We start from the raw sequence: 487,587 nt of genomic DNA on the forward strand, positions 1-487,587 counted from the left end.
CTGTACTTAAAAAAATATGTTTTCAAAAAGTTTACTTATTATTAAAAGGTGTTAAAGCTTAAAACATTCTTATAAATTCATATAAAATTTAATTAAATAACGCTTTATTTTTATAAAATGTAGACAATATATATTAAACATAATACGGTATTAATGTGAGGAAAATATGAGGATAAAGTAGAAAATGAGATAAGTATATAAGAGGATAAAATAAAGAGAGAAAAACGTGAGGTTAGGACATAGGATGGGCACTATCCTCACGCAAAGGTGGTGAGAGGCCCGTGACTAGGCTACACTAGGCTGTCGCGGTAATAGAAAAACAAATTATGTTTAAACATAGTTTTATAAGCGCCCTGGGTACCAGCTCCAAATGCCCTTATGTAAATCCGGCACCACAATGTGTCCGTGTTGGAAAACGAGTACCTGTACATGAAAATTTTACAAAGAACTTTTTCACAAGACATTAATATCGAAATCCTTTAAACAATTATGTTCTAAATTGGCAAATTCATGGGAGTTAAAACTAGTAAACACCAATTTGACTATCTAGAGTAATCTTATCATTTAATTGATTAAAACATATTAAATTTTCTAATAATCATTATAACGAAATTATGTAACTTTATAATAATTTCTTCGAAAAACAAAACAAAATTACAAGTAGGGGGCAACCAGGATTGAACCGGGGACCTCTCGATCTAGTAGTCGAATGCTCTAACACTAAGCTATGCTCCCACCACCTGCTGTTCACAAACACAAATTTTTTGAAACTATCAACGCCAAAGCAGCTGGAAAGAGTTCGGTCGTCAAAAACTCTATTCTGGAACATTGAAAATCAATACATGGTAACATTTTGATAGACGTTGTTTGAAAATTAATTCAAAATTAATTTCATCTGGCAAAAGGTTTTAAAATAGAAACTACTCATAATTCTGTAAAATTACTAGTCTTATGCATTTGTTATTATCAGAATTTGATATTAAAAATCCCCTTTCTGATGTGTTGGAGCGAGGGAAGTTGAGGAAGAAGCCTTGTCAGTTTTTTTAATTCCGGGCGGGTCGAATGATCGACTCGCAATTAAATATATATTGACCGTCTTCGCCCCCAATGGTGGCCCAGCTGGCCTATTACTGCGAAGATCAGCGGAACAAAGTTATTAATGGAAATTTACAACTCAAAAGCAGTATTTACAGAAAACCGAAGAAGATAACTGTTAGAAAAAACGCTATAAATGTGTTTACTGCACGTATTTATATGCATGAATTATAAAATTTAAACGCGACATTTATCACAAAATGATATTTATTCAGTATTCGTCGATACAAAACGACGTGGATTCGATTTAAACAAAAGCATTTTCTCATGTTCTTGGTCGCCTTGTTTTATACCGAGGAGGACAAAGACAAGGTGGATCTACTTTTTTGCACACCGGTATATCAGTCAGCAAGCAATACGGTCTACAAATTCCACGTACTTCTGCATTAGTACATAGTCTATAACCACTGGTAACGGTTGGAATAACTGCAAAACAAACCAATTCAGATCGATTAAATAGTTCTTTACGTAATTAGAATAATTAGTGACACTCACCGGTAATACAGATGAAGTAGACCAACAGCAAAACCTTCGTCTTCTCCATATTATAACTATACTTAAACGACTCGCAGATAGTTTAATTAATAACTAACGATGACCACTAAAAATTCCTTTTCATATGCTGTCCATGCTTTTTCTAAGCTAAAAACATCAAGTCACGTAAGATACAAATTTTGTCAGCGTGAAAACGGAACAATCTTACGAATTTTGCTGACGATATTTTACAATTCGTTGCTTACCACAAAACCGTTTAAAACAAATATCATCATCGTCGTCATCAGCTGCAGCTTATTCTACCATTTCAAATTATGGTGTAGCCTCCCGTACATAATCGCCTGCCATTTGTGCCCATGTTTGCCAACGATAGGCAAACATGGGCACAAATGCGATTAGCTTCTCGTGCGGCTTGTTTCAGATATACCATTCTGTGCGGCTTGTTTCAGATATGGCAGATGTCCTGCCCATTGCCATTTGAGAGATTTAATTCTGGCAAAACGTTTTAAAATAGAAATTAGTTATAATTCAACAAAATTACTCATCTTTTGCATTTGTTATTATTTGTTATTATTAGATATCCATTTAGGTAATTAGAATAATTAGTGACACTCACCTGCAATAAAAATCGAGTAGATCAACAGCAAAACCTTTATCTTTTCTATTTTATAACTCCGCCTAAACAACTGACGATGACTACTAAAATTTTACATGTTTTTTAAATACTTTTTTCCGAGTTAAAAAATTCAAATTATTTAACAAACGAAATGGTTTATTATTTGCATCACAAAACATATAATTACAATTTTGCAAAACATTTTAAAGATTAATTACTAAAGTACTTAAATTTCAGGAAATTAATTGATAGCATCGAAATAATTTGATTTGAAATAATGCAATTATACCCTAAGGATCTCGGCTCGGTTTTCTTGGTTCTTTCTCCAGTCGACACTACTGTTTCCTTTTACTCGTAATTATCGCGGGTTTGTAAGATTAAAAACTCGACAGTTTCTCTGTTGGTGGAACGTTGCTCCAGGGCAATTTTCCTTAAAGCCGGTGGTTTTCTCATAAAAGTGACGAAGTGGGATCGAGAGAAGAGAAGCTTTCGTCTCTTATAAGAAAGCTGTGAAAGATGGTAAAGCAAGAAAAGCAATAGAAGGTGAACACCTCATAACACAAAGAGAAGTGTTAACAGGCATGAAGACACCTAGGACCGCAGCCAAGAAGGTTACCAACATACGAAGATATAATCACTCTATTATCAAAAGTAATTTTGTATTGTTTCGACACAACAAAGCGTTTCGTCGACAGAATGAGCGATTCTACGCAGTTAAACACTGTATGAATATCAATACGAGAAATTATTGCTTTCTTAAGGTTTTCAAATTTATAAATAAACATAAAACATTGAAATTAACTTTCACCCGAAATATGAAGAAGTTCTTCCCCATTTTATTGCTTACTGGAAGAGTCCGAACAATTTATTAGGTACTTTTTCTGTTGTATCGTAATCTAGCTAATCTCAGAAAGGTAAATGAACTGTTTTCTACGTACTGTTTTTTGTCAACACTGTTCCCACAGGACGAATGTTGACAGAAACACTACACAGTATAGTACGCGGCATTTAAATTAGACATTGGCTCTAACTTTCTGTAAGTTAGAGACAATGTCCCAATGAAAGTTAAAGATATAAAATTTCGATGCATAATCTTAAATAAAATATTTAATAATAAAGATATTTGGATAAACTTCGAGAGATCGTATTCGTTTTATACTAATTATATTACATTTTATTAAAATGAATCTTATAAAAATAATACACATTGTGTAATCTACAATTATCGATACCACTATATAAATTTGAATATTTTGGATCAGAATCAAAATATTTCGAACACAATGGTGTTGCTTATAGTCTTCCTGCTTTGTGTTTGCGGTAAGTTGTTTCTAGATTTGTTTAATAATTATATACCCGAATGAACAGATGTTTATATTATATAACTATAGGTCTATGCTCGATTGTTGCAAGTCGTAAACTTCCTGAAGCTGAAGACCCGAGAAATAATTGGTACCGACGGTGTCGAGCTAACGTAAAACGTGGCATTTGCCATACTGAGTGCGTATTTCAAAAGTGGAATATGTGTTATAGAGTTAATCCTCCTTGCCGTTGTAACTAGCAATGGAAAAAGGGAAATTTCCTAGCGAACGTTTTTAAAAATATTTTATGAATTCTTTGAAATTCATCTGTGTTTCACAATGGTTAATTTTTCAGTATTATAAAATAAACAGGCATTTTAAAAATTATATGGAAGGCTGTTATATAAATATATAATCTATACTAATGAAGGAGTGATTCGATGGAAAAACGTTATTATGAAAAGGAGTCGAAACGTGAAAAATATCTAGACTTTGGAAAGTTCGATTTCACGATTATAATGTAAATTATAATCAGAAATTTATTTTCTCTATCATTTTTATGTGTTGTTATGTTATACTTAGAAAACACTGGAAACCATATTCATAAAATCGTGTAAACGTTAAATAATATAAAAGTGATATTATTGAGAAAGTTTGGAGTATCAATACCGATTACCATTAGAGTTAAACGACAAAAGTGTGACTACGGCGTTGATCGATTTTCCCGTCAATAGAATAGGAAGGAGGTTAATTTAAAGAGGGTTTGAGTGTGTAAGACTTTGTTGGGGTGAACGCTGAGACTAAAAGTACAGTTCAGATATCAAATTAAAACTCTTGCCCTGTATATGATGCTACCGAAGACACATTTGAGAAAGGTACAATGGTTCAGGCATGATGGATCGGAGAACGTCTTCGGTATAGTGGCTAGAATATATAGTGTGCCATTCGTGTATAAAAACAGGCTGAGATAAGGGCTTTAAACTAGATGTCGCTGTTGTCACTACTGACGTAGAGAGCATACGCGGAGGAACTTTACGATCACACTGTATATCACGGTTTTAACTTGATATTGTACCGATCGAGGACATCGCTCGTCTAACAAATGGTTTACGCAAAATTACGCCAAAACGAGTCACTTCAACTAACGTATCACATTCTTCACCCTTCTGCCACGACCTCTTCAGGTTAAATACTTGGATAACTTGGAGAGAATATAAATTCTGAGAATATTGATACAGATAAACATATTCCACAGATAAATATAGTTTTTATTATATTTATCTGTGTCCTTTCTCCAACTCTTTCCGATGTCAAAACATTTTACATGTAATTGTACAGTACAGTACGTAATTAAAATCAATACAAACTTTTACTTTATTTCCGATGGTTAATGTTGAGGAGTTATCCTAGACATTATATACAGTAACGTTATTTTTGAATAATTTGAAATCAGTAGTATGATCCAATGGTTAATCAACTTTTGTTATTGGAAAGGAGACTCTAAAACTTTAAACTCGGCAATTATCAATAAATTTCTAATGTATTACATTTCATATCTCTGGTTTCAGAGTCAATCCCGATGTTTATATAAATAGCGTGTTCACTCTTATTTGTAGTCAGGTTCTTATTTTGTTGCGAGTTGTCTAACTGACATGGAGAAAACGAAGATCTTGCCGTTGATCTGTTTGATTTACGTCACTACTCACTAGTAAGTTTGTATGACGTAATTATCCGATTTATGTAAAATAGTAAATCGAATGTTATATGCCTCATTCGTAGAATTTCCTTCCTTAACGGGTCAACCGTTCTGCACCCCTTCCGAATTGAATGGAGTTTGCCGTATCTATTGCATAATGTACAGAAGAGGTTTGTGTATAAAATTCCACCTTGCATCTGTCAGAGTCTTCCTACCAATGAAGAATTACAGAAGGGAACACGGTAAATAAACTCTGGAATTCCTCGCTTTATCAATTTCTTGATCGCATTCGTCTTCCAATTGTTGTACTTTGCAGTTGTACTTTTTCTGTTTTAATTTAAGATTTACTTTGATATTTTGCTTCTGTAATTCTGTGTAAATACTGTATATTCCTTGCCGGAAGGCATGATCGCGTGCAATAATTATTATTAAATAAATAAATGAAATTTCCTCTTCAAAGTTGTAAACTTATTTGTTATTAACACGAAACTGTTTAATTGCATTAAATTGTTTTTTTTAACAAACACTTTCCTATTTGAACAAAAGTTTTGCCAATAAGTTCTGAAAAATATTCTAGTCAATGAGCATATAAAAGATATGAAAGAAAAAGAATTAAATCCTGCATTACCCAGATTAACAGCTACTGAAGGTTTTACACATGATTGGAGCAATTGTGAGGTATAAATTGTAGCAGCACTTGATATACTGTGTGATCTTATAGTTCCTCCGCGTATGTTCTCTACGTCAGTAGTGACAACAGCGACATCTAGTTTAAAGCGCTTATCTCAGCCTGTTTTTATACACGAATGGCACACTATATATTCTAGCCACTATACCGTAGACGTTCTCCGCTCCATCATGCCTGAACCATTGTACCTTTCTCAAATGTGTCTTCTGTGGCATCATGTACAGGGTAAGAACTTTAATTTGATACCTGAACTGTACTTTTAGTCTCAGTTATCACAGTAGCCTTTAGTTATCACGGTATTGTGTTCAGATGTGAAGTATAAATTGTACATACATCGCTCGAATTGTTTATTAATATGAAACTAAACAAGATTTTACCGCAGAATAATATTTATTCAGTATTCATCGATACAAAATGCCGTGTATCTGATTGAAACAAGTATATTTTTTTATCGTTTCCTATTTTTCCATTATAAATGAGTTTTGGGAGGACAAAGACAAGGCGGATTTACTTTCTTGCAAACTCGTAAACTACTCAGCAAGCAATACGGTCTGCAAATTCCATGTACTTCTTGGTCCGTACAGTTTCTATAACCATTGATAACGATCGGAAGAACTAAAAAAATAAATAAATTCAGTCGATAAAATATTCGTTGAAGTAATTATTGTAATAAACGACACTCACCTACTGTACAGATGAAGTAGACCAACAGCAAAACCTTTGTCTTCTCCATATTATAACTACACTTAAACGACTCGCAGATAGTTTAATTAACAACTAACGGTGACCACTAAAAATTTCTTTTTATATGCTGCGATGCTTTTTCCAAGCTAAAAACATCAAGTCATCTAAGGCACAAATTTGGTCAGCGTGAAAACGGAACAATCTTACGAATTTTGCTGACGATATTTTACAATTCGTTGCTTACCACAAAACCGTTTAAAACAAATATCATCATCGTCGTCATCAGCTGCAGCTTATTCTACAATTTCAAATTATGGTGTAGCCTCCCGTACATAATCGCCTGCCATTTGTGCCCATGTTTGCCTATCGTTAGTTTCTCTCCACCATTCTGTGCTGCTTGTTTCTTTATGTCATAGTCCCATCTTAAGTATGGACGTCCTTTGGGTCTCTTGATTTCCCGTGGATACCACATTGTGGTTCTCGTGGACCATCTGTATTCAGTTTGCCTTACCAGATGTCTTGCCCATTGCCATTTGAGAGATTTAATTCTGTGGATCACATCAGTTACGTGGGTTCTTTGCCTGATCCACTTTATTCTTTTGTAATCTCTCTTGGTTATTCCTAGCATGTATCGCTCCATTGACCTTTGCGAGCGATACATGCTAGGAATAACCAGGAGAGATCACAAAAGACAATTATAGATAACAAAAAATCCAGTTAATTGAGATCGAATAAACAGACCCAACTTCGCTCTACAAATACCGAATATAAACATCAACGACAAAGGTACCAATATAGCCACTGCCGCAATTTACCACGATATTGTGTTCAGACTTCGAACTTACAGATCATGTTTTAAGCCATGTAAAGACCGCAAGAATCCCTCTAATTACAGACCAATCTCTCTGACGAGTTGTCTCTGTAAACTCTTTGAGAGAATAGTGATGTCTGATGTTTCTCTTAGAGGAAAAGGATTACTTTTCTTAATTTCTTCTACGGGATTTCTTTTCAATAATTCATATTCCTCAGATGATACTATTTCCATTTTTTTAGATAATAGTTCCTCTTGTTTTAATACAACCAACTGATGCGATTTATCAGTCTTAACTAAAGAAATGTTATTTTTATTAAAAAATTTATTTAATCTTTGTCATTCGATCCTACTGATCTTTAGAACTAAGCAGACAAACACGAACAGTAACAAAAAAACTTTATTAAAAAGGTGAGAACTGTCACCGACATCCTCGGCCAACATCCAGGCAAAAACCCGCGAACTTTCGCGCCTCTTTTTCACGTTGCCAGCCAACTCTCGTCGGCAAGTGTTGCCAGGCAGTGTTCGGGATCTCTGGCGCTGGCGGCCACAGCTACTCCCCCACCAGTGTCTGCGACACGAAACGAGCGGGAAAGGATACATGTCGGCCAGAGCGTGTGGTAGTTTGTCGCGTTGGGGCTGGATTGTCTGTGGTACGTTTAGTTGGCGCTGGTCTTGGCATTGGAGACGTTGGGGGTAACTGGTCCGACTCACTCGCTGCGAGAATAAAAGCCGGTTTCAGTCGATCAATAGAAACTACAGTTTCTTTTCCCTTTATGCATAGAGTGAATGTCTTGCTACCACGTGACACGACTTCGTAGGGTCCATCGTATGGAGGCTGCAAGGGCTTCCGTACAGCATCATTGCGAAGAAATACGTGGGAACATGACTGCAGTTCTTTGTGGATAAATGGGTTGCGGTAGGAGTGGTGCACCACAGGCACTGGTTTTAAGTTTGCCATCATCGTCCTGAGTTTTTCGACGAAAGAACATGGATTGACGTCCTGAGAACCTGGGACGAAAAACTCTCCAGGCAGTCGGAGGCTGGTGCCATAGAGCATCTCAGCCGCGGTAGTATTGGTGTCTTCACGGAGCGCAGTTCGCAATCCTAACAAGACTGTAGGTAGCACTTCCGTCCATCTTTCAGTAGAGTGACACTTGATGGCAGTTTTAAGTGAACGATGAAAGCGTTCAACAATGCCATTTGCAATTGGATGGTATGCTGTTGTCCTAACTCTTTGGGTACCAAAAAGTTGAGTGAGGGATTTAAATAAGCCAGATTCGAATTGCCGTCCTTGATCAGATGTTATTTGGGCAGGCACTCCAAAGCGAGATATCCAGCCTGAGTACAGGGCTGAAGCTACTGTTTCAGCTGCTATATCTGGCAACGGGATTGCTTCAGGCCAACGAGAAAATCTATCGATGATTGTGAGGCAATATGTTGAGCCGTTGGAAGGTGGCAATGGACCAACAATGTCAATATGAATATTTAAAAATCTAGCGTCTGGAATAGGAAAGGTTCCCAAAGGGCTAGCGACATGTCTCTGGATCTTCGACCGTTGACAAGAAATGCAGGTGCGAGACCATGTCTGGCAGTCTTTACTGATGGATGGCCAAACAAATTTTGCTTTTACCAATCTTGTTGAGCTCCTTACACCTGGATGGGACAGGTTATGGACAGTGTTGAAAGCAGTGCGACGATAACTAGGCGGAATGTATGGACGAATGCGACCTGTCGATACATCACAGTAAATTTCGACATCACTATCAGGAAGTTTAAACTTCTTAAGTACAAGTGATGAGTCACTTGAAGTCAGGAGAGACTGGAGCTCAGGATCTTGCTGTTGGTCTTTTGCAATTTTGCTATAATCTATAGATGGGCTACTAATTGATTCAATACGGGAAAGAGCATCAGCTGGAACGTTATCGATCCCCTTTATGTGTCTGATGTCTGTTGAGAATTGTCCTATAAAGTCAAGATGTCTCAACTGACGGGGTGTACACTTATCGTGTCGTTGCTGGAAGGCAAACGTTAATGGTTTATGGTCTGTGTAAATGGTGAACTGTCGTGCTTCCAGCATAAACCGGAAATGTTTCACAGCCAAATACACAGCCAGAAGTTCTCGGTCGTATGCAGAATACTGACGCTGAGAGTTACTCAGTTTGCGGGAAAAGAACGCCAGTGGCTGGAGACCTTGTGCTGTAACTTGATGAAGGGCAGCGCCCACAGCAGAATCGGATGCATCGACGTGAAGTGCAAGGGTAGCACTTGGTGAAGGATGATGTAGTAAGGTGGCATCTGCTAATTGTGACTTACATGACTCAAATGCCTGAATCGAATTGTCAGTCCATTTAATCTCGCGCTGGTCGTTTTTCTTTGCTCCTTTAAGTAGGTCGTGTAAAGGAGCTTGGTGATGGGCCGCATGGGGTAGGAACCTACGATAGAAGTTCAAGATGCCTAAGAACCTTCTCAGTTGTTTGAGGGTCTGTGGTCGCTTCTGTTGAGTTATGGCAGATACACGTTCTGGAAGTGGCATAACGCCGTGGGGAGACACCATGTATCCTAAGAATGATACATGTGGGGCAGCAAAAGTACACTTGGATGCATTGATTTGCAGACCGTACTTGTCAAGGCGTTGAAACACTTGCCGCATGTGCATCTTATGTTCCTCCCACGAAGTGCTAGCAATGAGGATGTCATCTAGGTATGAAAAACAAAAGTTTAAGCCTTTCAAAACTTCGTGCATGAATCGTTGGAATGATTGGGCTGCGTTGCAGAGACCAAAAGGGAGGAAAACGAATTCAAATAGCCCAAATGGCGTTGTAATGGCTGTCTTTGGCACATCATCTGGGTTAACTGGTATATGATGGAAGGCTCTAACCAAATCGATCTTGGAAAATATTCGGGCTCCGTGTAGACTTTGACCAAAATCGTGGATGTGTGGCACTGGATAGTGATCGGGAACAGTTATCCTATTCAGGGCACGATAGTCTCCAGTAGGTCTCCAATCGTTACAGCCCTTCGGCACCATATGGAGGGGAGAAGCCCAGTTGGACTTTGATGGTCTGCATATACCTAACTCCATCATGTGCTGGAATTCTTGCTTTGCTACTTGCAGCTGAGCTGGATGCAATCTACGGGGTTTGGCAAATACGGGTGGACCGTGTGTCTCGATATAATGCACTGTGTTGTGCTTGACTTTATCTGAAAACGGTCGAGGACGAGTGAGATGTGGAAAGTCCTTGAGGATATCCTGCATTGGGGAATTGCTGATTATAGTTTTGACCGAAGTAGGTGGTCCTGTATAATATCTGCCTCGTGTAGTAAGGGAAGTCAGGGGGTCAACCAGTAATCTGTTTCTGATGTCAAGAATGAGTCCAAAGTTGGCCAAAAAGTCTGCACCGATTATAGGCTTCTGCACATCAGCTATGGTAAATTCCCATCTAAAAGAACGTCTTAAGTTGAGGTCAAGTTCTACCACCTTTGTTCCATACGTCGAGATTTTAGAGTCGTTGGCAGCATACAATTCAACCTTTGTAGGCTGATTCCTAGTGCGATTGGGAATGATCGATAAATCTGCTCCAGAATCAATTAAGAAATTTAGGCCAGTTTTGTTGTCATACACAAACAGACGGCTATATTTAGGAGCCAGGCTGGACCCACAGGCCGTTACTGCAGCTGGCTGCGCTCGTTTCCCTGATCAGCAGTTCGATCGAAGGAACACGGCGAACGACATTTCCTAGCAGCTGATCCAAACTTATCATGGTAGTAACAATATCCCTGACGGTTGAGGCTTCTTCCTCGAGGGCGTGAACTAATGCGATACCTCGAATTCGGGTCAAGTCGGTTTCTCTCTCTACTACGATAACGGGGACGAGCATTACGCGATACATTAAGTTCTGCAACCTTCGTTGTGAGTTCTAAAATCTGCATTTCGAGATTTTTGATTACGGGATTGTTGGCTTCTAAGTTGATGCTGGCCAGTTGGGTTGGTTCTGTAAGTTCAGCAACCTTGTCAGCAAGGATGGCTAGCTTGTCTAGTTCATCACCGCTAACAGCCAGAACTGTCTGAATATTTTTGGGGAAACGTTGGAGCCACAAGTTTCTAAGAAATTCTTCGGTAATCTTGCCCGCTGAAAGCTCCCTCATTTTACGGAGTAAAACGCTGGGTTTCTGATCCCCTAACGCCAGATCTTCAAGCAGAATTTTAGCCTCTTTAGCAGCAGAATTCTGAAAAATTTCGAGGAGTCGATCTTTGAGTTTAGTAAACGGAGCCTCGGCTGGACGGTCAAATACTGTCACTGACGTTAGATAGAATCTCGGCGTCCAGGGAATTGATTAAATAGTTGTACTTAGTGTTCTCACTTGTAATCCGATTAATGGCAAAAGCTGCGTCTAGCTGCACAAAAAATTTGATGTTGGTTTTAGTGAAGATAGGCATTTTTGCCTGTACACGTCCGATTTCCAACTCGTTCTGTTCCGCCATTTCGGGCGCCTAACTATGCGGGTAGAAGGAAAGCGGGATAGTCTTTGATTAGGCTTAGCCCGAGTCACGCACTCTTAGTCGTCTTATTGAATTTACGATTCAGAAACTGATCATACCTGCATGTCCTGTTAAAAATGTCCCTTCAAAGACATAGAGTTGTTCACTATCCAATTCAGTCGAAAGTCCAGGTAGTTCGTTAATCGTATCACGTTCGGGTCACCACTTTGTCATTCGATCCTACTGATCTTTAGAACTAAGCAGACAAACACGAACAGTAACAAAAAAACTTTATTAAAAGGTGAGAACTGTCACCAACATCCTCGGCCAACATCCAGGCAAAAATCCGCGAACTTTCGCGCCTCTTTTTCACGTTGCCAGCCAACTCTCGTCGGCAAGTGTTGCCAGGCAGTGTTCGGGATCTCTGGCGCTGGCGGCCACAAATCTTTTTATTTTGTTAGTTATTTTAATTGTTTTTTTTATCTGTTAGATAGCCCTTATTTTTACCTTTGAATCTCATCAGGTCTTTACTCATAGCCGTTCTTAATTTCACTTGATCTTCTTTTTTACCCGGAAGATTTCTTATTGCATTTTCCATTTCCGCTATTATAGGTAAAGACTTGTTAAACATTGGGAGATTCATATCAATTCCGCTCGATAGAAGCCTCAAGTAATCACGTGGTATTTGTACATCTGTAAGGTTAATTATTGACTTATTTATCCATTCTTGCTTTTCATCATTAGTAGGATAATCAAATTTTGTGGTAAATTTAGCATATTTATTTAAGTTATATTGATCAAAATTATTTCGTTCCTGATTATTAATTTTGCTAGTATTTCCGATGTGTGTCTTTAAAACCTTAATTTTTTTACGTAAGCTAAAAATCTTTTTACCTTTTTTTTTATTGCCGATTTTATAATTAATTTTTATATTTTCCTTACATCTCCTGGGCGGATGCTTGAACCTATAAACGCTGGTAATCGGAATGTAACTGTGTGTGGTCTTCTCTCAAAAAACACTTGAAGTAGTTCACATCCATGATCAATCTATCCATTTGGTGCTGTATGTCCTCTATCCCCATCTTTAAATTCACATAAAATTATAAAATATATAAATTCAATAATAAAACAATGGGATCGATATACTTATGAAATGCTAAAAATAAAAGAATTATCTTTAGTTTTAAAACAAGTAAAAACTACTCTCTTATTCCGACTTCGCCCAGGACATGTAAGGAAAATATAAAAATTAATTATAAAATCGGCAATAAAAAAGAAAGGTAAAAAGATTTTTAGCTTACGTAAAAAAATTAAGGTTTTAAAGACACACATCGGAAATACTAGCAAAATTAATAATCAGGAACGAAATAATTTTGATCAATATAACTTAAATAAATATGCTAAATTTACCACAAAATTTGATTATCCTACTAATGATGAAAAGCAAGAATGGATAAATAAGTCAATAATTAACCTTACAGATGTACAAATACCACGTGATTACTTGAGGCTTCTATCGAGCGGAATTGATATGAATCTCCCAATGTTTAACAAGTCTTTACCTATAATAGCGGAAATGGAAAATGCAATAAGAAATCTTCCGGGTAAAAAAGAAGATCAAGTGAAATTAAGAACTGCTATGAGTAAAGACCTGATGAGATTCAAAGGTAAAAATAAGGGCTATCTAACAGATAAAAAAAACAATTAAAATAACTAACAAAATAAAAAGATTAAATAAATTTTTTAATAAAAATAACATTTCTTTAGTTAAGACTGATAAATCGCATCAGTTGGTTGTATTAAAACAAGAGGAACTATTATCTAAAAAAAAATGGAAATAGTATCATCTGAGAATATGAAATATTGCAAAGAAATTCCGTAGAAGAAATTAAGAATAATCTCTCTAAATTGTTGAAAGGATTACTTTTCATCACATCAGAGCGGATTTCGTAGGAACAGAAGTACACGGACAATTCAGTAAACCTTGAAACATCTATACGCGAAGCATTTGTTCGACGACAGCACTTAATGTCTGTGTTTTTTGGTATAGAGAAGGCCTACGATCGCCACTTGCGATATGGGATACTCCGTGATCTGCACCAATTCGTATTGCGGGGTAATTTTTCAGTTTTTATAAAATAAATTTCCTACAGAATCGAAGATTCCAAGTTAGGATCGGCACCACTTTATCTGGGCTTTTCACCCAAGAAGAAGGTGTCCCTCAAGGTTTTATTTTTGAGTGTAACTCTGTTCCTAATCAAAATTAACAGCATAGCTGTCTTCCTCCCAGTGTGAAACACTCTGTATGTGGATGACTTTCAAATCTCCTGCCAGTCTAGTAACATGAATTTTATCGAGAGACAACTGCAAATCTCCATAAATCGCCTAGTCAATTGGTTAAAGACCAATGGTTTCAGTTTTAACACAGAGAAGACCTCGTGCACAGGGCCGTTCCGATCCGGGGATGCAGAGGGTGCGGGGCACCCGGGCGGCAAGCCTAAGGGGCGGCGCGAGCCGCCTTAAAAAAAAGGGAAAAATTAATTTATCATTAAATTAATATAATACATAAATATTATTCTAAATATTATCATTAAAATACTACTATTCTAATATTATTTGAATACATGTACTATTCTAAATATTATTAATTATATTTCAAATTAAAATTTTATATACACAACTTATTCAGGCCACAACAAGTGGCAAGTATAACAGTTTCTTGTTTTAACTCGTCAAGCTATTTTTCACGTCGGTCGCGAGGAAGATTTTACAGGAAAATACTCGTCTGTGGTCAAAGCATAGAAATGCACGCACCGGGATAATTTCTTTTATTTTAATTTTAAACGTGTAATCGTGTAAATCGCAACAGCTTAAAAAGTTTTTGTTTGATATCGTGGTTAGAGAGACAGTCAGGGTGAGTACATACATTATTTTGATAAGGTGAGTACATACATTAATTTGATTATATTTTGCTTTTGCGCGGTTAAATAAAATTTAAATAATATTTTGTTAAATTAAATTTATATTGTGTAACAAATTTATAACTTAAATAATAATACCAACATAATAACAATAGTAAAACATTTTTCTTTTTTTTATTAGTAAAATATAGTTTAATTAATGATTAGCATAATCTTAATATTTTTTTGTTTTGATTAAAAATGTTGAAATTTTCAGACAAAATAAAAAATTTTGTAAAGTTTCCTTTCAAAAGTTGGTATTTTTCGAAAAACAAAGCTTAATTAATTTATGCTTCTTTAAATCTTCGAAAACAAAATTTTTTCGACGAATCATAACTTGGATTCATTTTTTTTTTTTTTTTTTTGGTAGATGCCTGATAATCGAAAAAGGCTTTCTGGCGCACAGTACAGAAAAAGAAAGCGTGAATAGGAAGAATTAGTTAAAAAGGCTAGTGGTTCACTCGAAACGTTTTTAATCTCAACAACATCACAGGAGGCACCATCAAGTTCCCAAGCTCGAGATGTAAATGTGACGGAGACCGAATTCATAGTGGTCAGTAGCGGGGGAAAAAAGGAGGACTCGTCGAATACCAAAACTACAATGGAAGCAGGTGTTTTATTAAAAGAACAAAGTCCTGAAGAAGTAAGTTTTGAAAATGAAAATCTTCATGTTCATGAGGATCCTAACTATTGGCCTGGTGTTTTATTGGATAAAATTAAATTAACTCTGATAGAGTTAGGGCCTACCCAACTGACAGAAGCTGATATAACGTTTCCTTTAAATAAATACAATAGAGGTTTCTCGTCTATTTATTATTAAAAAAAACTGTGTAATGGGGAAATAATTCCAAGAGTTTGGCTGGTGTATTCTAAATCAAAAGACTGTGTATATTGTTTTCTTTGCAAAATATTTAAAACTTTTTCTAGTGGTTTAGTTGAGGGTTATAATGATTGGAGACATTTAAGTCAGGTTATAGAACGACATGGAAAATCAAAAGGTCACATTTGTAATACAAAATCTTGGATTGATCTAAAACAATCAATTTCTTCTAAAACGACAACTGATTCACTAAATGAGAAATTAATAAACATGGAAAAAGATAGATGGGTTTCTGTTTTAAAAATTATAATTTATGTTGTTAAATTTTTAGCCGGTCAAAATTTGAGTTTTAGGGGTGAAAATAACAAGATATATGAGCAACAAAATGGAAACTTTTTAAAATTAATTGAAACAATTGCAAACTTTAATGATACGATATCCGATCATATTAACAGGATTAGAAAAACTCCATCAAATATGCCTCATTATTTAGGTGTTTATATTCAAAACGAACTAATTTCCCTTCTGGGAGAGAAAATAAGACATGAAATTATATCTATGCTAAAAGCTAGTAAATATTTTTCTATTATTTTAGATTCGACTCCTGATGTAAGTCACAAAGACCAATTTACTGTTGTAGTAAGGTTTTTTTTATTAAATAATAAATCAAAGCAAATAGAAATTAGGGAGCATTTTTTGGGATTCATTTCAATATCAGATTCGACAGGACAAGGCTTAACCAATGTTTTATTGGATTTTTTGGAGACTCACAACATTTGTTTAGGAGATTTAAGGGGGCAGGGTTACGATAATGGTGCGAATATGAAGGGTCGCAATAATGGTTTACAAAAAAAAATTCTTTAATTAAACCCTAGAGCTTTTTACGTGCCTTGTGCGGCCCATAGCTTAAATTTAGTTGTTAATGACGCTGCAAAAGCGTCTTTAGAAATTACAAATTTCTTTGCTATTGTGCAGGAACTTTACGTTTTCTTTTCTGCATCGACTAAACGTTGGCAAGTTTTAAAAGATGAAATCCCAACTTTATCATTAAAACCTTTTTCTAGTACTAGATGGGAAAGTAGAATAGATGCTTTGAAAGTTCTTAGATACAATTTGGCAAAAATATATGACGCTTTATTTGCACTTTATTCTGATAATAGCAGAGACCCTGAAACCAGAAATATGGCAAATTCATTACTCTTAAAAATCAAGTCGTTTAAATTTATTTGTTCTATTATTACATGGAATATTGTGTTAACAAAAATTAATATTGCAAGTAAAGTGATGCAGGAGTCAGATTCTACACTACCTAATATCGTTTTAATCTTGGAGCAGACGAAAACTTATTTATCTAATATTAGATTAAATGAAGGTTTTAATGATATTTTAGAAGAGGCCAAAAAAATTGCCGATGATATTGACTGTGACCCTTCGTTTCCTCCGATTAATATTGTTAGACCCCGAACAAAAAAGCGATTATTTGATTACGAGTGTGAAGACGAGGCACCTAAAGACTCGGCTGACCAATTCAAAATTAATTTTTACTTTGTAATATTGGACACCGCATTATCAAAATTGGAAGAAAGGTTCGAGCAAATAAAGCAGCATGATACATTGTTTAATTTTCTTAACAACCTATATAATTTCCTTCAAATGGATAAATCAATTAGATTTGCAAAATGTAAAGCTCTAGAGAATAGTTTATGTGATCCATGTAAAAATCAAAAAGATATTTTAGCTCAAGATTTATATGATGAAATTGACAATGTTGCACCCTATATTTCCTCTGAAATGAACGCATTGAATGTTATTAACTACCTATTCACAAATAACCTCATCTATCTATTTCCAAATTTAGTAATTTCTATACGAATTTTCTTAACATTACCTGTCACAGTAGCTAGTGGAGAAAGAAGCTTTTCCAAACTTAAAATAATAAAAAATTATCTACGATCCACAATGGGGCAAGAAAGGCTTTCAGACTTATCCATTATTAGTATTGAAAAAGAGCTGTCAGAAAATATAGATGTGTCTAACATTGTTAAGACATTTGCATTAAAAAAAGCTAGAAAAGCAAACTTTACTGTATAACTTATTAGTAGAAATAGTAGATATGTTAGCATCCTTGCCTGTATGTATGAATTATGTATTTATTTCTTTATTATATTACAAATAAGTTGTAACATTATATTCTATTAAATAAACTGTGTATATTTGTACAATTTTTTTTAACTTAAATTTACTTTATCTTTTTTATTTGTAAATTTTTAACAACTTTGGGGGAAGGGGTGGCAAAATTATTCTCCCACCTGGGCGGCAGATACCCTAGGAACGGCCCTGCTCGTGCATCCACTTTTGCCGAAGGCTTTGTTTGCACCTGGATCCCGAAATTCACCTAAATGGGGTTAAAATCCCAATAGTCAATGAGTGTAAGTTTTTGGGTGTTTTGTTCGACCAAAAACAGACGTTCTTGCCATACCTGTGCAACTTGAAGAGTAGATTCCTAAAATCTCCGAATCTTCTAAAGGTTCATCCTGCTTAGGTTAAAGCTGCTCATCCTGGGGAGCAGACAAATGTTCTATGGTCAGGATTTATAGGGCCCTTGTCCGCTCAAAGATAGATTTATTGATGCTTTGTGTATGGCTCTGCGCGAGAATCTACTCTTCGGATGCTGAATCCAATCCACCATCGAGCATTGCGTTTGTACACTGGTGCTTTTCGAACTTCTGTTCGAAGCTTGTATGTGGATGCTTATGCACCTCCACTATCTGTCAGGAGAGAACAGTTGTCTCTCTTTTATTATATTAAACAGAAATCCCAGACTAAATCCTCAGTTGATTGTACAGTATCAGATACTCAGCTGAAAAGATTATTTGCAGCCCGCCCAAGTACATTTGACATAAGAATGGAGAATGTAAGCAGCACAATTGAGCTGGACACAAACAACAATTATACAAGTCGAGGTTGATAGTATATGACCCTGGGAGGCCGGATGGCTGAGCGGTCAAGGTGGCAGCCTACCGCTCTGGGGGACCTGGGCTCGAATCCCGACGGGTCGAAAAAAATCCCCAGAAATTTTTCGGGGGGTGGTCTGTCCGGATATGTCGGGCCCCGTCCCTCACCACCCGGTCGCCCCATTGTGGGCCTGGCCGAACCCATAATCTCTTGCAAAAAGTGGCCCTCTTAGTGCCCACAGGGCAGAAAGAGTTTAAAAAAAGGAAAAAAAAGTATATCACCCTGTGATAGAAGTCGACCTTAGCTTAAAAGTCGATTTACACACAACAGTGTCGTGCCGGCATCATGACCGTTTGGTAACCTTGACGTCGAGCACGGCACAGTGATGAGTACTCACACACAACAGTGACCTAACCGTGCAGTATTTGTTTCGTTTTCGGTGAGTAGTCATGCAGTTTTCTCAGGAAGAATTGGCTATCATAACTATATGTTTGGACGATGAAAAAGAAATCCAATCAAGAAAGCACTGCAGTGGGTACATCAAGCATGGACAAAAAGGTCAATAGAAGGGGAATTTCATACACTTTATAAAGAATTAATAGATGATGAAACTAAATTTTTTGAATATTAATTAAATAATTAAAAATAATTAGAGTAAAGAAATAAAGTAAAATACCTGTATTTGATTATAATTAATTATTGATTATTTTGATTTAAAATTTCCTTTGATTTCCTTAGAAAACAAAATTTACCATCAGTGAAAATATCGTTCCCGAGAAATGTACTTTCACGTTACAGTCACGCCACTGCCACTCCACAGCACTGTAACGAACGAGTCTGGACAGGGTGGTTTAAAACTAGGTCAACGATTTCTCACAGGCAAAAATTTATTGTACTGTGCCGGCACGTCACTGTTGTGTGTAAATCGACCCTAAAGCAGTTTTCTAAGGAATCCACTCCAGTTTACGTCTCTAGACAGCACTTTGCAGAAATTCAACACCGTGACAGGAATTTAATTCCTATTTATACTGATGGATCTAAATCGGATAACTACGTTGGCTCAGCCTTTGTCTGCTAAGATGAAATCGTGGCAAAACAAATAGCACCGAGTTCTTCCATCTTTACTGCAGAGCTGCAGATTATTTACCTAGCCTTAAAGTATGTAATCAGAAAAGATAATCGTTGCTGCGTGATTTACACTGACTCAGTTAGTGCACTTCAGGCTTTGATCTCATGTGAATCTAGTTCTCACTCCATAGTGATTAAAATTCGTAAACTGATTTGCCATCTTTTTACGAGTAATTTCTCTGTAAAATTTTGTTGGGTCTCAGGCCATGTAGGTATAAATGCTAATGAAGAAGCTGACGCAGCTGCAAAGTGAGAAAGTCCTTCACAGCCTACAATGCCTATTGAAGGAGGTGATTTGAAGCTAGTCGTTAAAAAACGACTAGAGGAGAGATGGCAAAATTTGTGGAACGCACAAGTCCACAATAAACTACATGAGATCAAACCTTTGATAGAAAACTGGGCACATAATAAACAGTATGATAAGAGATCGGAGGTTATTCTTACTCTTTTGAGAATTGGACAGACTCGACTGTCCAATTCAATACCTCTGAAGGGTGATGACCAGCCAATATGCGAGTATTGCAACTGCTCTTTAAGTGTAAAACACACTGTGCAATTACTCTGCCTCCGAGATGAGGCGTAGACTGTGTTTTGGAAATGCAAATCTGACAGAGGTTTTGGGCCAGAGGCCAAATCTTGAAAACCTACTGGACTTTCTGAAAGTCACTACAGTAATATGTATATAGAGATTTAATTATTTATTTACCTTTTCTTTCATATATATTGTTGTTTGTTTATTTGTATTGTTGTAAATACTTGTTATTTTTTTGTTGTTATTTTATAATATATATTTATAACTAAATATGTATATCTTAATTAAGTTAGACAAATTGACCATTTTACATGGCGCAGCTTAGCCTATGTGGCCCTTGTACCGAAAACACCAACCAACCGATCAATTTATCTTGTTAAAAATTTTTAAAACATTTATTTCACAGTGGCGTGCCGTGACATTTGATGATAGGGAAGCTGTTTCTGTAAGAAGCCGACTTCCAGGGGCAATCAGTTAATTGCGCGTCAGTGATGGCCTAGGGTCCATTCGTATTCGTTTGTTCGATAAGCCAGTAAAAGCCGTAGACTTCTCTAAATGTATTTTTAATAGATTATCTGACGTACTTAATAAATAAACAAGTTCAATATAATTACCTCTGTTATTAGATTCAATAGATTCCCTTTAAATCCAAATTCTTGATTTGATAAAAAACATATAACATCTATTAATTTAGATGTAATATGACTATTAGCTATAACTATCTTGTTATAATTTTCAATATTTATTTTATATTATTTACTAATGTTAATAGATTGTCTGTCATTTGTTTCTAACTAATTCGTTTTAGAATCAGGTGTCCACGGAAATTTCTAAATTTACAACTTTTTAGTCACTCTTATTGAACTGAAAACATTTCTATCTTTATTACGTCTAATATTACGAAGAAATCAGTCCCCACTGTACTCGGCTAGAGATTGGTTCAGTTACGCTTTTAGGTAAAATTCCGGCTCTTTCAGCAGGTTGTCCTTAATTCCCTAATCTCTTAATTATTTAACTACTTCTTAATAGAAGTAAGTTGAAACCGGTTACTTTGTACTTGAATATTTGTAGTCTTGAGAAAGAAGTGGAAAGACGAACTTTTATGACAACGGATACATAAATCGTAAATTTAAGGAACATAAATTCTAGAGCTTTTTTTTGTACCTTGTGCATCTCATTCATTAAATTTAGTTGTAAATGATGCTGCCAAAGTAACAGTTAATTTTTTAACATTGTACACGTTTCTTCTGCATCCCGTTATGCTAAATCGTAATATCACTAGTTTAACATTGAAATCTGTAAGTAATACAAGATGGGAAAGCAGAATAAATATATCAATTATTTTAATGGATTTTTTAAAACTCCTGTCAACTATACAGAATTATCATAAAAACATACCAGTAAACTCCTATCGGTTGGGTTGTTATAAATCTACTCGCAATTCACATAATGGGGCGAGGGCGGCCAAACATCTAACAGCCAAGAACTGGTCCTGAATAGAATCATTGGAAGCGTTATGGTGTGCAGCTTCCACCAGCTAAACCGCATGCGCAAATGCATATAATCTGGCTGCTTTACACTGTTCAAATATTTTCGCCCTGGAAGCTGTCCTGTTTGTTTGTTCGTTTTAAGTTATGGCAACGTAACAATTCGGCGTTCTACCTAGGGGAGGATGCCTTCCGGGAGGTCTTTTAAGGGTAACTGGCCCCTATTCAGGCGTTACAGACGTGGAGAAAACCCGGAAAACTCCACTTGGCCAGCCCGTTCGAGCGAGGCGCGAACCCACGACCGAACTCCCAGTGTTCAGGGAACGAAAACCGCTTGGCCACTGGTGGGCCGTCCTGTACTGGACAATACGGCGCTTCCATTGGGAATATGCATATACGAATTTATATTCAAACTAGCAGATAGGCCCGGCGTTGCTCGGGCAAAAGTAACGATAGCGAAGATTAAGATTATTACGTTATAGTCACAGAAGAAAAAGAGTAATTTCATCAACAAACTAAATATTTCTAAAGAAAGGTCGAATTTGAAAATCGAATATTCTAATATTGTTTGATTTTCACGACGTGTTCTGATTATATCGTTCGATTTTCATCGAATGTTCTAAAGAAGAAAAGTCGAGAAAAACCGAACTAATCTGTTTAAATTTGAAAATCGAATATGTTCTAACATATTACTCTTTTTCTTTTTTTTCCTCCAGCGCCCGTAAACCTTGCACATCGCTTTCTCTTGTTCTCTTGTTCTCCATCAACAATGGAAGTGTTAAGCCTTGATCCTGTCCCTCTCCCCGTGGGGAGGAATTTCGAAAAATCCTTTCTTAGTGTGCGTTTTCGTGACGTACCGTAACTATGTACTAAATTTCAACTTTCAACTCTTAACCGTTTGGGCTCTGCGCTGATTATTATTATTATTATCAACTCGTCTCGATTATATATATAGATATACAATAGCATTCCAATGTTAATCCGTCTCTGTAACCAAACAAACACTTTAGTAGACGTATCTCACAGCAATTTCTGGTTAGCAAAATTAGTTTTTGTTTACAATTGAACTACATATGCATTTCGGGTTGGTATAATGTACTCCAACCCCTCCTCAGTGATTTTCACCTTTATGTAAATTACAAAATTATGCTTAACATAGGAGGTGGGAGGGCGAACCTTTCTCATCTCTAACATTATACTCACAAACAATTAAAATATTTGCCATTTGGGGTCTTGTAATCCTGGTGCTTATTTTAATAATATTGTAAGTGCATCAAGCCTCTACATATGTATGTCGGTTTTCATTGATACTTTTACAACTCTTTGAGCATCTGTTATGGCAAATATTTTAATTGTTTGTGAGTATAATGTTAGAGATGAGGAAGGTTCGCCCTCCCTCCTCCTATGTTAAGCATAATTTTGTAATTTACATAAAGATGAAAATCATTGAGGAGGGGTTGGAGTAGGGGAGACCGGGGCTAGTTGTCACAAGGGGCATGTTGTCACAAGGAGCATGTTGTCACAGTGCAAATATAACCTTTATAATCAAAACTGAATGGTCACGTCATCTAGGAGTAGGTTCATTTACCGTTCGCCTATGTCATTACAAAATTCGAATAATATCCGTTGCATTGTTTTCCGTTAGTTAGCGGTTAAAAGATTTACAACAACTCGCGTAAATTTTGATGCATCATGCCTTGTGCCGTTTGAAAACTTGAAATTAGAAAAAGGTGAGTAACAACTGTATTTCCTATCAGATGGATTCTTAATGTATATATACATTATGAGCAATCGAATTTTCTATTTTGAAATTAGAAACTATGAACCGATTTGTTAAGAAAGTTCATTTGGGGCAAATTGTCACACATCGAACGGGGCAACTTGTCACTAAGACTGATTCATCAGAAGAGAAAGAAAAGACTTTCTGTTTGATTTGTGGCGAGAGTTTGTTCTCACGAGCCACGTACAGATGAAAATCCGTATTATGTTTGTTACAACTGTGACTGTAAAGACAATATGTAAAGATTTGAGTTACTTGTCTTTCGCAGAATAAATAATAGTAAATTAGTAATCTATTTTCTTTATAGAATTGGCACGAGTAAATGTCGTATTACGCATAACTTAACATAAGCAAAATAAACTCATGAAATGTGAGAACTTAGACTATATATACCCTGTGACAATATACCCCTTACTCTGTGACAACATACCCAGTCTCGGGGTATGTTGTCACAGAGTAACACAGTTTCTAAAATAATTAATAATTATTACAAAAAATTCTTGCAATGTTCATATATTTATTATAAACCAAATCAACAGATATGTAGGTGTATACATTTTCACTTAAACCTAAATAAATTGATATTATAGACACTAAAACTAGAAATGACTAAAAACTGTGACAACTAGCCCCGGTCTCCCCTACATTATACCAGCCCGAAATGCATATGTAGTTCAATTGTAAATAAACAATAATTTTGCTAACCAGAAATTGCTGTGAGATACGTCTACCAAAATGTTTGTTTGGATTACAGAGACGGATTAACATTGGAATCTACTATACAGCAAGGCGATTATATATTATAGAATAGCAATCTTATCGTCTTTCTCACATGTAGTATAGAAATTTGTAATAAGATACATAATGCGGTTATAATAAAATATTAATTTTTATTAATCCAAAATACGTTAAAATATGAAAATAATTGCACAATATGTATTTACGTTTTAGAAAATACAAGGGAAGCGGCGCTTCCACCGCTTCCAAGGACGGCACGTCTTTGTAATATGGAAAAGACAAAGGTTTTGCTGTTGGTCCAGTTCATCTGTATTACCGGTGAGTGTCACTAATTATTCTAATTACGTAAAGAAATATTTAATCGATCTAGATTGGTTTGTTTTGCAGTTATTCCAACCGTTACAAGTGGTTATAGACAACGGCCGGATGGCCGAGCGGTCAAGGTGGCAGCCTACCGCTCTGGGGGACCCGGGATCGAATCCGAACGGGTCGAAAATCCCCAGGTATTTTTCGGGGGGTGGTCCGTTCGGATATGTCGGGCCCCGTCCCTCACCACCCGGTCGCCCCATTGTGGGCCTGGCCGAACCCATAATGGGCCTTCTAAAAGAGGCCCTCTTAGTGCCCACAGGGCGGAAAGAGTTAAAAAAAAAGTGGTTATAGACTATGTACTAATGCAGAAGTACGTGGAATTTGTAGACCGTATTGCTTGCTGACTGATATACCGGTGTGCAAAAAAGTAGATCCACCTTGTCTTTGTCCTCCTCGGTATAAAACAAGGCGACCAAGAACATGAGAAAATGCTTTTGTTTAAATCGAATCCACGTTTTGTATAGACGAATACTGAATAAATATCATTTTGTGATAAATGTCGTGTTTAAATTTTATAATTCATACATATAAACACGTGCAGTAAACACATTTATAGCGTTTTTTCTGACAGTTATCTTCTTCGGTTTTCTGTAAATACTGCTTTTGAGTTGTAAATTTCCATTAATAACTTTGTTCCGCTGATCTTCGCAGTAATAGGCTAACCGGACCACCATTGGGGCGAAAGACGATCAGCGGACACGGACCGCTTCCATTGCGGTCCGTGTTTGGAAATCGACCCTCGAAAATCGGCAACTTTGATTCAAATATATGTAGTCAGTCGATGAGTTTTTCCTCGGCAGGGAGTCACTGCCGCCACTCCTGATGATTCTTCTTACTTGTATCGTTTAACTATTGTTTTTAGAAAGCTTTGTTCCATTCTTTCTTGAACTATCAATATCGAAATTCATTATATACCGGTAATGCTTACGAAGTCATTTGAAGCACTAATTATTAATGGACCTCACGATTCGAATCAGGATTTTATGACAAACACACGCCGCACTGAAAGCAAGATACTTCCTGATTAAGTAATTCTATATTAGGCAAAAAATTAAAAAATGTTTTATTTATTTGCTATCCAGGTCGTTGACAGTAATATAATGCTTTATGTAATTATTATACACAACAAATATTTTCTTTCAAATGTTGGAGAATCAAATTTGTTTTTACAAAAAATAATTGAAATAGTAATGTTACACTCCGTTATTGTAGTTATTTATTTAGTATGAGATTTCTTCTCCTGCGTGGAGAATAAAACAATAGAATTACATTACGTAAACAAGTAGAATAATAATAAAGATAAATGGAATGAGTAAAAAGATCTGTACGCACTTATTATTTAAAAAAACAACAACAGCAATGAGCGTTACCCACAATGATATTTAATCCAAAACATGCAAAACGATGCGGCTGTTTTCAAGATTTACCAATCATAACTCGCTATATAAACTCCCAATATTGTTATGAGAATCAGAATAGTTTCTATAATGAAGTTGCTGCTTGTCATCTTTCTGATTTTCACTAGTGGTAAGTCAGTTTTTTCACTCGCCTATTACTTGTATAAGACGGTGAGCTCAGGTTTAATTTCAGAACGACGCTCGGTAGTATCGAGTCGTAGGATGTACGTCCGTTCTGTTCCTGGATTGGTTAAAGCGCCTCCAGCCATAAAGTCATGTACGTCTGCTCAGATGAATGGTGTGTGCCACGAAGAGTGTGTCGTTCGACATTGGAATTTCTGTACAAAAGTGACTCCCATCTGTCGCTGTGTAAAGTAAGGAATAGCGGTTGTTGGAATCTTGTGCCTTCGTATCCTTGTGAAGAATAGCACAAACCTACGAGTGTAATGATTTAATATCATTGTCAATTTTTGCAGTAAAATTACTTTCTACGTTTAAAAGAAAAATTGTATGTTAGGCCTACTACTACTACTACTACTACTACTACTACTACTACTACTACTAACAAGTAAGTATTTAATAACAAAGAATGGCTTTTATGCCATTATTTGTTATAAATAATTCATCTGCTTGTTCTTTAACCAACGTACAGAATTCTTTTATTGTCATCACGTATCTGAAATACTAAATGCATATCGCTTTGTATTTTGTCATTAGATTAATTATACATCGGGAGATTTAAACATTAGTACTTTATCTCGGTGTCATTGTATTTATTTAAAAAACTCCATTGTGGCAAAAATAATTTGCGTGATGACAACAGATGCATTTTGGAGATATTGAATGGCGATTTTTTTGTCATCAATTATCCTAGAAATAGAAGAATGTGTCATTATTTTTTTTACTAAATACAGGCATAGAGTACAATCTACTGATCTAATATTGTCCTGCGTGATATGTAATTGTAGATATTAGCGAGGTTGCGGTCGAAATTTTCATCTCTAAAACGTGAACGTCGAACGTCGAGCGCCATTTACAAGATGATGGCGCTCGACGTTCACGTTTTAGAGATGATAACTTCGGCCGCAACCTCTCTATTGTGACATTTGCTGGGAAGTGTTGACTTAGTGGCGTTAGTAGTCCAGTGTTCGCGGTTCGAAGGCCATTGTAAACAACGCTTCTTCAAGACAAATTTTGTATCAATAATATAATAGATATTATTAAATACTATAAATGTTTATTATTATATTATAATAATAAAACTACATAAAATCATATCATATCATATCAAAACTAAACCAAAATTTCATCTAAATTGTACAAAAATTGCAGGAGTATAAGGAATTCACACACACACACAGTCGAAGGCTTTTATATTATTAACAATTAACATTAAAAAATTGTTTATTTTGTGAAAGCTTGATTTTTCTTATAAGAAATAAATGGTGTAAATCAATTAAATTTAAAAATACCGTCTATTTATATTTTTAAATTTTTTTTGTATTTCCCAACTCATGTTGCCAATCTATGTAATCGTAGGTTGGCAACGCTGAGATTGTCACACGTGGGTCAGTAAATGGTGAGTTAATCGTTATATTTTGTGTTTACCTTAGAATGAATTTACAAAAGACTATTACGGAGGAAGTGAAATGTGAATTAGAAGAAAGATATGGCTGGAACGTGGAAAATATAATAAGAGAAAATAGCGAATCGGTTCTCGATATAAAAACTGAATACGATTCGTTTAAAATGATTTGCCTATCTACTCAACACGAGCTGAGTTGGAAGACGTTAGGGGATTATTTACAAAAAAATACCACCGATGACATAACTGTATGTCTAAGAAATGGTGATTCGTCGACCGTTTATTATCATTTATCCAAAGGTCTTGCTCCTCCCGATGACTTAAAACGTGAAATAAGTACTTCCCCAATGGAGACGGAATCTTCTGAACCGAGATCGAGTTCAGACCTATCCAGAATCTCTTTCAAATCCGCAACGTAGATGTGCATTATATTCAATAATATAAAAATCTCTTTTGTTTTCTTGTTATTGTTTGATATGACTTTTTGTGAGTTTGTATCGATGCGTTTGCACGTAAACTATGTAGCAGAATTTCAAAGGTTTAGAATTAATGTAAAATTTTATTTTTATTATTAAAAGCAAGACGTTAAACTTAAGCATGAAATTTCGTTATGATTCTTTCGATGTGTGTTTGATGGTGGCTGCGTTTGGCATAGTCGACGGTTGTAATCAAGCAAAGGTGTTTCGATTGGTGGCCGTTACGTAGATACGTCTGCTGAACGAAGACAGACGTATGCGTTGGAACAAAAAGCAGCCGTTGGTCGGTTTTGGGTAGTGATAGGTAGCTTAAACGAATTACGCTACTAAATGTGACGTCAAAATACCAAATGTGTTCCAAAACGGCGCTACCGTAGAGGGTGTTTGGCAGAAAAATATTTGATGGCTTCGGAACTGTCGAGTCTTCCAAATGCAGCCAATCTGAAATGGCTAGATTGGTGATTCCCAAACTTTTTGGAGCAGCCGCCCCTTGGTTCTGTAAAGTTATACCCAATGTCTTTTAACCAATTTTCCCTTGTGTGAGAAAGGCTGGAAAATATTTTTAGGAAAGCTTTTCTATGAAACTCGCACTTTGTCCTTACTGTACCTAGTTCTCCACATCTTACTGTACATAGTTTCCATATGGCTAATAATAATCAGTTTTAAACATACTAGTTTGCCTTATGAGAGCAAACAATGTTCTATAGAAGAAATTGAGCATACTTAATTCATATAAGATCATTTTATCTATTTTTAAATATATAAGAACATATATAAAATGTGAACATTAAAAACACCCTAATTAAAGCACTAGATATTATTAAATAGTTATTATTAAAAAATAGTTCTCCATATCTAAAAACCATTAAATGCAATGTTTTTTTCTACCTGTTTTAAAAATAGGAAAAGGAAAGGTTATATTTATAGAAAATACTTATAGAACATCTTAAGAAGACCCTAAAGAGTGAGTCAAAAATGTTAGTGATACGTTCTGAGTTTTACCTGCAAAGCTATACAAGGTTAGTGAGATGTATTTGTATTATCACTTTGTTCATTGGATGGAGTTGATTAAAGGAAAGGTTGTCGGTGTGATCTCGATCTTTGCATATGCTTGCCGTTCGGTATCCTGTCTTCGGTGCCCTGCTGCCCACTTGCTTCTTTTTGACCTCTAGATTTACTTGCAACCCATGAGGGGTGGTAGCACCCACTTTGGGAACCATCGGGCTAGATGGTGTATGGCCAATGTGGTTAAGGAATTAGCCTACTGCTCCAAAGGACCAGTCAAAAAGTGGTCAAAGAGTGTTCAAAAAAAAAAAACCCTAGAAATTTTTGATGGGTGGGTCTGTAGATGTTTTTGATCCCGTCCCGTCACTTGACTACCACCGTTTTGATCTTGCCAGATCCCCAATGCATATGATTATAAAGACCCTCTTAGTACAGAGCAGGAAGATGAAACTGAAATGATATGTCAATAATTATGAGAGATTTTTTTTGTACTTTTCATTGATTTTATGAAGATTCAGTAACAAATTCAAACTTCTTTAAGAGCAATCTGTAAACATTTCAAAAGTAAGAACTAAATTATCCTTACTTAAAATAAATTTGTTTTTTAAAAGTCCATTTCTTTCTCTTTTTTGTTAATTGCAATCTGAACTTGAATTTTCTTTCAAGAATGAACACATTAAATATTTTTATATATAGTTTTATAAATATTACCAATTCGGATTACATTTTCATCCTGATGGAATATGAATTTTTATTTAATTTATTTTCAGTTCAAATGAATTTAAAATGAAATATAAGAAAACTACAAAAATATATAACAGCATAATAGAGACACATGCCAGAAATGTTTGTTCTGGTAAAAATTTTATGCTGGTTAGTAAATATTTTAGTTTTTTAAGTAATAAACACAACAATAAACACAACATTGATTTTCTATTCATAAAACTGTATAAGTGACAATTTTACTTAATGTTATTTATAAAATTCTTACCAAATTCTTTACATAATTATTTAACTGATTATTTTTTAAAACAAAGTAATTTTTTGAGTGAAAAATATAATTATATTATAGAAATATCTCAAAGGGATTTTCATATATCCCAACCAGTTTTCATTTAATTGATACTGCTTTTGTTATGTTTGTGTTGTTGTCTGTTTCTTAGAAATCCTGATTAGCAATTAGTAAATTAGTACAGAAATACTTGCTTTGTTTGTTGTTTACTTTGGGATTCACTATAGTGTAGTTTATATTAAGCATCAGAAGATTCAATTAATGCAGAATAATTCATTACAGTACTATAAGAATTATTCATTCTACTACAGTGGTACCTTGGTATTCGAACATAATCCGTTCCAGAAAGAGGTTCGAATACCAATATGTTCGAACTCCAAATCATTTTTTCCCATTACAAATAATGTAAAATAGATTAATGCGTTCCAATCCCCAGTTGATTCGCTAGTATGTTTTTTATTGTTTCTTTATTCTTTAAAATAGTCGATATCGTCGACTTAGCCATAGAATATTTGACAGCGAGATCCGAAACACGCACTCCATTTTCGTGTTTAGCAATGATTTCTTTTTTCAGTTCGATTGTTGTTCTCACTGTTTTCCTTTTCACTTGACCACTTTCACTTTTATTCTTCTTGGGACCCATGTTTAAGGGCTAATAAATCAAAAGAAAAGGATGCTAATTCAAAAAATATAGCACAGCGTAAGTTAATGTGCATGCCAAACAATGACTGTCTCGTAAAGACCAACAACTGCCGTATTATCGGGCTAGCAAATGGCTGTAGTAATATTAATAATTTAAGATAATTTGGTACTAGAGTAAGGCGTTAAGCGCCATCTCTTGCTAAATTTAATAATTGGAATTTTAATTAAATAATTTAAATAAATTTAGGCCTAACTGGACTGTCTCGTAACTGACGCTGCCGCCGTGGCGTCGGCGTCGAATTGGAGGGCTTTTCCGTTCGAGTACCAAAATTTTGTTCGGGAACAGGGGCATTTTTTTTTCGAAATTTTTGGTCGAGTACCGATTTGTTCGGGCTCCGAAACATTCGAGTACCGAGGTATGACTGTATTATATTCAAGCTACTAACTATAACTCACAACCACTAAACAGAATTTTGAATCCCGTAAACCACTATCATGAATTTTTAAAAAATACAAACATCTATAGAATAATGATCATAAAAGTTCCATTTTTCTTTAATAATATGAAATAAACTTGTTGAATTATAACAAATTAGTGTGAAGTTTGTTGCTGCTTGTTTGAAATAAGTTTATGGATTCTTGGTTCTTTTCCACGAAGGATGACAATCACACACATTATTTATTGATTTATTGGCATTATTATTTATTGATAACAGTCATTTCATGTTTAGTTTTAGATTTGAATAAGAAATCTCCAATGAGTGAGGAGAAGCAACCAAGCATTTTGCATTTTTTTTGTAATACTTCACATACTTTGAGTTGACCAATGTCCAAATCAGTGGTTCACAATATTTTTTTATGGGATGTATTAGCCTAATTGTTTTGTTGAGAATCAGTAATCTCAGGCTATGTGGCATTACTTAACAATTGTAAATAAGTAAATAAATGAATCATTTTTACTTTCCTGACTCTGTTATTTATAACGGGAAAAGTATGGCAATCAGTCAAAAAATGACCCTCTCAAAACTTTTACATTTTTGGACTAGGGACCTTGAAATGTCAAGAAATGCAAAAAAATTGGAGGTGTTTTCTGTATGTACGGATGTGTGTGTGGGAGGGCATGATTTTGTTCACCTTCTTTGAGGCTTAATAACTCCTTTTGTCAAAGATTTCTGAAATTTTGCAGGAAGGTTTGTGTATTAGTGGATTGATGCTATTAAATTTTGGTGATTAAAGGTTGAGGGGGTGGGGTGATAAAAGGAGTTGTGTGTCATATCTCAAGTAGGGTCAGACTTAACAATAATTTTACCTATTATTAGCATGTACAAATTTTTATAAAACCCATCCTTACCCTCAAAATTAAGCTTTTTGCCATTTTATAATAATTAAAAACATAAAAGGTTTTTAAAATAAAATGTCATAACAGATGGTGCCACCAAAATTTTAAATGTTGCTAGGGAAGGTTAAGCAATTTGTTGCTGGATTTTTAAACATTGGTTTTATATTGGAAAGGACTTTAAAGTTATTCATCAGCTATTAATGAAAATCACTAGTGAAAAATTAATTTGTAATTGCCAACAAAATTATGCCTTTTGTCAATAAAGCAATAAATAATTTTGTTTATTAAAAATTAAATATAAAAAAATTAACATTTAAATACAGTACTTTGTGATATTGTATATTAATTAGAAAACTTTTTTACTGCATAGGGTATTTAATCTGTACAGTCATAAATTAGGATAAGGATTAGATATGAGTAGGAAATCCTATCTAATTCTAAATTTCATTACTGTTAAATTGAGAAAAGGTGTTGATTTAGTTAGTGAGTAAGTTAAAGTAAGTTAATGTTTAAAATAAATAAATAAATAAATAAATAAAAAATTGGGGTTTTGTTTGTTTGTCTCTGTTCATCTTGTCTAGTTTGTCATTGTGTTCGTTTCCTTTTTGCACTGTCTGTCTAGCTGTTAAGTAGTATTAAGATTTGCGATTGCGTTCAGCTTTATTAGTGTTAAGTAGATATAAGTCTTCGTACTAACAGCCACTTGGCACTAACTTCTACACTTAGCTATTCGTGGCAGCATGCAATTATTGGTGTTTGATACACTCTGGTTCTCTTTTAGTCCCTTTGGGGGACTACTGCCTTGCAGTATAAAAACTGCATGACAACATCAAACATAGAGGGCACTGTAGCCATGTATGCCATTCAGAGGAACCCTACCTTTCTTTTCTGTCTATCTCCTCTCCCTCCTTCTTTCCCTTACCCTCTTTTCTGCTTCGTGTACGGCCAATGTCTTTCTTGTATGTATGTATGTTGATCATTCCATATGGCTAATGATAATCAGTTTTAAACTTATACTAGTTTGCCTTATGAGAGCAAACAATATGTTCTATAGATGAAATTGAGCATACTTAATTCATATAAGATCATTTTCTCTATTTTTAAATATATAAGAACATAAATAAAATGTGAACATGAAAAACACCCTAATTAAAACACTAGATAATCTTCAGACAGAGATTTCATAAGTAATCTCTGTAAATTTTTGTCCGATGGAGATTATTATTTAATAAAATTGAAGACAAAGTCTGCCCAAAAGGACCACCATTTATTTTCTCTGTGTTCCAGACAATAAACGTTCTTGGCAACTGACCATTCTTTGTAAGCTACTTGTTGCCAGAAGTTAAAGTCCTTTTAAAAAACACAAAATTAAAATTACAAGTAATTTCTAGAAAAGGAACTGATGACATACAGAAGTCTTGCTTGTATTGTCACCAGGGGATAGCTTTCGTAAAATCTACATTTTCCAGTGCTTGTTTTTAGTAGATAAAAGCAGTAACACCCCCAACAAAGGTATAGATATTTTTTATCTACTAGAAACAAGCACTGGAAAATGTAGATTTTAAGAAAGCTATCCCCTGGTGACAATACAAGCAGGCAAGACGTCTGTATGTCACCAGTTCCTTTTTTAGAAATTACTTGTAATTTTAATTGGATATATTTTGTGTTTTTAAAAGGACTTTTTTAACTTCTTTGTAGGCGACAGTAGCCTACAAAGAAAGGTCAGTCGCCAAGAACATGTATTGTACGGAACACAGAAAAAATAAATGGTGGTCCCTTTTGGGCAGACTTTGTCTTTAATTTCATTAACTTATGAAACCTTTATAAGCAGAAAAACAATTTAATTATGAACATTTTTTGTATTTTTAAAAACCATTCTCAAGTAGAAAACAAAACTGAACTCAGCAAATAATATTTTACTTCATATTTTGTTCCATAATTGTTTGAAATATAATTATTTCTCAGATATTACTGATAAATATTGTGTTAAAATATTATTTAGATTTTTAAATGTAATTAAACTAAGTTAATTAAGATATTTAGAAGTTTGATATATAGTTCATAAAAAATTTTCTTTACTGTTTTAAATGTAAAGTTTATAAGGTTATAAAAATTAAACATAGTTACACAAAATTGTGACAAAGTACAGTATAAGTATTATAGAATATTATAAATATTTGATTCAATATAATACAGTAGTTAAACTTTTTCAGATTTACAAGTATGACTGGATATTTATTAAGTGAAAAATTATTATTCATATTCTAAAAATTTAAATACAAAAATGAATAAATGAAAATTGCATGAATATAAAAGAATGTGGCCTCTCCCTTTGAACAGAATCTGTACATATAAATTTAAGAACAATTTTATACAGAAATCAAAAATTCTATACAAATATTTATCCTGGAATTCTTTACTTCTTTGGAATAAATTGATGTCTACGTCAGATTCAGAAATAATTATGAATGTGTTTGATCGAGAAGCAAAGAGACTTCAGAGAAACAGAGCAGCTATGGCTAAAGATGTCGAAGTATACGATTATTTAAAAGAAGAGGTAAAATTGTTATTTTTGTTAAAAATTTTAGTTTAATTTTTCATAGATTGTCATTAAATTCAATTTATGGTACCATGTTTTTATAAGATGGGAAGATTTCAAATTGTTAAATCAATTTACTGAAAACACATTAAGATATTAAAACAAATATACAAAGTTTTTGCGTGTAGTGAAAGAAGTGATATCAATGGAAATGATTGTTCCAGCTTGATGTTTGTCTACATTTAATTGTTAAAACCATTTTAAATACATAATAATAAAAATAAAATTTATATTTCAGAAGTTATCCCTATTTTTTCTTATTTCTAATTTATACATAGTTGTAAATTATTGAGTGCATTTCAGTGATGAACAGTAAATGAACTAAAGAACTTATCTCACTGTGTTTGAGCTGCTATATGCAGCAGCTCAAAAATTTTTTTAATTGTTGGCTCAGTACTGGATGGTTGTAGTGCTTTGCTAAAAGCAGTCAATTGGTTATGGTTGAAGTGACTAGACTATTCTTTTCCACCAAGCCTGCAATGACTAGCAGTAAGTACTGTATTTTGATGTGCTGGAATATTATGTCATACTACAACTGGAACACTTGCAACCAAATGTGCACTTTCAACTATATGGTAGGTACACTTGGGAGGGTTAATTGTCCAGAGCTACACAATTTCCTAACTGATAGATTATCCTTGGAAGATCAGTTCCTTGATCACCTCATAATGTGACACCCTTAGATTTCTTTATGTAGAAGTTTGTGAAAGGCAATGTTTATGCAACCAAAGTGTGTGTATTGTTGTACTTAAATAACAAATTATGGAAATCATTGAAACAATAACATGTGAAATGTTGAGGCAAGAAACTAAATGCTGATCAGCTGTTTTAAGTGCCACAAATGGATCTTGTTGAAGTGTTTTAAAATTTTGTGCATATGTTGAAAATCTGAGGTGCTGTACAATTTGATATATTGGATAAATTCTTTGATTCATTTAATATTCATAACAAAAATGTGCTGAATAATTTATGATCACTCTGTGTTTCTTTTACTTATACAAAATATGTTAAAACAAAAACTTTTTTTAAATTTAAAAATAAATGTCAATATTTATAAATTAAATAAATTTCTTGAATTATATCAGATTAATTATTGATGTATAATGAGAGTTTTCCTAAAATAATCAATGAAACTCATCAATAGCCAATTGGTTAAGATGCAGTGATGTCATCACTGAGTTCATCTAGCAAAACTATTTATTGAGCTCATCATCATTCATCGCTTGAAATAAATGAAATCAATAAATATTTTATTTATTATTTTAGCCCATTCTTTTAAAGTTAGACTAAATGATTGTGAATTTTTTGACTTTCTGCCCATCTCCGGCATTCAACAGGGATTGATAGTAGTCTATTTTTCTTTGTTTACATTGATCAATTACTTAACTGAATAAATCCACTATTATTACTTATGCTGATGATATAAAACTGATTAACCATGACCCAGCAGTTCCTCAAACTGATTTACATCTGCTATCAACTTTATTTGCAAGGGCAAATCTTAAAATCAACACTAATAAGACCATAGTCATGTGCTTCTTATTGATTCAAAACCCTCCTCTTCCTCCTTTTGTCATTGATGCAAATATTCTAGAATATGTCTGCTCCTATAATAATCTCGGCATTATATTTGACAATAGATTAACTTTTCGGTTTTATGTTGTCAAAATTGTTAAAACTCTGGTAATTCATAGTTCTTTTATGGCATTTGTGCAAACCTATCTCATTTAAATCTATTTTACACTCAATTTTTTTTGTGAACATACAATCCATTATTGATTATTGCCTGCTGATTTGGTCTATGGCAGCCCCTTCCCTCCTCAATAAAATTTTAAGAGAACTCAATAAAATATATTTTTTGTTAAATAAACTAAGTAATCCACCATTTACTAACAAGCCAAACATTGCAAGGTTCAAGGTAGGTCTTCCCAATTTACATGAAAGAATTAAATACTATGATTCTATACTCTATTATAAATATTTTAATGGTTTTATTCCAGCTTTCTGGCTTCGTCTTAGAATACATGAAACATCACTTGTATTTTTACTCCTTTTTACTGTTTATCTATTTCACATAGATCCTTTTTCTACCACACAGCCGGAAACATGAAAAAGGTAGAAGACATGCGTCGTGTCAATTTTTTATGTTATAAAACATTTTGTCGACGCCTATTATATAATTATTGGTGGTTTGTAAACAGGACTTTATTTACATATCTTATTACATTTTAATTCCTTTGCGTTTTATGCAATCAAATTTTATGGCAATATCCTAATTGGTTATTACAGGGGTGGCCAACAAGTCGATCGCAATCGACCGGTCGATCGCCAAGCCAATTTTGGTCGATCGCTAGCGATGTCTTGACTTAATGTATTATATTTGTAACCGAACGCAACTGTATGCATGCAGTTATGACTCGACTCATAAGCAGTGAGTGCACTTCGTACTGAAACAGTGTATAAACATAGCATGTATTTCACACTTTCCCCTCCCCACTTAGACTATGCCTATGACAACAAGTCGATCGCAACACATTTTTCCGATAAAAAGTAGATCTTATGTGCACAAAAGTTGGCCACCCCTGGGTTATTATATTGTTTTTAAATTTTTGTCTTGCATAGGTATTTTGCAATTTTCATTTGTTTTATTATGCTGGTTGATTTTCTTTTTATGTATTTTATCTTTTTCTGTTATGGGTCTTGTTATTTTTTGGGGGAGGAGACCTGCTGTCCAGCAACATTTTCTAATATAGATGAAATAAATAAATAAAGATATATTAATTGATTTTAGTATTTTTGTTCTGATTGCTATTTTTTTATATTTTACTTATTTATTTCATTTTACATTTTTGTATTCTTTATTTCAAATTTATGTTTAAATTATTTGCGTTCAAATGATGTATTGTGAAATGTGTGTTATCGTATAATTTGGCGATGTGGTAAAATGTAAATTATAGAGAATAGAGCCCAAGAGAATTAACATGTAGCTGACTTGTTTTTACTGATCTAATGTGAGTTAAATTGTTTTTGAATAATTAAATTGTTAGAGTTCCTAATTGTTTGTTTATTTTGATACTATTCCACAACAAATGGTTATGGGCCCAGATCTCAGAATGGCATTATGAATAGTAGATAATTCTTCGAGAATTAAAATTTATCGTGCTGCATCATAGAATAAGCATAAGTTTTAGTATGGCTGAAGTCAGAGTGAGTCAGATTCCGTGCTTTAGTTAATGATGATGATTTTATGAGTTGGAAATATAGAATATTATCAATACTAGAAAGTAAAGACTTAGGATGTGTATTAATGAAACATCCTCCAGAAGATAAAGCTGGAAAGGCAAACTGGAAAAAAACTGATTTACAAGCTAGGGGAATTACTTACACCATGGGTGACACATGGATAGCCTTAACTTTAAATTGTAAGACTGCACAAGAAATTTGGAATAATTTAGGTGAACAATATGAAGGTGATGTTAAATGACAGGCAATAGAGGCAGGAAATAATGTCTCAAGATTAATAATGAAAAGAGAAGAATTCTGGAAAGAGTATGTATTACAAGCAGAGAAACTTCTAGAGAATGCAAGAGTGTTAGGAGCTCAGATTGATAATGATGAGTTTATTACTGCCATACTTAAAGGATTACCTCAAAGATACAGCAACATTATCATCATCTGTGTTTTTATTTTATTTTTATATAAATTATTCTTAACGTGTTTTGTTGTTAGAATATTTAATTTATTTAAATCATTTGTTTATTTTTTAAGTTGTTGTTTTTTATTTTTTTACTATAATCATCATTGTTTTTCAAAAGAAAATTTATTATAAAAATGTATCATTTTATATAGATTAATGATGCAAGAGGATCTAAAAATTGCTATAAATTATATTCCAAAACTAGCAAAGAATGCCCAGCATTGTCCTGGCAAAGGTTGAGTTGTCTTCTTTATACAGTACCATAGGTTTCTGCAGTATGGCAGAGAGTAATTATACAAAATTGGATCCAAATCAGTCAAAGGGTTTGGTAATTTGTGGGGGATGAAATCTGGAGGAAGGAGTGAGTTTTAAGGTAGTACATGTTTTTTGGAGATTGTAGAGTAACTATGCAAAATTCGTCCAGATCACTCAAATGGTTTGAGAGTTTGGGGATAGGGTATGAAAGCAGCATGAAGGATTGAGAGGTCTGAGTTTTAAGGTAGCTTATGTACTGTACAGTACATCTGAAAGTAATAAGCTTTCCAATAGTGAAAGAGTTAAAAAAATATCAGTTTAGTATATTTTGAGATTATATCCAGCAAACAAACATTCTCATTTTATATAGAAATATAAGACTAGTTCTTATTTTTAAATAATGCTACAGTAGAATTAATACTAAAACAATGAACACACAAAAATATTACATACAAATAACATACAAAAGTTTAGATGAAACTAAATTTTTGTATGTTACAAGTACTAGTTGTAAGTATATGATAACATAAGAGTATTATTGTAAGAAACTAACAACCAAGACAATATAAACAAAGATATATACAACTGCCTGAACTGCATGAATCAAAACTGAAGCCGAATAGATAAGATAATAAGTTTTAAAAAGCCCATCAGGTGGCAAAGGGGATTGACCTCAAATGGAGCAGACAAATGACGATACGATGATTCGAGAGAAATGCCACAGTAAAAACATTGTACTTGTGCATTTTCTTTTTTTTAATATGAAAATAGTGTATAGGCTATGTTCATCCGCAAGGAATTAGCTTTCCAACAATGAAAGACTTTTAAAAATCAGTTCAGTAGATTCCAAATTACCTCTAGGAAACAAACAAATAAGCATTCTTACTTTATATATTAATGTAGTATAGATATAGAAACTGATAAGAATATTTAAAGTAAAATAATATTTTTTAATGTAGTCTTCAATGTAAGTTTGAAAGAAGAAATTTTCCTTAACTAAACTAAAAATTTGTAAATTATTTACTTATAAATTACTATTAGTACTATTGATGATATAAATTAATACAATTGTTTTATTCTTTTGATCCAGATTGGTTATAGGATTTCAGATAGAGTTTTTGATATTAAAAGGTATGTTTCTATAATTTTAAAATACCTGTCTAAATCTGTACTAAATCTGTTTTAAAAGTAAATTTATTTACATTATGTCTTGACAATACTTTAAATCAGTGTTGTTTAACTATTTTCTAATAGTGGCACCCATACTTCTTTATATACTTGAATATGTATTATAAATACATGTACAATTAGTTTAAATTGTACATAGTATTTTCAATAATATGATTACAAAGATATTAAATAATTTATAATTTTAATTATGTATAAATATACAATAACTTTTAATTGTACACATAAAAACATTATGATGCTGTTCATCACTATATTTCGTGGAATTCCTGAAGTGCTATTCCGGCAGACTTGTTGAAAATCACTGCTTTAAATTAATTCAGTTTTTTAAAAATTAATCTAATGGTTCTCAAACTGTGCGGCACAAGACTATTTTTAAAGGGCACAAAGATATGATTAATATCCTTGTTTATTTTCAAGTACGACCTCTACCATACACACTCAATATCTGATGGAATTTTACAATCCTACAACCTAGTCTAGGTCATACTTCTGCTCCTTGTACAAGATATTGCTTGTGAAAGTTAAGAATTGTTTTAAATTTGCATATAGATATGCTCAATTATATGAAGAAAAGTCAATGCACTGGCCAAACGTTTGGTTTTGTGCTCCTCCGTCAACATTTCCAGCACCCAACGGGAACACAACTTCCGATAATTTATTCGTCCGGTCACAATTTCATAGAGAACACTTCTTGAAACTGCAGGAAACTCTTTAGATAAAGATGAAATCGTGAATCGTCTGTTCTCTTTCACTCTACAGTCCACTTTTTCAATCAAATTGTCGATAATGACTGAAGGTCGCCCACTTTGTTCCTCATCGTGAATGTTTGTGCAGCCATTACTAAAGGCCCTAACCCATTTTTATACCATTCCATCACTCATAACGCTTTCACCATAAACTTCACTGATTTGGCGATGAATTTCAGCCGCTTTCGAGCCTTTAGCATTGAGAAAACGAATAACGGCACGCACTTCGCAGTCGGCGGGATTCTCAATGAGCGGCGGCATTTCAATAACACAAACAACAGTAAACACAGTCGACTGGCTCCGTAATGGCGTTTGTGGCTTCCCAACAGATGTAGGTACACAGCGCGCATGCACTGTGTACCTACATCTGTTGGGAAGCCACAAACCTACCGTTTTAATATAACACTGCTGGAGCGCTGCAGTCGGCAGCGCTCCAGCAATGTTATATTAAAACGGTACTTACTTTAAAAACACACCTCGTAGATAATGTCTATCTGTTGGCATATTTGCACAACTGTAGACCTTGTTATGCTGTTGCGAGGTGAATAAAAGGAATTAGGCTTGGATGAGAGGATTTCTTTGGATGTAAAATTTGCTGTGAAAATTGGTCTTTTTGTCTTCTGGTAGTATTTATGAGAAGTGTAATAGGAAGTGATCCTTGAAGCTGCAAGTGGATCTGAAACATCCTGTTTATCATTGTTGTTTTACTTGCGTTTTTTGCTTCTTCATAGTTTAAGTTTAGCCTACTTCTGGCTTCGAGTTAACCCACTCGACTTCATGGAGTACTTGATATTCCCGTATTAGCCCGAATATAACGCAATATTTTTTGACCATTTATTTTCCGTTAAAAAATCGACTCGCGCTAAATTCGGGGTTTAAGTAATGGAATGTAATATAAACAAGGACATTTTCCTACAAAGGTTGAAATGCGACTGAATGTCCGACCAATTCCTAGCTCGACCGACCACTTCAAAACAACCATGTGATCTAGTTAGTAGGCCTGCACTTTTGTTTGCATAGCGCTACTATAGTAAGGCTATGTCTCCACTTGTTAACGTCTCACGCAATTGTTTTGTTTCATTTGTTTTTTGCTCTAATGACTAGTGATGGTTACTTTACTATTTTCTTTATTGCCCATAAAAAATGAGTGTGAGTAATAAAGGTAGTGTTGAGAAAAAAGGCTCATCAAAGAGTCAAATAAATAAAGGTACCAGGAGAACCTACAATGTGAATTTTAAAATTATGGTTGCAAATGAGGCAGAAAGAATGAACAACTTAAGAGCTTCGAGGAAATACGAAGTTCCAGAAGTAAACATCCGCCTATGGAGAAAAGATTTAAGGAAATATAAGAATGCAAATTCTTCAAGAAAATCTTTTAGTGGACCTAAAAAAGGAAGTTTTAATGAAGTTGAGCAGCGAGTGTTAAAATTCCTAATATAAAAGCGAAATGAAGGTGCGCAATATCCCGTGAAGTCATAAGATTTAAAGCGTTAGAAGAGGCTGCTAATTTAAACATTCCTAGAAAGGACTTTAAGGCAAGTATGGGTTGGTGTAGAAGAATGATGAAAAGGAACGGTTTATCACTACGATGGCAGACAACTCTCGCGCAAAAACTTCCTGACGACTTTAATGAAAAATTGTTGGCTTATCAGCGCCATGTTATATCATTACGCAAAAAGCACAACTACAGTCTTGGAAATATGGGAAATGCAGACCAAACACCAGTCTATTTTGACATGCCTTCCGACCTTACGGTAAGTAAGAAAGGTGAAAAAACGGTCTTATTGAAGTCAGCTGGTTATGAAAACTCCAGAATTACTGTTATGCTTACTGTTACTGCTGACGGACAAAAGCTTCGACCTTACGTTATATTGAAACGTAAAACAATGCCCAAAGAAAAGCTGTGTCCGGGAATTGTTTTTCGGGTTCAAGAAAAAGGTTAGATGACAGAGGAGTTGGTATTAGACTGGTTGAATGTGATATGGGGGAAACGGCCAGGTTCTCTGAGAAACTTTTGCTCCATGCTAGTCCTTGATGCATTTTGAGGCCACCTTACAACAAGTGTTAAGGAAAAAATTGAGGCATTGGATTCCGATCTTGTAATAATACCGGGTGGTATGACTTCTCAGTTTCAAGTCTTGGATGTGGTGGTTAATAAACCATTTAAAGAGAATTTTCGAAAAGAATACAACAATTGGCTATTATCGGGCAATCATCCATTGACACCTTCAGGAAAAATAAAAAAACCCTCAGTCTCTCTTTTAGGAGAATGGATTGCCACTGCCTGGCAGAAGATCGAACCTGAATCGATAGTTAAAGGTTTCAAGAAATGCTGCATTTCCGATGATTTAAATGGGACGGAAGATGACATTTTGTGGAAGACTGAAAGCAAGAATGAAAATACCGATGATACCGATGTGACATCTATGAGTTCTCATTCTGAAAACAGTTTTGATTCTGAATAAACATTTCCGTTTTTTGTTGTTACTTACGTAATATTAATTTTGTTTTACATTACTTAATTTTATTGACATGAATTTAACCTGTATTAGCTATAATTACCTAAATAAATGCTTATATGATTGAATTTTACTTTCTTTGAATTCTTTTATGAGTATTATTTTTTTTTCTAAATATCTTTATGAAAGTTTCAGAGTCGCGTTAAATTCGGGGTTGCGTTATATTCGGGCTAATACGGTATATAGTTTTAGGGGGGGTGTAGGGGCTCACGCCAACCAGGAGCTGAGGTGCAAGCAATAGCGAGCATTGAAGTGCACAACTACATGCCAAGTATCTGTCAAGGCAAGCTATAGTGAGCCTTAATGACACAGAGCAAGGATAATAGGCAGTAATACATGGGAATAATTGATCTTTGGAGACAAGTATCTCTTGGAGAGTTGCATATACAGGTATGGTTCCTTGTCACTTTTTTGCTCGTACAGAGAAGGTCTACAGTTCTGGGGTGGGAATCCGTCATTCAGAGTTCACATCTTAATGTCATGTGATCTTGGTGAGAAAGCACAGAGGATACTCTCATTTATACATGTTACCTTCTTTTTACCTAGGTAGACCAGAAGTGACATTTATCTACTTAGATCTAATATTACATTTTGGATGCATTTTTGAAGCACTAAACATAACAGTTGGTAACATTGGAGTAGTGGCATTTTTCACTATTTGCAATTTTTATAAACTTTGATGATTAGTATTTTAAAAATACATCCAAAATGTAATAGTAAATCTAGCATGGAGATGTGTAGCTTTATTCCCATGGAAATTAAACTGGACATTATAAAACTAAGTGTGTTAGATGAAAAAAAGTGTTGTAAATACCTGCTACTAAGCAGTAGCAAGTGGGTAAATGAGTGTAATGTATATTATTAAGTACATTGAAGGATCAAAAACTAATAATAAGTGGTTATTTTGTCTACAACTGGACTCTCCAGGTTAGTTTTTGACTTAAGACAAAACCTTAGAAACCTAACTTGTTTGCAAGTAGGAGAGCACCTGTGTAAGTTAGATTAAAAACGTCAATATTTGCATTGATGTCTCTGATATATAAGGTGTTCTGCAAGGAAGTGACAATATTTTTACAGTGTGTTCTAGAGACCTGGATCCAAAACTGTCCTTTAAACATAGCTGTTTAAATGCATTGTTTCAGTGCTAGAAAGAGTTAAAGTTCAAACTAGCCACCTCCTTAAGATGATGTTCTACAGTATTATTAAGCATTACAGCCTAGTCTCAATTTCACTGCCCTTCAGCTTACATATTTGCAAACACATATGGTTTGCTTGCATTTCTTTTTACTTTGTGGGTTCACCGGGAAGTGGACGGAGTCGTACCTCCTTTTTTCGGCTAACAGGTCGGTGAGACCTGCCTACGGTCAAGATGGCGGTTCGGGTTTGTTACGCGTTACGCAAATGGAGGAAGAGGATGGGTCCGACAATAGAGCGGCGGCGATACTTGAATAAATGACATTGATGGAAAATACAACAATTTATTAAAAACTAAAATCTACAGCTACAAGTATGGATGATATACAGTCACCTAAGTTTAGGGTTCACAAGGATTGGGGATCATACCTTGTCTTTCGAGTGGATGGGTCCTCCTACGAAATTCAGAAGAGTATTCTCGGCTCGGTCTTTGTCTCTGGCGTCGGCTTCCCTCGGGACGGACATTGCGCAATGGGACTTGATAGGTACGGACGGACACTATGTAACCGGCCCCCTTTTCCTCTCTCTGTTCCCCCTTTTATCTTCTTAGTCACGTTACTCTTCTTTCACCAACCAGCACTATTCGGATTTTGTTCCTCATGATTCATTTTTTTCTCCATGGGAAACATACAATAAAACAATTTTATTGCTAGATTTTGGTTCTGGCAAGTTCGAATTTTCACAACTTTATGACAGTACAGAAGCTGAAGGACAGAGATTGGGGTTCTTCCGCAGTGCATCATAAGCAGTAGCTAGTGTGAACTTTAACTTATTCTCTGCCGAAACAATGCATTTGAAGGGCTATGTTTATAGGACATTTTGGATCTCCTAAGCCCATAGAACATGCTGTAAAAATATTGCCACTTCATGGAACACCCTGTTTATTATACTTGTTATAAGCTATAAATGATCATGACTATATATTAATCAATTGTTTTAATGTTTTAAGCATGCATTATTGTATACAATTTTTATTGTTATTTGGAAACTAAGAAGTCAGCATATTGTTCTTTAATTACTGCATTAAGTTTTTTACATATTAATATTGTAGAAAATTTGACGTAGCTGTCGATTTAGGATGCGGAAGAGGATTTATAGGGCCGCATTTGAATAAGGTTAGTATATTTATTAAAGGTTAATCAACTCTGTACGTGTTAATATATGAATATTATCTTTTTCAGGATGTTATCAATTGTCTCATACAATTTGATCTATCAGACAAATATGTTGTAAGTATTATTAATGTGAAATAAAAATGGTGGTATAATTATGTATAAATAAAACGTTATTTAGTTTAGTTAATTAATTAATAAATAATAATTTTTATTACAGGAACAAAGCAAAATTTGTGAAGAAGTTAAAACATTTAAATTAATTGCAGATGAAGAAATGTTACCATTTGGCAATAACACAATTGATATATTTCTGAGTAGTTTAAGGTTTGTAATGTAAATTAAAAATCCATATTTGTATTTGATAAATTTGATTTTTTATTTTATAAATTGTTTTACTTTTTATACTGAACAATTTCATTTTGAAGATGTAGTAATAAATCTAATAAGACAATTATCCATATTTATTTTGAACAAGTTATAGATATTAAATTTCTTGTTCTATTTCCATTACTTAAAAGTATTACAAAGAAATGTAATACTTGTTAGATATGAAAAAACCAATCTTCCTATTCTGTGGGCATTAAAATGGCCTTTTCCACATCTGTCACAAGTTTGGCTGGGTCCGAAATGTGGCTGGGTGGCGAGGAATGGGATGTAAATTTGCCCATGAAAATTTGTGTTCACGGAGTGATAGGTTGACTCCTTAACTGCCTTGGCCATACAACTGTCTCACCAGATTTTATATACATATTTTGATATTGTGATAAGTTCAGCAAATCACTAATATTTAATGGTTGGAAGATAAAAACAGTAAAGATTCGGTCTTCCACTCTATGGGACCCAAGCTCAAGTATGAGTTAGATCCGTAATTATTGTTTTAAGTGGTTTGTTTATGTTTGTAAACTATTTATGAAGTACTTAACAAAACCTTGCGAGACACAGAAGCATAGGCACACTTACTTTAAGTATTTTATTTTGGACTTTCTTGGCCCGAGTGTTCTCCGCTCTTACACGTGTTAAGGATGTCTCTTGTTGCACGTCCTCTGGCGGTGCCAGCTCCGTAACAATTGTAAGTTTCAGGTGATTTGACTTAGATGTTCGGACACTATTTATGAGCTTAGCTGAACTCGGACAAGAATGAAAGTAAGCTCTCTTAGTGTCTGGGGGCAAGAATTAAAAAATTTAATTGAATATTAACAAATTATATCAATGAATTTTCATTACTTTTACATTTTTTTTTATATAAGAGACATTGAGAATCATCACTTTTATTAAAAATTTTATATTGTTAATACTTACAGTTTACATTGGGTAAATGATTTGCCTGGAACATTTCATCAGGTGAATAAAATTTAATATTATGCATTAAATCAATAATAATAATAAATTACTATATATTTATTTTGTACTTTAAATACATTAAAAAATGTGATTACTTTTAAATTTTAGATTAATTTTGCTTTAAAAAAAGATGGTGTTTTTGTTGCATCTATGTTTGGAGGTGACACATTATTTGAACTCAGATGTTCCTTGCAACAAGCAGAAACTGAAATCGAAGGTGTAAGATCTATAAGTTATATATATTGTTATTGTTAATATTAACATGATTATTTATACTTTATAAATTTCAGGGATTTGCACCTCATATTTCACCATTTACAGATGTAAGGGATTTAGGAAATCTTTTAAATAGAGCAGGGTTTACCATGTTGACCATAGTATGTATTGTAATATTTAGGTTTTCTAACATTAAGCAAGCATAAAAGTTTGAATTTTATCATTTAAAATGTATGTTTCATATGTAGATAAAATTGTTATATCAATATTAATGAATTTTACGTTGAAAAACGATAATCTTTCTAGCTTTTCAAATATAATTTATTAATTTAGTAACCTTAATTTTGGCACTTTTAATCAAACTCTATAATTAACTTTTTTTATATTTGTTAACAATTGCAAAATATTTTATATTTTTGTATCTTTTCTTGTAACTGATTTTGAAACTCTGTGTTAAAATTTATTTCTGCCATAATAATATGTAATTTTTCATCAAATTATAACATAAAATACAAAAAAGTTATGCTAATCTGGACATTATAACAACATATAAAATGATTTTAAAAATAAATTGCAAAACAATCAAACTCTATAGAGCTTTGATTTTTCAGAGATCCAGGCAAAGTCCAATTTAAATGGGGTAAATTGCAGAACACTGACAGATGACGTCATTTTACATGCAGCTGTGCTTAGGCGGAAAATTTCAATACAGGTGGTTCAAAGAGGAATATAGTTCAATGCATTTCCTGTATGAAATCTGAGAGTAATCTGAGATAGAAGAGTTGAGACTCCTAAATGTTAATCACAAAATTTATAGCAGATATGAACATGAAAATTACACAGTTAGCAGTAAACATCTAAACAAAGCAAGACACATTAAAATTTTAAATCTAACATATCACACTTTAGCATATGGGGAAAATAAAAATCCATTATAAGAGCTGCACGTAGGTGATACAGTATTTAACATGTTTATAATTCATGAGAATCCAAAATAGAAACTGAAACTCTCATTTGCCAGGCTGAATAGTATTTGCTAACAACTGCCAGGAAAGAAGTTGATCTTCCTGAAATAAAAATAAACAGTCCTCACCTAATGGAGATAAGAAGTGTTTTATAGTAATTTCATTACAGTATTTGCTGTGTAGTTTTCATATCAAATATGCCAAATAGAAAGCACTCGGAATTAACGTTAGCAAAGAAGTTAGAAATTTTGGCAGCAGTAGACAAGAAGGAAAAAACTAAGACAGAAATAGCAAAGGAGTACAATATTCCTTTGTCTACTCTCTTTACATATCTGAAGAGCAGAAGTGCTCTTGAATCTACAATCACAAAAGGACACAACATTTGTGGAAGAAAGAGTGTTTGAAGATGCCAGGATGCCAATTTGGATGCAGCAGTTTATGAATGGTTTTGCAATGTAAGGACAAGAAATGCTCCAATTTCTGGCAGTATGATCAAGGAATATGCTGACTAAAATGCTGAAGAGGTGGGCACAGACTTCAAAACTTCAAATGGATGGCTTTATTGTTTTTAAAAATGTAATCAAATTTTTCCTTTATGTCAAGTGGAGAGGCAGCATCTGTGGAGTTAAAAGAAGTTGAAAACTGGGTGAAAAGTGTTAAGCCTGTGATGGAAAATTATCTTGTCAAAAGTGTCAATTTCGGAAAAAGTCCAAAGTGTGGGTGACAGTTTTGCTTGCTTGCAATGCTGACAGAAATGAGAAGCTCATCTCGTTTGTTATTGGCCAGTATGCGAAACATTGGTGTTTCAAGGGAGTTACATTCTTCTCTAACTGCACTTGAGTAATATGAGGTGCATTCAAGTTATAACACCTCCGATTTTTTTCTTGGGTCTGGAAACAGATAGAAACATGCAGTTTGTTTTAAAATACGTGTGCACTCACTGTGAATGCGTGACAGAGACGGCAGAACTTTACGGCACACAGAACTCTAGCGGTAGCAGTGAGAGTGTGGACTGTTTTTGATACTAAAATGGCGACATTTTCATTATGAGAACAGCATGTTTGTTTTCTCCATTTGAGTGGTGTGACGCCGACTGAAATTCATCACCAATTGAGCGAGACTTGTGGTGATGGTGTCATAGTGTCATGGATGTGTCCAATTTGCATTCGTGGGTGCAACAGTTCAAAGAAGGCAGAACGTCGTGTGACAACAAACCAAGACAATCTTGGCCTCGCACCAGCTGGTCTGACGATATGATTGAGTGAGTGGAGAAAGTTGTTTTGGAGGATCACCGAATGAGTGTGGAATACATCACCTCCAAAGATGGCATTTCCCTAGGATCCTGCATGTAGATCTGAAAATGCAAAAAGTGTCCTCCAGATGGGGTGCCACGAATATTGACGGACTACCACAAGGCTGCGCACGTGGCATGTTGCCAGGCAATGTTGACACCATCACCACATGTCTCACTCAATTGGCGATGAATTTCAATCAGTGTCACACCGCTCAAATGGAGAAAACGAATGATTACACGCTGTTCTTGTAATGAAAACGTTGCTATTTTAAGTATCAAAAACAGTTTGCACTCTTGCTGCTACCACTAGAGTTTTGTGTGCCATATAGTTCTGCCATCTCTGTCCCGCATTCACGAGTGCACGGTATTTTAAAACAAACTGCATGTTTCTAACTGTTTCCAGTCCTGAGAAAAAAATTGGAGGTGTTATAACTTGAATGCACCTTGTACTCAAACCTTGACTTTTGTGTTGAGGTTTGAGTATTAGTTAAGCCTTTACCATGCAGCCTTTTTATTCAAATTTTCTAACGTTTTCGGCCAGTTTGAATGGCCTTTGTCAGGAGCAGTAAAATCAAATGATTTCGATATCATTCAATGAAAAAGGTCATTCAAACTGGCTAAAAATGTTAGAAAATTTGAATAAAAAGGCTGCATTTTAAAGGTTTTTGTGTTGAGGTTTCAAGGGAATTTCTCATATTCCATGTGAATATGCTTCCAGTAAATATGCTTGGATGATTGACAAGTTATTTCATGAATGGTTGCTTCGACTGGATCGAAGAATAATGGCACAAAAGAGGAAAATTGTTCTCATGGATAGATGTACCGCCCACAATCAAAGAGAATCATTCTGGAGTCCATAAGGGTGCTTTATTTACCGCCGAATTCAACTGTCATTAGATCAAGGGAATAATTCTCTCCTTCAAATCCACTTATTGGCGGCATTTAGTATGCTACTTCTTAACCCTTTAAACACAAAATTGGCCAAAGAGAAAGTAATTTGATTGGTTTTCCTGTACAAGTTCCCCTTGCAGCCAAACGGATAAAAACAATTTCATCTCCAGATGCATAGAAAGAAGAAATTTTCAGAGCTTAAAGAATTAAATAAGAATAAAAACAAAAAATTGTACTGTTTTTAAAACAGAAATCTTATTTTTACTTTTGTTTTTCATTATTTTCAGAAGCTTTGCTATTCAAACAGCTAAATGTCACATCATCAAAATTCACATGATTGTCAAAATGCTCAAATAGAAAAACAAATCTCTGAAAATGTTTATAAAGGAAAATAGGATTTCTTCTTTTAAAAAATGTAAAACTTTTGTTCTTATTCTCATTTAAATACAGAAATAGAGAAAGCTTTTTCTACTATTTTTGGTTTTTTTTACCTGAATATTCACTTGTAGAAATAACAAGAGTTATTCAAACCAACCTCATTTTCTACTCAGCAATAAAATAAACGAATATCAATCTGTTATTGAAAAAATAAATAGTGACCATTTCTTAAACTGTACATAAATTATATGCACAGTTTAAAGAATCAGGAGATGATTGTATACAATGGAGAAGGGATCGAGGCAGTCTATGTGGACTTATTTAGCATTATTAGGGGCACAAAAATTTATTTTTATAAGCCTACTTATCAGTCGTGAGAATAAACTGTCAGTTAGAAAATATTTACAGACCTTTCTAAGCCATTTCTTCGATGTCAAGGGGACATCCGTAAACTATTGTACATGTGATTAAAGGGGAGGTGTTGACAATTCTCAAAAACTGTACACAATTGCAAAAACAAGTATTAAAAATTAGTTCATTTCATTAAAATTTGTTTGTAGAGAATGGAAAATTATTTTATTTACAGTGTTGTAAAATTGTCTATAAAACCTTGTCATAATTTCAAACGTTCATTCATTCTTTGTTTTTTAAGTTAGAAATCTAAAATTATTAATATAATATTTTTATTTTATTGAGAATGTAATAACTAATTTAAAACAAAGAATAAATATCATTTTAATTATTAATTTTCTATCACAAATTAATTACAGTAGAAAATTTAAGTAGTCATTTCTTATAAAACCTAAGCTAAATATTTGAAAAATTCATAGTTTATATAATTTAATTGTATTTTATAAATAACAGGATACAGATGAAGTGATTGTCAATTATCCATCTATGATAGAATTAATGAATGATTTAAAAGGTATTTATAAAGAATACAATTTTACTTTATAAAATTCTTTATTTTTATTAAAAGAATAGTAATATTTTAATGTAAATTGTTCATCGTATATTATATTTGAATATTGAGAATATAATAAAAAGTAAGACTTAATTAATTAAAGATTTCACATCAGAAAGACTCTTCATAATCATACAAATACATAATCACAAAATCTTCATAATTTCTCTATTTTCAGACCACAGGAACAATAATTTTACCTGGTAAAGTTAACCTCTGTTTGGAGGCTCTCCTCTGCCTCAGTATGCTAAAATTGTTTAAAAGCCCTCCTGACAACAATTATAACTAAAAAATTTTTTATAATAATTAAAAAATGCCTTTCCATCCATTAGTGATAAGCATAAATTTTGCCGAAGAGATCCATTAAGAGAACAAGTAACAGTTTTCAACTTTTATTTCCAGCCAAAAGCAAACTAAGGCAAAGCCGACCTTTATTTGGAAGGTTGACTTTGCCAGGTAATTGTTGTTCCCATGGTGTGAAAATGGACAAATGCTAAATTTCACACAAGATAAACAAAGTTGTATCTTCCTTATGTGAAATCTTTAACGAGTTCATCATCCATATTACTTTTTAATTATTTTAAAATGATTCAAGTAGTTTGTAAATAAAATAAATAATTTATGACTTAAACCCCAGAAATTTTTTACGGATGGTTTATCCTGGATATGTCAAGTCCAATCCTGTCACCTGGCCTGGTTGAATCCACGATAGACAGGGATAAAAGGCCTTTTTAATGCCCTCAAGGCAGTAAAAAATGAAAAAAAGAAACTGTTATAAGATTATTTTGTATGATTATCTATTTATGCTATCAAATAAATTATCAGAAGCAGTAAAATGTAATATAAGACAGCAGTGATGTGTACTACTAAAAGATATACATAATAAAAAAAATACTTTAGCAATTGGTATTTCATAATGAATGACAGTTAAAATATTTTGGGTCTTATTTTTTGCTTAAACCAACAACTGGGTAAAACACGGAGAAAAGTCAAATACTAACTTAGTATTAAAATAATAAAGACAGGATTTCACATTTATAATTTATTCTATAATATTTTTAACTATATGATTAATTATTATTCATAACTTAACATTTGAGAATTTTACTATTTAGGAATGGCAGAAAACAATTGTCTTTGGGCAAGAAAAGTTCATCTACATAGAGCTACAATCGAAAGAGCAAAACAGATATATAATGGTATGGTGATTTTATCGAAATGTTTAATCTAAAGGATTGTTGACCAATTTATTTTCAAATTAATATTCAATTTATACATTAAATTACTTCTGATGTTAGAAATGTATGGAAACGAGGACGGAACAGTACCTGCCATGTTTCAGATTCTTTACATGATCGGTTGGAAACCACATGAATCACAGGTAAAATAAAAGTAAAATATATATATATATATATATATATATATATCTAATCTATATATATATAGATATATATATATATATATATATCTATATATCTATATATATAAATCTACAACTATATATATATATATATATATATATAGTTGTAGATTTATAAATGTATCATTCTGTCACAATTCTAGGCTAAACCGGCGAGAAGAGGTTCGGGAACATTTTCTTTCAAGGATTTGCATAAATTGGAAACCATTATCAAAAAATCGGGCGATATTGACTTCCCTTCCAAAGAATCTTAATGTAGATTAAATTGTAAAAAATGTTTATGTAGGTAAGATTTTAAAACGTAGTTTATAATAAATTGTTATATGGTAACCATAGTGTCATAATTTTTAATATATTCTATTGTCGTTTGGTGAATGAATAAAATCATTTCTGATTACATTCTTAATTCTGTAAATGGATAAAATCAATTGCAATGCATAAAAAATGATAGTCAACTTAATACAAATGTGAATAATTACTTTTAATTATTAATTATTTAATTATTGATGTATACTACTAATAATAACCTTGATACACAATTATAGTCCTGTATTATAGATACTACTGGAAACATATCTTTAATAAATAAATCATATGTTGGAATACACAATTATTTATTAAGAAGCTTTAGCAATTAATTAGAAAATATCGTATACAAATAGTAATACATACTTAATGTATTAATAATCACTTACAAATTAAACATACATTAAAATTAAAATTAACATTGAACATTCAACATTTTGTCAGATGATGACGGCATTTTCATTACTATGCTGGTAGCCTCTATCACTGTCTGTTGTTTGGATGGCGAAGAATCTCTTAAACGAGAAATCGTTACCTATTAAATAAATCACTAATTAATTTAAAATATTAAACAGAACTTAACAACACATATAAAATAAATTCACATACTTTTGGTTGTTTGGAAAATGACGAAAAATAACCAATGCACATGCTTCTCGTAGAATGAGCCCAAACTAATTCGCCTAAATTAATATTTCTACCTTAAAATTATACTAAAGTTTAAAAAATTTACTGTCAATCAACATTACTTACAATGTGAATTCGAAGGAATATATTTTAAAACAATAACTCCAGCTAATTTCTGTATCGAATTCGGGAGAAATGGTGAATCTACAATAGAAATGAACAGTTTATATTCATAACAATTGTATAAAAAAATGTCTAATTTTAATTTCAAGAACTTGTTTATTACTAAAATAAGTTTTAAATGTTTTAAAGGCTCATCTTATTTACTATAAAAATTCTGCCCTACAAAATTACAGAAAATTTCTTATGATATTGAAGATTTGATAAGATTTTAACTTAGAAAAAGTAAGTTGCAAAAATAGATTTTGCTTTTTAATTTACAGAAAAATATTTTGAATTTTTATAGTTACTCATAAATTTCTCATTGAATACTTCTTGAACTGCAGTAACAGTATTGTCACTGTTAGTAACATAATTTGCACATTCACGTGCAAATAAAGTTTTAATCAAATATTCACCGCCTCCTGAAAAATATAACGCAATAAAAAACTGTTACTAAAAGTTAATGTATTAACTGTTTTTTTCTTCTTAAGAAAGAAAGAAAGAAAAAAAAAAAATACCTGAAGTTGCAACTGCAACAGCAGGCTGTTCTGGTGAAGTGGAATTTTGGGCCCAGCATCCACATCCATACATAGCAGCCTAACCAAAGAACATATAAACATAATTTTATTAAAACAAGTATAAATAATTCTTTAAAAAACTATTATTTAATATATATTTTATAGAAAATGTCTAATATTATACTTCCCCTACAAAAGCAATCTAAATTAAATATTGTTTGACAAAGAATAAAATGTAAGACTGATGATAAAAAATATACAGGGTGGGCCAACGAAAACGAGATGGCAGAGTTATCGTGTTCGTCCAAGCAAATCGCTCGGACAGGTCAATTTTATTCTCAAGGGGACGTCCTTTGCAATAAAGTTTTTGCGATTCTGAATACAACAGACAACAAAAAAATTTAAAAACTCATTTATTTTTTATTAACTAAACAAACATTTATTTCAGAAAAAAGTAACACAAACTATTAACAAACATAAAAAAACCTTTTAAGCTAGACCGCATATGCAAGGAAAAAAAATTGATCATAAAATTAAGGCTGATAAAGTGTTATCTGTTTGCAGATGTTCTTTTTGTAGCGTTCACATTAAGCTTGATCACTTAGTGATTCAAACCGGAATTTAAGATTATTATTTGTTTATTGTGAATTTTGTTATGGTTTACACAATTGGGCCGCGTTTCTTTATGCAGTGAGAGTGTAGCGAAATGACATCACGAGCAGTGTTGGCCAATTAGAAACCAGATTCAGTGTGTTCGCTGTAAAGCGCTTCTCGAGCGCTGCATAAAGAAATGTGGCCTTGCTGAAAGGGTGGAAATAGTAACACTTCATTTCAGAAATGGCGAGAATGCTCATCTTACTGCAAATTTATTTAATCAACGCTATCCAAACAAACATTGTAACACAAAATACATTCTGGAGTTTGTTCAAAAGTTTCAGTTAATGGGTTCTGTGGCTAACAAAAGACGCAACCCCGGACGTGAACATCCAGTAAGAAACGAAGCGACAGAGATTGGGAAATACAACACTACTATTAATTTTTCGATTATGTAACTATAAAGCAATAAGGTTGATTAACAATGCAGGTGGTTGTAATATCATTAACAAAAGTGAGAACAGTTTATACTACTTGTACTGATACAAATGTAATGTTCATCATTATGTTCACATTAGTAAAGCAATTGGTTAATTGTATAAAAATTATATTATCTATCTTATAAAATAATAAAATTATACTTTTAATACAATAATTGATTTATTACAATTAAAAATATAGTATACGAATAGTACAAACTTGGCCGATTCTTCCGGAGTGTTTTAATGCTATTCCGCCACTCGAAACGGCACTGGCAATATTCCCTTTGCCGTCGATGCAAATTGCACCGACCGTGTCGAGTTTTTCTTCTCTGACATAATTCCCTTCGTTCTGAAAATTTAATTGTATGTTAGTATAATTATTATAAGAAATATAAATAAGGCAAATTAATATTAAATTACCATTTTATCAGATTTAAATTTATATTTTTTATACTCTTCATATTCTTCTAGTTTTCGTTTGTATTTTTTGAAAGCATTGTGTGCACTCTCTGAAATATATCATTTATTTGAGGAAATAAAATATTGAAACTGATTGTTTTATTTAAAAAAATAATAAAGTTTTGAGCTAAAGAATTTTAATTTGAATAAAAAGTTTAGAATACAAATTATTTTAATTATATAAAAATATATTTTCAAAGAAAAACTTAAATGCCAGATTAATTTCAAGCTAAATTATGGTTAATTTTATTTAAATAATTCTGAAATTTAGCATTTACTAGTAAAATCTTGGCTTTAACTACATGGACTTTTGTTTGTATTATATGTAAATACTAGGCCTGCCCGACTGCATTGACAGCCCAATCCTAGCATTTTGCTCTGTTTCACAATACTCTCTATAGGCATGTTATTTAATAATTATGTAAAAAATTATTATAACTGTAAATAAAACAGTACGAGTAAAGAAAATGTGATACATGCAAATCAAATTCATAATCATTTTTATAGCTGGATAAATAATGCTTAAATTAATTGACGGGACACACATTGTTCCAAAAGGCATTAAGAGTCAAATTTGACACCTCTTAAAGAAGTGTTTTACTTCTTTAAGATTTCAAATTTTTCTGTATGCATTGTCTCTTTTTGAATATGCCATTTTATTTTCTGTAAGAAGTCTGAATATTCATGCGAGTACAAGCACAGATTTATTTATGTGGTGTTCCAGGGCACAATCAGTTGTGGAGGCCCCCATAACAACTAATGCCCATGAAAATTCTACCATATATATTCTCTAATTTCTACAGGACTTTTAAATATAGCCTGCAACATTTCATTTCCTTACTACTTTTCTTTCATTATTATTATTATTATTACTATCAGCATCATCTTTTTCTGGAGGACTCTGGGTATGTGCCAAGATAACCTACCTATAAATCCAGCCTTGTTAATTAGACCAATGTAACTTTCAATTTAAGGAAAAATACTTAATTTGTATGCATAAGATCTAATAATTAACTTTGGTCAATGTTATTGTAAAAACAAATATATGTTTAGAATAAAATTTGAGATGTAAAACATATACCATAAATAAAATCAGAATCATCATAAGATATGCATTGTAATATTTAAATTTAATTTTAATACAAAATGATTAAAAACTAAATCTCTGATAATTTAAAGCATCTAATAATGGGAAAACATTTTTAGGAAAATTGACACAAAGATTTAAAGAAATCTGACCTGATTGTAACACTTCCGGTTGGACATACATAAAACCATGTTTAATGGCCCACTGTTTTGCTCCTTCTGCTACTAAGAAACTAGAAATTTTGCATTAAAATTTATTTTAACTTGTTTCTATCAATACTTTTATAACCATTAGTATTTTCACATTGAAATAAAATTATTTTATTAGTAAATTAATCTAAGCTTTTACACTTAAATAATATATGAAATCAAGAATATTCTAATAATAATTAAATTATAAAATAAATTTTTAAATCATTATATAAAAAATAAAATTATATCTTACCAATCATCTTACCAAGGAGGAATCCTTCCTAGAGATAACAGTCCTTTATTCTGTTCTAATAATAATTTCTGAGCAATTTGAACAGGATTGGTAAAACCTAAAAGATATTATTTACTATAATGAGATATATTCTTAGTTTAAAAAAAAAATAATTAATATTGTATAAAATAAATTTATGAGTAAATACAGTGAAGTGTCGAAAATCTGAACATCAAAAATCCCAATTTGGCCATTGAAAAATGGATATGGATCCTTTCAATGGTAATTTTGAAATTATGATTACTGTACTGTTTGTTTAAATACAGTGATTCTGTAATTTATATTTGAATCTTTGTATTTTTATATTCTTTGTGAAATACTGGCTTGAACTTGGAACACCTACACTTGAATAACAGTGTATTTGTGCTTTATAGCACTTAAAATGTTCATTTACATGTATATTTCAAAATCCCGATGGGGGTCCAGTCCCAATTAGTCCCACTTTTCAATGCTTCACTGTAATTGTAGATTACAAATTCGTTCGAATCTAATAATTACAACCTTATCCTAATTTTTCAGATTAAAACAATTGCTAGTGTTGGAAGATGGGAGAAAAAAATCCAAATAACACAATTGTAACACAAACTCAATTAGATATTAAAATTATTTAAAATAGAAATGACTAAGAATGTGGATGACGTGATAGAACACCTTGATTTTGTGTGTCATGCATCATATTCTGTATCACTTACATCTAATGTACAGTACAAATCAGAAATTACAAGAATTGTAGCAGAAGAGATAGCTGTATATAATAAAAACTGCAATCCTGTTTTGAATTGTATGAATTGTGGCAAAGAAAGTTGTAAATAATTGCCTTTAAAGACTTTGGAACCCAGATTCTATATAATTGTGAGGTTGCCGACATGGCGGGTTGAGGGGTCACAACATCCATATATGAGAGTAGAATATTTACTGAGACAGGTTTCCATTGTTTAAACTGTTTAATAAAATATAAAATTTTCTTACAAAAGAGTTAATTCTCCATTGTTACAATTCTTGCGGGGAGAAGCCAAATAAAGTCTGAAAGTTCCTTAGGCAGTTTTCTATCAGTCCCTTGTTGATGTTTTCGAGATTGTTGGCCCCAGAGCACATTGTTCAGCTTTGAATGGATGGTTCTGGTAGTAGGGATGATTCTTGAAGGGGGAGAATGATTCCAGGAGAGTGATCTCCACTCCGAGGAAGATGAAAATCAAACAACAGATGTTGACGGACACACAAAAGGGGTAGGAGCGATAAACAACGATCTAAGAATGTCACGTCCTTGAATCACGTGTTTTTATAAGGTTTACCCCCAAAATCATCTTTTGAGTGGCCTCTTGTTGTCACCTGGTGACAATTCGAAACCTGTCGGAGGACGTGACTATTTTTAAAAATAAAAAGTTTAAAAAATACTTAAAATTCTCTTTTAAACAAACGAGTTAAAATTTGGTGATGAAAAGTTTAAATAAAGTAAGAAGTGATTATTAACTTCAATATTCTCCATTTCTGTGTCTTGAGTTTCTTTGAAGTCAGACAAAAAAGAGTAATTCTAACTCGTTAGTTTAAAAGAGAATTTTAAGTATTTTTTAGACTTTTTATTTTTAAAAATTTATAATAACCGATCCCATTGCTTTTATTTATTTATTTTATATATTCGAAACAATAACTATAATTATAAGAGAGATGAAATGATAAAAAGCATTGGAGTGCAAATGCAAGAAAGAATTTCTTAACACCAAGTTCACTAACTTATCACTCAAAACATAAAGTGAGTGATAAATGATAAGCTTTGATGCACACCAAACAATGATATCTTACTGACAAGCTATCTAACTGACAGTGAATATGAATTGACTATTCATGTACTGTACATTTAAATTTAAAAGCTAAAATGTATTACATCACATTTGGCTATTTGTCATATTAAATTGTATTTTCCTTAGTTACTTTAAGAGTATAAATGAGTAATTTTAGAAACATTTGGAAAAAAGTATTGATATAAAGCAAGGTTTGAATGTAAAATTCAATTTAATTAGATAAGTATAAACATAGAAAGGAATTAATTACATTAAAAAAAATCCAGCAACAAGTTGCTTAACTTTCCTGGCAACATTTAAATTTTTAGTGGTGATGTTTTATTATTATGTTATGATATTTTATTATTAAAAACTTTTTATATACTTAGTCATTATAAAATGGCAAAAAGCTTAGTTTTGAGGATAGGGATGGGTTTTATAAAAAAATTGTAAATGCAGGAATAACAGGAAATCCTCGTTATTCGAAATTCCAGGGACAAAATAATTGCGTCCTAATGATAGGAGAAAAAAGGTTAGTCCATGGGTAAGGTGACACCCAAAAATGTGTTACTGTAAAAGCCAAGCCATATTGACCAGATTAGAGTTGTTCTTAGTCTATTGTTCCTGAATGAGGTACTTTGATCTAAACAATCGAGATAACGTACGCACATCACAGTTCGGACAGAATTTCCACTTCAAATTTCAAGTACAATGGAACCTCGCTTAACAAGCATACTTCGTTCCAGAGTCTTACTCGTAATGCGAAACACTCGTTAAGCAAAACAATTTTCCCCATAGAAATTAATGTAAAATACGATAATGCGTTCTATGCCGAAAAAATGCTCAAATGTTTTATGTATAACGTTTATTAAAAAGAAATTGTACAATGTACACTGTTAAGGAGCATGAATTGTCATCATCTTTTCTTCTAGCACGGAATGAACCATCCTGGAATGAGAATTCGATTTGCAGAAACAAACAAACAAACAAACAAAAAAAAAAAACAAAAATTACAGCTAATATGTTTGATAAACGCACCAAACGATATGCCAAATTCTTGGGCTATGCAAAGGCTATAATTAAATATTAGAAATTAATTAATTTGACTAGAGGTAGGCAGTTGTTTCCATCTCATATTAAATTTAATAATTTTAAATAGTTAATTTTTAATTCAGACATTTCTAAAATTTAATGACCCAAGAATTTGGCATATCATTTGGTGTGTTTATTATATAATGGGCTAATTCTTGATGTTTATAAGTAATATGTGTGAACACAAGTTTGGAAAAATATGTGATCACAAGCGACACTAAGATGCTAGCGGAAGAAGTGCTAAACACAGACTGATGGAGCATGCCGCATGCGCACAATTTGTGACTTCCCCTCTCCTCATCACTCATTAAGTGAGGCAAATTTTTACAATTTGTTTTGCTCATTATGCAAAATACTTGTTGTGCGAGGTGCTCGTTAAGCAAGGTTCCACTGTATCAATATTTCGAATTAACTGAAATTCTTAATATGTAAATTTCTATATCCTCAGCTGGGACAAAAGTGCAGTTATGAACAAATAGGATTTTGAACTATCAAAGTTTGAATTAACAAAGATTTCCTGTAACAAGTAAAATCATCATTAAGTCCGACCCTACTTGAGATACGACACACAACCTCCTTCATCTCCTCACCCCGTCGACATTTAACCATCAAAATTTATTAGCATCAATTCCCCTAATTACACAAACCTCCCTGCAAAATTTCAGAAATTTTCGATGAAAAGCACAGGAGTTATTAAGCTTCAAAGAGAGTGAACAAAATTGTGCCCTAAACAGACATACACACACGCTAACATCCAAACATACGGAAAAAAATCACAAAATTACATGTGATTTTAACTGAAAACAAATTTCAGTTAAAACTAGTATAAAATTAAATACATGGCTATATTAAGACCAACCGGAAATTGCACCAACAGCTCCATAATTTAATGTAATTCCATCCATTACGCTTGCATCGCATTCGACATTTCCACATTCTGTTAAATTCGATCCAACTCCCGCATTGGTTAAAGGCGAATCCTACAAGAATAAGAAAAAATTTTGAGAGATCTGCATTAAAAAAAGATTAATACTGTATTTTACGGACTATAAGACACACTTTTTTCTTTGAAAAATTGCCTCCAAAATTCAGGTGCGTCTTGTAGGTATTTTTTTAAAAAATTGCTTAAAAATTAAGGTGCATCTTATAGTCCGTAAAATACAGTATATCATTTGTTAACTTATTACTAATGTTTAATCTTTTTATAAAATTTATTTCATAATACCTCCAAAAGAGATACAGCATGAGTAACTACATCCACAGCAGTATGCTCAGCATTTAACATTCTCATTGCCTATAAATAAATAATTCATTTGCAAAAATTAAAAACTTCAAAAATCAAGAATAATAATATTAAGTGAATCCTTAATAATGAAAATATTAGTTTTAAAAAATCCACACTGATTAATTCCTTTAAAAATGACAAAGTAAATGATGGCCAAATGGCATCCTGGATACATTGAGCCCATTCCTTGCCATCCGGTCATCCCCTATCGTCATGAACATGGCCAAACCACAATGAATATGAAAAAAATCCCTCTTAGTGTTCATGAGGTGAAAAGAGTTAAAAATAAATAAAGTAAAAATATTAGAAAATAAAATAGTTACCTCATATTTATGTTTGCAAATTCAAATAACTAAAGAATTCATTAATATTTTTTAAAGATAACATTCTGGCTTAATTTCATGAAAACTATGGAGCAGAATATTCCTTACTAATAAATTTATATTCTGTTCTAAAGGAATTGTAATTATCCTTTGTGACGACGATGCATGTTTTAAGATGTTTAAAAAGTTAAACAATTACCTAACTCTTAAGACAAATTCAAAATATACAAGTATGAATATTAATTGAAAATAAATAACTAAATTAAATTCAAAATATAACAATTCAGCTTCAGAAGTTTCATAAAATTGATATCTTATTCATATTTCCCGATAACGAACCCAAAACTAACTTTGAGGCAGATAGCTAATGTACAAAACTGCCGGATGACATTAAATAGGAATGTGAAAGTTCTTCAGACCGACGTTGGAGTTTTAGAAAGAAATGAGATGGTAATTCTTCTCCACTTGTATGGAAATAGCTATGCTTGTATTTACAATCAAGATTCAAGAGTTAGAAGTTAATCAATATATATGTACTTAAAGTAAAATGAATTATTAAATCTGGAGATTCCCGGTTGAATTGAGAATAAAATCATAAATGGAATGAATGTACCAGTATATTAAATGGTACTCTTCGGTTAACGGGACACCAGTCAATCGACGAAACCCGATCCGTATTTACATCTTAATATTTGTTTTAATTTAGATTAAATCGTATATAGAGTTAATTATAATCAAAATATATTTTACTTACAGATTTGCAAGTCATTTTACACAGTAATTCATAATTTTTATTTTTGTCTTCTGAGTGATAGCCAGCACCTAAACAAATTAAAATTTTCAATTAAACACTTAGGTTTGATTTTTATAAAACTGATTTATTATTTATAAGCTTTATTTTGAGAAATTAATTCAGTTACTGAATATAGATATTTACCTAAAACTTTTATATGCAATGTTGCATTATTGATTTTTTAGTTATTTCAATAACAAATATAAATAAACAAAATAATGCTGATAGTTTAAGGCTACCAAAGAGTGTATCTAAAGTAAAATTTTGGCCATTAAAGGATAATATCAAGTTCTATTAGTTTTTCCAATAACCACTAGAGGAAGATGGCTTATTGCTTCTCAGAACTGAAGAGCAGCATTTTCTTGGCACAGTGTATGTTGTATTTGATGATGAAGACTGACAAAAGTTAGGCTGAAAACAGTTCATTTAAATACACGCTTTGGAAGTGGTGTATTGCTAGAATAAGTACTGGAATGATATTTTCTAACCCACAAGTACACATTTTGTTAAACAGAAAAGCAGTTTGTTAATTTTCGTCCAATGGTAATAATTATGTTTAATTAATTTTCTGAAGACAAAGTCCTTCCCAGAACATGAGACCACCATTTTTAAGTTCCAAACATTACACTTTTGGCGACTGACCTTTCCTTTTAGGCTACTGGCCGCCAAACAGTCCTTTAAAAACACAAACATATATCTAATTAAAAATATAAACATTTGTAAAGAAGCAGGAACTGGTAAAGTACGGACGTCTTCTATTCTCCATCATGCCTTCTTGGGGTTGGTTTGGCTTTTATCTACAACGAAATAGGCGCTGGTAAAATGTAGATGAGGAAAGCTACCCCCTGGCGACGATATTTTAAAATTATATTTGTTAATTTTCGTCCGATGGCGATAATTATGTTTAATTAATTTTCTGAAGACAAAGTCCTTCCCGGAACATGGGACCACCATTTTTAAGTTCCAAACATTACACTTTTGGCGACTGACCTTTCCTTTTAGGCTACTGGCTGCCGATGGAGAATAGAAGACGTCCATACTTTACCAGTTCCTGCTTCTTTACAAATGTTTATATTTTTAATTAGATATATGTTTGTGTTTTTAAAGGACTGTTTGGCGGCCAGTAGCCTAAAAGGAAAGGTCAGTCGCCAAAAGTGTAATGTTTGGAACTTAAAAATGGTGGTCCCATGTTCCGGGAAGGACTTTGTCTTCAGAAAATTAAGAAAAGCAGTTATTATGGTTTTGGTTTTCATCATTTATATATTAAACTTAAAATACATACAGGATTCCTAGGCAAATCTTTGTTTTAAATTCCCCGACTTTCCCTGACCAACTTTGCACAAATTCTGACCCTCACATTTCTTATGGTACAGCACACTGACAAAATAAAACAGCATATCACACTCCGGCAAGAAAAGTCAAAAAATGGCAGTTTTGAGATTACGTCATTTAAAAATATGTATGAAGTGCTCCAACATTCGCAACAAGCATCACACCTCTATCTTGCAAAATAACAAAGTTTTTAGAAAAGCAAGAAAAGTGACATAACTCAAAGACCTCACCTATATTTAACTGATAACCCCTCACATTTGACGACAGCAGAGCTACAGATCCATAATTACTATACTATAGAATATAATAGAATTTACCAACATAAATACTTACCTGAAATTTATAAAAAAAGCTTATACTATTTCAGTATAAATATTCTTTAAGTAGATTTTTCTCAAATACTGCATTTTTGAATTGTGTCACTTTTCTTGCCAGGGTGTGATATGACTTACTATGCAAATATGCTATCTCTTCTTAGACTTTTAATTAGTTATTTTTTCTAATTAACAGTTACATAATTTTTTTATAATTCTTGAATAATTAAAATTAAAAGTAAAATATTTTATTAAATTAAAATAGTTTAAACTGTTATTAAACCACAACTATAAATCTATGTGGACTCTTTGAAAAAAAAAAAAAAGCCATTATTTATTATTCATTAACAAATCCTGTATAATCAAATACAAAAGTATGTATTTATTAAATTTATCTCTTAATAAATTTGCTAAACTTTATAAAATATGAATAAACTGGATAAAAAATAATACCATTTAAATTAAAATTATTTATCACTTTATGTACTTTGTTATCATTTTTTAAAAACTAGTATTGTTTGTTTATGTGAAGAATTATAAAATGCAACAGGGAAGAGAGCATTTCAAAATGCCAGGGGATCAAACTATCAGTAAAAAAAGTAAATGTATGTAATAATTATATAAATATTAAACAAAATAAAAAATACACAAAGTGATTACAATTTATAAGGTCTGATTCTGAGTGATTTTAAAATACAATCTCACAATGCAATAGAATAATAAGTCTTATTACACATAAGACTTACTTATTAAAACCAAAATTGTAAAAAAAATGTAAAAATTAAAATTAACTCATTTGATATGGTTTGCAAAGTTTGAAGAACTGCTGATGAACCTGGTCTTTAAGTATTGAACAGTATCAAAAAAATAAGAAATGAATAGCACTTGTGCATTCTTACATTTCTGTTATACACACCCCACACATTAAGTCAATACTTCACTGTAATAGTTTTAATATTCATATTATTAACAGTGCATCTTTATTTAAATTGTAAAAGAAAAACTTAATACAATTTTCGAAAAACTGGAAGAACTACATGTCTTTAATTACAAAATATCTCAATGACAGGCATTAACCTAGTGTTTTTCAAATTTCACCTTCTGATAGACATGTTTAATAAATTTTAATGTGCCATTTACCTAATTTGCATAACTTGCTGTCAATATATTTGCCACGATACTCAACCTGCGGCCCGCTGAGCTTTTGTGAGTGGCCCGGACGTGACCCGTAAATAATGCAGTCAAAATATAAATTTTGAAATTTTTGCGTCAAAAAATAGATTCGGTCACTTCGCCCACACTGCTAAGTCCCTTTTATCCTTTCTGTAAAAAAATGTGCTCAAATTTTACATTGTTCGCATCAACGTATCTGTATGAAACGTCATACTCAAAAATGAAATATGCAAAGAACATATATATAGAAATCGGCTTACTGATTCACACCTGGATGCCGTTTTACAAGTAGCATGCAGCAGTTACAAGCCTAATTTAAAAGAAATTGTGAAAAAATGTTTGCAATATCAACAGTCACACTAAATTTCTAGGGTGAGTGAGAAATTATAAAAGTTTTTTATTATAATCGTTATGTTGTGGCCCGCGTGTAATAGCTATCATGTGTATGTGGCCCGAGAAAAAAAAAGGTTGAGTAACACTGGCCTAGACCCACAGCAATCTGCGGACCACACGTTGAGAAATCTGCTATCCAAATTATCTCAATCACCCAGACATGACTGTATTTAGGTGTTAGATTTGTGAAGAAAACCTGAAAAACTTCATGTGGGCAACTCATTGGTGAGATGCAAACCTCTGACCAACTATCAGTGTTTTATCCACTAAGACATTGATGAGTCTAAGCACATATGAAAGTCAATACTAATTACCATAGCCCAGACACAACTTATTAATCAACATATTGCATCAAGTTTATATTTGTATATGCTATCCTATGTTGATGAAAACATGTGCTTAAAGCATTCTTTTAATCTAAAATATTTATGTTAACTTATCAGTTTAGTGTTGCATAGCAAATTGTATGGTAGACCTACTTATATGTATGATTTAATTTGAATTTTTCCAAACTATGTAATAATAATTAGTTGGCTCATAAATTATGGTTTTATTTTGTGTGCAATAATTTTTGGTGAAATTTTGGGTCCTGAAAATATTCTGCATGCCTTTTCATAAGTTGCATTACTTCTTGTTGCCTGCAGATGGCTATACTTGGTCTACTTTATTGTGAGCAAAAATAAATCAGCAAGGCAGCCAAGGAGGCAAATTCCTCGACTTTCCATGACTTTTTCCAAACACTAATAACTTTCCAGGTGCATAAATCAAAATTAAAATTGTTATTATGCCAATAGTAAGAAGTTGCCAATTTACCAAAGAAATTCCAAAATAGCATTAACAATGCATTCTTGTACTATAACTTTATTGTCTGTTGGTCAATAGCAGAGTTGGTCAAATCCACAACTGTATAAAATTGTTCAGATCCAACACTTCTAGATTATGTAATTCAATAATGGGATTTCTTTCAATGAGAAAAACTGTTCATTTTGTACCATAGACTCTTTTTTGCTTCTGTAACTATGAATGGCAAGAACTTGCCATTATAAGTTACAACAAGCGATTATTTATTGACACTGTCACAATGCTGGGCTGCAATTTTTAATCATATTTTTAATTTATTTCATTTTAAAAATATGTTCTCCACCTCAGATTAGTAGTGTTTTGCTCTCATACATCATACTTTTCCTTTAACAATAGAGTTGTGCTGATCATCCATTAACTGCTTATGGGGGAAAACTTTTGAATTGAAATAATGTGACTTCTGGTTTGCATCAGAAGTTTGTATATAGTTAATTGGGGCCTCCTGCCTCTAAGGTTTCCATATCTGTTCTCGGATTTCATCTATCTAATTTTGTTCTTGAGATTAAGGAAAGACAGACGGACAACAGTGGGAATTTATAGGTCTACAATTTTTTCAAATTGCAACCCAATCATAGTTTAATGCTACTTTGCACATCTATTTAATACTTTTTGGTATATATCACAGATGCAGTTGAATTAAATCAATGTACCTCTAACAAGAATTCATTGATTAATACACTCTTGTTAACTGATGGTGCATTGCTTAATCCACCTTTAACAGTGGGTTAATTGATTAACAAACTGTTAAAAGTTCATTGATTAATTTAACTGAGTAAGTTGCTAGTTCATCCTTGTTAATGATGCAATTTTTACATGCTATTTATTGTAGCTTATTGAAATTATTCAAAAACCTTTTTCAGTTATTAGTGGCATCATTGGCAACATTGCACAGAATACAATGTAATGATAGGAGCAGATGGAAAATAAAGGGAGGTCAGGAGTATATACTGTACCATTAGAAAAATCAGGAAGCAAAACTTCAGTATATATTGGTAAAAAGAAATTTAAACAAATGTATTGCAGAATATTACAGAATACGAAAGAGATAAGTAATAAAGACAAGCCACGGCTTTAGCCATCTTAGCCTCAGAGAAGAATTAAAAACCAAGATGGGACGAGCTGAAATTATCGTTCACTCCTCTGTGGATTAGACGAAATTGTTTTTGTTACAGAGAATTCAAATTCAAATGACATTTACATTAATAATCTATTCTATATGAGCAGCTGATTTTGAAAGTGAGGCAAGTCCACTTTATATTATTGCTAGATATTTAATGATTTGCATTTGAATGAGTTTAAAAATATTCATAAGCAGTAATAGACTTATTTTATATTTTTTGTGGTCTTATTTCATGTAAGTTTAATATGCAATAATGGTTATCTGTGTTAGGTAAAAAAAAACATGGTTTTGGTATGCAGATGGTGCAGATTTTTAAAGTATTCATGATGAATGAGTGGTAATAAAGCCCTCATATCATTATATATTTCTTTAGTAATAGGCCTAATTTTTACATTTAAGGATGATAATACTATTTTTCTGAAACTACTTGGCCTACCCCATTTTGGTGATAAATCACGAGTTTTAAATTGCAAATCTTTTTCCATCAATGTTTTAAAAAGCAATTTATAGAGGGCATTTCTTGAAAATCGTATCTGGAAAATATTCAACCAATTGACAGTTTCTTCATCAGTATTTTTTGTTCTTTTCAAAATTGCTTCCTCCAGAGGTTTGGTTGAATAGAAGTCTTCACTTTTCATTTCACGTACTAAAAATGCATTGTGTGTGCAACATTTTTGTATTAATTTGTAATAATCTTGTGGAATATACAGCAAATTAGTCGCGCTCCTGTGCTGTCGTTATTTAGAGTGGACTTGCCCCACTTTCAAAATCAATGGGAAAGCAGTTAGGAAGTTACCAATATTACATTTTAAATCAAACTTTCACAATCGACAAATGATTTACATGCACCTATTTATTAAAATTGCTCGGCATAGCATTGATAAACAAGATGCACTTCTAAATGATATTCCTCTTCAATTGCACCTTTCGACCCTTTACCGATTCGTGTTTTATTTATAAACAGAGAATGACCAGAATAATGACCAAAAATGTTTCAGATTACATATATTTTTTGTCTTCAAATAAATCTGTCTGTTTCTTTATTGATTTCAACATGCTGTAAATTTTGTTTATACTTACAATCTACAAAAAAATAAAACAAAAAATATGATCTTCAACAAGCAACAATTGTGCCTCGGTTAAAATGGCCGCAACGTCATCTCCTCACAAAGTCAAGTAACATAATTTTAACAAATTTAAATAAAACACACAAAAATGATTAAATTATACATCTAAATCAACATTACCTTAATGAGTTATCGTAAGAAATACTTTAATGCTTCGTTACCAAAAAAACAATAGGTTAAAAATGTATATTTAAAAACTGATTTAATTAACACACATAATAAGATTCACCAGCCATTGAGAAATGGCTACATCATCACTTTTAATAATAGTTATTTATACATTTAGTAGAAGTTACCATCAGATACCGTATCTTTATCGGCTGCGAGCGAGGTGGTCGGGACCTTATTGAAGCCGCACCCAAAGGTGTAAAAATGTCAAAGGGAGTCTAAAATTTGGGGGTTGGACCCCCTTTTTATTTATTTGTTATACATGTATATATTAGCCAATGTGATTATTAACGGTTCAAAATCAAACACTTCGTATAAAAACTCGATTTCTTATTACACAAACGAGTATTGTTATGATGTTCTTATTTAAACAATAAGAGAGCGTGTTCCAATCATCGAATCAACAGAGAAATTATATAAATAATAATAATAATAATAATAAACATTTACCTGCATGAATGGCAACGAAACCATCGCATTTATCAGAACTCATGTTTAAGAAAATATTTGAATCAGAAACGTAGTAAATACAATACAATTGTTATATAAAACATAATATAAATATTGATTATTGGAAAGAACACGTGTACGACGCCGCCATTAAACTAGGTCACGTGGAGTTTGCGGAGTAGAAACCAGGTGGCGTTGCGTAATGGCGGATATTTGTTTGTGATCAGGTTGCCGACGAATATGATAAAAATAATCGATCGTTCCGTCGGGATTTATAGATCTCGCGATCCAATTAAGAATTTTAAGATTAAAATTCATTTAAAAAAAGTCGTGCCCTTAACAATTTTAGCGGAAGAGACGAGAGAAGACGATCGAGGAGTCGAGTTATCACAGTTGGATAGGAATAATCAGTACGAAGAACAATACACGTTTGAATGGCAGGAAAAAGTGTTCAGCCGTCAAGAAATCGAATGGTATAGCAAAATAGAAAACTGTGTGAATTTTGTAGAAAAGAAGTACCACGAAGATGTACTTTGCCTTAAGGAGGAGATGGTGCCAAAAAGACGTCTCTTCACGTACGTCAATGCCGACGTGGTGTCGGGGAAGTTCGATACGGAAGATGCGGCCGAAGACAATGATGCTCTTTCTCCTCTTCTGGAAAGATCCTTTGCGGATTTAAAACTGAGCCGCGGTGACGGGTTCGGATCCGATTCGGATGCTGCCGGAAAGTCCCCGAACGGGATGGCGGTTAGGCGGAGACAGAGCATGTACTTAATGGCCGATCTTAATCCTTTGGATGAAGAAGATTTAAGAAAAGAAAATGAAGTTTTGTTGTGTGCCGTTAATATAAATTCGAATAATGTTACCACCATTTTTCCGGATTTCTGTAAACATGGAGAATTTTACGAAACTCATAATGATAAGCGAGAGGTCTTTCGTTATTCCGTGGAACATGCTTCGTCGTTAATTTCGGTGGAAGAGCGTCGGAGAGAGAAAGATCTAATGGCAAAGGTTTACGACAGACACATGGAGTTGGTTTCTGCCTGTCTGGACGGCGATTTTGAATTACCTTCACCACAGACGTTCGGAGTGTTTTTGTTTGGTGAAATCGTGTCGGCCAGAGATTTTGAATTGGATAACCTTTACGTTCATTACTTTTTTGAACTTCCGGAAAATTGGCAGATGAGGGATGAAAGACAGATAGCTGGTGTCACTCACACTTGTGCTACTACCACCGAAAAGAGAGACAACGTGGCGTACTTTTCTTTTCCGTTTGAAGCCGAGTTTATTTATAAAGTAACAAATGTTACGGGAAGAGAAATGATGCCAAAATGGCCCCAGCTGTTTTTAGAGGTCGTGAGCTTTGACAGATGGAAACGTTATTGTGTCGAAGGTTACACGCAAGCGGTTTTACCTTCGGAGCCGGGGTCGTACTCGATGAACCTGGCGACGTGGAGGCCGATCACTCACAACAATATCGGTAATTTAAGAAGGTTTTTTATAGGAGGAAGCACCGAACTAGAAGATATAACATACACGGGTGTTTTGACAAAATCCGAAGAAAACCAAATGAGCCATCTTGGCTTCGAAACACAGTCTTCTGGGAGTGTTAATGTTAGGTTGAATATTGTACATCAGTCAGAAATATTTGCAATGGAACATAGAGAATTAAGAAAGAAAGGCGGTCTTTTAAACCATTTAGATGCAACATCCATTAAAAGTAGCATTTCTGTTGTTCTTTCGGCATTTCAGAGAGCAAGATCAAGAATGTTGGCCGCCAGGTCTGGATTAGAGAAGTTTAATTGATTTTTTATACGAATTTTAGATATCCCAATTATTTAGATCTCAATTGCATAGAAAATAATATTTTTATGAAAGTTTATATAACTTAAAATTTAAGCAAGACATATTTTGAAATTCTGTTACAATATATGTATTACTTATAAATTATACAAATAATAATTAATTTTTGAAAGGAATATTGTAGTCATTTGAACTTCAATAAATCTACACTAATTCAGTTCTTGTACGTTATTTACTGATCTTAAATTATTTGGGGAATGTCGGGGCCCATCCTTGCCACCTGGCCTCTCCCATTGCAGGCCTGGCCAAACCTGCAACAGGCATAAAAAATAGGCGTTCGGTGCCCACCAAGGTACCCGCTAAGCTGTATGGTTGTGCACTGCTCAAATTGTTGCCATACATGAGAATTTATGCGATCATGCACACTGATTTGAATTGTTGTTTACTGATTTCTCACTCTGTCTGCAACATGATTATTGCTATGTATATTTCAATTAAATACATTAAATCATTGACAAAAGATAATATTTTGTATGGAAGTATGTTTTAAAATGAATATCTTTAATCTTTATAATTAATTGTTTTAATTTTTAAAAGAAAAAAAATAAGATTGTCTATGTATCTGCTCAGTGAACATTTTTTGCTCAGAGAAATAAAAGTTCTGCTCAGCTACAAAAAAAAGAGGGAACATTGGTGCCCATAGGGGAAAAGTTAAAAATAATTTATGGCCATTGGAGATTTGTTCAAACCCACCATAAGAACACCAGATAGTAACAGAGACCAAACATATCTGGGTCAATCTACCCGCAGAAACCTCAGAGTCTCTACAGAAACAAGTCTGGAGCAGCAGTTGGTGCCTTTACTGCCTCGACTGTCTTGCTGTAAAATTTAAATTAAATAATTATCTCAAATAACCAATTGGTAGAGATGTATGAGGCTTATGTATATAATGTTAATGGAAAATTATAGAATTAATGACAATTTGGGAAGAAAAGTGAGTGAACTCTGGCTATCAATTCTCATCAAGGGGAATCACTTAACTTAACCCACACTAACAGCATCACATTAGGAATTGTCTGTAGAAACTAGCCAGATAAAGATTACATGGGTATTACCTCCATCTGGTTAGTTTCTACAGACAATTCCTAATGTGATGTTGTTAAGTGGGTCTGTAGTGTTGGTTAAGTTAAGTGATTCCCCTTGATGAGAATTGGTAGCCAGAATTCACTCACTTTTCTTCCCAAATTGTCATTAATTCTATAATTTTCATTAACATTATATACATAAGCCTCATATATCTCTACCAATTGGTAATTATTTGGATAATTATTAATTGGATTATTATTTAGTTTAATTTATAGAGGCAAGAAGCTTACAACTTTATTCAAGAAAAATGTACTTTAATCTGTATGATGATTTGCATTTAATGTGATATAGTTGACAATGAAGTAATTAATATAGGCAACATTATTGTTCTGTTTATGTAAATTATTAAATTATTGGTATTGCAAAATTAAGTGATGTAAATACCCATTTGAACCTTGTAAAGTGCAGATTTACCTTAATGATAGAGAACGATAGACACTTCAGTTTATCTCACTCGACAATAAACTGTAATTTTTTTTTAATAGATCAAATTGAATGTTCATTCCAAAATATTCTTTGAAATACTGTATATTTAAATATAATAAATAATTCATATTTGAGAAATTTCCTTCAAGTCAAGATAACAAAAGTATTGTTAAATGTGTAGAAAAAAGGTAAATGCATTCCTCTTCCACAAATTAAATAGCTTCATTTCCAACTAAATTTTATTGCAAATATAATTATGACTGTAATGCTGTAAATTCTGTAATGCTTATTATGACTTATCAAAGTCAGTATTAGTTAATTACTAGCATTGAATAAAGTTTATTACAACTATTATAAAGATCATTCTTCTAGATATCTATTATCCATGGTAATTTTATGTATGGGAAAATGGTGTTAAAGTTGCAAGTTAATCAATTACCATTTGCTTTACTTTTAGTATATGAATGCTTATTGGTTAACTTAAAATTTTGATCCTCGGTTGTGAATACGACAGCCATATGTCCGACCCGTAACCCAATTTCCATAGTCATATATTCAATATGATAAAATTACTACACATTTAAAATAGTCTAAAATTTTAAACATTTTTCTGTATGCAATTTGAAATGTCATTAAATGTCTTTACAAGGACATTCATGTATCCTTTTAAAAAAATATTTTCATTATATTTGTACAAAATACTGAGAATATGCTATTAAAGCTGCAATTGTTTTCACATTTAAGTAATATATATTATAGAATCTTATCAGCATTATTCTTTCTAATGAATATGCAAAATATTTATTTTAAAATTTACATAAAATTGTCAAATATATGTTACAGAAATTATATTGAGATTATATAGTCTTATTATATGAGTTTGCCAATAAGTCCATGCAGTTTTTGTTCATAGATGGCAGTAGACATTACGAAAGAGCAGCAAAGTTTGGTTCAAATTTTAAAAATTAATGATTTTTAAAAGAAATGAACAAAAATATGTTGTGTTGCATGTGTTCAACATCAACTGAAACATAGATAAAGCATATGCTGAAAATGCAAAAAACACTGCAAACCTGTAAAAGGATGTGAGCAGTAGTATGGTGAAGATGCTGTGAATGTATGTGGGTGCATGGAAACAAAAGAAGTTTGCAAGATTTCATTCCAAAGATTTTTCCATCCAAGATCAAGAGATCAACACCATACTACATGATATGAGAAATTGTAGGTATTTGCCAAATATCAAAATCAAGCATAGAAAAACATCTGCATTGACTTGACTACTTTAGCAATCTTGATGTTTGCATTCTGCACAAATTGAAGCAAATCTAGAACAAAATTTCCACCAGCAATTCACTAAGAAAACACAGAGAGATCCATTTCTGAATTGGATGGCAATAGGTAATGAAAAATAGGTCATGTACAACAATGTTTGAGCACAATCTTGGATGCCATGTGGTGAACCACCATAAACCATTTCCAAAACAAGACTACACAAACAAAATTATGCTTTCAATTTGGTGGGATATGTTGCTTTCAAAGAACAGATTGATCAATTTGGATGCATACGTGACCAACTAAAACCAAATGCAGCTATCCACGAGAAACATCCAGAATTTGTAAACCATAAGAGCACCTTCTGTCACGACAATGCCAGACCTCTCGTCTTTGCAAACAAAAAATTATTGTATCCGGGCTGGAATCTTGCCGCATCCTCGTTCACCAGATATTGCCCCCCCCTCTACTACCTGTTTTGCTCTAAATGCTTATTCAATTTTTTATTTTAGAATCAAATCAGATGAACAAAATAATAAATCTATTAAATTTTTTATTTATTGTAAATTAAAGAAATACAGATTTTTATTACAATTTTATCATCTCAGACAACAAAATTTTTGACTACTACTTACTACATTTTTGTATGCATTATACATATTTGCTTGAGAATTTATTGCAATGATTTGTACACATTTAAATTTGGAAGGATTTATATCATTTCCAAATATTATATCAAATAAATATATTATACATGAGACATTATACAACATTTATTACACTGAAATACTGTATATAAATAAATTTAGACAACAAAAAAGGCAATAAGTTAAAATATATTGTACATTCATTCACACACACACACAATATACATAATGTAGGTATATAAATAAAATTAAACTCTGCATATGATATAATAAAAATGAAAGTATCAATTGCTGAATGTACAAAAATGCGATGACTGTGCGAGAGGCACAACACTGGTTGGAGATTGTGAAATCTGGCACTACATCAGGTACACAAGTATCACTTGTTCATTTCTTTTGTTTATATATCACTAGATTATGATAAATTAATTGAATGTAGATCACAGGAACTAAATTAAAAAGTAATTTGTGGAACTATGAAAATTGGTCAATTCTGTTTCCAAAAGAGAAACAAAATGAAAATTGTGAAATCTTAAGAAGGAAGCCCTATGGTTTGATGTCAATCTACGTGATCTTGAAAAATGAGCTTGATGTAACCAGAATCGCCCATCAACGGAGTAATGCAAAATGGACAGGCGGCGTGAAATCCGTTGGCTCCGTGGGGAATTGGCACCGATGCCCAGTATCTGAAAAATGTAAATTTCAATACAAATAAATTAAAGGTTGAAATTGCAAAATAATTTGTATTAAGGAAAAAAAAACAAAACATACTTAACGGTATTTTCAGATGCCATGTGGCCACATGGATTAAAGGCAAAAGTTGGACGCTCATTATCTACATAAAATGCTGGTTCACTTCCCATACACAATCTTACCACAGGACCAACCTATAATTAAATTTGTACATTAATATAATTTATCTTTTTATGTAATTACAGAGTATTTATTATAATTTTAACTATGATATATATAGTTAAAGTTCATTTATTTCATTATATATTTTGTTATGAAATTATAATAAATTTGATTTGGTGAAAAACTTCACCTGTATCACTAATGTGTCATTAATAAGATAACCTAAGTTTGTGTTTGTGGATTTTTTTTTACTGTCTTTCTCCAAAGATGGTGCTACTTCAATGTAATATTATATTAATAAAAATTAAACACTTATTATTTATGATTGTTTTTGTTATGCCGCTATTAATATTAATTAATAGTGATTCTTATATTATTTATTAATGTTATTAATTTTTTGCTACAGTATCCAAAGTCTGATTGCTAACCAGACAGAGATACATCATTCCATTTCGACATTGCAATTTTTTATTTAGAAGCATGGTATATTGTTGTTTAAGAAAATGTTTAAGATAAAGCAAAGCAACCACATCTTATATATTTTCTCTATTCATATTCATCAAACATGATCCATACAGAAATATACATTTTTGAAACAACAATAATGGTACCTCACACTTCAAACACTAAAAATTTGACAAAAATTCATGTTGGAATTTGAACAATGCTTCAAAGTTCAACCTACATGCATAATGACTGGAGACATGCTTGAAGTACAAAGCACTCAGTTAAACCTGAAGCTGTCTCTGTCACATTATGCTTGTATGTTTTCAGTGCTTTATTTTTGGCATATTTGGTTTTATATAGTGTGTTATTCATCAATTTTTAATAAATTTCTTCCTGCAATTTTTCTTTGTCTACAGCTGTTGCTGTAAACAAAGAAAAATTGCCCACTCCCCCAATGTGTTTTGTATCCTTTAGTTTAAATTTCCTAAACAGAACTTTTTAAATGACATTTGACATGTGGTCAAAATTAAGGAGAATCTTTGCAATACAAATTACAAAACTTTATGTTTGTACAGCATTTTCTTTCTGAAACTCAAAGCATAATAATATGCATATTGTTTATCTGAAAACATTTCAACTTTATTGAAATAAAATGTGAAGTAATAAGTTTATTTTAAACTTCTAAACAAACATATTAGCAATAATGTGCTAAATTTTACAACTTTTAATTAAATGGTAGGTTTATTTTAAGTAACAACAACTGTTAAAAAATACACAAAAACTTTATTCAATAGAATGTAACCTTTACTTATTAACCATGACATCCAAGAAGTGTGTGAAAGCAATGAAGCCTATGAAGAAGATTGTAATATTAACCATTGAGATGAAAAAGGAACTTATTGCATAGCATGAAAGCAGATAGACGTACACAAAATCTGGTGACCATGTTTGTTTTTAAGGATGACAGTTGACAGCGTATGACCAGTAAATGCAAATTTTCATTTTAGAGTATTTATGCTTTTATTTTTTTTTATTGTTTTCATGTTTTAATTTATTATTAAGGCATTTAATTGTGTTATGTTCATCTTAAATTATGTATTTGCTGTTTTAAGTTTATCAAAAATGGGTTTTTTTAGGGTCTGGGAATGGTATTTCTAATGGAGGGGGGAAAAAAACTGATTCAGACTTTAGTGTCCTGGAAAGAATTAAATTTGAAGTATGATATACCATTGTATATAAAACATGGAGGGAAAACACTTACCCTTAGACAGACTGGACATGTACGTCCATTAGTATTGTGACCCCAATCATGTAATCCTTGTACATGACCACAATTTAAATATATATAAGGCTGTTTTTCTCCCATAGAAATTGTTGATTTGGAAGGAATTACCAGAGTATTTAAACCAACAGGACACTGTGGTCTTCCAGCATTTAATTCATCAATCATTTCTTCCAATCGATGTCTTGTCTAGATAAGAAGAAAAGTTAGTTTTTATTCTATTTCACTTTAAATGCTTTCAGAGTGAAAAATACAAATACATACAGGTGATTTTTTAAGACCTTCAGCTGATCTCCAGAGTAGAGTTACTCCACATAAATCAATTAATGTACCATCCTGTAGTGTATTAGTTTCACCTTCAATCTGCAATAAATAGATTTTAAACTTTTCACTAAAACAATTAAATATTAATATAAAATACATTATAAATAAATAAATTTCTTGTAGAAGTTAGTAAGCTTAATTTAATAAATACTAAAAAACTATAGTTTATTGTATATAAATCTAGTAATAAACATTTCTCTTATGTATAATATTCACCAAGAATATGTGATAAAATGTAATATTTTTAAAAAGAAATAAGCAAACAATTTGCTATTAAAAATTATATCTATTAATGTTTTACCGTAATATCTAATTAGGATTATTATTATATAGATTATAACTAGGACAATGTGCAACTTTGTTATATCATGATAGAGATAGGATTGAGACAGTGCTAGAAAAAAGTGATCTTGCTTGGCATGGACTGGCGATCCTTGTACTTGCCTGTGCAGACAGACAATCTTTGCAGTTGCTGCTACAGAGGAGGCAATAAAAAAGAAAGCAATTGGTGTCAATTACTTTGTTCATTTTTCATGTCCATTATCCAGTAGGTGCAAGCAATGCTTTTTTTCTTGCCCCAAAATTCCGTCACAGGCTGAGTCACGTTGGGGAGAATGGACATTATCACTGTCTCAAAAATGATGTCAGGGACCTCTTTTCCCCCCCCATTACTTTTTGGATTCCTCATTTCAATTAAATGGAAAATGGCAAAGTTTATCAAAATCTTATCAAAGTTTGATAAAACAGTTTTGTAAGCTACATAGAAGAAGCTTTGCTAATGCTCTGCCTGAATAATAATTTTAGATGTGTTACATATCCAATGGATATACAGTACAGCGTCGTTTATCCGAAAACCGATCAACCGAAACGTCAGTTAACCGAAAGCTTTCCAGTCTGACTGTGTTGCACTGAATCAAATGTTTTTGATATAGATTAACTTCTAAAGTATAATTTTTTTTGTTTTTATATTTTTCAATATATTTATTTTGTTTGTACAAATAAAGAAATAATTTTTAACAATACAGTAGCCACTATTATTATAAAAATTTTCGTTGGGCTTAAAATAGACGAAAATTCAACACGAAGCGACACAATAGAAAAATTTCCAACATGGGATAGGTTAATATGTTTTTTCACACATAATCGGTTAACCAAAAAATAAGTTATCCAAACAACCCCAGTCCCGAATTGATTTGGATAAAAGACGCTCTACTGTATGTTACTTTACATTTAAACATAGCTAATCATTAGTGAACTTGATAATATTAATAAAATAAGCACATTAATTTATGATGTGTGCTTTTCGAATGCCTGCTGAGGAGGGACAAACAAGTCCGAAACACAAGCTTAAAGTGTATGTGTTCAGGTGAACTAAATAAAAAATATTATTTCTGATCTGTAAGACTAAATATCTGCATCCATAATTTTCCAGTATAATAAGTCCTGTTAATTGATAAATGTACTAGTATACAAAAATAAATTTAAGCTAAAAAACATTTCAAACTTAATTTTAGCAAATTTTTAATAAATGAACAGCTATATAAAATTTTCTTACTACTTAACTGGAAATTAGATAAAAAGAGAATTTTCATTTGAATTTACAGTTAAATTACATAATAAAATTAAATCAAAAAGATCATTAATTAATCTTATCTATAGTAAGTTTATTAAATAAGCAATTTGTTTAAAATCAAGATGACAAATATTAAAAGTCAACATTAATAGGGTAATTAAATTAAAAAAAAAACTTTAATGAATTAGTTTGTGCTAATAAAAAGTAAGATTCTTCTATATTCTATATAATAATAATATTTTTAAATATTCAGCAGAATGTTTAAAACAATTGTTACTTAGAAAATAATTAAGGATTTATACAATGTTCTAGCTGTAATATGTTAAAAATGACAGAAGGAAAAATAAGTGTGTATGTATTGTACTATACTTTTTATTTCAATAAAGTTTGCATAGATTTAACTATAAAATTTCTTTATGACTGATGTTCTGATTTTAAAGACTTCTCTAATAATTTGCTCCAGAGTTACCTTGACATTATCCAGAAATTGGTTATAGAATAACTTATTTTAAAAATGTACAAACTTGACTGCTATATTTTAACATTATTCTAAAGAACATTTTCTAAGTTGTATGAGATATGCTGTAGAGGTTAAGTCTACATATTCAATTATTAACTCTAAAAAAATAAATAAATAAATAGTAAACTAACATTAGGTAGGAAAAAGATATGATACGTAGTTACATAATATAAATTAATTCTTCTTTTCCATAAAAACAGCAGCCATTACATTAGCTAAGGTCAATGATTAGCCATTAAGTTAAAATGTATAAAAAAAAATATATATATATATATATATATATAAAAATGGTCAGATTATCTTAATTTCATAAAATTCTTATTTTACTTAGAACATAGTTTTTAATTATAAGAAATCAGTACATCTATAGGGTTCACTAGACTATGGAGATTACTACAACTGCTTCTAGAAGTCAGTTGAGGATCCGCAGTGTTTAAATGTAAATATAACGTTTAGGGATATAAAAAGGATAACACTTACTTTCATTCCTTTCTGACCAGATCGAGACATTCTAAGAGCATATATTTCTCCTCCAACAGAAACCTCTCTCCAAACTCCTGGCTGAAATGAAGTGTCATTAAATGGCTCTTTTGGATGCATAATAAGCACACCATTAGTTGTCAGCCCATCTACTTCACTGTTATGTTGCCATTTTATGGCTTTTTCCTAAAACAGAGTGCATGATAGATTTAGTAAAGTTAAATTATAAATTAATTTTGAAACTTTTTACTTTAACTAATAATTTATAAAAACTAATTTTAAAGTAAGTATTTACTAAAACTAATAATTTATAAAAAAAAATGATTGAAAGATATGAATATTTAACTGTGATAGCAAGAATGAATTAACATTTAAGAAACTTGTCCAATGTTTCAATTAACTGAACTTCTGTATGAACTATTAATAATTATCTAATTTAAATGAGCAATTATTTATTGTGACATCATCATAATGTCTAGCTGCAATTTTTAATCATATTTTTTATTTAACTTAAAATATATGCTCTCTACCTCAAAATTAGTACTGTAGGGACTTGTCCCTATACATCATAGTTTTCCATTAGCAATGGAGTCATGCTGGTCATCTAACGTCTTTCGGGGGAAGTTTTGAATTGAAATAACGTGACTTCCAGTTTCCATCATAACTTTATATATAGTTAATCGGGGCCTCATACCTCCAAGCTTTCCATATCTGGTCTTGACTTTCATGTATCTAACTTAGTTCTCAAGATTAAGGAGAGAGATGACAGATGGCAGCGAGAATTTATAGGTTTACAATTTTTTCAAATTGCAGCCCGAAAAATATTTTATATGGTGATAAACAGCACAGAACCACTTCACAAATTTTCAAAATAATCTATATGCATTTATATTCCAAAAAAATTTAGTTAACCCTTTGCCTGCCGTTTTCCACGCCCCCTTATTTTGTAAAATGGCCAAGAGCAAAATAGGTAAATCAGGCAATATTATTTTAAAAATTCACCAAAAATTAAATTATTATTTTATTCATATTAAAAAAAAAAAATTACATATTTATCAATATAGTTAGTTTTAAATACAACATTTTTTAATAAAGTTTGTTTGAAAAATTTATGAGAAAAAAAATATATGATAAGTGACATTCAAACTTGAAAATTTGTTACTTTTTGTCAAAATTAACATAGTCTGGTTACACTTCATTCTTATTGTCACTGAGCCAGAACCACTTAGAATATTGTTCTGTACAATTTGATATAACATTTATGCATGTACATTTATTCGTTGTGAAATTATCGCACATTATATCAAACATTTGTTTGAAATCTACACTTTATTCTGCTTTCAACTAATATAATGAACTCATCTTGTTTGATATGAAATGAATAAAGTATATATGTTTATTACAAACATATATAATGATTACCAGTAGCAACAGACTTAACATTTGCTGATATTTTAGATTTAAAAAAAAATTAAAAAAAAATATATAAAATATCAGAACTGAAGGTCATAACTTGAATATTTATAATGCATTAACATATTTTAGCTGAATAAAAAAAATTATAGCATTAATGAACTTATTATAGTAATATTATTGCATGAATATGCTAAAAATGAAATAAAAAATTACCAGAAAATGAAAAATTAAGAAAAAACCGATAATTAAATGAAATTAACTTACCCCAAGAAAAATATTACGTGAAGAATCAAATCCAGCAGCATATATTTTAGAAGTGTGGTTACCATTCCTTTCTACTATAATTCGGCAAGCAAATCTAGATATAGTACTTTGGACAGATTTCTGATCTAATTTTTGTGCAGGAAGTGTATCCATTACAACAAAATCAATAGGACTTTCAGATGATCGACCAATCTATAAAATATAGTAATTTAAATTATTAAAAAGTTGCATGTCTTTTTATCACAGCAATAAAACAACAATAAGTATTATAATTATGATTTTATGAAGTTGTAAAAAATTATTTAATTAATAATAATTTAATCAAGTATTCAAACCATTACAACTAACAAACAATATAAAGTATAATAAAATAGTTTTTTAGAAACACATTTTCTAAAAAATTTTAAGTTAATTATAATAATTCTTTACAAATGTAAATCATATGACAGTCATCATATTAAATAAGTTAATAAAGAAATACATAAAAATACTATAAGGTTATGATTAAAAGAAAGATTATTTGCCATTAAGTTTTTAATGCTACAAAATAAAAAATTACCTGAAACATATCTGTTTCATTATCAGTTTTATATTCCACTATGACTGCTTGATTCCGAGATAGTGAATAAGATATGGAATGTCTTTCGGCATCAAGCATAGCCTTCAATAAAAAATAGTTTTAGTAATTTAATTATAAAATACAAAAAAATTTATGTAAACATTTTCAAATAAAATTTCTCAAAATGCTTTATATTATCCTATCTTTCCACTCACTCAAATGGCCAACATAGGAGTGTCCTAAACTGACATTCATTCCAGTTTACATGACTAACCACACAGGAAAATCCCACTCTTATATTCTTTAAAATAAAACTAATCTTTGTTATGTAGTTTAAGAACAGTTTGTCATCTGTCAGAGGGATCTTGGCATTCAAATAAAATAAATTTAATTTGTCAACTGTAAATGAAGATTTATCTCCAGAATTTAGTAAGAAAGACAAATTACATATTTGTTCAATACTTATAAAATACAATAATCAGATTTTGTGTATAAAAATAAAACTATGTATATCAGAATGATTGGTCCATGTCACTAATATGACACTTGCAACACTCAAAGAAAAATATCAATGAGCCTGATGTAAAGGTTGGTTTAATTATTAACACTTTCTGGCACTTTGACACTTCTGTGTTTTCAATTGAATAAATGTTTTCTGAATTCTGTTAAAATACTATATTAAAACCTTTACACTCATTTCATAAACTCATTGATTTTGTCTATGGGTACTAAACAGAGTAGTTTAGTACCCATAGACAAAATCAATGTGTTTGAATGAATCCAATTGCAAACACCTTATATTCACTATACATGTAACTTTTATTTTAATACTACTCACTGTAATACCATACCCTGTATGAAAGCTTGAATTACTATATATTATAGTTGAAGCTCATGAAAACTGATATTAGATGGCATTTCCTATTTTTTGCAGTAAATATCTGTGCAGCTGATACACTTTGAAACTACAAGCTTCAATGTAATATCTTCTGAAAGAATGTTTAATTTTGCTTTAATTTTAAAATTTCGATATTAAAGTTTATATTATTTGGTATCCATGATTTTATAAAACTGGAAGACTAAATTATGTGAGAACATTTTCAATATGTTCACTAGCATCTATGACCATTTTCTGCTGACATTAGTACTTCCATATAACTACTACAGATTCTCTTCAATATACACATCATGGCTACTAAAATTGGATACTGATCAGATATTAAATTGTGTATGAATTATGATTACCTACAAAAAAACAAAAAAGATATATGTAAATTTGTTGTGCTTTTCTTAAATTCCAAATTAAATTTAAATGAAGTTTAATTTAATCTGAAATTCAGACTATTCAAGTGACTTTTACCTTAATTCAATAATAGCTAAATAATGATTTTAATCAGTTATAAAACACACTGATAAAATCATTTTGCTATAAAAAAAAAATAATAATGCTAATCTATTGTATGTATCAATTTTTATCACTGCAATTTCATGTCATTTTCGTTGGTAGCACAATAAAATTCCAAATTTGCTGACCTCACACCAAATAACTTAAAATGCTTCTTCAGAATCCAGCAAGAAAACAGACAATTACAAATAATAAATATTCAACAGTTAATAACAGTTTAAGATGTGGTGTTTGACATCACTAAACAATTTATGTATTGAATTACATTTATAGTGTTTAAACTGATGCTGTATCAAACAGTTATCAAAAATCCCTGAAAACTCTAGTAGTTTAATTAAAAATCAAGGCTTGAATATAAGTCATAAGCAATATTTTCCCCCTCAGTTTTAAAACCAAGGAAAGAAGGGGGAAAAAACAGCTAATATTTGGTCCAATATGGTATTTGTAACTTAATGGAATGGGATTTGTGCATTGTTCAATAAAGTTCAATAAAAAGGAACTGTACTGAATTAAAACTACTCACTGGTGATGTCTTTGGGGTTTTTACTATATAATGTTTAGACTTCTTGATTCCATTTGGCACAGGTTTTTTGTATAAAATAAATTTACTACGTCTTCTTCCTTTATCACCTTGTGGAAGGCACCCATTATATCTAAAATTAAAAAAAAAAAAAATCATATTTAGATAAACAGAATTTATCATATAAATTTAAAAATAAAAAAGTTGTGAGTGATGAAATAATTTAAAATAATTAGGATGTTCAAAATTTTATAATCTATGTCAAACAGAATTTCCACCAGAAAATAGAAATTTTGACAGATTCATATATGCAACATATAGTGTGATTCGGGGTAAGATGGTAAGCGGGGGAAGATGTTACCGTTTGAAAATATCAAAAAGTAGGCGTCAGATATTGTCATGTGTTTGTATGATGAATCATTGGGCCAATATTGAGTGTGGAAAGATGTAGTTGGCTACAGTTACCTCATTTTCTACATCTGAGAAGAATAAAAGCAAGATAAGAACAAAGTTTTTGTTGCAAAATGTTTCTAGAATCATTTTAAAACCAAAAGTTAAAATAGAATTTATTAAAAATTGCGGAATTAATGTGTGACGTAGTTAAGGTTCTAAAGTTTCCATTGTGAGCTACCGCCGATCCCGATCAGACATGCTAGAACACATACAACATAGGCATCTTACTCTGACAAATGGAAAAGATGCCACATTTTTCATGGGGTAACATGCCTATTTTTTGTTAATTGAATTCCAATATGCCTATTTTTAATAAATTTTTGTTCTCATTTTATTGCAGGATATGCATAGAAATTATATAAGAACTTCTCAAAAAGGTTTTTGGACTGAAAAAAGCTTTCAGCTAGCTATAGAGGATGTTAGAATAGGCGGAAACTTAACAATACTTATACTGCGCTGTTATACTTACTATAAAGTACTTTTTACTACATATGCAATCAATTAAATTTGGTTAAGATATTCGAAAATTAATTTTATGCAATTATATTTGTTATCTTACCCTAATGGCATTTGGCATCTCACCCGGATACTTGGGGTGAGATGCCTAAAATGCCAGACAGAAAAAAAGTCGTCATTGCAAACACAATATACAATTATTTTTCATATACCCCAAAGTTTTATTTGAAAAACATGCTCAAGAATATATTTTCGTTAGAGGCCTCCAAAACCCAAATTATTGCTATACTTTCCTTCATAAGCATAAATGTTATGTATAGTGATTCAGGGGAAGATGCCTAACTTTATTTCCCCCAAACATATTTATGTAGCTAAAATTAGTTTTAACTAAAATCAAAACATGTATAGCAGTAAATTAACTAGACAAAACCCGTTTTGTCTAGTTAATTTACTGCTAAACCCGTTTTATCTAGTTAAAACTATAATTTACTGCTAGTCAAAAATGAATTTGAGTTAAAGCTAGTTTTAACTAGACAAAACAGGTTTTAACAAAGACAGCCAGTATAAACTAGTTTCAACTAGTTAAAATGCATTCTAACTAAAAATGGGTTTTGACTAACATATATAAAAAATATGATTAGAATGAATAATACAAATATTCCTTGTCAACTGCTGGGCTTATGCTCAAAAGAAAAAAAGTCAGTAAACTGCAGTCCTTGAAGCAAAGTCCATAGACAATAAGGGAAGGAGGATAACCGTGATACTGAATACATATTCTATAACAAAACACTTCCATTTTACATCAAAAACAACAGTATAACAAACTTTTGTAAGCCAAGCAGTGGCGTAGCTAGGGGGTGCGATAGGTGCGGTCCGCACCGAGCCCCTGGAAAGCGATAGGTCCATGGGGGCCCCAAAATCACAAGAAAAAAACTCGAAAAATTTTTCACAGCAATCAGAACAAAGCAAAATTTGGCATTTGGATGCTTGAGCTGGGACCCCTATTACACAGGAAAACCAGCAACTCAACAGTAATCTAGTTATACACTATATAAACCACTACACAAAATATTTTAGTCTGTTTAAGTAAACAAAACAAAAAAATACCTAATGCATCATTCATCAAACGAAAGAAATTGAACGTCTAAACACAATGTTTTTAACGGAATAAATAAATTCAAAAACCGAAATTTATAGAAAAAATTACTTGTTTTCGTTTGGACGTTTCCGATTACCATCACAGAAAAAGGACACCCCTGCCGAAAAATTTTTTCGGGGGCCCACAAATCTGGTTTTGCACTGGGCCCTGAGAACTGTAGCTACACCACTGAAGCCAAGAAAGCTTTTCAAACTTGTTGAGAAGCATTACAACTCAGACTTCAATAGACTTAACTTTTCTGAAGAGTTTTTTTGAATTTTTTTATAAGATACAATCTTCCAACTCTTGTTGAAAGTTCAAAAATGCACTTAGTGACTGATCAATACTTATAAAATAATCAGTAAGATCTATTTATTTATTAACAAATTCATTAATTAAAAACTTTTATTTGCAAAGAAAACAACTTTTTTCATCACTATTTCTTTTTAATCTTATTCATTAAACATACAGGGGGTTATATTTTGCTGGAAATAATTTGAAAGCCATGTTGTAATAAAAAATTAGTTCGTTGAAGTTCGTATTATACACAACGGTGAGGTAAGGAGGGAGTTTCATTGGGTAGTTTTGTGATGTGAAAAAAGTGAAAATGGATGCAATTTACTAAGTGTATACTTTGGTATGCAAAGTTTGAGTATGCGATAGCTGTTAAAAAATGAAAAAATTCATATGTTTATGGTTTCAGGAAGCCACCTAAATATGATTGTATAATGTAATGATACAGCACATTTGAAAAAAAAAAGAAAAAAAAAGGATTAATCATGAAGCCCCACTTCAGTCATCATAAGCATGATCCTGAGAGAGAAGTTTGTTCCTTCTGAATTGGTGCATAGCCTAAGAAAAAGTATGACTACTGAAGTTAACACTGCTGCCATGTGTCAATGCATTGTTTGATGCTACTTTGCACATACTAAGCAATACAGGTACATCTTCAGAAAATGTTATTTCTGAATATCTTTTTTACTTGGGCTCCAGATTTTTCTATTCTTGCTCATATGGCACTTCTCATAGATTGCATCCCTGTATACTACACTATGGCAAGGTTAGCTGAGAATAAAAAGCATTTTTAAACAAAATTCATAAAACTGATCATGTAAAAAAAAAAATGAATTTAAAAAGAATATATGTTATGCTAAATTCTTTTAATCTATATTGTATATAATATAGATATCCTGATCTGTGAATTTCTTAAGGCAAATATCTGACTGAGCCAGCTCGGTTATGGTATATCATTTCTAAGCATAAATTTAATAAGAAAATATTAAATATGAAAAACTCATCGAAAGAAGAGACAATTACAAAAATAAAGTAATATACCATATTATTACAAAGTATACACATTTACTGCATCATTAAGGTGTTCAATAAAAATTGTTTAGAAAGCATTTGAATTTATTAACAAAAAACAATTACCTGAAAATCAAAGGGCATATAGAATAAACAGTATTATAGTAGTATAATTGCAGAGTAAATAAAGCTTTAGAGGAAGTTTCTCATGACAACAAATACATTATTCCTTTGACTGATAAAATTTTTGAAGCATTTTGGAATTCTTAGCTGTATGGTATTTGTAAAGCAAATACAATAATACAGAATAAAGTGGATTTAAAACCATGAAGATTTCTACTTTATGATTCAATAGAATTTAACACTGTTCTAAAAGTTTTTAAGGATTATTATATAACTGGATTTGAAAAAAGTATTAAATCAGCATCTAGATTCTACAAGAAATTAAATATTACCAGCGTTTGAAATAAAATAAAAAATATTAAAGAAAAGAAATATTTGATTATGAAGGCAGTGATCAAATGAAAGATGAGACCAAAGATAAAATTATGAACATAATGGACACTGCCCTTATGAGTTTGGAAGACTTTGCAGACTATAGAATCCAAAAATATCATAAATTTCATAAAGAAAGTGTTGCAGTGGTGCCCATTGATGTTGTCTGAATAAATATGAAAATATAATATTAGTAAATTAAAAAAATGCTAGTTTAATAAAAAATTGCAACAAACTTCAATTATTCTTATAGAACAGTTCTTTTTCAGATAAAGACAAGATTTATGTAAAGAATTAAACTTTTTACTAAAAAGTTGGAACAAAAAAAATTATTTTTAAATACTATTATCTGAACAAACTAGATAACATCTACAAATAATTTATTACTAGAAATAATGCTAGCATCTCCAATTTAATAGGCTTCAACAAAATATTAAATTTAATTTTGGCCTATAAAAACTGCAAAGAAATTATGTGCAATCCATAATGAGCCAGCAGCATTTGGCATTAAGCACCATACATTATCAATAAAAAACAAAATTACCTAATGAAATATACTTTTTACATCTGCTAGATTTTTCAGAGCAAAGAATCATATTAAAACTAATACTTTTTATTCCAGGAACACAATGTCAAATAGCCCTTGCCTTATTTTTGCAAAATTTATTCAAAATTAAAAATTTAATTTAAACTTTTGTAATATTATTAATTATTTTCCCTGTGAACCTTGTAATTCCTTTTTGTCCCAGGCAAGCAATAACTCCAGCCAGCCCTTACTAAGCACTGCACTACTATTTAATATTTAACAGGCTGCTGAGGTCTTATTACAAGTCTTCTATATAGCAAAAGACTGGGTATTGGAAGCTACAGATAATTCTCAAACAGCTGCAAGTTGTCAATCTATCTTTAGTAGTCTAATCTTGGCATAACAATCCTTTACATAAACAATACTAGCTGGATATTCAGATAGCCTAAAGGCATCAGCCTTCTGTTCTCGGGAATCCAATTCATGTCTGCTTGCTTAAGCAGAGCTCACTTAGTGCTCACAGGGCAGAAAGAAAAAGCTTACATATATGAAACTTTTATAACTTTGATTATTAAATAAATAATAATAATAATTAAAAAATTTATTTAAAGAATAAAATCAAATGGTAACACAAAATAAAATGCAGTTATTTAAAGTAATAGGGTGTAAATTAATAATATTAAATAGTAAATATTTTAAAAGCTTAGGCAAATGTGATTAATTTGTGAAGTTGCTGACGAGGCTGTCTTTGTCAGAATAGTCGCGCGGTCACGACTATCATGTGGGAGCAGAAAAATTTTCAGTCAGGCTTTCCATCATTAACCCATTTAATAAATATAAAAATTTCTCTTACAACAATTCTCATAAGGCATAACAACTCAAGGAGTAGGAAACAAGTCTGCACTAAAAGTCCAAATGTTCTGTCTGTCATTTTTCTCCTCCTTGCAATGACGATGTGAAGAGTGATGGCCCTGGGGCACACAGCATGGCATCGAACAATGTCTTCCGGTGAATAGGTGGACCTAGGTAAATTAGGATGAGACGGGAGATAGAAGGTAAATTCCAGGATGTCGAAAAATCTTTCGTTGATGAACTGCATGAACACTAAATTCCTGGAAGGGCACACTACAAATCAAGATTATCATGTCCTTGAATCATGCATTTTTATATTTTTCACCTCCCATTCTGCCTTTTGATTGGCCTCCCCTTGTCACCTGGTGACAATTTGAAACCTTGCAGAGGGCACTAGAGAGGTCAACTTTGTGACTAAACATGATTCTTCTTTAAGTATGTTTCCTTCGACTTTGGTCTTTTCCGCACAATTTGTTGTTTGTATTAAATTTTATATAAATAAACCTTCTTTGTTCAAACAAGACCTTTAATTCTTCCTTTGTTCATTTATGAAAAAGGAGATCTTTAATTTCTCGTTTGATTGTCAATATTCAGAACGCAAAATTGACTACCATGTGGACCTCACAAATTCAACCAACTCAACCACTCAGAAAATACAGTATTCTACGAAATGAGGGTTGAACTTTGCAATTCATGCTGTATAAAATGTCAATCAACTATTATGGAGTTTTTGGATTTTTCTGATAATATACATACGACACCCATTTCAAGTGTACCATTGTGTTTCTGCAGAACTTGCTTCTACTGAAAAACTGTGAAGTGACTAAGTAAATAAATCTATATTGGTCTCATTGAATGATTATATTTATAAATTCAAATTCTACAACCAAACTTTTTTTAAATGTTCAACTTCTTCAATCCCACAATGGATTTTATGTTCAATTAGAAAAAAATTGAAGACAAAATCCATGAAAGATTTGATTTTATTATTTATATTTCATTTGTTATAGATTTTCTAATATTAAGCTAACTTTAATGTATATGCTGTGAAGTACTGACAATACAAAATGGCAAATCCAATTTCTTTGAACATGTAAGTTTAAAGTAACAGTAATACGATATTGCAATGTCATAATAGTGTAAGCTTAAACATTTTAGTTTCATTTGATAATATTTAAAATACTGTGTTAAACTGTTAAACTATCATTTAAAACAAAATTTTATTGTTTTCTAATTGTACTAAACCAAATTAGTTCAATTAAAGTACTATATTAAATACATTTAACTGTCAATTTTACAATGTTATCAAGACTGTTTTACTGATATATTAAACAACAGAACTTTATTGTAGCTTTCATAAGTTATACTTTGTTTTTAAAATCTAAATATTTTTACAAACTAAAACAGTAAAATAGGAAATGAAATTTTTCAATATTCATTATAATTCATTACATTTACTACATAAAATTCTTTAAAATTGAACAAAAAAAAAAAAAATCATAAATTTTATAATCTAGTCAAAGTATAAAATAAACTTTTATCAAATCATTGTGAAATATAATTCTGACTGAGAAATATCCGGTGTATAATTACAGATATACAACTGAGATGACTCATGGGTTTTTTTTATAATAATAATAAATTTGAATGAAATCTTTATTGAACTATATTATCTGTTTTTCAGACATTTAACCATTCATGTTATGACTATATTAACTTTTATAGAGATATAAATAAAACCTGAGGATTTATCACTATTTCCAAAATATTAATATGCGAATATCTATATTTCTAGCAGACAAATATTGCAGCATTATAAATTTAATCACCAGGAAGTTGACACTAAGTCTTAAAAAAATGCAAGTTATAATTATCTAAATTCAGATTACATGTACTGTACATGTGTGTGGGGATTTATATATGATCAAATGTAATTTAAGACTACAATGTTAAACTAATTTCTCCAATATGGCACACATTGTGACATAATATAATATTGTTTAACTAGAAATTTTCTTTCTTACTGTTACTTGTATTGAATTTAATAAAAATTAGGCACAAGGTATTTAATATTAATTTAAATAATTTTATAAAAAAGGTGAGCATAAAAATCTATAAAAAGATGACATTAAAATTCTTACAGGAATTAAAAAAAGTAAATAGATTATATATAAACTAAATTTGAAATACAAAGTTAATTTTATATAATGCTCATTCAAGAATATTGCCAACAGTAGTAAGTGAACAACAATTAAAGTTAGATTTTTGGTAAATTATTTATTTAACATAATGCTAAATGATTTTTGTTAGAAGTATTTTATTGAAAACAGTTAACTATTTCTAAAATTCATACAACAAAATTATATTTTTTATAAATTCTGTATTAAATTATTTTACATAAACAAATAAGAACCTTCAAAAGTTTATATATATTTTTTAATTTTGTAAAGAAAAAATATTTAAACTTGTTCTGGAGGAGGGGGAAAAAAACAACACTGAATTTGTGTATTAATATTGTTTTTATAATTAAAAAAATGTAATTCAAAATCTAAAAGAATCTATTCTATTAATATTTTAAAAATTAAGTTAAGTTGATGAAAAATTTTCTAAATATCTTTCATATATTTTCATTATATAATTCTTAATTAAAAAAAAAAAGTAGTTCTGTTTACACAAAAGCTAAGTTTAAAAAAAAAAAAAAACACTAATCTGTAATTTCTTTTATTAAAAAAAGTTTGATAATAAAATCAAATTATATTCACGAGAAAAATTTGCAATTCCCATTATTTTAAGTGGAATTGTTATGTCAAATGATCAAAAATTAATTTTTTCCAAATAAATATAAAACTGAAGATTACTTTCAATAACGAAATATATTTATTATAGCATATATTTCTTGTTTACTAAGTTCACTGAACATTTACATTAATAGAACTTTAATTAATGTTAATATAGGAAACAAACATTTAAACATATTGTAAACATTTTTTTTGTCTAAGTACCGTATATCTTGGTAGATAAGACAATAGTTGAATCATAAAAAAAGGCCCCAAAAATCCGGGAGTCTTATAGGACCGATACAAAAAATTAAATTGAAATTTATATAAATTAAAACCATTATAAAAAAAACTGACAAACCATAATTATTTACTAATAGAGAGTAGGGTATGTGCACAAAATAGAATAGCCCATACAATGTTTTCGTGAATAGTCAAGGTCACTACCTGAATGATGAATCAGTGCGAATCAAGGACTATATACAAGGATAGCCCAATCCCACTCTACAATGTTAGCCAGGAATGCAAAGTTAGTGATGTCAGCATGAGACCTGACCTCTTTGTTTACATATAGCAGCATGTGCACGTGTTAGTTTTTGCTTTAATATTCATCCAATTTTGTTATTAACGAAGTGATTTATTTTAATATTTCTGTAATTGTTTATTTGACTAAGTTGTTTATACGTTGATTTAAATATAAAAGTCATTAAATATTTAAAGCTATATTTTTATGTTTAGGTGAAGGACAAAATGCCGGTTACTAGGTATGCTGTGTATGGTTGCAATAACAACCTTCTTGCAGTAAAAGCTAAAAGGAGAAAATGTAATGTTTCACATGTTTCCTAGACAAAAAGACTTAATTTCTAAAAGCATTAGGTCTGAATGGATTAATCGTTGCAAAAGGGGCAATAAATTTAATCCACATACAAGTAGACTAAATTCTGTTCATTTTGTTCAAAGTGATTATGAAAGATTTACAAAATGAATTGGTGGGTAAGTCATAAGTACAGTTCATTCATATGAAATTACTTGTTTTTGTGCATGAATGTTTAATTTGCTTGTTTTAGTATAAAACTGTAGAATATTTTCTATTTCAGGTTTACCAGTTAAAAAGATTCTGAAGAAAACAGCTATCCCTACATTAAATCTTCCCGATAGAATGAACCCAACAGTTACGAAACGAGAAAGAAGTTCAAAAAGAAAACAAAAAGAAGTTAATGATCTTTTAACAAATAATGGTAACAATAGTAACAATCTTCAAGATGAATATCATTGTGAAATTAAATATAAGAAGCTCTTAGAAGAATATAATGTTTTAAAATCAAATATGAAAAATTGAAAGAAGATTATAAGAAAAGAATAAAAATATCAAATGGTTTATTACGATATTACAAAAGAAGAAATATCTATCGTCCAAATCTACAAAAATCTAACCAGATAACTACAGATTTGTTGACACAGGTCTTTACAAAAAATCAAATTTCATTACTATCAAAAAAGAAAAAACGAGTTAACTGGAACACAGAAGATATGTCAATAGCCTTAACATTAAGGTATTACAGCAAAAAATGCTACTTATATTTAAAAAATAAACTGCATTATCCTTTGCCATGTGTATTGTCTTTAAAGAAATGGGCATCTCAAGTAAATTTATGACAAGGAATATTAAAAAATGTCTTATTACTGTTGAAATTGGCTGGAGAAAATTGTACACCTTTTGAAAAAACAGTGGTGCTTTCATTTGATGAAGTGAAAATTAAGGGAGTTGAAGAGTATGACGTCTCTGCAGATGAAGTTCTAGGACCTTACAATCAAATGCAAGTCATCATGATAACAGGTCTTTTTTCAAATTGGAAGCAACCTGTTTATATCGAGTTTGATCAAAAAATGACAAGAGAGATACTTTTAAAAATAATAGAACAACTTTATTTACTATCATATAATGTAGTAGCTTGCGTCAGTGACTGTAGTTGCAGTAACATAAGTTTATGGAAAGAAATGTGAATATCAATGAAACATTTTTCCTTCATCCATATATAAAAAATCATGTATATATATTTGCAGATGCTCCTCATTTACTGAAATTATTGCAAAACTGGCTCATTGATGTAGGTTTTAAGTTTGAAGACGGTTCTGTAATAAATAAAACTCCATTGCAAGCCCTAATTTCTATTACCGATACCAAAGTGAATTAGTGTTGGAAAATTAATGAAAAACATTTAAACTGTCAAAAAAGCCAGTGCCAAAATGTTAAATTGGCAGCTCAGATTTTATCAAATACCGTAGCTACAGCTCTTTTACACTACCTTCCCGGTACAGACAAGAAAATGGCAGAGAGATCGGGTAATTTTATTAGAGACGTAAATATGTGGTTCGACATTTTTAATAGCTATGCACCAAAAGGTTCTCTTCCAAGCAAAAATGGATATGGTGTAGACTTGGAATTACAAGAACATTTAAATAAAATGATAAAAATGATCTCGACAATGGGAGCAAGTGAAAACATGACCTCCAAATTTTCCAGAAAGGAATGATAATCTCAATGAAATTGCTAATTGATCTTTTTCATCTGCATAAAATACATCTGCACTCACAAGTTAAATCAAGATTGTCTAGAAAACTTTTTTTTTCAAATTAGAAGCCGGGGTCCTAATGAACATCCAAGCCCATTGAATGCTATATATAGGATTAGATTGATTATTTTAAGTATTTTAGAGTCAAAAGTAATACTACAGATCAAACACAAGAGGAATATACACCCAAAGTTTTAGAGAAAGCACATGTAGAAAGTATCAAGTGAAATACAGACCAATATACTGAATGTAAAACTACTTTTTCTTCAAATATATCTTCAGGAAACTCTTCATGCAATCCGGACTTTAACACAATCTCTGAAGAAACTTTCTCACAATGCACTCAAGTATATAGCAGGATATCTTGCCTGTAAATATAAAGAAAAACTCCCAAACTTGGGTAATTCCACTAGCAAAATTAAAAATTATCACAACTATTGCATTCCATTGTGGGTGCAGCATTTATCTTATGGAGAGCTTATCAAACCCACTGATGAATGGCTAGCAAAAGTTATAGAATGGAATAAATATTTCGAAATATATCACGATGAATCATAAAAAAGGCCACGGAGTTGTACAGAATTTGTCAGTGGAAATATCAAAACAAGTTTTACCTTTTTCTTTAATAAAAGATTTTTGTAAATTAAGAACTATAATAAGAATTAATTATAGAAACTTTAAACAAGAAAAATGTAAAATATTGAAAAGATTGCCTTCTGAAAATGGTGATTGTCAAAAAAAATTTTAAAAGTTAAGTAAGATAACCACATAATAAAAAATATAGCTCATTAATTTATTAAATACGTATTAGACAAAAGACTTGTAAATTTATTTACGTACACTTATTAAATCCGAAAATTCTATAGTAGTTTACAGTTAGTAGTAATTTAGTAATTAATTAAGAAATGATTTAGTATTTTATCGTATTTTGTTATTTGAAAGCATCTGTCATGTTGAAGTAGAGGGCTTGCTGTGACGTCACGTAGATCCAAGGTCACGCTAACAAATATACGGGATCTGGCTATCCTTGTAGTATATAGTCCTTGAGTGCAAATGCTTGCAACAATCACAAGGCAGTGCTGTCAGATGCAAGAAAATAAATTTGTTTATTTGAAAAATTACAAATAGGACATAATTCCGTATACGCTATACAGTATTGTTATTCAGATGATGATCGCTGATCTAAACTAAATTCATAGGCCGTTGATAGTTTGGGGTCATCTTATAGGACAGATAAGCTAAAACTATAAAACTTTGACAAAAATTTATACCTCATCTTATCTGCCAAGATATATGGTATTTACAATAATCCAGATAAAGCTCAATATATGAAAAAGGTTCATAAATATGTCTAACATAGTTTTGAAATGAAATTGTTAACAAAGCTGTAGTAAAATTTCCTTTCATACAATTAAAAATTAAAATACAATGGAAATTATTCCTTAAACTGTGTATAAATGCATGCATATGTAATTAATGTGCACTATATATATAATTACTATATTGTTGATATTGTTAACTAAAATTTCAAATTACTACTATATTAGAGAACTATATCATCATCATCGCTCCTTCTCCTGTGCCATTGCCATATTTGTGCAGTGCTGTTCTTGGAGGTGTATATTAGGGTTTCTCATTTCCTGGTCTTTTGCTTGTCCTGGGATTCCAGAATAAAATTAATTATTTTTAAGATACACAAAATATCTTGAAATCAAATGATTAAAAAATTGAAAAATAATTATAAGTAATTTAATACATTCTGTAACCTCCAAAATCATTAATAATGCTGTGTAAGATATATATTAAAAATTACCTTTGAATTATGTAGAAATGTTCACAAGTAGAAAAAAAATTATTAAAGTTTGCTGGAAACTGCACACAACAAAAATGCCTTTGAATTGAGTTGAAAATTAAAAAAAAAAAACTTTGATCAAACTTCTAACTTAGAAAGTAATTTTTGTTTTCTTTAAATAAAATATAAAAATTTACAATATTTTGTATTATAAGATTTTAAAAAGCAAAGATCATCAATACTCCGATCACTCAATCTAATTCTTATTTTAGTAATGAAAAGTCTTGCTACAGAGAATGCCTTTTCCGATTCAATTGATGTGGGTGGAATCGTTTTTAATACATTCAAGAGAAGACAAATATGTGTTTTTCACCTGTATCCTGAAAGATTTCTGGTTCGTTTTTGAGATTGTAGTACTTCTTTTGTTCTCTAGTATTCCTGATTTGTCTACCTCGACTGCTTTAGTAGAAACATCATAGCCCAATAATTTGACAGTTCATTTGTCTTTAATAATCAGGTTTATGAAGAAAAACTTTATACTTGAACACTTCGTACTTGTTTGTATCCTTGCCCAATTTGCACAACCTGACGTTATGCAGTTATTGAAGCTACTGAGCATGGTTAAAAATTAAGACAGCATAAGCACAATTATTCCAGATATTACAGGTTCTGACAAGTAAAGAATTTTCAGAGTCCTGCCACAAATAAGCCACATGTTAATTATTGACCATTTGTGACATGCCATAATAAGCAAAAAATTAAAAAAAACTAATAAGTAGGTTTAAAATTAATAAATACAGATGTATTCTGACAGTTTATGAGTTAATTATACTTTCTATTTGCAAAATTTTTGACTTTAACATAAGAGAAAAGTGAATTTAAGAAATTTGCAGGATTTCCCAGGATAAGAAAAATTTTGTGGGTAAAAAAAAAAAACAACTGGGATCCCATTTGAGAAACCCTAGTGTATATAGTTTAGCTTTCATCTGAACATTTATCACATTTGGAAGATGGCAAAACAAGCAGTTTACTTTCCTGGCTCTGTTATATCCAATTGATTTTATATATATATAAAAAATCAGAGAAAAAACTACGGGAACATTTTTGGACTTGGAACTTTGAAACATTGATAATAAAAAAAACATACGAGCTGAATAATTCCCATGACTTTTGTCATAAATTTCTGAAAGTTTACAGAAGGGAGATTTTAGTAAAAATCAATTCTCTGGTATACAGCTTTAGTAGTTAAAGGTTGAGGGGATTGTGAATCATATCTCCAGTAGAGTCAGACTCGTAATAAAGATTTTACTTGGTATTAACATTTACAATTTTTTTTATAAAATTCCTTTCTACCCTCAAAATTAGGCCTTTATACATATTTAGTTGTTATAAAATGGCAAAAGTTTTTTATAACAAAATCTCATAAATAAATTTGTCTGTGGCACCATTATATATGTTTAATAATACAAAATTTATTTTAAGGTCTCATAACAGCAAGGAAAGTTACACAACTCATTGTTGGATTTTTTAATAGTTATTTAACAACTCTTGCTACTCAAGATGCCAAATGGTACTGTACAGAAGTAAAATTTTAATGTATAGTGGAGTAGATCTGTATGAAGATAACTTGAATTTGTTTGTAGAAGACTGTAGTTCATGGCCAAAGATAGAATATGGTAACTGTTCTGCAGAAACCTAGGGTTCCACCAATAAAATCTGGAGTCTAGTGATGTATGAATGTGCAGTGTCTATTTGGGATGCAAGGCATAAAAAAGGTGATTGTAATCTTAGATTGACTCCTTTTAAGACATCCTATATATGTGCTAGTTATTTGAAGCTTTATAAACAGCAAGGACTGATTTATCGGTAATGGAACAAACCAAAATCACGATAAAATGTTTGAGAAGATAACAAACCATAAAAACAGTACAACTTAACCTAAAGCTAGAAGATCATTTTTAAAAATAACCTTAAAAGAATCCACCATATAAATAATAATACAAACATTAAATATACTTTAATTTAATTTGCCAATACTTGCAGCACAAGCCTATTGAATCTAATAATGGGAGTGGCCAGTCAGATGCCACTGGTATGGTACTGTACATACTACACTACTAGTGACTTGTGTCAGACGAGCATCATGTGTTGCCAAAGGGTTAAATCATTATTGCAACAGGTAGCATATAGCACTTGTCTGCACAGAATAAAAAGTGTTACCCTATGAAAAGTAAGCATTTAATTTTCACTCATCTAACAACTTGTACCATTCAGAAATGAAAAACTCTTTTCTTAATTCTAATAAGTGCCCTCCAGTAGCTGAGTGGATACAGCCACCAAACACCAGTAGTCAGTCGTGGGTTTGGGCATGGCTGACAAACTGGTCACGTGAAGTTTTCCAGGTTTTATTTGCGTTAGTAACATCTAAATAGAGTCCAGCTTCCCATAAATTCCTGAGATGAATCCCCCCCTCGGCAGATCACTCACATGTTGCATTGCTGTAACCAAACAAACCAAACTAATTCTAACGAGCAATTATTTATTGCGACATTGTCACAATGCTGGGCTGCAATTTTTTGTCACAATATTCACAATTCTTTTAGTGGTGGTCTTGCTCCTATACATCATATTTCTCTTGTTAGCAATAGAGTTGTGTTGGTCATATATCTAAGTCCATTTGGGGAAAAATTTTGAATCAAAGTAACATAACTTCTGGTCCAAACTGAAGTTCTTATATAGTTAATCTGGACCTCCTGATCCTAATTGTCTGGTCTGCTTTCTATGTCTGGTCTCAACGTTCATCTATCCAACTCCTTTCTCAAGATTTAGGAAGGACAGACAACAGGACAACAGTCAGAATTTATAGGTCTACAATTTTTTCAAATTTCAGCCCAATAATTTTTCTATAAATGCAATATTTACAAGAACATACTTTCCACAGTTTATATTTTTGCAACAGATTGTATAAACACTATTACCACATAAAAAGAATATAACAAACATCACAAATCCAAATGAATGTGTGTGTGTGTGTGTGTGTAGAAATATGCCCGATCATTCAGGTGATCATTGGATGTTTCTACACACACAAGAAAATTATTCTGGCATTTTTATGAAAAATTTTTTTTATTTAAACAAGTCATATGAAGTCTTTTGGATGTTAAGGTTAGCAACTTCAAATCACAATGTGGGCCATCACAACCACTGATCACTTTTCAAATATTAACAATAGACCAGTATTAATTATCATCATTTACCACTCTGTTTTTCAGGTCAGCAAGTACTTTTGGTCGAATTACTTTAACCTCCTCCTGCAACACCCCTGTTTTTCTATCAGACCAGTAGTATGATGGTGTTCGAATAGGAAAGTACATAATACAAGATTACCAGCCCACACGAAATATGTTTGTACCTTGAAAACCACTTGAAAGTTTAAATATTTGGTCTGTTTTTTGTGAAATTTGATTTATTGGCAGATTACCATTGGCATCATATTTTTTCCTAATATTAACTCTAAGAAACTACCATTCACTTTCAGCTGTGAATGGTAGTTTCTTAGAGTTACTATTAGGAAAAATATGACATCTTAAAGTTTTTAATTGGTATCTACTTGACCAATGAAATTCTGCTTTTTTATACTATCTAAGTATCACCATAAACATGACAATAGCAGACTGAAATAACTAAACTCTTTATATGGTTTTTGTTTTAATGTTTGTAGTTATATAAAATCAAATACTATAATATAACAAAAGGTTATCTTAACGTAAGGGTTTATCACACCGAGCAACCAATCTAACACATTTTAAAAATTCTTTATTCCTCTACTGTACACAACTTAAAGAATTTTTAAGATGTGTTAGATTGGTCATTTGGCATAATACTTTGTAGTTATATTATCTTATAATATTTGATTTATATAATAAAAGGGTTAGAAGTATGAAATAATCTAATAATCTTAATCTTTGTTGTTATTTTTGCCAGGGCAATGCCAGACTCATCTGCTAGTTTATCATTAAATGGAAGCCTAACCACCTACCTATAGCCAAATTACTTTATACATTAGAACCTGGTTAACCAAAAATCGGTCAGGGAAAAAATTTTGACTTCAAGTTAAAAGTTAAGGAATTTGAGATAACCAGTCTGATTTAACATTATACTAGACAACCCTGAGGGGAAAAAAAAATGTCTGAGTAAACCAGGTTCTGCTGTGACAACTGGGTGATGTTCATGTGTTACTTAATTTATTAAGAATACACTATTAAGTTATCAATTCTAAAAATATAAGCTCTGTTAAATTATAATATAAGCTCTAAATTCTTAGACAATAAGATATATTATAATTTTTTTTTTTTTTAAATAAAAATGAAAGTTCTGAATTTCATAATTGGATTATTTTAATCATAACTACAATGTGTAAAATACATAAATTAATACGACTTTCAAAGATTTGACTAAGATCACAGACAATTTATTTACAAATTGAAAGTTGCAAAATACAAGAAAATGAAAATATAGAGTGACTTAAAAGAATGTCTAATCTAAAAGGTTCGTATTAAATTATTTATAAATTTCAAGATTAAAACTAGTAATCGTAAGTGCAATTATGCAATTTAAGTAATGATCAAATCTTTTATACTTAAGAATGTTCTCTAAAAATATGGAAATGTTAAGTGAGGGGGAGGAAATCCAGAGAACAACAGGAATTTGGAATTTCCAATTGAAATCCCTTAATTTTTTCTCCATTTTTTAAATATTTTTTACACAACAACGAGGTGTCACATTATCTTAAATAATACATGAAAAATTAAAATCAAATGATGAAAGCAATTCATAATTAGTAATCTCTGTATAAAAGAAGAATTTAAAATTTAAAAAACATTCAAAACTATGTTTTGAAGACGAAGTGAAGAGTTAAAAATTTACTCATTTAATACTTTTTGAAGTTGAAGCTTCATAAAGCAGAAGTAAAGATTTTAAACAATTAGAGCAATGTAGAAAACAAATCTGATCAGTGGGATTGAAAAAAACTGATTTTTGGGTATACAGTATTAATTTTTTGTGTATATTATAAAAAAAAAAAAAAAAGACTATTTTTCTGTTGAATAAAATATAATCTATATACCTTTTGTTGTTCATTACTCCCACAATCTCACTCATATTGGAAAACTCTCAAGAACTATTACATAACGATTTCAATCAAAAAAAGCAAAATATCCGATCAGCATACATTTACCAAACATTCCATTTGCAATTCATCATTTATATTAAAATTTCTTGTATACTTATATGTATAAAAATAAATTTTACTTAAAAATTTAAAAAGTTTTATGGATTTTTAACCTTTATCGACTGTTGCCTTTTTACGTTTGTAACCGCATTAATCAGAGACAAGGAACCGATACTAAAAGGTATTTAGATGCTAGTATTTATTGTAACTATGCAATAAATACTAGCATCTAAATACCTTAGTATCGGTTCTTCGTCTCAGATTAATGTGGTTACAGACATAAAAAACAACAGTTGACAAATTTTTAACCTCAAAGTTTTAAGAAATCAACAATTGATTTTTTTATATTAAAATTATTCCGACAAAACTCCGCAACTCACCGGCAACAGTTAAGAAAGCAAACTCGGTCATACTGTAAGGAACCGAGTCCGAGCATTATTTTATTTTTTATTATTTTTCATTTTATTATATTTTGTTTGGGCTTATGTTTATTTAGGACGAAGGTTCCCCACCACTCTCTTATTAGTAACGAAAAAAGAAGATAAACCAACTCATGAAAAAACAAGCGCCGTACGAAAAATCTCGCGCACTTGCGCTGCCCAGCGGAAGTAAACAGTCCGCAGAGAAAAAAAAATGGAGGGGGAATCCCCACACTCATTAGCAAAGAAACACTTACTAAATCATAATAACATCCCAGAAAATTGTGCTAAATACTTTGTAAACAGTTTATAAGCTTTTGTCGGAAAATTAAAGCTGCCAGAAAGAAACTTAATGTTAGAAAACTAAGTATGTAAATAAGGGGAGTAACCCAGCTGAGTTGTGACGTCACCTCACAGCATAAAACCAGCACGTCAACCGAAGAAAACAATGCGATTTCCAAATCGAGGTGAATTCCTGGTTGAAGTCCAGATTGAGAATTAGGCGATCCAAGGTGTTAAAGAGGAATTCGATTGACGATAGCGAAAGATTGAGAAAACAGGTTCCTAGTATAGTGAGGTGACGGATAGACGTTTAGTTCTTAAGAGATTCTGTTCATAGTTCCTAAGTATTTGATTTGTCGAATTTTCATAGCTTAACTTAATATTAATTCCCCTAAGTAGCTGAGTTTATTGTCGGGTTGACTTGTTGATTTTCGTTAATAAATTTTGTTTTGGATTATAGACAATTGTACATAGTAAATTCTATTTACTAATTAAAATATATTTGAAACTTTTACTTTGACTTGATATTTTTCGTTATTCTTACTAACTCTTTTCGGTGCACGCGTAAAAGCCCAGGCCTGGCAAACTAATCTCGAATCCGCGTAAAGTACCCGTTAGGTTAACGGAAGTTTTACCGGCCGCAGTTAGTGTCAATTTCCTAAGATACTAAAAATAGTACTTTACAATACCACAGCACCAACATTTCCGTCACATGTTTCCTTTACACAAAACTCCTAACACAACTTGTCTCGAATGCAATTTCCTCCATTTCCATCGTAATATTTTAACTTCCCAAATAATCGACTTACCACGTACCGAACAACATTATTACATTACGGTCGTCACATTAAGAAACATCAAATTTAAAATTCTCCAATATTCCAATTATATAAAAGATTAATGGTTAAGTAACATTAACCATTACCCTAGGTATTGAGATGGCAGCTCGTCTCCTATTCCAGAATGACAGAAGCAAGGAAACAGTGGGGACGCACGTTCTAACCTAACCTATTCTAATAAATTACCATAATTATTAGAATAGGTTAGAACGTGCGTCCCCACTGTTTTCTTTCTTCTGATTGCTGGGATCGGAGACGAGCCACCATCTCGATACCTAGGGTAACATAAACCAGATTAATATTAAAGCTATTTGCATAAACTTGTACAAAAATTATTGAAACACACATTTAAAGTATATTAAAATCAATTAGATTTGTAAATAAAGTAAGTACATTTATAAATAGAAGTAAATTTAAATGCAAAGCAAGTGTCTCACCCTAAAATGACAAGTTCTCCGTAAACTGTCCTCCTTTTTAAACTATGTCCAACCTCATTCTGCACACATCTGTCAAGTATCGATGCACAAGGAGGGGATGGAAGATCCGTGGACGTTGAACAACATTGGTGAACAGATGGGTTATTTCCCAACATGTCTAAACGATGAATAATCATGTCTGTCGCAAACGTTCATCACGTTATATATTGATACATTACAATACAAAAATCTAAGTTTCTTTTTTTTTTTGTTTTTTAAATAGCTTTACAATGATAAAATTTAAATAAATTAGCACGAAATTTAATAAACGTAAATTACCTTATGTATGCATTCCACGATATTTCGAAGGTTAATACCTTTCCATGATATTATCACTTGACTTTCATCGGTACAACTTTTTGTTTTGGTCATCTACATTAATTCATCAATGGCTGCCATATTTTATATATATATTTTTAATTTTTTGTTTTGAGAAATAGTCGGTAGGGGCGGTAGTATCGAGGAAATTATATAAAATATTCGAAATATTACAATGATTATTATTTAAATAAATTCTAGTTTTAATATAATTATTTTATTACATTAAAAATAAATTTGATTAAATATGTATTATATTTTTACGAATAAATAAAGTTTTAATATTATTTGTGATTTACTCATTTTTGACCGCCTGTTTCTTTTTTTTTTTTTTTTTTTTTTTTTTTTTATATTTGTCGCTGTCGCCAAGGCACACCACTTTCGATAACAAATAAAGTCATATTACATACCTGACGAATTATCCCGGAATCGAAAATGTGACGTTGTATCTAATTACCTTCTTTGAATAACCGCAAGTGCTACCGTCCAATGGAATAATATCTTCGCTGCAGAACATTCGTTTACCATTACGGCCGGAAACGGCCTTCGCTAGTATATTGCACTAGCCTCCAAATGTTGACATTTTATTAAAAATGTTTGTCTGCATGCCAGTGACGAATTCCTCGGCTGAAAGGTCTTTTTCTTCTCTAAAAAGAATCAAGGATTTAAGATCGAAGCAGCAAAATAAGCTGAATGTCCTTGCACATTTTTTTTTGCATTAAAGCAGATTTAACAAGATCTGTCGACTTCAACGAAACAATTAAATCGTTTTCATGTACAAAAGCGCGAAAGAAGAAATCCTAGTAGATATTTTAGACGTCTTCAAATTCGATGAAAAGTTTTTTGTAGGTGTTAATGTTAGGCAATTTCATAAGTAGTGTAGTGTAATTTTGAATTAAAAATATAATGTGGTTTAAAAATTATAAAGATTGTTTATGTAGAGTTAGCCGACGGGAGAGAAAGAATGCCACGGCGGTCGAGCGGTCAAACTGTCTTGTGGGAGTGGACGGACTCACTGAGACGGGTTACCATCGAAAACCGTTTAATACACATAGAAATTTCCTTACAGTTTGCTCAGGTTTGATGAGGTAGATCCACACAAAGCGCGAGAATAATTGTCCACGAAAGAGTTCGACAAAAGTTCGTGTCTACGTGATTTGTAGTTCGACGTGGAATGTCCGTGGGCCCCGGGGCGTATGGCACGTCTTTCGGCTGCTTCTCTCGAGGCGAACCGACGATCTGGAGATAGCTATAAGACGGCAAATGTCGATGCTTCCTCCGGGTCCGAAAAGGGGTCTTTTTCCAAGGTTTCGGGAGCACACACGACCAAGAGAGGAAACTCACGCATCCAAACAAGACCAACCGATGTCCTTGAGAAACGATGGGTTTTATATCGTTTTCAAGGGCGTCGCCAGAGGGGGCAGAGGGGCAGTTGCCCCTCCCTAGACATGCGAAAAAAATTATTTAAATGCTAAGTCATTTATTGCCCGATTTATAATTCCCACGCGAAAAACCCAAGAAGATTATGTTTTAATTAAAATAATCTTCTTAAGCTTCTTAAAATTTATGAATCGTTTTTATTTTACCTACATACAATTCATATCCTCTATCAATTTATATCATCTTGCCCCCCCTGGCCCATTGGCTGGCGACGCCCTTGATCGTTTTCCTCCCCAAGTCGCCTCTCCATTGGTCTCTCATTGTCAGCTGGTGCCAATTCGAAACCCAATGGAGGGCGCGGAAGAGGTCATCGTCGCGACAGGACTTGATTCCTCTCTCGTCGCGTTTCTCGAATTCGTTTTTTTCCATTGTTTAAATATTTCAAAAAAACTTCTATTGAACAATGTAGACCTCCAATTTCGTCCCTTTGTGTTGTAAAGGGATATTTTTAAGCTCTTGTTAACATCTCCCATTCGGACCTCCTAGTCAATCCCCGGACGGCCGGATGGCCGAGCGGTCAAGGTGGCAGCCTACCGCTCTGGGGGACCCGGGATCGAATCCGAACGGGTCGAATAATCCCCAGGAATTTTTCGGGGGTGGTCCGTTCGGATATGTCGGGCCCCGTCCCTCACCACCCGGTCGCCCCATTGTGGGCCTGGCCGAACCCATAATGGGCCTACTAAAAAAGGCCCTCTTAGTGCCCACAGGAGTTAAAAAAAAAAAAAAAAGTCAATCCCCGTTCGGGTCCTCACACTTATGTGCTTCAAAAATAAACTATTACATATTAAATTGAAAATTATAAATCAACTTTGAAAGGGAACGGGGCGCAGAATTAATTTTCAAACCGCCACCCGAACTTAGACGTATTCACGTCAAAAAAGAAAAAGGGGCACGATCTACTCGGGCCCTATACCATGCTTTCGACAGTCTTTATTACACTTTAGTAGTCTATATTGTGTAAGGTAGAGGTGGAGAACCTTTTTAAATTGGAAAGCCACATCCTATTGTAAGAGGTTGCGTAAGTATTGTATATGCATTTACTCTATATCCATGGTTCCCAATTAGTGGTACGCGAAATTGCATGAAGGGGTACGCGCAAAAATCTAAAATCGGTCGATTTAAAATTTAAATGCATGAGATCAAGCAATCAAAAAAATAATGGGTGGACCATCAAAAATTCGGCAATTTACAGCATGATGCCGAATGCACAAATTCATTCATTTATAACTAAAAATATTCTCGAAATTTCATTTAAAAAATGCATTTGTGACAATACATAAATGAAATTCTTACGCAAGAAAGAAAAATTGTACAATTAACACAATTTGTGTTCGCGAAATTAACAGACAGAATTAACTTCGAATTTATAATATTAGTGTAGATTAATATGAATTTCTTCTATAAAGGGGTACGCGAGTTTGAGCTCTTTCTTGAAGTGGTACCGTGAAGATCCTAAAATCGCGTCGAAATCGTGATTATTTACAAAATCGCTATGTCGGGGAATTTCGGAAGTTCAACCGGACCTAGAACACGTGTCGGGCAGTAAACTCGACCGAAGTGAAGCACTTATGCTAAAGCAAACGCGACACGGTGATAGACGACGGGGGGGGGATGTCCAACAAGTGAGAGAGGGGCTTTGCCGGGGTGCTTGTATATAAGAGTTGGGATGTATACAATCAAAGAAGAGGAGAAGAGATTTATGGTCAAAGACACCTGTTAGATTAGATCACGTGAGCTCGGGACCGTCTCGGAAGGGGGGCGGGAGGACACAGAACATCTGGACGATCGGTCTAGTCAGATGTCCAAGAGAGGAGAAGGCAAACGGTGTAAATTATGAGGGTAGCTGTCAACGTTCAGGCGCCGTCTCCGGCCGAACTTGGTTTTCGTCTTGCTTAGAAACAATAGACTGACCAATCAGGAAAAGGGGAAAGGGACCCAAGACCAGTGGCGTGCCATGACATTTGATGATAGGGAAGCTGTGTTTCTGTAAGAAGCCGACTTACAGGGGCAATCAAGTAATTGCGCGTCAGAGCCCGTTCGTATTCGTTTGTTCGATAAGCCAGTAAAAACCGTATACTTCTTTAAATGTATTTTTAATAGATTATCTGACGTACTTAATAAATAAGAAAGTTCAATATAATTAGCTCCGTTATTAGATTCAATAAATTCCTACGCCCTCTAAATGCCAATTCTTGCTTTGAGAAAAAACATATAACATCTATTAATTTAGATATATCTATTAATCGTAATTATCTCGTTATAATTTTCAATATTTATTTTATATTGTCTACCAATGTTATATTCTATTCCGCTTTGATTTCCAAATTGCTTCAATTTTACGAAAGAATCGTCATTCGTCATAAATTTTATCGTCAAAATGTCGAAATTTTATTGTTGACGTATTTATATTTAATTTAGGCATTGGTCTTTCTCTTTTAATAATGTTTTCTTTTTCATTATATGGTTTTGAGCCAAAACTTTTTTAAAATAAATTTTTTAATCACTAACCACGATATAAGGGCTAAAATTAAAATTATCAAAAAAACTTACTTGGTAAAACATAATGTGTGATGAATATACATGCCTAGTACAAAAAATTCTTCAATTGTATGAATATGCTTTTAAAAAAACTTATAATTAAATATAACTTTGTGGAGAAATGTACATAAAAATAACAAAATATTCTTTACTTTTTAAATTTTAAAACAATCCACTTAGTGAAATAGCTCCTTACCAGTGGCTAATGAATGGAATCAGAGACGGTCCACGTAGGTGTGTGCGTGCCAAATCCCGAGGGTGCTGATACCGGTCAATGTCAAATGCCTCTTTTGTCGCATCACTAGTATATATCAGAGGACGCGACAGAGTTGTTGTAGATTTTAAACGTTTCTCGCCATAGCTGTAAAAATCTAAATACAGTGGTGCCTCGTATAACGTACGCCTCGAATAACGGACGCTGCGAACAACGGACTTTCTGTTTGGCCGTTACGTAACTCGAGCAACGGACTGGCTGCGAACAACGGACTTTCGGCATAATTGGCGACTGCTCCATGGGTGCGTTAGTGTTTTCCTAACATACTAAACAAACGTAACCGGAGACGTAGTAGCGGAGCTCTGTGTCTCCGCTACTACGGGAGTGCGCTGCTGTTTGTAGGCATTTAGGAACGACGGTAAAAGAAAGATGGCAGCGCTCGCACTATCGATAGTATCGTGATGGAGGAATCTATAATTCTAAAATATGAGCTTTTAAAAGCAAAAGAAGAGTTCCAATTGTAAAATTTACCATAAAATGGATTATTTGTTGAAAGAGCATTCAAAATAGCCACGAAAAAAATTAGAATGCCGGCTACCATTCGAAAAAAATTCGTAAAGACACTTACATCACCGCGTGCACTAACTTGCGCTTTCACAGTTTTTAAATTTTCATTCATAAAACCACATAATGGACCCGAAAACGAAACTATCTGAGCCACGGAAGACGCCATGTTGCTTTTTACCGTAAACTACTGCTACAAGCGGCCGTTTTTGCCGTTCGACGGCGCGCACTCCCACCAGAATTTAGGAACGCGTTCGGCAGGAATTTTTAAATGGATGTCGCTCGCGCAGAGTTACGCGGAGGAATAAAAGAACGCACCCCGTGTTCATTTTTTATGATACAGTACGGTTATTTTATGCTGCGGAACGAATTAGATGTTTTAACATGTATTTCTATGGGAAAATGCGTTTCGTATAACGGACGTTTCACTTAACGAACGTGCACCTGGAACGGATTAAGTACGTTATATGAGGCACCACTGTATGTTAAACTTAACAGATTGTCCGTCGTTCGTTTTCTAACTAATTCGTTTTAGGACTGTGTCCACTGAAATTTCCAAAATTTACAACTTTTCAGGTCACTCTCATTGAACTGGAAAAATTTCTGTTTTTATTACATCTAATATTATGAAGAGATCAGACCCTGCTGTACTCGGCAAGAGATTGGTTCAGTTAAGCTTCTGTTTAAGTAAAATTTCGGTTATTCATCGGAGTTTTATTTATGTTTCTAATTCCCTAATCGCTTAATTATTAAACTACTTAAGTAGAAATAAGTCGAAACCGGTTACTTTGTACTCGAATATCTGTAGTCTTGGGAAAGAAGTGGAAAGAAATTTATGTGACAACCGATACATAAATCGTAAATTTAAGGAAAATAAATTCTAGAGCTTTTTTTGTACCATTGTACGTCTCATTCATTAAATTTGGTTGTAAATGATGCTGCCAAAGTAACTGTTAATTTTTTAACACTGTACTAGAATTGTACACGTTTTTTCTGCATCCCCTTACAGATGGGACATACTAAATTGTAATATCACCGGTTTAACATTGAAATCCGTAAGTAATATAAGATGGGAGAGCGGAATAAACGCAGAATAAATATATCAAATATTTTAATGGATTTTTTTTAAACTACTGTCAACTATACAGAACTATCATAAAAGCATGCCAGTAAATTCCTATCGGTTGGGTTAAGTTATAAATCTAGTCTAGGGTGGGCAATCGTTTTTATAACATGGGCCAGAATAAATTTTACGTTTTTTCCGCGGGCTGTAGTAGTTAATTGACGCCTTCTTGTGACTTGTAATTTTTTTAGTCTGCAAATATGAAATAAATAAATAAAAAGTTAATTACTACATTTATTTCTCTTATCGTTTTCGAAAATTACAAAGAATTGGAAAAATTACTATTAATTAGTTATTTTTCCAATTTAATAATCTATTAAAGATCTCGCGGGCCGGATAGAAACTTTTCGCGAGCCGTAGCTGGCCCGCGGGCCAGCTACGGTTGCCCGCCGTTGATCTAGTCTACTCGTGATTCACATAATCGGTCGAGGGCGGCCGAATATCTAGCAGGCGGCTAACAGCCTACAACCGGTCCGGGATATAAAATTAGCAGCTTTATGTGTGAAGCATCCACCAGCTAAACCGGGTGGCGTTGGTGCTCTGTAAAGCGCATGCGCCAATGCCTATAATCTGGCTGCTTGGAAGTTGACAGGCAAGCGGCTAACAGCCCACAACCGGTCCGGGATATAAAATTAGATGCTTTATGCGTGTGTTGCTTCTACCAGCTAAACTGGGTGAGGTTGGTGCTCTATAAACCGCATGTGCCAATGCCTATATAATCCGGCTGATTGGAAACTGACCCGGTTTCGACACTCCTTCCGCCACTGAATTATTCGAATATACAATAGCAATCTTATCGTTTTTTTCACATGTAGTATAGCAATTTGTAAAAGATACATAATGCAGTTATAATAAAATATTAATTTTAATTAATGCAAAGTACGTTAAAATATGAAAATTTATATTTTATAAAATACAAGGGAAGGCCATTAGGTGAAATCGGCGCTTCCATCGCTTCCAATGACGGCACGCCACTGCCCAAGACCAGAGTCGGTAGATTAACTGGTCTTTCGACTAATAGTTCGAACTTAGCTAGAGCCAATATTTGCCGCTAGTTGGCGCCACTGTTGGCAGAAGAGCCTTGTTCTTGCTTTGGATATACAGCACTCAGTGATTTCGACCTATAATAATTGTTTTTTTTAGCTACATAAAAATGCCAACGTGCTTTGTGCCAGGATGCAAGGCAGGATATAAGTCATCGAACGAGAAGAGACATTTCTTCCGTGTTCCTAGCGATAAGATTGAGAAGTGGATGCGATGCATTCCACGAGACGACAAGAAGCTAACAAGTAAATGTTACGTTTGTGACGTACATTTTGCGAGTAGATTTATTTTAAAAACCTACTCCCATGTTATAAATGGAGAGAAAGTAGAAATTCCACGAGATCGCTGGGCATTAACGTCAGATGCATATCCATCAAACTTCCCTAATTGTCCTAAGTACATTTTTTTTTTTTTTTTTTTTTTTTAACTCTTTCCGCCCTGTGGGCACTAAGAGGGCCTCCTTTTTTAGTAGGCCCATTATGGGTTCGGCCAGGCCCACAATGGGGCGACCGGGTGGTGAGGGACGGGGCCCGACATATCCGAACGGACCACCCCCCGAAAAATTCCTGGGGATTATTCGACCCGTTCGGATTCGATCCCGGGTCCCCCAGAGCGGTAGGCTGCCACTTTACGCTCGGCCATCCTGCCCGTCGTCCTAAGTACATTAGTAAGTCTGTACCTCAAAAACGATCAACGCGATGTCTCACAAGAAATGAAGAACCATCTACGAAGAGATACCGAAAAGTCAATACCAAAGGTAAATATTTATATGTGTGGCCGCCAGCGCCAGAGATCTTGAACACTGCCTGGCAACACTTGCCAACGAGAGTTCGGTGGCAACGTAAAAAATGAGGCGCGAAAGTTCGCGGGTTTTTGCCTGGATGTTGGCCGAGGATGTCGGTGACAGTTCTCACCTTTTTAATAAAGTTTTTTTGTTACTGTTCATGTTTGTCTGCTTAGTTCTAAAGATCAGTAGGATCGAATGACAAAGTGGTGACCCGAACGTGATACGATTAACGAACTACCTGGACTTTCGACTGAATTGGATAGTGAACAACTCTATGTCTTTGAAGGGACATTTTTAACAGGACATGCAGGTATGATCAGTTTCTGAATCGTAAATTCAATAAGACGACTAAGAGTGCGTGACTCGGGCTAAGCCTAATCAAAGACTATCCCGCTTTCCTTCTACCCGCATAGTTAGGCGCCCGAAATGGCGGAACAGAACGAGTTGGAAATCGGACGTGTACAGGCAAAAATGCCTATCTTCACTAAAACCAACATCAAATTATTTTTTGTGCAGCTAGACGCAGCTTTTGCCATTAATCGGATTACAAGTGAGAACACTAAGTACAACTATTTAGTCAATTCCCTGGACGCAGAGATTCTATCTAACGTCAGTGACTTAGTATTTGATCGTCCAGCCGAGGCTCCGTTTACTAAACTCAAAGATCGACTCCTCGAAATTTTTCAGAACTCCGCTGCTAAAGAGGCTAAAATTCTGCTTGAAGATCTGGCGCTAGGGGATCAGAAACCCAGCGTTTTACTCCGTAAAATGAGGGAGCTTTCAGCGGGCAAGATTACCGAAGAATTTCTTAGAAACTTGTGGCTCCAACGTCTCCCCAAAAATATTCAGACAGTTCTGGCTGTTAGCGGTGATGAACTAGACAAGCTAGCCATCCTTGCTGACAAGGTTGCTGAACTTACAGAACCAACCTGATAAAAGACACTCCAAACTGGAAGACAAAGAGAGGTTTTATTTAACAGACTATACAGCGTGAAAGCAGTAACAAAAGAGAAAGGGTAAGAAACACGTGGCAGTGTTGCCGGTGTGTAGACTACATAGCGCACCCTGGTGGTGGAACCCGACATAACAAAAAATTAAATATTTTTCTTTAACACTCCTCCTAAATTTTTACATTTTTGTTACACTCATTACAAACAAGACACAAAGAAAAAAAACTAGGAGACAGGTCCAGAGTGCATAGGAGCGATTTCATTTAAATTTGCAGACTCCTATGCAATTTCTAAAGTACTCAAATTTAATCCGAGATAGTGCGCTCTTTTTATGTGCGATTTTTATTTGTGCGATTTTTTTAATGCGAATTTTTAATTTGTGCGGTATAGTTGGCGACTAGTCTCGTGCGATTCGTCATGTCTTACGTTGACTTATTATAGCTAAATAAACTTATTATAGCATAAATGCACTTATTATACTAATATTATTGCATGAATATGCGAAAAATGAAATAATTTACTTTTTAAGTCAACAAAACACCACCTGGACAAAAATATGTAAAACAGACGATAGACCAGACGATGCAGTCAAGTGCTGACATCTGTTGTCAATAAATTCTATTTCGTACGGTTTTGAGTTATTTTCTATGTGAGACTTTTTTAATGCGGTCCCTGTTGACCGCATAAAAAAAATATTTTTTTAATTGTGTTGCGAAAACTATTATTTACAGCCATTCGTGAAGTTTCGTGAGATTTTTTTAATGCGTTTTTTTTAATGCGGTCCCTATCCCCCGCATAAAAACAGGTTTGACTGTACAGTCAAACCTGTTTTTATGCGCTCTTTTTATGTGCGATTTTTATTTGTGCGATTTTTTTAATGCGAATTTTTAATTTGTGCGGTATAGTTGGCGACTAGTCTCGTGCGATTCGTCATGTCTCACGTTGACTTATTATAGCTAAATAAACTTATTATAGCATAAATGCACTTATTATATTAATATTATTGCACGAATATGCGAAAAATGAAATAATTTACTTTTTAAGTCAACAAAACACCACCTGGACAAAAATATGTAAAACAGAAGATAGACCAGACGATGCAGTTAAGTGCTGACATCTGTTGTCAATAAATTCTATTTCGTACGGTTTTGAGTTATTTTCTATGCGAGACTTTTTTTATGCGGTCCCTGTTGACCGCATAAAAAAAATATTTTTTAATTGTGTTGCGAAAACTATTATTTACAGCCATTCGTGAAGTTTTGCGAGATTTTTTTTAATGCGTTTTTTTTAATGCGGTCCCTATCCCCCGCATAAAAACAGGTTTGACTGTACTCAAATTTAATCCGAGATAGTGGTTTTGTAAATATATCACCCAACTGTTCGTTGCTGTCTATGTGCTCTACCGTTATTTCTGTTCCTATCTTTTCCTTCACAAAGTGGTATTTAACGTCAATATGTTTGGTTCGTTTAGAAGCTTTCTTATCATCTTTAGTAATCATGTGAATTGCACTGTTGTTGTCAACATACATTATTGTAGGTTCCTTACTTAGCATTTTTAGTTCTAATCCGAATTTTCTCATAAACAGCATTTCTCTAATAGCTTCACTGGCAGAAACGTACTCTGCTTCAGCAGTGGATAATGCAACAGTTCTCTGTTTTCTGGAGTGCCACGATACTGCTCCTCCTGAATACATTAGTAAGTATCCTGATGTGGAACGTCTATCCTCCAAGTTTCCAGCAAAGTCTGCATCACTATAAAGAGCTAGTTTTTTGTTGCCATTGTATAAGATTCCATAATCAGTAGTTCCTCTTAAGTATCTTAAAATTCTCTTAGCTTGAATCCAGTGATGGTGTTTTGGATTTTCTACATGTCTACTTAGGTAATTTACAGCAAACGTTATATCCGGTCTACTAATGGTGGACAAATATAGGAGGCCACCTATTAGTTCTCTGTATGGCATACCTTTAGCTTCCTTTGTGTCAGCTGTTTCATCCTTTGATTGTTCAATTGGAGTAAAGGTAGGGTTTGATTCATCCATATTGAACAAACTAAGTAGTTTTTCAATGTATTGGGACTGGCAGATAAAGATAGAACCGTTGGTGTGTTGTTCTATTTCCATTCCAAGATATCTGTTGACTTTTCCCCATGTTATCTCAAATTTTCTGTTTAATTCTTCCATCAATTCTTTCATTGTTTTAAGGTTGTCACCAATCACTAATCCATCATCAACATATAGGACAACTACTACTTTAGATTTCATATTCACAAATACACATGGATCTGATTCTGTAGCTATAAACTTCTTAGATTTAAGGAATTCCGAGAATTTTTCATTCCATTTTCTGGGGGCTTGTTTCAAGCCATATAGACTTTTCTTTAGCAAGTATACTTTGTTTGCTTGACTTGACTTAATAAATCCTTCAGGCTGTGTTATGTAGATTTCCTCCTCTAGGTCACCGTGCAGAAAGGCGGTTTTCACATCAAATTGAAGTAGCTGTCGTTTTTCTTTTGCTGCAAAGGCCAATAAAAATCTGATTGAATCATATTGCGCTACAGGGGAGTAAGTTTCTGTGTAATCGATTCCTTGTTTTTGTTGAAATCCACGCACTACTAAGCGAGCTTTGTACTTCTCGACTGAGCCATCTTTCCTGTATTTAGTGCGAAATACCCATTTGGTTGTTAGAGATCTTTGACCTTCAGGGAGGTCTACTAAGATCCAAGTATTATTTTTATTTAAGGCATTTATTTCCTCTTCCATTGCCTTCTTCCACTTTGGTTGAGTTAAGGCTTCTGAAGCAGATATCTGTTCACAATCTGCAATCATTGCATGATGATCGTACCTTGATGGCAGTTTAATTTCATTCTTACTTCTTAAGTTGTACGTTTTGTTTTTTGTTTGACTTTCTCTATTTTCCTGTTCCGTTTCTTCACATGCTTCTTCTAAAGCTGATTCAGATTCTTCTTCTTCAGTATCGCTTTTAACAAAGATTGAGTTTTCTTCATTAAGATCTAGAGTTACGCTCTCTTCAGTTGGTATTTTATCTGACTGTGAATTTCCAGTTTGTTTTTCATCATTAAATTCCACATCACGAACGATCTGGACATCATCATCTTCGGGAAAGTAGATTCTGAAGCCTTTGGTGTTATATCCATAGCCCACAAACAAACCTTTTTTACTCTTAGCGTCCCACTTTAAACGCTTTTCCTTAGGTACATGGACATGTGCAGTCTCTCCAAACACACGTAATTGACTTATATCTATACTTTTGTTGTACCATACTTCATATGGTGTTTTTCCTTCAACACTACTCCTTCCGGTTAGATTTATAACATGTACAGCTGTGTTTACAGCTTCTGCCCAAAGTGACTTGGATAATCCTCTTGCATGGATCATTGTTCTAGCTGCTTCAACGATTGTTCGCATTTCTCTTTCTATTCTGCCGTTTTGTTGTGGTGAGTATTTACAGGATAACTGATGAACAATTCCTTCTTCTTCTTCGGTTTCTTTGATTAAACGGTTAACTTCTTCTTTACCATTGTCTGTCCTTATTATCTTGACTTTGTAGTTTAAGTTATTTTTGATGTATTTGATGCATTTTCGGATTCTATCTTTGGCTTCATTCTTTCCTTTTAAGAAGTATACAATTCTGAAGTGACTTAGGTCATCTTTTACAAGCAGGAAATAGCGAGCTCCTCCTACAGATTCTGCCTCCATAGGTCCACATAGATCGATGTGTAATAATTCACCTGGTGCTTTTGCTCTTGAAGTACTTAACTTGAAGGGAATTCGATGTTGTTTTCCCTTCATACAGGATTCACAAAAGAAGTCAGGGTCATCTTCGTACTCTATTCCACATTTCTTTAAAATTTCTCGAACTCGTTTAATGTTTTGATGAGCTAATCGTTCATGGAATTTTCTTATGTTTTCCTTCTTCCTGTGTGTTCCAACGAAAGCTGTGTTTTTCAGGTATTTTTCAAAATGCATATAGTATAGCTTTTCTTTCTTTGTTCCGATAGCAAACACTTCATTGTCTCGAACAAGTCTACAACCTCTTTTGTTGTAAATCATACTGAAGCCTCTGTCTGATGCTGAGCTGATTGAGAATAGATTAAACTTCAGATCTGGAACGTATAGGACGTTGTTGAGACTTGATAAAATGTTTGATTTGCCATTGTTAGCTAAAAGTTCGACTTTGCCTGATCCATAAGCTTTCAGATATGATCCGTCACCAATCTTTATCAACTTTGGTTTATCAAATTCTGAATAACTAAGGAACCATTCTTTCTTTGCGCACATGTGATCGCTGGCTCCACTGTCTGCAATCCACGAGTTTTCACTTGGTGCTACCTCCGCCATATTCACACCGATGAATGCTGCTTTCCTTCTATCATTCTTTCTTGTTGTCCTCTTTTCTTTTTCTTTTTGTAGTCTAGCTGGACACTGAGCTATGAAATGACCAATTTTATCACAAAAATGGCATGGAAATCTCTTATTGCTCGACCTGGCTTTGGTATTGTAGATTTTATGAGATGGAAGTGCAACATTGTCCAGTTTTTCTTTGTTGGAGTTATTCTCTGTGAGTCTACTCTCTTCAAGAAGCAGTCTGGATGTTAGATTGTGCAAAGTACGTTCTTTTTCAACGACAGATTCCCAGGCAGTTACAAAGTGTGCATATTCAGGTGGCAGGGAAGAAATTATTTTAGTCATAAGCATGGTTTCAGAGATCTCATCATCTTGTGCCTTCAATTTTGCTACAATATTCTCTAAATCAGAGATATGCGTTCCTAGTCCTTTGGCTTGAAATTCGTAGTCAAAGAATTCCTTTTGTAAAAGATACTTTCCGATAGATGATTTGGGTTCAAATAGACTAGTCAATTTCTTCCACATTTCAGATGCTGTTTTACAACTTATTAGATGGGACAAAACTCTGTCTTCTACAAGAGATACAATAACATCTTGCACTCTTTCGTCTAGTCTCAATCTTTCTTTGTCTGTCGGTGTTTCACGCAACACGTCTATCCATCCTTTGGACCGCATGTGAACTTCTACTCTAAACTTCCATAAGTTCCAGTTTTCAGCACCGTTCAGTTTAGCAATAGTAAAATTATTACTTACAGATTCCATTTTCAGTAAGACGGCTTGATCAATAAAGTTCAGATACTTAATTCTTCAATTAAAAATGACTTGTTCTGACGTGGCCTGGGCCCATAACCTGATAAAAGACACTCCAAACTGGAAGACAAAGAGAGGTTTTATTTAACAGACTATACAGCGTGAAAGCAGTAACAAAAGAGAAAGGGTAAGAAACACGTGGCAGTGTTGCCGGTGTGTAGACTACATAGCGCACCCTGGTGGTGGAACCCGACATAACAAAAATTAAATATTTTTCTTTAACACAACCCAACTGGCCCATTTAGAAGCCGAAATCCCGTAATCAAAAATCTCGAAATGCAGATATTAGAACTCACAACGAAGGTTGCAGAACTTAATGTATCGCGTACTGCTCGTCCCCGTTATCGTAGTAGGGAGAGAAACCGACATGACCCGAATTCGAGGTATCGCATTAGTCCACGCCCTCGAGGAAGAAGCCTCAATCGTCAGGGATATTGTTACTACCATGATAAGTTTGGATCAGCCGCTAGGAAATGTCGTTCGCCGTGTTCCTTCGACCGAACTGCTGATCAGGGAAACGAGCGCAGCCAGCCGCAGTAACGGCCTGTGGGTCCAGCCTGGCTCCTAAATATAGCCGTCTGTTTGTGTATGACAACAAAACGGCCTAAATTTCTTAATTGATTCTGAAGCAGATTTATCGATCATTCCCAATCGCACTAAGAATCAGCCTACAAAGGTTGAATTGTATGCTGCCAACGACTCTAAAATCTCGACGTATGGAACAAAGGTGCTAGAACTTGACCTGAACTTAAGACGTTCTTTTAGATGGGAATTTACCATAGCTGATGTGCAGAAGCCTATAATCGATGCAGACTTTTTGGCCAACTTTGGACTCATTCTCGACATCAGAAACAGATTACTGGTTGACCCCCTGACTTCCCTTACTAACACGAGGAAGATATTATACAGGACCACCTACTTCGGTCAAAACTATAATCAGCAATTCCCCAATGCAGGATATCCTCAAGGACTTTCCACATCTCACTCGTCCTCGACCGTTTTCAGATAAAGTCAGGCACAACACAGTGCATTATATCGAGACACACGGTCCACCCGTATTTGCCAAACCCCGTAGATTGCATCCGGCTCAGCTGCAAGTAGCAAAGCAAGAATTCCAGCACATGATGGAGTTAGGTATATGCAGACCATCAAAGTCCAACTGGGCTTCTCCCCTCCATATGGTGCCGAAGGGCTGTAACGATTGGAGACCTACTGGAGACTATCGTGCCCTGAATAGGATAACTGTTCCCGATCACTATCCAGTGCCACACATCCACGATTTTGGTCAAAGTCTACACGGAGCCCGAATATTTTCCAAGATCGATTTGGTTAGAGCCTTCCATCATATACCAGTTAACCCAGATGATGTGCCAAAGACAGCCATTACAACGCCATTTGGGCTATTTGAATTCGTTTTCCTCCCTTTTGGTCTCTGCAACGCAGCCCAATCATTCCAACGATTCATGCACGAAGTTTTGAAAGGCTTAAACTTTTGTTTTTCATACCTAGATGACATCCTCATTGCTAGCACTTCGTGGGAGGAACATAAGATGCACATGCGGCAAGTGTTTCAACGCCTTGACAAGTACGGTCTGCAAATCAATGCATCCAAGTGTACTTTTGCTGCCCCACATGTATCATTCTTAGGATACATGGTGTCTCCCCACGGCGTTATGCCACTTCCAGAACGTGTATCTGCCATAACTCAACAGAAGCGACCACAGACCCTCAAACAACTGAGAAGGTTCTTAGGCATCTTGAACTTCTATCGTAGGTTCCTACCCCATGCGGCCCATCACCAAGCTCCTTTACACGACCTACTTAAAGGAGCAAAGAAAAACGACCAGCGCGAGATTAAATGGACTGACAATTCGATTCAGGCATTTGAGTCATGTAAGTCACAATTAGCAGATGCCACCTTACTACATCATCCTTCACCAAGTGCTACCCTTGCACTTCACGTCGATGCATCCGATTCTGCTGTGGGCGCTGCCCTTCATCAAGTTACAGCACAAGGTCTCCAGCCACTGGCGTTCTTTTCCCGCAAACTGAGTAACTCTCAGCGTCAGTATTCTGCATACGACCGAGAACTTCTGGCTGTGTATTTGGCTGTGAAACATTTCCGGTTTATGCTGGAAGCACGACAGTTCACCATTTACACAGACCATAAACCATTAACGTTTGCCTTCCAGCAACGACACGATAAGTGTACACCCCGTCAGTTGAGACATCTTGACTTTATAGGACAATTCTCAACAGACATCAGACACATAAAAGGGATCGATAACGTTCCAGCTGATGCTCTTTCCCGTATTGAATCAATTAGTAGCCCATCTATAGATTATAGCAAAATTGCAAAAGACCAACAGCAAGATCCTGAGCTCCAGTCTCTCCTGACTTCAAGTGACTCATCACTTGTACTTAAGAAGTTTAAACTTCCTGATAGTGATGTCGAAATTTACTGTGATGTATCGACAGGTCGCATTCGTCCATACATTCCGCCTAGTTATCGTCGCACTGCTTTCAACACTGTCCATAACCTGTCCCATCCAGGTGTAAGGAGCTCAACAAGATTGGTAAAAGCAAAATTTGTTTGGCCATCCATCAGTAAAGACTGCCAGACATGGTCTCGCACCTGCATTTCTTGTCAACGGTCGAAGATCCAGAGACATGTCGCTAGCCCTTTGGGAACCTTTCCTGTTCCAGACGCTAGATTTTTAAATATTCATATTGACATTGTTGGTCCATTGCCACCTTCCAACGGCTCAACATATTGCCTCACAATCATCGATAGATTTTCTCGTTGGCCTGAAGCAATCCCGTTGCCAGATATAGCAGCTGAAACAGTAGCTTCAGCCCTGTACTCAGGCTGGATATCTCGCTTTGGAGTGCCTGCCCAAATAACATCTGACCAAGGACGGCAATTCGAATCTGGCTTATTTAAATCCCTCACTCAACTTCTTGGTACCCAAAGAGTTAGGACAACAGTATACCATCCAATTGCAAATGGCATTGTTGAACGCTTTCATCGTTCACTTAAAACTGCCATCAAGTGTCACTCTACTGAAAGATGGACGGAAGTGCTACCTACAGTCTTGTTAGGATTGCGAACTGCGCTCCGTGAAGACACCAATACTACCGCGGCTGAGATGCTCTATGGCACCAGCCTCCGACTGCCAGGAGAGTTTTTCGTCCCAGGTTCTCAGGACGTCAATCCATGTTCTTTCGTCGAAAAACTCAGGACGATGATGGCAAACTTAAAACTAGTGCCTGTGGTGCACCACTCCTACCGCAACCCATTTATCCACAAAGAACTGCAGTCATGTTCCCACGTATTTCTTCGTAATGATGCTGTACGGAAGCTCTTGCAGCCTCCATACGATGGACCCTACGAAGTCGTGTCACGTGGTAGCAAGACATTCACTCATGCATAAAGGGAAAAGAAACTGTAGTTTCTATTGATCGACTGAAACCGGCTTTTCTTCTCTCAGCGAGTGAGTCGTACCAGTTACCCCCAACGTCTCCAATGCCAAGACCAGCGCCAACTAAACGTACCACAGACAATCCAGCCCCAACGCGACAAACTACCACACGCTCTGGCCGACATGTATCCTTTCCTTCTCGTTTTGTGTCGCAGACACTGGTGGGGAGTAGCTGTGGCCGCCAGCGCCAGAGATCTTGAACACTGCCTGGCAACACTTGCCAACGAGAGTTGGCTGGCAACGTAAAAAAAGAGGCGCGAAAGTTCGCGGGTTTTTGCCTGGATGTTGGCCGAGGATGTAGGTGACTTTTTAAATACTTTTTAATAAAACTTTTTTGTTACTGTTCATGTTTGTCTGCTTAGTTCTAAAGATCAGTAGGATCGAATGACAAATATGTTTTTTATGTAATCTTAATCCTTAGTGAGCCATGTAACTTTTTGCCCTTGCCTGAGTTGCAGTGGGTCTCTCGGACCCTGTGTTTTAATATAAATTTTTCGATTGGAAGCTGAAAACATCTAGTCTAAGTAAAATCAAATAAAAAAAAACGTTCTAATCTCATGTTGATCGGGCCGAAAAGTTGGAAAAATATAAATTTTTTCAGTATTTTTAAGGAACATTTTATATTTAAAAAATGCTAACTAAAGATTGAGCTGGGTTTGTGAGACCCACTGTGATTTACTGAGGGCTATTTCTCTGTGGCCTAACTTTTCTTATAAATACTTTAAGATTAATTGTCTGATTTTTTTTATATTTTTTAATCAATCATTAGATTTGCATGATACACACTCTCAAGTAACAACTGTAGAAAATGAAATAGAAGAACCCTCCACATCTGAAGCAGCAACTACACAGCATCCTGAGCTGTTATATGTCAATAAAATCTCTGCTTTGCAGTCTGAATTGTTAAAAGTCAAAGAGGATTTGTATCGGTGCAGAAAGCAAAAGATGATCTATAGGAAGAAACTGAAAACTCTTCAAACAGAAAATCTCAAGCTTCGTCAAGAAAATGCTGAACTTAAAATAAAACAGTTGTCAGCTGATAAACTTGATTCCTTACCACCGAGACAGAAACTTGTAATAGAGCACATGCTGAAAGCATGCCATATAAAAAGCAAAAAGGGTATGAGATATGACATTAATTGGTTACTTGACTGTTTGCTTTTAAAAATTAGGTCACCATCTGTCTATGAATTTTTGAGAAATAATGATTACTTGCCTTTACCTTGTCAGTCTACACTGCATCAATATATCAGAGGCATTAATGCCAAATTTGGATTTGATGAAGATCTTTTTGTTATTTTAAAGTCAAAATTGGAGACTATTCCACAAACAGAATGCCAGGGAGTTTTAATTTTTGATGAAATTACACTTCAAAAACATATAGAACTTTCAAAAGCTACTGGTGAAATGATTGGACTTGTTGATTGTGGTGATAATTCTGTGTTGCCACAGAGTGAATTTACAGCAGGTGATCATGGCCTAGTGTTTATGTTCAGACCTCACTTTGCTAGTTGGGTACAATGTATTGGCACATTCTGTTCAAAAAGCTCTGTCCCAGGTTCTACTGTTGCAAAACTTATTTTGCAAGCAATTATTCATTTAGAGCAGTGTGGTATAATAGTCAATGCAATAGTTTGTGATGGTGCCAGCACAAACAAAGCAGCTTTAAAAGCTCTAGGAATTTGTGCAGACACAAATAATATACAATGCTCATTTACAAATCCTGCTGCAGATAGACAAGTACTGGCAATTATTGATGTACCACATATTTTAAAATGTATACGAAACAATCTTTTGAAAAGTAGATACTTTCAGGTAAAACTAAGAAAATAAAGTGTTTTCACCTAATTTATAATATAAGCCATTGCATTATTCTTCATTTTTACTTTTAGTTTCCTGAAGGAAGGGTTGAATTACAGCATTTTAAAGCAGTTGTTGATGAAGATTCCAAATTACCAAAGGGATTAAAGGCATGTCCCAAAGTAACTGAAATACATGTTAATCCCAATAACTTCCAGAGAATGAGTGTATTGCTGGCAGCTCAAGTAACACTTTTTTTTTTTTACTTATATAATCTGATTTGATAAGAATACTTTTATTTATCTCATTTCTTTATAGATATTTAGTAATACTTTTGCTGATGCTATGCTGTTTTATAAACAGCGTGAGGTTGCTAGCCTAAAGAATGCAAATGTTACAATAAGTTTCATACGTCGCATCAATGCTCTTTTTGATGCTTTAAATCGCAGATTGCCACAGGATGGAATCAGACATGATTCAAATGATCTCAAGGTAATAGTAATGATTCACTAGGAAAAACTATAAATGTTTTAATAAACAACTTTTTTAAAATAGGTTATTGAAGAATCTCTAGAATGGTTAAATAGATGGGAAACATTCAGATTACAGATTGAAAACAGTGATCAAAAGGGATTTTTGAGCCACCAGACAGCAGAAAATCTACGCTTGACGCTAACTAGTATCTCAGCACTCATTAAACAATTGCTTCCAAACTCATATTATATCTTGACAGCTCACTTTAATCAGGACCCATTAGAGGTAAAACTGACTTAGTGTAATGATTATATAATCTTGTATTAAACTCTTAACTTATGTTTTCTTTTCAATTAGTGTTTCTTTGGAATGATAAGACAAGGAAGTGGAAGCAATTCTCATCCCACAACAGTACAGTTCTTATACCTGTATAGACTGATGACTGTGATCCTGGATCTTCCCTTGTTACTTTAAAAAATCTTCTTCAGAGTCATAAAAAACCATTTAAGGAAGTTCAAGAACAATTGGAAGAACAGTTTACAAAATTTGCTTTGTAATCCAAGCCTGCCCTGTGGAGATCCTACTGATAATGAATTATTAGATCACGATTATTGTGCACCAGAAACATTTAAGTTTATTTTACATTATTTAGGAGGTTACATTGTTTGTCATCTGCTGCCATCACTTGATTGTGATGAATGCAAAAATATATTAACAGCAAAACCTGAAAATGCTGCACCAGAGAAGACATTTACATTCATCAAATCTCGAGGAGGTTTGTTATATCCAAGCTATAAGCTTTGCCAATTGATGTACTGGGCAGAAAGCAAAGTATGTGAACAATTAACAAACCCAAACATAAATGTTTATTTTTCAATAATGGATATTATATTAAATCAGTGTTTTGTTACATTGATGATAGGATGCCACATTGCTGATCACAAGTCCTACTTGACCTCCAGACTTTTGCACTTTTTTGTTACCTGTCGATTGCATTTTTTCACGCGAACGATTAATCAATCATTTATTTCATCAATTGAAAGTAAAAAACAGAAAAATTTCTCACTTAAAGTAAATTTTAATAGCGCAAATAATAATAATTATTATTATAATTATAATTATGTGTAATATAATTTGTATGTATAATAAATTTTTAACGTATAATAAATTGGCATAATAACACAATTTAATAATTGTACTATTATGTCAGTTTTGTTCCTTGTCATTTATTTATCCATAAACCTGGTTTTGGGTTTAAATAAAAGCCTTTTCATTCTTATAATAAAATTCATAGAAAATTATGAAATCGAACTCGAAGGTTACATAACTTTCAATTAAAAAAAATATTCGACCTCACTGCGATTCGATCTAGCGCTCTTGTAGTGATTGCAGTGCCCCTGGTGGTAACATTTGCCTCTAGAGAACATTTTAGCTACTAAGTTTTTATTTTTCTGCTGAACAAACGTTTTCAACCCTTTCAATCAATTTTATTTGTTACACAGATATTTTGAGAAATTAATGGAAAATCCAAGAAAAACACTTTCAAAATACACAAAATAAAAACAGATTAGTTTCATATTTATGCGAGCGTGATACAATCTTTTGCAGCGTCAATGAATGAAGTAGTGTCTTCCGACTTTCCTAACAGTAGAACATTTTAGCTACTAAGACCAGTTAATCTACCGACTCTGCCCAAGACCAATCAAGAGGGGAAGATTCGAGGGAAAATCGTATAAAAACCTCTGAATCAAGGTCGGAAGACAGAGACGACGGAGCTTCCTACCGGGAAGTGAACGACGGAACTCCAATCACACCCCTTCTCCCTACGCCGACCCTTCGGACTTTTCGGCCTGATTGCCCCGGGGCTCCACCGATGACTTCAACATCCCACCTCCGATAGCCGTCATCCGGAGCTCTTTCCGTCGCAGACGATCTAGATCGCATTGCATATCATTCTTTTATAAGTTTGCTTTAATGTTAAAATAAACGGTTATTATAAGACACTTGTCATCTTTGCCTTTGCCACCTCACCCACGTACGATCAGTCCCTAGGCTTTGCCTGACGCACAATTAACTTATTCCCCCTAAATGTCGGCAAACATACAGTACGCAGGAAAAACTAATTGGGAACCACTGCTCTGCATGGATAAATAATACATATGTCCAAGCAGTTCTCGTTTCTGGAACACTAGGAGTTCGGTTGTGGGTTCGCGCCTGGCCAGGACGGCTGGTCATTTGGATTTTTCCGGGTTTTCTCCGCGTCTATAACGCCTGAATAGGCCAGTTACCCTTAAAAACACCTCTCTGGTACGCAGATCGCCCAAGTGTTGCGTTGCCGTAAATTAACAAACATGAATAATACATATACAGTAAATTATACGTAAACAGTTCGCGCCTGACCAAAGGACTGCCACGTGGAGTTTTCCGGATATTCCTAGCGTTTCAAACACAAAAATAGGTGCCAGATCCCCGTAAAAGTTCTTTCCGGAAGCACTCCCTCGGCAAATTGCCCATGAGTTAACTTGCTTATCACATCAATCCAATGTAATCTCTAAAATAAAAACTTATTACACTGTTAATGCTCGAATATCAATTTTATTTGTTACACAGATATTTTGAAAAATTAATGGAAAATCCAAGAAAAACACTTTCAAAATACACAAAATAAAAACAGATTAGTTTCATATTTATGCGAGCGTGATACAATCTTTTGCAGCGTCAATGAATGAAGTAGTCTTCCGACTTTCCTTCTCCTAACTCCTAAAAGAAAAGAATTATACAATTATTCAATTTACCGAATAAATTATAAAATATTTATCAATACAAACATTAACTTACTGTTACTCCTCTATTAAGACAAGAGATCACCTAAAATTTTATTTAAAAAGTTACTAATGTTATCAGCAGAACTTTTATACTGTATTAATTTATTGATATTTTTCATCAGTCTTACACCTCTTGAATTTTACACACGCACCTCACCGTAATGAATAATTTATTAAATCTTATTTAAAGAACGAGATCAAAACAATAAGCGCATTGCTGCTAAAGCTGCTATGGTGGCTCGCTAACATAGCTGTATTTAATGCCGCTTTACAGGCGACGTGCACAATATATTTGCCACCGATATGAAGGGTAAGCACTGATTTATACAGTCATATAATCGAATATGCTAATTGATTAATTATATACATACCTTTCTACTTTTAGACACAGAATCACGACAGATTAAAGATAAAATGGCGTCTGCTTTTCCTTCAGTTTCGAACTTTTCGTTAATACACTCGTACATTATATCGCTGCTCTAGTTGCAAATAATATTTTTAAGAGAATTTAGTTTAACTAATTAAAATTACTTTATTTATTTTCTATTAAAATATTTATCTTTACGTTAAAAAAATTACCTTTTGGATGAATGCGGAGCTTCTATTCAATGTGCAATTAATAAATCTTACCGAATATTCAGGCGGAGCGGCTGCAAAAAATTCGTTTTAAAATACTTACTTAGGAGAATCGAATTTAATTTAAAATTATAAAATAAATTAAAACTAAATTTACAGCACGTGATGATTCGAAATTCATCTCCAGTAAGTGCTTCAACTTCCCAGGCTACAGCCAGAAGTAACAATAATGCCGACACTTTCATTGCTAAAGATTAGCTTCACTATACGCTCTTGAATATCGAAAACTTCTATTAATAAATTTTGAATGTCAACTCATAAAATTAAGTAAGAATTTATCAGAAAAGTCGGATGTAATTAGTAATTTCATCACTTTTAGGATATTGTTAATCCTATGGTTACAAATGGTTACAAATGGTATACAAATTACTTTAAATTTATCAATGGAAATGCTGTAAACAGGAATATAAATTAAAATGTTTAAATTAATTTAAATATTTTATTAAAATATCTTTATATTGCTAATAATATAAATTCTCCTATAATTTATTTAAATTTGAACTTGTTGTTCGAGACAACATGGATTCGAACGTCTTTAACCTGAAAATGGCCCATAGAATGGGTTGAAAACGTTTGTTCAGCAGAATAAATGAACTTTCTCAGTAATAATTCAAAATATCACCAAAAGTTTCTTATTTATGGCCTTTGGCGAGGTCTTATTTATGGCTTTATGGCTTATATTTATGGCTTATATTTATGGCTTGACCTTCGATAAAGTCCCTAAAAGGGTGGTATGGGACAAGACCCAATACATTGGGATCAAACCATTCCTAAAAGTTTCTGAGTGCCTGGCTGTTTGTTCGAGTATCACGAGAACTGGACAGTTTATTCCCCAACTCTCACCATTCGTTGACATTTTTTATAGATCTGGCTAACCATATACTTGACATATAATGTTGGCCCTCTTGTTACTTAAATGCAGTGGTGATATTCGAAATATTTAACAAGGGGTTCGCTAGCAGAAAATTTTTTCCTGACAATCACCGAGAAACGAAATGGAAGTTTTAGCTAGAAATAAATGCAATACCTTTTCTTGCGATATATCTAACAATCAGTGGCGTATTTGGAACGTAACGAGCCCTGGGTAAAGACCAGGTAACAATAGTATTTTAGTGCTGTCGACCTTTTTCTTTTCTTTTTTTTAGGCAGAGAAATTCTTAACCGCGAAATGGCACTCCTCGTAATAGACAGATGTCACCATCTCTCGAGATACATTATCCTTTTTCTTTCGCTGTCCATAGCCCGACACGTGTTCCACAGCCATCTTGTATTATCTCGCGCGCGTGGCATTCTGGGATCTCTCTTATGACTAAATCTACTTTCAAGAACTCTCTTGAATCGAGCGCGATTAAACCTCGTTTCGGTCGAGATTGAAACGGTCCAGAGAGATCGCACCAAGACATAGTCCCCGACCTTGCTCACAATCTAAATTGAAATGCTCGGTGCAAACGGGGTATAAGGCCCTAGTTTAGTAGTATTACAGAGTATAATACGTCAGTGGCGTGCCGTGACATTTGATAATAGGGAAGCTGTGTTTCTGTAAGAAGCCGACTTACAGGAGCAATCAATTAATTGCGCGTCAGAGCCCGATGTTCGTATTCGTTTGTTCGATAAGCCAGTAAAAACCGTATACTTCTTTAAATGTATTTTTAATAGATTATCTGACGTACTTAATAAATAAGAAAGTTCAATATAATTACCTCCGTTATTAGATTCAATAAATTCCCTACGCCCTCTAAATGCCAATTCTTGCTTTGAGAAAAAACATATAACATCTATTAATTTAGATATATCTATTAATCGTAATTATCTTGTTATAATTTTCAATATTTATTTCATATTGTCTACCAATGTTAAATTCTATTCCTCTTTGATTTCCAAATTGCTTCAATTTTACGAAAGAATAGTCATTCGTCATAAATTTTATCGTCAAAATGTCGAAATTTTATTGTTGACGTATTTATATTTAATTTAGGCATTGGTCTTTCTCTTTTAATAATGTTTTCTTTTTCATTATATGGTTTTGAGCCAAAACTTTTTTAAAATAAATTTTTGAATCACTAGCCACGATATAAGGGCTAAAATTAAAATTATAAACAAAAACTTACTTAGTAAAACAAAATGTGTGATGAATATACATACCTAGTAAAAAAATTCTTCAATTGTATGAATATACTTTTAAAGAAACTTATAATTAAATATAACTTTGTGAAGAAACGTACATAAATATAACAAAATATTCTTTACTTTTTAAATCTTAAACAATCCACTTACAAGTTAGTGAAATAGCTCCCTACGAGTGGCTAATGAATGGAATCAGAGACGGTCCAGGTAAGTGTGTGCGTGCCAAATCCCGAGGCTGCCGATGCCGGTCAATGTCAAATGCCTCTTTTGTCGCATCACTAGTATATATCAGAGGACGCGACAGGGTAGTTGTAGATTTTAAACGTTTCTCACCATAGCTGTAAAAATCTAAATATGTTAAACTTAACAGATTGTCCGTCGTTCGTTTTCTAACTAATTCGTTTTAGGACGAGTGTTCACGGAAATTTCCAAAATTTACAACTTTTCGGTCACTCTCATTGAACTGGAAAAATTTCTGTCTTTACTACATCTAATATTACGAAGAGATCAGATCCCACTGTACTCGGCAAGAGATTGGTTCGGTTAAGCTTCTGTTTAAGTAAAATTTCGGCTTTTTCATCAGGGTTTTATTTATGTTTCTAATTCCCTAATCGCTTAATTATTTAACTACTACTTAAGTAGAAATAAGTCGAAACCGGTTACTTTGTACTTGAATATCTGTAGTCTTGGGAAAGAAGTAGAAAGAAATTTTTATGACAACCGATACATAAATCGTAAATTTAAAGAAAATAAATTCTAGAGCTTTTTTTGTACCATTGTACGTCTCATTCATTAAATTTGGTTGTAAATGATGCTGCCAAAGTAACAGTTAATTTTTTATCACTGTACTAGAATTGTACACGTTTTTTCTGCATCCCCTTAGAGATGGGACGTACTAAATCCTAATATCACCGGTTTAACATTGAAATCCGTAAGTAATATAAGATGGGAGAGCAGAATAAACGTAGAATAAATATATTTATTATTATTTTTTTTAACTCTTTCTGCCCTGTGGGCACTAAGAGGGCCTCTTTTAGTAGGCCCATTATGGGTTCGGCCAGGCCCACAATGGGGCGACCGGGTTGTGAAGGACGGGGCCCGACATATCCGAACGGATCACCCCCCGAAAAATTCCTGGGGATTATTCGACCCGTTCGGATTCGATCCCGGGTCCCCCAGAGTGGTAGGCTGCCACCTTTACCGCTCGGCCATCCGGCCGTCAGAATAAATATATCAAATATTTTAATGGATTTTTTTAAAACTCCTGTCAACTATACAGAACTATCGTAAAAACATACCAGTAAATTCCTATCGGTTGGGTTAAGTTATAAATCTAGTCTAGGGTGGACAACCTTTTTTATAACATGGGCCAGAATAAATTTTACGTTTTTTCCGCGGGCCGTAGTAGTTAATTGACGCCTTCTTGTGACTTGTAATTTTTTTAGTCTGCAAATATGAAATAAATAAATAAAAAGTTAATTACTACATTTATTTCTCTTATCGTTTTCGAAAATTACAAAGAATTGGAAAAATAACTATTAATTAGTTATTTTTCCAATTTAATAATCTATTAAAGATCTCGCGGGCCGGATAGAAACTTTTCGCGAGCCGTAGCTGGCCCGCGGGCCGGGGTTGCCCGCCGTTGATCTAGTCTACTCGTGATTCACATAATCGGGCGAGGGCGGCCGAATATCTAGCAGGCAGGCGGCTAACAGCCCACAACCGGGTCCGGGATATAAAATTAGATGCTTTATGCGTGTGTCGCTTCTACCAGCTAAACCGGGTGAGGTTGGTGCTCTGTAAACCGCATGTGCCAGTGCCTATATAATCTGGCTGATTGGAAACTGACCCGGTTTCGACATTCCTTCCGCCACCGAATTATCAATCAATCAATATCTTTATTCACAAAAAGGGAATTATCCCTGTTGCAGGGGGTTGTACAAAATTAACTTATAAATTTTCGTATTATTAAAACATTAACTGGATTATTAATATTTAACCATTTTTATACATTGGTTTTATATTGTTTCGTTATTAACATAAATAAAAACAGTTGTTTTAACAAACAACTGTTTTACTGTGTTTTATTGTATAATTATATTACTGTGTTTTAACAAACACAGTAATATAATTATACAATATTAGTGAAGTTATACATTGTTGGTATATTTAGACATATTGACATAGATTTACAACATTTTTGTAATCTTAATGAAATAATTGTACAGAGCATAGAGATCGTTTTTATTTAGATTATTTAAAGAATTTCTATAATCTTGGGATGAATCACTTTGGAATATTCGAGGAATGTTGAGAGAGTCACGTACATTAGAGAGGTTTTGACATTTCTGAAGTAAGTGTTCAATTGAGAAGTTATCGAATTTGCACCATGGACAATGATTGTTTGACAGGTCAATATAGTTATTATTGATATAAAGGAAATATTTATTTAGACGTAATTGTGAAATTAGCCTTTTCACATTGAAGTTAATTTTATCATATAAGGTTGTACAGAAGGTATTTGTAACATTTTTAAGTACCAAGGATGATAGGTATTGTGATTTAGACTATTTTGATCCATGTTTATCGATTGAGCGATAGCTGATTCCATTAACATAGTATATCCAAATTTCCAGTCCTGAATTATTCGAATATACAATAGCAATCTTATCGTTTTTTTCACATGTAGTATAGAAATTTGTAAAAGGTACATAATGCAGTTATAATAAAAAATTAATTTTAATTAATGCTGTACGTTAAAATATGAAAATTTATATTTTATAAAATACAAGGGAAGGTCATTGGAAGATGGAATCGGCGCTTCCATCGCTTCCAATGACGGCACGCCACTGTAATACGTATATTTTAATATATTTAAAAAAAACAAACCCACTGAGAAATGTTCCGTGTGTTTAACAAGGTTCGGGAAACTGAAAATTTTAACAACGCAATTTTAATGCGAACCCGCTGAATATCACCACTGCTTAAATGGCATAAACAACAAATTGTTCCTATTCTATGATTTTCGTTTTCTGTCTTCTGGACAGCATGAAAACATTTAGCACTAAATAGTATGTAGAAGCACAGGGCGTGTTGCCTGTTAAAGAGGATATAATGTACTGTACTGTACTATACCTGGGTAATTAGATCCTGGATATACCTGAGGATCATAACTGTTTTATATCGCCGACCATTTTGCCAGTTTTATATTTTTATCGCCACCTTAATAAAAATATTGTCAAGTGGCGATTTTGGCCCTATGCAGCGCGACCCCTGATATTTGACGGCCGGATGGCCGAGCGGTAAAGGTGGCAGCCTACCGCTCTGGGGGACCCGGGATCGAATCCGAACGGGTCGAATAATCCCCAGGAATTTTTCGGGGGGTGGTCCGTTCGGATATGTCGGGCCCCATCCCTTACCACCCGGTCGCCCCATTGTGGGCTTGGCCGAACCCATAATGGGCCTACGAATGGAAACCCTCTTAGTGCCCACAGGGCGGAAAGAGTTAAAAAAAAACCCCTGATATTTATTAACTATAAATTTAAAGCATTATTCTTTTAAATTATACTATTACAAGAACATTTTACGCAACACAATACACATAACTGTAGCGTAACTTCAGTTACTCTTATTTTACGTATTTATAACATTTAAATTTTCGTAATTTTTACGCCTAAAATAAAACGTTTCGTACCGATGAAATGCATTACTTTCATACTTTAATAAGGATATTCTTATTTAAAAATAACAATAACTAGCTTAATTACTTACGAATAGATATTTTCCCAAGCATATTAGAGAGGTTGCGGCTGAAGTTTACATCTCTAAAACGTGAACGTCGAACGTCGAGCGCCGCCATCTTGTAAGCCTAGAAGTTTGACAATGGCGTTTAGAACGTCGAGCATGATTCCAATGACATTCCGAACGCTATTGTCGAACTTCTAGAAATTATCAGGTCATGCAAATATTTTAAATTGATATTTGTTAATGATGTAATTAGGATGCAATTTGAAAAAATGTCTGTCTGTCTGTTCTGCCTTAATCTCGAGAATGGAGTTAGATACATGGAAGTCTAGACCGGATATGGAAAGCGTAGATACAAGAGGCCCCGATTAACTATTTACGAACTTTCTTTACAAACCAGAACTTACATCATTTCAATCACAATAATTTTCCCCCGAAAGGAGTTAGACGATCGGGACGACTCTGTTGCTAACAGGAAAGTATGATGTACAGGGACAAGCTACTATTACTTGAGGTGGAGAGCATATATTTTAAATGAAACAAATTAAAAATATGAATTAAAATCGAGATAATAAATAATTGCTCGTTATATGTTAACTGTTGTCTGTAAAATTTGAAATGTTTTCCTTACATCTCTTAAAATCATTATATAATAATTAGGTTAGTCTGTATACATTATTACTGTTAAATACATTAATGATCGAGGTGTTTTGACAACTTAACACTATGTTTTCCTATATAATTAACCTAATTTACTCTAATATTGCATAAGTTATGTACTAATTAATATTAATCAAATGTAATTTGATTTCCTATTCGACGGATTATAAAATTATTTACAAAATCACAATTTTTTAAACTTTAATACCGCGAATAATTATTATTGAAAGATCGGTAATAGTTTTAATTTAATTTATTTAAATGTATGTATTTTAAATGCTAAATGCACTTTCATTTACTTAATGATTTGATTTTCAATTTAAAAACCTACGATGAAGTGATTTAAGATGGAAGCCGAATTCTTTAAAATATTACTTTTGAATAATTTAATAAATTAGCAGCCTAATATAAAATCTCGTGTTTTAATAAAGTTATTGTTGAGTGTCTGTCCTTCCTTGATCTTGTCAAAGGTTTTAAATAAATTAAAGCCAATTGAAATACTGAAGGACTGTTATTGAACATCAAATTTCGAATTAATGCAAATTTTTCTGATTTATAATTTAATAGTTCTAGAGGTTAATTAACCTCTAAAACTATTTAATTTTATCTTCAAAACTTCTAAAACTATAGAAAATAATAATAATAATAATTAAAAATGTAACATTTTCAACACAAACTATACAGGAGAGACCGTTCCACGTCTGGACACTTTTTTGATCCATAAACATTTGTGGTAAATTGAGACTTTAGAGAACAAATTTGATTACACACTGCCCATTGCCCTATTTTCGAAGCTACCATTTCTTCACTATGGAAAGTAGGTTTGCCAAAAATAAATTAAGCCTTTCAAAAACGCCAAATAGTTCTTTGGACATAAAGATTTCGGGTCAAAAAAATTTCAAATATCGAGCATATTTGGCAATATAAAAATTTCGAATACATATACAGTAGAGCATCGATTATCCGACTTAATTGGGGACTGGGGTTGGTCGGATAACTGAAAAGTCGAATAACCGAAAAGTATGAAAAAATACATTATTAGTATAGTGTATTAGGCCTGGTTTAAATACTAGCCTCCCTTTCATGGTCGAGCCAGTGCTGCAAGCTAAAACATGCAAAAATTTAACAAAAATAATATTAAAGTAGCCAAGACATAGCCAAATATTGTAGCGCCACGTCACTAGCGGACATTTGAACTTGCCGACTAGAACGCGGTCGGTTAACCGATAAGTCGGTTAATCGGGGGTCGGATAATCGATGCTCTACTGTATTCACTTTTCGGTTAAAAGCATAAGTTACACACGCTGATAATAAAAGGTTTTTAATATTAGCCAACACGGGCACAACCGTCAAAAGAGATAATTAAATAAAAATGAATGAAGAAACTGCGGGTATTGGTGGTGACAACTTGGCAAATATGCCATTTACGTCGACTAAATCGTTCTTTTCGTCTGTGTTTGCGAACGATTTTGCCTAGAGAGATGTGTGACGTAGACTCGTTTGGTATTTATACACGCGCAATACTTCGGCAATGGCATTTTGACCATGGCTACCCACTTACAATACTTATTAATGATGTAAATATAGATTAATCATTATTAGGATAGTGGTTAACTTTTAAAAGATTCAATGTTGCAGCATAAACAAAATCCACTCCATCAGACCGGTTGTGGAAAAAGTGCATTTTTTTTTTCCGCGTGAGTGACAGTGACAATGACGTAACGGGGACTTGGCATCCCAAAATACATATTTATTCACCACTGGAATGCTGTGTCTTCTTACGAGTGTCTTCTGAATAAGTTAAAGGAGACCTCCAAAATTAGTTTACCACTTCCTGCCCACGTCTTGACACACCGCAGATTAGGTAAAATGGATGCCATTTAGCAATAAACCAAGGGGAGAGTTTCTACGAGATAGGCTCGAAATTTAAATTGACCGCACGTAGAACAATCTCCTCTGGACATAATTTGGCATGTCCATCTTTTTGGAAATTTCAAACTTTAGTTCCGGAGAAAGATCTCGTAAGATTCGTACTAAAAACTTCTACGGAGATGTTTCTGTTAAATTTCGATTTCCTATTTCTTGCATACGTACAGGGAATAGACGCGCTTGGTGTTGTTGGAATTGCACTGTTTTCGAGTCTTCGTCTATGTAACACCGTTCTCAACTCGGAATTGAGATTTTTGCATCGATGGAAGCACGTAGTCCACGACTTAGCGGCAGATCGGAAGTTTTCATTTAACCAGCAATAGATAAACGGGTTATAACACACACTGCTCATGGCTAACCAATGGCACAGAAAGAATACGGTAGCCGAAGCTTTACCCAGATCGAAGTCTATTAATAAATGATAGAGATTAAGCGGGAACCAACACAATGCAAACACTAAAACTACGATCATCGCCATTTTTATGGTTTTCACTTTCATCCTTAAGTATAACACCTTTTGTTCTTCCGTTACGGCACCGATTGCGCGACGTTTCCAAATTTTGCACATAATTCTGACGTATATTATACCCGTGACGGATAAGGGAATGGCGTATTGTAACAGAAATAAAGCCAGAGTGACGTACTTCCTGTGTATTCCTTTAGGATAATTAATGCGGCATCGAACCAGAGTCATGTAAGTGAAGACGCTCTCGACTCGATAGAACGATGCTTCCGGAAGTGACAGAGTGATGGACACGCACCAGATGACGAAAGTCACAGCTATGGCCCTCTTAGAACTCATTCTCGGCTTTAAGGGTCTGGTGATTATGTAGAAACGATCGTAGGCGATGCACGTCATGGTGAAGGTAGAAATATAAACGGAAGCAACCTGAACCAGAGGAACAAAAACACACATTATCCTGCCGAAAGGCCAATTGTCCAGAAATACCCTGGCTAAATTAAATGGTATGTTGAGTACAGTCATCAGTAAGTCCGATATTGATAAATTGATGATAAAGATTTGCGTAGACGTTTTAAAACGCCACTTTCGACACACCACGTTGCACACCAGGCTATTTCCAAAAATGGAAATGACTATAATCAGGGAATAGAAGAATATAATTACGGCTTCTCTGGTCATTTCTGTAGGCATAATCATTCTGCTCAATAGCAAAGACAGCTTAGGATTTATATTGCTGTGGTTAAATTGCTGATAAGTATCATTTTCCATGCTTTTTTTCAACATATTTATAATACCTTTCAATAATAAATAGTCCGAATTGTTGATTTGATAATCGGAATTCACTTCGTTATTCGGCTTCATTCTTAATATTCATTTTAAGTCACCAGAAAAATCCTCACCGATTTGCTAATTCTGTAAATAAAAGATTTCTTTTAAATAAATTAAATTAAATCGATATTTAATTATTTAACCTAACTTTGTTACAAATTATTTAAAAAATAAATTTTTAAGATCTGTTATAAAGTAAATAGTTCTTTTTTAAAATCGCTCTTTTGTAGTCCCAACTGGGCCCTGCGGTATAAAAATTAAGCTACAAGTAACGAGCAATTATTTATTGTCACGCTGAAATTTTTAAATTAACGCAATTTACGTGATAAGTTCGTCTTACCCAGGTGATCACATTAGCAGGTTTCACAGTAAGAAATAAACGTTTCTTCTTATTTTAAGAAAAAAAAACACGCGTTTTCACGTTTTTTGTCCACGAGAACTGTTTTTAACAACTAACAAATAATAATATAATTTAATTTGACTTTAAATGTTATAATATATATATATATATAAGAATGTTTTTTGTTTGTTTGTTTGCTATACACGCCTAGGCCATTTGACCAAGTGCTACGAAACTCGCTAGTTACGTTTTTATACCCTTAACTTAAATATTGTCATACACCCCACTTTAAAGTATCGATTGCATTTCTATAAATCAATTAATTTTTATTTACATTCGATTTTCTGAGTTTACACGTAGCGTCATCTGTTGGCAAAAATTAACAAAATCATAAGATAAATGTAATTTTTACAAAAAAGGATAATTTAAAAAATATATTACATTTACTTAATTACTGCGACAAGTAGCATATAGCACTTGCCACTTTTTGTTTTCTGAGTGATACTTCCTTAATAAGTGCCCTCCAATAGCGGAATAGATAAAACTACCGAACTCCGGTAGTTAGTTAGTTGTGGGTTCGGGCATGGCCAACGGGCTGGCATGTGCAGTTTTCCGGGTTTTCTTCACGTTAGTAACATTTAAATAGGGGCCAGCTTTACATAAAAGTCTTCCTGGGATGCATTCCCCTTGGCAGATCGCGTTGCTGTAATCAAATAATCTAAACTAATTTTAACAAATGATTATTTATTGTGACATGGTCACAATGCTGGGCTGCAATTTTTCGTCACAATATTCTCACTTCTTTTAGTGGGTTTTGCCCCTGCACATCATACTTTTCCTGTTAGCAATAGAGTCAGGGAAGTTTACGTATTAGGAAGATCGATACTATTAAATTTTGGTGGTTAGACATCAAGGGGATAGGGAGATAGAGAGAACGGTGTGTCTTATCTAGAGTGGAATCGGATTTATATGAAGATTTTACTGGTTATAAACATTTACAATTTATTTTGTTTGTTTTTTTTTAAAATTCGTTTCGACCCTGAAAATTAAGCTTTTTGCCATTTTATAATAATAAATTTTATAAAAAAGGTTTTTAATAAAATATCGTAACAGATAGCGCCGCACATGATCTTAACTTGTTTTGCTGGAAAAGTTACCCAACTCATTGTTGGACTTTTAATAATTTAGAATCGGATTAAACTCGAAAAAAGAGGACAATTTTGTTTCAAACATTCTTTCTGGAAACTGCTGAATGATATGGAGTGAAACACAGAGAATAAATAAGAAAATATCTTACGTAACAAATGCTTTATTCACGTGTCGTTGACGTAGGAAAAACATAATTAAAATGTTGGCACAATAATCATTATGTAATTATAGCTGAAACTTGTTACTACCGTAGTATTTTTGTTGTTTAAACTCTTTTTCTTAACTTACTTATCGTCAATTTTATAATAACTGTCGTTTAATTAAAATGTCCAAATTGTCACTGTGATATTAAAAGAAGGTTTTGTTGACCAACGAGGGCAAACACGCAGAAAGAAATATACAAAATTAAAAAAATGATATATATTAAGTTGAAAAATAAAGCGAAAACATTGTAAACTGAGGGTACAAGTAAAAGTGTACAACAATGATGAAACAATACAGATTAAAATAATAAGTAAATAAATATATAAAATACAACGAAATATTAGTTCAGTCTTTGGTATCGTCGTCCATTGTGTTTAGAAGATACCTCCAAGCTTCTGATAAGCAAGCGGCATCCTTATGGTTTACGCACGAATTCTTAATACTGTGCTTGTATATGTATATTTTATCTAGAGTTTATATGCTTGCTGGTCCCTTACTGGCCTATATTCTTTAAAAGTCTAGCTTCGTTATAGTTTGGTGTATTGTCTGGGACAGTTACCATTATAACTAAGGTTGGTGTGGTTTTGCCTTTACTCACGTCATATTGCTCTCCTTAATTCTCGTGGGGAGCTTTCTGGAAGTGTATCCTATGTATTTGTTTTTTCTGTTTTCCACGCCTAGAGTGAGAGGTATTTCATATATATCTGGGACCGTGTCGGGATCAATTGGGTCTTTGTCATTGCGTAATCAGCTGTAAATAGTTCTGTTGCGCTTATATACGATACTTCTGCTGCTCGATCTGATGGTTTTTCCATGTGTATTGTCTAATAACTTCTTATAAGTCACCTGGGAAATTAGGGATGGAGGGTGTTTAGGTTTCTTTGGAAATCTGGCGTTACTGTATGTGTTAAATATATAATCAATAGTACATATGAGATAACATCGGTTCCTTTAATTGTGGTTATTTAAACCTTTTTAATGTAACTTTTATGTATGTTTTGTTTTATTATCTTTATAAAACACCAGCCAAAGAGGGACTCCAAAAGAGTCCGAAATGCATTTTGGGTGTATTGTATACATTTCACATTCAACCAAAGTAAAAATTCTTTATTCTATTATAAATTTAGATATAAAATAAGTTAAAAGTTTATTCGTAATATCATATTCACAGGTGGGATAAACCCTATTATTTAACAGAATTTTTACAGTTTTTGATGAATTGACTGGCTCCCATTCATTTTAAAAGAGGCGTACGGGTGGTCTGGTATAAAAAAATATCTGGTTGAAAAAATAAAAACTTTAAATTTAAGTTACTAAAAGTCTTAAACTAGTTTATAAATCTCTCATATTTAACAAATTATTAATTGGTACAATAATTGCACGTCTGTCATTAATTACTTAGATAAATTCCGATCGGATCGATAGCATTTGGCTTACATAAAGGAATGTAATTTCGTTTAATTTAGTGATAATCTAAATTAAGCTTTATAAATTAACGTCCCTTTGCATTCCCCGAAGAAAGTAAACAAAAAATGAACATTTTAATTGATTAATTTTTGAATTGAAATGACGTAACTTCCGATTTGCATGGGATGTTCGTCGGGCCTCCAGCCTCTTAGGTTTCGATTTTCATCTGTCTAACTCCGTTCTCGAGAATAAGAAGGACAGTGGAATTTATAGGTCTACAATTTTTCAAATTGCCCAAAAAACGATGTTATCTATTTACTTAAATGTTAACATATTCCGTTAATATTTAAGTACAACTTCAGACATTAGTATTAAATAATTATATAACTCATTAATGAGCAATTATATTATAATAAAAAGTATTTAAACTTGTACGCGAATACATATTACTATCATTATTAATTTCTTTCTAACAACAAATATTGAAATATATTTCTAACAAAGGAAAAGAAACATAGAAAATACATCTACCATGCCTACTTTTACCACACATTTTACATAAAGCCACAGTTAAACGATCAGACATATAAATATCAATAAAATATAGGCTGTTTGAAAAATTTACTCTTTGTTATTTTAAACATTTGAAAATTGAAAATTCCTATCGATTTGTAGTGAATAAACGTGTTGTCTTTTAATCCGAAATTCATGCTTAAGATCTCGATTTTGTTCTTAATGTATGTTTCCTCCAGATGCGAGATGAATTGTAAAAAATCAAGTATTAACTTTAATATTTATTCAAAATAATATGTAACGTGGAATTATGGTCTTGCATTTCCCGTATCTTTAATAACGCTATCGAATTTAACGTTTACAAAATAGAATATATTCTTTTCTATAAATATATTATATTTAAATAAAACACAATCGAATAATTTATTGTGATATCGTCACAATGCCGGCTGCAATTTTTACATTCCCTCTGTTATATATAACACAGGGAAAGTATGGCGATCGACCCCAAGATTTTTACATTTTTGGACTGAAGGGACTTTGAAACGTCGAGAAATAGAAAAAAAAAAGTTTGGGGATTTTTTCCTGCATGTATGGATGTTAATGTGGTAGGAGCACAATTTTGTTCATTTTTTTTCAAGCTGAATAACTACTGTGCTTTTTGTCGAAAATTTCTGAAATTTTGCAGGAAAGTTTGTGTATTAGGGTGGTCGATACTATTAAATTTTGGTGGTAAAAGGTCGCGAGGTGGGGAGTTAAAGGGTCGTGTGCCATACCTCGAGTAGGTTCGGACTTAATGACGATTTTACTGGTCATTAGCATTTACGATTTTTTTATAAAACCTATCCATACTTATGAAATGAAGCTTTTTGTCATTTTACGATAGTTAAAAATGTAAAATTTTTAAAATAAAATATGATAGGAAATGGCACTGTAAATGTTGCTGGGATAGTTAAGCAACTTGCTGGATTTTTTAATCATCCTTTAACTTAACCTAAGCTTTCTATATCTGGTCTCGATTTTCATCTCATTCCATTCTCGAGATTAACGAAGACAACGAACGACAGTGGGAATGTATACAGAGAGAGGTATGATGTACAGGGGCAAAATTCAGACCAGATAGAGAAAGCTGATTAAAAGAATTGTATCCCGGCATTGAGATGATGTCATTTTAAAGTTTGAATAAATAATCGATTGTATTTTGTCACGAAAAATTGACAAAAATCGACTGATTGGAAAGCAAAAATAAAAATTAATTGAAATAAATCCCGGTAGTATGAATGACAATTGAAGCGATATTGCACGATTTCCAAGAAGCGATCGAATGAAAGCTGAATTATTCCTCTTAATAAACAAAAGATTTCGATCCGTACAATACTTTATAATATACTGAATTAAAGGTTTAGAACTGTTAAGTAATTCAGAAGTTTTAATTAAATTGCGCGAAAGAAATTTCGGCATTAACAATAAAATTTAATTGTTTAAATGGGTTTTAAATATTCAAATTACACCACGAAAAATTTTTATAAAGAATATCTCTAGCTGATTAAATTTAAATAGAAATTCTTTTCTGTTATATAAGAAATACATTTTCGTAAGTTTTCTACCATAAACTTTACATAAATGTGCGACCAAACATGCAAATTTATAAAATATAGAAGCTAAATTTGAAATTCGTAAATATAATATTTTATTCGGCACTAAATAAGACGTTTGGCGCTAACAAAAATTACAATTTTGATAAAATCCGAAAAATTATATGAAAATGCGAAAACAAAATTAAAATGTAGTACGTTCGCCACCTCAAATTCAAAATTTTTTCCTTCAAAGCCGTTAGATAGATGACGGGCACGACTCTATGCGAACAGGAAAAGTATGATGTACAGGAGCAACCCGTTACTAACTTGAGATGGAGAGCACATATTTTAAATGAAATAAATTATTGAATAAATTTATTCCAAAAGAGCGAAGAGAAAAAATCCAGAAAAATAGATTTTTAATCATATTCTTAATTTATTCAATGTAAATTATACGTTCTCTACCTCAAATTAGTAGTGTCTTGCTCCTGTACATCATACTTTTCCTGTTGGCAATAGAGTGTATCCGTCATCTATATAACTCCTTTGGAAGAAAAGTTTTGAATTGAAATAACGTGAGCCTCCTGCCCCTAATATGGTCTTGACTTTCATCTATGTCACACTCTATAATAAGGAAGGACGGACAAACAAACAGATTTTTCAAGTTGCAACCCAAAAAAGAGGGATTATACAGGCTTATGCAAAAATATCGATGTACCAAAGCAATTCAAATGTTTACATAACACAGAAAAATGTATTTTAGTTAAATATTTGGAATAATACGATATTTTCATAAATTTCGTAATAAAAAAAAATAAAATTAACTTCGTATCGGTACATTTTAAATAAGTAAATTCTCAACGTTAGATAAATACTTAAGATTTTTTCTTACTTGACTCGCATCTCGTCAGTTCTCTTATACAAATGTTAAAGGAGTGAGCATATCTCTATAGTGGCGCCTCCAACATCCAGTCGCTCTACGTCATCAAAACAATAACAACAGAAAGCTTTATAAATTATTTATAATAATAATAATGAAATGGCCGTATTAAGCTGGCAAAATGTAAAGTAATTTCAATATTTCATTTATGTAAGAAAAAATAAATCGTAGAGAAATTCCACAAATAAAAATAGTAGTAACCTCCAGTAAGTAGTAAACAAATGTCATTACTTAAAATCCAAATGGTTTTATTAATTTATTCCGACAGACATTTGCGTATTTACGGCTGTTAATATTTATTCAACGTTAAAGCGTTTAGATTTAAATGAATAAACCCATTAGTTATATCTAATCTTCGTTGTTATGGTTACAGTCATAAAGTCGTCTTCTTTCCAAAATCTTACTCAAATATTTAAAAATAAATTTATATCTACGAAACCATTATTATTTATTTAATATTCGTAATATTTAAGCGTTGATTTTCGAAAGAATTTTTAATTAAAACTGATCGCCTGACAGTGAAAACTTAAAAAATGGATATACTTATTATATAAGAATGCTTTTCTGTATTATTTAAGTAATTTTAAGTTCTGGAATAATAATAATAATAAATATTTAAAAAAAATTATATTAAAAAATCCAGCAACCAGTTGCTTAACTTTTCCGGCAACTTATCTCCTACGATATTTCATTAATACAACTTTTTATATTTTTAACTATTATAAAATGGCAAAATGATTAATTTTCAGAGTAGGGATGGGTTTTATAAAAAATCGTAAATGGTAAAATCGCCATTAAGTCCGAGCTTACTGGAGGTACACACGATCCTATTTATCCCCTCATTCCTCGACCTTTAATCACCAAAATTTAATAGCATCGATCCCTCTAATAAACAAACCTCCCTGCAAAATTTCAATAATTTTCGACATCTTGCGGGTCATTTTTTGATCGATCGCCATACTTTCCCTCTGTTATATATAACAACTGGAAAAGTAAAAAGAAAGCGTATTAAATTTAAGCGCATAACGAACATCGTAAAGTTATGAATTATAATCCTGTTTACTTAATTTGTTTGAAACTAATATTTTAAAATGAATGATTATATAATAAATAAAAGTTAAAAAAATTGTTTTGAGTTTTATTTTAATAAAAATTATAGCTAAAAATCAATTATTACAACGATTGATTTATCGTCATAGTAACAAGACAGTCGATGCCTTTATAGATATATTAAAATAAAGGAATAAAATAAAATTCAAATTGTTATTAAAATAAATTGTTTATTTTACGTAAATTAATTATTAACAAAAGTTATATTACAGTAATAAAACGTAATTATTAATTTTATTGGGCTGCACTTCCTTCCAAAATCAAAAATCCTCTCCAGGTTCTCTCTAAAATAAAAAAAATAAAAAAAAAGTAATTTGAGTCTTACATCAAATTTAATGTAAATAATCCAATTTACAATGAAATTAATTGTCATTGAATATTGATAAATTCGAGTAAATAAATAATATAATTAAATTTTCTTAAAACTTAATTAAATCGTAATTTAATATTGAAAACGAATGATAATTATATTTAATTAGAAAAATTAAAAGTATTTATACTTTTAATTTTTCTAATTAGAGAAGTTTAAAGTATGTATTTAAAGGAAGAACAAATTGAATATACAATATGCTTTTAACTGCCATTTTAAATTTAAAATATTTATTAAATTTGAATTATTAATTGAACGGAATAGCCTATTTTGATAAAATATAAAAAAAAAATTCAAGTAAATAAGAAATAAATGTTATAAACCTTATTAAATATACGAAATGTAGTGAGTGTGCTTTATCTTATATTATTTTTGAAATATGCTTTGTTATTTGATTTAGACTTATTATAAACTTGGTATTTTCGTAGATTTAACATTGTTAAAATAAATTGAAATGAGTAAATATGATCCAATATAATAATGGAATATTCCTAATGCCTTTGCCATTATTCATCATTTTAAAAGTAGAAAGAACCAGTTTATTTTAGGTTTTTAATCGTATTTTTAATTTATTTAATTTAAAATATATACTCTCCACCTCAAATTAGTAGTGGCTTGCCCCTATACATCATACTTTTCCTGTTAGCAACAAAGTGGTGCCGGCCATTTAAATCCAATGGGGAAAATTTTTGAATTGAATTCACGTGACGTCTGGTTTGTACCGGAAGTTCGTGTATAGTTAATTGGGGCCTTCAATCCCTGAGACTTCCATATCTTGTCTCGACGTTCATCTATCTAATACCGTTCTCGACATTAAAGATGGACGGACAGGCAGTCCGTCTGTCCTTTCCAAGAAAATTTCTGCGAGTCGGAAGACTGATAACTATCGATTGACGTCGGAATAGCATTATGTGTTCACAATACACCATTAGTTACTATTGTTAACCCGTAGAACTGTAAAATCTTTGCATTTTAAACTATTGTGATGAATTCAATGTTACACACGATACGTAAAATTTGAATTTCCATAATGACATTTTTAAACGTTACTTTAAAAATTGCTAATACAATATTTAATTATTGTAATATTAGTTAATAACTTTGATTTCAATTAATTAGCACAATTTAGAATTTCGGTCGCGAATTTAAAAAAATCCAGCAACAAGTTGTTTAACTTTCCAGGCAACGTTTGGTAGCTCCGTCTGTTATCATAATATTTAAAAATTAAAATTTAAAAAAAAACTAAGTGGCAAAAAGTTTAATTTTATGGGTAGGGATGGATTTTATAAAAAATCGTAAATGCTAAGAACGACTAAAATCGTCAGTAATTCGTGTAACCCTATTACACGATCCTTTACTTCCCACTCCCTCGATCTTTAATCACCAAAATTTAATAGAATTGATTCCCCTAATACAAAAACCTCCCTGCAAAATTTCAGAAATTTTCGACAAAAAGCACGGTAGTTATTAAACTTCAAACAGTCTGAATAAAATTCTCCCCCATACGCACACTAACATGCATATATACAAAAATTGTTTAATTTATACACATAATTATCATTTTAATTCTAGAAAGAGCATCCAGTTTGTCTGTAGAGGTAAAATGAAAGTAATTAAATCGTTGTTAAATCATCTATAATTACATAATTTAAATTATTCTTAATTACATACTATAACTCGATAATTTATCTACGAATGTAGAAATCGAATTAAAGTGATTTAGAATACAAATGATGTAAAAACAATTTATCCTCCATAACGAAAGTAATATATATAATATATACTTTATATAGCCTATAAATTGTAGACCTATAAATTTCCACCGTCTCTGTCTGTCCTTCCTTAATCTCTAGAATGGGCTCAGATAGATGAACGTCGAGACCAGATATGGAAGTCTCAGGGGTTGAAAGCCCCGATTAACTATACAGGAACTTCCGGTACAAACCAGAAGTCACGTGAATTCAATTCAAAAATTTTCCCCACAGGATTTAAATGGCCGGCACTACTTTGTTGCTAACAGGAAAAGTATGATGTACAGGGACAAGCCACTATTAATTTGAGGTGGAGAGCATATATTTTAAATTAAATAAATTAAAAATACGATTAAAAATTACAGCTCGGCATTGTGACAATGCTCGTTATTTATTTGATTCTAGACCTGTCAATTTTATGTTTTTTTCCCCCGTATTTTCTGAACGGAGACGTAGGCGTAATAATGCGTATAATGAGATTTATTTATTATTATAATGGATGCGTTATTTCAAAACAGCATAAAATAAAATCTCATTTATGATAAACGCATTTAATAAATTACCAATAAGAATATATTCGTCAAGAACGAATGAACTTTGTTCATAATCAATGATAAAAAACATCACTTTGATGTCGTTGAAAACATTTATCGATGCTAACAAAAAAAAAAAAAAAAAAAAAAAAAAAAAAACTCCAGGAACGAGTTGCTTAACTTTCCCGACAACATTTGTTATCATATTTTATTTTAAAATTTCTTATATTATTAACTATTATAAAATGTTACAAAGCTTAATTTTGAGGGTAGGATGGGTTTTATAAAAAGAATTGTAAATGAGAATAACCGGTAAAATCGTCATTAAGTCCTATCCTACTGGAGATACACACGACCCCCTTTACTTCTACCCCCTCGACCTTTGAATATAAGTTATTATTTTAGTTTTACTTTATCTTTTAATAATAAATACTTCAACAAGGAAAAAGAAAAGGGAGAAAGGGGATTAATAGCAAAATTTATGTAGTAAACAACAGGATATTGTCTGCTATTTTAAAGTTATACTTTTTTGATTTTTGACCAATCTAATTAGCTTAGTAATCAAATTTTTAAAATTATATTTAAATATTTAAAGGTAATTTATTTACTTATTAGATTTAAGTAGATTATACGGTACGAGTGGAAAAAATTCTGCAAATCGAAATTTCGACATTCCCTTTCACCCACCCCTTCAGAAAATAAGATTATCGCTGTGCCGGGCTGCAATTTTTAATCATATTCTTGATACTTTATTAATTTAAAATATATGCTCTCCACCTCAAATTAGTAGTGTTTAGCACCTGTACATCATACTTTCCTGTTAGCAATAGAGTCGTGCATATCGTCTATCTAACTCCTTTTGGAAAAAATATTTGAATTGAATTCACGTGACTTTCGATTTGTACGGGAAATTGGTATATAGTTAATAGGAGCCTCCTGCCTTTAAGATTTCCATATGTGGTCACGGATTTCATCCATCTAACGCCATTCTCGTTGCATATTGCATTGAACCTCCGTTCTTCAGTTTTGGGAATACCTAAATGGAAGGGGATGTCGAAATTTCAATTTACGGACTCTTCGGAAAAATTAAATATATTTCTAAATTAACCCTAAACGGGTTAATTTAGAAATATATTTAATTTTTATTTAATTTATTTAGAAATATATTTAATTTTTATAATAATTTATTTCACCGATTGAAAGGACATTGCGATTTGGTGGAAAGATTTCTCAAACAAAAGTAGAAATAATTGTAATTTGAAAGAATTGGAACAGAAAACATCTTAATTGTAAAGGTAACTTCTACATTGGAAAGCGTTTTTAGCATCAGCGCCGGAAGCATCTATTAAACTCGCTCGATTCATCATTGATTAATTCTTCAGTTTGTTTGTATGTCTGTTCGTTTGTCTCTTCGGATGTGCAAATCAAATAAAATTAATTAAACTTTTATACAGAATTCAAACTCGAAAACGATTGATAAAATATGTTTTTTTTTTATTTTTGTTTATTTCTGAAATTTAGGATAAGATCGTAAAATTTTAATTAATTTATCAAAGCTTACGTTTATCATCTTTCCCGTTTAACAAATTAAATCAATTTTTTGGGTTGCAATTTTAAAAAATTGTAGACCTATAAATTTCCACCGTTGTCTGCCTGTCCCTCCTTAATCTCTAGAATGGACTTAGATAGATGAAAGTCGAGATCAGATATGAAAATCTTAGGGGTAGAATGCCCCGATTAACTATATATTTTAAATTGAATACATTATGGAAAGTGATTTGTCTGATATTGAAGATCTTGAGTCAGACAAAGAGAATCAAATATAGAAGATGCAACTCATATAGAAATTTTCAATATACATAGTACCAACATGTACATATTAACCCAGGATTATTTTAGTTATATTCAATAATGAACTTTAAGGCAATAAAGTACCAACATGGATAACATGTTTTTAGCAGGTTCTAGTATACCAATTGAAATTCAAACAAAACAACCAAATGAAAATGATGACGATGACACGCCTCTGAATCTTCGTCTTCAAAAACAAACAAATGGATTGGGAACAGACAAACTGAATCGATGTTGGCGTTTTAAAAACAAGGAGTCTATACACGTGCCACATGAAATGACACGTAAACAATAATGACAACATGCTTCCAAGGGAGCACAAAGATTCTGACAGTGTTCAAGATTCGGACCATTTGTGGATATACTTAGAATTTTTTGCAGATTGAGCCAGAGAAACACAATGCTGTGGATGAACTAATGATCCCATTGAAAGCACACACTGCCATGAAACAATATATAAAAAACAAACCCAATTATTTACGACTTCGAAGTGTACTTAGGGAAGGGGACAAATCTCAGCGATAATTCTTTGGGAATGAGCAGCAGTGTGGTTATGAGATTAGTGGAACATCTTCCACAGCACAAGAGTTATAAAGTTTCTGCTGACAATTGATTCAGCTCGTTTGAACTCACAGCAAAATTGAAAACAAAAGGAATATTTATGGTAGAAATCCTACGAAAGAATAGACTTGTAGGATACAGTTTGAAATATGATGGTGCATTGAAAAAGGAAAGATGAGGGTCATCTGACTAGAGAGTGGAAACCAAAGAAAACATCATGATTTTTAAATTATACGACAATAAGCCAGTGTACCTCATCTCGTCATATAAGAACCAAGAACCAATAGAAAGTGTCAAGAGGTGGTCAGTTGCAGCAAAAAAACATATAGAAGTTCCTTGCCCAGATATTGTAAAAGAGTATAATACATTCATGGGAGAGTTGATCTTCGTGATATGTTGGTTCAACTCTACCGTACTAACATCAAAGTTCGACGGTATTATCTTCGAATATTATTTCATTTCATCAATATGGCATGTGTGAATGCAAGGCTTTTGTACAGAAGGCACTGCAAACAAAAGAAGATAAAACACAGACTACTAATTAACTTCATCTGTGATATTTCTGCTGGCCTTCTGAAGAAGGAAACAAATGGAGCAAAGAAAAGGGAACAACTGTCAAATGAAATCAGCAAATCAGGAACAGTCCAAAAAGAGAAAATAACGTCCTGTCCAGTCCCTGATGTACAACATGATGACACAGGACACTTACCAGAACATTTGGACAAAAAAAATCGAGGTTCAAATTGTGTATAAAAAGTTATTCAAGAATCAAATGTACTAAATGCAATGTAGCATTATGCCTTAACAAAGATTAAAGAATTTCATATTAAATAATCAACAAGTGTTCATTTTAGAATCAGAATAAAAACAAAACTATAAATGTAAATTTTACCTTGTTCCTTAATGTAATGTCCTAATGATTCAAAATGGAATCATTAATAATTTAATAAAAATTAAAAGTTTTATCTGATATACATATTTTTATTCTTAAACATTATTATTTTTATAAGAATAGATATGTATTATATCAATGGTGCGGTTTTCTTTATATTGCTTTAAAAATTAATTCTTTAAATATTTCTTCAAAAAAATTGATGAAACTTCATAGGTTAAATCTTAAGAAGTTAACCGATGATTTTTATCTGGACCGCATTTTCATATTGAAACGACAAATAAGAAGACTACAAGGAAATACAGAACCAACTAAAGAATTTACCGACTGGAAATATTGATACAAGAAAAAGATCAGAAACTAAAAAAACTATTCGGATACCCAATGCCAAGTGAAAAAAAGAAGATGGGAAAGTAAGTTAATAATTAATAAGACAAATAAAATAATACCGAAAAACATTACAAACATACTGAAACTAGGACTAGAATACAATATGCCACTGAACGGTAAAGCAATTAATATAATATCCGAAATTGATAAAGCGGTAAATCAGATAAAAATAGAGAATAGGTATAATTTAAAACACCAAATAAAAGAAGACATTAAAAAAGTGAAAAACAGCACTAAAATAGGGGAGATAATGTTAAGAGATGGGGAAAAGATTATTCAAAAAAATGTACAATATTGAAAAAAATACTTAAAGAAAAATGATTTAAATATAATCAAAGCAGATAAAACCAATCAAATCATCATCATTGATAAAGAATGGAAAAAAATGAAAAAAATCTCAAATAATGTTAACGAATGATTTTGTTGAATTAACAGAAGAACCAAAAGAAGAAATAAAAAAATGGACGAAGAAAGAAATTGTATACACAAAAAAAGATAACACCAGCGAGAAAAAACAAATACTAAACTACGACGACATCAGAAAACCACAACTTAAGATACGTCAAAAACACACAAAGCAGGGGATATATGCTGACCATTAGTATATTTTAAACGTACAATATTATCCAATTTAGAACTGTTTATAAAGAAAAAACTTAAAATAGTCCCATATTCATACTACTCAATAAAAAACACCGACGAATTAATAAGAAAACTTGTGTGTGTAAAAATGAAACCAACATATAGGCTACTAAGTTTGGACATAATTTCTATGTACCCATCAATAAAATGGGAATTAATTGAAAAAAAGCATACACAATCTAGACATACATAGCTGGCTATTAGAATTAATAAAATACAGTTTTAAAAATATTTACTTCCATATAGATGAAAAAATATATAGACAGAAAAATGGTATTAGTATGGGAACAATAATCGGACCAAAACTTGCAGAAATATACATGAAAGAAATAGATACAAAATTAGCAAACCTAAATGGAATAGTATTTATGGCTGGATATGTGGATGATATCATAATAATATACGACAGAAATAACTAATAAAAATATAATATACAAGTATGCGAACACACTAAGCAATACTCTGAAGTTTGAAAGCGAAACAGAAAATAAAAATGAAATTAATTATCTAGACATAACTTTAAACCGGAAAAAAGACACTATCAATATAACACCTTACAAAAAAAAAAAAAAGCAATGTAGCTAAACTTCTTAATTATAAATCGTATAGTCCTATAACAATAAAAAGAAATAATTTTATAACGCCACTATCAAAGATATGGAACAGAAAATCTTAAGCTGAAGACAGAGAAAAACAAAAAAATGAATTAAATTTTTATCTTGAACAATTACCCAAACAGATTACTAAAAAATGGATAACTACATTTCTAAAAAACAGATTCAATGTTAAAAATAAGAATGAGAATATTACATATACGTAGGATACATATTAAAGGAACATTTGAAATATAGAGAAAAGTTTTCATGAAACATGGTGTTATACTAGCAGCCAAACTAAAAAATAAAATTAAAAACTACATCAATAGCAATAAAATTAAAAATAACGAAATACTAAACGAAGCAGGAGTGGTGTGAGATAAAATGTACACGTAAAAAACCAGCAATATATATTGGAGAAACAGTTGGCAACTCAACCAGAATAAAAGAACATGAAGCAGCAATTAGACTTAAATATAACCAATCACCACGGACAAATCACTGCAGCAGGTTTGGATGCACAATCAATGAAAAAAGTGTAAAAATAATCCACAGAGAAAAAGACAGTTATCTACGTAAATTCAAAGAACACTTCGCAATTTTTAATAAAAACAAAACCATAAACTTAAATAACGGCATGGAGATTGACAACGTATGGGAGGAAATGGGAGGGGGCTAAAGAGCAAGCAAACAGAAAGGCAGTTACAAATGCCTTAGGGGATACATCATCAACACCGCGTAGCTGTATTCTAAACATAAAACAGGTTAGTTAGTTCACTATTGTGTGAATATATCCAAATAATGGAAGTTGTAATTTTACCGTAATAATCACTGTAATAATTGTATTTATACCAATTTGTAGAAATGTAACACCTGATGAGGGGTGCAAGTTGCACAAAAAAATCTTGCACCCGAAATGCATAGTGAATAAAGAATAACGAAGATAACACTCAGAAGTTTTTGTCACTGACGAAATGCAGCCCAGATAAAAAAAAAACATCGGCTAACTTCTTCGGATTTAACCTATGAAGTCTCAATTTTTTTGAAGAAATATTTAAAGAATTGATTTTTAAAGCAATATTATTTTTTCCGGTTTTACCATCATTTATTCAGATTATTATGATCGATTTATTCCGATTGATTTTATTAAGAATTATTAATATTCACTTATAATAAGTAACGTAAATACGAGTCAATAAGAGATGAATGGAGACACGACAATATTTTGATACATGTCTGTTACAGAAAGTAGCTTTTAGGTATTTTTTACTTTCCCAGCTGTTACATATAACAGAGGGAAAGTATTGCAATCGATCAAAAAATGACACCCCAAGATTTTATTTTTGGACGGGGTATTCCCAAACAACAAGAAATTTAAAAAATTTTCGGGGTTTTTTTCCCGTTTGAGGGGGGGGCATAATTTTGTTCACCCTGTTTGAAGCTTAATAACTTCCGTGAATTTTGTCGAAAATTTCTGAAATTTTTCAGGGAGGTTTGTTTATTAGGAGGATCGATGGTATTAAATTTTGGTGATTAAAGGTCGAGGGGGTGGGGAGATAAAGGGGGTCGTGTGTGCCTCTGGTAGGATCGGACGTAATGATAATTTTATTGGTTATTAGCATTTACAATTTTTTAAATAAAATCCATCCCTACCCAGAAAATGAAGCATTTTGCCATTTTATAATCAGTTATTTCATTTGTACCTGAGCTATTTACATGGAAAATGTGACTATAAATCAAATAACGAAACTATAGATGGACAAGCACGTAGTTAATAAGTGTACCACTACAAAGTTTTTTGTAATTAAATGTATTTTAATACACAAACGAACAACTCTAGGAATGGATGTCTGTATGTTGGAATGTAACTTAAAACAGACTCGGTCAAAGAACTTTTGATTTTGAGTGATTGAGATTACAGAATTTTGTAAATACAATAAAAAATAAATTAACACTATTTATAAAACATCTGGAATAAATTTAATGATGATGTTAAAAACATATACACTTCAGTTACACAACTGGCCACACACTTACTGTACATGGCAGGAGGGAAAAAAAATACAAGTTCTGAAAATGTTGGCCAGCGTAATATGCATTCATTCTATATACAAATATGTGAAGCCGTCCTTCCTCTCTTAAATACAAACTGAATAATAATAATAATATAATAATAATAAAAAAAAGACATTTAAAACATTATTGCCATTTAAAATAATATATGACTAACATTAAAAACTTTGTATTTAAAGACAAGATATCTTTACATTTAATGATGTACATAACTATTAACAATTCAGATATTTTTTAAAAAAGTTGAGACAACAAGAAATATGTAATTTGAAAAAACCAAACTGCACAAATGACCATTCATGATGATGACTGCAGTGAGTGATATGAAATTTTGGGAAAAATGAAAATTCTGTAACATATAAAGCTTAGTTAAAAGTGGGATTTGATAAATATTAAATTAATGTTGACTAGAAATAACAGAAATACTGTAAACACAAATAATTAAATAGAGTTACGACGTCTATTTTGAGTTTACGAAGTGACAAATATTTGATAAAGTTTGTAAAAGTGATTGTCCAGATGTGATGCAACGGTAACCAATCTAACCGGAAAACAAAATCCAAATTAGCTATACCATATTTACTCACTTATAAAACAAGGTTTTTATTCATTTTTCGCTACTTCAAAAACCCAGGTTACCCTATATGCACAAGCAAAGGATTCTTTGTGTTTTTGCAATAATTTTTGTGAACCGTGTATTTGCATTTTTTACTGGATGATCACCGTTTGGTTTTAAAAAATAAACTATTTTATCTGGGTCGTTTGAATCGTTCTTGTGTGCTGTCAGGAGTAAAGGTGAATAGCAATAGGAAAAGTAAAGCTTTTGAATTGAATTCCGAATTGAAAGTCCAAAATTACATGGGAGCCCAATATAAGTTTTAATTCATTCCCGTGAAAACAGTGATTATTCAGATATCAGAATTCAGAGAAACTCATAGGTGTGGATTCGATGAAAAGTGGATGCGACTTAAGAATTGGCAAAAACAGTTCTTGATTGTCCAGCTTTACATGAACAAATTATGTTGTCGGTTTTACAAAATTTTTCCTTAAAGTTTAAAATGCCAGTAATTTTTGCAGGACAATGTGTGCATTTACGTTCATTTGATATTTTACTTGTGATTAAATGAAATAAAATTAGAATTGTATTAATAAATCTAATTTTCTTTATTGTCATCTAGTCACACCTTGTCCTATATGTGAGTAAATACAGTATGTATATTTTTATAAAAGAGGGGAATGAAATCATTTAAAATTTTTTACTATATCTTGTAGAATTATAGCAGTAATAAAATTCATTCATTCAAAATCTAAAACATTTTCTAAAAAGAAAAACATTATAATAAACATGTTTTTTTTTCCAAACCATGAAACAATATGGCACATATCCCTTACAACACTTCAGAACATATCAACAAACAGTACTGAGAATACTACTAACAAATGTTCTTTCACAAACAATATGCAACTCTACTGTTTATAAAAGGACGGGGAGACGTTTACGGTGAGCAACTATGTATAAGAATACTTTCATAAATAACGGAACGGAGGCTTCACTTTAGCTATTACTGCTTGCAATAATAGATATTTAATTGCACCTTCGACGTTAAAAGATAGACGTCTGTTATAAAATCAGAAAACATAGCTTTCTAATATGGAAATTAAGTAATCTATCTTCGTTTTTCTGAATCAATAACTGCTTGCGTCGGTCCACTTTAATTGATATATTTTCAAACAAATTTCCGTTCAGTTTCCAAGCACTTCAAAAGGTTTCTGGAGTAGGAAAGAAAATTTATCTGGCTGACAATACTGCAGAAAAAGTAACTTTATTGTTCTCATCCAAAATATGTTGTAGCGTTTGTCTATAATTTTTTTTTATATAACACAGGTAATGAGAATTATGTGTATGTACAATGACAATAAACAGCCAATCACAAATCTGCTTTTGGTCTATAGTATAATTTCAATGGAGGATCCTACAAAAATATAAATCATTTTCAACATTTATATATACAAAATTCACATATGGACAGTTTTATAAATTCAATACTTACTTTAAACCTCCATCTTGTTACGCAGACAAATTTTAACGTATGATCTTTCCCTAAAATTTCTTCATTACATAATATGTCAACCTGAAATTCAATAATAATAATAATAGTTATTTTAACAATAATTTTGATGTATATTTCAAGAAATATATGACTCACCTCTTTATATTTTTCTAAATTATTATATAACTTTTTCGCTATGAATTTTTTCAAATGAGTTATGGTTGCTTGAGCTGAACAACGTATGAATTTCCTCCTCATCTGTTTGAGGGAGCCATTTTGAGATTCTAATAATATATTGACTTGTTCGTCAGACTTGTGATAGTCAGAATCATCTTCCTTTGAAGACGATGCTTGAGAACTTGTTTCTTTCTCATTAACCCCAGCTAGAAAATTTAAAAAATATTCATCTTTCTTTAAATTGTAAAATGCATAAATAATTTTATATTAATTATGAATTTATTATAAATTAAACTGCCATTTTCTTAAATTATAACAACAGCTCAAGTGAAATTTATAATTTTCATTATAATTTATCTTCATCTATCAAAATTTTGGTTGTATCAATATAACTAATATAAGAAACTAAAAATTTCATAGGTAAGCTTTCAATACTGAAAATAATTTTTTTGTACTCTCTATTCTGTGGAGACAAAAAGGATTTTTAGCAGACTCATTGCAGGATTAACTGTGTACCAAGATAGTGAGGAAAACAGCCAACATATTCAGTCATATCAAAACAAAAATTCCTACACTCAAGCTCAGAGTGATAGGTCTTAAAACCTTGGTTATCCATCAATTAATAAAGTATCTTTATTTATTGAGTTTTAATTAGCAAACTTTACTTATGAATAATTCTGAAACTGGAGAATAAGAATTTCTTAAAAGAGAATATTTTTTTGTATACTTTATATTCTACGAGGGTAATCCCAAAAGTAAGGTCTGCTAATTTTTTAAATACAGAGAAATGTTTATACAAAAATAAAGTTCATATCATTTTAAAGCTTGAACATTTATCTATTTTTCTACATAATCGCCATATCGGTCAATGTATTTTTGTATGTGCTGTGGCAATTTTTATATGCCCATGTCATACCAGCTTGCCGCCATGTCGTGTTAAACCGATTGAAATTCATTGCCAATTGACAGAAGTGTGCGTCGAGTCATGCATAGATGTCAAAAACATCTTCAAGTGGTATAGGGAGTTTGTAGCTGATCATACTGAAATTCATGATGAAGAAAGAAGTGGGAAACCATCAATTTCCAATGAGACAGTCACAAAGGTTGAGCAAGCCATGTGTGAAGATTAGCAAATCACTCTGGATGATCTCTGCATTTTGGTTATTAGGCTTTCCCCAAGCACAATTCACAGGATTTTATTGGAAAAGTTGCAATATTGGAAGGTGTGCACAAGATGGGACCCATGACATGGTGGCGAGCAGGTATGACATAAGCATACAAAAACTGCTACAGCACCTACAAAAATGCATCAATCGAAATGGTGATTATGTAGAAAAATAGATAAATGTTCAAGCTTTAAAATGATATGAACTTTATTTTTGTATAAACATTTCTCTGTATTTAAAAAATTAAGAGACCTTACTTTTGGGATTACCCTCATATATTAAAAATATTTAAAAACACAAAAAAGAAAAAAATGTTTATTAAATAAACTGAAAAGGGATATACAGTAGAGCATCAATTATCCGAAACAATTCGGGACTGGGGTTGTTCAGATAACTGATTATGTATGAAAAAATATATTAACCTATCCCATGCTGAAATTCGTACAAATCCTGGCACTTAAGTACCCTCTCATGGTCACGCCAGTGCTGCCAGTTAAAACATGCACACTAACAAAAATAATATTGGAGTAGCCTAAGACATAGCCAAATATTGCAGTACCACAGCACTAGCGGAAATTTAAATTTGTTGATTGGAACGCTTTCGGTCAACCGATGTTTCAGTTGACTGATATTTGGATAATCGATGCTCTACTGGATATACTATTGGTTCTTAACCGTTTCACTTTTAACCATATTAACTATTGATACAATATATTTTTGAGGTCTAAAGGTATCTCCTAAAAAGAATTCAAGTTCTTGTATAAATTGTGAGAGAAATCATAAATTTAGCTTTGAATTCACACTATTACTGAGAATGTTAAATCTTATTGAAGATATTTTGGTAATATGTGCATATTTAATAGCATAAGGCTTTCTACCAGTTATTTTGAGTATTGTAGTTTCCATATTGAATATAAAGCTGTATACAGCAGAAACCTCATTATTTGAAACTCAATTATCTGAAAAGTTTTTCAAAAAAATATGTAGCATTGTACATACCACATAGACCGAACCTGCCATATAATTGAAAATAACTAAATCTTCTACTGATTGTAGCACCACAAATTAGGTCACTTACATAACATTAAGTTAGACTAATTTACCTTCAAATATAATAATTTAAATCAAATATAGTAATTACACTGCAATATTTATTGTTCACAAAACTTTAAATGCACAGCACCTAAAGCACAAAAACAAACTAGTTTCTGGATTTTCCAAAATTTGTTTATTTGAAAGATCCCTGGTTCCATCAAGTTCAGATAATTGAATTTCCAGTATGTGAATGTTTTTTTGGAATAAAAAACCATGACTGTGTTATCAGTTCTGTGTCTATAACTTAACTGAATACTATTGTTGTGTTCATGTTTTCAAAAGTGACTGTTGTTCAGATATTGCCAATGAGAGTCTAATCTTTGGTATGATCTAGTACAGTGATTCTCAACCTTTTTTTCATCATGGTAAACTTTTAATAATTTAAAAACTTGATGGCACACTCGGTTACTTCGGTAAGTACCGCAAGACAACTGGTGATGTCATAACAGTGATTTTTAAACACGGTTATTTAGGTCACATTTTCTAAATGTCTTGGTAACTACTGGCAGTTACGAGTAACACTGGTTACAATATCCAAACTTGCCCTAGGAAGGTAGAACTGATTAAACTACTTGTCTGACATCACTTAGGTATGGGTATTTGCAGTGGCAGCATACTAAAGTGCCGTGGCACAGTGGTTGAGAATCACTTATCTAGTGTTTCTGTGTGTTGATGTATCAATACTTGATCTGTTATTTGTTTGCTATATTTGAGTGTTGTATGGGGAATAAGATTGTTGTGTATAATTATTTTCTGGTCAACAACCTTGGCTCTGTAATTGTGAGATGTGTGAATTTGTAATGTTAATGTCTGTTTAGAATTTTGTACTAATGTAGTAAGTACAGATGAAGAATTAATTTATTTCCTGTGTCTACATCACTATATCACCCACTGATCTGATTTTCCAGCTAAAGACTGGAAAATCAGATCAGTGGGTGATATTTGCAAGGGACCGAATTTTAACTGAAGTACTTAGACTGGTTTGTTGTGCGTTGTTCATTGTTGTTGTTCATGTTTGAGTAAAATGTCATATATTTGTGATACAATAGTCATATCAGGCAGTGCTACATTCGCCAATAAATCTAAAAACATGTTTTGAATACATATAGTAATTAATTAAATTGAAAGTAAACTATTAAAAGCAAATAATCATTAAATGAAATTTTAATCTTTATTAATTTAAGTCTGGTTGCAAATCTGTCCCATCATTGCAGATCACAAGTTCAGAAATGCTGTATTATTGCATTTACAGTAGAGAATCGATTATCCAAATACCAATTGACCAAAATATCGGTTAACTGTAAGGTTTCAGTTGGAAAATCCAATTTTCCGCTAGTACTATGGCACTGCTGCACTCCCCCCTCTCTGCCAATGTAAACCGTAAGCCTACTTTAATGTACTACTTTATGTAAGATATGTATTTGTAAGATATGTGATACGAAATATATACAGTACAGTTCAGTGTTTAATATACTTTTTCATAAATGATCAGTTATCCAATCAACACCAGCCCAAATTGTTTCAGATAATCGATGCTCTGCTGTATTTATAGATTTTCTTTTTCCTTGCAATAGTAGTCAAAGAAGACTGGAAAACTTTTCAAATGTGAGCCTCTGCCTAATCCAAGAACAGAGTCCTCATTAACCCAGATGATGTCCATGCTAATAACATATTGCAAATGTGTCAAAACCCTTTTTGTTTTCTCCACAGAAGTAGGTGTGCTTATATACCCAAAGCCAGCTGTTTATAAATTAGCCACTTTAAAAATGTATAAAAGGGATAGCTGCTAAACAGACCCTGTTTAGCAGCTATCCACTCTGGATCATATGTTGCTTGAGGGTCACTCTTTGCTTTATTTCTCCTACTTTTCATTGGCAAGGGTATCCCTATTGGAAACTTATGCTCTATGGTTTGTTGAAACTACTGAACTCTGTCATCTCAACAAGGTGGTGACTAATAAGACAGCTGTTAATACATTCAAAGTAAAAATAAACCAAACTGTCACATTTTAATCTATCTAAAACTATGTACTTAATATGTTATTATATTAATATATTAAGTACTTACAATAAATTATAAGAATTAATATATAACTAACTATAACATTGATTTCCAATTTGATGACGTAAAAACATCTGTATTGTCAAACTTAAAAATCAAACACAACAAAATGTTTTATATTTTTTCATTCTCAGTTATGTTTATGGTTATCTGCTTAAGAATTGTTTTAGAGATTAGATAACGCATTAGTAAAAAAAGTAGTATTTTTAATTTTTAATTTAATTATACGCTACAGGTTTCATATTACTATATTAATATAGTCATAAAAGATATACATACAAGGTGTTGCTTTTGGATATGGTAATCCTCTCCTCCTGTAAAACTCTTTCTCTCTCTTGATTTCATCTGAAAAATATTTCATTAGCTTTTAGATATAATTATCCATATTATTTTAATAAATAATCATGGTCATTATTTTTAGTAATTTAACATTTCTCAAACGTAAGAAGCAGTACACCTTGTATAATCCAGCAATATATTTAATTAACCAAAAACATTTGACATACTTCCATACTTCTTCAGTTGGAACATCAAACTTAAATGGAAAAAAAACATTCCAAAAACATATTAAATGCAATAGAAATAATTTAAATTAAAAAGAATGGAAAGAATTTCTAAATCAATAGAACATTTGTACAATTCAAATATAAAGGATTAAGAAATAAATAAATATCAATACAACAACTATGTAACATGCAAAAACTGGATTTAATTAAATCCAAAGCATGTCACGACACCAGTAATATCCAGTGCATAATATACTAAGTAAAAATAATAAAAACAAACATTTTTGACAATTTTTAAATTATCATCTTCAGGTTAAAACATAAAGTTAGTTATACACATTCTCAATTACAACATAAAGAACACAAATTTGATGATAGCACTATTTGTTAGGACATCTCCCCATCCTGGCTATTGGAGATAACCAAGTACGGCCCTATGTATGCTCCACATCCTTTACAATCTAAATTGGAACACTCTCTCTGACATCAAAAATTTGATGGATGAGACCCACAGGGAATTTTTTAGCTGGAAAAGTCTTCACATTACACAACTCTTCCATCCATCCCACAAATAGATCCATTTTGACTGCCATCTGAACTTCCAAGAAATGATTATCCACCAACAATAACATCATTGTTAAAGCTGATTGCAGTCCAGAGACATGGTATTAATGAGAAGAAACACATGGAAGACATACATAAATATATAAACGTAACAAAATGCAAATTGGTACCCATGGGTTTATTGAAGCTACAGAACAGTCATCTGTTTTACCAACACCCCACTGGCATCTAAGTTACATAAGAACAAGACCACCACGCAAGCACTATCTTCACCACAGATCTTCACTTTTGTCAAAATTTATAAACTGGACAACCAACTAAATCCACTGGTGCTTATCCCTGTATAAAAATTGAGAGAATACTCAACCACTTCATACCTCCTTCATTAATGACTACAATTGCACAATAACCAATTCAGATGCTGGCCAAACAATGTTTAGCCAACATCTTAGTCAACAGGGAGTTCATCATTGTGATTTTGAATCTCAATTCCTTTCAATCAAGATTGAACCCTATTTTGCAAACTTTGGAACTTTCTATTTAAACATACTTTCAAGTCACAGAAACACCATCTTGGAGCTAGCAAACATTATTTCTTCCAATTTCAAGGGCTAACTTACCTGCAAAGCAGGGGTGTCTCGATGGACAGTCTGGTATCAGGCAGCCTTTGTGAACTAGTTCATTGTCGTTTTAAAAAAGATGCCCTTCCATCTTTTAATGATGGAATCATTCTTTACATCAGATATGTTCATGATGTTCTCTTAACCTGATGACAGGAACTGAATTTAATCCAGTTCTTAACAGCCATCTACAACAACCCCATAGCCTTCACCTTCCATGTTAATCAAGAAAGCAAACCACCAGGTTCATTTCCTGCACATCTTTCTCACACTCAAAGATGGCCACATTCCCATTAAAGTTTGTAGAAAACCAGCGTACAAACCACAGTTCATTCCATCAGAATCTAGAGACCCTTATACATTTAAAATGTCACCCTACAGAGCCCTAGTCAGAAGAGCCTTACTCCATCATCATCACTGACAGAGAGATCAAACTAAACTACACAGCATGCAGGATAAAACAATACAGATATCCTTCCAACCCCATTCAAAATTGCATCCATAAATATCAATCTAGATACATATCTAAGAAGGACGGATCCAACAAAGTCATCAGATTTAACCATCTTTCTAAGGTTTACAAACAAATTGCAAGAACAAACTGAGTATCTCCTACATGAGAAATCCAACCATATTCTCTTTATTATGAAATGCCAAGGACCCTATCAACAGACAAAATATATCAGGGGTATATGCTATCCCCTTTATAGATGACATTCAACAAGAAATGAGTCTACGTAGGAGCAATGGCCAGACCTCTTTACAAGCATATCCAGAAGCACCATTATTTTATCCAAATGGGCATTTCCACCAGTGTTAGCAACAATTGCATCCAAAAATGATTAAAGGTATTTCTCAATGAAACAGGTTTAATATCAGGTCAGTCCATAAGTTCATGCGTATTTTTATCTACAAAAAAAAGCATCAAAAAATTTTAATTAAATTTTATTTCAATCTATAATGTATTCACCATTATTTTGTACAATTTCTTGCCATCTTAATGGTAGCTTTTTAATCCCATCTTCGTAAAATGATTTCGGTTTTGAATCAGAATATTCAGAAATAGCCTTTTTTACATTGTTCTCATCCTCAAAAGTTTTCCCTTTTAAAAAATTCTGCAAACTGCAAAAAAGATGATAATCACTGGGAGCAATATCTGGCGAATATGGTGGATGAGGTAAAATTTCCCAGTTGTAGCTTTCAAGTTTCTGTACAGTTATTTTTGCAGCGTGTGGTCTGGCATTGTTATGCTGCAAGAGAACCTGCTTTCTGTTCACTAATGATGGTCGATTTTTTTTTTCAATTTTTCATTTAAACGCTCTAATTGCTCGCAATACATTTGAGCTGTAATTGTTTGATTAGGTTCTAACAGCTCAAAGTGAATTACACCTGACATATCCCACCAAACAGACAAAAGAATTTTTTTTGGATGCAACCCACCTTTTGCAGTCAGTTTTGGCTGCTTGTTGCGATCCATCCGTTGTCTTTTTCTCGTCACATTATTACAGAGGATCCATTTTTCGTCTCCAGTAACCAGCCTACCAAGAAAAGGTTCTAAAGCAATACGGGATAAAAGAGACGTGCAAACGTTTACACGTTGTTGTCGGTTAGCTATTGACAGTTCATGTGGTATCCATTTTCCTAGCTTTGAAACTTTTCCGATTTGTCGTAGGTGTTTATGAACAGTTCCACGGGATGAATTTAAATGTTCTGCAATTTCATCAACTGTTAAAGATGGTTCTGCTTCGACTAGTGCATCATCATCAAAGTCAACGGGTCTTCCAGTACAAGCCTTATCCTCCACACTAAAATCATTGTTTCTAAATCTTTCAAACCACTTCTGCGCAGTCCTTGCACTAATTACAATTTGATTATGTACAGTATTTATTTTTTTGGCTGCATTTGTAGCATTCTCACCACTTAAAAATAAAAAGTATAAAATATGTATTTTGTATTCGTCTGTTACTTCCATTTTAACAAAAATAAACAACTGAAATGTTCACAATTCTGAACAGTATTATATGAATGAGATCCAATTTAACACTTCAGTGTAAAAATTATCACATTAGATAGACATTTTTAACAGCAAAACAAGATTTTTCTCAAGGTCATAAAAATGCACATGGACTTGAGGACTGACCTGATACATACCAGTAGGAACTGGACCAATCTGCAATCTTAACCTAATCTTATTTTATCCATACATCCTGCTGGGAGGCATAAGCCGCTAAGACTGTATTATTGAGATTTTCCAACACTGTATTTATGTTCCTTGTATTTGAATTGTATGAACATTTTGTTGATTTAGAACATTCTTCCCATCTCTAAATTGTTTCCATTGCATTTAATCTGTTTTTGAATGTTCTTTTTTCATTTAAGTTTGATATTCCAACTGAAGACATGGAAGCAGATAAAAAAAATGTTTTTGGATAATTAAATACTCTGCTGGAGTTATACAAGGTGTACTGCTTCTTTCATTTCATTACTTCTCCAGTTTTATCAAATTATTTTTTTAATATTTTCCATATCTAATTCTGCCAAGATACATTATAGAAGAGTCTTCTATTCAAAATAAACATTACTTTGGATAATTTTTAGTGGGTTCAAAAATACTGTTATTTTGTGGAAATGATATTTTTTCACAAAATATGAATATTTTTTAATGTTTACACAAACAAATAAATGAAACTTCTCTACTATAATTTTAATACTTTTTGAAAATTATTATATAATATAAAACAATTTTATTTTTATTTTTAAAAAGTTTACCAGTATGTAAGTTTTTCATGAAGACAACATATTACTTTTGCTTTTTATAAATGTAATTCACTTTTTAAAATGCTTGTAATAAAATTAAAAAAACACAATTCAAATATACAATTTTCAAAATACTTTTAGTAAATGCCAGCAGTGTTTTTGTGTTCTAGTAACATACAGTATAACAAACAGATAAATTATAAAATAGTAATAAATGAAACAGGAAAAATAAATGATATAATTGATGAATTTTTCTTAATCTAAATTTTTGATTATACTGTTTTATATTGATAGCAAATGAAATATTTTTTGAGAAATAATCAAATATGGAAAACTGTAATTCTGCTGAGGCAACAGTAACTAATATAATATAGTAAGAAATTATTATTATAATTCCTTACTATAAATATTAGTATTAAAGAGTATAATACACTTCTCATATATACTTGTGAACACTGTTTTGGCTTCTATATTTCTAGACTTATTACACTGTCACTGGACCAGATCAGCCTTAAAAATTCAGTTTATTTTCCCAAAAAAATATGCATTTTGAATGATGATGAGTAACTTAAGGTCTGAAATGCATACTTTTTTAGGAAAATAAACTGATTTTCTAAGGCTGATCTTGTGTCCAGTGACAGTGTAATAAGTCTAGAAATATAGAAGCCAAAATAGTGCTCAAAAGTATATAGTATTAAAGAGCTTTAATAAAACGATTCATTTAGATTTACAGTACCTAAATGTAATTTCTAATAGTTACAATAATTGTATAGAGAGGCAAACAATGGCTTTTATTCTCTATATTAAAGCAATTATTTTATTCACATCATTGTTTTACACAGAGACTAACTACACAGGTCTGCAAACTTCAACTAATAAAAAACTGTTTGGACTTCGAGATGTGATTTTTACTAACAACTATCGATAAAACTAAAAACGATCTCTTAAATGTTACCATCACTTAAAGTTTTGATACAAAGGCTTTACAAAGTTTTGTCAAAAATTTATAAAAGCATATAATATAAATATAAATAATAGTGTTTTATTTTATTTTAATGTGGAAAATATTACCAATTTCAGTTTATTATTAACATGTATGGATACAAAGATACAACATAAGCCACTAATTAGCTTTGGTGCTTATCAGTTTGCCCTAAAACTGCATTTTGTGGACCTTATCTAGATTCTGCATCTGGAATGTCCCTATGTATCATCCAACAGTAATCTGCCATCATACTTACATTCCACTGTCCCTGCTATCTCCTTTCCATCTCTTTAATGTTCTGATGGAATCTTTCGTCTTGTTCTTCATTTACAGCCCTTAGATTTTCAGGAAATTAATCCAAGTGTGAGTTCAAAAAGTGTATCTTTAGGCTCATATTGCAGCCCAGTTCGTGGTACTTAATTAACAAGTTCTCTACTATTTCTTTATAATCAGGATCTTTATTGTTTCCTAGAAACTTTGAAACTATTGCCTTAAATGAAATCCAGACATTCCTGTTCATTGCAGAAGTTCTGTGTCTGATATTGATTTCCTTATATCAGGTCCTATAAATACACCTTCTTTTAGTTTTGCTTTGGACAAGGCTGGAAACTTTTTGCATAAATACAAAAAGCAGTTTCCATTTCTTTGGCCTTTATGAACTGTTTCATTAATCCCAGCTTAACTATGCAGGGGTGGCAGCAGCCCTTTCTCTGAGTTCACCAAGCTGCTCCTCACAATATTCTTTATGCCAGGTTGTAATTGTTTTCTAGGTGGCCATTACTTTTTTAACAGCATAATTAAATAAATTATGGCTATTGAAACATGTCACTAATATGGGCATGAAATATGCAAAGAAAACATCTATTTACCCAATAAAAATGGTTTTGTAGAAAAATCTTACGTGATAGAGAAAAACTAGTAACATTTTTGAATTCAGCATTAAAAAAGTATATAAGAATCACACAAAAAACGTCAAACAGTTTTTTCACTGCAGACCTGTGCTAAAAAAACTTTTTGGAACAGATTATACATCTCTCAAATAGACAAATTTCAACGAGTTATTATTATTTCTAGTCTAAAAATTACTAATAAAGTTAGTAATTTTTAGACTAGAAAGTAAAGTAGACTAATCTCACAGCAATATTACTGTGAGATTAGTCTACCAAAAGTTTTTGAATTACAGAGACTAAATTCGTAATAATATCTACTGTACAGCAAAACATTTATATTAAAGAAGTTAAGCTAATGAAATGGAAAAATTTTAATGAGCAAGATGTTTATGAAAATATTAATGTTAACATTATATTTTGATGTTTAAAGTAATGGAACTTAACTACATATAACATACACTAGCTTGACAGTCAGAAGATTTATCTCAGAAAAATGTGAAAAATTTTAAGTATTTTGAAAATGATTTTTGTTTAATGTTTTAAAAATTTATAGTTAACAGTACATAACACTTCAATAATATTTGATAGTAAATTAAACTGTATAATTAAAATACATACTTGTCTGTAGGTTTGGAACAAGTTTATAAACTATGTCTTGCATAGTTCTGTCATAGCTGCAAAAGAAATAGTATATCTCTTCAGAAATATAACTCTTCAGTAGTCTTAAATTTTAGTATCAAAATTCTCTTACCTAATATACTGTAATGGATGGCTTTGATGAATGACTATTTCACAAGTAGGACAAGTATTATTATCTTCTAAATGTTTCACCAAGCAACTTTTACAGACTAAAAAACATTTTAATGTAATATAAATTAATTGAAATAATTACTGAGATATTTATAAGTGTGATGAAGGGCTATAATTAAAAGAGCCGACATGTACAAAGCAAGTAGAGTGGACAAAGAGACAGAATTAGAAAGATTTAGAAGGATAACTAAGGAACTGGGATACTCTAACAAATGGTTTATGAGTCTGGTTAATCATTATAACAAAATCATTACCACTAAAATGAAAACAGATGATATGGTTTGTACAAAGTTCGCATACCAAAAGGAGATTTGGCATATAATGGAGGAGCTTTCCAAACAAAAGAACTCATACATGGTATATAAAAGAGCTCCTAATTTATATTGTATATTGCAAAACTATAAGGATCCACTCCCAGAAGAAACTAAAGCAGGTATAGACAGGATCCTGATAGTTAATGAAGAGCTTAACTTTAAAACAGCATACATTGGAGTAAATACAAGGAATTTAAAAACCAGAGTTAAAGAACACCAATATGATGTAAGTAAAGAGAAAGAAAACATGGTCTTGGCAACAATTGCAAACATACAAAGAAGAAACTTTACAGAACTTTAATACTTTGGGAGGAATCAAAAATCATTAATAAAATACACTTGTCCTCTATAGCCACGAATAGAGAAAAAATTGAAATTTTTAAACACAAACTTAAAAATGAATGTGTTAACACAAGGAACATAAAGCGATTTCCAATAAATAATGGAGATATGCTATTAAAAAATGACTTGGGACAAGTAAAAACACCTTGTAATAAGTACAATATTGGACAATTGTCAATCTTAAATAATAATTAGTTAGGGGGTTATTGTATTAATTTTGTGGAGATAGTTTATTGCTACTGAAAATGACTAGTAGTATCACTTGGAAATAAAGGAGAGACATCTTTCACAATTACATACCAGAAATGGGTTTGTGCTATGTGACAAACAATTTCTTACAGTAGAGAATGCACCAAGTATCATTGTCTCTTATGAAGTGCACAAGAAAAACAAATATCAGGAGGTCATATGTACCAAAGATGCTCACGTAAAGGAAAGTGTAATTCGATTAAATGCAAATGCAAGAAAAATAAAAAATTATATAACTCAAAATGTCATGTTAGTTTACCATGTTCTATATTTTTTCCCAACAAAGTTTTTGATATATTTGTACACGTAATTCAAATGTTAAGCTGAAATAATTTTTCTTAGTTTCCTTATATTCATTAAATCATTCTAATATTAATATTAATAAAACAAAAATCACGTTTTTGATTCATTTTATTAAAATTTGTTTAAATCCATAAGTTACTTTATTAAAACAACAAAAGGTGAGAAATTTCATGATATTTATGAACTACATTTTGGAAATTATACAAAAATTGCTTTAAAAGTAATATATTTGGCAATATTTATCAAATATACCAACTTCATTTGGAAATTAGGTAAAATCACTAATAAAAGTGAGAAATTTAGTGAAATTTATTAAACTCACCAAGATGATTGGTGATTATGCATAATCACTAGTGATGTAACGAATAGTATATTTGGCCTCAGCTGAATACTCGGCCAGGAGCGTGGCCGAACGGCCGAACATTCAACCAAACTATTTGGCTTGATTAACGCACACACAAAAATTAGCACGCAAACCTCATTATGCAAGGATCGCGCACCCTGCTCTCTATTGGTCCAATGTCACTACGATTTTTTCTTCCAGTAGGTCTAAATTATTTAAATTAATTAATTAAATTATAATTATTAAAGTTAATATGAGATGGAGCCTAATGTCTACCTCTAGTGCCAAATTGGTTTATAATTTATGTAATAGCCGTAAATAGCCTAATATGATTCAGCAGTTGTTGGTATTTAGATGAAGTTATAACTTATAAGTTATTTTATTTGCAATTGATCTTTTTAACTCTTTAATTAAGCAGTAAAATTTTATTTTTACTATGTATTTGTAGACTGAATAGTACCCTAAGGATATATACTTTAGTGGGGCATATGGTCTAGTTTCTCCCCAGATGTGGAACAGTTCAAATATATTATTGGGGGTTTCTATTTGTTAAGTTTTGTAATATTTTGTTGCTATTGTTTTTGTCAATATTTTTAAAAATTAACATGATTTCAAATGTTATCTTTTGTATATAATGAGAAATGCTCATTCTTTGCTTTATTTATAAAATAAATTATATATTAGTTACTCATCTTCTAGAAATAAATAATTCTTTCATTAAATATGATAAGTTTCAATAAAACGTTTCATAAATCACTTTAAAATATCGTAAAAAATATTAAAATATACAAGAATACGAATATAACATAATTAGCTAAACAATAACACTAATGCCCGATACATTCTAACCTACACGCCATCAAGGCCATAAGATATCAGGCTAGCTAAAGGCTATAATATTATTTTAATTACGAAATAATTTACTAGAGTTAGACGCTATTTCTTATTAACTTTAATAATTATAATTTAATGTTTAGCATTAATAAAAGTTTCCAAAATGATTAATTTACTGTGTTTTTGTTATTTCTTACTCCTGTTTTAGGTATTCGGTATCGTCGAATAGTGATTAAATATTGGTATTCGGCCGAATAGCAAAAAATAGGCCGAATACCAGGTAGTAACCAAATATTTGTTACATCACTAATAATCACTGATTAATCACTTTTACTGCATAATTCTTATTGTTTAAAATTCTTCAGTTTAGTGCCAATTTCAAAATGAAGAGAGTTGTGCTAAATCAAGATTTGATTTTATCTTTATATATTGATGGATTTAATTAACTTAAATACTTACATGTATGTAGACACTCTGTAACAGTTGTAGCATCAATTAAATATCCTTTACAGATTTTGCACGTTATGTAAGGGTTTAGAGTCTTTAGGCGAATCCGCCTTTCCATCTAAAAAAATAAAATAAAAAGCATTGCTAAAATAATTTTAAAAACTTTTAAAATATTAAAATTTATTCTTTTTAATTTAACAATTCAACAATCTAAAACTCATTAAAAAAGATTTCCTTAATAGGAAATTTTTACAATATTTATTTCATTGAAACATTGAATTATAGAAAATATAGAAATACAGTATAGGCCTTGCATACGTTTTTTACAGCATAATCTCGTGGCCAATTTCTACAAAACTGGTGTCAGTGCCGATTGCTATCACATGTGAAAACTTTTTTATTGAAATGAATAATACTAATTGTTCTGTATGTGGTTGAAACAATACTTATGCAAACTGCAGAAATGTTACGCCCAAGGTATCATTTTATAGATTTCCAAATCGCAAATGGGAGCTGGGAAGATGACAAAATGGATCTCGTTTACACATAGGAAACAGTTAGTTTCATTTCTTGGCATATGTTGTTAGCTTAATAAACATTCTAAATATTTATGTTTACATTTATATACTTAATATATTTAATGTTTTGTTAAATGTATTCTTTATATTTAATACAGTTTTCTATTATTTTGTTTATTATTCTATTTATTTTTTTATTACGTATAATGCACTAATATATATATATATATATATATATATATACTTTTTAAAATTTTATAGTCTTGATGGGTCAGAGTGGCAATCAACTAAACATAGTAGAATTTGCAGTTGACATTTTAATGGAAATGCATGCAGTAACGAACAGAACCATCCAAGTTACAATCCAAGAATTTGGGACATTGAGAAAGAAAACAATCAAAATTCACTTGACAAAAATAACAGATATTTGAGATACACAAAATAAACTGCAAGGAAGATAAGTCCAAAAAGAAGTCCTTTTGTTCAAGAAAAAACCAATGAAGAAATGAATGTAATACTTGAGACTGAGCACAGCCCAAATTTGAATCACCAAGCTTCAAGGATAGATATAATTACGTTATATAATTTATGTACTTACATGTTAATCTTTTAATTAGATTGCACATCAAACTGATGATAAGATGTTAAATTGTCAACTTTTGTCATTTGAATGTTATTTTTTTTGAAGATGGAAAAATCAACTCAAACAACACATAAGAGTGGTTCATGTTCTATTAACACATCTGTTGGCAATAATTATAGAGCAAGTGTATTTTTAGGATATTATACAGTTAAGAATGATTAAAAATCTTATCAGGAGTTAATGTCAGTTTATCCAAGAGTTTTTGTTTTGCTGCTCTCACTTTTGTCACAATCAAATCATCAAGACTCAATAAGAAATGAAGACAAATTAGCTCTATTCCTTATGAAATTAAAACTTGGAATTTCTTTTGCTTCCCTCAGAAATTTATTTGGCAACAATCCAGCGTAACTTTAAAGCAGTTTTGACTGACTTGTGTGTTGCAAAAAAAATTGGATTTTTTGGCAAATGCCTGAATGTTTCAAGAAAAATACAGTAGAGCGTCGTTTATCTGAAAACCGGTTAACCGAAATGTCAGTTATTCGAAAGCTTTCCAGTCGGACTGTGTCATGCTGAATCAAACATTTTTGATACTAGATTAACTTCTAAAGTATAATTTTTTTGTTTTTATATTTTTCAATATATTTATTTTGTTTGTACAAAATAAGGAAATATATTTTAGCGATACAATAGCCTTGATTATTATTATAAAAATTTTCGTTAGGCTTAAAATTGACAAAAATTCAACATGAAGCGACACGCAACGGTGAAAAATTTCAACATCAGATAGGTTAATACAGGTATACCTCGAGTTACATCGTTTTTGATTATACGTCGTTTGTCAAAAAAGTATATGGAAAAATAAAAATCAAGTTTAAGTCATTTTATTCAACTTTACATCTGTCCACCACAAATATTGAAGTTGTAATATCACTAGAAAAGCGTTAAAAGCACACAAAATCATATTAAAATATGTACATTTACAGTAAATGTTAGTATAATCATCATAAATCCTAGAGAACGAAACATGAAAACATCTATGTTTCTGTGTTGTCGTCTATTTAGCAGTCTTTAAGTGCTCATTATTGGCGTTTTCCACCATAGTTTCGACTTACGTCGTTAACTACACAAGTAAATCCAGGAAATGGTTAAGGCAACAAAACAATGTTATCCTCAGAGCTGACAAAAGCAAGTCTCTGGTGCTAATGAAGAGAAGTACATACACGTCTATGATACAAGGATACATCAATGACACGGACTGTGAAAACATAGATGAGGGATACCTCCAAAGGTTGCAGGCACATGTGAAACGTTTCACACAAACCAAGTTAGCTGGGGAGTGGGGCTTGCGCAGGGTGGTGGTGGCGTCCCCCGACGTGCCAAGGCTGTTTGCCTTCGCCAAAACTCATAAAGACCCACCCTCTCTCAGACCAGTCCTAGATAAGGCCAGATCCCCCACCAGGGCTTTAGAATCTGCCATACACAAACTGGTGTGTGATCAAACTTAATATTTATGAGTAAGTTGTTTTATGATTTTTTGTTTTAGACTCTCTCTCCAAGTATGTTTAGTGTTATAAAAATTAAAAACAGTTTTTAACATTAATGGCAGCTTGCTTGGAAGGAAAAGAATTTGGACTCTATTATACATGTTAAAACATATAATTTATACAGTCAAACCTGTTTTTATGCGGTCTTTTTTTGTGCGATTTTTTATTTGTGCGGTATAGTCGGCGACTAGTCTTGTGCGATTTGTCATGTCTCACGTTGACTTATTATAGCTAAATAAACTTATTATAGTAATATTATTGCATGAATACGTGAAAAATGAAATAATTTATTTTTTAAGTCAACAAAACACCACCTGGACAAAAATATGTAAAACAGACGATTGATGAGACGATGCAGTCAAGTGCTGACATCTGTTGTCAATAAATTCTATTTCGTACGGTTTAGAGTTATTTTCTATGTGAGACTTTTTTTATGCGGTCCCTATTGACCGCATAAAAAAAAATATTTTTTTAATTGTGTTGCGAAAACTATTTTTTATAGCCACTCATGAAGTTTTGTGCAATTTTTTTTATGCGGTCTCTATCCACCGCATAAAAACAGGTTTGACTGTATTTAGGAGGCCAATTCCATTGTCAGCAGTGTGCTAATAATGAAATCAACATAGCTTAATTTTCTATAGCAGCAGATTGATAGGGAGATGGCACACATCAGGTATCATAATTCTTGAAGCAAGATCCTTCCACAAGAACTGCAGAAGCATTAATGATTTCCAGAGAAACTATTCACTCAGCCTTTCAATACGGCTCATAAATTCTATGACTGATAAACAATCTGAAAATTATCCCAAATAAAAGACTAATTAGCAATGGTGGATACAAGAGGAGGACCACAGGGGCTTAAGCCTCTTCATTGGCACAAAAAATTTTTAATTTAAATGTTTGAACTTAAACATTTATGATAGCAACTATATTTTTTTGGACTTTGCAATGAAATTGTCACGAATGCGTTAATAAAAAGTACTTAGTAATTATTCAAATATTTTTAATTTTTCAGTTAGCTTTCCCTTTGGTTATCTCTGAATATCTACTGCTGATTAGTTTTTTCACAAAAAACTCCCCCCGTACACTATAAATTCTGATGCAATGCATAATATTTGACCCAAATTCAGATAGTTGCAACCAAAAGTTATTAAATTTAAACATATGCAGATGTCCTGAAACCTGATATATATTAGTAATTGGCCAAATGACTACAGGATTAAATCAGGCTACTTCTCTGCTATTATTTTTAATTAAATTCTAAATAATTTGTCTTTAGAGCAGGTATTAGGCACCATCTCTTATTAAATTAATAACTTATAAATAATTTAGAATATTCTGAAAGAAAAAAAAATCAGCCCAGAGTGAGACCTGCCTCTAAAGACAAATTTAGAAATTAATAATAATAGCTGAGAAGTAGCCTGATTTATTCCAGTAGTCATTTGGCCTATTACTAAATTTAAACATACCTATTTATTTTCATACCTGTTATTTTAATATATTTACTATTATTGTAATATATATATAATTTACTCTAATTTATAAAAAATACATTGAGAAACAATTAGCCTGTACAAAAATATTGTGAAGGACATATCCTTTATGGACACCCACAGTTGGACTTTCGATAGTCAAATGACTACCAAAAAACAAAGAGGAAACAAACACAGTAAAATTCCAAATCCTTTTTAATTATACACACATAAAATTACAAAGTTAATAAGTGATAAATGCTATCCCTATGTTGGATGAATGATAGGTGCTCTTATCCCTTTGAATCACCTCAAGGTAAATAAAAAAGGGAAGATTATCATCTCATCCTCAGCATTACCCCTGTGCTACCTGTTGGCCTCCATAGGCATATATATCACTGATGGGCACCACAGACTCCTTTAAAAACCTATGTTAGCATTAATGTATTTCAAAAAGTATGATTTCTTCTATATATATTAAAGGATGACCATATATTTAATAATACCAATCCCTTAATAGTAAAACCGCCCTTAAAAATTTTCAGAAATTTTAAACAAAAGGCACGGGAGTTCTTAAGCAAAAGTGTGCCCCCCTCACACACACGCAAACTAATTAACTAACATCCATACATACAAAAACCCTTCAACCTGAATTATCATCACTGAATCAGTGAAGTCCAAATTAATGAGGTTTTACTGTACAATCAAAAATTTATCAATGTAATTCGATAATTTGAAATGCATAATTAAATACAACTTTTATTAATTGCTAGAAAACTGTTCTGTAGTATACCACAATAAATACATTCAGCAACAGAAAACATGATTGTAACAAAATATCAGATGTTCGTATTAAAATTGATAACACTGAAATAGATATTTTATTTTAAAATTTAATTTAAGATATTTTAGAATACTTATAACTGTTCAATGAATATTAGAACAAAATTAAACAATATTAAAAATTTTAATTTAATTAATACATTTTTATTATATTAATTAAGTTTTTTAAAGAATTTAACAAATTACCTAACAGTTAATAGCAGGTATTAAATACTGTATTAAGTTTATAGAATTAAATTATTAAAGAAGTAACTTAACTACCATACATATCTAGTATTACTACAAGAAATACATAACAGATGTATAGTTTTACATTTTTTATCAATATAATTCAAATCTGAAGAAATTTTTGCTTCATTATTTCGTATTATAAAAACAATGCTCTATAATTTGATTTACAAGTTTCTCATTAGGATAGGTACTGAACATATATGTGTATACATATATGCACAAATTCAATGATTTCTTGAGAACAGGTTTGCAGATATCAGCAGCAGCTCATGATAGACACTACAGAATTGTAGCACGTCGGAAAAAAAAATAAACTCGCAAAATAATATCCCAAGTTTATTACATAGTAATTATATATAATTATCATACATGATTAAATTAATTTTTTTAATCAAAACAGTTCATAAAGTAAAAACAGTTTAGGGCAGTTGCTTGGTACATATCCTCCTGCAACAGCACTGTTAAACAGTACAAACAGTTTTAATAAAAATTAAATGAACATTTTTGGCTACATTAAATGGTCTGCTTCAGATTTTAACAGTCTGAAATCAAATATTTAAATACAATACAAATAGGGTTTCTCAAACGGGATCCCAGTTGTTTTTTAACCTGGGAAATATCCCAAAATTCTTCTCAGCCAGGAAAATCCCGCAAAAATTTACTTTTTATCTCATTTTGTGTTAAGGTTGAAGAAATTTTGCCAAATAGAAAGTATAATTAACTCATAAACTGTCAGAATACATTTGTATTTATTAATTTTAAACCTACTTATTAGTTTTTTTTAATTTTTGCTCATTATGGCATGTCACAAATTGTCAATAATCAATATATAACTTATTTGTGGCAGGACTCTGAAAATTCCAACAACTATTGAGGAGTTGATAGACATGATAAAAAAGAAATAATAGCAATTCCTAAAAAAGACCTTAATTACCATTATTGAATGTTTCAAAAATTGGTTTAAAAACTATTATTGCAAGCAAAGATAGTCATTTTGAAAACCTAATTCATTAAATGGCAATAAATTTTGTATAATATGCTTTTTGAATTTTCTTTTTATCTCATATAGTTGAAAAGTTATTAAGGTTTCAAGTTTTGCAAGAATTAAAGATCACTCTGTATTAAATAAAATTAAAAGGCACTCAATTAGATGAACAATATTTATTCAAACATAGTCTATTAATTATAAAAAATGGGGTTAATGTTACCCTAGGTATCGAAAGTGGTGGCTCATCTTCGATTCCAGGGATCAGAAGACAGGGAACAGTAGGGACGCACATTCTAACCTAACCTATTCTAATAAATTACCATAATTACAGTAAGACCCTGCTTAATGCTGCCTTGGCTTAATGCTGATTTGATATAACACGGTCTGCTCGACACCTAAAAAAAAGCTCAAAATTTATGCTGATTTAAATTATCGTGGCATTTCATTGATTCCTATATAATATGATTATTTATGAAACGCAAAACCAATCAGCAAAAGGTGCCAAAAAGGTGTAGGCTACTTTCTTTAAATCTATGTTTGGTGCAATTTTAGAAAAAATATAACATCATGGATCCCATAGGCAATGTTGACTTTGCTTGGCAAGAATTAACTGATAAATGCATGAACAAAGTGTGGAAGAAGTTATGGTTGAACGTATCCAAGAATTCTCAACGAGATGCTGTAGGTTAGGTTGACAATTTAGTCAACCTAATCGATACAGAAGGACTAGGAGATGTAGACGAGCAGGATATTGAGGAGTTACTGCAGTTACTGGTGAGAGCCTTACCAACGACGACCTTCAACAACTGGCAGAACAAGGAATTTGTGTAGAACTGGAAAAATAGAGATTCTGAAAACAAAGAACCCAAAAATTTCTCTACAGATTTCCTTACTAAAAGTTTTGTAAACAATAACCAAAATCGTTGATCAAATTGTAGCAAATGATCCAGATTTTTAAAAGGAGTGCAAAAGCAAAACGAAGCGTTTCGGATGCGATCTTCTGCTACCAAAATTTGCTTAAGGAAAGAAAAAAGCAACAAATGAAACTTCACGACTTTATTGTAAAAAAACAGGAATTTCAGAAAAGTCAGGACCTTCATTCACAAAAAAATGAACTCTACATTTCTGTGTGCATATGTTTATGTGTTATTTAACATATTTTTTATTAATTTGTATAATAATATAACTTAAAATTAAAGTAAAATTTGTTTGTTTTTGGTCGCATGTTCCCCCTATCCCTTATTTACTCTAAGTTAAAATAAACCCAATTAACGTTGTTTCGCTTAGCGCTTTGTTGTCTAGGAACATATCCCCCACGTTAAGCAGGTCTTACTGTATTAGAATAGGTTAGGTTAGGTTAGAACATGCGTCCCCACTGTTCCCTGTCTTCTGATTGCTGGAATTGGAGATGAGCCACCATCTTCGATACATAACATTAACCAAAAACGGTATTGATTAGAAGTGACACAACACTTGTACAAAACTATAAAATAGAAATAAGCTAATCAGTACTTATCAGTTTGTATTTTTTTTTTTATTAAGCCATGCACTTTTAAAGGTAATTAACTTTTGAAAATATTTTGAAAAATTCAAACAAAATAATAAAAATAACTTTTAGAGTCAAACTAAAATTAAAAATAAACTTATTTGTGCTTCTTAGTGAAACATATAAAATATTTAATCTTTTATTTATTTTTACAGGATGTACTGTGGTGACATTTTGAATTACACAAAATCATTTTTTTTACGCTGGCATCTATTTATAGCACATAAATCAGTTTGGCCAGTAACATATATATATGTTCTGTTCAAGGGAGCATTATGAAGGAAGCAAAAAAAATTACTGGAAAAGTGCTCAAAAGTGTATTTTTATATGGTTTAAACTCTTCCATCTTTGATTCAATTAAACTTATTACAGGTGTTCCATGAGAAATATTCTACAGCTTGTTCTAGAGGCCTAGGTGATCCAAAAATGGTTGTCCTATAAACATAGCCCTTCAAAAGCATTGTTTCAGCATTAGAAGAGGATAGAGTTCAGACTAGCTACCTCTTAAGACACCATTCTGCATCACTAACCACTATGAGAAAAGTGTCAATCTTACGTCAGCTACTGTACTTCACTGAAGAGCCTTAAAATGCAAGCAAATCTTATGTTTTTGAAAAAATATAAGGTTCTTTAAACATAGACAAGTAGTGTTTAAATTAATTGATCACCAGATATGCCATTCTGAGGCATGAGACAAATTGTAGATCCTAAAATATTTGAACTTTTGAGATTCCAGATTTATCTGATAACATATAGTACATTCAACTGCATATAAATATGAAATACAATATATGCTACTTTAATTTAAAATACTAAATTCTATAAAAAAGTTTCTTAAGTTGAAAACTTTATAAACTTCAAAAACTCACTCTTGCCAGGATTCATAGGATGAGATGACTTGATTAGGACACAGGACTGTGGTTCATCCCCTACAATATCAAAATATTAACTTAAGTTTATTGTTATTATTGTTCTAAGACTACATTAAAAAATTATGAAGAGATATAAATGAAGTTATGATTCAAATCAAACATATAGAAAAAATTTATATGTAACAATTACATAATTTGTCTAGAGGTAGGTAGTTACACTTACTACCATCTGACACTAGATTACATAATTATTATATGTTTAATTTAATTTAGAATTTTCTGGAAGACAAGAATAGGTCCAGAGCACAGGACTTGAACATGCAACTCCCACTTACCATGCAGATGCATTGCCAATTACCTCCTAGCAATCTTCACCTCCAGAACTATTAATTTAGGTATATCACACCTTTCTTTCAGAAAATTCTAAATTTTATTATAATTATTAAATCTAGTACAAGATGGCAGCATAACTGCTTATTTCTAGACAAATTATTTAGTATTTAATTAATTACATAGCCACATTATAGCCCAATAATTCAACAGCCATTTGGCTTTAACTGTAACAATTGTGGTATAATGCCAAAATAACTCAAAAATTTTTCAAAGAAGATTGCAATGATGATATTCAAATGAGTGAAAACAACAGAGAATGCAGTTCACAAACATTAAAAGATAAACACAAAGCATGTTACATTCCACTTGACAAAATGCATGAAATTATTGCTTGTTGACATGACTGCATATTCAAGTCTCACCATTCAGAACAATCAATGAAACAAAAGTTTTGTAGATTAAGTTTGAAGTCTTCATAATGCAAGAAAACATGGCATTATCATAAATGAATGCAACCCAAATGGGCATTATGTAGTGCTAAAACTTTGAGCCTAGAAACTTTCAAGGCTTCATATGATTGGATTCATGCTTCCAAGAAAAAGTTTCATACTCAAGTCTCATAAGACCACACGCACATGGTTTGCTGGCTCATGTTAAGCAAGGTCTGTATAAGAAGGTCAGGACACACGGGAACCTACTTCTTGAACCGCCATTTTTGGGTATTTTTGAGTCGCATGTTTTTAAGCAAACTTGTACGAGCAGTCAGTTTTATAACGACATTAATTAAACTAAAATTGCATAAATCCAGTGATTTCCAGTCAAAAATATAATAATAATTTTGGATGATTATGCAACCCCAATTTTATGTAACTTTTCGATCAAAAAGTTTAAAAGAAACAATCATCTATATAATTTGCTGTCGTGAATGAAACTAATTAAATAGGTGCTAAAACTGATGCAATTACATAAGTAAGTACTTCGTAAAGTAATGCAATAACATAAGTTATCCAAAATTTTATTTTAAAGCATTTACCAATTCAATATTAATGCATTAAAAAAATAAATACTGGACTAACATTTAATTAATGAACATTTTTGGCTTTACAAAGGCTTAAAGGTCATATTTTCCTAATTACATAAAATCTAATCAAAAAGGATAATATTAAACACAATTTAATGATATTTTTAACAGAGCTTATCTAAGACATAACTTCTTTCTCTGTAAACACACAAGATACAAATACAATAAAACACTAATTTTGGAGGTCAGCAGAAGTACGCATAAATGAGCTTTTGCTTCCATACAGTTTTTTACATTCAAAGTACTGTTCATATCTCTGGCAAAAATAAGTAATCTCACTGACAGAAAAGTTGGTTGCCACTTAGCCCGTCTGCAGTTCTGCACCCATTTCACTTTCCTCTGCTTATCTGCAGGAAATCTAAACAATCGAATGTCGGTAGACTTACTTTTACAATTAGGTGCCATACAATAAGGTTTTGAGTACATATACACGCAATAATAGTCGACTCACACAGGAACCATGTGTAGTGAGCTCTATCGATAAGTCCCAAAATGGCTGCTGCCAGATAGAATCACGAGAGTGTGTCCTCACCTTATACAGACCTTGATGTTAAAAATCAGGATCCAATTTAAAATAATGTGACAGAATTTATTCACAATGTGAATGAATACTGAAAATCCTGATGTGCAGGTGCTCAACAGAAATCAAAGTGGCATGATACTACATAGAGACAAAATCTGGACATCCACTTAAATATCAAGATGTTCATCAAGTAATGGGGTACAGTGCAGTCAGTAAATGCTACCATTCATTCATTTTCAATTCAGTCTATGATCTCAAAAATTGGCAAACTTCTTCCAATTATGTATGTTTGGTTAAAAACAGAACCCAACTTGAGCATTAAATTCCAAGACCAAATGTTCAAAAGTCGTTTGATTGCTGTTACATGGTCATATTCTGGAAAACTGAACAAAAAGGAAAGTGAAGAAGTTTTACAAGAACATGCTACTGCCAAATATATCAGATCTTCATTCTTCTTCAAGATTTCTGAATGAGACAGACAAGTGAAACCAATTAATCAGCTAATGTATAAAGAGTACAATGATTCAAAAGCCATAAAATTGTGCATCATCAGGTCTCAAAAAACAAGACTCATGCTTATTGTTTGAGTCCTGGGGCCGTATTCTGGTCTCTTGTCTCTCACAAGCCAGTCGCTGATTGGCTAATCATTTGGATTAGTCAATCAGCAACCGGCTTGTGAGAGACGAGAGATCAGAAATGGTGACCAGAATACAGCCCCTGAACTGCTGTTTTTCAGCCCATGTAAATCCTACCTACAATTTATAAGCAATACTGTTCAATTAAATTAATGAGTTCAACATTTAAACACGGAATAATTTGTTGAAACCAATTACACTTGTTTTCAATCATTTTTGTGCTCCAATATACGAAAGTATAATTAGGCACTCATTTTACATAACTGAGCATCCAAACCATACCAAAATCCACTGGATTTGATCACTGAAAAATGTGCAAACAAGAATTGTGACAATGTTATTTTTTCTAAAATGTTCTTTTTATAGAAATGAATATTGCTTGAATCACTCTCTTATTGATTTGTTCCATTATCATAACATAATTAATCATTAATGTCATTTCAATTGTAAAATTTAGTTTTGATATCTGTAATATATTCTCTCCTACATCTGAAATTTTGCTAGTCTGTATATATTAAAAGCAAAATGTTCCATCCACCCATAAACCAAAACCAACACTTCACAAAGAAGCAGCAAGTAAGTCACAATAGGTTGCAGGTGGGGTTTACAATTTATTTCTCAAAAGGACAACCCGTTAACTTCCTCTATGGACATGGCATGAATTCCTGGAAAAAGTTAACAAAGAGAAAGGAAGGTCTTTGGTACGTTCATTACTAACGGTTGCTCTGCATCTCTGCTACTACAGGAGTGTGCTGCTGTTTGTAGACATTTAGGAATGACAATGAAAGAAAAAAACAAGTGGTAGTACCCATATTATCGAAAGTATCGTGATGAAAAGATCTTAAAATATGCATTTTTTGAGACAAAAGTTAGAAAAATGGTCCCCAATTGTAAAATTTAACCATAAAATGGATTGTCTTGGTGACAAAGCATTCAAAGTAGCCACGAAAAAAATTTGAGATGACACTTATACCCTATTCATACTGTACATTTTAAGCGGGATTAAGATTTAAGCAGAATTAAGTTAAGTCGCATTGTCGAAAACAAGATTAACTACTCGTTCACACTAGATAATTAAAGCTAATTATTCGCTTAGCCCTCGAGTGGGTGTACTCAATATTACATTTTAAATAAAATCAAACTTTTGCTTATTTTTCATAAATCACCATAAATTAATTTATATTTAGTAATTTAAATTATAAATAACTTATTTAAAGAGCATAAGACGTTAGTTAGGAATTATTAACATTTATTATCAGTGATGTCGTTGTCGTTGGCAACACAATTCTCTCAATGTTTATATCACTTTAGCGATAGAATTGTGATAAGAATGGATTTTTGACAGAAATTTATATATATATAATTTTTTTTTCGTAAACAAGAAATTTATATTATCATTTAAACTTCTTGTACCGAAGCAGCATACAGCTAAATTTCCATTCATAAAATCACATAATGGGCACTAAAATGAAACTATCTGAGCCATGGAGGACATTGTGTTGCTTTTCACCACAAACTACTATTACAAGTGGCCGTTTTTGCCATCTAATGGTGCACACACTGGCCAAAATATAGAAATGCATTATGCAGGAATTTTTAAATGGATGCTGTTCATGCAGTTGCATGGAGGAATAAAAAAATGCACCCTTTGTGTAGGGATAGGAGATACAAGGCTTCACTTTTGACTCAGAGTTGAAAAGACGGTTATTTGTTTGCTCCCAAGCAACTATTCTTTAAGTTTGATTTTTGAATAACAACCTTTGGTTATATACAGAATACAGATATAAAAACCCAACTAAATTCATATATTATTTTTAATAATTTTTATCTGTATATATATTAAAAGTAAAATGTTCCATCACCATTACACACAAATAATATAAATTTAAAAACTACAGTAGAGCGTCGATAAGTGGAACGTCGGTAAGTAGAATGGCCGGAAAGTGGAACGATTTTCAGTCGGACTGTGTCGTGCTGAATCGAATGTTTTTGATACTAAATTTACTTCTAAAGTATAATTTTCATGTTTTTTATATTCTTTAATATATTTATTTTGTTTGTACAAAATGCAGAAATAATTTTTAACGATACGATAGCCTCGATGATTATTATAAAAATTTTCGTTAGGCTTAAAAGCGACGAAAATTCAACACAAAGCGACACGCAACGGAGAAAAATTCAACAGGAAGCGATACGCAACGGAGAAAAATTTGAACATCAAACAGGTTAATGTATTTTTTCGTACAAAGTCAGAAACTGGAACAAATCATTAACTGGAAGGACCCCAGTCCCCAATTGGTTCCACTTATCGACGCTCTACTGTAATTTGATTTTCATTTTGAAAATTTCAAAATAACTTTTAAGTGATTTTTAAAAACGTTTTAATTTTCAATTGATTTGATTTTAATTAGTTTTGATTTGGTTTCAGTTTAAAGCCAAAGTTTTAATTATATTATTCTTTTTTTAAATTAATTTTTAGATTTAATTTAGTTTTTATAATTATTTTTAATAATTATTAATTTATTATTAACTAGCTGATCCGGCCACGTGTTGTTATGGATCAAAATGTATCTATTACAAATGTATAACACTTCCCCCATGGGGGAATTTCAAAAAATTCCTCTTAGTATACATTCTCTTGACGTACCCTATTAAAACGCAATCAAAAACGCATCTAAAATAGTATAATAAAAGCAGAGTTCTTCACAGTAAGCCTTAATCCTGTCCCTCTCCCCTGCAAGGAAATATCGAAAAATCCCTTTTTAGTGTATATTCTGTTGACATAACCTATTAAAACGCAATTAAAAATGCAAAAAACCGCATGTAAAATAGTATAAATAGAAGCTGAATTCTTCACGGTAAGCCTTAATCCCATCCATCTCCCCCCAGTAGGGAGAATTTTGACATGTATATTATATAAAAACACGTGCGTATTCGAATGCAACGTCGTGTCAAAATTTCAAAGGAATCGGTAAGAACAAACAAACGTTATATTTTATTTATATAGATAGATAGAAAATTATCTGCTTTAGTCCATTCTCACAGAAAAGCAAACTTAGGTCGTCGAAAGTTAGCGCCATCTGTTGGACATAAAAGCCTTAATCCATATATAAATATATTTTTGAAAGGGGGAAACGGTGGTCTTCACATATGCCAGAAACCTTCGCGGGAGTGTATTAAACAACTTCCCGAAGTTTCATGGCAATTGGATAAATGGTGTGGTAATGCATGAAGGACAAACACACAGGCTTACATTTGTTTTTTTATATATAGATTTAATTTTACCTACATGTTTTGAACCCTTAATTACAATTTTTTTAATTACTTGCAACTCTCTTTTCTTTTGTGACATAACTATTGAAATCGCTTTAGCATTGTTTCACACAAAAGATAATCAAATGTAATTTTATTTAAATTTTTTTCAGTAATTTCATTAATTTTTGTTTTATAAATTTGCCTGTTTTAAAAATAATTTTTTCTAAATTTTAAATATAAGCGAGTTACCTTGTAAACAGGTTATCCACACTACTTTATAGGTACTGGTATATTATACACTAGACTCACAACAACCTTTATGTCACCAGTAAAATATTTCAACAAACTGCAAGCACGTGTAAAAAAATTAACTCATACACTGTTAGCTAGATTGATGAACATAAACAGGGCAGTGGTGCCTTCCCCAGACACTCCCAGGTTATTTGCGTTTGCCAAAACACACAAGGTTTCCTTGTGTGTTTTGGCCAGCATTGAGAGCGATCCTTGACAAGGCACGATCCCCCACTAGATTGTTAGAAACAGCTATACACAAGCATATATCGCACAGCTTGATTGATTATCCTTTGACGGTCTGGAATTCATTGGAGTTATTGGAGGCTTTGAAACCGCTTAGCATAACTAATCGAATGTATATCACGGTGCTCGATTTCATGTCATTATACCCTTCTATAAAAATCCAGCCATGCTTTTGCACTATTAGGGACCTTTTACTAACTTCTCATGGAGGACACTGAAAACAAATTTTAGAACTTGCACACCTATTATGCTACAGTTCGTTTTTTTTCGTTTCAACACGTACCTCCAGAAATGTGGGGTCCCTATGGGCAGCCCACTATCGGGGGATTTATGTGAGTTAGTCAACAGACAACTAGAACAAAAAATCGTACCTATATATGACCACAACATACATATGTATAAGGTACATAGATGACATCTTAATTATATGGAAGGCTAAGCCTAATATCTGCAAATTCATTGATGCAATGAATAATAACCCGTATGGCCTCTGCATCAAGTTAGACCAAATAAGTAATTCGAACGCAACCTTCCTTGACATCAATATACAATTGGAAGGTGACAAGACATCAACCAAGGTCTATTACAAACCATGCTATACTCCTCTATTCATCCTCGCTGATTTGGATGGCCCATATGCGTACAAGATAGCGGCATTCCGGGCCCTAACCAAAAGAGCGTTCACACACAGTTCAAAATTCGAGGATACTATGGCAGAATTACAACACATCCAGAACATAGCCTCACAACATGAATATGGGCGAAAATTAATTCATTATCTTGCATTTGCCTATTTGGCACAAGCATATAATAGCAACAACCACAACGCACACACTAGCAACTCGAATAATACGCAATCTTGTGCCATAGTTTGATATAACCACCACCTGGACCCCATTTATAGAAAAATTGCAGCACTTACAAACAAAAAAATTGCGTATAAGAGGCGTAATATGATTTATGACATCTTCCACAACTGCAAAGATCGTATAGACAAAAGATTGGCTCCAGGAGTATATTCTGTCCCATTATGGGACCACAGATTTCAAAGGGGCCTGGTGTATATTGGTTCTACAATATGTTCTCTAGATAAGCCACTGCCCTATCTACTTATGTTTCGACCCCGGGCATAAGAGCGGACCTACATAATGCGCAAATAATTAAAATATCACACTGAAGAGAACACATACATTCGCTAGAAACTCTAGAAATATACAAAGCAGCATATATATAAATAAACAGCTACTAGCCCGTTATAGATAACGATCAACCAATGCCAAATTATTGGGCTAGCAAATGGCTATAGTAATATTAATAAATATTAATATTAATATAGCCATTTGCTAGCCCGATAATTCAGCATTGGTTGATCGTTATACAAAGCAGGGTTACACAATAACTGCATCAACTCCAAGGATGCGATTAATATTTCTAAGGCTTGGAAGTTCTATTATGAAGGTGAAAACCACTGAAACTCCTATTAGTGCAGCCCTCCACCGTTTTATGTGTAAAAAGAGATTAATATTTGCTATCATTTGTAAATTCTTTTGTGCATGATACACATGCGTACAATGAATTTATATATGCAACGTTGTAAAAAATATTTTTAAAACTGTGAACAGAACGGTTATTCGAATCTCAGAACTTTTAACCTGATGAAGACTGGAAGTTTTACGGTCGAAAATGTTTGTTTATAATTAAATATTTTACTAGTGACATAAAGGTTGTTAAGAGTCTAGTATATAATATACCAGTACCTATAGAGTAGTGAAGATAACCTGTTTACAAGGCCAAAAATATAAACTGATAATATAAATTTGCCAAATAACCACACAAATCAGGATTTTGTTAAGTAACGTGACAATTTACAATCATTTATCCATATCTACATAATTATAACTTTACATAAAAAAAAAAAAAAATACATAACTAATAAATAATATCTGTGGAAATTTTGCTAGATTTTCCTTGAACTAGTTTGCTGTAACTTTTGTAGCTGTATGTCACATTTGAATATACTGGAAATGTAAACTTATAAAGTTAAAATAATATATAAGAAGTATAAGTTATACATCATCATCTGTCAAATTTTCTATATTAATCCATTTATGTACATTTTTTCAGTTTATATAATCGATAATGAAATTCTCCTCGATTCTAGTAGTTAAAACAACTCTTTGAAATCATAATTAGTCCTCTAATTTATAAATATTTAAATATTTTAAAAGTTTGACACAAAACAGCAAGAAAGTTTGGGTGTACTATAGATTACTCCCTATGGAATTTCAGGACTTTGATTATATATTTGAACTCAGGGGACCGAGACGAGTTCGACAGTACCCTATTTTTGGACCGGAGACGAAAAATAAAAAAAGTTATCACACTTTTTAAGTTACCATACTTTTTTAATGCTCTCATGCAGACGGCACCATAGTTGCTAGCATTGCCATCTTGCGGTAAAGTCTGCAAACCGTGACGTCGGACTACGGTCATCTCCCGGAGCGTTAAACACACGATACGAGAGCGCCGCGACTTCCGATCATCGCATGATCGCCATTTCAGTTAATGTGGCAGCGAACAAGGCGGCCCGACTGACCTCTCGTATGGGAGCCACCACACGCCGCCATGTGCTAAACTAGTGATCGATTCATGGTAGTTCTTGAACAAAGTAAAAAAAGGGGGGAAACGTCTACTAAAGGCAATTTTAACGGCAAGCGATGTGACTCCCGATTGCGATAGCGAGGCCGACTTAGCGGAGAGCGATGCGACTCCCTATCATCACGCGATCGCCGGAAAAAAGTATGATAACTTTTTTATTTTTCGTCTCCGGTCCAAAAGTAGAGTATCTTTGAACTCGTCTCGGTCCCCTGAGTTCAGATATATACCCAAATACACGAAATTCCATAGGGAGTAATCTATAGTATACCCGAAAGTTTCTTCAATTTATCTAAAAATTTATCTAAAATTTAACAATTACAATACTATCAGAAATCCACTAAACATGAGATCGATTATAGAAATCATCAGCATTTGCACTTTGATCCATTACCATCACGCTTTTGTAGTTTCATTTCTATTAGTATTTAATAATGTTAAGATGAACTAAACTGAAATAATCCTATATAAACTATTAGTAGTGAGATCTACAGCAAGTAAAACAGGTCATAACTGATGTATAAATACAGTTTTTATAGGCATATATACATCAATTTATGCATAAACCAAAACAACACTACAGGTGTGACTAGGCAGACATGAATTTAGTAGTGAGCAATATAGTTCTCGCAAAGGACCATGCACAAGCAAGAAGGGAGAAATATCATTGGCGAGAGCAAATTCTGGTTCTTGTACATATCTGACAGTTTGATATTTATCGTGTCTCATCTCTTCTCGCCATATATTCTCACTCATTGGCATCTGCATAGTTGCACCCTACGTAAACTCCATTAATTGGAGAGTAGTACAATCTATGGTGAGTAAAACAGATCATAAATTGATGTATAAATGCCTGTGAAAACAGCATTTATACATCAATTTATGCATAAACCGAAACAACACTATGTAAACTCTATTAATTGGAGAGTAGCAATATCTATGGAGAGGAAAACAGGTCATAAATTGATGTATAAATGCCTATTAAATACAGTTTTTATAGGAATTTACACAGCAATTTATGCATGTATATTACATATGTGTTGACTTGAGAATTTTTCATTCTGTATTTATTTCAAGCATTAAAGCATGACATGTACAATGCAAGTATATAATATTGGTTTTTGAATTAGATATTTTTTTATAACAAATTTTTATGCCTCTTAAACAAATGTGATAAGTTCTGCTTGGATTTTTCTTTCAAACAAGTAAGTTTCAAATGTCAATGTTAGGCTTAACTACACCTCTTATATATTCAATGAAATCTTTCAAATAACAATTTATAATCTTCACCGATCTTACCTGACGAATAAAAAGATGTCGAAGATTTCAAATCACTCGTTTTTTTATAATAATTATTTCTCTATTCGCATTTTTCCGTGCACTACAAGAAGAATTCAAGCAAAACCGAAGAGTCAAACTCCATATCACAAATTAGCAGAAGCCAAACTTTGTGTTCGGAAAACCGGTTAAAATAACCATCGTTTTTCTAAATAAAGCACTAAATAGTTAAATTTAACTAATATTAATTCTCCTTTTTTAAATTAATTAATTTATATTTATATTTAATTGGAAATAGCCATCGAATAAAATTTTTGCCACGGTTAATAATACGGTAACCGGAAAATCGGTAAATACGGTATTAAAAAATATTAAGACGTTTTTAGATTAAAGAATTTTATTTAAATGTAATTATTAATATTTTATTAATTTAGATAAATTTATTAATTTGATATAAATTTGAATAAATGAACGATAATTATATAATTTTAAATTTTTCGTTTCGTAGCGCCATTTCCAAGCTCTGCGAAGAAAAGTATAGTTCGTAAATTTTCAGTAGAAGAATGATGTGCGTGGTTTAAGTTGAAAATTCATTTTTTTTAAAATGGTAAGTTCGTATCCAGTTTATTTTTTTGCATTTTTCAGTTTTCTATATATAATAAGCAACTTTATTTATTTAAAATAGAAAAAAATTAATTGTGATGTTAAGCCTACCCACGTGGCTTAGTTTTGTCGTGTAGTTGTAACACTACCTTATCGATTGAATCTGTTTGAATTTTATAATTCGGTCTCTCTTATATTGATTAAATTAACTCTTAGATTAATCAAAATTGATTTAATAGTGACTGTTAAATCAATTAAGTAAATTAATTAAATAATAATTTTGAAATATAAAATACTTGAATAATAATTTGGGTAATGCTTTATAAGCCATACACCAACGTTTTCCTCTTAATTATATTTATAATAGAGACATACATGCCAGACATGTCCAAAACACATCGAATATATGAAGGGCAACTCATTTAAAAAACGCTATAAACAAAAACTCATAGGACTACTTACCGACTGTGCACCGCCATCGCTTAAGCTTGTTTTGGTCGCGGAGCTGCACATTGGAGGGCGGACGCGCACACAGCGTGTCACGTGACTGGGATTCGACGTCAGTCGCTCACGTGACTACAGCTCTGACGCGTTTCCGGACAACTTTTTCTTGTGGCAGAAGAATTCGTTCTGTTTGCACTATACCTCGCAGGCGTCACGTGATAGAGTAAAGACACCCTACGGTGCCCACATTAATAGCAGTGCTTCGCTGGGCTGCTGTTTGTAGACATTTGCTAACGACGGTGAAAAAAAAGAGACGTCCGTAATATCGTGATCTATAATTTTAAAATATGCGTTTTAGACAGAAAATGTAAAAGATGGGTTCCAATAGCATCCAAAGTAGCTGCGAAAAAAACTCGAGACGACACTTATATATATTGACGTGCGTTTTCACAACTTGTAAATTTTCATTCATAAAACTACATAATGGACACAAAAACCCGCGTGAACAGCCCGCGGAGCAGTTTGACCAACTTTGCTTAGTTACACTTCCGTAACACCGTAACATTCTATAACGAAATTCACAAGCTAAGGTTTGACAACGACGATTTATTTTTCGAGATTAACTTGTTAAAAAGAGAACAATCAAATTACTTTAAAATTCAGATTAAATGTTTATAACTATAAATTTATAAACCCGTATGTTTTACATAGCCTAACTAATCCTTTAAATTTAAAAATGTAAAGTTATATAACAATAATTTATATGTAAGATGTGGATCAATAGCTACTACATAAAGACTTTTCTGTTGGTAATGTTTTGCTTAAAAACAACAGATGCAACACGCGTCAGAGCGAAGTTCTCACACCCAGTTTTTTTTTCCATCCAATACCTGGCGGGCCAATACTTTTGTGAATTAAAATAAAAGTAATGATAAGGCGGATCACAGTTTGAGTACGTCCAGTTAGACCGCCAGCGACTTACTTTTAATTTATTTTATGAATCGCATATTATAAAATAAGTTATAGTTATCATAAACAAATCAATTTATGATTGATAACGTTAAAATTAAAGATGTATAAATGAAATAAAAAATGACGACTTCTTGAATATCGTGTAATTCCTATTCGACTGATATAATAAGTCTAGTTTAGAACGTGGATAAGAATATGCCGACAATAAAACTATTTTGTTACTAAACAGTACACCTTTATATTTCACCTAAAAAAGATAAAAATAATAGGAATAAAACATCTAACCATGGACTAGCCCAATGAATATTGTAATTAATATCTTAGTTTGGTAAGATACAGCTTCACTCACGGGAACAATGCGTAACGAAATTTCATACCGGTGATCGAAAAAATTACAATTTTGGCTAGGAAAAGGTGGAAGGAGTAAAACTCACATTTTTATTTAAATATCGTAAATAAGCAAAGTAATTAAAAACTATTTCAAACATGTATTAAGTGGCAGACAATACACGACTTGAACGTAAGAAGTTACACGATACTGTTTGTTATAATCGTGCCGTCAAACCAAGAAAGCCAAATCAAGATGCCTTCCCTATTAGTTCAAAATTAAAATACGTATACGATACTTTTTTTATTTCAAAGGATGACAATGACGAAGAGAACACAGAATTATTTTTAAAAGAGCGTCTTTTTAAAAACACATTATTTTATAAAGTTTAGTTATTTAAAATGCGCAATATAGATCTTTCTCGCTAGACTTATTATACCATCAATTAGAAACAGGACAAGCTTTAGAAAATCACATTTTTTTCCCTAGAGTATGCATTTTTCGAACTTTGAGTCCCTTATCAACTCTTCATCATGTAACTGTTTAGTTGCACTGTTACAAAATTTGTAAAATTTTTTAACTTACATGGTTATGAGAAGCACAGAAATGGTGACGATTGATGAAATACAAATGATAATTATTAATTTATAGGTATTTGCTAACGCAATAGTTAAAATGTTAATGATTTACAAGAACAAACATGCGCACGAGAATTACGTTTTTCTAAGTTAATTAAGAGATTAACTAATAACTCGCTTCTTAACTATAATATAAGCCAAACATTTATTTAAACTTCAAAAAATGTTTGAAATATGAATATATATAAGATTCTTTCCTGCCAGCCAGAAGCTGTATCCCATACGGAAATACCATATTGAAGTTTGGGTTCCATACAAGCGCGATATAAACGCAAAACAGTCTCAAAATTTATGAAACTTATTATTCTTTTCAATATTCCAATAAATCTAGATAAAGACAATGTTAGATTATTTATATGATTGTTCCATTGTAATTTATTATCAATTTCAATACCGAAATATTTTACGGTATTAACTCTTTGAATACGTTTATTATTAATTTTTACTTGTATATCATCTAAGTTGACTTTTTTGTTCTTATTTGATAAGTAAATATATTTTGTTTTATTCTCATGTATTCTAAAGTTATTATTCACCGTATATTTAATTAATTGAAGATTCCAACCCGCATAGGTTATAACAATATCTTCTGCCAACAATATATTATTATTTTCGGGAATGGTTTCTATAATATCGTTTATATAAATATTAAAAAGCGGCTATGCTAATTTATAATTACATATTGATAAATAATTGTGATTTACTGGCATTTCTTTTTTCTCTTTTCTCTCGTTTGGGGCCCGCGTTATTTCAAATGTTTTTAAATACGGCCGTTACATAGAAAAAGGTTGCCCATCCCTGATTATACTAAATGATTAAGTATAAGAAGCGCGTATCAACATATTAAAGTACGAACTTAGTTTTATTTTATTTCATTCATTTAGAAAATATTACATTTACTGCAGAAGGAGAAATCTTATTTCAGATAGAAAATAGTTAAGAAAATTTATTGAAACATCAAATAAATACATTTTAAAACAGTTTTAGACGTTACTAGTAAAATTTCATTTCATAATATAATGCTGTAAATATTCTTCGATACAACTATGTAAAATTTTAGATTAACACTGTTTAATTTACAAGTTTAATAAGGGCGCTTTCGTGAATATCTGATTAATCACAATTAAGTGTTGAGACTTTGAAAGCCATATTATGTGTGAAATATAATTTAAACTCTTGCGAAAAATTTAATGACATTTTAAACGACAGCAATCTACTAAAAAATTCACTCGACTGAGAAATATGCAAAAAAAGAAGAGTTTTTAAAGATTTATAATAGCATATAAATTTATTACATTTGTAAATTTTACATACACTGAAATTTAAAAAATATATATATAACAATACAGTTTTTGCGTTCTTTAATAATAAAATTTTGATCTAGAACAATTTTTTCAAGAAGACAACAACTTCCTACTCCCCCGTCAATTTTGTCCCGCTTCACAAATGTTAAAATCTGGTCACCTTAAAGAAAATAGAACTTAAATTTAATTACTTTATACTCCATTTACACTCATTCTGAAATGGATCCCCTGCTGGACTGTAAATGGTCAGCTACTAGAATTGTGATAGTTGAAGAAAATACTTTAATTAATCCAAGCAGACGATATTGTTCCTTATTCATTTAGTATAAGGCCTACAAGTTTATTAACATTATTAGAAAAACTATTTTTCCCTCAATGTATTCTCTGTGTTTTGCTTACGAGCAATTCATGAAAATGTGTCATTTTTGTTATTTCCTGAGTCTACACAGTACAAGAAAAATTTATCTGCGCAGTTTTCGAAATGGACTCGCATTATGGTGCTTGTATATGTAAATATTTATGTAAAAATGAATTATGTAACATAATACATGTTTTGCATTACTTAATGCTGTGTTTGTATTCCTTTCTTAAACGTTTAACAGTTAACAGTAATATTAAAAATATACACTACTTTTTCTACAAAATCTCTTTTAAAAGAGTAATTTTCTAGAAAAGATTTAAGGGTGCTACAACCACAAGTAAATTATAAGATTTTACTGTTTTTTAGGATTGATTGTCACTTAACGCGTTCAGAAGTCTTTCATTTATCCGACTTTATTCGACTCGAAGCAGTAGGAAAAATTTCCAAGTTTAAAGATTTGTTTTTAAGCCGGCGTTACTAAAAAATGAATAACCAAACCTTTTTAGATATCGAGCACAAAACTTTTACCAGGCAAACGTTTTCGTTATATTAGGCATTAAGAATCCAGCCAAATATCTAGAAAGGTTACGTTATTTGTTCTTTAAATACATCCGGGTTGGCAATTTTCTGTCGACTACGTTACTTCCGATTTCTTTCAATATGGAATCATTTTTGTATACCTTTTGGTGTTAAAAGCTGCAGATATTTGCGTGTTTAATTGAAAAGTCTGACAAGAAATAAAATAAATTAAAAGAAAGTCGCTGGCGGTCTAACTGGACGTACTCAAACTGTGATCTGCCTTATCATTACTTTTATTTTAATTCACAAAAGTATTGGCCCGCCAGGTATTGGATGGAAAAAAAAACTGGGTGTGAGAACTTCGCTCTGACGCGTGTTGCATCTGTTGTTTTTAAGCAAAACATTACCAACAGAAAAGTCTTTATGTAGTAGCTATTGATCCACATCTTACATATAAATTATTGTTATATAACTTTACATTTTTAAATTTAAAGGATTAGTTAGGCTATGTAAACATACGGGTTTATAAATTTATAGTTATAAACATTTAATCTGAATTTTAAAGTAATTTGATTGTTCTCTTTTTAACAAGTTAATCTCGAAAAATAAATCGTCGTTGTCAAACCTTAGCTTGTGAATTTCGTTATAGAATGTTACGGTGTTACGGAAGTGTAACTAAGCAAAGTTGGTCAAACTGCTCCGCGGGCTGTTCACGCGGGTTTTTGTGTCCATTATGTAGTTTTATGAATGAAAATTTACAAGTTGTGAAAACGCACGTCAATATATATAAGTGTCGTCTCGAGTTTTTTTCGCAGCTACTTTGGATGCTATTGGAACCCATCTTTTACATTTTCTGTCTAAAACGCATATTTTAAAATTATAGATCACGATATTACGGACGTCTCTTTTTTTTCACCGTCGTTAGCAAATGTCTACAAACAGCAGCCCAGCGAAGCACTGCTATTAATGTGGGCACCGTAGGGTGTCTTTACTCTATCACGTGACGCCTGCGAGGTATAGTGCAAACAGAACGAATTCTTCTGCCACAAGAAAAAGTTGTCCGGAAACGCGTCAGAGCTGTAGTCACGTGAGCGACTGACGTCGAATCCCAGTCACGTGACACGCTGTGTGCGCGTCCGCCCTCCAATGTGCAGCTCCGCGACCAAAACAAGCTTAAGCGATGGCGGTGCACAGTCGGTAAGTAGTCCTATGAGTTTTTGTTTATAGCGTTTTTTAAATGAGTTGCCCTTCATATATTCGATGTGTTTTGGACATGTCTGGCATGTATGTCTCTATTATAAATATAATTAAGAGGAAAACGTTGGTGTATGGCTTATAAAGCATTACCATAATTTGATTGTAACTTCTGAATTTTTAGTAATTAAATTACAGCTTTGTTTATTTTAATCTGAACAACAGAGAGTTTAAATCAATATCTTTTATAGTGGACATGAGTTGAGTCTTATGCTTTGTGTACATCTATGTAAGTGTCACTAATAGCATTTTGTAACATCATTATTATTATTTTTGTGAACAGAGATACAATCATTTTGACTTGTGTGTTTTGTGCTGTACGCTGCGACATACTATTTTGCACACCGTTCAAACGACCTACTTTGTCTAATGAACGTGAAGTCTGCTACTTTAAATATGTTCGTGCCTGTATTATTCCGAATCGTCTTTTGATACATATGTATTTTCACATTCGTAATCCAAAAAGATTGAGTGTCATGCAAATCATCCATTTGGCAACTTTACACCTTGTCAAAACACAGGGGTTGCACTGCATAGTGCCAAAATTGTCACTTGGCAAAATTTTTATTCAAGTGGTGATAAAAATATAATACTGGTGATAACAAATGGTGATAAAAACCCTAATCCCCTTGTTTCGACATTTGGCGGGAAATTGAATTGCAAATCACACCTTGTGGAAAACTGTAAAATGTCGAGCTTCAGTAATATGGAAGTTCTGTGCACCACATACCTAGCAACCCAAACTTGCCATGTGAGGTCACGTGGCAAGTTTGGGCACAAAAGTAAGAAGTGACATTGAGATCTGGGTTATGTTCAGTAACACAGAACACCTAAGTTAGAATTCTGAGTGGCTTAGTGGGTGGAGCTAAGAATGTTCTTGTATCATTGAACGATTATTCTGTTAGACAACTGGACAAAATGGTGGACGAAGTTAAAATTATGATTGCAATGATTGTTGCAAACAAACTGGTCAAAAAGGATGAAGTAACCAATACAATTATTCAAATGGAAGCTGCATCAGATCGTGATTAAATTAACGAAGTTATTATTAATTGTAATTAATGAAATGGACCGTTATCTTCCATTGAAATGTATTCAGAATCTCTTATATCAACGTGTGATAATTTTATATTTTGAAGTCATTTTAGAATAAGTTAATGATTTAGAATGAGAGAATAACTTTGTGATTGTTATAATAAAATATGTTTAGTCCAACACAGCAGTCATCTTGCAAATCATACGAGACAAAAACAATGACGTCACTAGTGGAAGTTAGCATAGACAAAAGAAGCTGACTGAACTAGCTAGAATTCTAGCGGTGGGAGGAGTCAAGCAATAGTTAGAAACGAGTTCAACATCGCAGTATAACTAGACTTAGCAAGAATTCTGCGTTACTGAACATGGCCCTGAATGCAGTTTTGTGCAATGCCACTCAGAGTTTCCAGATTGAGGATTTTTTATTGACTGACAGACATTTTTGGGTGACTTTTTTCCAGTTTGATCCTTTTTGATAGACTAAAACAAAATTTTTGACATGGTAGAACCTGTGAAATGCTGTTTAAATGTTGTGATGAAATGTGTTATTCAGAATTATTCATTAAATAAACCAGCTCATTACTGGTTTATTTAATGAGTAATTTTGAATAACATATTGTCACGCCGGCTCCAAAAAAAGACGAGCGCCATGGTGTGGAGACTTGCTAAACGAAAAAAAGAACGATTTTAAAAAGAAAAAAAGAAGGATTTGAAAAAAAGGAAGATAGAATGTTTTTTGATCGAAAAAGAAAAGGAGAAAACAAGAACTGTGGAAAATTTTGTTTTTGTTTCTTTTAACGAGATATTTAAAGTTTAATTTGTTGTTAGTGTATCTAAGAAGTGTAAATTTCGGAAACTGGGCTGTCAATTTATATCCCGAGCCCCACAGCTTGTAACAAATTGGTGTCAGGAGTGAAGATATGAATGAAGCCGGTTATGCCGAAAGGAGACACTGAAAGGATTTGTACACGAAGCCAACAGCAACAGCAGGCGATGGGTCAGCAGCGTTTTAGTGAATCTTCTGATCGGACATTAGATGGTCAGCAAACAACTGACTCTGTTGCCAGCACCTCTGGTGCTACTCCAGCACCAGCTATGCTGGACCTATCCGTATTGTTGGCGGCGTTACAAGAGCAGACCAGTCAGTTGAAAAACATGCAGGAAGGTCAGGCATGTCAAATGAGAGAAGAGCTCCAGAGAGGCCAAGAAGAGCAGGCACGTCAACTGAAGGTACTGCACGCCACGATTAGCAACGATTTAAAGGAAATCAAAGAGCAGGTCCAACGGCATGAGGATCGAATTGTCAAAGCTGAAGTGAAGATCATGGACGTTGAAAAAGCTTTGATTGAGCTCACATCTGAGATTGGGAATGCCACTCCCATTATAGCGACATCGGCAGTACGTGGATTTAAAGTGCCGCCTTTCGACGGGACATCTTCATGGTCGGCTTATAAAATTCGGTTTGAAGCCGTGGTGAGGATGAATGGATGGACTAATGCCCAGGCCATGACAGCACTCACGTTGGCCCTCCGCGATCAGGCTTTGACTGTACTAGAGGCCCTCGGTAAGGATGTCACCTACGACCAACTGGTGGAAGCATTGGAGTCTAGATATGGAGACAATCAACTTGAGCACGTGTATCGGGCCCAGCTTAAGGACCGTGCACAATGTAGTGCCGAGACTCTACAGTGCTGGGCACTGGAAGTTGAGAAACTGGTCCGAAAAGCATATCAGTCTTCACCTGCATTGGTTGAAGGACTACTTGTACAGTACAAGCGTTCATAGATGGAATACGCATTCTAGAAGTTCGAGCCGCTGTCAGATTGGGACATCATGAAATTCTGAAGGATGCTTTGGCTCATTCTTTGGAAGTGGAGGCAGTAAGACGCAATGATCGTTCCCATCGTGTTAGGGAGGTTGTAACGACAGGCTCCCAGTGTTACTACTGTAGAGAAAGGGGCCACCTGCAGAAGAATTGCCCCAAGCGAGGGCACCTTAATAGAGATCTAAAGGGGGATGGAGTTCAGAAGGTAGAGGCGGCTGATACCACCACTCAGCCGCAGTGGCAGCAGGGAAACACCAGGACTGAGGGGCGGGTGCTGGCTGGTTATGAGGAAGCTCCAGGAATCTCGATCTCTCAAGCCCACGATGAGAATAGCCTGGTTATCCAAGGCGAAATTAACGGAACACCATGTAAGCTGACATTGGACACTGGAGCTTCTCGCACAGTCATCAGTTCTTGGCTGGCAAATCAGTTTCTTGGGGACTACTTCAGTGGACATGATCATATTCGTCTTATAACAGCGACTGGTCAGCACATATCGGTCCGAGGCGAGAAGGAGGTGGAATTGCAACTAGGCAACAAGATTTATCGGCATAAGATTATCATTGCTGATATAAGGGACGATTGCATTCTGGGCTTGGACTTTATGAGAGAACATCATTGTGAGATTGATGTGAAGCAAGGAGTCTTAAAATGCAGTTCGGCAGAACTCTTTATGGAGGGTGCATCATCGGGTGAAGCGCGTTGCTTGAAAAAAATTGTTCTTCCCCCAAGGTCAGAAACTATCGTACCAGTTAGACTACCAGATAACGCTGGTTAGAAGAATCGTTGTGTCCTCGTAGAGGGTTTAGACAGTGGCCTACCATGGAAGATGGCGCAAACGTTGGTGAGGGCCACGAACATTTCGGCAGTACGTGTTCTAAATCCAGGTGATAGGGAACAGGTTGTTGGAAAAGGCACTTTAATGGGCACTTGTGAAGAAGTTGCTTGGATGCGTAAATGCCAAGAACAATCGACTGCGACCAACATAAAACATTCTGTGTCCAATGTGTCAACGCTTCTGGAGGAATGTCGAAAAGATTTGTCAGAAGAGAAACTAAACAAAGCTAAAAAGATGTTGCTTCGATATGCCAATGTTTTCTCGACAAGCGATGCTGATATAGGAAAGACGGGATTGGTGCGGCACAAAATAAATACAGGAAATGAGTTACTGATCCGTCAGCGACCGAGAAGGCTACCGATTGCACGTGAACAAGAGGTGGATGCCATGATTCAGGGAATGGTAAGGGATGGCATTATAGAGCCCTCGTCTAGTCCATGGTGTTCACCTGTGGTCCTGGTAAAGAAGAAGGATAGCAGCATGCGTTTCTGTGTGGACTATCGTCAACTGAACAACGTTACAAAGAAGGACAGCTATCCGCTGCTGAGAATCGATGAAACATTGGATACGTTGACAGGAATGAAGTGGTTCACTACCCTGGACCTAAAAAGTGGCTACTGGCAGGTGGAAATTGACCCCAGAGACAAAGAGAAGACTGCATTTTCCACAGGAAAGGGTTTGTGGCAGTTTAAAGTCATGCCCTTTGGGCTATGTAATGCCCCAGCTACTTTCGAAAGACTTATGGAGCTAGTACTCACTGGATTGAGTGGGGATGCCTGTCTTGTCTATTTGGATGACATAATTATCGTGGGCCGTACATTTGAGGATCATCTTCGAAACCTGGAACGAGTGTTATTGAAAATACAAGGAGCCAATCTCAAATTGAGCCCGAAAAAATGCACCTTCTTTAGATGGCAAGTTAAATTCTTGGGACATGTTGTCTTGGAAAAGGAGGTGCAGACAGATCCAGATAAAATCATCACCGTAAAACATTGGCCGGTTTCAAAAGACAGGACAGAAGTTAGAGCTTTCTTGGGCTTATGCTTCCTACTATCGTTGGTTTGTGAAGGACTTTGCTGATATTGCCAAACCACTGCATCAGCTTACGGAAGAGAAGACACGATTCTGCTGGGACGAGGATTGTGATATTGCATTCCAGAAATTAAAGGAACATCTGTGCAACACGCCAATTTTGGGCTACCCCGACACTGGGAATGATTTTGTAGTTGACACAGATGCGAGTAACACGGGGATCGGCAGGGTTTTGTCTCAACGAAAAGGAGATCAGGAATTGGTTATAGCCTACTTCAGCAAAGTCTTATCCAAACCAGAGGGGAATTACTGCGTGACGAGAAAGGAATTACTTGCCGTAGTTAAGACCTTGCAACATTTTAGCAACTAGGCCTACTTGCTTGGACGAAGATTCCGCTTGCGTACAGATCATGCTGTGTTGAAGTGGCTTTTACATTTCAAAAATCCAGAAGGACAAGTAGCAAGGTGGATAGAGCTGTTACAGGAGTACGACTTTGTGATTGAACATCGTAAAAGGAAAATGCATGGTAACGCTGACGCCTTGTCAAGGAGGCCTTGTGCGGATGACTGTATGCACTGTGTCAGACAAGAGGCTAAAGAAGTTGTTCCTGTGCAAATGCTGAAAATGGAGATCAGTAATGAGTGGAAGGAAACCTTACAACAGGCTCAGGAAAGGGACGCGCACCTTAAGCCGATCCTCGAGTGGTTGAGGGCTGATGTTCCTAGGCCCAACTGGAGTGATGTTGCAGCTATGAGTCCAGTTACAAAGAGTTACTGGGCACAATGGGACAGTTTGACCATACAGGATGGGATATTGTGCCGTAAGTGGGAAAATACCTGAGGGGACGGCTACCACCTGCAAATGGTTGTTCCCAAAGGAAAAGTTCCTGAGGTCCTAAAACTGTACCACAACGGTGCTCTGGAGGCCATATGGGGGTGAAGAGGACCTTACTGAAGATCCGCGAAAGATTTTATTGGATCCACTGTCGTGATGATGTGGAGGAATGGTGTCGCAGATGTACAAGTTGCGCGGCTGTGAAGGGACCTCAAACTCGCAGTAGAAGTACATTAAGGATGTATAATGTTGGAGCCCCATGGGAACGAATAGCGTTAGATGTTGCGGGACCGTTTTTTGAAAGTGAAAATAGAAACTGGTACTTCCTGGTTGTCATGGACTACTTTACTAAGTGGCCAGAGGTCTTTGCCATTCCCAACCAAGAAGCGGAAACTGTGGCCGATAAATTAGTCCACAAAGTCTTCTGTCGGTTTGGAGTACCCTTAGAGATTCACAGTGATCAGGGCAGGAATTTCAAGTCCCAAATTTTTCGGGAAACATGCCGTGTGATGGGTATCCACAAAACCAGAACCACCTTGTATCATCCACAGTCCGACGGGATGGTGGAACGATTTAATCAGACGTTGGAAAGATACCTGGCAAAAGTCATAGAGACTCGGCAAAGAGACTGGGACAAGCACATTCAACCATTTTTGTTGGCATACTGAAGCGCGGTCCATGAAAGTACGTCTGTGACGCCAGCCTTTGCAAACTTTGGAAGAGAATTACGATTGCCTGCAGATTTAATCACCGGTACCCCACCTGATAGTCCACATAGCACGACCGACTATGCGGACGAATTACGTCATAAGATGAATGACGTATATGACCACATCCGACAGTCAGGCCAACAAATGTCTGAAAAGATGAAGACCCGATATGACCGGAAGGCGAACAATCGAGGCTTCGAGGAGGGTTCCCTAGTGTGGTTACATAACCCTGTGCGCAGCAAGGGGAAGTCCCCTAAATTACAGCCGAAGTGGGACGGGCCATATCGTGTCGTGACTAGAATCAACGATGTCACCTACCGAATACAGAAGGGGTCGAGAACCGCTCCCAAGATTGTTCATGTGGACCGTTTGGCGTGGTACTATGGGTCTAACGATGCTCGGGACGAGCATGCCTGAGGAGGAGGGTAGTGTCGCGCCGGCTCCAAAAAAAGACGAGCGCCATGGTGTGGAGACTTGCAAAACGAAAAAAGAAGGATTTGAAAAAAAGGAAGATAGAATGTTTTTTGATCGAAAAAGAAAAGGAGAAAACAAGAACGGTGGAAAATTTCGTTTTTGTTTCTTTTAACGAGATATTTAAAGTTTAATTTGTTGTTAGTGTATCTAAGAAGTGTAAATTTCGGAAACTGGGCTGTCAATTTATATCCCGAGCCCCACAGCTCGTAACAATATTTAATCATGTGTTGCTCAACTTTCCCGGCAACATTTAAAACTGCATGTGTGGTGCCATCTGTTATATTTTTAACTATTATAAAATGGCAAAAAGCTTAATTTTGAGGCTAGGGATGGGTTTTATAAAATTGTAAATGCTGATAGAGTAAAATCGTCATTAAGTCCAATCCTACTGGAGATACATGCAACCTCCATTATCTTCCTACCCCTTTGATCTTTAATCACCAAAATTTAATAGCATTGATCCCCCTAGTACACAAACCTCCCTGCAAAATTTCAGAAATTTTTGACAAAAAGTGTAAGAGTTGTTAAGCTTCAAAGAGGATTAACAAAATTGTGCTACACGTGCACCTCCCACACATACATTAACATCCCTACATACAGAAATTACTCCTGAATTCGTTTGCATTTCTCAATGTTTCAAGGTGTCCAGAACCCAAAAATGTAAAAATCTTGGAGTGTCATTTTTTGGTGACAGGTCCAAAAATGACACCCCAATATAACAGTCAGGAAAGTAAAAATTATTCGAAAATTATTGCTATCATTAACAAGGGGAGGACCAGACGTTCAGGTTTCTGATTCAAACAAAACTTGGTGAGCACATAGCCTTAAGCTCAAACAGCTCTTTGTCCAAATAATAGGACCCAATTCTCAATTTTTTCCAAAAATTGGTCATCTGAAAATTTAGTGTTTGGGTTATAAGTCTTTGGAAGTTTCACATTTCAGATTGGCAATAGCCAAGTGAATAAGACCCTAGATACATGACCTCGACAATGTAGGTTTGAACCTTCAGAGTTTTAGTTTTAGTTTAATGTATAACTTTCTAATTTTACTGCATCATTAGCATTACCATTATTATTTCTCATGTTTAAAGCATATAAAATGAGATTAAAAATTGTGATGTCGTTTCCTGTTTAGTGAAAACAGGTCTCTGTAGATTTAACTTTTTAACATTGTTAAAGAGTTATTACATAATTTATTTACAAGCAAATAAGCTTCAGATGTTACTGCACAATACCACCATATCTGAAAAGAAATATGAAGAAAATTTTATTTAACAATGTAAAGTTAAATCTAAAGAGGCTTGTTTTCTGTAAGCAGGAAATGATATCACAATTTTTAATCTCTTGTTTTATAAGCTTTAAAAGTAGGGAATAATAATGCTAATGATGTGGGAAAATAATAAAATAGTGTTACAAACTAACACCAAAAAAAAAAACTAAAATTCCGAAGAATCTCACCTATGTTGACTAGTTCTAGTGCCTTGCATCTTATTAACTGGGAGAATAATCCCAGTTATCAAAACTTCCAAAGTCTTATAAGCTAAACACTAAATTTTTGGAGTCCACTTTTTTGGAAATGTTTAAAAACTGGATCCTGTTATTTGGACAAGGAGTTCAAATAATAGGATCCAGTTTTTAAACATTTGTGCTTAAGGCCACATGCTCACAAGTTTTGTTCAAATCAGCAAGTAAAACTGGTGGTGATAAACAATTTAAAGTGGCAAAAAAATTAAAACTGGCAAAATTGTGGCAATATTTTAAAATTTTCCAGAGCAACCCCTGCACATACACTCATACCTCTTCTAGCATACTTCCTCACATTTTTTTTCTGACTCAACACCTTATGTTCATTCAGATACTCATGTTTATTTCAAGACTTTCTCAGCCTTCCACTACCTTGCTTATTATCCACCTTTCCTGTGTATATTCTCTTCTTCTCCTATTACAGTAGAGCATCGATTATCCAAACCAATTGGGGACTGGTGTTGTTTAGATAACAGACAAGTATGAAAAAATGCATTATTAATATAGTATATTAATATATCCCATGTTGAAATTTTTCTCCATTGCATGTCACTTTGCATTTAATTTTTGTTGATGTTAAGCCTAATGAAAGTTTTTATAATAATAATGTGGCTATTGTATCATTAAAAATTATTTCTTTGTTTTGTACAAACAAAATAAATAAATTGGAAAATATAAAAACAAAAAATAATTATACTTTAGAAGTTAATCTAGTATCAAAAACGTTCAATTCAGCACAACACAGTCTGACTGGAACACCTTCGGTTAATCGATGTTTCAGTTGATCAGTGTTCAGATAATTGATGCTCTACTGTATTCTCTAAATGTGGCCAAACCATCATAGAGCCAATTTACTTGCCTTTTGAATCACTCTCTCTTTTATTCCATATTCTTTCAGCACTTGTTTATTTCTCACAAAGTCTTTCCTTATTATGCCACACATTCCTCTCAAATGCAGTAATGTGACTCCTGTGACTCTTCTACCTTACTCAAGTTCCACTACTACATGAGCATAGGCTCTACAGCACTCCCATAACAGCCATTCATGCTTGTTTATATATTTTTCCTTGCAAATTTACTTACTGCTCTCATCACATGCACTCTGGCTTCTCCCTTCTGGTGATTTACCATCTACATTACCATTCCTATCTATCATGTTTCCCAAATATACAGATTCATTCACTTGTTCCAGTTGTTCACCACCCAGCTCAATCATACAATACATTTGCTTATCTTTGCATTTAAACACAATCACTTTAGTTATATTTACATTCACTCACAGCACACATTCCTCACATATCTGAAGCTCCTAGCTCTCTGCTAATAGAATAGCGTCATCTGCATACAACAAATGACAGATTGGTTCATTTCCAATTCTCATTCTACTTGGGTACTCTGGATTCCCTTATGCAAGTATCCATGAAAACATTAAACAACAGGACACGTAGCAATTTATTATTCTCACTATTTTTCAGATTGCTTACTGTTCGCTACTATTTTTGAAACCACTTTTCTCACTAATTTTGATATGTATACTTTTCATGCTATATACCATATTTTGAATACAATTATGACATGTTCATGAAGTTTGTGACAAAATAGATTTGGTAATCATTAATGACATATCCACTTTGCAAGAGTTCATCATGGTGCTGTCTATTGGCTAGACAAAGTATGGTGATGTGAGCAAAAGAAGGGCTAGAGGAACTAGCGATTTCCCACAAACTCTTGGAGAGCCAGCAGAGTCACTTTACGTGACAAATTGGGAATTGAGCCAAGAACATTATCAAACTTTCATCATTTTACTTCAAATTTTCATTAAAATTTCAAAATATGAACATACTGCCAAGATAATTTAATAACATATTTTGGACCAAGTGAATCTAAAACAACATAAATTATGCAGATTAATATCTACAATAAATTAACATTGAAATGCAACAACAGCAGCCAATGTTTTGATTTAGAAAAAAAATTGACCTAGACTTCATGCTAAATGTATTTCTAATTTATAATCATATATCCAAAATTTAGCCTGATCAATTATGGCAGTTGTTGGTGTATTTGCTTATGATATTGGGTTTTGTTTGATGTATATTTGTGACAAATATTTTGCAATTATGGAATGAGAGGTAAACTACTTAGAGGCATGAAAGCAATGTATGAGAACAGCAAAGCATGTGTACACATGAATGGCAAAGTGTCTGAGTGGTTCACATTCATCCCACAGCAGCTCACCATTTGTACTTCATACACAGGATACACTTTTCTTTGTTGCCAAATATACATTTAATTTGCTTCAGAACTGTTTTCTATTTTCCTCAAATGATCCTTGCAGTGCTTGATTCATTTGTCTGTCATTCTGTTCTTGCTTTTCTTAATCACTCATGCAGCTTTTCATTTCTTTGCTCTGTACTCATCCTCACTCACATTGCATTAGATAATCTAGCATTAGATGCATCTAGGTTAACCATGTATGCAGCCTTTTTCTCTTTCACTGCTTGCTCAACTATATCATTCCGTAAAGCAGTCTTTTTCTCATGGCCCATTCTCATTACCAGTGGCGGATTATCCAATATTCACACTAGACACACGCCTTGGGCCTCGTTGTCACAAGGGGCCTTAAAAAACTACATAGCAAAAAGATAATATGTCTCTAAGACTTTATTAAATGTTTAAAACATATATTATAAAGAAAAACTTGTTATTATTTAAGGATTTTATTTGTTAACAAAATTGCATGTATGGCCTCAAAGGAACATAATCCACTACTGCCTACAAGAGTAAAAAATGGGTGTGTAGAATGCATCCTGTAGATTGTAGGGGCAGTGAAAATATTTAGAGGGGGGCCTCAAAATTGAATTGTGCCTGGGGCCCCTCAAGTGCTAAATCGCCACTGCTCATTACCTCTTTTGCTGCTTCTATCACACAAGACTGGAAATGCTTCTGAACTTACTTCACATTACTCATTCTTCATTCACTTCCTTAATTTCAACTCAGCATTCTCTCTATACTTAGCTTTTCTACTCATTGGGTACCACTAACAAGGGAACTGTCGGAGTGTCATCTAATAGATTTTAATAAAATTTAGTTAATAATTACGTTGAAAGTACACAAACTTTATGACAAATTTCTAGTATTCACTAAAAGTGTTAATCAGAGTTATTAGCAATCAAATGTCGTACTATTTTATAGTACTTAAACACAAATATGCAAATTTTTAGAAGTGAAAGGGTCGCGGAGGAAGACGGCGATATTACATTTAGAATAAATTCTGGAATTTTCGAAAATGGGAGAAGAATTAATAAAATTTAGTTTAATTACGTTAAAAGTATACAAACTCTATATTAAATTTGTAATGTTTACTAAAAGTGTTAATCAGGATTAATAGCAATCAAATGTCGTACTATTTTATAGTAGTTTAACACAAATATGAAAATTTTTAGTAGTGAAAGGGTCGCAGAGGAAGATACAGTAATACCTCGATTTTCGTTGACTTTGGTTTTCGTCGATTTTTTGCAAAAAATTTGCCTCGGATTTCGTCGGCGTGCCACATGATCTCGTTGCTAATTTTGCGAAAACAAAGAGCGACCCACGCATTTTTCTGCTCACAAGTCCTCGTGGCGGTGTTTTTTGCTGTACGAGCATTACTCCGCGCGTCTAGCCAAACAATTCTATTGCTTCCATTCTTTTTAGTTCCATCGTGGGACCAAAGAAAGTTTTCAGAGCCAGTAGCCCTTCGAACAAAGCCAGGAACACGATCGAGTTGAAGGAAATCATTAAAAAATACGTGACTGGCATTAAAATTGCTGAAATCGGTCACTGTACGTGTACTTTTCGGGAAGTCATCATCCACGATAAGTTTCGTTGTGGCGAAAAAGGAGGCTAATGTAGCGAAAGGCGTAAATGTGCTAATGAAACAGAGACCGCAAACAATTGAAGAGGCCGAACAGTTGTTATTAATTTCGATCAATCAAAAACAGTTAGATGGTGATTCTGTTTCGGAGACCATTGTATTAGTTTTTTATACTCATTTTATATTAATTTCTTAATTTTTTCGTAGTATTAAACACTACGAAAACAGAGGTATTACTGTATTACATTTACAGAGTAGAAGAAGAAATAACTCAAATAAATATTATAAAAGATTAGATATATATACTAGTTTAACAATGAAATTTAATATAAAAGTATTGATAGAATAAATATAAAGAAAACAATCGAAACGTAATAAATAAATACATTTTAATAGATATATTTAAAAGTTATTATATTCACAAATTATTAGATGGACAACTATTTACATGATATTTTTCAACAAAGCAAAATAAACAAAGAATCTGTTGGCATCGTGCACATTTAACAAATCGAAGATTTTCGCAATTACTCTCGACACAATTTAAACTGTCAGTGTTTAAAAAAGAAAAACAAACTTGTTTTACATTTAAGAATTGACACTTTTCATTTATGAGTCCAGAAGCGAACCATGCATGTTTAATCAAATTATTAAATATTGGCGCAGATAATTGATGATGAAGAATCGAATGTAATTTTATAATGCCATTTCTAGTTGTCCAAAACAATTTCATCGAAGAATCATTACAGAATAATTGTATAGCATTTAAAATTTCTTTAGCTAAAAGTTTTAATTGTCTATGAAATCCGACATCTAAAGGTTGGCATATAGACGTACACTTTCGTGGAATAATTAATATTTCGCATGAATTTCGATTTGTAGATGTTTGAAATACTGTATTATAAATATTAATATTTGTTTGTCCACTCCACGAGTCAATTATTAATAAAGAGTTTTCTGTTATATTTGGAGATAATACGTCTTTTACATAGTTTGTAATAATTGCTGTAGATAATTTGCCAGATGAGCTAGCTGTAACAGTTATGTTTGGGGCATTGAACAGCGACGCTTGAACTCTACGTCCAAAGGTTCCATGACCCTCTTGTAAGCAAATAAATACATTACCTACAACTTGTCCGTTAGCATTAATTAAATATTGAACAGTGTAGAAATGCATTACTTTATTACTTGGAGAATGTGCAAATCCAATAGTGTTTTTTTCTCCTTTATATGAAAGTGTTCTTGGTGAAATCATTTCGTATAAAAACCACACTGATCCGTATTGAATATGAAGTTACGTGAATAAGACGGCAATAAATTTTTTACTGTTGTTTGAAATTGCGCAGCTTTTACTAATATATCCTTTTCGTTCACTATTTCTGTTTTATTTACAAGTTTTGTAATCTTTCGAGATACTAATCTATATTCTTTTTTAAATTTTGCAACCCAAGAATCACTAGCGGTAAACTTAATTGAACTATTCAGTTGAAGAAATTTCTGTAATGCCCACATTTTTAATTGATTTCCTTTAACAATTTTATAGCTGCCTCGAGCTTCGTCAAACATTTGTTTAGTATGTTCTTTAATGATTTTTAACGTTTCAATTCTATGCTTTCGAGATTTAAATTGTTTTTCCCATTTATATAAATCACTAAAACGTTTTAATTCTTTAGCTCCTTTCCGCTGTAATGTGTGTAATTTCCATTTTGGGTGTTTCTTATGCAAGTTAAGAATTTCTTCTTTTCGTTTTGTTGAGATTATATTCTTATCGAATTTTTCATCATCTGAATATCCCGATTCACAGTCAGTGTCTGCGTTATCAGTTTCTTTCTCTAGAAGCAGACATGTTATTTTATTATCTGAAATAGGCCTATCTATAATCAAATTATTATTTTCCATCTGACAAAACTCTTTGTCATCTCTACTTACATAACTACTTAAAATATCGCTAAATGCATTAAAAAGCAGTTTGGCTACCTGTTTATCAACGTCTGAAATATTAGGCCTACAAATATTTTCTGTAGGCCAAACATTATCATATAAACGTTTAAATTCTGCTATAATGTTTTGAATATTTACATTTAATTCTCCCATTTTCGAAAACTAGAATTCATTCATAAATGTAATATCGCCGTCTTCCTCCGCGACCCTTTCACTTTTAAAAATTTGCATATTTGTGTTTAAGTACTATAAAATAGTACGACATTTGATTGCTAATAACTGATTAACACGGTTAGTGAATACTAGAAATTTGTCATAGAGTTTGTATACTTTTAACGTAATTATTAACTAAATTTTATTAAAATCTATTAGATGACACTCCGACAGTTCCCTTGTAAGTAATAGTTTGAGCTAGGGTTTCTCTAATGGGATCCTGGCAGCTTTTTTAACCTGGGAAATCCCACAAATTTCTTAAAAATTCACTTTTTTCTTATTTTGTGTTAAAGTTGGGGAAATTTTACAAATAGAAAGTATAATTAACTCAAATTATCAGAATATACAGGTACTCCTCACTTTATGACCTATCTGCTTAACGACCACTCGCACTTATGACCAATCAAGTTTCAACCTGCAATTCAGGGAATCCCCTTTCTCAGCTTGAGTGTCGACCAGTGGTGAATGGTGACATGTGCACTAAGCGTACTATAATAGTCTTTTTATGAAGTTTGTTGCATAATTTTACAACGATCCTATATTCCCGGCGCAAGCTCCTTGCTTATCGACCAATTCGCTTAACGACGTAGTCGTCGGAACAGAACTCGGTCGTAAAGTGAGGAGTACCTGTATTTGTATTTATTAATTTTAAGCCTGTTTATTTGTTTTTTAAATATTTGCTCATTATGGCATCTCAAAGATTGTCAATAATCAAGATGTAGCCTATTTGTGGTAAGACTGAAAATTCTTTACTTGTCAGAATCTGTAATAATTGTGCTGAATCTGTCTTAATTTTTAACCATGCCCAGTAGCTTGAATAACTGCATTATTCCAGACTGTGAAAATTGGACAAGGATACAAATGAGTACGAAGTATGCAAGTATGTTTTTTTTTTTTATAAATCTGATTATTAAAGCCAAATGAACTGCCAAATTATCAGACTATAAGCTTGACACCACTATTAAAGCAGCCAAGGTAGACAAATAAAGAATACTAGAGAGCAAAAGAAGTACGACAATGCATCTCAAAAGTGAACTAGAAATCTTTGGGTTACATAACATTTATCTTCTCTTAAATGCATTAAGGACAATTCCACCATATTAATTGAATTGGAAAGGGCATTCTCAGCAGCAGGACTTTTCATTACTAAAATAAGAACCAGATTGAGTGATTGGAGTAAGCAATTTCCAACAAACTTTAATAAATTTTTTCTAGATGTGAAAATTTTTGTTATTCAAAGGTAATTTTTACACAGCATTATTAATAAGATTATTTCGGAGGTTGCAGAACATGTTAATTATTTTTCATTTTTTAAAGTAATTTATGTCATTTGATTCTAAGATATGTTGTGTATCTTAAAAATAATTAATTTTGTCCTGGAATCCCGGGAAACAGTTCACTTTTATCCCGAAATCCCGGGACAAGCAAAAAACTGGGAAATGAGAAACCCTAGTTAAAACACACACAAATGTCTGAAAAACATATATAATTATGTTTGTAACCAAAGTACTTGTGAAAAACAGATTTAGTTATTCTTCATCTTTCTGTGTGTTTTAATGCTCAGTTTAATTTGCACACCTTGTTTTTTCCCCTTCCTTGAAAGATGTGAAGGATCTGGTTCATTGTTTTCTAATTACACAATGTCAATCATTATTGGAATTTTATTGGGTCAATTTCTAACTTTGTTGTAGCTACATGTTAAGTGTACTCACTAATCAACACGTAGAACTTGTCAACCAAAGTGCAATTTACATTGGATGCAAAGGGTGCAAAGCATAACAAACGAACGAGAGCGAACAGCGAAACCTAAGTATGTTTAGCCTCGCAAAGCAAGTTAGAAGTTTTCATGTCAGCCAATGAGAGTATGCAACAGCTAGATGCATTGGCAAATGCAAGCCAATGAGAACATTTTCATCTCAACTAGAGTTCTCAACTTACAGCAAGAAAAAAAAAGATTCATATTGAAAATAATACTGGTATATACAGTAATTTAATTTTGATAAGCCTATGCAACACAGTAGACAAAAAGAATGTTAACATTGTAACTGCAGTATATATATATTGAATTTTTTTTAAAACACCATCTATTGGTAAAAGTTTTTTTTAAGAATTCTTATTAGTAAGGAACAAAAGTCCAAAAATGTGTTTATTTATTTCCAGTATTGCATGTTTTTACTTAATTTTAATATGTAAATAATTTAATTTTTTAATAGATTGTCTTAAAATTTTCATAAAAATTCATAACTTGCAATTCTCCAGTTTGGAGTGGTTTGATCCCAGTCAGGTGTAATGTTTTTTGTTTGAGTTCTTTAATGTTGTTGTGATCTAACCTCTCTTGAGGTTCTCCTTATGTTCATTTAGTCTTGTTTCTAATGTCTGGTAAGTGCTACCACATATTACCTAATATCTTGTTTGTCTTTTAAGTTGATATGGATTTTGCAAACTCCCCCATCTTGTCATTGTGGAAATGTTATATGTTTTTCATTGTATCTTGTCATTCTTTCTGTGACTGGCATCAGGGGTCCTGTTTTGATAAGCTTCAATTAGCCTAGAAGGAAAGATACTTTAATCTTTCATTTAAATCTTCAGCATGTATTGAGTATAAGTGAGCCCTTCTGAACAGCAATTTGAAGGCTAAAAATTTATATTTGAAAAGATCATTGGATTGATAGTGTTTTTAACATATATTTTATTTTTTTATTGTGAAACATAGAGACATATTTCTGAAGTAGCAAGAGAAATTTTATTTCTGATTATGTTCAGTTACTTATTTATTTTAAAAGTTTTGATAAAAGATGGATGTAAAACATAAATTATAAACACTTGAATAAGTTAAAGCATAAGTACTGTGGTTTAAGATTTTGACATTTATTGATTAAGTAAGTAATGAAAGTTTCATTAATTGTTTTTCTTCTGCCAAATTTTTTTCCTCCTCAATTAAGTTAATATTATTGTAATTGAGACTAATCATATTTTTTTGTAGATTTGTATTGTCGTAATTAATAATCGTTGAAAGTCTGGTATTGATGATTAGTTGTTTTAATTACGTTTTGCTTTCCTTTTATTAGCTCTGGTAAAAATTATTTTTCTTTTCATTTATTTCATAAGCTGTTAATTTGCATTTTTTACCATTTGTTTTATGTATATACAGTAGAATCTCATTTAAACAGATTGTGAAACAACAGATTTTTCTTCAGGTCTTGCTAAATCAATGTAATTTTAGTTCCTTTTAGGAGATCTGTAACTCAAAATAACAGATTTTTTCCATATTCTTATATTAAGTTTTTTTTTCAATGCTTAATTCATATTTAGGTGTTTTTGGATACTAAATTTAAAAAAAAAAATACATTGCACTCTGAACAAAATATCCACATAATTGTCACAGTTCACATTGCTAACTTTGCAGCCACGCATGAACATCTTCCTGTGGCATATTGATTAGTGGAGGAAAGCTAATTTAAATTGTTATATTCAATGGGCAGAAAAGAAGTGTCAAAACAAACCAAGATGGACAAATTTTTTTAAGAAATGGTGAAGTCAAATGAAGTTCTAATTAGCATGTGTACCATGCTTTGCCCTTTTTGTGCTATACGGTTTCCACCAGCTTTGTCGTACACACACATAGGATAATGTATGATCTTGTAACATGTATTTCTATAGAATAAAGGATAGAGATCTTGAGACTGAATTTATTAATGTCAGTAGGCATTGAGTTTTAATAATAGGTATTTTCAATTGAAAATAACATTTATAACAAACACAGAACCAATAACCTGTGAAGAAAACAAAAGAAAGAAAATGTTTTTGTTTTTTCACACTTATTGGTTTTGTGTTCATTATTACGTATTTCTTGGTGTGGCATATTCGATTATTACGAATAGTGATTTCAAGAAATTCAAGAAGAGTTGTTAATTTTCTACAAATTAAATAGTTTATACTATATTTGTAACATAGAGCAAAACAAAATTTCACTTGAGTGGACAAAAAAAGTAGGAGTTATAGAGAATTCACTTAAACACACACACACACACACACACACACACACACACACACACACACAACACAACACAAACAAACAAATTTAGGCCTTTAAAATAATAATAAAAAAATCTTTCTTTATAAAATTACTTTATACAATACATTCTGAGTAAACACTATTGTCTTTTAAAAGATTTCCTTGCTGTCTATCTTTAGTAATAGACACCTTAATATTGTTGTGATGCTGTTGCCGCAGCCCTTGACAAAGCCATTCTTACTCGATATTGCTCAAGTCGGACTTTCGTGGCCTTAATTGAAAATAAATTCTTGTCAGAACTAAAAAAAATGGCACAAAACTATTTTCTATTGAAAGAAAGATATTCAAGTTTATGATAATCAACAGTAAGTATAGCTAATATTTCAGCAAAATAAGTAGGCTATACTTTCCATCAGAACATAAAGCAAACATAACCAAAATTTTATTCGAAGCGGGGCCACCACATGTTACAAGCAGGGTTGTGGAAAGGCAAGGGAGGAGGGATACACATCTAGGGTGCCAAAATTCCAAAATTTTTACATGGAAAAACTAATAAATTCATAGAACACTGTCACACATGAGTAAGAAAAATTATATTATGAAATAAACAACAACTAACCCGTTATATATAAAGACCAACAACTGCCGAATTATCGGGCTAGCAAAATGGCTATAGTAATATTAATAATTTAAGTTAATTTGGTACTAGAGTTAGGCGTTAGGCGCCATCTCTTGCTAAATTTAATAAATTAGCAAGAGATTTAAATTTAGCAAGAGATGGCGCCTAATGCCTAACTCTAGTACCAAATTAACTTAAATTATTAATATTACTATAGCCATTTTGCTAGCCCGATAATTCGGCAGTTGTTGGTCTTTATATATAACAGGTTAGTTGTTGTTTATTTATATGTATACGCCTTGCCGGGGTTTGCGATGGCCGGTTGAGTGCCTTTGGGAGGACGTGGGCAATTAATGTCCCCAGCCGGCATTGTAATAGCCGTCGATGGTCGTACGGTAATCTTATATCAACTGGAGGGGGAGGATCGGACCGAAGGTCCGGGTAGCGTAACTGGTAACGTGTCTGCACGGATAGCAGAAGTTGGGGTTCGAATCCCGCTTCGGGCCAATTCTTTTCTTCCAGTTAAGCCTAAATTTATTTAAATTATTTAATTAAAATTCTAATTATTAAATTTAGCAAGAGATGGCGCCTAACGCCTAACTCTAGTACCAAATTAACTTAAATTATTAATATTACTATAGCCATTTTGCTAGCCCGATAATTCGGCAGTTGTTGGTCTTTATTATATTATGAAATATAATATGCATTATATTAATAAAAAGAGATTTTACAATTTTTACATTTATAACAGACTAACGAAAGGTTATCCAAAATATGCCATATTTAAGTTTGCCCCTGGTGCCAAATGCTGTAGCCACTCATATAGGTACAAGGATAACCTGTGTTGTGGAGGCAAGTACAAGATTCATCTGTCTGTGACCATCAGGTTCAAGGATCACATCTTATGTGCCTAACAAGTGCAAGGATCAATTCTTTCTTTCTGGCTCAGCTTCAATTCTATCATGATATGACAGTCACATGATGTTCTAGTTTACATTAAACTGTCTCTTGACCTCCCTATTACATCAGTCATATGCATTTATTTTTTCTTTTAACTACGATGGGATTAATACAATCAATATCACAATGTCAATTAAATAAATCAAATAAAGTCTGAAATAACATCCAAAGAGTTACCTTCATTTTTAAGGTTGATTAAAATGGTTGGTAAATTCACTTATAACATCAAACCTTATTATTCATAAAGTTGATTGATCTTATTATGTGATTACTTGTAGGAACATACTATCTACTGTTATAAATTTATATATGGCCACCATAACTCTCTAAGTTATCATTTATTTATATGTTGTGGTTTATATGTATTTTTTTTGAAATTATAACAATAAGGCCAGTTACAGGTTATATTTGATTACTGAAGATATATTCTGCACACTGATTTGAACTAAATATAAAGGCATTAAGCAAACTACATTGCTTTCTGTGAGTTTAATAAACTTCAAAAAATAAAAAATATTTTCCCCAATATAAGTTGGTTTATTCAATTCTGCATTCAAATATTCAAAGTTTTTTAGATTGAAATGGAACAATATTTTAAAATTAAAATTAGTTTTTAATAAATTTGTATAGTTAACTATACAAAATAAATAAATCTGTTATATATTGCTAAAAAAATCCCTTAATATTTATCAATAGTTCTTAGAATGCAAGAAAATTACATAGCAAGTAGTGATGGGATGATATCAAAATTTCTCCTAATTCTAATTCTTTTGAATACTTTCTAAAGTTATTTCTGTTTAGAAAAATTAACAATTACATTACAAGCATTGTACATTCATTAATAAATGTTAACTTAAGAATGGAAAACTATCAGGAAATTGAAATCAATCTTTTGAAAGAAACTTGATATATATATGGATACGTGTGCTTTTATTGTGTGCTATGAAATAAATCTGTAATCTTATTTTGGATAAAGTTAAATATTGCAACCAACACTATCCCCAAAGATATTACAGCTAATTCCCTTTTACTCAACAAACTATCCTGTTGTGTAGGGTTGCCATTTTTGGAAACTATTTCGTTGGCCAGCGCGATACCAGGGGGAAGAGTAAATGAGAATATGCACTTTTTTTTACACTTCTTGCAAAGGGCATGTCTTGTAGATGATTTAACTCTGTTGTATTTAATACTAAAGTTTGATAAATGATGTAACGAGCCCAACGAATATTGTTGTGACAAGTTAACCGGTTTTTGAATTCATTCACTTGAGCTACAAATATCTACACCAACTCGTCTTGAAAAATAGATTTTTCAAACTCAAAACGACATTAAATGTAGCGCAGACAAGTATTTTTACTCAGAAACACATGGATCACATTTGAAAATTTAACATATTATAGTATCTTCCGACACTTGAGAATTTTTGCCGATTTGAAACTAGATAGCCTCATGTATGTGCCATTGCATACTTTCTGCTTTATCAACGGGAAAGTATCTAATCAACTAATATTTAATTGTTTTTATCATAATATAAAAAGTTTTTAATCTTTGAAACAAAAATTATATTAATCCATCCCATCATGACGCTACTCAAATAAAAAAAAATAAAAAAGAGAAAGAAAGATGAAAGTTTAATGTTTACAAGCATCAACTATTTAAAAAATATGAATATAGTTAATATTAATTCTGATTTGTATGTCATTTTACTTGATTTTTAGAAACTTTTTATTACCTTAGTCTGTCATCTGTCCGGAAAAATCTTGGAACTAAGTTTTCACTCACTTCTCAATTTCTGATCTACTTGACACTCGGAATACATATGTATGCAGTTTCAACAATAATAATACTAATATTACGGGGAAAGGGATTAAATTAAAAAACTCTTTGTAACTAGAATTATGGAGTCTGTGCGAAATTGTCTGGATCTGATTTTTTTTTAACTATTATAAAGTATTTTATCACTACTATAAGAATTGTCACATTGCTTTCTAAATTAAGGAATTATTTTGTGTAACTAAAAAAAGATAGAGGATGTTAAAAAAGAAATATAAATTAACACTCACTCCCTTGAGATTTTTTTTATTACAAATATAGAAACCATAAAATACTAGTATAATATTAATTCCAGTACAGTTTTGTTAATTCTGAAAATTTATTCTTAAAAATAAAATGGCCTTAATCGTGTTCTCCTCCATTTAATCCAGGGGTGTCCAACCCGCGAGTTGCATGCGGCCCAATGAACGTGTAAACAAAACGGACAAATTTTTAAATTTTATTTTTATTTATTCATTTCAACAACGTAAACTCAATAAGAAGTTTCACAAAACCGTAAACCTTTATATGTATTTTATTTTTGAGTGGAAAGGAAATGTTTTCAAATACTTGAAAATGTGTGAATGAGGAAGGAATATTAAATAAAGCTGGAGTTGTGACTCAAGGGATTATAGACCCAAATTTGAGAAAGGAGAAAGAGGCCAAAAGATAAAAAGCAATGAGAAAGGTTAAATAGATTTTCTGTTATGCAAATATTGACCCTTGATTTTCCAACCTTCACTTCTTTATCTTTTGTCTTTGCATTTGGGTCTATAATCCTTTGAGTTCCAACTCCAGCTTTATTTAGTATTCCTTCCAGCGTTGCAAGATTTGACTACATATTATCTGTAAATATATTAATCAAATAAAAATGGTGTTTCATCGTTTTTTGTTAATCTCTTGTGGCTTCACAATTTGAAGAGCAGAAAACAGGTATTTGGCACTAACTTGTGTGGGCAAGAATAACCTTTTGAATGATTTGTGTGATGGAGCATACATTAAAATATATCCTCTGGCTTTCACTTTTGTCTTTAAAGAATGGTCAGTTTTTTAATTTTTTGGAGCATGACAAAAGTCCAATTTAATAATAGTAAAAATTAAAGATTGGAAGTCAAAGGATTTTGCCAATTCCAACTCTGCAATCTTGTTCTTAATCAATTTCAGCACTTTTATATTACAAAGTTAGAATCTTGGTTTGGCTATTTAAATGAAATAGCGATTGATATTGTCCAATCTGAGGGCTATTTGAACATATTCCCGTAAAGATTTATCAAATTTATTTTGAGAAGGAAATTGATGTCTGTCGGTGTTATTAAATGAACAGCCAAATGATTGCCTTAAATACTCAGTATTAATTATTAAAAATGGCAGATTTATAGCCTAAGTAATTTGCTACTTTTCTTTTCTTCAAGATGATTCTAAATTATAATTATTAATTTAGATAAGAAATAGCATCTAATGTGTTACTCTATTAGCAAATTACATAGTATTAATTATTAAAAATAGCAGATTTATAGCCCAAGTATTTAAGGCAATTGTTTGGCTATGTATCTATATATTTTCAGGCTTTGGGTTGTTTAATATACTTACTTGTTATAATTAATTTCTTCATCAGGCTCTCTTTGTGTTGTTTGAACATGCTTCGGGATATACCTTATTTCGTGTTAAGGAGTTTGAAGAAGTGGGTATGTTCTTACCCGAAGTAGAGAAGAGCATACAAAACTTCAGTCATTTCTGTTCCATAGTCCAGTTGATTGCTTTCACGCCATTTAAAAATGCATCTAATGCTCTTGACAACATGAACAGCATTTCTGAAGGTAAATATTGATTTTCTTCTTTTTCCAATTATTTTTACGGATGGTTAAGTTCTTGTTTGCATGCAGGCATTCTTCATCAAGATTTACAACTTTTTCTCGAAACTAATCTGCCCAGACCGGGAAAGAAGAAAAGTGTAATTCTCGGAGTTGGAGATGCAAAAGTGGGCGTTGCCATTCAAGAAACCCTGTCTTACCCGTGCCAACACACAGGTGTTGTTCCGGAAATTATACGCGGTAATTACAAATTTTGAGTTTAAGTTTATATGGGACCATGTATTGTGAGTAGTTTTCATTCTGTTTTGTGTCTGTTTAAATTTCTTTCCAGGTGTTCGTGTTCATTATCATAACTTGATCAAAGGATTGTCCGACAAGACTGCATCAAAGGCCCAGTTGGGTTTGGGTCACAGTTATTCTAGAGCTAAAGTCAAGTTTAATGTAAATAGAAATGATAACATGATCATTCAAAGCATTTGTCTCCTGGATCAATTAGATAAAGATATAAATACATTTGCCATGAGAGTCAGGTGATTATTTCTTACATTTTGAAATAATTTAATGAAATTAAGTATTAACTGACTGGTTTTTCTTATATAGGGAATGGTACTCGTACCATTTTCCAGAATTGGTAAAATTAGTGCCAGACAATTATATGTATGCCAAAGTAGCAAAGTTTATAAAACAGAGAAAAACCTTAAATGAAAGAAGTGTCGAAGAATTAGAAGAAATTGTCATGGATGGTTCAGTGGCCAAAGCGATCTTTAATGCTGCAGAAACATCAATAGGTACTGTACATTGTTGCAATTGGTCAAAAATTAACTATTTACAAATGTTTAATCTAATGATGAATATTTTCTTCAGGAATGGAAATTTCACCAATAGATTTAATCAACATTGAAACTTTTGCATCTAGAGTGATAGCTCTGGCTGATTATCGAAAAGAGTTGTTGGAATATTTGAGATCGAAGATGCATAATGTAGCACCTAATTTAGCGGCTCTTATCGGCGAGACGGTAAGACTGTTTTTTCAAATTTTTTATGCATGAAAAAGCTTTCTGCTTTTTACAATTTTTAAAAAATTATAGGTTGGTGCCCGTTTAATCTCGCATGCCGGAAGTTTGACAAATCTTGCTAAATATCCTGCTTCCACGGTACAAATTTTAGGAGCAGAAAAGGCTCTTTTCAGGTAATTTTTAAAGTATATTTTTACAGTTTATGTAATAAAAAACAAATTAACTCCAATATTCTTTACAGGGCGTTAAAAACACGAGGCAACACTCCAAAGTATGGTCTTATCTTTCATTCGACATTCATCGGAAGAGCCGGTGCTAAAAATAAGGGACGAATTTCACGTTTTTTGGCAAACAAATGCTCTATTGCTTCAAGAATCGATTGCTTTTCTGGTAAATGTTTTAAAAGAAACTAGCTAATAATAATTCTTTATAAGATAGTTTTAAAATTTTAAAATTGTTAGAAATGCCAAATGATGTTTTTGGGAACAAATTAAAAGAGCAAGTAGAAGAAAGGTTAAAGTTTTACGAAACTGGAGAAGTACCAAGAAAGAATGTGGAAGTGATGAAAGATGCTATAGAAGAAGTAAATTATAATATATATTACATTTTAAATGTTAAAACAAGATTTTTATTAAATTGTTAAATGTGCAGGCTAGCAAAGTTACGAGCAAGTTAAAGAAAAAGTTGAAAAAAGCAAAGAAGAAGAAGAAGCTAGAAGAAGAATCGTCTATGGTTTCTTCTGCTGTGGAAGAAAGCAACTTTAAAGAAAACGAAACTCAAGAATCGGTTATTGATGATGAGAAACCACAAAAAAAGAAGAAGAAAAAGAAGAGGAAGTTAGATGACGAACCTATAGCATCCTCTAATCTGGAGGAAAGCGTACCAAACGGTGAAATAGAGGCAGACACACAAGTTATCGCAGACAACGTGGAATTGCCTGCAAAGAAAAAGAAGAAGAAGAAAAGGAGCAAACAAGAAGAATCAATCGAAGGTTAACTGTTTCGTCTGTGTGGATTTCCACTCAAGTACATTTTATTTTAATAAATTTTATGTACCATTTAAATTGTTTTATATTTTATATTATTTGTGTGTGAATACGAGACAAGTTTTTTTCAGATAGACAAAACTATGAAAAAGCAAATAATGCTTTAAAATTTATTTCATTTTCATTCCAACTATACAAACAGATCTAACATCCAAGATAATTATTATATTAGTAAACATGCTTGTTTAAAAAATGTTAAACAAATTTCTTTTGCATTGCTGAACCAAAGATTATATGGTTTAATTAATTTATTGGCAATTTTTTACGAGAAGTAAGTTGTCATAAATCACAGAACTATTATGTAATACTGTTGGCCATAAAACACCACAAATGTATAAAACATTTGCACATAAAGTTTGTATCATTTATTATCTCTTTACAAAGTTATAAGTAAAATCTAAAAAATATCTTATCAGGAATGATTTATCCTACAATTGCAAGTCTTTTACTTTTTTTTTTCTTTTTTATTGTATATAGTATAAATGTATATATATTAAAGAAAAACAAACAAAATACCACAAAATTCTTAGATAATTATATCGCTGTACAATATACTAAAAATGTAAAAAATATCAATGAAGTTTGATCATAAATTATAGGAAAGCATATTAAAGCCACAACTTTGATGCCGTTTGTAACAAATTCCTGTTTGCAATAAAAACAGACGACAACGTGAACAGTTAGACATCTACTGTGTTTAAAACTTGTAACATTTTGATGATAACAAGAGCTATTTTCTCTGCAAATTGCAAGAATTAACTATTAACATATTTTGTGCAAAAGTATTCTATGTTATCGCTATATGGTTAACACATAATATACCTTTTGCAAATACATCAATCTTAATAATGCAATATTTGAATTATTTTTGCATAACATACTGTAAATAGATTATCGTTAAAGGTCCAAAACAAGTAACTATTTAAAAAATGTTTCTATTGGGAAAAAAATCTTAATTTTTTGGCATTTAGAATTTTTTTCTAAAGAAAAAAACAATTTGATCTTTTGTTTTCTAGTATTCTAGAATGCAATGACAAAAAATCGGCTAAAATTCATAGCAAAACTATTAATGTACGATCTCTTTCCAGTCGTTCACGAGCAGGAGAGTAACGAAGATTGACGAGAAATTGAAAGAGCACTCACTGTAAAGACATTTAAATATTTGAGTTCAAGCTTATAATTGTTATGGAAAAAAAAATTTAACTTACATAGTCCAAGTCCTTGAGAGAAGAGCAAAATGTTGTGTGCCAGACGGTGTGGCTATCAAAGATAAATTTATTATATTTTAAAATATAAAATTATATAAAGCTTTTTACTAAAAATTTATGTAAAATATTTACCACTTCATTCATTACATCACCAACGTCATCAATTTTGAGCAAAGTTGTCCATTTAGGATCCATGTGAGTGTGCATGGTATGAACAGTATGGACATGAGAAGCCTTAGCTCCTGTTACTAGTAACGTGTCGACCCTAAAACAAAAAATTTTTGTGTGTGATTTACATAAATTAAATTGTTGTAATGTTTAGTAATTAAAACTAAAGACAAAATCACCACTTACTTCATTTTATCTCTCAAAACACCAGAAAGGTCACTTCGACTAAAGAATAAAAAATATATACATATATTTTGAGATCTTCAAAATGTTTGCTGACTGTTAAAACTCAAATATAACTTACTTAAGAAAAGAATCCACATAGAGACGCAAATTGCGAGGATTAAGTCTGCTTTTTAATTTCTTAATGTAGAGATTGATAACTTTGTCTTTGTCTTCGGCTTTTTCTATTTGCTATATTTCAAAAAGAAGTTTAATGAAATTACTCAAGCGAGTAACGATAAATTTATTTAATACCGGTTTACCTGTTCCAATATCTAATTGCAAAATCCAGTAAGCAAAAAAAAAAATAAATATTTAAATTTAAAACTTTTAAACGACAATTAATAAAAAAGGGAAATAATAATAACAATAGTAATTTTACATATTACAAAACATCAGTCACAAAAGTTTAAAATACTCACGGCCCCAAATTTATGAAATACAAGATACTGCTCAGCTGTAGGATTCATTCCCACAGTTTGCAATTTCCAATTAATTATCTGAAAAATTTTTTAATTATATAATTTTTTGATAAAGCAAATTTTAAAACAATATAAAATTTAGTCATAACTTATACCTTGTCATTAAAATATTCCATTATTCCGGCAACGGTAGAAGTGCAATGAAGCAAGACGTTTCCGAGCACACGATTGGGATACAGCATCTACTCCGCAAAGACAGAAAGTTAAATGATCTTGCAGTTTTTGCACAAAGATACATTAAAAAGCAATCTACTCACTGCAAATCTCGTAAGAATATTTGCTCCCGCTCCCTCTCCCAATGTTATAACATACTTAATACTAAAAATAAGGAGAGATTTATTTTATTTCGGCATTTAAAATAAACTAAATAAAAATGCATTTCAAAAACACTCACTTAAAATAATCTAATATATAAATGAGATCTTCGGCCAATTCTTGCATAGATGGAAAGTTGAAACTATATAAAAATATGGACAGAATTATTTCACATAATTGCTCAATTATCTACAGAGTCATCTATTGTGATTGTTGTAAATTTTTAGAATCTTTTACATCTACAAATTTTGATTGTTTATATATAATAACAAAAAACCATTATTGTTTCTTATCAGAAAATCTAGAGAGACAGGAAACATCTAAATATTATGTTTCGGTTTGACCTTCGGTCGATTTTTTCTTTCTTATTTAACTAATTAGGTAGATCATAAATTCTATTATATAAAATATCACTTGAGTAATCTACATTTAAGTATTTATTGTACAAATAAGCCTTTATTTGATAGTTATTGAAAATTTACCTCTCGTCCAAGTCGGGAGCATCGTATTCTTGGCCTGGTATTTCAACGTGTAAAAACACCGAACGTTCTCTTATTTTTTCCATCGAGGGATGCTCCACAAAGTTATGGAATTCTGCATCTGTACGGTTATACCAAACTGGTGTTTTAATGCATTTAATTTTAACATAATTTTTATGTCGACAATAAATGTCTCAATACAGTATCTACAAGTAACTTTTGTATTTCATAAACTGATCATATGGACTAAGATGATAAAATTACTAACAGTGCAACTTAAGGGCCATCCATAAATTACATAAGGGCAATTTCGGCCCTTCTAGACCCCCACCCATCCATGTAAGAAACCATAATATTTTCTTTGGTTCCCGTCCCTTATATTACCTAAATATTACGTATGATTTTAAGAAAGATTTCAACAAACAAATTTTTTTATGAAACCCTAAAAACATTAAGTAATTAATAATTATATATTTTGGACCTAATTAATATGTACTATTATTTATAAAGACTTTATGTGAACAAATTTAGAAATATAAAAAATTTAATGAATTTGAATGAACAATTTATTTTAAGAAATTTATTTTTTAATTATTAACAATCTTTTTATTATCATCATAATTAATCAATCAATGTCATAATATTCATTTTTATATAAATTTTAATTTTCACAAAAGGATGCAAAAACTTTGACAGATCAACTAGCTAGTGCATGTGTAAACAGCAACAACAAATAAAATAAAACAAGAGAATAGAGAGAATCACATTCCATTGCCATATTGATTACATCTTGGCTAAAACCAAAAAAATAAACTACATGCTGCTAAAATGTGCTAGGTGCACCTGGGGAGTAAATCATAAAGCTTCTAGAACTCTTTATAATGGGGCAATACAACCAATGCTACTTATGCTGCCTCTAGCTGGGGTCATGTAACTAGTAAATTATTATCTTTTCAAAAACAAAATTTCAAAGTGCTGCAGAACTGTTTCTACTAATGCTTTTTTGATACTAACAGAACTCCTTCCTTTGCTGCTATGTATTGTAGAAAAAGTCCTAAACTAGTACATCAGAACTACAAATATCAAGGCTCAACAACAGTCTCTAATCCTATCTACAGCTGTTCATATGCTACCACATTGCAATTACCCTATCTCTGATCATCACCCTGTAAACAAGGTTATCCCCAGGATACATTTGGTGTCATCTGCTTCCTCCATGGATAACAATGAGGACATTAATATCTACACAGATGGGTCCAAAAGCCTCCTTCGTGTCGGCTCAAATATCTGTATCTTCCTCCAAACTGACATATTTTACCCAAAGTATGTTAGAAGGTACAGACCCCCACCTTGACGGCCGGATGGCCGAGCGGTAAAGGTGGCAGCTTACCGCTCTGGGGGACCCGGATCGAATCCGAACGGGTCGAATAATCCCAGGAATTTTTCGGGGTGGTCTGTTCGGATATGTCGGGCCCCGTCCCTCACCACCCGGTCGCCCCATTGTGGGCCTGGCCGAACCCATAATGGGCCTACTAAAAGAGGCCCTCTTAGTGCCCACAGGGCAGAAAGAGTTAAAAAAAAAAAAAAAAAAAAGACCCCCACTTATCAAGCTAAAGAAGATGCTGTCTACCAAGCTGTTCAGTGGGCCACTTCACTATCTAACGAAAAACTCTTTCTATCAACATTTACAGTGATTCTCAGTTTATCGTAAAATCTCTATTAAATCCCAATTGCAATAGCAATAAAATTACATATCCAGCACCATATTAAAAAACTTGTAAATAAGGTAACTTTTATATTTGTTCCTGGCTATACTAGCATACTAGGAAATGAAAAAGCCGACTTTGAAGCTAAGTCAGCTGCAAAGGACACAGACTGGACTACACTCACATCCCTCGCTCACGTAGCAGCCTTAAAAATTATATTTATGACAACGCTATGCAAACAAATGCTATATCTATGACAACGCTATTGAATCAACAATGGTTGAGCAGTAAAACTGATAGAATAACAAGACCAGTGGCGTGCCGTCATTGGAAGCGATGGAAGCGCCGATTCCACCTTCCAATGACCTTCCCTTGTATTTTATAAAATATAAATTTAAATATTTTAACGTACTTTGCATTAATTAAAATTAATATTTTATTATAACTGCATTATGTATCTTTTACAAATTTCTATACTACATGTGAAAAAAAACGATAAGATTGCTATTGTATATTCGAATAATTCAGTGGCGGAAGAAATGTCAAAACCGGGTCAGTTTCCAATCAGCCAGATTATATAGGCATTGGCGCATGCGCTTTACAGAGCACCAACCTCACCCAGTTTAGCTGGTAGAAGCAACACATGCATAAAGCATCCAATTTTATATCCCGGACTGGTTGTGGGCTGTTAGCCTCCTGCCTGCTAGATATTTGGCCACCCTCGCCGATTATGTGAATCATGAGTAGACTATATCAACGGCGGGCAACCCCCTGGCCCGCGGGCCAGCTACGGCTCGTGAAAAGTTTCTATCCAGCCCGCGAGATCTTTAATAGATAATTAGTTATTTTTCCAATTTAATAAATAGTTATTTTTACAATTCTTTGTAATTTTCGAAAACGATAAGAGAAATAAATGTAGTAATTAACTTTTTATTTATTTATTTCATATTTGCAGACTAAAAAAATTACAAGTCACAAGAAGGCGTCATTTGACTACTACGGCCCGCGGAAAAAAACGTAAAATTTATTCTGGCCCATGTTATAAAAACGGTTGCCCACCCTAGACTAGATTTATAACTTAACCCAACCGATAGGAATTTACTGGCATGTTTTTATGATAGTTCTGTATAGTTGACAGGAGTTTTTAAAAAATCCATTAAAATATTTGATATATTTATTCTGCGTTTATTCCGCTCTCCCATCTTATATTACTTACGGATTTCAATGTTAAACCGGTGATGTTACAATTTAGTATGTCCCATCTGTAAGGGGATGCAGAAGAAACGTGTACAATTCTAGTACAGTGTTAAAAAATTAACAGTTACTTTGGCAGCATCATTTACAACCAAATTTAATGAATGAGACGTACAATGGTACAAAAAAAGCTCTAGAATTTATTTTCCTTAAATTTACGATTTATGTATCGGTTGTCACATAAATTTCTTTCCACTTCTTTCCCAAGACTACAGATATTCGAGTACAAAGTAACCGGTTTCGACTTATTTCTACTTAAGAGTAGTTTAATAATTAAGCGATTAGGGAATTAGAAACATAAATAAAACCCTGATGAAAAAGCCGAAATTTTACTTAAACAGAAGCTTAACCGAACCAATCTTTTGCCGAGTACAATGGGGTCTAATCTCTTCCTAATATTAGATGTAATAAAGACAGAAATTTCTTCAGTTCAACGAGAGTGACCGAAAAGTTGTAAATTTTGGAAATTTCCATGAACACTCGATCCTAAAACGAATTAGTTAGAAAACGAACGACAGACAATCTGTTAAGTTTAACATATTTAGATTTTTACAGCTGTGGTGAGAAACGTTTAAAATCTACAACAACCCGTCGCGTCCTTTGAGATATACTAGTGATGCGACAAAAGAGGCATTTGACATTGACCGGTATCGGCACCCTCGGGATTTGGCACGGACACACCTACCTGGACCGTCTCTGATTCCATTCATTAGCCACTCGTAGGGAGCTACAGTATTTCACTAAGTGGATTGTTTTAAGATTTAAAAAGTAAAGAATATTTTGTTATTTTTATGTACGTTTCTTCACAAAGTTATCTTTAATTATAAGTTTCATTAAAAGTATATTCATACAATTGAAGAATTTTTTGTACTAGGTATGTATATTCATCCCACATTTTGTTTTACCAAGTAAGTTTTTCTGATACGTTTAATTTTGATTAGTGCTAGTGATTCAAAAATTTATTTAAAAAAAGTTTTGGCTCAAGACCATATAATGAAAAAGAAAACATTATTAAAAGAGAAAGACCAATGCCTAAATTAAATATAAATATCGTCAACAAAAAATTTCGACATTTTGACGATAAAATTTATGACGAATGACGATTCTTTCGTAAAATTGAAGCAATTTGGAAATCAAAATAGAATAGAATTTAACATTGGTAGACAATATGAAATAAATATTGAAAATTATAACGAGATAATTACGATTAATAGATATATCTAAATTAATAGATGTTATATGTTTTTTCTCAAAGCAAGAATTGGCATTTAGAGGGCATAGAAAATTTATTGAATCTAATAACGGAGGTAATTATATTGAACTTTCTTATTTATTAAGTACGTCAGATAATCTATTAAAAATACATTTAAAGAAGTATACGGTTTTTACTGGCTTATCGAACAAACGAATACGAACGGGCCCTGACGCGCAATTACTTGATTGCCCCTGTAAGTCGGCTTCTTACAGAAACACAGCTTCCCTATCATCAAATGTCACGGCACGCCACTGAACAAGACTACTTTCCTAGTGTTGAATGCAGGTTCTCATCACCACTTAAGCCCTGGTCACACTATGCGACTTCCAGCCGCGCGGGTGATTGCAACCGCGACGGCTGTTCCCGTTAATTGGTAATCCCCCTTCGAAAACCGGCGCGACTGCAACCACAACTAGAAACAAAAAGTTTGTTCTACTGGCGACGGTTGCAAACGCGCATCCAATCAGAAAACGTCTTTGTGCCACGTCATACTTTGTGTTATATATTTGTCAACATATCTTGATTATAACATTTGTATTAACTCAGTTTCAGTACATTTAAATGCTATATTTGATATAAATCAAATCTGAATTTATAAAAGTTATTTGTTAGATTTATTTTAAAAAGTTTGATTACTTTTAATAATATACAATTGAATAAAATAAATGCTTATATAAAAGAAAAAATATATCGATTATAAATGAATTAAATCATTCAAGCTTTCCTCTAAACAACACTTACCCTCAAATATTCACTTTTATAAGATTGATAAATAGCATCCAAAACTTCTGGGATAATGACTGATATCGAATTATGGGCCACTCTAAATTGATATGCCAAACTACGAAACGTTTCGCCTAAATTATAAATAAGTATTGGTATTCATACGGATATATCCCCTATAACCTACGGCATCCGAAAGCCTTAATTCATTCATCAACTGGTGAAAGCACGATTGTTTAGCCCGTTGATTTTCATTTCGTCAAGTTTTAACCCAGCATAAACGTTTTTTTCTTATTTTTCTCTTCGTATATTCTCGCCAGCTCTAACAAAATTAGCGCCTTTTTTCTTTTATTCATTCCAGAAAAGGAACTGCTTGCTATTTTAATAAGAAAAGTAGCTAAAATTCCGTAAATACTCTGAAGTAGAACGTAAAAATATCGGTAAACTTACGAAAGTAGATAAAAACAAGCTGCTGTAATTTTATTGGTTTATTATAGGGTCAGGTGTTCCGAGTTGCAACGTCAACGAACAATGTGTGACCACGAGAAGACGCGCGCGACTCGCGCTTGTTGCAGTTGCGGTCGCCTGCGCGGCTGGAAATCGCATAGTGTGACCAGGGCTTTAGAGACTTAACGTTTGCTACTGCTCAACTACTTACTGAGTTTATACATCGCCAGGAGCTTCTGAATTTCATAAGCTACTGGCGATGTACAACCGGGCAGAAACTGTCTTTTCCTTTTGCTCTACAGAAAACCTAGACACCGACGACCATATGATCTATCATTGTCCAATTTATGATCAAGATAGACTTATTCTGAAATTAGAAATCTTTACGCTTGGTTTCAGGTGGCCATGTCTACTCGATAAGTTTGTTCAGAAGCCACTGTTTGCTGTTCAAAATATATGGAAGAAAAGACTACAATTTCTTATTTCTAGTTTTACATTTTAGTTTTCACTAAAAGCCGAATATTAATTTTTTGTTTACTTTGTATCATGTATTTTGGTTTATGTATTCTTAGTGTTATACACCCATAGGAGTGGTGCACTTATTCTAATAATAAAAAAAAAACGAGAGAAACCACCACACGGCATTTCTCCCATGATAAAAAATGTGTAGAGTGTGAGTCTGCTAGTGTTGTTATTCTATCACGTCACACAAGATGGCGTTAGTACAACGAGCGTTCTTAATAGAAACTGCCAATTTCAAAACTTCACCACTCAACGAGATTAAAAATTAAGAATATTACGTAAGACGAGATCTATTACCCGTATCCCTGAGTAAGAAATCCTTGACCCCCACCCACACGAAAATACCTTACGTAATTTATGAACGGGCCCCCTAAGTATTAAAAGCAATTTTCAAATTAGTAATAATCATAAATTCTAGCAAAAATCCGCGTCTGGGATAATTTTACAAAACAAATTTTCCCATTCATATCCAATATCATAAAAATACTTACGATTGCAACCCATGTCGTGAACCGTAAGAAAAACGGGAGTTCTGTCTCTGATAATCTGGGTATTTCCCTATATTATTAATTAAATTTCATTACATACGCTTGTTAAATTACGAGAGTTTTCGTTATTAATTGAACACCATTAATACTCACTTGCACAAAGACGCTTAAAATGCCACATTTGTCGGTTTTAATAAGATGTTTCTGTAAAAATAAGCAAGGATTTAAAGCATGGAAATAAAAAAAAAGTCAAAGGTGAATTTTAAAAAATAAGTACAGTAAACTTCCTATTATCTGGGCTAATGGTGGGGAGAGGTGGCACGGATAATCCCAACTATAATTACAGTATTTATTTCTAAAATACAACATATACATTTCTAAGGCAGACAATTATTTTAACATGTTTAATGCTCATTATTATTAAGAAAATCTGTGAGTTTGGTTTGTTTGCAGGAATCTTTTAATGATTTAAACATCTAAATACGAACACGTGCACTCTTATAGGATACGTAAACATGAAAGTGAGTAGCTATTTAAAAAATACATACACAAGTATTTTTTTTAATTAAACTCATGCAAGGATAATCGGGAGTTTACTGTACTAGCCAAGTATTAGTCTCAAACTAACAAAATACTTTCCACATATTATTTTGACAAGTTAAAATTTTAGCCCCAATTAATTGTTGCGTTTTTAAAAGCTCTAATCATCGAAATTATTAATTCGATGAGGGTTTATACTTATTAAGATAAATAATTATTAGGTAGAATTTTAATGATTCTTATTCCGTAATTAAATCGCAACTAATTCGTTTCTACGAAAAGAAATGTGACACGCCCGTTTGTATACAATAAATTTTCCCTTGTATAAATTAAAGATTTGTGACAAAACGAAAACACTTTTTTAAAATATCAATTGCTATTGAATTCCTTTTTGCAACGAAATACGGTATTTTATTTTTCCATTGTATTGTACAATAGAACAATGATAACTACATATAAATAGATGATGCGGATTTCTTATATTCCTAATAGGCAGTGTACGGCTCTTATCCTGACAAGGTTTGGTCGCCTCTAACATATAATCGGTCCCCTACGAAATATAGACATGGGTACGAATACGTCACAAATAATTGGTGACGTATTCGTACCCGTATCCAAATAATTGGATCGTCAAAACAAAATTATTCAAATTGCTCGTATTGAAAGTTTTTTAGATGATTATCAGTAAAAATATTCACAATGCCGGGCTGCAATTTTTAATTTATTTAATTTAAAAATATATGCTCTCCACCTGAAATTATCAATAGTAGTAACTTGCCCCTGTATATACTGTCGTACTTTTCCTGTTAGCAATAGGGTTTCCATATACGGTCTCGGATTTCATCTATCTTACTCTGTTTAACCCGTTCTGTTTCTCATTATAAAATTCATTCTACTAATAAACCTTCCATCACCAACGTACGAAATTTTGCCTACTCAAAGCAACTCGTTGCTTAACTTTCCCGGCAACGTTTGTTGGCTCCGTCTATTATCATATTTTATTTTAAAAACTTTTTATATTTTTAAGTATTAAAAATGGCAAAAAGCTTAAGCTTTTCAGGGGGGATGGATCTTATACAAGTCACGAAGTTCAAAAATTCGCTTTAAATCAATCAGTTTTTGCACTTAATCACTTTTAACTTTATTTACATAATTGTAATTTACGATTCGAGTAATTCCGATGGTCCAATTTTAAGCTCGGTCGAGTGTAGAAAATAAAATGTTCGTCGAAAGATTTATATACCGCATATAACTAATGGGGCAGAAGAAAAAATATAAGCCTAGTTAATGAAAGTTGAACGCCACGACGATACTCGGTCATCCAAACAAAGACGAAGAGCGAATAAAAATGACTTCGCGATGGCTAATGGCGCGCCTTCGCGCGGTGCCGCTCCAATCCATTACGTGACAACAGGAATAAAACTACCCGATATTTCACGGGCAGAAAATTGTATATGTATCCAAAATAAATTCGCCTATTCTATAGAAAAAATGCAAGTTAATTGTTCAGTTATGGGCTAAGGCAAGTTAATTGCGGAAGGCTCGGCCACGATCGAGATCTGGCAAAGTAGTCGGTACTTAATTAACGAACGCGTATCTCGTTTCGACAGGTGCCGAAATCGGATAGCCGGATGAACGAACGAAAAAAATAAAATGTCCTCTAAATATTTGAAACTAATGACAGAGTATAAAATACAAAAAATAAAATATTCTACCGATTTTTGTTTTAATACATTACATTTTTTAACGTTTGCATTATTTATAAAAATTATTATTTTAACCTAAAGTTTTTCGAGTTTTGTAAAAAAAAAAATGTTTATAATTTTTAAGACGAAATATTTTTAAAACGAGGTGTCGTACGTCGCGTGACGTAATTACGCAAAGACGTGACGCAAATTACATCATGGTCTGTAAAATCCGATAATTACAAATTTTCCGTCAAACAAGTGAAATAACAAAATATTCCATTTATTAATACTCTTAATCGCTTTTCTAAAATTATTTATAATATCTCGTCGTCTATTTTCATCGATTCGTTAAAGGTCCTTATCCTCTTTTATCGATCGCCGCCGTCTTCTATTCGGCATTTAGTAATATTAGACTCGTAAATCAGTTTCTTTTCTTCCTTAAATTGCATTTAAGGAAGAAAAGAATGATAATTTCGACAAGATCTCCTATACACATTTAAAAAAAAATTACTATTTACGTCACAAACCGGATGAATTTTTAAAATAAATTAAAAATGCCCGAAATGTCAGAATATTTTTTAACTATTCGTCTGGAATAATACATAAAATTTCGCATAAATTATAATAAAAACTGAAAAATTCTCCCTTGTACTTCATTTAATAACCCAGCCCGATATTTTCGAGGAATTAAAGACTTCCGCCCGTTTTAAAACGGAAAATAAGCAATTAAAAAAAATCGACGATTCGTATTAAATACGTTTATAAAATAAAATGGTTATAACATATTTTTTTAAAATATATTCAAAAAAATTTGTAATGGAAGTAAATTGGGAAAAGCGCGCACGAAGGGCAAGGTTAACATTGATTTCCCTTTATAGATCGGCTACGTAATTTATTAATAGAAAACCGTACTTGCCACAATTAGAAATTAAAACCGAGTCGATTCTATTATAAAACGGCCAGGCTGCTATTTTGTTTAGCGTAGCGTAAGAAAAACGTTGGTTCCTTTCCAAAAAGCCTCCTGGCGTCGTCGATCTCGTTCCGTCGAGCGCATCTAACAATCACCCGAAAGCTCCCCATAAAGGGGCCTCAATAACAAAACTTTTAACCTACTGCAAGATCCGCCGTTTAGCTTTTTTTCCTACGGTTTTTAGCGCATCGATTTGCATTATCGATCACTTTACCAACCTTACGACGCGTAAACAAATTAACGGTTTATCACACGTTTTAACCCCCACGTTAAAGACTTGCGGATGGTTAAATTTTGCCCGAAAGTCCCCCCTAAAAAACAGGTGAAAGGCGAAAGATACTACGCAATGGCGTTTGTTTACAACACATCGATTGACGGGACTGCAGTCTAATAGAGATTCGCTCCTCTTACCGTTTCTGCTACGAAGTCGCAGGCGCTCAGATTCATTATCTTCTCCATTTCTGTTATTTTCTTTTCTTCCATGGTTCCTTTTATCTCGCTTTCTAAGCTTCTCGAACAAATGACACGGCTTTATATGTTACTCTAACGACGAACGGTATCGACTGGACGTGTGTTGGGTCACGTCGCTGCGTAGCTCGGCTTATAGGGGGTATCGACCAATCACCATACAGTGAGGGGTTGCGGGCTATGACCTTCTACAAAACGTCACAGCGGTTTTGGGCAGGCGAAAATATTTTCACAGCATCTTTATTGTTATGTGGACGTTTAAATCTAGCTCGTGCGGACGAAAATAAGCAAACGGGGAAGAAAAAAAAAATGCCAATTCTGCATTGTTGGTGGGCAAACGCAATCGTGATGTCACCGACTGCAACGTGCCGAGAGAGGAAGGAGGGGTGCGATTTTTTGAAATAACCAACGAGAGTGAGCTAATACGTAGAAACAGAGGTGAAAATTACTACCGGATGTTGACGTGAGATATGTCAGGTTCACGACGTCCTTCGACTGGTTTAGTCACCTTCCTCGCATTTTTCCGATAGTATAAAACAAATTTATTCACCTACTTTTAAATGCCTAGTCACGATTTAAACCTGTTGATTTTATTATTTAAATTGATTTATATATATTTATAGAAAGTGATAAAGAACTATGTATAAACACACGAACACGGAGATATTTAAACACAACTACAATGCTCTAAACATGGAAAATAATGAAGATAGCGCGTAGCTGTGAAGTTTTTAGTTAAAAATATTTAAAAAATTAAGAAATTTTCGAATTATTTATGAAAAATACTTGACAACTTTATCATAAACTATTCTCTTGTATAGCAACATTCCTTTCACCATGGAAAGTACTGAAGGAATTTAAAATATGTGTAGCCTATATATAAAAAATAAAACACGTTTTGTAATGTTTGTATTGTAGTGAAACTTTAAATATATATATTATTTTTAATGTGTGAAACAAATAACTATTGTAGCTGTTGTAAAAGGTGAGGAAATAAAAGAAGCAAAAAAAATTATGTCACTTTGGTTGCAAATTGCAACAGGCTTTTCCGACCAGTTGAATATAAGTGCGTGCTAACCTTGAAAACGAGAGGAACATTAATCCTCTGTTTAGTTACAATAAGTTGCTTTTGAAATTTAATTTATAGAATTTTATTACTGTCAGTTTTTCTTAAACATTTTTTTAATGAGTTGGAAATCTTATGTTTTCATAATTAGATTTTCAATAAAACATTTAAAATTTTATATAAATAACCTTTGATTATGTTTACTATTGATTATGATTTATCTGTTCAAACAGAAACATGAATTGCATGTTTTAAATGTAAAATTTTATGAAAGCTTTTCCTGTAACATTAAAATTTATTTTTATCCTGATATAAATTATTAGAAAAAACTCATAATCATGCTTCATTTGTAATTTAAAGAAAAACACTTAGACAATATTATTACCAGTAGTAGTTTAATCATGAAAGTATATTAAATTGTAAACAGCAATGGTCACCATTTAAATATCCATAATCTTTCATGATTAAAAACTAAATTACTTATAAACAATAACAAAAATTTATTAATTAGTCATAATTACATTGGAAATGAATTTTATAGTTATTAAGTTAATAAATTTAATAACCACAAAATTGAAATATCTTCATAATCTAAATATACATATTTTAAACCTTGAGAATACTAAGTTTTTAGATGTTAATTTAGAGCAGTGTTTCTCGATCATTTGAAAATTGTCGAGCACTTCGGTGTTTTCTCAGCTATGTGCGGCACCAATGACAAGTATGTAGGTATATACAAAGGCATGCACTTGTATAAATATGTAGGCAGATGTCTACATTAATAAACAGCATATAAATTTTTTTTATTGAGCAATGGTTTGCAGAGCACTGCTTGTGTCTTTGTGGATCCCTATTCAAGAAATACCGATTTAGAGTACAAGCATAATTTATTTTGTTGTAATTTTAATGTTTTATAAAATTTTTATTCTTGATTACCTTAAACTTTAAACAATATAATAAAATTTGTATTGTTACAGATATTACTGTGTAAAAAATGAATAAATATTCAAAAATAATGTTATAGATGTTTTTTGTGTATTCATTCTTTTGACTTAGTCAAAAACATATAATTTTTAGTTATCATTCTATAATACAATTTTGAAATTCATATTTCTTATGTTTGTAGCTGATACTTTTTAACTGGCATGAGTCAATATTAATTTATTAAAAGTTAACTATTCAGATAATGCAATTCTTTTATGTTAAAAACAATATAACAAAAATTCTTTTCAATCTTTTATTAAAAAAAAAAATTAAATTTAGATTGGTAGTGAGCAACCTGTGGTCCCTGGAGCTTTGGCAAAGTAAATTTTTTTTCTGTTTTCTGCTTTGTGCCATTATGCAATCCTAATTACTCTGATATTCGTGACAAAGAATGTCTGAACTAAACTCAACTAGAGAAAAGACAAAAATAAACTAAACTATATATGCTACTAATTTGCATATCATTACCACCTAATCGGCATTGTTGGTTATGGAACTTGTTGGTATTCAGCAGGTAATTCAGAAATTTTGAACAAAAGGCACAGAGTTTAATAACTCTGCTTCAAAGTGAATGAACAAAATCGCACCCCCAACACACACTGAAAAAACACCACTTTTTTGCATTTCTCAACATTTTAAGGTCCCAAGTACAAAAATATAAAAATCTTAGAAGGTGTTTTTTTGACCAATTTCCATACTTTTCCTCTGTTATATACAACTGCCAAGAAAGTAATAGAATTTGTGTAAAAGGAAATAATGAATGCCATTGATGATTTTAGAAGTATTTTAAATTATTTTAACAAATAACTATGGCATTCATTATTCATATTTATAAAAAAAAGCACTAAAATAAAAATTTATATTTCATAATTCAATTTTCTTTGTTTCTTCTATTAAAAAATATCAAATATAATATGCTTTTAATTTATCAAAAAATGGAAGTTAGTCTGTGAAATAAAGCTTTTAGCAGGAATATTTTTTTTAAATATATTTTTAAATTTCATGTATTTCATAATATTGGCATAAAAATTTGAAAAAACTAACTAGAAAGTATAATGATGAATTGCAATATAACTGTAATGAATTTTTTTTTGTTATTAATCTATTATAAAGATAATTATAAAATCAATAATAATATATATACAGTCAAACCTGTTTTTGTGCGGTGGATAGGGACCGCATAAAAGAAAATGCATTAAAAAAAATCGCGCAAAACTTCACGAGTGGCTATAAAAAATAGTTTTCGCAACACAATTAAAAAAATATTTTTTTTATGCGGTGAATAGGGACCGCATAAAAAAAGTCTCACGTAGAAAATAACTCGAAACCGTACGAAATAACTAGGAATTGCTTTTTTAACTCCTTGGGCCTTTTTCTGCAACACCTAATGGGGAAAAAATCCTCTAAGAATTTTAACTTTTATATTAATTAATTATTTCCACTTAAATACGAATCTAACATTAAAAAGTTAAAAATAATCGTTAAATAATGATTTTATTTGATAAATATAGCTGCAGGAAGTGTTATTTCATTTAACAAGGCGTGAAATTTCATACCTGCAGTCTAAAGCTGGAGGGGAGCTAACTTACCACATCTGTTCAAATATAACATAATATTTATGGTTTTTATGCTATTAAAATAAGAGGGGACCGAAATAAATGTATGAGAAAAAAATTTTACTGAATAAAAAATGAAAAAACCTGCTGATGTCATAGAAAACAACCAATAGAGTTTTTAAAAATTTTACAGGAGTCAATTATGTTCCAATTTGATTGAAATTTTCATATACCGCACAAAAAAAAATCGCACAAATAAAAATCGCACAGAAAAAAACCGCACAAAAACAGGTTTGACTGTATATATGTCTATAAAATAAATTTAAAAGAATAGGATGTTCTTTTTTAAAACAACAAATTTATGGACAAAGGCACTAATAGTGCCTTCAAACATCCCAAACATAAAGCCATCCAATAACAACTGTTTCAATGAAATGATCATTAAAGCAAACGTATCAATGTTCTTTCTAACTTGTTTTGATATATAAAATAACATTACAGTTTACATCACACTCAGCTTGATAACTGAGTATATCAATTAAATTATGTTTAGTTCAAAATGTTTAGATATAATTATAAGGAAATTTCAAAAAGTAGGGAGGCCAGGGCTGGTTGTAACACTTTTTAAATTTTCTACCATAAAATTAATATTAGCTTTTTTAAGAAACCCTAGTTACCAATATGTTTGTAAGTGTTTTCCACTTCTAGAAAAGTATTAATTCCAGAGACTATTTCATAAATATTATGATAAACTTAAATTAAAATTGGGTTAGCACATGTTATAATATCTCCCATAACCAGAATGTTATTAGGGAGTTTGTATGATTGACACAAACCCCCAGGAGTTAAGATATTTTTGGGAGTCAATTAAAAATGGTTCATTTAGTCTAATAAGTTATGTATATGACAGTTCAGGATATTGTAAGTATGCACACTGCATCTACTGTTGCATGTTTCAATTTTTCAGGATTGGTCTGATTTAGAACATATTGTTCGGAAAGTTTTTCTCAGAATCAGCATTCACCAACTGATGATCCATGGAAAACTTTGGACATTGATTGATTCAAGGTTACGCTGTGGCCATCGGCCATGATATTGTATATTCTGTATATTTTATATTGAATTAGTCTTAGATTTTCTTTGTTTCTTTGTCTAACTCTTTCTAGAACTTTCTTTTGTCTAACTCTTCCTAGAACTTTCTTTGTCTAACTCTTTTGCCCTTTGGGGAGGATTATCTTTCCCTCAATAGTAAGAACAAAAGAGGGAGTGAGGCCCTGAAGCAAAACGGACAGAAAGAGTGCCATTCTGGGTTGAAATCCCGAAGAGTGAGGAGGTGAAAAAGTCAGTGCTCCAGAAAGGGAGAAAGGTGATCTAAGATGATAAAGGGCAGAGAGAGATCATCAAGGAAAGATGACTCAGTCCGAAAGAAAAAGATTATAGACGAAAGGTCTACAAGGAAAAGGGCTACAAACAAACAAAAAAAAAAGAGAGGGAGGTCCAAAGTTGTTTCCTACCAAAAGACACATCGCAAAGAAACCCGGGTATTTCTACTATTTTCCTTATCTTTCTTTATTTCTTCTATTCTTCCATTTTTTTTAGTTTTAAGTTAGTATAAGTTAGTGTAAGTGAATACGGTCCTCGTCAGATTGTCGTGTGTGTGCAAGATAACTGTTTTTGAGGACAAACATTTAATGCCTGTATATATTAAATTCTGGAAGTTGTAAAGTTGGGATCATATGTAAAGAACCTGTTTAGAGAGAATAAAACTACTTTGTATTAAGATTTATTTTGTACTATTTTGCTCGTGGGATCGTGTACCTCTCATTATGAACACCACAACGCAAAGTATTACAAAAGAAATGCAAAATGCTTAGTTGCTTTTTCTCACTCATTGGGGGTTTTTTATTTGAACCTAAAATCATACATGAATGACTATTATGAATAAATAATAATGTCATTAAATCAATAAATAATATTATGAGTTCAATTGTCATTCTTCATAGAAAACAGCAAAAAATCCATAAACTTATTTCAAACAAGCAGCAGCAAATTTCAGACTAATTTGTTATAATTAAACAAGTGAATTTCATATTAATAAAGTAAAATGGAACTTTTATGATCATTATTCTATAGATATTTGTATTGTTTAAAAAAATTTATGATAGTGATCTGTGGGATTCAAAATTGTGAGTTTAGTGGTCCGTGAGGTCAGAAAGGTTGACAACTGCTGCTGAATGTCTTAACTTGTCTATTTCTACCCAAAAATATTTTGATTTGTATTAAAAATGGTCAAATAAGGATTGTAAGCAGTAAATGTTTGCATATGTTATACAAACATACACATCATGTTCTGTTGACCGTATGTAGTGCTGTGTGATGGTTTCAAAATTATTGTTTGCTTCAGGCAATCATCATCAATGATTACATCTGACTATAGTCTAGCCTTTATTTTTTTTACTTTTGCCATTCTATGGTACTAAAATAATCTTTATTTTTAATCATGTCCATCATGGGTTAGGCTCAGTGGCACATTAACCATTAGGCAGAATAGGCATAAGCCTAGGGCCTTGGAGAGAGAGAGAGAGAGAAAAGGCCACTAGAGCAAAAAACAAATTGTAATAACATATCAATTAAACTATGATATGTTATTTAACTTAATGTCACTTTATTCTACTCAACAAAAAGTGGAACAGGAAGCAAGGCCAAGAAGAGCTTTACTAAAGCTTAGCCTAGGGACTAGGTGATACTTAATCTTCTGTTGGTTCGGTCTTGTCCACAATGGGAATGGGAGCAGCTGGATTTTCTAACAAAAGCTTAGTTGAAATACATAATTGAACAGGTCAAATTGGCTCAACAAATAATTAAAAAATGTTCACTAATTGATTATTCGATAATATTAGTTTATCTTGTGTGAATCGTCTTTGTAAGCCAAGTAATGAAATTGGTAGATGCTCCAACAGCAAACGGTTAGGGAAACTTAGTTTATTTATTCATATGCATTTCGGGTTGGTTTATTTTCCAACCCCTCTTCAGTGCTGTTAAGGAAATTACAAAAAACGTTGAGATTTCCGACAGTATTTAGGAACATGTAAATTGGAAAATAATAAACATAGAAACTTACATATTATAAAGCTGATGCATTATTATAAGTTGGTACAATTTATAATTTTTAACAGATTTAAACATAAAAAATGGAATAACTTTAAATACCAATTGAGAAAGGTCCTACACAAATCTGATTATAATGTTAACCCATACCAAGGAATAGCGAATGATTATAAATATAAAAAAGATATGAAACTCCACAAGTTATTCTCATACCCAACACCAAGGGAAAAAAACGCGTGGTTAAATAATTTAATCATAAACCAATCGGCTGTAAAAATACCACAATATGTAAGGTGTCTCCTGGCACTGGGTCTCGAATACAACCTCCCTGTCAATAATATAACTACTAACATGATCGCCAACATTGATAAATGCGTCCAAGATTTAACAATTAAAAAAGAAGAAAAAGGTAACTTAATCGCTACGATCATCCATACGTTAAAATCCAGTAAGCAAAATAATAAACATAAAATCAACAAATATAAAGCTTATTTAAATAATACCATAAAATTCCTCAAAACCAATAATCTTTCAATAATTAAAACTGACAAAACCGACCAACTGATTATAATAGATATTAACAAATTAAAAAAGAAAACGATTGAACAGATTAATAACATAAATTACATTAAATTAAATAACAACCCATACGAAGAAATAAAAAAGGAGTTAACTAACATAATTAAGCACATGTACCTTAATAATAAAATTACCGAATACAACAAATATCACATTCTTAATTTCAAAAATAATAGGACCCCCAAACTAAATATTAGATTAAAAACCCACAAAATTGAAGAAAAATACAGACCTTTAGTCGATTTTAGATTCTCTATACTTTACAATTTAGAACAATATATCAAACAACAATTAACAGTCATAGACTACTCTCATCACAGCGTAAAAAAGGCCGATGATGTTATTAATAGAATACTGAAATTGAAAAAAGAAAACACTGCCAAATTAATAAGCCTAGACGTTATCAATATGTATCCAAACATAAAATGGAAATTAATTGAAGAAAGCCTTATTAAACAAAATGTAGATAAAACTTTTATTAACCTGATACAATTTGCATACGAAAAAAACTATTTTAAAGTTAATGAAGACTATTATAGGCAAATAGATGGCATCAGCATGGGATCAAAGATGGGGCCTAAGCTAGCTGAGTTAGTCATGAAAAACATAGATGAAAGAATAAACAATATCCCAGGCATAAGACTAGTTATTAGATATGCAGATGACTACTTACTCATATACAACAACAAAATAACAAACGATAATATTATCCTCAACATCGCTAACAATATTAACGAAAACATCCAATTTGACTTAGAAACAGAAAACAATAACAAAATTAATTACCTGGACATAACAATCACGAACACACCTAACAAGTTTTCCTTTACAACATACAAAAAACCCTGTAATGTTAACAAAACCGTCAACTACTATTCATATCTTCCAGAAAATATTAAAAAAAAATATTTTTATCATGGAACTAAAAAACATTTACACAAGAACTACTAATGATAATAACCGGAAAAACAAATTAAAAGAACTTGAAACTAAATTTTTACTTAACGACTACCCCAAATCGAAATTAAACACATGGCAAAAACAATACTGGCTACACAGATATAACACCAAACACAAACCAGACAAATTATATAAACCCTTCCCATACATAAAAAATATCTTTGACAAATGCAATATCCTTAAAAATGACAACATCAGCTTAGCTCCATCATTGACCAACAAAACATCCAACTCCATACACCACAACTTCAACAAACAATACAACAATAAGACTGACATCCTTAATAGTATCGGAACAGTTTACAAACTTGAATGCAATTGCCATGACCCGAAAATTTATATTGGTGAAACTGGCCGTATATTAGATACTAGAATCAAAGAACATGAAGCTGCTATCCGCCTTAAACATAACACTTCCCCTTGGTACACCCACACAATTGAAAATAACTGCCAAATTAATAGAAACAACATCAAAATTTTACATTCTGAAAAAGATCCTTACAAACGGAGATTTAAAGTACATATTGAAATCAAAAAACATCCTAAAGAGCAACTCGTTAATATTTCTGAGGGTATGACAATAAACCCCCAATGGTACCAACTAATAAAAGACACCTCCATCCGTTAAACATCATTTACAGCACACCCCACTGTTCAGATTGCCTTAGCTTTCGGTAACCTTACAACACATGTCAGTAAGCAGTCAAGTCCCGTTAAACTCCGGTCTTTACCCATCTTCACTCTCATCATGAACATAACACCTGCACTCCAAATGTAAGTTTGTATTTAAATAATATAAAATGTATAACTGTATATAAATATATATATTTTTAACAATTGTATTAAATCACAAATTTGTTTATATTGTATTAAATCACAAATTTTTTGTTGTAGTAACTGTAACACTCCTGTTAAAAATACGGAAAAAAATTATAAAAATTGTACCAACTTATAATAACGCATCAGCTTTATAATATGTAAGTTTCTATGTTTATTATTTTCCAATTTACGTGTTCCTAAATACTGTCAGAAACCTCAACGTTTTTTGTAATTTCCTTAACAGCACTGAAGAGGGGTTGGAAAATAAACCAACCCGAAATGCATATGAATAAATAAACTAAGTTTCCCTAACCGTTTGCTGTTGGAGCGTCTACCAATTTCATTACTTGGCTTACAAAGACGATTCACACAAGATTAATATTCACAGCATCCACACCTACTACATTAAGAATATTAGTTTAATTAGAATTATTCATTTATTTTCCAGAATACTTACTGTCTGTCACACTGCCAGCTCACACTGTCCTGGATTTCTAGTTTTGAACTTATGGCAACACTAACTAAGTAGATTTTCTCTATGAAAACATTGTATGGATTAATAAATCTGGTGAGTCAGTATTAATATTGAATAATATCATTGTCATTAACTTATAAGCAAAAAAAGAGGGAATCAATAAGAAGTTGAGGAATTGTCAAAGGAGTCAAAAAGGTTTGGGGATCTCTGCACTACATAACTGAAAGAGTGTTTAATTTAAATTGAGAATACAGTGGATCAGTGATATCCAGCAAAGCAATAGCTGTAATTATTCACAAAAATCACAAACACAACTGTCCATTAAGTGGGCTCACTCCTTGCAATGAAAACACTGCATCCAATGCTCATCCATCCAACTGTCTCTAAATGTTCTGTTACAAATCAAACACACCACATTATAGATTTAACACATTACAATCTACCTCATACTACACTTGCTACTTTTCCACTGTATGGCAGCATTCAATTGCTGGAAAACTAATCCTCTACCAGGGGTGGCCAACAAGTCCATCGCGATCGACCGGTCGATCGCCAAGCCAATTTTGGTCGCTCGCTAGCAATGTCTTGACTTAATGTATTATATTTGTAACCGAACGCAACTGTATGCATGCAGTTATGACTCGACTCATAAGCAGTGAGTGCACTTCGTACTGAAACAGTGTATAAACATAGTATGTATTTCACACTTCCCCTCCCCACTTAGACTATGCCTATGACAACGAGTCGATCGCAACACATTTTTACGATAAAAAGTAGATCTTATGTGCACAAAAGTTGGCCACCCCTGCTCTATACTTTTCAATAATCTTCAATAATCACCCTTTTAAACTGCCACACTTAGATTAAACTTAAAAGTAAATGACAGAAAAACAATATTTTTAAAAATGCTACATATACATTTACTTACTTGTAATTTCACATTAACTATAATATATTCCATATATGGCAAAAGGGAGAGATGTATATACATCATAGAGCAAATGCATGTAAAATTACAGGATGTCAATTGCTAGAATAAGAGATATTGCTAGTATTAGTACCTGCCCATTACAATCAGCCTTAGTCTCCCCCAAAGCATTGTAAAGCATTTTCTAAATTTTTTGTGAATTTTTAAATGTATAGGTTTTTCCATTGCATTTGTTTTGATTTGGACTTGAAAGAATTAGTGCCACCATAAAATTTACTCTCTTTTTTTTACAGTATTATTCAAACAGGTACTGCTTTCTCATAGGCAAATGATATAGGTTTGTTTAAAATTGCATCTCATATCACATCATTCATTCTAGAGAAACAGAAAAATATGATTTATTGGTTGAAAGAATGAAAACTCAGAAACCCATGCCAAAATTGCAGAAATGTATTCTGAAAATTGATTGGATTATTTCAACATTTGACAATGATGCAATAATGTCCAAACACGCCTATGTGATAATAGAAATCTGGCCATCCACTTTCAGCTTCAATACAAAAGATTGCAGGAAAAAATTATGTGTGGCTTACAGTTGGAAACTTTTGCAACTTATACAGTAAGCCCTGACTTAGTGCTCACAGAGCACTGTAGTACCACATATTCAACCCAATGAAAAACTTTTTTCACAGGAAGCAATTTTAAACAGATGAAGAACTAAAATCTGTGGTGCATCATAGACTGTATCCTTACAAATTGGACTTAGTCGAATAATGGGAGGAAAGGGATTGAACTTCAATGGACATCTGTTTTATTTCATTACATTTTATACAGTTTATACATTTTATTATGTTTGTTTCAAAATTTTCTATGTTTCATTTCTACTTTTGGTATCTATCATTGATAAAGTGATAAAGGTTTTAAAGGAAATGAGTTTTGCTGGATATCCAAAAAGTAGAGGGGTTACAGAAATTTGGACAAACTGGGACATGGGGAGGGGGGAGTAAAACTTTCAAGAAAAATGACATAATTTATGGGCCGACCCTTATACTAGATTTTGTATATACAGTTTGAATAAAACATTACCTAAAATATTAAAAAATTAAAAAATACAACCATTCAAAAACTGGATAAACTTGATACAAAGCTACAAAAAAAAACCAAATTTATAAGACTGCCTGCAAAAATACTGCTATTTACTTCCATAATGTTGACTCCTTCCCCACAGCATGGAAGTCTTTATATAAACTGTAAACTTACTTTGCTCTTCCCCTCCCTCTCTCCTTATGTCACTCCCCTTTTTCATAAATGTACAGCAATCCCCCATTGTTTCAACAGCTGCAGGATTAGTTAGTCTGAGGATTCCCATTCAACACAGGTGAAAACATAGCACTTCCCATTTTTTTCTGCTAATTATTTGGTATAAAATTAAAAAAAATACGTTACTTTTCAAATATCCTTGTCTGTGTCAATCAATATGACAAACTGAAAGAGCATCTTTTAATTTTAAAATAAAATATAGGAATGGAATTCTCTATATCCTTTATTCCTTATAACTTGAATATATTAAATATTTTAATTCTTATATATATCTTTTAATCATAAAATAATATTAAAATATATGATAAAAACATTTTGATCACATAGATTTCTTCAAATACTTCACTGTATTTGAATTTGAACATAGTCTACACAATAAACATTACAAATACTTTTTGTAGTTTTAAAATACTAAAAATATATTATTTAAAATTTTTTTAAATTATAGTCTTGACTGAACCAATAAGAAATTTTCTTCTTTATGCAGTAACATTATTAAAAACTACATTTTTGTTAATGCACATAAATTATAAATAATAAACAAACAAACATTTAACATTTTTAAAAAAATCTACATTTAAAATTCTAAATTATCACAATACAGCACTTTTTATTTATTTATTAATAATACAGTTTGTTACTTAAGCAAGTTTTATCTAACCTTACTTAAATCTTTAAATGATTATTTAAACAAAAATCACAAACAGTATACCAATTTGAAGATATTAAACATCCGCACATCTTAATCCGTGGTTCTTCGTAGAAAGACTTGTTGGCAGAATATAAATACCTGCAAATAAAAGTTTTTATATTAAATAACACTGTTAATAATGACACATTATATTTTAAATTTTATTTTATTGAAGTGAAAAACTTCTCAAAGATACACTTCAAAATTATGTACTAAAAACATTCAGTTTTCCAAAAAAAATATCAAACAAATTACAAATTTTTAAAATCATATTATCATCTTTCAACAGTTTTACATTTTTAATATTTGACAAAGTAAATCAAAGATGTAAGGTAAAATTTAGAAAACATTTTTCGAATAAAAATCATTTTCCTTTAACTAAAAGCTGATCGTTGAATTTCTGATTTGCGTTGTGTAATTTACTATTAACAAAAATTCAACCTAACTTTCTTGCTATATAAAATAATATAAAAATGTTTAATAGAATATTTTTGATGCATACATCTATGAATAATATTTATAACTCATTATTACAAAATTAAAAATAAAATATAATATATTTAATAAAAATCTTCCCCTTTCTAATTAAACTTTTCATTTGTCTGAAATAAAGATAAGTCCAAAAATTATTAAAACTCAAACTGGAATATCACATTCAACAGGGCATATTGCCTAATAATGCCACTTTATTAAAAAACAATTCAGCTATTTCTGTTTTAAATCAGCCACAACTAGAGGTTCAGAAGTGCAGAAGAAAAGAATTTAAGATGGCTGCTACCAACAACAAAATATTAGTAAAATTTGTGAAACCATGAGATGCAGATGTTGACATGGTGTCAAGAAGAATTTGAAATTTTTGGTTCATCTAGTCCTGAGTTGTGTAAATTTAATTATAACAATGCAAAGCCCAATAAATATATAAAATCATCATCACGTGATTAACTGCATCAGATTATATTCAAATTTAAATACATCTGGAAGTGAAGACTTGCTTGAGGTCTGGGTGGTGCAACTGACAAGTGCATTGCATGGCAAGCAGAGGCTGCAGGTTCAAGCCCTGCCCCAGGTCAGTTCTTTTCTTCCAGATGGTTCTAAATTATTTAATAAATAATTAAAATTATAATTATTGATTAATTTAGTTAAGAGATGGCACCTAATGTCTACCTCTAGTAAGAAATTAATTATTTAAAATTGGCGGAATTATAGCCCGATTATTTAGGCAATTGTTTGGTGATGATGTAAATTTAATCTATCCAAGTATTATCTTAATGACAAAATAGAATATAAGTTAGTTCAAAAATCTGAATTTAATGGAACATAACAGGAGCCTGTGAGGATGGATTAATAAGCCTGAAAGTAATTAAGAAAAATTTTTACATAATGAGACACACAAGAAGCCTCAAAGAAAAGATTGACTCCTCAGTAAAGACTGTTTTATTACTGAGGTTGTGAGAAAGGACAAGATGTGAAGACTTTTATTATTGCTTATATATTGTGTGAATAATTTTTGTACTATAAATTATTATAAAAAGGCAAAAGGCTTAATTCTGAGAGTCGAGATGAATTTCTAAAAAATTGTAAATGCCAATGAGTGAAATTCTCATTAAATCTGACCCAACACATGACCCTCCATCTCCTCATTCCCTTGAGCTTAAACCACCAAAATATAATACATTCAACACCCTGTATATAGAAATAACTTTCACATATCTAATTCTGTTCTACAGATTAAGGAAAGACAGACGTCGACAGCAAAAATTTATAGGTCTATAATTTTTTCAAATTGCAACCCAATAACCTTTGTAGTTATATAAATCAAATACTATAATATAACAAACATTAAAACTGTATAAAGAGTTTGATTATTTTAGCCTACCATTGTTATATTTATTGTGATACTCAGATGGTACAAAATGGCACAATTTCATTGGTCAAATAGACACCAATTTAAAATGTGATATCTTAAATTTTTTAAGATCTCATATATTATTCTAATGTTAACTCTAAGAAACTTTGCCATTTACAGCCAAATATCAAGTGGTGATCTGCCAACAAATTGAATTTTGAAAAAACATACCAAATATTTAAACTCAGAAAAAGCAGACATAAATATTTAAAGTAAAAAAAGATTTTCTGAATGACTCGGCATGCTGGTTTTTACCATACAGAACTATTTGATTTCGTGGTCTCCCCAGATAGACCAGCATGCCAGACAATCCGTAAAAATACAGTACAATAATAATTATCAAAAATTTAACACCTTTTGTCAGATTTAAATCTAATTGGTTATGATTTAACTATTAACTGCTTGATCAGTTGAAAGGTACTGACACTTTATTTATTTTTCCTAAGCATGGTACAGGCAGAGCCTTTAAAATATGGACTGAGCACAGCATACAGATGTATGGTAACTCTACTATTTATTTTTTTGCTTAACTTTCCATCCTTTGATATTTCTGTTCCCAGGTATCTAGAGCTGTCAACATCCTCTACTAATTCTCCATTTAGTTTGATTTTTCTTCACCCCTCCTGAGTTCTGCTCTGACATTACCACTGTCATGCTTTTCTCTTCAAAAACAAACTTCCTGGAAGTAGGAGAAAAATGCCTTTGAGAGTGGTGATTTCATCAGAATAACAGCCTTCACAAATAGTCAAAGTGAACCTAGGACTATGCATAAGAGATATATGTTTAGTAAATATATTTCAATTATTTCATTAATTACTTGAATTACCATAGCCATATTACAATTTGTAAATTAGCAGTAAATATGAAAAATTGTTCTTATTGATAAAAAATAAATATGTATGATTTTCATAACAAAATTCTGGAATCATTACCTTGGTGGACTTGGTATTTCAAAAGCAAAACTGATATGTGATAACACCAAGTTGGATATCAGACGAATAGCAAATGGAAACCAATGAATTCCATCTGTTTCTCTTAAATATAATATCTCTTTAAGATAATAATGAGCATCTAAAATATCATATCCATTTTTGAAGACAATCTGAAAGATATATATTGATATATTGTTTTATATTATACAGGGTGCATAGGAAAGTCCCTTTAACTGGAAAATTCATGCGAACGGAGAGAGCTACAGCTATGCAAGTGAGGTAACTGTATAGTAAAGCAATTACGCCCAACCTAATGCAAACAACAGCAATACCCCTAGTGGTGAAATTTGGAAGATAGGCAGTGCAAATTGAAAACAAAAACAAATAGAGCAAACTTTCCAATTAGAAAGCTTTAGAGCATCAATTAATTAGTACGAAATGACATGTGGTTCACAAGGATAAGATAAATTGTCACCTGTATACCCAAAAATGTCTGAAAGCGATGCATGCCATTTTGTGTAATGTTTGAAAGGAATAGCCATAGGTATGAAGAAATATGCATAATTTATTGCATAAAACACATACTTATGTCAATACAGTTTGATAACATCACACAAAAAACAATGAAAAGGCAAACTGTCACACAGTGATAACAAGTTTTTGAACATACTCGACATTATCTTGTTATCACTGTGTGACAGTTTGACTTTCCATTGTTTTTTGTGTGATGTTATCAAACTGTATTGACATAAGTACATATTTTATGCAATAAATTATGCTTATTTCTTCATACCTATGGCTATTCCTTTCAAACGTTACACAAAATGGCATGTTAAGTAACAGCAAGGTCCGACCACTTTCGGACATTTTTGGGTATACAGGTGACAATTTATCTTATCCTTGTGAACCACATGTCATTTTGTACTAATTAATTGATGCTCTAAAACTTTCTAATTGGAAAGTTTGCTCTATTTGTTTTTGTTTTCAATTTGCACTGCCTGTCTTCCAAATTTTGCCACTAGGGGTATTGCTGTCGTTTGCATTAGGTTGGGCATAATCGCTTTACTATACAGTTACCTCACTTGCATAGCTGTAGCTCTCTCCGTTCGCATGAATTTTCCAGTTAAAGGGACTTTCCTATGCACCCTGTATATTTTTTTCAATAATACAATGAACAAATTATGAATGTAAAATTGAAAATATACACAGATTATTCCTTTCTAAAATTTCAAACTTTCTATATAATAAAATCAATTTTCACTATTAAAAAATAATACAAATTAATTTATAAAAAACTAGCTGAGGTGCACAGCTTCACTCAGGAAAATAACATGCAGATCTCTGCCCCAGAAAGATTAAAAGTAGAAAGAAAAGTGATAAAAATCATAAAACTAGTGATAAAACTTGGAAAAAAATAACTGAAAGTGATCATCTTAAGTTCTCCTTAGAATAAGCAGATATCACTAAAATCTCTTCAAACATGCAAGATATATCATAATTCAAAATAAAGAAATTAAAGATGCACATGCAAAAGACAATTTAACTTCCACATCATATCATCTTGTTCTATGAACAATGTGCTAATACAAATGTAGAGACAGAAACTGGAAAAGCATGAAGAAAACAAAGATCAAGAAATAGCTTTATTTTACTATCTCAATATACAGTATACTTCTTAAAAGTTTACAGAAAAGATAAAGTTAGGAAATCATTTGTCTCTTAAAAAAATTAGTTATGAGAGATGCTATTCCTTTACTTATATTTGTATTATGTCTTAACTGCTATGAAAAAAACAAGTCCATGACTCCTTACAATTGTCTTTATTGCACTTCTTTTACAAAAGACACTAACTAGACAAAGGGCCAAGGTTTCTCTGTTAGCTGCTTTTTATACCCCCTACACCAAAGCAATGATGCTGCCAATATATAATGTTTTTCTCCCCTCTTAGATTTCTCTTCTCTAACAAAATATTCAAGATAGTTTGGTTGATGGCAAACATGTATTTGTCTTTCACTGAGGGTTGATTCCTTCAGTTATTTGTTCTTTTGGTTTACAATTTGTGTCATCAGTGTCTGTATCTTTTGGTAAGGAACAAGGAATTACTTGGTCTTGATGTCAATGCCCTACATCATCTACAGGAGCTGATATTTCACAAGTCAATGATCCTGACATGCTAGCAATAGCTACATGCAGCCACTTTTGATTGTTCTTTTAATTTCTATAAAACATGAGATCACCTATCTTCCTTTGAAGATCGGACATAGGAGCAATGAAGTGTTTGGACTCTTGTTTTCTATGCATTTCCAAATTTAGATCAGAATGTAAACAATCTAGGCAAGTCACCAATTTCCAGTTCATTAAAAGTTCTGCTGGGGATTTTTCTGTTTCTGACTGAAGCACCATTTGTAAGGTTAAAAGAATACATGATAAATTTACTTTCCAGTCTTCTCTCCTCCTATTTCATCTTGTAGCTGTACGCTATACCTTTTTATTGTAAATATAGATTTAAGTTTAGTTTAATATCTTTCTTTTCCCTATCTTTTGTCTCATCCCCTTCTAGAACTTTCTTGCTTTGTCTTTCTGGTTCGTTACCCCTTGGGTGGGATTGCCAATTTTGAGAAAAGGAGTACATAAACAAAGGGTGAGGCAAGGCCCTGGAGCCGATGAACAAAGAGTAGAGACACTTTGGTCGGGACACTCAATGAGTACAGACGGACAGAAGGAAGGCTCGATATAGCTAGCACGCTAATCGGAGACCGCTGAGTTGCAAAAGGGAAACTTGTACTCGAGTCCTGAAGAGTAAGGGCGGAATTTGGGTAGCCACCCGATCGACTCTTTAGAAGATCGAAAGTTACGTTCACCCCCAAGGAACTAGTAAAGGAATTGAAGAGCTCCGACGCATAACATCGAGGTGTAACATTAACCCCAAGAAAAGAATCAGATTTGTCTCACCCAAGTCTTTAAGACCAGGAAAATCCCAGGTATTTCTTCTTTTTTCTCATTCTTCTATCTTCCATTTTCTCATCTTTCCTTAGTTGTAGTTAGTATAAGTATTAGTTTGTAAGTTTCGGCCCGCGTATAGTTGTCGCGCGCGTTGATCTTTTGTTCGTTAGAATATATCGTAGCATATGTATGTATAGTCAATTACTTGTAGTTGTTGGGATCCAACAAACTTGTTTAGAGCGGTAATAAATTACTTTGTCACATTAAGTAAACTAGTCATTTATTTGTACCTGTCGCTCTAAACTTCACAATCTGAACAAATTCTTTACAGTTTGAATGATCCGCTCATCTAGACCATTTGTCACAGGGTGATATGGAGGAGATCTAATATGACAAATGTAAGAATTTTTCTGTAAGAATTCCTGAAATTCTTGACTGACAGAAGTATGCCATTATCTCATACAAAAGTATCAGGTATGCCATGTACAAAGAATAGCACACTGATGATTATTGTAAATGTTGTAGAATTGATGATTTTTACTTCTGACCACTTGGAGAATGAGTTGACCTGTACAAAAATATTTTTTAATTGATCGTTCCATACTAGTTTCTGTAGATTTTTTAAAAACCTGAAGTTTTTTTGACTTTTTTTTGTAACTTATCATACAAGAACCTCTTATTGATATAGGCTTTATTAATAGAAATGCATTTCATGTCTTAATAACTCCTCTTCAGTCCTAATTTTTGTGCAGATCTTATCAAAAGAAAAAATAGTTATAAATTACATCATACATACGTGTTTACAGATAACATTTTTTTAAAAATCTTTTTTTTACTTACATTAGCTGATAATTAAATACAAATTGAAATTAAAAATTGGGCAATTGACTGAATATATTATAAAATTTGTTTAGAAAAGGATGCTGTATAAGATAAAATTCAAGTAGATAAGTAAAAAATATTAAGTTGTGAGGAAGTACTCGATCTTTAGAGTATTCCCCGTGCAGGAACAAAATGAAAAGAAACTTCAATGAAATAAATCACTCACTCTATGACTCCAATGCAAGGAACTTAAAGTTTATTTCAGTCCTTCCAATCACTACTCTGTCCCTTCGCTATAACAGACACTAAAACAAAAGAAACAACACACACAAAAAACCAATCTCGCGACTCTACCGTCTACACGTCTACTCTCTCTTCTTTCTTCCGAAAACGTGGCCCATCCTTACTTTACCCTGCGACCCACCCAAGGATCACGCAATAGAACACGTGATCTTTGGACCACATATCTCCCCTTCTCCCATTAACTTTTACAACAGGAAGCTTTTACGCTATGAGTGCCTCTCCCTTCTTTACACTGTGAACCACCCAAGGGGTTGGTTACGAGTCGGTTAGGTAACAGAACACGTGGTCTTCAGACCACATATCTCCCCTCCTCCCATTAACCTTTACAACAACAACAAACGGAATATTTTTTTTTTTTTTTCTTACACTATAAGTAATGTTGGGCTCACCGATATGCTACATTTTGTATCTTTACAAAGTTTAATATCTAATTGTAGTTTCCACGACTCAATGCACGGAAGTCAATTTGACGCCTTCTCAAGTTGTACCCGTCACTCAAACTATCTTCAGTTTGAGGTATTCTCTCACCTTGATCTTTATAATTCTCATCATTTTCTGGTAGAACAGTTTCCCTTTGTCTATATGCCCTACGTTCGATTTGTTCCTCCTCTTCGTTATCTCGTATCTCGTCAGCTCTGACTGGTAATTTTCGTGGCGTACGTCCTTTCTTTTTTCTAAGATTAGCCAATTTGCTCTCGGGACCAACATACCTCTTGAGCCGGTCAATGTGGACTGTTTGGTCATCCCCATCCTTACATCCCCTTATTCTTACGTTCACTTCGTTTATCCTATCAACTATGCGGAAAGGCCCCAAATACTTTGCAGAGAATTTTCGTTTTGTAGGATCATGAAGAGGTCGTGCTAGCCAAACTAATTCTCCTACTTCAAATTTTCGGAGAGAGCGGTGTCTATTCCAATATTTCCGACTCATTCTTTTGCTCTCGTCACTCAGAGCGCGCGCTATTTTATGCGCAGTCTCGAGTCTCTCCACGAGATCTGAGCGGTAACTTTCTATGTTCTGGTTCCACTCGACTCTGTCTATCTTGTCACCATTAGGGAAACGGGGGTCAAAACCGTAAATTAAAAAATTGGGCGTCTCACCTGTGGCTGAATTTACAGCGTTTCTATACGCGAACATGGCTGCTGGGAGGTGGGTATCCCAATTACGATTATCCCCATCTGATATGCGGGCGATAATTTCAACAATTGTTTTATTAAACCGTTCGATGAGGCCATTAGACGTGGGACGGTATGCAGTCGTCACTCTTCGTTTGACCTCTAACATTCGGCACACTTCCTCCATCGTACTAGATGTCAAATTCGGTCCTCGATCCGATATTAGTACGGTCGGGCACCCGAATCGACAGACGAAATTGCAAAAGAATGCCTCGGCGATTGTGTTTGCATCTTGGGAGGGGATGGCCACGGCTTCAGCATATCTTGAGAATAAATCAATGAATACGAGTATATAGCGGTTTGATCGTTCCGTTACTGGGAGTGGTCCTATAAGATCAACAGAGACTTCGACCATGGGGCGCGACGCTGTTTTGAAATCCTGGACGGGGGCTTTTCCTTTGTGACGATTATAACGCTGGCACACCTTGCACACTCTAACGAATTCCTCTATCCTTTTCCACATCTTCGGAAAGTAGAAATGGCGTTTAACTGCAGCAAACGTTTTGGCGATTCCCATGTGACCGGCAAGGGGGTGACAATGATGTGTCGAAATAATTTGATTGACTGCACTTTCACCAACACATCTTCTAATCATTCGACAGTCATCATCTACTTGGTTAATCGTCACAAGTTCACTGTCGATAATATCGAAATTTTCTATAGGCATATCCACCGTGTCGTTTGGTCTCTCTATCCCAAGAATTTTTCGTTTAATTGGACCGAAAATTTTATCGGTGTCCTGAGACTTTATTATGAGTTTGTCAATCTCTTCCATGGGTCTAGACTGATCCGATGTCACATTATTTGTAATCACATCACTGTGAACTCTTGAGAGAAAATCCGCAACCACGTTCTCTTTTCCTTTTACATGAGCCAAAGTTAGATCATATTCGCTCAATTCCATGGCCCATCGCATTAGGCGTCGGTTGTGATTCTGCATATGTTGTAGAAATACTAGTGGTTTATGATCGGAATAAACAATCACCGGGCGTCCAAGTACAAGATATCTAAAATGACGTAATGCTAGGACGATGGCCAGGCATTCCTTTTCCACAGTCGAGTACATCCTCTCGTTCCCTTGCAGCTTCTTACTATAAAATCCTATTGGGCTGACATGTTCCTTCTCCCCCACCCTCTGGTTCAACACTGCCCCTATGCATCCCTCGCTGGCATCGGTACTCAAAAGGAATTCGCTCCCAAAATCAGGATGCCCCAACGTTTGGGTGTTAAGTAACATTTCTTTAATTCTCTTAAAACTCTTTTCACATTTATAATTCCAATCGAATTTCGCTCCCTTTTTAGTTAAGTCGGTTAAGGGCTGTACTATATGGGCGAGATTTTGAATAAATGGTCGGTAATAATTGACCATTCCGAGGAATGCTCTAACGTCCTTTGTGCGAGATGGCGCCGGTACGTCCGTTATCGCTTTGACGTTCTCAGGATCAGGTTTGATTCCCTTTCCGTTTATGATGTGGCCTAAGTATCTTATCTCAGGAACACAAAATTTACACTTCTCTGGATTTAATTTTAGTTCTGCCTTATCTATGGCCTCCATAACTTTATGGATGAGTGATATATGTTCGCCTAAGTCGCTAGAGAATAGGACAACGTCGTCTTGGAATACAAAGCACGAATGTCCTATGAAACGAGCCAAGACGCAATTCATCACACTCTGGAAGTAACGACCACTGTTTTTTCCGCCCTGGGGCATGCGACACAGTTGATATTTCCCCCAGGGCGTGGAGAAAGCAAAAACCTCCCTTTTCTCCTTCTTGATGGGGATCTGAAAGTACCCCGAGCTCAAATCAAGGACTGAAAACACCTTACTTCCTCTGAATTGTGTCAGAATATCATCAACCCTCATCATAGGGAAGTCCTGACTAATGGTTACGTCATTTATCCGTCGTAAGTCCAACGTAAATCTAATGTCCCCATCGTCTTTGTTTACGATGTGTATGGGAGAGTTCCAAGGAGAATTACTCTCTTCTATGATTCCAGCCTCCAGGTAGGAGTTTATTTTCTCTTTCAACTTGGGAAGCATGATGTGGGGTATCCTATATTGCCGAGTGTTTATCGGTCTAGACTCAGATAGCTCGATATCATGGCAAAATTTTGATGTTCCTGTTAGGTTTTCAAGCTTTGAGGAGAAGCAAGAAGAGAAGGTATGTATCAAGTTAAGCATTTTACTTTGGTGGGGAGGAGGGATATGATCCACTTTTATTCCCTTTGGAACTGTACTTGTGGCATGACTCATCACTGTGAGCGTACACTCGTTACTTTTGTCTTCCTGTGTCCATGTGCTGATTTTATATAACAATTTGCATATCACTTCGCACTTTCGCAGGAAGTCGATTCCAAGAATGGCGTCATAATCAACAAACGTATTTGCTTTGACGCTCCCAAACTTCTGTTTTATGATCTTGCCACCACATGAGAGTTTCATACACATTACGGGTTCACAAGTTACAGACGGTCCACTTATTCCCTTCACCGATAGGGTTTCGTTGACTATCTCGCAATTATCTCCGTCTAATAGCATCTTTACTGTGTCAAGATTCATTAACGACCTTTCCGACCCTGTATCGATGAGAAATCGGACCTTCGTCGTCCCAATTGCTCCTCCGCATACCGGTAAACCATTAGTGTTTTGTCTTATGTTCAGAGCCAGCTTACAAACATGGCTGAGCCTGCAATCCTGGCCACTATTGCAAGCCCTTGTTAGTTTAACTGTTGTTTTGTTTTTGTCAGGCAGTTACGTGCAATATGTCCCGGATAACCACAAGCGTAACACACATAGTCTGCTGCTTCTCGGATCTGGTCTTTTCTGTTAATGGTTGTCATTCGACTCATGTTCTCCGAAAGTTCTTCCACCTGTCTTACAAGCTTCTCTACGGTTTCTCTCAAATTGCCTCCCTTGTGTTCACCTGCTCCCTTATTGTTGGTGATATCCTCCTCAGTTTTTGTGGTGGTTTCTGCCATATTAACGTAACACGTGTTCTCTTTACGAAAAAACCTTTGCTCGATCTCATTAGCCTTCTCTGCCAGTCCGACTGCTTTATCAAACGATACGGGTTGATGGTTCAGTACTTCACGACGTAAACGAATATCTAAGCCCCTAATAAATTGATCCAAAAGTAATTGTCCTTTGTTAGGTTCAAGATGTGGATTAGCCTCGATCACTTGGTCAACCGCTTCGCATAAGCGAACACGGAACTCCCATAGATCTCTTCTTTCCGTTGTCTAATACCTGTATATTGTCTTAAAGCCTCTCCGCCGTCCTTCACACACTGTTGAAATTTTCTAATGATTCTTTCCCTTATTTTATCATAGTCTTCTCCATACATAGCCCGGGCCTCATTAAGAAAAGTTAGAGGTTTCCCTTTTAACCTAGCACTGGCTATTGTAAGGTAATCCGACTTTCTCCATGCGGCTAGCTTAGCAACGTTTTCAAATTGTAAGAAAAATTCTCTAATCGAAATCATGTCTGATGGTGTCCCTGTGAATGTGGGGACCATTCCGAGGTATCCGGCAATTAACGGTGGACACATCGCCGACTGTTCTGCTGAACTAACCTGGGTTTCGGATTCCATTTTCATTGATCGTGTTTTCACAACCTGAACTACTATAACTTGGTGTGAAAATGGAGTCTTGAGAGCATATCCTGTCGCGGACGCCAATTATGTGGGGAAGTACTCGATCTTTAGAGTATTCCCCGTGCAGGAACAAAATGAAAAGAAACTTCAATGAAATAAATCACTCACTCTATGACTCCAATGCAAGGAACTTAAAGTTTATTTCAGTCCTTCCAATCACTACTCTGTCCCTTCGCTATAACAGACACTAAAACAAAAGAAACAACACACACAAAAAAAACAATCTCGCGACTCTACCGTCTACACGTCTACTCTCTCTTCTTTCTTCCGAAAAAGTCCTTCTTCTTCCCTTGAGCATGCGCGATCTCCTTCCCCCTCTCTGTTTTTCTTCCGAAAACGCGGCCCATCCTTTCTTTACCCTGCGGCCCACCCAAGGATCACGCAATAGAACACGTGATCTTTGGACCACATATCTCCCCTTCTCCCATTAACTTTTACAACAGGAAGCTTTTACGCTATGAGTGCCTCTCCCTTCTTTACACTGTGAACCACCCAAGGGGTTGGTTACGAGTCGGTTAGGTAACAGAACACGTGGTCTTCAGACCACAAAGTAAATAAACTTTTAAAAAATTTTTCTAAAAAATAATGTAAATTGCTATTACACTAAATAAACTAATGTAAATTACTATTGCTATATACTAATTATTAAATTGGTAAGATTAAGAGTTGGATACAGTTTAAAACAAATTTTTGAATATAATTAATAAACAGAAGTAAATAATTAGGTTTAAAAACTTTTCTTCAAAACAGTTGAAATTAAAAGCTCTTAAAAGCATTATAAAATTGTACAAATTACACTGTGTGAGATCAACATAAATTGACAAAAATACAATACAGAGTATGAACAGATGGGGTGGGGGAAGTTTGGATGGAATTTCAAGTGGACTCAATCTGTCAAAAAGTGATTGCCATATCTCACTTATAGTTAGACCATCAACTTAAATGATGGTCTTAATATAACTTAAACAATGTTTAAGTATGTCTATTTTGGTTGATTACAGACATAACTATAGTTATGTATGTAATCAACCAAATAAATTATGTATGTAATCAACTAGAATATGGCTAATTAGAAAACACTAATATATACATGAAATTTTTATCACTTCCACATATTTCTTCAGTACAGTCAATTCCACTTAATTGGGACACACTGGGACTAATCCATTTTAGCCCAATTAAATGGCTGCCCCAATTAAACAAACTAATAATAAATTCTATAATAAAATATGTAATATGTAGGTAAAAAATAATAATTAGGTACCTATTTTAATGCTTTATTAAACCAAAATACAGAAAATATTTGTACTATAAATTTGCCAGACTCATGACAATAGATAACTGATTGGCAGCATTATGCCAATCAGTTATCTATTGTGTTGCCAAATAGTAGAGACATACACAAGGTTGACCATTTGATCCGTTCCTGATCGAATAATTTTTCCTTTTTTTCTTTTTAGTTAGAACATACTAACGTCTGAAGTGGAACATGCCATCCGAAGAGCAAAGCCAGGCAAGGCCTGTGGACCTGACCAGATTCATGTGGAACTGCTGAAGCAACTAGACTACAACATCCAGCAACTAACGAAATGGTTCAATCAAATCTACAACAACAACGTTATACCATCCAACTGGCTTCAATCAATCTTTGTGGCCCTACCAAAGAAGACTGCCAGCCGAAAATGTGAAAACTATAGGCTGATCAGTCTGATGAGCCAGGTACTAAAAGTCTTCCTCAAGGTGATTCAGCAAAGAATACAATGCAAATGCGAAGATGCACTAAGAAACACACAGTTTGGCTTCTGCAGGGGACTAGGCACCAGAGAGGCAATTTTCTGCTTACAAATATTGCTACAGAAGTGCTATGAACACCAAAAAGAAGTATACATATGTTTTATTGACTATGAGAAAGCCTTCGACTCAGTAGACCACGACCTCCTAATTGACCAACTGAGAAAACTTGGGCTCGAGAACAACAATATCAACTTTATTGCAACTCTCTACTAGAATCAAACAGCCCGGCTCCGCTATGACAACGACCTGACAGACCAAATATCAATACAAAAAGGCGTCCGGCAAGGCTGCCCATTATCTCCCATTCTTTTCAACATCTATTCGGAAATGATTTTTGACCAAACACTGGCCGACAAGAACATCGGCATAAAAGTTAATGGACAATACATCAATAACTTAATATATGCCAATGACACATCACTAATAGCGGATTCCGAACAAGATTTACAGACCATCTTGAATGAAGTGGACACAGAAAGCCAAGCATGGGGGCTATGAATCAACAAAAATAAAACAAAGGTGATGAAGGTCAGCAGGACTCCAAGCGAAATCACGATCAAATTAAAAAACGAAAAGTTGGAGCAAGTACACCGCTTCAAGTATCTCGGAGTACTCATTGATGACCAGCTGAACCACGAGGCCGAAATCAAGAGCAGAATCGAACAAGCCGGGCACGCATTCACCAAATGGAAAACACTCCTTACCAACAGAAGCTTGAACATCATGCTCAAATTATGCACATTGAAATGCTACATCTGGCCAATCATGCTCTATGGTGTAGAAACATGGACTCTAACATCAGCCACTACAAAAAAGCTACAGGCCTTCGAAATGTGGCTCTACCGAAGAATGCTGAAAATCCCGTGGACGGCCAAAATAACCCATGCACAGGTCCTGCAGAACATGCACACGGACCGGGACCTGATCAGAACCATCAGCAGGAAATGCAAATAGCTAGGCCACATCACTAGGAACCACCAAAAATACCATTTACTGCCACTCATCCTGGAGGGCAGGAGTGAAGGCAAGAAATGTCCAGGCAGACCGAAAATGGCCTGGCTAGACAACATCAACACCTGGCTTCATATGACAACAGAACAAATTCTACACACTGTGCAAGACAGAGAACTATATCAATATGAAGTCGCAAATGCCATTCTGCAGCATTAAAGAAGAAGAAAAAGTTAGAACATGTTCTAACTAAAAAGGGAGAAAGAAAAGGGTTTGTCCAAGTCATTTTATGGTCTTCCTTTGAGCAGTTTCCTTTACTTGGAGATGGGCCACTTCAGCGGGAGTGTCCATAGAATCTGTCAGCTCTGAATGCTGGTCTCAACAATTGGATGGCTGCTGACCAAATCTAGACATAATTATGCACACAATACCTTCTAAGGAAAGTCTAGCTGTCTTCCAACTCAGTCAAGAGACCTCGAAAAATTGTCCAGGAAGTTTTTGTCCCTTCGCTTTTAAGGGGATCGTCTGGTCCAATCTGGAGTAGGGTCAGTAGCTCGCATTCAGATCCGCCTCAGACAAAAGCCCTATGTGATACATCCTGCTATGCTGACCCCTCCAGAAAAACTGAACTGCCCGAGCAAAAGACAAAATCACTTTGTCTTTGCCAACCATTATGCCTATACGACATTAGTGTACGTAGTGCCTACATATTTTCAGAAGATTACTAATATATCGAAAACTGCTAAATTTTTTTTCTGCTACTGTCCCAATTAAGTGATTAAATTATGTATTAATTTATTAGTTTGGTTTCCGTTCTTTGAGATTTGGCCCAATAAAGCAGCTGCCCAGATTAACCAGCAGCCCAATTAAGTGGAATCAACTGTATTACAATAAAATTTATACCTAGAAATAATGTCATGTGGTTTTAGATCTTATAACAAATGAATTTTGTAAAGACACATCAAAAGTTGTTTTTTGAGAATACATCAAACAAGTCATCATCAGACAACACACTGTTCCTGATGATGGTCTTAAATATGTTTAAAACATTTGTTTTTAGGAAGTTTTGCTAGAATTAAGAAGGTTTTTTCGTTTTTATTTGTTTTTATAACTACTCTCCAGTTTAAAATTGTATCACAGCATCTTAGTACAGTCAACCCCCTTTAAACTGCAATCATTAGTTTTCAGGCCAGATGGAAAGGTAAGGATGGTGGTTTATCAAAAACAGCATGCAAATAGGAATGTCAGAATAACTTTTCCTTCATTTTATATTACATGAATTGTTTTTTCTTATTAAAAATCTGCCCATAAATATTCTGGCACTCCACAAGCGAGTAACACTCAGGCACCTGACATTAATTAATAAAGGCACAACACTGGTTCTTTGCCAGCCACACAGCCAGGGCCGGATTTACCAATCCAGGGGCCCTGGGCACAAATTCGGTGGGGGTCCCCCCTTTAAGAGTAGGCAAATTTGATGATTTAGAAAATTTACACAAAATACTGTACTTTCAATTAGATTTGGACTAGGAAGTTGTAAATTTCATTTAAAAATAAGGTTATTGTAAACATACATATATTTTATTGTGAAAAACTAATTATTTTAATTTAACTGAAAAATACCTATGTGAAATTTTTTCCCAGGTTTGGTTTTCTCTGCCTGTTGCCCTCATGATTAGGCCACACTAGGCTGTCACGGTAATAGAAAAAAAATTATGTTTAAACATAATTTTTTTTTTATTTTGTGGGGGCCCTGGGCACAGGCCCCAAATGCCCTTATGTAAATCCGGCCCTGCACACAGCCACACACTCTGGTCAGCACTGCCCAGCCACACCAAAGAGAAAGCACAATTTTTCCCTCTCTAGGCAGGAAGATCTCTCTCTGCATTCCCAAGTCTATAGTTACACAACACACCTGACACGTGTGACAGAGCTGTGGACTGTACATCAATACTATGTAACATAAACACACATGTTACAATTTTGTTGAATTGAATATCAAACTTAACAAGTTTGATCTATATTATTTCCTCGAGTCATGGAGATAAATGCATCCAATCAGTTGACATGCATCAGATAATCCTTATTAGATGCACTTACTTCCAGAAAATGCTGAATTTTCTCTAAACAAGCCTGAGCTTCTTTCACAGTTAGTAAAGGATTTTCTATGCCATCATTGTTGCAATCATTTTCATTTTCTTCCTGTAGTTGACTATCTTCTTTTCACACAAAGTTAACTATTTCTTCTGATGTTAATTTCATAAAATTATCCTCATTATGGTAAATTTCAATCAATGCAAGTTGGATTGTAGAAGTGATGTTTCAAAGATAGCTGATATCATACCTAACATTTGAACACTGTTATAATCCTTGTTGATTTGTGCCTTCTCACTGAATAGGCCAGTGTGCAGCCAGAAATTTTTTTATTGTTCTGGATGTCACTTCATCTCCTGATTTTTTAATTAGCCACAGTGCAGATTTCAGAAACATCTCAATAGAAATTCATCATTGATACATGTGATAAATTTCCTTACCTGGTGATGTCTGTAGTTAGATTTAAAAGTTTTTATTATGCCAGCATCAAGTAGTTGCAGAATTTCCATGCAATTTGCTGGAAAGAATTGTATTTCCACATTGCTTAGATTGACTGTCTTATGACAGGGTGCATTATCAATTAATAGCAGGACATTATGATTTTCTCTCTTCATATCCATACTAAAATCTTCAACAAATTCTTGGAAAAGTAGGGCTGTCATCCATCCCTTTTTGTTGTGGCAATAAATAGAAGGATCAAAATTTTTAAAACAATGAGGCTTTGCAAATCCTCCAATAACAGTTGCAATTCTCTTATCACTATCATCTGAATTACAACAAAAGGTAATTGTGTTTCTATGTTTATTCTTTTTGCAGGCTTCATATTCACAGGTGTACTAACAATTGTTTTGTATGGTTGTAATCAGTAAAATAAAGTGATATATACATATTTCATATCATACCACTCTATTATTGTCAACAGGCTAGTTCTTCCCTTTTCTACATTCAAATCAACTTCAAGCAAAGCAAATCAAATTGTTTCACCATGTTCCTTTCGCTGTGATAAGTCACAATGCTGTTTTAAACCAATGCACTTACTAGATGCATTATTATAATTTATTGCAGATGATTTCCACTTTTTACTAGATGGCCACGACAATCAAAGGAAATCAGCCTAATGTTCTGGGGAACCTGGGATTGAATTTGGGTGAGTAATCTCAGAAATTTTTCATCAATAGTCTATACTGGATACATCAGGTCATATCCATCACTACCCAGCTGTCTTATTGTGGATTCGACTAGGCCCACAATAAGACAGCTGAGTAGTTAGGGATATGACTCGACATATCAGTACAGACTATTCATGGAAAATTTCTGGATTATAGAGGACACTGCATTTCTACAAAATGGCTACTTTATTGGGTCACTTGTAGCTAGTTAACATAAAATTAATCATATAATACTGTTCAAAATAATGATATACGTCACTCGTAGCTGTTTATTGAAAAATTTTATAGAAGGAGAACAATTATTGCTAGCAGGATGCACCATTTTATGTGGTATTATCAACATCTTACCCATTGCTATAATTAAAATTGCTTATATTCATTTGCTGCCCAAATATTTCTGCTTGCTTTCTTTTCATTTGTGACTGTGCCATTCTTTGCATTTACTTGCATGATCCATATCACTAATGCATTTTCAACTTTGTCATTTTCCATTTTTTTAGTGGGCTCTATTTTCTGCATTTATCCACTTGCTTTCTGGTTTAAAATAGACCCATACCTCGCTATACGGCCACTCTTTATACGGCATTTTGCTATAACGGCCCTCTTCAATTAAGGCACGTTTTTGATTTACGGCCTAAAATGTTTCGCTATAACGGCAAAAAAAACTTTTTTCGATGTCGATATATCTACATGTTGCCAATCTTGCGCAAGCGCAATCTCGATGCACACTCTTTTCTATTTCCTCTTGTTTACAAGCGTTATTCAGTGTGTGCTCATGAAGTGGCTGGTTTAGACTTGTCTGTGAGTGTTTTATGTACATATTTATTACTGATTGTTACACGTTGACTGGAAAAATTGGAAACAATTAGGGACATTTTTGGTACGTAAATACATATGTATGTACGTACAAATTAAAAATTTTTAATATGTATTTTTTTATTAAACTTATTTTATAATTTCATTATTTTTTAGACAAAATGCCACTGAAACGATTATCGACTTCGGAGACTGATAAAAAGAGATGCCGAAAATCAGTCATGCTAGGAACTAAACTAGAAGTATTATGTCGTATAGCTGGAGAGAAAATTGTTAAAATTTGCAAGGCAATGGGACTTGCGAAATCTACCATTCAAACTATTCGCGATAAAAAAGGAGACATTAAAACATATTTGCAATCTGCTGCACCTTTAAATGTCTCGAGATTAACATGCCAAAGAAACTGGATTATGGAAAAAATGGAAAAACTATTGATTATATAAATTGAGGACAATAACAAATGGAGAATGCCAATGAGTCAAATAACTATCCAGGAAAAAGCTTTAAGTATTTTCGAAAATTTGAAGAATGGAGATACCGATGAATCTGCTGAAGATGTCACATTCCAAGCAAGCCGAGGATGGTTTGAAAAATTTAAAAATAGATTTAATTTGCATAATTTGAAAATGAAAGGTGAAGCAGCTAGCGTCTGATGAGGCCGCATCTAAGGAATATCCCAACATTTTAAAGGGAATTATTGAAAGAGGTGGTTATAAACCTGAACAAGTGTTTAACGTAGACGAAACAGGGCTTTATTGGAAGCGAATGCCTGATCGCACGTTGCCTGAAGGTTTTGCTAATTTTTGGATAATGCACCAGGGCATCCTACTAATTTATCCGAACTATCTGAAGATGTCATGATTGAGTACCTTCTGAAAAATACAACAGCTCTGATCCAACCAATGGATCAGGGTGCAATAGCCACTTTTAAGGCATATTACCTACGCCGAACTTTCCAACAACTTATAAGGGAAACCGATGGTAAACCTTCAATTAAAACATTTTGGAAAAACTATAACATCAAGGATGCTGTTGACAGCATCAGTGAATCATGGAAGGAATTAAAATTAACAACAATGAACCATGTTTGGAAAAAAATATGGCCAAAATGTGTAAAAAGTACTGATGCAGAAGTTAATTTCCTTCCTGAAATTAGGCAAAACATTTTGGATCTAGGCATGATCTCGGCTTTGAACGAATGTGATGTGCTTGATTTACTTGAAGCTGATAGGGAACCCCTTTCATATGAGGAACTCATTCAGTTGCAAGCAGAACCGGCATTTGATGAAGAGACAGAGCCTGTTGTATCCAAACAGCTAACATCAAAAAATTTGTCGAAAGCTTTTTCCTATTTCGAACAAGGAATAAACATCCTCCTTGAAAACGATCCTGACATCAAACATAGCACTAAAGTTTCTCGAGGAATTAACTCAGCCATTAGCTGTTATAAATCACTGAAGAACGAAATAGACAAGAAGGCAAGACAAACAACGTTAAACAATTTTTTTAAGCCAGGCCCATCCTTACCAGCGAAAAATGATGACAACAGTGATCTGCAGGTTACCATTTCTTCATCGTCTTCAGATTAAAGCCATTTTTAAAAAAAATTATGTATGTATACATACACATATTTTATGTAACATGAAGTGTGTTTCATTTTTGTTTATAGATTATTGTTGGTTTTTGGAGTCTGTTATTATTTTATGTACAAAAGTATGTACTTGTTATGTATGTATTTTTGATTTAAATGAAATAAAAAGATAAAATGCATTTTAAATGATAAACCATGTTACATATTTAACAAATTTGGAACCGATCCCATTGAATTTGTATGAATTTGTATTAGAATAATTGATTCCTTATATGGCTTTTCGCTTTGCGGCCAAGTTTCGTGGAACATATCTAGGCCGTAAAGCGAGGTATGGGTGTATCGCCTAAAGTCCATCTATTTACATTTTTCTTCCAGACAAAAGTGATTGGTGTTAGACTAGATATTGCTTGTCGGAGAGATTAGTAAAAACTAGTTAGACTCGTGTAACTGGTTATGTAACAAAGAAACAAAGATTACACTGTCTTGACTCACAGAAAGTCAGCACTGGAAAGGGGAGTGCAAAACTAGGTCACCGTCCCCAAGGGGTCAACAGCGCCACCAACCTTTCATTACGTAACGGAAGAACGTTTATAAAACATCACAACACAATGCGTTGTACGTAACGATGTCGTATAACATTCGACAATAATTTTGATCGTTGATTCCAACAATTGGCAATATATTTTTGAGAACTGGATAGATAGGTATCATTATAGGTATAGATTTCTTGCTTTTTGCTAACTGTAAGGATAGTTTTATTCTCCATTGCATAAAAAATAAATAATCACAGTGTACAGTTCATGTACTGTACAGCAAGAATTCAGAACTCAAAAATATCTAAACAGTTTCAGACTTGACTGACAGAATGTGTTCAGCTCTAACTGTTATTTGGGGCCTTGTGTAGATCCTAACCATTATAACAGTTTCTCCTAACTGTCAATTGGGCAAGAAAAAACATTACCCAAAACTTCTTGTCGCTTGCATTTAAAAAAAAAAAAAAAATTGCTGGGACTGCCCATTCTGGCAATATTTTACCTTAATTTTTGCAACAATAAAAAACTGTGGGAATTTATCTAAAATAGTGACAATAAAATAGTGTACAGAAAATGACAACTTTATTTTAATCATAATTGGTGGATGGCAAAAAGTGGGGTGGCAGTTTATACCATTGATTTACTATGGAACAAATCATTTTTTCAGACTTTTGGCAGAACATCTGGGCTGACTGTATATTATTTTCTAAATTATTACAGAAAATATATTATTTTCTAAGACTAAATAAAGTTTAAAACAGCATTAAAAAAATGATACCTCTTGCGTATACTGATTGGCTTTCAACACATGAAAACACATAGAATTTTTAATTAGTTCACTTGGTAATTGAAGTAAACCATTTTCATTTTTATGCTGCTGAGGAAATGTTGTGATCCAAATAAGCAAACAGTCTTCTGGAAGATTTTCTTGGCACAGTTTCATCAATTTATTTAAACTGATTTTGTAATTTCTTACTTCTAATTCAAACCATCTATAAAGAAAAAAATATAATCTTTACTAATAAGTTACAATTATATAAATATCTAATCAAAAAGTTATAAAATATGTTTCAAAATGATTTGAATGATAATGACACATTCTATCAGGAATATATTACCAGCAATAGAATAGCCAGTGAAATACATTGAAACACATCCTCAAAGTTTATTTCTAAACTAGCAGTATCATTTGAGTAGGTCAGTGTTGAGTGTGCAATGTCAATTTCATACACAATTTCACAGAACTGTATTTGAAAGTGGTATAATCAATTTCAGCAAACAGACTGTCTTTGTAAAGGTAAATCACCTAGCAGACCTTCAACTTCTGAGACCAATGTGGAGAACATTAAGGAATTTTCAGCATAGCCCTTGAAAGTCTACAGCAAGAGCAAGCTGGGAGTTTTCAATTTTCAAATGTATGGTGTGTATTGTGTAAACATACACAATACTCAATAAGGATGCATTTTACATCCTTATTAAGTCTAGTTGCTGCAGCCCCTAACACTAGCAGATTATTGCAGAGTAACAAAGGAAGCTCACATTGAGCATCTGTGACAGCCAGCTTCATGTTACCCACTGACAATTAAACTTGGTTAATTCCATACGTGAAATTATTCTAATCATTTTGAAACACTGTATAAATCATTAAACAAATCAACTTTCAACTTATTTATATATGTACCAGTCAGGGCTGCGGAGATGGTAAAAAAACACTTGACTTCGACTCCGGCAAAATTAAATACCAAGTCATTATATGGAGGCAGAAATGCTCATAGGGAGATACTCTACTCTGAACGGAGCCCAGGCATTTACCCAAATACTTTTATAGTTAGTATTTTTAATATTTATTTGTATAAAAAAACTAATGTTTAACAAATATTTAATAAGAGGAGAAAGGGGGCAATAAAATTCTACGTTTACATATCTTTATTCTACAGCATTTGCACTTCAATTTCACCCTTGCAGACAAGTTAGTCCAACTAAAATGTGTGTGATCTAGTTACTTCAGCCCCTTGTTCAGAAAAAAATATATATATATACTTTGATCAATTAGTCTGGCTCATTCAGAAAAGAATATAGATATATTCAGAAAAGAATATAAATATATACTTATTTAGAACAAGGATAATAAAAAAATGATTCAAAAATATTCAAGTTCAATTGGGTCAAAATAATTTAACTACTAAACATAAATACTACAAAGAAAACTACATATTTAATAAATTAAATTGCTGCATTTTGTATTTAAATAAATTAATTACAACAAAATACAAAACATTTTTAAAAAATTAATAAGAAAATTTATTTCATATTTTCATTTAAAAAAAAAAAAAACTAAATTACATTTATAATTTTGAATTTTATAAAATGGTTCTAAGAAACAAAACAGCTTCAATTAAATCCTCCTTCATAGATGCCCTTAAATCAGCTTTAATTATTTTCAAAGCTGAAAATAATCTTTCTACACTGATTTGTGTTGGGGGCATTGCTGTGACAGATCTAGCTGCATCGTGAATAATTTCTGGATATACTGAAACAGCTTCTTCCACATTCAATTTTGATAAACAGTCATCAAATGGGCTATTTCAATTAGCCCATTTAAAAAGTTTTGTTCAAATTTTATTTTTTCAAATTCTGCTGGTTTAGTTTCTTGATTTGTTAAACGTCTTTGCTTCACTTTGAGACGTTCTAAACTATCCAAATATGCTTCGAAATCAAGCTCTTTTTTTGGAGATGATGATTCTGAGTTGTCATTACATTCATTATTTTTATTTTCATCTTTTGATTCATAAATGTAAGGTAACTGCAACCTTTTCAAGCAAATAGATATTTCATGAAGTTTTTCTTTTCCTGAGGCAATTTGATTGTCATTTAGTAAAATTCGATTCATTGGATCAACGTAAATAGCAGCTAACAAGATTTTATTGTCTAACAACTGAATCTCTGTTTCTCATTGAAGATAAAATTGCATTAGCAACAATTGCTCAAGTTTTGTCGAGCAGATGCATCAAAGTTTTCCACTATAAGAAAAAATTTCCAGGTGTCAAATCTTTAGGGTAACAGTATAAGAGTATGACAAGACACTCTCTAATATTTCTATTTGTTTCCATTGGCTTTCAGTTAATGAAACACTTGGATTATCAAGGTCTTCAAGGAAGGTTTTCAATTTGAGCTACCGTTTAACCATTAAATAAGTGCTTCCCCAGTGAGTAGATTGATCTAAAATAATTCCTTTTCTAGCACGCCTTCTCAGAATAGCATCTATTTTAGGGGTTCTAGCTACAGTAGCTACCTGTCTTAATTTTGTAATGATTTTAGCTACCCGAGAGTCTTTTAATCCTTCTCTTATTGCTAATTGCAACATGTGAACAGCACATCGCATATGTTAGATTTGAAACATATTGAACACTTCCTCCACAATATCATCTAAATATTCCTCTTTTTCTATTATAGGCTCGATTTGTGTCACTGGCAAATATTTCATCAATGTTTTCTAATGCATTTTCATTATCTTGATTCATTTTTTCAATTATTTTTAACATATCTGATGCATTATCTGTTACAATACATAAAATGTGCTTTTTTTTAATTTTAAAATCTTCTAATACCTCTAGAACCAACTTCTGCAGATACTCTCCTGTGTGATGAACCATAGTGTCTTTTACTGCTAATGTCTTTGTAACAATTGTATTATTCTCATCAACAAATTGAACATTAACTGCAAAACAATTCACTCGATGACGAGTGCATGCATCCATTTTAATAAATATGAAGCGATCTTTTTCAAAGTTCATCTTTTTTCAAAACAGCCTCTTCAATTATAAGCCTTCTGACGTTTTCTCTATCTAGTGGAATTCCAAGTTTTCCTGCCATTTGCTGTTTAAGCCTAAAAAGGCTGGTCATGAAAAAAAAGATCAAGGGCACACTATCTTGCATCACCATTTCAATTATGAGATTTTTCAACTTTGCACTCATCATTGTTACTGTAACTTTATCCAAAGCAAAGTATTTGCACACTTGTGTTTGTACTGAACTAAATTTTTGGATATTTTCTAATTTTAAAACAGACGAAGTATTTCTACTGTTGTCTTTTTCATTTACTTCTTGTAAAATTTTAGGATGTAGACATTGAAAATGTCTTTTTAGATTACCTGCTCTTGTAGGCACATTTTTTTCCTCAGAACTAGCAAAAGCACTAATGTTTGCTTCACAGACATGTTTACCATCATCATTTTCTACAATGCATTTACACTGATAATATTTTCCATCTGTTGTAAGAGTATAATATTCAAAAACTGCAGACTTTGAATTTGAAAACACTTTCTTTTCCATTGTGAAATTGTGAAAGGGTAATTAAGTATCTAACAATATTTAAGTTTACAAAATTAGATATAACTCTTAAAAATAATATGTAGATAAATATAATTCATACTTACAAGTTACAAGTAAAATAATTTGAACTTGAGAATCGAAGTAAAAACCCTTTAAGTACTTTTTCTGAGTTAACCCGGGTTGGACGAAAAGGACACAAGTACGAAACCTGAATTAACTCGGACAAGTAAGTCAGTCTCCCCCCAGAGAGATAGTAGTAATGACCGAAAAGCATGTGTTCTAATTGGGATTATTCCTGGAACTACTGCACACCTTACTTGCTTACTAGAACCCCAATTCCCCTTGAAGTTCATGTAAAGATGTCTCATGAAAGTCCACTGAGCAGCTGGCTAGAGGTCAAATAGTTGTAAATTTTGGAGACCCCAGTGTCTCATCAAAACTTGTTTTTAATGCAATAAAATGACAAATAAATGTGAAGATCCTAAAATCGCGCCGAGAATTCAATTGTTTACAAGATCGCTACATCGGGAAATTTCGGAAAGTCAATCGGAGCGAGAACGCGCATCGAGCTATAAACCGGACATCTGTAAAGCATTTCTTCTAAAACAAACACAATGCGGTAATAAACGACGAAGGGAATGTCGCGGTGCTCATATACAAGAGTCGAGATGTAAACAATTAACAAAAAGGGGAGAAAGAAGAGAGACAGATGGTCAAGGACACCTGTTAGACCATATGAGCCCGGGATCGTCTCGAAAGGGGGGCAGCCACAGAACGTTTGGCGGATCGGTTCAGCCAGATGTCCGCGAGAGGGGGGCAAACAGTGTAAATTATGTGAGTAGCTGTCAACGCCCGGGCGCTGTCCCCGGCCAAACTTGGTTTTCGTCTTGCTTAGAAACAGTAGACTGACCAATCGAAAAAAGGAAAAAGGGACTTGAGACCAATCGAGAGGGGAAAATTCGAGGGAAAATCGTATAAAAACCCCCAAATCAAGGTCAAAGGAGAGACGACGGAGCTTTCTACCAAGAAGTGGACAACGGGACTCCAACCAGCCACCTACTCCTTCACCGACCCCTCGGACTCTCCTACCCGACTGCCCTGGGGCTTTACCGACGACTCCGACAGCACTCTCCAATCGCCGTCATCCGGAGCGCCTTCTGCCGCAGACGATCTAGATCGCATCTTGTATTGTAGGCCTACGTTGTAAGTTTGTTCTGATGTTAAAATAAACGGTTATTGTAAGACACTTGTCATCTTTGCCTCTGCCGCCACCACCCACATACGATCGGTCCCTAGGTTTTTCCTGACGTGCAATTAACTAATTGCCCCCATATGTCAGCAGCTTACATAAAGCATCCCTAACAATATATTTATTTTAAATTATTTCATATTATTCTAATATTTTTACTATAAAATTGCATTGGGGAATCATGCTTTGAAAATTACAATAAAATTAAGTTTTCTTTAAAAAATATAACAAAAATCTGAAAAACCTTTTAATATTTATCTTATTTTCTTATCACAGAATTAAAGTACAAAAAACAGTGAAATAATAATGAAAACAATCAATTTCACTCATTTCACTAATGCATGTTTTCATATTATAGTAAAATATCAATCAAATGTAAGGTACTGTACATCATTTATAAACTGAACCATATATGATTGTAGAAATGTGATGATGATCCTAGTAAGTTTTGTCCCATGGAAAAAAAGCTATTACATCTGACAATATATACTAAGCTAATATCATCATATGATGATGTGGTGTTCAATAAAAGTGAGGCAGTACAGTCCACGAATGAAACGTACAGGAAGGACTCTGCAACAACTACAACAATATACAATGTCCCTTTATTTCACTTAGAACAAATAAGGTTTTTATAAGAAATCCCAACTGATTTTTAATGACTTACAATTCTAGGTGTTTCACACAGGGGACTCTTTGTCCCTAAACAAAGCACAATGGTGTGTTATTTTTATAGTGCATAACAATCAGTTTCTTGTAATCGCGTGATTAACCTAACTTAAACCTAGCTTAAATCTAACTTAATATTAAGGAAAAATAAGGAAGATAGGATAGCGGGAAGGTAGAAGAAAAGAAGGGATGATTCATCCGGGGTCCTCTCTTTCTTCGGTTGGTACGTACTTTGGGTAGGATCTGGGTTCGATGATAGTGGCTTTCGTCTTCACTATCCTTTCTTCTCTATTAATTATCGGGGTTCTCTAATATGCCAGTCTCTATATTTCGGTTCCTCACTAGACTATCACAAACTTCTTTCCTCTCTCCAAAATCACGATTGGAACTTCTCTCTTTATGTCCAACTCTCTCCGTGTCTACTCGAAAAAGTGACCCCTCTCTTAGCCACTTTTCCCCAGGCCACACTACCTGCTATTGTCTCTGCCGATTCTCAGAATGGCTAATCCAGCCCCAAGGCGATAACAGTCATCTTGGGAAGTTTAAGAAAGAATAGACAAAGGAAATAGAGGAAATTGCAAAAATAAGATAGAATTATCACTATATACAATAAAATATATATTTACAATATGATACATATATACAATATGGCCGATGGTCACAATGTGATAAAATGCATCACATGACACATAATGCATGCAAATATTGCTGTTGACAGTGTACTTGCCATCCAATTGTGAAAATGGAAGCTAACAAAGATGAACAGCATGCTGTTGTGCATTTTTTAATAGCAGGAAATGTTAGAAGGCAGATGCATAAGCAGATAAAAGTAGTGTACAGTTATTGTATGGGCCTGACTTAAGTGCACATGTAGCAACAATGGTCTCCTCTACTTTGGAAACTAAGCCAATTATCAACAAATTAATGGGAAGTATCTACATACAATCATGGAACACCGGGGATGTAAACCACACTTTCGGAAACCTCTTATCGGTGTTAGACGCAAAACGAAAAATCTTCGTTAACGTTTTCGAACTTGGTAGTTCTTCTTCAGACGGTAAAAACGAGGAACGCAGATCGAATAATGGAACGAGTTATTTTTAAACCGAAATCGAATGCTTCACGATGCAGCTGGTCAGACATGCGCATATGGTGCGAGTAGATGGCGATTAAAGGTTGGTGTCGATGAGGGTCTGCCAGGCAGTGGACAAATTGAGTTCCTCTTTATAGTTAATGCAGGTGGTGGTGCGGCTGTGTTTGTAAATGGAGATAGCCTCCAACCACCTCAGGTGTTCAGGGTGAGGTGATGTGATGATAAGCCTGGCTTGGTTGAGGGCCGCTTCGATGTCCGGATCGGTGGCGTAAGTTGAGATTGCCGTAGAATTTCTCCCATGGCGAATATCCGCATTGTGCTCACGTATTCTGATTCCCAAGGATCTCTTGGTTGAGCCGATATAAACAAGGTTTCTGTCAAACCTGTGATCCTTAAGCGGTATGGAGTAAACGCCCGGAAGTCTGTTGGGGTTGGGGAATCCTTCCCATTACGAAGTATGTCCAAGATGGTGGGACATCTTCTGTATGCGATCTTAATACGACGCTTGCGGGTAATCCTCTTATATAACGTTGCCACATACGAATTATATGTGACGGGGATCCGTGTCTCATCCTCAGGTTGATTGCAGAGACGCAAGCGGACGTCGGAGATACGTGCTGTGCGACGGTGACGGTTAACTAATCTATTAATAAGCTTGCGGTACCCGTGGATGGTCACTACGTGTCTGATATGTATGCTCCAATTCGGTGGCCAGTGCTGCTGGAGTGAACAAATGCGAAAATGCCCTCTTAATTAACGTGTTGAAAGCGGCGGACTTGTACTGGAAAGGGTCACATGACCCAACAGGGATGTAAAGAGAGGGCGTACCAGGTTTACGGTAGACCAAAGTTTGTATAGATGGTCCTTCAATGTTGATGTTTAGATCTAAGAAGTGGATCCCCGTGTTGCTAGCTTGTTCCAATTCTACGGTCAAGCCATAAGGGTTGTCATTAACCATTTCCACAAATGCCGACACATCAGGTACATTTCTCCATAATATGATTATGTCGTCAATATACCTTTTGTATACGATGATGTCAGGAAGATAGTGCGGCAGGACCTTTTGCTCCAATTGTCTGATGACCATCTCGCATAAGTCTCCCGCTACTGGGATCCCCATAGGAACTCCCCTTTTTTGTGTGTAAACAGCTCCATTGAACATGAAAAACGAGTTATAGCACAGCATATGGGCCATCTCCAGCACTTGTTTGTGCAAAGTGCGGTCTCCAACAATACCAAGGAGGAGGTCCCTGAGAGCACAAAATGCTGGGGGAGCTCCAGTGATGGGTATAAAGATTTAAAATCCAAAACGGTGATAAATCTTGGGAGAGAGGGAAGATCCTTAAGGATAGAAATGAGATCCACCGAGTTAGCGATCTTGTACAAGTAGCCATCCAACAGGGGAGCTATCAATGAGTGTGCGCCCCTCTCCAGTTTACGAGTAGGGGCTCTAGCTTTATCCACCACCGGTCGTAGTTGTCAACCTTGTTTATGTGTCTTGGCGAATGCGAAGAACCTGGGGGTGTCGGGGGAGTCAACAACAATGTTACCCAATTCCAGGCATTTAATTAGCTTCGAACAGGCTAGTCTCTTGACCTTAGATTGTAGTTTGTCTACCATATCATCTCCCACCTTGTTGCATTGCGTGAGATTAAGGTATTCGATTAGATTTCGCTCATAAGTGGAATGCGTCATAAGCACCAATGACTTAGACTTATCTGCTCTGACCAAAGTTACGTTGTTAAGTCGCATCCAACTGGTTGTGCGCCATAGTTTGTTTCTCAACTCCGCCACTTCAGAGGGTTCCTTAGCCTCTTTGATTCTGAGCATTGCCATCCACCTATAATACTCTTTATGCTTGTTGGGCAGGCCTTTAATTAAGTTTTCTAAGTCAGGAATGAGGCTCCATGATCCGGTTTTAGGAGGTGGAGGTGCTTAAGACGGTCCGTACCTCAGAATGTCCACCACAAAATCGGGAGGATGTAGGTCGTCCCACACGATAAATGGAAATGTCGGGTGCTCGTGATACCTGGGCACTTGGAAGCGTAATATCCATTGTAGTTTCTTGGCGTACTTTCTCCTGAGGTTGGTATTTAATCAGTCTTGTATGGACACCAGATTGACGTTCTCCCGTGCTAACTGTTCAGGGTCCCGTAGGAACAACAAATCCTCAATCTCCACGAGATGTGTTAATTTAGAAAACACTTGGTGTCCATACAAGAAAGCGTATTGAAAAAAAGCTGCTGTAGAAGAAAACATAGAAAGGACCCCGGTAACGTACAACCCACACCTAAAAATCAATATACAACGCACGAAGAAGGGAATTAAAATAGCTTATAGGAGAAACCCTTCCATATACGGTCTATTGAGAAACGGAAAGGACACACATAACCCGAACAGACTTCTGGGAGTATATAGTATCCCTTTGAAAGATGACAGATGGCAGAAGCAATTATTGTACATAGGGTCCACCAAACGTCTACTATGCACTAGAATAAAGGAGCATAAATCCGATATTAACCGCAATAAATATACAACGGCATTGTCCATCGTATGCTACAAACCCGGACATAACACCGATTTTTAATGAGGCAAGAGTGATCTGCACCACCCGACATCAAGAACATCTGAGAACTTTGGAAGCAATAGAAATTTTCAAGGCCGATCGCACAACAACATGCATCAATTTCAAAGAGGAAATTAATCTCTACAGCTTGGCAATTTCTATTGGAAGAAAGGTCATAATTGGTTAAATGTTACACGTAATTAGCATAGGAGGCGCACATCATTTTTCCAACAGAAAAAAAGAAATTTTAAAGGTTTAGAATTGCACGCGATTGCCACACGTACTCGAACTTTTAGAAGCGGAACACGTTCCATTTATTCGAAGCATTCGATTATCGAATCCAGTTACAGCAAAAATTGGCCTGAGGAAGAGCCCAAAAGGAGCAGCGAAAACATTTGCCAGTTTATAAATATTTCATGCTGGTTATCAGTTATAGAAGGTATTTATTTTGTTTAAACCTGTATAGTTCGTCAATGTCTGTATGTGTGATCTGGTGAACAACATTGTAAATTTTTGTATATATCAATATTCTACTTGTACATAAACTTATTGTTAAGTTGGTATTCTTTGTCTTCCTTCTCATGTGATAATCATTCACCTTCAAAATAGTCTTAATACTGATTATTGTGATTTCCAGTGTGAATATCAATATCCAAAATTAATTATTTTTAGTATCAAGACAAGAAATAGCAATCTTACACAAAGAATTTTAAGATTATTTATTTCAATAAATTTTTAAACCATCTGAAATTTTAATTCAAATGTATGAAATAAAATAATTATTAAAATCTGTGCTATTTTAATTGTCAGATCTGACAATGCTGTAGCTATTTTGTTTACATATCACAGTATCACGTTTGCTTTGTTGAATTTCAACAAAGTTTGTTTGCAAACATGTGCAATTCTTTTATCAGAAAAATCACAGAAAAGCAAAATGGCTTTCATAATTGCATGTAAGTCAGCAACTTCTTTTTGTATTTTGTTGATGCTTTTACTGAGACTGTTAGACTAGACATTGCTTGTCGGAGATATTAGTAAAAACAAGTTAGACTCATGTAACTGGTTATATAACAAAGAAACAAAGAATACACAAAGATTACACTGCCTTGACTCATGGAAAGTGAGCACTGAAAAGGAGAGTGTGAAACTAGGTCACCGTCACCAACGGTTCCTCGAGAGATCAACAGCACCACCAACCTTTTATTACGTAACGGAAGAACGTTTACAAAACACTGCGACACAATTTGTTGTACGTAACAATGTCGTATAACATTTGACAATATTTTGATTGTTGATTCCAACACACCCCCTCAACAATTGATCATTAACACAATCTGATATCGCAAGTAAATTTATTAACCTTACTCGTGTCTAGCAGCTTTGTTAACAAGTTGGCCATCATCTGTTCACTCAAACAATAAATTACAGTAATTTCTCCCGAATTCTTTAAATCACATACAAAATGGTATTTTGTGTCGGTATGTTTCGTGTGTTGTTGTGCTTTTACTAATTCTAAAAGTCGTATACAACTTTGATTGTCCTCAATTATTTTGATAAGTGTTGTGATCAGTAGATTTATTTCTTCTAGAAGTCGTTTCATCCATACAGTTTCTTGAGTAGCTTCTGCCAAAGCTACGTACTCCGATTCGGTGGACGAAAGTGCTACACACTGTTGCTTTTTGATAACCCAAATAGGACTTCCTTTTAACAAAAGCAAATATTCTGTGTTCAATTTGCGGTCTATACTATCGCCTCCCCAGTCAGCATCTACATAACATTTAAGTTCTAATTCTTCATCAATATTTCCTAATCCAAGTTTCTTCTTTTTTGTCAAATTCAGATAATGAAAGACTGTTTTTACTTCCACCCAATCACTTTCCAAAAGTTTTGTTCCTTTTCTCACTAATATCGATGTACTGTACTTATCACAATATCTGGACGCGAGTTAGTTGCTAGATATAATAAAGACCCAATAGCACTTCTGTATACATTGTTGTTTTTGAACGTATCAGGCATTTCATTTCTTCTTAAATATCCTGTGTCCATAGGAATATTAGATGGTCTTGAATTGAATAAGTTAAATTTCCACAATTTATTTTCGACATATCTTTCTTGGTGGAGTGAAAATATTCCATTCTCGTCTCTTTCAAATTGTATTCCCAGATAATATTTTAAGTCACCTGAATTCTTGATTTTAAACATTTCTTTCATTTCGGTCTCAAATTTGGTTAATGTATGTTTGCCCCTGGCCATTGCTATTATGTAATCTACATGAATTGCTAAATACAAGCATCTTTTATGGCTTCCAGTATAAAGACAGGGATCGGCTACCCTTCTTCTAAATCCTTTAGATAGCAATGTTTCATTGAACTTTTTGTTCCATTCATTCGCTCCTTGTTTCAAGCCATATATATTTTTCAATAATTTGCAAACCATGTCTGGCGATCCTTCTTCGTATCCTTCAGGTTGTTTCATGTATACCTCGTGTGATAAGTCTCTGTTTAAGTAAGCCGTTTCGATGTCATAATGCTTAACTTTCATGTTCTTAATTCCGGCTATAGTTAGGAGTGTTCGAAGGGTGGCAGTTTTGATCACGGGGGCATATATGTCATTGTAGTCAAAGCCATACTTTTGTGTGTATCCTTGAGCGACTAAACGAGCCTTAAAATGATTAACTTTATTGTTTTCGTCTCTCTTAATTTTATATACCCATCTGCTTCCTACTGCAGTTTCACCTGGAGGTAATTTCATAATTTTCCATGTGCCGTTATTTTTCATGGCTGCTATTTCCTGATTCATGGCTTCGGTTCATTCTTTGGAATGTTTGCCTGCGATTGCCTCGCTATATTCCCTCGGTTCTACTGCATCCTCTGTCACTGATAAATTTATTGTTTCAATTAACCTTATAGGAGGTACTCCCTTAGTACCTCCCTTACTTACCTCCCTTTCTGATCTCCTTAAATGTATGCCAGTTTCTTCCATTTCTTGTTCCCTTGTTTTCGTTTCTCATTCTTCTTTTAAATTCATATCATCAACTGTTGTACTTTGTTTCGAATTTTCGTTATCATCGTGTGTATCGATTTCGGAGTCTCTGTGCTTGACGTTTTCCATTAAGTGAACATTTCTGCTTATTGTTATCTTATCAGTTTTCGTGTCAATTAATCGATAAGCTTTCAATGCTCTCTCGTATCCTATAAAAATTAGTTTTGTGGCTTTAGGTTCTAGTTTCTTTCGATCTTTAGGTTTACTAACATAAGCTGAGCATCCAAAAATTCTTATATGCGAGAGGTTTGGCTTCTTTCCATGCCATTTTTCGTATGGAGTTGTTTCACTCACTTTAGTAATTAATCTATTCTGTAGGTGATTTGCACTATTCACCGCTTCTCCCGAGTATAGTTCGGTAATCGAGCATCAATTAACATGCATCTTGTCATTTCTGTCAGATATCTATTCTTCCGGTGTGTTCAACGGTGAGGCGCTTCGCTAACTTAAATTGTAACTCAACGTTTTCGGCTTGTTAATGTTCTTTTCGTCGTTGAATTTGTTACTAATATTGTTGATTATGGCTGGAATAGAAAGTAACCCTGGTCCGTTGCAACATTCTCCTCCCAGCTTAAGTCAAACAGATATGCAAAAGAAGGGGTGTGGACGTCCTAGAAAGGCATTTGCGCCTAGTTCTGATAATACTAGTCATTTAATTGAAAAAATTAACGAAGACGACATAATTGATGAAGAAACAAGAGAAAATAGAGAGACATCGAGAAAATCTAAAATTGTTGATTATTTTGAATTATCAGATCAGGTCGCTCAAATTGGCGATGATGAACCAGAATATTCTTTAAAATCAATTTACGAGCTAATACAGAGTAAATTTGAGTCATTAACTCAGGGAATCAGTGCTATTAAACAGGAAATAAGTCGTATACAGCAAGAAAATATCAAAATTAAGAAAGATATGAAAGCCATTAATCAGAAGATTCTCATAGGTGAAGATAAAACGAAGGCAGTTCTGCATTTAAAAGGTACGTTTGAGTTTCAATTGGATAGTATTCTTAACGAAAATAACAATAAAAATCTGATAGTGATAAATTTTCTTTTTAAATCGAATGATAGGCTAAAGGAATTTTGTGAATTCATTGAGTTAGAGCTTAATCTAAAAAACATAGAAATCGATGAGTTAATTTCACTAGGAAAAAGCAATGTAAATAACCAGGTAGTGAAAATAGTCCTCGCATTGGTTAAAGATAGAAATCTTATTCTTAAACAATTTTGGCAGAAAAAATCCAAATTTGAAAAAGAAACTACTAAAATTATCATGAAGTCAGATTTATGCTATAGATCTAGAATTAGAAGAAAATATCTTATGAGTAAAATTAAAATAGAATTTTCTGCTGAAACCAAATTAACGGTGAAAGACGATTACTTTATAAAAAATCACCTTAAATATTCTTTAGATTTGAATACTAACGAAATTATTCCAATTGATCATTTTTTAGACCATGCAAATCAGATGAGAAAAATGATATAATTGCTACTTCTAATATACAGTGTAACATTAATGATAATCCTTGGTTAACACTTAAAAAGTATAACGACGGTGTCGATGATTCCATGCTTGACAATAATAACTATAGTGAAAATATGGAATTAGTAGCTAATGGAAATTATAACAAAACTTTAATCTCCTTTTGGAACTGTCAGGGTTTGAAAACTAAAGTGCATGCTTTAAAAACAAAATTCTTTTTAAACTTAAACATGGTAGTTGGAGTTATTGAGACTTGGTTAATAAATCTAAGTACAACGGAAAAAAATTATTTAGAAGCTGATAATTGCGTGGTATTCAGTGGAGCTCATAGATTGAGTAAGTACGGTCATCCTTCTGGCGGAATTTTACTTTTAGTTAAGAAAACTTTTGGGCATATCATTTACCAACATACTACGTCATATTATATAGTGGCCATCATAAAATTAAATGAAAAGCTCAATTCTGAGTGTAATGAGTATTACTTAGGAACAATAGTCACATATCTCACACCTTCCAGTGATAAAAAGTCAATCCTTACAGCAATTCAACATCATATAAATAGATGGGCTTTTTTAACTCAGAGTTGGATTATTGGTGGAGATTTTAATTCCCGTATTGGTGAAAATATGGATACCAAATTTTATCGAAATTATGAAAATATTAGCAACACAAGAAAATCTAAAGACAAAAGGTTTAATGGCGAAGGCAAAATATTGTTGGACTTCGCAGAAGAAAATCAACTCATTATATTGAACGGCAGGCTAAATGGCGACGTCCCAGCTGAATTTACATATTTACGTAACAATAATAAATCAATAATCGATTACATAATATGTTCTGAAACTTTGGTTGATCAGGGTATCGCTTTAACAGTTTTAAATGAAGACTTATCTGATCATTTCCTGATGCAGCTTGAAATACAAAATGATAAATCCATGATAAACTTTGATAGAGAGGCTCAACTATCCAAAAATAAAAAAAACTATCACATAAAGTTTAACATGCAGAAATGGTTAAGTTGTTCTGAATCCATAACTGATGAACTTTTAATGCAAGAGAAAAACAACGCTCCTATTGCAAACTATCGGAGGTTAATATCTAAATTATCGAAATGCCAGGTTAAACATCGCAATTCGACCAGAAAAGTAAAATATAAAAACTCTTGGTTTGATGACTGCTGTTATCGACATAAAATTATAAAACAACGTTGGCTAAAAACATTTAGGAAAACTAATTTATCTGAGGACCTGAACAAGTACATAAATAGCAAAAAAACTTACATGAATTTAATAAGAGCAAAAAAGAAACGTCATTTGTTTAATTTAAATAAAACATTAATGGAGGCAAAAGATTCGAGAACTTTTTGGAAAATTATTAATGATTATCGACAGAATAGACATGGTTATACTAGCCAAAGAGTTATCAGCCGTGAAGACTGGGTTGACCATTTCCAGAAATTTTCGGACGAATATTTATATAACCAGTCTAATATTCACAATGAATATTCCATGTTTCTTCATCTAAATCATAAAGAAACTATTAGTGTTCATGAAATTCAAAAATGTATTAACAAGCTAAAAAACAAATCAGCCCCTGGATCCGACGGCATTCCTAATTCGCTAATTAAACTTTTGCCTTTCAAATTAATACAGTATTTGACTAGATTCTTTAACAATATCTACTCCAATGGAGAAATTCCTTTAATCTGGAAAGAGGTGATTCTATCTATGATTTACAAACATGGTAACAAAGACGATCCTGCGAACTATCAACCAATTGCGTTACTGTCAAATTTCAGAAAAATTTTCACAGCCATGTTAGCTAAAAAATTGAATACGTGGACAAAAACAAATAATTTACACAATCCTACTCAATATGCTTATATAGCGCATGGAGGCACGCAAAAAGCCTTATTTGTTTTATTGGCACTTATACAACTGCAGTTATTAAAAAAGAGAAGAAAAGTCTTTGCTATTTTTCTGGACCTATCAAAAGCATACGATTCAATATGTATAAAATTGCTTCAAAACAAATTACATAAACATGAGGCTAGCAAACGTCTAATAAATATTATTGGTCAACTTTATGGCAATTGTAATGTAATAATTAAACAAAATAATATATGTGGGACGCCATTTACAGTCAGCAGAAGATTGTTGCAGGGTGATCCTTTATCCCCTTATTTATTTAATTTTTACCTATTTGACCTGAATGACTGTTTTATGAACAAAAATGACGGTATTTATATTCATAACATTTGTATTCATTCATTATCCTATGCAGACGATATAGTCATTGTTGCTCCATCTGCAATTGCTCTTCGATGTAAAATTCTACAAATAACTGAATACTTAAATAGTTAAAGGTTAAAATTAATCCCAAGAAATCTGAGGTTATGATTTTTAGAAATGGGAACAGAATGTCTAAAAAAGTCATGTCTTTCTATATTCATGATGAAAAAATAAACATTGTCAATGAAAAAAAATTTTTGGGCCTCATATGGATCTTTAATTTGTCATTCGAGAGACACTATAAATACATTGTTGCTAAATCCAGAAATCTTTTGAATAATTTGATAATTTTATTTTCTAAAGCAAAGATAAGAAATAATAAGACTCACTTTAAATTGTTTAATTCTATAGTGCTAAATGCTTCGCTGTACGCTGCTCCTATTTGGTGTCTTAACAAATTTAATAATCTTGAAAAACTTCAAAATATATTCATACGTAAGCTATATCAATTGGAGTTCAACACACCAGGGAGTGTTCTTCGCTTGAAATTTAACAGATATAAGATAAACACGATCTTGTTTAAAGCCTGTATGAAATGGTTACAAAAGATAATTAATACAGATGACTTGTCTACTAGGCTTGTATTATTATTATACAATAAATCTCAGAAGTCAAATACAAATTGAAATTGAATTATCCAACTGTCTCTTATACTCAACGAATACGGTTTTTCCATTGATCTAGTTTTCAATTATCTTGGAAATAATAATCAATATATCAACCAATTAATGTATAGAGTTATAGAACATTCCATAGTTCAAGATACGGAGGATGTTCGTAATAGAAGCAACAAGTTTTATTATGATCTTATCTTTAACTATCCATTTATTAACAATTCTATTTTTACGAACTTAACTTTTCAAGTTAAAAAATTTTTTGTACAGATGAGACTTAATCAAAGAGGACTTATATTAGAAGGTAAATATTTAGAATATGCCCATTCTACTTGTCCAAACTGCAAAAAACTAATATCAAAAATTCATTTATTCTATGGATGTGACTTCGATAAAGATCAAGACTCATATACCACTGGAGATCAAAATGTCAACCAAAGTTTAGTGAGTCATATGTATGATAAGTTTAATCAGGCTACCAATAACAAAATTTTTAATTTCTATAATGGCGTTAAAAGACTTTTGAATGTAAAATCTTAAATACCATATGTGATTTCATAAATTGTAGATATGTTTGATCTTTGTAATTGAATGTTTGTTTTCCATCTTACATTAAACATCATGTACCCCCTTGTAACAGGCGACTGCCTATTATGTTAATAAACTGATTATGATTATGATTATGATTATCTATTCTTCCTTTCAGCTACCACATTTTGTTGTGGGGAATAAGGTGCCGTAGTTTCCCATAGAATACCTTCATTTTTAAAGAATGTCTTTAAATTGGTACTTGAAAATTCACCTCCTCCGTCCGATCTGATTTGTTAAGGAGTTCTTCCAAATTTTGTTTGTACATATTTAACATATTCCTTTACTTTATTGGGTACTTCACTTTTATGTTTAAGAAGATATATTTCGGTGTACCTACTGTAATCATCTATCATGGTTAAAATGTATTTGTTGCCTCTCAGCGTTGCTGTTTGCATTGGTCCGCATACATCAGTGTGTATTAATTCAAGTAATTGATAGGTTTTGGTTTCCGATTTCCTTGGAAAACTTTTAGCAATCATCTTGGCCTCGATGCAATATTCACAAGGTTTGAATATGCGATATTTCTGAATATTTATTCCTGTAGCCAATTGTTTATTCTGCATTGAAATTATGGAGTTCATGTCATAATGCCCTAATCTTCTATGCCATAAATGGATACATTCCTTCATATCATTAACCACTGTAAGCACTTTATGTGATTTATCAAGCTCATACAAACATGTGTTTGCTGTTGCCAATGCTACTGTTGCTCCGTTTTTCTGGATAGAGCAAATGTTCCCTTCAAATTTTACGGTAAACCCTAATGTCGTTAGTCTTCTGACTGAGATTAAATTTTCTTTAAGATGTGGCACATATAGCATGTCTTTCATATATATTTGACGTTGTTCGTTATTTTCATCCATGCAGGTTATCATTACATTGCCTTTACCTTCAGTGTATAGGGCTTGACCATTGGCTAGTATTACTCTCTCTCTCTATGTTTACTATTAATGGTTGTGAATAAATACTTCTCGCAACACATGTGACGAAGCTCCCGAGTCTACGTACCATTGATGAATATCGTTTTGTGTTCCTGTCCTAAAACATACATAGGATTGCTTTTCCGGGTGTTGTTCATCACTTTCCTCATAAATTTTGTTGATCTGATTTGGATGTTTTTCTTTCCATGTTGCATATTTCCTACATTCTTTCTTTATATGTCCCTGACTTTTGCAAAAATAACAACTTTTCAGCAAATTCCTTTTCTGAGTTACTGGGCGTGCTCCCACTTTAAATGCTTTATCCGCTTCACATTCTTCATTTGATGCGGTCTTTCTTCTCGAGTGTTCTTCGATTAATTTATTACATACTAACTCCTGAGTTAAATCTTCTTCTGAATGAGTCTCTAGTGCTGTTATTAAAGTGCTATAGCTGTCTGGCAAGCTACTAAGTAATAATGCTATCTTTAATTTCTCAGCTAGTTTCTCCCAGTGCTATAAGACGATCAACCATTTCTTCCATGTTGGCCAAGTGTATATCCCCATGTCACCATTTTCTTCTAGTTTTAAATTGCAAATTTTCTTCAATAGGTAAATTTTATTTGATAGTGTAGACTTAACATGGTGTTTCCTTATGGCTTCCCAAGTTCCTTTAGCTGTAGTTTCCTTTCTTACTAATGGCAGTTGATTGTCTTCCATCAGGAGGCCTATCATGGCGCGCGCCTTTCTGTCCTTTGTTAACCAAGATGAGTCAGAATCCAAGGGTATTTCCTTTTGTATTACGTCCCATAACTCGTCTTTTATCATCTGCAATCCCATCTTATATTTCCAAATGTGATAATTGTTGTTGTTCAATTTAGTGATGGCAATGTAACTTTTATCTGCCACTGTGAAGTCTCTTGTGTTCTCATTGAATATTCTTCTTACATAAAAATTATGTATATCCAGTTTACATTATTTCTTGAATTTACCTTTTTTTTTTTTCTCCTTATGCTTAATCAGTTTTTGCTGTAACTGGGCCCATAACCTATTAGACTAGATGTTGCTTGTCAGAGATATTAGTAAAAACTAGTTAGACTGCATAACTGATTATATAACAAAGAAACAAAGATTACACTGTCTTGACTCACGGAAGGTCAGCACTGGAAAGGGGAGTGTGAAACTAGGTCACCGTCACCAACATCCCCATGGGATCAACAGCACTACTAACCTTTTTTTACGTAACGGAAGAACATTTACAAAACATTGCAACACAATTTGTTGTACGTAACGATGTCGTATAACATTTGACAATAATTTCGATCATTGATTCCAACACAGACACCAGGGCAAGAACTTGTCACCATTTTAAACCAGGTCAAGTTTGGTTAAATCAGTAGTTAAACTGTGTTCAAGTTGTACATCAGTGGGCTAACAGTTAATTGACAGTCTGCATCATCAGTGGCCGGGCTATCAGTCAGCCCATGTTTGCGCACCTTTAGGCAATAAGACAAGTATTACTAAGAATAAGTCACAATTATTCCAGTAGTGGGATTTGAATGTTTAGTGTGTTACCTGCCAGAGAAATTATAAACCAGTTTGCAATGCACTATGGGACTGAAACTGATACAAATCTAGCTTTGTAGTTGTACAATGGAAAATGCTTTTCTACTTAGAATTTTGATTTTAGGAAGTGCATATGCATACTCCACACCCCCTGGATCCAGTCCTGTAATCTCCATGCAATGATTCAAGCTCTGGTACAAAAATTTTTATATAGGGGCCACAACCGGAAAGTTATAAAATCACTTTAACAAACACAAAGATGATATCTTAAACAGTAGGCTTTCCACTGACCTCTCTAGGAATGTATTGGAACATAATTTTATACTATTACAGTCAGGATCCTCTCTACTCAAACAATGTACAGATTGTAAAGTTATTTTTCACTAAGAGACATTTTATATAACAACATTCAGCTCATATAATAAGCTCATGCTTGAATCCCTGAATTATAGCTGTGTAGTCTCAAGACCACGTGTTCTGTTGCCTAACCGGCTCGTAACCAACCCCTTGGGTGGTTCATGGTGTAAAGAAGGGAGAGGCCTCATAGCGTAAAAGCTTCCTGTTGTAAAAGTCAATGGGAAGAGGGGAGATATGTGGTCCAAAGATCACGTGTTCTATTGCATGATCCTTGGGTGGGCCGCAGGGTAAAGAAAGAATGGACCGTGTTTTTGGAAGAAAAAAAGAGAGAGAGAGGGAGATCACGCATGCTCAACGGAAGAAGAAGGACTAGTGAGCATGTGTCAGAACAAGACAAAAGGACTTTTTATTCTGAGTATTGAACACCACTAGGATATATGTATATATTAAAAGGATCAGGCTCTCTTTGGAACAGTTCTTCAGAGACATCTCCCTAACAGTGAAAAAGAAAGGAGAAAGTGACTGAAATCAAGGTACATTAAGATAGTGTGGCCGTCGGCCATATTATTCGCGTATTTTATATTGTTTTAATATGTAATATAAGTTAGTGTTAGCAATTCCTTTGTTTCTTTTGTCTTATCTATCCTCCTTTATTTTCCCCACCACTCCTTTTTACCCTTTGGGTGGGATTATCGTTTCGAAGAAAGGGACAACGAATAGAACAATAGAAGGGACGATGCCAAGGGTCTCGATGAGAGAAAGTGAATCACTTTTGGACTGGACTGCGGAGAGAGAAGGTGTGAAAAGGAAGCGATCTCGACCAGGCTGTATAAGTTAGCAGCAGAGGAAAAGAAAAGGATACGACAGGAGAGTGAGAGAGTCACCAAGAACACGGGAAGCCTATAAAAATCAAACAGGACTCAAGAGCGGTATCCCACCAAAGTATTTCAATCTTCGTCTATTTCTATCTCTACATGTATATCTTTGTTCTTCCCTTTAGTTATAAGTAGGATAAGTTTTAGTTTTAAGATCTGCACGTGTATAATTTGTCGGGTTCTGTTTTGAGCGCGCCCTTTCGTTAAGCTTAATGACTGAACGACTGTAAAAGGATTTTTCTTTGTAAAGTTGGGATCCATAAAGAACCTGTTTCTGTTCTTTCTGGCGAGAATAAAATCATACCTTTGTTAAAAGTAACGTGTTTCGATTATTATTTTGTGTCGGTCTGTTCGCGGAAACCTTTACACCTCATCATGAATCTTCACAATAGTTCATCACACACTAAACATTGTAGATCAAAACACTTGGAGGTGAGAATTTCTCAATTTCTGTTAACCTGTGAAGGAGAAATAGTGAATATACAGAGTGATATTGTCGGATTTACATCCTCTTACGAAGTGGGATAAGTTTGTTACAATTTATATAATTTCCATCTAATTGCTCTCAAACAAAGGGAATTACAAGATCTAGATATTAAAATGTCATCGTGTAGACTTGTCTTAGGATTCTACAGTTCTACAGTCCCATAGAAAATGTTTCCAATTGGACCCCGCAGCTTCTAAGACTGGCTCAAATTCTACAGATTCTAGATCAAGATTATTGAAAAACCAGTGATATCTCTATATTTCATGTTTTAGATTATTCAATTTCAATTTTTATTCTACATATTTTATCACATAAGAATCCATAAAAATGTTTCCCGTAGAAAAATGAAAACATTAAATAATTCATCATAATCTTAAAACATAAATCTATGTTCCAAGGTTTTCAGAAAACATGCAAATTTTAAAATGGGAATTTACTATTTAATTATCGTTTTTTACTTTTACTTAAATAAAATTTTATTAAATTAAGTTTTATTTAACTTAAATTTAATTGTTGCTAATAATTTTGCATACATTCTAGAAAGGTAAAATTATGCTTCACCTTGCTATTCCTTTAAGGCAAAAATTGAAAAGAATTATATTTGGTAGCTCAAACTTCATATTATTAAATACTTTTTCTATATATAAATTATATAATTCTTCAGTAATATAAAAATGGAAATGAAAATAAGGAGTATGATACTGTCGTTCTTGATAACATCCTGCGCAATTTTTAATTAAAACATCTCCATAGAAAGATTCTTTCATCTGAAAAAACAAAAGAGCAATTATGACATAAAAACAGTTTGCAATTAAATAAAAAAAAAAAAATTTAAGTTTCAAATTTTTCATAATATTTTTGATATTATTTCTACATCATCCATGGTTATAAAATAACATGATGAAAACCTTATTTTTATAAAAAAACAAGATTGAAGCTCAAGAAAATGTTGATTTTTCTATATTATCAGTACTATTCTTATCATATAATTATTATTGACCAGCATTTTTGATGGTCTATACTAGAGATTCTTAAATACACCCACTTTAGGGCTGCATGTGAGTCATCAAAAACAGTCTGCATGATTACCAGGTCAATTCAGTACAACTTTTTTAATTCAAAGAGTTGACTTTTTAACTTTCAATCCAAAATATCATATATTTTTTGGATAAATTTCTAATAAGATTTATTTTTGATAATAAAATCCCCAAATACAAAGAATGTGGATGCTTTTGTAAAAAAAAAATCTTATTTCTTAACCTGGATATCCATATAAGTGATTTTGCTGCACAATTTAAATGTTTTCAGGCATTGCATATGCAAGATCTATAAAAAAATAAAAATCTAAATCATATGGTTATGTGAAAATTAAATGCTTGAGCTGGATGTTCTTTTTCATCCATGTGAATTAGACACTACCAATCAGCAATATCAAAGATGGTTTGATGTCATTTGTACAAAATGTCTTGGGGATGAATACATCAACTGAGAAATTAATAAAGTTTGCAACTTCCCAAAAATTTTTGATAAAAGGAATGAAAAATATTAAGATGAAAAACTAAAAATAATGACAAATCAATGTTTTGTTTTCTTTTTTCTACAAAAATAGGCGATGATAAGTGTCATTGTCATCTATCTTTGATTTATTCTCCTTTCTTCTTGTCAGATAGCAAGATTTCTTCTTGGGTGTGGACTAGCGCTAGTTCTATTGTTATCTACAAAATCTCTGAAATCATTTATATTTATTTTGAATTTCAAAACTTCTTTTAATCAATCTAATTTTCTTTTACCTTCCATCTGCAATAAAGTTAATTCTTCTTAGAGCAACATAGATTCATTTAATAAATTGAGTAGTTCAGCCAATCAATAGTCAATAAACTTATACTGAAATCTATTTTTAAATATTTCTTCTTCATTTGAGAGGAAAAGACTAAAAAAAATTTTTCTAAATTTAGTTTCATAAAAAAAAGATATATAGTGGAACCCCATTTATCCAACTCAAACGGGACTGAATCTGATCCAGATGACCAAATATTTGTATAATCTGGAAAATTCATTAACAATATAAACAGCACAGTTGTGTCAAATAGCCACGAGGGTAAAAATACAATACGATTAAAACATTTGTATATTCTAAAAATAAATCATTTCTAGATTAAAACAAGTAGATATACTCTTTACATCCGACTTCGAGAAATTTACTCGCACAGACAGATGAAAAACGAAGAAATACTAAACCTTTATTCTTAACAGTTCCATTCTCACAAAATTCAAACAATCCAAATTGTTTAGATTTTGGATTGTTTGAATTTTGTGAGAATGGAACTGTTAAGAATAAAGGTTTAGTATTTCTTCGTTTTTCATCTGTCTGTGCGAGTAAATTTCTCGAAGTCGGATGTAAAGAGTATATCTACTTGTTTTAATCTAGAAATGATTTATTTTTAGAATATACAAATTTTTAATAATATTGTTACAAATCCCATTGGTTTTAATTTTACAAATATTTATGATAAAACAGTACATAATTAACACAATAATTGATTTAATAAGAAATCATAACACAACACAAAATAACTTGGAGATGTCAAAAAGTCATGAGATAGGTGTGACACCTATCTCATGACTGATCTTCTGATGTTGAGAAAGCATAAGTTGAAACTCTCTCAGGTCAGGAGGTTGACTGCTGATGAAGTCATCTTGGAGTTGCTCCTCTCTTTGTTTTGTTTTGTTTTTGAATAAATTTTCTCTATCTAGTCCGGGTTCTCACATGAGGGATGGAAATTCTTCTGCATCCACAAGAAAATGAATAGTAAAAAACTAATGGAATTTTGCAGTTGGATTAGAAAAGGGAAATTAAAATTAAACAGTATGTTTTATTTCCAGTTTAATAAAAGAAACCCTTCTAACCTTTTTTACCCGGTGTGGTTCTATTATTACAAGTTCTGGTGAATAGAGAGATTATATATTTCCAGTTTATATGAGCTTGAAAAGTTTTGGGAGTAAATGAAAGAATAAAGGACAGATTGTATGAAGAAGTTGGTCAATTTTGTAGGAAAAGGAAAAAAGTAGGAGTGATTGCGTAATCTGTCCAACAGAGAGAAGGAGTTAGTTAGAACCTAGCAAGAGGCCGGAATGATATGTATTTACAATATGTGGTATTACAATCTAAATTGTGTTTTCTGTCAATACTGTGTTGATAATCCTGTGGATGAGTGAAAATCTGAAAGTATTAGAGTTTAATAAGAATTGTTTCATCCTAATCTCTAAGAAAGTAGCTAGCTGTACATCATTAATGAAATCATACAAAACCTTGAAAACATTCTGAATACAGTCAAACCTGTTTTTATGCGGGGGATAGGGACCACATTAAAAAAAAACGCATAAAAGAAATCTCACGAAACTTCACGAATGGCTGTAAATAATAGTTTTCGCAACACAATTAAAAAATATTTTTTTTTATGCGGTCAACAGGGACCGCATAAAAAAAGTCTCACATAGAAAATAACTCAAAACCGTACGAAATAGAATTTATTGACAACAGATGTCAGCACTTGACTGCATCGTCTGGTCTATCGTCTGTTTTACATATTTTTGTCCAGGTGGTGTTTTGTTGACTTAAAAAGTAAATTATTTCATTTTTCGCATATTCATGCAATAATATTACTATAATAAGTGCATTTATGCTATAATAAGTTTATTTAGCTATAATAAGTCAACGTAAGACATGACGAATCGCACGAGACTAGTTGCCAACTATACCGCACAAATTAAAAATTCGCATTAAAAAAATCGCACAAATAAAAATCGCACATAACAAGAGCGCATAAAAACAGGTTTGACTGTAATTTTAAAAGCTTTTTGCTTGATGGCAATGCATACTATTGATATTATTCAAAACAAACATCTTATCATTGTATTTAAAATTTTTAATTGTGAATAATTTAACAACAGTTATCAACCACAGTTTCTAAATGAACACATCATTAAAAAGATTAGAAAATTTGATATCCATAATCCTTGTATATATTATAGTATTTCCCAGAATAAGAATGGAACCAATATGCTAGATCTGGAATATGTATCACTCTGTAGCTAGGCTATGGAAAGTCTTCAAAATGTGTTGTCATAATGACATCATGTGACTTTTTTTTATAATCTCAAATTTCCTGAAAAACCATCGAGAACCTCAAATAGATTAGAAAAGTATAAAATATGTTTAAACTGTTATAATGTATATTCTACATATATTATATTCTACTTTATACTGAACACTGAACTATTTTCCTTCACATTCATAAACTAATGAACATCAGTTCTATTTGTATTAATTATTTGTTTATAGCCCGAATATTTCAGTGATCATTGGTTTATTATATAAACTCATCATGCTTTGTGATGTGTATTATACAGATACAACTTAATATTTTTTAAAAAATTATTCTAAAAATTGTTATTAAATTATAAGTCAATAATGTTTAAATACCTTTGTATTCAGTGCTTCTGAATCAAGCAATTTATTATGCTGAGAAAGTGCAATAAAATCTTTATACAATGCTTTCATATCTAAAAAAAAGCAATCACTACATCAGCTTAATTAAAAAAGAGATGATTATAATTATAATAATAATAATAACAACAACAACAACAACAACAACAACAACAACTCTCCCAACTCTCCATGGTCACTACCTGGTCGTGGTGGGAGAGCCCAGTAATTCTACTGATCCATAGGGCAATGCAGGCTGGAGCACAAGCTTCTGGTAGGGACACCCATGCCAGTAAGGTCTAGGGGGAGAAATGAAGCTAAGAGTGACCACACCCACATTCTGTAGAGATATTTATTATGGTAATAACCAGATCAAAGTGTGATACCGGCTCGAACGTCGCCCGGGTTAACAAGGTCAGCGTTCGTGAGTTAGGCAGAGGCTCACGTTCGAAAAATAGGTCACAGTCTCCCTTGGTTACCGGTGGTGAAAGCAGCACTAGCCAAGCATGGCTACTGCAATGCCCTCAACAGATGTGAGGAACCAACCCAGCCTTGTTTCTGTGGCAATGCATCCACAGACCACAAAGGCTGGAAAACCACGCCAACGGATGAAATGGACAGTATGAAACGAACAAGTTTATCATCCGTACTTACTACACGATCACAAAACTCGAAACAAACATGACAGCATACAGACAACAACTACACCATAAATTCACACAACAGTATCCTCATCTCACTGTCACCGAACAAAGGGTTGTTGATCAAAAAAGAACAATTATACACAACAACCTTATTCCACAAACAACACTTGAACTTATCAAACAACAGGTTGCTGATCAAATACATCAACAGACAAAACATCTAACATTAATGAAGATCATGTAACCTGTCAGGATAATCCAGCAACAAGCATTAATAATAACACACATACAACAATTACAACTAATGATAGTACAGACACTTTCCTCATCCATCACTGATAACATAGACATGAATTTAGTTAATACGCTCTCACTTATATTTCAGGAAACACTCACTAAATATACAGGTACAGATCCCACACAACGACCACGAATACCAAAAATCAACACGTCAAAGGAAGTAGGAAAAACACTAAATTATGTAAACACTCACTTAATACCACACTACATTCATTCAATTTCTACACTCGCAGACATTCATACATTAGTTTATGCTGGGGCAGTCACAGTTGTGACACAACATGGACTGAAAGTACAATCACAGACAAATACACAGAAAACACAATTCTATCACAAGCCTGCCTGGCAGAGAAGAGTAGAAACACAAATAAATGACATTAGACAGCAATTAGGCAGGCTGACACAATACACTAAAAACAACATAACACCCAAATTAAGGAAACAGCTCAAAAACATTTTCAAGAAAATAAAAACACACACAAAACATGAACATCACAACACGTGCATTACAGAATGCATTGATACACTAAAACAAAAACTTACTGCCAAAGCACATAGACTCAAACGATACAAAACATGTACACTACAAAAACAACAAAATAAATTATTTACAAACAATGAAAAACTCTTTTACAGACAAATTAATAACAAAGCAAACACTGATACACAGCACAGTGGCACACCAACAGAAGAAGAACTCACAACATATTGGTCTTCTCTTTGGTCCAGTGCTGTCACGCACAATGCTGATGCAAGCTGGATCGAGGAGGAGAACAGAAACTTGCACAACATACCATCTATGCCCTGTGCTGAAATAAACATACATGATTTCCAATACACTGTTAACAGAACACACAACTGGAAGACACCTGGTGTAGACAACATTCACAATTTCTGGTACAAAAAGTTTACATCACTGCACCAGGAACTAGCTAAACACCTAACACACATCATCATCAATCCACAAGACATGCCAAATTTTCTTACTCAGGGCATCACCTACATGAAACCTAAAAACAACAATACCACAGACCCCACACAATACAGACCAATTACATGTCTTCCAACACTCTACAAATTATTGACATCCTGTATCGCAAACAAAATATACAAACATGTTGAAGAACACGAAATTCTAACGGAACAACAAAAAGGTTGCCGTAGAAATCACAGGGGATGCAAAGAACAGTTACTCATAGATTCAGTCATTCTACGACAAGCACACAAACAACACAGAAACATACACATGGCATATATAGACTACAGAAAAGCATTCGACAGTGTTCCACACAGTTGGCTGCTACATATTCTACACATGTACAAAATACATCCATCACTCATTACATTCTTTCAAAACACTATGCAGCACTGGAGAACAACACTACATCTCAGGGTTAGTAACACTTCCATACAAACAAACCAAACTTTTATTAGGCGAGGAATTTTTCAAGGAGATTCCTTGAGTCCTCTCTGGTTCTGCTTAGCCCTGAACCCATTATCCAACATGTTAAACAACACACAATATGGTTACAATATCAGACATGAAAAAACAACACAGTTTACACTGTCACATCTCATGTACATGGATGACATAAAACTTTATGTATCCACACAAAAACAACTTCATCAACTCCTACAAATCACACATTCATACACCAAGGACATACAAATGGAATTTGGCCTAGATAAATGCAAAACACTTCACATAGAAAAAGGAATCCTGAAGAAAGAAGATTTTGCACTTGGAAATGGAGACGTTATTGAATCCATGGAAGAGGGCGAGTTCTACAAGTATTTAGGATTCCAACAGATCAAACAGAACATACACAAATAAAGCAAAGATTAATTAAAGAATACCAAAGTAGGTTAAATGCTATTCTCAGAACACAGTTAAATGCAAAACACACAGTTAAAGCAATAAACACATATGTCATTCCAGTACTTACATATTCTTTTGGAGTTATACATTGGACTCACACAGATCTTGAGCAACTCCAAAGGAAAATAAGAACAACACTTACTAAGCATAAACAACATCATCCTAAATCCGCCACAGAAAGATTAACCCTTCCACGTAACGATGGCGGACGTGGCCTGATTGACATAGTTAACCTTCACTACAAACAAATATTGTCACTGCGAAGTTTTTTTCTACAAAAAACAAGAAACATCACAATTACATAAAGCAGTAACTCTAGCAGACTCAAATAACACACCATTAAACTTACACTCACATCATATGGACACAACACAACATATTAAAAGCATATACCATTATAGCCATTAAGCTGTGGCTGTACGCCATATATTTTTGTACATATGTATTATAGATTTAATTAGTTTTAATAATTTTCTCTCTTTCTTAATCCTTCCTTCTAACTTCCTTTGTTCATTGTTCTGGCTTCTGGAAACAGGGGCTTTCCACTCCCCATCCCACTAGGGAGTCAGGTGGGACAAAGACTTCGAGTTGAGGACGAGTTAAAGTCTGAGTCACGAAGGGTCATTCTTTCTCTGGCCAGACACAAATAAGCACAGATGGAAACAGTGAGCTCATAAGACGGAATTCAATGAGGACTGAATAGAGAGCAGTGAGGTAAGGATCCGGACAGTAGAATCAGAGACACCAAAAAGAAATTATAGTAGAAGATATTTAAAACATTGAAGAAGAACCCAGAGACACGCAGAACAAAGCACAAGCCGGCATGGGAGTTCAGCGAGAACAAGGGTACCCCACTATCCTATCAATTCTTCTCATTTCCCTATCTCTATACTTTTCTATCTTTAGGTTTAATTTAGTTAAGGATCACGTGGGTTTGATTAGTATTGCCAAGCAAGTAGTTACCAAGAAGGTAAGCTACTTGGGTTATTGTTACCATCAGACAGTAAGAGAAATTGGACTGAGGGAATCCAAAAGAACTCATCTGTATATAATTGTTTATCGCGAAATTAAATTTGTTTTAATTGAATTCATGTGTCTGTGTATTCCTATCACGCTTCACACATCACATTGGGGTCCGTGACAGGATTCCCTCCTCGTTGATCCAATTCTCTGTATAACTGTACTGATTATCAGCCATCGTTGAAAGTTATATGGAGAACAAAGTACCCCCAGTATGAGTTTAGTGGCAGAAAGCCACAGTGAGAACCCCCACTCGTGGTTACTGTGTTCTTAGGGATGATTCCCACCTTCTCGAATTTGCCTAACGATACGGTAAATATAAATCAATTATTTAGAACCATTGATAATGTGGTTAAGTTAGCCCATTGGGGGGATGAGATTAAGGTGACTGCGTTGCAAGCTAAACTTAAGGGCAAACCATTAAACACCTTCTTTTGTTTATTGGAGCAAACGTCCGCACCAATGTTTAAGGAAATTGAGCAAGATCTAATTAAATGTCTCCAGAAGCATGAAGGAAGAGGAAGGGGCTTACTCGATCAATTATTAAATTTGAGGCAAGGAGGAAGGGAGTTAGTCAGTGGGTACATCATTAGGACTAAAACCATAATGTCTAGGGCTATCCGGAGTAACCCAAATATTGTGACATTCAAAGACAAGATTATCAAGGAGAGGTTCATCAGGGAATTAGACATAAGTATCCGAAGTCACGTGTGTCGCAGGGGACCTACTGCCTTAGAGAAAGCCTTAGAATGTGCCGAAAGGGAGGAAGAGCTAGAAAAAGAATGTAGTAATCCTAAAGACCTCAAAACAGTCTGTTATAACTCCCAGAGCAAAGTGGGTGCTGAATGTACAAGTCCTGAAGCCCTAATAATACTCTAATTCTTAAGCCCTAATAATACTCTAAAGGATGAGGATCGATTAGCTAATTTAGAAAAAGAGTTGAAGACTCTGTTCGAAATAGTTTCCAAGATGGCCAAAAACCCGGCCCAGACTACTAAGTCGCCTAATATTAATGGCAGACTTTGTTTCATTTGCAACAGCCGAAATCACTTGGCTCGGAAATGCCTCAAAAGAAATAGTCGGGATTTAAACTAGCCTGGGAACCTGATCAGGGTCAGTGTCGCATTCCCATCCTCACATTTAAACTGACCGAATTTTCACCTTTGGAGAGGGGACTCCCATTAATAAGTGGCAGAATAGTAGGGATAGAGATTAAGTTCTTAATTGACTCTGGTGCAGAAAGGGCTTTAGTTGACATAGCTATTTTTGCATTTAGAGTCAGTGCTAAGTCTTTCCAGGTTGCAAGAAGGGGTGAGATCACCCATATCAGAGGTATCAACGGCACTATCTCCACATGTAAGGAAGTCCTAAAGGGATCCATAAGCTACAAGAATGAGATAATACTCACTTCCCTTTGTTATATGGAATTCCTGGATAGGCTAGAATACCAAGGGATCTTGGGGATGGATGTCATCAACTCAATCCCGTCATTGATAATTGATGGATGTATATTCATTAAACGTAAAGCTAGAGCATTGAATCATAGTCCTCGCCCATTGATCATGTATTTTGATTGCTTAAGTAGTACTCCAGTTGACACCGCCATAACCCCAGGAACTACAAAAGCTAATGATGGTGACTTGCGTCCTCAACAAGTATCATGGTTTGTTTTCTAAGGTGGTTGAGGATTTGAAAGGCACCAATCTTTTTATGCATAGCCCTGAAATAGACACTAACTGGGTAATTAATACCCGTCAATACCATATTCCGAATTGCTACCTTGCCGAGTTGAAAAAATTGACTGATGCATATCTTAAGGCAGGCACCATAGAGGAAAGCTATTCAGAATGGAATTCCCCCATCCATATTGTGAAGAAAACCTCGGGTGAAATCAGGATGACTTTGGACTTACGTAGGATTAATGACATAACGAAACTACAGGTGTTCCTGCTAAGTAGGGTGGACAAGATATTCACAACCTTCCATGGTAGCAAATACTTTTCCATAATAGACCTCAAATCTGGTTACTTCTAGATTCCGCTTGACCCCAAGGTTAGGCATATATTTGCATTTACTACCCCTTGGTCCAAATATCTATTAACATGTATCCCAAAAGGGGGGAAGAACAGCGGTCGGTTCTTTCAATATTGTATGTCACATCTCCTCGCCCCTTCGTCAGAAACAAGTGTTATGTATTTCAGGATGATATCATCCTTTTCTCCCCTTCTCTGGAGGAGCATTTAAAACTTCTTGATCAAGTGGTAGGGAACTTACATAAGGCAAATCTGAAGCTCCACCCTACCAAAAGCAAATTTTGTGTTAGAGAAATCAAATATTTAGGTCACATCATTAATAGTGATGGAATATACCCTGACCCAGGCAACGTTGAAGCAATTAAGGAATGTAAAACCCTGCGTAAAGTCAAAGAAGTTCGCAGTTTCCTCGGAATGGTCAGGTTTTTCCACAATTTCATCCCCAATTTTTCCGCGATAGCGCTGCCCATGACTGAACTAACAAAAAAGGAGAAACATTTTGTTTGGGACAGTAATTGTCAGTCCAAGTTTATAAAGTTCAAGGAAGTTTTATCAAACCCCCTCTTTTGGCACACTCAGATTTTTCTTCTCCATTTGTGCTATATACCGATGCCTCTGATAGTTGGCTAGGTGCCGTTTTAGGACAGCAACAGGATAAGAGCGTGGTCCCACTCAGATATTATAGCAAGAAGTTTAGGGAGCTGGAATTGAGGTATTCAATGATTGAGGAGTGCCTTGCTATTATTCTCTCTCTCCGGCACTTCAAATCGATAGTTCTAGGTCACGAAGTCTCTGTGTATTCGGATCATAAGCTCTTATCTTACTTGACGAGTATGAATAATCACAATGACAGATTAACTAGATGGGCCTTAAATTGACGAATTACGATGTTACGATAGCTCATGTTAGGGGTAAACACAATCCAGTGGCCGACCTTCTGTCATGCCCGATATGTTGCGGAGAGAGACCTGACTTGGTCAACCAGTGTTTAGATGTGCATAGTCCCAGTTTCCATCATAGAGTAGTGGAATCACAAATGGAAGACAATTTTTTTTAAAAAATGAAACTAGGTTTTGCGAAAGCTCAAAGGAACATGCATCAGGGTCTTGCTGGAAAGGGGGTCCAGCCAGAATTTCAGTTGGAAGGAGATGTGTTAGTCCACGTTAAACCGGGAAGATATGGATTATATAACTGGAAGCGGATATGTGTAGGTCAGAAAATGGGTGATGAGGTTGTTAGAGCGTTCCATGAGTCTGGCCTTGGGGGCACTTGGGCATTGAGAAGACTTGTAATACCGTTGACAGGCATTACTACATACGGGGTTTACAATCAATAGTCCGATCGGCAGTGAGGGTGTGTAGGACGTGTCAGAGGTTTAATTTACACAAGGGAAAGGAACCGTTCCAAGAAACAGAGTTAGCTGGCTTTCCGTTTCAGAAGATAGCCTCCTAGCGGAAATTGATACATTCTATCTATCATTGACGTTTTCACCAGATATTCTGAAGCAGTTCCTATTAAGGACCAGACTGCAAGGAATGTAGCAGATGCCATATTCCAGCATGTGATATGATGTTACGGTTGCCCCGAAATTATTATCTCAGACTGGGGGGCTAATTTCCTATCTTCCACGTTTCAGAAATTATGTGACGTACTCCGCATCAAACATAAAATCACTACTGCTTATCGTCCATGTGCGAACTTGGTTTGTGAGCGGTTTAATAAGTCTATATGTAGTATTATAGCTCGGATCTCCAGAGGAAGTAATGGGAAGTGGGATGAGCATCTTGCTCAGGCAGTGTTTGCTTATAATAACGTCACTCATGCATCCACCAGCAAATTCCCTGCCTTCCTTCTTTTCGGTTTTGACCCCAGGTTACCTCAGGTCTTTCCAACGGGCGTGCCGGCCCACCATAATTTGCATGATTATCGGAGGGAGCTGTTAGAAAAACTGAACACTGTTCGTAACTTAGCTTATTCACGGAGCAGGCAAAACAACTTAAAGAATAGGGAGCGGTGCAATACAAAAAGGAAAGGGCGTGGCTTTAGTGTTGGTGAGAGAGTGTGGCTGTTAGGCAAGCACCAGTGTAGGAAGTTCGGAAAATTTTCCCCTAAGTATTTGGGTCCTTTCCGTATTACGAGAATTTTAGGTCCAGTAACCGCAGAGTTGGGTGGTAGTGATGAGAGGAAAAATTGTACTGTGCATTTCAATCATTTGAAATCATATTATTTATATGCTGTATATAAAGGTCGAGGCCCTTACCAACAATAAAATCACATACATTATAGACATATCCATTCCAACACTCACAATGTACAAAACACATGCACTGAAAAAGTCAGCAAGTACACAGAACTCGCCCAGGAAATAAGGCATCTGTGGAGGATGGACAGGGTGCTTATTGTACCTGTCGTTCTCTCCTCTACAGGTGTGATACCATACACACTACACAAAAGCCTGGGTACATTACAATTGAATAGAAACACATACATCACACTACAGAAGGCTGAAACACATACATCACACTATATTGAATACATGTCATATTGTGAGGAAATTCCTGAATACAGACACACACACTGAAACACTAATTTCATTTTAGCTTTGTTTTGGTTTCTATGCCTTGATTCTGGTCCAACATAGTACATAGCCACCGGTGTCAACAGAGTATAACTCACTAAACACAATAATAATAATATCACTTCACAACTTAATTTTGATCTAAAATTTTAAAAAATGTATATTATAAATAAAACAGAAATTTATTACACTAAAATTTAAATTAACAGAACAAAAAACATTAACTACAATATATTAACCATATTTACAAGTGAACAAAAATAATACAACTTTTACTCCAGTAATAAATATTTATATACAACTAACATTTCTAAGGTATTTCATAACTCTTCTGATTCTTATAGAACAGGCATGTCAAACTAATATGATATTACGGGCCACATGATCTATTTTGTATTAAGTCAGGGCCGCATGTTTTCAATGTTCAAAAAATTAATAAAATACAAGTTTTAGAATGATTATATTATGTATTATGTATTCATTAAACTCAATGTATTGTATATTACAGATACATAGACATTTTATATTTCATATTATTTTTTAAACTTAAATTATAAATATTTTATATTTTTTATAAAAAATAAAAATAAAAGTTATAATAAAAAATAAACAAAATCACAGTTTAATGTTACTTTTTAGAAGATATTTGACAACTTTTTTCACAAAGCAAGTCATCAACATCAACATTTGGTTGAATATATTCAGCTGATGAAATTTTTAAAATTGATGATAAATGTTGATCGGTTAATCTTGACCTTTATGAATTTTTGTTATTTTTCATTAAAGAAAATAGTTGCTCACATAAATAAGTGCTTCCGAACATAGCCAGTATACACATAACCAACGATAACATTTTAGGAAACCGATCTACAGATAAATATGTATAAAAATCTGGAATTCCAACTTCCATACATTTTTGCTTTAGCAAATTATTACATTGGATTTCAATTAATTCAATTTGTAAGTTTTCATCAACAATTTCTAGAACAGTTAGAACAAAGATTCCTAAGCCTAACATAATATAATAAAATATGTACAAATATACAAATATCAGTATGGCTGACGGCCACACAAACATGTGTCGTGTGTTGGATTAGATCGCTCCACGTTCTATCATGTTTCTGATCGTCTTGTGTTTTTATCTCCATTAGGCTTCGGCCGCCACTTTTCATATGACGCCTCGTGCCAGCGTGCAGTGCCCCAAGTGATCACGCAACCACATGCAACGCCAGCGTCAACCAAAAAGTTCAAACTTTCCAACTTTAAGAGTCAAAGCTTGATATTTAAAAATTTTTAAAAAGTCTCAGCGGGCCACGTGTTTGACATGCCTGTTATAGAACATATGTTATGTTTCTCCTATTACTATATTTTTTCCCTAGTGTTTTTTGTTGATTTCTTAGTTTTGTTTTTAATGTTGGTATATTCCACTGTTTACAGACATTTCTATTCAGTTGTAAAATAAATAAATAAATATACGTAAATACAGGGTGGTTATAATTAAAGTTGCCCTACTCAGACATGTATAGAGCCCGTTCTCTTTGACGTATTTTGATGAAACTTGGTATATACGTTATATGGACCATGGGAGAAAAGGAAAATGCAAAAAAAATAATTAGTTTAAATTTCTACCACTAGATAAAAAAATGGCACATGAAGAACAAGAAACACAAAATGGAAACACGCAAAAGTTTTTTTCATGACATTTGTTCAATGTGCAATCCATTTGCGTCAATCACGTGTTCAAAGCACTTTACAGCGTGTTCAACAGTAGGCTGATAGGTTTCTTGAAAAATTGTAACAATATGGTGTGTTATGCTTGCTTTCAATTCAGGCAAAATCCATATGGTTGTGAGAATATCTGAAAGATCATGTCTATAGATGAGGCATATGAACTCTGCCTGAATTGAAAGCAAGCAATAACATGCCTTATTGTTGCAATTTCTCAAGAAACCCATCAGGCTACTGTTGAACACGCTGTAAGGTGCTTTGAACACGTGATTGACGCAAATGGATTGCACATTGAACAAATGTCATGAAAAAAACTTTTGCGTGTTTCCATTTTGTGTTTCTTGTTCTTCATGTGCCATTTTTTTACCTAGTGGTAGAAATTTAAACTAATTATTTTTTTTGCATTTTCCTTTTCTCCCATGGTCCATATAACGTATACACCAAGTTTCATCAAAATATGTCAAAGAGAACGGGCTCTATACATGTCTGAGTAGGGCAACTTTAATTATAACCACCCTGTATTATAATTATTTAACCTAGATAACTAATCATTTATTCACACGACGACACACCTCCGCTTGAAACTGAAGTTCACAAAGTTTCCTGTGCCCCCTGCCGATCATTCTTTTTCTACCTTAATAATCTGAATAAACAGTGCAGTGTGTGATGCAATTGTGTTCACACGTCAATTAGAAATTGACTTATGGCATTCCGTAGTCTGCTTGACGAAAGTTTTGTTGCTACATAAAGGTATGTACAGTACATTACATTTCTTTTTATTTTTATTGTTTTATAAATTGATACGGTGTTTTTTCATATTCAGGGTAAATTGTGTCTAATGAAATAATTGAAGACTGGCGACATAATGTATACTTTTAATACAATGATCGTCTTTTTTCGTTTTTGTTATATATATTTTTATTATTCTCATATCCCACATTTCTTATTTTTAGATGGATTTGAGGAGACAAAAGGAGCAGATAAGGCAATGAATTAATTCAGAAACAGAAAATGAGTATGGGGAGGAATTTGACGACTCATTTTCAGAAGTTGAGGATAGTTTAAAGGAGGAAATATGCTGGCACACTAGCAGCAAATCCAATTCTCTGAGTAGCTCCTCGGAGTCTGACGATGATCGCATACAACCTAGTAAGAGGCAAAGAACTCAAATAATAGACTCAGATGACTCTCAAGGTGAGGATATCAGCGTAAATAAAATTCAAAACTCAAATACTCGTAATATCAATCCATGTGTTCTCCAGCCAACTACCCGATTCCTGTATGGAAAAATAAACGTAAGTGGTTGTCTACACCTAGATCAGCTTCCACCCGTACCTTGAGATGGAATATAGTGCACTTTATACCAGGTCCAAAAGGCAAGGCTAGAGATTTACATGAACCCATAAATTTATTCTCTCTATTTTTGACTGATGATATGTTACGTCAAATTGTGTCATTTACGAACGCTGAGATAATTATTTGAAAAAATAACTTTAAACAGGATTCACATACAGTATCATTAACTATATGAAGTAAATGGCTAAAATCTATTTTATTTTAAGCTTTAAATTTTAAATAAGTATTATAATATGCTAAGGGTTACTAAAAATTATCTTAGTTTTCCATTTTGTTTAAAATGATATCAATATTTGCTAGAATAATAGATAAGCATTTAGAAAAATAAGGGATTTCTATTTAATCTTGCATCAGAAGAATATGGTTAAATATTGCAATAATATTCTGTTATATCTGTTCATATTCAACAAAAATTATACTTTTGATTGCAATGATGATCATTTGTAATTTATTGAAACTTTTTTACTCATTTTTAAATAGTGTATATCTTTGTTTTACTTTATTATACTGTCATGGCATTCCCTAAAGGGGTGGCAAAGAAAAAAGTGAATTTTCTGTGAAAAATACCCTGCAAGCTTCTGAAGAACATCATATAGGCAGAGCATAGCACATCAGGAACACTCACTCACTCTAGGACTTACTGAAATCATGCATTATACTCATACCTGACAATCTTGTATCATTTCTGTCTATCTACACATAATGCTTTCAATATGTAACTAGTTCAGATACCGTTATTTTCTAGGAATTTGTTAGAAATTATCACATAGTTGATGTGATAATTCCTAGAAAATAATGGTGTCTGAACCAGTTAGATACAGTGAGTGATCGACAGTGGCGTAGCATGGATGTCAGCCGCCCGAGGCTGAGGAAAATTTCGCCGCCTCCTTATTTAGGTATCTCAATTTAAAAGACTAAAATATACAGTAATTCTAAAGAACTTTTTGGCAAGAACAATCATCATTATTGTGTACCGTACAGGTGTATTGTATTATTATTATTTATTGTGAAATTTTGCCACCCCCTAAAAGTGCCGCCCCCACTACGCTACACCACTGGTGATCAGTTAACAAACAGTTTGGTTAATGAACAAATTGGATAATGAACACTTTTACGAAAGATTTTTATGTTTGAACAACAAACACACATTCAGATAAGAAACACCTCACAGAACAAATACAAGAAGCAGCGTCATAAAATAATGAATACCGATTGATCTTCCCTTGTCTTCAGGCAACAATTCGAAACTTTTCGGAGCATGGGTGACGTCAACATCAATCGCTCAACCCAGTATATACTGATCGGATAGTATTCCTCCAAACTTTGAAACTCTCCCTTGTAATTCCAGCCTTTTATTTTTTTAACAGAAACAATTCTTTTATAGTATTCACGAGATTGTCGAGCGGGCACTCGTTAAGTTTTGCATCGATTTTTATTTTCTAAAGGTGAGAGTATAATAGCAAAGGTAGAGAGTGGGCAAATGTCTGGTGTTGCTGGGCAGTATGGCATGAACAAGTCTACAGTAGGTCACAGTTCAATCTTATCTAAGAAAGGTACAGTATAATCAAGAAGACTCAAGCAGCTTAAGGAGTAACAAAAATCACATCTGAGAAATAAAGAACATTGAAGAACGCCAAGAACTCTTGAATAAAGAACACCAAGAAACTCGGCAAGATATGTTTTCTTCTGAAAAAGAGGATTAATGCCAATATCTGCTGTTAAACATCTTTTAAGAAGTGGGGAGATGTCAGAACAATGGTCTTAGAATTGCATCCAAACCAGGTTGAATTTAATAGACTTAGGATCTCTACAATTACAATACTATTAATTACTTCTGAAAAAACCTAAAGAAGAGAGAAAAGCAATCGACCTTAGACAGATTATTTAACCTCCACAAATGGAAAAACATGACTAATAAAAAGGCAAGACTGTGTATACATGTATTTTTATTATTACATATAAATAAACGTAGTAAGAAAGTATATATCTTTTATTTTTTGGGGTCTACAGAACAAATTAATCAAATTCCCATAAGAACCTATGGTAAATCGATAATCAGTTAACAAACAATTCGGATAGTGAACAAAGTCTTGGGATGGATTATGTTTGTTAACCGATCACCCACTGTATTGTTGTGCCTTACGTCTTTTCCTGCCCCCCTTCGCCATGTGCTGGGTCTGACTCGGTGGAGAGGAGATGTGTAAATCTGGATGTGTAACCAAGGATGGGAGATTTATTGGAGGGTGTGTCTCAGAGAGAAGTTAGAACAGAAATAGAGAGAGGACGAAGACAGAGAAGCGAAGTAGTGGTGATGTGTGAAAGTGTGTATGGAATTAGTCAGGAAGCGAGATAGTAAAGACTGTGCAACCAGGTTGGTGGGAAGATTTTGTTTTCGAACTGTTTCCTGTCCGATGAAAAGTAAAAGAAGAGGTACACTTTAAACTCATTGTCGGTACGTTCTATGTCTGCATGTTATGGGAATTCTGTAACATATTTGTTGAGAGAATTGTGTTAATGCTATTCAGTAGATTGGATTGTCGAGCTCCATACGTTCCTGTGTGTTTCCCTGGATGTATGTTCTAAGGAAAATTAAAGGGTTATCTTGTTAATTTGGATAGTTGTCTTTGTCTAGTCCCTATTGAGATTAATGGATTCCCCCTTCTAAGTGTCTGCTCTATCAAGCATGCTTGTTATCAATTTGTCCCATTGAAGAAATCATAAAGTTCTCCATGTCTACTCATTTGTATTCTATACTCTCACATTGTAATTTTAAAAAACAAGCTAGAAGCAGAAGGATAAATCAAACTCTTTCACTTATTCCACATTCTTTTCACACACTCTTAACACTTCTTTCACTCAGAATCAGTTTCTTTTTCAGACAATTTTCCATTTGATCAGTCCATCCGTTCCTCGGTCTTCTATACCATCCTTGATATGCTGGGACATCTCACCACCTGATTTTCTCCTTTGTTCTTTAACGCATGGTCCTATGTGTGCACCACTTGGTCCTTGCATACAACCGGAAAAGGTCATGCCTGACGTCAAAAACCTCATTTCTGGAATGAATGACATACACAAGGAATATTATAGATGGAAATCTGCCTTCAAGATAATAGCTGCTAACAACTGGAAACAGAAGGATACGATGTGGAAACAGGTTACCAAATCCAAAAAAATGGTTAAAAGACCATAACATAATTGTCCTCAAGGCGGACAAAAGCAAGGCTCTCATGTTATTGAAGAAAGAAACACACACTTCCATGATGCAAACATACATCAACGACACAGAATGTGAACGCATCGATGATGGATTTGTCAACAAGCTACAAGCACGTGTGAAAAGATTTACACAAACTTGTTTAGCCAGAGAGCTGAACCTTAACAGGGCAGTGGTACCTTCCCCTGATACCCCCAGGCTATTCGCGATTTGCTAAAACTCACAAAGATACGCCATCCTTAAGACCGGTCCTTGACAAGGCAAGATCCCCCACTAGAGAGCTGGATGCAGCGGTGCACAAGCACATAATTCACGACTTAAACAATTATCCCTGGACAGTCAAGAACCCACAAGAATTATTAGACGCATTGAGACTCCTCAACATAACCGACCAGGCATACATCACTGTTCTCGATTTCATTTCATTGTACCCGTCGATAAAAATCCAACCTTGCTTTTGCGCGATTAGAGGCCTCTTACTAATATTGCACGGAACACACCGTAAACTGGTCCTGGAACTAGCCCACATTCTATGCTACACTTCCTTTTTCTGTTTCGACGACAAAACATATCTTCAGAAACGTGGTGTTCCAATGGGCAGCCCGCTGTCGGGCAATTTATGCGAGTTGGTCATTAGAAAGCTGGAACAAAGAATCATACTCCTCTTTAATTCAGATATACATATTTATAGGAGGTACGTCGATGATATCTTTATCTTATGGAAAACTAAGCCCAATATAAACAGGTTCATCGATGCAATGAACAACAACCCATATGGACTCCATATCAAGCTTGACCAAATAAGCAACTCAAATGCAAACTTCTTAGAAATCCATATGCAAATAGATGGCAACACAATATCCACTAAGGTCCATTACAAACCATGCTACACTCCTTTATTTATCCCTGCCGTTTCAGAGGACCCCTTCTCTTACAAGGTAGCTGCCTTCCGGGCCCTTACGAAAAGAGCGTTCACGCACCACTCCAGAATCGAGGACACCATATCTGAATTAGAGTGCATCCAGAACATAGCCACAAGACACGGCTATAGCCGTACATTGCTTCATAACCTTGCGTCTGCATATTATACACAATTGCATCGTACTGACAACACCAACACACGCACTAACGACTACAATACCACTCAATCACTTGTTGTGGTTGAATATAATAAACACCTAGACTCCATTTACAGGGAAATTGCCACATACATCAACAAAAAGATCGCTTACAAGAGACGTAACACTATATATGACCTCATGCACAATTCCAAGGACATCGTAGATAAAAGAATGGCACCAGGAGGTATACTCTGTTCCATTATGGGATGGCAGATTCCAAAGAGAGCTTGTATACATCGGTTCAACGAAACGGTCGCTGGACAAACGTCTACGCGAGCATAAGTATGATATTGACTGCAACAGAGGCACCACTGCCCTCTCCGCGTATGCCTCGACCCCGGGCATAAGTGCTGATCTGCAAAACGCAGAATTGATTAAACTCTCCCACCGATTGGACCATCTGCGATCCCTGGAAACTCTGGAAATATACAAAGCTGGACTGCGCACAACCTGCATCAATTCTAAAGATGCGTGTAACATTTCTCAAGCTTGGAAGTTTTGTTACGAAGGGGATGTTCCCCATAGCTCTATTTAATGTACAGTACATCCCTATCCCTTCGTTTATATATGAAATGTAATTACATTGTGTTTTTGCGCCACACATATTACGTATGTCAACAACACGTATGATACCATGGCAACACAAACGCGCAACTGTTCTATTCAAAAATTTGAATACGTTCTGAAAGAGTTTTGAACTTGTAACGAATCTCAATATTTAGAACCTGAGGAAGACCGAGTTAACGGTCAAAAACGTTTGTTTTCAATTACTATTACTGGTTTTTTAAAAAGGTTGTTGAGTGTGAATTCTTCGAGTACACCAGTACACAAGTCGAACCTTCTATACCCTCTCCTTCCTTCCACACTCCCTACATATAACTTCTTATACACCTCACTTTTTAACATTCTCTCCATGTGATCAAACCAACACATACACCACATACACGCCTGACCCACTTGTTTTCACATACCACACTGCACCAACACCTTCTCATTACTCACCAGATCGCTCCTTGATACACCACAAATACACCTCAGATATCTCATTTCAAATGCAATCACTCAGCTCTTCTGCTTCATTCCCCATGCCCATACCTCACAATCACAAAACAGGGTTGATTGGACCCCACTCTTGTACAAAGTCATACTTGCCTTCTTCAGAATCATATTCTAATGAACCAATCACCCTGTGCACCCAACTACTTTCATATAAGCATTTGCTTATCTTCCATTCTCCCTATTAGTTCTGCCATTCCTCTAAAAGGTGCTCCCCAGTTAATAAATACATTAATAAAATTGATGAACAAACTCTGCATATAAACAAACTCCATTACCCTCTGTATTGTCACACTCTTCAGCTGTATTCTTCCCTCACTCATTTGCTCATATGTTTCAAATACTAAATAATAAGTGGAGAGAAACTTTCATTTTCTCTCCATTTATTCTGAATAGTATTTTTTTGCAGCTCTCATTGAACTTCAACATAACATACTACAGTTTACTTTGACTTTTAGCCAGTAGAACAATATCATCAGCATATAATAAGCATTTGAACAGTTCACCACCTTCACATCATGACCATCCTCATTCACAGGCATTCTAACCTCACACTTAGACACCTCATCACTGACATCTGCCCATCCTAAAAGTTCATTGAAATACTCTCTCCACCTTTCCAATACATTCTCACTTCTTCACAACAGATCATCATTCTTATCTTTTATGTTTTTTTACCCACATATACATCACTACCTTTCACCATCAGATAAAGAAAAACATCTTTTGATCTATATGCAAAGAACACCAGGATGAAATTAATCATGTACTGTACCTGGAACCTGTTACCAGTGTGGGTGATATGGTAGATAAATATATCACAAACGTTTTTGAACAATAGTAGTTCTTCCTCGGGCAATACAAAAAACAAGCGACAGAACGTAGAACAAAATAGAACATGAATATTTAAAATTAGAATCGAATCCACATCTCATGCAAGAACGTTGTGTGGGACATGTGCATTCCTGTGGGTAGTTGGTGATTAAAGATTGGTGTCTATGAGGGCCTGTCAGACGACAGACAAATTCAGCTCGTCTTTGTAATTTATGCAGGTGGTGGTGTGGCTAGTTTTATAAATGGAAATAGCCTCCAATCATCTCAGGTGCTCGGGGAGAGGCAGGTTACAAGGGCTAGAGCCCAATTACAATTTCTCACGAAATGTAAGAAGAACGGAATATCACCCATGTCCTTTTATTGCATTCGCCTCCCATCAGTGGCAAACCTCTGCTCAAAAAAGTGAAATTAATGTGCCTCAACAGGGTTATTTGGTCTTTTAGAAAGCAAGTGTTTTCAAAAATAGCAGAACTTGTGGAGATTGAAAACTTGTTGTTCCTTTGGATCCAGAAACGTTAGCACAGGAGAATGCCAGACTGGTTACTATCCAAGATTGATTAAATGCCAACCTAAGGAGACGGTACCACAAGAAACTGCAGTGGATCTTGCGCTTCCAAGTTCCCAAGACTTATGCACACCCGACATTCCCGTTCATCATCTGGGACAACCTACAACCACCTGATTATGTCGTGGACGTGCTAAAATATGAACCGTTCTTCACTCCTCCCCCTCCTAAAGCCAGAGCTTTGAGTCTCATTCCCAATTTTGAAAACCTAATAAAGGGCCTGCCCGATATGCAAAAAGAATATTATAGATGGATGACCACACTTAGAATTAAAAAAATCTAAAGAACCTTCTGACATGGCAGAACTGAGAAGCAAAATACAATGCACTACTAGGTGGAAGAGACTCAAAATCACTATGGTCAGAGCCAATAAATCTAAATCATTGGTCATTATGAAACGTGCCATGTATGAGCATAGATTAACAGACTATGTTAATCTAACACAGTGTGATAGAGTGGATGAAGATCTGGTTGACAAACTACAATCCAGGGTCAAGAGATTTGTGACTCCTGTCGCTAATTTCAAAGAAGTTCGTATGACCACCTTCAGTCTTGATGCAACAACTAGAATGCAGGTATAAAGCCTTGAAAATGGTGACAAAGTTTGTCAGTACACCATATAATCGCAGGATCCACCAGAGGGACTTGCAGTGAACACTGTCAAAAGCATTCTTGAAATCAATGAAATTGGTGGCCAATGGGTGTCAATACTCAACACATTGTTCAATGATATTTCGAAGAGAGATCTGCTCACTGCATGATCTTCCACAGCAAAACCCAGCTTGCTCCTCCTGCAAGTGCTGATTGAGGGCAGTCCGTAGACGTCAAAGTAGGATCACACAAAATGCCTTTCCAGCACAGAAAGGCGGGTGATACCTCGCCAGTTAGTACATTCAGAGATATCTTCTCTCTTAGAAATTCTGAGTATAGCACCCCTTTTCCAATCCTCTGAGACCTCCCACATTCCCACACCTATTAAACAATAACATTAGCTTTTCCAACATGGGCTGGCCTCCATGCTTCAAAATCTCAGCTGTAATTTTGTCCAAACTGGCTGCCCTATTATTCTTTAGACCAGTGATTCTTAACCTGGGGTGCGTGCATCCTCAGGAGTGCGAGAGACCATTTCCAGGGGTATGAGAGAAATTTCAAAAATTAAAAAAAAAAAAAAATAGCTAATGCATGTATGGAAATGGAATTTGAAAAACTAGACTTTGAACAGTTCTGGTGTAAACAGTTAGAAGGTTATCCACAACTGGCAAAAGCAGCACTAGACACACTTTTACCATTTGCCATCACCTACCATTGTGAAATGGGATTTTCAGCACTTTTGCACATCAAAACAAAAGCCAGAAATCGCTTAAATTCATCTGATGACTAATGCATGGCTCTTTCAAAAAAGAGCCTCATTTTAATAAAATTATTATGAATAAACAACAAAACCTAGCCATTAAAATTTAAATATTGCTTTTTATGTTATATAGTAATATATATTGTAAATAAACACGGCATTTGTTTATGCAATAAATGTATTTTTCTTAAATAAAAAATACACACACATTTTTTAAGGTGGTGCAAGAGCTTATTTTCATATTCAACAGGGTGCTGACCACTAAAAAGGTTAAGAACCACTGCTTTAGACTCTTAATCGCAAGCTCCACTTCCTCAAGGGTAATATCACCAGTGTCCACTTGAAGCTCAGCCTGTGTATCTATCAATATCAAAATCATATACAATAGTCAAGTTCAGCTTGACTTAAATGTGACGACCGGGTAAAACCGACCAGTCCGTTTTAAATGTTATTGTTCAAACCCCTCGGGAGATAGCGATCAAGATTCAAAGGATGTGCAGTCTTCCGCCGGCAACTCACTTCCCTCCTCCCCGGATCTAACCTCTGAGTCAAGGGAGATCGACTCATCATGTACCGTCATCGCAGCGGACGAGACCGGGAGTATAAATAGGGGGGAGATATCTAAGAACGAGGTCAGTCGCTGAAGGTTCGCACAAGACACCCAACCCGTAGGATCCGTCCCGAGAAGCGAGGGCTGGGACACAAAGTCACCGAAGCCCGCCGACGACGAGCCGCCCGCCTGATCCTCCCGCTTCCCTCCACGACCGGAGAACAGAGACGATTAATCCTACGATTACAGCTAATCCTACGACTAATCCTAGGAAGAGGTATGATCCCCCTTAAATTTGTAAACTCTCTCTCTCGCAGTTAGGAACGGAACGCGTTAGAGCTTTTGTATCTGTTTACCGTCTAAATAAATCTTATATGTGTTGTCCTGTTACTGCGGTTATTGCCGTTTTTCTTATTGACGACCCCACACTTCCTCCACTCGACCTGACAATTAACTAACCGCTCCCGACAAGTCGGGATAGTACGATAAATTTAGCCATCCTAGACAGTGGGTTGGGTCTTGCCGACCTGTACGCCGCAAAAAAGGAGGTACGACTCCGTCCTACCCCCGGCGTTCCCACAAATTGGTGTCAGGAGTGGGGTTCGCCGGGGATAAAATTTGTGGGAACGCCGGGGGGAAGACGAAGTCGTACCCCCTTTTGGTCGGCGAACAGGTCGGCAAGACCCGCCCCACTGTCAAGGATGGCTAAATTTATCGTGATATCCCGTTTTATCGGGATCGGTAATTTAATTGTCAGGTCAAGTGGAGGAAGTGTGGGGTCGTCGATAAGAAAAACGGCAATATCCGTAGTAGCAGGACAACACAGATAGATTTATTCGAACAGAGAATCGATTACATCGAAGCGACGCATTCCGTCCCTAATCGCGGGAGAGAGAGAGCTCACAATTGTTAGGGGATTCATACCTCTCGGTTATCGCTTATGATCGAGAAGGTTCTCGGGTCGGCTGAAGGTCTTCTAGCGTCTTCCCTGGCGGTGAGCGGCAGGATCGGCTTCGAGGCGGAGGCTCCGGCATCTGGAATGGCCTTCGTATAGGACTCGGGTCAGCGGGTCGTTCCCCTTCTTCCGACCTCTTTCTTAGATCTCTTCCCCCTTTATATACCCCGGTCCCTTCCGTAATGATCACCAATCACGATGGAGGGTGGTGACTTGAGTTCCATGAGTCAGGTGAAATCCGGAGAAGGAGGGAAGCGGTTTTGACGGCGGAAGACTGTACATCCTTCGAAGCTTGATCGTTATCGCGAATCTTGATCGTTATCTCCCGAGGGGATTTGAAATAATGAAAATTTAAACTCGGACCGGCTCAATTCGGTCCTCACAAATGTTTCTTGAAAATGTTCCATCCACCTCTTGTTCTGCTCATCTTGAGTGATCAGAAACTTCCCGTTTTTTCTTTTATTGGAACGCTGGAATTACTCCTCATCCCAGTCAATTCATTGACTATGCAGTACAGGGTCTTGGAGTCATTCTAGTCGGAAGCCTCCTGCACTTTAGCACCCTTTCATTCTAACCATTCCTTCTTGTTTTTCCAACAGCTTTTCTTTACACCTCTATCCAACTTGATGTATCTTTGGCTTAGTTCCTTCATCTCAGCCATTGTTTTAGTCTAGTCCCTTTTAAGTTGTGCATCTTTCCTCTCATCAATCAGCTTCCACAAGTGATCTGGGATCCACTGATCCTTTCATCTTCCTCGACATCTTCCAATAATGTTTTGAGTGCACTCCATGGTAACGTCTGTGAGGTTTCCCCAGAGATCTTCTATATCTGGGATCTCTCCAAGGGTGAAGCAATTGTGCAACACCAGAGTAAATGCTTCAGTGATGACTGGATCATTTAATTTTTTTCTCACATCTTTGCCCTAACTAGGTAATAGTCAGATCCAATATCTGCACTTCTGTAAACCCTCACATCGTGCAATGATGACCTCCACTTTTTACTAATACAAATAAATCTATGTCACTAAAAGTGTGCCCATCTTGTGACCGCCAGTCTTCCTATGGATAAGCTAATGCTGGAAGTAGGTGTTCCCACACAACCCGTTGTGTTCACAAAACATTAGCCTTTCTCCATTGTCACTCATATAATCAGAGGACACACGAACACCAATCACAGTCTTTGTTAGATTTGGCGCTTATCGGAAAGATTAATAGAAAGGCAGTTGGACTAGCATAACCGGTCATGTAACAAAGGAACAAAAGGTGCACAAAGATTACACACAGTCTTGACTCACGAAAGGTCAGCACTGGAAAAGGGAGAGTGAAATGAGGTCACCTTCCCCAAGGGGTCAACAACGCCACCAACCTTTTATTACGTCAGAAGAACATCGTACGTAATAACATTTGACAATATTTTGATTGTTGATTCCAACACACCCCCTCAACAATTGATCATTAACACAATCTGATATCGCAAGTAAATTTATTAACCTTACTCGTGTCTAGCAGCTTTGTTAACAAGTTGGCCATCATCTGTTCACTCAAACAATAAATTACAGTAATTTCTCCCGAATTCTTTAAATCACATACAAAATGGTATTTTGTGTCGGTATGTTTCGTGTGTTGTTGTGCTTTTACTAATTCTAAAAGTCGTATACAACTTTGATTGTCCTCAATTATTTTGATAAGTGTTGTGATCAGTAGATTTATTTCTTCTAGAAGTCGTTTCATCCATACAGTTTCTTGAGTAGCTTCTGCCAAAGCTACGTACTCCGATTCGGTGGACGAAAGTGCTACACACTGTTGCTTTTTGATAACCCAAATAGGACTTCCTTTTAGCAATAGCAAATATCCTGTGTTCGATTTGCGGTCTATACTATCGCCTCCCCAGTCAGCGTCTACATAACATTTAAGTTCTAATTCTTCATCAATATTTCCTAATCTAAGTTTCTTCTTTTTTGTCGAATTCAGATAACGAAAGATTCTTTTTACTTCCACCCAATCACTTTCCAAAGGTTTTGTTACTTTTCTCGAATAATATCAATGTACTTATCACAATACCTGGACGCGAGTTAGTTTCTAGATATAATAAAGACCCAATAGCACTTCTGTATACATTGTTGTTTTTGAATGTATCAGGCATTTCATTTCTTCTTAAATATCCTGTGTCCATAGGAATATTAGATGGTCTTGAATTGAATAAGTTAAATTTCCACAATTTATTTTCGACATATCTTTCTTGGTGGAGTGAAAATATTCCATTCTCGTCTCTTTCAAATTGTATTCCCAGATAATATTTTAAGTCACCTGAATTCTTGATTTTAAACATTTCTTTCATTTCGGTCTCAAATTCGGTTAATGTATGTTTGCCCCTGGCCATTGCTATTATGTAATCTACATGAATTGCTAAATACAAGCATCTTTTATGGCCTCCGGTATAAAGACAGGAATCGGCTATCCTTCTTCTAAATCCTTTAGATAGCAATGTTTCATTGAACTTTTTGTTCCATTCATTCGCTCCTTGTCTCAAGCCATATATATTTTTCAATAATTTGCAAACCATGTCTGGCGATCCTTCTTCGTATCCTTCAGGTTGTTTCATGTATACCTTGTGTGATAAGTCTCTGTTTAAGTAAGCCGTTTCGATGTCATAATGCTTAACTTTCAAGTTCTTAATTCCGGCTATAGTTAGGAGTGTTCGAATGGTGGCAGTTTTGATCATGAAGGCATATACATCATCATAGTCAAAGCCATACTTTTGTGTATACTCTTGAGCGACTAAACAAGCCTTAAAATGGTTAACTTTATTGTTTTTGTCTCTCTTAATTTTATATACCCATCTGCTTCCTACTGCCTTACCTGGAGGTAATTTCATAATTTTCCATGTGCCGTTATTTTTCATGGCTGCTATTTCCTGATTCATGGCTTTGCTCCATCTTCAGAATGTTTTCCTGTGATTGTCTTGCTATATTCTCTCGGTTCTACTGCATCCTCTATCACTGATAAATTTATTGTTTCAATTAACCTTATAGGAGATACTCCCTTAGTAGTTCTTTCCAATCTCCTTAAATGTTCTTCCATTTCTTGTTCCCTTCTTTTCATTTCGCATTCTTCTTTTAAATTCGTATTATCAACTGTTGTAACTTGTTTCGAATTTTCATTATCATTGTGTGTATCGATTTCGGAGTCTCTGTGCTTGATGTTTTCCAGAAAGTGAACATTTCTGCTTATTGTTATCTTATCAGTTTTTGTGTCAACTAATCGATAAGCTTTTGATGCTCTCTCGTATCCTACAAAAATTAGTTTTGTGGCTTTAGGTTCTAGTTTCTTTCGATCTTTAGATTTAATAACATAGGCTGAGCATCCAAAAATTCTTATATGCGAGAGGTTTGGCTTCTTTCCATGCCATTTTTCGTATGGAGTTGTTTCACTTGCTTTAGTAATTAATCTATTCTGTAGGTAATTTGCACTATTCACCACTTCTCCCGAGTATTTGTTCGGTAATCGAGCATCAATTAACATGCATCTTGTCATTTCTGTCAGATATCTATTCTTCCTTTCAGCTACTCCATTTTGTTGTGGGAAATAAGGTGCCATAGTTTCCCATAGAATACCTTCATTTTTAAAGAACCTTCATTTTAAGGGTTTTCATCTTTAAATGGAGGTATTCCTTAAATTGGTACTTGAAAATTCACCTCCTCTGTCCGATCTGATTTGTTAAGGAGTTCTTCCAAATTTTGTTTGTACATATTTAACATATTCCTTTATCTTATTGGGTACTTCACTTTTATGTTTAAGAAGATATATTTCGGTGTACCTACTGTAATCATCTATCATGGTTAAAATGTATTTGTTGCCTCTCAGCGTTGCTGTTTGCATTGGTCCGCATACATCAGTGTGTATTAATTCAAGTAATTGATAGGTTTTGGTTTCCGATTTCCTTGGAAAACTTTTAGCAGTCATCTTGGCCTCGATGCAATATTCACAAGGTTTGAATATGCGATATTTCTGAATATTTATTCCTGTAGCCAATTGTTTATTCTGCATTGAAATTATGGAGTTCATGTCACAATGCCCTAATCTTCTATGCCATAAATGGATGCATTCCTTCATATCATTAACCACTGTAAGCGCTTTATGTGATTTATCAAGCTCATACAAACATGTGTTTGCTGTTGCCAATGCCACTGTTGCTCCATTTTTCTGGATAGAGCAAATGTTCTTTTCAAATTTTATGGTAAACCCTAATCTCGTTAGTCTTCTGACTGAGATTAAATTTCCTTTCAGATGTGGTACATATAGCACACCTTTCATATACAGTAGAGCATCAATTATCCGACCCCGATTAACCGACTTATCGGTTAACGCTAGTGATGTGGCGCTACAATATTCGGTTATGTCTTGGCTACTTTAATATCATTTCTGTTAAATTTTTGCATGTTTTAGCTGGCAGCACTGGCTCGACCATGAAAGGGAAGCTAATATTTAAACCAGGCCTAATACACTATACTAATAATGTATTTTTTCATACTTTTCGGTTATCCAACTTTTCAGTTATCCAACCAACCCCAGTCCCCAATTAAGTCGGATAATCAATGCTCTACTGTATATTCGATGTTGTTCGTTATTTTCATCCATGCAGGTTATCATTACATTGCCTTTACCTTCAGTGTATAGGGCTTGACCATTGGCTAGTATTACTCTCTCTCTCTATGTTTACTATTAATGGTTGTGAATAAATACTTCTCGCAACACATGTGACGAAGCTCCCGAGTCTACGTACCAATGATGAATATCGTTTTGTGTTCCTGTCCTAAAACATACATAGGATTGCTTTTCCGGGTGTTGTTCATCACTTTCCTCATAAATTTTGTTGATCTGATTTGGATGTTTTTCTTTCCATGTTGCATATTTCCTACATTCTTTCTTTACATGTCCCTGCTTTTTGCAAAAATAACAACTTTTCAGCAAATTCCTTTTCTGAGTTACTGGGCATGCTCCCACTTTAAATGCTTTATCCGCTTCACATTCTTCATTTAATGCGGTCTTTCTTCTCGAGTGTTCTTCGATTAATTTATTACATACTAACTCCTGAGTTAAATCTTCTTCTGAACGAGTCTCTAGTGCTGTTATTAAAGTGCTATAGCTGTCTGGCAAGCTACTAAGTAATAATGCTATCTTTAATTTCTCAGCTAGTTTCTCCCAGTGCTATAAGACGATCAACCATTCCCTCCATGTTGGCCAAGTGTATCTCCATGTCGCCATTTTCTTCTAGTTTTAAATTGCAAATTTTCTTCAATAGGTAAATTTTATTTGATAGTGTAGACTTAACATGGTGTTTCCTTATGGCTTCCCAAGTTCCTTTAGCTGTAGTTTCCTTTCTTACTAATGGCAGTTGATTGTCTTCCATCAGGAGGCCTATCATGGCGCGCGCCTTTCTGTCCTTTGTTAACCAAGATGAGTCAGAATCCGAGGGTATTAACTTTTGTATTACGTCCCATAACTCTTCTTTTATCAACAGCAATTCCATCTTATATTTCCAAATGTGATAATTGCTGTTGTTCAATTTAGTGATGGCAATGTAACTTTTATCCATCATTGTGAAGTCTTTTGTGTTCTTGCTGAATATTCTTCTTATGTAAATTTATTTAGTTTATATTATTCCTTGAATTTACCTTTATCTTTTCCTTACGCTTAATTAGTTGTTGCCATAACTGGGCCCGTAACCTGTTAGACTTGGCACTTATTAGAAAGATTAGTAGAAAGGCAGTTGTACTAGCGTAACCGGTTATGTAACAAAGGAACAAAGAGTGCACAAAGATTGCACACAGTCTTGACTCACAGAAGGTCAGCGCTGGAAAGGGAAGAGTGAAATGAGGTCACCTTCCCCGAAGAGTCAACAACGTCACCAACCTTTTATTACATCAGAAGAATATCTACAAAACATTGCGATTGTTGATTCCAACAGTCTTGAGTCCTCAATGATCACCGCCCAATTGGACATTGAAGTCCCAGATCAGGACCTTCAGGTCATGATTTGAGATACCATCAATTCGTCTTAGAGCTGCTCATAAAATTCATCTTTTATTGTGTCCTCCACATTGTTGGTTAGCACATAAACCTGCACCACTGTCATTTTGGCATGTCCATGGGTAAAGTGAGCTGTAATAATCCGATCACTGAAGGGCTCCATCAAAGTAGTGCTTTTGTCACTCATTTACTCAGAATATGACCTACTCCATGTTCGTGCTGCTCTTCATGGCCTGCATACAGAATGGTCTAGCCATCACTACTGGTTCAGCTGTTTGATGTCTCACTGACGCCAAGGATGTCCAACCAGTTTTCATCAAACGTCCGTAATAGCTAAGTCTTCCACTCTCATATAGAGTATGCACATTCCATGTTCCAATTTTCATAATATTTCTGGTGGTAATGATCATTTCTGACGTCGGACACCATTGTCAGTTTCCTCTGACGCAGTCATATTACTTGGAGCCGAAGTTCCACTCATTCAATCAAAATTTCTGCTTATTCTTGCTGTTTCCGTAGCACTCATAATTTTTACAGGGACAGATTGCTACCCGACGCCCAACCCTCCTCCTTTTGCATCCAGGCTCAAACAGTTATTAACTAATGAAGCCTAAAATTTTAACCATTTATTTTAAACATTCTATTCTATTCAAATTTGAACTGATAACAATTAATTAAACTTTTTTGTTTATTTTGAGTTTGGTTTTGACAGAAAAGTTTCCAAGATCTGAAAATTAGTATAAATCAGGTATAATTATAATAAAGGTGTAAGAAAATTATGAAATGAAAATTTTTTACACTGCCACTTGTATGTGCCATCATAATTGTGTTCTATTAATCTTCCATGTAATGAAACACATTGCATATTTAATGTTTTGGGAAATATATATTTAAACTTTTGGATGACCAATTACAGTACTCTTGTTAATTTGAATTAATTATTTTATGTGATTGTTCAAATTGGCAGAATTCATTTAAAATTAAAATACTAAACCTATAAACCAGCAAATTTTTATAACAAGTGCAAATGTTTTTGCCCATGTTGAACAGGCATTATCACGCAAACTAAACATCAAATGCTGAAACAACGAGGGATTGCCAAACACGTGTGCAGAGGGGAAGTGATGTAAAATAAGAGAAATGGAGAGGGGGAGGATAGTAAGCTTTATAGTTTGAAGAAAGACTTCCACACTGTGCAGAAGGAGTCAACATCATGAAAATTAATAGCCTGTTCAACATAAAACACATTTGCACTTGTTATAAAAATTTGCTGGTTTATAGGTTTAGTGTTTTTAAATTAATTCTAATTTAAGCAATTTCAAGTAGCAGTTTTCTTCAGAATTCATTTATAACATATAAATGAATTTCACCAATCTGAAAAAAAAAAGAGTCAGAAAGACTACAGATAAATAAATATTACATATATTATATACATGTTATGGACAAAGTAATTAATTGGGCATTATTCATAATGACCAAAAAGGGCACGCAGTGTGATAAATATTGATTCATTTATCAAATTGACTGGTCATTATGAATATTGCTACCACCTAGTCGGGCAAAGTGATAATAATACGTCAAGGAGTGATCATCCGACATATGCTAGCTAATCGGCACTCAGTCGTTTGTGTGTATCGTGTTTAGTACCGAATTTTAAATTTGCTTAAAAAAAACTCCACTTATTTCATTTAGAAATATTTATTTTTTGTGAATTATTTTAAAGTACTATTAACTGATATTCTTCCGGTAAGTTAGAAGTAACTTCTATTTTTGACTCTCACTTTTTCTATCATTAACAAATATGCTGATTTTGTAAAATCTAATTGTTTTCACCTTTTTCTGCTATTAACTCATTTAATCAGTTGTTCATGTCACTTAATGATTCCTCCATGATCGTTATTTTTGTCAAAGAAAAAAGATTAACTACTGGTCACGTAAATTTAAAATTTGGTACTAAATGCAATACTCATGCGCAACGAAGATGTAAGTTCTGATTGGCTAGCGTATGTCAGATGATCACTCCTCAACGTATTATTATCACTTTGCCTGACTAGGTAGTAGCAGTATTCATAATGACCGTACAATGCCCAATTTTGTCAGTCATTATTCATAATAATAATAATGCCCGTATTAATCACTTTGTCCATAACATATATATATATATATATATATATATTATGCATTAAAAAATTTTACACAGTATTAAGAAAAGAGAATATATTGATCTGAAAACTGAATATGTGCAAAACAAAATAAATCAACAAACACCTTTTAGGCTGCTAGGATTTGCTTTTATTTAGCAAACGATTTCACCCTAGACCATCTTCAGGCTAATGATCTTTCTTGGAACATATTTCACCATTAAATACTGTTCCAAAATAAAACAGAAAAAAGAATAATTACGTTTAAGTATTTGAACATAAAACAAAAAAAAAACTAAAAATTAATATAAATGATAAATAACAGTAAAATGTAAAATAAATAATGAGTAACAGTCAAATGTAAAGTAAATAAATCAAAAATTTACAAAAAATATAGTAGAAATGAGGCAATTATGACCAACAAACTTATTCTGTACAATGTATTTCCATGTCATTGCTAAGCTGTCAGCATCTCTTGCATTAATGCATTTATCCTTCAACCTGCTTTTGTACATATCAATTTTTTCAGCATTCTGTACCTATATAAGAGAGTGTACTGACTTAATGATGTTTGTCTCTTTTCATTTTAAGTCTAATTTTCAAGTTCCTTGTGGTGACACTGATGTAATCCTTGTCTATCACCAATTGCATGTTTTCATATGGTACCTTGTACACACCTGTTTCTTAAAATTCGATACCTAGTTGGGGCTCTTTTTATAATCATATTAGACCCTTTACATTCTGCAATTTCTTACCTAATATTAGTTATATCTCTGTTAAAAGTGAATTTTGTGGTTCCACTAGATTTGCTGTTTTTTGCCCTAGGTTTGTTATCTTCAAACCTTTTAATCAGACCTTCTATTGTGCTAGTTCCATATCCTAGTGTTGTAGCCATCTGTATAGCTCCTTCATTCTGTATATTACATTATCACAATATAAAAAGGCTCTTCTGATGAGTGCCCAGAATGCCACTAACTTATATTGATAAGGATCATTCAAATTGAAAGGGCTGTGTGTCTGCTTGATGTATACACTTGTGCGTATCCTTCTGTTTTTAAATTCCATATTTATGTCCAAGAAATGCAGTTGTATGTACAAAACATTTCACAATAACTTAAAATATTGGTTGAATAGAGCCTATTGGACCAATAGATCCTATTGATTTTGTATGGAAATTTAGACCCAATAGGGTCTACTGGACTAATAAGTTCTATTGGATCTAAATTTCCATGTAAAACCAATAGAATTTTTTTTTAACAGAGATATTAAGAAAATCCAAAATAAAAAATTTGGATTAAAATAATTAAACATACTCTGATGCAAAATTTAAATAGGAAAGCAATTAGAAAATTAAAAGAGATTTATCTATTAATTTATCAAATATTGATATCTTTCTAAATAAAATTTCAATGAATTATCTTGTTTTCAAAAGTTATCAAAATACTAAAGAAAATGCATGTATACTTATCTAAAATTATCACTTAAAAAAAAAACCTATTCTAAAAAACACAAGGGAAAAAAACCAAAAAGAAAGAATTTATTTTAAAAAATAATAATAAAATTCAAATTGAACACAAAAACAAAAATATTAAAATAATTTAAAATAAGTAACCTAATACACAAATTACAATTACTTATACATTAATAACAATAAGTTTTTAATTCAGATTTTATTGTACTTTTACATTTTAAAATTAAATTTTCTTTACTATAAAATATTTTGTACCTCAATTGAATATATTTTTTATTTTAAAAATAATTATTTTGTTTTTGGTTTTTAAAAAAAAATTTAATAATTTGTTAATATAAATGTATAAGGCCAAAATTAGCAAATAAAAAAAATACGGCAATTTTATATATTTTTTCTTACTTGTATCACCAAATAATACAATTTTTTTATTTCTCAGTAAACAGTTCATATCTTCTGTGTAATATGATTTTTCCATTTTCTTTCTTGGAGAGAAAAAATATTAAAATACTTTTAATAAATTTAAAAACTATTGATTTTTTATAAATGAACTTATTATCTAAATTAACTTACAAAATTTTCTTTATGACATTTTAAAATATTTTTAATGCTAACTATTAACATACTCGAAGTATGTTATTAATATACTATATAAAATATTTAGTAGTAATATTAATACAGTATATAATTTATTTTAAATAAAATAAAACTCTAAATAATCTTTGAATATATTCTTGTAACTTACTTTAAATATATTCATATCTATTTTAAAATACAAAAATATGGTTTTGTATAGCTTTATGAAATAATGATATCTTCTAGTTTAATTACCAGTACCAATAAATTTGGAATTATTAAATTTTGTATTCAATTTTGACCAACCTTTGGAAAAAGGTTTGCCATCATTGCTCTAATTGAATAGCATAATAATAATTATAGAAATACTCAATCACTAGTCATTAAGTTATTGAAAGTGAAAATAATTGTTAAATAATGTTGCTGAATGGATAGTTTGTATGAATATAGTCTCTTCTGCTTGCTTCTCACCCTTTTTTGGATTATAAGTGTGAAGGTACGTATGTTAAAGAATAAACTAAAATTAAAATTTATTTAATTCCATGTCTATTAAACTATATTACTATAAATACAGAACATAAAATTTGAATTTTTTTCAATACATTTCACAAATATGTTTATGATAAGAATTTCAAATTAATTCTTATCCTTTTTATAAAAAAAAAGTCAAATTCCAATATTCTTTAAATAAATTTTATATATCTTAGAACTCTCTGAACCTGATGATATTTGAGTTTATATATTAAGTACCAGTAGTTGTATTCAAAAAATTTTAAAATATTTGCAAAATATTCAGATTAATTAGAGATTATAACCTAATTCAAATGTGTTAGAGAATTTTCTTAACAAATGTATTAGAAATAATGTAAGTTAATCATACAATTAACAAAAAACAAACACACAGTCTCAGTGACACCCAGGGGAAGACCAAGGAAGGACCCATGGCACCCCACAAAGTAAAAGGAAAAGAAACAATAATAAATTTTCTAAAAATATTTTCCTAATTAAAATTAATTACTTTTATTTATATTGTTTTATGTTTCATTTCCATATTACTTATGAATTAGCAGTCACATAAGATGGGAATTTTATTGAATTCACATTAAAAATGTTTTTATCTGTTCAACTTGGCTCCCCAAGATTAAATCTTGTGTGCGTCACTGCACAGTCTTTAGACATTAACAATTTTTTTAAAAAAGATGGCACTTTTGCCATACACAACCTTGCCTTAAAGATGTTAAAATTAAAATTTAACAAAAGCACCTGGCAAAGGAGTGTTATTTGTTTACAAAATTTATCATAACACTGTTTTATCTAGGGGTGAGTTTCCCCTCCAAAGCAGTCCAAGCAAGCACTCAAAATTAAATGAACTCATGCTTACAAGTACAGATGGTCCTGGTAAGCTGATTAGCTTAGCAGGACCTCCAGAAGTGCCGTGGCTTCAAAATTGTGTACATATGGTATAACATGCATCCAAGGAAAATCCTGTGCTAATACAATCTGACACACTCATCATGGCCAGGTTTCACATAGTTTTTTTTTATTTATCTTTAGCAAATTAACATTACAGTTTCTGTTCATAATGTGTGCCGAACATTAAAAGTTACACATTTTATTATAGAGTACGGAAATAAAGTATCAGTGAAATAGTCTATAAATCCATAATAAACACATTCAAACTTTTATATAAAATCTGCAGTAGAACATATTAAGTCCTTTAGGTAACCAATGTTATACAGTTTACAAAACAATTAAAACTTTTTCCTAGTAGACCCCATCCATCTCCCCTATTTAAGCCAAATTTCCACCAGACTTAAAGTCTAGATGAAATGGTGCATCAGATGATTTTTATTTAATTATATATTCAGATAATAATTATAAAATTTTAAATATATAAATTTTTAGGTATAATCCAGCTCAAATTAATAAATTTCATAAAAAATTGTTTTTCTTTATAAGGATTGTTAATAATATGAAAATCAAAACTTTATGTACACAGAAATATAACGTATTAATTATAAATGTATGCAATATTTATATTGTTTAAATAATTTTTGTAAATTCATTTTAAATATTCAAATGATAAAGAAACAAAGTGAATAAAAATATTACATATACAAGAATAGTGTATGTTTGATTAAATTTATTTAAAAAATGCCAGATAAAATATTAGTTTTTAATTTATAGATTTCAATATTTGTATTTTTATAGTAAAACAATTATCATTAATTAAAAATTTTTGTTTAACACTGTAAAATAATTTTTTAAACTATTCAAAAATTACATAAGAAAACATTGGATTTAATGTCAAATTAGATATCAAATAAAGGCTGGAAAAAACTGGAGTGGTACACCACTATTCTGGAATACCCTTTTAATAATAATTACATATTAACAAATACACTGTTTGTAATTAAAAATTTTTTTTAATCCAACTAAGATTAAATAAAGAGATGATTACGGTGAATAATAAAATTTATGAATTTTCTAAAACATTGTTCAAGATGTACAAAAAATATTGACTAAATTTCATTTGTTTTGTGATTGCAAAGAAGGTCAAGAACTAAGAGTTAAAGTAGGCCAGAGTCAACTAAATAATTTTATGGAGGAAAACCAAATGTATTGATTTTTTCATTCAGCAAATATTACAATGATATACAAATTGTATAGCTTTGAATTTTTGTAATCAACTGCTGCAAGCTCATTCCTAACAAATTTAGATATAAATAAAGAAATGTAAACTTCAGAGATCTTATAGTTAATATAATTGTCTATTGTGTAGATACAATTTATTTTGATATTATGTAATCTTAACACCCTGCTATAACAGGCTATGGCCTATTATGAATAAATAAAGATTTGATTTGATTTGATCTAATATCAAATAAAGTCCTATAGTTATAAATTATTAATTGCATTGAAGTATCATAATATTTTCTCTAAAAGTCAAAAATCTACAAATGCATTAGCATGATAAAAAAAAACTATTATAAAACTTCTAAATTGATCATATTAAAAATAAATAAAACAAATTAATTTAAGTATTACGGAAATAAAATATATAAATAGATGATTGGTTAATCGACTGTTCATATTTTATTTATTAAAATTTTTATATATAATTGTAATTTATGTATATTCTGTCATTTTGTGCATTCATTAGATATTTTATTTAAAATAAAAATATTAGATACATAATTTCAAAAGCTGAAATATTTGTTTTAACTTTGAAAATGTTAAAACTTAAAAAATGAAAATAAAATTAATTTAAGATAATTTAACTTAGTCATTATTTTATAGATATAAATCTATAATATTTGCATTTATATATCAATCAGTTGCTTAAAAAAATGATTAAAAAAATAAATTAAACTGTTATGTTGCTTTTTAAAACATAAAATAAATAAATTATCTGAAACTTTAAAAATTTTAAATAACTTGAAATCTCAAAAATTAATGTCTATCATATTACACAAACCAAACTTGACAATGAAGATTAAGTACAGTATACAGAACATATAAAAATCTAGTAAAGTTTAATACAAGTTATTGAAAGTTATTATTTAATTTAAATTGGTAATATAAAAATAGCTTTTTCATGCACATACATAATATGAAAATGCATAAATTTAATTTTACAATTCATTCAAATTGAAATTTTCACAACACCACAACATTAAAGAATAGATAAGTTAATAGATTCATTATTTCAATTTAAGATATGTGACTTTGAGAAAATAATTTATTTAGTAAATATTTCAATATAGTAATTGAAACAATTTATTAATTGTTTAATTACTATATTGAAATATTAATCATTTATAGAATAGAGTGAGAAGAATCTCAAATCCTTAGAAGAATACATTAAAAGAACGAAATGTGAATGGATCAATGAAAAAATTGTTGCAAACGTAGACAGAAGGGTTAAAGAACTTGAAAGAACACCATTAAGCTCCGTAAATATTTACTTTAATTCATACCTCAAAAGTTATTTTATTAATCATTTTTAAAAAAACTTATTAAATTTCTATAGATGATAATATGTATATATAAAATTATCATCTATACTCATCAATGTTTTATATATACATGCATAAAATCTACAGAAAAAATAAATGATATACAATACATATATACACATTGTATATAGTATGTCATTTATTTTCTCTAATAATTTTAGCAATTTTTCTTTATTTTATCGCTCCTATCTTATTGACATATTTAACTTATCATCAATTAATTACTAATTCAACATTCAATAGATTAAAAAATTTATTATAAATTAAGTTTGACCGAAATCAACTGCGGAAAGCCGTTCTTATCTATTCTTAAATAAGTAAATACAGTGCGTAGACAGATAAATCATTCAAAATGTTTATAAAACAACATTTATAAAAGATAATTAAAAATTTTTTAATTTTATGGTTTAATATTTATTTGTACATTTTTTTATACTGTAGTTAAAACATTTGATATATTCATACATAGTGTATGTATGTAGGTACTGTATGTGTGTGGTGTGTACTGTATGTATTTAATTATAAGGACCATGTTTCAAATGCATTTAAATCTATTCTTAACAATTGTTGACTTGTTTGATAATTAAATTACGTAAGAATCGTATAATCGTATCTAATTTTTACTCAAGTTTCAGCTTTCGACTAAAACTTTTTTTATTTTGTTTCTTCCGAAATTTTAGAGAAACACGTGAGTCGTATTGAAGTCTCCATACTTGTAACGAGTGATTAGCATTGGTGTTTGATGATTAGTATTTACTTATTGATTTCGTACTTAAGCATATAGTTAAGAAAATAAACAAATATTACATCGAACGTATTCACGACCGGTATTTACTACTATTCTCCACCATTTAATTTGTCATACATTCCATTTCGTGCATCTGTTAAATTGATGATTATTGGATGTCCTTCAGTCTTCGCACTTCTTATCAGATGACATAATTTGAAATTTGTGAACTCGCTTTCTATTGGCGCATTTTAAATTTCTCTTTATTGAATTACACTACTTATATATGCGTATTTTTTAACCTATCACGTTTCTTAAGTAACAGGAGTACGTCCTATTATCCTGTTTTAAATTTTTTAAATATAAATATATATATTTTTTATTAGTATGATAAGAACGCGTATCAAATTAAAACTTTTAATAAAAAAACTATAGAATTTAACACATTAATCATTCATATCAAGTTATTTCGACTTCGAAGAATTGCCTCAATAATTTTAATGTGTTTATATATTTAATGTACATAATAGTTTTACTTCTTTATATAATTAAATTGTCAATGATTTATTTGTAAAATAAATTAATTAAAATAGTGATAATAAAATTATGTACGGATATATTTTTTTAAATATGATTAGACCTTATATTAAACATATAAGTTAATAATAAAGTTTAACGACAAAACAAATTTGAAATAAATATCTATGATCACGAAATATGCAAATAAAATCTATTTCAATTTGATCTTATACAACTGCGTGATTATAATGATTATATATTATAGTATACTATTAATAATACATTAAAGTTATAAAAGCGAATCGATAAAAATTCCACATTATTATATTTAATTTCGATAATTCGTAAATGGTTTTTCAAAATAATCACGTGATCTCAATCGACGTATATAATTATTATTGCGTAACGTGTACGTCTCGTTCACGTGACCCGCCGTCATCTCATACGTCACCTTACATTATTTTACAATAATGAAATAAACGAGGTCAACAATTTTGTATTTTATAAATTCCTTAGAAATATTCCAAGTTTTTTAAAAAATTAACAGAGCTTGGAATTTCACTTTGATTGATTTTATTCACGAAAGCTTGTCGTAGCTTATAGATTATTCATTTATCCTTTCTTATAATCAAGGTGTAATGCGGATTTTTAATTAATGAAATTATCAACATTACACGTTTTAATAAACTTACTCGAATTGTTAATCGGAAGTCGTAGTAGTAGCCTACAAAAATTGTTTGGTATGTAGTATGAATCATACGAGACATAAATAACATTACAGTAATGTTACGATAGCAAACAAGAAAATCGAGAAGCGATCAAACGGAAGACGACATGATCGATTTTTCCAACAACTCAAAAAGATATCACACGTCTACTTAATATTATCACATTTTTATTGCTATACTTTCATCAAATGAATAGTCTAGATCCATATCGTGTAATAACCCTGCCGAGAACGATCATCTTTTAGAGATTTTGCAGCCAATTAGAGATTTAGGCTCAACATTTTTTTTAAAAAAACAAAAAAATAATTAAAAAATAATATTTTCTCTCTATTTTCCTAAATGGGATTATTCGGCTCTAAAAGGTTGGTTTTACTTTAAAAACCAAACATGAATATTTATTTAATAATCAAATATAGAAATATATATATATATATATATATATATTAAGATATATAGTCGGTTGGGAATAAGAACTTCCTTCTGTGTCTGCACCAACGATTTTATTATTGGGAAACACAGAGAGGAAGGAAAACCATTATTGATTCTTCCTTTATCTTCATTGTGAAGAAAGTTAGTCAATAACGACTTAATAACATTACAGCAATAAAAATATCTGTTATTCGCATGTTAATAATTTTTTTTTTTTTATGTCTTTTAAGAGATAAAGAAGCGGGTAAGTGAGTACATAACAGATTTTTCGATTTAGGGGAAAAAAAATTATGCAAATATTTTCATATTTAAAATTTGCATTCCGTCTTGAGAATTGGAATATGGAATTTAATCATGGAGAAACATTCATAACTTTTAAACAAATGGTTCTTCTTTTTTTCTTTTAAACTGTGACTGATAAATTTAACTCATTAATAGTACAAATGTTCGCACAAAGATTAAAAAAATTTCTTATAGAATGGAGATATTAAAATATTTCTATGAATATTATAAACTTTGTCAGATTTTATTAAAATAATAAAAGCAAACAAATTAAATATTTTTACATATATTTATATTGTCCTTGGCCATTTCATTAATATATTTATTTAAATATTTTTGTAAACAAATTAACGAATTTTATGAAATATATTTAAAATCGTCTATCAAAAATATAAAATAAATATTAAAAGTTAACAAATTTTAAATTATTATAAAATAATAATTTAAATAATGCATAATTAAATATACATTTAATTATTTTTTTACGCAAAAAAATTTCATAATTTTTATTATATTATTATTTTTTTCATATAAAAAATTCCTCTAATATTTTATATGTAGCTATTAGATGGCGCTATATAGCGCCATCTAATGGTATATTACATAATTATCAAATTTGATTGTATTTTCTTTTAAAGACAATTTCTATACATTATGTTTTATTTCGCCTAAAAGGGAGTACTTAGAATAAATACACATTATTATTTTTCAGATATAATAAAATGTGTTTCCTCTTACTCGGCATGCAGATAAATAAAATTCATTTATCTCGTTACCTAGGCAATCCAAATAAAAATTCGCATATAAATCGAATTTTTAGTAAAAAAAAAAAAACATTAAAAAATAATAATAAAATAAATTACCAAGTTAATAAGACAGTCTTGACATGTTTACATTGGAAAAATAAGTTTCAAAATCGACCGCTATACTCAAATAACGTTTTGCATAGAAATAAGAGCAAGAATGATTTTTATCCAATTACCTTATAGCTAAATTCAAATTTTAAAAATTTCAACAAATCGCGTCTCGGATACATAAATTTCGTCACAGGTCAATCACCTGACACCAATCAACCAATCGAAGTGTTTACTTAGAATAAAATGCGAGAGAAATGGCGATTAAAAAAAGAAGAAAAAAAATAGTAATAACAATAAAAAGTGGAAAGTAAATTCTATTGATGTAAGCATCGCATTCAATCTGACATAAAAAAGAATATAATTTAATGTATACTTGCTCTTGTATTTTCATTTATTCGATTTATCAGAAATACCGTAGACAACTGTTATATGGCGAGTGTACTTAAAACGATTCTTATGGGGAGAAGAAAGCTAAGAAAAAAGAAAAAAGAAGAAAAAGTAGGGGAGGGAATGAGAAGTTGTACGTGAAAGGAAAGAGGAATTTATTTCCTCTCGTCTTTCCTCTCGCCCAATCAATATTTGATTCACTATCAACACTGCGTTATCATTTCTAGTCTGACACGAAAAAATACTTCTTTTGTATTCTTCGAGAATACCGTACGCTATATTTATATATGGTCTGTGACTTTAAAAACTGATTGATGCTTTGTTTTTCTACGTCATTGCCGCCATCCCCCCCGATGACGTCGCTTTAATTGGGAGGGGTCGCGATCCTTATCAACTCGGCTATGATGATAAAATAATTCCAACATGCCATAATTAAATGATATGATATTTTAATGCTAATACCAGATTTAGATATGTAATTTGCAATTACGTTATTTTTATTATATATATATATAACAATATTTTTAGATTGTATTTATTATAATAAAAATTGATAGGAAGGAATGGTTAGCCGATTTATATATTTTGACGTCACGAATTCATTTAATGTCTTTTCGTTACATCTGTTTTATTTTAATATTTAATTTTTAAAAAGTAATTCGTGTGTGTTAGCTTAAACAAAATTATCGTCTTACGCCCTAATGACGTCACATTTTTAATATTTATGAGTGACTTTTTTTGGCTGTTTTGAGAATTTACTGTATTTCTTCATTACGTATTTAATTAATACTTATATCTTATTATTGCTTCTTAACGAATTAATGCATTTATATTTACTTGTCGGCTAGCTTTTTTTAATTATAATAACTTATGTAATATATTATGCTAGAATTATTTATTTTTTAATATATATATTTTAAAAATAAATATGGACCATTCATGTACAGTACATAATGCTAATTTGTTTATTACAAAAGTATTAAAAATTCATATAGCGTCATCTAGTAACAAAATTTTTTTATTTAATTTAAAAAACAATAATAATTTAAAAAATTAAAAGTTGTATATTTTTAATAATTATAAGCTTTGTGTTATTAAATTATTATTATAATTTATTTTAACGAAAATATATCCTTTCGAATATCGACAATCATGTTATGATTCATTTGTTATTTAAAAATTTATACGACATTACATACTTCTTTTATTTTATAAAGTTATTAAACTTATTAATACACATTAATTTGTTATTCTAATAAGAAATATATTTAAATTCAACTAGTAATTAATAATTTAAAATTAAGAAAGCATACGTCATACATATTCAAATACTTGATGATATGAAAAATTAGAATATCAATATTTAAATTAAATGACTTTTAGTTTTGTTAATATTCGTGGAAATAAGTAAAAATAAATATTAAATTCCGTGTAGTCAGTTAAAGGAAAATTTTTAAAAAATCGGATGTTATAATCTACCCTAATACGGAACTTACATCATTCGACAAATTGTCAATTCGAAATCACGTTATTAACGAATTTTTTCTACTCTTTAACCTTCTTTGTGTTTGCTACCGAACTGGAGAACTAATTAAGATAGAACAAGGTTATCGAAGCCGAAGCGCCTTTTTTTCGGCAAGAGTAACTTCCGCTACAATAAACACCACATGATTTGACGTGATCGATAAAACAAAACGCAGATTTTCGGGGAGAAACAAGCTAAACCGATGATTTAAGACGTCATCGCGGGATTCGGCTAGTACATCAGCATCAAATAGGGCGACATGGAGACATGGCCAAGCAGAAATTCATCACAAAATCGTCAACGAGCGGAAAGAGCGCGGAAGAGTAATTATCGCCGGGAATATGATAATTGACGACAATCTAATTAACAAACGGAATCGTCGACTGTGAAGATACCAAGAAACGACATTTACATGTTAATACAGAATGAAAAGAAATCACATTAATTCTGGTACCGAGCATGGGCGTGATGAAGAAAAGATCGCCCCGAAACACATATAAAAAAAGATTTAAAAAAAATATTTTTCTCCTCCCTCGGTAAACTAACGCCTTCTTTTCTTAGAACTTTTCTTATTTGTGTCGCATGGTCAGGAAGGGATCCCGAAAAAAGGGGGATCGTTGAATAATTCATGTCCGCACCTGCCACGTTGATCAAGGTCATAAACGTGCCGCTGCAGACCCTCTCTCCTCTTTTCTTCTCAACCGCGTTTCGCTCATTTATCTGTCCAGTCAGTTCGTCATCGAGGACTTGAATGCATGCTGTTGACCTCTAGTCTATTTAACCTAGTCCAGCCGGATCTACAGACATGGGACGCTTCTGAAAGATAACAGGTTTTACCCGATTTCGTATTAACGTTTCTAATATCGCTCCTCTTTTTTCCTTTTTCGTTGCTGGATGACTGAATCGTAGCTTAAGCAGTTAAGATAACGCTATAGAGTATATTTCTTATCGATTATATATCTATTATATTCGTCTCTAATGTATAATAAATCATTTAACTTCCAAGCCAAGAGGGTTTCGTTGATGTAACCAATTGGTTTATTTGCAGGTTTCAGTATTTACGTTAGATAAATTCACGTCCTACTTTTATCTGATCGATGCTACAGTAAATGATCCATTATCTTGAAATGCGTAACAGAGACGATTCGCTATAAACAGGTCTTCAATCGAAAACTTGTTTAGAACAACTTACTTCATCCGCTGTTAAAAATTAAAAAAGAAAGTAATTACGGGAATTTGTTCATGAGTTTTAGCGATGTATCGAGTTTTTAAATATCGTTTTTAAACTCTAAATAATTTTCAGGGCAAAACGAAATTAGTCTTGTTGTTTTTATCCTTCCCTCCTTTATGTTTACCAGTGATTTCATGCCACGCTAATGGAACGGAACTGAAATTTTTATTTTTTTATGTTTTTTCAATTCTTGGATTCATTCCAATTAATCTCGGCAAGAACGAACGAAGTAGAATATTATTACACAGAACGCTCGATATATTACATCTTTCAATAACATTTTAACTATTTCTGTTAGAGAGTCTCATTCCATACAGGTGGAAAAGAAGCTATTCCTAATATCCCTTCAAGCAAGAAGTATTTGAGTGTATTTAGGTCATACCAACTGGATTTGCAATCCACATTTCTGGGAAGAGATGCACTTTTAAGTGAAGGCGTCGCAAATACACTTACGTCATTGATGTCATTGTGTGACCGCTTACATTCTCACTCCTCGGCTCGACATGAGGCTAGCCGATTATTGATCTGTTATCTTTTGAAGCAGAACCAACCAAGGAAACCGTTATTAACCCCGAGACTGTGCAAACTCCCGATATTTAACGGTTTCATTAAGACATTGAAGTGGGGAAAAGTGGAACGTATATCTCATTTTACTTTTTAAAACTGGTTACAAGAGCTGGTTTAAGTAATTATTCGGACTGTAATTTCATTAAGTTAATAAGGCGTTGATAAACACATTTCTACATATATAAGCTATTTATATACATAATCTAAGGAGGTAACGCCAGCATAATTAACGTTTAAAGAACTATTGATATATAAAATAATTATTTTTTATATTTTTATGTATATTTTCTTTAAAAATTGTTGTATATACTGTATGGTACTGTACATAAAAGTCTTTGTCATTGCTTCCTAGTGGGAAAGACAGGCCTTATTTACGAGCGATATTTTGTGAGAAAGGTGGCCTTCTTTATTGAAATTTCCTCTTTAACAAAAGAGGTATCGTATTTATTCCGTCTTTCCTAAGCCCTTTTTATCACCGCTTTTAGAAACGTTACCGAAGCTTACTTTTGTTTAATGAGGAATACCACTTGTGATAAGAGAAATCTGCTTTCTCATGACGAAGTATCATTTTTATTAGAACAATTATTACACATTTCTTATAAATTCAATTTTAGTTAATAGTTAACTGAAGTTAAATGTAAGAATTTGGCGTAATCTGCGCTTAATTAATGGACCCGCTCGGGCTAAACGTTTTTTTAGACATAAAACACGAATATCAGACCGTAACCCGTTAGTAACGATAAAATATAATAAAAAAATACCCCGAAGAGCTCATTTTCATATTAATTTTAATATTTATATAAATCATATAAGAGAATTTAATAATATCTTCGTGGAATTGTTATCGATCAAATTACGGGATGTGGCATTACAGAAAGAAAATATCTTATCAAAAGAACAGACAACAAGTAACGATAAAACTTTACAAATATTATTCATAAAGTGGTTTTAAGTGAATTTAATCTTGTGGATCGATGATTGTTGCCCTTAGCGAATGTCATTGCTATCATCTCGACAGGCCATTGCTATCAGGAACCATCTGTTGGGAATTTCAAATAGGAACGACTGTATCGGATCACGCAAACACCTGCAGGGTAGTGGACTCCCTTCCAAACAGTTCTATTTTCATTGTTAGTTGGCTGACCGGATTGCTTTTAATTTTATTCCCACCTTTCAAGCCTTCAAAACCATTTAAGCTTCGTAAATCGTTAAAGCGGGAACAAAGATTCTCGAGTCTTTTTCAGTTTTAATACCATTTACTTTGACGTATAATTTTTTTCTTACGCATGTTTTATTATTTTGCTAGAAATTTATTTGAAATTTATTTGAAATTTTAAATATTTTAAAATAAGTTTAAAAAATAAAAAAAAATACAATGATTTATGTCAATTGTTATTCTGGTTTTTCAAAACGCAGATGACTTGGTAGATTAACGTCGTTTCGAATTATATGACGTAATAATAAACTTATTTAAATTTGAAATGGAGCCTCGATATAGTTAACCAATCATTGTCACTATTCCCGTTTTCAAATATCGATATATAATTCATTTTTATTAGGCCTAATAGCCTAGCAACGCAAAAATATTAATACAATTGTAACAAAAATTAAATTAACAAAGATAATAATTAAATATTAATAATTTTTATCCATGTTTTAACATGGATAAAAATTATTCATCGATATTAATTTATAATTTTATTTTTTAAATTAAAATATCAATAAATAATTTCATGTGATTTTCTTTGATAATTCTTAAGATTTATTTGATTTAATTATATATATATATATATTCCAATCACTACAAACTTTTTAAATTACGTAAGTAACTGTATATAATTTTCAACCAATAACCGTAAACTAAATTCAAATTTTCAAAATATCACGCGATTCCCACAGCCAATAAACCGCCATTTTCCCAATTTTTCCATAAACATAATTTGTTTTACGTCATAAACGTTGGAGCAAGTGGTGTTGACTTTATTACTTAATAACAAAAGAGAGGAAGAAAGAGTTTTTATAAATATTCCTCATAAACGTCTTTGATATTGATATATTTTTGATGAAAGGCTAGAAAAACAACATTCGAACGTGTTTACTGACCTACATATTCGGCTTGATACTGATGTAAATAGGACATTATAAAAATCTTTTCATGGGGATCGGCTGCATAAAAGCTAAGAATTTAGAAAAGTAAAACATCCAGCTGCGAGCCAAAGCGAGCGTAGAAAATTAGGAATTCATACAATTAAAAATCATTGTTATGGAGTAACGTATTGCAGTAACTGAAATTCCCATTATGATATCATAAGGAAATTTAGGAGTTGTATTTGTGAGTTTCGTGGAATAAAATAGATTGATGAGGACCATAGATGCATGAAATATAGGGAAATAGGGATATAACTGTACGTTGGAGAGTAGTAGATGGGGAGGTATGATTTATGTAACTCAGTTCAAAGGCTGCTGAATTGAATAGGGATTCCTGTAACTAATCCTACCTACAAAAACAGGATGGAAAACATAAGAATTCATACAACGTTGTTAGAGAAAAAGAAAATAAAGAAATCGGAATTTACGTAACAGATTCGAGCTAGAAAAACGTACAAATATACTAAAAAATATGAGGATTCATATTACAGGAGGGATGTTCGGGAGAGTTAATGTCAGGGAATTATCGATTCGTGTAATTTAAGATTCTAGTTATAGAGAAGAGATTGGAAATTAGGGATTCGTGTAACTAAGACAATAGTTTCAGAATTGGGGAGGATGATTTATTAGCCTAATACCATTACTGCAGGGTAAATAGGGATTCGAATAATTATTACTTAAAATGGAGGGGAATAAAAAGAAAGCGAATAGGAAGTAGAATCTATTTATAGTAGAAAGTGGATAAAGGAATTAAGAGTTTTATATTACTAACTCGTAAGACGCCAGTTATGGAGAAAAGTAGAAGAGGGGATATTGTTTTGTTCGTGGTTTACCGTGTTGCTATAGCAACACCGTGTTCCGAACCTTGTTGATACCATTTACCAATCGTCAACGCTTAAGCTTACATAACACGTCACAACCGTAACATTATACTATAATTTCGAAAAATTTACCCGAAATATCTAATCAGAAGATTTTCCAAGTTTTCTCTAGATTATTACTTGTTGACAGACAAGTGGGAAAATGCTAACCCCGAGGCATTCGTTTCCCTCTTTTCAAGCAGTCACGTGATCTGTAGATAGTAAACACGTTATCTTTGATATTTTCGTCGGAAAATGTTTGTAGAGCGAATTATTATTGTCCAAAAATCTTCGCCAATTGGTTGTTTTTTTTCGAGCGAATCTCCTCGTAAGATTGCGTGATCGGTGTACATAATAATCGCCTAATTCGATTTTAAGTTAGTAGCTTCGCCCCGTTCAGAGAAGCACCACAAAACAAGATATGCCCGCTCTATTGATTGAGAGTTAGAGTGAGAGAGCGGCAGCACTTGAGGGCTTTTACTGACAGACAAAAATGTAAGAAGTGTGATGGCGTCCCCGCTTGATCGGGTGACTATTGCTGGTTGTCATGGTTACTGAACTCTTGTCAACCCCCCAGCGGATTCGTCATTGAGATAGAAGAGTATTGTGATGTAAGAAGCATTTTTGTACTGGCAATGATCTGTTTTTTTCCTTAAAAAATAGAAGTCAAATTGACAATACGAAGAAAGAACGCAAAAAATAAAATAAATAAAAAATGGCGACGTTATATCTAATTGTAAGAACTCAGTTTAGATATAATTTCAAACTATTAAAACATCTCTACACGTAAATCTGAGTAAGTTAAAAAAGAAAAAAAAATTAAAGTCACGGTCGAATAATTATTGAGATTTTCTATAGTGAACGTTTTGCACTCGAGGACTTTAACCGTTCGATTACGTGAATGACACTCTGACTAATAATAAAGTCACGTGAGTATCGAGGTTGCAATTCTGACAGTATTTGATCTTGTGTACAGAATGTGTTTATTTGCTTTTAATAGAACTTTCTAACATTATTCTATACACGCGGAAACATTATTATTAGTCACAGCCTGATTCCTAAAAAGAAATTTCGATGACGTCATTTCAAAAATGGTTTCCACAATTTTTTCTCTCCTTTCCTTTCTAACTCATTTAAATAAAAATTAAACAACTTTAATTATCGAAATGATACGGGGTTTTAAAATCAGCATTTTCTTGTGCAATCTGGAATTAAATGCGGTGGAAAAAAATTGCAACTTGCTTTCTTTGGAATAAATCAGACTAGAGCATATTATCTTCTTGTTTTCTAGGTTTGAGACCTTTTTTTTAAAAAAAAAAACCCTAAGTTTTAGTAAGAACTTTCGTTGAAAAATAATATTAAAAATGTTCAAAATAGTATTATTGGATGCGGTTATACAGAAAGGAACCAACCACGAACGTGCTCATCTCGGAAAATTGAACTCTATTAAATCTGAGGAATCAGATATTTTATTTTTGTAGTATTTTTTTAAAATAAAATTTATATAAAGAAGTACAGTACATTTAAAATATTATAACCTAATTAAAAGATATTTATGCAACTCGTTTATTTATGCAACCCTACAAGACATATTTCTAATGCGAAATCTACAATATTGAAATTCTAAAAATGAAAATATTCGCATTTGTAAAGTCGTGAAATTGGAGAAGGATGTCTGAATTTGAAAAGAGAATATGTTGATACGAAAAGACAGCATTTGAATTAAAATAGGAAAGACCATATAAGTACATAACTTAAAAAAAGAGATACTTGATTCCACACTCAAAACACACATCTTTAACTCATAAAGAGTACTGTTTGTACTTGAGAGGAAGGTTCTTTACATCGTAAAAAGGCATCACTATCACTCAAAAGGTCATCTGTAACTCAAAGAAAGAACATCTCTGAGTCGTAAAAGACATCGTTCGTACTTGAGAGGAAGGAACCCCAAATCGTGAAAGAGCATCATTGATACTCAAAAGATCATCCTTGACTCATAAAGAGCTTCTTCTTCTCTCGATAAGATAGAAATTTGAATAGGAAATCATATTCCTCCATAATAAACTGATAATATAACAAATCAAGCTAAAATCTTTCCTTTAACTTAAACGTCGTACTCAACCCAACTCGGTAAACTAATAAAAGATTTTATTTTTCGTTATTTCCTATCAAGAAAAAGTCAGGAAAAATTGATATCAAAGAGAAAGAAAAAATCAGAGAAAGAAACGTAGAAATTCTCTTAAAGGCGAATTGTATTTTTATCGGATCCATAAATATTGGAAAAGAACAAAGAATCGTTCGTTGATAAAATTGTTCACTTTACTCGTATTCTTCAGTCGACTTGATAGTGAAAGACTAAAAAAAATGATGTGTAATCTGTTCTGCATTTCTTTCTTCTGGAAATACTTTTTAAAATCCTTAAAAGAGTTCAGTTCTTGTTATATTGACAAACACGCTCCCGAGAGAAACTCCGCAACATTTTATTGTTCTCTATAAAAACCAGGAATTGTGCATTTTCTTTATCGCAACAGAGAGATATTCTTGTAACGTATCCTTTTCCCCTCGCTTTCTTGTTTCTGTTGGAAAACAGATAAGTAGACCGAACCGTTTTTGTTCGCTGAACTGAAGCGCTGCAGTAGGAATATCAAAATTGAACGCTTATCTAATAAAATAATAAATAAATTCAATAATTTTCAACAAACAATTGCTTTTATTTGGCAAAAAAGCTAATTTTTTCCAAACGTCCAAAATAATCCTATAGATTATTTCGTTTAAAACATAAAAATTTAAACTATCCAATAAGCGTTTTTAAATAATGTTTATTTTCGATGTGATTGGTTAATTTTTATTAAGATGAAATTTAAAATTTTGTTATTTTAAATTTCATTATCTCATTAAAAAAGTAAATAAAAAGCATTTAAATTATTTATTTATTTACGAATATTTAATTCTTATATATAATTTATTTAATTTTTTATAGTAAAATCTAATTAGTCTAATTAACCGGAATGTGCCATATTTAAAGAAGTAAAATTTATAATAAATAATTTAAATGTAGTTTATTTAATACTTAATTTCTTTTAATTAATTGAGTAATAATAGATTTTTTAAAACATCAATATTAAAAGCGTAATCTCAATTGTCTTAAAAAGGTATCCAAGGTAAGAACTGATAATTATGCAATAAACATTAACGTTTGAAAAGAAAAAATTTAAATTCACCAATTAAGTTACAGATTAAATGATCTCTTGACGATCGATTGGTTAATTTTATTTTTCTAACTAGACAACATGGAGAATAAAAAATAGAAAAGAATTCTTAGCAGAAAGTGTGTTAAGGAATGAGTTGTCATTGGATAATTTTGAACGGCTCCTGTGTGAGTCATAACTACGTCACCGTAGGACAGATGTTTCCATCAAACTGTTAATATTAACATCAGGAGGCTCTGCACTCATCCCTCGATCGATCCTTGTTTTGCCACATGCAATCCCCGCCCCCTACTATCACTGATAGGGGTTAGAGAGGATCCTCGGTTACTCGTGAGTCACGTGATCGGAGCTGACGTGAACGTTCTTGGAAAACCGGGCGCGTTCCCGTATTTGGGATGTTTTCTCTTTCTCTCTCTCTTGGGAACGCCGACTCTCCCCCTGCCATCTCATTCCTCCCGACGTGTAAAACTCTAGCCAAACGGATGCACGGAAAAGGGCGATTAAGAAGGAGAAAATGAGTTTTCTGGGCTAGTAAGTGGAAACCGAAGAATGCCTTCCATCGATTCGTCGCGTTTTGTTAGTGTAAATTGCAAATGGCACCTCCTTCTCTCACCACTTTTAACTCCGTTTCTTATCACTCAATGTGGGAAGATGGATTCGCGTTCGCGTCGCGTCGTCGCGTAGCGGCATGCATGTGACTTCCGACATATAGTAGGAAGTCACGTGACTAGATCTAACCCGTCATTAGCCAGATGCGCAGTCACGTGCTAAGCTGGGCTTGTAAACCCGTGCAGGTGATTCTTTTACCCACACTGAAGTCACGTGGTGCATTCTGCGGCTTTTACGCGGCTCTCGGAGGGAGCTAATGACACGCGACCCTCTCCAGCGCTTAAAATCCCCTCTCGGTAAAATAAAAATGCGAAGAACGCGATATTAAGAAGACCTTGAACCCGTCACGGGGGAGAAGGATCTGGAATCTCCGATATAGGAAGCGTCGCGAGGGTGGCAGTGGCCCGTCTACAAGATAACCGGGCTATTTCTGTCCGGTCACGTGAATATATCGTCTTTTAAACCTGTTCTCGTCAATAACCACAACCGACGGTCACGTGACAGCGAAAGCGCATCCAAGAAACTTCGAGTAAGGCGAGTCAATCGCGGTTTCCCCGATTCTTTTATTTTACGCTATTCACAAAGACCTGTTTCGTAACCGGTCGTCATGTGATCGGTCGAGACGGCGTTATGGTCACATTGTATCACGTGATCGGCGTCACCGTCGGAAGAAAGCGCTTACTTTCGATGCGATTGCGCGACGCGTCGGAGGACTCGCTCGGTTAATCGCGAGAATCACGTGAACGGGCCATTTTTCCGGGAAATAAAAGAAAAACTGGCGAGGTTGTCCCAATTTGCCGATGATCTAGCCTTGAATTAGAGAGACCAGGCGTCCCTGACACCAACCGGCGTTTCTCTATAACGAAAAAACGTGGTAGTTTGCTCGGTTCATGCGACCGGAGCGAAGAATTGACGATGATCGCCGTCACGTGATCGTTTTCATACTCCATCTCTCCACTTCTGGTCACGCGATGCCGTTTACAAATAATGCGAACGGGAAGGGCGAAATGGCAGCCCATATTTGGCCACTGGTGTGCGAATGCATTTGTTTTTCGATTCGAAGGAATATTACAGAAATGGCGATCACGTGATCGGAATACCGTACAATGATCCGGCATATCGATGGATTCGCCGAAATGAGATTAGCGAGTACTTGCACGTTTAATCCGATGCTAATGCCGTCGCCATTGTGTGGCAAAATTAATCCTTTAGTAGTAACTCTCCACTACGCGAGCGTACACAAAAAATCTGCATCTGTTTAACATTCGACTCGTAATTCTCAAACGTTCGATTCCGGCGCAAATCTCTGCCGACAGTGATCGTTATTGCTAGCGAAATTTTTTTTTTTGCTTATTTATGGTTCATATTTTTTAATTTTTGAATATATAAAAAATTATTTTTATATACATCAAAATCCATCAAACATATATTTATGCGATTGCTTCGTTTCCATACTATAAAATTATATTAAGAAATTGTAACAATTTTTTAATATCATTTTCATATAAATGCATGACGTAATTTAACTCTCCGAAGTCCTCACCCGAAAGTATTACGAGACGTCAGAATTTTCGTCGTAATCATCCTTCGCTGCAGGCGTATCGTGATTTTTGTGATAAACTAGAAAAATTGTCTACATCTAGATGATGCTGAAATATCGGGCCACACAATCACACGAATTTAATACATTCCCCCCTCATCCGAACACTTTTTGTATCGAGATGATAAAATGGAGGAGCCATCCTAAAACATGTCGGCTCAGATGGAATTCTAGTTGTATTGATTTAAGTGAGATTGCTTATCGTTTAAACATGTTTAGAGGGCGATCGAGCTTAAACTTCATTAAATTTATCTTCGTCAACTCCGCCTGCTCGATCGCTTCACGTGATTTCGTCGCCGTTTATCATCCTAACTGTACCACGTGATTTCTAATTTGTACATTTTGCTTTATTAGGTGTTCGGGATGTGTCACGTAATGTCTTTTGCAAATATTGAACCCCCGATATAACGTTATATTATATAACAATCTCGGCTTCGAACTTTGAAACTTAAAACTTTTGAAGTTCGTACTAGTGGGTCACGTGATTTTCGTTAATTGAAAACGAGCCACGTGACATTCGAAAATCACAGTATTATTGAAATAATATCACACGGGAATTGATCGACGCCGAGAGCATCACGTGACTCAACTGTTTTCGGACCAAGTCACACGAAAAATCAAAACGTCACGTGACTTAACGTCGCTACCCGTTTTAGATCAGACCTTACAAAAATAATAACATAAATAATTTATAAAACATTCGAAAAATATTTCCGAAATTAATGATCAAATCTCGTGCTAAAACGACGAATAATACATTATTTTTCTATATTTTTAAAAAACAAATAAATAGCAAAAAAATATTTTAATCTGTCATAGTTTTATTTAATTAATTTATATTTTAAATTCTGTAATCAATGGCAGAACTCAGACAAACATTTAATAATTTATTTAAACGTGTTTAGTAAAGCATTCATTAACTATATTTAACGAATTTTGTTTGCTATAATAAACAAGCTTGGAAAATATTAAATGTTGCCAGATCGTTACAGAAACCAGATACTTTGAAATGTTATTTTAATAATCCAAAACAAATTTTATTAGTCTAAACCGAACAATTTGTATTTATTTAATTTCATCTTAAAACGGATTTAATTCGTTATTTTCCGATTTTCGTAACGATTCGATCATTTGTAAAATTTACAAATATCCGAATCAACAATTAAAAATGTTTAAAAATTTTTTTATTTTGTTTTTTATATTTATTATTTCTTAAAGAAATTATTTTCTTTCGACTTATTAAACAAATAATTGAAAATAAATTATTTATAATTTATTGAATTTCTCGAAACACTTCTTTCGCTATTATAATGCCAAACGGTATAAACATTATTATTTTTGAATCATGTTGCCAACTCTATAAATATTGTTAAATTTATTAAAAACATAATAAAGAATTAATTTTTTTATTAATTAATTGTATGATATGTTTATAAAAGCAATCATTTCTCGACATATCATAGAAATTTAAATAAAAAAATATATAAGTAAAAAATTAATTTACGATATATATAGATGTATAAAAATTGTTTAATTCCGATCACGTTTTCAGAAATAATAATAAAATATTAATCAATTACGTTTTTCACATAATTAATTAATAAACAAGTTTTCGATGTTTATTATCGCCACCGAAGAAACCTCAGCGACTCCATAAATATTTAATTGTTGCCAGCTTATTAATTTTTTCCAGCATTTAAAAACTGATAAAAACGTCAAAAACATGTTAATAAGAAATTATATTATCTTAACCGGGGAATTTATGGACGATAATTTTCTTACTTTATGCTAAAAAATACCAAGCAATTTTAAAAATAACAACTCCATAAATGTTTGCAATTACCGGATAATTGTAACAACGAGTAATTGAATTTTTAAACCACGGACGAAAATAAGAAAAGGCGATTTGAAGGATTTAATTTTAAGAAAAATAAAACGAGGCGATTTTATTTAGTTTTTAGTAACATTGGAAACGCGGCAAGGCACCGAGAGAAAAACGTGTCGGAAAGGAAACGTTTGTTTACTATTTACGCGAAGACAATAAATGCTTATTGGAGAGGCGCCGAATCGATAGGAACGAAGCCAATGGACGCGTTCGGCGTCGACCTCTTTATCCCGCAAACATATTGCAATTCGCTGCTGTAAATACACGAAACGGATCGAGAGCCGACGTGGTTGCCGCCTCGCAGCCAGAGCCCAGCGCTCTGAGTCCGAGAGTTGCTGTTTTTTCCTTCCCCTCCTCTACCTCTATTGTAATCTCGTACAATACGAGACTGCGCGAGATCCGATCGGCCTCTCCCGTTCGCGTTTCTATCGGGCCTTCTTACGGACTACGTCACACTGGCCGTGACTGGAACCTAGGTTTTCTCATCAAAACGTAGAGTGAAAACGATTAGTTGAAGACAAGAACCTCCGATTGTGTTTGTGTTGGAAAACGAAGCGCAAGTAGGACCAAGTTGCGGCGCAGTCGTCTACGTCGACGAACGCCTTGTTTGCCTTTGTTTGGAAGAACGCGGCCAGGCTCTCCTGACGAAGGTAAGAGACCAATGTAATCGGAATGACACAATTGACGCTCGATTACCAACCATTACCCGCGTAATGGTGGGCGGTGTGTGCCGACTTCACCGTTTTAACCTTAAAAAAACTTTCGTCTTCGCTTCCACCGTCGACTAAACTTGTATGTCGGTTTACACGGGAATGGGTGGTCCGTCTTTCTGGGCGATGATTGCTGTGACAGGCGACCCAGTCAGTAATGGCCGACAGTCTGGACGTGGCGTTTGGCGCCACAATCAGCCACTTTCCATCTTTGTTTTCGTTTTGTAGTTTCGCTCTCTCCTACGCTCCTGAACCCGTAGCCAACACCGCTCTCCCTCGCTCGGCGCTACCGCCGCTTTTTTTTATTCTTTTAAAAATCCAATTATTGTTACTTGTAGGCAAATGGCGCCTTGTCCCGCTTAGTGATAACTAACGTCTTAATGACGCCATGGTTTCTCTCTTCCACCGGCTCACTCGACTTGACATCTGGTTTGGTCGGCAGCCGTGCGGATAAGTAAAAGACGTCAGCATTCCTCCGCTATTGTTTTTTTATTGTTGCATCACTTATGGATGCGAACGGGACAAAACTATTTAGCGCTGTCTTACCTGTAGAATGTACTGGTAGCAAGTAGGTAAGGTAGTTGGGAGGGCGCCAGATTGGGTTCTATTGTTTGTTAATAAGGAGTGTTTCCTGATGGGACATTCCTGCTGCTACTCCGCTACCTGATATCCAAAATCGGGACCAGTTTATACCGAGAGTAGATGACCTTGGCGTCCCGTCTTGCCACCCCTTTGCGGGTCGTGTCGAAACGTTTATTGACAACTGCCAAGATTGGGCATTAATTCCGACCGTGGTTTAAAAATCTTGTCTTTTCGGAAATATCCGGAAAGACATTAGGGAAACTGACGTCATCCCCGGAAAAAATGAATCATCTCGAGCGTGACTGCGGAGTTTTTGCAACAAGTGCCGATTTCGGAAGGGTTGAAGGTGTTTACGAAAGTCACAAATAGGAATGGACTAATCGATAAACCAACCGCCTACTTCCGGTTGCAGGGAGCGGTGTGTGTGTGTGTGTTTTTTTTATTTCTTGCTCTTTATTTTTTTAAAACTCTCTGGAGATGTTTTTCGGCGTGCGCAACTCGTCGACATGGAACATTTCGATTTTTCCAGTCGCGTATCACCTTACGCTCCGTAAACTGGACTGTAAGCGCGAATTGAGATGGATTGAAGAAATCGTCCCGTTTACCTAACTGCGGCCATGATGGATCGTGGAGTTATCGACGGAAATCTGTAGGACCGACCGACTTCTTTCGTTCCAGTCGCGTGATTGATGAGTGGACTAGCCCCCCTGGCTCCTCTCCCAACCCCCGCGACAGGGAACAACCCGAGAAGCGAGTAAACAGGTTAAGACTCGATGCAGTATACGGGACGCTTAGCTTCTAAAGTTTATTTTTACATACACCCATCTCGACCGGTTGGCCTTGTACGCCGCGGACATCGCTTGTCCTCCTCCCTCCCCTTTTATCTTGCCAGATAAATCGACGAGAGCTCCAAAAATAACCATTTGTGGATGTTCAATAGAAGAACGAATTTATGGTCTGTTACATAACTGGGAGGAGGGAGGAAAGCCACGCGCTCAATCGGGACGAGGCTCACTCGTCTCTTGGGGTATGAGAGCTTCTAGGAGGGGTTTCCAGGGGTGTGATGCGTTGTCTATGCGTTTCTGCCATTGCTGTTGTTTCGGGGGGAGGAGGACGCAGTCGATAATTCTTTTCGAGACGGCTGCCAACGAGCACACCGGAATGTGCAGTTTGACAAAGTGTTACGTTTCGCTAGTGACGTTCCCGCAGATCGACTTCCAAAATTAGAGAATCTCACTTTTCGGAGTTTGGGCTTTTTACTTGCCTAATCGATTTCTCTGCTTTTATACATTCTTCGGAATCACGCCTTACGTCCGCTAAGCCGTATGGGATCGAAGTGTGCCAAGGCCAAACCGGGCAACAATGACTCGGGCATAGCTCACCTGGCGGTGCAAGTAGCCTTTCGAAACGTTTTAAAAATTACCTACTCCTGAGTCGAGCAGAAAATGTCTGGCTAATTTGGTCCCGCTACTATTTCAAGGACAGGAGACCAACGCCGACTAGTTGGCAGTCTCTTCTCGTTAATGGCTTCCCCCATTAAAAAACCCCCTTCGTGCGATTCTATCCTCTTTGTTTTCGTCCGTGCCGACTTTTCTATCGGTGGAAGAAGTTCCGGAATGTTCACATCGGTGACAGGTCGGTGACCTTTTTCCTAACCGGGAGGTCGTGTTAAAGTTGGTAATTCGCGTGACGGAAAGAAAGAAAAAGTCGCAAGATGGAGTCCCGAAAGCCATTCTTTTGCGTCGCTTCCGCACTGCGCTTCCGTTTTCCGCTCCGATGTTCGGAAATCTCCCCACCTGCTCCGGGATACGCCAAACGGAAGTGCCGCTCGTCCCCCCTTCGTCCCTTAGCCCCGGCAGATTCCGACTTTGCTCGTCTTGGGTCTGACGTCATCGCTTCCTGTCACGTGATACTGCATTATGTCAGTTACTTCCTGGCACATCATTCTCTCTTACCAATCGGCGGGGCAAACGGCGTGTAATGACGTTTTCTTTCTTTCCTGTTAAAAATCGTTAGGCAGTACAAACAAATGACGCGTGTCTCGGGATACGGGACCGCCGACGAGGTCAGTCGGCGTTGCTGGAAATCACGACGTCGACCTTTGACACCAGTTCTGTCTCACTAGAAACCGGGGGGTGGGTCTAGAAGAGGCACCGTGCGAAGCTATCGAGTTACATACGCCCGGACGATTTTTTGTTTTCCTCCCCTTCCCGACGTTTTAACGCATTGGTTAATTCGACTCCGGCGATTACTTAAAACGGGGAGAGCGGGACGAAAAAGTGGATCCGTCCCAGTCCGTCTCTCGCCCGCTATTCCCAACACGGTAACGCCATCTCGAAACGATAAATTCCTTTTAGTCTACGCGGCTGCACTTCTGACAATCGATAACTTCACCTGCCGATTCAAATCGCCTTCGGACGATAATTATCCGTCGCCATTTTGAATCGTTTCTGTCATCTCTTTCTCTCTCCCGCCCGTCGCATGCAGATGACGACAACGAGGAAACAATTCGAGTTAGGGACCTTGAACGATTATTGTTGTTTGATTTTTCTTTCCTCGTCACGAGACGAGGCCCGGCTTGGGTACCGAAAATTGCTAGGAGAGGTGACAGAGGTTTTTCTGTGTTTGTTCTAGCCAATAGAAAAATCCCGGCACGCATTTTTTTTCTATAAAATGGTAAACTGACTTATTGTGCGACAATCTCCTTATTCGTCTCGGGGACAGTTTCGGTTACCGAAACATCCAGATTCCTTTATCCTGTTTGCGACAATTTCGGTTACCGAAATTCTTCGAATTCCTTTCTGCCCGCTTGAATAATATATTTGAATAAACTTTCCTCATTCTGTTAGGCCGTTTGTCAACATTTTCGGTTGCTAAAACTCCCTCGGATAATATTTTTATTGTTTGCCAAAATTTTGGGGTGTCGAAATGTCGCATTGGTCTTTTTTTTTTATTAAATAAATCGACAGATAATTCCCCAGAAGCCGAAAAGTTTCCTTTTATTATTACCTTTTATCAGATTTAGCCACGCGTCTGGGGACCGAGACTTCCCTATTTTCCTTTTTTATCCCTTTTACCGATATTTTTGGACTCGGCACTTCCTCGTGTTCCTAATAACCAGAAATGCCCGTGGGACCATATGCCTGTGACCTTACGGAGATAAACGTGAAAGGACGGAGGGGGGAAGAAAAAAGAATGGCGTAAACTAAATTTAGCTTGTAAATTAGTACGGTATCAATAAGGAAGCTTTATCAAATTTAATTTGTTTACATTACGTCTTGGTTAGTTACTAATCCACAATGCACCGCTGTAGCGTGTTACGACATCCGAACGTTTTCGTCACCCGATTCTGTTACGTTCGATTGGAGGAAGAATGGAGTTTTTAAAGATATTTCGTCGCGTTCGCCGACGTCTCGCGCTGCAAGGGATTTTTTAAAATATTTCTGTTGGAAGGAATTTCTCGGTGTGGTATTTTTGGGTTCGGTCCACGCGTCGGAAGCGAAAATTGCGCGTAACGCCATCGACGAGGCGGGAACAGGTGAGCGATTCTGTCAAAAACGAATTCGATCGAGTGTCGCATCCGCAGACAAGTGCGCAAAACTCTACCTGGCCGTATAGGTTAATGACCTTGATGTCGGCATCTAGCGCGCGACGTCGCTTAGCGACCGGGGTGCATCTCTCGAACACGCGCGATGACTCGCTGGAGGCCAGCTGACAGAATGCGCGCGCTGTTCGGTTTTGGGGGATTTTTTGGAAGTGGCAGTGGGCCAGAAGTATGGCGTCCAGACACGTTAAATTTCGCACCTGGCACCGCCGTAGACCGACTCAGACGTCTCGGGACGTGAAAAACGCGTCGCGCGAAGAATGACGGATGGAGAAGCGAAAAAGAGAACGGGATTAGTTTTTGGAAGAGCAGGTGCGGGTTTATCTCTGCTCGTACTTTTGTGCATCTCCTAATGCATTTGGGGAAACAACCCGCACAACCGGTTTGCAACGAAGAAAGTAGAACCTCAACAATCATCCGAGTAAAGGTTAGCGGGTCGGTTGCACGTGCGGGTGACATCCGGGACCCTCATATGGGTCATTGACACGGCTTAATTTTTTTTTCTTTTCTTTCCGTCGAAATTTCTGCAGATTTTTCGCCGGTCGTCTTGCCTTTCTTCCTCCCACCTCGAACGATTCTTACTTACGGTTCGTTCGTTGGTAGCTGTTTTCGCCCTCCCCTCCCTTCCCCCCGGGCGACTTCCTCGTCCGCACGTGGCCTACACAGCACACTAACCGTGACCACCATTTTTTCCCGTTCCCTTCTCGTCTGTGGCCGGGGTTCGTTCACCTCGTTAGGAGTGTGACGCTACGCATGCCCAGTGGCGGCACGAGGGCGGAGTCCGTCCGCCTGACCTCGAGAGCGCGACGGTTTTCGCGCAAAAACACTTCACCGTTTGTCCGAAGATTTAGTGAGAAGCCGGAGGAAGCACCGCATTTCCGGTTGAGCGCGACTTTTTCTGTCGTCGTCGTTCTTATCTCGGAGAAATCTGTTGAGCGTTCCTGCGGTCGACGGTTCGCAACCGTCTTCTCCTTTTTCGATTGTCTTAGATTATTAGTTTACCCTCCACCCGCCATTGGCAATTGGGTCACGCCGTTTCTCTTCGCAACGGTAAATTGATCGTCGATACGTATCGCCGCCAGACGTCGCACAATGCCTCCGTTTGCTGGCCGAAACCCTCGTTCTTCCCCTCTCCATAAACAAGTTTGATCGTCGTCTTCCGACCCTGACCCGTTTGGCGGTCGAGCGGACAGATGGCCTTTGCTTTTAAAACTTCGGTGGAAGAAACGGCGGCGTAAATAATTCCGAAGGACGAATGTCTCCCGATTTATTGTGCCAACTTTCCCCGTCCCGTTTCCTCGGTCACTACTACTATTCGCGGTATCGATCGCCCCAGCCACTTCCGGTACTTTTAGCAATCGCATTCGTCGCTACGGGTCTAGAGTTAGAGCGCAATTAGCTGCCGCCCCGAGAAGGAAAAATGGCGCTTCGACGGCGCTCGAAGGGGGAAATAATAAAAATAATAATAATAAAGAGGACGAAACGAAACGCCGAAACTCCGCGGTAATAGGATACTCCGAAATATTTTCTGGCACCGTCGTGGATAGCTTCCCACACGCACGATGCGTTATGCCACCTGGAATGAAGTTATGACTTTCCGTCGTCCCCGATTTACCAATTAAAGATGTCGTTTTTCGGCATCTTCCCCGCGACGCCCGCGTGTGTGTCCGACTTTTTCGAAATTTCGTACGAACGCAATTAACGGTGTGTGTGTTTTAAAAGTGTTTCGTAATAAAACTCGTTTTCCGAATGGCTAAGAATGTTGTAAAAGAACGATCGAAGCGGGGAGATAGTCGCTTAATGATTGTTGCCAGCTTTGACCGTGACCTCTCGCTCGTCTTGACTTTGTATGTGACGTGCCAAAGTCGTCCTGTCTCTAGCTTCTGCACAAGTCTTTCTTCGACTGGTAGGAGGGGGAAGTTGTCTGGCTGGTTCTCTTTTCTACTTGGAAACTGTTTATACATTTCTTTGTGCTTGGCAGAGTGCCCGACACACTCGTTTCTCGTCATTAGGCTAACTATTATAATACGGTTATTGCCTATGGCTGCGACTATTGCGGTCTGGAATTATAACTAACGAGGTGTGAATATTTAACGTTATTCCAAACGAAAATATAAATAGGAATTTTTAATTATTTAAAAAATCGAAATGGCCGTTTAGTCATTAAATTAATATCACGAATGACGGATTCCCTCTTTCGCGTCTGGTTGATTTTTCTCTATGAGAAATCTCGTGCGACGTGTAGTCGATCGGACTCCGCCCTTTATGGAACTTTTCGATCGTAGATTTCGGTTGATCGTTTCGTGGGGGGGAATTTTGAGGTTTTTTTACGGATATTTTCTAGCATCTAATTGGTAGTTGCCGATAAAAATCGGCGACTTTTTAACCGCGTATAGGTATAATTCGTCGAAATCGAAGATAAATCAGTAGATAATCGGGCATTTACAGATTTATCGGTAGACGCGTTAAATGTCGGCCGAGAACTGCGAATATTGATCCGAATACATTATAAGCAAACAATTAAAGAGCAGTTTTATATGGAAATTATACGTTTAAACCGCATTGCAATTTCGAAACACTTTTTAAACAAAAAAAAAATATTAATATAGTTTCTTATGACGTAATTAACAATGAATTTTAAAACATTAAAAGTAATTTCGGTAGACGAGCACGTGGAAATTCCCGAAAACAATCGGGGATATTTTAATAGTAATAATAATTTTTTCCTTCTCCTCGAACCGATTTTGGCGTGTTTTAATTTTATTTCTGGTTTAACGAGTATTAATTTTTATCTTTTTTTAGTGTCTGGCTGCCGGTGGATTAACAGTTGTTCAAGATTGAGAATGCATTATGGTCACAGGGAATTACGATCCTGACACAAAAATTCTACCAAAGCAGGATATAATTCCCTAAAGCAATTATTACTTAAAGACTTCTTTCAAGGTGGGTATTATTCTTAATAAATATTTATTAACGGTTAAACAATATGTTTCAATTAGGCATTTAGATCGTATACCATTGTTAATATTACAAGTTTAAGGTGATGTGCTTTAACACTGAGATTAACGTTTTGCACGTGATTAATTACAATGGCGTTACGTTAATTGTCGTAATATTTTAAGCATTATCTACCGAGATTCGTTCTAGATGTTCGTATATATATATTCTTGTTACGTTTATTTCAATAATTTCCGAATCGTGATCGCATGCAACCAGTACTTGATATTGTTGCAGAATGTCCATGTTAACAAATACTTGGGATGACCTAATTTATATAGGAAATATCTCGAATAATATTTGAAAGATTAGTCGCGTAATTACGTATATACGTACGTACGTTTAATTGTATACATTCTTTACAGTAGCTATTACATGGTATACCCTATTACATACATACATTAATAATAAACATTTAATTACATATATATATATACTTTGATATATTTAGTTGATTAAAAATAGATATGATTCTACCTAAATTAATAATATATGTATATAAAAAGACTTGATTTGTCATTAAAATTAATCAACATCAAATAAATAAGTTGTTTAACTAACAATGTAACTTAAACTTTCATGTAAAAAAGTCTGATTAAATAATACATAAAACTTTTCGAGTCAGTTGTTTTTAAAGAAAAATTGTGTAGTTAGGAGTGTAAATTGTTTAAATGAAATTATATTCAATAATTCTTAAGTATTTGATATAATTTTTTGAAATTTAATAAGTGATTGTTATAAATGTTAAGAATTTAAGTAAATAGACAATTATTCGTTTAATTTCCTATATCTGTACATTCATTTAACGAATATTGAAAAATATCTATGATGATAAGAAAAAATTACGAAATACAGAACTGTTTATTGATTTTTAAGCTGGTTTCATTTAACGATTAACAAATTACGTCTTTCCGATTTGACAATTATAATTAAATTATAAATTAAATTATTGCAACGAATCTATACTTTTAAATCATATTATATAAACTTACACCATTTGTAATTGTGTTAGAAGGAAACGTTTGACCATGTAAAATTCTAATTTTATTTATTAATGTAATACAATAAGTATTGTTGTTTGCATAATAATTCTTTTCCAAACTTAACAACTGTAGATACTGCTTTATTGATTCAAAAGTAGATTTTTTGTTATGTCGATCGGTTGTATTAAAGTATCTATAGTTTTAAGAGAAATTTATTATTATTTTTTGTAATGAAAACTATTAATCAAAAAAACTACATAGAAAAAGACAGTAATTGCATATATAAAGTAATTGTAATATACAGTTTAGAAGGATTAAAATATTGATTTAGTTAGAGCAAAAGGAATAAATGGAAAGATTATATTTAGAAAGAGTGCTATTGATTTGTGAAGAAATTAATTTTGAGATAAATTAAACTACTGAATAAATGTTATTATCCTTAAAAATGAAAAATTTGAATATTTTGAGTTGTTTTTTTTTAATAATGTTAAGGCACAAGCTTAATGGCAACAACTAATACACTCTTTACAGTAGCAAATCCTCTGGGTGGTCAGTTTTTTTTTCTTAAATATTTATAGAAAGTTTGCTACTTTTATTTAGATAAAATCTTGATATTAAAAAAAATCCATTAATATTGAAAAGGAAATTTGCTACATTACATCAAAAATGCTGTCATTAAAATTGAAAAGTACATGAAATCTAATTTAAGATTTTGTTTTTTTGAATTACGTAAGTAAAAAAAGGTGTTGCTAAATTATATGTAATATATTTTTGATTAAAAGATATATTTGTAATTGTGTGTACTAAAATTTAAAAAATTCTCAAATTTGAGGATCTTTAAATTTGCATTTTTTCTTTTTTTTACTTTATTTTATGAAATTTCATTAAAGTAACATTTCTATTGTTCAATAATTCATTTTTGCAAGTGTCAGAGATTGATACAGCTTATATTGATTTATTTGCTGTAAGAATACATACAAAGTTTTATTATGAACTCTTAAGATTTCATTTATATTTTAAACATTATTAGATAGGAAATAATGCAATATAAAATTCTAAAGAATGTTTATTGAATTAGAGAAATGTATTATGAGAATCTGTTACATTGTTGTTAAGTAATTTTAATACATTTTGATATATTTAATTTTATTTTTTTATTATAAGCTTAAATTTCTCAGAAAAGAATAAATAAATATCTTAAATGAATATAGTATAATTTACTTCCTAACAAAACAATTTGTATTGAAAAATTCCTTTGTGTTATTTTAAGCATAAAATAATTCTGAAAAGAAAAAAACAAAGTATAATTAAATAATAGGAAATGAGCTTATTTTAATTTTAGACTATTTTTAAAATTTATTTTTCATTATAGATTGCAAGATATAGATGTAAGCTATTGATTTCCTATACAGGAATACTGTTACATAATTTAATAGAACATAATCTTGGAAGGAATCACTTATTTTAGCATTTTTAAAAATCATTTTATAACATTTTTATTAAATCATACATTTTAAAGTAAGTAGGCTTGTTACAAGTTTTTGTTATTAACCATAAAGTTATTTCAGTACTTCAAATAATTTTAATGGTCTTTCTTATTACATAAGATAGTGCAAAGTTTGTATTTCATATCCTATATCATATTTTATGTGTAGTGATATATTTTATGCAATAAAATATAACTGGTTATTGTTCTGCATTTTAATATAAACAATTCTTAGGTATGAGGAATTGATAAAAGCTTGATAGATTGAAAGCTAGTTAGATAAGTCATGGTGCATGTGTTTCAAATTTAAATATGTTTTAGTTTGTGTATATATGAAATTTGTTTTATAAATTGCCATATATGTTTTCATATAACAAACATGTCAGCCACAGCTTTTTAAATAACATTTTTACTTAGATAAATATTATTCTAAATTCAGATTTTCAAAATGGAATTTGAGACAATACGAATTGACTTTCCTTTCTGTTGAATAATTTTAGTTTTGTAATTTTAATATTAATTGATATTTTGTCTTATTCTTATCCTTAATTTTTAATAATTAAATTGATTAATTTGTAATAAATCATTGAATATTTAACAATGGATGAAAGCCTATATAAGATTTTAATTTTTACAATTATTTCTATTTAATAAATTTATCTGAAGATTATTATATTAAAATAATTTCACCTCCTATTTTTATTCTTTTGAAACAAAAGAATAAAAATAGTTGCCATTAAAAAGTTATACAGTATACTTAAGTTAAACAATGATATGGGAGCATACAGATAAGTAATGCAAAATAATTTGAATGAATAACAAAATTCGGTTTCAGACAAAATAACAGGAGAAAGAAACTTAGGTCTGCTGAAGTTTTGAGACAATCCAAAAAACTGATTGAGGTTGGATTCTTTCCAATAGCATTATAAACTTCTACCCATCAGTAGAATTTGGATTGTTTTAAAACTTTGTCGTCTCCTGTTCGTCTTATTCTGTTGTTTCACCTGTAAGATGAATCATTTTAAGTGAAAAGTTTTATGTAATATTTAAAATTTTTTTTGTTGTGTTTTAATTGTTTAACGTAAAATCTTAAATTTGATGATGCCAAAAATTTAATGTTATAATATTTGTGGACAAAATATAATAAAAAAACACACAAAACAATGTTAAAACTTTCAACACTAAAAGGATTTTTACTTATTTTTTTAAGCTTTGTCAGTTACAAGATATTTGAAGAGTACTGCAAGAGTAACATACATAATGTATTTGAATATCTTATAACCGATGAATCTTAAATGAAATAAAATGAAAGTCCCTTTAATATCAAGAGTTTTAACATTGTTTTGTATGCTTTTTCATTACATTACATTAGTCCACAATGTCAGGATTCTACATGCCATACTTGTATAACATTTTAAATTTTATGAATTTTTTGCAAAAAACATAATCTAATTTAATAAAGATATTTTTCAAAAATTTTAATAAGAATTTGATAGAGATAATGAGATTAATATGTGTGGGTGTGCTTGGTTTTCATTTCCTCTCAAAATTTAAATGTGTTATGCAATGATACATGTTGACTTTATGTAATTTAAATCCATAAATGCATATGAAAATTATAAAATTAATATGATAGATAAATCAGTTTATGATAAAGTTGCTATATTTGAATACATTTTTAATAATAATTATAAGTTATTTAAAATTTTGTTGATTTATATATTTCAAATTTAAAAAATTTATTCTTTTTATTAATTGTATAATTATTTTCAGACTGCAGAAATATTTATATATTTTTTAATTACGTATTATTTGTTTTATTTTTGTATAAAATAACATTATTGTAATATTTACTAATTATTAATTAATTTAATTTTTATTGATTATATTAAACTTTAGAAGTATGGCATCATTAGTAAGTTTGTAAACTGTTTTGTTACCAAAGTAGAGTTGAAAAATATTGACTTATAAGTTGACCTAACTTACGAAATATAATTTATATTCAAATATATTAATATTTTAATGTCACATTGTGTATCTTTCTTTAAATTCTGGTTGTTATTTACTACATAATTATCACAGAAAACAAAAGTAATTATAATTATGATTAAAGTTGTTATAATTACTTTACATATGAAGAGAATATCAATTGTATTTAGATGTATGAAAATAATTATTGAACTAATGCAAATTCACATCAATTGAATTATTTTGCAAATGATATTAATCAAAATCTTAAAAGTGAAAAATTTGAAGTTTTAGGTTTTAAAATTCTTTGGCTAAAAAAATACAAATGTACATAGATAATGTTGAAAGAAATAAAATGTAATTTGAAAAGAAATTGTATTTTATTCTTTCACATGATGTTCATTGGAATGTAATATAATCCAAAAATGCATGTAAATATATGCATATGTAAATTGAGTATTATTTTTCTTCTAAATCTTGTGCTTACTCTAATCTTTATCAAATAGCATCTGTGGGTTTTTTTCTTTAAAATATATTATATTATCAACTTTAGAAATATGTGACTATTTTAATTCGACATGAAATTATTTCTTTAGCTTTATTGAGATATTAATTTATAAAAGACCTTCTAAAACATAAAATTTAATTTTTAACTGATAAATTGCAGACGGTAGACAAATAGTAATCATTTTTATAAATTAGTAATTACAAGATTTTAAAATGTAATAATGTATCTAAATAGTTATGAAATCATTTTTCAATGGTAAAACTAGAAACAATGTACATTATGAAGTATAACAGTAAATAAGGTAACATGGATATGATATTTACTTGAAAAATTCTATTCCTAAATTTAGTTAATGATTTTTATTTTATTTGAATAATTTTTGTATATTCTCATTTTAATTATTGTTTAAACACAATGTTTAGAATGAAAAATATATTAAAATCTGTATTCTGTTGAACTAATAAGACAGAAGTCTTGAAAGAATTTGTTGAAGAATTTGAACAAGAATTTGAATTGTTGGTGATTTGAGTGCGTTTAAACACTTCTTTGAATTCAGGAAAATAAAATGATGATACAGATAATTGCCAAAACTAAGGATGTTCTTTGTTAGCAAATTCAAATTACGAAGCTAATATACAGAATTTATATTGTCATTATTGGAATAGAATCAGATTGGTTTGACTATGGTTTTACTAAATAAAGAATAATTTGTTATAGATTGCCTATAATCTTATTCTAGGAATAAAAAATATTATATATGTTTAAGAAAAATGCATTAATTTCGACATTTTATATATGCTAATAAAACAATTATTCTTAAATGACCTTACCCATATTTAAATTTAACTGTGCCCTAAAGTTACAGGTTAATACCATATAAGAGAGCTTTAGTAGAATTATTCCAATGTTACTTTTGTAAATAGAACAGTATTCTGCTTAGCTATTTTAGATTTGAAAATTGATTCATTTATTGAAATAAGATATTAAAATATGTAGAATTTAAAAGTAATATTTGTCTTACAGAATTAAGATTAAGATACTGTATTTATCTTATTATTTGAAAGACATATATTTGAGACTCAGATCTCAGATCTTTATATTTTATTTAGACAATGATTTTGATTTCTGTTCATTTTTGGGAAGATTTTTTTTTTCTAAATGTTAACTTTTTAGATTATTTTGGTTTTTATTTCTCTTCTGTAACAGGTTTCTTACCTTATTACTAATAAATGTCTTGTATTCAACAGCCCCATACAGATATCATTCAAAGTTATCACTTTTTATATTTATTGTTCAGGGAATTTACTCAATAATTTATTTCTGTTTCCTTCAGTCTATTTACAAACTACACTTGTGTATTGTAAAATTTTGTGAAAATATCAAATTCTGCTTGCTGTGAGTTGTTATTTCAAGTATACTTTTAAATTGCTATGCTTTTAATTAATATAATTGTAAAATCATTTCACAAAAAAAAAAGCCAATTTTCTACAGATAAAATAAAGCTAAGCAAAAACTTCAGTATAAAATATTTATTGTTGTGGTTGGAGAATTATTTAAGTGTACATCATATCAAAATTTATAGATCTTTGAATTGTATTTAATATTTCCATAAAATTCATGGCTCTCTGTTGATAAAGGACTACATATTTGTGTCAATTGTCTTATGGATTCCATAAAATTAGTAATGCTGTTAAATTGATAGTTATATGTAATACCTGTTGCTAATATTTTTTCTTTTTGCATGAATTTTTTGACATTTATGATTCTCATTATAAATAGTATACAGGTAAAATATAATGAAACATTTTCTTAGTATTAAAAAAATTTGTATTAATTGTTGGATTTTTAGTGTGGTTGTACAAACAGAGTAGACACCTTACTTGCTTTTCCAGTAGTTCGGAATGGTTTTTCCAAGTGTGGTAGTATTATCATTATGATGGTAAAAATGATGTTTTGTGATGCAGTTGTCATATTTATTATACAAGAAAAATATGTTGATGAAAAGTAATCATAACATAGATCAAATTAAATTTTTCACTTTTTGTGGAAACACATGACCATATTTCAAATGTTTTTTAAATCTTATAAAACTACATAGTTCTGTTGATTATTAAATTTCAAGAAACAATTTTATTTTGACATAATTTAGATGTTAATTGTTTCTAATGTAATGTTTGCAAGATGAATACACTTTCAAAAGTGCTAGAAATGAAGTTTTTAAAGCTTGTATTAATAAATCAGAAATAGAAAATAAAGATTTAGTTGAAATATTGATTTTTATGAGGATTTTTTTTAACACTTCAGTCAGTGAAAGTTTTATAGTATTCTGTTGTGTGTATAGTATAATAAGGTATTGATTAGTCAAATAAACTAGAAATGGCTGGTTTGGATAATTGATTTTTTGAATAATTGGTAATGCCAGATTTTTATATCTATTTAAATTTAAAATATTTGAAGGCCATAAATGATATTAAGTTATTGTGATTGTGCAAGTAGGGAATATTTACTAAGTTACTATAATACTATTTTTAATGGACATAGCTTAGGTCAACATTTAAGATTATATAGAAATTGATGATAATTGTCTGAACAATTATCTTGTTTGAAAGTTTTGGCTGTTACTATACTCTATTTTTATTATTTTAAATAATTAAGATACTTATTAATGAACTCTCCTTAAATTTGTTGTTGTTCCTTTATTAATTTAAAAATTATTTTATTTGAATCTTAAGTATTTCAAATAATAATTCAAATATTTTTCTACAAACAAAATTGCTAAAGTTTACTTACTTTATTTTCGACAAAACAACTGTTTAGTTTTATATTAAAACTTAGCGTAATTTAAAATTTTTAAATATAACTATCATGCACAAGTATTACAAGTATTTTTGAACTTCTGTTATTTATTAAAGATTTCTTTATTTGCATCACTTTAATAATTGAAATAGTTGTGAACCTATCTGTTCTTAAAAACTATGTCAATAAAATTTAAGGAACAATTTTTTTTTTTTAAGTAAGTAAGCGAGTTTATTGTAATAGGGTTTAACCTGTTACAAGGAGGTTTCAGATGTTAAACAATTGCAGATGGTTTAATCTTATTATAACATATTATTTTCACTGTAATAACATATTATCCATTTTCTTTAATCATACATTTTTGTAATAATATAAACTTAAATGTTTAAAGTCACGAAACATACAAAACATATTACTCAATTACAAAAACTTATTTGAGCTATTTATAAACTATAAATATATACAATTTTTAACAAAGATGCTTAGTTTGTTCATTAAAAATCTTGTTCAACGTGTGAAGGTAGTATCTGAATCATTAATAAACTTGTTCAACTTACAGAGGTATTGCCTGAATCAGTTTTTGTAAAGAGGCGCAGCTCCAGTGCCTCTTTACAAAAATAAAACTTATACATTTTGGGTGAAAATTTTACATCTATAAGAACAAAGATTGGAATTTGTAAAAATTAATATTAATATAATCTGTTAACTTCTTTTATATAATCATAACTAAATAAAAAATTTTTTATATTAAAGAGTGAAATTCAGAGCATATAATCATTAATATATAAAACACTCTAGAATTGTATTATACCATATGGAATATTTCGATTATAACATTCTTTGTTTTCTTGAAACAGAGGATTTCAAAACATTTTGTATCAATTTAACTTTCAATTTAACAGCCACTAGATTATTGGGACTTTCACTTAGTGTCTATCATGAGAAAAATTAATAGTAACTTCCGTAAAAATTGGGCACATTTCAAATCTGTTTCTGAATTTCACTGTTAATTCCTTCTCAAAACACCATTTAATTCTCTTACAATTATTTTGTTGCCATTGAGTTTTTATTGTTTAATTATTGCTAATAATTTTTTTTTTCTTTTCATCCTTGATCTCTTACATAAATCCATTGTAAATATTATTTTCTTCCATTCCTCATCAGTTAAATTATCTTTCTTCCTCCAAAATTCTCTAAGGATTAAATTCCTATCAAATAAGGAGTCTAATGGAACTTTCACTATAGGTTTGGATTTGTTGTTGGTTAATCTAACCAATTTTTCTATGTAACTATTAGATATTCCCAAATTTTTTTTTTTAAAACTGATTAATTTCCTTAACACAATCAGATGAGTTAAATGGAAAGTTTATAATTATAATATTTTTATTGTTTTGCTCATTAACCAGCTCGTCTATTTCAAATTCCAATGTACCTTGTATTTGACAGTTGTTCTTAGATATTTTCTCTATTTCTTTTATTTTATGGGATAGTTGAGACAACTCTCCATGTAAATATATATTTTCTTCTTTTAAAGAATTAACCTCTGTTCTAATTCCTTGAAGTTCATTCTGAAGCTGTGAAAATTTATCCTGTATCAGTTTGTATATTGATTTTAATGAGTATTGAGATTCGTCCCGTATCTGTAATTCTTTATGACTTACTGTTTCAAAATATTCGTTAATTTTTGTGGTTCTCGAGGTCACTGGATTGCTCTTACCGAGATCTTCCTCTATTTGATAATAGTCTTCACTAATTAAGTCATTCAATTTATTTTCTTTTTTCTTTTCTTTGAGATTATCCTTACGTAATCTACCCTGCCCCTTCTTTGCATATCCATTTGACTCATTTGTTGCGGAGATCAAGGTAGACAACCTGGATTTGGTTCAATCCCAACAATTAACAATAAACTTATAATTTAAACCAAAGATAATCTGTTTATAAATATCCACTTCTTTGGAACCATCATATTATAGCTACTTAAGGCTTTCGAAATTAATATGCACTTATCAAGCTCTACTATAAAGTTCACCAACACCTCTGACGACTAACACACGCCTCCCCTTAAGGAACAATTTAGTGAGAGCCTAATAATAAATAGCTTTCTTTTTTAAATAAATAGTTTATTTAAAAGGCAATTGTTGTTTTTAATTTTTTAGGAAATTGAAATGTTGAATTTATCCAATTATTCTTTGTCAATAGCTAGAGAGAGAGATTTAAAATTTATATTATACAGTAAAATGGAAGTTAGATTTTTGATATGAATATTTTATCAGAATTTATATTGAAATAATTTAAAATACTGTGAGAATCTAAAAAACTTTTAAATGTATATATTAAATAAGAGGAAGACATTTTTTATGTTATAAATAAATAACAACAAAACACTTTGTGAAAATCTGCTTTAATAAAAGAAGAGAAAGTGCTGTGTTTTTAAAATTAATTTATCAAATTGAAAAAATTTAGGAGCATTTCAAAATGTCTTTACATAATTGCACTCTTTTTTATTTATTTATTTTATACTGTTTAGATATAAAAAGTTTTATCATTAAGACTTCCAGATTGCACTATAAATCAGTTATTTCTGAAGAAATTTCTAATGCTTGCCCAAATCAATAGTATGAATTTTATTTATCCATTTTTCATAACAATACTTTATGCTGTATATATAAAAAAGTATTTAACTTAATGTTACAATTTTATTTCTTAATAGTATGTAAATATAAGATATATGATATTATTTTATTATATCAGTGTTTATTTTTATTAATGCTTATTATAATTGAAAAATAATAAATCTTTGTATATCATAGACAGATGTTTATTAAATTATTTGCTCTTCATTACTGTAGAATGTAGTAATAGAGAACAAATCATAATGTGACAGTACACTGTAATGTGAGTAGTTTGCAATAACAAGTTTAAGAATCAAAATATATCTTGACAATAATCATCAAGCTTTATATATATATACGAGACATAAATTTTTATTTGAAGTGAATCTCATGACAGTTTTTTTATAAATTCTTTTTAATATAAAATAGTTCTGAAAAAAGATTTCAATGCATCATTTTCAAAGTATCAAAAATTAATAATTTCATTAAATTGCATATGTATCATTGATGACTACTGAAAATAAAGGTTAATATTTATAAAATATGAAGTTTATTTTCTTAAATATAACTTTTTATGAATTAAAAATTATTTTTAAATAATAATTGTGATAAAGAATTCTTTCTACAGTACAAGGCATTTCAGTTAAATACTGTTTTGTACTTCTGAACAGAATTTAAGACTTTATTCTTAATTATTTTTGTGATATTTTATTTTTTATCAATAATTTAATAACAGTTTTTTGTGTTTGCTGATTTTTGAAATGTTACTTAAAATAGTTTTCCTGAATTTGTTGAAAAATTTAAAATGAGAAATTTTATCTTTTAAACAGAAATGAACAATAGACAATTTTAGATTTAGATAAAGATTAAATTCAATTTTGATTAAAGTATTTTGACTTGCATAACTATTAATTGTCTATCTCATTATGGTTCACTAGTTTCTTAAATAAGAAAGGAAAAAATGGCTAATTGTTCTTGAAAATTAATAAATTCTTCTTGTTTAATTAATACTAGAATTTCCTGTTTTTTATTTTACAGCTTTTTTAATATTGGTAAATAAAAATTAGCATTTTTAGAAAAGTTTCCTAACTTACAGAAGATTATTTAATTGGGAGAAATTTTAATGATACTGAATATGCTTTAAAAAAAATAGATTTGTTAAATTGTTACTTTTATTCATAAAAGATAATTTTGAAACCTTTTCTTTCATATTTGAAGTAAGGATTTTATATTATCTTTGATAATATTTTCCAAAATAATTTAAGTTAAAAATGTAATAAAGTTGCTAGAAGTAATTAAATTACAATTTAAAAAAAAAAAATCTATTCACCATATATTTCTAACAAATATAGAAATCTACATTACTGTTAGCTCTTCATTTATAAGTCAATACATTCAAAAATAGGTATTAAATTAGTTTATTAATTATAACTCAATAAAAAGACATTTCTTAACTTGCTCATTTTCAATAATCTAATTTTACAAATCTTAATAAATTGAATTTATTGATTTGTTAATAAATTCTTTATCACATAAGTTATAGTTACAGATATTAAACAAATTATTAATCATGTTAATCATACTAGTAGATACTATAATTAAATTCAATTTCTTATTATACTGTATATGCTTTTTGTGTTTATAGATAAGATAAATATCGATTTAGTGAAAAAAAATTAAAAGTTTAGTTAATCTTGCAATTTTTAAATCATTTATGAACTTACTTCATTAAACTTAATTGAATATTTCATTATTTAATCAATAATCTATGTATTAAAGCTTTTTATTTGTCTAAGTCTGATTTCATTAATAAATTGCATATTAAAAAATTTATGTAAATTTCATGAGCTTGGATTTTGTACTCGCTCTTACTTGGCCTATATTTTAAATAATACAAATTTTGTTTTGAAAAAATTTTTAACAGCTTAAATATAATGCATATTATATAATCACATTTTATGGGTTAAATTCTAGTTTATTATAATAATAATTATATTTTAATAGAACATAAAAAATATTTAGAACATAAAATTACACTTGTATGTTTTTATATGCACTATAATCATTTATTTAAATTTTACAGGTATAGTTCTGTATGTAGAAATTTTATTCTATTCGTTTTGTTTCAATTATTGTTTCATATTGATTTATTTAGTTATGTTGTTGTTAAATATTTGATTAAAGAGAGAATTTTATGTTCTATATATTTTTTACTTCATTCGTCAATTTTCTGGATGGATAAAAATGTACTATATGAAACACTTGTAAAGATCTTTAAAATTATCAAAAAAAATTTTTCCTGTGTTTACAAATTTCTGATTCTAAATTTAATTTTTAATCAGATTGAATTTTGGATTGTAGTTCTAAAAATAAATCTTTGTATACTTAAGTTAGTAGACAGTAATCTTATATTTAAACATACATGAAACTATCAACATTTTGTGTATTTGTATTTTTTAAGTATACTGTAAAATATGATTATAAACTATTAATTTTTTTTTTATATTCTGTAACAAGGTTCTATAACCTGGCAATGATTAGTTACCATAAATCCTTTCATTTATAAATAGAGAATAATATATAAAACAAAATAACAAACTGTATATTTTAAAGATAATTTTGTTATTGCTTTATCATTACTATGAATAGTTTGTACAGTTAAAAAATTATTATAGAACCGTAAATATATAATAATTTAATAACAACAGATTCAATTCTACAGGATAGCCCACATGAATTTGGCCCTACTCACTGGAAATGATACAAATGAATTTAGGCAAAGGATATTTGTTAGAAACTTTTAGCATTATTTAAACACACAGAAACTTAGAAGATGCTGAAAGTGATGTCCTTGTGCATGCATTGGTAAAGGTGCATCTATCCACCTTTGTGTATGCATAATCATATTCAGACTGACTTTATGTAAAGTATTGATGTTGATAGTTAGCTTCAATACTTTTGAGAATGCTTTCCTTAAGTTTGTGTGGTTTTGGGATTAGTCTCATATACTTTTAAATATCTCCTGTAAAATTTACATTACTGATGTTTCATTACTTCAGTTAGGTCTGTTTTAAGTGGGACACCATTGTATAATTACTCTAGAGGAAATCTCAAAACTTAGATTTAATGGCTATTAAAGTAATGAATTATTATATGTTATGATTTATTTATAAGTATATAACACTTCTCTGAAAATTGCACTTGTAATAAATCACAGTAATAAATCCAGATTGGCTTTTCTGTTCTGAAGGTCATTTAAGATGACTGAAAACATTTGAAAATTAAAGTTGTACTACAAGTTAAAGATCTGAGTAGTAGTAATATAAGACATAAATATATTGGACAATTTGTTCTGTTTGTTCATTTTTTCCAAATATGAGATTACTGTTTACAATTTCTTTAGTTTTACTTTCTAGGATTTACAATAAATAATTACTTTTTACCAATTATTTGTGGTTTTAACATTTCAACTTGTTAGGAAAGAATTTTTCCATCAATATATTACATTTACATTAATATTGCTTTTGCTTCATATTAATGTAAACAGAATTAATACTTTGATATATATTATGTTGTTTTTTAAATACAACTAAACAGTTTTTTTAGTTTTATCATTTAAATATATAATATTTTTATATTATTACGGAATATCAAGAGTATAAAAACAAAATTATTATTGAACATACCAGTTTAATGACATTAATGCTGAATTTGCTTACAATGCTTTGTTTCAAAGAAATATGAAAGGAATGTTGTTAATAATTCATTTATAATTTTCATAAATTTATAGAGTTTGTTTTAAATTATCATCATAGTTTTAAGGATTAGGAAATCATTAAAATGAAATATTTTTTGTTATGAAATATTTAATTAAATTCAGACATTAGATATTTTTCTTTTGTCTTTGTGTAATTAAATAATTGAAAATAAAATAATTTAAAGATAAAGGATACATTTCTATATACTATAAACTAATAAGGAATATTATCTGCAAAGCCACTTGTGTTTTATAACTATTACATAAGGAAAATAAATGTTTAGTTACGAGGAATATAAAATGACTGACCACGTTTAGTTAATGCTTTTTATTCAATGATTTATTACTATATATTGATTGCTTTAACATTTATCAGCTTAGTGATGTATAAAATAGTATAAAGAAAGCAACTTCCATTTCATTGTTCTCTTTGAGTTCATCTCTGAATTTATGAACAGATAAGTGCAGTGCAAATATTTGTGCTTCTGAAGGCAGTAAAGATTTTTTATTGATAACAAAATTGCAACATTAAATTAAAAATTAAAATTAATATTTATTCTTGGTAATTATTCTTAAGTGATCTTTTCCTAGATGAAATTTTTTAAGTTAATTATCTAATTAATATATTATTAGCAGATAGATTTTAAACTTTGAAGATAGTTAGAATAAAGCTTACAGTAATTTTTCAAAAAAACTATGCCAAATGAAATGCTTTTAACATTGATTTTATTGATTACCTATAGATCTGCATCACTTGGCTTTTAGTAGCATTAATGTTTAATTCATGACATCATCCCTGTGCCAATTTGAAAGTCATTTCAGTTCAAAATTTCTCGTTTCTCAACATTAATTTTGAATGTAAAATTGTTAAAAGAAAGAAGAAAAATGTCATTTTATTGTGGACATTTAATTTAAGCTTTTCCTTAACTTGTGCTGAACGTAAATTTTTCATAAATATAAAACAAGAAAGAGATACAACTCAATGTAACAGCTGTTTTTTGAAGTATATCATTTTGACAAAGAATTTTATCTATCCATTTTAAACATTTTATGAAATAATTTTCTTTTATATTTAAAATCATACTCTCATTCATAATGGAGATGGCTTAAATATATTTTAAATAGATTATTGTATTTAATTGCTTTATTTTAAAAAATATATGAAATAATAATTAAGCTTTATTTTAGCTAAAGTAGTTATATCTTAATTATAAACATTTTAAATTCCATAGCAATTGAATAATCTGTGCTCTTTTTTACAAAAAATCAGCACTGAAAGTCAGAGTGCATGGTTCATTCAAAAAGGGATTTGGTGATGCAACCCAGAAGTCCAGGGTGCTTCCAGTTACTATGTTTTGCTTATTTTGCTAGTGATAAATTTTGTTTATTAACTGGATGACTTTGCTTAATAGAATGACACTGTAGTTGATAGTTATGAGCAATATTATTAAATATTTTTGTGTTACTAATTTCATGAAAATGAGGATAAATAAAGCAAGTTAAATATACAACTGAGACTGACAATAAATGATCTTTTTACCTAGATTACCTCTTAGTGTAAGCTATTAGTCTATTTGCATCTTTTTTACCTTTGATTCAAATTAAACAATGAAAAGAAGTCGTACTTTCCTTTAATTAATAAGTTAGTTTGTTACGAAATACATTACTAAAAATTGCAGATAAATTATCTTTATCAGATAGAAAATACCAAGAACCTAAATTATTTTTATATCTTTTAATAATGTACAACGTGGATTTGTAAACTGGGTGTTTGCCATATTAAATGCTACAGAACAGTGTGAGTAGAGGTTGCTATTGTCTTAAAACCATCAATTAGTAAAATTTGTTAAATATGCAATAAATTAAATTGTTCAATACTGTTTAAACTAGTATATTAAAAGTTGGGTTTGCAGATTATACAAGAGTACAGAATATTTGAGTAAATATGGTTGGTATTTATTGATTATAATATTAATAAAAAAATATTGAGTTTATTTATTTTAAAGATATATTCATTATATATAATTATAATTATTAGAATTTATGTCATAATATTATTTAATACTTTTTATATTTACTTAAATTTTGCTAAATAGTGAACTTAGATAAAATGTATGACATATAAGCTTATATATAATAAGTTAAATATATCGTTTGCAGATATGGTTTTTTTTACGAACTAGACAATTAATTACCAGATGATTATCATACATAATCTGAGCTTACAAACATGATCCTGAGTATAAAACTATTGAAATTTACTATTAATTGTAATAATTAGCACCTAAATTAATGTCAGCCAAAATGCTTACTGATTTTTTGATTGTTATATTGAAAGATTAAATTTTATCTATCTTTAATTTATAAAATTTTATATAAATTATTATGTAGAATTATTGAAAACAATTACCTGCTTTTAGTTTTATAACAGTTGCTAATTATAAATTGTATGTAACAAACACTACAATAATAAAGTTTGCAGTGTTATTTATTTTTGTACTTTATATCAGATTTTTCAAGATATTTCAAAATTACATTTGGAACAGATTTATAACGTAGTTAGTTATCACACATTACTTCCTTCTTCCTTGGATACAATATTATTTAGCACATAGCATGTAATTTGAATTGATTCTTAGTAACTAACTGTTCTGTAAATTGACCTTTGGTCAACATAATTTAATAATTTTTACAATTTAAAATTTATATAAATTTGAAAATATATTTTAAAATATTATTATGTCTATTTTAAACATATCATTTTTTCCTTTTGATTTTCTTAAAACTAAATAATAAAAAGTAAAATTGTTTATAAGTAGAACTTAAAATTCAGCTTAGTATATTTAAATATATTTTTATCATTATTGATTTTATATTTAATAATAATAATTATTATTACAGTAAAAACACATATGAAATTATTGTTAAAAAATTAAAATAATCAAAAATAAACTTTAAAAATTTTTATGATAATAACTTGTATTGCTGTTGACTCATAATAAAATTAATCATCAAAGAAAAATATTAGTATTTGTGATGCAAAATAAAATATAAACATCTTCCTTTAATGTTTTGATTTATGAGTAATAATTTTGAAATTTATTTCTGATAAATGATTATAAGCAAATAATTGAGGCTATAATTTCATTAATTGGTAGATTGCCTAAAACAGCAATCTTTTTAGAATTTAGATAAATCTTTCCATGTTTTTCTGATTAAATATATCCTAGAAATAATGTTGCACATGTTTCTATAATAATCTTTAGAAGTTTTTGAATAACCAATTTAAAATGTTGTATTAAGATTGAACTATAATTTTTTTATTTAAATTGAAATGTTATAAGTTTTAGTTTTACATTGTAATTCAGATTTAATTGAACTAAAAAAAGGACACTTGTGGATACTTTAAAAAAATAAATGGATAATTTTCAGAAAACATTATTATGAGCTTTTTAATTACAAAATATATTAAAAATGTTTTTCATTTTGAAATAATCAGTTGTTGAGTGTTATTTTCACATAGTAAAATTCATTGATGTGATTGAGGATAATTATTTAATAAAGAATAGTAAGTTATTGTCATTGTCATTTTATAAGACATATCAGGAAATCAAAAGATTGCCAATTTTAAGATTCCAAACAAGAACTCTACATAAGAAGCAAGAAAACAGTAGTAATTTAACAAATTAACTACTTAATTAATAACTTGACTTCTATAATATAAAACTATATTAAAGTTTTTGGAGATGTATATATACTATTTCCAGAAGCATAAATTGTTTAACATTTTGTTTTTATGACATTGGAGTATTGTAGTTTTGACAATATTTTCAGTAATTACTTTTGAATTTTGTACTTTAAGATAGTATTTGACTATTTGATTTATTATAATTCATAGATGCAGAGAATAATAAGAATTTATCAGAATATTTTGAAATTATATATAATATTTTTCTACTATTTGATATATTTTTAAAAATTATTTTAAAAATTTCTTATATATGAAACAATTGATTAGATTTAATAAAAAAAATGGACAGTGTTCCTTAATAAATATTAAAAGTCCTCATTAAGATTTGTTTTGTAACAGTTTTACACACATTTTGTTATAGAAATGATAGTTTTTCTGAAAACTGCACTTATCATAAACCACAGTACTACTATTCAAATCTTTAAAATACAGTGTAATTATAATTTTCAGATGTTTTCGGTAATCTTAAACAACTTTCTTTGGGACCGAAAGAAACAAATTTCAATTTAAAAAGTAGAACAAAAGATTCTAGCTTTCAATCTTCTTTTTAAATTGAAATTTGTTTCTTTCTGTCCTGAAGGTCATTTAAGACAACTGAAAACATCTGAAAATTAAAATTATACTCTATTTTAAAAATTTTGAGTAGTAGTAATGTAGAAATCTTTACTCATTTGGGGGTGTTGAACGTGAAAAGGACAAAAAAGTTTGATTGACTCATTTCAGCATAATAGAGGGATGTCATTATTTGAGTAACCGACCTTGATTTGAGTATATATGGTAACATTGGTGAGGGTCTAGCAATGTCACATTTTAATACATCACAATTGCTATTTTTGTACGCTGCCTCTCATTAGACAGATATATATATATATATACACACACTATCTGTTACCTGTGGTTTTGCCTGCTCGGATTTTGCAATTTGATAGAAATAATCTTCCCTTGGTACTTCACTAAGGTTCTCAATCATTAGTTGTTACTAATTTGGTAAAATTACTGATTTTTGTTTGTTTCAAACTATGGACTGCTAATGCACCTAAATTCAAGTTTCAATTATTATGGGATTCCAAGATATGATAAATCTGAGCTTAATTTTTTTCGAAACATAAATGACGTTAGCTGAAACTCTCTAAGTTTAAATAAATAATAAAATGTAAAAATACGGAGCATTCACAAGATAAAACCTTTGTTGTTGTCTTTTCCTTTTCATCGTTGTGCACCATCGGAAATTACAAAAATTATGGAGACAACCTTTCCTTTTAGGCTACTGCCTCTGCAACAAACATGCAAAAATGGTAAAACGTCCTCTGGTGTTTTGCCACTATCACAACAATATTTTTTAAAAATTAACAAAGTAAAATCATGGCCGACATTATTTCAGACACCATAGTAATTATTTAATTTATAACAATCTAAATATATAAAATTCTCACACGTGCAACAAATGTGGGTCGTATCAACTTATACTAACTTCTAACTATCTTACAATTAAGGAAAATGGAAAAAAAGCAAAAGGGACAGGAAAGGAATAGAAATACCTGGGGGTTTTCGTAGTGATGTGCTCTTGGATAGGACACCACTTCGAAATTCTCCTTTATTCGTGACCCTCTTCTTGTCGTAGACCTTTTGTCTATTCCTAACTTTGTTGTTTGTCCTCAAGGTTTTCTGTCTGTAGTCTATTTTCTTTCTAACTTTTTTGGCACCTCTCAGTCTCGGATCGTCCTTCTCAATGTCTGGAGCACTCTTTTTCCCTCCCTACTTCTTCAAGCTTCTCACCAAAAGTGACTCTTTTTCTGTCCGTTTGGCCCCAGGCCCCACACCGTCTTTTGTTCTACTTATTTTCGTGGAAAAGATAATCCTACCCAAGGGCAAAAGAGTTAGACAAGAAAGTTCTAGAAGGAATTCAGAACAAAGAAACAGGAAGGAAGGCTAAGATTAATTCAAATAAAATATACAAATATACAATATCATGGCCGACGGCCACACTATGATTGAACAAATATGTAATAACAAATTTGAATTTAAACGGTTTGAACATTTGGTTAAAAAATCGTAATACAATTCAATTGTATTGTAAAAAATCGTAATACGTAAATATTATATGTTTGGAATGTAAGTTATTACCATCAGAAAAAAAAATCACATCTGAAATAGAACAGTAGAAGTCGTTCTTCCGATTAAGACTTAATGCTCTCTCTTCCCCACAGGGGAATTTCGAAAAATCTCTTCTTAGTGTGCATTTCTATGATGTATCCTAACTGTATACCTGTATACCAAATTTCACCACATTAGGTTCATTGGTTTACTCTGGGCAATGAAGAATCAATCAGTCAGTCAGTCAGGACAAGTAATTTAATGACCATGATTTTGATGCCCCACACACTCCTGATGAGAACATATTTCGTGATCAGACAAATATGTTATAATTTTTGGGGGAAAATATAGAAGATAGAATACCCACAGCTTGTATAGAACTTCTGGTAACATTTGAGAAAGTTGGTTGTTAAATGACACCGAAAGTCACATTCTCCATTCTCACTTGAACATCTTTCCTTAAATTGCAGTGCTTTAACAATGAACATGGTGAGTGTTTCTAATGGTAAATTGGAAATATGAAGAAGAGATGCAGGTGGAGTGTAGCAGTGTTATCTGAAGCATGAAACTACTTAAAGTTTAGTGCAAATGGCAGCAAACAAACACCAGATTTAACACACATATATATAATATTACTAGTATTGTGTTAGCATAGAATTATGATATCGGAAATATTGAAATGTTTTGTTTTTCAAAAATGAGAGCTAGTCTTGACAGATGAAGTGCATATTTTTATTCAGGGGGTTGGAATCTATAAGAAAAAGTATTTTTAGTTACTATAGCACAATATGCAGTGGCAGATTAAGCACTTTGTGGGGCCCAAGCACAACTTAGCTTTGACATCCCCTTGTTCTAAATACTAAGTAATGCTATCAAAAATCCAAAATTAAAACTGGAAAAGATAACTTGTAAAATGAAAACTTTTCATGCTTTTGCTGGAAAAGTGTGAAAGGTTTTCATTTTACAATGCTACCAAATCAATTTATAACTTAATTTAAAAAAATACATCAATGGGTTGTATAACTTGCCCAGCAAAAAAGTTAAAATTGTATATGGCACCATCTATTACAAGCTTTTATTATAAAAATTTTTATATTATTAATTATTATAAAATAGAAAATAGCTTAATTTTGGGATAGAAACAAGTTTTTTTAAAAAAAGAATTGTAAATGCCAACAACGAGTGCAATCCCACTCAAGATATGACACATGTAAATCTCTATATTCCCATCCCCTTAACCTTTAACCATCAAAATTTGATAGCATTGATGCCCCTAATATATAAACCTACCTGCAAAATTTCAGAAAGTTTTGTAAAAAACACATGAATTTATTGCACTTTAAAGTGGGTAAACAAAATTGTACCTCTCCATAAACACACACAAACATCCATTCATACATAAAGGAAAACCCCCACTCTTTTTACATTTCTTGTTTTAAGGTTCCACAAGTCTAAAAAGGTAAAAATCTTGGGTGATCATTTTTTGACCGATTACCATACTCTCTCTGTTACATATAACAGTAGGGAAAATAAAATACTGATTATTAAATTTTAATATTTGATGGTATGATTCTAATTATTGACTAAAATGCAGTGGATTTTACTATTTTGAATGGGTCCCTTGAATGATATAATAGATGAACACTTACTTTATGATGATTCCATTGCAAAAAAGATGATACTAAAAACACTAATCACACCAAATTCAAGTTAAGAACTTTTTCATTTTTTTGCACAATTTTCAAGGGAAAATCAATTGCACTTACTTGATTGGATAATAGGTATTGTATGTAAATGCACAAAGAATTTTAAATATCACTTATTACCTAAGATATTTGATCATGGTTGAAAATTAAATTTTATTTTTCAGTTGTTGAGTAGTAAAAACTTACTAAGCTGTTTACTGCAAATTGTTTTGAAGATGGAATCTCTGCCCAAGGTTCACAGAATGTATCTCCTTTTGAAGCTGCTAAGTTTTGGAGGTCCCTTACAATCAGATCCTCAAGTACACACTTCTTGTGTCTGTGTGGTGATTGGCCACTGACAATATGATTCAAAAAATTTGTAGAGCTTTTTAATCTGTCCTACAACATAGTTCCACAAAAATATGTATAGCCATAATTGAAGTTCATTCTATATCCTAATTTTAAATATTAAATTCATAAAACAAAAAGACTTGATTAAACTAATAGTTCTACTAATATAAACATTATAGCTTTATTTTATAGTACAGTAGTGTACTAGAAAGTGTACAGTTCAAAATTTATAATGGTGTACAAGTCTTTCTAATGCTGAAAGACTTGTCGTACTTGACTTTTATTATATTATGAAGTATTTTACTGATAGCAAAGTAACAATTCTGCAATATTTATCTGTTATAAATATAGTCTGTTTGAGAATAATGTAAATATATAATTTTAGTATTGTTTACATCTGTATAAAAAATGAATATCCATTAATTTCTTACATTAACTAGCTTATTTCTAAAAACAATTGGTTAGGATATGTAGGAAATTTCTTTTTTAATTATTAAAAATATGTGGTTTCTTATGGGCTAATTTGGTAAAAGTTAAAAAGCAATAAAAATATTTTTAAAAAACTTTTCAGCTCATCTTTATATCTTGTAGTAAAAGTTCAGAAACATTATTAAAATAGTATTTTCCCCTGCTTATAGTTTTGCGTGATTGGATTTGCTGTTTTAAAATAAAATATTTCTCATGCCTATTAAAATTACATTTAGATTGAAGCTTTTATCATCTGCTTTCTGCAAGGTCAAATTTGTCAATTACTGTGATGTAATGAATTTAACTAAACATATCTTACTGCAAAGTTAAAGTAACAAAAACAATAAAAAAAAGACAAATTCATTATATTAAAATAAAATCTAAATAACTAAAATTAATTTTTTATAAATTTTTCTTAATTTCATTAATAATTAATTATAAATAATATAATTTAATTATAAACTATAAGTATAGCTTAATATGACTAAAAGAAGAAGCAAAATCCTTAAACTAAATTTTTTAATTAAAATTTCTCATGTTTACAACTGTAAAAATTGCAAAAAATTGTAATTCAACAAATCATTACATTTGGTTTGGACACACCCAGTCAACTTTATAATTACTTTATTTACATGAATGACTCATAACTCATTTATATAACCATAAAATAATAAAATTTTTATTTGTAAAAAAGCAATAGAAAATATTGTTTATAATTATCTTTTATGATTTGAGCTGAACAATAGAGATTAGAACTGAGTCAGTCATCTTGGCTATGTTGTAATGGTCAGAAATGCATTTATTTTCTTAATTTTTTATGTTATATTTTAAATATTTTTATTGTACATTTATAATATCAAATATTTTATGCAGTGTATAACTATAAAGTTTTTGTGTATATAACATGCTTACATTAATTGATAGTTTAGAAATATATTTTTGTCTTGGCATGTTAGACTATGGGAAATCTTATAATTTCAGGCAAAAATTTAAAACATTTTGTATGCTATGGCACATAATTTGTAGGAAGAAGTTTTATTGAATAAGTTTTCTTTCTGTCAATTAATATGGATTCAACACTTGCTACAGATATTTTTTTTTTAAGGAAATGTTAGTTATTTTACAAAGTTATTTCTATTTAAGTATTTATGATTTTTATTTTTGTGTGTATACTTTAATTTTTAATTTAATAGAATGTTAAATTTTTTAAATATAGAAAAAACTTCAGCACTCTCTCTTGTTCTGCTAGTAATGTTAAAAGTATAAGTTACTAAATTTATCATTGCCAGATTTTCAGTTTTTTTAATATTTGTTTAAATTAACATTATATTTTTTAATAATTGTATTTACTTAAGATCTCCGCAATGCATATTTTATAGATTATTTTAAATAATTAATCAAACACACATTGTATTTGAGTCTGTAACACAAAAAAAAACTTCACACTTTGTTTCTAGCAATTAAATTTTTGTGTTACTGATTTTAAGTAGTTCTAGCTTTGAGTGCAGAGAGTATTTGGGTCTATTCATTCACTTGAAATTTGTTAATATTGTATAAGTATTAACATGTTTTAGTTAGAATTCACATTTAGATTGTCATTTATAGATTAAAATAAGAGAAGTATTCATTCTAATTAAAACTATAGTGTTAAAACCATTTATAGTGATAGACAACTTTTCCAATGTAAAAATTTTCAAACTAAAGCACATTTCATATTGTTAAGATGATATAAATTGTTTTAAAATTTATGTACGTAGTGAAATTAAAAGATTTATTTATTTATTTTTTGAAAATCTATTGTGAATTTATTTTTGTATAGATATAGATATACTTAACAGAATCTCACCTTTAAGAAAAAGAACAGACTTAGAGCCTAACAGATTTTATATGTATAGTTTTTTCTTAAACTGACAATGGAAAACAACTTCCTTATTAAAAATCACCTAGTCAGTTATTTCCTAAAATTGGAAAAAGTATTTCAGTAATTATAAATGTAATTAGAATTTTTAAATATTCTGAATGCTCATTCAAATATGAATTTATAGGTTTTTATTATTGTTTGATGTGAACTTCGTAGTCTTACTGGTATAACATAGCAATAATTAAACCAAGAAAGATACCAAAATACATATTCTTTGATGGTTTATTTGTATCTTGGTAAACTTCATTAAATACAGATTATTTGAAGTACAGTTTATAGTAGGGTATTAAGATTTAAGTATATTTGTAATAAAGCAGTTCATTAATGAATTATTATAATTATTTATAATCAATAAATAATCTGTTATTTTTTAATGGTAATTCATATACATATGCTGTGAATATGAATAGTGAAGCTACATACATAAATATGTAGTATTATGTAGCTTAACTGTTTTTATTCAATAAACAATTAAGCTAAATAAAACATACAACACAAATACATATTGTACTTTTCTGAAAAACTGTATTTGCCATAAACCATAGCACTACTACTCAAACCTTTTTAAATGCAGTATAGTTTTAATTTTCAAACATTTGTTTTTTTCTGTCTTGGAGAAGGTCATTTAAGATGACTGGAAAAACATGAAAATTAAAATTATACTCTATTTTAAAAGTTTGAGTAGTAGTACTGTGGTTCATGTATTGTGTTTCATGTAGCTCAGTTGTTCTTATTCCATCTTTTGCACTTATATGCAATTATTTTTTTACCCATCAATGTAACAGTATGGTGATAAATATTTTCATAATTTTTGGCTACAGAATGCATAGTATTAGGCACTGGTATATAAACTGTATAGGATAAACTCCAACAACACAATAATAATAATATAACAGCTACAGTTTATTTATTTATTTTTTTAATATTGTTCAAATAGTTATTGAATTATTTTCTATTGATTCATTTGAGATATATTCATTTCTGTCATGTCAAATGAACATGTTTCTTTACATTGATTATTTAAAAATTATGGTTACATAAAATAATCTATATTAATCTGTATGTATGTATGCATGTGTATGTATTGTTATATGTGGTTTTGACTAGTGCAGTTTTCAGATAAAGTGAACCTTATTTTTCCTAGTACAGTGTTCTTATTCAGATAATGTAGTTTCTGCAGATTCTTCAGCTTTTATAGAAAACTATAAAGAAAAAACAAGCAGTAGCAACTGTGCAGGCAACACTTTATAAATATTTTGCTTAATTTTTAAAATTTCTTACTTTGTTTTCTTTGGATTACTTTAGTAATTAGTCTAAATTTGCTATAATCAATCTTTAATCTTATTTTCCAATTTGTTTTGATTTTTGTGTGCAGCTGCACTGTACTTGGTATAAAATCTTTAATAAATTAATAATTCTTCAATAAAGTACTTTTTACAAATTTAATTTTTTCATTTTTCATATTTTTACTTCACCCAAGTGATATAAATATAAAAATTTATTTCAGACAACTTTTTAATGACCTTATCCACAAATTAATTTATTTTCCATTGTTTGTTAACTTCAATATGGGCTGCTTTGATATATGAGGTATACTTAATGAACCAATTAACTTCTTAAATCAAGGATTATCTGTATTTGTATTAGCATTGATCAAATTAAACCTGTTCATGCTGTGTCGTGTGACATGATAAACATATACCAATGACAAGAGAGGGAGAAGATCAATCATCTTGCACATTTTGTTTTTGGTGTAATGAAAACATGGCCAGAGTTATTTGGAATCTGTCCAAGGTCAAAATGTGGTGTCACCATTTTGAGCCAACCAGTAGACAAGCAAGCATGCAATAGAAACATCCCAGATTACCAACACAAAAATATTCAAGTCACAGGCCTTTACCTGTAAGGTTATGATGACTGTATTTTTACTTTCCTTTTATATATATATAGCAGAGGAGAAGTATGGCATTGGTCAAAAAATAACCCCCTCTAGATTTTTACATTTTTTGGCTCAAGACACCTTGAAACAGTGAGAACTGCAAAAAATTTGGGGATTCTTTTTCTGTATGTATGAATGTTAGTATATGCATGTGTGTGTGGGGAGGCACAATTTTGTTCACCTTGTTTAAAGCTTCATAAATCCTGTGCTTTTTGTTGAAAATTTCTGAAATTTTACAGAGAGGTTTGTTTATTAGAGGGATCTATGCTATTAAATTTTGGTGATTAAAGGTCAAGGGGTGAGGAGACAAAGGGGGTCATATTGCCAGTAGGGTTGGACTTAATGACGATTTTACAGGTTATTAGCATTTATGATATTATAATCTCTCTATGCACCGGAACTTGTAATAATAAAATAAACCCTTCTAACCTTTTACCCGGTGTCGTTCTATTTTTAGAATCGCGTCGTTAACGGCCTATTCGACGAAGCCTGAAGAAGAGCCCAGGAGGGGCTGTGAAAAACGTTTGCGATTCTGTAAATAGAACGACGCGATTCTAAAAATAGAACGACACCGGGTAAAAGGTTAGAAGGGTTTATTTTATTTATGATATTTTATAAAACCAAACTCTACCCTGAAAATTAAGCTTTTTGCCATTTTATAATAGTTAAAAATATAAAAAATTTTAAAATAAAATATGATAGAGATGGTGCCACCAAATGCTTCCAGCAGAGTTAAGCAACTCGTTGCTGGATTTTTGATATTTTGGGGTCTTTCCTAGTGGACTTTAAAGACCTTCACATGAGCATTAATGGCAACTGCTACAATGCAATATTGGATAAGCTGCATAAAGCCATAAAGAATAAGCAACCGGGCATGCTATCATGTGGTGTAATTTTGTTGCATGTTGCACTGTGCAGGATGCTTTAGAACAAAAAAGTCGGGAGGTTCTGCACCATCCTTCCTACAGTTCTGATCTGTCACCATGTGACTTTTATTTGTTTGGACCTTTAAGAAAAGCTTAAGGAACAACACTTTTAACTTTGATGCAGAAGTCAAGGAAGCAGTCACTTAATGGTTCAAGGACCGACCAACATCATTTTTTGCAGACGGTATCCATTGTCTCTCCAAGCAGTGGGATGTGTGCTTGAATGTCTATAGTGACTTATTTTAATGAACAAAAGTGCATTCCGGCATCCTCAATATTGCTTTGTTCAATTATGCCAAACTGATGGATATACTGTTTCATTTGTCTTAATAAATTTACTTGTATGGGCTTCATTTTATCAATACTTGTATACATGTTACATCAGTAGAATGTCATTACAATAAAAAATATTTATGAAAATTTTAGTTTAAATAATAATCTATAATTGGAGTATAATGTAGATGTGGTCAGACCTTGTCAATAGGAGCCATACACTGGCTATTAGAAATATAAGAGCAACATCCTCTATACAGGGTGACAATAATTAACCTGTACAAAGTTTGTAGCAATGCTGCACCTGAACTTTTTTACGTCACCAATTTACATACTATTGTTTAATTCTCCATGATTTCCTGCCCGTGTAGATGTACTTTCGATGTAATAAGGGTTAGTTCTTTATTTTTTTAAGGATGTCGAACAAACGTTGTGCAATTTTGGAGCTATTCTGGCAAGGAAAGCATCAATGTGAAATTGTTCGTCTGCTTGGTGTTCCAAAAATGACAGTCTCGGATGCAGTTCAGCGACTCAAGGAGCTTGGCCATGATGGTGACCATCCTGGACGTGGAAGAAAGTGCACTGTTAACACGTCTAGGAACCGCAAGATCATCACAAAGCGAGTTGATCGACATGCGAAGGTCTCCATGAGAAAAATTGCTTGTGAGATCAGAATCAATCGCAAATTGGTGTGGTTAATGGTGAAAAAGGAACTCGTACTCAAGCCCTACAAGTTCCAAAAGGTTCAGCTCCTCACTGATGAAAACAAGTGCATGAGACTCCAAAGATCCCGTCAACTCAAGCATCGGGCTGCAGGTCGACAATGGGAGTGCATTCTCTTCACAGACAAGAAGCTTCTCTCCATACAACCATCAAAATGACAGGAACTGGTCCGCGGAGACTCCCGGACGCTCAGCCGTCATTGAACATCACTAAAATCCAATGTCAGTCATGGTTTGGGGCAGAATTTGTGCAAGCGGCAAGAGACACCCCTTGTTTTCGTCAATCAAGGGACCATAATCAATCAAGACGTGTACCACCGTGACATTCTCGAGGCCATAGTACTTTTGTGGGCTCAGCAGCATTTTGGCCATGCAAAATGGACGTTTCAGCAGGACTTGGCGCCGACGCACAGGGCGAAGAAGACTCAGGAGTGTGCAAGGCTCATTTTCCTGATTTCATCTCGTCTGCAGAATGGCCACCATACTTGCCGAATCTGAACCCAATAGACTACAGTGTGGGGTCCATTTTGGAGGCCAGGGCCTGTTCTAAGCACCACAAAAGTTTGGAGTTGCTGAAGCAATCCTAGCACTGGGAGTGAGACGAACTGTCTCCAGAAGAATGCGGCCCATCGCCGAGAATTTCAAAACGCATTTGGGGCTCTGCATCAAAGCAAAAGGAGGCCACTTTGAAACTGGCTGAATATCTGATTAATACGTAAAGTATTGTCACTGATTTATGCTGTTGTTTTGCTAATTTTCATTTCTTTAATAAATTTACGATGCAAAAAATTTTACGGGTTAATTATTGTCACCCTGTATTATATATAGTTAAAGTACTATTATTGTCACTGTTCTAAAGTAAATATCACTATTACTTTACTAATACTTTACAACTAACTAGGTAAAGAATCATGTAACTCTTTCAACTTTATAAATGTACTCTAAACTTTCAGTTACCTGTTCGGCATTAAAGTTGCAATTTACACTTACATTCCCTGTGTATATTACACCAAATAATAGTCAGAAAACTTGTAAATATATAATATTTTTGTTAGTAGTATGTACCAAGTTTATAAAAAGAAATTGTATAAGTATAAAACAGCTTAGAAACTGGATTATAATATAAAACTTAGTGCACTCATAGAACCTATAACCAGTGTGATATAAAAAAACAAACAAATAAAGGATGCAGATATGCATAAAAATAAATCCTTGACTTAAAAACGGATACTTACATTTAAGATGAAATCAGTTCCAGCCTAGGAAGAATTAAAGATCACAAGAAATTTCTTGAATTGGGTTTACTGAACAATCTCAGTTTAAAAATTATGAAGAAATTAAGTGTGCTTATGTAGAATCAAAGAAGAGTATTCATTGTTTATAAAATTTAAAACCAAAAATAGAATTTTTAATAGATATTTCAAATGTTTCAAAAACAAAATAACAATAACAATAATAATTAAACTTCAGTTCCACCTATTAGAGATTTAAAATCTGATTCATATTTTGTTTGATAGATTTTGCTAAGAAAAAGACTGTTAAGGCTAAAAGCATCACAAAAGCTTTAGACTAGTGATGTAACGAATAGTATATTTGGCCTCAGCCGAATACCGAATATTCGGCTAGGAGCGTGGCCGAATACCGAATATTCGGCCAGGAGTGTGGCTGAATGGCCGAATATTCGGCCAAACTATTCGGCTCGATTAACGCACGTATGAAAATTGGCGCACAAACCTCATTATGGCAAGGATTGCGCACTCTGCTCTCTATTGGACCGCTGTCACTACGATTTTTTCTTCCAGTAGGTCTAAATTATTTAAATTAATTAATTAAATTATAATTATTAAAGTTAATGTGAGATGGAGCCTAACGTCTACCTCTAGTGCCGAATTGGTTTATAATTTATGTAATAGCCGTAAATAGCCCGATATGATTCGGCAGTTGTTGGTATTTAGATGTAAGTTATAACTTATAAGTTATTTTATTTGCAATCGATCTTTTTAACACTAAAATTTTGTTTTTACTACTGAATAGTGCCCTAAGGATATACTTTAGTGGGGACATATGGTCTAGTTTCTGCCCAGTTGTGGAACAGTTCAAATATATTATTAAGGGTTTTCTATTTGTGAAGTTTTGTGATATTTTAGTGCTATTGTTTTTGTCAATATTTTTAAAATTAACATGATTTCAAATGTTATCTTTTGCATATAATGAAAAATGCCCATTCTTTGCTTTATATATAAAATAAATTATATATTAGTTACTCATCTTCTAGAAATAGATAAATAATTCTTTCATTAAATACGATAAGTTTCAATAAAACGTTTCGTAAATAATTTTAAAATATCGTAAAAAATATAAAAATATACGCAAATACGAATATAACATAATTAACTAAACAATAATATTAATGTCTGATACATTCTAACCTACACACCATCAATACCTTAAGATATCGGGCTAGATAAAGGCTATAATATTATTTAATTACGAAATAATTTAATACTAGAGTTAGATGCTATTTCTTATTAACTTTAATAATTATAGTTTAATTTTCAGCATTAATAAAAGTTACGAAAATGATTAATTTACTGTGTTTTTGTTATTTCTTACTCCTGTTTTTAGGTATTCGGTATTCGGTATTCGGCCGAATAGTGATTTAAATATTCGGTATTCGGCCGAATAGTGAAAATAGGCCTAGGCCGAATACCGGGTAGTAACCGAATATTCGTTACATCACTACTTTAGATATCTTGTCCAATTGTAAGCTTTTGTGAATTGTATACATTACTTACCATTTTTGTATTTAATTAGTTGGTATGTTGAAATATTGATTAAATTGTAAATTATTTAAATTATAATTTCTCTTTTTTAATTTTCTTAGATTATCTCCATTTAAATTTTTTAGGCAAAAAATAAATGTACTGTTAAAGAACTATTAATCTGTAATATGTACAGTACATCATAATTAAATCTTAATTCAGTTAGATAAAAATAAATATTTGTAGCTCTATATTTGAACATTGCTAATTTGTTAAATATTTAATATTTAATGCAAAAGTTATTTACACAATATATTACAGTATACAGAGTGGGCCAACGAAAACGAAACGGCAGAGTGTTCGTGTTCGTCCAAGCAAATCGCTCGGACAGGTCGATTTTATTCTCGAGGGGACATCTTATGCAATAAAGTTTTTGCGAATCTGAATATTAACTAAACAAACATTTTTTTTCGAAATAAATGTTTGTTTAGTTAATACAAAATAAATGAGTTTTTAAAATTTTTGTTGTCTGTTGTATTCAGAGTCAGAAAAACTTTATTGCAAAAGATGTCCCCTCGAGAATAAAATCGACCTGTTTGAGCGATTCGCTTGGACAAACACGAACACTCTGCCGTTTCATTTTCGTTGGCCCACCCTGTATACTGTATTACATATGTAATTAATAAGAGCAAAAAGAAAAACTATTGAAAATATGTTGTATATATTTTCTATAATGTTTTTCTGTTTTTATTATGTAATCATGTGTTAAGCAGAATTATCAGACTCCAAGTCTGCTATATAAATGTTTTGGTGATGTATAATAGACGGGTCCAATTACAAGGTGAAATTCTTTCAGAAAAGTTGCAAATTAAGAAGAAATATGATACAGCTGAATGAATTTGATTATCTTATTTATTTAGTTTTATATATAAACTATAATTTTAATAATTTCAAATAGTATGAATTTATTGTATAACTTATTATTCATTTAATTATATAATATTATATTATTATTATTTAAAAGTACCAGTTTTAAATTTGTGTTTGATGTTTCAAGATTACATCTTTAGTAAACAAGCCATTCTACAGCAAAATTCAGCAATTTCTAATAAAAGTTTAGAAAATTTTAAACAAATTTATTATTATAAATGAATTACAAATGACTTTTTTCAGCAAATTCAACTTAATGAACTATTAAAGTTTATAAATTTCTACAAGAATATTCTTAATTTAAAATAGTACAGAATGGAAATTTAATTTTACATTACCATGTTTGAAAACTTCCTATCTGTAAGCATTAGATTTTGTTGATTTATAAAGTATTTAAAATATGTTGATTGTTTAATTTTATCAAATACTAGGATTCACTTTCCTTAATTATTAATGTTTTTATTTAAATATTAATTGCTAAGCCTAATGTTTTGTGATTTAAAACTTAATTAAGTTATATAGAAATAAAATATTAGTTCTTTTTCTTATTTGTACTATATATGTTAGTACACGAAAAATTAATCTCCACTCTTTTCTGACGTATGGAGGCTAGAAATTTCACAGTATTCTAATCTGTTTTTAATTTTATTTGGATTTGTTTTTAAGTAAACAGATTAGAATACTGTGAAATTTCTAGCCTCCGTATGTTAGAAAAGAGTGGAGATTAATTTTCTGTGTACTAACATATATAGTACAAATAAGAAAAAGAATGACTTTATCTGACTCCATCGGTTTTAAGATAAGAGTTTTTTCAAAGTAATTTTTATCTTCTACATTATTTCATTAAAATATTAGTTATTTTAAAATAGAATTTTTTTTCTAAGTGTGACTTCTCTTTTTATTCATAATTTTGAAATTAAGTTTGCTTAATAGTTGATCATGAAATGAATATTTTGTGATGTAAAATGTAGGGGAAAAAGTAGGGTTAGAAATATTGTTAGAGTAATAACGTTACAAATGTGGCATTGCATTAACGTAAGAAAATAAGCATATGTAAAGAAATTTATCAAAATATGAATCTAGATATTACTGAAGAGATTTGTTCCTGGATATTTGAAGTAAGAAACTATTGTGTATAAGTAAGAAACATGTTCTGAATAATGTATAAAATTTGCACAATATACAATATGTTATAATATAAGAACTTTAGTAACTGTTTAGATTGAAGTTCTACTATGGTGATTCGGTATCAAGAATTAGTAAATTTTATTCCAGTATACTATAATATATTACCATATTCAAAGGCAATTCCATGTTTCTTTTTAATTCAATATATTAAATTTTATTAGTTTATTGCATCATTGTTTCCTGAGAATAGTAAACATGAAATTACTTATTAATTTTGAATATACTGATGCTAATGCTCTATGTCAGGTCAGCAACCTTTCAGCAGTGTTGTGCCGAACATAAGTTATAGTGTTATTCTGAATGCAGCATGATTCTACCAAGTTTATTATATATATTATCAAAATTAGTCCGGTTATAACAAACTTGAAAAATGTCTAATTTTGAAGATAAGTTGTTAATTGAATTATGTTCTTACATGTGTAAAGTGCTTGCATAACATGTAGATGGTGACTCGAAGTAAATGCATGCACTGTAATAGAAATATACAAACAACAGATTCAATTTTAATGTACTATGGCCTTCGCTGAACTATGACTTTCATTTAAATGTGTAATTAATAATTAAAATATAATTTTTACTACATTTCTATTCAATCAGAGTGCCACTGAAAATCTTCTCACGTGCCATAGGTTGTTGATCCCTGCTCTATGTAATAAAAAAAATATATGAATGGTGTTCCACAGCCTCAGAAAGGTTGAGAACTACCAAATTTTATCATTGTTAGTTGAATCAACATAGATGAGCTAACCAATTCTCTAACAGTTATATTGTGTTTTATGGATTAAAACTATCAATATATGATAAATTTTTCCTATTATATATTCAATTCAATGGAAAAAGTATGAAAATGGCATTAGAAATGATAAAAATTTAAATTAATTTCTTGATTGCAGGAAAGTTTTTTTATTTATATTTTCAAAAGCAGGAAATGGTAGTTTAATGGTCATGCATTTAGAAAGCTTGGAGTTATTCATGATTATCTAATTTGAGAGGAAAAAGATTGGCTTGACCAATCTGGCATGGTCTTGATTGTAAGTGCTACAGCTTACTTTCTTAACTGTAGGCTGTTAGAATTTGTTTTGTGTGAAATAAGTATTTTATAATCTCTAGTCTCTATTAGTAGTAGTAATCCATCAGTCTATATAATTTTCCTATACCTTTATTTTACTTATATTTAAAAATTTAATTATTATTAAATATAATTTATTAATACTCTTTTTGGGTGGATAGCTTTTCGTATAAAGTTGAATCTGTTTATATAAAATCTCTAGTAAACAAGAAAAATATTTGAGATAGACAAGTTTCAAGATATTGAGGTTCATACACAGTAAACAATAATAGGTTTGATTGGAGGTACATTATTTTATTATTACAATAGTAAGTACAGTACATGACTGTATTAGGTATAACATTTTATATAGAACATTTTTGACATACCTTAACAGAGATGATTTGTCAATAGTTTTTGATGTCTGACTTTCTTCAACCAATAAGATGCAAGCCAAACTAGAAGCCAGTTGGAGAAAAGCAGCGTTAATTGCAACTATGTACTGTATTACAAGAAACATTTGTCAACTGCAATTTATGTTATCAAAATGTAGTCACTGAGCTTTGAATTTGTAATTGATACTTTAGTCTGTAATTTGAGATATAGAGGTTTTAGAGAAAATTATTTTAAGGTAAACATGGAAAATATGTTAAATTTTGGATGAAAATTTGAGGAAATAATTAATTTACAGATAAAGAGGTTTTCAAGATAAATTTGTTTCAGATAGACAGGTTTAACTATAATAGTTTTATTGATTAAATAAATATTTCAAAAATAATATCATTAAAAATGGCCTAATCAATTGCTTTTTTTTTTCTTATTGAGAAAGCTGTTTCTCTTTGTCTATGAAATCAATATAAATAGTTTACTTTCAGATTCTGTTTGAACTATTAGGTTGATTCATAGAAAACATTCAATAATTGACTATTTTAGTGTAAAGAATTGAAGGAAAACATCAGCTCATTAAATGATTGGAAAAATAATCAAATCAATATGTAATTTTTAAAATTAAAAAATATAGTTGTCAAATATTATGTATTAATGCAAATTAAAGGCTAGATCAATTTATTTGAAATTTCCTGTATAAAGAAATAAATAAATACAGCTGTTTTGACCAACAATTTATTGAGTAAAAAAAACAGTACTGATTGATTTATAGATATGAGGAATGAAACCAATAACACAGATGCACAATAAATGAAAAGCAAATTTTAATGAGATGTTCATAAAAAGTTAAAAATTCTTTAGATCATTATAATATTTAATACAAAATTATACCATTATTGATTAAACAATAATGGTTTAATTTTGTATTATTAAATATTATAATACATTGGGGCATAAACTAGTTAAACAGTATATTAATGTTTGTTTATAGCATATCAGATACAATATTATATCAGTGATCAACTGTTTTCAGAAATATTCTTTATTGATTTAATTAGATAGTAAAATTATTTCTTTAATATTTTCATGTTAAATGAGATTTAATATTGCATTTTAATATTAATTTTGTTTTTGTAAATTTAAGTATTATTGTTTAGTGATTGTAATCCTTGAAATTTTGTTAAATAATTTTCTTTAAATAATAATCTACTTTCAAATGATTTGATATTTAACTAAGTGATTATGAAGCCTGGTCATAAAATTCAATTTTGGAATCAGGAAATATTAATACCATCTGGTGTCTGATATAAAAGTTTTTTTTATTCTGTTTTGTTTTTATTAAATGAGTTTAGAATTTTTTTAATGTTAATTATTTAGTAATTATTGTGTTAAGGTTAAATGTATGAACTTTATGCAAATTTTGAAGAGAAGAATAGATAAACAGTAACTTCTCATCAAAACCAACAACGGTGCGTTATCAGATGTAATTACAATTTTTCACAAACGTTTTCGAACATAAAAGTTCTTCATCAGGTGAAAAAACGGACAACTTATACAAAAAACGTTCGATGGAACAGATTTTCGAAAGAGCCGTGCGCAAGATTCGAAATATTACTCGTGCGGTTGTCGTCACCGCTGCGCATGGGCGGAAGTGGAAACTTTCCTGTAATGTCATCCGTCATAAATGAGCATTTGCCATGCGACGGATAACGATAACTCCTCTTTGCCGTTGATACATTTTTTATCTCACGTTTGATAAAGTGAGAGCACCAACACGTAAATTAGAGGAATTCACGCACCATCTGATCGCTCCACACTTAGAAGACTACCAGTTCACCGTAACCAATAGTCAATGCCTCATAGAGCTCCTCAAGCAGATTGACACCCCCCCGCAATTTATTACGGTGCTCGACTTTAAGTCATTATATCCGTCGATCTTTCTACCACCGGCATTTTGTGCCATCCGAGACCTACTATTTAGAATAGTCGATGATGCTAACCTCCACCAGCAAATATTAGAGATGGCCCACCTGCTGTGCTACAACTCATTCTTTCAATTTAGAGGTACAGTCTACAAACAAGGAAGGGGTGTACCAATGGGGAGCCCGGTAGCAGGGGATTTGTGCGAGCTGGTAATACGGCAACTCGAAGAGAAAATCCTTCCTAACCACCTCCACAACGTACAGCTATATAAGAGATACGTGGATGACATACTCATCTTATGGAAGAGCAAGCCGGACATAGCGGCGTTCGTCGACTCATTTAATAACAACAGCTACGGCGTAACTCTGGGCCTGGAACAGGCGAATGACACGCATGTTCATTTTCTTGATGTTAGTATCATGGTTAAAGGAACCTCCATCCTCACAGAAGTGTACAGGAAACCGCTTGCAGACCAATTGTACATCCCCATAGGCTCCTGTGACCCCATACCGTACAAACTAGCAGCGTTCAACACCTTAGTGAAACGGGCGTACACCCATTCCTCAACAAGACACGCTCTGCAGAAAGAGATTAACACGTTACGCAGTATTGCTCAAAGCCATGGGTACTACAACCTTATAAGTAAATTAACCAAAAAATGGGGGAATTACCAACTGTCAACGCAGCATGAGCAAGTAACAACAGAGCATAAAGACAGCATACCGCTCACCTACAATCCATATTTAAGGAAGCTATATTTGGAAGTTGCCAAGAAGAAACAAGTCAGCATCACCTATAAAAGATGCCCGAATATATATCAGATGCTACGGAATGCCAAAGATCCCCCCAATCAAGACAAGCTACCGGGGGTGTATGCCATCCCGCTGACAGACCACAGGTGTGACGAACACTTATGGTACATCGGCTCCACTAAAAGATCACTAGGAGCGAGAATTAAAGAACATAAAGCAGACATCCGTCATCAAAGATGTACAACCGCTTTGGCACGTTACGCCACAGATCCTGATATACAGCCAAGGTTTGACGAGGCCAGGATTATCCACATCACACCCCTTATACACCGTTTGAGATGGATGGAGGCGGTACACATACATAAAACCGCCCGAGATAAAAAATGTATCAACGGCAAAGAGGAGTTATCGTTATCCGTCGCATGGCAAATGCTCATTTATGACGGATGACATTACAGGAAAGTTTCCACTTCCGCCCATGCGCAGCGGTGACGACAACCGCACGAGTAATATTTCGAATCTTGCGCACGGCTCTTTCGAAAATCTGTTCCATCGAACGTTTTTTGTATAAGTTGTCCGTTTTTTCACCTGATGAAGAACTTTTATGTTCGAAAACGTTTGTGAAAAATTGTAATTACATCTGATAACGCACCGTTGTTGGTTTTGGTGAGAAGTTACTGTTTATTTAACGTGGTGTGCGATTGATGAGTAAAGAAGAATAGATGTAATATTGCATGTTATCGGTAGAAGTCTTGCTATGATAAGATTTTAAACACTTTTCAAGATATTGAAAGCAATTTTAATAAGCTACAGAAATTATACAGAATTTAAAAATAATAAAATTTCATTTTTCACATAATGTTAGGAAGATCAACCAAGTAAATATTATGTAAATTAATAATAATTGTGATATTGATTACTTTATCATTTCCATTATTATGTCTATATAATGATTAAGGGCATGTTGGAAAGAAAATATTTATTAAAATATAATTCATCATAAGCAATATATTGAAATCATCAAATGTAAATTTCTAGAGTAAAATGATGTTCTTTATGCAGTTAGAAATTATCTTAACTTCCAATATTCAAATATGTCAAAAAAATTAATTAACAAAAATATGACATTTGAGATTAGTCTCGAGTTTTAAAGATTTATTGTTGTAATTTGGTAATTACTTTCTTTTAACATTTTTTGTAATTTATATACAATCTTTATAATTAAATATAGTATAAACCCAATCAATTCATTTGATTGGAAATAGCTTATACTCAAGCTCTTTGATGAAAAAAGATTGATATAGAAAATTTCTATTACTAGTTACAAATATTAATAATTAGTACTTATAAAATAATGTTACATTTATAGTAAAATTTATATACATAAACGACGGTTATTCTTAAGCAATGAATTTTAATGACTGGAATTTATTCATAAGAATAAATTTTATTTATTATACTTGAGTTTGATACAAAATAGTCAGCTATGAACATTTAACATTTTAATTTCTCCATTGGATAATTTATTTACCAGTTCACTTATTAGAAATTTTATAGTTAATATTGTAAACTCTGTATAACTTAGTCAAAATTTAACTGTGAAAGTAAATTTAATGTTATATAAAGTGTTATATTTTCTTGATCATATGACACTTTTCAATCACAATGACCTCCTCAACCATCTCTTAAATTTATGTGAAGGGATATCCTATTTACAAAGTATATGTAAAATAGAGATTAAATGTGTATTGAAAATCTACAAGCAGGAAATATGATATAAACAACAATATAGTTAAAATAATTATTAAATAAAATAAATCTCAAAATCATTACTTGATATTCATATGCTCAATTTATATTTATATAGTAAAAAATTATATGAAAGAACAAGGATTTCAGTTTGAAATGCAAAGTATTTGTATAGTCTTACTGTATCTATTAATGTTTTCACATTAGCAAATTAGCTTTTTTACTAACATGATTTATATCAAGTTAAATCTTGTTACCAAAGCCGAGGTTTTAGTTTTGAAAGTTGTTTCATAGAAAGGAGAAGAAAAAACGGATCTTAATTTTTTAATTATGTCATTCAAAGAAAATTGGAGATTAAAGTTACTATTAATATACATGGTGTTTTAATTATTAGAAGCTTTTTAAAATTAATAAACACTTTTAATATTTTGCTGATTATTTGAAAATGAAGTTGAGGTTTTCTTTTAATTATCACACATTAATAATTGCAGATATTCTTATAAAACTGAAATATATACTAATTTAGGAATAAAAGGTAATGTTAGAACAATTTTTTTTATTTATATGAAATTATTTTAATACTATAAAATAAAATCAGTCTTATATTCTTAATATTGGACTTTATAACTAACTTTAATAATAGATTTTAGATTTAAATAAAATGTTTTAAAAACAGTTTTATAGAAATATTAATTAAAATTCATTTATTATTATTTAATTAATTATGTGATGAAAATATAGCTCATTGAAAAAAATTGTGATCTTTAATTTTTTTAATGAGATAATGTAACTCCATCATATCAGTACTTTGATTAAGAAATATTCTAGTGTAATGTGATCTCTATGATATTAAAGACTAAATAATTATTTCTCAGCTGTTTCTATTATTTGACTTTTCTTTTATTAGATCAGTTAATATATTCATTATTCATTAGCTTAGAATCCATATTTATGAAGTTTTATTAGCTTTCATTAAACAGTTTATTTTCATTGATTTCATTAAAAAATTTGAAAATGAACAAAAAATTTATTATTATTATTATTATAAGTATTACATTTAATATCCCATATCAAATAATCAAAGAAATTACCTACATGTATCTACATACTGCATACTAGCATCTATAAAAGTAAGGATTCCCTAGGGTTTCACTAATTACCAACATGATATTCACAATACCCATCATGGGATATTCAAGCTTTTATGTTTTTGATAACAAATCATTTTTGACATATTTGTTTCTAGATCCTCATTTCTTATGAAATATAACATATCCATGAGCAGCCGAGACATATTCGACTTATAAATGATCATTGTTGTTAGACTACTGATGCTTCACACTCCATGAAAAACCATATGGTTTTTGGAATTATGGTTAAGAGATTGTCTACATGTATAACAATTTTGATATTCAATTGTTGACATATAGCTCTATGTCAAAAAATTTGTCATAATCTTACAATTCCAGTGTTTTCTAACTTTCAATGCTAAAATTATAAAATATTAAGCTACATCTGCTAATAATTTGCTGTATATCTAATTAACCTGCTATTTGTCTGTACTTTAAATAAAAAACTGTATGTGAATTGCTAAGTAGTTTTTAAATATTAATCATTTTAAGAAATTCAAAAAATTGCTATACATACGTTTATTTCAGAATAATTCATATTGTATTAATATTTTATAAAAGATATTTCAAAATGTATTTAATAATTGGGTGGATAACCTTTGATTTTAATTACATCATGAATTCTTTATGGCCTTGAATGAGTTAATTAATCTCTGAAAATCATCAGGTGTAATTCAGACCAATTTTTTTTTTTTTTTTAGTTTTTCTTTTAATTTGTAATTTTCTTTTAACTTTCCTTTTCATCCATCAGTCTTCATTTTATTATCTTCCATAGATTCTCTATAGGATTTAAGTCTGGTAAATTGATATTATTGTCTGTAAAGTTTGGGTTGACCTCATTGCGCATGAGCTGATGCAAGATCTTATTGGAAAATAACATTCCCATTCAAATAAAGTTCTTCAATTGAAGAAATCAAGAAATATTCTAGCAACTCTTGATACCCTGAAGAATTTAAGGTACTTTAAAGTTGTCACATGGCCTACATCTCTTGCAGACATGCATTCCCATATTTGCAGACATTCCCTGGATATTTGACACATCGCTTTAGTTGGATGAAAGGCTTCTTTTTTGGTTCTCCACACATGTATGTACATCCTGATCATCAAAAGAAATACAAAATCTTGATTCATCATAAAAAAATAATCTTATTCCAATCTTTGGGGGTCCAATTAATGTACTGTATACACCACTGAACTTGTTTCAGTCTTTATTTCATAGAGAGGTGTTTGTTTTGGAACAAGTTCATTTTCTGAAGTATGTGAACTGTTGTATTGCAGGACACATTTATTTTCTCTTTTTTCCATTCAGAATTATATCTGCTTGATTTAAAACAATTTTTTTTCTTAATGTTGCCTTCAGTTTATGTTCATCTATCAAACTTTAACATTTACATCCACAATTTTGATGATTATTTAAGATTTTCTTTTATGAATTCATTTGTTTTAAGATTTTTGATACTGTGTATTCTGAAAAGAAGTGATTTGGCAATTTCCAATTGAGATTTACCTTTGTTTTGTAAAAGTAAGATTGTTTTTCTCATTCCAGATAATATCCGTTGTTTCCCATTGCAATGTAAATTACACACTTTTACAATAACAAAGGTGTCAGAACATCTTAAACAATACTCCTATGTAACAACAAGTAATTCTAATAATATTTATTTTAAATATTTCATTTTTTAAAAATCAAAAAATTGGAATAAATTATTTATTGTTTATTAAAATGATGAATAATTAACACTACTTAGCATTTTCACATACTGTTTTTTTTTTTTTAATAGTCAAATGACAGGTTAATTAGATACTTAACAAATTATTAGCAGATATGACTTAAAATTATAAAATTTTAGTGTTGAAATTTAGAAAAGACTGGAATTGTAAGATTATGACAATTTTTTTCAGATAGAGCTGTATACTTGTGTGAATATAATAGTGTGTTTGTGGATATTAATGTGTTGAAATAGTGATATATGCAACTGTTATTTGTGTATGGTTTTTTTTAATGTTAATGGTATTATAAATTTGCACTTATATAGTTTTGTTTTTCCTTTAGAATCTCAGTTAAAGTAAAGAATGATAAGTAATTAGTGATAATTTTTCAATACCAATTGATTGTGGAGCTTATTTGTTAGCATAAAAAACAGGAATAACAATAGTAATTAACTACTTGATTGTAAATAAGAAATTTGATCTATTGGAATGATGATAACATTTTTGTATTGTATATATTCTGTATAGTGTTGTTTATTACAAATGTTGTTATTAGTTAAATTTCAACATGAGAGTTATTTTATTGAGTACTATATATATAGTTAATATCTGCATAATGATTATATTAAACTGTTGTAATAATTAAATAACCTATATTTTATTTTACAGTTCATTGCTTTTTTAAGTAATGATTTATTTTAAAAATCATTTATCAAGATCTTTTTTATCAGAATTAGTATTATTTTAAAATACTAATTCCGATAAAAGAGAACAATTTGGAGTAATATTTTACATTAATTGTGATTCATTGAATAAAGTATTGGAATTTAATTGAATTTATTATTTAATTAGAAGATATTACAAAATACACATTAACTTGGAGAATCATATTAAATAATTTTACAAATGAAAAAGTTTGCTTTTATTAAAGTATATAATTATATGTAGTATCATTGATTAAAGAGTAAAAATTCAATTTAATAAATTTACTAAATATTAATAGAATTGAAATTTAAGAAGTTTGATTTCTGTTTAATTAATATTTGTTTATGGATGATAATTACATAATCTGAAATACTTTATCCTTTAGCAATTTTTGACAATCGAATTTGATTTATTTAATTTTTATATCATTATCTCAAAAATAAGAAATCACTTGATCTTAAGTACGAATTTTTAATCAATAGCATTTATATTTTAAGCAGAAATGTTAATTTTCAAAACATTTTGTGCACAATTTAGAAGTAATAAATGATTAAAATTTCTTTGAAAGTTTTAGTTCAGTTATATAGTGCATAAATCATTTATCGCCCGAATGACTGGCCACTAAGAAAGAATTTTGTTTATAACCTGTATATTCAGAAAGATTATTGTTCTGTTAAGTTATAATTATATCTGTAATTGTATGACTCATTTTATTTTCTTAAAAACAAGAAGTAATATATATTTTTTCTAAGTATAAGTAGGATGAACTTCATAAGAACATTCAAAATCAACAGCATTATTCCACAAATGTTTGTTATTAATGTTCTTAAGTAATAATTATAAAAATATTTTTGAATTATTTTAAAAACTAGTTTGTTTTGTAAATTCTAACGGTTAAATTAGATTTTTTTTTTGATCGGTTTTATTATTAGATGGAATCTCTATGTATTGATATGTTAAAAAATTCATATAATTAGAAATTTTGAAGAAATAAGAAGCTAATGTGGTTATTCATTTTTCATACAGATGGAATAATAATAATAATTATTATTATTATATTGTATTTAAACTAATGAACTATTTAAGATAATTTTTACTTGAACTTTAATATTCGACAATTTATGAAAAACTTCGAAGCTACATAGACTTATTTCTAAAATTATAAAATTGATTTATAGATGTAACATAAATTATTTGCTGTTGTGCACAAATAATGCTTTGGTTCATTTCTTCTGATATAAATTTTCCTGTTTGTGCAAAAATCAAATGAGGCAATGCTTAGAATTATAGTTTTAATTAATGCTTGCAAAACTTCAAATAAAAATAATTTTTAGGAAGTTGTTTTTAAAATTACAGAATATAAAAGTTTTAATTGCTTTCTTTTAAATTTCAGAATAATTTTTGAATTATTTTAACTTAGTAATAATATTTTAATATTTAACATTATTTAATGTTAAAATGTTAACATTAGAATATTCTGATGTTTGAAAATAGTTTCTACATGAAATATTTTAATGTAATACAATAGTAATAATATAAATTCATAATGGATCACAGCAAAGTACATTTCAAGTTACATTTATCAAAAATAATAATAATTTCTGTTGTATCAAATACAATGAAATAAAATATCTGAATTACAGCAGCTGAAAAACTTTATTTAATTAAATTTGAGTTATTTCCCTTATCTGTTAATATAACTTGTCAATAACACTGTTAATAACTTGTCAAATTTTAGCTTTCAAATTTAAGTGTGCTGATTTGTGATTGTCTAAAAACAGAATTGAAATTCTAATTTGATATATAACATGCTATTACTAAATGATCTTCTGGATTATTTATCAGACTATATTATGGCTTGATAAATAATATAGCTCAATATGAATCCAGTGGATTTCTTGGTGATAGCCTATCAAGTAGTCATATATATTGTTATAAAAACGTTAATCTCTAAACACTTCATATTTTTAAGTAGAAGCCAATTTAAATAAGAAATATTGTATCTTAAAGTGGACTTTTAGAGTACATTTATGCTGTAGTACAAATTCTTTTAAGAATTTTGTGAGGCAGAACAAAATGCAATTCTTTTAGTAGCCATTAATTAACGTTGTTTTTGTTATGTGTATAAATTTTAACTTTTATTGGCAACAATCCCAACTGTTGAAAGCCAAAATCTTAACAGTTTACAACAATATTTATGTACTTACCATATATCCTTATGTGGAGAGATTGCCAGATTACATGGGCTATATAATAATACTATTTAATAATTAAATGGAAGTTGTTACAAGCCATGGTTGTGGAAGTCATCCCCATCTGGTGCAATGAATAGCCAGTATGGTTATATCTAAATTGATAGTTCTGGAAGCAAAGGTCAAAAACTAGATCCAGATAATGTAACTGACAATGCATCTGCATGGTAAATGGGAATTGTGGATTCTGGGCTGATTCTTTTCTTCCAGTACCTTCTAAATTAATTATTAAATATTAATTTAATTCTAATTATTGAATTTATCAAGAGATGATGCCTAATACCTATCTGTAGGCCAAATTACTCAACATTTAATTATTAAATAGTAGCATTATTGTAGCCAGACGTAATCTGGCAAACATTACGTATTAATCTAAAAATTGGTTAATGAATGTTTATATGTGGAGAGAATGTTTAATATAAATACCTTTGATAAAGAAAAAAGCTTTTTCCCCCCTCTAATGGTTTAAAAAGTCTGCTACAAGAATAATAGAAACATTTCAATATTAGAATGGCTATTTATGATTTTATATATATAAGTTCTGAATTAAAAAGCTTGAGATTTAAGCTACCACCAATGTTACTTCTCCAAGTTTTTGATTAATGTAATAGTTAATTTAAAATACAAAAGCATATATTTTCTGTAATAAAAAAAAAATAGAAACTCAATAAAATTTTGGAGGTATTCTCGTTGTATGTTGGAATTTTTGTAGAGTTCAAAATTGTCCTCAGGACAGAAAGAGTGGGGAGTTGAATTTTTCAAGAAAATTTACTGAAACCTACTATTAGTTAGCTTCTTCCTTGTCATTTAATATATCAAAGAAATTGCAAAACTGAATGATTTCAACAAAGATCAGTTTTTTGGCAAGTAAACTACAGATATTGTAAAACAAATGTTAACATTAGTACAATTAATTGTAATATACTACTACGTAAGGATGTGTGTGAGAGAGAGAGAGAATATTAGTGTTTTATATTTTATTTTATTTACAAAATTTGTTAGTTTTGAAGTGAATAGGCTAGATCTATCACATAATATGAAAATATTCAGTATGTGACATTATGTTGCATAGGGTTTATTACCCAAGTCCAGTAGGCACTGTGATGCAACAGCAAAGAATGCCATGCACTTGTGCCATAGCAACACAGCATTTTGATATGGATGAAACAACAGGGAGCCAAGGGTGGTGTTCAGAATCATCATTTGACAGGTTGGAAGAGAAGGGTTCACAATCTGAAAAACATGGAACTTGTTCAAGCAACCTTGCTATAGAGTCCTTGCCATATAACCTGCAGATCTCATATATTTCTGTCTGGAAATATGAGATTCCATAGTACTCGATGCTACTTGTCATAGACATCTTTCTGAGCTACCTTCAAGAATGCATCCATGTAGGTGGAGGACATTTAGCAGAAGTTATTTTCAAGAAGCACTAATGTTTGTATATCGTATGGTCTTCCATTTAATGGCCAAATGAGGTTTCTACTATTTTTCACTATCTTTTACTTGTCATTTGAAATTGATAGATATAATATGTACCATTCTGTATTTGTAAAAGCTTTTAAGCATATGGATACATTGATCAGTATTAATTCTTGAAAGTGCAATGTTTTTTACAAGAATACAAATACCTTTTGAAGCATGTGATGAAAACAGAAAGGGTGCTTCAGCTTAAAAAAAAAAATTGCAAAGATTTAACACAAGTTATTCAAGAGATATTGGGATTCAATTCTGATTTTTAGCTGGGACATTCTGTACAATTAATTGATTTTTTTTACATTAATAATTGTTGAAAATGTTTGGTTAATATTTTTCTCCATTTATATGGTGCTGCATATCTTTCTGATAATTTTTTTCAATTTCAAATTCTCTTTTATTTGTTCAGAGCCATTAAGCCTTTCAGTGTTTGGTATTTCTATCTCTATATGTCATAATTGACAGCTGTAATTAGATGTAATTTATTTTTATATCGTAGTTTTCACTTTGTGTAGATGTATTATTCTAAATACATTGTCATTGTTATCATATTGTTGAATCAAACAAAAATATAAGTTCAATAACCTACTTTTATCATGTTCATGCAATCATTTATAGTTGCTTTCTTAATTTATTTTTTCAAATTTTTCTTTAATAACTTTTGTTGGATCAACATATTGATAATTAAACTATTTTGTTAATATTATTCTGAGTAACTCTAGGAAGGCATTTTTTTAAAATATGTACCGTACCTGTTTATGTACCATGTTTGTTATTATGTGCTTTATGTATGTATGTATATATAGTTTTTGGTGATTTGGAAATTTTTTCATTTAAAGCATTTTTTCTTTTCATTGGTGAAGAAATATTCCAAATTTTAATTACTTTGATTTTTGTTTCGTTTAATGTGTTTTTTTAATTAGTGTGTGTATTTTTAAATTAAGTAGTTTTGTTTTATCTAACAACTATGTTTTTCTATCAAAACATCTAACCAGTATATCAAATGATTGTGGACTGTTTGATCACATGATTACTCATGCTGAAAATGAAGGTGTTAAATCTGAGAAATGTTTTATTCTTTCTTATTCCTTCAAGGATGTATGCATGTGTAATATATTTAGAAACATCAAAATTATTAGACTGTACTTGCTATTTATTTATGAAGTAATGAAAAAAATTCGAATCTTATAATTTCAAAAGTATTTTATTTATATAAAATTCATTTTATTAGAAAATTTTTGTTTTTAAGAAGTTTAACTCTTGCGTAAGATGATAGTTTAATTATTGAATTTGATTTAATAGTTTGTTTAAATATGTTTTAATATTTCAAATAAGATTCATTTTCAATCAGAATTATGTTGTTATAAATCATTTATAGAAGGATAGAAATAATAATGATTAACTAAATCATTTTTTTAAAAGTTAAAATACTTTAATATACTTTAAATTCAGAAATTTCATGATTAAAAAATACGCCAAATAGTATTCTAGGAAAACACTGATTTTAGAGTTTATTTTAAAAGAAATTATATTTGATATAATTACAATTTTAGTATATTCTGTATTAATAATTTTTAGAATTTTAGACAGAAATAGTTTGCATGTGTTATTTAGCATAAATTTGAAAAACAATCTAAAATTTATGCTAAAATTTCTTCACTCTTTTGTTTAAAGAACAAAAAATGATTAAATAAAATAGTATAATTTGAAATGATTGAATATTTGATAATTATGATTAGAACAAATTTTAACTGGAAACTTCTAAGCTCTTATATAATAACTGTAAATTTTGTTTTTATAAAAACAGTTTTAATTTATTTAACAGAAAATAATGTCAGTTTATAAATTATAAATAGCTTCTGACTTAAAGACACTTATATAACTTTATACATGTATTTTTCATCACAGATCTGTTTTTGTTTTCAGTTCTGTATCTGATTTTGACACTATAATAATGTTTTTTCCACGAGGAATATTTTAATATTGTTTTATTCAAATGAATGATTGAGTAAAAATTAATACAGTAATATTATAAAAATTTGTCCCAAAGGAAAAATTTAGAACATTTTAATTGTGGATAGTCTGCTGAACGATTGATTAATGAGTATAAATTACTCAATGTACTGTACACTGTAATAATATTTTATTCATACTTATATGTTATAACAACATTTAATACATCTCGTATATTGTAAGTTTGTTACTAATATGTTTTGGCAACAGTGGACACCTTTTCCTTCAATTAGTCCATTACAATAGGTTCTTGATTTATTTAGATTTTGTAATAGGTCTTCAAACTTTAACTAAAATAATAATAATAATAATTACAGTTATAAAAGTTTTAATAATATATCTAATTCTGAAATTGTAATTTGAAACTAATAATTTTACATGCTCATCTTCGTATTAATTACTTTTTATTAATCATATTATAATCAGTGGTGATATTCAGCGGGTTCGCACAGGTTCGCCTGAACCAGTTGTTAAAATTTTCAGTTTTCCAAACCTTGTTAAACACACGGAACATTTCTCAGTGGTTTTGTTTTTGTTTTTAATATATTAAAATATATGTATTATACTCTGTAATACTACTAGAGCCTTATACCCCATTCGCACCGAGCATTTCAATCTAGATTGTGAGCAAGGACTATGCCTTGCTCACAAGTCAGGGACTATGCCTTGGTGCGATCTCTCTCGACAGTTTCAATCTCGACCGAAACGAGGTTTAATCGCGATCGATTCAAGAGAGTTCTTGAAACTAGATCCAGTCATAAGAGAGATCTCACAATTTCACGCGCGCGAGATAATACAAGATGGCTGTGGAATACGTGTCGGGCTATGGACAGCGAAATAAAAAGAATATTGTATTTCGAGAGATGATGACATCTGTCTATTATCAGCAGTGCCAGTCGGGGTGAAAAATTTCTCTGTCTAAAATAAAATAAAAAAAAAAAAAGGTCGACAGCACTAATATACTATTGTTACCTGGTCTTTGCCCAGGGCCCCTTACGTTCCAAATACGCCACTGATTATTAGATATATCGCAAGAAAAGGTATTGTATTTATTTCTAGCCAAAACTTCCATTTCGTTTGTCGGTGATTGTCAGGGAAAAATTTTCTGCTAGCGAACCCTTTGTTAACTATTTCGAATATCACCACTGATTATAATACATATATTTAAATTTGTAGTCAAACATTTATCATCATCGATGAAAGTAAAAAGTTATTTTTTCGAAAGTTTTATATATAAAGTCCTTCATATATTATTTCTATAAATTATATATCTAAATATTTAAAATTACTTGCACTGACTGACTGATTGATTCTTCATCACCCAGAGGAAACTGCTGAACCTAAAGAGGTGAAATTTGGTACACAGTTAGGGTACACAATGATAATGCACATCAAGAAGGGATTTTTTGAAATTCCCCTACGGGGGAGAGGGAGAGCATTAAGGCTTAACCTGAAGAACGCCCTTAGTCTTCATACTGAGTCCTTAGGTGTATTAAATTGATAACATTTCAGACATTGTTATAAATATTTTTATATATTTCGATTTTTTTTAAACCAAATGTTCGAACTGTTTTAAATTCAAATTTGTTATTGCATATTGGCTTGATTATAGAACAATTGTAAACGTTCCAGAAAATTGATCAAATTGAAAACAGTTTGTTTGATTCTCAGCAATTCTCATCATTCTTAGTGGTAGGTGTTATATAACAATTACTGTGGTTGTTGAAATATTGAATATAAATGGTGTTTGCTTGCAAAATCCGTGCGGGTGAAGTCACGGGTAACAGCTAGTATTATATATTTCAAACTAATAAGAAAGTTCTTTTTCATTTAAAACTGAAAGGCTTGGTATTCACTATTTTGTAAGGAAATTAAAGTATTCTTGTAGATATTTTCATTTATAATTGCAAAATTTATTTTGTTAAAAAAAATAACAGTTAACTATGTATTATGTTGAGTTATTTTTATGGAAATAGCTGTTTGTACAGAATGACTTGGAATATTTGGTTGACACACCTTATAATAAATTGTAACAAATATTACAAAACAGCAATTTATTATTGATTTGAGAAAAAAATAATGCAAGAAGGTTATTTTTTGATTACCTAAATAAATAAAAAATAATTATTTTATTTAATTATCATTATGAATTACTTAAGTGTTTAAAGATAATTTTAATGTTCTGCAGTAACAAATATTTTTTACTTTTAATTGTTATTTATTACTTAGTTCTAAAAAATTTTAATATTTTTTTATATTGTTTTATTTTACTTTTTAGGAATTTGGTATTCATTGAATTTGGCTGATATAACTGGCCTTTGAAATAGGTCCATCTGAGTGTGCGTGAAATTTGAAGAGGAGGTTTTCTGATCAAGACGTGGTCGGCACATATGGACAAAAAGAAGCCTGGGATCAAAAGGCCCCGTATGGATAACCCTCCTAGTAAGACATGTCATATATGTGAAGACAAAGTTATTTATACAAATTGGATGTGGAAACACTGAATGGAAACTAATGGAGAAGTTCTATAAAAATGAATTTTATTTCAAAGGTATTGTACAAAACAGAAGTGTCATCTAACATGTTACAGGGAGGCATTACAGTTCAATGCATGGAAAATACCATACTGTCGCAGTTTCCAGTTTTTAAGAGAAGCTATTTTATTGTGCTTAGATCTCATTCAGAGTTTCAACAGTGGTTTATCTATTTGTCTAAATTTAGTGTATACATTCATTTTCATAGATTATTTTATTAGTGAAATCTTCTTCAGCATTTAAATTATGAATTAACAGTTTTTGTGGCTGTTTTAAATGCATTGACATGTTCCAGTGATATTTTTGAAGATAAAACTTCTAAGTTTTTTAAGGTATATATATATATATATATATTTCTATCCCAAAGCATATCAATTTTTTTCTGATCAGCAGGATAAAATATTTAACTACGTATGAAAATATTTCAGTTTCATATTTAGCCTATATAATCATCTGGCTTGAAAAATTTATAACTATTACTGTTTATCACTAAATAAACTTTATATACATTTTAATTAACCTTAACAAATTAAATTAAGGTAATTTAATATAATCATTTTTCTAAAAGATAGAAAACTAAAGAAACAGATTACTGAAATGTTCAGCTTTACTACTTATAGTTTTCATTGTTTTAGATACAAATGTATGTTTTCTTTTATGTCAAAAATGTATCTAATTGTGCAATAATGGGAAGAGATTTTCTGTTCTTATTGTTCTACCCTTTTTATAAATTACATCATGTAATAACTAATTTTAAATAAGCATTAGAACTTTTTCACTTCTCAAAAGAATTATTACATAATTCATAATTTTATTTTACTTTTTTTTATTGAAACAAGTTTTTAAATTAATTTGTTCTTAATAACTTCCTGTTGTTTCTTTTTTCATGCAATCACAATCTATGTTTAAAAAGATTGATTCACAGGTAATATAAAATTAATGCCTCCCAGTAAATTTTGATCAAACTGATAGTGAAGTTGGCTGGTCTCATTCTATCAACTTGGAATTTTTCCTTCTATTCTCTAAAGGTAACATTTAAGAATAATTGGTAGATTAGACTTCTGATCAGTTTTAATATTTACATATATAAAAACTGATCAGAAACAGATCATATGTAAATGCAGATTTATGAAGTTATCCTGTTGATAGATTTTTATTACTTTTTTTTAGATAGTTAAATAGTTAGGGATAAATAATTAGTATAAATAGTTTCAGCAGATAGTAATCTTCAAGTAAGTTTTTAAAATAAACATAAATCAGGTTAGTTTAATATTTCTTGTGTACATCATATCAACAATTTTTATTATTTTGGTTTTTTAACAGTTTTGCTAGACAATTAGTATTTACTTGTATATAACAAAACTCTTATTGCAAAAGATTTGAGACAAGTCAACTAAATGATTATTTCTTTTGCCAAGCATTGATCCGTGCATACTTATTGTCATTGTCTAGCAATTTTTTTATTATTTAAAAACAACTAATTGTTTGCAATACTTAAAATGTACATTTTGAAATAAATAACTCACAATAAGTTTTTATAGTTACTTCTCTATTTGGTGTTTTCACTTTGAACAGAATTTTCTAATAAAAGTTAAGGAAATTCCAAGCTAATTGAAAGTTTAAAATAGCAAAAATTTAAAAGTTATAAAAATTGCTAAATTTAAAATTCAAGAATTTTTAAATTATATAGTTTGTTTACAACTATCATATTTTATAGCTTATAAGATGCACCCTCTCTTTTAGCACAGAATATTTAGGAAAAAAAGTACTTCCTGCAGCCTACAGAAGGCCATTTGGGGAATTCATTAGCCTATGGGAAATTGTAACTTCCCACATAAAGCACAGTAATTTTTTAATTATTTAATTTATTTATAAAAGTTGCATCTTATATGCTGTCAAATATGGTAAGTTATAATTTTAGAAGTTTTTAATAATATAAGATTATTTATAGTTTAAATTTGAATAATACTTCTAAAATTTTATTTTAAATATTGTCATAATACCCAAATGTTAGTTAATAAAATGTACTCCATCTGACATAAAAAAGTAAACTGAAATATATAGAAAACTGCCATTTGAATGTTTTGTTGAATTACTTGATGAATAGTTTTTGTTTTATTTTGTTATATATTTAGTTGAACCTGTTACACAATTAAAAAACAAAATCATCAAGAATAGCATATATTTATAAAATTTATTATAGCATAAAAATACCAATTTAGAGTGTTACTTGATTTATAATTAATTTAAAAAATTACACAATGTGCTGTGTAGTTACATTCGGATATTTTTATGAAAATTCCAGACATTCATTACATATTTGCTGTACAAGTATAGAGAAAAATTTATCACTGTGTTTATGAATTTGGCTTTTTATTAATTAATGCTGTTGACATAAAAATTTTCAATAACTGATAGTGGTTGCCTTTAGACATTAAGAAAATCTTTTTCTATGCCCATGCTCATGGGGTCAGATAATAAAAGATGGAGTCTGACATCCAGTTCAAAAACCACTCATTATGAAAAGTTCTGATGGTTCGACTCAAACTCTATGTGCCTGAGAACAGTAGTTGACACTCACTGTCTTGGCCATCCAGTTGTCAAATGAACAATGGAATTGTTTTTATTTTATTACAAATATTATGTTGCAGCTAAATAATTGTCACCATCTACCAGCATATTAAATAACAGAATGTTGTTTACTAATAAAATAATAGTAAAATAATTAAAAAATGTACAAATGCTATAGAAGTTGATGTTAAATAGTAATGACTATTTTAATAACAGATATTTTTTTGATTTTATTTTATATTGCTTTATGAATTGTCATAATGAAAATAATGAATTATTCACATAAAATTTACACTGAGTATAAATTACCTAATATAGTCTGCTTTGATAGGGCCATTTTTATTCAGCTGTGTAGCCTGAATGTATTTCATTAAAATTGTATAATAATCCTCAAAATATTTCAATCCTATTTTAGTTTTCTTTACAGCTTAATTATAACTTAGATGTTACTGAAAAGAGATGCATCAAATGTGCATATAATTTTTTTCAATTCCTTATGGAGACTGAATATAAATTTTTTAAATAATTAGTCATACATAAATTACTTAAAGTATAGATGAGGAAATATAATAATTACAGTTAAACATATAATATTTAATCATAATTATCTTTATTTAACACAGAGATAATAATGTTATTTATAGTGGTAATGTATTTTCAATAATAAACTGAAAACATAGTTATTAACTATATGAATTGATATAAACAGTAAAATATCCAGTTTTAGCAACAACTTCTTTATATATACATAAATAAGTTGTTGCTAAAGCTGGATATTTATATAACTAGAAAAATTTGTTGAGTTATTTTTTTTTCCTCTGACTGATTCTTAGAATGATTCAAATTTTTCGAAAATTTAAAATTTATATTTGATAATCTTCCATGTAATTATTACATAGGATGTCTAGATTGAAAACTATTAATAAAAAATTCTTGTAAATTAGTGCAAAACATACAGTATATACAAAAATTTTGTTTTACAATAGAAAATAGAAAATGCCAAGGTTAAATGTGCATCAATAAATTTCCACATGTGCTTGGTGGTGCAACTGATGTCCAGGCTTTAGTTGATATCCCACCAAGTATTTTTCTAGCATCTTCAGAGTGAGTGTCAAATGGCATGAACCTTGACATAAATTTACCAAGTATACTAATAATGTGTGGTACATAATGTCTTTCATGAAATCGAAAATCAAAGAGAGGGAAAAAATCAAGTGAGAGTTAGATCTAGTAATCTAGGGAACTTTGTAATGGGTCTGTCATGTCCAATCCAATGCCTAGAAAACTTTTATCCACGTGAGCTCTTGAATGTGTAGCATAATGATGGAGACTCCATCTTGTCAGAGAGAGAATATGTCTGGTATTTGATGAATGTTGAACTTTTGTACTTCTGTAACATGTCTAATTAAACATCTCCAACAACAATCCTTTCTACAAATAAGAATGGGCCAATGATTTTATGCACATGGTGGTAACATCAAACATTCACTTTTGGACTATCTATCTCTCACTGCATGTGGATTCTCCGACCCATATATTGTACAGTTATTTCTGTTGTAACCAGGCTTAATTTTCATCAATGAATGCACATTTCACATCTTATCTTTTTAAGAAATTTTGATTGTGAATCTTTGACAGTGACAATGCATTGATAGAGAAACTTGCAAAAATCAACACTCAATCTTATCCCACAAAAAGAATTATTGTATATATATTTTGCACTGATTTATAACAGTTTCTTATTGGTTATTTTTTCCCCCCAGACGCCATGTATTTCAAATTTAGACACAGGAAATGTCCATTTATTTAATGTATCTTTTTAATGTCAAATCATTTAGTATAGAAAAGTGATATACATCAAGTAATGATTTTAACTATCAACAAACATTTCATTTGACAGTTTTTAATGAATTTAAATTGTTCATGGCATAAATAATCAAATTCATGGAATTATTTATGCTGTTAAGTCAGCTTAGCTGGTACAGTTGGGTTGTTTTCTAATTTCGTAGTTTAAAGTCATTGATAGCTGTTATTTTAGATAATATATATATTTTATTAATTTTTAAAATTACTTACTATTTTTAATATTTTAATGTTTTGTTTTGTTAATTTTTTTTATAAAAATAGTGTCCACCATATATATGTGTATTTTAACTTGATTTGAAAGTTTATAATTTATTTTCAGACTAATATTTAATAACAACAATTTAAGACGATCTTGTATAGGGATTTCAAATATTAACTAAAATAGATTTTTATATAAATAGAGAAAAGTAATATTATAAATAAAGATTTATCATTCATTCCATTTTTTATGAACTAAAAATACCATGTTTCCCCAAAAATAAGACCTAGTCAAGGTTTTGCTGAATTGCTAAATGTAAGACCTCCCCAAAAGTAAGACCTAGCAAAGTTTTCGTTTGGAGGCATTGTTATGATGATGATCCAGAAGATGATGACAAAATCTTGCTTTGTGTTCATAAAAATCGGGATCGGTAAATGTACCATAGATTGTTGTACATGGAAATAATGGTAGTAACAAGAAATTCTTGATAGGATTCACAGTTTGTCTGGTTATGCTGGTTTGTGATGACAACTACTATACAGTGTATAATAAATGTTCATTTTTTTGTTGAACAATAAATGTGAATTCTTCTTCATGAAAAAATAAGAAATCTGAAAATAAGACCTAGCACATCTTTGGAAGCAAAAATTAATATAAGACACTGTCTTATTTTCGGGGAAACACGGTAGATTTCGTATATCTTAAACCTGTTAATACAATCTTTTTTATATTTAACTTTTGTTACAAATTTTAAATATTTGTTTAGAGGAAGTTTTATTACATGCTTATGAAATGTCTAAACAATTTAAAAGTTTAGAAAGACTTAATTTGATGTTAATTATCTAAAAACACAAAACTAAACCATTAACTAAATTACCTAAAATAGACAAAAAAAGTATTAAATGGTGGATTTGAATTGCCAATTTTTGAAATATGACTAATAGTCTTTCGGCTGAGTTAATTTGAAAAAAATATTTTGAATTTAATAAAATCAAAATCAAAATTTTTAATTAAATTTTTTAATAAATATCTTTAATCTGCCAGATCTTTGTACCAGTCAAGGCTAATGTCAGATGCCTTTGATCTCACATCTGTCGTTTTTGACAGGCAAAAACATACGACAGCGGTCAGACGGACACAGGTGTGAAAAATCACGTTGTGTGGCACAGGTGGGCCACTGGATTGTTTGTGATAATCTCATGACAATGCATGCTGGGAGATACACTTGAAGCCTGTGATCATCAGATGAGTGTGAAAAATGACAGACTGGTAATATTGTTTCAAGGAAATACTGGGTCAGTGTTGTTCCAGCTGAAGGGTGTACGGTACCTGAGTATTTTAAAAATGGACATTGATATAAGTAAAATGATTGTACAAATTAATGAGGGGTCAGAATTGAGAGAAACTTCATTTGAACCTTACAAAAACAGAAATAAGAAAAAGGAAGGCTAGTTACAATCAAAAGGGCATACCTAATATTGCCTGTGACTTTTTGTTTTTAAATACTTCAGAAAAATGAAAAAAAACACACTAATTCTAATGCTCTGTTTAAATTGGAAGTTAGGAATGGTCTAGAACCTCCAGATCAGACACACAGGGCACGTTAATATCATTGCTTAGTTCTATCAGAATAGATATAAGTGATATCTACAAGGCGATTCTGAATATAGTGTAATGGGATAGTTTGCCAAGGATTGTATTGGTACTGTAAATGTGTGTCTACAATTATACATACTTAATATCTAGCAAAGGATTTGTTAGTATATGATAATAATTATAATGATATGCTCCATGTATTAGAAAAAGGAGGAAATGTATTGTATGAAACTAATTTGTGTAATGATAATTATTACATGTGTTTGTTGTGTGTGTTTAGGTCAAACAGGCTTTTGCTAAAAGTGCAATTTGAACCTTGTCGGTGGGAGATGTAAAGTATTGGCCTTTTAGCAGAGAGGGAACAAAAGAAACACGACCTTGTCAATTGGACCCACCTGTGGTCAGACATAGGCCACTTGCCATATAAAAAAAAACGTAACTAAACGTAAACAAGACGCAGATGTTAATGTAAGCTCCACTCTCATTGGATAACAGTGGACCTAAGTATAAGCTGTTCATGAAAGAATGGTTTGTGTGATTAGTTGGAAGTTTTCTGCCCAAAAAAAACCCTTAAAATAGCGGAGCGAATGGGAGAGGGAGGAGAGAAGGGCAAGAGACTGGTAATACGGTAGCCTCTGGCACTTGAGAAGCCCGCTGAGTGTAGAGAGAGTGAACTCCTCTGATAATGATCTCAAGGATGGGTAAGTGCAGAAACTGGATGGGACCATATAGTTGAGCCAACTCCACAAGCTGACTGAGCCCTCTACAGAGTCTGATATCTAATAGTTCCCAAAGGCCAACCTGGTACGTGAGACACCACACTTTGTTGTCCTGTATATGCTATGTTGTCAAACTTGTACATTCTGTTTATTTGTTTTGTAAATAAACTGTAAATATTCTCTGAATTGAGTATGGAGGTGTGCTTCCATCGAACCTGAATCTACTATATTGAATCGGGATACACCTGGAAACCAACTCAACAAGACAGAGTTTGGGAAACAACATCACTAGATCTTCACTGGCTGTACATAATAAAAAACAGCACATTTAAATCTGAGATACACATCCAACATATGCCCATCTGTAATAAAGCTGATTATTAATGTGCTCCATGAAAAACAGCAGTCATCTGATCACCAATTTGGTCATCATGAAAATTCATGGTAGCAAAGACTGTGGTAAATTGAAAAAATAGCATCCATATGTTTTCAAGCTCATCTGACATTAGCCTAAACACTACATACCATGCATACAACCTTCCAGCAAATAATATGTGTTTGAATTAGGTATAAAATGGAATGTTTTCAGCCTCTTTTAGGGGCCTGCGTCAAACATTACATAATGTTAGAGATTCTATTTTAGAACATTTTTTAAAATTATTCTTTTTGATGTCAACTTGTATTTTGAATATTTAACACATATGTGTTATATTTTATGTATACTCTACAAATTATTGTTATACAATAACAATTAAACAAATTGTTTTGATGAAGATACTTGTGCATAGTACAAAAACTTATTTATCTATAGCAGGGGTGACCAACTTTCGTTCACATAAGATCTACTTTTTATTGTAAAAATGTGTCGCGATCGACTTGTTGTCATAGGCATAGTCTAAGTGGGGAAGGGGAAGTGTGAAATACATACTATGTTTATACACTGTTTCAGTACGAAGTGCACTCACTGCTTATGAGTCGAGTCATAACTGCATGCATACAGTTGCGTTCGGTTACAAATATCGCTAGCGATCGACTAAAATTGGCTTGGCAATCGACCGGTCGATCGTGATCGACTTGTTGGCCACCCCTGATCTATAGTATCATCTTGTAATATTGTTTATCTGCTTCCCTTTAGAGGGTTATCAACCAACGACTGCCATGTAGTGGATATTGTCTCACAGTCTTTACTATTAATGCACTTTTTATCGATTCCTGCATTAAAAAATTTTCAGGATTCCAAGGTTCTTAGTTTTTGAACATCGAAGACAAGATGATTGACACTTTGAGCTTGTTCACATATTGAGCCAGGTAACAGTCTCTAATAAGAAACTGTTACCAGTTTCTTATTAGAGACATCATGTTGGTGCTCTTTAATTCTGCAGGTCCATGATCTCTTAGTAGAGCCCATGTACATATGATTTTTTTCAAAAGAGGCCAAAAACATTCTGTTTTGTATTTAATTCAAACACACATTATTTACTTGATTGTTTTCATGGTATGTAATGTTTAACTTAACTATATTCCAGCTATTACAGTCTTTTGGCAATTTTGATACAGAGATAAACTAACCAATTAAACTATAAATTAATTTAATGTCAATATTTGATTTGGGAATGATCTTCTAGAATTAAAAAATAACATAAATAATATATACAGTATATAAGTCATTGTCAGTATTTCTCATAGTACGGTTATATGTATGTGTATACTCAAAATAAAAATTTGGAAATAAGTTTGTATGTTTTCTAGAAAATTTGTCTTTACAGTACTTAATAAAAAAATTTTCTTTTCAAAAATATATTTGGGCAATATATAACAGATGTTATTGTAAATAATTAATGTTTATTGATGATATTTTAATAAAAAAAATAAACTAAAAGTTAACTTTGATCTTTTCTGCAAATGTATTTTAACGAGCAAAAAGCTTTGTGTGGTACACTATATTGCTAGAAAATCGTATTTGTAGCTCTTCCACGAAAAACAACACATTATCATCAGGATTACTTGACTGTACCACTTTGTCATCAATGTCTGATTGACATACAGAATGGCTCCTCAGACCAGCACAAAATCAGTGAGGGCATTATGCTGCTGCTCAATATAAGTGGAATTGAAGTGCTTACCTGTGGTCTTCCATGTTATAACATTGTCTATTCCCAAATAGAATTGGAATTCATTACTGAAGATCCTCACACACTTAATTCTTAGCAGTTTGTGCTTCTCTGTCATGACACAATTGAGATGAAGCTGATAACATTAGGGTGTTAATGCCAGGATATATTGCTGTTGCCTTGCATGCAAATTTTAGTTGCTTCTCAATGGTATGGAAAGATACAGGTTCTGTAATGGCCTTGTGTGGATGGTAGGCAAGACACTGTTATAGCAGTAATGTCTTGATCAGATGATCGTCTTTCCTGATCTGTCTGGGATGTCCAGAGCCTGCCTGCTCTATGCGTGTGCTCTGATTTATTCACTTCCCCATATTACTTCATAATAAGATCAGAATGACCCAGATGTCTGGCAGTTCAGTGTAATGGCCATCTTGTTTTCTCAAACTCCATCAGTTGTGCATATTGTATGACTACATCACATAGACATGCCTGACATTCAAAGACTTAAAAGCAGGTACACCTCAGAATTATGAACAAAATGAGCTTCTGCAAGCCTTTTTATAGGCTACTACTGGGGTAGCAATTTTAAGGCACTCTGTAGCATTATGTAATGTACAAATCATTTATACACTCATCAAAGACATAACAGTGGACAGACAATTCTATCTGGGTGCAGAATTTTTTCTCAGTGAGTGTATATTATAACTGTTACTTGATTGATAAATTTTATCATATTTTTTAATAGAAAGTATTAATATCTTTATTCCAAATTTTCATTGAATGAAAAAATTTAAAAATAAAATTACTGTCATTATTGAATTTTTAATAAAGTAATTTTAGTTAATTATTGATTTTATTTTATTTTTTTTACAAATTATGTATTGTAATAAGAATTATATTGATATATTTAAATACAAGTATTTTTATTGTTTACTAGATAATATTTGGATTAAGGTGTTTGGGATTGTTTTTCGATGAAAGTTTCATCATAAAATTTTATACTACATATTTGTTGAGATATTGATCAATAAAAATATATAAATCATTCATTTTAAATTCTAAGCATTAAAATTATCTTTTAAGCAAGGAATATAGTGTTAATTATTTGTCTGTTTTTCCACTTGGTATTTTGGATTGTTTTGCAGTTGGTGCCCGTGGCCCTATTACAAATGGCCCCATGCACACCCGTCCCTTAGTGGCACTACTTGATGGTAGGGATTGTTCAGTGGAGATGCCAATTTTGAAGGATGTGGCTACAGTGGCCTTCTGTGATGCCCAGTCCACCCAAGAGATACATGAAAAGGTAATACATTTTGTTTTGGTTCCTTCAATTATGTAATTATGTTACTTTTATGTTTTTTTTCTTTTAATTTATTTCAAACTAGTAAACATCTTTGTAAAAATCAAATATAAGTATGTATATCTATGTGTTGGGAGGTAGGTGTAAAATACTGAACTCATTTCAAAAAAAGTCAATACAGAACAGAATATATATTTAGTTTATTAATATAGTGGTACCTCATACTTTGAAAGACCCTAACTTCAATGTTTCAGAGTTTGAAAACTAAATTTGACAAAAATTTGCCTTGGAGTTTGAACAATGCTTTGAAGTTCAAACTGCTCACACAATGAAAAATGCACTCAAAAAAGCGTAAACACAACCTTTTGTGCATTCAAGTTGTCTCTGTCTCTCACTCTTGTGTTACAATATGCCTTTCGTACTTTTATTGCTTTATTTTTGGTGTGCTTGAAGAAGGCCTTTCAAAACGGCCGAAAACGTTTGTGCCTATTAATTTTGTTTGCTAGAAACAACATGTGTAAGGTTTTTTGTGCCTACGGTGTTATTTTTTGTTACTCATCGATTTTTTTACAATTTCTTACTGTAATTTTCTTCATTGACGGCTTTCAGACATCCCATACATTTTTTATCCTTCAGTTCAAAATTTCTTGAACAGTATTTTTTTAATGTTCAAAGTTTAGTAACATCTTTCCCATACACATTATGAATTGCTTTTATTGTGTGTATGCTATTATATCCTTTCTGAAACTCAAAAGCATGTGCCCAATAAAATTTCTTCAGATAAAAAGCCTAATTTCATGTTGTTCAAGCAAAATGTGAAGAAATAAGTTTAAATAAGCTTTTAAACAAAAAAAAAAAAAACAGTCTGAGAATAGCAATAATGTGAGATTGTTCTTTATAATATGTGATTTAATTATAACATTCAATATCAAGTAACAGCGGCTGTTAATAATGTGCAAAAACTTTCTCTTGAACACAATATAATCATTACTTATTAACCATAGTATTTGAGAAGTGCGTGGAAGCAATGAAGTTTAAGAGGAAGGTTGTAATATCTATCAACGATTGAAACGAAAAAGGAACTTATAAGCATGAAAGTGATGATATATGCACAGTAGATCTTGTGGCCATGTTTAAGATGCCGAAGTCCACAGTATGCAACTAATTAATGCAATTTTCATTTATTACACAGTATTTATGTGTTTTATTTATTGTTAGGGGGATTTGATTCTGTTATTCTTACTTAAAACAACAAATACCCATTTCAATAAACTTTAAATTATGTTAATTAATCCATTCCCAGATCCTAAACAATAGACTTTTCATTATTTCTGATGGGAAAAATTGCTTCTGATTTCAAATGATTCAGAGTTTGAACAAGTCTCCTGGAATGAATCAAATTTGAAATATGAGGCACCATTTTATTATTATTACAGCTTATAAATTACCATATAGTGAAATTATATTTTAAACAAGCATTTATAACTAGTAGAACTGCTGATTTTGTTTATTCTACTTGATTAAATAGTTTTAAATAAAAAAATTTATTAAATATTTATCAATATTGAAATAAATAAATTATTTATATTCAATACAGAATAAATTTTTATACAGATAATGAATTCGTTAATAAAACTATATAGTTTTTTGCAATAAAAATCTTTGTAAAGGGAATAAAAGGATCTCTCTCCTTCTCTTTTCTTCTTTTTGTTTTTTAATAAATGCATTGATATCATATTACTACAGCTACTTTGATAAATTATCTTTGTTGCTCATAATGAATTAACCTGTTCACAGATAAGGCTGAATATCCAACAGAGGGCATAGTTCATCATTTTATTCAATTATTATAAAATTAAAGTTTTCATCAATTCAGTAACTGTTTTTCATTTTAACTACAGCATTTTATTCATTTGTATTACATAATGATTATTATTTTGTATCTGGAATATATCATAGTTAAATAGAAAAACTACCTATGTGTAATAATCAATATAATAAAGACATGATATATATATATATGATTGACCCAAATTTTAAAAATATAAATATAGCTTATTGGAAATTTGCCATTATTCATGCCAGCTTTTTAGAAATAATGTGTGCATGTAAGTTTTATAATAAAATCTGAAAGTACACCAGTCTCAAAATTTCTGATAAAGTTTAACTCTAAGGTTAATTTTTTTATTTTGATCTCAGAATAAAACTTTGCTTTAAAAAAAGTGGCTATATAACTTTTATTCGTGATGATAAATTGATTGATTACATTTAAACTATTAAAATTTAAAAATAGAGAAGATAATAGAGATTAATTTTATTAAATTGTTGAGAATTTGCCAAATATTTATGCAACTTTAAGTTATTTGAGTATTTGGCATAGTTGTCCATCCAGGAAAAGCATAGTAAAAAACAAAACCTAGCAACAATTGTTGTAGATGAAACATGAAATGTGAAATTACTCTTTAATGTATCAGAATGATAAGCATCTTTATTTAGAAATTATATCTCTTGTAATAAAAAAATAATTCTGTTTGTTTTCAAAGTTTTATTGCAGTAAAATAAAAAACTTTTAAAATAAAATAATGTCTACTTCGACAATAGAACAGAAATAACTAATTAATTGGAATTTGTATTAGAAAAATTTTATTTGTTGCTATCCAGAAAGTCTAAAGTTCAAATAAAATTAATAAACACTAGGCTGAATAATAATAATATGTACAGAAATAAATATATGCTAATAAGAAGTAAGATTTTTTTTACTTTTACTTTCCCAGCTGTTATGACTGAGGGAAAGTATGGCGATCTGGCAAAAAATGACCCTCCCCAGATTTTTAATTTTTAAACTTAGGACACCTTGAAATGTTGAAAAATGCATAAATATTCAGGTGCTTCTTCTCTATGTATGGGTGTTGGTGTGTGTGGGAAGAATGATTTTGTTAATCTTCTTTGAAGCTTAATAACTTCTGTGCTTTTTGTGGAAAATTTTTGCAATTTTGCAGGGAGGTTTGTTTGTTAGGAAGATCAATGCTATTAAATTTTGGTGGAGGGGATGGGGAGGAAAATCTGTGTTGGACTTAACGACAATTTTACTGGTTATTGGCATTTACAATTTTTTTTCATAAAACTCATCCCTATCGTCAAAATTAAGCTTTTTTTGCCATTTTTTATTTAAAAACTTTTTATCTGTTATAATACATTTTTTAAAACAGATGGACACCACCAAAATTTTAAATGTTGCCAGGAAAGTTGAGCAACTTGTTACTGGTTTATTTTTAAAAAATGATATTTGTTAAAAAGAAATATAGATTAACAAATTAAATACGGTCTATAGTTGTTTGAAACTTATTTGCAAAATTTTCTTCAATCTAGATTAAACAATGAATGTGTTTTATAAATTTTGTGTATGTTGATGTGAACATTGTACATATTCCTTATTTAGAGAGATTTTTCTTAAAACTGCTGCAAATCTATTTATTTATTTTCTCCAAAGCAAAATAATCATAAAATACAGTCATTTCCAATTAAAGGAAAGCCTCGACGAATTAATTAAATCATATTGTTACTTCATTAGTTCATTATCCATTTGCTTAAAGTAAAAATGAATTTATGATATAATATGTTCAATATAATACTTTTCTAGAAAAGTATTATTCAAATTTATCTAATAATAATAATAATAATAACAACAACTTTTTGCACCTAAAATAGTTTCATTCCTGTAAAATGTAGTATATCTTTGTTTAAATCAGAGAAAAATATATCAAATCTCTGAAAAATGTTGGTTGTGCATTCATCAGTTCAGAAATTATCTTGTTGTTTCCTTATAATTTCATGTTTAAAATGCTAAAATATATAAATATTTACTACAGTTTTCTTGGCTGACATAAATTCTTATCTTAAAGGAAAATTTATGATAAAAATGGTTTTTTTGTTATAAGAGAAGTGGAAATTTCAAGGAAAGACTTGTCTTTTAGAATTGATCACGACTTTTATAAAATGTTAGCCTTGATTCATCAATGAACATTATTGTAAAGATTTATATCATTTTAACTTCATGCTTTATTGTTATAATATATCCAAAAAGCTTTCAAACTATTTTAATACGTAAAAAATAACATTCAGGTGTTATTAGATCTCGTCACATTTAAAGTTATCCCTTCCACTCTTAATAATACATCAGTCCTAGCAGTTTTTCCATTTTTGAAAGACTCTTGAAATTCTTTATTTGGAATAGCACATAGCTCTGGGAACAATTTTGTTTTCATGTCCTCAGTGCATCAATCTTTCAGTAGGATTTTCAGCCTTGCAAACAAAGAAGTTTGATGGTGCCAGATATAGGGAGTATATAAATCTGAAATTATATTCAACTATTGGGAGGTGGACATATCTGTACAATGTGCATAAGAAAGACACCACAAAAAATTAAACAACAAAAATATATAAAAAACCTAGTCAAAAAATTTGAACAGAATAATGTGAGCCAATCCTGCAGGAATCCAGACTGTACAACCCTATTTCCAAACACTTAAGTCTAGAATAGTCAAGTACAATCTCAGACTAAATTCAATTTACAAACAAATAGCTAAATATTCAAATATCTGAGTATGCTATTGCAGAATTCCTAGTTTACAAATTATTGAGGAATGACAAAAGATAGAGTAAATAGCAAAGAGCACTCAAAGTATACTCTTTTCTTGTGATAGATGAAAGATTTAACCGACAATTGGTGTATAATGGTTCTACAAATAAATCTTTAACAAGCAGACTGGCAGAGCAGTAACTACTTTAGCACATTTATGTGACTGAGCTTGGGTATCTGCAAATCTTAGAGGCCAAATTATTACAGCACATGGACAGTGAACATAAATTACAAACATTATAAGAACATTACATATTTAAGGCCTTACCAAAAGGAGGATGCATAAATCGTAAAGACTGTAAATCTCTGTATGTCCACATGGTAATATTTACATGATAGTCCATGTAAAAATGTTTCATCACAAGTCAGGCAAATCAATTGCAACATTAGAAAAATATATATTTTTATTTGTCTTACAGTCATTCAATGCTGTATTTTATTTATCATAATTATTTATAATTTAAAAGCATAGTATCATACATATATTTTTAATTATGAATGTGCAAGAAATATATGACATTCTATATCTTAAAAATTAAATAATGTTGCTTACTGAGTACCATTCCAATTTTGAACATTACCAAATTGAATCTAGAGTGTGAAACCTGATGCAGGCTTATGAAGTAGGCCAAAAACATTTGCATTCTTAATGTGTTTTCAGAATATGCAAGGATAGTGTTGAGATTTTTCTGGTATTCATAGTATTCTGATAAGAATCTAGCTGTAAGTTTGAATAGTAATATTCATTGGGTTGTTTGTATATCTAATTATTAGTGTGCAGATTTATATACTTTTAAAACCCCAAAACATGCATGCTCATATTTTACCTTTTTTTAATTAAGAGCATATGCCCTTAATTAAAAAAAGGAAAATATGCAACTTTTTCATTTTGATTGTGTGAATGATTTTATTTAAAAGAATCTTATGGTGTTTTAAACAACATTTTCAAAAATTTAAGATTATATGAACATTCAAAATCATGCTCTGTAGAAACAGTGAGAAACCAAAAGTTGTTTCATATGTTTGGGATTAATGTTGTGCCAATTTTTATTCAGAATGAGTTTGTACTGAGAGAGAGATCTCTTGACATTGCAACGTGTTGCAGATGTATACAGTACCCCCCTATAACATGATAGATATGTTCTGTGTTATATGAATCGTGCTGTACAGGTCACTTAAATACATGAGCCAATCATAGCCCGGCACTTGTGCAGTTTAGGGGCTACGGCTGTTTGAAAGGTTTTCTTCCATAAAATTAATCGATTCTAGACTAATTTGACTCATCATTTCCAAATCATGTATAATTTTTTGGGAATAATCCATATAAACTATGCTATAAACAAAAAATTGTAGGATTACTTACTGAGTGTGCACCGTTCAACGACACCACTGCTTAAGCTTGTTTTCGTCACAGAGCAGCTCATCGAACAGCGGGCGAGTGTTTCCTGATAAGTTATTTTTCTGTGAAAAATTCGCTGAACTTTGGAGACATCATTAATAGAAATATAATTTTTATGGCTGTTGAATAATAAATGTTTTTTAGTAGTTCCAGTGCTTGTTTAAACTGAACAGTTTGTACAATATCCGCTATTGGCCCAGATTCGACCAATCCTGTTGCAACACGAGTCAGCGATGACGTTTTACCATGTTATACGAGTCTTTTTTAGCACGTTATATGAACACAATCGCAATTTTTTCGCTGTGTTATATGAACCCGTGTTATGGGGGGTCTACTGTACTTGAAGTTGATGACATTTTCTGAGTCAATCTTTACTCAAAAGGAACCTGCATTCATTTCCTGATAGAATGGCATCTGACTTAAGTAAAACATCAAAATCTGAGTTTTTAATTTAATTTTTCCTCAGCTTTACTACTAGTCTGAGCAGGATTTAACATAGCAAATTGTTGATATATCTTAGTATTTGGCAGTGTTTCTGTAAGAGGTAATCCAGCTGTTTCCAGTTTCTTGATACTTGGCTTATTTTTATTTTCTAGTCCTAAGATTACGCCAAATTGATGATATTAAACTAGAAAAAGCATTACTACAAATAAAAAAAAATTACCTTCTTAATCCTATGGCAACTGCTGAACTCTTTCCCTATTCCAAAAGAATCTTGATAATTAGCAATATAGCAAGACAATTCTCTATTAAGACTTTGAATCACCTCTTTGATGCTGTTGAAATGATTGTTGTAGAATTTCCACAACTCAATCCATGCTTTCCAACATGTTAACACGGGCTTTGATGGTAGAGCTAACATGTTTTGCATGATAATGTTTGAGCCCTCAAGTGTTTTAACAAATACTTTTCTTAGTCTTCAAAATCAAATTGTTTACCTTATGAAATGAACATTGTATATGTTCTGCGACTCTGTGTGGTGGCCATAGGCCAAATATGTGATGTGGATCAGCTTAGGATAAAATGTATGCAAAGTTGTGTGTGACCATATATGGAGCTGCATCAGTTAGTAGTAGAAAAAAGATTTAATGTCATTTGCCTTTACGCTTATAAGATTTGTAAGGAATCATTACAAAGTTGGACATTGTTCCATTGTTTACTTTGTGGTTTGACAGAGTGGCTGCTTTATTGGAATTCAATTTTATCATAGGAAAATTGGAAATAAATCAACTATTGGAAACTATTGTTTTGTTCACACTGTTCAAGTGGGAAAGTTCCCAATATTAAATCAGTTTTTATCTATAGCTGATGCATATTCAATTGGTAAATATTTTTATGTAAACTTTGTTTGGAATAGGTTTATTTGTAAACTTTGTAGAAAATTTTTGAGAGACCATCCAATTTCTTTCATTGTATATTTGCAACTATTAGTGTATCACACATTTCTTGATTAACTGTGTCTTCTGTTTTACTTGGACCACTTTCAGTTCATAAAGCTTGCTTTCTCTTACTGTGTATTTCCATGGATAGCATTCTCACAATGTATTACAGTTTCCACATGCTGATTGAGCTGAAATAATTATGAAGCAAAAAACAATTTTTGAATCTGTTGTAAAACAGTCATCCAGATATCCACTTTTAAAGCTAAATGCAGATTTGTTTTATCTTTTGCATTTTGGTTTTAGATTTTAACTGAACATCAACTCAGTCATCAGTATAAATGATATGAATATTGTCCAATAATTGATAACAGGGAATCAATATTGTCAAAATATTGATAGTCATCTCCTCACGTGACTTAAGTTGAGTCACATGAACAATTATCTGTGTGAACTGTCAGTATATTCATAAAAGAAATTGTAACCAGATGGTATGATGAACAGTTAAAGGTTGCATAGGTATGTAATGCTAAGTTAAATATTGCAGGTGGCCAAAGATGGTCTAGTGAAGACTAATTTTATTTCTGGGATGCATTTCAGTCTCAGTTTTTTGATCAACAGTTGCTAACCTTTCTGACTTCATAGACCACTAAAATTCACAATTTAGAATCCCACTGACTACTATCATGAATTTTTTTAAACGATACAAACATCTATAGAATAATGATCATAAAGTAAAATGGAACTTTTATTAATATGAAATCCCCTTTTTTAATTAAACAAATTAGTGTGAAATTTGTTGTTGCTTGTTTGAAATAAGTTCATGGATTCTTGGCTCTCTTCTATGAAGGACAACAATTGCACTCACAACATTATTTATTGTTGATTGTTTATTGATTTATTGACAACAGTCATTTCGTGTTTGTTTTAGATTTGAATAAAAAGAAACCAAAATGAGTGAGAAAAAGCAACCAAGAATTTTGCATTTCTTTCATAATACTGTATTTCGCATAACCTTGAGTCAGTCAATGTCCAAATTTCTCCATGGGCTACCAAAATTTTCTCATAGACTACATGGACAACTGCTGATCTAGACTTTGTTGTCTCCATTAGTTTGATAAGCTTTAAATATTTCCACCAGTCATAACAAGTGTATTTAGGAAGCCTAACAATCTTCATCTGGCATTGTCCCAAGACCAATACTACTTCAATGCATTAATATGAAAGGCCTTTTACACATTGTGACTTGTCTGTCCACTATATTTGATCATTCTTTTAACTCAGTGTTATCAGGACTGATACAGTACCGGGTTATCAAGTATTCCACCTTATTGAACAGTGAAAATTTTAATGGTTTTTTTTCCTGTCCCAGGACACAATTTTACATATCTTTGCATGTAAAACTGTACAAATCTACTTTTATGATTATTTAGCATGCCATTTTAATTTTTCCAGACTTCCTAACCTTGGTAGGCTTGAAACAAGACTACTCCATTCTTAGTGCTTTGTACACTTTTATTGCATATACCCATGATCAAAAAGAATTTCAAATGGTTTAATAAAATGCAAGATTTGAATTTATTCATCATAAATTATTATGTTCCCTTCAAAGTAATCCCCTCCCATAGCAATGCACTTATGCCAACAGTTTTTTCCATCCTCTAAACATGATTTAAAGTCGTTTTCATGAAACTCCTCCAGGATTCACAGTGAATATTGTTTTCTGGCATCAAAATGGCGAGTATGAAGCATAAATTTTAGTTGAGGAAACAGGAAAAAATCACACAGTATCAGAATGGATGAATATGGAGCTTGTGGGAACCATATTTGTTGAATTTTTGGCCAAAAATTCACAAATGACAAGAGCATTGTGAGCAGGTGCATTATTATGGTGTAAAATCCAAGAGTTTTCTTGCCACAAATCAGGTTGTTTTCTACAAATTGCTTCACATGGATGATGCAAAACACTCAAATAATAATCTTTGTTGACAGGTTGGCCATTTGGAAGGAATTTGATCGCCATTGCAATCTGAGAAAAAGTCAACAAAATCTCAATTAATGTGGTCTTGCTTCACCTATCAAGTGCCATTCACTTGATTGATGTCCTCTTTCAAAAGCATAGATCCAGGTTTCATCACCCTTAATGATGCATTTTAGAAACTCTTCACCTTGGACATCATCATGCATAGACATCAGGCACATTTCATTTCATCATATAGCTGTCTATATATCTCAATATTTTATTTATTTATTTTTTTTAATGAAATTATGGTACAATTCTCACTATTGAAAGGCCAACACTCATATTTATTGGGTTTTTCAGAAAGTTCATAGCAATTTTTAAGAGAAATAAAAGAAATGGTTTTAAAACTTTATTTAATTATATATGCACCGTTGTTTTTAATATGTTGCCACCTATGGGGAAGCTTCATAATTCCCATTTCATAGGACTTCCTAGGTTTTTCCCATAAAAAATTGTTCCACATAGTTTGGAAGCTTGCAAAAAGTATTAGTTTTTATCATGAAGAGAATTCTGCAGAGCCCAGAACAAATAGTAGTCCAATGAGACAAGGTCTAGTGAGTATGGGAGTGGGGTAAAACATCCCAGCCTAGTTCCAATAATTTGAATGCATGTTCATGCACTGTGTGGTCTGGCATTATCTTGATGAAACACAATGCCTTTTCTGTTGGCCAATTCAAAATGTTTTTCTCCACTTGTCATCTTCAGTTGTTCCAGTTGGGAACAATACTTATCAGAATTGATTGTAGTACAAAATTCCTTTCCAATCCCACCAGTCAGCGAGTATGACCTTTTTTGGAGAGTTTAATGGTGGTTTGTTTTTCTTTCCCAATGATCATTTTTAGCTGATGATGTTACAAACCAGATCTGTTTTTCATCACCTGTCACTAGACATTTCAGAAAAGGGTTATTTTCATTTAGTTTTTGAAGAGAATTGCAAATAGGGATGCAGTCCAGCAAGTTCTTTTCTGTTAAGTTGTGAGGTATCCAAATGTTATAACAATTCACATATCCAAGATTCTTCAGATGTTGAAATACAATACTGTTCAATGATTTCACTAAATCTGCTATCTCTTGGGTTGTGTAATGAGGGTTGTCATCCAATAATGTTTTGATCTGGTCCTCTTCAATAATGGCAAGTCTTCTCGAGCATGGAGCATCTTCAAGGTTGAAATTACCTGCTTTAAATTTAGCAAACTGTTTTTGAACAGTAGATTCTGCTACAGCCCTTCCACCATAAACATCATATATTTTTTTCACTGTTTCTATGGTATTTTTACCTTTTCAATAGAATAAAAGAAACAAGTGTCAAACATGCAATTTACTTGGTACAGATTTCTGTGAAACGTACTGATAGTGAACTACAAGGCTCCAGATCAATTATTTTTCTAATTTTTCTGTTTACATGAAGAATTTAATAAGCTTTAAAATGTAATCAGAATTGCTTAATCAATTATCGTTCTCAAAATACAGGAAGACCTCGCTTAATGCTGATTCGATATAACGCAGTCTACTCAAAACCTTAAAAAAGCTCAAAATTGATGCTGATTCAAATTATTGTGGAATTTCATTGATTCATATATACTACCATTATTCACAAACACGAACCAATCGGCAAAAGGTGGCAAAAAGGTGAACTTTCCTTAAATCTATGTTTGTTTGGTGCAATTTTGGAAAATATATAACATCATGGATGCCATAGACCAGGGGTGGCCAACAAGTCGATCGCCAAGCCAATTTTGGTCGATCGCTAGCGATGTCTTGACTTAATGTATTATATTTGTAACCGAACGCAACTGTATGCATGCAGTTATAACTCGACTCATAAGCAGTGAGTGCACTTCGTACTGAAACAGTGTATAAACATAGTATGTATTTCACACTTCCCCTCCCCACTTAGACTATGCCTATGACAACAAGTCGATCACGACACATTTTTACGATAAAAAGTAGATCTTATGTGCACAAAAGTTGGCCATTCCTGCCATAGACAATATTGACTTTGCTTGACAAGACTTAACTGATAAATCCATGAACAAAGTGTGGAAGAAGTTATGGCTGAAGATATCAAAGAATTCTTAACGAGAAGAGCCTATTGCTGTATCATTAGGTCCACCAAATTATCAACTTAATCGATACAGCAGGACTAGGAGGAGATGTAGACGAGCAGGATATTGAGGAGTTACTGCAGGTTTCTGTGAGAGCCTTACCGATGACCTTCAAGAACTGGCAGAACAAAAACTTCGTAAACAACTGGAAAATAGTGATTCTGAAAATGCAGTAGAGAAATTCTTTGGGTTCTTATTTCCCTAATAAAAGTTTGATAACGATAACTGAAATCAAATTGTAGTGAATGATCCAGATTTTGAAAGGAGTGCAAAAGCAAAACGAGGTGTTTTGGATGCGATCTTCTGCTACTGACATTTGCTTCAAGAAAGAAAAAAAGAGACAAATGAAACTAGACTTTATTGAAAAAAAACAAGAATTTCAGAAGAGCTAAGACCTTCATCACAAAAATGAACTTTACATTTCTGTATGCATATGTTTGTGTTATTTAACATATTTTTATATTAATATTCATAATAATATAACAAAATTAAAGTAAAATTTGTTTATTTTTGGTCATGTGTTCCCTTTTCCTTATTTACTCTGTTAAAATGACCTCATTTAAATGCTGTTTTGTCTAGGAATGCATCAGTGGGGTCTTACTGTATATTTTAAAACTATCTAAAAACTAAATAAAAGAAAAATTGCTTAGCTTTCATGAAAACAGTTGTGGATTATCTGTGCCTCCATTACTAGTGATTAGCCCAGATAATTGTGTGTGTATTGTAGTTAGAAACAAAGCACAACTGCTATCATAAACTGTACTAATGTTAGTTTTGGTGCAACTAGAACTTAGCTGTGATTGAATGCTCTTTTGGTGCTTCGTGTGCACCAGTGTAAAGACATTTCGACATGCTTAGAAAATTGAAATTGTTTTCTGTTTTTAGCAAGAAACTATTTGTGGTATACACATCACAATAAGGAATTTTTCCATTTTTTTTAAATTAATAAATATGGCACTTACAATAATTTTAATCCAATTAATTCAAGTTTTGAGAATTTGAAAACAGAGCTTTCCATGGCAAAACAAAATGTTTGTGTGTGGGACTTTAAAAGAATGCAAGTTAAGCAGTTCAAATTTTGCACTCTCATCTGTAATGAAGTGGTATTTGTGAACTATAATGTGCAGAAAGAGACTATAATCATTTGAAAAAATAGCACTTGTAATCATGCAAACAAGCTATGTTTATAAAGCAGTTTTTCTTGAAAGTCATCAAATCTGCATTATAGGCAGTAAAAATTATAAATCCTTACTGTATTTAAAGATTATGTTATAAGGTTAGTTTCAGAGCACTGCAATCAATAGATGTAATGCTTTCTAGTTACATTGGAGAGTTTGATCTTTGTGTGTTACATTCTGTGGTATATATGACAATACACATTTCTTTTTCATTTATTTATTTATTACAAACCATTTTGGATTATCTAGAATTTCAGATAAACAAGTTTCTATTTTAATTACCACAATTTTAGTATCAAGAACTTTTATAACACTTTATAAATTCGTAATTTACATTTAATCTTATTGAAAAAATCTTTACAGGTGCTAAATGAGGCTGTGGGTGCCTTAATGTGGCACACCATTACTCTTACCAAAGAAGATCTGGAAAAATTCAAAGCATTAAGGATAATTGTCCGTATTGGCTCAGGGGTAGATAATATCGATATAAAAGCAGCAGGAGAACTAGGTAAGCCAAGAGAAACATTAGAGCTTTTGCTTAGTATAATAACTATTATTTAAAAATGAAATCTGTTGCCATGCACAATTAACATACTTCAAAAACATTACCCATAGGTGTCGCAGTGTGCAATGTGCCTGGCTATGGTGTAGAAGAAGTTGCTGATACAACATTGTGCCTCATCCTTAATCTATATCGTCGTACCTACTGGCTGGCCAATTTGGTGCGAGAAGGCAAAAAGTTCCAGGGGCCCGAGCAGGTACGGGAAGCGGCACACGGCTGTGCAAGAATTCGTGGTGATACATTGGGAATTGTTGGATTAGGTGAGCCAATATGTCAGTATCGAAGGAATAAAGAGAAAAAATTTATTAATTTCTTATGTTGGTTATGTAACTATTAATTCTTTTTTGTTCCTAGGCCGAGTTGGAACAGCAGTAGCTCTTCGTGCCAAGGCATTTGGTTTCAACGTCATATTTTACGACCCTTATCTTCCGGATGGTATTGAAAAATCTCTGGGACTGACAAGAGTATACACACTTCAGGATTTATTATTTCAAAGCGATTGTGTATCCCTCCATTGCACATTAAATGAACACAATCATCATTTGATTAACGAGTATACTATCAAACAGATGAGGCCTGGTTAGTATTTTTAAAAAATTGTCTCTCAATTTATTTTTGTTCAATAGTGCAAAAGAAGAAATTTTACCGATGTTATTTTTATATTTATATGCTTAGGAGCATTTCTTGTCAATACTGCTCGTGGCGGACTCGTGGATGAAAATGCCCTTGCCAGTGCTCTAAAGGATGGTCGTATTCGAGCTGCTGCCTTAGACGTTCACGAAAACGAACCATATAACGCACTGGCTGGTGAGTATTGTAATAGTTGCAAGATCCAGTTTCCGTCACTAGGTTTAATATATTAGGTAATGTTTAATTTCTTATAGATTTGCTAATTAATTTGGTATTTCAGGCCCCCTGAAAGATGCACCTAATTTAGTATGCACACCACATGCTGCATGGTATAGTGACGCTAGTTCGACAGAGCTGAGAGAGATGGCAGCTAGCGAAATTAGGAGAGCCATCGTAGGACGCATTCCAGACTCTTTGCGCAACTGTGTCAACAAGGAATATTTCGTCAGCAGTGGATACGGCGAAAACATCAACGGAGCCAGTGGATACAACTTCAATCCTCTCGGTATTCCTCATTCCACTACCTTAGAGCCTCTTCCCACTGCACCTCACTCCCAACCCCATTCGACTCTCCAAGATACACCCAATCACCTTGCACCCAAACCGGAAAGTTCCGAAGTACACTAGTGTGATGGTTCCGTGCCATTGGAGTTTTACGTACGGTAGTATCCCACACACGGAGGAATTATAACGTGATCTGATGGCATACAATACAGAGCTTCTGGTTTGTGAAGCCACACACACGACTGTGTAGCAGTTTTGGACTTGACTTAAATGACAGCTGGTCCTGCAAGGCTGCATCAACCCTCTGGTAAACATCATGGCTAACCAGTTTGATCTCTGACCTCAGGCTGACCATTCTTCCAGTAAAGGCATGCTGAGCAGCTAAGACTGATAATCATGTTGCTAAATGGGGTAAAAACTTGATGAAGGAAGCTTCTACCAAATGGGTAGCAGCACTGCTTTCTGTTCTCCTTAATTCAAATGTAGGCTTGCAATAATTCTGCAGGCCTCGATTTCAGCGTAGGTAGGATGGACAGCAGACAGCCTAGGAGGGCAAGTCTATATATCTTGATTTTGTAGTACCAATTTAATTTCCCCCCTTTTTTATCAGTTTAATTAATACTTAGTGTCTGATGTATCTTTAGCATTTAGTCAAATATATTTGCTACGATTTCCTAATTAGCAAAATTAACACATTAACAGTTTTATGTAATTTTATTTTAGTATCTGTCTTTTTTTCGTCATTCTATTTTTTTAATAGCGAGTCGGACGTAAAATAAAATGTCGCCGCATCAGAGTAGACAAATCCACAATGGGGACGTACGAAAATATAAACTATTTGATGACTCCCCAGGTTGTCTGCTGTCGGTGCTTTATAGTCCACGTTTTGGCCTGTCATTTTATTTTACTACTACAGTTTATGCATATATTTCCATGCTGTAAGTGGTTTTTTAATACGTAAAATAGGGCAAGGCGATAATCCGTAACCTTGCACCTTGGGTCTGTGACACAGGTTCCTCTATCTGACAACATATCGTCAGGAAATCATTCCACTTGGGCAGTACGTGACCAACTTTGGACAATGTAGTTTAAAAAATAAACAAAGCGGAGAAATTACCGGAATGCAAACCGATTCAACCAGATCGTGACATCTTATGCATTTTAGGGGAAATTCGATGCGGTTGGAAAAAGCTAAGGTCGAACGATAATTTCATACAAAAGCCGAATACCATGAGCTTCCTCCTTCAACCCGAATGTCAAAGATGTGCCTACCATCGTAATTTTTTGTTTAAAAGTTGCAGCGACACCACCTCTCATAGTGTAATCTTAAGTCATCTCTGCGTGCCCTTGTACGGATATATCCTCGGGGAAAGGTCATCCAAACCACTTTGTTTCACTGTTAGAATCTGTTGCACAGTGTGTCAGTGTAGCCACATCAGTGGAATGCATCATTTAGTTGGTCAGAAATGTAGATTCTAGTGGGCCGTAGCTTGATTCCCTTTAACACTGTCAGTTTTTTCTTTCATGTGTGACTGATATCATTTCATTGGGTGGCAGTAAATAAACATGACTACTTTCAAAAATAGTTTCTTTTATTATTGATTTTTTACACACATTTAAACAATAAAAATAAAATTATATAAATTGTGGTGACGTTTTTTCTTTTGTAGAACAAAATTTAAACAAAAAAAAATCTCTATTTGTATGTTTATGGTAATTAAAAAAAATTGTAGATTTCACTTTGAAACTAAATGTGGAAAAAAATCAAAATATTTTGTTAGGAGTGGTGTATCTCATGAAATTTGATCTACTTTAAACTACACACACCATATTTACATAGAACAATCAGAGATATTAGTGCATCAGGTCATGTTTTATATGTAATTGGACATTTGTAACCTATTTTTATTGTTTCTTCATTATGTAAATGTAACATCTGAAGTATCACAATTAAAGGATGATAAAAACAATCAACAAAAGTTCAGATATATGGAAAAAAAATTCACACACACACATACAAACTTTCCATAATTTTATTAATTTATATTTTAAAAAAGTTATCTATTTGGAACAGCATCTAGTAATCTCTTGTCGGTCCTAAGGTAACAAAATACGAAACGAATCAAACAAATTATAATTGGAAAAGATCGAGCGTTGACGAATACTCACTCTTCGATCTTTCGTAGTCTCTTTAAGTGGGCGATCGCCGCATACAGTTTTCCGTCGGATGGTTTCTTGTCTGCGGCTTCGTAAGAATAGTAGAAGCAGTCTTCGAGCCACTTCATCATGCTATTTCTATGGTTAATTCTTTTTGTTTTGAAAGCTCTTTTATTATTTTAAGAAATGAAATCGGTTTTTTTCATTTTAAAGTGCCTACGCGTATAAAAGGATACGATTTTTCACTTATTTCGGTTTCAAGTATGTCGGGTTGGATCAAATTTGTTTTAAATCGATGCACTTCATTCTGAAAAATGAATATATAAATCTGTAGTATTCGAGATTTTAAGGAATAAATGAACTTGATACTTTGAATGATTTAATTTCTTTTTATTGTAAACAAATTTATTGTAGTTATGTAATCGTGCATAAGGATTTGAGTCTGGCATAATAAGAAGTTTTTGGATCAAATTTTGTTATTTGCATACGAAAACTAGAATACTAAATAAAAATTTTCTATATAATTTTAGTTGACTTAATTAAAGATAATATATTTTTATTGATGACAGCAAACCTTTTTGAGTCTGCGTGCCATGGCCATCATAATTATCTTTAAAAATGTCTGCATGCATCAAAGTTTTGGATTTAAAGGAACGAAACAGATATGCTTTATCTAACCTAATTAAAGCATAAGTGTAAAGAAGCTGGCAAAAAAAAGCCGATCTGATAATATACCAAAAGTATAATTGAAAAAATGGGTAATAAACTGAAATCATACGATACGTCGTGTGCCGGACAATTTCTCCGGATGTACTACAGGTTTGACACCCTTAGACCGTTGTATGGCACTGTTAGAAGGGATACACAACATCTCAAACTTAAACAATGTTACACTTCCCACAGAAAAAAATATCTTAAATTCAGTCGATTCCAATTACTGTAATTAATTTTCTTTGTATAACCCATAGCAGATATGTGCATAACCTACACACCCATTGAAAACATAGCACTTACCTTTGATACTGCATACCAGTTAACAAACAAACGAGGGAAAAAAGAATGCTTTCATTAAATTACTAATTCATCACAAATATATTTCATATATTTTATAACCATGTAAACCCATACGTAGTCAAAAATAGAAAATGGCTACCAAATTACAATAAAATACTGCTCTATTTATAATGTATGTTGTCATTGATATTAAACATTTTTCAAGTTACTAAATGCTGTCGTTTGTGATGTGGATCACACAGCTCTTATTTGCCATGAAGAATTAACACTAAAATTGACAACTGGCTTCTATATAGTGATAGTTCTCCAATATTCACTGTTTAGAGGGAGGACATTACTGTAAACTTATAAGCTTCCAATACTTGAACTTTTTATCTTGAGTGTATAAAAATGTGGACATACATGTCCATTGGTTTTGGAAAAATTGTAATGTGAATCTTAGATATACTTTATTTAAACTTGCCAAGAGCATTTTTATTAAAAGAAAAGTATTGGCTGGGTTAAAAAATAGAAGTGAAAATCAATAAATAACCCATGGGTTATTTGTAAGAAATTACAGTAATCCAAATTATTGGATAAATGAAACCTGTTATACCCCTTGAAACTTTGATCTGAACTAATGGTAAATAAAATACAATTTAAAAAAACTTTGAATTATCAAAGACAGTGTTTTTTTGAAAACAACTGGAAAGAGAAATTAGCATGCAGTCGTTGACCGATTTATAAAACGTGTGCATTTTAGGAAATCCCAAAATGCACTTGTATAAATTGCTGGAATATAGTCAAAATTGTCAAATGTTTCATAGTTTTAGTGATATTTAAACCTAAATATCATAAAAACAGAGCTAAACAGCTCTACTTTTAACGTAGTGGAAAAGAATGTTAAGAAAAAACATGGGATTGTTGAACAATAGTTTAGTTTTCTGAACATTTAAACTAAAATTTTCTGCAACATTTGGAAAAAAAAAAGAATTCTTCCTGAAACATCAACTGTATTTTATTCAAACGATACAACCATAGCTAAGAACACAACCACACTGAATGATTTGATAATGCAAAAGATTTACTATCGAAACTGTGCAAAATAAATTTTTCAAACACTTTCTTCTTTAATGTGAGATTTAATTGCCATCTGACATAAATAAACCAATTGAGCTTGTAATTTTTTTCAAAAAATTTCAAAATGAATTATTCTATTTTGACTTTGTTTTCGGATCTTAATAAGGCAAAATAGTTTAACTTAAACTATTTTGCCTTATTAATCCTCAGGCCTACATTTTGTATCCTTTAGTTCAAAATTTTCCAAGGGAAGTTCATTTCTTTAACTGTTTGCACAGCCTTGTATCCTTTTCAAAACTCAAAGTATAATATTCCCAATATGCTTTTTATCTGAAGACATCACATTTTGTTTGAATAAAATCAAGTTGTAAAGTAAACAGTTTAAAGTAAGCTTCCAAACAAAGAATAAAATCTCACATTATGATAAGTTAAATTTTACAACTGTTAAAATTAAATTGCACATGTATGTTAAGATGTGGAAGTCCATAGGTGTGCACAACCAATAAATAATTTTCATTTTATTATACAGTATTTACATATTTTATTGATGGTTTTCATGTTTTAATTTAACACAATTGTTAAAAAGTAACACAATTAAATGCCTCATCTTAAATTATGTGTATTTGCTGCTTTAAGTTTATCAAAGTGGGTATTGTTCAGAGTCTGCAAATGGATTAATTCACATTCCATTATCTCTAGTGGCAAAAATTGATTTGGAGTTAGAACCACCTCTTGGAATAAATTAAATTTGAAATATGAGGCATTGTTGTATTAAAAATTACACATAACATGCCACAAAGCTGGTAAGATCATAAATGCATGAATACTTTATATCTTCCCACACTGGCCAGCAAATTACCTTCATAAATCCAACCTTTGAACTTTCACCACAAATGCTGTTGTTGCAACTATTTTAAGTTTCTTTTCATTACTAATGTACTTTGGTTTTTGTTGAATAAATGAATAATTCAGGAAAAGTTTGTTTTCTTGGTACCATAAACTGTGTTATTTGTGAAATTAATAATTAACAACATTAATATGTATGACAATAAGTGGCAATTGACAAATTTATCTGTTCAAGAAGACTAATCTGGTTGAGTATTGTTCAGCTTTTACAACCTGTCCTCCTCCCCTATTCTTATCTTCAGCCAGTCTTTAAATTCAATGCCTAAGGTTTGAAATTTGCAGTATGAAAGAGTAAACCAATTCTTGGTTTTAATTTTAAAATATTTCTTATGTAATTAATTGTTCCAAAATACTGAAAGTTGTACCTTATATTTTAGTAAGGTTGGTTATAGATGACAGTATTTGCTATTTAGAGGTAAATATAACAGATGTTGTATTTGAAGGGCCTAGGGATTGTAAAAATGTTAAGTAGAGGCATCCACTATTTAGGAGTGTCCATTAATGGAGGTTTCAATGTGTAAGCAAAAGATTTACAATAATACAGATTAAATGTTTTTACCCACTAAAAATTACCTGGCATTCTTCCCAAGACAGTTGCTCCACAATTCCTTTTCCACCATATTTCCAGTTATAAGTGTTGTAATGAACTTCTTCCAAAACTAATCCCAAGCCTGGAGCCATTGGATATTTAATCTAAAATTAGATTCCAAATTTTTAACACGCATTATTTTACATTAAAAAAAAAACAGCAGAACAAAACTACCTTTTCTGCCGTAAAGTTTCTCCTCAGCATTTTTAAATCTGCTAACCCACGAACAATGGCAATCGCCAATCCTATCATATTACGAATCTGGTGTAGCATGAAACTTTGTCCTTTGATCCTGATGACGACAAACTCTACGCCTTTATACAAGAAAGGCTGACCGCACTGTAGTAATTAAATAATTTATTTTTAATACTAAATGCAAGATACAAATGAAGGAAATTTTACCTCACAAGACATAATATTCCGCACACAGCCTTTCTCTCTGGCTTCTCTGAAATAGATAGTTTTTAGCAATTTCATATGTAAAAAATTTGTTTTTTAAAATTATTTTTACCTGCTAGAAGTAAAATTTTGATAATTGTGAACTCCTTCAAATTTTTTCAGTATATCATTTACTTTTTCTAATATTTTCCCTATACAATAATTTATAGAACAGCTATAAAAAATTAATAGTAATTATACTTAAGAACTTATGAAAATAACAAATTTGTAAATTACTATTGCTTACTAGATAATCTATAATTTTCTGTACAGAGTTCTTCCACGGGACAAAAAGCTAACGTCGGCATTGTATACGAATAACTTCTTGCATAACAATTATTCTTTGCATCAAATGTCTTGATAGCCTTTTTTATTCCTGAAACAATGAAAAATTTTATTTTGTTTCTCTAAAGAGCTTGTTCTTTTTTACCATCAAATACTTACCCATGACTTTTATTTGTGCACAAAGTTCAGTGTTGATTTTTTCAATTACAGATTTTGTATCAATCTCTTTTTCTAAAAATAAAGATACTATTTGTCTTAGTGCAGAAACACCTTTGTCTGTACGAGATGCTTTCTGATACCACATGTTGTAGGGCTTCAAATAATGCTGTTTTGGAATTATGCCGGCTTTATACATTGCTTTTAATAGTTCTTCTTCGATGGTCGGTACCACTGGGCTTCTAAAAATGGCAACGGATGCAAAATATATACTGTTTACATCCAGTGAAAAAGTCATCTAATATATATATCTATATCTATTATACATAGGCTTACCTCTGTATCCCATAGTAACCTCTTCCTAAATATGAGAACATTATGGCATACTTGCTCATTTTATTTTTCATCACCGAATGGTTATCAGAATCCTAAATCATAATTTTTAAAAAATATATATATATACACACTCACACATACATATTGTATAATTAATTTCTGAAATGTAAAAAATAAAATTATGTTACATAGAAAAGCAAGCAAGCAAATTTACAAATGATTTAAGTGGATCCATTTTAAATCACATATCAACTTGTTTGTTTTTACTTTCCTGACTGTTATATAACAGACGGAAAGTATGGCAATTGGTAAAAAATTATATTCCCAAGATTTTTACAATTTTTGGACTTGGGACCTTAAAACATCAAGAATTCAAAAAAATTTTGGGTGTTTTTCTGTATAAATGAATGTTTGTGTTTGTTCTGTTGTGTGTGTGTAGGGGACACAATTTTATTCACCCACTTTGAAGCTTAATAACTCCTGTACTGCATGTCAAAAATGTCTGAAATTTTGCAGGAGAGTTCCTGTCTAATTGGTGTTGATGCTATTAAATTTTTCCGTATGTATGGATGTTGGTGTGTGTACGTGTAGAACATGATTTAGTTTGCCTTCTTTGAAGCTTAATAACTCCCATGCATTTTGTTAAAAATTTCTGAAATTTTGCAAGGAGGTTTGTTTATTAGAAGGGTTGATGCTATTAAATTTTGATGATTAAATGTCAAGGAGGTGGGGAGATAAAGGGGGTCATGTGTCATATCTCCAGTAGGGTCAGACTTTACTGATTACTAATATGAAGATTTTACTGGTTTTTAGCATTTACAATTCTTTATAAAACTCATTTCTACTTCAAAATTAAGCTTTTTGCCATTTTATAATATTTTAAAAATTTTTATTTTTTAACTAAAATATGATAACAGATGGCACCTCTAAATGTTGCCAGGAAACTTATAAAAAATTTCAGTAATGAGTTGTGTAAGTTATTTTATAAATGTTTTTATTTTTTTGATTTACTAAGTAAATTTTTAAAAGCAATTAATAAAACAGACTTAATCTTGCCAGTTTAAGTCTGTTTATGCAAAAATTAAGAATTAACTTGGGTAAGAGGAAAATTTTTATCTCAATATGGTTACAATAATTCAATAACTAACAAATGGAACTTTTAATATCACATGAAAAATCTGAATTTTAAAATCATATTTTTAATATTTCACTGAAATAAAAATTTATCAATACAAACATAAAATGCTTATTTTGTGAGATCTTATAGTTAAGTACCACAATTTACAAAAATATGCAGATTTTTCATTAAATAATTTCTCTACTGGAAACACAATGACATTTCTCAAGTAAGATCGAATACGGTGGAACCTCTGTATACGACCTTAATCCGTTCCCGATGTTTGGACTTATACCAAACCAACCTTTCCCATAAGAAGTAATGTAAAAATGATTAATCCATTCTCATGTAAAAAAACCTCTCTTGATATGATATATTAATGGGGTTGTAAAATAATTGAAACACTGTTTGAGCACATTAATAAAAGAATAAATTTTATTATAGATTTTTAAAGTTATTACAGTAATAATCGCAAATAATTGCTTCTGATATGCTGTCGCCAGCACATTGTTTTTCAGCTATCGAAAGCAAAAGTAATTTTTCAACATGATCTAATGTCTCCGATCTCTGTTTAGAAATTGATTTAGCCCCTTTTGCAACGTTAGCAGATTTAATGTCATCTTTATTTTTCACGATTGTCGATATCGTCATTCTCTGAATATGGTATGCAACAGCTAAATCTCAAACACGCATGCCACCTTCATATTTCTCAACAATCTCTTTTTCTCAGTTCCGTTGTGATTCTAGTCATTTTTTTTTAGTTTTCTGTTGCTTTTCATTTGCCTTTTTGCAATTCATGATTAATAAAAATAATAAAGTTTTACTTACAAATTAAAATCAGAAGAAATTTAACAAAGTCATAGACCATGGCACCGCAAATGTCTAGTCTGGTCTAGTACACTGATAGTGCTACTTGTTCATAGATGGCACGTATAATTGAATTAAGTCGTATACCGAGCAAAATTTGTTTCGTCCAAACAGGACGTATTCCGAATTGGACATTTTCTAAAGCAGACGTATACAAAGGTACCACTGTAATTCTTTCTATAACTGATGTTAAATTATTAATCTTGTTAAAATGATTAAAGTAGTAGTCTTCAAACAACTCTATGAAAACCCAACACATTATAATAATAAAGCCAACCACTGCCATATGCCATCAGACTATATAACGGCTATATTAATAATAAATTACCAAACAATTTGACCCTAGAGGAAAACATTAGGTGCCGTCTCGTAATAAATTTAATAATTATAATTTTTAATTAAATAATTTACATTAAATTGGAAGAAAAAAATCGGTCCGAAACAGGACTCGAACATAGCCATTATATAGCCCAATGGCATATGGCAGTGGTTGGCTTTATTATTATAGTGGTCTTCAAATGTGGAAATCCTTGTGCATGAGTATTATTTTTCTGGAATGCAAATCAATTAAATTTAAAGAAATAAAAATTTTGATGCTGTTTTTATTTTTTAAGTATTTATTTAAGTTTTTAAGTATAACAAAAATTTCTAAACTATCTTTATCTATTAATATTTTTCAATATTTTTGATAAATGAGTATAAATATTTCTCAACGAATAACCATTTTTAGCAGCACAAAAAACTTTAAATCACCAACATTTTTGGACATTTTTAATGACCTTCGAGTAGCAGAAAAAAATCATAACACCTGAGAATATAATCCCAATGTGAAATATGCTATAGAGAACCTCAGTGAAATCCATAAGGAATACGTTAGATAGTAGGCTGTTTTTTACCATTTGCAATATCCTGTCCAAGAAGCCACCCATCTCCTTTTGGGCCTCTGTTGAAGCCAGGAGGAAATGGGTTGAGGGATAACAATGCTGTTTTGATATGTGTGAACAAATCTAAAGATTCAGTTATATACAACTTGATGCTAGAATACATCACTACAACAGACTGCACAAAGGCTCCTGATAAGCTGTTGGACTGTTTACAAAACAGAGTTAAATGTTTTATTTACACAACTCTGGTTCATATGAAAAATGAAAGAATGCCCATATTTTTCATGTGTTTATATGTTATCTCCTTCCATCCCAAGACTATTTGCCTTTGTGAAAGTGCATAACATAAACCAGGCAGGAACTTCAGACCAGTTGTTGACAAGGGCTGCTCATCTACTATAGGTATAGAATGGATCCTCAACAAGTTTACTTCACATCATTCAGCCTATGAATACAGAAACAAACAACCTTTAGCTCTTTTGGAGAGGTTTCAAAATCTTACACTGTTGGATGAAGAATTTGTTACAGTCTTAGATATTGAGGCTTTATATCACTCAATCAAGATGGAACCTTGCTTTTGCTGCCTCTGTGACTTTCTCCTTAATAAGCCCAATCACTCAGCTACAATATTACTGCAGATTTAAGAACTGGCTCAACTAGCCACATTTTCCTCATTTTCATTTTATGGCTCTACTTACATCCAGGGGTGTACTCATGGGCAGCCCCCTTTCAGGAACTCTGTGAGATGGTTTTGAGAACACTTGAAACAGTGGTCTTGCCAAGATATGTCTCCAACTTCTGATTATGTGAAGATATATTAACAATATTTTAATCACTTTGATTGTTCTAGGGATAGGTATGGTTCCTCTCAAGGATGATAGAGTTATGCATAATTTATACACTATTGGTGCCACAAATATGGACATCACAATCTGTTACAGTCCTTGCAGCATACACTTTATTGGATTCTGTCCAAGTTCAATGGGATTAAGTCAAAATCATTAAAATTACTAACAGACGTCATGCAGAAGCTTTACAAATATACAAATATTTACTGTACAGTACAACAGGGACACTCCCAGCTATAAGGATCTCAATACCCTTTCTACAGCATGGAGAGCCTGGTTCAAGCCATAATCATATAACTGGAATGGTGTTTCTTCTACACTTATTGACATTTGGGTCATTATCTCTCTTCATTATTATATATTTGTTATTTTTACCTATATATATTATACAGGTATTCCTCATACAATACAGCATTTCTACAACATGGTTTCATTCTAACAGTGGTATCTCGTTACTTGAACTGTTTCCAACTTGAACAATTCGGTATTCAAACAGATATTCTGGAAAAAAATTGCTTGGTTCTTGACTGAATAAATGCTACCTGCTAGAACAAATTTTTGATTAATAATATATTTTTATGATAAAAATAAAAAATGAAGATGTTGCAGATAATTCTGATCAAGATCAACAGAAAAGCTCAGATGATGACAGGGCCGGATTATCCAATAGACAAATTAGACAAATGTCTGGGGCCCGTAATTCGGAGGGGCCTGGCTTCAGTGCAGAATCTTTTTCTGTTTTAAAACGAGTTAAAAATTATTTAAGAAATTCGATAGGACAGGAAAGGCTGTCTTTAACAATGCTTACTAAAGAAAGAGACACACACAAACAGTTAGATTGATCAATTTTCTCAAATGAAAATCCAAAAACGAAAAATTTAAATATTTTAAAGGCTGATTAATGGATAAAATTACAGTACAGTTGTCCCTTGATAGTCCGACGTTTTGTAATCCGACATGCTCAGTAGTCCGACGCACCTCCCGTCAATGTCACCGTAGTCCCCGTCCCCGTTACGTGTCTGCTTGCACAGAAGCATGTTGAGACATAAATCGCCACACCCAATTCTTACACAATGACACATTTCTTGCGTTTTCCATGAGCAGTTCTGTACGTACTGTATTATTTATGCCTACACATACTGTATGTACTGTACATTTATTGGCTTCCATATTTCTTTTAATAAACATGTTTCAGTTAACCGAAATGGGTGTTTCATTTACATATTAACCTAGGCAGCATTTTACTCATAAAATGTAGAAATATTGTAGGCTACTGCTAGCAAAACAATGCCAAATATGTAATCACTTTCGGTAATTCGGACACTTTTGGTAGTCCGACACCCCTTTAGTCCCATACCTGTCGGATTATCAAAGGACAACTGTATATACATTTTTCGTTGTATCAGAAACTCTTTTGCTGTACAATTATTATTGTATTAGTGTTTGTATTCTCTATTATTAATAAAAATTTTAAGTGACATTATTTAAGATTTGTTTAGAAGCAACTTATTTAAATGGGGCCCCAATTTAAATTTTGTCTAGGGCCCACTAGAGGCTTAATCCGGCACTGGATGATGATGATACTTTGTAAAAAGAAAACACCCTCATTTAACTAAAATTAATACATGGGATTAACATGTAAAATAGTACTTTTAATTGTCATTGTTAGTTAACTATTAACTGGAAATAAATTATCGATTGCTTTAATAATCATATTTCTCTTAGTAACAAAAAATAATAGTATACAAAAATATTAACACTGTAGGTGTTATTATTTTACTTGAAATATTACTACAAGTACTTTTGACAAATTTCAGATTGTCTTCTTCAGGTATAGAATAATGGAATCTTACAATTTAAAATATATGTTAATGTGTTCCAAGTGGCAAATTTAAAATGTATTCCATAGGATGCGTCAATACATTGAAAAAAACCATAATAATAATAAATAAAACAGAAATAAAAAGGTGCAAAAACATATAATTTAGAATTAACTCAAACAAAAATTATCATGCTAATGTCCTGTAAAACATGCATCATATTGCCAAAAGGTCGAGCAAAAGGTTTGTTACACAAACTAAATGTTTTTATATAAAACAACACCCATATGAAAATGCCCCTGCAATCTGAGCACCATTGAAGTAGGGTGGAATTGACCCATAATACATTAATCTTCTGCTCAGACTCAGCTTCTTAATGAATACAGTAGAAACATACAATACACCTTATCGCTGAGAACAAACAATTTATTACCTAAAACTAACGTTTTCGGCCCAATTTATGGGCCATCTTCAGGTTACAGCTGTTCGATTCCGATACAAAATCGAACACATTCAAAATTAAACCAAAATAGAACATACGTTTAAATTAAACCAATAGAACAAGCATAGTACAAAATAATAAATAACAAAAATTAAAATAACACGAAAAATGTAAATGAAATTAAAATACAAATAAAATACTGTGACTGGCCGTCAATCTTAAGGAACCATTCGTTTTGCATTAACCCAGAAGCCTACTGAGTGACGGCAGACTCATTATCACGTGTGTTACGTCTTACTATGTATTTCCAGGATGACGGTAACACCGTCGCATCCTTATAATTTAAACATCTGCCAGCCAAACTCGCTCTGTAGATTTCACATTTCTCAGTTATGGACGACAGCGTTGGCGAGTGTACTTTTACAAGAATTTTGGCATTTTCCCATTCTACCACTGAACCATCTGCTTGCGCCATTTTGGATAACGCTGTTGTGCACCTGTTTTTTGTGACATCGTACCGATGCTCCTTTATCCTCACTCCAAGGTTTCTATTAGTGACACCTACGTAGTCCCTATCGATTCCCAACTGGTCATTTTTGTAGGGAATTGCATATACTCCCGCCTGTTCTTTAACACCAATTCTTTCTTTGTCATTTCTAATCAACCTATACACTGTGGGGGCCCTTTTGCATATTAAACTGGCGTTTTTGTGCCTCGCTATTTGCTTCATAATCGGGAAGAGACATTTATTATATGTAAACTTTGTGAAGTTACCCCCAGACTCCGGTTTCTTCTTAGAACTGCTCCTAGGCTTTATGTACGCCGCTATTAAACGTTCTATAGTTCTTGTTCCAAACCCTAACTCCTTTGCTATCTCTTTGATTCTACCCAGCTCATTCATCGTGTCCATTATATTTGAGCAATATAAAAACGCTCTTCTGATTAGGGCCCTAAATGCGGATAATTTATAAACCGTTGGGTCATTGGAACTCGCCGGAATATACATCGGATCATGTGTGGGCTTGATGTACACCTTCGTGCATAAAGCTCCATTCTTAAATTCAATGCCAACGTCCAAGAAGTGTAGCTCTTTGTTACTAACTTGCTCAAGGTTAAGTTTCAAGCCATGTTGGTTAGAGTTCACTTGGTCTAGGAATCGCTGTATCATTGTGTCATTCTTCCAAATAATTAGAACATCGTCTATATATCTTTTGTACATGATTATGTGTTCATTATTTGAAAATGCACAATGATACAGCGATTCCTAGACCAAGTGAACTCTAACCAACATGGCTTGAAACTTAACCTTGAGCAAGTTAGTAACAAAGAGCTACACTTCTTGGACGTTGCCATTGAATTTAAGAATGGAGCTTTATGCACGAAGGTGTACATCAAGCCCACACATGATCCGATGTATATTCCGGCGAGTTCCAATGACCCAACGGTTTATAAATTATCCGCATTTAGGGCCCTAATCAGAAGAGCGTTTTTATATTGCTCAAATATAATGGACACGATGAATGAGCTGGGTAGAATCAAAGAGATAGCAAAGGAGTTAGGGTTTGGAACAAGAACTATAGAACGTTTAATAGCGGCGTACATAAAGCCTAGGAGCAGTTCTAAGAAGAAACCGGAGTCTGGGGGTAACTTCACAAAGTTTACATATAATAAATGTCTCTTCCCGATTATGAAGCAAATAGCGAGGCACAAAAACGCCAGTTTAATATGCAAAAGGGCCCCCACAGTGTATAGGTTGATTAGAAATGACAAAGAAAGAATTGGTGTTAAAGAACAGGCGGGAGTATATGCAATTCCCTACAAAAATGACCAGTTGGGAATCGATAGGGACTACGTAGGTGTCACTAATAGAAACCTTGGAGTGAGGATAAAGGAGCATCGGTACGATGTCACAAAAAACAGGTGCACAACAGCGTTATCCAAAATGGCGCAAGCAGATGGTTCAGTGGTAGAATGGGAAAATGCCAAAATTCTTGTAAAAGTACACTCGCCAACGCTGTCGTCCATAACTGAGAAATGTGAAATCTACAGAGCGAGTTTGGCTGGCAGATGTTTAAATTATAAGGATGCGACGGTGTTACCGTCATCCTGGAAATACATAGTAAGACGTAACACACGTGATAATGAGTCTGCCGTCACTCAGTAGGCTTCTGGGTTAATGCAAAATGAATGGTTCCTTAAGATTGACGGCCAGTCACAGTATTTTATTTGTATTTTAATTTCATTTACATTTTTCGTGTTATTTTAATTTTTGTTATTTATTATTTTGTACTATGCTTGTTCTATTGGTTTAATTTAAACGTATGTTCTATTTTGGTTTAATTTTGAATGTGTTCGATTTTGTATCGGAATCGAACAGCTGTAACCTGAAGATGGCCCATAAATTGGGCCGAAAACGTTAGTTTTAGGTAATAAATTGTTTGTTCTCAGCGATAAGGTGTATTGTATGTTTCTACTGTATCCATAATACATTGTTAAACATTTTCTGAAGTGTTTCTATCAAGTTCGGTAGTGGTTTTCTATCATATTGATGTTCTTGAAAGCAGCAAGCCAATTTTCTAGTTGTGGTCCCAATATAAAATATTTTTGCTCCCATTTGTGACTGCTGTAAAGGGACATGTAGACCCCTGACTTCTCCAAAAAAGTAAAACTCTTTCTATCGTTACATAATATTCTGCATAGGGAAATCTGTGGTTTTATAGACAGTACAATGCCATGTCTCTTGAAAGCACATACAATACTATGCTTAATGGGCCCCAAATATGGAATGGACAGTTAAGCAAACATCCAACTCTTCTTTTTGTCATTGGATCTTGGATCTCAAAGCAGTTAATGGGAAAAGAGCTGCAGACAAGATTACCAATGTACTGGTACTTGAACTTGAATGTTGTATAACCAGCATTGGTTATACAACATTTGCTGTAACAACCTGACTCAATTCTTTGTGCATGAGAAAGGATGACGAAGAATATAAATATGCCCTGCGAATAAGAGCAGCAATGGCCACATATCTGTGCGGCTGAAAGGAGTTGGCTGGTCTGATGCAAAGAGGGTATATTTAATTATTTTGATTTGTAAATGATTCTTGTTTTAATTTTAACTTGAATTTGTTGGGCATTCTGTTATTCTCCCATTCAATTTAATCTGCCACCTGAAGGTCATTAAAAATGGCAAAAATGTTAGTGATTAAAAGTTTCTTGTGCTGCTTATGAAGGTTATTTGTTGAGTTTATTATCTTACATAGCAGAATTTAATTGATATAAATATCTTATATATAAAATTCTCGTGTCACAATGTTAGTTATCTTACTCCTCCGAAACGGCTTTACCGATTTTTACCAAATTTTATATGCATATTCAGTAGTCTGAGAATCGGCTACTATCTATTTTTCATACCCCTACACCATTTCCCCCTTTCAAAAATATATTTATATATGGATTAAGGCTTTTATGTCCAACAGATGGCGCTAACTTCCAACGACCTAAGTTTGCTTTTCTGTGAGGCATTATGCTTTTCTGTGAGAATGGACTGAAGCAGATCATTTTCTATCCATCTATATAAATAAAATATAACGTTCGTTTGTTCCTACCGATTCCTTTGAAATTTTGACACAACGTTGCATTCGAATACGCACGTGTTTTTATATAATATACATGTCGAAATTCCCCCAGTGGGGGGAGATGGACGGGATTAAGGCTTACCGTGAAGAACTCGGCTTCTATTATACTATTTTACATGCGGTTTTTTGCGTTTTTAATTGCGTTTTAATAGGTTACGTCAACAGAATATACACTAAAAAGGGATTTTTTGAAATTCCCCCCACGGGGGAAGTGTTATACATTTATAATAGATTTTGAGCCACATTTTGAGCCACAACAACGCATGGCCGGGTCAGCTAGAAATTACCTAGAAATAATTTATATGGCAAAACGTTTGCCGGGTCAGCTAGTTTCTTATAAAAATCTTTGTAACCTTCAAGTTCTATAGAACACAGCTTGAATACTACTGGATTAAATGAAGCATTTGGGTTTAAGTTAAGCACTTGTGATATTTATAGCAATTTAATTAGACTAATTTTTGTTTAGCCTTTTTTATAAAAATTATTGACAAGTTTGGGATTGTGAATAAATAGCACAGCTTTGGAGTGATAATTCACTCTCTCTCCCTCTCTCTATATATACTTTATATAGGGTTGTTAAGAAAGTTTTTGCACTGATATTTTTCAGCCATAAATCAACTGCAGGTAAAAAATAGAATATATATATGAGCATACTCTTAATTATTTTTCACACCAGATAGCATGAGTGGTATGCTGATAAATGCCACAAAATATCAGTCCAATAATGGTGGCTATCCTGGAATCGTCCACAGCGGAGGAGGAACAGCAAGTCAGATTTCCAATGGTAGTGTACATAATACGATACTAGTGACAGGAACTCGTGTCAGACGATGTCACATGTCGCTAATGGTTAATTAACCTTTCAGCAGTGGGAGAGTCAGGTATGGTTCTACCCCTTAGTAGTGGAGAATATACCCGAAAAATTTTTAAAGTATTTTTTCACACAATTTTTCTCATTTCCGTTTTAGAAAAAGTATTTGTAAACAGTTATGTCTAGTAAAGAAAAGTCTTTTTTTATTGTTACATAATTCATTTTTTATGTGAATTTTTTTTTTTGCAGTAGTTTTTGGCTAGATTCTGGTGATACCCCCAAAAGAATTTAACGTATATATACGTCCATCACCACTGCCACACGATCGCCCTCGACGTATATATACGTCCCTCACTGCTGAGTGGTTAATGTCCCATCATTGGTAGTATGTTGTAATGCAACAGTACAGCACACAAGTGGGCATATCAGTCAAAGATTATTAGAGTTTTGCATTGCAATTGTTTTGTGATATTTTAATACTTTTCATATAAAAATATAATTAGAATCGTATAAATTTATAGTGCTTTTAATATTGTGTATACCCCAAATTAAAAAATCATGGAGCATTGGCTGAGAGAAGAGTTTTGAAGAAAAATGTAGCAAGTACTTCAAATGTTTCTAGTGACAAGGAGACTAAACGATGGATACAAACAAAGGTACAAATCCAGGCACTAGCACTTTAAAATATTGAAAGAAAAAAAGTTTAACTCTTCACATTAATGATCAGTTTGAATTAAGTAATAATATTTGCTTCTCATTATTAATCTGGTTTTTTTTTTCTTGGCATTTTCAATAAATTGTTTTTGGTGTTTCTATTTGCTTTTTTATCATAATCATACTGTGTACAATATTGTAACCAAAATTCTTTAATACTGCAAAGTGTCATCCAGTTTCCTAAAAATATTGGCTGGACAGCTGCTTTGAAAATTTGCAGCATTACTGGAAGGAAGGAGAGATTTTTCAATGGCATTGTGACAGGTGATGAGTCCATAGTCTGTCTTTACACATCTGAAACTAAGTGTGGAAATTCGACCCTGCCTGAACCAAACGCTAACAATAAAATTTTTTATTGTTTGGTTCACACGGAGAAAAAAGTGAATCATGAGGAACAAAAACCGAATAGTGCTGGTTGGTGGTGGAGAGGAACATGACCAAGACGATAAAAGGGCAACAAGAGAGGGAACGGGGGTCGGTCAGTTACATAGTGTCCGTTAGACAGTGTATGCGTCCCGAGTCCTGAGGGAAACCAACGTCGAACGAAAGGATACCCGAGCCGAGGATACCTTGAACTTGTGACAAGACCATCTCGGACCAAGAGGTATGACTCCCCAAATTCGTGTAAACTCTCCCTCCGAGTACGCTAACTTTAGGCGATGGTAGCTCGCCCCTATTATAACTGTAGCTTTAGTCTTAATATATTGTTGTTGTTGTTCTTATACATTGTTAATGTCATTTATTCAAGTATTGACGCCGCCGCTCTATCGTTGGACCCATCCACTTCCTCCACTCGCGAAGAACGCGTAACGCGTAACAAACTCAAACCGCCATCTTGACCGTGGGCAGGTCTCACCGACCTGTTAGCCGACAAAAGGAGGTGCAACTCCATCTACCTCCCGGCGCACCCACATAAGCATTAAAGCATGGTCTGGAAGCACACTGAGTCTGCCAAAAAAGTTTGACACTTCCCTCTATGGAAAAGATGCTTATGCTCTTTTGGAATTCTGAAGGGATGCTTCTGGCAGAATTTTGCTAGCAGCAAAGACAGCCAATGCCAATTAGTCCAAAGAAACTTTGAAATATCTGAGGACAGCAATATGAAAAAGTGACTTGACATGCCTCTGGACAAGATTATCCTCCTTCATGATAATGCCCTTAGACATACAGCTGCTGTCATCATTGACATGCTAGCTTCTTGGTCTTTGACCATACTTTGCCATCCACCATACTCCCAATTTGGCCCTCTTAAAAATAGTCTCAGGGAGTAACATTTCTCCAAATGTGTCCTGAAAAAAGCAGTGTTTACATGGCTGCTGTGGCAACTGTCCAATTTCTTTCCCACTGATTTACAAAAATTGATGCAACATTAGAACAAGTGCTTCGAGTACTTGGGAAAATATGTTGAACGATAGTTCAATGTATGCCCTTTCTTATGTATATTATAGGTTTTGTTTACATTAGAAGGAAAATCTGGAATAAACAAAGTAGCAAAGTCTTAACCCTCAAAAATTTAAATGCACATGTTGGACTTCTAAAGAATTTTAAAGAATCTATGTAGAAGTCCAACATGTTCATTTAACAACCTTTGTATATATATATTGTGTGTTTGTTGAAACACATTTGTGATTAATACAATCTCCACGAAACTACTGGTATAAAGCAATAATACGTAATTACGTATTTTATTACATTTCTGATTAAAATTTTCTGCTGTAACTTTACAATTATCCAGTTTATGGTATTACATGATTAGATAAAAATAAAATTCACAACAAACATCAACATTTTTACAAGATTTTTTTTATTTAAACAAGTTTTATATGAAGTCTTTTCGACGTTAAGGTTAGCAACTTCGATCACATGCAAGGCCATCACAGCCTGTCTAACATGGATCACTTTTCAAATATTAATAGTAGACCAGTATTAATTAGTAGTCACTGACCATTCTCTCTTCTAGGAGAAGGTCAATGACTTGTTTTGGTTGAATTACTTTGACCCCCTTCCTCAACAGTCTTTCTTTCTATCAGACCAGAAGTATGGTAGCATTTAAATAGGAAAATTACATAATATGAGGTTAATGGCCTGCACAAAATATGTTTTAAGTGGTTTTCAAGGATGTTGAGTTTAAATATTTGGTCCGTTTTTTGCCAAATTTGATTTGTTGGCAGATTACCATTTGATATTTGGTTGTGAATGATATAGTTTCTTAGAGTTAACATTAGAAAAAAATATATTTAAAATTTTTTAATGTATCTTATTTTCAATTGGTGTCTAATTGATGAATGAAATTCTGTCATTTCATACCATCCAAGTATTGCAATAAACACAACAATGTCAGGCTAAAATGACCAAACTCTTTATACGATTGGGCTGAAATTTGAAAAAAATTGTAGACCAATAAATTTCCACTGTAATCCGTCTTTCCTTAATCTTGAGAATGGAATTAGATAAATGAAAGACGAGACCAGATATGGAATCCTTAGGGGCAGGAGACCCCAATTAACTATATACAAACTTCCAATGCAAACCAAACATCATGTTATTTCAATTCAAAAATTCCTTCCCCCCTGAAAGGTGTTAGACAAATGAGCAGCACGACTATTGCTAGCAGGAAAGTATGATGTACAAGGGCAAGCCACTACAAATTTGAGGTGGAGAGCATATATTTTAAATGAAATAAATTAAAAATGATTAAAAATTGCAGCTCAGCATTGTGATGATGTCATAATAAATAATTGCTCATTTTTGTTTTACTGTTTGTTATATTATAGTATTTGATTTATATTTACAAAGGTTATCTTACATAAGGGTTTATTGTACTGAGTGTCCAATCTAACACATTTTTAAAATGTGATAGATTGATCACTTGGTATGATAAACCCTTATGTAAGGGTACGTTCGTAAAGTCGAACGAGTTAAACGAGAATGACGTCATTGTTATTCTTATTTCGTTAGACTTTTTGAACAATTCGTTTATAACTAAATGGCTGTTTCTAAAATCGAAGATATGAATGTTGCTAGTGCAGCCTTACCCAAAATATTTTTTTTAGATTGCTTCGGGTGGACAGTCATTTCAATGATTTCACCTTTTAATTCACAATTTAAACACTCGAGTAGATTTAGAAATATCGATATTGTCGAACACCATTTTCTTAACGAAGTAAACTAACTATTTCCTTCGTGAGCTTTATTAGAAATGTCATCACCGCAGAGCATGCACACTGAGCGAGACTATTACTTTTCGAACGATTTGTTACTAACGCATTTAACTCATTTGACTTTATAAACATACCCTAAGATAACCTTTGTAAATATAAATCAAATACTATAATATAATAGAAGGGTTAGAAGTACAAAATAATCTAATAATCTTAATCTTTGTTATTGTTATTTTTTGCCCAAGCAACACTGGACTCTTGTGTTAACTGATCTATAAATTAGCAATATTTTATTGATGTATCAATAAAATTTCTCTATGTGGTCATTCATATATGATGTCCACACTGAGGAGGGGGGATATGTAGAGATTTTGTGACAGGGTGAAGGAATGTTAGAATGACAATGCTCTAAAGATTCTCAAAATTTTATTTGAAATGATTTTTTTTTTTACCAAAATCATTAATCAGAAATATTTTGATTGATAATTATATAACCAAGTTCTTGCTATTTAAATAGTTACACTTTATTGCTTTTATTCTAAAATCCTGAACTAATAATACAGGATCAATCCTATGTTATTAGTTCATCCAATAATTTTTAATCATATTTTTAATTTAAAATATATGCTCTCCACCTCTAATTAGTAGTGGCTTGTCCCTGTACATCATATTTTTCTTTTAACAATAGAGTCGTGTTGGTCATTTATATAACACCTTTCAGGGGAAAAGATTTGAATTGAAATAACTTGACTTCCAGCTTGCATCTAATGTTCACATATCTGGACCTCCTGCCCATATGGATTTCCACATCTGGTCTTGACTTTCATATATCTAACTCCTTTTTTGAGACTAAGGAAGGACAGCCAGACAGCAGACAGGGGACAACAGTTGGAATTTATCGGTCTACAATTTTTTCAAATTGCAGCCCAAGAAGAACAATAGAATTATAGCATCTTTGATATACAAATGTTACACTTTAGCAGAAGTGCTGTACTAAATATGCTCTGTTGGAAGCACTCTAGTAGAACTTTTAATATGAAAGGTTTAATGGCAATAATGTAACCTTTACAGATAAAAATTATTGATAAAATATCACTGAAAGATACCACTGTGCAACATATTACCTTTAGTTTAGTTTAGTACTGTGTCGTCAGACTTTTGTAGTAAATTGGTATATTTTGTTTTTTCTATAGCCTATTTTTACAATTAGCCTCATCTTGGTAAATAAATACAGATAAATTAATGTACTGTAGAAATGTTTTACAGAAATGCTTCATTTTAATATCAAGGATGGAAGATCAAGTGTGATATCAGCATGAAAGTATATAAAAATTGATGTTAAATGTGATGGGGCAGGGGGTAGGTAGTTAAAAAGGACAAAATTAAGGACATCATATTTCAATGACTTCTATTCAAAAATTGATTCTATAATCAAATATTAAAAATAGGCAAAATAGGGGGCATCTGGTCACCCTAATATAGATTATATGGTTTACACAGAATAATTCTAAATATACATGAAAATTTTCAGGATCAATTTTTCAAATAATTTCTGCAAATGAACATACAGTATGTTCAAAATGGAATAGTTGTAATAACTCAAAAATGATCACTGCCAACTGTAATACAAAATTTTATCCTCCACTACATTGACTGGCACACATTTGCAAATACCAGGGATGTGTCAAATTATTTCACAAGATGTATTCCATAATGTGTCAAAATTTTCAATGGTACCACATATTAAACATTCCATAACTTTAAAACTGTACCATTTCTAATACACTATATGTTCATATGCACTTTTATGGTTGAAATTATTCAAAGAATTGCCCCTTTAAATTTTTCACAAACAGTAAAATTTCATAATAGATGGCTCAGATCACCAAAAATCATCCGTCATCCGAGAATCTTTTATATCGCAAACAACAATTTCCCACACACCCAGGAAAATGTGTTATTTAACTCTCTACTTATAAGAAATATCTATAGTTGAAATTATTCAATCTCTTGAAATGTCTATTCTTTATTCTATAGAAACACATGTTACAAGATGGTATATTACGCCATAAATGTGTACAACAAAGCTGACAGAAACATACAGTGTAAGAAGAAAAAGAGGCAAATTACTTATGCTCATTAGCACCTCACTCAAATTTACAATTAGTTAAAAAACTGGTCCATCTCAGTTTGTTTTGATGCCCCTTTTCTACCCATCAAATACACCAACCGCTTCATATTAGCAATGTCATGTACAGCCCGTTCATTTATGCCAAAACCGGTCAGGAAGGTCTTTACGACTCAATGGCCCAACTAAATTCGGGCACTACACTCAGACCGGAATCAAAACATCCACTGAGTGGCTCCTCCGACTCTGTAAAATTCTTCAAATGGTACACATCCCAGACATAAGAAGTTCAGCATCAAACTCTATAAATTCCTGGAAACATCCAAGTATCAACTAAACGGAAAAACCAAAAAGTTTACGATAGACAAGGCTAGAAAAATATCCATTATCCCGAGATCCACTCAAATGAGATTCTACAGTACGTACATCTTTGTGCTCACAAATTCAAGTGACAAGCACTAAATATAGTAAATTTCACTTAAAATAATGAAATAAATTGCAAAACAAGAAAATATGAATACAAAATTCGTTAGTAGGGTTACCGTATGTCCGTATTCTAATAAAGACCCCATTCACACCGTATTTAGAAAAAATAAACAAATCCATACTTTTTGATCAATTGCAAAGTCAGTAGTTAAATCACAACCACTTAAGATTTAAATCCGACAAAAGGTGCTAAATTTTTTACGATTATTATTGCATTTGTCAGCTACATGGCGACAGGGTAACAGCTACATCGCTTAGAGAACACATGCACATTGTAACGGGATTTTGTAATTCAATAATACTTGTAGTCCAAGCGGTAAAACAATTCTTTCATATTTAAAATTGCACTGTGTGCCCCAAAGGAAAGTGTAAATTGAAATTTTATATTATGTGCTTACATTTACTTGATTGAAAAATATGAATAAATTCTTTTTATTTTGCCTTCAACTTTTATGGTTATCCTATTATTAACTAACGATATATATATGAAGGCTATTTTTTAAATAAGGTCTTCCAGGGTTTTTTAATAAGAAGAAAAATACTGTAAATATCATTAAAATATATTTTTTTCCATATTCTACATACTTTTATCTACTTTTCTACATAATTTCCATTTTGTTTAAACATTTGTCATACCACTCAACAATTTTTTGAATTCCGACTTCAAAGAAATCTGCCGCCTGTCAAGAAGCCCAATCCACGACTGCAGTTTTCACTTCTTTGTCGTTGAAATGTTGACCATCAAGGAACTCCTTTAAGTATCGAAACAAGTGAAAATCACTGGGTGCAAGGTCTAGACTGTGTGGATGATCGTATCGAGTCAAAACGATAAAGCACTGTTTAATCTTTTTGTTTTGTGATCGTCAGAAAGCAGTCTTGGAACGCACCGAGAAAACAATTTTCGATAATTCAGTTTCTTCGAAACAATGGTATACAAAACTGATCTTGAAATCTGTGGAAATTCAATTGATAACATTGAAATCGTGAATCATCGGTCCTCTCGAATTTTGTTATCCACATCACGAATCAAATCTTCAGAAATCAGAGAAGGTTGGCCAGGGCATGGCTCATCATGCACATTAGCTCGCCCATCCTTGAACATTCTTAACCATTTTCGAACTTTACTGTCACTCATAGCATTATCACCGTAAACTTCACAAATCTGACGGTGAATTTCCACTGCTGCCAAGTTTCTTGCATTCAAGAATCAAATAACAGATCGTATCTCACAGTCGGCGGGAGACTCAATTTTCTTAAACATTTTAAACTTCTACAGCTCAGCATACTGACAGACGATATGGCTACAAATTGCGTCAAAACGCGCGCCAAGCTTGCTCGGAGCAGAAGCTATGCATACTGCCGTGATTGCGCATTATTCTCACTTTCATTCACAAACGGACCTTATTTTAAAAATAGCCCTCGTACTATAAGGTATTAAAAAATCAACATACTTCGTCAGAAGTTGTGTATTCCCCTCGACACATTGCTTCATCCTGATCACCAAGTGGATCCATACAAGATTTTGTTCCTACTGCACGTGCTTTTTTATTTATTATGGAGAAAATATATTGAAGTTGATTCGAAGCAAAAGTTTGTAAATCTGAAATGGTTAAATGAAATGTATGATTATTTGCTTTCCTTACAGAATTGATATTTAAGAAATTTCTCATCAACTAACTAAATTTCCTGTAAATCATTCTTTAAATTAAAACTCCAGTCTCTCACGTTACATACAACTATAGTTACGCCCTCTTCTGGACGAAGTTTTTTTTTAACCTAAGCAGATATTAGATATATTATATTATTATTCTTTTTAAAATATTAGTTTATTTAAAATATATGAATATTTATTTTTAAAAATAAATTTAAATGTCTACCGCTCTGGGGGACCAGGGATCGAATCCGGACGGGTCGAAAAATTCCCATAAATTTTTCGGGATGATGATCCGACCGGATGTGTCGCTACCCGCTGCCCCATTGTCGGCCTGGCCGAACCCATAATGAACTTGCTATAAGATGCCCTCTTTGTGCTCACAGAACGGAAAAACAAACAAAATACTCTGTCTCCAGACCGATGAACTACCACCTTAACAGCTCACCCATCCGACAATCAAATACGGTATACTGTACTGTAATAACAAAACCATACTATACAGTATAATAGACCGCGTCATAAAAACACACAACACAGTAAATAGACTTGGCTATCGGTACACAGTTCTTTCAGTGGACAGGAAATAACGTAACACAAAAATAATTACAGAATTAGTGTCTGCTTTGTCAGTTCTTAAGTCTCATTGCTGTCTTGAAAAAGATTATTACACAACATTATATAGATAACATTCGTACCGTTTTCATCGTCTGAGGTAGGGAAGAGCGGGGCTAAAAGCGGGGCTTTCCTTGTGGAGCTATTTCGATTGAAATAGCTCCACAAGGAAAAAATATATATATAATTAGTAAATATGTCATGAAATCGAACGTTTCTGCGCACCGACGGCAGCTATCTTGATCAGGCCAGTGACGTCCGGTACAGTGGAAAGAGAGCCTGTACGTCGCTGATCCACATAAGTAAATATTTTCGTGTTTGATATTTTTGGTATATCTGGCGAATTTAAATAATTAGCGATTAGTTGTTTGGTATTTTTATTCAAAAATATATCGAGTATCTTGATATACTACGCTAAAACTGTATATGTCTCGTAACCTAATCTTGTAGTTGCTGTTTTGAACCCATATGTTATCGAGGCTAGATGTTCCCTTCTTTCGGGGCATGTTGTGACCTTGGAACAACTTGCCCCAGTTCATCTGTACCGGTAATGCAGTAAAAATAATGTTTTTTTCCTTTTGCAGTATGCGGACTTATATTCGAAAAACAACAATTCTGTATCTCAGGAGTTGATGCAAAGAGCTGCAGATGCAGTTATTAAAGATGGTTAAAAAATAAAAACTGTTGCCAGAAAATTAGATATTTGTCATATGACGTTATATAGATTTGTAAAGAAGTTGAAATCTGGAGTAGAAAACGCTGCGATTGGCTACAAAAAAGTAAGATTGGTCTTTATTGAAGAACAGGAAAACAAGTTAGCAGAGTATTTGTTAAATGTAAGCTTTACTGACGAAAGACAAATCTTGGATCAGCCAGGGTCATCAGGAGTTGTAAATTTGCCTGCAATTTCTGGTGTTATACAAGAAATTGGAAAGGCAAATCTTGGATCAGCCAGGGTCATCAGGAGTTGTAAATTTGCCTGCAATTTCTGGTGTTATACAAGAAATTGGAAAGGATGTTCCTTTTTCCCTTTTTCTTTAAGTAAAAGTTATAAATGTTGAAACGTAAAAATGTTTTCTTTATAATAAATTTAAGAAAAACAACTAATTATTGATAAGATATTATTGATTAGTCTTTAAATACATACTTAGTTAAATAAATTATTGTTTTTTTTTACATATTACACCTTCCATAGATCTTGTAACAACTTGCCCCACCCTGTTAACAACTAGCCCCGAACCGGGGTAAGTTGTTACTTTCCGACTTTAGGTATTGTATTATTAATTATAAAAAACTTACAAAAAATCAACCCCAAAAACTGTATTTATAGCAAAGTTAGATATATTACTAAATTTTAATCTCTTAATACTTATGCTAGAATTATGTTTCCTTAACAAAATATAAGGTTGATTAAAAAACAAAACTTGTAGCCCCGCTCTCCCCTAATTCTTCGGCCAAAAGTAAAGAAAAATCTTACTCTTCATAACATAATTGGTAACACATGGAGGCAGCCATATCGTTGCCCTGATGGAAAATTGACAGTCGAGTCTAAACACAGTATAAGTGCCGACATTGGAAGAAACTGTTTTTCCTCTGAACGCAACGCACCGAAACTATTTTATTACTAAACGATCCATCTTTGTACCGATAAGCTTAGTTCATTTATTAAACTAACTGCAATTTTACAGATTCTTTTATAATCGGGGTGAATCTGAATTCAAATCCGATCTATTAGTTGGAACTTTCTTCCTATTTCTCAGTGTGTTGGTCGATATAATTAATTTAGATCCACATAATTCAACAAAGATTGAGGTTGGCTATATAGCTTTTTTAAAACTCTTTTTTACCCCGTGGGCACTCCGAGGAACTTTTAATCATACCCATCGCCAGATCCATAATGGGAACGACGAATTGTCCTAGATACGTTGGATACTGGTCAGACATGAAAAATTCCTAGGATTTTTTACTCGGATTCGATCCAGTGTCTTCCAGGGTTGCAGAATGCAGGCCTTTACCGCCTCGGTCATCCGGCCTCAAGATTTTTTTTTTTTTTTTTAACTTTTTGACGCGCGGAACTAAGATGATCTTTATTCGGTACCCATCATGGATCGGTCTGGCATACATGGGACGATAAAAGACAGGATTCAATTTATCCGGACCAAACCACTTCGAAAAACTTATATCCCATTCATATTCGAATCTTATCCCCAGAATAAGAAGCCGACAACTTTACATTTCGGCCACCAGACTGTTACTATAAAAAAAAAAAAAAAAAAATCGCGCTTTGATTAAAATATTAATCAAACACCACACATTGGAAATTTAAAATTTTAGAATTTTAATCTAACAGCAAATCATAATGGCCTATATAATTGTCTTATTGTCCATAACGGAGCGGTAAAAATGCTAACCTAACCTCTGAGGGACTATTTAGGATTGCATCCCAGAAATTTTAATAGGCATTTGACCGAACACACCACGTCCCGTTCTTCACCACTTGGCTGTCTTCATTGAGGACTTAATCACATTCCCGCTTGGCATAAATAAAGGTTCCTTAGGGCCTATAGAACAGAAAAAATAAAATTATGTAATCAAATTTAATGTATCATTTTTGCATTGAATATACAAATGTGAGAGGACAATTAGGGCATTCATTGAAACCGTTATAACACGAATATTTTGAATACATACCACCATTTATTATTATAGTTTTCATAGCTACAGTTTTAACTCTGAAAATAAAAATCCATATCCAAATAAATAAATAAAATCCAGCGACAAGCTACTTAAGTTTCCCAGTAACTTTTAAAACATGTATGTGGTTTTAAAAACAGATGGCTGTTATGATATTTTATTATTAAAAACTTTTTATAGTTTTAATTATTATAAAATGACAAAAAAGCTTAATTTTGAGGGTAGTGATGGGTTTTATTCCGCTTATCTAATTAACTTATAAGCTATTTTCTTTAACGCGATTCTCGAAACGATTTTGAAATAATTTAAATGCTTATCGTATATTTGTAGATTGGTGATAAACTGTCAATTTTATCAACCTCTAAGAGTGGGCTCTCGATAAGAACAACAATTCAAAGTTATAAGTTAAAATTATAAGTTATAAGTTAAAATTTATTATAAGTTAAGTTATATTAAAAGTTAAAATTTATTTCAAAATATACTTAAGCGTACAAATAAAAATTCAAATTTTAATAATGGCGACTTTACTGTTTTGTAAGAACTAAAGAAAAGCATTTCCGTTTCGTTGTGTTTTGATTTTGCTTAAAAGGAAAAGTATGAAGCACAGGGGCAATCCACTACTAATTTGAGGTGGAGAGCGTATATTTTAAAATAAATATATGACTAATTAAAAATTGCAGCCCGGCATTGTGACCATGCTCGTTCACTTATGAAAAACAGACTTTTAATATTTCTGCTCGATTATTCACATGAAAGTTTAGTTAATATTCTAGTTTTTCTGAAGAGAATATTTATAATATTTTCTTTTATTGATGCTAAATTACGATAAGAATAGAAATAGTTGAAAATATTTGTGAAGGATGTAGAAGACGGAGTAAGAGCTCTCAATCTTGTTTACACCTTTCTGTACTTTAGACAGAGTACAAAAGGTGAAGAAGGCTTTAAAATAGAACTTTTAGAGATTTTGTAAATTTGTTCACATAATCTTCATTTGATAACATTTTAAAGTGGGTTTTCGTAATAGTTCGTTTATAAACGTTGAACGTATTACAGTGGAAACTTGGAGAAAGTTGAAACGAATATTTTTCTTTTTTTTTACTCCTAAATTAAATATATAAATAAAAATCATAAAAAAAAAATTATCTTAAATTCGTATCTGTGAACACTTATTATTTTGACTTGGAATTTAGATATTAAACATCCTAATAATTTCGCTCTTAAAGCAGGATCTCCCTGCGTTTTGGCGAATTTTCCACTTATTCGAGACCCAATTTATTCCAATAAATATTCTGGAATAAATTGACCCCTACCGAATGGAAGGATATAAAGAAAATTGTGTGACTTACTAATTAACAATTAGTAATTATTAATCTATCCACTTTATGATCTAATTACTGGGGAAAAATGCAGAAATAAAAACAATGACACCCTAGCAAATTACAGAAATAGCAAGCAGATTATTCCTTAATTTTATGTCCTAATCCTTAAAACAAAGGAAACAATTACAGGAAAATCATGGATAACTCGGGAAACATTAGTTAGTTTATTTTATGAATTGGCTAAACAGGTTACATTGTTACTAAACCCTATTTTTTGGATGGGGGAAATGAATTACTTTATTTGATAGATGGAATGGCGGACATTTTCCCTTAATTGGTTCTAACTTTACACTTATTTATGATTTGCTACATTTGTGTGATATTTGGGAAATAAAGAATGAATTTCACCATAACTTTTCCAATTCTTTCTTATAAATATTTGTTAATAATAAATGTACGTTAATAAGAAATAAATTACAATGGATGTTGTTTTGATATTAATTAATAAAAACGTAATACTCTTCTATTGTAATTATTTATGAAGTTTAAAAAAAATCTTGCAAAATTGTACATAGACTGGTTAATGTTAACTCTAGTTAATAAAATAAAAGAAAGTTTAACTTGTACATACGGTACTTCAAATTGGCATCTTTCACTCGCTAACACACTCTTCGTCCAAGGGCAAAATGGCAAATTTTAATTTGTATAAACATAACTATTAATCATCTCTAACATAAACGATCAAATTATTTTTTAAAGCAGTAATTCTTAACAGGGGAGTCGCGACCCCCTGGGGGGTCCATAAGAAGTTTGCCGGGGGCCGCCAAATTATGCAAAATTTCCTTCAGTATATAATAAAAAGAAAATTGATGTATAACCGAATGTCGCATTGAAAAGTGAAATAAGAAAGATAAAGTTTTCCTATTTAGTTTTCTTCCTATTATTTATTTCTTCCTACATACAACTTTGTTAGTACAGAAGAAATAAATGCAAATATGCTACTTACACCGCAGTATTTACTTCTTTTATTCCAAAGCAATTTTAAGAAACTATTTAATGCTTGGAATTTTAAAAATAATTATGCAAAAATAGTAGGCTTAGTAGTAGGCTTTAAAAATTTAAATATTTTTGCAAAAGATATGCAAAATCTTTACGACAAGTTGTGGGTGTTTAGTTAGTTTAGTTTTAGCATCGACTTTGGATCGATTTATTGACATGTTTCTTATTTTATTTTTTGTTAAAAATCCACGAGTTTTCGTGTTTAATTGTGAAGTTTGAATGTTATTTAAGTAGATAATGAAATAATAAAGTTATGATTTACATTTATTATATAAAAAATAAAGCAATAATAAAAAAATCAATTTATTACAGATAATTTAACAAATATAAATTATTATTAAAAAAATGGGGGTCACAAAAAATTATGAAATATTTGGTGGGCCGCGAGTATAAAAAGGTTAAGAACCACTGTTTTAAAGTATTTCCAAAAATTTAATAACAAGGTAAAAGATAATCATGTTGCTTTGTATCGTGTCTTCAAATCTCGCAACTCAAATTTCATCCACTTTTAATTAAGATAGAAGGCCGAAGTCCGATGACAATGCATTTTAATGACGTTTTAGAGGTTGGGTTCACCATCACCGTCTTCCCCATCCCGAAACCCGAACAATTTAACACAATGAGTGTGTATAAACACTGTAGTAATGTATATGATGGGTCTCGGCTACCTTCACCGTCCTTTCCTGACTGAATTTTAACAAGAGTGGGCCTGTATTTATCATCCAAAACTCTTCATCCCGTTTTAGTATCGAGAAATTATGGTCTAATAAATTAAAATAAAATCCTTTGGTGTATTAGTCACCGATGAGAATCGTTCGATGCGGATGAAGAAAATCCAGCCGGAATATCAATACCCTTTCTTTTATTTACGGATATATACAGTAATGTGTAATACAGTATAATTACAACTTGACGTCGACCGAGGTTAGAGGTTGTTCGTGTTGATCGCCTGTTCAAAACCTCCGATTTCGGTAGTGGCTGGTCAGGGAGTGAGTGACCAGTTCAAAGTTCACTTTTTCCTCTTTTCTGCGCCCTCTATCGGTCCGAATCGGCACATTGCCGACGGGCGCCACAAGCCTAATAAAAAGGGAAAATTAATTAATTTACTAAATTGATTAAATTCATTTAAGCGAAGCACTCGGATGACATGTGATAAAAACTCAAATATTTTAAACACAAGTTTCGTCTGGAATATGCTTATTAATTTTTGCAAGAGCCTAATCTATGCAATACATTTTTTAATTTATATTTGATAATCGGAACATCATCCGATAGAGCGTATCAAACTTTTAATCATAAGTTTCAGCTAATTACAAATTAAAGGCATTAAATGTCATAATCACATAACATGCGGGTAAGATTTCAAAACTACTTTATCTACGTTTGCTATTATGTAATTATTTAAAAGTTCTCAAGATTCTTTTGGGGGAGCGTAAGAAATCCTCCTGACGTCATTATTTAAAATTTAAAACATTTTACACAAATACAAACTTATTAAATAATTTGCATAAGACATATTTTTAACTCAAAACGTTACTTTTATAATTAAATTACGAAAATTAAAATTTATTATCGTATACAATTTTTTTTTTTTTAATTTTTAAGTCGGATTTCATCGTCGATAATTTTAATCTAGAATAAATATTTGAGAATTTTTATCTGGATTTGTTTTTCTAGATTGATTAAAAATCCCGACGTGTTTCGGCCTTTACACTTCGCTCGATTCGGCATTTGTATTAACTGGCCGGACCGGTGTCGGTGCGCAATTTTTGTACGAAGATTTATCTGTAAATAAGGTAAAAATGTAATTGTGATAGTTATAAAACAATCGTTTAATCGATTTACAATGCCCTCAGCTGTTTATAAAATTCGATTATTGAAATTGTACAATTTCAATAATCATATTTTTTAAAACGAATTTTATAAACACCAAAACTAACAATCGGAAATTGATTTAATATTTCATTTGGCAAAATTCCAATAATAATAATTATTATTTATTTATTAATGTCATTGTCTTATAACCTAGGCCCATGCTATACTAACACCTTCTCTGTGTTAATTCATTCTTACAGCTTCACAATTAGTTTACAATTAATGAGAAAACTAAATTACATGAAATCAGTTAGCATTTGTTTAATACATTATGATGATAAATACACAGCTATGCAATTGAGTAGCTTCCAAATTCTTTAATGATGTGAAACTAGGTATTTGGAATAGAAGCTTTTACTAGAATGTATCTTTTTTAGAGCCGATTAGTCTCCTTTCATTTTAGAAGTTTAAAATATATGAATTTGGTTTCTTCCCTCTGTATGTATATTATCTATTAGTCTTGTTGCTTATTGTATGTGTGATTTATATAAAAAAATTCTATAATTGGAGACTATTTCTCTTGGTATAATTGGATTTGTAAGTTACGAGTTTTTGATTTCTGTCCATGGAATGTTGTGATATTAGTTAAGTACTTATATACTGGATTTCTTATTTAAAATATATATAATTTATAAAACTTGATAGATTGAATTTACTTAAATTTTATTAAGGAGTCATTTTTAGTTTTATCCAAAAATTAAACTTTTTAGTTTAAATAAAATGTAAATAATTTACAGTATTTGTGTTAAAAATTAAGTGCATTATAGGATGAAGTATTGTTAAATAATAATTAATCATTATTATCATTAATCATATTATTTTGTTTATTTGTTATACTTATAAATAAAATTTAATTAAATCTATATAAACATGACAAAGAAAATTTAAGTTTTTAAAAACAATTACTGTAAAAACTATTTTTATAAGTTAAACTTATTTTCACAGTCTTTATAAAATTTTGCTCCTTTTTTTCAATAATTAATTTAATCTTAATAAAGAATTAGTTAATTTCTTAATCCGTATGTTAACGAAGTATGCATTATCGATTTAAATAAAGTTGCGAATGCCGTAATACATGCACTGGTACGTGTATGCCATCCAAAAATTGTATTACCGGTTTGAGCTAAAATAGATTAAGCTCGTTTCTGAGAAGCGAATACATTTATTGGATAATTAGGTTGATATTATTACTAAAATTTAGATTTAAAATATGTGAAAATGTAATTATGATATACCATTTCACAATAACTTTTCATTGTGCATGTATTGTCTCTAAATGAATGCAATGGATAAAAATTGTATAAATGAAAATTACATTATTTAAGAAAGTAAAATTACTGCATTTATTATATTGATTTTAAAGTTTTAATCTTTGTTCTGAAATATAATTAATATTAAGAAAATCATTAGCATTTGTTTTTTATTTTATAGAAATTAAAAAATATATATATAATATGTATAAGTATATTATATATAATTCAATACAAATTTTTGATTTTATATAAATTGATTTATATAAAACTATTAAAATAAATCTCTTCTAAATATTTTAAATTGTATAATAAGAGAATAACACAATTATGTAATTCTGAAGTATAATATATTTAATAAGGAAGAATTGGTTTTGGAGGTTTTATAAATGAAAGGAAGAATTTAAAATTATAGCTTTGTATTAACCTAGTGTTTTTTCATGGTTTGTTTTTTCCAGATTAAATTATGCTAAATCTGAGATCCTTTTTTGCATTTTTGAGGCATGGGTCTTCTGTTAAATCTGTAATCCATCACTCTTCCGAAGTTAACAGTCGTTCAGTATATCACTTGTCTTCACAAAAAATATTTGAAAGAGAAGAAAAATACGGAGCTCATAACTATCATCCAATACCAGTAGCAATACAGAAAGCAAAAGGTATAAAGTTAAAAAAGAAAATAATTTTTCTTATTATATGAAAAAATAAAATTTATCTTGTAAATATTTAAATTTATTGCAATTGTTTTCCGATTCAGGAATTTATGTGTGGGATGTTGAAGGCAAAAGATACTTTGATTTTCTTAGTGCTTACAGTGCTGTTAACCAGGGACATGGGCATCCAAAAATTTTAAATGCACTAATTCAACAAGCAGAAATTGTGAGTTTGACTTCAAGAGCTTTCTATACAACTGCTTTAGGTGAATATGAAGAGTATATTACAAAACTGTTTGATTATGATAAAGTTTTACCAATGAATACAGGTAAGCACTTACAAAATAAATTTAGTAAAAATTAATGATTTGTATTTGAGTATAATGTATTCAGAGTTTTAGATACATGTTCAAGCAGGTCTAAGCAATAAACCTTGATAAAAAAATTTAAATTTTAAAATGATTGTTAATATTTTTAGGAAACAGTTACAAAATTTAAAAGAATTATTATTATTTAGGTGTGGAAGCGGGTGAAACAGCATGCAAACTGGCAAGAAAGTGGGCTTATAAAGTGAAGAACGTTCCTAATAATCAGGCAAAGATCATTTTTGCCGAAGGAAATTTTTGGGGTAGAACTTTGTCGGCAATATCTAGTTCGACTGATCCTACAAGTTTTGAAGGGTTCGGACCATATATGCCTGGATTTGTGATAATTCCTTATAACGATTCGGTTGCATTAGAAGTCTGTATTATTTAATAAAGTTTTTTTAGTATTACTATTCAAAAACTATACAAATGAAATATTCTTTTAGAAAGCTGCCCAAGATCCCACTGTCTGTGCTTTTATGGTTGAGCCAATTCAAGGTGAAGCTGGTGTTGTTGTACCTGATCCTGGTTATTTAAAGAGAGTCAGAGATATATGCACTAAAAATGATATTTTATGGATAGCTGATGAAGTACAAACTGGTTTGTGCAGAACTGGAAAGTAAGGATTAAATTTTTAAATATTTGTCCAAGCTATTAGCTGATCATATTTCTAAATTATTTAAAACTGGTCTGACAAGAAATACAATAAACTTTTTTATTTTTGTATATACATTACTTGTTTATTTTTGTATATACATTACTTGTTTATTTTTGTGATTTACAAGACAATAATTTAACCAGGTGTTTTTTTTTCTATGTAATTTTTGGATTAGGAAACTTTATAAAAGTTGATTTTGTAAATTTATAAGAAATGCTAAATTTACATCTTTTTAAATAGCTAAAAGCTAATAAATCAAGAGAGGCTAAATTTATTCTAATTGACAATATCTTAACCATTACATCTAGCTTTTTAGCATTTCTAACCTTTAATTTCATCTAGACACAAATTTTCTCATTGCTATTTTTGTATTTTTAGTAGTAAAAACAAAAAATATGTGTAAGTTCTTATTGTAATGATATTACATCCAAAATTTTTCTATTTTGATATTAAGCATAATTTTAAAGTATCTCCATTTTGCAATTAGTTGCTGTTTGCTTTCATATTCTCAAAAACTTAACATTATTAAATTAAACCTACATAACAATATCAACAGACAATCTCGTAATATTATCAATGAAAGCAGATAGTAATTAATAACAAAAACAATTTCCTTTGCAGATACTTTACAATATTAAGCAAAAGATTTGTTTTTGCTTGAAAATATAATGTATACTACCCTAGTAATGATAAGTGTCATGGAAAAGTCCTTGAATTTTTAAATTTATTACAATAGGATTTTTTAATACAGGTATACCTCGCCTTACGTCTGTAATTAGGAAACTATTACCTAAATTAATAACAAAAGTATATAAAAAATAAATAAATAAATAACGTGACAACTACACGATAATTACGAAAACACACGTAATATTTACTCCAAAAATAAATCGTTCCAGGAGAGGCAATGTAAGTCAAATTTACTTGTGTAGTTACGACGTAAGTTGAAACTACGGTGGAAAATGCCAATAATGAGCACTTAAAGACTGCTAAATAAAATGACAACACAGAAACACAATGTTTTCATGTTTTGTTCTCTAGGATTTATGATGATTATATTAACATTTACTGTAAATGTACATATTTTAATATGATTTTATGTGCTTTTAACGCTCTTCTAGTGATATTACAACTTCAATATTTGTGGCGGACGGATGTAAAGTCGAATAAAATGACTTAAACTTGATTTTTATTTTTCCATATACTTTTTTGACAAACAACGTAACTCGAGGTATACCTGTATTGTAAAAACAAAAGCATATTAAACTGATAAGAAATAACTTTCTAGATGGAACAAAACTTGACAAGGCAAAATTAAAGAAGTCATATTTATCTTATTTTAAGTTTAGTGTTTTCAAATGTATTGTTTTTTTTTTTTTTTTTTTTAATTCCTATCATGTGTTCAAAAATTACATGGGGAAAATCTAGCTTAGCATTCTGTATATAAATTATGCTGAATCAGAATTTTCAAAATTCTTTAGTTTTTATTCTATTTCGTTTTAACTATCATTATAAAATCATTCAGCTTAAGTAGAATCATAAAATTATAATGTAATATACTCAATATATCTACATATTATTACTAGTGCAGTTGTTGTATGTTAATTTTTATTAAATGCTAATCAAAGTAGTAATATTTTTTTCAATATGCGAGTAAAAATTGAAGAAGCAAAAATTCTTTTTTCTAAACTAAATTATCATAGAAATGAAATTGTTATAAAAATATAGTACAGGCAGCTCCTTATTTATAACTGGATTATTTCTGGAAAAAGTGCAGTAAATGGTATCACCATAAATGTCCCATGTCATAATATAACTCATTTGAAAATATTTTGGGGATATAATGTATTTATGTGTAAATTAAACAGTATACAGTTTTAATTATCAAAATATAAGTGTTTTTAGTAGCTTTTTTTTACATAAGTACACACCCATTAATAAATACTTTTTTTAACAATTACAGTATATATTAATATAATTTAAATTAGAACATTTATGTTCTGTTGGAGTTTTGCATTGTAATAGCTAAAATTCATTTTTTTAAATCTATTTCCTTTTATTCATCTTTTTGAAAATGGTATGACAGTGGTTTGACATCTGTTATGAGAGTTATGAACTAATCAGCATGAATATGTTTGAATATGTTTGTTTTTTAGAATTAAATTGATCCAAATTTTTTTTTATACATATTTTGGCAGTTTTTCAAATTGACATAATTCAGACCATTGTAAATTGGAGGCTGCCAGTTTGTTGGACTATTATGTCCAATTTTTAGTTTAGCATTACTTAAATTTTTAAAATTTAAATAGTTTTTCCTGTGAATAACAGTATGTAATAAATCTTTTTACTGTGAGAACAAATTTAGTTGTATATGAAAAACAATAAATATTCTATAATAAATTGTTCATTAGAATATCAATCTAATTCTTTTAAAAGATAAAATATTTTAAGTTGAAATAGGATTTTAACTTAGACTAATAAATCTATATCATTATATATTATAATAAGGAATATTTTAAACTATACAGCTTACTATAAATGAAATATTAAAATCTTTAATCAGCCATATAAAACACCTTCAAATTTGGAATCAGTCCACACCAAAGTATTATTTATGTAACAAGCATTTTGGTTGTCTTCTAAGATCTACCTCAGGTTTAAATTTTTGGAATGAAAATGCATTTGGTTTAACATTTTATACCATGGTGCTGGACTGATTTTCAAGGTTTGAAGGTGTTTTATGCTTAAATCTCATCCAATTGTGTAAAAGACTTAACTTTGTATCTTAAATCAGCTTTAAACAATTGTAAAATTTTTATGTATGTTAGTTTGTGAGGTTTAATGAAAAACTTTGTTATTTACATTAAATTTGATCAGTGAGAAGTAAAATTTAATTCATTTTGATTTTTTTTTTTTTTTTAAATGCATAGATTATTTAACGAAATCTGTGAATAATAAAACAAATTGAATAATATACAAACTTTTTCTACTTGGATATCAGATAGTTTATGATCAAATAACTAATATAATTTATCAATTTTAATTTAATTTGATATCCAATATACAGTATTATATTGGTTTGTACAAAAATTATGAATTTTAATAACAACAACATAATGATGTATGTAGATATCATTAATATTTTTGCAGAAATTTTTAGACTTGAAATTTTTTTTCATATAGGTGGTTGTGTGTTGATCATGAAAATGTTAAACCAGACATCTTAATGTTAGGAAAAGCACTTTCAGGAGGAGTATATCCAGTAAATTTTATTTATATATGTTTGTTGATGTTATCACAATATTAAATAAATACATAAATGTATTAAAATTTTTAATGTTTGAATAGCAAGCGATAAAAATTATTGTTAATGATTTGAATAAATAAGTAATGATATTAACAGGATCATTTTCAGATACAATATTTTAAAATTTTTTCCTTAGGTATCTGCTGTGCTTGCAAATGATCCTGTTATGCTTGCAATTGGTCCAGGAGAGCATGGTTCTACATATGGAGGAAATCCACTAGCTTGTAAAATTGCAATAGCTGCTTTAGAGGTAAAAATATATTTTTAATGTAATATTAAATTCTGTTGAAACTTATGCAATAAATAAAATGATTAAATTTATTTTTTGATTTATGATTATTTTGTTGAATTCATTATAAATAATATATATTATTGTTAGTACTGTATAGTTTATCACATAGCCTGTTCTAATTATTATACATCAACAATAGCAGATAGAAGTAATATTGTATGAATATTGTAAATTTATTTTATAATATTTATTATCTCATAACTTATGTATTTTGTTATTCTTAAAAAATGTTGACTACTATATTAGAAAAATAGAATACAGTGGTGCCTCGTATAATGTACACCTCGAATAATGGACGCTGTGAACAACGGACTTTCTGTTTGGCCGTTACGTGACTCGAGCAACGGACTGGCTGCGAACAAGTGCGAATGATGTTTCCACTCTTTTGCCATTGTCATTGGCAATCTGATATTTTTAGATGTTTTCCCCTTCTTGGCTTCCCAGAATAGCTTCTTGATGTAGGTATTTTGGGAGCCTTTGAAAACAGTTGCTCTTTGGCTGCAGAAGAGTAAGCTGTTTTTTTTCTCTTCTCTACGAGTAGCCCCGATGGTCAAGCTCCTTTGTCACCTGGAGTACAGAGCTCCCGTTGGGATTTGGTTTGCTCCCTTGTTTATTATGTATATCACCTCAGTGCAGGGTATTTACATTTATTCAAGTGTTGTGCAAATCATGGCATCTAAAAAAAACAGAAAGGTGATTTCAATTGAAACAAAGCAAGAAATCATCAGGAGGAGTGAAAGTGGGGTAAAACAGTATGACCTTGTCAAAGAGTTTAGTCTCAGGAAGAACACCATCAACACCATTTTAAGCAAGAAAGATGCCATCAAGTCAGCCAAGGTTGCCAAGGGAGTCTCCAAGATCTTCCATGTGAAGCATAGGTCTTCACTCCATGATGAAATGGAAAGGCTGTTGATGGTTTGGATCAATGACAGGCAGGTGAGAGGTGATATCTCTACCCAAGAAGTTATCTGTCAAAAAGCCAAACTCATCTATGATGAGTTGAAGAAAAACAGTCCTGGAACAAGCAGCAGCAGTGGCAATGAAGAAGAGGAGTTTAAAGCCACCAGGGGGTGGTTTTTTAGGTTCAAGAAAAGCTGTGGAATCCACAGCTTCATGCATGGTGAGGCTGGCAGTAATGACAAGGAAGAAGCAGAGAAGTTCTCTGTTGATTTTCAACAATTTCTCAAGAATGAAGGATACTGCCCACAACAAATTTTTAATGTTGATGAAACTAGTCTTTTCTGGAAGATGCCCAACAGGACCTTCATTACCAAGGAGGAAAAGACTTTGCCTGGACACAAGCTCATGAAGTAGCTGACACTCCTGTTTGAAGCCAATGCCAACGGAGACCTGAAGATGAAACCCCTGCTGGCTTACCATTCTGAAAATCCCAGGGTTTTCAAGAACTGCATTGTCAAGTCCAACCTGCCTGTCCATCGGAAGCTTCTAACCAAAAAGCCTGGGTGACCCAAGTTGTCTTCAAGGAATGGATCCTGGAATCCTTTGCTCCTGCTGTAAAAAAAATACCTGCTGGACAATGAGCTGCTGCTCAAAGCCCTGCTGATATTGGACAATACCTCTGGTCACCCAAAAGACCTGGAGGAGATCCTGGAAGAAAGCTATCCTTTCATCAAGTTGCAGTATCTGCCAGCAAACACCACTGCCATCCTTCAGCCAATGGATCAGCAAGTCATTGCCAACTTTAAAACACTGTACACCAGAGCTCTCTTCATGAAGTGTTTGAAGAATGTCAGCTTTGTGGAGACATGACTGTCCGAAAGTTCTGGAAAGAGAAGTTTGATGTTCTTTTGGCAATCACTCATCCAAAAGACCTGGGGAGAAGTCACACAGAAGACCCTCAATTCAGCCTGGAAGAGGCCTGTTCCTGAATGGACCCAGGAAGAATCAGCTGTGAGGATACAGAAGTGGTGCAGGAGATCATCTCGATGGCCCGAGAGTTGGAATTGGAGGTGGAGGATGTGGAGGAGCTTATTGAAGAACACCAAGAAGAGCTGACAACTGAAGAGCTCCAAGCACTATTAGCCCAGGAACATGATGAAGCTCAAAGGAAGCTTCATCTGACGATGAGGCGGAGCAATCTAATCAACCAATTTCAACTGCTGACATCAAGGACTTCCTTGTCAAATGGGGAGAGGTTCAGGAGTTTACCAACACTCACTATCCAAACACAGCTGAGGCCAACAGGATCAATGATCTCTATAATGACACCCTTGTCCATCATTTCCAATGGGTGTTGAAGAAGAGAGAGAAACAGACCGCCTTGGACATTTTTTTCAAGAAGCCAGCTGCCAAAAAACGAAGGATGGAACAAGAGGAGTTGACCCTGCAAGCCTTGGTAGCCTCTCCTGAATCTGACTCCGATTAAAAAAACAATGAAAAGACAGTTGCTGCAATGTGTAAAAAGTGTGTGTCTGTATGAAATGTGTGAATAAAGTTTCCTCCATCTCCTCCTCACAACATCTGACTACCTGGTATATTTTGGTGACTGCTCCATTTTCATTTTTTTTTTATTGCACAGTATGGTTATTTTATGCTGTGGAATGAATTAGATGTTTTAACATATGAAACTCATTTTCTCATAGAAATACGTAACAGACTTTTCACTTAACATACGTGCACCTGAAACAGATTAAGTACGTTATATGAGGTATCACTGTATATAAAAATTGGATTAAAATGTTTTAATTCAAACAGATGTTAAGATTATTTATATATATAATCGAGACAAGATGATGATGATGATAATAATAATAATAATAATAATAACTCTCCCGTGGTCACCACCTGGTCGTGGTGGGAGAGCCCAGTAATTTTACTGATCCATAGGGCAATGCAGGCTGGAGCACAAGCTCCTGGTAGGGACACCCATGCCAGTAAGGTCTATGGGGAGAAATGAAGCTAAGAGTGACCACACACCCACATTCTGTGGAGATATATATCATGGTAGTAACCAGATCTAAATGTGATACCGGCTCGGACTTCGCCCGGGTTAACAAGGTCCGCGTTCGTGGGTTAGGCAGAGGCTCACATTCGAAAAATAGGCCACAGTCTCCCTTGGTTACCGGTGGCGAAAGCAGCACCGGCCCAAGCATGGCTACTGCAATGCCCTCAACAGATGTGAGGAACCAACCTAGCCTTGGTGTTTCTGTGGCAATGCATCCACAGACCACAAAGGCTGGAAAACCATGCCAACGGATGAAATGGACAGTAGAAATGAACGAGTTTATCATCCGTACTTATTACACCATCACAAAACTCGAAACAAACATGACAGCATACAGACAACAACTACACCATAGATTCACACAACAGTATCCTCATCTCACTGTCACCGAACAAAGGGTTGTTGATCAAAAAAGAACAATTATACACAACAACCTTAAACCTTCACCACAAACAACACTTGAACGTAGCAAACAACAAGTTGCTGATCACATACATCGACAGACAGAAACATCTAACATTAATGAAGATCACGTAACCTGTCAGGATAATCCAGTAACAAGCATTGATAATAACACACATACAACAATTACCACTAATGATACTACAGACACTTCCTCATCCATCACTGATAACATAGACATGGATTTAGTTAATACGCTCTCACTTATATTTCAGGAAACACTCACTAAATATACAGGCACAGATCCCACACAACGACCACGAATACCAAAAATCAACACGTCAAAGAAGTAGGAAAAACACTAAATTATGTAAACACTCACTTAATACCACACTACATTCATTCAATTTCTACACTCGCAGACATTCATACATTAGTTTATGCTGGGGCAGTCACAGTTGTGACACACCATGGACTGAAAGTACAATCACAGACAAATACACAGAAAACAAATTCTATCACAAGCCTGCCTGGCAGAGAAGAATAGAAACACAAATAAATGACATTAGACAGCAATTAGGCAGGCTGACACAATACACTAAAAACAACATAACACCCAAATTAAGGAAACAGCTCAAAAACATTTTCAAGAAAATAAAAACACACACAAAACATGAACATCACAACACACACATTACAGAATACATTGATACACTAAAGCAAAAACTTGCTGCCAAAGCACGTAGACTCAAACGATACAAAACATGTACACTACGAAAACAACAAAATAAATTATTTACAAACAATGAAAAACTCTTTTACAGACAAATTAATAACAAAGCAAACACTGATACACAGCACAGTGGCACACCAACAGAAGAAGAATTCACAACATATTGGTCTTCTCTTTGGTCCAGTGCTGTCACGCACAATGCTGATGCAGGCTGGATCGAGGAGGAGAACAGAAACTTGCACAACATACCAACTATGCCCTGTGCTGAAATAAACATACATGATTTCCAATACACTGTTAACAGAGCACACAACTGGAAGACACCTGGTGTAGACAACATTCACAATTTCTGGTACAAAAAGTTTACATCACTGCACCAGGAACTAGCTAAACACCTAACACACATCATCATCAATCCACAAGACATGCCAAATTTTCTTACTCAGGGCATCACCTACATGAAACCTAAAAACAACAATACCACAGACCCCACACAATACAGACCAATTACATGTCTTCCAACACTCTACAAATTATTGACATCCTGTATTGCAAACAAAATATACAAACATATTGAAGAACACGACATTCTAACGGAACAACAAAAAGGTTGCCGTAGAAATCACAGGGATGCAAAGAACAGTTACTCATAGATTCAGTCATTCTACGGCAAGCACACAAACAACACAGAAACATACACATGGCATATATAGACTACAGAAAAGCATTCGACAGTGTTCCACACAGTTGGCTGCTACATATCCTACACATGTACAAAATACATCCATCACTCATTGCATTCTTTCAAAACACTATGCAGCACTGGAGAACAACACTACATCTCAGGGTTAGTAACACTTCCATACAAACAAACCAAATTTTTATTAGGCGAGGAATTTTTCAAGGAGATTCCTTGAGTCCTCTCTGGTTCTGCCTAGCCCTGAACCCATTATCCAACATGTTAAACAACACGCAATATGGTTACAATATCAGACATGAAAAAACAACACAGTATACACTGTCACATCTCATGTACATGGATGACATAAAACTTTATGCATCCACACAAAAACAACTTCATCAACTCCTACAAATCACACATTCATACACCAAGGACATAAAAATGGAATTTGGCCTAGATAAATGCAAAACACTTCACATAGAAAAAGGAATCCTGAAGAAAGAAGATTTTGCACTTGGAAATGGAGACGTTATTGAATCCATGGAAGAGGGTGAGTTCTACAAGTATTTAGGATTCCAACAGGCCAAACTAACAGAACATGCACAAATAAAGCAAAGATTAATTAAAGAATACCAAAGTAGGTTAAATGCTATTCTCAGAACAGAGTTAAATGCAAAACACACAGTTAAAGCAATAAACACGTATGTCATCCCAGTACTCACATATTCTTTTGGAGTTATACATTGGACTCACACAGATCTTGAGCAACTCCAAAGGAAAACAAGAACAACACTTACTAAGCATAAACAACATCATCCTAAATCCGCCACAGAAAGATTAACGCTTCCACGTAAAGATGGCGGATGTGGCCTGATTGACATAGTTAACCTTCACTACAAACAAATACAGTCACTGCGAGAGTTTTTCTACATTAAACAAGAAACATCACAATTACATAAAGCAGTAACTCTAGCAGACTCAAATAACACACCATTAAACTTACACTCGCATCATATGGACACAACACAACATATAAAAAGCATAGACACCATTAAGCAATCGTGGGCTCGAAAGGCACTCCATGGCAGGCATCCTTACGACCTGGCCCAGGATTTTGTTGACAAAACTGCGTCAAACAGCTGGTTAGCTCGGGGATGCCTCTTTGGGGAGACGGAAGGATTCATGATTGCCATACAGGATCAGGTCATAAATACTAAAAACTACAGAAAACACATACTCAAAGATGCAACACTCACAAATGACACATGCAGAAAATGTCGCATCATGCCAGAAACTATACAACACATCACCTCTGGTTGCAAGCTCTTGGCACAGACAGATTATCTACACAGACATAATCAAGTAGCAAATATAATACACCAAGAGCTTGTAAAGAAACACAAATTAGTAGACATCCACGAGCCATACTACAAATACATTCCACAGACAGTATTGGAAAACAACACGCACAAAATGTACTACGACAGAGCCATAATCACAGATAAAACAATTTACCACAACAGACCAGACATTGCACTCACTGACAAACACAATAAAATTATGTCCATTCCAAACACTCACAATGTACAAAACATGCACTGAAAAAATTAGCAAGTACACAGAACTCGCCCAGGAAATAAGGCATCTGTGGAGGATGGATAGGGTGCTTATTGTACCTGTTGTTTTCTCCTCTACAGGTGTCATACCACACACACTACACAAAAGCCTGGGCACATTACAATTGAATAGAAACACATACATCACACTACAGAAGGCCACTATATTGAATAATGTCATATTGTGAGAAAATTCCTGAATACAGACACACACACTGATACACTTCGTTTAATTTCTGTTTTGGTTACTATGCCTTGACTTTGGTCTGGTATGGTACACAGCCACCGGTGTTAACCGAGTATATCTCACTTAACCCAACATAATAATAATAATAATTAGTGCAGAGCCCAAATGGTTAGGAGTTGAAAGTTGAAATTTGGTACACAGTTAGGGTACGTCATGAGAATGCACACTAAGAAGGGATTTTTCGAAATTCCTCCCCACAGGGGAGAGAGACAGGAATAAGGCTTAACACTTCCATCAACAATGGAAGTGTTATGTAACAATGGAATTGTCAACAATAAAAGTGTTACGTAACAATAGAATTGTTAAGAAAAAGCGACGTGGAAGACGCAGATGCAGTTTTTTTCGTTTTTGCGGGAAATCGAACATATTTTTAGACCCATCTAAAAATTCTCTAATTAGTCTGGAAACAGGGGATCCCAACTCTTGCATTCTGTGAAAACGGGTAAGGTTGACTATAATGTAATAATCTTAATCTTCGCTATCGTTAATTTTGCCCGAGCAACGCCGGGCCCATCCACTAGTTATTTTATATTATAGTCATCATTACCAAATTCATATTCTTGTCAAATAAGTCATGGCTTTTAGTAATATATCTGTAAACATGCTTACAACATAAGGAATTTTATCATTTCTATTTACTATTTCTTAGAATTGACACTTTTTAAAATTGCTTTTAGAGTACTAGGATGTTATTTATGGTGAATTATGTTATAATGGCAACCAAACCATAATAAGCTTACTAGAAAGAGGTCCTCTTAGAGTTCACAGGGTGGAAAGAATTAAAGTTTTTATTTATTTATTGATTTATTTTTTTAATGCATCCTTAGATATATGATATGTGATGGTTTATTATTATACTCTAAATTTAATCTATTGTGTACCACCTGTGGCTGTACAATAACTGAAATCTTTTCTAGATTCTGAATGTGATTTGTATTCAGTTAGACATATAGAAATTTATTTAATTATTATTTAATTTATATTTCTTAATTTCTCAAACTCATGGATAACAGAAAAATTACACAATGTAAATTTTCAACAAATCAAAATTGAAACATAAAATAATTAATATTTCAAATAGGAACTTCGTATGAACATAAGAAAACCAAATATTATTAAGGAGCTAAAATATTTTAAGTTTAGAATTGTTTGAGTTATTTTATTTCTTTCTATTGGTTGCAATGTTGACTTAAAAAAACTCATTATCTAAGATGAATAATGATGGCTTTTATAATATGATAGAACTAGTATTTGCTACAATATTTTTAAACTTAAAATGTTTTGATAGCTTGATGATAATTTTTGATCTTTTTTTGGGAAAAAAATATGTCAATAGATAACAAAAGTAAATAAATTAGTAAATCAAATAATTTCTTATTAATTTTTTTTTTACAGTGCTAGTTATAGGCACTAGTAAAGCAGGAATCTGCTTGGGAAAGCACATTTGAAGGACAAAATTTTGCAAAAATAATTCTAAAAAGTACAATTAAAATTTTTAAAATATTAGCTTTTAGATAATCATGGTTTTGTACTTGTCTGAACCAATTTTGAATAATATGGGAAGCAAAAAATCTAGACCCAGTCCTAGATTTATATCATTATAACTGCATTTTAAAAAAAAAATCTTTTAATAGACTGGATAATCTATAGATTTATAGATTTTTTTCAGCAATAATGATATAATTATATACATGTATATAGTGTCAGTATACTAAAAGCTTCCATTAGCATTGGTTAAAATGGTTACGAAAATCATCATCAAACACCTTTTTGGCTTCATTTTGTTTAATTTAAAATATATGCTCTCCACCTCAAATTAGTAATGTCTTGCCTCTGTACATCATACTTTTCCTTTTAACAACAGAGTTGTGCCACATCTATTAACCATTTTCAGGGGAAAAACTTTGAATTGAAATAATGTGACTTCCTGTTTGCATTTGAAGTTTGTTTATAGGTAACTGGGGCCTCCTGCTTCTAAAGCTTTTATATCTGGTCTCATTTTTCCTCTATCTAACTCCGTTTTCGAGATTAAGGAAAGACCGACAGACGACAGTAGGAATTTACAGGTCTAAAATTTTTTTAAATTGCAGTTCAATGAGAATAGTGTAGGATTAAACAAAGTTTACTTGCCATTAACTTTGAACTCAGTCTTAAGTCCAGATTTACATGGACAAAGTGCATCAAGTGTAAAGCAAATTTCCCATGTTGCCTTAGTTTTAATTACTAACAGTTTAAACAAAGCCCATAGAATTCAAATTTTATGAACTTCTTCATTAACTAATTCTAATGAATATTATTAGTTTGAACATACAGTAGTTGCTGTAGAAATAAGTTTTACACAGTATATATTATGTAACTTTTTTTTTAATGACAGGTTTAATTTCCCAACAAGTTTTTTTTGTGCTGTAACATTTTAATTGTGTAGTAGGCACATTGTTTTTATATAGTTAGAATTTCTCTTTATACATTTTAATAGTGAGTGGATATATGGATTACAATTATAATTCATTAAAGTTTGCTTTTAATTATTGAAACTGGAAGTACTTGTAATTAGGAATAGTTAAAAAGTTATAGGACAATAAAAGCATTCTAACATGAATGGTTATGTAAAGAATTACATTCATAGCTCCTCTTAGGATTTATAAATTAAGCTTCAAGTGGAATCCAGTATATTGACTTTAATAAGTCTTTACATTTAAAAAATGAATAAAATTATAATATTTTTATTTTAGTGTTTTTATAACTGATTCTTTTTGATTTAAATTTTAAAAAAATCAATGATTTCATATGAATAGATTTTAGAATTTTTATTACTTTTTTCACTTTATGTAACAGGTTAAATGTGTTCAATTAATTAGTTAGTTCTATATTGATAAGACAAACTTGCTTGTGTCTGTCACTAACTAAATTTAATCCAAATCTTCTTTAAAAAAAACAATTATCTTCCATGAATAAGTTACCTTAGCTTCAGTTCAATTTGATTAGATCTAAGTAACATAAATACAAAACAAGTTTGAATAATAATATATTGTATATTTCTGGAATAATTATCAAATCAATCATGTTTTATTTTCCTATACATGCAAATTAGCTGTAAGTGCAAATAAATGAATATTTGTTTAGATTAAAAAATTATTCTGTTTGTATGTGTATATTATTATTTAATTTGTAGGTGTTAAAAGAAGAGAAATTGGCTGAAAATGCAGAAAAGATGGGTCAAATTCTTCGAAGTGAATTATTAAAACTTCCAAATGACATAATTAAGATTGTGAGAGGAAAAGGCTTGTTGAATGCAATTGTAATAAATGAAAGTATGTAATCATTCTGTATTTCTTTTTAATTATTTAAAATAGGCTCCAATTTACTTATTTTTAAATGCTTCTTTTTACAGAATATGATGCTTGGGAACTATGTCTCAAACTCAAAGATAACGGACTTCTTGCTAAGCCGACTCATGGAGACAAAATCAGATTTGCCCCTCCACTAATTATTTCCGAAGAAGAAATAAAAGAGTGTGCGGAAATAATCAAAAAGACCGTTCTTTCATACAAATAATTTTGATTAAAAATACTCGTGCAGCTATTTGTTGTTTACACGTTCAAATTCTATATAGTGATAACAAAATTTATTTTTAAAGTTGTTTTTGTAAATTAAAGTTTTTTTTACTAAGTAACCATTTTATTTCATATTATTTTAAAGTTCAAAATAATGCTGATTTGATCTCTTACAAAAGGATTGGCAATAAACATCAGTGCTATTTTAATAAAATACAATACCTACACATTTGTTCAAAAGAATTACTTGAACAAATGTTTAAGAAATGATGTAAAATTTTAACAAAATTTTGAATATCTGAAATATAATTATTTTTGGATGTGCCAAATATTTCATCTGTTATTAGTAATGCAATATTACTTGTACAATTAAACAATTTATCTTATTGTTTGTGTGGTTAAATATTCATAATTACTGGATTAAGTTTGGATATTTTTATTGGTTGACTGTTAAGTATTCAGTACCTAATGAAAGCAGTTAACTAATGTGGAGTAGTTAACTGTTTTTATTGAGTTTGGTTTTCCTTAAAAATGTCTTTGTATCATTTGTGAAAAAATATAAATTATATTGCATTCCTTTAACACAACATATTTTAAAATAATATAAGAAAGAAACTAATCTGAAAAAGTACAACTTTTTAAATACTTGTATTTGAAAAAAAATTCAGATTAAGAAAACCAATATAGAAGTTTTTTTTTTGTTTGTTTATGAATCATACAATTGTTGATTGGGCTTTAATAAAAGTTTTTATTATATATATAATTCTCTTTGTATAATTTTGTGTTAAAAACCATTCTTGTTTTTTGAAATGGCACATTAAGTTTAATCTTTTTTTTACACTAAATTTAATGTATTCAAGAGTTTTGTTTTTGAAACAAACTTGTTTAGAAAACAAGTTTATATTTGTATAAAAAGTGATAAATGGAGCTTTTATTCAATATTTTTATAGTTACACAAAAATAACATTTTTTTTAAAATTTAGTATTAAATTCAGCAGTGTCGTGCCGTCATTGGAAGCGCCGCTTCCCTTGTATTTTCTAAAAAATAAATATATATTGTGTGATTATTTTCATATAATTAAAATTAATATTTTATTATAACCGCATTATATATCTTATGACAAATTTCGACACTACATGTGAAAAAAACGATAAGATTGCTATTGTATATTCGAATACTAGTGGCGGAATGGAAGCGCTGTATTGTCAACTTCCAAACAGCCAGATTATACTCATTTGCACATGCGCTTTACAGAGCACCAACCTCACCCGGTTTAGCTGGTGGAAGCTATACACATATATAACGCTTCCAATTCTATCCAGGACCGGTCCTAGGCTGTTATCCACTTGCCTGTTAGATATTTGGCCGTCCTTGCCTGATTATGTGAATCATGAGTAGATTTATAACTTACCAGTAAATTCTTATCGGTTGGGTTATGATGTTTTTCTGGTAATCTGTATAGGTGACAGGAGTTTTAAAAGACGGCCGGATGGCCGAGCGGTAAAGGTGGCAGCCTACCGCTCTGGGGGACCCGGGATCGAATCCGAACGGGTCGAATAATCCCCAGGAATTTTTCGGGGGGTGGTCCGTTCGGATATGTCGGGCCCCGTCCCTCACCACCCGGTCGCCCCATTGTGGGCCTGGCCGAACCCATAATGGGCCTACTAAAAGAGGCCCTCTTAGTGCCCACAGGGCGGAAAGAGTTAAAAAAAAAAAAAAAAAAAAGGAGTTTTAAAAAATCCATTAAAATATTTGATATTTTAATGGGTTTTTGTTGCATCTGACTAATATTTATCATATTAGTAATAATTTAATAGATAATGTATATAAAATTATAATTAATATTGTAATTTGAAACCGACTCATTATTATGTCACTGGCCATATTAAATGAGTTAATGATAAAATAATAGAATAATTAATTTTTGTATTTATTATTATTTTTGACTATACGTTCTGTAACGTAACTGTCGTAGCCTGTATAGGTTCATTTTATTCATTTTGAACGTCATTTCTCATGTTTTTTTCATTCTAACAAGTGAAATTCTCTGTGATATCATTTGGAACTTTCGAAAATATTATGAAAGTACTAAAATTAATTGTACATTATTTAACGATAAAGTGTTGACACTGAGTACCGATCTAATACACATTTCATCTATTGTTTTAATGAAAACATTTTATTTCCAAACAAAAGTCTTTATATGGAATTAGTCACATATCTTACATAAATTATATGTATAATATTGTTATGATTTTATTTTTTCACTAAAGTTACATATTTTTTTTTGTAAATTTAGATAACAACTTTATAATTATTTAATAATTTAAGGACTACAGGAATTTCATCTGAATTTTAAAGTAATTCGATCATTTATTACTTTAGTTTTTAAAAATGACTCTGGCGATTTGTTGTAGAACGTTACGGTATTACCGGAAACGTAACTAATGCAAAGTTTATCAACCTGTAGTCCGGGGACTGCTTCACAGGCTCGGTTAAATCACGTGATAGGAATATGACGTCACTGATATATTACGTGATGTCTCCAAAGTTTAGCTAATGCCCCACCGGTGGGCGAGTGGACTCCGTCTCCGCTCATTCCGGCGGAGACCAGACCCTAAACACCGGAGTTCAATCGGAGGTTCGAACCTCACTCGGACGAGTTGGCAGCGGGAGTTTCTTCCGGGTTTTCCTCCTTGCATATGACGCCTGAATAGGGGCCAGCTTCCCCCCAAGTCCTCCCGGAAGGCACTTCTATCTCCCTTTCTCGCGGGGGCCGCCTCCTATAAGACCGACTTTGGTCGCGCTCGTGACCTCTCAACTGTCTTCTCGGACTGGCTGTCTTCTATAAGGCCGACTCTTCTCACTCTGTTCTCTTCCGGCGTAGAGGCCAGAGTAGCCGCAAACGCCTCTAGGATAAGGATAAGTTTAGCTAATTCCTCCGCAAGAAGATTAAGTTATCAGGAAAGACGTCAGGGATGCGAGGCGTGGCCGAGACGAGTGAGTAGTCACGTGACCGAAGGGAACCGAGAAATGTCACGTGACATGTTTCGTATGCGTCCGCCATCTAATGTACCGCTCCGCGACGACATCGTGCTTAAGCAATGGCGTCTTCAAACGGGGTACACTCGGTAAGTATTCCGACAATTTTTTGTTTCTAGCATATTTTATATCGCTAATTTCCAACAAATTATACGTGTTTTGAACATGATTGAGTCAAATTAGTCTAGAAATTATTAATTTTCTGGAAGAAAACCTCTGAAATATCCGTATCCCCTAAACAGCACAAGTGCCCAATTTTGTGTATATTGGAATTGCCTAGTTGGGATCCAAAAGAATCGAGTGTATATAGAGCCGCGCGAACTGCTAATAAATTATTGTGTACAACTTCGCCTTGTATTGTTCGTCCGCGTGTTTACAACAGATGTATGGTAAAATCGAAAGTAAGTTAAATGAACGGGAAAATAAATGGCTATATTTGCCTGAAAGGATAGCAGTTGTAAATAGATTGGTTATTCCAAGAATAGTATACTTATTATATGCTACTTATCTGAAAATGGAAGACATTAAGAAGCTGGAAAGACCAATTTTTAATTTTATATGGAAAAATACTTTCGAACCCGTTAGTAGGAGGATAATGAAAAGTAATACTGTCAATGGCGGTTGGAATGTTAAAGATCTGAAGACGTTCGAATGCTCACTACGAATGTCGATGTTTATAAATAATTTAAAGCAAAGAGACCATCCTTTGTTTCAAGTGTTGTTATATATTTTAGGTCCAATGACAAAGAGAATAACTAAAATGGAAGGGCAACATCCCTTCATTGTGAATAATAATAATAGATATCGAAAATGGAGGGGGATATAAAAAATATTTTAGATGAGAATGATTGTAAAATAGACCAAATAAAATATATAAATATTTGTACAAACAATTTACTAGTGAAAGTGTGAAGAATAATTATGTAAATTGGATTGCTGTATGGAAAAATATTAATATTCTTCCATCTGAATGGAAAGAGAAATTTAGAAGAGAAATTCTCCACTTCGTGGAGAATTCTACTAAATGTAGTGATGACGGGGGACTATTTACGTAGATACCATAGACGTCGCAATGCTCGGTGTTCTATTTGTGGAAGGGACGAGACAATCTTCCATGTTTTTTATGAGTGTAATCCTACGAGATCGGTGTAGTCATGGGTAAATCGTATTTGTAGGGTTAAATTAGAGTGAGTCAATATTAATTATCAAATTGATTATGATAAAAAATCAAAGTTCATATCTGTTAAATTGGATGGTTGGTTTGACAAAAAGATACCCATGGAAAGCCAGATGTCCGGCAATTTTTGAAAAAAAGAAAAAATATTAGCTCTAAGATGATGATAAAGAAAATCAGAGAGGAAGCGAAGTTAAAATTAAAATATGATAATGAGATATTGAGTGAAAATAAGTGGAAAGAGTATTATAAGGGGATGGAAGGGTATACATGGAAACGTGATGGTGATGAGTTCATCTTTAATGGTAAATTGTTTCATGTACTGTACAGTACATCTATTGCTCATTGTTCTCACGCCTGATAGCTTAATTGGGCGTCTCAATCTAAATGTTTTTGTGTTGCCTTATATGGCTATCTGCAATTCTTGGTGTTAATTGAAAACAGGTTGTTGTCTTAAATGGCCACTTACACTGATTGTGGTGAATTGATGGCGGGGCAACGTCTTGGGTGGCCGTCGGCTTTGTTTCATGCCGATTGGAAACAAAATGGTTTTTAAAATGGATGATAGTGTATGCTACTTTAACCCTAGTACTTCACGATGGAATTTACTGCTTGGGATTATGTTAATATTAATAGTGTATTACTAATGTATAGATTTTTTTATCTTAACCCTGTGTTAGGCGCGCGGGGGGACTGCACACGGTTAGGTGCACAGGGTGAATTTGCACCCCGCGTGACTAAAGGTGTTACTGAAAAAATCAAATTTTTTTTTTTGCGATTTTTTCGTTTTTGACGTTAGTGGGATTGTGTTTCTGATGTATTAATCAACAATACTACTTAAAATATATCAGCGGCCGGATGGCCGAGCGGTCAAGGTGGCAGACCACCGCTCTGGGGGACCCGGGATCGAATCCGAACGGGTCGAGAAATCCCCAGGAATTTTTCGGGGGGTGGTCCGTTCGGATATGTCGGGCCCCGTCCCTCACCACCCGGTCGCCCCATTGTGGGCCTGGCCGAACCCATAATGGGCCTACTAAAAGAGGCTTTCTTAGTGCCCATAGGGCGGAAAGAGTTAAAAAAAAAACTTAAAATATATCATTTTTGTTTATTTATAACGAAAACAAAAAAGTATTACGTTTCGCGAATTTTTCAGGAAAAAAATCGTCAACTTCAAAAGTCTATTTTTCAAACTGTAAACATGTCTGTTGCTATCTAATCGTTGAATCGTATTCCCGTATGTGTTTTTTAACTGTTCCAGTCATTAAATGCTTTGTCACAAACCCCGGGCCAAAAATATTTCAGTATTTCCAAAAGTACACCCCTTGAAACTCTACAGCGACTAGAGATAAAAAGGCGGATTATTGCCAGATAACATCGATAGTCAACTTTTTTTTCACTGTAATTGGTTACTTTCTTTGTCTGTTATTAGATCCACCAGTAAAAACAATTGTCGGTAAAATTCCCGCGAAATGCCACGCCCCCGCAGACTACCACTTTGACTTATGTAAACAGTCGCGATAAAATCGCTTGTTTTAATCGTTTTTCTTACTTTTAATTTGGTAACGAGAAATTGTTTGACGTTATTTAGACAAATAAACATGTTTTCAAGACAATTTAGCAATAAATATTTCCAAAAACGCCACTTTTTAAACTTTCAATGCTAAGTCTATGGGACACCTTTTTTCCGTTTATTGGCCTTAAAAATCTTATTTACACGCCTTCTATGCTCTTATTCGTCATTTGTATTATGACTGATTTGATATCAGGCAATGACCGTTTTTTCAGTACACTAACTCGGGTCCACCCCCTCCAATGGTCGCGCTAAAAAAACTTCCTCCGTTAGGCGCGGGGGTGCAGGTGCACCCCATGCATTTTGCTGTTTTTTTTTTTTGTAAAAAGTTTTCTTTTCTTGGAGTTTTTAACATTTTCAGTGCAATCTTCAGTACTTTGAAGGAAGGTACTGAGGGCATCATTTTTGAGCATTCATTACATGAAAAAATACACGCGTTTAAAAATGTTTGGTTAATGGTAAATGTAAATAGCCCTTGAGAATCATAATGTATATAATTAATCGATGTGTATATGCTTCTAATGCTGTCGGGTCCTCTTTATGTATGAAAATAGATGATTATCATCATCCAACTGATGTATGTTTTTAAACTTTAATAAAACCTTTACTAAAGATTACTGTGGAGGGGAACATTACAATCAGTGCCGTAACTAGGATTTTGGACGCCTATGGCGAAGAATAAAAATGGTTTATTTCTGAAATATATGTTCGTAGAAATTACAGATCTATAATTATATTTATATAGTATTTATTAAGTTTTTTGTGTTATTAATTTCGAATACATATTATTCCGAAATTTTCTCGTTGGCGCCTTTATTAAATCGGCGCCTATGGCGGGAGCCGTGTTGGCCATACCCTAGCTACGGTTCTGATTACAATGAGCCTATAGGCAATTTTTGAAATCCCGCTTTACGCGGGATGATTAATCAAAAAGTAGATCGATTAACTGCTGTAGAGGCATCGCGCTGTAGGTTACAGCTGTTTTTATTAACACTCTTTCGTCTTAAGGGTACTGAGAGAGTTATTTTCAAGCCCGCTATAATTCGGCCGAGCCACCGTGTTAGGTTT

The 487,587-nt window shown here is 32.3% G+C and overlaps 17 protein-coding genes and 2 long non-coding RNA genes across 26 annotated transcripts; 9 read left to right on the plus strand and 10 right to left on the minus strand.

The window, feature by feature from the left end:
* Nucleotides 1–1,284: 1,284 nt before the first annotated feature.
* On the minus strand, nucleotides 1,285–1,686 carry LOC136974362 (uncharacterized). The gene is made up of 2 exons (XR_010880627.1): nucleotides 1,591–1,686; nucleotides 1,285–1,521 (listed from the first exon to the last, which is right to left on the minus strand). It is a non-coding gene; the product is annotated as an uncharacterized lncRNA (long non-coding RNA).
* An 11,714-nt stretch (nucleotides 1,687–13,400) lies between these two features.
* LOC136974339 (zinc finger MYM-type protein 1-like) lies at nucleotides 13,401–17,740 on the plus strand. The gene is made up of 3 exons (XM_067269193.1): nucleotides 13,401–13,536; nucleotides 15,981–16,258; nucleotides 16,625–17,740. Exons 1-3 carry the CDS (start codon nucleotides 13,401–13,403, stop codon nucleotides 17,738–17,740), a joined length of 1,530 nt encoding a protein of 509 aa, XP_067125294.1.
* Nucleotides 17,741–27,591: 9,851 nt separating this feature from the next.
* Nucleotides 27,592–58,219, plus strand: LOC136974305 (arginine-hydroxylase NDUFAF5, mitochondrial-like). Of its 3 annotated transcripts, XM_067269145.1 has the most exons (14): nucleotides 27,592–27,614; nucleotides 34,308–34,651; nucleotides 39,736–39,776; nucleotides 45,347–45,410; nucleotides 45,477–45,524; nucleotides 45,628–45,734; nucleotides 46,712–46,751; nucleotides 46,860–46,970; nucleotides 47,042–47,128; nucleotides 51,360–51,420; nucleotides 52,575–52,658; nucleotides 52,758–52,840; nucleotides 53,023–53,165; nucleotides 58,117–58,219. In XM_067269145.1, exons 2-13 carry the CDS (start codon nucleotides 34,412–34,414, stop codon nucleotides 53,131–53,133), a joined length of 1,077 nt encoding a protein of 358 aa, XP_067125246.1. In that variant the 5' UTR covers nucleotides 27,592–27,614; nucleotides 34,308–34,411; the 3' UTR covers nucleotides 53,134–53,165; nucleotides 58,117–58,219. The 3 variants fall into 3 exon arrangements, with proteins under 3 accessions (XP_067125246.1, XP_067125244.1, XP_067125245.1); XM_067269143.1 differs by lacking the exon at nucleotides 58,117–58,219 and having other exon boundaries at nucleotides 53,023–53,209; XM_067269144.1 differs by lacking the exons at nucleotides 27,592–27,614; nucleotides 58,117–58,219 and adding an exon at nucleotides 29,191–29,665 and having other exon boundaries at nucleotides 53,023–53,209.
* On the minus strand, nucleotides 53,479–69,945 carry Tasp1 (Taspase 1). Its single transcript, XM_067269142.1, has 13 exons — nucleotides 69,807–69,945; nucleotides 62,830–62,897; nucleotides 61,693–61,761; nucleotides 61,327–61,447; nucleotides 57,571–57,655; nucleotides 57,267–57,346; nucleotides 55,989–56,077; nucleotides 55,786–55,917; nucleotides 54,493–54,571; nucleotides 54,283–54,396; nucleotides 53,939–54,016; nucleotides 53,795–53,868; nucleotides 53,479–53,720 (listed from the first exon to the last, which is right to left on the minus strand). The coding sequence occupies exons 1-13, from the start codon at nucleotides 69,847–69,849 to the stop codon at nucleotides 53,601–53,603; spliced, it is 1,152 nt and encodes a 383-aa protein (XP_067125243.1). The 5' UTR covers nucleotides 69,850–69,945; the 3' UTR covers nucleotides 53,479–53,600.
* Nucleotides 69,946–70,046: 101 nt separating this feature from the next.
* Nucleotides 70,047–71,826, plus strand: LOC136974303 (tectonic-like complex member MKS1). The gene has a single exon (XM_067269141.1). The coding sequence runs from the start codon at nucleotides 70,047–70,049 to the stop codon at nucleotides 71,610–71,612; it is 1,566 nt and encodes a 521-aa protein (XP_067125242.1). The 3' UTR covers nucleotides 71,613–71,826.
* A 3,163-nt stretch (nucleotides 71,827–74,989) lies between these two features.
* Nucleotides 74,990–104,765, minus strand: LOC136974316 (protein pellino-like). Its single transcript, XM_067269168.1, has 10 exons — nucleotides 104,638–104,765; nucleotides 104,320–104,497; nucleotides 84,749–84,878; nucleotides 82,821–82,922; nucleotides 82,262–82,453; nucleotides 80,582–80,767; nucleotides 77,949–78,047; nucleotides 77,664–77,873; nucleotides 75,872–75,987; nucleotides 74,990–75,786 (listed from the first exon to the last, which is right to left on the minus strand). Exons 2-10 carry the CDS (start codon nucleotides 104,493–104,495, stop codon nucleotides 75,660–75,662), a joined length of 1,338 nt encoding a protein of 445 aa, XP_067125269.1. The 5' UTR covers nucleotides 104,496–104,497; nucleotides 104,638–104,765; the 3' UTR covers nucleotides 74,990–75,659.
* An 8,047-nt stretch (nucleotides 104,766–112,812) lies between these two features.
* LOC136974340 (uncharacterized) lies at nucleotides 112,813–113,319 on the plus strand. The gene has a single exon (XM_067269194.1). The coding sequence runs from the start codon at nucleotides 112,813–112,815 to the stop codon at nucleotides 113,317–113,319; it is 507 nt and encodes a 168-aa protein (XP_067125295.1).
* A 13,535-nt stretch (nucleotides 113,320–126,854) lies between these two features.
* On the minus strand, nucleotides 126,855–127,965 carry LOC136974363 (venom protein 29-like). Its single transcript, XM_067269216.1, has 5 exons — nucleotides 127,825–127,965; nucleotides 127,671–127,741; nucleotides 127,463–127,570; nucleotides 127,105–127,134; nucleotides 126,855–127,026 (listed from the first exon to the last, which is right to left on the minus strand). Exons 1-5 carry the CDS (start codon nucleotides 127,910–127,912, stop codon nucleotides 126,985–126,987), a joined length of 339 nt encoding a protein of 112 aa, XP_067125317.1. The 5' UTR covers nucleotides 127,913–127,965; the 3' UTR covers nucleotides 126,855–126,984.
* An 8,277-nt stretch (nucleotides 127,966–136,242) lies between these two features.
* LOC136974364 (G-protein coupled receptor 83-like) lies at nucleotides 136,243–137,488 on the minus strand. Its single transcript, XM_067269217.1, has one exon. It carries the CDS (start codon nucleotides 137,428–137,430, stop codon nucleotides 136,249–136,251), a length of 1,182 nt encoding a protein of 393 aa, XP_067125318.1. The 5' UTR covers nucleotides 137,431–137,488; the 3' UTR covers nucleotides 136,243–136,248.
* Nucleotides 137,489–154,258: 16,770 nt separating this feature from the next.
* Nucleotides 154,259–189,949, minus strand: l(3)73Ah (lethal (3) 73Ah). Its single transcript, XM_067269146.1, has 9 exons — nucleotides 189,804–189,949; nucleotides 179,483–179,542; nucleotides 170,901–171,006; nucleotides 167,998–168,094; nucleotides 167,865–167,920; nucleotides 161,204–161,269; nucleotides 156,582–156,808; nucleotides 156,426–156,506; nucleotides 154,259–156,347 (listed from the first exon to the last, which is right to left on the minus strand). Exons 3-9 carry the CDS (start codon nucleotides 171,004–171,006, stop codon nucleotides 156,303–156,305), a joined length of 678 nt encoding a protein of 225 aa, XP_067125247.1. The 5' UTR covers nucleotides 179,483–179,542; nucleotides 189,804–189,949; the 3' UTR covers nucleotides 154,259–156,302.
* Nucleotides 189,950–190,282: 333 nt separating this feature from the next.
* Nucleotides 190,283–221,783, plus strand: Nop56 (Nop56 ribonucleoprotein). 2 transcript variants are annotated; one of them, XM_067269165.1, is made up of 10 exons: nucleotides 190,283–190,389; nucleotides 219,509–219,710; nucleotides 219,777–219,944; nucleotides 220,036–220,234; nucleotides 220,305–220,492; nucleotides 220,569–220,720; nucleotides 220,793–220,893; nucleotides 220,962–221,110; nucleotides 221,182–221,303; nucleotides 221,372–221,783. In XM_067269165.1, exons 1-10 carry the CDS (start codon nucleotides 190,387–190,389, stop codon nucleotides 221,714–221,716), a joined length of 1,629 nt encoding a protein of 542 aa, XP_067125266.1. In that variant the 5' UTR covers nucleotides 190,283–190,386; the 3' UTR covers nucleotides 221,717–221,783. The 2 variants fall into 2 exon arrangements, with proteins under 2 accessions (XP_067125266.1, XP_067125265.1); XM_067269164.1 differs by lacking the exon at nucleotides 190,283–190,389 and adding an exon at nucleotides 211,347–211,367.
* Nucleotides 221,784–221,861: 78 nt separating this feature from the next.
* Nucleotides 221,862–236,230, minus strand: LOC136974324 (uncharacterized protein ZK1073.1-like). Of its 2 annotated transcripts, none has more exons than XM_067269180.1 (13): nucleotides 236,152–236,230; nucleotides 231,188–231,238; nucleotides 231,038–231,104; nucleotides 224,643–224,760; nucleotides 224,240–224,302; nucleotides 224,103–224,163; nucleotides 223,941–224,027; nucleotides 223,786–223,863; nucleotides 223,446–223,555; nucleotides 223,328–223,366; nucleotides 223,106–223,238; nucleotides 222,974–223,025; nucleotides 221,862–222,907 (listed from the first exon to the last, which is right to left on the minus strand). In XM_067269180.1, the coding sequence occupies exons 1-13, from the start codon at nucleotides 236,167–236,169 to the stop codon at nucleotides 222,858–222,860; spliced, it is 927 nt and encodes a 308-aa protein (XP_067125281.1). In that variant the 5' UTR covers nucleotides 236,170–236,230; the 3' UTR covers nucleotides 221,862–222,857. The 2 variants fall into 2 exon arrangements, with proteins under 2 accessions (XP_067125281.1, XP_067125279.1); XM_067269178.1 differs by lacking the exon at nucleotides 236,152–236,230 and adding an exon at nucleotides 234,644–235,143.
* A 10,648-nt stretch (nucleotides 236,231–246,878) lies between these two features.
* Nucleotides 246,879–330,825, minus strand: LOC136974325 (PC-esterase domain-containing protein 1A-like). The gene is made up of 7 exons (XM_067269181.1): nucleotides 330,715–330,825; nucleotides 325,715–325,797; nucleotides 294,485–294,564; nucleotides 290,563–290,768; nucleotides 268,648–268,861; nucleotides 250,025–250,194; nucleotides 246,879–247,285 (listed from the first exon to the last, which is right to left on the minus strand). Exons 2-7 carry the CDS (start codon nucleotides 325,788–325,790, stop codon nucleotides 247,162–247,164), a joined length of 870 nt encoding a protein of 289 aa, XP_067125282.1. The 5' UTR covers nucleotides 325,791–325,797; nucleotides 330,715–330,825; the 3' UTR covers nucleotides 246,879–247,161.
* Nucleotides 272,086–272,513, minus strand: LOC136974365 (uncharacterized). Its single transcript, XR_010880628.1, has 2 exons — nucleotides 272,306–272,513; nucleotides 272,086–272,230 (listed from the first exon to the last, which is right to left on the minus strand). It is a non-coding gene; the product is annotated as an uncharacterized lncRNA (long non-coding RNA).
* A 17,013-nt stretch (nucleotides 330,826–347,838) lies between the features above and the next one.
* CtBP (C-terminal binding protein) lies at nucleotides 347,839–432,528 on the plus strand. 4 transcript variants are annotated; one of them, XM_067269169.1, is made up of 9 exons: nucleotides 347,839–348,120; nucleotides 355,169–355,309; nucleotides 405,907–406,070; nucleotides 416,370–416,527; nucleotides 429,611–429,755; nucleotides 429,863–430,081; nucleotides 430,164–430,388; nucleotides 430,479–430,616; nucleotides 430,720–432,528. In XM_067269169.1, the coding sequence occupies exons 3-9, from the start codon at nucleotides 406,019–406,021 to the stop codon at nucleotides 431,064–431,066; spliced, it is 1,284 nt and encodes a 427-aa protein (XP_067125270.1). In that variant the 5' UTR covers nucleotides 347,839–348,120; nucleotides 355,169–355,309; nucleotides 405,907–406,018; the 3' UTR covers nucleotides 431,067–432,528. The 4 variants fall into 4 exon arrangements, with proteins under 4 accessions (XP_067125270.1, XP_067125271.1, XP_067125272.1 ...); XM_067269170.1 differs by having other exon boundaries at nucleotides 347,843–348,120; nucleotides 430,485–430,616; XM_067269171.1 differs by having other exon boundaries at nucleotides 347,843–348,120; nucleotides 429,863–430,069.
* Nucleotides 383,298–383,762, plus strand: LOC136974341 (uncharacterized). Its single transcript, XM_067269196.1, has one exon. The coding sequence runs from the start codon at nucleotides 383,298–383,300 to the stop codon at nucleotides 383,760–383,762; it is 465 nt and encodes a 154-aa protein (XP_067125297.1).
* On the plus strand, nucleotides 392,015–393,043 carry LOC136974342 (uncharacterized). The gene has a single exon (XM_067269197.1). The coding sequence runs from the start codon at nucleotides 392,015–392,017 to the stop codon at nucleotides 393,041–393,043; it is 1,029 nt and encodes a 342-aa protein (XP_067125298.1).
* Nucleotides 432,529–432,962: 434 nt separating the features above from the next.
* On the minus strand, nucleotides 432,963–456,535 carry LOC136974318 (pseudouridylate synthase 1 homolog). The gene is made up of 12 exons (XM_067269173.1): nucleotides 456,477–456,535; nucleotides 456,250–456,398; nucleotides 437,884–437,975; nucleotides 437,551–437,789; nucleotides 437,354–437,482; nucleotides 437,180–437,258; nucleotides 437,071–437,116; nucleotides 436,843–437,007; nucleotides 436,653–436,772; nucleotides 433,337–433,407; nucleotides 433,113–433,232; nucleotides 432,963–433,040 (listed from the first exon to the last, which is right to left on the minus strand). The coding sequence occupies exons 1-12, from the start codon at nucleotides 456,493–456,495 to the stop codon at nucleotides 433,001–433,003; spliced, it is 1,269 nt and encodes a 422-aa protein (XP_067125274.1). The 5' UTR covers nucleotides 456,496–456,535; the 3' UTR covers nucleotides 432,963–433,000.
* A 7,319-nt stretch (nucleotides 456,536–463,854) lies between these two features.
* On the plus strand, nucleotides 463,855–480,847 carry Oat (Ornithine aminotransferase precursor). The gene is made up of 9 exons (XM_067269148.1): nucleotides 463,855–463,932; nucleotides 465,720–465,917; nucleotides 466,016–466,240; nucleotides 466,429–466,652; nucleotides 466,723–466,895; nucleotides 470,118–470,196; nucleotides 470,378–470,491; nucleotides 480,351–480,489; nucleotides 480,570–480,847. The coding sequence occupies exons 2-9, from the start codon at nucleotides 465,728–465,730 to the stop codon at nucleotides 480,731–480,733; spliced, it is 1,308 nt and encodes a 435-aa protein (XP_067125249.1). The 5' UTR covers nucleotides 463,855–463,932; nucleotides 465,720–465,727; the 3' UTR covers nucleotides 480,734–480,847.
* Nucleotides 480,848–487,587: the final 6,740 nt, after the last annotated feature.

The sequence above is a fragment of the Centruroides vittatus genome, unplaced genomic scaffold (assembly GCF_030686945.1).
Source record: "Centruroides vittatus isolate TY-2023 unplaced genomic scaffold, ASM3068694v2 contig_347, whole genome shotgun sequence".
Lineage (NCBI taxonomy): Eukaryota > Metazoa > Arthropoda > Arachnida > Scorpiones > Buthidae > Centruroides > Centruroides vittatus.

Excerpts from the sequence above, each read along its gene's own strand:
- LOC136974339 (XM_067269193.1), top strand. The coding sequence starts at position 13,401 with ATGAATCTCCCAATGTTTAACAAGTCTTTACCTATAATAGCGGAAATG. Across the intron at positions 13,537-15,980 it reads AGACCTGATGAGATTCAAAG|CCGGTCAAAATTTGAGTTTT; the intron begins GTAAAAATAAGG and ends TTAAATTTTTAG. Across the intron at positions 16,259-16,624 it reads TTTTAGATTCGACTCCTGAT|GAACTTTACGTTTTCTTTTC; the intron begins GTAAGTCACAAA and ends GCTATTGTGCAG.
- LOC136974305 (XM_067269145.1), top strand. The coding sequence starts at position 34,412 with ATGTGGCCTCTCCCTTTGAACAGAATCTGTACATATAAATTTAAGAAC. Across the intron at positions 46,971-47,041 it reads CAGAAACTGAAATCGAAGGT|GGATTTGCACCTCATATTTC; the intron begins GTAAGATCTATA and ends TATAAATTTCAG. Across the intron at positions 52,659-52,757 it reads AGCAAAACAGATATATAATG|AAATGTATGGAAACGAGGAC; the intron begins GTATGGTGATTT and ends TTCTGATGTTAG.
- Tasp1 (XM_067269142.1), bottom strand. The coding sequence starts at position 69,849 with ATGAGTTCTGATAAATGCGATGGTTTCGTTGCCATTCATGCAG. Across the intron at positions 56,078-57,266 it reads ACCGGAAGTGTTACAATCAG|AGAGTGCACACAATGCTTTC; the intron begins GTCAGATTTCTT and ends GATATATTTCAG. Across the intron at positions 53,721-53,794 it reads CATTTTCCAAACAACCAAAA|GTAACGATTTCTCGTTTAAG; the intron begins GTATGTGAATTT and ends TTTATTTAATAG.
- LOC136974303 (XM_067269141.1), top strand. The coding sequence starts at position 70,047 with ATGATAAAAATAATCGATCGTTCCGTCGGGATTTATAGATCTCGCGAT.
- LOC136974316 (XM_067269168.1), bottom strand. The coding sequence starts at position 104,495 with ATGATTATTCATCGTTTAGACATGTTGGGAAATAACCCATCTGTTCAC. Across the intron at positions 82,923-84,748 it reads AAACCCCAAAGACATCACCA|GCTATGCTTGATGCCGAAAG; the intron begins GTGAGTAGTTTT and ends TTTTTATTGAAG. Across the intron at positions 78,048-80,581 it reads CTGGTCAGAAAGGAATGAAA|ATTGAAGGTGAAACTAATAC; the intron begins GTAAGTGTTATC and ends TATTTATTGCAG.
- LOC136974340 (XM_067269194.1), top strand. The coding sequence starts at position 112,813 with ATGGCGGAACAGAACGAGTTGGAAATCGGACGTGTACAGGCAAAAATG.
- LOC136974363 (XM_067269216.1), bottom strand. The coding sequence starts at position 127,912 with ATGAAAGTGTCGGCATTATTGTTACTTCTGGCTGTAGCCTGGGAAGTT. Across the intron at positions 127,742-127,824 it reads ATTTCGAATCATCACGTGCT|CCGCTCCGCCTGAATATTCG; the intron begins GTAAATTTAGTT and ends AATTTTTTGCAG. Across the intron at positions 127,135-127,462 it reads CTGTGTCTAAAAGTAGAAAG|GTGATCTCTTGTCTTAATAG; the intron begins GTATGTATATAA and ends ATAAAATTTTAG.
- LOC136974364 (XM_067269217.1), bottom strand. The coding sequence starts at position 137,430 with ATGTTGAAAAAAAGCATGGAAAATGATACTTATCAGCAATTTAACCAC.
- Nop56 (XM_067269164.1), top strand. Across the intron at positions 219,945-220,035 it reads TGTTCCGGAAATTATACGCG|GTGTTCGTGTTCATTATCAT; the intron begins GTAATTACAAAT and ends ATTTCTTTCCAG. Across the intron at positions 220,235-220,304 it reads ACATTTGCCATGAGAGTCAG|GGAATGGTACTCGTACCATT; the intron begins GTGATTATTTCT and ends TTTCTTATATAG.
- LOC136974324 (XM_067269178.1), bottom strand. The coding sequence starts at position 234,715 with ATGGAAGAAAAGAAAATAACAGAAATGGAGAAGATAATGAATCTGAGC. Across the intron at positions 231,105-231,187 it reads TTTTAAGCGTCTTTGTGCAA|GGAAATACCCAGATTATCAG; the intron begins GTGAGTATTAAT and ends TTAATAATATAG. Across the intron at positions 223,864-223,940 it reads TGGAATATTTTAATGACAAG|ATAATTAATTGGAAATTGCA; the intron begins GTATAAGTTATG and ends AAAATTTTTCAG.
- LOC136974325 (XM_067269181.1), bottom strand. The coding sequence starts at position 325,790 with ATGGAAAAATCATATTACACAGAAGATATGAACTGTTTACTGAGAAAT. Across the intron at positions 268,862-290,562 it reads TGCCTTAAAGGAATAGCAAG|ATGGTTTGAATTAGAAGTAA; the intron begins GTGAAGCATAAT and ends TTTTCTTTATAG. Across the intron at positions 247,286-250,024 it reads GAAATACCAAGTCCACCAAG|GTATTTATATTCTGCCAACA; the intron begins GTAATGATTCCA and ends TTTTATTTGCAG.
- LOC136974341 (XM_067269196.1), top strand. The coding sequence starts at position 383,298 with ATGTCGAACAAACGTTGTGCAATTTTGGAGCTATTCTGGCAAGGAAAG.
- LOC136974342 (XM_067269197.1), top strand. The coding sequence starts at position 392,015 with ATGGGGAGCCCGGTAGCAGGGGATTTGTGCGAGCTGGTAATACGGCAA.
- CtBP (XM_067269169.1), top strand. The coding sequence starts at position 406,019 with ATGGACAAAAAGAAGCCTGGGATCAAAAGGCCCCGTATGGATAACCCT. Across the intron at positions 429,756-429,862 it reads AAAAGCAGCAGGAGAACTAG|GTGTCGCAGTGTGCAATGTG; the intron begins GTAAGCCAAGAG and ends CATTACCCATAG. Across the intron at positions 430,617-430,719 it reads ACCATATAACGCACTGGCTG|GCCCCCTGAAAGATGCACCT; the intron begins GTGAGTATTGTA and ends TTGGTATTTCAG.
- LOC136974318 (XM_067269173.1), bottom strand. Across the intron at positions 437,259-437,353 it reads AGAAAATTATAGATTATCTA|GGAAAATATTAGAAAAAGTA; the intron begins GTAAGCAATAGT and ends ATTATTGTATAG. Across the intron at positions 437,117-437,179 it reads CAAAATTTTACTTCTAGCAG|AGAAGCCAGAGAGAAAGGCT; the intron begins GTAAAAATAATT and ends TATCTATTTCAG.
- Oat (XM_067269148.1), top strand. The coding sequence starts at position 465,728 with ATGCTAAATCTGAGATCCTTTTTTGCATTTTTGAGGCATGGGTCTTCT. Across the intron at positions 466,653-466,722 it reads ACGATTCGGTTGCATTAGAA|AAAGCTGCCCAAGATCCCAC; the intron begins GTCTGTATTATT and ends ATATTCTTTTAG. Across the intron at positions 480,490-480,569 it reads TGCAATTGTAATAAATGAAA|AATATGATGCTTGGGAACTA; the intron begins GTATGTAATCAT and ends TTCTTTTTACAG.